General features: G+C 46.5%; 1 protein-coding gene and 1 pseudogene across 4 annotated transcripts; both read right to left on the bottom strand.

The window, feature by feature from the left end:
• Nucleotides 1-148,115: 148,115 nt before the first annotated feature.
• Nucleotides 148,116-465,754, bottom strand: BFAR (bifunctional apoptosis regulator). Of its 4 annotated transcripts, none has more exons than XM_085628279.1 (10): nt 465,615-465,754; nt 397,859-397,966; nt 380,691-381,038; nt 349,876-350,080; nt 345,109-345,278; nt 288,711-288,855; nt 255,299-255,466; nt 239,705-239,770; nt 193,262-193,464; nt 148,116-150,264 (listed from the first exon to the last, which is right to left on the bottom strand). In XM_085628279.1, the coding sequence occupies exons 3-10, from the start codon at nt 380,951-380,953 to the stop codon at nt 150,072-150,074; spliced, it is 1,413 nt and encodes a 470-aa protein (XP_085484405.1). In that variant the 5' UTR covers nt 380,954-381,038; nt 397,859-397,966; nt 465,615-465,754; the 3' UTR covers nt 148,116-150,071. The 4 variants fall into 4 exon arrangements, with proteins under 4 accessions (XP_085484405.1, XP_085484406.1, XP_085484407.1 ...); XM_085628280.1 differs by lacking the exon at nt 465,615-465,754 and adding an exon at nt 465,216-465,235; XM_085628281.1 differs by lacking the exon at nt 239,705-239,770.
• Nucleotides 354,137-355,812, bottom strand: LOC146789962 (18S ribosomal RNA; annotated as a pseudogene).
• Nucleotides 465,755-576,716: the final 110,962 nt, after the last annotated feature.

The raw sequence follows: 576,716 nt of genomic DNA on the forward strand, positions 1-576,716 counted from the left end.
GCAAAAAGCAGGCAATGATATCCTATGGAAGGAAATTTAAGTTACTGGTAAGTACGGTTAGAATTACTTTTCAGGATCAGCACTGGGCTGAAAGATGCAGCACTGAGGTCTCTCCTTATAACTGGTGAGTAAATCAGAATTCGTAGTTCGGCTGATTTTAGAGGAATATTTGTAAGTTTCAAAAATCGACAAACTTTTTCAGCAAAAAGCAGGCAATGATATCCTATGGAAGGAAATTTAAGTTACTGGTAAGTACGGTTAGAATTACTTTTCAGGATCAGCACTGGGCTGAAAGATGCAGCACTGAGGTCTCTCCTTATAACTGGTGAGTAAATCAGAATTCGTAGTTCGGCTGATTTTAGAGGAATATTTGTAAGTTTCAAAAATTGACACTTAAAAACTTTTTTAGCAAAAAGCAGGCAATGATATCCTATGGAAGGAAATTCAAGTTACTGGTAAGTACGGTTAGAAATACTTTTCAGGATCAGCACTGGGCTGAAAGATGCAGCACTGAGGTCTCTCCTGATAACAGGTGAGTAAATCGGAATTCGTAGTTCGGCTGATTTTAGAGGAATATTTGTAAGTTTCAAAAATTGACACTTAAAAACTTTTTCAGCAAAAAGCAGGCAATGATATCCTACGGAAGGAAATTCAGGTTACTGGTAAGTACGGTTAGAATTACTTTTCAGGATCAGCACTGGGCTGAAAGATGCAGCACTGAGGTCTCTCCTGATAACAGGTGAGTAAATCGGAATTCGTAGTTCAGCTGATTTTAGAGGAATATTTGTAAGTTTCAAAAATCGACACTTAGAAACTTTTTCAGCAAAAAGCATGCAATGATATCCTATGGAAGGAAATTCAACTTACTGGTAAGTACGGTTAGAATTACTTTTCAGGATCAGTACTGGGCTGAAAGATGCAGCACTGAGGTCTCTTCTGACAACAGGTGAGTAAATCGGAATTCGTAGTTTGGCTGATTTTAGAGGAATATTTGTAAGTTTCAAAAATCAACAAACTTTTTCAGCAAAAAGCAGGCAATGATATCCTATGGAAGGAAATTCAAGTTACTGGTTAGTACGGTTAGAATTACTTTTCAGGATCAGTACTGGGCTCAAAGATGCAGCACTGAGGTCTCTCCTGATAACAGGTGAGTAAATCTGAATTCGTAGTTCGGCTGATTTTAGAGGAATATTTGTAAGTTTCAAAAATTAACACCTAAAAACTTTTTCAGCAAAAAGCAGGCAATGATATCCTATGGAAGGAAATTCAAGTTACTGGTAAGTACAGTTAGAATTACTTTTCAGGATCAGTACTTGGCTCAAAGATGCAGCATTGAGGTCTCTCCTGATAACAATTGAGTAAATCGGAATTCGTAGTTTGGCTGATTTTAGAGGAATATTTGTAAGTTTCAAAAATCGGCAAACTTTTTCAACAAAAAGCAGGCAATGATATCCTATGGAATGAAATTTAAGTTACTGGTAAGTACGGTTAGAATTACTTTTCAGGATCAGCACTGAGCTGAAAGATGCAGCACTGAGGTCTCTCCTTATAACAGGTGAGTAAATCGGAATTCGTAGTTCGGCTGATTTTAGAGGAATATTTGTAAGTTTCAAAAATCAACAAACTTTTTCAACAAAAAGCAGGCAATGATATCCTATGGAAGGAAATTTAAGTTACTGGTAAGTATGATTAGAATTACTTTTCAGGATCAGCACTGAGCTGAAAGATGCAGCACTGAGGTCTCTCCTTATAACAGGTGAGTAAATCGGATTTCGTAGTTCGGCTGATTTTAGAGGAATATTTGTAAGTTTCAAAAATCGACACTTAAAAACTTTTTTAGCAAAAAGCAGGCAATGATATCCTATGGAAGGAAATTCAAGTTACTGGTAAGTACGGTTAGAAATACTTTTCAGGATCAGCACTGGGCTGAAAGATGCAGCACTGAGGTCTCTCCTGATAACAGGTGAGTAAATCGGAATTCGTAGTTCGGCTGATTTTAAAGGAATATTTGTAAGTTTCAAAAATTGACACTTAAAAACTTTTTCAGCAAAAAGCAGGCAATGATATCCTACGGAAGGAAATTCAGGTTACTGGTAAGTACGGTTAGAATTACTTTTCAGGATCAGCACTGGGCTGAAAGATGCAGCACTGAGGTCTCTCCTGATAACAGATGAGTAAATCGGAATTCGTAGTTCGGCTGATTTTAGAGGAATATTTGTAAGTTTCAAAAATTGACACTTAAAAACTTTTTCAGCAAAAAGCAGGCAATGATATCCTACGGAAGGAAATTCAGGTTACTGGTAAGTACGGTTAGAATTACTTTTCAGGATCAGTACTGGGCTGAAAGATGCAGCACTGAGGTCTCTTCTGACAACAGGTGAGTAAATCGGAATTCGTAGTTTGGCTGATTTTAGAGGAATATTTGTAAGTTTCAAAAATCGACAAACTTTTTCAACAAAAAGCAGGCAATGATATCCTATGGAAGGAAATTCAAGTTACTGGTAAGTACGGTTAGAATTACTTGTCAGGATCAGTACTGGGCTCAAAGATGCAGCACTGAGGTCTCTCCTGATAACAGGTGAGTAAATCTGAATTCGTAGTTCGGCTGATTTTAGAGGAATATTTGTAAGTTTCAAAAATTGACACTTAAAAACTTTTTCAGCAAAAAGCAGGCAATGATATCCTATGGAAGGAAATTCAAGTTACTGGTAAGTACAGTTAGAATTACTTTTCAGGATCAGTACTGGTCTCAAAGATGCAGCACTGAGGTCTCTCATGATAACATTTGAGTAAATCGGAATTCGTAGTTTGGCTGATTTTAGAGGAATATTTGTAAGTTTCAAAAATCGACAAACTTTTTCAGCAAAAAGCAGGCAATGATATCCTATGGAAGGAAATTTAAGTTACTGGTAAGTATGGTTAGAATTACTTTTCAGGATCAGCACTGGGCTGAAAGATGCAGCACTGAGGTCTCTCCTTATAACAGGTGAGTAAATTGGAATTCGTAGTTCGGCTGATTTTAGAGGAATATTTGTAAGTTTCAAAAATCGACACTTAAAAACTTTTTTAGCAAAAAGCAGGCAATGATATCCTATGGAAGGAAATTCAAGTTACTGGTAAGTACGGTTAGAAATACTTTTCAGGATCAGCACTGGGCTGAAAGATGCAGCACTGAGGTCTCTCCTGATAACAGGTGAGTAAATCGGAATTCGTAGTTCGGCTGATTTTAGAGGAATATTTGTAAGTTTCAAAAATCGACACTTAAAAACTTTTTTAGCAAAAAGCAGGCAATGATATCCTATGGAAGGAAATTCAAGTTACTGGTAAGTACGGTTAGAAATACTTTTCAGGATCAGCACTGGGCTGAAAGATGCAGCACTGAGGTCTCTCCTGATAACAGGTGAGTAAATCGGAATTCGTAGTTGGGCTGATTTTAAAGGAATATTTGTAAGTTTCAAAAATTGACACTTAGAAACTTTTTCAGCAAAAAGCAGGCAATGATATCCCATGGAAGGAAATTCAAGTTACTGGTAAGTACGTGTGGTGTACTCCTTTGTATGTGTTGTTCTAGTCATGGAACTTTCTTATGTCATGTACAGAATCTTTTATGAGTCAGAGAGTTATGTCATAGAATTCCATGTAAGCTTTTGTAAGTAAACCTGAGCAGTTGATGTGAAGACCTGCTGGTTGATGGATGGGATTCTTGGTGGAATAAACTTAAGAAGAAACCGCATACCTGTGTCCTGATTTATTACTGGTATGTTTCACTGGCGTAGTCGGCAGGATGAACACTAAGAATCTCAACACAGAAGATTGGTGAGAGATATCTTTATTTAAAAAATAAAAAAATAGAGACGCTTCACTCAAGAATAACTCCTACTTGACTTTCCTACTCATAAAATATTGTGGAGTATGGATTATATATAATGGAGTTTAAAGAAATAGCAATTTAAAGAAATTTGAAGAAATTCCTTCACTTCAGATGTTTAATACTTCGTTGGGAAGGATTAGGAGCTTCGCCGCATAATTGGTACTTTTTAGTTTACTTTATCGATGCGGGCTCATCTTTGTCTTATGAAGATTATTAAGACACTTAAGGAATTTATTTAAAGAAAGTCTTTGTTCTGAAAAGCAGCAAGAAGCGCTTGTTTTAAGATCCTTCATGTGATAACCAGCAGGAGGCGCTTGTTTTAAAGTACAGCAGGAAGCGCTTGTTTAAAGTACATCTTGTAAAAACCAGCAGGAAGCGTTTATTTTTTTAAACTGAACACAATTCATCAAAGCGCTTGTGTCTTCAATGAACGGTGTCTGGATGGCAAAGAAGTTTTGACAAGCAGTTGTGTGTTGTGACATTGTACTAAAGTGATATTCGGTTCTAAAATACAATTCAGCCCTTGCATATAAAGTGACATTCAGCCCTTGCATTGCATTTAAAACCATGCCTTGGGATCACAGTCGGTGGCAAGACGGTGGTACAAGACGTTCATTGTAAAACGTAATTGTTAAGATTTTGAAGGTAGACATTCTCGTTACCTGTTGTGAATCGTTGACGACTTGAAGGTAAACATCCTCGACGCTCTTTCTTTTTGAACCTTGAGTGCGGTAGCTCATTTGTTCAAGCTTGTGCAGCCTTTCAAGCTGTGTCCTGTGTTCTACGTCATCGCGGAGCGTTGGGTCTTACGTTCTACATCATCACGTAGCCGAGGAGCCATCTTGGTTTGGGGATGTGTATGATGTGAATTACGCTGATGCGCACAGCTTAACATAGTTTATTGATACTCTTTTCTTGATTGCTACTACATTAATGCGCACAGCTCCACGATCATCGCTGACGCGCACAGCTTGACATTTCTGTCAAATTCGCTTTGGTTGTTGGTCCTGCGCTGATGCGCACAGCAGTCATAACAATCACGCGCACAGCTCCAGGATCGTCGCTGATGCGCACAGCCTGATATTTTTCTCAACTTGCCTTAGTTGTTGATTCTGTGCTGATGCGCTCAGCAATCATAATGATCACGCGCACAGATCCACGATCGTCAGATGCACGCAGAACATAACACGCTGATGTGCACAGCACGGTAAGTGGATAACACACGTATTTATATTGTTAATAGTACACTGTTGCACATAACAGTTATATTTTTTTTTTGTATGTCATGATGCTCATGTCTAATGTCTTCATTTTACTCACCTGGTGATTTAAAATATTCACATGAACTAGTTAAGCCTAATGTAGGAGTACATTAGTATTACAGTAATTGTTTGTTAAATAAGAAAAAAAAAGAGGGTGGGATAATGCAGAATGTTACTGCTGCACCCTTCTTTCTTACTACTCCAGGTGATCCTCCTTTACAGTGGAAAAAATGGAAGGTGGTGTTCGAACTATATGCTAGAGTATGTGGGCCCTCTCTTAGCGCAGAAAGGAAATCCTCATTACTATTGCATTGCTTAGGATCCGAGGGCCAAGATGTATTTGACCACTTACCAGATCTTTCTACTGAAGAAGAAAATGGGCTCAATGATTATGAGATTTGCATAAAGAAATTAGGTAAACATTATTTGCCCAAAGTGAGTACTATTTTAGAGTGTTACAAATTTGCTAAAAGAATGCAAGGTGAAGATGAAACGGTGGAAGGTTACATAACATATTTGAGGAAACTTGCATCCTTGTGAAAATTTGGTAACTTGACTGATGAACAGATATGAGATCAGTTCATGTTTGAATGCAACATGGAAAGGGTCAGGGAGGAACTGTGGTTAAGAGATATGCCTACATTGGATGAGGTCCTCACTGTTGCGAAAAGGATTGAGCACTGGTTGAAGTGTGTTGCTGTGTTAAAGAAAGATTCTGAGAAAGAATGTAAAGTGCAAGAGGTCAGACTCAAGAATAGAATAATGGTTGAATCTAAAGAAAAGAATAAAAGTCCTGCGTTAAATAGTGGAAAATTGAGTGAGAAGTGGGTGAACGTTAAATGTTACAGGTGTGGCAGGACTGGACACTTGGCTGATGACAAGAAGTGTCCTGCTTTGGGTCAAACCTGTCCTAAGTGTAAAAAAAAAAGGTAATTTGGCTTCATTTTGCAAGAGTAAACCCATTTCTAAAGTTAAGGAAGTTGAAATATATGGTGGCGAGAATGATGAATCCAGCACAGAAGATTATGAGTTTGGACAAATTGTGGTACAAGTAGTAAGTGAAGAAAAAAGGAAAAATTCTCCTTGTGATTATATTTTAGTGGAAGGTGCTAGCACAAAAGTGTTGTTTGATTCAGGTGCCAAAATAACAATTGTCTCTAAATTCCTAATTTCTTCAAAGACAAGTTGAACCCCATTGTCAGTTAATAAGGATTCAGGAATCCCTTCCCTTGGAAACTTTTTCAGCAAAAAGCAGGCAATGATATCCTATGGAAGGAAATTCAAGTTACTGGTAATTATGGTTAGAATTTCTTTTCAAGATCAGTACTGGGCTGAAAGATGCAGCACTGAGGTCTCTCCTGAAAACAGGTGAGTAAATCCGAATTCGTAGTTCGGCTGATTTTAGAGGAATATTTGCAAATTTCAAAAATCTACAGAAACTTTTTCAGCAAAAAGCAGGCAATGATATCCTATGGAAGGAAACTCAAGTTACTGGTAAGTACGGTTAGAATTACTTTTCAGGATCAGTACTGGGCTCAAAGATGCAGCACTGAGGTCTCTCCTGATAACAGGTGAATACATCGGAATTCGTAGTTCGGCTGATTTTAGAGGAATATTTGTAAGTTTCAAAAATCGACAAACTTTTTCAGCAAAAAGCAGCCAATGATATCGTATGGAAGGAAATTCAAGTTACTGGTGGTAAGTACAGTTAGAATTACTTTTCAGGATCAGTACTGGGCTGAAAGATGCAGCACTGAGATCTCTCCTGATAACAGCTGTGTAAATCGGAATTCGTAGTTCAGCTGATTTTAGAGGAATATTTGTAAGTTTCAAAAATCGACACTTAGAAACTTTTTCAGCAAAAAGCAGGCTATGGAAGAAAATTCAAGTTACTGGTAAGTATGGTTAGAATTACTTTTCAGGATCAGTACTGGGCTGAAAGATGCAGCACTGAGGTCTCTTGTGATAACAGGTGAGTAAATCGGAATTCGTAATTCGGCTGATTTTAGAGGAATATTTGTAAGTTTCAAAAATTAACACTTATAAGAATTTCCAAGTGAAACCAGTCAATGTTAGCCCATGGAAGAAAAGTGAGTTATCGGCTTTTAGGTAAGTACTCGACTGGCAGAGTTAAGGTTCTGGGCATACACTCAGGGGTGTCCCAGGGTCAGGTAGGTACAGTTGGTACACCCTCAGCGGCAAAGGGCCAGCCGGGTGCAGAGGTAGTTAGGCCCAATGTTATCCAATGAGAGGCAGGGGGCCTTCGGTTGGTGGCTGCCAGCTAGCAGGCCACACGGCTGTGGGAGCTGGGCTCCTGGTCACTTGCCCAGGGCAAATGGGGAAGTAGGATAGGACAAAGGTAGCACTACCAGGGGCACTCAGGCGGCTGGGTGCAGGGTGCTTCTGAGCCGTCAGGCGCTCAATGTTATTCAATGGAGATCTTTAAAAGGGAACAAAGGCTGCAGGCTCAGGGACGGTGGATCTTCTGGGGCGACCAACACTTCGAGGGGTAAGTTGGGATCTTGGAGGGTAGGTAGGCACCCCGGAGTTGGGCACAGGAGGCCGGGAGCACCGGGTACACGGGTGTCTTTGGACATCGGGAAATCTTCCCCTCTGCTGGTCGCGGTTGGAGGGGTCCCTGGTTCTGAGTCTGCAGGCATTGTCTGGGTCGTTGAGGAGGGTCCTTGGGCACTGGATTCCAGGGCAGAATTGCCGGGATGTCCTCAGGGTCTTTGTCCACTCAGGCACAGGCCGGGCTCGGTGGGTGCAGAGTGGGCTGGATTCGCGGTTCCTGGCTGGCACCAGGGGTGTTGCTGTTTGAGCAGAGCCACTGCTCGTGGGAGTCCCAGTCTCTAAGAGGGTCAAGGCAGGCAGGTCCTCCCGGGTTCTTGTGGTTTCTGTCCGCAGGAGACACCGGGATTTAGCAGGAGCAGGTTCAAGGATCATCAGGCCTGTAGGGCTGGGGCCAAGTCAGTTGATGTCGTCTTCTTGGTCTTCTTTCTTGTTTCGAAATCGGGATCTGAGAAAGGAAGGTTCATGGTGCCCCTAAATACTAAATTTAGGGGTGTTACAGGTAGGGGAAGGGCAGGGACCAATAGGTCCCTGTCCTGGGGTGAGTACACCCCCTATCCTGCTCCTCTCCTGTGGGAGGGGGGCAGGAGCCTATCTCTGATTGGGCAGGGCTCCCCATCCTCAAGATGGCCGGGGCCTGGAGTTGTGCTTCACCTCGCCTCTCCCACCTGAGGGGCGGAGTTGGCACAGTCTGGCACACCTCCTTTCCTCACGTAAGGTTTCTCGCCAGTCTTCCCGCCAGAGTGGGGGTCAGAACCGGTGGAGATCAGCTGCTGAGTACAGCAAGTGGTCTGGAGAAGCTCACAAAGGCGGTATGCCTTTGAAGCTTCCCCCTGCCCATCCTGGGGAAGGAGACCTAGCACCTCGCCCAGGATGTGCATTGTTGCAGGCCTAGGAGAGCAGGGGGGCTCTCAACCCAGGGGTTCAGCAACATGTCTGCTGTGTAGCAGCCTAGGCAGCCTCTCAGAGAAGACGTGGATTGTAGGTTAGGTTTCAGGGGGCATCTCTAAGATGCCCTCTGTAGTGCATTTTACATTAAATCCCACACTCGCATCAGTGTGGGTTTATTGTGCTGAGAAGTTTGATATCAAACTTGTCAGTCTTCAGTGTAGCCATTATGGTGCTGTGGAGTTCGTAATGACAACCTCCCAGCACCATATACTCTTAATGGCATCACTGCACTTACTGTGCCCAGGAATGGCCCTGGGTACTGTAGGGGCACAGGGCTCATGCACCTGTGGTGCCCACATCACTGGCATAGGGCACCCAGTTAGAGGGGTGACTGATGTATGCCAGGGCAGTGGGTTTGTGGGCATGGCACACAGGGATGTGTGCCATGTCGACTCTTTATTTAGTTCTGCACCAGGACACTCAGTCTGCAATGGCAGTGTGTGGGTGTCAGGGTGCAGGGCCCCTAAGGGTGGCACAATAAGTGCTGCAGCCCTTAGGGGTCTTCTCTGGTCACAATGCCCTGGGTACCTAGGGTACCATTTACCAGGGGCTGACATGTGGCCAGAGATGCCAATTGGGTTTCAGCTACAATAGGGAAGGAACACAGGTCCTGGGCACCTGATTGGCAGGAGCCCAGGGCACACTCAGTCAAAGCACATCAGCAATTCAGCAAAAAGTGGGGGCATACCATGCAAGAAACATGGCACTTTCTCACAGATGGGGCCTGAGGGGACGTGTGCAAACACGCCCTGTGGCGGGTTTTAAGATGGGGAAATAATTCCCCTTCAATCCTGAGGGTCCCTGGGGGCCAACTAGTCCACCAGGTGCCTACAGTAAGCATGTATTTACAGTTGCTGTCCAATGGCTGGGAGATTTTTAGCTTAGCAAGTTTTCTTACTGCAGCCACTAGGATAAAGAAGAAAAATTGAGTGACTTTTAAGATTGTGATTATATTGATTGATTTTAACGTTTTTAAGGATTTTATGAGGGGATTCTAACTGAGACTGACTTTTATGATCCTGTTTATATCAATTGATTCACATGTTTTATGGTTTTCTCTTTTTCACAAATGTCACACTATAGATTGTCTGTTTGTGACCATTTAATGTGTAGACCTGTGTATACATTTTTCGTGCTGCTAATCAACATTTTTATTAATTTTATTTTTATGTATAGTATGCTTTTATGGTTTTAATTACCTGAATAAAGTACTTTGACTGACTGACTGTGTTTCAGAGAGGTGGCCCAGGCCGTGTCCCCTTTTACACCTCTCTGCAACGCAGCTCTGTGGCGCTTACTGGAGGTACCTAGTGGGCTACTTGGACCCTAGGGACACTCAGGATTCAAGGGGACTTATTCTCCCAAATTAAAACTGACACAGGGCGCATTTACACAGTGGTGAAGGGAGGGGATGGGGCCTGAGGTGACGTGTGCAAACATGCCCTGTGGCGCATTTTAAGATGGGGAAATAATTTGCCTTCAATCCTGAGGGCCCCTGGGGGCAACTAGTCCACCAGGTGCTTCCAGTAAGCGCCACTGCGCTGCGTTGCAGAGAGGTGATCCAGGCTGTGCCACTTTTTACACCTCTATGCAATGCAGCTCTATGGCACTAACTGGAGATACCAGGTGGGCTAGTTGGACCCAAGGGACACTCAGGATTCAAGGGGACGTTATCCCCCAAATTAAAATGGCCACAGGGCGTGTTTGCGACCGTCCACTCAGCACCCCCACCTCCCTTCACCAGTGTGCAAACGCGCCCTGTGGCGCGTTTTAAGAGGTAGTTTTAATCCCCCTGCCCTTATATGTACTAGGGGCTTACTGAGGAGGTCATTCTAATCACAGTGGTACCCCAAAGCATAGTGTTCCCTAGTGTATGTAGGTGTTTTAACTGTATTCTAAGTGTCTTTTAGCATAGCACTGGCTCTAGGACTGGTTAGTCAGTTACTATCAGTACCCACCTGAAAAAAGTGTAAAAACTGCACCAAAACCCAAACACTTATGAATTCACCCAGTCACTCTCCTTGCAGTATTCTAATCATTCAGTCACTACCCAAGTACTCATGCACTGAGCCAGGCCTTAGCACATGGACTGCTTCAAACGCCTATCCACTATGCATGCAGTCCTCTAACCACCTACACACTTGTCTTTCACACCTTCAATTCCCCAGTCAGTATCCATACACTTCCAGCAAACACCCTGTCACTCCCCTTGCACTCCTCTAGTGACCCATTCAGCACCATGTACTAATCCATTCACTGCGCCAAAACCCAAACACTTATAAATTCACCCAGGCACTCTCCTTGCAGTCCTCTAATCATTCAGTCAGTACCCAAGTACTCATGCAGTGAGCCAGGCCTTAGCACATGGACTGCTTCAAACACCTATCCACTATGCATGCAGTCCTCTAACCACCTACACACTTGTCTTTCACACCTTCAATTCCCCAGTCAGTATCCATACACTTCCAGCAAACACCCTGTCACTCTCCTTGCACTCCTCTAGTGACCCATTCAGCACCATGTACTAATCCATTCACTGTGCCAAAACCCAAACACTTATAAATTCACCCAGGCACTCTCCTTGCAGTACTCTAATCATTCAGCCAATACCCAAGTACTCATGCAGTGAGCCAGGCCTTAGCACATGGACTGCTTCAAACACCTATCCACTATGCATGCAGTCTTCTAACCACCTACACACTTGTCTTTCACACCTTCAATTCCCCAGTCAGTATCCATACACTTCCAGCAAATACCCTGTCACTCCCCTTGCACTCCTCTAGTGACCCATTCAGCACCATGTACTAATCCATTCACTGTGCCAAAACCCAAACACTTATAAATTCACCCAGGCACTCTCCTTGCAGTACTCTAATCATTCAGTCAGTATCCACGTACTCATCCAGTGAGTCAGGCCTTAGCACATGGACTGCCTCAAACCCCAATCCACTATGCATGAAGTCCCCTAACTAACCAACACATAGTTCTGCACTTATACATTCAACAAAAAAAAAAATATTTCAGTTTCAATATTTTAAAAAACATTTTTATTTCCATTTATATTAAAAATATCTAATGTAATTTAAAAAATAAAATATGTAAAAATAAACAGTTAAAAAACTGTAGAAAATCAGTAAAACTGTAGAAAATCAGTATAAAAAAAATACATATAACTATTATTACATTTAAAAATTATCATTTAAAAAGCCTTCGAAATTCACTGAAAAAACCATAGGTTTCAGACATGTTATTGTTAGGAATTAGCATTTAAAAAACCTTAGAAATTCACTGAACAAACCATAGGTTTCAGGGCTGTTATAGTTAGCTGGAGATTTCACTCGTACAAAATCATTGAAATTCCGCCGTTATAGTTAGTTCTGCTAGCTATAACTCACGCGCCCGCAATCCACTGCTGATGATGTCACATATTACATCATTCATGACATGGTCAGTGACATCACTGATGACATCTCAAATGACATCACTAATGACATCATCCAAGTGACAATCGGATACACCTCATCGTACACTAGTATAACCTTTCATCACTCACTGTAAAATACAGAGTACCATATTTGAATCCATTGACACAGCAATACAACTTTCTAAAAACCCACTCAGTGATTCCTAGATCTACACACACATCTAATCACTTACCTATAGATTCACTCATACATGCTGTCAATGATCAATAGAACACTATCAAATATACTTATACACCTATATCGACATTACACACCAGCACATATCCTATTCACTTATGCAAACAATGGATCATACTTACGTTTAGTCAGCTACACATTTATACAAACACCACTTCATTTATTCATATAGATAGTAACTCATACTTAGTGTGTTATAAAATCACTATTACAAGTATACACTTATCCATACAGTCACTCATACAATCACTGAGTCTTATGTATACTTATTTATACTTATTTATATACAACTGTCACATACACTGACTTATTTTTCTAGTTTGTTGGACATGTACCATTGAGAGATATATTTGCTATCACCACACCCATAAAGATATTCACTCATCCAAACAACTGTTATAACATGTAGTTTTAACCTCATATACCTATTGAATCAAGTATTCACACATCTTTGGGCAGTCACACATCCCCCACTGAACCACACACACATTCACTCTCCCATACAAATACTAAGTTAACTAATCAATAACTAATATAGACTTTCACGGAGCTAGTAACCAACTGGTGCAGCCGTTTACACAACAACTGACAAAGTGATACAGATATTCACACAGTTTAATCACTATCCAATATATTTAGTGAGACACTATAAATTAGTCAAGTAAACAGTCAATCACACTGCTACTAAATCCTCCATCCTGATATTTATATTTATATATCCACTCATTATTCAATGCAGATTGCTATATATAATACATGTTTAAATAACGAACCAAACCACATTCACTGGATGATGTCATCAGTGATGTCATTTGAGATGTCATCAGTGATGTCATCAGTGATGTCACTGACCATGTCATGAATGATGTAATATGTGACATCATCAGCAGTGGATTGCGGGCGCGCGAGGTATAGTTAGCAGAACTAACTATAACGGAGGAATTTCAATGGTTTTGTACGAGTGAAATGTCCAGCTAACTATAACAGCCCTGAAACCTATGTTTTTTTCAGTGAATTTCTAAGGTTTTTTAAATGCTAATTCCTAACTATAACATGTCTGAAACCTATGGTTTTTTTCAGTGAATATATATATATATATATATATATATATATAATTTTTTTTTTTTTTAATAACAAGAATTTCTGAAAATAGACCTGAACAACTAATGGCTTTAACAATCGATGCAGTAGTGACCACATGAGAGAGAGTCACAATAGAGACCACATGTAGAAGGATTTCTAGCAGTGAACACCCAGATGAATATCACAATATTGAGTGACGCCAAAACATCATATCCAGAAAATTGACTAACACCATATCATGAAGGTATATATATTGAGGTAAGTACAGATTTACTGTTCTAAACTCTACATCTATGTACCTTTGAGATATATATCTTCAAGTTAAACAGATGTGAATGTTGAGATTGTACATACAACTATACCCACCTATGTATACTTACATTCATTATTGCGGTAGCCTACATTCTAGATGCAATATTTTGGCTGGACAATATTTAAAATTCACTATTGTAGCAGAACACCAAGATTGGCAATATTATATCATAAAAAGACATTATTGTGCCAGAAATTAATCCCTTATATTGGTTGCACCAGATACATTTGGTGTTTCTTGATGCAAGGAGTGGCTTCTAGGAGAAATAATGTGTTTCAAGTTGAGACACAACACACATAAATGCAATAGCCAGTACCTCTCGAGCTACCTGTTGGAGACCCCTACATTAGGAAATGTCATGTTTTTTGTCAACTCTCTTCAGAGCTAATGGTGAAGCAGTCGCAATTGACACTACAAATAAACACAAAAAGGAAGATCTAAATATCAGCACTTTTCAATTCTAAATGAACACAGAAGTGGAGACAGTTTGTTCTCTGCCTGTATCTATATGTAAACTCATAAGCAACGGAAGAGTGGAAGCTTTATTTATAATGGACAATAGGTGACATACCCAAGTGGCCTGAATATGTTTCAGCCATAAACGTCAGGATCAGACCCTGTGGCCTCCAACTGAGCAGGACTGGATTATTCATGCACAGAGTGTTGCTGCTTGCAGGTATACAGATGTGATGTAGAGAGAAAAGACGACAGTCAAGAATGCTCTCTCCTTGGGATACTATTTTAACGTTAGCAAAAACTAAGCCATGCTAATCGCCTTTACCTCAAATTATGTAATATCCGAATTTTGGTTATTTTGTAATTTCGGGGTGCGGAAAGTCCTGAGACAGTATGGGGGATGGGGTAGTTAGTCTACACCTCAAACAGAGGGAAGTGAGATACAAGCATTTTATTTGATGCTACAGAGAAAGTTAATGGATATGTAAGGAAATAATGCGAACAACAACCTGGTCAGTTAAAGAGTTCCAAATTAATATGCATATCATTACTACACGTCTCACCAACCAGTTTACTGAGTAGCTTAAGAAGGCAGGCACACGGGAGGCACCATGACAGGCATAGTGCATGAACATCAAGGAAAGACTTGTAGTCATTTCATGGCTCATATCTAATGCTACCTGCAATGTGTATTTAATCAGTTTTTAGAAGTATTCCCATTATTTGAAGAGGGTGGGAGGAGAAAAAGCAGCCAAATCGATGAATGCAAAGTTGGGGAGACTAGCTCCTAGGATAGAGGCCACCACAGTCTTTGAATGAACATCTAATTGTATTAAAAAGGCTTAAAGATGGGAGAGGGATTAACAACGCATTTATCTACTTCTCTGTGCTACTGAGATTGTAAATCCATTGTTTTCATGATCATGAAGCTTTAATTCGACATCCAGTGTCATAAAAGCAATAAAAGACATTTTATAAAACGAACACAGAATCAACTTATCATACGGCAATACGCTAAAAGGTGATATAGTATATAGTCCATCCAGGTGCTCTGCTGCGCCCTCGCTATAAACTACAGTTACCTGGTTCCACCTTTAAAAAAAGTTAACACACATCATGTCAGGAAAAACATACAAATGGTACAATAAAAAAGGGAAGAGATGAACAACGTGACAATCCGTCTTAGACGGAATCAGGTAACGGGATACGACCTCCATGAACCTTATAAAGAGATGCAACCCTCCATAAATTAGCAGCATATGAGATTAAAAATAGAAGGAAAAAGTGCATGTGCATAGGATATGATTTCAGGACTAGAAAGATCAGCCGTAGATCCCTACAATAATTGAGTGTCAGCGTGTTTCGGCAAAGTGCTGTACTAATCCTGTCCAAAACGTCTGTCTGATGACGCATGGCTTAGAAACTTTCCCACACAACACACAAAGAAAGGTCTGGGATCGGTCCCGAAAATGCGCAGGGCAACCCGATAGTCCCGTGGTCCCAATTGCTGGCACAGTGGTATTAGCCACTTGGTCCATGGGATGTTATAGGCCATGCAAGCAAACAGAACATGGGCAACACTTTCTAGTGGGGCCTCGCAGCAAGGGCAATTCTTTGATGTTTGATTGCCAGAGTGTCATTTTACTGTGGTCTCACATCCTGTCCCGTGGGGTCTAGATAGTATCTAAAAGGGCTCTAGATAGTTAGTCTGTTTGTGGAGATAAAATTCGGCTGTTAATCTACCTAAATTCGGTTTACAGGTTTCTTGGTGGTTCACCTATTCCCAGTAACGATGTGTTAGCTCTTCTTACATGGGTGGCTCTTGCCTATCCCAATGCTCTTGGAGCCCCAAAGCTAACATCATTTTCCTAACATAAGAGATCCCGCTTATTTTGCAGCCAATGTCTAATCATATCACCTCAGTAAGGGCCTTGGCATGGGGAAGGCGCTCTGGGGTTCGCCTGATCCTTTGTTTTCACAACAGAATGATATATATCTTGATTACCACAATGAGAGGTAGCTTTAACATGTGAATCACAAAACACATGTTGTTGCATGAATGATTTTGGGTGATAAGCTGTTTGACTAATGGTTTTGTGGCATCCAGCTGGTCGAGGCTTGTATAACATTCATTAATTCTGTTGACCACTTTTCCAGATGTCACCACTGCATATATGAGATCACAAGGACACGAAATGCTATACAGTACACTGGTAATGTTGCAGGTTGACATAAGGATAAGTGGAAGAGGTCATCTTTTTTGTGGTTGGACAGGCAACACAATTTCTGGATGGGGGGCGTTCAGTAAGTGGTGGCAAATGGGACTGCTAGTTTATCAATGGTGGCATTGACTATAGACCACTTTTAGCAATTCTTACTATTGTTCTTTCTGCCCTTAAATGCCAACACGATTTCTGGAAGTTGATTCTTTTCATGTGGCTTATAAATCATGCAACAATAGCGGTAAATACAATTCAAATATATATGATTGGAATTGGAATTGGATTTATATGGTGCTTAATAAGCTGGATGAGGCACTGAAGCACTTACACTGAGCTCCACACTACTCCAGAACCCAAAGTTAGTGGTTAGTCCATTAATACTGGTTATTGTTGACTACTGGGACAAGTCTTGAGGGCCCCAACAAACCATATCTATTCACTCCAGTTTCAAGTGGTGAATACATTAATTGGAGTAATTTGTTATCGTTAGCGGTGGGAGGGGTATTACACATGCACATAGGCAGTGGCTGATTAAAAAAAAATATTGTATAAAGTATGGTTTTGGGAAACCAAATTGTGTGCACTTCTTTCACTGTGTATATTTGGTGTAAATGGCTCTGGACATTGTTATTGAAATGTAGCTATCTGAGCTTGTACTGACAAAAAGGATAGAAATCTAAATAAATATTGACAAAAACAATATGCAATCTGGGTATACTTTGTTGAATTGCATTCATAATAACCGAAGAGGTTTTGCATCGGAAGAAAATCATTAAGGTAAGTAGTTTTTTAAATAGGAATTCTTTTCAGTTCAAAAATCGAGACAGTGCAATTTCTGGAAGCTGCAATGTTATCCTATGGGTGGAAAAGTCAATGCAGCATTCAGATATAGTACAGTGACTTACAGGACCAATGTCCAGGAGTTGAGGTGAGTGTTGGGCAAGGTCCAAGGCAGCACGAGTAGAACACCACCAGTGGGACTAGGGCAGCCGGGTGCATTGGGTGCCCCAATGTTAATCTATGGGGATCGGTCTTCGCATACAGGCCGCAGGGTTGGACTGGGAGGCCGGTCGGGCTTAACAAACAGGGAGGCTCAGGCCTCAAGAGGCACCTTTGGTCCTCTTCTCTATGGCCTAGGTGCGACAGGTGCAGAGGTGTATTTAGGTGTCAAGTTTTCCTTACCAGGAGCAGTGAGTAGAGGGGGCCTGCATGCAGAGGCTGCAGGCAATGTCAGAGTTCACTGGGGGCAAAACCACGGTGGACTCGGTCTTTGGAAGGCTGGAGGACCACGATGACACCGCTGGCCCACTTCAACTCGGGACTGGAGTAACATGTGCAGTGGTGTCTTCAGGCATCAGGTTTCTGTGGTCGCAGAGTCCTCACAGGAGCCTTTGGATGCCTGCAGGTTTGCAGGGAAGCACGTCTGCTACTTATCTGGAGGTCTTGGTTTCTGGGCGAAGTCCTGGCAGGTCACCTCGGCTTTGGGGACTCAGCAGCTGCACAACAAGTCAACTTCTGGCACAATTGTCGAAGTCAGCAGGCAGGCAGGTGGGGTGGGGGCCAGGTCAAATGCTGGGTCTTGAGTTCTTGCAAGATATGACTCTTCACGTGGGGGCTCCTGGGAGTGCCAATGTCCACCAGATAGGTGACCTCACCTTTTTGCTCAATTATGTTATGAGGTCCACTCCATTTGTCTTGGAGAGCTGCTGGAGCCACAGGCTCCAGCACCCACACCTTCTGCCCTGGCTGGTAAACAGTCAGAACAGCCTTTTGGTCATGCCAAGCTTTTTGCAATTCTTGACTTGCCTCAAGGTTTTTGCTGGCCTTCTTCATGTACTCACTCAGCCATCTGGAGCGTAGACCAAGTAAAAGGTCCAAAATGTCTTGTTTGAGAGGTTTGAGAGGTAACTCCCAAACCTCATTCACCAAACACAAGGGACCCCTAACTGGATGCCCAAACAGCAGTTCGAATGGGCTGTAGCCAAACCCCTTCTGAGGGAACTGTCTGTAGGTAAAGAGAAGGCAGGGCAAAAGAACATCCCATTTTGCCTAAGCTTTTCTGGGAGGCCCATTATCATGCCCTTGTGGGTTTTGTTGAACCTTTCAACTAACCCATTGCATTGTCGGTGATAGGGTGTGGTGAGCTTGTAGTTCACTCCACACTCCTTCCACATTGCAGTTATGTAACTTGACATGAAGTTTGTACCTCTGTCAGTTAAGACCTCCTTAGGGAAATTCACTCTGGAGAAAATTCAGGAGGTTCTAAGGAAATTGCTTCTAGGTACCTGGTGGCATGGTCCACCACTACTAGAATATAACTGTGCCCAGGTACTGTTGGAGGGTTCATGGGACTAATTCTGTTAATCCCTACCCTTTCAAAGGGAACCACCACCACTGGTAGTGGTATGAGGGGGCCTTTGTTGTACCACCTGACTTACCACTGGCTTGGCAGGTGGTACAGGAGTGACAAAACTCCTTGGTCAGACATGTGAGGCCAGTGAATGTGAGGGACAAGCCTATCTCAAGTCTTACTTTGGCCTAGGTGTCCTGCTAAGGGGATGTCATGTGCCAAGGTGAGTAGGAAGCTCCTAAACCTCAGAGTTATGATCAACCTCCAGGTGGCACCAGGCTTGGGGTCTCTACCCTCTGAGTAAAGGAGTTCCTCATCCCAATAGTTCCTGTGGGATCCACTGACACTCCCAGCAGCCTCAGCAGCAGCTGAACTTAACCTGATCAGGTTCAAGTTCATCTGGGACAGTTCCTTCACAGGGACTAAGCTCATCTCCCTCAAGAGACTGATCCTCACTCAGAGTCTGGGGGTGAAGACACAGCCTTACCCCTCCTGCTCCTTCTCTTGGAACGCCCCTGGTCCAATGTTCCAGGATCCAGGGCCTGTTCAGTGGTTGACACTTTGGCTTGTGCCCTAGTGACAGCAAACACATCTGCAGAGATGCCCAACATTGCTGCATGTGTCCTTAGTTCCACTTCAGCCCAGGCTGAAGTCTCTAAATCATTATTGCCCAACATACACTCTACTGGTAGGTCTGAACTTACCACAACCTTTTTAGAGCCAGTTACCCTTCCCCAGCTGAAATTAACAACTGCCAAGGAATGGTCAGTCATGACATTGTTTGCATTGGCCACTTGGTACATTTCTCCAAGTATGATTTGGTCAGGGGCCACAAGATTCTCTGTCACCATAGTGACACTTGCAGCTGTGTCCCTGTATGGCATGGCCTCCTTACCATTTATCAAAGGCTGTTGTCTGTACTTGCCCAGATTACTGGGACTGACAAATAAGGTGGCAAAATCCATGCCACAGACAAGTAGAGACTGAGTTGGAGTTCTGATTAGGCCAGAACCCATCTCAGAGCCCAAGGTTAACCCTACTAATTCTTTGTTCCCTGTACCACCACTTGTACTTGTGCTATTTTTTGTAAACAAACTTTATTGAGTTTTTCCTTGTCAGCACAAATTTACAGTGTGTCAAAGTTTGTTACATAATACTTTCCATCCAGGTAGCCATTACAAGCATATAGTGTAGGGTCCTACAAAGTCAACGTTACATATCGGTGTTCTGCCCTTGCAGTGTCTAAGACAAAGTGAAGAAATAACAAGAAATAAGAAGAACAGTCCTCGCTAGCTAGTTCCATCCTAGGGTAATAGTTGCATTATAACTTCAAATGATTACTACTCTAACTAAACTCCCAAACCTCCTCCCACCCATCCCTCCCCCCCAGACATGTCACTTCCAACTCTGCATAATACACTCAAAATCCATCTGTTATGCATGGGTTTCGCCAGCATACCAAGGCTAACAGTGAAGTCGGTTGTGCGCCTCTACTGTGTGCTCGTGTATCATGTTGGTGCTAGGGGTGTCAGTGCTGCTGCACTTGGATGCTAGCATTTCAATTTCCTATCGCCGGTACAGCAATTTCACTGTCTTCATTACTATCAGTGTCTGGGTCCTTTAATAACCCCACTAACCTTTCCCATGCTTTTGCCGCTTCTAATGCCTTTTCGCTACTCGTTTTCTTTGCCAATTGCAACCACACTATCCCATCACATTTCACCCATTTGATAAATTCCTTATTCTACCTAGCTATGTTGGGGCCCCTCTGCGCTTTCCAATGCATCGTGATTTCCCTTTTGGCCAGCAAAAGGCCCATATCTAAAAATTTGCAAGTGATTTTGTTTTTAGCCGTATGTGAAAACCAATGCAGCATACATGGCCCCTTCGCCAGTTGCAATTCTCTGTCCGTTACGGCGTTCAACAAGGCCACCACCTCGGTCCAATGAGTATCTAGTTGTGGGCAACCCCAGAACATGTGATGGAAGTCCGCTCCCTCCGCCTGGCAGCATGTACAGTCATCCGAATCAGTGTCAAAGTAGGTTTAATCTTCGCTGGAGTGAGATAGGCTATGTGCAATATGTAAAAGTGCGCTAATTGAAAACAGGCGTTCCTGGTGCTCTTCCATGCTCTTTCCACTACCTCAGCCCAGGCCTGGTCTGGTACCTCTTTCTCCACATCTGCCTCCCATTTGCACTTAAGGACATTCAGGGGTGGTAGCTTCCCCTGCGTCATACGCCTGTACAGGCATGTGACCGCCTTAAACTTTCCCGCAGCAGTTACTATATATTGACGGCCCAATGAGGTGTTTGGTTCAGTTAGGCCCTCCTTCCAGTGCCCATGGATAGCCGCGGTAAGCGCCGCGTGGAGCAAAAAGTCCCCCCTCGTAAATCAAAGCGCTCCTGCAAGTCATGAAAAGGCAGCATGTTACCATTGCCATACAGATCCCCTATGGTAGTCAACCCTCTCTCACCCCAGTCTAACAAATCCCGCCATGTACCTCCGTGGGGCAGTGCCTCACACATGAATAGCGGTATATCAGGGGCATATGGCACTGCAATTCCTGCCCGTTTTAGGCTCCGTTTCCAGCACTGCCTCGCCGTTTTAAGGTCCCTGGGAGGGCACTGGCATGGACAGGAAGGTCCTGTCCGATTTGAGAGAGTAATCTCAATGCCGGGGCTCTCTCTCTCCTCTCTTCTGGGCCACGCAGCCGTGCTGCTACACTTTGCGTAAGCCATTGCAGCTGAGCAGCTATGTAATAGGTTTCAAAATCAGGAACTACCCATCCCCCCTCTGACCTTGGACGCATTAATACAGTCAAAGCCACCCTCCGTCTACCAATACCTCACAGGAAGCCTGTGACCATGGTCATAAGTTGTTTAAAAATCCGTGCTGGGATCCAAACCAGCAGGATCCCAAAGTAATATAATAGCCTGGGGAGGGCCACCATTTTAAGTAAGGTCACTCGCCCAGCCACTGATAGTGGAAGTGTCCCCTAGAACTCAAAGCTGCTCGCCAGGCCTCTCACTGGCCTGCCAATATTGCCCTCCAACATATCCGCTTGTGTATGGTATATATTAACCCCTAAACACAGGAGACACCTGTATTCCCATTGCACTCCTGCTATGTCCCGCGATCCATCTTTGTCTCCGACAGTTGGGAACAGACATGACTTTGTCCAGACACCACCCCCAGTTCATGTAACAATGCCTTCGCTCCTAGGAGCGCTTACCTCGTGTCTACCAAAAACATTAGCAAGTCGTCGGCATATAGGGCTATGTGGTGAATCTGCCCATGCGCTTGTAGGTCTTGGCAGTATCGCTCCGTCCTGGCCTTAGCTGCCAGTGGTTCCATGGCCAGCGCAAATAGGAGTGGGGACAGCGGGCATCCCTGCCTCGTACCCCGGCCTACGGCACAAGCATCAGATATCAACCTACCTGTCCTAACCCATGCCGTGGAGGAATTGTAAAGTAAAGCCGTCCACTCTATAAATTTGTCACCCAGTCCAAATTTAGCCATGACGTGGAACAGATAGGGCCATTCCAGGCTGTCAAAGGCTTTTTCTATATTGACAGCAAACACAGTGGCTGTGTCTTTCGGATAAGAGTCTGCTTCTAAAATATGCATTAAGCACCGAATATTTAAGGCCGTATTCCGAGCAGGAATAAATCCAGCCTGATCCTGATGTATTATGGTCGACATGAAAGGTAGAAGTCGAGTGGCAAATATGCGACACAGTATTTTGTAATCTGTATTAAGCATGGATAGCGGGCGGTGTGCAGATCGGTCGCATGCTGGCTTACCAGGTGTAAGGAGAGGGATGATAACTGCCTCTCTCGTTGACACTGGAAGCTGCCCCAAATGCTTCACATCGTTATATAGCGCTACCAATCGTGGTGCTAGCTGCTCAGTGTAGGTTAAATAGAATTTTATCGGGAGGCCGTCCGTCCCCGGTGTTTTATTCCAGGCCATATGCTTAATAGTTGCCCTCACTTCTCCAATCTCAATATTTCTACCTAACAACTCCACCTGATCATCATCCCAACGTGGGAGTAGGGGTCCACGTATAAACCTATTCAAGTCACCCTCCGTCTGGGTCGTCTTGCTCTTATATAAGTCCTTGTAATAGTCGAAGAACAACTCATTTATACCCTCTTGTGTATAGCAAGCGCCCGCCCGGGTGTCCTGGATCTCCAGAATCATCGAGCCTCTGCGTGATGGGTTAGCCAGCCAGGCCAGGAGAGCTCCGGATTTGTCTCCCTCTACGTGGGTGCGTGTGATACAAGCTTTGTGATCGAAACAACGCAACCGCTCCACTTGTGCCCCTACCATCTCCCTTGCCTCCACTAGCTCCCCCTGTTTATCTGGCCTCCCAGGGCGATCTCTCTCCACTTCCTGAAGGTGTTGTTCCGCTTCTCCTATTTCCGCTTGCAGCACCCTGCGTACGCCCACCATCTCAGAGATACTACAACCCCGAATCAACATTTTAAAGGCGTCCCATTCCACTAAAGATGTTGAGGCTGTGCCCTCATTGTCTCTAAAGTATTAAGTCATGGAAGTGCCCACCATGTCAGGAAACACTTGGTCCTCTAATGCCTCCGGGCGTAAGCGCCAAGTTGGTATCTTGGCTCGAACCCGCGACCATTGCATCCGGAGTAAAATGGGGTTGTGATCTGACAATATCCTAGCAAGGTACTCGCTGCCCTACACTCCTGCATGCATGTCCGGAGAGCATAAAAACGCATCTAAGCGCACATGGAGGTCATGCAATGCGGAGAAAAAAAGAGTAGTCCCGCTCTCCAGGATGTTGAGCCCTCCAAGTGTCCACTAGCCCCCAACGGCTCTGCCAATTGCACCTCGCCTCCGCTATCTTATGGATGGGCACATTCAGAAGTGAGGGGTGCGAGCCGTCCAAGATCACATCCGATACACAATTAAAGTTCCCACCAATCAATACTGACCTAGTGATATAGGATGCTAGTTTCCCAGACAACTGCGGAAAAAAGGCAGGCTGTTCCGTATTGGGAGCATATATGCTCCCCAAGGCTATGTCACGCCCACCCAAGTACCACTATATATCTGCCCTCCGGGTCTAGAAGTCTTTCCCTGCACTGAAAGGGCACTCCACCCGCACCCAAATCAATGCTCCCCGAGCAAATGTGGAATAGGCGGTATAGAACACCTGGTCACGCCAGCGCCGTTGTAATGCTGCTCCTTCCTGTACCTGTAAGTGGGTTTCTTGCAGCAGCGCAATGTGAACCCCCCTGCGAACTAAGTATACGTGTATTTTATGTCGTCGCCACATAGAGTGCATTCCCCGTACATTCTATGATATACACTTCAAGTCATTGGTGGTAACCATCCCAACAGTGTCGGTAAATCTGCAATGAAAACTGCTCTAGTAATATGCCTGGCCCTAACTAACCCCGAATCTAATAAAAATCCCCAACTCCCCCTCCCCAGGACAGCTACTGTTAAACTAGTACCCATCCAAACCATAAGAAAATTCACACTAAGTCCTCTGTCAACCACAGAGGCTCTAGGGACTGCAGCTGGCTCGGGACTTCACTAACCATTGCACATCAGCCCCATCATAAGCAGGACAGTCCGGGGCATTCACCAGGCCTTAGAAGAGTAAATGTTCTTCTAGTCACTCTACCCACTTTAGCTTTCCACCCTCGTTCAGATAATGCCATCTGCGGCGTCACCTCGGGCATCTGTTCGCCGCTACTATGCGACGTGTCCGAGTCATTGCCCACTGAGTCTCTGGTAGAGCCAGCTTCTTCTTCCGATACTGCAGTCTGATCCTGCGCCAGTGCCACCATAGCTTGCAGAACCTCCGCCCTCTCCTGTGCAGTCTGAGATAACGTGGGTTTCTTCTGGATTCTGTTACAGGGACGATGGCTCGGGCGTAATGTTCGGTTTGTGGCTCGTCCCTGTGCTTCCCGAGGGTTCTCTTCTCGCGGTGTCTCTTTTTTGTACGTCTCCAGCCAGTCCCATGCATCTTTAGGAGAGTCAACATAGTGTGTATCCCCATCTAGGATCATGCGCAAGCGGGCCGGGAACATCAGGGAATATTGGAGACCCTCATCTTACAGGGCTTTCTTACAAGCTACGTAGGAGGCCCGTTTCCTCTGCACCTCCAAAGTATAGTCCGGAAACAGCGCAACCCTAGCGTTGTCCACAGTGAAGGGGCCCTCCATCCTTGCTTTCTGCAGAAGGAAATCCCTATCACGAAAATGGAGCAGGAGGGGCACCACAGGTCTCGGAGGCCTCCCCGGGGCCAGCGGCTTGGCTGGTACCATGTGAGCTCTTTCAAGGGTGTAGAATGCAGTGAGACCCTCCCGGGCCACAACACTCCTGAAGCCTGTCTCCAGAAAGGTCACCATATCGCCCCCTTCTATTCCCTCCGGTAGCCACACTACCCTGACATTGTTTCTCCAATTACGTCCTTCTGCATCTTCGGCCCTGCACTCCAGAACATTCACCCTGTCCGTTAGGGCCCCATCTGGCGTGTCAAATTGTTCTGCGCCGGCGTCACCTCGGCAATACTGACCAGTTTTCTTGACCCTCTCTGAGAGCTTTTTGTGTACATCCCTTAGTAGCCCAAGCCCCACTGCAACAGTACTGATATCCTGGTGGAGGGTCGCCTTTGTGTCCGCTATGGCCTCCAGTGTTTGTTGAAGTTGTTGCTGCACCGGGTCTTCCTGGGCAGTCCACGCCTGGTCCGAAGCATCTTCCTCCTGCTCCTGGGGGGCTACAGTCAGCCGACCCCAGGGCTTACCCATGATGGCGAAGGCCCACCCCGCGCACCGCACTCCCTCCTCCGTCCGGTGGCAGGCGCCCTGCAGATGCGATCCAACCCAAGTTCACCACGTGGCGGTGGTGCGACCTTATGATGCACACCGATGGTTCGGCATCATCCACTCTGCCTCCCTGGATCAGGTCAAGCTTTGAGTGCAAAGCCTAGGCTCTTCTCCTGCGCCCCAATCACCCAGCCAGCAGGGCTGCAAGCGAGGGGTATCTGCACTGCTCCAGTCCCGCACAAAATCCCCCCTCGGGCACTGCCTTCGCTGAAGGTGCCGGAGCCTCGCTCTGTCCTCCTTGGCCACCTCCCATCAGGGGCCCACAAGACGCCAGGTCACCAGCAATCAGTCCTCCTACGTGTGCCGCAGTTCACGATGGGGCACTCCTACGCCACCGCTCTCGTTGGGGCCGCCATCTTTCTGGCTGACATTGCGAACTTCTCCACTGCAGCGCGCGGCTCCCACCAGAGTCCTCGACTGCCCCTGGGCTCTCCCAGGGGGGGACGCTGCCCGGCATCCCGGCTCCTCTGCCACCAGCCTCCTCAAATTTTGGCCCTGAGTGAGACAAGCAGTCACCGCAGTGCTCACGGGTCCCACCTGCTCAAGGTACTCCACTGGGTAATGGGCTGTGCCCTCCTGAACAACCCCTGACCGCAATACCAGGCTCAGATCCTTCGGGGGCCTCCCATTGCCATGACTTCCACAGGTCTACCCCCTCAAGTCGTTGCTCCGGGGCAGCGCCAGACGGCACCCCACGCAGCCCGATCGGTGTTCCACTGCAGTAGCCCGGTCCGAAGCCAGGGGGCCGCAGTACAGTTTCTCAGCCAGCCCTGCCCCGCAGTCCTCTCACGAGCCGCCTGCTCATCTCTCATCTCCGGGCCGGGCGATGGGCACCTCATAGCAGTTTGTACTCACTGCACCGCTCCCGGTGCTCCAGGAGTCCGCTGATCACCAGCAAGCGTGTCAGGGCACTCGCACTAGTCCAGTCTCCACATCGGCACCAGAACGCGCTCCGGTGGACCCTCTCTGTCGTCAGGCATGCGTCCGCCCCGTCTCCAGCCCAGCAACTCAGGACGCGGCCGCTTGTGCCTCCTCAATGTCAGCGCATGCTGCTGAGACACCAATCGTTGTTTCCCTCGGCAAACTGTTGCAGCGGTGCACAGTATATAGCAGCGCAACCCCAATCCAGCATCACGAGGCTGCCCCCACCTTCAGAACGGAGCCCGGCACACTACGTGTATCGCGGCCGCTCCCGCCGCCATTTTGAGCCTTCCTGATCTCCCGGGACAACTCATCTGCCCCCGCCCATAGCCTGTGCGGGCTGCGATCCACAGCTCTCCGGGTACGCTCATCGTGTGCTCAGCCCCCACAGGGGGCACCAATGGCACACTGGAGGACCCCATATGTCCAATTACTCAGGATTACTGCGCGGCTGATTCGGAGCTCTCTGCTCATGCGTCGGTTATCGTCTCCAGCCAAGCCACCCCCCCACCACTTGTACTTGTGCTAGTGGGGCATTGGTGGTAGGAGGATTTTCCTTGGATTTTGGACTATCAGCATCTTTTGTCCAATGGGTTTTAACCTCTCAAAAGTAACACTAAGGTTTCTTTTTGCCTTTTCCCTTGCTGTATTTTATCTCCTCCCAGATGCAGGTTTTTAGGGCCCTGATGAAGACTCCTTTTTGTCTTTACACTTGTCCCCACCCTTATCTTGAGTTTTAGAATCTTGCTTCTTCTGGTCACCACCAGTGTTCTGGGTTTTCGGCTTCATCCTGGTCCTGACCCACTTATCTGCCTTCTTTCCCAATTCTTGGGAGACGTCAGATCAGAATCCACCAGGTACTAATGCAATAACTGATTTTGGCAATTATTAAGGATCTGCTCCCTCATAATCAAATTATACAATCCATCAAAATCATGTACTTTGCTGCCAAGCAAGCAGCCTTCCAGAGCCTCTATAGCACTATCCACAAAGTCTACCTAGTCCTAATTATGTGCCTTCTGGGTGTCTCTAAACTTACTCCTGTACTGTTCAGTGGTTAAGCCAAACCCATCAATGAGAGCACTCTTCAGAACTGAGTAATTGTCAGCATCCTCTTCTCTAACAGTGAGGCGCTTATCTCTACCTTTGTCAGCAAAGGAGAGCCACAAGATAGCTGCCCACTGCTCTTGAGGGACCTTTTGAACTGTATAGGCCCTCTTTAAAGCAGTTATCCATTTATGGATGTCATCCCCAACATGGTAGGGAGGGACAGTCGTGCTCATGTTCCTATGATCAAAGGATTGTTCCTGAACTCTAGGGACACTGTTGCTGCCACCATGGGACTCTACTCCCAACTTTTTTCTAGCTCTCCAGACTTCTAGGGACTCTTTGTCAAGGGCCAACTGCTCTTTCCTCAGCCTAACCCAGCTTTCTCAAGTTCAAGAAGCTGGAACTCCCTATCAAAAGAGTGGTCCCTCTTGCTAGATACATAGGTCTCTACAGACTGTCCTGAGTGATTAGACTCTCTAGAGGGAGATCTAGATCTACTTGGTAACCTCTGCACTCTTCCAGGAGGCACAAAGAGGGGGTCTTCAAGGCCTTCTCCATTCTCCTCTTGAAGATCTGAGTTGTCCAGGTGGGAGCCATCAGGTTCCCCCTGGTCCAGGTTAGATTCTAGGTCAAAGAGGGGTTCCCCTCCAGCCCTATCTTCATACACTGGCCCACCCACTCTGCCCTGTTCTTCTGACCCAGGAGTCTTCCTTAGGTCATCCAACAGTAACACCTCTACCAGGCGTTGAGTGTTGGCACTCCTCCCGGTCTTCAGCTTCCTAGAGGCACAAAGGGCTTTCAAGTTCTTGGAACGAACATACACTGTATCTAGAAGGCAGAGAGCCACTGGCATCTCCTTTAGTAGACATACTAAGTGTGGTGTGGTGTTACACCTACCTGACCTAGTGGGAGCTAAACTCTATTAGGTTGGAGAAAGGGTGGGCTAAACCCTTAACTTGCCCAACCCCAAGTTCAGTAGAACTTACTTATTCTAAGCTTGTATTATATGTGCCTAGTACGAGTGGTTTTTCAGTTAATCAAAACTGATATTTAACTGGTAAAACAATGCAGGCTTGATTCCCAACCACTGCACACCAATGTGAGAGGCTGGCCTGCTATTTGATGTCAACTAATGTAAGTGAGAAACTTACACAACTCCAGACAACCCTTATGGTGATTTAAGAGGTCACAGACAACCTTAGAAAGCCATCCAAGTGGTAGCTGTGGAGAGCAGCCTTCAGGCCTAGTCTTGAAGGAGTGTAAAGCAGCTTGTTTTACCAGAATACAATCTTATAGTATAGGTTAAATGAAAAGAGAAGAGGGGTCCTATACTACACCACAAAGAGGATTTGTCTTACCGCCGACACCGCCAGAAGTCAGAGAATCGCGTGGGCCGCGTCAAGAGCCCCTGTCTCCACCACTGCCACTCGCGCTGCCGCCACAGGACCACATCTCCCAAGGTCCTTTGTGGCGACGCACCCTGCTGACGACATCACAGCGCCCGGAGGCGCATTTAAGAACCGCCGAGGCCGGCGGAGCGGGGGGTCCTATACTGCACCACAAAGAGGATTTGTCTTACCGCCGACACCGCCAGGAGTCAGAAAATCGCGTGGGCCGCGTCAAGAGCCCCTGTCTCCACCACTGCCAATCGCACTGCCGCCACAGGACCACATCTCCTAAGGTCCTTTGCGGCGGCGCACCCTGCTGACGACATCACAGCGCCCGGAGGCGCATTTAAGAACCGCCGAGGCCCGCTTCGCGGGACGCACGCGGGCGGCGCCGGGCGAAGCCCGGGCAAAGGGCGGGCCCTCTGAGGCCCTCTGAGGTCAACAGTGGTCGGGCGGGCCATTCCTCTAAGCTGCCAATTAAGGTGAGGCCAGTGACATGTCAAGTATGGGGAAACGGAATGCCAATTCCACCACAAAGTCATCTGTGGGTCATTCTGCCATCCCGCTATCTTTAGAAAGCATGCTGGACAATGCCTTTAATATGGTTACAAATGAAATAGCTAACACTGAGAGGAGAATGTCTATGGAGCATACACGCCTACATCCAGAGCCCCAGGAAACAAGTCCAAATCATACTTTACCGCTGTCCCCCGTGGGCACAGTTTCCAAACCTAACTTGGCCAACCTACCATCCACACTATTAGGGGGTAACTGTGGTACAATTATAATCGACTCACAGCCCGACCCCATTGCGCATGCCCCTATCCCATCTCTGTCCCCGAACAACAAAGCTGCAGGGGAAAAAAGGAAAAGAGGCCCTTTGAAACCATTAGTTAACAAAAGGAAACAACCCACACGCAACAAGAGCCAACCAACACCTCAGGGCATGTGGACTAGAGGGAAGCTAAAATTGCCAGGGGGCAGCAGCGTCACGACCGAATCATTGCAATTCGCTGAAGGGCTTTTGGACACTGCTCCTTCCAAAGAAGGACATAATTGCGCATGCACACAGACTGATCCCGCAATTGAAAGTGCCACCTTAAAAAAGCCAAATGAGAATTTTATGGAAACTATAGTTGACACTATTTTTAAACAAATGGAAAGTCAAATGATCAAACAGTTTAATATTTTTAAAAGATTGGATAGACTAGAAAATTTGATAAAAAATGAAGATGCAAAAAGGAAACGGGTGATTAGCCTTGATTTAATGAGGGGAGATCGCCTTTTGAAAGAGTTGGAAGTTGCTAGTAAGGGATTCTTGGGTGGAGGGTCCGATACTATTAGTAGCACAGCTACATCCAACACTGCATCAAAAGGTGTTAATGGAGGGAGTAATTATACTGTAATGACTCCTCAGTATACCCCGGTTGGAGTAACTGAATCAGTTTGTCCAATTAGCGTGGCCTCCAATACGCCAAAGGACGTACCCATCCTGCCCTCTATAGGGCCAGAGGCACCCACTAACATCGGGTCAGACAAGGGCCAAACCATCGCTACTAGGCCTATCAAACACCCGGGGCCTGCCCTTCATTTGCCTCCCGATGCCTGCCCTTATGTTTTAATTTTGGCAGGCGTACCACAGCTAAGGGACGGACAGAGGGAGTCATGGGTTCAGCTAAACAACAAGTGTCTTGACTGGCTGTCCAAACACAAAGGGGTAGGCCCTAATATTTCGAGAGAAATTTTGTCTGTCCGACGGGTGAGCTGGGTTGGTCCATCATTTAAGAATATAGCAGGAGACTGTATTGTAATTAACTTCAGAAACCCCATTACAGTTAAATTCATCCTTGGCAGTATCAACACTTATTTTTCCCCTCCTACTGTCATAACCCCATTGCCACTGGGCTATTTTTATAGACCCCACCACAGACCACCCAGCCCTGTCCCACCACCTTTTCCACTGCATAATGGGTTCAGTGCATTGTCTGAGCTGGGTACCCTGGACTGACCATTAGTTACCACCCCAGATTTAGCAACCAGGAACTATATTAACACACCTGGCTCTGTGGGGGAATTGTCAATTTACCCCACTACAATGGCCTCCTATGGCACCAAAGCGCCTGCATTGTCATTCCACCCTAAAGCCATTAGCCATGCCATCGCCACGCCTACATCGAATTACTATTTATAATTCTGAGTTGGAACATAGCAGGTCTTAATGCGAAAGTAAAAACTAGGGACTGGGTGGATTGGGTTTTTAACTTCGACATTTTAATGCTCCAAGAAACTTGGTGTACTAGTTCCCTACTTTTTGAGGGTTACAGCTGTTATAATCAAACTGCACCGATCCCGGCCATGGGTAGACCTAGCGGGGGACTATCCATTTGGGTCAAAATCAGGGCAGAAGTCAAAATAGAACTGTTGGAAACAAATGATATGAGCTTTCAGGCCCTGCTTTATATTAGTAGGATAAGACTATGTTTAATTAATTTTTATAATAACGATTTCACAACACATCCCAATATGAATTTTATAAAATTGTTTGATTTTATTGATGAAATCACAGATGGTTAAAAGTATGGTAAACTTGACGGTATATGTTTAGGAGGAGACTTCAATGCACACATTTATCCTAAAACCCCTCCTTGTAAAAGAGCTGAGGAATTGTCTAACCATCTAGCCACACGGGACCTAGTTAATGTCATGGAAAAGGCAAATATTGCTGCAAATAAAGGTCCCGTGGCCACCTATGTCGGGCGTGGGAGTGCATCCACAATAGATTATGTATTCATAACCTCCCTGCTCGCAGATCTCTTATTAGAGGCCGCAGTCGTTAGCACCATATACAGTGACCATCATCAGATTTTATCTTGTTTTAAATCCATTAAAAAAGTGGTGAACCGGAGAGAAATTGGGGCTAAAAACTTAGCAGTGTCAACAGACAAACTTAGGGTGGTCTGGAAGGGGATTGACAATAAGGGGGTGCTAGCTCGTATTATAAAATCGCAGCCTTTACTAGTATCCACCTGCCTATCCACTGATAGCCTCGGACACGTTATCATTGAAGCATTCTCAGGGCTGTGTAAGGCTATAAAAAAGGAGATTTCCAAACCAGCCCCAGTCAACATCACCAAAAACCCAAGGTGGTTTGACAACTCATGTTTCAAAGCAAATAGGGAACTAAGGGCTGCCCTTACAGCTGATCCACCAGACCAGTTACTGGTGAGGACTCTGAGGTCAAGATACAAGCGCACCCTAAAAACAAGATCTGAAGAGCTTTTAAAAACCCATTGGGAATCCCTTGTATGCACAGCAGCAACAAAGGACGCTTCTGGGTTTTGGAGCGAGGTCAAGAACCTGAGATCGATTGGATCTAATATCACCCCCATAAATTGTAGTATATTAGGGGATGTGTGGGTGGAGCAGTTTTTTCAAATATTAACATGGCACCGACCCCTCTCATGGAAAATCTTCAGCCCCTTAAGTCACCGAACATTTCCATAATGGAGCTGGAGGATGCCATTTCACAAAGCGCAGGGAACAAAGCTCCCGGCCCTGATGGACTATCCATTGACTTAATCAAATCAGAGCCTGACTTTTGGTCACCTTTACTGTGCAATGTTTTTAATAATCCATCTAATACTCTACTGCCAGATTCTTGGTCTAATAGCATTATCGTACCAATTTTTAAAAAAGGGAACAGACTTGACCCTGGCAGTTATCGCCCAATATCGTTAATCGATAACACTTTGAAGATTTTGGGCAGGGTCATTTTTAATAAGATCAGTAACTGGGCTGAAGAAAACACGATCCTACATCCATGCCAGCTAGGCTTTAGAAGCAATGTAGGGACCGTGGAGCAATGCTTAAATCTAAATTTAGTATTAGCCAAATACACTATAGCCAAAAAATCCCCACTGTATTTAGGTTTCATGGATTTAAGTTCTGCTTTTGATTTTGTTAATCGCTCCCGTTTATGGTCAGTTCTGTTGAGTTATGGCTTAGATGAACCTTTGGTCCACTTTTTGGCCCACCTACACAGTGATTTAAAAGCCCGTGTTCGAATAAATAATGACGGTGAGGTCTCGGGAGAGCTTTTAATTGGCAGGGGGGTAAGACAAGGCTGCGTCTTGGCCCCCCTGCTTTTTATTTTATACATAAATGAACTAAGCAAATCCTTGGGCAAACTAACTACCGATGTCCCGCACATTAATGGTAATCCACTTCCTGCACTTCTTTATGCAGACGATGCGGTCCTCATGGGCCGCACACCCAACGCACTGCGCACTTTAATCTCAGGTTTTGTCTCTTACATGGCCGATCTCGGCTTATGCACCAATTTTAAAAAATCTTATATAATGTCCTTTGGCCCAAAGAAACACAAAATTCATCATATCATGTCAGGGAACAACGTTTTAAATAGCACCTGCACTTTCCCTTATTTAGGCCTGTTGTTTTCTGACTTCGGATCCTGGCAACCTCACGTTGCCAGAGGGAGGAACAAATTGGGTAAAGCCATTAATTCTATAATCACCCTCCATCAACCAAAACACGCTGAGGTTATTCTGCCACTTTTACAAATTTATAGAACCCAGTGCTTACCTACAGGAACCTATGGCGCTGAGGTGTGGGGATATTCGAACTGTACCAATATACAGACGGAAGATAATACATTCTGTAGGAAGGCTTTGGGGGGGGTTATTTCGGCCCCATCTTACGTGTGCCATAGAGAATTGAATCTCCCCTATATAGAGGACTTTATAAAATCAAGACCCGCTCTGTTCTGGTTGAAAATATGGCGGAACCCTGCTGCCTCTTTGACCCGCGATAATATTTCAGACTGCCTAAAAAGCGAGCGGGCCAATTATATACCTTGGCTCAGGGCAATAGAGAAGAGTTTAGAAAGTGTGGAAATGGGGCACCTATTCTCAGCACCCCAAACAATAGATTACTCGCATAAGAATTTAGTAAAAAGGGCTTTATACGACCTGTACCGAGAAAAGAGAGAAAAGATCGAGTTTGTAAAGCCAGCTATCCTCAGGTACATCCCCATTCAGGAACCATGTGGTAGGCCCCACAATATGCCTCAGGGTTACCTGCGAAAGAAACTGGGTAGATGGAACAGGAGCTTGCTGTTTCGGTTCAGGGACGGAAGTGTGGTAAATTTACTCTGTTTCCCCTTAGGTTATATTAAAAACTTGGGAAATTTAAGCTGTCCCTGCAACCTAGGTGGTAAACAAAGTCTGTTACATTTTACACTCTTCTGTGGTTTTTACGTAAAATACACTAAACATTACCTAATTCCCTATTTTAGAGTTAGTGCTTTGATGGATTTTAACGTAGCTTTTAGAGATCTATTGCAGTTAAGCTCAGATGATGTAATCTTTAGAGTAAGTCGTTTTCTTCAAACCGCTGTCCGTTCTAGCGCAGCAATGAATATGGCCTGATAAGGTTGCACTATTTCTTTGCATCATTTGCACATTGCACTTTTGCACAGTGGTTGTTCCTCTGTACATGCTAGGTTAATAATGCCTGTTTTTATTGTTTTATCAGGATGATTGTTGTGATTTATATGTATTTTTATGGATGCAACTTTTAGAGCTATTCGTCTTTTTTATTTTTGATATTTGATCTCGAGCAACAATGAACACGGTTTGTTAAGTCTGAACTACCTCTGTATTATTTGCACATTGCATATTTGCACCAACGGTTGCCCCGTTGCATATGTTATAGTTATCAAATGCTGTTTTTACTGTCTATAGGGATGATTGTTGTGATTTACATGTACTTTTATGGATGTCTTTTAATATATCCGAATAAAGATCATTTGACTTGACTTTTGAAAAGAGAACCACACAACAGTTGTAAAAAATATGTATTTATTATGTAACACTATCTAGTATGTTACAGTATCTCCTACACAGAGATAGACACAAAGCACACAATACTTAAGCAAAGGAATTACAGTAAAACGCACTAATACACAGTGGGCCCCGGGGGGGCCAAACCATATGTTAAAAAAGTGGTATAAGGACCACAACTAAAGTCAGGACAATGTCGAGAGGACACAGAATTGTTGCTGGGACCCCAAGGAACCACCCCAGTTGAGTAGATCGGGACCCCACCGACTGCGTGTGCAATGTGGGAACACGACCGTGTGCTCCAAACAAGTCTATGTGCAAGTTGCGGTTTAAATTTTAAGGTTTAGGGACCCTTTCCAGTGGACTACGAAGAAACCTCGTTGAAGACAGAAGGTTGGAGAGCCACCCCACCCGTGGATACCAAAGTACCCAAGTTAACTAACCCAGGGAAGCCGGTGCATAGGTGTGAAATGGCGTCGGAAACCGCTGTCAAACCCAATGGAGGACTTCGAGTAAGAGCTGCTGCTGGAAAGGGAGAATGTGTCTGTTGGAATCCAAACGTGGATTCTTGATGAAGAGTACCTGAAAGCAGAGGGGACAGAGTCTGGGTCACTTGAGTGACCAGGGGCTCAGTAGACAAATGCCCACCGATATCGGGTGCTTCAGGATAGTTGACAGTGATCTTGACTCTACAGCTGCAAGGACCAGGTGATGTTGAGGACGATCAGCAGCCGGATGCGAGCTGTCCCACAAAGGATACTTTAAGCAAACAGCAGTGCGGGAAATAGGGGCTGCACCAGAATATTTAGTTCTCATATATATATATATATATATATATAGATAGTATGGATGCTCAACTTCCCGTGACCCTACCGCTAAGAAGTCACAAATATAAGAGAAAAGACTTTCTCTCAAGGTAATCAGATTCTGAAAAGGAGCATACAATTGAATGTAATTCCTTCATCAATTATCCACAAGCATGTAATTAAACATCTTTCTTTGGCAAACTATACATAATATTATAGAATCAACAAAATCCAAGCAAAAATAGAGCGCAAGGAGTCTTGAGATTTCTTATTTTCAATTATTCTTTATTTGTAGTCAAATACATCAGCGCAGCCAACACGTTTTGTCCAACATGGACTTCCTCAGGGCTCAAAAAACAACTCCTTCAAGATTTTACCGAACAGACGCTACAGTGGTCACCAACGTATTTACACTACATCTGACAATAGAGAAAGTATCTTGGTGATCTTCAATAAGACAAATACAAGTGAGTCTATCTTGAGAAATTCATTTTGGTGCTGCTCCCTTTTTCTCAACCAAAAAGTAAATTTTGTTTCTGGCTATAATGAAGAGGACCCTTAAATCTTGATAGGAGAATTTCTCCTTCATCTTTGGAAAAACATATTTTTTGTCTTAATACTTGCCAATAGACCATGTGCAATTTGAAAACTTTAGGACTAACAATGGAATTCATGCTGTATTAGCATTGTCTGATTTTTAGTAATGAGAGTTACTGTTTGAATTGATAACGCTGCTGTGTTTCATCAACCGATCAATCGTTATTTGTAATATTATATTGATATTGTGTATAGGCAGGGAGTTTTTGATGGGATTTGACAATTCTCTTGGATTATTGATGTTTGTTTATTCAAAGGTTGACTTGCTTTGGCGGTTCTTGTATTTCATGTCTGTCTAGTTTTTGCACCTAGGTTTTACTAACCTTTTGGCGTATATGAGATATTTTAAGTGACTTACGTTTTATTGTTTTTTCAGCCCTGAGGAAGTCCCTGTTGGCTGAAACGTGTTGGCTGGGCTGATGCATTTGACTACAAATAAAGAATAATTGAAAATAAGAAATCTCAAGACTCCTTGCGCTATATTTTTGCTTGGATTTTGTTGATCCTATAATATTATGTATAGTTTGCGAAAGAAAGTTGTTTAATTACATGCTTCTGCAAAATTAATGTAGGAATTTGCGGGAATTAGCTGGATGTGTTAAACGTAAGAAGGTCAATCAATATTTACGTAGTCATGGGATCTCGTTTGCATTAATACAAGAAACACACCTTACCACACAAACGCTCACATCGCTCCGTAAACGATGGAGGGGCACAGTGGTAGGAACCACATGCTTCGGGTACGCCAGGGGCAACCTCATATGGGTGGCACCGGGCGTTCCTCTGCAAATACTACAGACCCGGATAGCCATCCAAGGCCGCTACGTAATCTTAGAAGGACTCTTAGATGGCTCCCCACTATCAATAGTCTCCAAGTATGCCCCCTCAGGGCAATCTTCGTTCTTGCAGCCGATTACACGATCTCTACTCCGCGACCCCACAGTGCCAACATACTGGGAACATACTGGGGCGGGAACTACAATTAAATGCACGATCTAAGCCTAGATCGCTCGCGCCCGTCAATCCTGGTGGCGCACTCCATTAGCCTAGCACATGAAGGACTGGACTGTCAACTTGCAATTAAACGAAGCCTGGCGTAGTAAGCTTCCCACAACGCATATTTACTCACACTACTCCATTATATACAACCTCCACATGAGGATGGATGCAATATATTGCTCTGCCAATGCTTTGCCTAGGGTGACACATGCGAAATACTTGGCCCGAATGATCTCGGACCACAGTCCACTGCAACTGCTGCCTTTGTAGGGAACAAAAAGAGCCAGGATCCCGACCTGGCATCTACCCCTTGCCACACTTAATGATGCAGCGTTTCGCAACTCCCTACCACAATCTATCTCCTCATACTTTCAGACAAACGCAGGCTCTGCCTCAAAGATGGGAGTAGAGTGGGATGCATTCAAATCTGTTCTCCTTGGGCACGCCATTAAAACAGGTTATGGATCTCGAAGGACGCTCACGGGGGAACTTCAAAAACATGAGTTGGAAGTACAGCGATGCGAACGGCTCTCCCCCACAGATCCACATATTATCCCCTTGCTAGTTGAGGCTCGACTAGCATATAAGACAGTATTTGTGCATAGGGCTATAAGCAATACCTGGCCCGACGGCACACCAAAGGGGAAAAAGTGCCAAAATGCTAGCATGGTTATTTAAAACTGACACTTCATAACCCCCCATTACGGCAATATACACTTTAGAGGGCAGCTTGGTGAACACTTAGGAAGCAATTAATGATTCCTTCCACAATTATTATACCTCCCTATACAAAGCCCCCGATACTAGCGACCCCTCTCTTATTCAGCAATTTTTATCTCACGTCCAACTCCCGCAGGTAAAGCAAACTCAATATGCTCTAGCTATCTCCGCAAATGAAATCTCCAAATCCATCAAACAACTAGCCACAGATAAGACCCAGGGGGCCTACGGATGGCCATCAGAATTTTATTCAACCTATTCTGAGCAACTAATTTCCTGGCTATCAACTATGTATGAAGAGGCATTTGAAAGGGGAGAACTCCTGCCCTCCCTGCGTGAGCCGATATCAGTTGTGTTACCTAAACCAGGTAGGGACCCACTCCAAATGGGCTCGTACCGCCCCTTGTCACTTCTGAATTCCGTATTAGCTAATAGGTCAATGGATGCAGTGCACATACTGGTGCACGAGGACCAGAATGACTACATTCCAGGGAAAATACTGGTCTGAACTTGCGCCATCTTTTTAAATTATTGGAGTGGACCTGAACAGAAATTGACATACCTTGGATAGCTGTCTTGGACATTGAAAAGGCATTCTACACCTTAGGTTGGCAATACTAGCTGTGCTGGCAGGTTTCGGCATGGGCCCTAACTTTCTGAGGCGGCTAAGAATACTATACACAAAGCTGCAGGCCAGGGTTAAGACCAGTTGTACCATCTCTCCGTCATTCGTAATAGAACGCGGAACAAGACAGGGATGTCCTCTCTCACCCATTCTATTTGCATTAACCATGGTGCCACTGGCATGCAAGCTGCGCCACCGTGTATTTGATTGGGGCAAACGGGCGGACAATCAATGGCATATAGTCTCTCTTTATGCAGACGATGCATTAATTTATCTGCGTGGCCAGAACTCCGATCATTCTACTTTTGAATACCTCGGAGCGGAACTTAAAGTGCAAGGCTCCCCTCCAGTTCGACTACACTACACAATATCTATCATCCTCCTGGTGACCCTCTTTCTTTTGTAGGGGAATTGTCTGATCTTCTTACCCAATCCTCACTTTCCAATTCTAAAAACCTCTTCCTCTGAGATTTTAACCTTCATTGGAACAAAAAGGATGATCCTATGGTTAACCTCCTCACTGATCTATTTGATATCAACAACCTGAAACAACTCTGCCACTCTCCTACTCCCACCAAAGGAGCCACTCTCGACGCTATCATTACAAGCAATGATCTGGCCTCCCTTTTCTCCATTGTTCCCATCGACTGGTCAGACCATCACCTCATCCTTTTCCCGATCACTAACACTGTGCTACCCCCTCCACCCAAAACCATTAAACAGATGAAATTGACTAGGAATCTTTATCTTATTCTCCTAGGCGAACTGGAGACCAAAGTCAAAGCGCAACTTCGACTCTCTCCTCTCTCCCAAAATGCTAATGACGTCACCGAACACTCTAATCAATCCATTTTTTAAGTCCTTGACCAAATTGCCCCAGCCAGACTAAAACTACAGGAAAACTCCTCCAAATCCTGGTTCAATGCAGATCTCAACAATGAGAGACGCGCACTTAGATCGACTGAACGCATATGGAGGCAAAACCCTTCCCCCTCTAATCTCTCCCTCCTCAGATCCGCTAGGGACAATTATAAAAAACTGAAAAAAACACTAGGTTAGGGGGCCTAAGGGAATTTTAGAGACCAGCGCGGACCAATCCCCAAATCACTCACACTCTATCAACAAAAGGATCCGCGGGTCTACAACGGTCTAACTAGAACACAAAGACAGCAAAACAGCATATTCAGACATGAAAGAGTCCTTCTATAGAGAACTAAGTCCCATCACCCACCGAAGTGGCATGCTTCATCATCTGGGACCTCCCTTAACCACACCTGGTGCAGTTAAAGAGCTACAACTCCTTTATTTACTATAAAAAGGAGGAGCTAATGGATGTTTTTGATGTAACACGGAGGGTAACAATCTCCTAATGAAAAAAGGCTGCCAATCGTGTGGTGAAGCTAAATGCAGTGTGTGAACTAAGAAATGTGATTTAAAATTGATTACCAATAGAAAAATATTTGTATTCAGTATCTAGTGGTATCAAAATAAAACGCAGGAGTTGGAGGAAAACGTGTGCACAAACATTATAGGAAAACGTCCTCGGTGGTCTACATGTTTCAGCCAACTTGTGTCTAAACAATATGACAGTGGCTTTCGTCAGGACCGAGTGCTGACACTACTGCAAAAATTAAAAATGTGAAAAACACAACAACAAAGGAACGATACAACCTACACAGGTACCTGCTTATCTTGAGATATGCGGCACCGTAGGGATGTACATTTATCACCTGTTGAAAAAGAGAAGTTTTAACAGGAAAGACATGAATAGAATATGCTGGTTGAGGTCAAGAGTATTCAATGACTGAAGACAAATGTGCCAATAGTGAACATTTGTCATAAAGAGATCTGAATGACCTTCTTACCCGTAATCAATCGGGGATGCGTCCTACACTCCTGGTAACAACACAGGGCGTGAGGCAACGCTCTAAAAAACATAAATAAAAAGAACAAACTAATACCATAGGGAAAACAGAGATTGGTTTGTTCGCTGAAAAAAGCACAAGCAAGCTTAATTAAAAAGACACACATATAGTTGGTCGATTGACTCAGGGGAGCATGTACACATCTAGAGCCTCAGAATTAAGTACAATACAATTCAATCAGTTCGCAGCTGGAGAACCGCTTAATTTCACAGGTATTAACATGAGTATTCTTCTAGTAGAAAGGTAATAATTCTTATTTTACTTAGAACGAGAGGACCAAGTCCATTCACCTCTCAGAAGACACTATAACTAATGTGTCAAATAAGCCCAAGTAAAAAGCGGTGGTTGCCCCGTTGATCAAACACAGGTATCGGTAAACAGAAAGACATGCCCTGCAGACAGAGCGCCGTGGCACCATGGCCACATGAGTCCCAGCACCATTTATTTAAACAGGTACGGCACTATCAAGAGCATGAAAATACAATAAAATAGAATGAGAAAGCCCAAACTCAAAAGCATGCTTACCTGTCCGTCGTTACCCCGGACCTTCTTCCTAGTTGTTTCCGAGTGGTAACCGGATCAGAGTAAGCATGCCGAATTTATAAACTCGTAGTTTTGGCTGCAACACACCAAGCGCAAACTCCACATACCCCTCGTCACATGACAGTGGTGCTCCTGCGTCATACGCGTCAAAGAGCGTGAGCGCGAGTGGGTATGCTGGGTATAGTAGTTTAATCCGGAATCCCTTCCCCACCTCGGGTTGCAGTAAAATGCGTTCTGTTTATAAGTAATATATCGTGCGCTCCAAACCACAGAATAAAAATAATAATAATTCCGTTGCACACTGGTATCTGTTTTACAAATCCACTATCATTTGGCCGGTAATAACAAGGATAGAGCCAGTATAGTACTTCGATGGTTGCTTTCTGTTCACAGGCAATGATATCCTATGGAAGGAAATTCAAGTTACTGGTAAGTACAGTTAGAATTACTTTTCAGGATCAGTACTGGTCTCAAAGATGCAGCACTGAGGTCTCTCCTGATAACAATTGAGTAAATCGGAATTCGTAGTTTGGCTGATTTTAGAGGAATATTTGTGTAAATTTCAAAAATCGACAAACTTTTTCAGCAAAAAGCAGGCAATGATCTCCTATGGAAGGAAATTTAAGTTACTGGTAAGTACGGTTAGAATTACTTTTCAGGATCAGCACTGGGCTGAAAGATGCAGCACTGAGGTCTCTCCTTATAACAGGTGAGTAAATCGGAATTCGTAGTTCGGCTGATTTTAGAGGAATATTTGTAAGTTTCAAAAATTGACACTTAAAAACTTTTTCAGCAAAAAGCAGGCAATGATATCCTACGGAAGGAAATTCAGGTTACTGGTAAGTACGGTTAGAATTACTTTTCAGGATCAGCACTGGGCTGAAAGAGGCAGCACTGAGGTCTCTCCTGATAACAGGTGAGTAAATCGGAATTCGTAGTTCGGCTGATTTTAGAGGAATATTTGTAAGTTTCAAAAATCGACACTTAGAAACTTTTTCAGCAAAAAGCATGCAATGATATCCTATGGAAGGAAATTCAACTTACTGGTAAGTACGGTTAGAATTACTTTTCAGGATCAGTACTGGGCTGAAAGATGCAGCACTGAGGTCTCTTCTGACAACAGGTGAGTAAATCGGAATTCGTAGTTTGGCTGATTTTAGAGGAATATTTGTAAGTTTCAAAAATCGACAAACTTTTTCAGCAAAAAGCAGGCAATGATATCCTATGGAAGGAAATTCAAGTTACTGGTTAGTACGGTTAGAATTACTTTTCAGGATCAGTACTGGGCTCAAAGATGCAGCACTGAGGTCTCTCCTGATAACAGGTGAGTAAATCTGAATTCGTAGTTCGGCTGATTTTAGAGGAATATTTGTAAGTTTCAAAAATTGACACTTAAAAACTTTTTCAGCAAAAAGCAGGCAATGATATCCTATGGAAGGAAATTCAAGTTACTGGTAAGTACAGTTAGAATTACTTTTCAGGATCAGTACTTGGCTCAAAGATGCAGCATTGAGGTCTCTCCTGATAACAATTGAGTAAATCGGAATTCGTAGTTTGGCTGATTTTAGAGGAATATTTGTAAGTTTCAAAAATCGGCAAACTTTTTATACAAAAAGCAGGCAATGATATCCTATGGAAGGAAATTTAAGTTACTGGTAAGTACGGTTAGAATTACTTTTCAGGATCAGCACTGAGCTGAAAGATGCAGCACTGAGGTCTCTCCTTATAACAGGTGAGTAAATCGGAATTCGTAGTTCGGCTGATTTTAGAGGAATATTTGTAAGTTTCAAAAATCGACACTTAAAAACTTTTTTAGCAAAAAGCAGGCAATGATATCCTATGGAAGGAAATTCAAGTTACTGGTAAGTACGGTTAGAAATACTTTTTAGGATCAGCACTGGGCTGAAAGATGCAGCACTGAGGTCTCTCCTGATAACAGGTGAGTAAATCAGAATTCGTAGTTCGGCTGATTTTAAAGGAATATTTGTAAGTTTCAAAAATTGACACTTAACTTTTTCAGCAAAAAGCAGGCAATGATATCCTACGGAAGGAAATTTAAGTTACTGGTAAGTACGGTTAGAATTACTTTTCAGGATCAGCACTGGGCTGAAAGATGCAGCACTGAGGTCTCTCCTTATAACAGGTGAGTAAATCGGAATTCGTAGTTCGGCTGATTTTAGAGGAATATTTGTAAGTTTCAAAAATCGACACTTAAAAACTTTTTTAGCAAAAAGCAGGCAATGATATCCTATGGAAGGAAATTCAAGTTACTGGTAAGTACGGTTAGAAATACTTTTCAGGATCAGCACTGGGCTGAAAGATGCAGCACTGAGGTCTCTCCTGATAACAGGTGAGTAAATCGGGATTCGTAGTTCGGCTGATTTTAGAGGAATATTTGTAAGTTTCAAAAATCGACACTTAAAAACTTTTTTAGCAAAAAGCAGGCAATGATATCCTATGGAAGGAAATTCAAGTTACTGGTAAGTACGGTTAGAAATACTTTTCAGGATCAGCACTGGGCTGAAAGATGCAGCACTGAGGTCTCTCCGGATAACAGGTGAGTAAATCGGAATTCGTAGTTCGGCTGATTTTAAAGGAATATTTGTAAGTTTCAAAAATTGACACTTAGAAACTTTTTCAGCAAAAAGCAGGCAATGATATCCCATGGAAGGAAATTCAAGTTACTGGTAAGTACGTGTGGTGTACTCCTTTGTATGTGTTGTTCTAGTCATGGAACTTTCTTATGTCATGTACAGAATCTTTTATGAGTCAGAGAGTTATGTCATAGAATTCCATGTAAGCTTTTGTAAGTAAACCTGAGCAGTTGATGTGAAGACCTGCTGGTTGATGGATGGGATTCTTGGTGGAATAAACTTAAGAAGAAACCGCATACCTGTGTCCTAATTTATTACTGGTATGTTTCACTGGCGTAGTCGGCAGGATGAACACTAAGAATCTCAACACAGAAGATTGGTGAGAGATATCTTTATTTAAAAAATTAAAAAATAGAGACGCTTCACTCAAGAATAACTCCTACTTGACTTTCCTACTCATAAAATATTGTGGAGTATGGATTATATATAATGGAGTTTAAAGAAATAGCAATTTAAAGAAATTTGAAGAAATTCCTTCACTTGAGATGTTTAATACTTCGTTGGGAAGGATTAGGAGCTTCGCCGCATAATTGGTACTTTTTAGTTTACTTTATCGATGCGGGCTCATCTTTGTCTTATGAAGATTATTAAGACACTTAAGGAATTTATTTAAAGAAAGTCTTTGTTCTGAAAAGCAGCAAGAAGCGCTTGTTTTAAGATCCTTCATGTGATAACCAGCAGGAGGCGCTTGTTTTAAAGTACAGCAGGAAGCGCTTGTTTAAAGTACATCTTGTAAAAACCAGCAGGAAGCGTTTATTTTTTTAAACTGAACACAATTCATCAAAGCGCTTGTGTCTTCAATGAACGGTGTCTGGATGGCAAAGAAGTTTTGACAAGCAGTTGTGTGTTGTGACATTGTACTAAAGTGATATTCGGTTCTAAAATACAATTCAGCCCTTGCATATAAAGTGACATTCAGCCCTTGCATTGCATTTAAAACCATGCCTTGGGATCACAGTCGGTGGCAAGACGGTGGTACAAGACGTTCATTGTAAAACGTAATTGTTAAGATTTTGAAGGTAGACATTCTCGTTACCTGTTGTGAATCGTTGACGACTTGAAGGTAAACATCCTCGACGCTCTTTCTTTTCGAACCTTGAGTGCGGTAGCTTATTTGTTCAAGCTTGTGCAGCCTTTCAAGCTGTGTCCTGTGTTCTACGTCATCGCGGAGCGTTGGGTCTTACGTTCTACATCATCACGTAGCCGAGGAGCCATCTTGGTTTGGGGATGTGTATGATGTGAATTACGCTGATGCGCACAGCTTAACATTGTTTATTGATACTCTTTTCTTGATTGCTACTACATTAATGCGCACAGCTTCACGATCATCGCTGACGCGCACAGCTTGACATTTCTGTCAAATTCGCTTTGGTTGTTGGTCCTGCGCTGATGCGCACAGCAGTCATAACAATCACGCGCACAGCTCCAGGATCGTCGCTGATGCGCACAGCCTGATATTTTTCTCAACTTGCCTTAGTTGTTGATTCTGTGCTGATACGCTCAGCAATCATAATGATCACGCGCACAGATCCACGATCGTCAGATGCACGCAGAACATAACACGCTGATGTGCACAGCACGGTAAGTGGATAACACACGTATTTATATTGTTAATAGTACACTGTTGCACATAACATTTATATTTTTTTTTTGTATGTCATGATGCTCATGTCTAATGTCTTCATTTTACTCACCTGGTGATTTAAAATATTCACATGAACTAGTTAAGCCTAATGTAGGAGTACATTAGTATTACAGTAATTGTTTGTTAAATAAGAAAAAAAAAAGAGGGTGGGATAATGCAGAATGTTACTGCTGCACCCTTCTTTCTTACTACTCCAGGTGATCCTCCTTTACAGTGGAAAAAATGGAAGGTGGTGTTCGAACTATATGCTAGAGTATGTGGGTCCTCTCTTAGCGCAGAAAGGAAATCCTCATTACTATTGCATTGCTTAGGATCCGAGGGCCAAGATGTATTTGACCACTTACCAGATCTTTCTACTGAAGAAGAAAATGGGCTCAATGATTATGAGATTTGCATAAAGAAATTAGGTAAACATTATTTGCCCAAAGTGAGTACTATTTTAGAGTGTTACAATTTTGCTAAAAGAATGCAAGGTGAAGATGAAACGGTGGAAGGTTACATAACATATTTGAGGAAACTTGCATCCTTGTGAAAATTTGGTAACTTGACTGATGAACAGATACGAGATCAGTTCATGTTTGAATGCAACATGGAAAGGGTCAGGGAGGAACTGTGGTTAAGAGATATGCCTACATTGGATGAGGTCCTCACTGTTGCGAAAAGGATTGAGCACTCGTTGAAGTGTGTTGCTGTGTTAAAGAAAGATTCTGAGAAAGAATGTAAAGTGCAAGAGGTCAGACTCAAGAATAGAATAATGGTTGAATCTAAAGAAAAGAATAAAAGTCCTGCGTTAAATAGTGGAAAATTGAGTGAGAAGTGGGTGAACGTTAAATGTTACAGGTGTGGCAGGACTGGACACTTGGCTGATGACAAGAAGTGTCCTGCTTTGGGTCAAACCTGTCCTAAGTGTAAAAAAAAAAGGTAATTTGGCTTCATTTTGCAAGAGTAAACCCATTTCTAAAGTTAAGGAAGTTGAAATATATGGTGGCGAGAATGATGAATCCAGCACAGAAGATTATGAGTTTGGACAAATTGTGATTATATTTCAGTGGAAGGTGCTAGCACAAAAGTGTTGTTTGATTCAGGTGCCAAAATAACAATTGTCTCTAAATTCCTAATTTCTTCAAAGACAAGTTGAACCCCATTGTCAGTTAATAAGGATTCAGGAATCCCTTCCCTTGGAAACTTTTTCAGCAAAAAGCAGGCAATGATATCCTATGGAAGGAAATTCAAGTTACTGGTAATTATGGTTAGAATTTCTTTTCAAGATCAGTACTGGGCTGAAAGATGCAGCACTGAGGTCTCTCCTGATAACAGGTGAGTAAATCCGAATTCGTAGTTCGGCTGATTTTAGAGGAATATTTGCAAATTTCAAAAATCTACAGAAACTTTTTCAGCAAAAAGCAGGCAATGATATCCTATGGAAGGAAACTCAAGTTACTGGTAAGTACGGTTAGAATTACTTTTCAGGATCAGTACTGGGCTCAAAGATGCAGCACTGAGGTCTCTCCTGATAACAGGTGAATAAATCGGAATTCGTAGTTCGGCTGATTTTAGAGGAATATTTGTAAGTTTCAAAAATCGACAAACTTTTTCAGCAAAAAGCAGCCAATGATATCGTATGGAAGGAAATTCAAGTTACTGGTGGTAAGTACAGTTAGAATTACTTTTCAGGATCAGTACTGGGCTGAAAGATGCAGCACTGAGGTCTCTCCTGATAACAGCTGAGTAAATCGGAATTCGTAGTTCAGCTGATTTTAGAGGAATATTTGTAAGTTTCAAAAATCGACACTTAGAAACTTTTTCAGCAAAAAGCAGGCTATGGAAGAAAATTCAAGTTACTGGTAAGTATGGTTAGAATTACTTTTCAGGATCAGTACTGGGCTGAAAGATGCAGCACTGAGGTCTCTTGTGATAACAGGTGAGTAAATCGGAATTCGTAATTCGGCTGATTTTAGAGGAATATTTGTAAGTTTCAAAAATCAACACTTATAAGAATTTCCAAGTGAAACCAGTCAATGTTAGCCCATGGAAGAAAAGTGAGTTATCGGCTTTTAGGTAAGTACTCGACTGGCAGAGTTAAGGTTCTGGGCATAGACTCAGGGGTGTCCCAGGGTCAGGTAGGTACAGTTGGTACACCCTCAGCGGCAAAGGGCCAGCCGGGTGCAGAGGTAGTTAGGCCCAATGTTATCCAATGAGAGGCAGGGGGCCTTCGGTTGGTGGCTGCCAGCTAGCAGGCCACGCGGCTGTGGGAGCTGGGCTCCTGGTCACTTGCCCAGGGCAAATGGGGAAGTAGGATAGGACAAAGGTAGCACTACCAGGGGCACTCGGGCGGCTGGGTGCAGGGTGCTTTTGAGCCGTCAGGCGCTCAATGTTATTCAATGGAGATCTTTAAAAGGGAACAAAGGCTGCAGGCTCAGGGACGGTGGATCTTCTGGGGCGACCAACACGTCGAGGGGTAAGTTGGGATCTTGGACGGTAGGTAGGCACCCCGGAGTTGGGCACAGGAGGCCGGGAGCACCGGGTACACGGGTGTCTTTGGACATCGGGAAATCTTCCCCTCTGCTGGTCGCGGTTGGAGGGGTCCCTGGTTCTGAGTCTGCAGGCATTGTCTGGGTCGTTGAGGAGGGTCCTTGGGCACTGGATTCCAGGGCAGAATTGTCGGGATGTCCTCAGGGTCTTTGTCCACTCAGGCACAGGCCGGGCTCGGTGGGTGCGGAGTGGGCTGGATTCGCGGTTCCTGGCTGGCACCAGGGGTGTTGCTGTTTGAGCAGAGCCACTGCTCGTGGGAGTCCCAGTCTCTAAGAGGGTCAAGGCAGGCAGGTCCTCCCGGGTTCTTGTGGTTTCTGTCCGCAGGAGACACCGGGATTTAGCAGGAGCAGGTTCAAGGATCATCAGGCCTGTAGGGCTGGGGCCAAGTCAGTTGATGTCGTCTTCTTGGTCTTCTTTCTTGTTTCAAAATCGGGATCTGAGAACGGAAGGTTCATGGTGCCCCTAAATACTAAATTTAGGGGTGTTACAGGTAGGGGAAGGGCAGGGACCAATAGGTCCCTGTCCTGGGGTGAGTACACCCCCGATCCTGCTCCTCTCCTGTGGGAGGGGGGCAGGAGCCTATCTCTGATTGGGCAGGGCTCCCCATCCTCAAGATGGCCGGGGCCTGGAGTTGTGCTTCACCTCGCCTCTCCCACCTGAGGGGCGGAGTTGGCACAGTCTGGCACACCTCCTTTCCTCACGTAAGGTTTCTCGCCAGTCTTCCCGCCAGAGTGGGGGTCAGAACCGGTGGAGATCAGCTGCTGAGTACAGCAAGTGGTCTGGAGAAGCTCACAAAGGCGGTATGCCTTTGAAGCTTCCCCCTGCCCATCCTGGGGGAGGAGACCTAGCACTTCGCCCAGGATGTGCATTGTTGCAGGCCTAGGAGAGCAGGGGGGCTCTCAACCCAGGGGTCCAGCAACATGTCTGCTGTGTAGCAGCCTAGGCAGCCTCTCAGAGAAGACGTGGATTGTAGGTTAGGTTTCAGGGGGCATCTCTAAGATGCCCTCTGTAGTGCATTTTACATTAAATCCCACACTCGCATCAGTGTGGGTTTATTGTGCTGAGAAGTTTGATATCAAACTTGTCAGTCTTCAGTGTAGCCATTATGGTGCTGTGGAGTTCGTAATGACAACCTCCCAGCACCATATACTCTTAATGGCATCACTGCACTTACTGTGCCCAGGAATGGCCCTGGGTACTGTAGGGGCACAGGGCTCATGCACCTGTGGTGCCCACATCACTGGCATAGGGCACCCAGTTAGAGGGGTGACTGATGTATGCCAGGGCAGTGGGTTTGTGGGCATGGCACACAGGGATGTGTGCCATGTCGACTCTTTATTTAGTTCTGCACCAGGACACTCAGTCTGCAATGGCAGTGTGTGGGTGTCAGGGTGCAGGGCCCCTAAGGGTGGCACAATAAGTGCTGCAGCCCTTAGGGGTCTTCTCTGGTCACAATGCCCTGGGTACCTAGGGTACCATTTACCAGGGGCTGACATGTGGCCAGAGATGCCAATTGGGTTTCAGCTACAATAGGGAAGGAACACAGGTCCTGGGCACCTGATTGGCAGGAGCCCAGGGCACACTCAGTCAAAGCACATCAGCAATTCAGCAAAAAGTGGGGGCATACCATGCAAGAAACATGGCACTTTCTCACAGATGGGGCCTGAGGGGACGTGTGCAAACACGCCCTGTGGCGGGTTTTAAGATGGGGAAATAATTCCCCTTCAATCCTGAGGGTCCCTGGGGGCCAACTAGTCCACCAGGTGCTTCCAGTAAGCATGTATTTACAGTTGCTGTCCAATGGCTGGGAGATTTTTAGCTTAGCAAGTTTTCTTACTGCAGCCACTAGGATAAAGAAGAAAAATTGAGTGACTTTTAAGATTGTGATTATATTGATTGATTTTAACGTTTTTAAGGATTTTATGAGGGGATTCTAACTGAGACTGACTTTTATGATCCTGTTTATATCAATTGATTCACATGTTTTATGGTTTTCTCTTTTTCACAAATGTCACACTATAGATTGTCTGTTTGTGACCATTTAATGTGTAGACCTGTGTATACATTTTTCGTGCTGCTAATCAACATTTTTATTAATTTTATTTTTATGTATAGTATGCTTTTATGGTTTTAATTACCTGAATAAAGTACTTTGACTGACTGACTGTGTTTCAGAGAGGTGGCCCAGGCCGTGTCCCCTTTTACACCTCTCTGCAACGCAGCTCTGTGGCGCTTACTGGAGGTACCTAGTGGGCTACTTGGACCCTAGGGACACTCAGGATTCAAGGGGACTTATTCTCCCAAATTAAAACTGACACAGGGCGCATTTACACAGTGGTGAAGGGAGGGGATGGGGCCTGAGGTGACGTGTGCAAACATGCCCTGTGGCGCATTTTAAGATGGGGAAATAATTTGCCTTCAATCCTGAGGGCCCCTGGGGGCAACTAGTCCACCAGGTGCTTCCAGTAAGCGCCACTGCGCTGCGTTGCAGAGAGGTGATCCAGGCTGTGCCACTTTTTACACCTCTATGCAACGCAGCTCTATGGCACTAACTGGAGATACCAGGTGGGCTAGTTGGACCCAAGGGACACTCAGGATTCAAGGGGACGTTATCCCCCAAATTAAAATGGCCACAGGGCGTGTTTGCGACCGTCCACTCAGCACCCCCACCTCCCTTCACCAGTGTGCAAACGCGCCCTGTGGCGCGTTTTAAGAGGTAGTTTTAATCCCCCTGCCCTTATATGTACTAGGGGCTTACTGAGGAGGTCATTCTAATCACAGTGGTACCCCAAAGCATAGTGTTCCCTAGTGTATGTAGGTGTTTTAACTGTATTCTAAGTGTCTTTTAGCATAGCACTGGCTCTAGGACTGGTTAGTCAGTTACTATCAGTACCCACCTGAAAAAAGTGTAAAAACTGCACCAAAACCCAAACACTTATGAATTCACCCAGTCACTCTCCTTGCAGTATTCTAATCATTCAGTCACTACCCAAGTACTCATGCACTGAGCCAGGCCTTAGCACATGGACTGCTTCAAACGCCTATCCACTATGCATGCAGTCCTCTAACCACCTACACACTTGTCTTTCACACCTTCAATTCCCCAGTCAGTATCCATACACTTCCAGCGAACACCCTGTCACTCCCCTTGCACTCCTCTAGTGACCCATTCAGCACCATGTACTAATCCATTCACTGCGCCAAAACCCAAACACTTATAAATTCACCCAGGCACTCTCCTTGCAGTCCTCTAATCATTCAGTCAGTACCCAAGTACTCATGCAGTGAGCCAGGCCTTAGCACATGGACTGCTTCAAACACCTATCCACTATGCATGCAGTCCTCTAACCACCTACACACTTGTCTTTCAAACCTTCAATTCCCCAGTCAGTATCCATACACTTCCAGCAAACACCCTGTCACTCTCCTTGCACTCCTCTAGTGACCCATTCAGCACCATGTACTAATCCATTCACTGTGCCAAAACCCAAACACTTATAAATTCACCCAGGCACTCTCCTTGCAGTACTCTAATCATTCAGCCAATACCCAAGTACTCATGCAGTGAGCCAGGCCTTAGCACATGGACTGCTTCAAACACCTATCCACTATGCATGCAGTCTTCTAACCACCTACACACTTGTCTTTCACACCTTCAATTCCCCAGTCAGTATCCATACACTTCCAGCAAATACCCTGTCACTCCCCTTGCACTCCTCTAGTGACCCATTCAGCACCATGTACTAATCCATTCACTGTGCCAAAACCCAAACACTTATAAATTCACCCAGGCACTCTCCTTGCAGTACTCTAATCAATCAGTCAGTATCCAAGTACTCATCCAGTGAGTCAGGTCTTAGCACATGGACTGCTTCAAACCCCAATCCACTATGCATGAAGTCCCCTAACTAACCAACACATAGTTCTGCACTTATACATTCAACAAAAAAAAACAATATTTCAGTTTCAATATTTTAAAAAACATTTTTATTTCCATTTATATTAAAAATATCTAATGTAATTTAAAAAATAAAATATGTAAAAATAAACAGTTAAAAAACTGTAGAAAATCAGTAAAACTGTAGAAAATCAGTATAAAAAAATACATATAACTATTATTACATTTAAAAATTATCATTTAAAAAGCCTTCGAAATTCACTGAAAAAACCATAGGTTTCAGACATGTTATTGTTAGGAATTAGCATTTAAAAAACCTTAGAAATTCACTGAACAAACCATAGGTTTCAGGGCTGTTATAGTTAGCTGGACATTTCACTCGTACAAAATCATTGAAATTCCGCCGTTATAGTTAGTTCTGCTAGCTATAACTCACGCGCCCGCAATCCACTGCTGATGATGTCACATATTACATCATTCATGACATGGTCAGTGACATCACTGATGACATCTCAAATGACATCACTGATGACATCATCCAAGTGACAATCGGATACACCTCATCGTACACTAGTATACCCTTTCATCACTCACTGTAAAATACAGAGTACCATATTTGAATCCATTGACACAGCAATACAACTTTCTAAAAACCCACTCAGTGATTCCTAGATCTACACACACATCTAATCACTTACCTATAGATTCACTCATACATGCTGTCAATGATCAATAGAACACTATCAAATATACTTATACACCTATATTGACATTACACACCAGCACATATCCTATTCACTTATGCAAACAATGGATCATACTTACGTTTAGTCAGCTACACATTTATGCAAACACCACTTCATTTATTCATATAGATAGTAACTCATACTTAGTGTGTTATAAAATCACTATTACAAGTATACACTTATCCATACAGTCACTCATACAATCACTGAGTCTTATGTATACTTATTTATACTTATTTATATACAACTGTCACATACACTGACTTATTTTTCTAGTTTGTTGGACATGTACCATTGAGAGATATATTTGCTATCACCACACCCATAAAGATATTCACTCATCCAAACAACTGTTATAACATGTAGTTTTAACCTCATATACCTACTGAATCAAGTATTCACACATCTTTGGGCAGTCACACATCCCCCACCGAACCACACACACATTCACTCTGCCATACAAATACTAAGTTAACTAATCAATAACTAATATAGACTTTCACGGAGCTAGTAACCAACTGGTGCAGCCGTTTACACAACAACTGACAAAGTGATACAGATATTCACACAGTTTAATCACTATCCAATATATTTAGTGAGACACTATAAATTAGTCAAGTAAACAGTCAATCACACTGCTACTAAATCCTCTATCCTGATATTTATATTTATATATCCACTCATTATTCAATGCAGATTGCTATATATAATACATATTTAAATAACGAACCAAACCACATTCACTGGATGATGTCATCAGTGATGTCATTTGAGATGTCATCAGTGATGTCATCAGTGATGTCACTGACCATGTCATGAATGATGTAATATGTGACATCATCAGCAGTGGATTGCGGGCGCGCGAGGTATAGTTAGCAGAACTAACTATAACGGAGGAATTTCAATGGTTTTGTACGAGTGAAATGTCCAGCTAACTATAACAGCCCTGAAACCTATGGTTTTTTCAGTGAATTTCTAAGGTTTTTTAAATGCTAATTCCTAACTATAACATGTCTGAAACCTATGTTTTTTTTCAGTGAATATATATATATATATATATAAAAAATTTTTTTTTAATAACAAGAATTTCTGAAAATAGTCCTGAACAACTAATGGCTTTAACAATCGATGCAGTAGTGACCACATGAGAGAGAGTCACAATAGAGACCACATGTAGAAGGTTTTCTAGCAGTGAACACCCAGATGAATATCACAATATTGAGTGACGCCAAAACATCATATCCAGAAAATTGACTAACACCATATCATGAAGGTATATATATTGAGGTAAGTACAGATTTACTGTTCTAAACTCTACATCTATGTACCTTTGAGATATATATCTTCAAGTTAAACAGATGTGAATGTTGAGATTGTACATACAACTATACCTACCTATGTATACTTACATTCATTATTGCGGTAGCCTACATTCTAGATGCAATATTTTGGCTGGACAATATTTAAAATTCACTATTGTAGCAGAACACCAAGATTGGCAATATTATATCATAAAAAGACATTATTGTGCCAGAAATTAATCCCTTATATTGGTTGCACCAGATACATTTGGTGTTTCTTGATGCAAGGAGTGGCTTCTAGGAGAAATAATGTGTTTCAAGTTGAGACACAACACACATAAATGCAATAGCCAGTACCTCTCGAGCTACCTGTTGGAGACCCCTACATTAGGAAATGTCATGTTTTTTGTCAACTCTCTTCAGAGCTAATGGTGAAGCAGTCGCAATTGACACTACAAATAAACACACAAAGGAAGATCTAAATATCAGCACTTTTCAATTCTAAATGAACACAGAAGGGGAGACAGTTTGTTCTCTGCCTGTATTTATATGTAAACTCATAAGCAACAGTACAGTGACTTACAGGACCAATGTCCAGGAGTTGAGGTGAGTGTTGGGCAAGGTCCAAGGCAGCACGAGCAGAACACCACCAGTGGGACTAGGGCAGCCGGGTGCATTGGGTGCCCAATGTTAATCTATGGGGATCGGTCTTCGCATAGAGGCCTCAGGGTTGGACTGGGAGGCCGGTCGGGCTTAACAAACAGGGAGGCTCAGGCCACAAGAGGCACCTTTGGTCCTCTTCTCTATGGCCCAGGTGCGACAGGTGCAGAGGTGTATTTAGGTGTCAAGTTTTCCTTACCATGAGCAGTGAGTAGAGGGGGCCTGCATGCAGAGGCTGCAGGCAATGTCAGAGTTCACTGGGGGCAAAACCACGGTGGACTCGGTCTTTGGAAGGCTGGAGGACCACGATGACACCGCAGGCCCACTTCAACTCGGGACTGGAGTAACATGTGCAGTGGTGTCTTCAGGCATCAGGTTTCTGTGGTCGCAGAGTCCTCACAGGAGCCTTTGGATGCCTGCAGGTTTGCAGGGAAGCACGTCTGCTACTTATCTGGAGGTCTTGGTTTCTGGGCGAAGTCCTGGCAGGTCACCTGGGCTTTGGGGACTCATCCGCTGCACAACAAGTCAACTTCTGGCACAATTGTCGAAGTCAGCAGGCAGGCAGGTGGGGTGGGGGTCAGGTCAAATGCTGGGTCTTGAGTTCTTGCAAGATATGACTCTTCACGTGGGGGCTCCTGGGAGTGCCAATGTCCACCAGATAGGTGACCTCACCTTTTTGCTCAATTATGTTATGAGGTCCACTCCATTTGTCTTGGAGAGCTGCTGGGGCCACAGGCTCCAGCACCCACACCTTCTGCCCTGGCTGGTAAACAGTCAGAACAGCCTTTTGGTCATGCCAAGCTTTTTGCAATTCTTGACTTGCCTCAAGGTTTTTGCTGGCCTTCTTCATGTACTCACTCAGCCATCTGGAGCGTAGACCAAGTACAAGGTCCAAAATGTCTTGTTTGAGAGGTTTGAGAGGTAACTCCCAAAACTCATTCACCAAACACAAGGGACCCCTAACTGAATGCCCAAACAGCAGTTCGAATGGGCTGTAGCCAAACCCCTTCTGAGGGAACTGTCTGTAGGCAAAGAGAAGGCAGGGCAAAAGAACATCCTATTTTGCCTAAGCTTTTCTGGGAGGCCCATTATCATGCCCTTGTGGGTTTTGTTGAACCTTTCAACTAACCCATTGCATTGTCGGTGATAGGGTGTGGTGAGCTTGTAGTTCACTCCACACTCCTTCCACATTGCAGTTATATAACTTGACATGAAGTTTGTACCTCTGTCAGTTAAGACCTCCTTAGGGAAATTCACTCTGGAGAAAATTCAGGAGGTTCTAAGGAAATTGCTTCTAGGTACCTGGTGGCATGGTCCACCACTACTAGAATATAACTGTGCCCAGGTACTGTTGGAGGGTTCATGGGACCAATTCTGTGAATCCCTACCCTTTCAAAGGGAACCACCACCACTGGTAGTGGTATGAGGGGGCCTTTGTTGTACCACCTGACTTACCACTGGCTTGGCAGGTGGTACAGGAGCGACAAAACTCCTTGGTCAGACATATAAGGCCAGTGAGGGACAAGCCTATCTCAAGTCTTACTTTGGCCTAGGTGTCCTGCTAAGGGGATGTCATGTGCCAAGGTGAGTAGGAAGCTCCTAAACCTCAGAGTTATAATCAACCTCCAGGTGGCACCAGGCTTGGGGTCTCTACCCTCTGAGTAAAGTAGTTCCTCATCCCAATAGTTCCTGTGGGATCCACTGACACTCCCAGCAGCCTCAGCAGCAGCTGAACTTAACCTGATCAGGTTCAAGTTCATCTGGGACAGTTCCTTCACAGGGACTAAGCTCATCTCCCTCAAGAGACTGATCCTCACTCAGAGTCTGGGGGTGAAGACACAGCCTTACCCCTCCTGCTCCTTCTCTTGGAACGCCCCTGGTCCAATGTTCCAGGGTCCAGGGCCTGTTCAGTGGTTGACACTTTGGCTTGTGACCTAGTGACAGCAAACACATCTGCAGAGATGCCCAACATTGCTGCATGTGTCCTTAGTTCCACTTCAGCCCAGGCTGAAGTCTCTAAATCATTATTGCCCAACATACACTCTACTGGTAGGTCTGAACTTACCACAACCTTTTTAGAGCCAGTTACCCTTCCCCAGCTGAAATTAACAACTGCCAAGGAATGGTCAGTCATGACATTGTTTGCATTGGTCACTTGGTACATTTCTCCAAGTATGATTTGGTCAGGGGCCACAAGATTCTCTGTCACCATAGTGACACTTGCACCTGTGTCCCTGTATGCCATGGCCTCCTTACCATTTATCAAAGGCTGTTGTCTGTACTTGCCCAGATTACTGGGACTGACAAATAAGGTGGCAAAATCCATGCCACTGTCACAGACAAGTAGAGACTGAGTTGGAGTTCTGATTAGGCCAGAACCCATCTCAGAGCCCAAGATTAACCCTACTAATTCTTTGTTCCCTGTACCACCACTTGTACTTGTGCTATTTTTTGTAAACAAACTTTATTGAGTTTTTCCTTGTCAGCACAAATTTACAGTGTGTCAAAGTTTGTTACATAATACTTTCCATCCAGGTAGCCATTACAAGCATATAGTGTAGGGTCCTACAAAGTCAACGTTACATATCGGTGTTCTGCCCTTGCAGTGTCTAAGACAAAGTGAAGAAATAAGAAGAAATAAGAAGAACAGTCCTCGCTAGCTAGTTCCATCCTAGGGTAATAGTTGCATTATAACTTCAAATGATTACTACTCTAACTAAACTCCCAAACCTCCTCCCACCCATCCCTCCCCCCCAGACATGTCACTTCCAACTCTGCATAATACACTCAAAATCCATCTGTTATGCATGGGTTTCGCTAGCATACCAAGGCTAACAGTGAAGTCGGTTGTGCGCCTCTACTGTGTGCTCGTGTATCATGTTGGTGCTAGGGGTGTCAGTGCTGCTGCACTTGGATGCTAGCATTTCAATTTCCTATCGCCGGTACAGCAATTTCACTGTCTTCATTACTATCAGTGTCTGGGTCCTTTAATAACCCCACTAACCTTTCCCATGCTTTTGCCGCTTCTAATGCCTTTTCGCTACTCGTTTTCTTTGCCAATTGCAACCACACTATCCCATCACATTTCACCCATTTGATAAATTCCTTATTCTACCTAGCTATGTTGGGGCCCCTCTGCGCTTTCCAATGCATCGTGATTTCCCTTTTGGCCAGCAAAAGGCCCATATCTAAAAATTTGCAAGTGATTTTGTTTTTAGCCGTATGTGAAAACCAATGCAGCATACATGGCCCCTTCGCCAGTTGCAATTCTCTGTCCGTTACGGCGTTCAACAAGGCCACCACCTCGGTCCAATGAGTATCTAGTTGTGGGCAACCCCAGAACATGTGATGGAAGTCCGCTCCCTCCGCCTGGCAGCATGTACAGTCATCCGAATCAGTGTCAAAGTAGGTTTTAATCTTCGCTGGAGTGAGATAGGCTATGTGCAATATGTAAAAGTGCGCTAATTGAAAACAGGCGTTCCTGGTGCTCTTCCATGCTCTTTCCACTACCTCAGCCCAGGCCTGGTCTGGTACCTCTTTCTCCACATCTGCCTCCCATTTGCACTTAAGGACATTCAGGGGTGGTAGCTTCCCCTGCGTCATACGCCTGTACAGGCATGTGACCGCCTTAAACTTTCCCGCAGCAGTTACTATATATTGACGGCCCAATGAGGTGTTTGGTTCAGTTAGGCCCTCCTTCCAGTGCCCATGGATAGCCGCGGTAAGCGCCGCGTGGAGCAAAAAGTCCCCCCTCGTAAATCAAAGCGCTCCTGCAAGTCATGAAAAGGCAGCATGTTACCATTGCCATACAGATCCCCTATGGTAGTCAACCCTCTCTCACCCCAGTCTAACAAATCCCGCCATGTACCTCCGTGGGGCAGTGCCTCACACATGAATAGCGGTATATCAGGGGCATATGGCACCGCAATTCCTGCCCGTTTTAGGCTCCGTTTCCAGCACTGCCACGCCGTTTTAAGGTCCCCTGGGAGGGCACTGGCATGGACAGGAAGGTCCAGTCCGATTTGAGAGAGTAATCTCAATGCCGGGGCTCTCTCTCTCCTCTCTTCTGGGCCACGCAGCCGTGCTGCTACACTTTGCGTAAGCTATTGCAGCTGAGCAGCTATGTAATAGGTTTCAAAATCAGGAATTACCCATCCCCCCTCTGACCTTGGACGCATTAATACAGTCAAAGCCACCCTCCGTCTACCAATAACTCACAGGAAGCCTGTGACCATGGTCATAAGTTGTTTAAAAATCCGTGCTGGGATCCAAACCGGCAGGATCCTAAAGTAATATATTAGCCTGGGGAGGGCCACCATTTTAAGTAAGGCCACTCGCCCAGCCACTGATAGTGGAAGTGTCCCCCAGAACTCAAAGCTGCTCGCCAGGCCTCTCACTGGCCTGCCAATATTGCCCTCCAACATATCCGCTTGTGTATGGTATATATTAACCCCTAAACACGGGAGACACCTGTATTCCCACTGCACTCCTGCTATGTCCCGCGGTCCATCTTTGTCTCCGACAGTTGGGAACAGACATGACTTTGTCCAGACACCACCCCCAGTTCATGTAACAATGCCTTCGCTCCTAGGAGCGCTTACCTCGTGTCTACCAAAAACATTAGCAAGTCGTCGGCATATAGGGCTATGTGGTGAATCTGCCCATGCGCTTGTAGGCCTTGGCAGTATCGCTCCGTCCTGGCCTTAGCTGCCAGTGGTTCCATGGCCACCGCAAATAGGAGTGGGGACAGCGGGCATCCCTGCCTCGTACCCCGGCCTACGGCACAAGCATCAGATATCAACCTACCTGTCCTAACCCATGCCGTGGAGGAATTGTAAAGTAAAGCCGTCCACTCTATAAATTTGTCACCCAGTCCAAATTTAGCCATGACGTGGAACAGATAGGGCCATTCCGGGCTGTCAAAGGCTTTTCTATATTGACAGCAAACACAGTGGCTGTGTCTTTCGGATAAGAGTCTGCTTCTAAAATATGCATTAAGCACCGAATATTTAAGGCCGTATTCCGAGCAGGAATAAATCCAGCCTGATCCTGATGTATTATGGTCGACATGAAAGGTAGAAGTCGAGTGGCAAACATGCTGGCATACCAGGTGTAAGGAGAGGGATGATAACTGCCTCTCTCGTTGACACTGGAAGCTGCCCCAAATGCTTCACATCGTTATATAGCGCTACCAATCGTGGTGCTAGCTGCTCAGAGTAGGTTAAATAGAATTTTATCGGGAGGCCGTCCGTCCCCGGGTTTTTTTTTTCCAGGCCATATGCTTAATAGTTGCCCTCACTTCTCCAATCTCAATATCTCTACCTAACAACTCCACCTGATCAACATCCAAACGTGGGAGTTGGAGTCCACGTGTAAACCTATTCAAGTCACCCTCCGTCTGGGTCGTTTTGCTCTTATATAAGTCCTTGTAATAGTCGAAGAACAACTCATTTATACCCTCTTGTGTATAGCAAGCGCCCGCCCGGGTGTCCTGGATCTCCAGAATCATCGAGCCTCTGCGTGATGGGTTAGCCAGCCAGGCCAGGAGAGCTCCGGATTTGTCTCCCTTTACGTGGGTGCGTGTGATACAAGCTTTGTGATCGAAACAACGCAACCGCTCCACTTGTGCCCCTACCATCTCCCTTGCCTCCACTAGCTCCCCCTGTTTATCTGGCCTCCCAGGGCGATCTCTCTCCACTTCCTGAAGGTGTTGTTCCGCTTCTCCTATTTCCGCTTGCAGCACCCTGCGTACGCCCACCATCTCAGAGATACTACAACCCCGAATCAACATTTTAAAGGCGTCCCATTCCACTAAAGATGTTGAGGCTGTGCCCTCATTGTCCCTAAAGTATTAAGTCATGGAAGTGCCCACCATGTCGGGAAACACTTGGTCCTCTAATGCCTCCGGGCGTAAGCGCCAAGTTGGTATCTTGGCTCGAACCCGCGACCATTGCATCCGGAGTAAAATGGGGTTGTGATCTGACAATATCCTAGCAAGGTACTCGCTGCCCCGCACTCCTGCATGCATGTCCGGAGAGCATAAAAACGCATCTAAGCGCACATGGGGGTCATGCAATGCGGAGAAAAAAAGAGTAGTCCCGCTCTCCAGGATGTTGAGCCCTCCAAGTGTCCACTAGCCCCCAACGGCTCTGCCAATTGCACCTCGCCTCCGCTATCGTATGTATGGGCACATTCAGAAGTGAGGGGTGTGAGCGGTCCAAGATCACATCCGATACACAATTAAAGTTCCCACCAATCAATATTGACCTAGTGATACAGGATGCTAGTTTCCCAGACAACTGCGGAAAAAAGGCAGGCTGTTCCGTATTGGGAGCATATATGCTCCCCAAGGCTATATCACGCCCATCTTGTTACCCAAGTAACACTATATATCTACCCTCCGGGTCTAGAAGTCTTTCCCTGCACTGAAAGGGCACCCCACCCGCACCCAAATCAATGCTCCCCGAGCAAATGTGGAATAGGCGGTATAGAACACCTGGTCACGCCAGCGCCGTTGTAATGCTGCTCCTTCCTGCGCCTGTAAGTGGGTTTCTTGCAGCAGAGCAATGTGAACCCCCCTGCGAACTAAGTATGCGTGTATTTTATGTCGTCGCCACATAGAGTGCATTCCCCGTACATTCTATGATCTACACTTCAAGTCATTGGTGGTAACCATCCCAACAGTGTTGGTAAATCTGCAATGAAAACTGCTCTAGTAATATGCCTGGCCCTAACTAACCCCAAATCTAATAAAAATCCCCAACTCCCCCTCCCCAGGAGAGCTACTGTTAAACTAGTACCCGTCCAAACCATAAGAAAATTCACACTAAGTTCTCTGTCAACCTCAGAGGCTGTAGGGACTGCAGCTGGCTCGGGACTTCACTAACCATTGCACATCAGCCCCATCATAAGCAGGACAGTCCGGGGCATTCACCAGGCCTTAGAAGAGTAAATGTTCTTCTAGTAACTCTACCCACTTTAGCTTTCCACCCTCGTTCAGATAATGCCATCTGCGGCGTCACCTCGGGCATCTGTTCGCCGCTACTATGCGACGTGTCAGAGTCATTGCCCACTGAGTCTCTGGTAGAGCCAGCTTCTTCTTCCGATACTGCAGTCTGATCCTGCGCCAGTGCCACCATAGCTTGCAGAACCTTCGCCCTCTCCTGTGCAGTCTGAGATAACGTGGGTTTCTTCTGGATTCTGTTACAGGGACGATGGCTCGGGCGTAATGTTCGGTTTGTGGCTCGTCCCTGTGCTTCCCGAGGGTTCTCTTCTCGCGGTGTCTCTTTTTTGTACGTCTCCAGCCAGTCCCATGCATCTTTAGGAGAGTCAACCTAGTGTGTATCCCCATCTAGGATAATGCGCAAGCGGGCCGAGAACATCAGGGAATATTGGAGACCCTCATCTTGCAGGGCTTTCTTACATGCTACGTAGGAGGCCCGCTTCCTCTGCACCTCCAAAGTATAGTCCGCAAACAGCGCAACCCTAGCTTTGTCCACAGTGAAGGGGCCCTCCATCCTTGCTTTCTGCAGAAGGAAATCCCTATCACGAAAATGGAGCAGGAGGGGCACCACAGGTCTCGGAGGCCTCCCCGGGGCCAGCGGCTTGGCTGGTACCATGTGAGCTCTTTCAAGGGTGTAGAATGCAGTGAGACCCTCCCGGGCCACAACACTCCTGAAGCCTGTCTCCAGAAAGGTCACCATATCGCCCCCTTCTATTCCCTCCGGTAGCCACACTACCCTGACGTTGTTTCTCCAATTACGTCCTTCTGCATCTTCGGCCCTGCATTCCAGAACATTTACCCTGTCCGTTAGGTCCCCATCTGCCGTGTCAAATTGTTCTGCGCCGGCATCACCTCGGCAATACTGACCAGTTTTCTTGACCCTCTCCGAGAGCTTTTTGTGTACATCCCATAGTAGCCCAAGCCCCACTGCAACAGTACTGATATCCTGGTGGAGGGTCGCCTTCGTGTCCGCTATGGCCTCCAGTATTTGTTGAAGTTGTTGCTGCACCGGGTCTTCCTGGGCAGTCAGCGCCTGGTCCGAAGCATCTTCCTCCTGCTCCTGGGGGGCTACAGTCAGCCGACCCCAGGGCTTACCCATGATGGCGAAGGCCCACCCCGCGCACCGCACTCCCTCCTCCGTCCGGTGGCAGGCGCCCTGCAGATGCGATCCAACCCAAGTTCACCACGTGGCGGTGGTGCAACCTTATGATGCACACAGATGGTTCGGCATCATCCACTCTGCCTCCCTGGATCAGGTCAAGCTTTGAGTGCAAAGCCTAGGCTCTTCTCCTGCGCCCCAATCACCCAGCCAGCAGGGTATCTGCATTACTCCAGTCCCGCAAAAAATCCCCCCTCGGGCGCTGCCTTCGCTGAAGGTGCCGGAGCCTCGCTCTGTTCTCCTTGGCCACCTCCCATCAGGGGCCCACAAGACGGCAGGTCACCAGCAATCAGTCCTCCTACGTGTGCCGCAGTTCACGATGGGGCACTCCTACGCCACCGCTCTCGTTGGGGCCGCCATCTTTCTGGCTGACATTGCGAACTTCTCCACTGCAGCGCGCGGCTCCCACCAGAGTCCTCAACCGCCCCTGGGCTCTCCCAGGGGGGGGCGCTGCCCGGCATCCCGGCTCCTCTGCCACCAGCCTCCTCAAATTTTGGCCCTGAGTGAGACAAGCAGTCACCGCAGTGCTCACGGGTCCCACCTGCTCAAGGTACTCCACTGGGTAATGGGCTGTGCCCTCCTGAGCAACCCCTGACCGCAATACCAGGCTCAGATCCTTCAGGGGCCTCCCATTGCCATGACTTCCACAGGTCTACCCCCTCAAGTCGTTGCTCCGGGGTAGCGCCAGACGGCACCCCACGCAGCCCGATCGGTGTTCCACCGCAGTAGCCCGATCCGAAGCCAGGGGGCCGCAGTACAGTTTCTCAGCCAGCCCTGCCCTGCAGTCCTCTCACGAGCCGCCTGCTCATCTCTCATCTCCGGGCCGGGCGATGGGCACCTCATAGCAGTTTGTACCCACTGCACCGCTCCCGGTGCTCCAGGAGTCCGCTGATCACCAGCAAGCGTGTCAGGGCACTCGCACTAGTCCAGTCTCCACATCGGCACCAGAGCGCGCTCCGGTGGACCCTCTCTGTCGTCAGGCATGCGTCCGCCCCGTCTCCAGCCCAGCTTGTGCCTCCTCAATGTCAGCGCATGCTGCTGAGCCGCCAATCGTTGTTTCCCTCGGCAAACTGTTGCAGCGGTGCACAGTATATAGCAGCGCAACCCCAATCCAGCATCACGAGGCTGCCCCCACCTTCAGAACGGAGCCCAGCACACTACGTGTATCGCGGCCGCTCCCGCCGCCATTTTGAGCCTTCCCGATCTCCCGGGACAACTCATCTGCCCCCGCCGATAGCCTGTGCGGGCTGCGATCCACAGCTCTCCGGGTACGCTCATCGTGTGCTCAGCCCCCACAGGGGGCACCAATGGCGCACTGGAGGACCCCGCACGTCCAATTACTCAGGATAACTGCGCGGCTGATTCGGAGCTCTCTGCTCATGCGTCGGTTATCGTCTCCAGCCAAGCCACCCCCCCACCACTTGTACTTGTGCTAGTGGGGCATTGGTGGTAGGAGGATTTTCCTTGGATTTTGGACTATCAGCATCTTTTGTCCAATGGGTTTTAACCTCTCAAAAGTAACACTAAGGTTTCTTTTTGCCTTTTCCCTTGTTGTATTTTATCTCCTCCCAGATGTAGGTTTTTAGGGCCCTGATGAAGACTCCTTTTTGTCTTTACACTTGTCCCCACCCTTATCTTGAGTTTTAGAATCTTGCTTCTTCTGGTCACCACCAGTGTTCTGGGTTTTCGGCTTCATCCTGGTCCTGACCCACTTATCTGCCTTCTTTCCCAATTCTTGGGAGACGTCAGATCAGAATCCACCAGGTACTAATGCAATAACTGATTTTGGCAATTATTTAGGATCTGCTCCCTCATAATCAAATTATACAATCCATCAAAATCATGTACTTTGCTGCCAAGCAAGCAGCCTTCCAGAGCCTCTATAGCACTATCCACAAAGTCTACCTAGTCCTAAGTATGTGCCTTCTGGGTGTCTCTAAACTTACTCCTGTACTGTTCAGTGTTTAAGCCAAACCCATCAATGAGAGCACTCTTCAGAACTGAGTAATTGTCAGCATCCTCTTCTCTAACAGTGAGGCGCTTATCTCTACCTTTGTCAGCAAAGGAGAGCCACAAGATAGCGGCCCACTGCTCTTGAGGGACCTTTTGAACTTTATAGGCCCTCTCTAAAGCAGTTATCCATTTATGGATGTCATCCCCAACATGGTAGGGAGGGACAGTCGTGCTCATGTTCCTACGATCAAAGGATTGTTCCTGAACTCTAGGGACACTGTTGCTGCCACCATGGGACTCTACTCCCAACTTTTTTCTAGTTCTCCAGACTTCTAGGGACTCTTTGTCAAGGGCCAACTGCTCTTTCCTCAGCCTAACCCAGCTTTCTCAAGTTCAAGAAGCTGGAACTACCTATCAAAAGAGTGGTCCCTCTTGCTAGATACATAGGTCTCTACAGTGATTAGACTCTGTAGAGGGAGATCTAGATCTACTTGGTAAACTCTGCACTCTTCCAGGAGGAACAAAGAGGGGGTCTTCAAGGCCTTCTCCATTTTCCTCTTGAAGATCTGAGTTGTCCAGGTGGGAGCCATCAGGTTCCCCCTGGTCCAGGTTAGATTCTAGGTCAAAGAGGGGTTCCCCTCCAGCACTATCTTCATACACTGGCCCACCCACTCTGCCCTGTTCTTCTGACCCAGGAGTCTTCCTTAGGTCATCCAACAGTAACACCTCTACCAGGCGTTGAGTGTTGGCACTTCAGCTTCCTAGAGGCACAAAGGGCTTTCAAGTTCTTGGAACGAACATACACTGTATCTAGAAGGCAGAGAGCCACTGGCATCTCCTTTAGTAGACATACTAAGTGTGGTGTGGTGTTGCACCTACCTGACCTAGTGGGAGCTAAACTCTATTAGGTTGGAGAAAGGGTGGGCTAAACCCTTAACTTGCCCAACCCCAAGTTCAGTAGAACTTACTTATTCTAAGCTTGTATTATATGTGCCTAGTACGAGTGGTTTTTCAGTTAATCAAAACTGATATTTAACTGGTAAAACAATGCAGGCTTGAATCCCAACTGCTGCACACCAATGTGAGAGGCTGGCCTGGTATTTGATGTCAACTAATGTAAGTGAGAAACTTATACAACTCCAGACAACCCTTATGGTAATTTAAGAGGTCACAGACAACCTTAGAAAGCCATCCAAGTGGTAGCTGTGGAGAGCAGCCTTCAGGCCTAGTCTTGAAGGAGTGTAAAGCAGCTTGTTTTACCAGAATACAATCTTATAGTATAGGTTAAATGAAAAGAGAAGAGGGGTCCTATACTACACCACAAAGAGGATTTGTCTTACCGCCGACACCGCCAGGAGTCAGAGAATCGCGTGGGCCGCGTCAAGAGCCCCTGTCTCCACCACTGCCACTCGCGCTGCCGCCACAGGACCACATCTACTAAGGTCCTTTGCGGCGGCGCACCCTGCTGACGACATCACAGCGCCCGGAGGCGCATTTAAGAACCGCCGAGGACCGCTTCGCGGTACGCGTGCGAGCGGCGCCGGGCAAAGCCCGGGCAAAGGGCGGGCCCTCTGAGGCCCTCTAAGGTCAACAGTGGTCGGGCGGGCCATTCCTCTAAGCTGCCAATTAAGGTGAGGCCAGTGACATGTCAAGTTTGGGGAAACGGAATGCCAATTCCACCACAAAGTCATCTGTGGGTCATTCTGCCATCCCGCTATCTTTAGGAAGCATGCTGAACAATGCCTTTAATATGGTTACAAATTAAATAGCTAACACTGAGAGGAGAATGTCTATGGATCATACACACCTACATCCAGAGCCCCAGGAAACAAGTCCAAATCATACTTTACCGCTGTCCCCCGTGGGCACAGTTTCCAAAACCTAATTGGCCAACCTACCATCCACACTATTAGGGGGTAACTGTGGTACAATTATAATCGACTCACAGCCCGACCCCATTGCGCATGCCCCTATCCCTTCTCTGTCCCCGAACAACAAAACTGCAGGGGAAAAAAGGAAAAGAGGCCCTTTGAAACCATTAGTTAACAAAAGGAAACAACCCACACGCAACAAGAGCCAACCAACACCTCAGAGCATGTGGACTAGAGGGAAGCAAAAATTGCCAGGGGGCAGCAGCGTCACGACCGAATCATTGCAATTCGCTGAAGGGCTTTTGGACACTGCTCCCTCCAAAGAAGGACATAATTGCGCATGCACACAGACTGATCCCGCAATTGAAAGTGCCACCTTAAAAAAGCCAAATGAGAATTTTATGGAAACTATAGTTGGCACTATTTTTAAACAAATGGAAAGTCAAATGATCAAACAGTTTAATAATATTTTTAAAAGATTGGATAGACTAGAAAATTTGATAAAAAATGAAGATGCAAAAAGGAAAGGGGTGATTAGCCTTGATTTAATGAGGGGAGATCGCCTTTTGAAAGAGTTGGAAGTTGCTAGTAAGGGATTCTTGGGTGGAGGGTCCGATACTATTAGTAGCACAGCTACATCCAACACTGCATCAAAAGGTGTTAATGGAGGGAGTAATTATACTGTAATGACTCCTCAGTATACCCCGGTTGGAGTAACTGAATCAGTTTGTCCAATTAGCGTGGCCTCCAATACGCCAAAGGACGTACCCATCCTGCCCTCTATAAGGCCGGAGGCACCCACTAACATCGGGTCAGACAAGGGCCAAACCATCGCTACTAGGCCTATCAAACACCCGGGGCCTGCCCTTCATTTGCCTCCCGATGCCTGCCCTTATGTTTTAATTTTGGCAGGCTTACCACAGCTAAGGGACGGACAGAGGGAGTCATGGGTTCAGCTAAACAACAAGTGTCTTGACTGGCTGTCCAAACACAAAGGGGTAGGCCCTAATATTTCGAGAGAAATTTTGTCTGTCCGACGGGTGAGCTGGGTTGGTCCACCATTTAAGAATATAGCAGGAGACTGTATCGTAATTAACTTCAGAAACCCCATTACAGATAAATTCATCCTTGGCAGTATAAACACTTATTTTTCCCCTCCTACTGTCATAACCCCATTGCCACTGGGCTATTTTTATAGACCCCACCACAGACCACCCAGCCCTGTCCCACCACCTTTTCCACTGCATAATAGGTTCAGTGCATTGTCTGAGCTGGGTACCCTGGACTGACCATTAGTTACCACCCCAGATTTAGCAACCAGGAACTATATTAACACACCTGGCTCTGTGGGGGAATTGTCAATTTACCCCACTACAATGGCCTCCTATGGCACCAAAGCGCCTGCATTGTCATTCCACCCTAAAGCCATTAGCCATTAGCCATGCCATCGCCACGCCTACATCGAATTACAATTTGACAATTCTGAGTTGGAACATAGCAGGTCTTAATGCGAAAGTAAAAACTAGGGACTGGGTGGATTGGGTTTTTAACTTCGACATTTTAATGCTCCAAGAAACTTGGTGTACTAGTTCCCTACTTTTTGAGGGTTACAGCTGTTATAATCAAACTGCACCGATCCCGGCCATGGGTAGACCTAGCGGGGGACTATCCATTTGGGTCAAAATCAGGGCAGAAGTCAAAATAGAACTGTTGGAAACAAATGATGTGAGCTTTCAGGCCCTGCTTTATATTAGTAGGATAAGAATATGTTTAATTAATTTTTATAATAACGATTTCACAACACATCCCAATATGAATTTTATAAAATTGTTTGATTTTATTGATGAAATCACAGATGGTCAAAAGTATGGTAAACTTGACGGTATATATTTAGGAGGAGACTTCAATGCACACATTTATCCTAAAACCCCTCCTTGTAAAAGAGGTGAGGAATTGTCTAACCATCTAGCCACACGGGACCTAGTTAATGTCATGGAAAAGGCAAATATTGCCGCAAATAAAGGTCCCGTGGCCACCTATGTCGGGCGTGGAAGTGCATCCACAATAGATTATGTATTTATAACCTCCCTGCCCGCGGATCTCTTATTAGAGGCCGCAGTCGTTAGCACCATATACAGTGACCATCATCAGATTTTATCTTGTTTTAAATCCATTAAAAAAGTGGTGAACCGGAGAGAAATTGGGGCTAAAAACTTAGCAGTGTCAACAGACAAACTTAGGGTGGTCTGGAAGGGGATTGACAATAAGGGGGTGCTAGCTCGTATTATAAAATCGCAGCCTTTACTAGTATCCACCTGCCTATCCACTGATAGCCTCGGACACGTTATCGTTGAAGCATTCTCAGGGCTGTGTAAGGCTATAAAAAAGGAGATTTCCAAACCAGCCCCTGTCAACATCACCAAAAACCCAAGGTGGTTTGACAACTCATGTTCCAAAGCAAATAGGGAACTAAGGGCTGCCCTTACAGCTGATCCACCAGACCAGTTACTGGTGAGGACTCTGAGGTCAAGATACAAGCATACCCTAAAAACAAGATCTGAAGAGCTTTTAAAAACCCATTGGGAATCCCTTGTACGCACAGCAGCAACGAAGGACGCTGCTGGGTTTTGGAGCGAGGTCAAGAACCTGAGATCGATTGGATCTAATATCACCCCCATAAATTGTAGTATATTAGGGGATGTGTGGGTGGAGCATTTTTCAAATATTTACATGGCACCGACCCCTCTCATGGAAAATCTTCAGCCCCTTAAGTCACCGAACATTTCCATAATGGAGGTGGAGGATGCCATTTCACAAAGCGCAGGGAACAAAGCTCCCGGCCCTGATGGACTATCCATTGACTTAATCAAATCAGAGCCTGACTTTTGGTCACCTTTACTGTGCAATGTTTTTAATAATCCATCTAATACCCAACTGCCAGATTCTTGGTCTAATAGCATTATCGTACCAATTTTTAAAAAAGGGAACAGACTTGACCCTGGCAGTTATCGCCCAATATCGTTAATCGATAACACTTTGAAGATTTTGGGCAGGGTCATTTTTATTAAGATCAGTAACTGGGCTGAAGAAAACACGATCCTACATCCATGCCAGCTAGGCTTTAGAAGCAATGTAGGGACCGTGGAGCAATGCTTAAATCTAAATTTAGTATTAGCCAAATACACTATAGACAAAAAATCCCCACTGTATTTAGGTTTCATGGATTGAAGTTCTGCTTTTGATTTTGTTAATCGCTCCCGTTTATGGTCAGTTCTGTTGAGTTATGGCTTGATGAACCTTTGGTCCACTTTTTAGCCCACCTACACAGTGATTTAAAAGCCCGTGTTCGAATAAATAATGACGGTGAGGTCTCGGGCGAGATTTTAATTGGCAGCGGGGTAAGACAAGGCTGCGTCTTGGCCCCCCTGCTTTTTATTTTATACATAAATGAACTAAGCAAATCCTTGGGCAAACTAACTACCGATGTCCCGCACATTAATGGTAATCCACTTCCTGCACTTCTTTATGCGGACGATGCGGTCCTCATGGGCCGCACACCCAACGCACTGCGCACTTTAATCTCAGGTTTTGTCTCTTACATGGCCGATCTCGGCTTATGCACCAATTTTAAAAAATCTTATATAATGTCCTTTGGCCCAAAGAAACACAAAATTCATCATATCATGTCAGGGAACAACGTTTTAAATAGCACCTGCACTTTCCCTTATTTAGGCCTATTGTTTTCTGACTTCGGATCCTGGCAACCTCACGTTGCCAGAGGGAGGAACAAATTGGGTAAAGCCATTAATTCTATAATCACCCTCCGTCAACCAAAACACGCTGAGGTTATTCTGCCACTTTTACAAATTTATAGAACCCAGTGCTTACCTACAGGAACCTATGGCGCTGAGGTGTGGGGATATTCGAACTGTACCAATATACAGACGGAAGAGAATACATTCTGTAGGAAGGCTTTGGGGGGGTCATTTCGGCCCCATCTTACGTGTGCCATAGAGAATTGAATCTCCCCATATAGAGGACTTTATAAAATCAAGACCCGCTCTGTTCTGGTTGAAAATATGGCGGAACCCTGCTGCCTCTTTGACCCGCGATATTATTTCAGACTGCCTAAAAAGCGAGCGGGCCAATTATATACCTTGGCTCAGGGCAGTAGAGAAGAGTTTAGAAAGTGTGGAAATGGGGCACCTATTCTCAGCACCCCAAACAATAGATTGCTCGCATAAGAATTTAGTAAAAAGGGCTTTATACGACCTGTACCGAGAAAATAGAGAAAAGATCGAGTTTGTAAAGCCAGCTATCCTCAGGTACATCCCCATTCAGGAACCATGTGGTAGGCCCCACAATATGCCTCAGGGTTACCTGCGAAAGAAACTGGGTAGATGGAACAGGAGCTTGCTGTTTCGGTTCAGGGACGGAAGTGTGGTAAATTTACTCTGTTTCCCCTTAGGTTATATTAAAAACTTGGGAAATTTAAGCTGTCCCTGCAACCTAGGTGGTAAACAAAGTCTGTTACATTTTACACTCTTCTGTGGTTTTTACGTAAAATACACAAAACATTACCTAATTCCCTATTTTAGAGATAGTGCTTTGATGGATTTTAACGTAGCTTTTAGAGATTTATTGCTGTTAAACTCAGATGATGTAATCTTTAGAGTTAGTCGTTTTCTTCAAACCGCTGTCTGTTCTCGCGCAGCAATGAATATGGCCTGATAAGGTTGCACTATTTCTTTGCATCATTTGCACATTGCACTTTTGCACAGTGGTTGTTCCTCTGTACATGCTATGGTTAATAATGCCTGTTTTTATTATTTTATCAGGATGATTGTTGTGATTTATATGTATTTTTATGGATGCAACTTTTAGAGCTATTGGTCTTTTTTATTTTTGCTATTTGATCTCGAGCAACAATGAACACGGTTTGTTAAGTCTGAACTACCTCTGTATTATTTGCACATTGCATATTTGCACCAACGGTTGCCCCGTTGCATATGTTATAGCTATCAAATGCTGTTTTTACTGTCTATAGGGATGATTGTTGTGATTTACATGTACTTTTATGGATGTCTTTTAATATATCCGAATAAAGATCATTTGACTTGACTTTTGAAAAGAGAACCACACAACAGTTGTAAAAAATATGTATTTATTATGTAACACTATCTAGTATGTGCAGTATCTCCTACACAGAGATAGACACAAAGCACACAATACTTAAGCAAAGGAATTACAGTAAAACACACTAATACACAGTGGGCCCCGGGGGGGCCAAACCATATGTTAAAAAAGTGGTATAAGGACCACAACTAAAGTCAGGACAATGTCAAGAGGACACAGAATTGTTGCTGGGACCCCAAGGAACCACCCAAGTTGAGTAGATCGGGACCCCACGGACTGCGTGTGCAATGTGGGAACACGACCGTGTGCTCCAAACAAGTCTATGTGCAAGTTGTGGTTTAAATTTTAAGGTTTAGGGACCCTTCCCAGTGGACTACGAAGAAACCTCGTTGAAGACAGATGTTGAGGACGACCAGCAGCCGGATGCGAGCTGTCCCACAAAGGATACTTTAAGCAAACAGCAGTGTGGGAAATAGGGGCTGCACCAGAATATTTAGTTCTCATATATATATATATATATATATATAGATAGTATGGATGCTCAACTTCCCGTGACCCTACCGCTAAGAAGTCACAAATATAAGAGAAAAGACTTTCTCTCAAGGTAATCAGATTCTGAAAAGGAGCATACAATTGAACGTAATTCCTTCATCAATTATCCACAAGCATGTAATTAAACATCTTTCTTTGGCAAACTATACATAATATTATAGAATCAACAAAATCCAAGCAAAAATAGAGCGCAAGGAATCTTGAGATTTCTTATTTTCAATTATTCTTTATTTGTAGTCAAATACATCAGCGCAGCCAACACGTTTTGTCCAACATGGACTTCCTCAGGGCTCAAAAAACAACTCCTTCAAGATTTTACCGAACAGACACTACAGTGGTCACCAACGTATTTACACTACATCTGACAATAGAGAAAGTATCTTGGTGATCTTCAATAAGACAAATCCAAGTGAGTCTATCTTGAGAAATTGATTTTGGTGCTGCTCCCTTTTTCTCAACCAAAAAGTAAATTTTGTTTCTGGCTATAATGAAGAGGACCCTTAAATCTTGATAGGAGAATTTCTCCTTCATCTTTGGAAAAACATATTTTTGGTCTTAATACTTGCCAATAGACCATGTGCAATTTGAAAACTTTAGGACTAACAATGGAATTCATGCTGTATTAGCCATGTCTGATTTTTAGTAATGAGAGTTACTGTTTGAATTGATAACGCTGCTGTGTTTCATCAACCGATCAATCGTTATTTGTAATATTATATTGATATTGTATATAGGCAGGGAGTTTTTGATGAGATTTAACAATTCTCTTGGATTATTGATGTTTGTTTATTCAAAGGTTGACTTGCTTTGGCTGTTCTTGTATTTCATGTCTGTCTAATTTTTGCACCTAGGTTTTACTAACCTTTTGGTGTATATGAGATATTTTAAGTGACTTACGTTTTATTGTTTTTTCAGCCCTGAGGAAGTCCCTGTTGGCTGAAACGTGTTGGCTGGGCTGATGCATTTGACTACAAATAAAGAATAATTGAAAATAAGAAATCTCAAGACTCCTTGCGCTATATTTTTGCTTGGATTTTGTTGATCCTATAATATTATGTATAGTTTGCGAAAGAAAGTTGTTTAATTACATGCTTGTGCACAATTAATGTAGGAATTTGCGGGGATTAGCTGGATGTGTTAAACGTAATAAGGTCAATCAATATTTACGTAGTCATGGGATCTCGTTTGCATTAATACAAGAAACACACCTTACCACACAAACTCTCACATCGCTCCGTAAACGATGGAGGGGCACAGTGGTAGGAACCACATGCTTCGGGTACGCCAGGGGCAACCTCATATGGGTGGCACCGGGCGTTCCTCTGCAAATACTACAGACCCGGATAGCCATCCAAGGCCGCTACGTAATCTTAGAAGGACTCTTAGACGGCTCCCCACTATCAATAGTCTCCAAGTATGCCCCCTCAGGGCAATCTTCGTTCTTGCAGCCGATTACACAATCTCTACTCCGCGACCCCACAGTGCCAACATACTGGGAACATACTGGGGCGGGAACTACAATTGCATGCACGATCTAAGCCTAGATCGCTCGCGCCCGCCAATCCTGGTGGCGCACTCTATTAGCCTAGCACATGAAGGACTGGACTGTCAACTTGCAATTAAACGAAGCCTGGCGTAGTAAGCTTCCACAACGCATATTTACTCACACTACTCCATTATATACAACCTGCACATGAGGATAGATGCAATATATTGCTCTGCCAATGCTTTGCCTAGGGTGACACATGCGAAATACTTGGCCCGAATGATCTCGGACCACAGTCCACTGCAACTGCTGCCTTTGTAGGGAACAAAAAGAGCCAGGATCCCGACCTGGCATCTACCCCTTGCCACACTTAATGATGCAGCGTTTCGCACCTCCCTACCACAATCCATCTCCTCATACTTTCAGACAAACGCAGGCTCTGCCTCAAAGATGGGAGTAGAGTGGGATGCATTCAAATCTGTTCTCCTTGGGCACGCCATTAAAACAGGTTATGGATCTCGAAGGACGCTCACGAAGGAACTTCAAAAACATGAGTTGGAAGTACGGCGATGCGAACGGCTCTCCCCCACAGATCCACATATTATCCCCTTGCTAGCTGAGGCTCGACTAGCATATAAGACAGTATTTTTGCATAGGACTATAAGCAATACCTGGCCCGACGGCACACCAAAGGGGAAAAAGTGCCAAAATGCTAGCATGGTTATTTAAAACTGACACTTCATAACCCCCCATTACGGCAATATACACTTTAGAGGGCAGCTTGGTGAACACTCAGGAAGCAATTAATGATTCCTTCCACAATTATTATACCTCCCTATACAAAGCCCCCGATACTAGCGACCCCTCTCTTATTCAGCAATTTTTATCTCACGTCCAACTCCCGCAGGTAAAGCAAACTCAATATGCTCTAGCTATCTCCGCAAATGAAATCTCCAAATCCATCAAACAACTAGCCACAGATAAGACCCAGGGGGCCTAAGGATGGCCATCAGAATTTTATTCAACCTACTCTGAGCAACTAATTTCCTGGCTATCAACTATGTATGAAGAGGCATTTGAAAGGGGAGAACTCCTGCCCTCCCTGCGTGAGCCGATATCCGTTGTGTTACCTAAACCAGGTAGGGACCCACTCCAAATGGGCTCGTACCACCCCTTGTCACTTCTGAATTCCGTATTAGCTAATAGGTCAATGGATGCAGTGCACATACTGGTGCACGAGGACCAGAATGACTACATTCCAGGGAGGAATACTGGTCTGAACTTGCGCCATCTCTTTAAATTATTGGAGTGGACCTGAACAGAAATTGACATAACTTGGAGAGCTGTCTTAGACATTGAAAAGGCATTCTACACCTTAGGTTGGCAATACTAGCTGTGCTAGCAGGTTTCGGCATGGGCCCTAACTTTCTGAGGTGGGTAAGAATACTATACACAAAGATGCAGGCCAGGGTTAAGACCAGTTGTACCATCTCTCCGTCATTCATAATAGAACGCGGAACAAGACAGGGATGTTCTCTCTCGCCCATTCTATTTGCATTAACCATGGAGCCACTGGCATGCAAGCTGCGCCATCGTGTATTTGATTGGGGCAAACGGGTGGACAATCAATGGCATATAGTCTCTCTTTATGCAGACGATGCGTTAATTTATCTGCGTGGCCAGAACTCCGATCATTCTACTTTTGAATACCTCGGAGCGGAACTTAAAGTGCAAGGCTCCCCTCCAGTTTGACTACACTACACAATATCTACCATCCTCCTGGTGACCCTCTTTCTTTTGTAGAGGAATTGTCTGACCTTCTTACCCAATCCTCACTTTCCAATTCTAAAAACCTCTTCCTCTGAGATTTTAACCTTCATTGGAACAAAAAGGATGATCCTATGGTTAACCTCCTCACTGATTTATTTGATATCAACAACCTGAAACAACTCTGCCACTCTCCTACTCACACCAAAGGAGCCACTCTCGACGCTATCATTACAAGCAATGATCTGGCCTCCCTTTCCTCCATTGTTCCCATCGACTGGTCAGACCATCACCTCATCCTTTTCCCGATCACTAACACTGTGCTACCCCCTCCACCCAAAACCATCAAACAGATGAAATTGACTAGGAATCTTTATCTTATTCTCCTAGGCGAACTGGAGACCAAAGTCAAAGCGCAACTTCGACTCTCTCCTCTCTCCCAAAATGCTAATGACGTCACCGAACACTCTAATCAATCCATTTTTGAAGTCCTTGACCAAATTGCCCCAGCCAGACTAAAACTACAGGAAAACTCCTCCAAATCCTGGTTCAATGCAGATCTCAACAATGAGAGACGCGCACTTAGATCGACTGAACGCATATGGAGGCAAAACCCTTCCCCCTCTAATCTCTCCCTCCTCAGATCCGCTGGGGACAATTATAAAAAACTGAAAAAAACACTAGGTTAGGGGGTCTAAGGGAATTTTAGAGACCAGCGCGGACCAATCCCCAAATCACTCACACTCTATCAACAAAAGGATCCGCGGGTCTACAACGGTCTAACTAGAACACAAAGACAACAAAACAGCATATTCAGACATGAAAGAGTCCTTCTATAGAGGACTAAGTCCCATCACCCACTGAAGTGGCATGCTTCATCATCTGGGACCTCCCTTAACCACACCTGGTGCAGTTAAAGAGCTACAACTCCTTTATTTACTATAAAAAGGAGGAGCTCATGGATGTTTTTGATGTAACACAGAGGGTAACAATCTCCTAATGAAAAAAGGCTGCCAATCGTGTGGTGAAGCTAAATGCAGTGTGTGAACTAAGAAATGTGATTTAAAATTGATTACCAATAGAAAAATATTTTTATTCAGTATCTAGTGGTATCAAAATAAAACGCAGGAGTTGGAGGAAAACGTGTACACAAACATTATAGGAACACGTCCTCGGTGGTCTACATGTTTCAGCCAACTTGTGTCTAAACAATATGACAGTGGCTTTCGTCAGGACCGAGTGCTGACACTACTGCAAAAATTAAAAATGTGAAAAACACAACAACAAAGGAACGATACAACCTACACAGGTACCTGCTTATCTTGAGATATGCGGCACCGTAGGGATGTACATTTATCACCTGTTGAAAAAAGAGAAGTTTTAACAGGAAAGACATGAATAGAATATGCTGGTTGAGGTCAAGAGTATTCAATGACTGAAGACAAATGTGCCAATAGTGAACATTTGTCATAAAGAGATCTGAATGACCTTCTTACCCGTAATCAATCGGGGATGCGTCCTACACTCCTGGTAACAACACAGGGCGTGAGGCAACGCTCTAAAAAACGTAAATAATAAGAACAAACTAATACCATAGGGAAAACAGAGATTGGTTTGTTCGCTGAAAAAAGCACAAGCAGGCTTAATTAAAAAGACACACATATAGTTGGTCGATTGACTCAGGGGAGCATGTATACATCTAGAGCCTCAGAATTAAGTACAATACAATTCAATCAGTTCGCAGCTGGAGAACCGCTTCATTTCACAGGTATTAACATGAGTATTCTTCTAGTAGAAAGGTAATAATTCTTATTTTACTTAGAACGAGAGGACCAAGTCCATTCACCTCTCAGAAGACACTATAACTAATGTGTCAAATAAGCCCAAGTAAAAAGCGGTGGTTGCCCCGTTGATCAAACACAGGTATCGGTAAACAGAAAGACATGCCCTGCAGACAGAGCGCCGTGGCACCATGGCCACATGAGTCTCAGCACCATTTATTTAAACAGGTACGGCACTATCAAGAGAATGAAAATACAATAAAATAGAATGAGAAAGCCCAAACTCAAAAGCATGCTTACCTGTCCGTCGTTACCCCGGACCTTCTTCCTAGTTGTTTCCGAGTGGTAACCGGATCAGAGTAAGCATGCCGAATTTATAAACTCGTAGTTTTGGCTGCAACACACCAAGCGCAAACTCCACATAGCCCTCGTCACATGACAGTGGTGCTCCTGCGTCATACGCGTCAAAGAGCGTGAGAGCGAGTGGGTATGCTGGGTATAGTAGTTTAATCCGGAATCCCTTCCTCACCTCGGGTTGCAGTAGAATGCGTTCTGTTTATAAATAATATATCGTGCGCACCAAATCACAGAATAAAAATAATAATAATTCCGTTGCACACTGGTATCTGTTTTACAAATCCACTATCATTTGGCCGGTAATAACAAGGATAGAGCCATTATAGTACTTCGATGGTTGCTTTCTGTTCACATTTCGGCAGGATTTATTTCTGCAGTTAATTCCGTAACTCAAAATATGCTGGCCTTGACCAGAAAACCTCGGAGTTATTAATATTTTTATTCTGTGTAGGACGCATCCCCGATTGATTACGGGTAAGAAGGTCATTCAGATCTCTTTATGACAAATGTTCACTATTGGCACATTTGTCTTCAGTCATTGAATACTCTTGACCTCAACCAGCATATTCTATTCATGTCTTTCCTGTTAAAACTTCTCTTTTTTCAACAGGTGATAAATGTACATCCCTACGGTGCTGCATATCTCAAGATAAGCAGGTACCTGTGTAGGTTGTATCGATCCTTTGTTGTTGTGTTTTTCACATTTTTAATTTTTGCAGTAGTGTCAGCACTCGGTCCTGACGAAAGCCACTGTCATATTGTTTAGACACAAGTTGGCTGAAACATGTAGACCACCGAGGACGTGTTCCTATAATATTTGTGCACACGTTTTCCTCCAACTCCTGCGTTTTATTTTGATACCACTAGATACTGAATAAAAATATTTTTCTATTGGTAATCAATTTTAAATCACATTTTTTAGTTCACACACTGCATTTAGCGTCACCACACGATTGGCAGCCTTTTTTCATTAGGAGATTGTTACCCTCCGTGTTACATCAAAAACATCCATGAGCTCCTCCTTTTTATAGTAAATAAAGGAGTTGTAGCTCCTTAACTGCACCAGGTGTGGTTAAGGGAGGTCCCAGATGATGAAGCATGCCACTTCGGTGGGTGATGGGACTTAGTCCTCTATAGAAGGACTCTTTCATGTCTGAATATGCTGTTTTGTTGTCTTTGTGACAATTATAAAAAACACATCCTCAATGCTAAGACATCCTTCTTCTGCTCCCAACTCGACCGGGCCAAAAACAGACCTAGGGAACTATTCAGTATTGTTAAAAACCAAAAATCCTCTGCACCCCTCAAGGAGATTGCCACCAACGAGAGATGCGAAGAAATTGCCAACTACTTCTCAGAAAAAAATCTCCAAAATTGATCAATCCTTTGCCTTAACTCCCCCCCTCTTAGCCTACTTCCCTCCCTGGACATTCCCTCCAATTCTCCTTCACTCTCAACGCTTCTTCATGACTCCTAATTGCTTCCTCTTGTCGTCCCCATTCTTGAACCCATCCCCACCATATACGAGCAAAAAAAGAATGCTTCTTGGCACAACTTCCATCAGTCACTGAACTTGTTGTTTTTTTTTTTTTTTTTTAAAGAAACCTTTATTACTCAATAAAATACATACAAGGGCCTACAACCACCAAGGCCGGCCGCTACAGAGCCCGAGGGCCCGCAATGCAACGCCACACATTCAAATGAACCAGAAGCGAAGCTCCCGGCAGTTCGTGAGCACATGCAACCGGCCGTGGCCATAGGCCAAGAGCAATCGGAAAAAACAGTTTCATTTTCTATTAAATGCTAAACACACTCAAGGCAATGAGAGTCCGAAATAGCAGCGTGCGCTTCCCAGGGCGGGGGACAACGTACAGTATCCAAAGCAGTTCTTGACAGGAAGTGGCAGCGGGGGGCAACGGGAAGACAAAACATAGAACACACTTCACACAATCCCGCAGAATGCGTGGCTAGGGGGACAAAGCAATATCGACCTCTAACGGCAGAGGCGGGGTGCAGATATGTCCACGATATGAATTCCATGGACCCCATACCTTCGTCCACTTCCCAGGCTTGCCTCTCGCCACATACACCGTCTTTTCCCTAAACATACACCAGTCCATATTCTCCTTCCATACCGCGATCGTGGGCGGCCTCGGGGAACCCCACAGCTGTGCTATGTTACGCTTAGCCACCATGTACCCCAGAGTCACCCACTGCGTCTGTGCCACATTATAGTCATTCGGTTCCCAGACATTCAACAAACACCTCCTAGCCTCTGGCGACAGAGCGATATGCGTGACCTCCTCCATTACGGCGTGGATACCGTTCCAAAATCGCACAACCTCCGAACATTCCCATAGGATATGAAGAAAGGTGCCCGACAGGCCACATCCACGCTTACACATTCCATCCCTCGAGTAACCCATACGTAGCAAACCAGGCCCTGTGACATACACTCTATGGAGGATCTTCAGCTGTACAAATCGTAAGCGGGCCGGGATCGCCACCTCTTTCGGGGAGGCCACCGCCGATACCCAGTCCTCATCGTCCAGTTCCAAGCCGTCGCCCGTCCATGCCTCCCGGACACGGATCAGCAAGTCCGCGCGATCATTAATACGTTTTTTGTAGATCAGAGAGATAGTGCTGTCAGGCACATTGCCATCCAACACTCTATCCTCCAGCGGGGAATATTCGGGGATAGCAGCAGCGTCCGGGAAGGCGGAACACAGCGCATGGTAGACTTGTGCATACCGGAAGTACTCTCTATCATTTAATTTGTATTCGGTTTTAAGCATTTCAAACGTTTTGAAAGACCCCTTTGCCCAAAGATCACCCACCCTACATATACCAATCATATCCCATTTCTCAAAGCCTTTCGTTTTCCACAAACAACCCAGCCGCCCGGAGGCATACAACGGCGTCGCCCGAGTCAAGCGATCCCTCCACCCCATCGCAGCACTCGCCGCATGCCACACACGTACCGCGACCCGCGTGGGTCCCGTCAACCACGCATCCGGGGTCACCGAATACAGCGCCCTGTTATAATCCCCACCCGGAAGCAGTAATTTATCCATTTCGAAGGCCGGATTTAAGGCAGGACCACATATCCCGTGGTTCACCGCCGCCAATTGAGACGCCCAATAGTATCTTTTAATATCGGGGAGGGCGACCCCCCCATCGTACCAAGGGAGCGTCAACTTGGCGAGAGCGATCCGCGGCCGCCCGTCCCAAAACAGTTGGCGCTGAAGACCCTCCACCTCACGAAAATAACGGGCTGGCACGACATCTAGAGTGTTTTGCAAAGCGTACAAGAAGCGAGGTAGCGACATCATTTTAAACAATGCCGCCTGCCCGAGCGGCGAGAGCGGAAGTCGTCGCCACCTCGCGACGTCGGCCTTCAATCGCTGGAGGGGAGGGAGAAGGTTTCGCTCATAGTGGACCGCGGGATCCAGAGAGATAAAGATTCCCAAATATTTGAACCCCAGTGTAGCAATCTGGATAGGACAATCCCGCGGTAGGAGGGGGGCCTCGCCCGAGAGGACGTAAACACATGACTTGGCCCAGTTAATAACCAGGCCAGAGTTGCGACCAAAGGAATTCAATACATCCACCAATACAATTAGCGACTGTCGGGGAGAGGTAAGATACAGAAGGATGTCATCCGCGTAAAGGGAGACACGGTCCTCGAACTCCGGCGTCCATCTAATACCCCGCAGCGACGGCTCCCAACGCAACCAAGCGGCGAGAGGCTCCAAAGAAAGTGCAAAAAGAAGGGGTGATAACGGACGGCCCTGCCGCGTACCTCTTCCCAGTGCGAAGGGAGCCGACACCCTACCATTCACCACAACCTGAGCCAATGGGTCAGCATACAGTAATTTTACCCAACCAATGAACTCGGGGCCGAACCCGAATTTCGCCAACACGGCCCAAATATACGGCCACTCCAAAGTGTCGAACGCCATAGTAGCATCTAAAGATGCCAAGATGGCCGGCTCACGTATAAACTCCGCTCTAGCAAGCACGCCGTGCAACCGCCTCAAATTCAGGGCAGTATTCCGATGGGGTATAAAACCGGACTGATCCTGATGAATCAGGTCACCCACGACCCGAACCAGCCGATTAGCCAATACCTTAGCCAGGATTTTTGGTTCTGCGTTCAACAGCGAAAGGGGCCTATAGGAGGCGCAGCAATCTCGCGGCTTCCCCTCTTTGTGTATCACAACTATGGTGGCGAGACGTTGGTCAGGGGGAAGGAAACCCGCCGCACGTGCCGCGAAAAACATGTCCCGAAGATACGGCGCTATCTTATCGGGACGCAACTTATACAGTTCAATGGGAAGACCATTAGGACCCACAGCCTTACCGGACGCGATCGAGCGAGTGGCCAAAGCGATCTCATCTGACGACAACTTCGCCTCCATCAGTTTTGCATCAGCCTCCGATAGGGTTGGCAGTGCGATGTCTCTAAGCAACAGATGAGAATCCTCCTCCGAACGCACAGAAACCGGAGAGTATACCCAGCGGAAATAATCCGCGAAGCAGTCAACAATCTCCACAGGGTCCGTCGCACGCACTCCATCCATTCTCTCCACCACGGGCACCACCCTGCTCACTCTCTCCTTCTTATCCAACCAAGCAATCAACTTTCCGGCCTTATCCCCCACATCATACAGCCGTCCTTGCTGCTCTCTACTCATCCCTTTAGCGGCCTCAGTGACTAACGCTCTATAATCTGATTGTTTGAGGCTGAGAACGTGCAATTTCTCGTCAGTGACCCCCCGCGCCAAGTCCTCCTCCATTTCAGCTATTTCAGTTTCCAGGCGAACCACCTCTGCTCTCCCGCACCTCTTAACATGGGAGATAAGTGACAAGGCCTGCCCCCTGACCACCACTTTATAACCCTCCCATAGGGAGACAGCCGACGACACCGACCCCACATTATCGTTGAAGTAGTGATCGGTGGACTTGACCATCTCCGCGCGGATCTTAGGGTTAAGTAAATACCAGGGGTTAATGGGCACTACTCTCCCCTCTGCCTCAGGGGCAACGTTCAGTTGCAACCATATAGGGGAATGGTCAGAAATACCTCGGGCCAAATGACGCACCTCCCCAATCATCCCAGCTTGGATCGCCGGCATAAGCATGTAATCGAGTCTCGAAAGACTCCCATGGGCCCCCGAGTGAAAGGTGTACTGCGCCTGTCCCGGGTGCATCAATCTACAAGCCCCAAAGTGTCCAGAAAGCCACCCAACCAGGCCTGGGCCCTCGGGAGATCCCTGGGGGGGCGACGGTCCTCCAACCCAGATACAACAGCGTTAAAGTCACCCCCCCAACACCAGAACCCCCCCAGGGAGTCCCAGGACCAGACGCCCCAAATCAGCAAATGTAGCCGTCTGCAACCCCGGAGGAACATAAACAGCAACGAGCGAAACAGTCCTACCCTCCCACCTCCCCACCAGTGCCACATAGCGCCCCCTATCATCGTGAAGCACCTTGTCCACCTCCAGTGGAAGAGAGGCCCTAACCAAAATGCCCACTCCCCTCGAGCCAGAAGTGAAACCAGAGTGAGCGGCGAGGCGATAGCCCCTCCTATTTAGGGCATGGAAGGAGTTCCCAATCAAATGTGTCTCCTGCAGAAAAACAATGCCGGGCGAAATCCGTTTCAAAAACTGCAGCACCACCCCGCGCTTGATCCTGTCCCCCAATCCATTCACATTCCACGAAAGGATTCTCAATCCCCTACCCCCCACCCCACTCCCGTGCATGATACCCACATCCCGGAAAGCACAACCCGGACAAGTCAGCAGAGAACTTCACATTGCCTTGCGAAACAAACAAACAGTCCCCAACAACCCCCCTCCCCCACAATCCCCAAACCACAACTCCCCCCTCCCTGCACCCCTGCTTGAGCCCAAACAGCCCCCCCAACTCGCAGTGTGCCTGTCGCCCTAACATATACCACAAAAAGAACCCCAGAAGGAGGAAAGGGCCCCAATAAGCTCCCCACAACCTCCAGGCATTTGAAGGGCATATTGTGTCAAACTAGTGTCCAGTTGAGCCAGGGTACCAAACGTCACCAGTCTAGTCCATCACCAGGAACCAAGTTCTAGTCCTGCTCCACCAAATCCTCTCCGCTCTCCGCCATCCGAGTGTCTCGATCCTGTCCCCGAGGCAGGGCATCCAACCAGTCTCCAACCGCCTCCGGCCGGTCGAAGAAGTGTGAGCGACCCCGGAACTCAACCCGCAGCTTAGCCGGGAATAACATTGCGTATTTCAGCTCCATGTCCCTCAAGCGCCGTTTGACGCCCAAAAATCCCAGCCGTTGTTTTTGGACCGCTTGCGTGAAGTCCGGGTAAAAGCTGACATTAGAGTTCTCAAACTTCAGCGGCCCGGCCACCCTCGACGCCTGAAGGATAGCATCCCTATCCCGAAAGTTAAAGAGTCGGGCGATTATAGGCCGCGGGGGAGCACCCACTTTGGGCGCACCACCCGGAATCCTGTGGGCACGCTCCACCGCAAAGAACTTGCTCAATCCCTTGGGCGCGAGACGATTGATCACCAGATCCTCCACAAAAAGATCAGCAGCAGATTCCTCCGATCTTTCCGGCACTCCAATGATACGAACATTGTTCCGTCTAGCCCTGCTTTCGGAGTCCTCAAGTCGACGATCCGTCAGGTCACTGGCTAGCCGCAACCTACGGACCTCCGTCTGCAGGGCGGCCACATCCACAGTTAGGCTCGACGCCGCTTGAGTCAAGGAGTCGACCGGCTCGTTGGTTTTGGACAGGTCTGCCCTGACCAAATTCACATCGATCAGGACCGCGTCCAATTTATGAGCCAGGGTATCAAACCGCTGACCCACAGCAGCCTTCTTCTCCTCAATGGCGCCCATGACGTCCTGCAGGGTCAATTCTGATGATGGGCCCGAGACCTCTTTGGACCTCTCAGGCGATTTATGCGAGCCACTAGGGGATCCCTTTGTCTGCGCATAGCGATCCATGTTGTTGACCTGAGTATAGGCTCCCCTCCGGGTTGACTTGGGTTTCGACTTGTCTCCGTCTAGTCTCGCCGCCATCGTCCGGAGGCCACCAAGGTTGGCACCCGCCAGCACCAGGGACAAGGACCAGGTAGCTAATTCAATGGAACACAGCAGTCGCAGACAGGAAGCCCGTGTATAGTCCGAAAGTCAGGCCAGACACTCCGCCATCCGCGCTCCTCTGAAACACCAAGGTCCTTCAGCCGGTCTCAGAAAACAAACTTGAAAACGAAAGTGCGGGGTACGTGGCAAGTCAAGCCCAGCATGCCGCTGTTGTTCACCTCGTACCCGGGCACCTCACCAACTCGAGATCGGGACCAAGGCAATAGCAGGCCGCAAACTTCGGAGGGCAACCATTCGGGTTCCCGGCGTCCGATCTGAATTTGGAAAACGTGTGGCACCTCAGCGCAAATTAATCAGCAAAAGCCCGTCAAATTAACCAGGATTTAGTCAGGATAGACGTGGGAGGTTGCGGAGGCCCTCGAGAGCCGTAAGCCTACGCGGCCATCTTGGTTGCGCGCTAGGCTCCTCCTCCGAACTTGTTGTTTTTAACGTCATTACCAGACTAAACCGTCATCTCACACCAAAGACCCTCTCCCTTCCAACCTTGTCCAGGATCTAAAACATATCATTGCCCCCTATTGGACCTCTATCATCAACTCGTCCTTTACCTCAGGTTGTGTCCCTGCTTCCCTCCAACTGGGGCAAATCACTCACATCCTCAAAATCCTGCTGGTGACCCAAATGACCTAAATAACCTTCGTCCTATCTCTAACTTTCCTCTTCTCTCAAAAGCCCTTGAAAAATGCGCCCTGCTCCAACTAGATAGACACATTGATTCATTCAATCTTTTAGACTCTTTCCAATAAGGCTTCAGAAAGGGCTGTAGTACGGAAACAGCCATACTAAATATCATTGATGACATCCATCACTCCCTCGACAAAGGCCAGTCCTTCCTTCTCTTTCACCTTGACCTCTCCGCTGCTTTCGACACTGTTAACCACTCTACTCTACTTAACACACTTAAAGATCGTTGTGGCCTCAACGGTTCAGTCCTCAAATGGTTCACCTCCTTTTTCCAACACAGAACCCAGCAAATTAAAATTTGTGACTGCCTTTACAAACCTATGCCCGTCTCTCTAGGGGTCCCCCAGGGCTCTATCCTCTCCCCCTCTCTAATCAACCTCTTCATGGAACCCCTCACCCTTATCCTTAAGCAAGTGGGAATCAATTACCATCTATACGCAGATGACACCCAACTTTACTATAAGATTAAGTCTCGCTCGGACATTCTTCACCTCAATGATGCCTTGAGTAAGATTCAATCCTGGTTCCACTACAAGCACCTCAAACTCAATCCGAAAAAGACTGAAATCAATCTTTTCTCCCCTAAGAACAACTCGCTCCCCATTCGATCCTGGATCCCTGACCTAACCGCACTCAACTGCTCTCTCACTATATCTAACTCAGTTAAATCCTTACTCTTATACCCCACATAAAAAATGTGGCAAATAGCACTTTCACTCTCCATAACCTCAAGAAAATAAAACCCTTAATTCCTGCAGATGACTTTAAATTAGTTGTCCAATCGCTGGTCTTGTCGAAAATTGACTATGGTAACGCCATCCTCTCTGGAACCCCTAAAGTCCACCGAGCCCCAATCAAATCTGTTCTGAACCTGGCTGTTAGGCTCAATACCAACCTCAAATGGTTCGATCATATCTCCCCTGCCCTTAAAGCCCTCAATTGGCTTCCCGTCAAAGGAGGAACTTCCTACAAGACAGCTTGCATTACACACAAAGCCCTGCAAACTACCTTCCCCACAGTACCTCTCAGATAAACTTCACAAAGCTGGCTGCTCTAGAGCATTGAGGAGCTCCAACACTCTCGCTCTTGTCCCTGCTCTGTTAAACAAGAAATCCACACAATCACGCTCCTTTACCGGAAAGCACCTAACATCTGAAACTCCCTCCCTAAAGAACTTTGTTGTAAACCCTCTTACGTCAGCTTCAAAAAAGACCTCAAACTTCTCCTTCTCAACAAATACTGGGGTCCTTAATCCCTCCCCGGGCACTCATCCCACCAGACCTCCTACTGTTGAAGGTCCTGCCCCCCCAACTCCTTCTCTCCTCCCCCTCTCACATGTTCCTTCGCCCACTAACTTCTCCCACTAACCTTTCCCATAGGACCTGCTTCGTCCCACTTGGTTTGGCCTTAACCTACCTAACCCCCCAGCCTCTCCCCATTCCTATACCCTATCCCCCTCTTCTCCATCATTTCCCTCCCACGCTAGCCTAATCTCTCAGGACTTGCTGTAGCCCATTGCAATACATGTAATTAGATCGTGTAAAATGTGTGCTGTTTTTTATTGTCTGTATTGGTTTTGAGTACTACCTCATTGTAATTCTATTACATTGCAATTAATACCCATGTGAAGCGGAATGATATGGCCTTTAACCTCCCCCCACTCCTCAGCCTCTCCCCATTCCTATACCCTACCTCCCTCTTCTCATTCCTTTCCCTCCCACGCTAGCCTAATCTCTCAGGACTTGCTGGAGCCCAGTGCAATTTATGTAATTAGATAGTGTAAAATTTGAGCTTTTTTTTTTTTAACGGTTTATATTGGTTTTGAATACTACCTCAATGTAATTTTGTTATATTGCAATTAATACCCATGTAAAGCGCTCTGATACCCTCGGGTCCAGCCAGCGCTATATAAAACTTTTTAAATAAATAAATACAGTTCTGCATTAATTAATGGAGCTGCTGGACAAACAGCCCCAAGTTTTAGGCCTACGGGTTAATTTGCTCAAGTCAGCAGTGTTTCCAATGAAGCCAAAATCAATGGATCAAAGACACACTCTCCCTGTACACTGCTGGAATGGGCGTTCAACACATTCAGATTTCTGGGAGTTCAAATTTACCACTGCCAGGCAGATGTAATATATGGTAACTTAGGTAGAGCAATTACTAGACCCCGGGCAGCCCTTCCATTCTGGTTGAGTCTAACCTTATCCCCCATGGGGCGGGTAAAATGCTCTTACTCCCCTGACTCTTAGACTTCTTCTCTACCCTTCCTCATAGGTTACCGCACAGGCTTTTCAAAGACCTGGAATCACTCCTTGTTTCCCTGTTCTGGCGGGCTCAAGATCCAGAGTGGCACTCCATAAATTGTACCTACCTACATCTGAAGGAGGCATAGGGGCGCCGAATTATGAACACTACTATGCTGCTGCGCAACTGCAGTGGCCTACGAGGTGGCTCGCGAACAGCAACCTCACCGATTTGGCCGCATGGGCGGTAACATTGCAACAGCCAGCTATGATAGAATGGCTATCAGGCTCTACCACCACACTGCAGAAAAGACAGGGTAATCTGCTAATGCTAGCCGCAAGATATTACCGATAAGCAATGGACGCAATGCACAACCTATCCTAAAGTTATATCCATGAATGCCAAGCTGAAATACACGCAATTCAATTATCTCCACCAAACGTACTTAACACCACATAGGCTGACACAGATGAATCCTGCTTCCGCTTATGTTTGCCCCAGATGCCTAACCTCGGAAGCAACATTTTCCCTTATGGTCTGGACATGCCCTCATCTCAGGACATTTTGGAACAAGTGGGCCACGGCATTAACGGAGGCATCGGGTACACTGGTAATAGCCCGGGGTCCACGCTATCTGCTTGGAATCACAAAGAGTAATGCCCCACGTAAGAAGCACAATACATTTTTAGACTTGGCACTGGAGTTGGAAAAACGCAGAATAGCTATGGTTTGGAAGTCTCAATCAGGCCCCAGCACACAATCATGGCTTCTAGACCTCCATAGAGCACTTGTTGCAGAGCATCCAACCCAATTAGCCAATGCACCACGTATACCATCGCGGATTAATCCTGTACAAGGGCGGGAGTACCCGACTGTCATAGGAAATAATTGTGCACAATAAATCCAACTACATCATAAAACACATCATCACCCTGCACTTTCAGCGAAACATGTCGCAACATTGACACACAAAGTAAACCCTCATTGACTCCATACCTATGCCTACAAATGGGCTGGAATGTACTATATATACAACTATGCGGGCAATGCCCCCCCCCCCCGCGCTATCTAAGCTCCCACATAGATGCTCATTCCTCATCACATATGGCCAGACAGACGAGATTGATTAACTTTGAACAGACAGCAGTTTAATTGATGTGTATAGGAATTCTTAAGATAATGGCATAAAATGTTATTACTGTTTTCAGATTATTGTATAGGTTACTGCTTGGCACCCCACCAAAGCTGCTCTTGTACTCGGTATTGAAATATTAAGCATATCATTATTGATAAAGTTTACTTGTATAACTTGTGGAAAATCAATAAAGACTATTCAAAAACAAAAAATAGATTCCGGAGCAAGATTTACTAACGTTTACGACGCCTCTCATGTAGGCTTTATGAGCAATATAGAGGCCTATGATCTTGATCATTGTATCCACCAGGAGCCAGTATATTTGCTTAGGGCTGGTTTTATGTGGTCTTGTCTGCAAAGGCTGAGACAGATTATGACTGTTAGACTAAACATCTTTCACTGTGATAAAGAACAAACTATTCCTTTTGTTGACCTTTTAGGATTCTTGTGCTTCAGCTCATGGTTTACCAGTGCACTGACAATTTGTGGATAGAAAAGTTTGAACTGTTTGTGTCCATGGGTTTGTAATAGGTTTTAGGGAGTTTTGGCGTTCCAGATTTGGATGTTAGGAGATTGTGTTACCAGGACTAGCGGGACTTTATTTTTTACACTGATAAACAAGCTGGGACTTTGTGTTTTTGACTGTTTTCCTACCTAAGGACTTGAGGAGGGTGGAGGGGATTAGTAAGGAGACATAGTGAGGGCAGTTCAGTGTCTGTCTTTCCTGTCAATTGGCTCCTGCTCTCTATTGGGGACAAGTAAGTAGCAATATCAGGCTTACTATGTCTGTAAGCAGACAAATCCCTTGTTACTGACTCAGGAACCATACTAGCAATCGGTACAGCTCTCATTGCCACATTTTCCTTGCCCCAAGCATCGTCCATGCACAGCCCAATGATTTTAAGTCACCTCCCAACTGTGAATGGGATCTTAATCATCTTTTACGTATCAATCCATGGATGAGGCTCATTCCAAGCAGGTCACACAACACACATGGAAGAGGACATATCACAGGAACTTTTGAACTCCAATCTGCATTTGAAATTGTTGTAAAGGCATAGATGGCAACCCAGACTCCTTGCAGTACTAGGACACTATACCAATGACACACTATGTGCTTTATGAATGCCAATATCATATATTAGAACAAGATATTTTGTTTCTGTTTAAAGCACAGACTAATAATTTGTATCTATTTTTCAGACATGTACTGAAGTCCAGCTTGTGTTTGCTTTAGCTTTGTGGTTGAGAATGATCCACCACAACATTTTTTCACGTTCTGGAATGCTGGAGGCCAGCGGGATGCTCTGGCCAAAAAGAGACATAAAATCCAGCCAGTTCATTGCAGTGTCAGTTGGTCACAGTGACAGTAAGTGACTTCTCTGTGCGAGAAACCCCTTCCTCCTCCAGCTCCTATGGTTGTTATTGTTATTGTTAATTCAATCTTGTATAGCGCATATATACCGGCAGGTCTCATAGCGCTCAAACAGAGGAAAAAACAAGACCACGGAAACAGGCTAGGTCCTTGGATGCTAAAAGAATTCACACCAGATCAAACGCTTCTCTGAAGATGAGGGTTTTAAGTTTTGCACGAAAGGTGCCAGTTATCTGCTGAATCTTCAGAAGCCCTACACTCTAGGGCATCCCAGCAATGTAGCCCAGATGTATAGAATAGGAAGTCTCTTCATACAAAAGAGGAACAAGGGCTGCTGGGCAGAGAAGGACTGTGTAACAGGCTGGCAGCACCACCCCACACTAGAACACTGGAGGAAGGCTCCCTAAAGGTTCGGACTGGCTTTTAGGGCTATCAGGAAGTGTCAAAGGGCTGGATGTAAAACATTTGCCAGAGATCACTGAAGTTAAGGAACATGTTAAAACTTTCAATCTGCTCATTACATTGAGGGTCATACAACGTTGTTGTGATATGTTTTATATCGTGATGCTGCAGAAATTCGTTCATTGCTTTTAAACATATCCCAACACAGCTGTATTGACCTAGGTGTGGGAAACCCTTTGCTGCTGAAAAGCTCCATAAGCAACTCTAATACCGCAGTTGGGGTGACTATGTGTGAAACTAAGTTCAGGCCATCTGGAGTGATAATCAATGAGTACCAATACATATTGCATATTTAGAGGCAACTTTGAAAGGGGCCAGAAATGTCCATACCAGGTTTGTGACAAGCAGTGATTTGACAGGTCACACATTTCAAAGGTGGAACACTGATTGCACAGTTTTTATCAGACATAGCACGAACTTTACATGATCTTACCAACTACTGTGCATCCATATCCGTTCCTGGCCTCCAATAATATTCCAAAAACACACAGGGGGGCCTGAGGAGATTTAATGGACCAGCAAGGGCAAACTCCCCAATCATAGACAAACACACAAAGAGCCCTCAGGTCCGGGGTCGCGCAGTGTGAGTATGTGGGTGGGGGCAACTATGCTGAAAGGGGCGGGGGAAAGAAAGGGGAAGTCCCTTTTAAGGATGGTTTCCCTCACACACCAGAGGTGTCATGCTTCATCATAGCAAATCCTCCTCGCATCACAAACCTGGTCGTGATGCGGGCTACAACCCCCTCACTGCGAGGGAGGAGCTCAGGGATGTTTAAGGTAGGAGGGATATTTATAAAACCCAATGTGAGCGTGGCGGACGTGGATGTGGTCGTAGGTTGTGACATAATGGGTACATCTATACGACAATGGGGGAAGGGGGTGTGAAAGGGGGGATGGTATGACATACATTTTATACATTATTATCATTCACAAGGAACAGGTACATTCCAATAGTTTTACAGGTAAAATGCGGTACATTGGTGCAGGGTATCATACAGCATCTGTAATGCTGCAGCCAAATCCTCCTGTGATAACTATATAGTAGGTATTGGAGGAAGGGTATCTTAACTGGGGAGGGTGTAGGGGACGTGCAACAGCGCGGACCTCCTATCTGGTTATCCAAACTGGGAAGATTTCATGTGCCTTGATAGTCAGCAACATTTTTAAGGAGAGGTGAGTGGGGTGTGATGTGGTGAGTGGTGGATAAGGTGTCGGTGGGCGATGCCGTCTGAGATAAGAATAATACGCAGTGGGTGTAGGACAAAATCGCGTCCAGGGGAGGGGAGAGATGGGATTAATGCGCTTATTGTTGGTGTGCAGGAGTAGCTGTCCATATCAGTTGATAGTGGGAAGGGTGAATACGTGCCAGGACCCTTGCACAGGGAGGGGTGAAGGAAGGAGAGGAAAGAAGGAAAGAGAGGGAAGGAAAGAAGAGAAAGAAAGAAAAAGCCGGGGGAATAAGAGTAAAGTGGGAGGGGGCAGGAGCTGGGTGAGTAGGGAGGGGAGCTGGGGGGATGTGTGGGTAGGAGAGGCTGTAAGATCTTAGAGGACAGTCTATCGGAGGAAGGGGGGCCCATGTTTGCTTAATCTCTTCTTGGTCTTGCATGCTGTATATGACTCACTCATGAGAGGCTGTTTGGACAATCGCCACCGTCCAGTCCTCTTGTGAGGGGGTGTAGGTGATCTCCATTTGTGTAAAATGCAGTTTTTGGCTGTAGAGAGCACTGTGTGTAGTAGGTGGTGTTGTGGACGAGTGAAGTCCAGGGAGTATCTGATTTTGTGCAAGAGGATTACCGGGGGTTAGGGGGAGGCCGAAGGGCACAGACTCTCTCAGGGTCTCTCCAATGTGAGACCAGAAGGTCTAGACAGAGGGGCACTCACCTAGAATGTGGGGTATGTTGCATCTCAGTCCCGGCACCTCCAACACCTAGAATGCGGCAGTAGCCCAGCTCGCTACAGCTCTAAGGCGTCCAGTACCAGTCGTGTAAGGTCCTAAACAGGCAGAATTTCAATCGAGCTTCATGAGTTTCCTTGTCTAGGGCCTCTTCCATTTCCGATAGTCTTCGTCTTCCACTGTGTTTTGGAAACATGTCTGCGATGTTGCATGCAGATTACGCAGGAGAGGCTGCAAGAACAGGTGATTTACCAGGGTACCATAAAGCCCTGACATCAAGCTCTTGTGACGGCCACAAGTCGCTAAATAGTCCACTATCGACGAGGGTTGCAGCGTACAGGGGCGGGGACCTAAGTAGCGCCACAGGCAGTGTTGCAGCTGTATATGCTGCAAGGCCTGTTGCGGGGATAGGCCAAATTCTTCTCTGAGTTGGGCAAAGGGTTTTAAGTCGCCATTTTGCAGGACCTGGTCTAGGGTTCGTACGCCTGCTGCTTTCCGTCTGGGCCAGTGGACTGTTTGGCCGTTGATTTGGATGCTGTCGTTGCCCCATAGCGGAGCTTTGACGTGCAGGCGGTGTGGTTACGCCTAGAAAACGGTGCGCATAATGCCATGCCTTGTGCGGAGCCTGTATCACTGGGTGTGGGAGGGATGGGGTGGTGCGATTACCATAAAGGGAGCTAAAGCAGTCCCCACACATGAAGAGTGATCATTCTACTGCGACCCGTTGCGGGGGGTATTGTGTTTCGGGCAGAAGGTAAGTGAGCTGCGAGAGGTGTAGGGCCAAAGAATAGTGTTCCAGGGAGGGAAGCACTAAGCCGCCAGAGGATCGATGGGCCAGGAGCTTGGATGCGGCTAGACGGGCAGGTAGAACCCCAGGAGAATGACTGTATCCAAGTGTCTATGTGGCACAGAGTATCTAGGGGCACCACGACTGGTAGCATCCCCAGGATATACGTAAAGCGTGGTAATGTGACCCTTCGCACAGCATGAACTCTGCCCCACATGGAGAAGCCCAGGAGGGACTATTTGTCAAAGTCAGTTTTCATTTGCGTGATTAAGGGTGTCAGATTGTCTGTGATCATGCTCTCCAGGCCTCTGTTAACGAGTAGCCCAAGGTATTTAAGTCGGCGAGGCTTACAGTGGAAGGGGTAGCCATGGATCGAAGCCTTCGTGGTGCTGGAGGAGAGTGGGAGGGCCTCACTTTTATCCCAGTTCACTTTACAGCCAGATAGGGCAGCAAAGCCATCAATGACCTCTAGTAGTGTCGGCAAGGAGCGTGGGAGGTCTAGAGGGGTGATGAGGATATCATCAGTGTAGAGATATATTTTGGATAGGCCTCCCACAATGGGGACACCCGCAATATGTGGTGAGTGACAGAGAAGAGCGGCTAAGGGTTCCATAGCAAGCAGGAACAGAAGGAAGGAGATTGGGCAGCCCTGATGGATGCCTCTTTAGACCTGAAAGGTGTCTGATATAAATCCACAACAATGAACCTGAGCCACAGGACAGTTATAGAGCAGATCGACTTTAGATATAAAGTGGTCTCCCAGGCCCAAGCGTCTCATCGCAGTGAAAAGGTATCCCCAGCCACTGCATCGTCTGGTAGGTCTTTTGCCGCCTATAGCGCTCATGCCAGCGTGCCAAGATGATTTCTGGAAGAGCAGCCCGGGACGAAGCCGACCTGCTGATAAGGTATGGGATGACTTTGTTCAGCCAGGCTGGTAATATACTGGCCAGGATTTTTATGTGAATCACAGAGAGAGGGACTGGGGCTTGATAGGTCAAGCATACGTGCCCCTGTGTATGAGTGGCAAAAATAAGGTATGCAGTTCCTAGAGAAGGTGGTGACTGAGGGAGGAAATGGAGCGGTGTCCCAGGTGCCAGGAGGTTGAGAGGACAACAGGGGGGAATTGCTCCTATAAGGAGCAAGGGCCCCCACACACCCCGGAAGGTGTCCTGCATCCTCATTGGGCAGCTCCTCGTTGGGCAATGCCCAACGGGCCCCACGAGGGGGCACTTTGTTGGAGGTCTTCTCTTTTTGCCGATGTGAAGTTTGAGGGGTTAGGGGTCATAAGTCGATATGGGAAGGTGCTAGTGAGAGCTAAAAATAACTATAGGGAACCTACAAGATATCCTTTATTGACTGGGTTCCTATGCTACAGTAAAAACAAGGACTGTAAAGTTGTAGCTAGAGAGGGGGAATTACAACCTCTCAAGCTCAAAATGGTTTATGTGCAGTGAGGGGGGTAAACAAGTTTCATGCCTATATAAAGTCCAAGGGATCTCGGCATTTTGTCAGGACCAAGGGATCCGCGTCAACTGAAGCAGGGACGGATTGGATGTGTGTTTTTGTGTGGATTGACGTACACTGAAGATTGGACTCATGATGCAGTCCAGCATAAATAGATAATTAAGGTGCCTTCTGGATACACCTGCAGGGGAAACAGATATTGACACGATTAGATCACCGGGGCAACTTGAGGTATCGATGCCGTGATGTGCGGTGTCAGATAGGAGAATATTGCACAACACATTGAAAACACAAACATGTTAGGCAAATAGGAGGGAAAACATGTATTTGTAGACATAAAACAAGATAATTCAAAGTAATCAAATTTAAATAGCTGAATATACGATTCCATAACCATTTAGAATGGTAGTTGTTAATTAGCCATGCAGTTTGTTTCATAAACATACATTGTGCCATACCTTAAGGATAGTACGATTGTTTTAAAACGCAGGGCTGTGCCATGAAGGAGGAGAAGGTGCACCATAGTAAGGGCGCGCCCCCACTCATGTGGCCCCTTCGCCCAGCCACACAGGATGCCAGGCACGGGCTGGTGGTCTAGGGTAGAGGCTCACCTAGAAGGGGGAGCTACTGGCCCCCTTGTGACCTTTCGGGTGTTCGCGCAATGGCAAAAGAAGGAGCCTGGAAGAAAAAATGCAACTCCGAGGCTAGTAACAAGCGGAGTGGTAAATAGACTGAATAATCCCAGTCAAAGGAAAGTTGGGGAGAGAGAGCAGGCATGGGATACCCACTAACGAGGGGTAGTGCCTCGTCATGTAGGATAGCTCGAGACTTAGGTTGGGGTGCTAAAAAGCATGAGGGGGAGGTAGAGGTGCCAGAGTCTCCTATTACCGAGCGTTCGCCTGCAAATGCGGCAGAGGGACATAGCAAACCCAAAGAGAAAGATCTTTGGTCCTTGTAATGGGCGTGATCAAGTGTCAGGCCCCCAGATGTGGTAAGGTACGGCAACCGCCTCATGGCGGAGACCACTGGGGACTGTTACCCGGGTCTCTCAAGGGAGAAAGAGGGGCAGTCTGAGTCTTGTTATGTCGCTCGCTCACACAGAAGTGTGGTGGTGGGTTGTGGCGACTCCCAGAGGGTGGGTTGCGGAGATAGTTACTGCGAATGGTGCGCCTCAGGGTATGGTACCTACCCCACGTCCGGTCGACACGGAATGTACTGTGCTTCCGAACAGTCAGGGATCTTAACCCTGGTGTAGCGGATGTGGCGATGAAAGCTGGATCGAGGACCTAGTCTAAAGGTCGGCAAAGCAAGGACCCCATATTGGAGTTTCAAGTATGGGGGCCATCTTGGAATGATTCGAAACGTGGTTTGTAAGCCTATGTGGACGTATGCCACCTTCTGTGACAAACATGATGAGCAAATTTAGGGCAGTAGAAATGCGAGGCGTGGGGAGGTCGCGTGTGGGTAGGGGCATAGGTCCCCTAGTTGACTGGGTAATAGGAGTTCCACAAAGGTTAATGTAGATAAGGAATATAAGGATCATTAAATCTCTATTGAGAAGTGCTCACGGTCGAGATAGTAGGATAGTTCTGCTAGGAAAAGTGGTGAAAGCTCAAAGGATGGCTTAAAAACTAGAAACTGAGCCGCCATGGGGGGTTCTGTGTGGCCAAGCGACAAGGCTCATTGAAATAGTATGGCAGGGGCACATGCAAGGGCCTAGGTGAGGCAACAAGAGGAGAGAGGGGCCAGAATCGCAGGATGGTACATGGTTTTTATCGTGACACCTCTACCCATGCTATGTCATCGTTTAGACCTCTGTGGTGAGTAGCAAGTCGATACACCCAGCACTGTTCTTTGTAAAAAAAAAAAAAAAAAAAAAAAAAAGGGCTCTTGTGGTTATGTTGGTTTGAGCCTCTGTTATCCTCTAGTACATGTCCTCTGGAGTGTGGCCCATCTCATTGCCATCGGTGAGCATTTTGGGCTTAGTCCTACCGCTCCTCACATTACTGCGGTGTTCGGTAATTCTGGTCTTTACTACCCTTCTAGTCATCCCTACATAGTGTTTCTCGCTTGGACATGTGATGACATATATGCAGTTCTTCATGTTGCAGTTAGTATGGTTTTTATAAATCCATGTGTCGGTAGGGCTCAGATTGATCTGTTTTGAGAGACATGTCAGAGGACATATGTTGCATGACACGCAAGGGTGGGGGCCCGGCACAGGGGGAAGACCCCACAGTGATTGTTGCGGTCTTAGTTTAGGAGTGGTTGGTCTTGTGTGCACAATAATATCCTTAATGTATGCAGTTCATTTGTAAGCATATCGGGGTTTGGCAGGAGACATGGCCCACGTCTGTAATATTGCCCAGTGCTTCCTAATGATTTTTTGTATGAGATTAGACTATGGTGTAAAGGATGTGACAGAGGTCATGACGTCAGTGGATTCCCGCCTGCCGGGTTCTAGTAGACCCTCTCCATTGTTGTTCCTAGCTCTCTTATAGGATCTTAGTACCACATGTTGAGGATATTGCCTTGCTACTAAACCGGTGTTCAAGGATTGGGCTTGTAGCCTAAAGTTGTAGATGGAGCTGCAATTGTGATGCAAGCGTAGGAATTGCCCAAACAGAAGGTTGTCTCTCAGGTGTTTGGGATGGTGGCTGTGTTATCCGAGTAGACTATTGCTTTCGCACAAGTTACTTACCTTTGGTAACGATATATCTGTAAGACACATTAGTTAGTGATAGATTCCTTACCTTAGAATTACCCCCAGGCGTCAGACTGGATCCGGAAAGTTATTTGTCAGCAGTACCTCTGCGCGTCGGAAGGTGGTGTAGGTCGGCTCCGCGTCTGTCGTCGGCGTCGCCGGGATGACGTCGCGGCAGCTACTTAGACGCCACCCTTACGTGCTGACGTCAGTTCTGTACACGACTTTCCGCACCAGAAACGCAGAGCCATGCAAGACACTGACCATTGGTGTACAAAACTAGGGCCCTGAAAGGATGTCCTTCACCCTAGAAATCAGTACGCAGAATGGGGAGGATGGGTGGGGCGGTAAGGAATCTATGACTAACTAATGTTTCTTACAGATCTATCCTTACCGAAGGTAAGTAACCTGTGTATCTGCAAGAAACACGTTAGTTATAGATTCCTTACCTTAGAATAGATACCCCAGTAATACCAACCCCAGTGGTGGGTTTGCGAACCAAGATCACACCAGAAAGTCCTGGAGAACAGAACGGTCAAAGAAGCCGTCTCTCTGGACTTGGCTGTCCAGGCAGTAGTGTTTGGTGAACGTGTGCAGCGATACCCACGTAGCCGCCTGATAGATGTCATTCAGAGGCACCACTTCCCAAGGCAGTAGTGGCTCCGTCGCCCTGGTGGAGTGAGCACGTAGCCCAACCAGAGGCTCCTTTTTAGCCAGAGAGTAACAAGCCTTAATACACAACACGACCCATCGAGAAATGGTGCATTTGTGTACGACCTGACCCTTCTTTGCACCCACATGGCCAACACAAAGTTGATCATCCACCCAGAACTGTTTTGTGCGATCCAGATAGGAGAGCGCACACTTTGGGTCCAGACGTTGGAGCCTCTCTTCCTCCTTTGAAGGATGCAGAGGCGGAAAGAAGGTGGGCAAAGTAATGATCTGCCCGATGTGGAAGGCAGTGACCACCTTAAGAAGAAAGGATGAACAGGTCCTGAGAACCACCTTGTCCGGATGAACAGACAAGAAAGGAGGTTTGGAAGAAAGAGCCTGGAGCTCACTCACTCGTTTAGCGGAAGTGATGGCTACCAGGATAGCAGTTTTAAGAGTTTAAAGGCGTAAAGGACAGTTATGAAGCAGCTCAAAGGGAGCGAACATTAAATAAGCTTGTACAAGATTCAAGTCCCACTGAGGCATGATGAATGAAATTGGAGGAAAAAGATGCGCTAAGCCTTTCAAGAAACAGTTAACTACCGGGGACTTGAAAAGAGAAGGCTGACCTGGCGGCCGAAGGTATGCAGAGATGGCAGAAAGGTGTCCCTTGATAGCGCCCAGAGCAGAGCCCTGCTGGGCTAAAGAGAGAAGGAAAAAGAGCACTTCAGAAAGAGGGGCAGAAAGGGGATCCACAGCCTTTGCTGTGCACCATGCCACAAATTTGTTTCACCTGCGGGGGTATACCGTCTCTGCGGAGGGATGCCTGGCTGCCAAGATTACATCACAAACCTCAGGAAGCAGGTCGAAAGATGTCAACTGCCGGCGCTCAATCTCCACACAAGCAGGTGGAGACTGGACAGGTTCGGGTGGAGGACCGTCCCCTGCTGCTGCGACAGGAGATCCTCCCAAAGAGACAGTTGCATCGGAGGATCGATGGCCATGTTGAACAGCTCGGGATACCAGATTCTTCGTGCCCAATCCGAAGTCACAAGAATGACTTGGGCCCGGTCACGCCTGATCTGGACGCAATCGGACAGATTTCCTTGATGCTTCACCCACTGGAACTTCAGGTCCCACTGCAAAGCCCGCATATGCCACCTAGCATGATCGATCAGCAGGATGCAGGAGGCTATGAGGCCCAGCAGCCTCAGGGTCATTCTGACTGAAACCTGGGACAGAAGCTGAAAGATCGGAATCATAGCCCGAATATCCCAGACTCACTGTTCGGGAGGATAGACCTGAAACTGCGTTGTGTCCAGAACCGCTCCGATGGAGAGGAGCTTCCGAGAGGGAATCAGGTGCTACTTCGGCACATTGATGGAGAACCCCAGCATATGCAGGAGGTCGGCCGTAGTCTGGAGGTGGGAGACGACTGCCTGGGGCTACCCCGCCTTCAACAGCCAGTCATTGAGATAGGGGAAGACTGAAGCCCCTGATCTGCGCAGATGAGCTGTGACTACCGCCATCACTTTCGTGAACACCCGAGGGGCGCTGGTAAGGCCAAAGGGCAGCACGGTGAGCTGAAATTGCTCGTGGCCTACCGTGAACCGCAGGTAACACCGGTGGGCCGGCAGGACGGGGATGTGAGAGTAGGTGTCCTGCAAGTCCAACACTACCATCCAGTCTTGCGGGTCGAGGGCAGACAAGACCTGAGCAAGCGTCAACATCCTGAACTTCTCCTTCTGGACCCTTGTCTTTCTTGGGAATCAGAAAGTAGTGGGAGCAACAACCACAACCTACTTCTGGGACAGGAACGAGCGCCATGGCTCCTTTGGCCAAGAGACCCATAACTTCCTGCTGGAGAAGGGCAAGATGATCCTCCGACATGATGTGGTATCGTGGTGGCAAGGCTGGAGGGGTAGTCTCAAAGGAGAGGGAGTGGCCCCTTCAGACCATTTGCAAAACCCACCTGTCCGACGTGATGGTGCGCCAATGGGGGAGGTGATGGTGAATCCTGCCACCCACTGGCGTTGGATGGGCCTGAAAGGTCGGACTAGGAAGGTTTGGAGGCTGCTGCAGAGGAGGGGGTTGTTGGACTGGCCCGCCCGCTTGCCCCCGGAATCTCGCCGGTTGTTTCCACATTCCCGGCTGTGTGAAGGTTGGGTAACTTGCTGCGGCCTGTCGCCCTGGGCGGGACATAGCAGAGCACTCCTTCCGTAGCCACAAAAGAGGCGAAAAGCAGACTGCGCCGGACGGAGGAGAGGCCCAAGGACTTGGCCGTAGTCCTTGAAGCGCTCTAGGGCGTTGTCTGCTTTGTCACCAAAAAGGCAACAGCCATCAAAGGGCATTTCCATCAAGGTGTTCTGGACATCCCCTGAAAAGCCAGTGGACTTCATCCAGGCATAGCGTCGAAGCGCTACCAACGTTGAAATGGTCCTGCCCAGAGAGTCAGTGGTGTCCAGCCCACAACATATCGTAAACTTAGCTGCATCTCTCCCGTCGGCAACAGCCTGGGAGAGCACTGTCCGGGCCTCCACCGGACACAGAGGTAGCACTTGCGCCACCTTATCCCACATCGAGTGCGAATAACGGCCCAAGAGACATGCGGTGTTTACGGACCGCAGTCCTAAGCTGGCGGAAGAGAACATTTTCTTGCCAAAGATGATCCAGCTTCTTGGATTCCCTTTCCGGTGGAGTGGTAGGGAAGGTGCTTTTGGAGGTGGAGGCTTTGACCATCAAGCTCTCCGGGATGGGGTACTAGGAAAGGAAAGTGGGGTCGCCTGGAGCCGGCGATTATCCTGTCCACGTGAGCCCCCGTGTTGGGCCTGGACCACGTGCCCAAAAGGACATCAGTGAGAGCCTCATTAAACGGAAGCAGGGGCTTTGAAGAGCTTGCCGCCGGTTGAAACACCTGTCAGGAGGTTAGTCCTGACCGCCACTGTAGGAAGCTCTAGGTTGAGAGCCTCGGCCACCCTACGCAACACCACAGCGTATGACACTCCCTCTTGCGTAGCCACGGTAGGAGGAGACAACATGCCAAGGTTGGGAGAAGTGTCAAGACCACTGGCATCCCCCAGTTCCTCTCTCCAGTCCTGCTCAGGCTCAAGCTGGTCAGTTAAAGGGTCACCTGACCCCTCCCAGTCCTCCTCATCTTCCTCATCTTCCTCTGGGTGCCACTGTGGTTGGAAAGGGGCCCCAAGAGTGAATGGAGGCATGAAAACCCCACCCGGTGCCGGATCTGGCGTCAGGTGACGCGGGTCCGGCTCTGTGTCCACGTCAGAAAGGAGGCTGGGGTCGACACCGGCCGGGGGACCGACTGCGTCGAGCATGGTAGTGGTACAGTCCGAAGTGGCGCCGGTGGAGGTGTAATAAGGTCAACCTGCGCCGAGCCGGCTCCAAGCATGGATCCAAGGGGAATCTGCGGTGCCGAGGCCATAGCCGCCGGCAGCGAAGACCTAGGCCCCCCAACCGAGTCCACAGGGCCCAAGGCACGCCGATGGGTTGTTCCACCCAAAGATGACATGCATCGCCTTGTAGAACATACGAAGCTGGGCGGGGGTCACTCCAGGTCCCAGAAAAGGAGGGAAGCTCGGAGTCAACCCTTCGGGCTCTGCACGCGGAGCCGCGGAGGTAGCACCACCAGCGCGCCTCGTCGGATCGGCCGACCGACGAGGAGAAGTCGAAGAGCGACGATGCTTCTTCGACCTCTTCTTATGCTTTGACTTACCCGACCCAGAGTGCGAAAAGTTCGAAGACTTCGAGCCGGAATGGCGATGGCTCCGCAACCGGTCCCTCCACCTCCTTCTGGACCAGGACCTTGAACGGCACGGAGCCGACTGTCGGTGTTCAAACAGCTTTCGGGACCGCTCCCGCAAAGCCTTCGGCGTCAACAACTGGCAGTCTGAGCACGACTTGGGGTCATGGTCGCACTACAGGCAAAAAAGACACATGCAGTGCGGATCCGTCACTGACATAATGCGATGGCAGGATCCGCAGGCCTTGAAACTGGGCATCCCTCGTGCACCTTTCGGAGTCGCAGACTCGAGAAAAGAAGTCGAGAAAAAGTTAGTCAAAAAATTACCTAGTTTCCGCTCTCCCCGGATCTGCGCTGGCTGGAGAGAAAGAAAGAACTGACATCGCGCGACGGCAGCGTCTAAGTAGCTGCCGCGATGTCATCCCGGCGACCACGACGCCGACAATGGACACGGAGCTGACCGACGCCATCTTCCGATGCATAGATGTGTTGATGGTGACCTCAGCTAGGCCTAGCAGTGCAAGGGGTTCGCCCTTCTTTGCACAGAGTCCTCAGACCAATAGGAAGAAGTTGGCACAGAAACTGGAATAGAAAATACAAAAGTTTAATAAACCTCACGAGGTGGAACCACATTCATACAGCACCCTGTGGTGCTGAATGAATGTAGCACACAGATTAGAAGAACCATGGGTCTTTTATACCCACACAGGGGCTCAAAAAGAGGGTGGTACAAGCACACATAGGAGAATTACATACATAGATGGTCATACAGAAATGCACACTCAACAGTAAAGGAGGAGCTAGCAGTTGCTGACTCTGGTAGAAACAACCTGACAGCTACAGGTTAAAAACAGATGTCTGGACAGTTAGATTCTTCTGCACATGTGCAGAGTAGCAGAGTCTAAGTATAGCCAGTCCTTTAAACAGAGCACAAGGGTAAACAACAGTGAAGAAGGAAACAGCCCTTGGTGAGCACATGGCAGACAAAATGGCTGCCAGAAATACAAAATGGATTCCACAAAATTGACAAGATAGCCTCTAAATACCATATGGATTCCGCTAATGCTAATCCAATCGCAGCCAATTTAAAACAGACGACCCTTTTAGCATTAGCTGAAGACATCTCCCATAATCCAGTAGGAAAACAAAAAATATGCACATTAATTTTTTCATAAATTTATCAATATCCTAATTCATTGCTAGGTGGGCATTTCTCATTCTAAATATTATTAAGCTGGTATGTATAAGGTATAAGCAGGAGTACAAAGGGAACAGAGCATTGGGTCATAGGAGAGAGTAATTACTATTATCAGAAACAGAACTATTAGCTTTCTAGTCCTAAGCAGATCCTAGAACCATCCAGTAAAAACATTTTCAAGGCTCCTATGCATTTCAGTGACCATCAATTTCAATATCAAAATAGCCAACAGTACATATCTAATAAAAACATTTTCACTAGACTTTTCAAGTGTTTCCTTTATGAGGGCTAGAGTATTAATCAAGGAAAGGGTAAAGTAACATTTATCAGCTGTTCAGATGAACTTTTCTCTCGCAGAATAAACATTATTCCCAATACAATTATGAAAGCAGTCAGACATATTATTACAAAAATGATCCTGGATCCAGGGGACCAGGAGGACCACACAAGACCATGAGAATTAGGACGAAGAGCTGCAAAGGGTTGCTCCTCCTCAAAAATGGGACGACCAATGGGGTACATTTTCAACAAAAAAGAAAAGGAAGTCGTTGGGAAATTAAAGCCGCTGTACAACCAACCAGAGGGGAGTCTTCTCCCTGTGTCCGTTTGAGCCTCACAGGCAGGCTCTTGTTGTTCCCACGGTGGAGCTGCACGACTCGCAACTCAGGAATCATGGCCTAGTTTCAAGGGAAAAGTTTGTTTTTTCAGGATAGGGCAATCACCCACCAGGGCAAATGCTCTCAGCGATCCTGTCCAGTGTCTCAGGCAGTGCACCAGTTTTCTTCATTTCAATCTAACGGGCACCAGAGACACAGCACCTGTACCCTGAACTCAAGTCCTTCCCTAACTCCTGTATTGCTCTGCTGGCACACTGCTCTTTCGTTGGGGCCATAGATTGCATTCAGTGTGCTCAGGTATCTCTTGACCAACAAAGGTGAAAACTTTACAGCCACTTTGGGACCAGGTTTCAGAGGCCTGATGCTATGATCTCTGAAGCAACCCTTGTTTCAAAGGAGGTTACCTCAAGCAAAAACTTTCTTGCTGATCTGGTCGGTTTGTGACTCTCAGCTGGGCATCAAAAACTTGATCCACGATTTCTCCTTTCTGATTTGTGACCCCGTCTTTCGCCCAAGACAGTGGCAGGGGTACACACTTCACATCCCAGTGCTTCCGGCCTTCTACCTTCACTGAGGTCCTGGTTGCCAGCAATGCCTGTGCTGGTTACCTTCACTTTGACTTCAAGCTGGACTGGTTCTGACTCTCCAAGCTGGATCTGATGTCCGCGCCCCTCTGGCAATGGTTGTAAGGCAGCAAATATCTATTGGTGGACAGAACAAAAGGTCTTTAGACAAGGCACAGAAATAATCTATCAACAGAGAGGATGATCTCAGAATACTTCCTAGTCTAGGGACGCCCCATATATTAGCAAGGCACCCAAGAACCACTTTCATCTATGTGAGAGTAAAAGAAACAACAGCCTGGACCTATTGGCAAGTATAAAAGGAACTCTTTGGTGAACTGACAAGAGTAATACGTCACCCAATCCCAAGCAGCCAAGGAAGTCTGTGTTCATTTACTAAATTCTGAGGAAACGAGAAAAACAATACAGACATACTCCAAATCCTTACATCTGTATATTCCTATCTTAATCATCTAAAGACCCTCAAGAAAAAAGGAAATGTTCTACCCTTTTACTCATAGACTTTGCGTTACTTGTACAGGACTGCAGACACTTCTAAAATGATTTCTCTTAATAAAAGCACCTACATTGTATGCTTAGGACCATGCTCTCATGTTATAGGAGCAACAGGAAAATCTAAAACTGCTACTTTAACAGGGATTCCTATTACATAAAGAACTAAAAACTTCAACATAATGGGTACATTTTCTCCAGCAGAACATCTTGTGACAGACTCCTATAAAACAATATTTTCCTCAAAAATGTTTGCTAAGGATCACATAGGCATCTTCCCTGCATTCTACTTTTCACAATCCAAACTATGCAACATCAGCTCTAGTTAGGACTGTCAGTTTATTTACACAGACTAGCTAATAAAAACTAGCAATTCCCTTGCAAAACTGTATGTAGCATGAGAATAACAAACAATAGTGGTGTTATAGACTACTCATCCTTTCATAATTTCATCAGACAGGATGGGTAGTAACATAGCAAATTTATTTATTCATTTTATTAATGCTAATAATGTTTAAAACAGTATTACTGAATAGCCAATTAAATGTCTCATGGCTATTTCACAGACAGTTTAGACAGGCTCAAAAAAAATTCAGAAAAAGAGAGAGAATACATAAATTTGCCTACCCTTAATTTGTAGAGGAGCTAGCCTCCTCCCCCCATTTTTGACAGTAGGAAACCTGTAACAGGCTTCATTCTGTCAACACTATCAACCCCAATTTGTAGCAACTGGGCATAAACAAACTCTGAGGAGCTAAATAGCACATTCAGCGAGCTAAAGAACATATTCCTTTAGCAAATGTACAAGTGTAACACGAGGGCACATGAATTCAAACTAAATCCCATTGCTTCCTTAATTCAGCCCTAAAAGCATTAGTGCTATACATATGACAGAGCCATTGTCTGACATATACAATTATTATTATGCAATCTATTCATGAGAGTGAACAAAAACTTGCTTTTGGCAAAAAAGTAGGCAAAACCTCTTTCTGTCCCTGCCCTGCCATTTCGTCTTTCAAATGTCGAAATGTCAAAGCAAACGTTGCGCTGAGCCCTGCAGGCTTCTAAATGTAGGACTTCGGCCTTTAACCTATGCAGCTGTCCCATCGTGCGTGCAAGGTTTTCATGGGGGTGTCCCATTTCAAAGTGACCCTGGAAACGGAAAGAGCAACAGCAAAACCCACTTCATTACTGCCTACCAGCAATTCAGAGGTAAGCTTAATAACTTCTGCCAGTTTTTTTTTGTACATATTTATATTTGTAAGCAGTGTGCCGAGTGCTTGTTTAGCAGTATAGATGTCAGCTATTCATTCTATGCTTACATATGTGCATTTACTGTAGCCTAAGGCAGTTTAAAAGCTGCTCTGACTGGAGAAACCTCATTTAAATAGAGAATTTTACTCAATTTCGACTTTGATGTTTAGGGCACTTAAAAATGAATATCCTACAATGTTTTTGCATAATAGTCATCCCCAGAATGTCCTCTACATATCCCAGAGATGTGGCATCAGAAATGTATAATGTATACCCTTATAAAAATGAGTTTTGTACGCCTGGGTAAAGTGACATTTCACATGTAAGTGACCCCCTATTGCTGTATAGCACGGCTTAAATTCAATTTGGATGCTAGGAGGTCACAGCATCATTATTAGGCATTATAAATATTAAAAAACTAATTTAATGCACCTATTTTAAATAACATTTTTTATATAATCAAAATGTTTTTTTGTTTTTTTTTAATAAATCTAATCATTTTGATGAGTCCACACATGAAAAGCAAGCTGCATCCCTTGCCTATCATATTTAAACGCATTCATTCACAGCCCTAAGAACAGAAACTTAACTTGAAAGTCTGCGCCACTTTTAAAAGACAGCCATTATTATTTAACATCAAAAACCACTCTTATCCTTATTTAAAAAGGCATTAAGAAAAGAAATCCCTACTGTCAATCTGTCCTCTGTTGATCAAAAATAAGTAAACTATATTTCTAACTTTTAAAACAGCAGTCTGAAATGCAGGATTTTACACCGTGTTTGACTTCAGCTGTTTTCTGTGGCCGGAGTCAGAAATACCAACGTGCTCGACACGTAAAGGCATCGAATTCACACGCCTTTCAAGTCAGCCTTGCCAGCCAGCACAAATCTGTCGATCTGTAATGTGTATTTTGAGTCAGCAACAACCAATTCACTCAGATAATGTAAATGCCTTTTAATACCTAATACAGAAGGATAAATGCTGTGACATTTTGTATCTTAATTTTTTATCTATTGCAAAACACACAATTTCGTTTTTTGAAGCTTTTTTATTCCTGTTAAATTTGGATTCTAATTTTATCTTTAACATTGTGGCAATTTGCACACATGTATAGTGTCTTACTCTGTCAATTTAATGATAGCGTGCAGCTATTTAGCATATATTATATAATTCATTGCTGGATTCTTTTAAAATGTATTTCATTTTAATGATATTTGGCATAACAGAATGATGACAAAAACCATTGAGCTCATTCCAGACATTTTCAAAACGGTGTCATATACTCAGAACACATAATACAGGGCACATAAGGCTAGCCATTCTTGCACCAAGAGCGCAATCGCTACTTACAAGTACCACTAATGACAAACCACAGACATTTAAACACACATTTAACCCACAGATCAACACTTAGGACAGAAACAAAAAACAGCATGTATCTTACCACATTGAACTTCCACAGGTGTATAGGTTAATCATGTTAGCACATCGTCTTAAACCTTAGTTCAGCCTGCAGTGGGTGGGTACCTTGGTCGAGTGGCCATTAGATCCTCCTGACATGCCCAGAGGAGCATTTCCCCCATAGGTGTGTTCTGATGGACCCACATGTGTATCTTCGCAGTGGTGACTGTGTGTCCCATTTCGTCCAGGGTCAACTCCGTGTCCCCTATTTTGTCTGTGTATCGTTCCCTTCTCTCCCAATATAGTCGTCTGGGTCATGCAACTAGTACAACGGCGTTTGAACTGCCGACGGGGTCAACTGCCAACTTCGGGGTGGCCTGGGAAAGATCATAGGGAGGGGGGGAAACCTGAAACCAGAGAGTAGGGGAGGTAATGGGCGAATCGGATAGGGGGGAAAGGGTGCGGGGCTGGCGAGGAGAAAGTTTCCATGGTGAATTGTGCACGGACGGAAGGTGAGGGCGTTTGACGTGTTCTGAGGTGAGCTAGGGGGGGGTCCATCGTCGGGCACGCTGCAGGAAACGGGGTCCGTACCCGCCCCTCGTGACTGGGCGTTCTACCTGTCTATCGAGCCGTCTGTGCCTTCTATCGGTCCCAGGTGATTGGGGGGAGCCGGAGAAGCGCAGGGGGTGTGTTGTGTCGTGTCCTGTGTGCCTCTCTCTGCGTACTCTGTTTAAAAAGAATGAGGAGTTGTGCCCATTCCATAGATATCGGATGTTTGCGGGCACCCTTCGCCGCCTCCTCTCGCAGCAGCTCTTCCTCTGCCGCTCCCCATTTGAGCAAAGCACCCGCCCAAGCCGGTCCCGAGGGTCCCGCTGGAGCCCTCCAATGCATCGCAATGTTCCGCTTCGCGAGGAGAATGGCCAATGACATGAACTTCCACTGCACTCTAGCGGTTTTCTTTCTCAGGGATATCCCCAGCGCACATTCCTCCCACGTGGAGGCGGTCTGAAGTTCGGTTGTAGATCGAACGGACTGACGCACCCCATCCCAGTAACATTGTATGGACAGACAGGTCCAAAACATATGCTTGAGGTCGGCGTCTACGAGTTGACAACGGGGGCATGCGAACTGCGTATCGGGGTAGAACCGGTGGAGCTTGTCCGGAGTGAGATACGCCCGGTGCAGGATATTGAATTGAATATTTTTGAACCGCGCGTTCCTGGACACCTTTTTTGGGAATTCCAGGGCTTTGCGCCACTCTGCGTCATGGAATACTCGGCCTGCGTCGTCTTCCCACACGCCCTGGAGCCCGTCCAGGGAGACGTCCGTCAGCTCCCGGATCGCTTTATACAGCCAGGTGATTAGGTGCCTGTCTGCTCCCATTCGCAGCACCGTGTGCAACACAGGATGCGCCTGGGGTTCCCCATCTCGTAGTTTCCAGAAGTGACTACCACTTTCCAGTATTTGCCTGTGTCGCAGGAACTGTCCCTGGGGGAGGTCATGCCACTCCACCAGCTGTGCGTACGTCCTCTATTGCCCCTCCTGAAACAACGCCTCCACCTCTGTGATGTTATGGTCCGTCCATACCTGGAGGGCCCTTGCGGTGTAGTACCCGCTCCGCTGGGGGAATCCCACCAAGGGAGGTAGAGGGGAATATAGTGGTTGGCCCCTGGACATGCGGTGTATCCGCATCATACATCTGCGGGCTATGACGACCTGTAGCGGGTGCGTGCGTGCCGGCTTAGTACCCGGCAAAAGCATTCGTCGGACCGTGGGAAGCGGCAGTCTGCCTCTCTCGGTGGTCGTTTCCTCCACGTGCTGCTCCGCCGTCCAATGGGACAACCACTGGAGCTGCGCCGCTAGGAAGTATGATTCGAAGGACGGTGCTCCCAGGCCTCCGCTTGTTGCGGGTAGATACAATGTGCGCAACGCCACTCGATGCCGGCCACCTCCCCAGATCAAGGTTGCTAACAGCATGTCTAGTTCCCGGAAGAAGGAGCGCGGCGGGATTATAGGGAGGTTTGCAAAGTAATAGAGCATTCTCGGCACCATAATCATTTTCGCAATGGCGACACGCCCAATGGGTGCTAATGGCAGCGTCTCTCAGAATCCCACCGCAAGCCAGTAAGCGCCCGTCGGTGATTTCCCTCAAAGAGGTCTCCGGGGGAGTGGTGGAGACGCACCCCCAAATATCTGGGGGCCGTCTCATCCCACAGCAGCGTCTGAGTGCCCAGCGTTATCGCTATGGGCCCTGTGTGGGCACCCAGAGGAAAAATGGACGACTTCTCCCAGTTGACTTTAAGTCCCGAGATCTCTCTGAACTCCTGCAGCGTTGTCCAGATTGACGTGAGGTCAGCCGATATGTCGCGGGCATATTTCAGGAGATCGTCCGCGTACAGCGACACGCAATGGGTGACGTCCGCAATGGGAATCCCCCACGCCTCCCCCTCCCGTTGCAACCGTATGGCCAGGGGCTCCATTGCAAGGGCGAAGATGAGAGGAGAGAGGGGGCATCCCTGTCTGGTCCCTCGGGTCACCGTGAATGGAGCCGATATGAGTCTGCCGAGTCGCATCCTGGAAGTGAGGCCCCCGTACAGAAGCTGGGTGTAGGCCAGCAGCATGGGTCCGACACCCACGCACCGCAAGACCTCGAAGAGGTAAGGCCACAACAGGGTGTCGAACGCCTTCTCCAAGTCCAAAACCAGACACGCCGCCCGAGGATATCGTTCTTTCGTCTGATCCTGGACATGAAAAAGGCGACGCAGATTGTGTGAGGTGTTACGTCGGGGAATGAATCCACGGGGTGCACCAATGAAGGGAGGATTTGACTGTATCGTTCCGCTAATATTTTTCCTAGGATCTTGCAGTCGGTGTTCAGGAGTGTGATCGGCCAGTAGGAAGCCGGCAGAGCGGGGTCTCTGTGTGGCTTCAAGAAGGTCACCAAAGTCGATGTCCGCATCGAGTCTGGGAGTATTTTGTGGGCGAATGACTCCTCGTATATGGAGGCCAGACGCGGCGCTAACTGCATCGCAAACGTGTGGTAGTACTCGATCGGGAAGCCGTCTGTACCCGGTGCCTTCCCACGTGCTAGGGACTTGATCGCCTGTTTCACGTCGGCTGGTTTGATCTTTTTGTCTAGTTCCTTCCCAACTGCGGGGGGGGATCTTGGACATGGGAGCCGGTCTAGGAAACCAACGAGGCCCCCTGATGGCCCAACTCGCGGGGACCGGTATAAGGCCGCATAGTACCCGTGGAAGATGTGCAGGATATCGGTCTGGGAGTGTTTGAGCTGCCCATCTGAGGCCATGAGTTCTGTAACGGGGTGTGGTGTTGTGTCTTGTTTAGCTAGCCAGGCTAGGAGGGATCCCACTCTATTCCCCTTCCGGTGTGCCCTCGCCGTGTATGCCCTAAAATTGTATTTGCGTAGGTCTCGCAGCGTTTCTGTGTGAGAGGACTTGGCTGCCGACAATTGCGCTGGTGTGGCGTTCCCCTGATCTATACTCCTCGATATCTCCGCGAGCTGGGTCTCCGCCCTTTGCAGGGCCTTGTCCAGCACTCTCCTGACCCCCACCACCTGCTGGATGCAGTGCCCCCTGGCGCTCACCTTAAATGCGTCCCACTCTACCGATCTCGTGGTGGCCGTGTTGTCATTCTGCCGGAAGTGTCCCTGCATGTATTCCTCATGAGCTTGGCGGAATACCAGGTCAGTGAGGCACTCGCGGGGCATCCTCCATGTCGGGACCGGTGGGTGCGGTGGTCTCCATCTGAGGACCACAGTGTGTGCGTCGTGATCTGACACAATTCTGCCTAGGTAGTCTGTGTCTTGAACTTTGGGCACGAGCGACGTAGAGCATAGGAACCTGTCTAGACGGACCCGCAAGTCGTGTGGGATCGAATGGAAGGAATAAAGCTTTGTGGTGGGGTGGCGAGTCCTCCAGATGTCCGCCAACCCCCATCTGTCTGCCCAGCCACGGAGGCCTGCTGCCTGCTTGTACGCTGCTGAGTGTGCCTGCGGGGGGTGTGATCTGTCTAGGCGTGGGTCTAAGGTGCAATTGTAATCCCCCCCAGAAGCCATGGGACCGATGTGTGGTGCGCCAGATTGCTTTCCCAGTCCTGAGGCGAAAAGCCGGGAGCTGGAGGTACGAGGACCTTGCTGAAATTGCTTTTTAAAATCACAACTGCTTTAATTCTTGTAACATTGTGTGGTGTCACTTTCTCTCTCTCTGTGTTTGCAAAGCGCCACTACCTGACATCTTCTGCAGCGCACAGACGATCTTGTCTCTGCTCGCGCTTGGCATTTCTCGAGCGGCCGCCATCAGCACAGGCGTGCGCGCTGACAACGCCCCCTACAGGCCACGCCCTCTACAGGCCACGCCCCCTTTTACCCTTCCTACTTAAGCGCTGAATCGCTAGCGCTGGGTAGATTGCTTTCCCAGTCCTGAGGCGAAAAGCCGGGAGCTGGAGGTACGAGGACCTTGCTGAAATTGCTTTTTAAAATCACAACTGCTTTTAATTCTTGTAACATTGTGTGGTGTCACTTACTCTCTCTCTGTGTTTGCAAAGCGCCACTACCTGACATCTTCTGCAGCGCACAGACGATCTTGTCTCTGCTCGCGCTTGGCATTTCTCGAGCGGCCGCCATCAGCACAGGCGTGCGCGCTGACAACGCCCCCTACAGGCCACGCCCTCTACAGGCCACGCCCCCTTTTACCCTTCCTACTTAAGCGCTGAATCGCTAGCGCTGGGTAGATTGCTTTCCCAGTCCCGAGGCGAAAAGCCGGGAGCTGGAGGTACGAGGACCTTGCTGAAATTGCTTTTTAAAATCACAACTGCTTTTAATTCTTGTAACATTGTGTGGTGTCACTTACTCTCTCTCTGTGTTTGCAAAGCGCCACTACCTGACATCTTCTGCAGCGCACAGACGATCTTGTCTCTGCTCGCGCTTGGCATTTCTCGAGCGGCCGCCATCAGCACAGGCGTGCGCGTTGACAACGCCCCCTACAGGCCACGCCCCCTACTGTTATACAAATGTGCATGCACAGGAAGCGCAGCGGACGAGCGCAGCAGGAGCGCCGTTTGCGCGCCGAAGGCGCGCCTAAGGCAAGCCCGTCTGCGCCCGTCCGCGACTGACCGGGGCTAGGGGCGCGTCACTCTGCCCCGCTCACCACCTATACCCCGGACCAACTACACAAGCTCCAGGGACCCTGGCCCATCGCTACCTCCACCTGTTCCCGCATCCTCTCTCTTGGTCTTTCTCCTGCCGCTCCCTCTCACATCCCGCTTCCCACAGTTGACCCCTCTCTCTCGTCCAGTAGCATCACCCCTCCCACTACCCCTAAATCCCTCACGGTGTTCTATCTCAACACTCGGTCAGCAGTCGCCCATGCACACGAACTCTCAGTCCTGCTGGATCTTCAAGCCCCTGATCTTCTTTTCCTAACGGAGACCTGGTTCAGCGACGACTCCCTCCCCGCCCTATTAGCCACCTTACCGGCCTCCTACTACGCCCTTCGGGCTGATCGCCCTCCCGGCAGAGCTGGAGGCGGCGTGGCGGTCATCGCACGCACCGATCTCCCCTTTCAAATTCTGTCCCTGCCTGATATCGCGACCACCGAATACTTGGTTATTCGCACTACCTCCATTACTCCCCCTCTGACCTGTTTTCTCACCTACCGTCCTCCTCAATCCCCTTTACAGTTCCTTTCTGACTTCTTGGAAGTCCTGGCTACCATTACAGTTAATAACTCTTCTATCCTACTCCTAGGCGACTTCAACTTCTGGCCTTCCGACCCAGCTGAATGTTCGTCCTCTAAGGAATTCTCTGAAACCCTCCAATCCCTCAACTTCACCCCCCATGTCCACTCCCCCACCCACATCAAGGGTCACACGCTTGACCAGATCTGGTCCCTAAACTGTCCCGTGGAATCACGCTCTATTTCGCCTTGCACTTGGTCCGACCACCACCTTATCTCTTTTTCCCTACCCATTCACCCCCCAGCCAAACCCCCTCGCCCCAAAAACATCTGGGTTCGAGCATGGGGCCGTGTCAACCCGGAAGACCTCTCCTCCCTTCTTATCACTTCCCTCCCTTCCCTGCAGGGCCTCTCTACCCTCTCCCAGGTTGAGGCCATAGATCAGTGGCTCTCCGCTGGCAGTGACTCTGTTGCCCCGCTCAAACGTATTACTTCCAAGCGTGACAAGGATGCCAACCGGTGGTTCAACGCAGAGCTTAAGGCCACCAAACTTACTGTATGCCGCCCGGAGCGGGCTTGGAGGAGAAGTTATTGCCCCACTTTAAGACTGGAGTACACCAACATCCTTACCCAGTACAAAAAAGACATCTTGGTGGCCAAAACCGCCTACTTCTCCTCCAAAATCCTTGCTGCAGAAAACCAGCCTAAGGAGATTTTCACGATTGTCCATAACCTGGCGTTCTCTGACAGAACAACTTTGAAGCCCGCCCCCTCCGAGGAACTCTGCCACTCCCTCAACAACTACTTCATCCATAAAATTTCTACTATTAAAGCTAACATCCCGCCCCCTTCTCCCTCCTTTGTTGACCCCCAATGCCCCCCTCCCAAGGGACAACTCACTGCCCTCCCCCCCATATCTAAGGAAGCCCTGTCTTCCTTGGTACCTTTGGTTAAATCTGGCTCTCCACTCGACCCCTGTCCTGCTCACATTCTCCGTCACATCTCTGTTTCCTGCCCGGATCCTCCCCTTCACCTCCTCAACAGTTCTCTGGCTAAAGGTGTGGTTCCTTCCCCCTTGAAGTCTGCAGTTATTGTGCCGATTCTAAAAAAACCTGGGGCAGACCCCTCTGTCCCTGCCAATTTCCGCCCCATCTCCCTCTTACCTTTTCTGGCTAAGGTGCTCGAGCGCCATGTCACCGGCGCTTTGAGCTCCTTTGTAGAGACTCATGGAGCTCTCGCTCCCCGCCAGGCCGGCTTCCGCCCCGCACACTCCACGGAGTCCGTTGTTATTTCGGTCTTAGACAACCTCAGGGAGGGTATGGATACTAACCGGCGCCAGGCCCTTGTGCTCCTCGATCTCTCAGCCGCCTTTGACACAGTGGATCATACCATCTTGCTTTCCCATGTCAGGGCGGCCGGGATCGGAGGGACCGCCTTGGTCTGGCTATCATCCTTCCTGAGCGACCGCACCCAGGCCGTTCGCCTGGGTGATTTTACAGCGGACGTCCGAAAAGTCCAGTGCGGGGTTCCTCAAGGCTCCTCCCTTTCCCCCCTCTTGTTCAATCTCTATATTGCCCCTCTTATCTTTTCTCTTCAACAAATGGAGGTCGCCGTATTTAATTATGCGGATGACCTCCAGCTGGTCTTTAACCTCTCCTCTTCCCCCTCTTCTGTCCTTAATTTTCAATCTGTCATGCTCCACATCCGGGACTGGATGAACCATAATCACCTTAAACTCAACCCCGACAAGACCGAGCTGGTGTTGACGGGTGGTTCATCCAGCGCCTGGTCCACTCTCTTCTGGCCCCCTTCTCTTGGCCCCTCTCCGGAACCCTCTACCTCTGTTAAAACCCTCGGCATAAAACTCAACTCTCAACTCACCCTTCACTCCCAGGTTAGCTCTGTGGTATCTTCCTCTTTCCTTTCACTGCGCACTATACGCAGGGTGTCCCGTTTCTTCACTTTCTCAGCTCTCAAACTCATCACCTTAGCCATGGTGGTGTCCCGCCTGGACTACGGCAACGCCCTATATGCAGGTATCCCTGCATATAGTTTACGGCGTTTGCAGCAGATACAAAACCAGGCGGCCCGCCTGGTCTTCAATCTTCCCAAATTTCACCGTTCCTCCCCCCTCTTGAAATCCCTGCACTGGCTCCCTGTGCGAGCCCGAATCCAATTCAAGCTCGCCTCCATCACCTTCTTGGCCCGACTGGACCTGGCTCCAGCATTTATCTCCTCAGAGATCACCCCCTATGTACCCACTAGGGAACTCCGCTCGTCCTCCCAGTCCCTCCTCACTATCCCACGCTACCGGACAAAGAAGTGGGGAGGTTTGAAATTTGCTACCCTTGCCCCGATCCTCTGGAACTCCCTTCCCCTGGATCTGCGATCCATCACCCTGTACCCGCAATTTCGCAAACATCTCAAAGCCCATTTGTTCACAAAATCCTTTGATTAAATCCCCAGCAGTCTCCCCCGTTTTTTAGCCCTGGATCTGGTTAGCAGTAGCGCCAAGAAACCGCAGGTGTACGAGCGCTTTACAAGTATTTTAAAACTCAAACTCAAACTTTGTGAGTCTGCCCCAATATCGCTCCTGTTCCGTGTTGGGGGCTTGTATGCTCCCTATCAGCAGTTGCTGGCCCTCCAGCAGCCCCGTTAGCATTGCATAACGGCCTTCCCTGTCAATGAGTCTGCTTTGCTCTCTAAATGGTACCCCCGGCCTGATCCATACAAGCGCGCCCCTAGCGAATGCGGAGTATGTCGTGGCACATATTATGCCCCCCCACTTTCTCTGTAACCGGTCCACCTCCCCCGCTGTCAGATGCGTCTCTTGTAAGAGTGCTACTTGGGCCTTCTGTCTCTTAATGTAGGCGTAAATAGAGTACCTCTTGCGGGCGGTATGCATTCCCCGGACATTCAATGTCAGGAATTTTATGTCTGTGTTAGGATTGCCGTGGGACATGTTGTGAGAAGTCAGGTGTATGCGTCTCTGTTGTACTGTGGGCCCCACAGCCACTGTGCCCGCCCCATCGTCCGCCACCCGCCGTGCATCCGTACACTGTACCGTCTATGAATGTCACCTTGCCTGTTCAGGAATATGTGGGGGAGGAGTAAATAAGGTAGGAGGGTAAACTGCAACAACAATGGGGAACAGTCCCAATACTGGGGGCGTATCGTGCGAGGCGATGTGCCCAAACAAGAGTTCATGTTGAAACTTTAGTTCGTAACTGAGGGGGTGGCGATTCTGGTAGCTTCCAGCTCTCGCCCTGGTGGCTGCCCGTATATTGTTAATGTCAATAAAGGTCCTGCCTGTTGTCGGGCTCTCGGACTGTTCTGCTCATTCTTGTCTGTAGGGCCGTGTGTATCCGCTCCCCGTGTGTTCTGGTCTGTTTATACCTTGTCATATGAGTGTGTCCGCGGTCTGGGGGGTCACCACGGGGGGTGTAATCGAGCCCTCCCGAGATCCGGGCATAGCGCTCCTCTCATTGTCCGAGCTGAAGAGATGTGGACCCCGTTCCGTATCCGATCCTCTTTCTTGGGGACTCAGAGTGGCCACCGCCTGGAGAGCCTTCCGACATTCCGCAATGATCTGTGCAAGGTCCGGGGAGATGGCAGTGGTAGTGCCGGTCCGTACACTGGTTTGCGTGAAGGAGGCCCTCCGGGGCCGGCGTCCCGAGCGTCCGGGTGTCTTGTTCGGTCGTGGGCTAGGGCTGTCTCTGGGGCGCCCAGCGTGCTGTTCCACCCAAGTTTCCGCTTCCTTCGGGTCCGTGAAGAAGTGCGTCTTCCCGTCGGGGATTATCTTGAGGCGGGCCGGAAAAAGGAGAGCGTATTGTATGTTCTTCATACGCATGGCGCGTTTCACTGCCAGGAAGGTGGCCCGTTGCTGTTGGACCGCACGGTAGTAGTCTGGAAACAGCATAACCTGTTTGTCCTCGATCTGCAGCCGCCCCCGCTACCGGGCCGCCCGTAGGATAGTGTCTCGATCTTGATAATGGAGGAGCTTTAGCAAGAAAGGGCGAGGAGGTATGCCAGGCTGTGGCCTGCGAGTCGGTACCCTGTGGGCCCTTTCCACTGAGAAAAACGCGGTGAGAGCTTGCGTCGGCGTGAATGTTGCTATCCAGTCGGTAATGTATTTAACCGGATTAGACCCTTCTATTCCTTCCGGCAAATTCACGATGCGGATGTTGCTCCGTCGGGAGCGTCCTTCTAAGTCGTCCGTCTTGTTTTCCAACGCCTTTATCCGCACTTGAAGATCCTGTAGTGTGTTGCGGTGCTGGTGTACCTGCGGTTCCAGCGTCTGGATAGTTTGCGCGCTGTGCGCGACTTTGTCCGCTAGCTTTCTGTGGTCGTCGCGAAGGAGACCCAGGTCGGACGCCAGCTCGTCAAACTTCCCCTCCAGTGCCACTCTAGATTGTTAGATGGCCGCTAGCACCTGGTCCAGTTTCCTAGACGTGGCGTCTTCCTTGAGGGGCTCTGTTTCGGGTGGGGGCCCCGCGGACGTCGAGGAGCTCGTTCTCTGCTGGTGCAAGGCCGGCTGCGCCCCGCCACTTTCTGGCGACCCATGGTGGGGGGGGGGGCACCCTCCCCACGTCGATAGTTGTGCCCAGTCAATGGTTCCCGCCTTCGGGTTGGCCGGCGTTTCTTTTCTCTCGCCAATCAGGCCCCTCTGTGAGGCCTTCTCTCTCCGGCCTGGTCCCGCTTCCCTGGGGGTGAGCGCGCTGCCTGCACCCCCCAGACCACCGTCTCAGCATCACTCCAGGCCCAAAGGTCGATCCCCTAGCCCCAGCTGTAGTTTTCGCGGTAGGCCGAGTCTGCTGCCACCAAGTGTTTTCGGGACAACCCCGCCCTCTGTATGTGGAAGAGCCCTCCGCTATCGCTGGTCCCAAGGGGGTGGGGTCGGTTCCGCTCCGTGAAGCGTGGGGCTCTCTCTTGAGGCGCTCCTCGTGCCGGGCGAGTCCCCCGCCGTCCGTCTATTGCCGCGTGGTCAGCTCTGTGGGCCCCACACGCCCTTCGTTCTCCTCAATCTGACCGCCCCCGAATCGCGGCTGAGTATGTATGGCGGGGCTCCCTCTGTTTTGCTCTCCACACTCCCCCACCGTACCTGCCGCTGGTCAGATCATGCAGTTGTGCGTGGCGCTCACCTCATTTCTCCGCCGGTGACCCGGTTCAAAGCGCCGTTCGCTCTTCGCTGGGTGTACGCTGGAGCCCGCCTGGATCGTCGCCAGGGTCCCTCGACCCGGTCTGTCCCCGAGAGCGGCGATCCTCTCTCCCAGTTCCTGCCAAACAGTCCTCGTCCTATTTCCTCCTGGACTGCCTGCACGGCAAGGGTCCCCTGTCGCCTCCACACGTCGGTCGGCCGGGTCGGGGCTCTCCCGCAGCTGGAGTTGCGCCGCCCGGTTGTTTGCGCCCCTGCACGGGTCTGACTGGGCGTCCGCGGGCCACCGCTCATTCGCGGGAGGGGGAGGGGGATGGGCTGTCGATCTCCCGCCTCTCCGCTCACCGCATCTCTCGGACCCTCCGGGTCGCTTCCCCAAGTCATACCCTGGTCTCACAGCAGCGAGACTCCAGCGCGGGGCCGACTGCCCCCCACAGCCACTGTTGTCCTCTCGCCTCTCCGCCGTCTCTCGGGCGCTGATCACCCGGCCGCCATCTTGTCGTCCGCCGGCGGGTGAGCTCCCGTGCGGAGCCTCCGACGCTCACACAGTCTCAGTCCACGGGACTCGGAGCCCGCCGGCGGTGCCATCTCTGTTCCTGGACGCAGTCCGACTGTTCCCAGAGTCGGTGAGAGCCCGGGGCAGGTAGCACTGTCTCGGGCACGGGCAGCCGAGCGGGAGCCTCAGAAAGAGGAGTCCGCCATCTTGGCTGGCTCGGCCACGCCCCTGTCACTCATGTATGTATGACGCAGTGGTGGGGAGCAGGGGAAGGGGGGGCAATAAGAGGGGGGGAGAGATGGGGAGGTCGTGCACAGGAAATGCGCCTCAGGGAGTGTAGAACTGTTTGTTGCAGGTCTAAACTTTCAGGCTCCTATGTGTCGGGGGCCCCTTCGTGCAGCAGAGCCATCTAGAGAGTAATTCAGTGTGACATTTTGAATTGGCTTCTGTCCAGACTCGGGGGGAAGTGAGGTTCAGTGTCTTGTGCAGGGGAAGGAACATCTCTGGTGCGGGGAGGAGGGGGGAGATCAATAGTGGACTCATTTTCAACCAATGGTCTGAAACAGCGTTCGTGGAGCCAGTGTTTCAGAATCCTCTGAATCGTATGATCACGGACTATACTGGTATTGCAGGTACAGTCAGTGAGGGCCCAAAGATAGACGGGGAGGCAGGGCCAGAGCTACGTACTGAGTTAGAAACACAACATCTTTGGAATCATCGCAACGGGTGCAGTGGACAGGAGCAAGTGCGAATATAGTCATGTATGCCAGACAAGGTTAAGTGCAGGCCACAAGGTCATACGTAGGGAAGGGGGAAGAGCGGTCTCGTTATTAGTTAACTGGATCAGGATCGGGCGCGGTGGAGGGGGATATGTAATCTCTGGGCCCGCCAAGGCTAGGAGGTCAGGGATGTGTAGGGCCATAATCTCTATCCTGATCAAAGTGTGGGGGAAGACAGTGGTGGTGGATCTCAGTGGGCATTTATGTTTAGGGAGAGGACATGGTGACCGCTCAAGGCGGCATGGCCATTGGATTCCTAGTGTTGTACCCTCTCTGAGGACAGGTTTGTGTGGCAGGATCAGGGCGGTGATACAAGAGGGGGCATTCACGGGATGAAGCAGCCGTGTGTAAGACACAGGGTACAGAGTGCAGGGAGAAAATACAATTTACCAATGGCGATTAAACAGCAATATGAACATTTTAGATAAAGAGGAGAGAAGAAAGGGTGAGAGAAAAGGAGAGCAGTGTATAACAAAGAATCTGCTACTCAGCCGTCCGTTGAATGTAAGTGAGAGTGGGCACTGCTTGAAGGGCCTGTGTCCTGTCTCCCAGGGAGTGGGCACTTCTGTCTGGATCCCTGCCCTAGAATTGGGAACCTCCGGAATTCCACCGGGGTCTGATAGAAGTTGAGGAGAGGGCTGACGATGGGTGGAAAGAACTGTCTCCCGTGGCAGAGGCAGATTGGTCCATGTCCTGAGGGGTAAGGCTTTCCAGGAAGAGGCAGAGGTCCTTTGGATCGTAACATTTCTTGGAAACTGCGTCTAAGGTGATCCGAAGACGCGCAGGTTCAAAGAGTCCATACTTAATGTCCAGCTGCCTAAGGAGAGGCCTTAGGGAGAGGAAGGCTTTGCAAAGCTAGTTGGTTTCTTTGGAAAAGTCCGCTGCTATCTGGATCTCATGACCCTCAAATGTGTAATGTCCATGAGCGCGGGCCGCAGTGGTCAATTGACGGGCCTGGTCATGGCTCAAGAAGCAAGCAATGAGCAGCTGCAGGCACAGAGGAGATCCTCCGCGAGGCGGACCGATATGATGAGCCCTGTGCATCTCCAGTGGCGGGTCAAAGGTTAGGCCTGTGAGTTTTGGAAGGCTGGCTCCAAGATTAGCTTTGGCATTAGAGCCTTCCACATTTTCTGGGAATCCAAAAAAGCGGACATTATCCCGGCAGCTTCTATCTTACAGGTCTGTGACCTTAATACGCAGGTTGAGGAGTTCTTGGTCTCGGTCCGGAATGGTATTGAGACCTGCCTCCATTGTAGAGACACATTGAGCCAGGACCTCCATACGGTTCTGGAATCCTGCGATGTTTGTGCAGATGAACTCTGCAGTTAGGGCGGATATGGACGTCTCCATGCCCTCCAGCTGTCAGCCCATGGCTGGGATTTTGTGAAGTATCTGCTCCATGGTGGCATCTGGGGAGGTAGCCATGATGGTGTGGGATGAGCCTGGTGCCAGGGGGCAGTATTCTGGGCGCCGGAGGTGGGGTGGCCCTGTTTCAATGCTTCCGTGACCAGGAGCTGTTTTGCAGGCTTTCCCATTGTCTTGCCAGGAGTCATCCCCGGGTCGCCCATCAGGGCCTCAATACAGGTGGGCTAGTTTCTGAGCTTGCAGGCAGTGGACGTGGGTGCGTATGACTCGTCGTGGGGTGGGTCAAATGTGAATGTTAGCGAGGTTGCGTGAGTAGACACGTCTCTTGAAGCTCTGATTAGGAGGATGGGGAGAGGGTCCCGGCATAGGGTACCCACACATCAACGGTATTCGAAACATCACAGTAGTATGGAGCAGTAGACAGTAGACAGTGTCATTGCCAAGGGAGCACACTGTGGATAGCCGGCGGTGAAGTGAAGAGAAGAGTGATGAATGGTAGAGCTGGGTGACCAGGTCTCAGAGACTGAGGTTCCCCTCGTTGTGTAGACCCAGTTCTGTCCCAGCAGCCTACCAGTGAGCAGGGGAGACTGGGCGAGCATGCACACCATGCAAAAGACTAGTGGAGAGGGCAGCATCAGAGGCCCGTAAGTACCCAGTTCATGTGAGGAATAATGTAGGTGAACCTGTTGCAGTCTACAGCCAGGGCCAAACTCCTCTGGGCACAGGTCTCAGTCTTCGGTCACAGGTCTCTGTCCCTTCAAATGTGCGCACGTCACCTTGTTATGCGCAGAGTTCACTGTATATTGATGAGGGGTGGAGTAGAGGCTCCCCTCGTGACAGTGTTGCTGGGGTAATCCGAGTCATTCACCCTGGAGAGGACCCAGCCGCAGTGTAGACTGCTGCGTCGGGGTCGAGGGATCCAACGTCTCCCCTGCATTCACCCCAGTTAGCGTACCTGATAAGTGAACAGCTGTGTAGAAGGCTCAGGAAGCCATCCTAGCCAGCAGTAATGCGTAAGGGAGGGCCAACTTGAGAGGGCCCCCCCCTTCAGATGCTGTAAGCGGGAGCACTGGCCTTTGAGGGTCTTGATCATCAACTCCCCCGAGGCCAGCTCTGCGATCCAGTGCCCGAGGCTGCTATTGCCCACGGGACTTGGTTATATCGTTGGGTCCTCTGCTGTGTATTCCGCGTCGATTGGGAGGGGGGAGGGGGCGGTAGAGTCTGCTCATCCTGCTTCCCACAGGCAGACCTTAAGTACTCCCCAGGATCACCGATGGCTCAGCAGTCGAGGAGGTCCACCGCAAGGTGTCATGCCAGCTCGCTGCTCGAGCAGGAGTTGTCCCCTACCGTGGTCCGCGGCTCATGAACGTAGAGTAGGCCCAGCTCAGAGCTCATCCATTGAGGCTGGATCGGAGCCACTCTCCGATGTCAGGGCATCCGCGTCGGCTTCCCGGCTCGTCCCGCTTCAGGAATCCAGCAAGCACGGCTCGTACGTGGTCCTGGGAAGCCCACGCTGCCATGGGGTCCTCCTTGACATGGAGCACCGAAGTCAAGCAGCCATCATCGATCGTGGCCAGACCACGCCCCCCCCCCCCAAGAGTACTTTCTTTCTGTTTCATGAACTGCTTCAGACGCATAGGCCTCTGACAATTTACTATTTCAGATTCTGGGAGAACCCACTTTCTAAACCATATTTACACATACACACACAAACATATATATAAATATATACACACACATTTTATTTTCTCTACCGACGGTTAAAGTGTTGAATTACTGTAGTAAAACGGAATCACGGAGTTGCTAGTTCAATAAAGTAATTATGATAAATTCTCCTCTCTTATGGTTGGTCTTAGAATGAAATGCTCCTCCTCTAAAATGGCTGCCTTTCATGTGGAATGCATAATTCCCATACAAATGAATGAAATTAAAGATGGCAGTGCCAGCTTAAAACGAAGCTTGTCTGCTCTGAGGAGAATATCCATTGCGCAGTGGGTGCCGGGGCAAGCCGCGGAATAAAGGATTGCCTCCAATGAGTGTAATCAAACTCGTATCCCAGAGTCCAACTGCTCCCTGCCTTCCAAATAGCACATGTAGGATTAGACTTCACACTAAATGGTCGTGCCCCAGAGGACAATGCTCTCGAAATCGAAAGCAGTCAGGAGAACAGCACGACTGGGCTCCCGGCCAGGTAGAATGACGACAGTCGCTGAATATTCTGCACTTGTTACCACGATTGTAGTAAATTGGATGAAGGCAACTCTGAAGTAAAGGTGAGAGAGAGGGTCTCTATTCATTCTCAGATCAGCATCGGCAAGAATGACTCAAACTGTTCCTTCTGGAACCTCTGGAACCTAATGTTCTCAGAGGAACAATGATAAAAACATAGGTGGGGTAGGGAAGATGGAATAATACATTAATAAAATTCAAGTTTTCAAGTGTAAAATAAAAAACTTGTCTGACACGTCAGTGTTTGGGCCGTTTCTTTGGCCGTTTGCAGGCTTTTTATGGTCTGGTGGGTCTGTTTTATGTTGATTTTCCAGACAGTAAAATGAAAATTGCCTGTAGCAAGCTCAAAACCATGCAGTCTTCAATAACTTGCAAAACTGTTTTACAGAAAATCTTTATATTCAAAACTACAAAATGGGCCACTTTTTTAGCCATCTAATTCCCTAATGGGGGTCACTTTTATTTTGGTGCTCGGGCCTATTTTCTGTCCCAGTCCGACCGTGGCTCACTGGGGTGGAGAGCTTTGAGCAGCCTCTCTGGGTTCCACATCTCAGCTGTTGCAACAACAGCAGGTTTGTGGTTAAGCCCAGAGCTCACCGATGTCCAGGAGGACCCAACTAATAATTTTTGAGCCACAGCTATCAATGGTGTACCAGGTGCTGCAGCACCCGGGCTAAGGGTCTAGAGGGCCGAAATACCCACATTATTGCTGTTTTTACTATGTCACTGGGTGTGAGAGAGCCCATAATCTATCACTGCATTATGGCCTTTGGCACTTTTGCTTCACCACTGTTATCATTCACGAGCAAAACAAAGTTGGGGTTATGAATATTATCTTGAAGTCACAAACTCATTTGTTACAAAGTAGTATATAATATGTTAAATACTACGTAAATAAGCATGAAACACAAACCACAACTGCTGTCAACACTAGCCAGGTTGCAACCCACAAGGGTTGTTTTCCTTCAATTGATCCCTGAAAATATACACGTAAACAGACAAATCATGACCAGACTACCATCAAGGGAAGTGCAGGCAAGGTATTATTACGCCACCATGAGGGTAATTCGGAATACCCCCAGGATATACAAACCACAGTATCGACAGGACACAAGATCGAAGACACAATATTGAAAATAAAATAGAAGGGTAAGTCTAGATTTTCTACAACTAACTTCACATACATATACATTGAGGACAGAATAGAGAAGAAAAATATTGACAGGTAAGTCATTCTAGATTTTACATACCTAATTCCAGATATATGGATCTAAACGGTACAAATATCTTCAAGGTACGTAGATGTGGAGTTAGAGAGAGTAGATCTATACTTTTCTTTACATTTATTTTTTGATATTTTTGTAACTCTTTTTTCTTGGTTCCACAATCAGTAGTACTTGATATAGTTATCTTCTTTGTACCTTTTATAGCCGACGATGTTGTTGGCTAGAGACACCTGCTTGCTGTAGCATTCTAGAGGTAAAACATCCCAACAGTACAGTGTTAATAATTTTTCTGGAAAGGCTGGGCAATAATATTCTCCAGTCGATTTATGTATATGACCTAATTTAATGGACTTCTGAGTAATAGTATTTTTTAAACCAATGCTTAGTTCTTTATAGGATACTTTTCACTGGTTCCAACTAACCACTTTGAGTTAAATTGGGGGGCGTAGCTGGCAGCCCAAGATGGAGGTTGCATAAGCGAAGAGCTAGGGGCCCAGGACGCTAATCCGGCGATATTTCTCTGTTCCTTGCTGCCCTGTGTTCCAGTGGGGCAGCGCTCTGTTACCTGACTTTCTGACAACTGCTGCGGGCTGAACGTCGAGGTCGCGAAGAGCTGTTGGGTGTCCTTCTGCACTCCGGAGTGGTTCTGATCGTGGCAGGCCTGTGGTGCGTGAAGCGGGCCTCACCACACCGGCCTTTCCTGTGTTCCCGGCCAGAGGTGGGAGGTCGCACACGGCGGTGTGGGCTCCTACGGGAGGTCCCAGCTGGTGGCCTGCCTAATCGGACTTGGGAACAAACCCGCTGTGGTTGGCAGTGGATATTTGGCTTCCTGCTGGGGGTGATGCCTCCCCCTCCCTGCCAGTGTCACCGGAGATCGTGGGATTGCCTTTGGAGGCCTGCGGTGGTCTCCGTCTACACTACGTTGGGACTGCGCCTGGCGATCCTGTAGCTGAGCTGCCCAGACCGCAGACCCGCGACGCCGGGGGGCAGGGAAGCACCCCCCGCGGTCCTGATCTCATTTGGCAGACCTGACTTCTGGACGACCGCAGTGGGCTAAGCGGCGAGGTTACGCAGAGCTGTTGGATCTCCTCCTACACCCCGGAGTTGTCCTGATCGTGGCAGGCCGGTAGTGCATGGAGCGGGCCTGACCGCGCCAGCCTTTCCTGTGTTCCCAGACAGAGGCGGAGGTCATGCACAGCAGCGTGCACTCCTGCGCGAGGTCCCCACTGGTGGCCTGCCTTGTGGGCCCTGGGCGCAGTCCCGCTCTGGCTGGCGGTGAAGTTTGGGTTTCCTGCTGGAGGTGATCGCCCTCCATGCCAGTGTCACCGGAGATCGTGGACTTGCCTCTGGAGACCTGAGGTGGTCTCCGTCTACGCAACGTTGGGACTGCACCTGGTAATTCTACAGCTGAGGTGCCCGGACTTTGGACCAGCGGTGCGGGGGAGCAGGATGGGTACCCCCAGCGGCCTTGATCCCATTTAGCAGTGCTGGCTGGTGCTACTGAAGGGCCCCCCTTTCTTGTTTTCCTCTGTGTTTTGATTCCTGCGGTGGGGGTAGCGGCCTGTCCCCCTTCCTCTCCCTTCCCCCCCTTCTCACCCATGGTTTGTCTTGGACCCTGGTGGAGAGGTGAGCCCTGACCTACCGCTGAAGTGTGGCATTGTGGCTCCCTCCCTCTGTTGCCCTGCTGCGCACCTGGGACTGCCCTGGAGGCCGGGGTGCCTGGACTGGTGGGAGTGTGCCTGAATTCCCGGGGACCGCCTCGAGGCCCAGCCAGATCACCTACATTCAACGCGACTAGGTCCTGCACCCATCATCTTTACTTGTAAGGCGGTGGAGGTAGGACTGTACTATATCTGAGTAGGTTGGTCCATATAGGAGGTCTAATAGCGCACCCCTCCTGCTGTGCTATCCTAGATAGAGCGTGGATGCACATTGTTCTAGTGTGACTCTTTCATTCTCCCTCTTGCGTGACTCATTGAACAGTGGCCTGAATGCACAACCCAGTTGTGGGTTCTGGGTCCTCTATTGGTCCCGGGCGAGGACGGCAGGCGGGAGGTGTCATACTCCTCCGCTGGGTGAAAGATACAGCTGAATTTAGTTTCAGCGCCTGCACTGTCCTATTGGCTCCTTGGTCTGCATGAGGTCTATAGGCGCAATTTACTTTACAACGCGACTGAGTCACCACCAACAATGGGCAGGGGCTGGCTCTCTGCCTTCAGAGACCTTCTTGATACAGTCTCGTCAAAATGATGATGGGGCTACTGCCCTGCCTCCTGCTGATAAGCTGGATATGATACTCCAGGAAATCCGAGAGTCACGATCGGCTATTGCGCAACAAATAGGCACTATATCCAAGGAATTGAACTTGCTCAAGGATGATCATAAGAAGCTGGCGGACAAGATGAAGATTTCTGACCAATCTATTTTAGCGATACTGCCACAGGTGAAGGAACACGGGGTGCAGATGCAGCAGATGCGACAACAGATTGAGGCATTGCAGGCCCGGGCCGAAGATGCAGAAGGTAGGGCCCGACGCAACAACCTTCGCATTGTTGGGCTCCCTGAAGGTGTGGAAGGTCAACACCCCACGACATTTATAGAGACCTGGCTGAAGACCAGTGTAGCCCCCACTGGATTATCTGCGCATTTTACGGTGGAACGGGCCCACCGGGTTCCTATGCGAAAACCCATTCCCGGCGCAAACGCACGTCCGATGCTGGCTAGAATTCTAAACTACAGAGACCGCAATCATATCTTGCAAACTGTTTGGAACACCGGCTCCAATCACTTCGACAACACGAAAATTTCAATTTTTCCGGATTACACGCTGGTAGTCCAACACCTACGCTAATAATTTATGGAGGTCAAGGCCCGGGCCCGCACTCCTGGCTTAGCATTTGCACTTTTGTTCCCTGGCAAACTTAAAATCATCCACAACCAGCGTGCCTTTTTTGACATGCCAGAAAGTGCATGCGAGTGGCTGGACAAGAACTTTCCGGACACTGTACATGTTATACACCCCGCTCGGTCACAGCCGAGGGCGCGGCGCCCCCCACATGGAAGGCGGAGGGGACTTACCACACACAGCACGGCAACTAGTCCCCCCTTGCAGCAGTCGGTGCTGGAGGGTAGACGTGAGGCCCATGCGCCCATCAACACTAGTCCATCAGTGGAGGTGTCCTCAGACTCAGACTCTGGGGGCAGCATGGCGGTTTCCTTCTGTGTCTGCGCAACTCAGCAACGACCCACTGGCCTAACAGTTTGGGGGGTGTAATGTGAACTGGGGTATTGTTTCATGGTTTGTTTTTTTCTGACAAGTCCATCCCCGGGAGAGTAAACCTTGTAAATTATTTTTTGATGTATGCCACCAGTCATAATATGACCCATACAAGGGTGGCCCCGTTGGAGGCCACATGGTATGCTTAACTATTATGATCCTGTGGCCTGGCCTGTCCTGGGTTAGTCCACTCTTTTGTAACTGATATTCACGTATCCAGAGTAAGCAGCCGACCCCACAGGCAAGAAGGCCTCACTGTTGTATAGTGTTTCATGTGTTTTGTTTGCAGATGGTTTGGTCGACCGAAGTTTAGTTGTTTGACCCTGTATTGGGATTATGTTTCTTTGTTTGAGCTGCTGATCTATTTCCTGAGATTCTTGGGGGTGTGTCCTGGGGAGTGGTGGGGGTTGAATTTATATTTGTGATGTCATGTCTGTAGCGAAATCCTACACTATCATCTCCTGAAATATATGGGGAATGGGTTCAATACAAAAACGTCATAGGGTAGTGGCCCAGCTGCATCGCCGCCGGGCTCAGATAGTATAACTACACGAAACACACTTGATTTCTTCTGAGCTTAGTAGCGTGCAGAGAAGATGGAGGGGTCAGATATATGGGACTACATACTCTGCCTTCGCGCAGGGGAGGCAATCTGGATACGGGCGGGAGTCCCCTTCTCATTGACTGACAGCAGGATTGATGATCAAGTGATGTATGTACTCTTGCAGGGGACGCTGGATGGTGCACCAGTGGTCTTGGGGTCAATCTACACACCTAACACTGACCAGGACGCCTTCCTTTCCCGCCTCTCACAAGCACTTTCAGACTAGATGCAGAATCCTTGGATGTTGGGGTGGAGACTTTAATGCAGTGTTTGATATTCACCTGGATTGCTTGCACCCTCCCTTAGCTAATGTAGCTGCTGCTGTGCAGGCCACTCACTTGACTAATTGGGCCAGGGGATGGGGACTGCTGGGCATATGGAGATCGCAGCATGTATGTCTACGTGAGTATTCTTTCTATTCATACATGCATTCCCTGTTTACACGCCTCGATCATTTTCTATGCACCCCAGACTTGTTCCCCACGTTTGTACGTAGCACTTATCTGGGAAAAATTATCTCTGCTCACAACCCGTTGGAGTTGGCACTTAACTGGAGTCGGACCGCCACGCCGATTATCACACGTCGCCTTCAACCATTACAACTTGAAGAATTAGTGTTCCGGGATAAGTTAGCCACTACCATCACTATATATTTTACTGAAAACGAGGGCACGGCGACATCTAGGGCTGTTGAATGGGAGGCATATAAGGTGACAGTCTCGGGAGTCTCTATGGGAGCATTAGTGGGGGTCAGGCGGGAGTTGATTAGGGATATTACAGATCAGGAGGCCTTGTTACGAACACTGGAAGTAGCGGCACAGTCCAATGTGGAGAGAAGGCCAGATCTCCAAGACGCCAGGATTAAATATGCTGAGCTGTTGGAACACTTACGTGTGATAGACCTATGTGAGTACACACAACGTACTTATGCAGAGGCGGATAGGGCAGGCACATTACTGGCTAGGTTGATTAGGCCACAACCCACCCCTACACCTATTCTGGCCATACGCGATAGCTGCCATACCTTGATCACCACGCAGATAGCAATTAATAAATCATTTCACGATTACTATGCAGCCCTTTACGCTCCCCCCCCCCCCCCCTTGTGATATGACGGGAGAAACTGCAACATTTCTAGAGTCAGTGGAGCTTCCCACCATTACTGACGCACAGGCTAAGGACTTGGCGGCCCCATTGACCGCTGCCGAGATTCGCAGTGAAATACGGGGACTCGCCCTTAATAAAACCCCAGGCTCCGATGGGCTCCCCATTGAGTTTTACTCCACTTTTGTAATTCCCTTAGTTCCCAAACTGTTACAACTGTACACCACCGCATTGACAGAGGGTATCCTGCCCTCCACGACTAGGGAGGCAATAGTAACCTCCTTGTTAAAACCGGATAAGTCCCCGACAGACCTTACAGTATATAATACGGAATATAAAATTATTAGCAAACTTCTGGCATTGCAGCTTCTTCCTTTGCTCCCCAAATAAATTCACTCCGACCAATGTGGCTTCATACCCTAGTGCAGTACCTCCTTGAACATTTGTTTCTATGTCCTTTTACATTCTGCCCGAGCAGATTTCCGCCCATGTGGGTTGCCTCTCTTTAGATATACGCCAGGCATTTGATTCCTTAAGTTGGCCGTCTATGCTGCCTGTTTTGCATAAATATGGGATCCCTGCAGAATTTATTAGGTGGGTGGAGCTGCTTTATACTAGACCTAATGAGAGGGCAACAACTGGTACCAACATCTCCCCAGCCTATAAGATTTTTGGGGGCACACGACGGGGCTTCCCCCTGTCGCCCTTGCTGTTTGTGCTTGCTTTAGAACCTTTGGCACAACGATTTAATTGCACGATGGCTCCATATGGTATCCCGGATACATCACGCCATTTCGGCTGATGCAGATGACATGTTGCTCTACTTTGCAGATATGCGGGTCGACATGACACCTGTAGCCTCGCTGTTTGAGCAATTTGGGTGGCTATCCGGTTTGCAACTTAACGCATCCAAATCAGTAACTTTTTCCTTTTATGATACGTACACTCATTCCACTCTTCAATTTGGTCCAGTGCAGTTCAAGGTGGAGCCCTCTACCTTTACATATCTAGGGATTCACATCTACAGGACCATATCGGACACAGTTGATGGAAATGTGTCCGTACACTTTACAATCTCAAGGCCCAAGTAGCATTTTGGAACACTATGCGTCTCTCTATCGCAGACCGAATGGCCGTTTCTAAAATGGTTATGCTCCCTAGATTATTTTACCAATTTGTAAATCTCCCCGTGGTCCTTCCTGACTGGATCTATAGAGCACTAGATACATTATTGACCTCATTAGTATGGGGACAGGGCCGTCACAGATTAGCTCTTACCAAAATGCAATTAACGAGCACTGAAGGGGGCATGGGAGCCCCGGATTTTAAGCCCTATTCCATAGTAGCCCAGTTGCAGTGGATGGTTTATTGGTTGGCCATTCATAACCTATTTGAAATAGGTTATTCCCCCAACATTTGCGGGCTGGATCCCTGCAGTCACTATTATGCCCTGGTGCAAATCGAATGAGGGACCCCCCATTTCTCTTACACATTGCACTCCACTATTCAAAATTAGCGTTGAAATACGCCAGCACGCCCGTGCCATACGCCCCTATTGCCCCCCTGTGCGGCCTACCCACGTTACGGGGAGTATTATCTGCCACTAGACTTTGCAGTTGGGTAGAGTCCGGTGTGGAGACCGTAGGTGAATCATTTCTAGATAGGAACCTAATGCCTCATGGAGAATTCATGCAGACTTATTCGGCCCCTCGGACGTTGTTTTTAACGCATGGTGCGATTACACAATATGTGCGTAAGTACTGGCTGTTGGACCAGAAAGAGCCCCCGACCTTCAGACTATTGCAGACACTGCATATAATGGGCCATGATAGTCATCTGGTCTGATGGCTATACCGCGGCATGTGATCCCATCTGGGACTCTCCTTGTTGACTCTTCGTCATAAATGGGAAGCGGACATAGCGAGGGAGTTTACTGACAGGGAATGGGAGCAGATCCTTGAGTATCCTAAGTGTGTCTCCTGAAATGCCCGGCTCAAAACAATACAATTGTTTGTATTACATGGGGTCTACCTTACGCCCCGGGCGATAAAGCACATGTACCCAACCTCCCCCTCAGAGTGTCCTCAATGTCACTGCCCAGAGGCAGATTTTGTACACATTATGGGCCTGCCCCTCTCTTGTAGAATTCTGGACAGAGGTAATACAGGGCCTCACACACCTCATAGAACGCTCCACCTGGAATGCTCCTGAAACCTGTCTTCTGGGTCTCTTTCTTCTTCCTTGGAAGGCGAAGGTACTGCAATGTTTTACGGGCCTCCACTTAATGCTGGCCAAGAGACTAATCACATCGTGGTGGAAATCACACAAGGTGGCACGTGAGGGAAGTGGCGGAAGGAGGTCATACAATGGGCCACGGCTGAGAGAGAGGCACTGCAGCGCGAAGAGTATAGAGGACTGAGGAAGAAACCAATATCACTGGAATGGGCTCAATTACTAGAACGTTTTAAAATACAATCTACAACTCTTGATGATGCCTGATGTGTTACTGTGGGTATGACCTACTTCCTTTCCTTTTCCCTTCCCTGTTCCCCCTTGTTCCTCTCCCCTCCCTCTTTTTTTGATCACCCCTTCCTCCCTCCCCCCTGTCCCCCCTTCCCTTCCCCCCCTGCTTCACCCCCTTCCCCTCTGGCCCTGTTGCCCTTCGCCCTGCCTCGGACGCCAGGTACTTGAAACACAGTTTGTAGTAGCTCAGTTCTTTATCATTGTTTCTTTTGTATTTGACTCAGATTTATTATTTGATTGACCGATGGTAGATGTTGCATGGCTAATTGTAGGCATCAGGTAATTTGACTGTATACGACATATACCGTATCTGTCCACTGTTTTCATGTATGCAATCAATATATAAATAACTGTGTATCCTGGAAACTGTTATACTTGTAAACCTTATTGCTGTCATGAAACTCTGTAACCAGCAGATATGTTTGTTACTGATTGCCTCATATATTCATGATGGAATGTAATGTGAATTTCAACAAAACAAAAAAATTCAATAAAAGCGCTGTTAAAAAAAAAAAAAAAACGACTTTGATTACGTTTTATTTGCAGATGTTTTATGGGACTCCGAGCTCCAAAAATGTGTTTATTTTGTATGACAAAGCCGGAGTTAGCAACAATAACAAGCATTGGTAATGCCAATCGGTCTTGCCATTAGGATCTTATATGTATTTAGCTATGCGGCACATTAGTGTGGGTGCTGAATCACTTTCGCAGTAGAAGTCAGGGTAAGTGCGTATGAATAAGGAAGGCGCTTTTTGAGGCAGTAGAAGCCCTCTGCAGACATCAGCTAAAATGCCAAGTGTTGCGCTCCCCCTCCGCTAATGTGCTGCATAGCTAAATACATATAAGATCCCAATGGCGAGACCGATTGGCATTGCCAATGCTTGTTATATGTAGCGTGAACTCGACCCGAAGGTACTGCAGTACTTTACATGAGCACCAGTTAGTTACATGGACACACATATGCATTTAGGCACTGTGAAGTTACGAAATGTATCCAAAATTAGAGGGTGTTGAGGCAGAGACTCAAACCTCAGTTCCTCAATACCAAAGTAGGCAGCTTCGGCTGTTGACGCCTTATTCTATCCCCCTGAAAAGGACGCCCACCGGAGAGAGACAAAGTATTAAGGTGGAAATCGTTTCAGTGCTGTATACACCTAGGCTGCTCCGGGGCCTTTAAGGACAGGAACTATAAGCGAGAAAAGGCACACCTCGTGCACTGCGGATCTTGGTTATTTTACTTAAATGCGCAAGTCTGACTCAGTCTGTTAATATCGACACTTCTGCTACCGAGTCGGAATTTTAAATATCGGCTTTAAATCGTTTCCCGGTCGGTGTCACAGGGTTGTCTACTAACAAAGTAGTTCAGAAACTCACAGGCTCTAAGCACCCCCCACCAGTAACATATGAAGTTAAGTGCGGGCTGGAAACACGGGTTTTGCAACATTAAACAGCGCCAGCAGAGCAAGCTTTTAAAGACAATAAACGGGCAACAAGATTCCAGCGCCTCCGCCCTTTCTTCCCAGGCATGAGGAGTTCCAGCTCCCACGATGCCAACCTGAAATTCACACAAACTCTGCACACCGCACCCGGTCACCTTTATACCCGCCGGAAGTGCTCCACTGAGCCGCCTCCGATGCCAGAGCCCCCCCAGGGAGACACCTGGTGATGAGGCGAGCACCGAGCACCGAGCAGCAGCATCATGGAAACAGCCACCTGTAGCAAACCGTCGAAGAAGCACGGTGCACGGCAGTCTGCTCAAGCCACCCTAACAGAAAAACAGTCACCGATGGGTGTGGAGAGAAGGGGCAGTGGCGCAGCCCGGGTAACAGGTAGCACACACCGCGCTGCTCCTCCTATGGCAAGGGCTGGCCTTCCTTATTCATGCACACTTACCCTGACTTGTAGTGCGAAAGTGATAGAAAATCCATGGCGGCTGCTGGACGCATGCGTAAGATAGCAGTCTGTTTTGTGCATGTGTTTTGGACAGGTCAGGCAAAATAGAGTGGGCGTTGAAGGAGGAACGAACGGGAGGGCAGGGTGGTGGTGGTGGGACGAGAAGTCACGGACTGCGGGAGGGAACAGGGGGAGGCAAGGGAATAAAACAGTTTTTAAAGTAAGGGGGGCGATAGCCATGGAAGGACAAAAAATGATGACATGGCCGTCAGGAAGCGGGACTAACTTGACGAAAACCAATCAGAAGGCAGCATTTACGATTTCAACCAATCAAAAAAATAGGCGGAAAGTGGGCAGAGCTTTCCCGCTATACTGTATACTGCATGCCTCGCAAAGCGAGCAGCCCATGCGCTGCAACGCTAGGCAAGACCTAAAAATTACTGATGAGAATTTTAACTTCCTATTTATCGAGGTGGGCCGCAAACCCGGCCAGCCTACTCACCCACACTTGCGAGGACCTTGGTGCAAACAAACGCGCAGCTTACACCTCTAAGTGAAATTTTTGAATTCTGACATGGATACATGTACATTTTGTTTGTCCTGTATATAAGAGAATGCGACTACATTTTAGTGAGAGTCCTGAATTACACAAAAAAGACCTAGACAGATGCTTGACTGTTTGGAAGAGTTATAGAAATTGCTATTTTGTTTATAGATGTTTGGATGTCATTCTAAAGAGGCGTCATATTTGGCCTGTGAGCTAAAATATGTATGAAGATGTATTTTTAAGTAAATTGAATTTCCGGTTTTATTTTTGTAGCTTGCAAAATAACTGGTTTAAGGAAGCATTTGTAAAAAAATAACAACAAAATTAATTCAGTATGGGGGTGCAGTACTCTAGTGAGGACGAGTGCCTGGCTGGTTTTAATGAGACTGACAGGTGGAAAGAAGATGTTGGAGTCTGTTTGGCAATCAAAGCAAAAGTGGGAAGTAGGGTGGAGTGTATGGGTAAAACGTATGGGGCCAACTATTATTGTAGAAAGAGCTACAACAATGGAACGAGAAATGCTTCAGTTAGAAACAATAGTGGTGAAAAGCCCAGGGAAAAACTAAATTAATGGAAATGAAGGTAGAGATAGCAGAGAAATAGAAAAACGATACGTTTGCAAGCAGAAACTGTAGACAACAGTTACATAGAGAAGGGGATAGAACTCCTGGCATTGCTAAAGAGGAAAGGCCCACCAACCAATGGTAACACGACTGCGTAGAAGAGATAAGAACTATGCAGTCACATAGCATGCTATTATTGGCACATTCAGGGGACACCTGGAGAGACTGTACACTCAAAACAACAAAGAGAGGGAGAGGATCACTCTTGTTCCCCCTAATACACTTGTATAAACAACGGAAGAGTGATTAACATTAGACTGATAGAGCTAATATAATAGAACAGCGTGGGAAAAACAAAAAGATTTTTATAAAAGAACCCTCACTCACCAACCTGGTTGGTGACATGCTTCATCATCGGGTTCCCACCAAGGAGGCCGAATGCCTCCCTGGTGTGCTACGACGCCTGAGTTACAGCGGAGCTGGTTTCTTGAGGGAATAGTGGTGAAAAATGTGAATTCAAAAGGTGGATGGTTTTAACCGATAACAATTTTTTATTCTAGGTAACCCAGCGACCATTAAAAATCAAGTGGGACGGACAAAGACTGGCTGGTTAGGATAACAAAGGTTGTCCGGTTTTAAAATCAGTGAAAAGATATGGTCAACATGTTTCTGCTTGTATTGCAAGTTAGCTAAGCATTCTTCAGGACCAGTTGAAATTCCACGGTGGTATGCGCACGCTAAGGCGCACCCTAACCTGTGGAATAGTGCTAGTGGTAAAGCTTACGGTTCTACCGATTGGCCTCCTGGTATTTTCTGGGCTACTAAATTTCGTAAACAGTGAACGTTATACGTCATAGGTCCGAGAGGGGGGTAGTGAGCTATAGTATTTCCATGCTCGCACACTCCCGCGGTGGACCTGCCGTTCGGCACGGCAGGTCCACCGCGGGAGTGTGTCAGTACATGATCAGAGTGATGGAGAATAGGAGGGTTGGTTCGATATTTTCTAGTTCCTCAATGTAAAACCCACAGCCAGTGTCCATTCTGTGCTCTTAATTTAGTAGTATACAAGACAGTGATGGAATGCTTGAAATCATCTTAGCCACTGGTAATCACTCGGGCCGCATCCCAATTCATCGTTGTTTTGCACACCAAGCCACCTCAGTTTGGACCCAGCTATATGCAGATTAGTCTTGACCCTGCTCCCATAGGAACAGTCCAGCCCGAACTGCCAAGAAAGGTCCTCCCTGAACCGGAACACATGCAACCCAGGACCTGTTTCAACCCAGTTATGGGCTCATCAGCAGAGTACAGCTTTGTTCCAGTGACACTGTGTGCAGGGGACCGACATCTGAGCGTACCCATCCCATTTAGGGTAACACAATAGGTATACGAAAAAGTGACAGATGTAATTCATCTCAACCACTGGTAGTCACTCGGGTCGCATCTCAATCCATCGTTATTTTGCGCATAATGCCACCTCAGTTTGGACCCAGCTATATGCAAATCAGTCTTGATCCTGCTCCAATAGGAAGGGTCCAGCCCAAACTGCCAAGTAAGGTCCTCCCTGAACCAGAAACACAAGCATCCTAGGATCGGTTTCGCCCTAGTTATGGGTCCATCAGCCGGGTTCAGCTTGATTCCAGTGAAACAGCGTGCACAGGACCCAAGTCTGGGCATACCCATCCCATTTCGGACGACACAGTAAGTTTACAAAACTGCGATTGATGGAATGCTTGAATTATGAGAGAGGAGAATTAGAAGGGGGCATAAGACAGGGACGTCTGCTTTCTCCACTGCTATTTGCACCCCTCCTTATGGAAGAACAAAATACATTTTATGAGATGTAAGGATTTCTTACAAACTACATTAAGACCCATTTATTTCCAACAGAAGGACTGAAAGGCATACCAGGATCTGGGTCCTGGATGGGAAACAGACAGACTGAGCTATATGGACATGCAGGTATCACATACACCTGAGAAACATCTAACTTATAATATTGGTAAACTTATGACTGGATTCGGAGAATAAGTGAGGTTCTGGAATACTTTTCCACTTTTGCTTATGGGCTGGGTGTGTCTGTCTAAAATCGTGTTCCTCCTTTAAATGGCTGTATGTGGTGCAGAGTTCAATGTTTCCACTCCCAATCATACTTTGAACAATCAGATGATTTAATAAAGTCTAATATTAGTTGGGGTGGTTGAAGTCCACCACAAGTAATAAAGCCACTAGCCTGCTGGGTCCAGTCAAAGGTTTCAATAAATTAAGCCCGAGCTACACCCCTGTTAGCTATGGCACAGGGCAGACAGATTATCTTCAGGAAAACGTATAAAGCACTCACAAGTACCAAAACAGTTGAAAAGTCAAAGACACAACACAATAAAAATCCTGCTCAAATTTATAGAAATAGATAAACATTGAGGACTGGATTTATATGTGGTGGATGGAGTAAAGACAGATAGGGTCAAGGAGGACTTTATGTCTGCCTTCCTGACTTTTGTGGAGATCTCAACATGTTGGCCGTCAAACTTTTCAAACTTTTCTATTTTTTTCAAAAACAAAGTCCCAGTGCAGGAGTTTGTTTTTGAAAAATAAAAAACAGTAACGGCACACACCCTGAGAGTTTTCTCCAATAGTGTGGCAGTCTAATTTTGTTTTCTTGTCTCTCACCACCAGGTTTTACATGGTGGTGAGAGACCAGAAAAAACAACGCTGCCCACCCTATACAGAGTAGGTTTACACTGACGGGAGTACATTTTACTCTGCCGACATTAACCTGGTGGACCACAACTCAACAGTTAGCGGGCAACCCAAGAGTTTGGCAGAGAGAGCACTCTATCGCCAATTAGACTATAAATACCCTCTGGCAAACTCTTAAACGGACCCTTAATAAGCAAAATTGCACCAAAAATGACAAAAATCCAACAAAGGGATTCATAGATATTAATTTTTAAAGATTTAAGTGGAAAAGCACCAGGAGAAATAAAGACCCAATGTAAGTCCATGGTGGCGGTAGACCGGGACCAATGTGCAATTTCAGGCCGACCATGATGGAGCCAGGGTCAGCTACAACAAGTGGATCAATAATGGTAAAAGTCTGGAAGTCTAAAACGTTTCTAAGTCCCACTTCCAAAAGGGACTTTGTCACTTTCTGGAAAAAAAATGTTGACATTTCCTTTAAGTCCCATCTCAGAAAGGGACTTTGTAACTTTACGGGAAGAAAAATCCTCCCTGCGCAGGTCACCATTAAAACTGTAGCCACTGCCTTGGAACCCGAAGACCAGAAACCTGATGCAGGTAGGTCCAGCTGAAGCTCTGGAGCTTCCTTGCTGAAAAAACATACCAAAGCAGAATACGACTCATTTTTTCAAAGGTGCGGGTTCTATACTATTTATGGCAGGTCCTGTTGAGGCTCTGGAGGAAACTTTTTCAAAAGAAAGTATCTAAACTTTTTTCTGGTGCCCAAATGAACAGAGGAGTATACTACTAAGGCCCCCAGGACATCCGAGGAAGCAGGTAGAGACTTTGTTAGGCAGAGGCCAGGGCCTAGTCGAGGTTCGGTCGCTACTGGTCAGCTGGGCACTTAAGGAAAAAGGCCTCTTGCAGCTTGTTGTGACCTAGTAGCCGCATAGGAGCTCAGACAACTTACACTTGGAGTTCACCGCTTTTTTCAGGTACAAGTGGGAGCAGGTCCCCTCACTGATCTCAAAAAGCAGGTACAATCCTGGTTTTCCACAGGTCCAGAAGGTGTTCTAGAGAGTGTGCCTTGGGGTGCCACATTTATGGTTGGCACTAACTAGTCGGTGGGGAGGACTCCTGGGCACTCTCTAACCACGTGGTACAAAATCCTGGAGGCAACTGTACCCACCTTTTAAGTAGTTCATGTTTGCCTTTCTGCAAACAGGCTTAAACTGCCATGTGCCACGGCAATGCTAAAATGGGCGAAGTCTTCAACTACATTAAACTTGGGCTCTGAGAGCTGGAGGTGTGTATGGGAGCGTAATATGGAAATCACTAGGGTGCTCCAACATCTAACTCTAAAATCAAGTTCGAAGTAGGCACTGGACCCACAACAATACAGGAGGCAGAAGTCTGTTAGGATAAAAGCATTGTCCTTCAGCAACCAGATAGAAGACACACAAGATTTATGTTATGGTCCTGCTTGATCTCTTGTAGGGGGTGGAGATGTTTTACATGAGTCTTAGACAGGACTGTTAGGCACAATTTCACATTGGTGAGCAAAGAATGGGGAGTGGCTCCAACCCTGAAGGCCCAGCTGAGCTCAGAGGAGTCATCCCTGTCCATTTATGTCGATATGTCAAAGTGGTCAATTGAGTAGCCCTAGGAGGAATTTCTCACATTATAAGGTCAAGAACTTGATTAATAGCTGCTGGAGAACTAATGTAGGTTAGCTTCTAGGAGCATCAGACAGGAAAATGTAACTTTCTAAAAGTTACCTTTCCGGAGTGTGGCCAAGATGTCAGCCGCGTAGGACATTCCAATTGTTCCTCTGCTGACCAGACTGTTCCAGCAGTACAAATGCAGGGAACCAGGTCCTCAAACCCAATTGATCCCTGACCGAGAAGTGCAGCAATCACCGTGCCGCACTCAAGAGGCTTTAAAAGCCGCAGAGTTTTGCTGCGGTAGTGGAGGGACGGCAATACAGGCTGGCAGTCACGGCCTGAGGGTAGGCCCTGCCCCTATACATTCACGTGCCACAAGGCCACATCTCTCAGGAGCAGACTAGATCTGGGGCCTCCTGGCCCAGTTCCCCTACACCACACCGCATTTGCAGGCATCGTTGGGCCCTGAGGTACTGCCATTACAGAGGCGACCACAAGCTCTACCTCGGTCTCCTCCTAGCCGTGGCCCTCCTCTTATCTTTCCCTCTGGCCAGCAGGCCTGCCATTCACAGGGTGGGGATGCTCTGACATGGGGTCAGGGCAAAGGGAGGATAAACTTTCTCACTGTTGCCCAGATAGGTAAGGATAGAGGCTGCATGCCTAAGCGGCAAGGGGGCCAGGGGAAGAGCAGGATCCTTCGGCAGCGCCAGACAATCGTCTTGACACGCTGCTGTCCCCAGGGGGGTCGCCAAGAATGGACCCACAGTGGATCGTTAGTTACCAGGTGGGGAACAACTTGGGGCACCAGCTTCCGGCCGACATCGCAGGGATACATAGCCAAAGCAGTAGACTTGGCAGAGGCTGCCCCATAGCACCCTAACCCACCTACCAGCACTCCCCAGAGAAGAGGCCTGTAGACTCAGCCCTGACTGACCTCACAATGGCGGCATCTAAAGGCAAAAAGGAACACACCCTACATGACAACCTCACGCGCTTCACTGATCTTGCCCCTAGAAAGCCCACAACAGCTCAACAGACAGCTCTAACAGACGATGAGAACAAGATGTGGCCCAGTGACGCGAGCCTTCCTAGCATCTTTGCTTGATTACCTCAAAGCAGACTTACAAGCAATCAAACAGGACCTGTCGCAGGAACTGAAGGAGGTGAGACAGGACCTAGGCTCCCTGGGCTACAGAGTGACCACACTGGAAGACAACGAGCAGGCCAGGTGCCAAGAGGTTGAAATATTGCAGCAGGAATTTCTCCGCCCAAGTACCAAAGTGGGGGGAGTGATTCCGTTCAGGAATACAGAGGCTGGAATCAATTAAATAATAGCAGAACAGGAAGTACCTCTGAAACCATAAATGAAATGTTACTTATGCCACAGTAGTCCTTTTTATTAACTCTGGGCTTCATTCATTTGAATTCTTTTTTTGTTATTTTAAGCAAAGGTTCTTTTCACATAGTGCATTGAAACATACACCTCTAAGTTTTTATACAAAATTTCAAAAAAGCTGTGTCAGAAAAACAGTATTTACATAACATACATACATTTAGTCACTAACCACAAATTTTCTACACACATAAAGACGACATCAAACAATACTATACAATTTTTTAACAAAATAGTGTTTCCATTAGAACTTATTGTCCTACTAACTTTTGTTTAGTATCGGGACCTTTTTGTTTGTATCCTCAATCCAATCTATTTCAAGGGTCCTAGCGAGGTCAGAGTCTTATTTTAAAACTCTATTCCTGAGTTTGTTCAATCAAGCGCCGAAAAACGGTTATTTGATGCGTTATTTTCCTTGGTTGCTCTTGGCCTCATACAGATAAAAGCCAACGCGTTTCGACCTTCCTTGGGGGACCGAAAAGATGCATTTACAAGAAGGTCTTCATCAGGGCAGGGCAGTGTTCAAGTAGGACCTGTGTTACGTGAATGAAGGGTAATAATAATACTTTGAGACTATTATCTCTTATTTTATGACACTTGATTATTGCTTTTGATGCGCTCCTTACATACCGGATATGAGACAAGCTTAGGAATGGAGCTTTAAAATAAGACTCTGACCTCGCTAGGACCCTTGAAATAGATTGTATTGAGGATACAAACAAAAAGGTCGCAACTGAGGATGCCAAAAGGTCTAAATTACAAAACGATATTGTCAACTTCAGTGAAAAAAAGACCTACCCTTATCTAGATAAAGAGTACTACAAACAGCCAAAATTGGGATGCTAAGAACCTACGGTGGTAGAAGGGGGAGACAGTTTACCACCTTCTCAGACACATCCTCCTATTCTGACAGCTCTAGTGACGAGGAACCCTCTACCAGTACGAGAGGTAACCAATCAAGACAGTTCTACCAACCGGCACCTTTTTTGGACAGAGGCAACGGCAGCCCCAGAGGCAGAACAAGACCCAAATAATGGTACAACCCCATCCCCAACCAATATCAGGGGGAGATAACGAGGAGGAATGTATACCGCTGGTAGAGAATGAGAAGAGTCCAATGTACAATCTCTCAAAACACAACGGATGAAATTAAAGAATTACAAAAGGGTCTGTATTTTATACCCACGATAAAGCCAGACACAGGACAAACCAAGCTTGAAATCACGCAATTATTTCGAAAGATGAGGCTTACAGAGTTCTTCTCAGAAAGTTCAGATCCAATGCCACGCAGCTACTCAGTGATAAAGAACCAATCTACTTTCTTACCAACTACGACAAATATGCCCATGGAACTGCTGACGTTTGAAAAGAATGTGATGAGGGACCTAGACCGATTAGACAGAAAGAAGACCTTCACAAAGTGGAATTTAACAAAAAATTCAAAAGAGGCACTGGATAAATTGATGAAGAACCAGGAAATCAAAAAGCCTGCGGATAAAGGCGGAGCAATTGTGATCTTGCAACGTGAAAAGTATGAAGCTGAAATTTGCCACCAATTATCCAATGAACACCATAAACGAAGAACAGATCAGGACTGGACTAAAATGATTAAATAGAAATTAATCAACTTAATATCTACTGGAGAGGAAGTAGGATGGCTAGCAAAAAAAGAAGCCCAATATCTAATAAATGACAACCCTAGGAAGCCTATACTGTACGTCCTCCCAAAGATCCACAAAGATCCAGAAAATCCACCAGGAAGACCCATAATTTCCAGGGTTAATTCCATTCTCGAGAGACCGGCAAAATATGTTGATACGTTTCTCAAACCCTTGGTGAGTGAAACCGCTAGCTTCATAAGAGATACTATGCAAGCTATTACACTGCTGGAAGGTCAACCCTTCGAGGCCGAACAAGAATTACTGGTAACGTTAGATATAGTTAGTCTATATACTAATTTTCCACAAGAAGCCCTCCATTTCTTCTTGGATAAAAAAGTACGGCCAAACAATGTGCCTAAATGTTTTCTATTAGAACGGGCTGAGATATGCCTCAAATACAACTTCTTCACCTTCAATGAAAATTACTTAATACAAATCAAGGGATCCGCGATGGGGTGTCCTTTCGCCCCAGAAATGGCTGTGATGTTCATGGCCTTATTCGAAGATAAATGGATATACAGCAACAACCCTTATGATGGACACATACAAATTTGGCGTCGCTACATAGACAATGTGTTCATGCTGTGGAGAGGAACAGCTGAACATCTAAAGGAATGTGTAATCTGGCTTAATAACAGCAATCCAGATATTCAGTTCACCCTAAATTTCAGCAAAACCAAGATGAATTTTCTTGATCTCTTGGTGAAACATGAAGAGGGGGTTTTGTACACCACCCAATATACAAAGAAAGCTGACAGGAATACGCTCCTACATTTCTCGAGTTTCCAATACCGAAATGTGCGCGAGAATCTGCCATATAGTCAGTTTTTAAGAGTTGGGAACAATTGCACCCAGAAGGAGGATTATTTTAGCAATGCCAAATCCCTTCTAAATAAACTGGCAGACAGACACTATCCAAGAAACCTGCTGAAGCGCTCAATGAAGCAGGCATAGTACAACCTTAGAGACACACTTCTGATCCCAAAAGTAAAGACAAATAATATGCCATTGGTCTGCGTCACTACATTCTCCGGTCTCACAAATGAAGTGAAAAAAATTGTAAGAAAAAACTCTAACATGGTTAAGGGCCTAGATGTATTCGAGAACACACCAATCTTTGCCTTGAAGAACAACAAAAGCATAAAAGACAAGCTAGTACGAGCAAATACAGCAAAGAAATGTGCCCAGACCCTTGGTAGAATGCTGGCCTTAACTCTAATCAAAGGTCACAGGTGGTGTGGAAACTGCATTTCATGCAACAGTACTATTGAAGGTACCCAATTCACATACAGTAATAAATATGTGAAGCATGAAGAGTTTACGAACTGCAACACACATAACGTCATCTATTGCGTAATATGTCCAATCCCAAAGGCCTACATTGGAAAGACCACCCAGCCAATAAAAAAGAGGCTAACTCAACATCGTTCGCGAATAAGATGCAAGGTAACACACTGTATTGAAAAATGGACAGTGTTAAAGCATGTAACCGGAAATAACATTGAAAACCTACTATCTAGATTTAAAGCCAAGACAATAATGTACCTGGGAACGATTGAGAATGGTTTAAACAAAATCAATGAGATAACACACTGTGGATAATTGAGATGTGTGTAAGCAACGAGAAGATCCCATGTTGCAGAGGAGCCATTTGGGTGAAAACGCTATATATAAGTTATATCGTTCCAGGCCAATGAACTGCACCATGATCTTTGAATTACAAATTACCAGGACGATACCCACTCAGGAAGCAAAGCTTAATCAAGGAACCTGTCCACTGCGGACAATTGATTTGTGTGCAAGCACGGAAAGAAAATCACCCGATATACAGGCGCCATCTAGGTGCAATTATTAAACATTTAAATCATCGTGCCAGATCAACACGCTGCACTACAATCACTGAATTACTTGTTGCCATGATGAAGTCCAAACAGGAAGCCAGGCTAAGTCAGGCAATATGGCTTCCAAATGATACGCGTAAGACGACATCAGACGCACATAGGCGTAATGAAGAATGACCCGGCATTTAAACATAATGCCCGCCAGAGACGAACAAACGAACGCCTAGAGGAACAAGGAGCGGCAACCCGAGGAGTCCACACGGGAGCGCGGAGGGACTGACACATGCATCCAACAAGAAGGAAGACCGAGGTATGCGAGATGCGCTGCCGGGGACGCTTGCGAAAATAAACTGTGGACCAATTGAGCGTGCATGCCAAAAACGTTATCGATGTAACCGCCGTAAAAATTTGACGCACCGCCTGGGATTCACTGTTTCACGGGGGAAAGTAACAGGCATCCGAATGGCTTTAATATTGGATGCACTATTTGGGACCAATGACCATGAGGTGAGATCAAAACAATGCTCCACGCTACCATGGCACATGTAGCACCTTTTTCTCCTTCGCACCTATAAAAAGTACAACGGACAGCATCCTTTGGAAATTTAAAACACTCAGGCTACATTGCATGCCTTAAACTGTAAATAAATACTAAGCCACGGCACTAAGGGATCCTTGTTCTTTATCTCCCCTGATAATCCCGGAATGCCCAATTACTGAAGGAATCAAGATCTTTAAGGAAAACACAGAACTGACGAGCATGGGTGACTGTAAACAACAGCACTCTGGCACACCAAGATAATCATATCCGGTATGTAAAGAGCGCATCAAAAGCAATAATCAAGTGTCATAAAATAAGAGATAATAGACTCAAAGTATTATTATTTCCCTTCATTCAGGTAACACACGTCCTACTTGAACATTACCCTGCCCTGATGAAGACCTTCTTGTAAATGCATCTTTTCGGTCCCCCAAGGAAGGTCGAAACGCATTGGCTTTTATCTGTATGAGGCCAAGAGCAACCAAGGAAAATAACACATCAAATAACAGTTTTTCCAAGCTTGGTTGAACAAGCTCATGAATAGAGTTTCAAAATAAGATTCTGACATCGCTAGGACCCTTGAAATAGATTGTATTGAAGATACAAACAAAAAGGTCCTGATACTAAAGAAAAGTTAGTAGGACAATAAGTTCTAATGGAAACACTATTTTGTTAAAAAATTTCTAGTATTGTTTGATGTCGTCTTTATGTGTGTAGAAAATTTGTGGTTAGTGACTAAATGTATGTATGTTATGTAACTACGGTTTTTCTGACACAGCTTTTTTGAAATTTTGTATAAAAAAACTTAGAGGTGTACGTTTCAATTCACTATGTGAAAAGAACCTTTGCTTAAAATAACAAAAAAAGAATTCAAATGAATGAAGTCCAGAGTTAATAAAAAGGACGACTGTGGCATAAGTAAAGTTTAATTTATGGATTCAGAGGTACTTCCTGTTCTGCTATTAATTTAATCGCCTGCACGAACGACAGGCAGATCTCCAGGTCCACGCATAGGAGCTGGAGAATAGATCAGGACACAATAACATTAGACTGCAAGGTGCTCCCGCAGGAGCAGAGGAGCCAGACATTCAGAGCTACGTCCAGGCACTATTTCACTATATCCTGGCAAGCGCAGAGGATGCCACTTTACAGCTTGACAGAGTTCACTGAGTAGGATGCCCCGGGAGCAACATTGTGACACCCCCAGATATCCTGGCATGTCTATATGACTTTCAGCTTAAAGAAGAAATCATCAGGGAGGCCAGGGACCTGCACCCTCTCCAATTTAAGGGTCATAAATTATCGTTTTTCAAGACCTTTCGGTACTCACCTTAAAACACCACAGGAACGTCAATCACAGAATTCATGCACTCTAAGGGGATCAAAGCGAAGACGTCTTCTCACAGCCATGACTTGGAGCAGGACTTACTGAATGCCTGTGACTTCTTAGTCTGTTAAGAGGTATACAGCTTTACTTTGCGGTGAGAGTTGTTGTAAGATTGATGAAAGAGGGAGGGGAGCTGCGTATGCATGTTCAAAGGCATAGAAACAAAGGAACTGACGTCATGCATGGGTTGCGCTTATATGCAGCTCCACTCCACTCCACGTCGGGTGAAGCATACACGGATTTACACTATGCTACTTGCACATGAGGGAGCACTGTCACGAAAAGCTTCCGGATCGAGTCTGGTGCCTGAGGAATATTCTAAAGGCGAGCAATCTCAGAGTAGAATTATCCATCAGAAAGAAGGAAATTAGAGACTGGCTTTTACACAGGTATTGTAGGCTCCCATTTATTATACTGTTTTTATCAACTGAAAAAGTAGGCTCACAAATATGCTTCAATGCCCTGAAGAACTATATTAAGAAGAATTATCTTCGAACTCCAATAAAAACAATACTGTTCTCTCAGGCAGTAAACTTATGAAATCTGTCATGAACAAGTCAAGGGTGCAAGGGATCCAGGATACAATTACCTAGGCATATTGTTTGAGGATGAAGGTTAATACTAAAAACAAAAGGACAAACTAAAAATTAAATCAGCATATTTGATACTTGCCTTTAGGAACGTGCATCCCAAGTTAACTGGTCCATCTGCAGTGTCAATTTATGAATTGTAGAGATCAACATTTCTGCGTACCTTGACTAATGCGACAGAAGCGTATCCTGGGAAGTTGTCCCATTTAACTGAAATGGTCTAGGTATAGGTCATTTGAAATCTCATTACACAAAAGCTAGTACACCTGGAATGTAATCTATATAGACAAAGCTGTTCATAAGAGGCAACATTTTTAAAAATATCTAATACAGGGCCTGATTTAGGTTTAGGCGGGCGGGTTTCTCCATCACAAACGTGACGGATATCCCATCCGCCGCATTACAAATGCATTACATCCAATGGCACTTGTAATACGGCAGATGGACTGGTCACGTTTGGGACTGAGTAACCCGTCCGCTAAACTCTAAATCAGGCCCATAATTAATATTTTACAACTAAAGAAGTAGTAATATTGTAAACTCTATAGTGAATACTCCACAGATTCCTTGGACAATGTATTTGCATACAGTTAAGAAAACCTTAGCAGATGAGACCAAATGGACCACAAACTTATTTCTGCTTTAAAAAAGTTTTTTTTTTAAATCTAACTTTAGAAGAAATTAAATGGGCGTAAAGGAATTTTCTATCAGCTGATTTATAGCTATGAAATATGGATCACACAAGCTTATCTTTTGGAATTTCTAAATGGAGACATTCAATGTAATATGTAAAGCATTGATACTTCCCCTGCTAGCATGAAGGGACGCATGAGGGAAAGGAGGAGTATTACAGAGAAAATAATTGCTTCAGTGGATATAAAGTGGTGTCTATTCCAATATTTACACTCATATTTTATTCACCCCATTGATGCTGAAGACAGTAATTGAGAATGATATCCACTCGAGTACAAATGCTGTAACATATTGCTGAAGTGGGAATAACGTTAGGTTAGTGGGTATTCTGTTGACATTTCTGGTCATAACAGCTGACTGCTGTTCAAAGTAAAGTAATTAGTCAAGTTAATACTTAACCTATCACATAATTGATCTGGTATGTAGAAAGTATACATTTAATTTCAGAGGATCTAAATCTAACAGTTAATAATAATAGTTTCTAGGTTTGAGTAGAACATTATTTTAAATACACATTGTTGTTACCAAAATAGCATTTGTAGGGTGCCACTCTTTGACCAACAATATTTCAGTTTCTGTTAAATGGCTACGGTGATGAACACAATATATTGATGTTGTAAAAGGAATGTTAATATGGTTTGAATGAAACCCAATAAAATATTTACTTACTTAACCAAGGCATACTAAAATGAAATGGAACTGTAATCCCTTATTTAAAATACCATAAAACATTTGAGTAAAACAGTAAAACAATGTGCTTTGAAGAATACAGACATATGCACAATCTGGAAGAAGACCAACACTTTAACAAAATACAATCAAAACTTTAATTTATCTTGAGTAAATTTTTAAAAAGCTTCATTCGCAAATCTGATGTTCACAGTACTAGAATAATACAAATGGTAAACAAAGGCAAGTAATAAAGAAAAAACAATATTACATGTAATGCACTTCTGCATTATCCCACTGTCACACATTAACCAAACTCAATTTTTTGGAAGTCATGTCAGAGATACCCCAGACAGCAATCTCCCATTACTTGCATCACAGACAGAAGTGCAAGTCTATTAGGGTAGAAAATAAATCAAATAACCCATTATCCGATGTATGCAATTTCTCAAAAGATTAGCACGAGTAAAGTGAGCAAACTGAAAAAGATTCAACATTACTGACCGCCCTCATGAGAATAAATATACTTAACCTTTATGTACTACCACACTGCTTAATGCTAAAGTTAGGCTGCAGTGGTGTATATGCTTAGGGACTTCCACTTCAATAATAGCAGCACAGAGTCCTGGTTGGGACACTTTTTTTTCCTTCTAGGCATTGTTTGGTAAAACTAAGCGTGTCTCAAACTATTTACATTTTTTAACCTGATGCTAAATATTACGAACAGAAAGGAAAATATAGATCTGTATTCATATTTTAACTTTGATTTAACTGTGTTAAATAAAAAATTAATTGAAGAGGAGGTTTTGGTGACCCAGCGCACAGTGCATAGAAAGAGCAGAGTTTTTTTTTTTTAACTAAACTATGCTGCAGTGTGGAGCACTTTCAGTCCAGCGCAAAAGTCTAGAGAAATGTTAATGCACACCATCAAGAAATAACAAAACCTCTGGAGAACAGGTCACTTAAGAAAAACAATAATAATGTATATCACACTATATATGTGATTTGCAGTGACATTTAAAACCAACATGAAATAAAATGTAAAGGAATAACTTATAGACTTTCCAAATGTGAGGATTTGTAAGTCAGGAAGCTCGTTCATTCAAATTATTTGTTCTTTCGACTCGAAGGTAGGTGGTGTTTCTACATCAAAAAACAATTCACCAATCAACCCCCTGGTTAACTCCCAGCAACCTTAACATGTTATTGCTTCGAAAGCGGTCATCAGCTTTAAACTATTCAAAATGATTTCATTTTATGCATTAATCTAAAAACATTTAAGCGGAACCAGTAAGTATGAAACTAATCTTAGATATCTGTAAGGGAAATCTTTACCTCTGGAGGGTTTCCTATATAGACTTTGTGATTATAAAGCCGTATTCACAGGGTTGAACAAAGTGTGTTTAAAGGGCTAGGACTAATGTCAGTGCTTACTGGGATTAAATCTTTTGCACAGGGGTCCAACAAAGAGTCTTGCCCTATATTCCAAATACAACAATGCAACGATACTGACATATTTACATGATATCCTTCTAGCAGAGTAAAAGTAATTATTGCCACAGGAAGAATTCTTAATTTCAGCTTATTGGGTGCTAACATTCAACATGCTCACATGTAACGTATTTGTGGAGAAGACAAAGGAGACAATTCCTTAACCAAATACATTCACAAAACAGGAAGTGAGACCTCACCTGGGCTTGTATAACATAGATGTATGCTCCAGGTGAAATTCTTATTATCTGCACTAGGAATACTTTAGAGCACCTTTCCATTAAACACCCCAAAGCACATCAGACCGGTCCCTAGATTTAAGTCCAAAGGTTTTAGGTTTGTTTTATCATGAGTAATATCGAGAAAGACAGTGAAATAGAACCTCTTCTTCATGTTGCAGCGCCCACTCTTTCAGGGGTAGCGAACAGGAAAATACACTCAACCCAAAGTCTCATGAAAAGAAAAGGATACTTAAGAGGGCTATTAAAATTTCCATTCCACTGCCATACAAAATATTTTGGTTCCTTTTATACTTCAGTGATATGACCCAAGGAAACTTTTAGGTACCAAGAACACCTACTGGACTCCTATGTTTTCGCTCATTGAACTTGTGTTTCCAATTGCCGTACTTCTTTGACTACTAAATCAATATTGATGATTGGATTGAAGTACACCGCCCAGTAGAACAAACAATTGCAGACGAACTGAGGAATAACCGGCCAAAAAATAGTAACAAACAGTCCTTGAGTTGATACTTTCCAGAAATGGCTCCACATCCTGCGAGGAAGAGTTCTAACAGAAGAAAAAACAAAAAAAAGAACACAATTAGAATTAGCCTAATATAAATTAAATTATTTAACTGAATATTTTAGCTCAGTCTAATAGCACGTCATTTTCTTTTGTATGTGAACTTTTGTCTTTAATAAGATTACATTTACCAAATAATAAAAATAAAAACCAAAATGGATAGTTTTCGCTTCTCATTGTCTTCGTCATTGTAAACCAGATTTGGAAACTGTCAATCATGAGACGAACCAGCTCCGATTCTGTGAAAGGAAGTTCATTTGTTCTCACTCTGTAAAATGCATGCAAAATAGTACATCACTGGCAGCGATTGATGGAGAATGTAAATAATAACACTCCACAATAAACCTAAAGAATACATTACAAGGCATGCAGGACTCTTGATGGGGGGGCGGTTTAACTAAGAATTCACTAAATGAGATTATTTCAGGATAATACTGTGGTCTGTATAAGAGTAACACACAAACGTTGGTGAGGAGAAGGGGTAGCTGTTTAATATTACTCATCTTGTGAAACTTCAGGAAATTAGTTTTCAGTTTGGACGTTGTTAAGTTATCTTGCTAACATTATTTTTCCTCTGCTCCAGTGCTGGAGGTGTAATCAAACATTTGCTATTAGATCATTGAAAGAGGATTTCTTCCCATCCCTTGTTGTGTACCCATGCAAAGTTATTCAGCACATTCATGTATTTATTGAAGCAAACCACACACCAATAATTATTCTCTAGTTTATGGCTGTGGCGGGATCAGACTTCCCCTGACATCATCTAGTGCGATCTATGAATTTCCGAATATAGGTGTGTTCAGGAGCGCAGACCAGCAGTGATCATTGCTTCCAGCCCCTTGCCAGACCATGTCCACCTACTGATCTTCAATCAAGGGAATGAAAAACCCTTTCCATGTTCTCCTGATATGTGGCCGAGACACAAACATTTCCCAGTGTCTTGTTTTCAGTTTGAAAATGTCTGTTACCTAGAAACTCCTTTTACCCCCAAACACAACCATTTAGTCCCAAAGAAGTTACTCTTGCTTTCGCATACTTTGCCAGACCCACATTATGAAGACTTATTAGAGTGACCCTATAAGTGGGGGAAATTAGTTCTTAGGAATGCAACTGTTTACATCGTTAACTTGGTAACTGACATAGCCACACTGAAGTACCAGGCAAAAGGAAGCAATGCTGAAACATTTAGCTTTTTTAAGACACCCTAATTAGGACTATGCACCTCTGCTTCTTCCTAATACAATAAAACTATCAATCTAGAGAATCATGCCATTAAATTCACATATGATTGGTTATGATGAATACACATCTTTGCTAGGAGACTATTATTAGGGAATTCATGAGTTATTCAACTCCAAGACCAATTTCTAAAGTGGACCTAGTGCCACAGCCACAATGAAGCTACAAGGAACTCTATGCATCGACTGGTCTGATCCTTGTGCACCATTAAACATAAGAGAAACAAAAGTTTACAGACCCTAATTAGAAAAGATCACAAAAAACATCCACTTCATGTCCCTAGTCTGGTGTGTGACGATTTGTCATTTTGTTAGCTTGAGTTGCAAACAAAACTAAATACAGTGTTGACCAGCTTTCGATGATTTAGAAAACGTACTTCTAATCCAGATACCAATCGTGCCAGTTTTAAATAGTTAAGGTAATTAGGGATGCACTCCTGAATATTATCCGTTTACTCCTCTATTTATTATTGGGTGCTGCAGCAAGCAATAGCTGCCAACTTGCAAAATGTTAATATGAGTTAGAAACCAGTACTGAGACTTGGTTGTACTGCGCACTGTTCACTTGGTAATGATACCACAATTTTAAACACTTTCTGTTCAATCTCATTGGAGTTTTATTCCTCCATTCAATCTGATAATATTTTTCAGAATCAAAGAAATCTTCAACAATGTACAATACCCTGGGGGTACTCAAAGTCACCTTTTATTTAATGGAGTGATATAAGGTCACATGCTGACCTGTGTTAATAGGTCCTATTCATGCCCTTTGTGTGTCTGACACCCAATGTGTTTAGATAATTGTATATGGTGATGTCATACCTTGCTCTAGGCTGCATGTATTTACTGCTTCAAGTGATCTGTAATTAACCAGTAATCAATACCGCTAATAAGAAAACTAAACCAAACAATTCAAACAATTCAATTCAAAGCCAACGCACAATTGTAAGGTTGCTCATAAGACCTTACCTATTGATTTCAACCAGTGGTGAAGTCTGCAAAAAGAAACCATCTAGTTTAAAGAACTGTTGCTGTTTACCAGGATTTTGACTGAGCGACCATGCTCCAATGATTAAATAACTCGAATGTCTTACCCTTCCTAGTCACCGTATATCGCTAGGATCTGAAACGTAAAAAATACAAACAATACCAGTTCAAACCAACTGATAATGCTGAATAAAAAATAATAATAATAATAATACCTAGCCTAATCAATAGAAACACTCGGTAGTAATAGTTCTTTCTGTTTCATACCTTAAAGCATGATGCCGTCTTCCGTATGTAAACAACCGCGACCAAACGATACGCGAACAAACAATACTTCCTAATGCTACTCTCGCGTGTTTATAAGACGCGCGATCATACTGAGTAAACATCAACGATGGACTCCCGAGTTTGTGTGGGAGCTAAGCGGCCATGTTAGTACTATAAGTTACTGTTTACTCCCTATACAATCAACGATTCCAGATGATCGTCTGTAACGCGACTGTGTGAAAATATATGAAAAATGTATAAACCATAAATACCTTCGTAAAAGTAATGTATCAAAATCTTGTAATGATTGAAAAGACCCTATACGATCTGCTACCACTTGTATGCATGGTGCTGACAATATCGTAAACAAATTCCCGAATTTCAATGAGTTGAACTGTATTATGAGACATACAAGACATATCCAAATATGCATTCATATTCTGTCGTTGGTTAATGTGAACCACTAGTTACTGCTAACCATCATTGTAAAAACAAGCTCCCGAATATCAGCGCGTGATTGGGAAGATGATGCAAGATAACCAAATTGTATCTTTAGGGATTAAAATATTATGTCTGATTTATTACTTCAAACATCTACCATTGCCTGTCGTTTAACCGGCCATTGCTTCTGACCATCAACGGCCCAATGAATGCGATCCAACTTAAAATATGAAACGCCATTCCAATCAACGATATTAAGATAAAATGTCATACTAGGACAGTCTTCGGCCCTACTATTAATAGAAAATAATAATGGTAACATGGTGTTGAGTGAATGATAACCCGTGAAAATCCAAACTGTTTTCCTGTATGTCTGGTTTAATCCACATCAGTACTAAAATGTTTATGTTGTTGTTGGTTATATTTTGCTTGATGAAATATGGTTACTAGCTTTCCTACAAAAAACAAGACATATCTAATCTGTCATTCAACCCCTTGGGAATCATGGTTTCTAAGAATTTTATCCAGTAAACTTCTCGTTGAAGCAGTTTTTAAATATTGTCTACTCCCGGGCGTATTTCGACTCTTTCAATAACCTGAAATCTTAGTTGGGTAGTTGAGTGATTTGCCTCAGTCCAATGCATTGCTAGTGCTGAAGTTAAATTTTTTGTTCGTATTCGGCTTTTATGCTCAGTGAGCCTGATTTTCACCTTTCGTTCAGTTTTTCCAATATACACTTTTCCACAGGGACATTTTATGCAATATATTAAATTTTTTGTATTGCAGTCGCTTGTATGTCTCAATGATATTTGTGCTCATGTAGTCGGATGTAATAATGCATTTACTATAATTACATTATTACAATGTGTACAGTTGGGTCGAACATCAAGGGTAGTAGTTGAGATTTGTTAATAGCAACAAAAAGCTGCTGTGTCTTTTGAAAAGATTTTGTTCTGTCAATTTAGAATATGATAGTCCTTTTAACATCTAATCTATGTAGGGCCTTCTCTGTTACTGTGTCTGGGTTGAGAAAAAACACCAGTAGCTCTATGGTCTGACTTGTGTGAAAGGTTGAGACCACTTTAGGAAGACATTTTGGATTAGTTTGTACAACTAATTTGTTTGGGTACATTTAAAAAATTGGTTCTTGCAGAGTTAGTGCCTGTAATTCATTTATCCTTTTAAGAGAAGATATTGCCACTAGAAAGGCGATTTGCCAAGTTAGAAATTGAAGTTGACATGAATTAAGTGATTCGAATGGTTGCCCCATAAGGCTGGTAAGAACAATGTTTAGGTTTCCCGCTGGTGGAGTGGAAGGTGGGATAACTCTTGAGTCCTTCCATGAATGCTTGGATTACTGATCATTTTAAAGAGGGATATATATATATAAGTGTACTTCGACAGATGTGTAAGCGAGCACGGTCTGTTGTAGATAGAATAGGTATCCTATAATGTCTTGTACTGTAGGTGCTAAAGGCTGAATAAGTTTATTTGTACAGCAATGTACAAACCGTTTTCATTTTGCAGCGAAACATGCGATAGTTGTAGGCCTGTGAGCTTGTTTAAGGATGTCCAGACATTTTTGTGGTAATTTTAAATGCCCAAATTCTAGGATTTCAGAAGCGAAATCACAAAATTGTGTTGTTTGCGATTGGTTTGCATCACTCTTCCTTGATCTTGAGTTAGTAGGTGTGGCCAAAGAGTTAGTTTCTCGTGAGGTACTAAAGATAGTTGCAGTAGGGTTGTGAACCATGTCTGCTGTGCCCATGTTCAGGCTATTAGTATTAGTGTTAGAGATGTTTGTGTTAACTTCTGAACTGCATATGGAATGAGTGGTAGAGGAGCCAAAGTGTAAGCAAATACTCCTGACCAATTCATCCATACGGCATTGCCCTTCGATTGGGGGTGGGGGAACCTGGAGGCGAAGTTTTGACACTGAGATGAGTGGCAAACAAGTCTATGTCTGGCTTCCCCCATCTTTTGATGTAAGATTGTAGTAGTGGCACCTTGATCTCCCACTGTGCAACTGTTGAGCATGTCTGCAAAGTCGTTCTCCACCCCAGGTACGTATTCTGATAGCTGTGAGGAGTGTCCCCCCTCTCCACCATATTTGAAAATAATGCATCATATTGTCTGTTCGTATTAGTACTACTTTCTGGTGTTGGTGATTGCGAAAAAGCTTTGAGGGCTAGTTGAATTGCTAGTAGCTCTAGATGACTGATATGGAGATGTGTCCGAGCTATTGTCTATAGACCGTGAACTGTGAGATCTTGATATGTGCTTCCCATTCCTGAAGGGATGCATCTGAGGTAATGATGATTTGCAGAATGTGGGCTTCGAAGCACCAACCTTGCAACTGGTTGTTCCTGTTACACCACTGCAGAAAACTATGAGTTGCTGGCCCTACCAACACTAGATCTTGTAGATACCCCAACGCTTGAGACCAATGAGATTGCAGAGTGTATTGAAGGGAATGCATAAGTATATGAGCTTGTGGTACTATGGATATGAAGGAAGACATCATGCCTAAAAGCCCCATCAGTACTTTAACTATGAGATGAGCCAGTGGTTGAAAAAGAGGTAATGTTTCTGCAAACTTTTTCACTCTTTCTGGACTGGGATGAGTATAGCTGCCAAGGTTTCAGATTCCTATGAGTGACAGTTTCATAATTTCACTGTAATTATGAGTGGCATTTTCTGGCGAACAAAATCAAGGAACGAAGCGGAGGGAAACATAAATATTGGACATTACACCCATTTGCGCAACAAGATTGTCTGAATCATATTGTGTGTGCTACACAAGACCATTCATTAAAGGGACCATCTAGTTAATGATGCGAGAATAGGTATCATCATCCAAGCAGACGTCATCAAAGAAAGAATATTCTGGAATGCTTATTGGTGATGCCTGTTAGTGGTGCAGGAGAGGCCTGCTGCTTTCTCGTCAGAGGAAGCCCCTTTAATAGAGAACAATATCAGCCAAGCAGCGGCTCTACGAAAGCGATTTATGATAACATGATAAAATAAATAAAAGATAATCTCACTGTGGTAAAATTAATAAAAGATACTTTCACAGTTTTTCCCAGTTTATGTTGATTTAGTTGTATACCTGCTACGCTGTTGCAAACAGGACCATACGATGGCAAAAATCATATCCCATCTGATCGAAACAACCCCAGAATAAAGGGGACACGCCATTTACCGGGGCACCGCCATGTGGGACACACAAACTGACATAACCTAATGACTCACTGAGTTAAATGAGCGGGAACCACTGGTTGCTGAGTAGGCCAATTGCATTCACATAGTGACAGACACGTGTGAATCCTACCACTGTTGTATATTGTCATATGTTGTATTATATGTGTCCAGAGAAAACGTGCTAAGAAACTCCACTTTATTATACATAAGTGCAATGTAAAATAACAAAATGCCAATAAAGAGATCTTTAAAAAAAAAAAAAAGATAATTTCAGAGAGGAAGGAAGGCGAATCCATCCTCAGCTCATTTATCACTGGTAGTTAGGGCAGAGCTGGCATCATAGATTGAAAACTGGAATGAAACTGGCTTCCATCAAGCCGCTCTCCTTTCTCTCTCTCCCTCACTTTTATCTTTTTCATCTTCTTCTCCTCTTCTACATAATAATTTTTACATCTGGTCTTTTAGGGTTACACGTCCGCGTTCTCTCCTTTCTTTTTCTTGCCTCAGCCGGTCTCCTTTCGCCACCTTCCCTCCTCTTTCTTCCTCCCCCTTGTCTTCCCCTTTCCTTCCTCTTACCCCTCTCCTCTTTCCATACCTTTCTTTCCCTCCACTCTCTTACTATCGCAGTGTCTCCCTTCCTCCATCTCTCTGCAACTTATGCAGCAGAATAATAACTTCAACTGACACAAAACTTCAGTGTCTGACTCACTTCTGCCTCGTTTTTTTAGGTCTCGCTAGCATAGGCTGCGCACATGCGCAGTCTCGCTGGCGAGATTTAATGTTTCGGGGATTTTTCAGTAAAGGGCTTTAAGCCCGCCCCTCTTTCCCATTGGCCAGCGTCACCGTTTATGCTAAACGGCGGCCAGCCATTGGGAAAGAGCTGCTGGTGATGTTTTCGCTCGGCCTTTTCTGCCGTCCCACTTGGACGGCCTCACCTGCTTTACTTCTGAAGTAAAAGGTTTCTTATCTTTATGGGGCCAAACACATAGCCCCATAAAGATCAGATGGAAAGCAGGCCGTCCAAGTGAGACTGCAGAAAAAGCGAAAAAGTCAACGTCAATTATCCTGCCGGTCTAAGCCAATTACATGGCCTGACCTAGGACCCTTATTTAGGCTCTCATCATAAGGGTATCATATTCTCTATTTTGAATACCTATTCCAAACTCCTCTTTGTAGTACAGAAACTGTTGTCTTTTCTATCCTGTATCTCTATAATGTTATTCTTTACTCTCAATTTACATCTTCTGACTCAAAGATGGTGCCCGTCTTACGACTGGGTAGAGTACTTTACCCTGCTGCCCTTATATACATACCCACCTTATTCAGGACTTCACAGTTTCAATTGTGCTATCTATTCAATCACATTTGTCGTTAATCTGTTATGGTCAACCAATATTTACATTAACATAATTTTAAATTGTCACTCCACATACAGACTTTATTTTGTCTGCAATTCCTATTAGTTTAATTTTCACACATACTTCCGAATGCAATCTGATCTAATTGCATTTTAAGTATACAAATAGGTGACTTATTCATTTTTACATCCGGAGTAGAGGCCTCTCCCATCGGCCCCTCACCATTTCTAAAATGGCGCTATCATTCCGCCTAGGTATCAGCCATTCTTAAGATTAGTCCTTCCTCGTCTTTCCTGGCATTAGTTGCCGGCGTCTTCGCGGGCAGCATTCTGAGCCGCATACTCGCAGCATCAGGTAAGAGGCTGGGTCAATTTAATTTTGGATCCCAGGCGAAATCAAGTCGTACTGATTTTGCATCATACTTCTATTCCTCATATTTCACCTTTGGCCTATGACCAGCCATATTTTTGACTTCCTTTCAGCTAACCTAACTGTGCCCATATTTAAGAAGTCACATAAGCATTGGCCATACCTTATCCAGGCTTACCGGCATGTCCGGTTCATTTTTACGATTTGCTCCCCTTGCCTGAACACACATTACATATAACGTATGGCTTATACAGAGTTACTATTAATACTCTGTAATTACAAACTCTTGCTAGGGTTAGTCCACCTTACTGCTAGCATGCCATGCATATACTTACACTCTTGATTCAGACACATTTTTTGTCCTTGTAGGGATCAGCTCGCTTATCCGAACCCTGATAATCTTTGGCAGTTTATTCTCCTGCCTTCATTAATCTATTCAATACACACCGACTCTATTAGTTGCATCATTGGGTAAGTACCTTACAGGACCAGTTTTATATACAATCTGTGGCTATATTTTTATATGCCCTAATTCTACGCATACTGCACTTTAACCATACAGAAGGAATACCGTACATTGATGCACACCACTTGATTCTGTGGCCACTCCCCATATCGGATTTAGAAATTCTCAGGAGAACCGAAATACTGACCTCCTATGCTGGTTTATTCTAGGCAGGAGGTAAGCCTACAGGAGGTAAGCCTACAGGGTATTCTAACCCTACATATACATATTTTAATTTATGGTCAATGTAATATTTACCCTAACACTTTCTCCTCCATATGTTTAAATTTATTTGGCGACTATAGGTTTGCCCACTGAATCCTTTCAACAAACCAGGTACAAGATTTTCATATTCACAGTTGGGCTTTAAGGAAAGATACGAACTTAATCCACGTATGCCACTTACGCTTGACCCATCTTCGAGTTTGCATTCACATGCTTGAGGTTAAGAGCAATGATTGTTCTGTTACTTTGTGCATGATTCTTCATTATTGTTTCACACCGTGTGTTACAAGATGACAGTCATAAGAACTTCGTAAACCATTTTGGCATGGGTTTCCACAGTTAATGGCAGCCAGGATACACACAGAGTGTGTTAGTGCTCCAAGTACTTTTAAATTGTAAGAAGAGCATGTGCTGTAATCCTTTATATGTATAATGTGTCAAAATATCATAGAACAATGGTAGGTATCTGTATTACTTTTAGCCCTGAACAAGTCGCAGGGATATCTACCAAAAACAACAAAACACGTGTTGGCTAAAGGTAGGTCACCCGAAGGAAAGAAAATACAACACTGAAGACAAGAAAATAAATCTCTTTTCTTCATTCACAATTTTGACTGTTTAACAAAAGTATAATTGATTTATATGGTGTGTGCTTCATACAATTAGTCATTGTTTATCAATCTCAGGATTGTACCAGGGGAGTGGGGTGTACCTTCCCTCCATTGAATGCACCGCGGGCAAAAACCCTGTTCTATAATACATACATGTGATTACTATATGAGCACTTGATTCCTCCCAAACACCCAGTTCTGACACTAGTGACCCCAATGGCAGGACCTGTATACTGTACTGCAGCATTTTTCTCAGGTCCAGTGCCTGAATGGTACGCCTACACGGACTGACACTTGTACTGGACAATGGAGTTGATTGAGGACATGTATGTGGGCGAGGTTGTGCTGGGAGCATTGACCTAGGACCACATGATGAACAGTTATTCCAAGTAACAGTTTAAGAACCATATGTGAATGTAGCTGTGGCACCAGGCTGCAACCCCTGAGTTTTGGGCCCCATGGTAAAATGCCTTCAAGACTTACCAAACACAGAAGATTGTGTACATTTCGTTTAGGTATTGTGTCTGTGTTGGGAAATGGTAAAGATGGTGTTGGATATTGTGTGAGATCAGAAATGATAGGACTGTAGTTTTTGACAAGATTGAAGGGAATGTAGCTTTAAGGATGAATAAAAACAAGGTTGTTGAGCACGAGCAAACTGAGGTTTGGGCAAAACACAAAAATGAGGCAGGGTTCCTGAAAACATAATGTGACGCAAAGAAAAAGCAGAGTTGCCCTATGTGAGTCAGCATAGATTGTTACCCCAGGCGGAGGAAGGAAAAGGGCCGATTGAGTTCCTCTTCAAACACGGCATCATGAAGAAGGCAATAGGTCAGTGTAACACCCCTACATTACCCATTACGAAGGGAAATAGTGGCCACTATAGGTTTGTGCAGGATTTATACCGGATAAACAACATTGTGATTCCCTCAGCACCTGTTGTATCTGACACCAATACCATATTAATTTTATCCTCTATTCCAGAAGAGGCAGAGGTATTTAGCATCATCACTTTGTCCTCTGCTTTCATTTCAATAAGAATACACCACAAGAGTGAGTTCCTCTTTGTCTTCAGTTTTAAAAATGAATAAATGACTTGGTGACTACTCCCTCAAGGCTTCACAGAGAGCCTGACTATCTATGCCCAGGAAGTAAAGGGAAACCATGTCAGAATACACCTGGCAGGTGGCATTGTCATCTTGCAATCCTCTGATGAACTTCTTGTGGCATCTCCATCACTTGGGGCCTGTAAAAATGACACTACAGCACTGCTGACCCACTTACAGGAGAGAGGACACAAAGCCTCACCGTCAAAATGTCAGCGCTGTCAGCCAGAATTGACTTACCTGGGCTATGTGGTGTCTAAAGGTTTATGCTGCATATCGTCTGGCAGAATAAAGATTATCCAGAACATGCAGCTACCTTCCACCAAGAAAGGAAGGATGTCCTTCCTTGGGATGATCAACTATTGCTTTCAATGGATCACAACCAGGACTCAATAGCGGCCAAAAGCCGGTTCACCCTAGGCATGTTAGCCATCTCTGACTGGATGCACCGAAATTATCTCCAATTAAACACCGACAAGACGGAAATTATGCTGTTTGGGAAGGCAGCCTCTATCTGGACAAACGATTGGTGGCCCCACCATCTGGGCGTTCCCCCATGTGCCTAAACAAATCGTAAAAAATCTGGGCATGAAATTTGACCAAGCTCTCACAATGAAAGAGCACATCTTGACCACCTCGGGAGTATGCTACTATGATATGCTCCTTCTGATCGGAATATTCCCCTACCTTCCAACCTCCACCCGCAAGACTCTAGTTCAAGCCTTGGTAATAAGTAGATTGGACTACGGCAACGCCCTTATTGCAGATGTCAATGAGACCCTAGTGGCCAAACTTCAGGTAGTCCAAAATACTGCGGCCAGGCTTGTTCTCAACCACCCGCCAGGCCGCCCCCAGCTCCGTTGCTGAGAGAACTTAACTGGCTCCCCGTGAAGAAAAGGTCTTGTTTTAAGATCTGCTGCCTGACCTACAATGCTCTAGAAGGGAAAGGTCCGCTATATCTGCAACAAAAAAATCAAAGCTTACACCCTAGACGCTGCCTAAAATCCTGCGACAAAGCACTATTATGTGTACCTCGCATCCGTCTGACGCGTAGTGGAGGAAAGGCTTTCTCCTATCTTGCTCCCCACTATTGGAACAAGCTGCCACTCCATGTTCGTACATGTTCAAACAACTGCAAATTTAGAAAACCTCTCAAATCCCACCTATTCTAACTGCCTCCCTTCCGCTCCGATCCCTTCTTCCACACAGCGCCGAGATGCTCGCAGGTGAGTTGAGCGCTATATTAAATATATTTAACATAACATTATTGATATTATGATGCTAACTCGAGACAATTGACACTTAAATGATGCACCCAACACCATTGCATGGACTAATGAACTAGGAGACTGTTTAAAGAAACAGAGAGACACTGTACACTGCTCCAGTGCTGGGGTTGCCGGATTACAAACTGCATTTCCACCTGTATGTGTTAGAGCTGTAGGAAGCTGGCTCTTTATATAGGGGACCCAAAAGAGGTACACTGTGTAAGGAGTTCTAGCAAACCCCAAAGGAATTACAGAGGCATAAATGACATCCCAAAAACTCTCTTTTGTGGTAACGTGGACGAGCAGTTAGGCATATCAGAGGGTAGTGCTAAGTATTTATTGCACACACAAAGAGTGAGACACACACTCAAAGAAATCCGACACCAATTTGCAAATATAACATGTAATGTTATATGAATTTAGATACCTTGATCATTGGAATCAGGCAAGTACTTTTCGAGATATGAATTTTTACCGTTTTTAAAAGTGAACACTTAGTGCAATTTCTGAAATGGTAATTGTATCCTATGGAGGAACGATATACACTGCATGTTATCCTATATGGAAAAAACATGTAGTACATTCGGACACCCCACTGCGACTTACGAGACCAATTTTCTGGACTTAAAAGGAGTATGGGGCATGGTCCAAGGCCACATCAATAGGTGGCCTCAGGACGCTCTGAGGCTTCCCGGTGCAGAGTTGTGTTTCAGCTTCAGGTGCCTAATGTTATCCTAAGGGGGATGATCCGGTTGCAAAGAGGCTGCAAGCTGTGACTGGGAAACCAGTCAGGTTGAACCAGCAAGGGAGCTCAGGTCTCATGATGCTCTGGGACATGGGAACATCTTTGGTTCTTCTTCTTCTCGGGCCAGGCTGTGTACAGAGGTGTTCCGAGGTGTCAGGTATTCGTCACCTGAGACACTCGCAGTAGAGGGGGGCTTGCACAAAGAGGCTGCAGGTGCCACCGGTGAGTCCACTATGGGCAAACCCAAGGTGGGCTTTGTCTCTAGAGGGTCAGGGGAACGCGCTGGCAGAGTCGGCCCACTTCAACTCGGATTTTGAGGGCATGGGTGCAGTGATGCTTTCCAGTGTCATGTTTGCAGTGACCCAGAATCCTCTCAGTTTTTTGGGAGGGCCTCAAGGATGGAGGGAAGCAGCTCCACTACTCCACAGGAGTTCCTGGGTCTTCCAAGGCTGGCAGTCCTTCCAGGCTTTTGGAGGCAGCGCAGCTGCAGGACAAGATGACTTGAGCGCAATTTGCAGACAGGCTGGCAGGGTTGGTGCCAAGTCAGTTGCTTCACCACAGTCCTTGCTTCTAGCGGCTCTTCGCTGTCCTCCTCCTTCTGAGGTCGTTAGGAATCTGATTTCCTGGTGCCACCCTTAAATACTAGATTTAGGGGTGTTAGAAGAGTGCAGGGTAGTAGCCAATGGGCTACTTACCCCTGTGGTCACAATGCCCCTATATGACCACTTCCAGTGGGAAGAGGGCATACCCCTGTCCCAGAGTTAATAAGTCTGCCATCACCAAGATAGCAGACTTACATTTTGTATACACGTCAGGTAGCCCACATTAGTGGTGGAACTCGCCTGAGGGTGGACATGCCTCCAACTACTAATTTTCCCACCTGCCTGTCGCCAAATGGGCCACGGTCAGACAGGTTGGCATCCCCTCACCTCTGAGCGAAGACAGATTCACATTCCAAGGGTGGTAGGCTCTTTGAAGCCCCCCGCCTTGGAATGCTAATTTGCCAGTCTTCCTGGAGGTGTAAAACACCTTCCTTCAAGTAGGCATTATTCCTGGCCTTCTGAGAGCGTGGACTCTACCCCTTGGGGGTCAGAAACTCGTCGTGGTGGCAGGCTGGACTGGTCATCCAGCACTCTGGAGGGCTGGTAGGTTTCAGGGGGTACCTCCAAGGGACCCTCTGGGTGCATGTATTATTAAACTCATCACTGGAATCAGTGTGGGTTTATTTATACGAGGTGTTTAAAACCAAACACCATATGTTCCAGTGAAGCCATTATGTAGCTGGGAAATTAGTTTTGACCAGTGTTCAGTACATACCTTAGGATGGCTTACGTGCTCACTTGCAATATCAAATAATAGAACGAGACATTATAGGGGCATACCTGCTCATTATGCCCTCACATAAAATATAATGCACCCTGCCTTAGAGCCCAAAGGTCTGCTATAGGGGTGAAAAATATATTAGATGTAGTGAATTTGGCATGACACACAGGAGTGTGCCATGTCATATTTTTACTCATGGCTTGCATCATGTCACGCAGCCTGCAATGCAGTCTGTGTGGAATTTGAGTGTGGGGCCCTTAGGGTGGCATAAAATATGATGCAATCCTTTGGGGCCTTTTTTTTTTTACCACTTATGCACTAGGTACCTGGGGTACCATTTACTAGGGACTTACAGTAGTGCTAAAGTCCTTAGCCAATTGTAGCACAAATAGACAACACCTTATTTTGGGAAGTAGCACTGGTACTGAGGTCTGGTTAGCAGGCCTCCGTGCACTACCAGAGTAAAAAATCAGCATCTAGTAGCTAAAGAGGGGGCAAAAATTGGTGGGATAACTGCAACAATAGCCCAGTTTCCTACGATAACAAGATGGCATTGTAAATGGTGTGTTGACACAGCAACATGGTTCTAGAAAAAGACATTGGGCATACAACTCTGACTTTGCCTTCAGCAACGATTGGTCATCCTACCTGTTTGAGAGCGGAGGCTCCAGCTGCAGTGATGGTTGAGAGGGCGACTCCAATTGTGTTAGATTATCCTTCTATTCTTTACTTGCCACATTCGGTACAATTGTTTTTTTTCTTCCTCAGCAATACAACATTTCTTGGCTGCCAGGCACACAGGTTATGAGGTTACTTTCCTGCCCCACACTAACATGTTTATTAAAAGTGGCGGGAGCAGGTTGAGACATACCACGCCAGGCTGGATAAGCCCATACAAGGTTCAATATGTGCTGTTCTTAATGGGCCAGTATTTGTTTTATTTCATCGTGATTATCATATCATCGTGAAAATCATATCACGTTCTCGAATAAACGTCATTATCATCTCACTATTTTTGGAAATTCCATGAATTTATGTTGTGTTTGAATTATGGATGCACACTTCTGAAATAGAGATGAGATTGCCATTCACATTGTGTGCAGATTTTCATGAGGTTACTACCAACTGTGTCTTGCTAACAGTGAACCGTGAATGCCCTGAAGAAGTCCTGCGTGACAGGATGAAACACGTTGGCTGTGGCTTTTAAAGAATCAAAATAATAAAGAAGGAACTTTTTTGATGCTCATATGTACACTTTTTCTCTCTCTCTTCCTCTCTCTCACACAGTTTCTCTCTTTCTCTCTCTCTTCCTCTCCGACACCACAAATCCTCAGCCAGTGATTATCTATTTGATTCACTTCAAGTCCTGGGACTCTCAGACATTTGGGGCAATCTAATGGATCTCTTGTCTTTCAAAAAAGTAGCGAAACAATCTGCACAAATTATCTCCTCCATTGAGGACAAGGAGGCATTAGCAAAAAGAGCGCATGGTTGGATCACGCTCAGCGACTAAAGAAGAACGCAACCTCAAGAATATCTTAACATTGGAATGAATTTAAAGATGAAAGAAAAGTTTTTAAAATTACGCCTTAGTGTAATCCCGGCTACCCCGCACTTACCACCCTGGGTGAGGAAAAACTGCCCGCAGCAGTGCCGCCTGTGCAAAGCTGATAAGGAAGACATCATCCATGTTATGTGTATCTGTCCTAAATAGAAGGATTTGAGGTACAATTTATTACGTCCTTCCTTCAAATTATACGGCGTTCGGACATGCAGGCAGGCTGTCAAACTGTGCTTTAACCCCACTAAAACAAAATTCAAATGTCGGGTCGTTAAGTTTTTTGAACTAGCAGAAAAAAGACACCAGAGCACGCTGGGGGCGGTCCAACAAAAGCTAGATATCTGTTGACCGTCGAAACATTTTGACAATTATTAACGGATAGTAAGTAAATTTGTAAAACTGAGGAAATCGCACATAATGAATTTTTTGCAATGTTTTATTGTTTAGTAAAGATTTTCATTAATCATGTACAAATACATTACCTTACCTTTCTCTTCCTCTCTCACTCTCTCTCTCTCTCTCTCTCTCTCACTCTTCCTCTGTTTCTCTCTTCCTCTTTCCCATCTCTCTCTCTCGCACAATCTTATCTTGCTTTTTGTCTAACAGGCTGCGATTCACGGATTGACGTCCCCCCCCATCCCCCAACACGGAACTCCCGCCACTCAGTGCCACCAGAGCTGAACGCATGTACAGCCTGCGATGATGCGTGGCCATCCTGACAATCAACACCCAGTCTGAATTGTGAGTTCTGCTTTACCGCGTGTCCGCACCGCCTGAGAAGGTTGCTTCGGCACGTGGTGCACCCTCTTACACACACCCCGGTGGCGGAAGGTGAGCAGAGAGGCTTGTTTGCGCAGCAGCGGGCAATCACCTCTGGGCTGTGGGAGTGGATAGTGTGCAGCAGCCTGGGTGCACAAGAGCAGACAGACACCTCCGGGCACTGGGAGTGGATGGGGTGCAGCAGCCTGGATGCACAGCAGCGGGCAGACACCTCTGGGCAGTGGGAGTGGATAGGGTACATCAGCCTGGGTGCGCAGACGCGGGCAGACTTTTCTGGGCGGCAGGAGTCGATGGTGTGCAACATGCTGAGTGCGCAGGCCGGACAGACACCTCTGGGTGACGGGAGTCGATGGGGTGCAGCACCTGAGTGCGCAGGGGCGAAACAGAGAATTACGCGTGTGCAGTTGTATGTACTCTGCCATTACTGTTTCTATACTATGTTTCAGATGACTAAACTTGAGGGCTACATTATATCCCTGCACGTGGTTGGAGACACACCGGTGGCAGAAAGGTGCGCTGTGAAGATTTTCTCCACAGTGTCAACACTCCCTCTCCATCTCTTCCTTTCTCTCTCTCACACACTTCCTCTTTTTCTCTTCTCTTCTCTTCCTCTCTCTCATATTTTCTTTCTCTCCCTCTCTCTTTCTCTCTTCCTCTCTCTCACACACGATTTCTCTCTTTCTCTCTTCCTTGTATCTCACTCTCTCTTTCTCTGTCTTCCTCTCTCACTCTCTTTCTCTTTCTTCCTCTCTCTCTCTCTCACTCTTTCTTTCTCTCTCTCTTCCTCTCTCTCTCTCTTCCTCTCTCTCACTCTTTCTCTCGCTCTCCCCTTTGCTGGACGCATGACGCACCATCTTATCTTTCTTTTTGTCTTGCAGGCTGTGATTCACAAATTGTCGAGGGATGACACGCCATACCTGTACCTACTTTTATTTTGTTCTTTTGTTTAAATAAAATGTTTTATATGTAAATCCATACATGACTAAGATTCTTATTTGTCCAACCTCACAAGCATGTTCTTATTAATAATTGTACGACATTAGCCAATTTTTTAAGTTCCAGATTCCCTAACGTGACTGTCACATTTGTTTGTGGGGGGTGGGGGTGAGGGTGAGGGGGGATGGCGGACAAGGAGCTGCTGCTGGGGGGTGTCGGAGCAGTGTTGGGTGTCTGACCTGCATGATCGTTGGCTCCATTGCATCTGTTCTCAGAAACTTGCGAGCCGGCAGGCTGGCTCGTAGATGAAGAACTGTGAGCCAACTGGCTGGCTCGTAGAGGGAGAGCCGCGGCCCATCAGTTCGCAGAGGGAGAGCTGCGGGCCAGCTCACAGAGGAACGGCTGCGGGCCGAAAGGTATAGGGAAAGGTGCGGGCCGTCGTCTTCCAAAGGGATAGCTGAGGAACAGTGATGTGGGGAGAGGGAGCATGAAGGGGGTATCTCGCAGAGAGAGACCTGCGGTATATTTCCAGTCTTGGCCTCACAGATACAACTGGGGGCCCGAGAAGTCACACCCCAAGAGCTGCGAGCCGACCGGTGGCTCGCAGAGGGAGAATTGCGGGCCCAAGAAGGTTGTTGGGGGTATGCTGGTGATGTGGGAAGAGGGTGCATTACCTGCTGATGTGGGGAGAGGCAGCGTGAAAGGGGTATCTCGCACAGACAGAGCTCCTGTATGTTTTCAGAGTTGCCTCGGACAGATGCGAGCTGACGGCCTGAATCACCAAATGCCTTTTCAGTGCTCATAAGTGTGACTTGTCAACAGTTCACACCCAGGCTCGCAGAGGGACAGCTGCAGCCCGTGGGCTCGACTCGCAGAGGGAGAACTACAGGCCGTCCGCTCGCAAAGGAACAGCAGTGTACTAGCTCGCAGAGGTGGAGGCACAGCAGCGTACTAGCTCGCAAAGGTAGAGAGCTGCGAGCCGACGGACTGGCTTCTAAAGGCATAGCTGTGAAGTGGTGATGTGGGGAGAGGGAGCGTGAAATGGGAATCTCGCACACACAGAGCTCCGGTATATTTTCAGTATTGCCTCGCAGAGGTAGAACTACGGAGAGATACGAGCTGACGGACTGAATCACAAAATGGCTGCCAACACTTCCCAATCTCAACAGTTCGCAGCCAATGACCTGTAAGCTTGTGCTTGTAACGCCTCAACCAATCAGATGTCAGAATTCTCAAATATCGATATCTGAACAATATGATATTTCTCAAAAACTACTGAACGGATTTACCCCATTTAAACAAAAGCGTGCTTTCTGGACCACAACCTTTCTCCCTGCCAAATGTGGCGCGTACGCTCGCAAAGAGGCACAGCAGCGTACTAGCTCGCAATGGTAGAGAGCTGCGAGCCGACGGACTGCCTTCTAAAGGCATAGCTGCGAGCTGGTGATGTGGGCAGAGGGAGTGTGAAAGGGGTATCTCGCACAGACAGAGCTCCGGTATATTAAATTGCCCCCGGCACCTTTGTTTTATATTTTCACTCGATGCGAGGCACAAGATGGCTGCTAACACTTCCTGGTTTGAAGTGATAGCAGCCAATCAGAGGACACTTCCTGGTTTGAAGAGTTAGCAGCCAATCAGAGGCAAGCTTGTGCTCTGGAGTTAGGCTCCGCCCAGATATATATATATTTTTTTCCTTTAATATCTTAAAAACTACTGAACGGATTTACACCATTTCAACAAAAGCGTTCTTTCTGGACCAAGACCTTTGCCCCTGCCAAATTTGGTGTAATTCCGTTCAGCAGTTTGACCTGTAGCCTTGTCTAAAGTTTCCTATGGAAAATGCATTGAGAAAACACGTTTTGGGACCCCCCTTTTTTCTCAGCCCCTCCTTGACCAATCACCCCCAAACGTTCAAGATAGGAGCTGATCAAAAAAGAAAAACTTTTTGGAAAAATTCATAAAGATTCATCAAACGACGCCAGAGTTATAAGCCCATGAAAAAATGCTTTTTCCTATGGAAGCGTGGTCCTAACTATAATTATCTACTGGCGACCGCCAGTAGATAATATATATACATACATACTTACACACACACACACACACACATATATATATATTTTCTCCACGATACCTTTATATTGCCAAAGGATAACAACAACGCCTTGTGTAGCTGGCTAAAAATCACTTTATTTCGGGCTCCTTCGAACGCGTTTCAGCTGACTTTACAGCCTTGCTCACCAATATTTATCGGTGAGCAAGGCTGCAAAGTGAGCTGAAACGCGTCAAAGGAGGCTGAAATAAAGTGATTTTTAGCCAGCTACACAAGGCGTTGTCGTTATCCTTTGGCAATATAAAGGTATTGTGGAGAAAATAATACGGGACCTACTCCTTTGGGGTCCGGAGTGACGACGCGACTCTCGAGGCAGGTGGCGGTATACACGCAGGGGAGTGTCTCAAGAGATATATATATATATATATATATATATATATATCAGGGGTCTCCAATCTTTTCTGTAGTGAGAGCTACTTCTGCTCAAGGAAAGTCTTCCCGAGCTACTGGCAAATTTTTTCCATGTAAAATAGTGACTACACTATGACCACCCAAAGCAAGATATTCAGTAGTTACCACCCAAGTATACCAAGTGCGGTTACCAGCAGAAATGCTGGGAAAAAGTTCTTCAATATTAAATGCCTCCCCTTGACTTACGAAGTAACATTCAAATCTTGACATGCCCAGTGGCACAAAGGACATAAGCACAGCAGTACTCTCTCCAGCTCAGCTTGAATTATCATTCACCAGTTTCTGAAAATGCAAATTTTTATATCTAATACTACTTTCCACTGTGGGCAAACAAACTAAATTTTCCAGAAGAAACACCATTTTTGAAAACTAAAACTGCCTTTAGTTTAAAATATCAGTTTTCAGTTTTTGAGAAATACAGTCTCAAAACATCAGCTTGTCATTATCATCATGTACTCCCATGTACAAATGCCTCATATGGACAGACTACTTTGAATTCCCAGGTATTACAGTCATATGCCATGGATGCTCACCATTGGTATAGGAAACAATGGCCCTAGGCTTCTTTAAAGCTACAATTCACTTATGAAAAACATTCATTAGTCAAAGGGCATCCGGTACATATAGAATTAGCACTGTATCATTAATGTACCACCATTTTCTTTACAATACAAACAAGTATATCCTCAAAAGACACAAAATATCGCTCCAATAGTGACTGTTTATTATTTAGTTACTTTTATAACAGATCACCATATTCAATGCTTCAAATAGAGAAAGAGGCTGCTCTAAGGGGAGTGTGAAAAAGGAAAGTGCTCGTGGGGTAGGACAGATGTAAAGGAGGGTAATCCAAAAGGCAAATTCAATAACCAATGAAGTACACATTCTGGTATCCTTAGTAAAACTGCTCGTGATTCAAAGTGGCACCAGTTTTACAGATAGACCTGTCCCTTATGGATTTACAAATATTAATTTCATGTTTTTCTGATGACGCACAGAGAACATTCATCTGTGAAAAGGCAGGGCTGGGATGATATCAGGTACAGGCCCACTGGGGGAGAGTGTCAACATTTCGACCCTAGTTCAATGAGGGTAATTTATATCCTCTGCAGGAGGGTCTTCCTCAGGACGGGAGATGGGGAGGGAAGGCAACCTAGGGTGAGATACAGTCAGGATACAGCCCCTGAGGAAGACCCGCCTGCAGAGGATATATGAGTATATCCTCTGTATATACCATGAGTTACTGTGGTAAATTTGGCTGGCTGTCACTCTTAGGGTCTTGAGATGATCAGTGCTGCCTTCTTTAATAGGCACCTATTCTGAAATTGATACTGGACTTGACTTCACCTCAGAGAGCTACTTTGAAGGTACTGGCAAGCTACCAGTAGATTCCGAGCTACTCGTTGAATATATAGATATATATATATATTTTTTTTTAAAATACCCCCTAACCCTCCCAAAATTCTCTTTGTACCCCAATAACTACACTACTAAACTTCTAAAATGACCCTTACCACCCCAATACCCATACCCCCTAAATTTACCCTGGGCACCCCAAAACCCAAACCCACCCTTAAAATACCCCTACAACCCAAACAAACCCTGAACCCTAAAATCACCCTGGGAACCCCAAAACCCTAAAATAACCCTTACACCCCAAACCGACTCTGAAAATACCCCTGCACCCCAAAACCCAAACCCACTCCGGACCCTAAAAATATCCTGGGCACCCCAAAACCCAAACAAAGCCTGAACCCTAAAATTACCCTGGACATCCCAAAACCCAAACCCACCCTCAACCCTAAAAATACCCTTGCACCCCAAAACCCAAACTCAACCCTAAAAATATACGGGCCACCCTAAAACACCCAGGGCACCCTCAAACGCACCCGCAACCGTAAAAGTACCCTGGGCATCTCAAAACCCAAACCATCCTTAACCCTAAAATTACCCTGAGCACCCCAAAACCCAAACCCACCTTGAACCCTAAAAATACCCCTACACCCCAAAACCCAAACAAACCTTGAACCCTAAAATGACCCTGGCCATCTCAAAACCAAAACCACCCTTAACCCTAATATTACCCTGAGCACCCCAAACCCTCCCTGAGCCCTAAAAATACCCCTACACTCCAAACCCTGAACACTAAAATTACCATGGTCATCCCCAAAACCCAAACCCACCCGCAACCCTTAAAAATACCCTTGCACCCCAAAACCACCCTGAACCCTAAAATTATCCTGGGCACCCCAAAACCCAAACAAAACCTGACCCCTAAAATTACCCTGGGCACCCCCAAAACCCAAACCCACCCTCAACCCCAAATGTACCCTGCACCCCAAAACCTATACTCTACCCTAAAACCCAAACCCACCCCCTTATACGTACATGTAAAATACATATGCCTTTACCATTCATGCCTTTACAACGAAATTCGTTGTAAAGGCATGCGTGGTAAATGCATATGCGTTGTAATGCCATGCGTTGTAATGACACTGAGGAGTAATGGTAGATGCGCTGTGTTGGCATGCGGTGTAATGGTATTAGTTGTCAAAATTTCATTGTAATGTCCGTTTACCCATACAGACAGTTGTTTCAAGCTGATGTTAAGGAAGCACAACGGTCTGCAACACCAGATGAGGAGAGAGAGTGAACTGATGCCAGATGTGAGAAAAATGAAGGACTGTGGATCCACTGCAATGGGAGGCCTGTGGCACCACACAGCATATTCCTCACCCTTACAAGGCTTGCACATGGACCAACACACATGTCAAAAGGAGGGCTGAATTCTTGTATTAGTCAAGAGTGGTCTGCACCAGGCCTTTACTGTACAGTTTTGCTCACAATGTCTTGTTTGTGACCAACACCGTAAAGGCCGGCCCCCTGCTACACATGATCATTTGCCGGAACCGCTGGGTTTCTTCAACATTCAGATTGATTTTGCTTATATGTCCCCTGTGAAGGGTGTGAAATACTTGCTAGTATGTGTGGATCAGTTTTCAAAGGGGGTGGAGGTGTTTCCCACAAGGAAGAATGATGCTGCAACAGGTGTGCATGCCTGATGAAAGATTTAATCCCCAAGTTTGGTGTCCATCAAAGCATAAATAGTGACTTTAATGGTGTGTTTTTGGCTGCAGTAGTGAAAAAGAGATGCAAGTGTTTGGGAACTGAGTAAAAACTGCATGCTCCTTACCACTGGCAGAATTCGGGCCAGGTGGAATGGATGAAATCCACTATTAAGAACAGGTTGGCAAAGGCCACTGAAGCAACAGATCGTAAATGGACTGATGCTCTGCCTATGGTGTTGCATATCATTAAAGAAACACCATCTAGAACAACTTTGCTCAGCACACAAAGTACTGATGGGGTGGCCTATGTTAGTGGAGATGAAGGTGCCTCTTACAGCACTCCAAGCAGCACTGCTGTGGGCGGATGAGAAGACCCGCCAGCACTGCTGTGGGCGGATGAGAAGACCCGCTGAAACCAGACCCGCTCTGTGGAGGAGTCAAAGCCCCAGATGCCATTGTCCCGGGGAGGGGCCAACGTCAATCCCTGTTGGCGCTGCATTTAAGCACCTGACAACTCCCGCGGGACATGCTGAAACCAGATCAGCTCTGTGGAGGACTGAAAGCCCCAGAGGCCATTGCCCTGATAAGGGGCCAACGTCAATCCCGGCCAGTGCTGCATTTAAGCACCTGACAACTCCCGCGGTGTGTGCCGCGCCCAGGCTAATACCAGGCCAAGGGTGGGCCTGTCCTGCTCTTGTCAGAAACAGGAGAAGATGGGGCCATCCCCCTTGAGGGTGAAAAAATAGGCACCATCATAGATCTGCCCCAAGCCAGCCTTGCCAGCAGGGGAAGACTGCTCACGGTCAACGCGTAGCAATTTTGCAGCAAGCTGGATTCACCAGTTTGCAAGGAGCTGTCTATTTGCTGGTGCCCGCTAAAGTCTGGGGGAGAACGGGACGGCTCATTCCAAAGATGCCGGCACCGTTAAAAGCAAGGCTCTTTTCTCCACTTCTCTCCACTCTTCCTCTGTGACTTCTATTTTTGTTACGTGCTTTGGGACCATTTGTGGGACTACTCGCGAGGGACTTATTGTTAGACTCGCATCCATCATCCCACAGTTGAATTTTCTTTTTATCGTAATAGAGAAAAAGAAAGACTGAAGGTGGAGTTTACAAAGACTAGTTAATTGTGTATTTGATGTTTTGACTACTTGACAGGCCAAGGGAGGAGAACACATCCTGAACATTGATCACTATTGTTTACCGATCATTGATTGACAGGGGTTTGTGATATCTGGGAGGAGGCGTAACTATCTGGAAATTAAATTTGTAATAACTTATGCAGTGTCTCCTTACCTTATTGTCTTGACTCATCTCGAGTGGTTGCCATTTTTGGCATTGTTGGAGCAATTTTTCCCTCTACCAGAATATTCCTTGAGCATGGGCAAGAAGCCCCCTGCCACTGCTGGGAAGCTTCAGTCTCCAGATAACTCCCAACCATCTCTTTTAAGTATTTTATAGGCGCCATGGGAGCAATCGATAAGCAAATATCAACTGTTGAAGAATCATTGTTAACAAATGGTGATTGTGTAACGACCACAGAACTAATGTCCCATGCCCTTATCAATGGGTCAGAGAATCCTGCAAGTAAAGGTTAAGGCAAGAACTAAGAACGGAGATTGATAAGAATGGGGCTAACGGGGAAAACGGATGTATTCAATATATCCCTGAAACAATTTCTCCATCTAAATCTTATACACCGTCACCTAAATGGGTCAGAAAGCCCCAAAATCATCCCGTAGGTACTCACCCTAGCAAGGATACAATGCAGGATATGCGAGTAAATAGCCAAACCCTGGGCCTGCACCAAATAGTAACAACCCTGGTAAAGACTAACTTGGACTCCAATAATACAATTGATAGAAAACTAGATGCTCTAGCAGAGGCACTTAGACTTCTTGATCAGCAAGTGAATAACACACTGGGGTCTATATATATCCGATTAACGAAAGTAGAAACAAGAACTCATTCTTGCCTGGACGTTTTGAATATTCTTTTAACTGGACAAACGCCAAATGCATTACATAATATGACCTGTCGGTCTACAATCGAGGCCTCGACCAAGATTGTAACCAAGAACACTACACCAGCAGTATTAAACATATGTGCCCTTAGTTATGCAGGCATCCAAAATGATAGAATGAGGGGTGTTGAGAGTTTGAAACCAGGTATGTCTTGTTTTGGGGCGAGAGGCAACAGGCATCTTGGATCTGCTGCAGTCACTCCAGCCACTGATGACCAACCCGGAGAACTCACAGAACACATAACGGATCATTTGGATCATCCACCGGCCGCAACTCCATATGTGATAGTCCTAATGTTCCTCCCTTATCTACCAACAGTACAGATAACTGGAATTCACTAAGAAATAAGTCCATAAACTGGCTGGGCATTAGATCAGGTTTAACTTAACATCTATTTAACAATTTCAAGATGGTAAGGTGATTTAAATGCGAGGGGAAAGGGAATAACATACCAGAGTGGGGATTGTGTAGTTCTGTCTTTTAAAACGGCACAGCTGGTGAAGAAAGTTCTGAGTAGGACTGGGGCCACCAATGTCTAAGTGCTATTCCCTCCCTCCCTCTGGATTATTTCTACCAACCTGCACATTTAATTAATGACATTAGATAACGGGCTATCTTTGACAAACTATCTAGTCCCCACTTACAATCATTTTCATTGTCTATCAACTCTGGATGGGCTGGACTGACTTAATGGGGAGGCTTGTATAGACAGTGAGGAAGACACTATGAGAACTTCCTCTACAGAATGCTTTGATGACGAGAACACCTCCCAGACAATGAGTGAGGGAACAACGCTGACCGAAGACTGAATACCCCAACCAGCTAGTAGCAATATGTCAGTTCCCCCGATGGACAATAACAAACACAACTCAAGTTAACTCTGAACTTCTTGGATGTATGTTTTGGAACATGGCAGGTCTGTGGAGCAAAAGACAAAACCCAGAATGGCTAGAGATTGTAGATGATTTCCAGATTATTTGTCTACAAGAGACATGGCTCACGGAGCCCATCCATATGAATGGGTATAGAACATACTTTACTCCCGCCATTCCGGCGAGGCATGGCAGGGCAAATGGGACGAGTATGTCGCTAATAGTTTACAATTTACTAACATTGTCATGGTGACATATAATTCTTACTATCAACTAACAATACGTGATTCAACGGGTCCTGCTAGGTTAGCAAAAATGTATTTTTCCAATAACGCTACCACAAAAGAAATAATAGATACTTTGCAGAAATTGAATGAAGGTTTGGAGCACCTTGACAGGAAAGGATGAGAAGATTTCTGATTATGCTGAACAATCATCAGCTGTCTTGAGGCACCATCATCTCTAGGTAAGTGAGGCTTTGCCCCATTCCAACTCGTAGCCCATACAGCCCTTTAACGTTGGAGATATGGATCTGGTGAAAAAATTGAAAGATGTTTCTCTTACTTCTAGGTGGAATGGGCCAAACCTCGTGCTCCTGGTAACTATGACAGCGGTGAATGTGGAAGGTCGTCCTGAATGGATTCATGGACCGAGATGCAGAGCTGCACTAACAACTGAAAAGGAGGCACCAACAACTAATGAGCACCTGACGGACAGTGTCAAACATCAGCAAAGGGGGAGCCAGACAACTGCAGACAGCCTAGCTGAAGGCCCATCGCCTTGTGTCATCGAAACAGTGATACCAATTGATGCTTCTGAGTGAAGATTGACAATAAAGTCTCTTAGAAAGGTGATGGTTTGCACTTGCAGGAAAATAGATTACAGAGAACACTGCAGGGAAGGTATGAGAAACCGCCCCTAAACAAGATGACTGCGGACCATGAGAAAAAGCAGATGACTGCACACCATATGCGTCTAAATTAGTGACACTAAGAGGAAGTGTCCAAGGACTGTGTTACAAAGAGACACTATAGTGATATGTGATATTTATTTTTTTAACGTTTTCATATCTATACTTACCACTTTTTGATATAATGATCCATACATAGTATCTAATAATTTTTAGCTTATTTCTTCGTGTACTGCCTATATTACAAAGAACAATAGGGACAAACCCTGCAAGGGAATCCAGACTCATTACATCAGAGTGCCAGGGAATCAGGAAAAAAACATTCGATTTTTAAAAAGAACCCTCACCCACCACCCTAGTTGGTGGCATGCTTCATCATCGGGTTCCCACCTGGGCGGCCGAGTGCAACTCTAGGATCCTCCTTCAAAGTAAAACTGCTTTATTAATAAGGTCCCAGGGCAAAGTTAAAAAGTCAACGTTGGATATTGTTAAGACTAACTTGATCTATAATATCCTAGTGGGGGGGTCTACATGTTTCAGCCTGTCTATGAAACTTAAACAGGCTTTCTTCAGGACCAAAGGGTGAAGTGAGGCCAAGTTAGAAGGCCTCGTGAGATATCAGCACACACACTAAGGTGTGCTGTGAGTACGGGGGTAATGCCGTACTTCCGGTTCACACTGACAAGTTTAAATCTGTAAAACAAAGCAAAATATAGAAATGGTGCACAGTAAATGTGCCATAAGTAGGTGCCTGAACTGTAACTAGAAATATCCCAGTAATTCTCATTACAGACAAAGCCTACTTGGGCAAATTCGGTGGAGTGGGAACAAAATGTTCAAGGGATTGGATGGCATTATCAATAGAAACCACCCTTAGACTGAATGAGGAAGAACTCAAAGAAATTCAGGCATTGGAACAAGAAATCTTAGGGGATACCACCATTAAAGATTCTAAAGCTTTATTAGAATCAGTTGAAAAAACAATTGCAGATTTCAAAGTACATACTACAAATCAAAAAACCACAAAAGTAGCAAGGGATATAAAAAACTTTAAATTAGAGGAGATATACCCTTATTTGAAAGAAGACTTTTATCAGAACAATAACCCAAGTTCATTAAATTTGCAATATAGAGGTAGGTCGCGAAATACATTTATCACCTTTTCAGACACCTCTTCAGATTCTGACCAAGGGTCATACAATAACTATCATCCATACCCACAGTATCCTAGATCCCAACCTTTTTTTGGCAGAGGCAGGTATCGAGGCAGAGGAGGAGGAGCATGATGGAGAAGCTACAATACACAAGTAGGCCAGTATCAACAGCAGGGCCAATACCAGACCCCGGAACAGTATCAAAATCAAGATTCAGAGACCTTCAGAACCCGGAAGAAAACATACAGGCGCTGAATGTAAATAATATTCGGATGCCAGATAGATTAGAGACTATACCTATTTATAATCTATCAAAATATACTCCGACTCAAATGGAACTGTCGGTACTAAATAAAGGGTTATCATTTGTCCCTACGGCTTTACAAAATCCTGTAGACACAAAAACTGAAATCTTACACTTCTTGAGAAAAGTCAGGCTGAAATCTTTTTTCTTAGAAAGAGAAAAAAGTGAACAAATCAATATAAGTGGTTTAAGAAATAAATCCAAGTTTATTCCAGGAAAGTATACTATTACCAACTGAAATCTTGATATTTGAAGAACAAATCTTACGTGAGCTAGATGCATTACAAAAAAAGAAAATCTTTTATAATGCTAATTGTAACAAGCAAGAAATTCAAGCCCCAAAAGATTTATCCAACAATCCGGCTATAATAATCAAGCCGGCTGACAAAGGGGGAGGGATCGTCCTTTGGGACACAGATAAATACGACCAAGAAGTTATACGCCAACTGTCAAATCCCTTGCATTATAGATTACTCGAAACCAATCCCACACCCGAGTTAAAATCTGAGATCTTAGAGATCACCAAGGAAGGTTTAGAAGGTGGTTGGCTTTGCAAAAATGAATTCGATTTCCTTAATAGTGACAAAACTAAGGTACCTAATATATATGTTTTGCCAAAGGTACATAAAACATTGATAGATCCACCAGGCAGACCCATAGTGTCTGCATGTGGATCAATTTTAGAACCACTAGCTAAGTATATCGATACTTTCTTGATTCCTTTGGTAAAAGAGACTCCATCTTAGGTGAGAGATACAATGGATTTGATATCGGAGGTTGAAGGGTTACCTTACAATAAAGAAAAACAACTTTGGGTATCCTTCGATATCTAATCCTTGTATACTAATATACCTCAGGATGAGGCATTGGCAGTCATGAAATATAAATTGGATGAAAAAGATCGCCCCCACCAAGTTCCCACGGAGTTTATAATAGCTTTAGCAACTCTGTGCCTAAAAAATAATTTCTTTAATTTTAAAGAATATCTATACCTCCAAGTATCAGGAGTGGCAATGGGTTGTAGCTTCTCACCAGAAATAGCAAGTCTGGTTATGGCAGAATTCGAAAAGAGATGGATATATAGCGACACCAATCCATTTAAAATACATGTTTGTTTTTGGTGTCGCTATATAGACGGTATCTTCATGATTTGGGATAGAGATGACACACAATTAACAGACTTCCATAACTGGTTAAATTCAAGAACTGCTAAATTTAACTTTACAAAGTGTGTCGATCACGTAAAGATAAACTTTCTAGATGTGTTTATCCAACAAGAGAATGAAATACTAGGGGTTTGTCTGTATACGAAGCCTACAGACCGTAATACCCGTTTACATTTTACGAGTAGCCACCCGCGTACGCTAAAAGAAAATTTGCCATACGGGCAATTTCTTCACGTAAGGAGGAACTGTACAAATAAAACCGACTATTTCACTAATGCTGAGATACTTAAAGACAAACTTATAGCACGAGGGTATCCAAAAGAACTAGTGAAAGGTGCGCTTAAAAGAGCATGGTATACTCCAAGAGAAGTCTTACTTATCCCGAAAGTACAAGATAAGAATACTCCACTGACATGTGTACTAACTTATGATCCAAAAGCAAATAAAGTCAAGAAAATTATCCCAAAAAAATGGAAATTAATTGAACTTTTAGGAATTCCGAAACCCCTTTTTGCGTTTAAAAAAGGTAAAAATATCCGGCAACAACTTGTGAGAGCCGCAAGACAGACCGAACTACCTAAAAAGGATTTGAGGAGCCTTCTTAATTTGCCACCTGTGGTAGGCCATTTTCGATGCCAAAATTGTTTGGCATGCTATTTAACGGAAGATTCCAAACAATTGGACATCAATGGTCAGACACATTGTCAAAAGATTTTTTCCAATTGTAACTCTAAAAACGCAATATATTGCGTAAAGTGCCCATGTAATAAATATTACATAGGACAGACGACACAACCCATAAAGAAACTCATACTGCAGCATAAATCGAGGATCAAATGTAAACATTGGGCCTTAATGATAAAGATGAAATTTGGGCATTATTGCAGTAATTGGGCCACCATTAGAGTAGGTGTGAGTCATTGAAATGCGTACATACAGCTTTTTACATGTTTCTTGGACTTTAATCCCTACAAACTTGGTTTCCAATAGATCACAAAAAACTCATTGCAGATGTGAAGATTGTAAGGAGTGGCGGGATCACATTGGGTTATAAGGTGCTTTTAATTTATTTTTTTGTATATATTATTTGGTATTAAATAGCGTTTAATATATTTGACTGAGGACGTTAGTTTGCCTCAATTACATGAATAGACTAGATTATGTAGTACTACACAAACTAGAATACGAAATACCCCGCAAGTCTGTTTTTCCGAAAACGGGTTCCTTAAAAACCATTAGTCTTTCTTTGCGTTTGGTTAAATATGTAAAAACGAGGTCCTTTTATTGTTTTTATGGCTTGCGCTTTTCGCATAAATACGTACTTCCGCATCACGTGATTTCTGACGTACGCGGTGTAGAGACGGATTGTGAGTAGCGTGGCCAGCGGAGATGTTTAAGGTATGAAAATGTTAAACGGAAGCCTTTAGGTAAAGATATAAGTAAGGCAGTAAGAGCTTAGATTAATTACTATCCCTCCTTTTTTAACAGAGGCGAAGTTAAAGATATTCCAAGTACACCCTTGAAAAAACGAAAAAAATATGACGAGGCACTGTATTGCGGGGAAATAGAGAATTGAAAGGTAGGAAGTATTATGGATTATTTTTGGAGTAGCTTGGAGATTGCGGCCAAACGTTTGGGGCAAGTTACATCCGGATTTATTGGTTTTTGTTTTCGCTACAGAAAACGAGTAAAAGCGATCTGGCTGAAAGAGTTACTGAAAATAAAAAGGTTCCATGGTACAAAAATGATGAATAACAATGTCATTTATCAGTAAGTAAATATATTCAACAGTTATGTTTGGATCATTACATTCAAATATAAAGATATTATTTTAACATATTATTCATTTGTTTCTAGCGCTCTAAGTTAGAGAAAAGAAAGAGAGAGAACATCCGTATATCTCGAATAAATTTTTTTGCAGAAAATAGGTATATTATATTTTTCCTTTGGCATTGAGCCATATGAGTTTTTGGAAGGTATATAATTAAAGAAGAATGGTGTTGGTAAAGGGCTTTACTAGATACACCTCACTTCCTCGGTAAGGTAGAACACGTTAAAAGTGGTTGAAGTACACAATTGGGTGTGTTTTATTCTTTGTGGTCCGCCACTTCAGAGTTTGTAATATAATGGAATTCTATTTTTGTATGATATGTTCCTGTGTGTACAAAGTGAATATAAATAGAAGTGTTTTTGTATATACTGATAAAAGGAATATTTAATTTGTTCCTTTAGGTTGAACTTTATGAAATTATATTCTCTACTGCCCTAGTCCTGATGAGGCCTAAAATTGATTTGGCTGAAACGCGTCGACAACGATTTTGAAGACACTCGTGTGATTTTGGTTTTGTTTTGTAGTAAATAGTAAAGAGTACTTCAATAAGGTGGAGGTTGTAAGAATAGATCTCGAAGCGTCTCTTAAAGAGTGATCTTCTATGTAAAGGAATGCTTTATCAAAATAATTTTATAGGCATCCTAATTGAAAAATAGGGCATTTTTTGGAAAGGTGCAAAACAAAAAAATGTATGTGTTCAGTTTTTTCTTTTATGTATGTAAGTATTGTAAATATTGTAAATGTTTGTGTATATATATATATATAAAAGAATGGTCTTTATATAATTGTGTGGAAGATGTCAAGTATAAAATAAATATACTTACACATACACAACCCAAAAGTAATATTACTTCTTTGTTGGAACTGCCTTTGACGTCTATGTGGGATACAATAAAATAAGTTTTTTGAGAAAAGAATATAACTCAGTGGAAGAGATAACTTATCTATCTTTTCACCAAAGTATATGTTATATTATTTGTCCCGAGGCGTTATTTCCATTTATTAGTGAACTGTAACTAGTCAGCAAGCTGATAGACCTCAGTAAATCTGTTTCATCATTCCCATAACTCCATGGCAATGTATAGTGCAGAGTGTGGCCAAAGGGCTACTCCAGTGGATTCTCAGAAACAAGTCCTGAAGAGAGCCAGTGTAATCATTAGTTACTGCAAATATATATACACAAAGATTAGTGCAGACCTGTTAAAAACAAGCATTTGCATAGCCAATAGGTCTCACCTTTGGGACCTTAGAAGTGGTTAGCCATTTTGGTTGTGGCTGCTTTTGATTGTAAAGTGTTTTTTTACTCAATCTGAGTGGTACTGTTTGGAATAATACGCTCAGTGTGAATACGTTACATTGGATGCATTGGGGAAGCTAATGGCTGCTGTGCACTTTAAAGAATGCTCTTACTGGTGTTTTTTCATCGTGTGGGCTCCCGCGCAGCAGAACTCCTTCTTTTTTTTTTCCTGCCTTCATCGTTTCGTAGTTGCGATCCATGAAGGGAATCACACGCTAAGTTTGTGTCGCGTTACCCAGTAGACACAAGCTCTATTTCCCTGCATAATCACGCTTCATGTACTGCAGGTAGTTTTCCATCTTGTTTTACTTTGTTGTCTGCTGCCACGGTGAGAGGCACACCGCTTTTATTCGTCTTTATCTGCACGGCAAGTCTCACCTGGTGCTTGCTTTTTGGTTGTTACAGTGGAAGGCACACCACTGTACTGTAGGAGCAGCAGCTTCCTGAAGCAAGGTTTTTAAGTTGTTCCTCACGGTGATAGTGATACACAAACCATTTATGAGCTTAAGTTTTGGTGATTTTGCTTGCTCGTTTGTTTTAGGAATGTTGACTTTATGGTATTGGCTATGCCAATGCTTGTTTACTTTTATGGTTTCTGTATAGCGCGACGCGCCACGTGGTGAGCCCGGTTACCTTGCTTGATTTTTTTTTCTAGTTATAAAACAATAAGTGACATACATGGTACAGGAATTTTGAGAGTTATTCGTTAGCTATAGTTGCCAGGACGTGTCACCCTGAAAGAAAACAAGCGCAGACCAGCGCGGTCGCGAAAGCGACCGTGCTGGGTTAATTAGTAACCCGATCCTGGAATGCTGCTGGCACACTGGGTGCCGCTGCTCACTCTGCTCGCTCCCGAGACCCATGGGTGTGAACGTTTTCAGAAAAGGAGGGACATACCCCCGCCTTTGGCCATTTGCGTGCTTTCATTTTTGAAAGCCACACGGAAAGGCCAATGGAATGTGTGGGAGGAATCCGACCCACACGGAGAAGTCTCTTGGAAGTCTGGAGTTATTCCAAGAGGTCCTCTCCTAGAGCAGCGCATGCGCACTGCGCTAGGCTCGACCTAACAGAGTGAATCACGTGCACATGTAAAATTACATTGTGTGCCTCATCTTAAAGGCAAAAAAGGCGAGCCACCGCACCCACCAAAGGTGGGGGGTGGGGGGGGGGGGGGGGACGCACTACTTGTCCCAAACTGATAAACCCTTACGTGTTGGGTCCAAAACAAGGAGACCCATTATGGCAGAGAAAACGGTCACAAAAACATGTACCGGAGTAGTAGAAACTAATGGATCCCGGTAGGGGGCAGACACCTGTAGTCACACACTGGGAAGATAAAAGGTGAGCAAGGTCCGTAGTTTGCACAAAAATAATGGGGGGGGTGGGTGGAGCATGGATTGCAAAATAAACCAGAAGGTAACTCAAAGGCAGCTTACTTCGTCAAGGCGATCCGTCCGCATGGGAACCTAGTCTGGTCCAGCGCAGGATCCCGGCGGTGCTCGTACAACGAGTTGTGCTGGATAAATGTGGGAAACTCGGAACACACCAGCCCTGGCATGATGTGCGTCGCGTCTGACGTCATGATCCGTAGTGACGTTAGACGAAAAACGCCGTGTGGAAGTTTCTAAAGGCCAAAATTACAGCCAAGAAGGAGAGCGCAAATAAAACTAGACCGTGTACCCACGAACGACGAGTGTTGTAAATTTATTACACAACCCTCCTACGTCCACAATGCCAAACAGTATCAGTGGGCATATGTAAAGTGTAGGAGCGCCTGACACACGTCCATAATTCACCTCATTTACGCCTTGAAAAAAAAGAAGAGATGGGGGGGGGGGTTACAAGCAGAAAAGGGTAGGAATACGGTCATGTCAGGTCTGGAAAAACCAGACTACATGATAAGAATGGGAAACAAATATAGTGACACAAAAATCTTTAGGCCGAAAAAAAAAAAAAAACTTTTTCTGCCATGGTCGCCCTAGGTAAAAATACCAGTAAAGCAGTGAGGCTGGTGTATAGTATATCCGCAATGCCAGGATGTTAGAAAAAGGAAGACAAATCATTCCATCTAATGGAAGAGGTCTATTTTGCCCAAAAATCACTGGAAATGTAAAATTTCCCCAAGGTCTAGTTCTAAAAATATTAATATGTAGTGTTGTACAAGGGCTAGTTCAGCTATTTTTGAATGGTATGAATGGAAGTGTTAATGTGTGTTCAGAAGGACAGAGTATCTAGCCGTTGTTAATTGTGTTCCAGGGAATGTTGTCATTCAAGCCATTTTTATGAGTTGACAGGCGATAGACCCACCTCTGTTCTTTGTCGAGTAAGCAGCTCTGCAAGTTGACAATCTGTTCAATGACCACCCATTGAAGGTCGTTGGTTGTGTGTCCAGTGGTCAGAAAATGGTCAGTCATTTTTGCAGTGTTGCGCCTGCATCTAATGTTACTGCGATTTTCAAAGATTCTCACTTTTATTTTTCGGCTTGTCATTCCAATGTAACGCAATCCACAGGGGCAGGTGATGCAGTAGATCACCTTGCAGGAATTACAGTTTGTATGTGTCCTTAGGTGCCATGTCTTGCTGGGTTCCAGATTACGTGTCTTTTCTGCATTGGTCAGGTGACAAACACTGCAATTGCCACATGGAAAATGCCCTATGACATTCGGTAGTCCCCATGCGTTAAGAACTGTGTTGGTCTGTGGTTCCTGATATTTTGGGCATGTTGATACTAGACTGTCTTTAAGACTTCTCGCTTTTTTGTAAGAGATCAATGGTTTTTCCCAGTGTAATTTTCATGTGTGTAAAATTTTCAAGTGTTTTGGGATAAATTTTGATACCCGATTGGAAATGGTGCTATATATGGTTACACACGTAAGTGGTATTGTAGTGTCAGTTCTTGATGTCTCTTCAAACAGGCCATCCCTGTTCTGATTTCGAGCCCGTTTTTGGGAGGTCCTTAGAATCCTCACCCGGTACCCACATTCTCTCAGTTTGGAGGAGACGACTGATGCTTGCTCCTTAAAATCTTCAACATCACTACAGTTCCTCCATAGTCAAAGGTATTGGCTGATCGGGTATCAAAAATCATCCAAAAACACTGGAAGATTTTACAAACAGGAAAATTACACTGGGAAAAACCATTGTTCTCTTACAGAAAGGCGAGAAGTCTTAAGGACATTCTAGTTATTAACACTCCCAAAAAATCAGAAACCACAGACCCACACAATTCTTAATTCATGTGGTCTACCGAATGTCACAGGGCATTTTCTATGTTGCAATTGCAGTGTTTGTCACCTGCCTAAGGCAGAAAAGAAACTTAATCAGGAACCCGGCAAGACAACACCTAAGGAAACACACAAACTAATTCCTGCAATGTGATCTACCTCATCACCTGCCCCTGTGGATTGTGCTACATAAGGAATGACAAACCAAAAAATGAAAGTGAAAATCTGTGACCATCGCAATACCATTAAATGCAGGTGCAACACTACAAAAATGACCGACCATTTTCTGACCACTGGACACACGACAAACGACCTTCAATGGGTGATCATTGAACAGATTGACAGAGGCCTTGTAAACTTGCAGAGCCGCTTACTCGAGAAAGAACATAGATGGGTCTATCGCCGGTCAAGTCATAAAAATGGCTTAATTTAAAACATTCCCTGGAACACAATTAAAAACAGCTAGATACTCTGTCCTTTTGAACTCACATTAACACTTCCATTCATACCATTCAAAAATAGCTGAACTAGCCCTTGTACAAAACTATATTCTAATATTTTTAGAACTACACCTTGTGGAAATTTTACATTTCAAGTGATTTTTTGGCAAAATAAGACCTTCCATAATTTGGAATGATTTACTTTTTTTAATCTTCCTTTTTCTAACATCCTGGCAGTGCGGATATACTATACACCAGCCCCACTGCTTTGCTGGTATTTTTCCCTAGGGGGACCGTGGCAGAGAAATAACATTTGTTTGTCTAAAAAGATTTGTGCCAATACATTTGTTTGCCATTCTTATCATGTAGTCTGGTTTTTCCAGATCTGACATAACCGTATCCCTACCTTTTTCTGCTTGTATCCCCTTCCACCCCTTTTTTTCGAGTCGTTACTGAGGTGAATTATGCATGTGTGTCAGGCGCTCTTTAACTTTACATATGCCCACTGACACCCTTTGGCATTGTGGACGTAGGAGGGTTGTGTAATAAATTTACAACACTATCATTGTTCGTGGGTACATCGTCTAGTTTTATTTGCGGTCTCCATCTTGGCTGTAAAATCGGCCTTCAGAAACTTCCACCAGGCGTTTTGCATCAAACGTCACTACGGACCATGACGTCAGATGCGACGCACGACAGGGATAGGGTCTTCCGGGTTTCCCACATTTAACCGGCACAACTCGTACGAGCACTGCCGGGAACCAGCGCTGGACCAGACTAGGTTCCCATTCGGACGGATTGCCTTGACGAAGTAAGCTGCCTTTGAGTTACCTTCTGGTTTATTTTGGCATCCATGATCCCCCCCCCCACCCCTTTTATTTTTGCAAACTACGGACCTTGCTCACCTTTTATCTTCCCAGTGTGTGACTACAGGTGTCCACCCTCTGCCGGGATCCATGCTACCATTAAATAGCTACACTTAAGTAAGATGTCTACTACTCCAGCACACGTTTTTGTGACCATTTCTCTGCCATCATGGATCTCCTTGTTTTGGACCCAACACATAAGAGTTTGTAAGGTTCCTCCTACTTTTGGTGGGTGCGGTGGCTTGCTTTTTTAGGGTCTCGCCTGAGCCAGCACATGCACTGCCCTGCAAGACATTTAGTAGGTGGGATTTCAAAGTGCTGCCACAGGCTTTTGGTGGCCTATAGCTTGCGTGCACTTGAGCATGCACGCACGAGCCGCCATCTGTCTTTCCTCCGTTGACCGCTTCTCCCCCTCCCCCACCACAGATCGCTTAACTCGCCGTGCTTGATCACGATCACTTTCTCTTTTGGGGGCCGCGCGGCCAATGCTTGTTATCATAGACGACAGCGTGCATGTCGTGAATGCACATGTGCGGCTGGGTCTTCACTTCCAGTGCAGCAGCAGGGCGGTCCTTTTCTGGTGCAAGGAAACGAATGCTTTCTTTCTTGGCATGGTTTTATGGCGGGTCATGTCTTTCTAGCCAATTCACAGAGCTTACTGGCAAGCGAGACCCGCCTAGTGCTGCCAGTTGATTCGCTGGGGTTGGAGTGTAGGCGTGTCGCTGCCGCCCCAGCTGATCAGGGCCTCCTAGGCTGTAGTCTTCACTCACAATACCGGCACTGCTCCCACGTGTGCTCCGCTGGAGACAAGCACCGTCACCCGGTTTCCTCTCAATGCTCCTGAGCCGCCAGTTATCTGAGGCCTAACTGGGCGCGTGAAAAGGGACCTCTAAAAAGTTCGGACATCGGGCGGCCAAGTTAGATGGCATTTCCCTCTTGCCCAGCGAACGTAGGACTATGGCGGAAAGTCAGGGACACTTACTTGGGTTGAGCAAAGTGCACTCTGGGTTCCCTCGCGCGAGAACAGAAGCATGTAAGATCGGTAGCTTTTGGAATGCTGGACGTGATGCATTGCTCTGCTTGATGAGTACATTTCCCTTGGCAGCCCCCCTTCCCACTCCATGCGCCAGGCCTGAGAGAATATATCACTATTTAGATGACCACCTGACACGATAGCAAGTTCTAGGCATTGTAGAAATTGGGGCAAAAAGACCGCTGCGAGACTTGCAAGTCACAAAAGGTTTATGTGCATTGGTTTGTATCACATTTAACAGTATTTGGTTTGTATCACATTTAACAGTATTGATCAAGCACTAACATATAGATGGGTTTAAAGATGAAAAAATTAATACGCAGAATCTGACAACGGGCATCTGGGACAGTTGTCCCAATTCTACCCCAGGACCTTGAATGATATTGCCAAAATCGTCTCTCTGTTGTGAAACGTAAACTTAAAGTTCATAGATAGTGGTGCAGCTAGTTTGATATTTTTGTCAGAAGGTGTAGATATTATTACAACTGGTAGTTTTAAGAAGGTTTGTTTTCATAAGTAAAAGCTGACAAGGAGCCCATGGAAGCTGCTTGCAGAAATCTCCTGGCGCTATTCCAGACTTCACTAACTTGGCCCCCAACTTAATGGCGCAACTAACTCATACTGCCCCTGATGGCGCAGGCCTGATGTGTGCTCATATAAGCTAAGTTTGTCCCACGGCTAAACCTCTACCTGGAATATAGAATAAATGTGTTTCCTAAACATAGTAGTTTATAAGATGAAGTGAAGCCTCTTTAAAACAAGCATTGGCATAGCCAATAGGTCTCGCCTTTGGGACCTTATAAGTGTTTAGCTATGCAACAGTTAATGTTGTTGCACCAAGGATATTATGCTGCATAACTAAATACTTATAAGGTCCCAAAAGCGAGACCTATTGGCTATGCCAATGCTTGTTTGCCTTTAATATGAGGCACACAATGTCATTTTACCTGTGCACGTGATTCACTGTGTTTTTAACAGGTGTATATATACTTGCTGTAACTAATGATTACACATGCTCGCTTCAGGGCTTGTTACTGGGAATCCACTTGAATAGTCCTTTGGCCACACTCTGCACTATACTTTGCCATGGAGTTATGGGAATGATGAAACAGAGCTACTGATGTCTATCTGCTTGATGACTAGTTACAGTCCAAGCACCTACTTGTGGCCCATTTACTATGCACAGTTTTTATATTTTGCTTTGTTTTACAGATTTAAATGCGTCAGTGTGAACCGTAAGTACGGCATTACCCCCGCACTCACGGCACACCTTAGTGTGTGTGCGGGTATCTCATGAGGCCTTCTGACTTGGCCTCACTTCCTGAAGAAAGCCTGTTTAAGTTTCATAGACAGGCTGAAACCTGTAAACCATCACTAAGATATTATAGATCAAGTTAGTCTTAACAATATCCATCCTTGCTTTTTTAACTTTGCCCTGGGACCTCAGTAATACAGCAGTTCTACTTTGAAGGAGGATCCTAGAGGCAATTTTACTTGCACATCAATCTCACTCCCGTCACAAAAACCACTCGCTACGCTATAATCGGGCACTGAAGCACACCTGGGTTGCACTCGGCTGCCCAGGTGGGAACCAGATGATGAAGCATACCACCAACTAGGTTGGTGGGTGAGGGTTCTTTTTAAAAACCTAATGTTTTTTTCCTGATTCCCTGGCACTCTGAAGCAGTGAGTCTGGATTCCCCCGCAGGGTTCGTCCCTATTGTTGTTTGGTTATTTACTTCGGGGAAAAGGACGTACCCCTCTATTTCCTCTCTTTCCCTTTGTTTATACTACCTATATTAGAGCCACCAGCTGACCATCTCCTCATCAGAGTACATGAGGAAGCTGACTAGGTTTTAGGCCTAGATGATTGCTGGATTTGTAGACAGTTATCAAGACACCCCAGCGACCCTATTGTACTATATGAACCACCGGTTTCTATAGAGAATTATGCACAGGGAGAAGAATGTTTAATATCTATTGTAACTTGAGACTGTGGAGCAGGAAGAATAGGATGGTACAATCGTAACTTACTGTCCAATGTTCATATCCAATATCAAGTGTCACTTGTGGGGGGAGATATCACCAAAGACAAAGCATTCCCTGTGTGTATTTAGCATCATGTTTCAGGGCATAACACGGATCCCTGGTACTTATGGAATTGAGCATGCAATAGGTGCCCTAATATATTAGAATTTGATAACACCACCGGTAATTTGAACATGAAGGACAGGGAGTTGGTGAGTAAGCACTGGACCACTGCGGTAGAAGGGAGGCAACTCAACTACACTTTAAACTATTGGAGCATCACTATAGAAGAAAAGACATTGTTGGTAACACATGATGGTCTTTTATATGACCCTCTAATAGAAAGACAGAATGATGATATCATTAAACTATGTGTGAACTCTGAGGTATTAGCATATTCCTATTGCCAATCGCTTTTCTTACATGCCACTATGGGCAAATGTTACACTTATGAGTGCCACCTGGATTAATTACAAATGGTGTGATAGGTTTCAAAGCACTTTCCTCAAGGGGTAGGCCTTCCTTCTGGCTAATATCATACATTAGACACATAGTGAGAGGGAGGTATGCATTCCGTTTGTGCCACAAGGGCTTACAAGGTGCTTCCCAGTCATTTTGGAAGTTATGTTCACAATCACTTATCTTACACCAAACATTTCAGTAGTACAGCACATTGTAGCACACAAGTCATTAAATTCAGAGAGGTTTGCTCATAGGTATGAGAGACCTACATCTTTTTTAGACACATGCGTAAATTTTTTCCTGGATATGACGCATATGACTTGGAGCTGGCCCTTATTAATATCTCTGTAGAATTAGTTACTGCCGTTAATGTAACTAGGGGTAAAGTCACACTTTATTTTGCATTAATTAAAATGCATAAAAGTACATAAAAACAATTAGAATGATCAGTAAAACAAATAAAATGCATGATCGTCAGTAAAAATTAATTATTTATCTCATCCTTGGTGCACATCTATAAACAGTTTCACATTGCCCCCCTACAACCCCTGATAAAATTAATCTAACATGAGCTTATTCTGTTACGATTTTTCCACAGCTCCCCTCAAATTGATTATTTAAAATCACTACACTCAGGGATTTTGATGCCAAAAAATTCATACGTAATTCCAGAGATGCAAATAAATAGCTACATCTAACCTCTAAAATCCAATTAGCAGCTATAATTGTGTTCCAAATCTGTGTTCCTGTACTGTTTCAGTACATGTAGTTAGGCTGTTAAAGTGTGAATAATCTAAATTAATAAGTAAGACAGGGGATGAGGTATTACTCTTCATTCTCTCCTGCCTCTTACTAAAAACCATGAACCATTTTAATTCATGCGGTGTGACGAATTTTCAATGTTGCCCAAAGAAAAGATGCAAGCGTATAATATATTAGGTGAATATCCAGTCGCTGTAAAAATGACAAAGCAATAAGATCAGGTCTAACATTACATTTCCATAACAATGGAATCAAAAACGTTTTTCTCAGACTAATGTATCAGGAACAAAAAAACAAAATGTGTGTAATGGATGGATGGACTTTCCGTCACATAGGCAAGGGGATAACTTTTTCACTGAGTGTGCATTTGAAGGGTAACTCATCATTAGTGGAATATAGTTTAACTCAAACCTTGTCAACATAAATCTGTGCGAGGAGTTCTCTACAAAAAACAAAAAAGCAAGTGCACAGTGCTTCATATGAGGTAGGGACTGGTTTACTACTAATGTACTTTTATCTTTGTTTAAAATCCATCTATCTCTTTTTGCTTTGAAAGGTGAATGAAGCGGAGGATGATTGTGTAATTAGATGAGCGTAAATGATACTTTGCATCAGGTAAGTCTTTATTCATTATTAGTGGGATCACTGTGGATTGGTGGCAGTTGCAACACAGATTTAGTGAATTTGTGACTTTGTATTAAACTTGCAGGCTGTGCTATTGATTGGATACGAGTAATTCATGCTCATTGGGAATCCATAATGTTATATTGGTGATTTAGGAAGATATATAAAGGAATTCAATGCAGACATTTATATTAACTATAATATGGAAAAACTAAAGGCAAATGATAAGGTGAGCGAAAAATCTATTTCAGATTAGAAGCATTGAGTATGAACAATGGGTAATGATAGATGTTTACATTTGTGCACTTCAAATGCACGCAACATGTTGGGAAAAGTATTGAGATGAAGATGTAAGCACTTGTTTGTATTTTCTCCCTATAATGAGAGAAACATTTACAAATTCACAACTGTATTCTATTTCATTTGTCTATAGACATTAGAATGTTTTTTTAAACTGAACTTCAGGTTTGGACTGACATAGATTGGCATATAGGAATTTGTTGTGAATGTGTTTTGATTGACTTGCATCTTTCAATACAAAGTTATGAAACGATTTTTAAATAACATTGGAACAAATGGTAACCAGGGACGGAACGTTAATTATTAGAATATTGCTGTAAATTACTATGTGTATGAATTAACTACTAGATATAAAACTAGATTTAAATGTGATATGTCCAACAAGAGGTGAATATGATATTACTTGATAAAGTTGTGCTAATGGAATTTTAAGGTTGATACACAATTTATTGATCTTAGAATATGAAAAGAATTCTGTTTCAGCCCTAAAGAAGTGACTGTTTATGCTGCTTAACATGTGCTGGCTGAGGCTTTGTCCGATGTGATGGCTTGAAACTGCTTTTGATATGAGATTCTGAAGAAATTATAAATATCATAAACTGGAATCATTTTTGTGAGACATTAACCATTGGAAGAGATTATGTTTTTGTGCCATTTTATAATAACAGATTTGAGTAAAAAAATATATGATGTATAATCACTACTTGATGAGTGAAGTGTAAAGAGCTCCCTATAAATTGAAACTGATCAGTTTAAAATTGGTCAGGCTGGGTTACTGTTTTAGTAAGTGGCAACTAGCGCATGGCCTGAGTCAAAGAAATACACAAATATATCAAGCAACATGCTCTTCCCTCAAGATCGAAGTAAACTGGAAAGATTGCAACTGTGGATGACAGGAATGCATTTAATACAAAACAAGTTAATTACACAACATTTTAAATATTCAAATAGAATTTTAATGTCAGGGTGAGCATTATGATTGCATTAGTGTTATGAATGTTATAAAACTCATCTTTGAACAATCATCCTGGAACTAAATGGATATACAGATGGCTTATTTGCTCAGTAACTCATGACAAGATAAAGTTATATTCAAAATCTGCTATACTCGTACTTACAGATATTAGAACATAGTCTCTGTTTTTACAAATAAAGAGACATAAAAATAAAACTCACTTCAGTTCGCGTCGTGACCACATCCTCCAAAAGGAAAACAGTTCCAGGACTGACAGCAACATGGCATTAACAATGATGAATCTTGATGTCCAATAATGAACTTCCAGCCAATCCCAGGCAAACTCTGCAATAAGCTGGTATGGTAGGAAGGAATACTTGACAAGAAATTCTCGCCACTGTTTCCACGTTGGATCTTGCAAGTCCTAAAAACAAAATGAGAAATATAATAGATCAATCCAAATTATAAAGAGTATTCCAAATTATGAAGAGTATTCTAAACGTAGTACTTAAAATTCCAAAAACGAATTAACATTTTCGATGGACTAATGGATTTAGTCAATAGAAGGAAGGCAACCACATAGCATAATATAAGTGTAGGTTATTCATAACAAGCATGCTTGTTAAGTCACCACAAACAACTACCTAAATGAAAGTCCCACATGCAGAAAAATTAAAACAATTATCTGAATTGGAATGCTTGTGTCGTGTAGTTTCCACTAATCAGTAGGAACTGCGTGTTTATAAACTGCATAAACTTAAGGATGGTGCCAGACTGATTCTGTGCACTCCCGCAGGATATGTTGTCCCTTGGACCAGCTAGCTCACAGTGCCACCATAAGAAAAATTGTCAAGTAATTGTCTATATCTGGCTGAGAACAGTCCAGGGCTATTCTTATACCCTTGAGGTAAAAGGCAGAATTGTTTCAGAGAACCTAGCGCGGTGAAGGCTGTTAAATATCTGTTTCCAGGTGCTATATTTTGGCAGAAAAATCCATTTGAGATATCTAGTGTTGTTTTTTATTCCTTCTGCACAATGTTATTCATTAGTGCGGCACGGAGTGCGTTTTGTGCTGTAAATGTGCGCATAGCTGTGCTTAAATGTCTGTACTCCAATACTAGACAATATGAATGATCTGGTTTCATAACTGGAAAAAAGGGATTTATCATTGAAGAGGTACAGGTTTCTATTACACCTTGGTTTTCAAGCTGTTCTAGGATTCCGCTAACTTGCTGTTTAGCTTTGTTTTTATTTGGATATTGTCTTTGAGGTTGCAGGATCGTCCTCAATGGAATGTCATGATAAGGTGAACAGTCATCCCACCCCAAATGGTTACGATATAATGCATGAGCTAGCACTAGAGCCCACTCTTGATTCTGAAAAAAGTCGGAAAAGGCTAATAAATTTACCATTTCCCCGTTTGGGCAATTCATTTCAAAATCGGGTGGCTAATCTTTTTCGGTCAGGAGAATATCCTACCCTTCAGAGAGTTCCTCCAAAATGAGAACATTAATGAACCTGGACACGTACCCCATCACCGTAGTTGGACTTCGTATACACGATGTGGAACACTTACTCTGGTATCTGGTGTTTCCACTGTGATAGAATCAATAAGCGCTACTACCACCAGACAATCAATCAGGTTCTGGCGAACTATCGTGACTTCGGCCGCGCTGACTAGCATTGTCAATGCACATTCCCCGTCAAGAAGCCTACTCCTCAATATCCAGGTTATTCTTGACCATAAGTCCAGCTACCTTCTTTTTGAACTGAGGTTTAGATGTTTTAGGCTTTTCTTCTTGCTAAATAATGTATTCAGACGAGTGTTGTGAATTCTTCCTTAGTTTCACATGCTTTTTGATCTGCGCTCTGACCATCCACCTCTCTCCGAAGTTTTATCGGATGAATCCTGGAAGGAACCTGTATCAGTATCCTGATACCTGTCAGGAGATTTAACATTATCAGGGTTTCGTAAGTTATAACAGTTCTCAGTGGTTTTCATTGCAGAAGACCCACCCTGTGATGTTTTATCCTTGTTTTTATTACTGTCCTACTTCTTCTTTGTCGAAGAGTTCGGTGCTTGCTTGGAATCCTCCTTTTCAGAATGACTCTTCAATTGCGGTTTCCAAGGTCTGGCCCCCAATTTATCTCTACCCAGAGTAGCATAGTTTTCTTCAACAATTTTAGGAATTCGCACTCCTACTGCGCTGGAGTCAAATCCCTTAAGTGTTGGCGTATACCTAACGTTGCTGTTTCCCCTTTAATGTTACTCAACATTATGGCGGATTCTGCGGCAAAGTTGCTCATCAGGTTCATCCCTAAGTCCAAGGCAGGTGCTGACCCGTGCTCATTCTGGACCCGTTTCAATACTTCAGGTAGAACGATCAGTGAAGGTGTAAAGTGTTCTGGTATATACTGCACCAAATAGCACAATCCTCTAGAGGGGGAGCCATTTCCATCGACAAGCAGACTGTCAATATTCTGTGTTTTCCTGCAGGCCCGTATCGGGAAATACTGCTTCAAGCGGATTTGTTTTTTGTAAAATCCAAAGCGGAATGTCTTCCCTCTTGGTGGGGACTATTCCCATAGCTGCATTCAGTGTTTGTGGGATAATGCTTGGTGTGAACAATTGTGGTCGTGCAGCTTAAACAGCCTGCATAGGAGTAAGTATTAATGTTCGCATCACAAACTGTGTAAGGCAGCTGTATATTGTTACTAGATTATTGTATAATCCCCACAGCTGGGCTGTTGTCAAATTATTAATACTAGGATACAGAGTGTATTCGGCTAGGACTGGCCAAGTAGCCCCCCTCATTGCTGAGTGGGAGGGCACCTTTAAACCAATTAATATGTTCTTGGTAATTGAGAGAAACGTGTATTTCCTCATTTGGGTTGTAATCAGCTGGTATTTCATCCTCATTTGCATTATTGAAATACTCCTGTTACATCATCTGCACCTGGGAATGTAACCCAAGAATAAAACACCTCTGTCCTATATGCTTCATGTGAATCTACCACGAAGGTAAGAGCCACACCATCATGTGTGAGACCATGCTGTAGCAGTTTCTGAGCGATTGCATATCTGTAGTTCTCAGAAATCTTTTGTGCCATGTATGCGTAAATGAATTACAGAGTTCAGCTAACACAGTGAAATTTAGAACATTTCAAACTTAAATTTCCAACAGCCAATACTTAGGGTATACCTACTCAGCTGAGGAGGATATTCCCTACCACCACGGACGTCTCCGGTTTAAAAGGTGTGTAGGAATCTTTGAAAAGGCACGATCGAACTACTCCGTTGATTCATACAAAATAAGAACCTAACAAACGGTGGTGGTGCCATGTCGCAAAGTTTCCACTAATCAGAAGGAACTGCGCATTTGTGGACATAAACTTTAGGATGGTGCCGGAATCATTCCGTGCACCCCCGAAGAATATGTTGTATCTTGGACCAGCTAGCGCACGGTGCCACCATAAGCCCCCTTAAACCTAGACAGTGAGTGAAGAGTTCTGGCACCCACTGAACATGACAACCCTGTTCCCTCAGAAACCGTGGTGACAGACCTAGAACTTTTTGTTCATACACTTGTGCTCTCTTTTGCTCAGACACAAATACAAAGAACACGCAAAGGGACGTTTTCAATGTTTATTAAACCAAAGTGATTCTTGTATAGAATATATGTGCTGCAATGATCAATAGACAGAAGCATTTGAAATTTAAAATAAGCTTCAGGAAAGTGAAGAGAACGATAAGTTCCACCATTGTGCTATGACAGCGTATATATGCAAGCATATGAAATAAAATAATCTGGGGTACTCCTACTAGGCAGGCCCTAACCTAAGTGTCTAGGGTGTATGTGTATGTACTTTCAAGAAATCCCTTACTGGATGATCCAACTGCATTACCTGCTGGATAAGAATGTAGAACCACGTCTTGGTCACGAACTGAATGACCCTCACAAAGATGTCAGTCAGCTGCTGGGCGCAAGCTTCAGCATGCAAGGACCTCTTGAAGTCAGCAGAAGTGCCTACTCTGACTATACACAGATGTTTATATATAAAAATGGTATCCAAGCCTTGGGCCGAGATTATGATTAGGCTGCCATTGTTTGTATTCTACAGATAGCTGTGACGCCATATGGATGTAAATAAACATATTTGCACAACGTATGTGTAGGCCTTGCACACAATGCCAAGGCAATATGATAGCGTTCTTGCGAAGTTGATTTGTGTAAGCAAGGTTGGTGTTTCCAGGAAACAAACAAAGTGTCACTGCAAATGTGTGTCAAAAGTCGATGTGGAAAGTGAAGGTAATTATAGTAAAGATCCATGTACATGTGAATGAATATGCTACTTACCAGTATGCATCTGTTCTTGGCATGTAGGGCTGCTGACATTCATATCTGTGCATAGATCGCCGCCTAGTGTTGGGTCCGGATGTTTGCACGTTGTTGTCCTGGAAGAGTCCTCGAAGTATCCTTGGATAGGTGACTCCTCCCCTGGACTACAGTGCGCATGGGCATCCTCTCCATCCTCAGATTGTTTTTCGCCATTGTGGCAGTGATGGAGTAGATACAGAAAGTGATGACCATGCTTACAGTAATTCTGAGAGCTGCAGCTGCTACAGGCGCCGGGGAGGAGGGAGGGCGATATGAATGTCAGCAGCCCTACATGCCAAGAACAGATGCATACTGGTAAGTAGCATATTCAGTTCGAGGCATGTGGGCTGCTGAATTCATATCTGTGCATAGAATACATAGCAGTGCCCTCTATTAGCGGCGGCTACCAGTGCCAGCTGCAGCGGTCTGAAAAAGAGTTTTGAGAACAGCCTGTCCTACAGCTGCCTGCTGTTTTGATTGCACATCTACACAATAGTGTTTGGTAAATGTATGTGTAGTGGACCAGGTGGCTGCTCTACATATATCATGCAGGGGAATGTTTCCTAGGAAAGCCATGGAGGCCCCTAACTTACGTGTTGAGTGGGCTCGTGGGGGAATCGTTAATGTGCGTTTAGCCTTTTGATAGCAAATTTGAATACATTTAACGATCCATCTGGCTATACCTGCTTTGGAGATAGCGTTACCTTTGTGGTGTGGCGCAAAGGCAACGAAAAGTTGTTTTGTCTTCCTAAAGATCTTAGTCCTGTCGATATAATACAGGAGGGCTCTCTTCACGTCTAGTGTATGGAGTGCTCTTTCTGCGGCAGTTTGTGGGTTTTGAAAGAAAACAGGCAGTTCAATAGTCTGATTCATGTGGAACTGCGATACCACCTTGGGCATGAATTTGGGGTTGGTACGTAGTACGACCCTGTTGGCGTGAACCTGTATAAATGGCTCTTGAACGGTTAGTGCCTGGAGTTCACTAACTCTTCTTAAAGAGGTGATGGCTACTAGGAAAGCTACTTTCCAGGTAAGAAATTGAAGCTCGCATGAGTGTAGAGGTTCAAAGGGTGGACCCATCAGGCGTGTGAGGACCAAGTTGAGGTTCCACATTGGAGCCGGTGGGTGGCTTGGTGGAATGACTCGTTTGAGTCCCTCCAAGAATGCTTTGATGGCAGGCACTCTGAATAGAGAGAGGTGCTGCCTAGTCTGCAGATAGGCTGATATTGCAGTCAAATGGACACGTATAGAGGTGTACGCCAGATTGCATCGGTATAGGTGTAAGAGGTAACAAATTATGTTTTGTATGGATGCGTCTAGCGGGTTAATGTCATTATTAGTACAATAAATGACGAACCTTTTCCATTTGGCTGCATAGCAAGCTCTGGTAGTGGGTCTCCTGGCCTCCTTAATGATGTCCATACAGTCAGGTGGCAGGTTTAGGTAGCCAAACTCTAGGACTTCAGGAGCCAGATCGCCAGGTTCAGCTGTTGCGGATCTGGGTGCTGAATCTCTCCATGGTTCTGCGTCAAATGCGCGGGTTTGATCCGCAGCCTTTGATGCGGCACCACGGAAATTTCGAGAAAGGTGGTGTACCACGGCTGGCGTGCCCACGTTGGAGCAACCAGGACGAGTGTCAGTGAGTGTTGTCTGAGTTTGCGTGCCACCAGCGGTATCAGTGGTGCTGGGGGAAAAGCGTACGCAAATCTGCCGGACCAGTTCATCCATATCGCATTGCCCTGCGACTGCGGATGTGGGAACCTGGCGGCAAAGCTTTGGCATTTTGCGTTTTCGCTTGTGGCGAATAGGTCTATCTCTGGATGACCCCACTGCTGGAAGTACGGTTGGAGTACTGATGGGTGTAACTCCCACTCGTGCATCTGGTGGCTGTGTCTGCTGAGCAGATCCGCCATCTGGTTGTCCTTGCCCGGGAGGTGTTCCGCCATGAGGAACATGTTCCTCTGAATGGCCCACTTCCACATGCTCTGAGCCAGATGAGACAACTGTGGAGAGTGTGTTCCTCCCTGCTTCTGTATGTAGTACATGGCGGTCATGTTGTCCGTCCGGATCAACACGACTTTGTTGCACAAGTGTACTTTGAATGCTTTCATAGCCAGGAAGATTGCCATCAGTTCTAGAAGGTTGATGTGCATCTTCTTTTGTTGTGTTGTCCATAGTCCCTGCACTGTGTAGTGGAGTACATGAGCTCCCCATCCCTGGAGAGACGCGTCCGCTGTCAGTATTATTTGCGGAACAGGCTCTTGGAACGGTCGGCCCTTGCAAAGGTTTTGTGGATTCCACCAATGCAGAGAGTTGTATGCCCGACCGCTCACCAACACTAGGTCTTTCAGCTGTCCTTGAGCCTGATTCCACTGACGTGCTAAGCACTCCTGAAGCGGGCGCATATGTAGTCTCGCGTGTGGGACTATGAAAATGCAGGAGGCCATCATGCCTATCAACTGCATGAACACTCCCGCAGGAAGGGAGTGTTGGGGTTTGAACTTGGAAATTAGCATTTGCATGCTGTTGATCCTCACTAAATTTGGCTGAGCTGTGGCCGCCAGAGTGTCTATAGTCGCACCTAGGTACTGTTGTACGTGTGCGGGCTGGAGATGGGATTTTGGGTAATACGCATCCTTGAGGTCCAGTGTGGCCAGGAAGTCTCCCTGTTTGAGCAGCGGGAGGACTTGCTGTAAAGTGAGCATGTGAAAATGCTCGAAGAGAATGTAGCGGTTCAGGGGTCTCAGGTCTAATATAGGTCTGAGTGACCCGTCCTTTTTTGGTATTAAAAAGAACAGGGAGTACACCCCCGTACCCTGCTCGTGGACGGGTACGACCTCTATTGCGCCTTTTAGTAGCATGCTTAGCACCTCCTGCTGTAAGAGCGTTAAGTGCTCTGAGGACATAGGACGGTGTTTTGGAGGTATTGTGGGTGGAGTTGAGGTTAATTCTAGGCAGTAACCGTATTTGATAATGTCTTTGACCCACCTGTCCGTGGTGATGGAGTTCCACGTGGATAGGAACCTTTGTAGCCTTCCCCCGACAGGTGTTAGGTGGTCGGGAGGAAGGGAGAGGGCGTCACTGTTTGTTCTTGGGGGAGGACCTGGTGTTGCCGTAACCGCGTCCTCTGCCATTTGTGCTTGAGCCACGATAACCACCCCGGGTGTTTTTATCGTAGGTGCTTTGTGTGTTGCCTTTGTTGTAGGTTTGCTGTGACCCCTGTCCTCTACCTGCTCCTCTATTTCCGGGGCGACGAAAGGAGCCGCTCCGAAAGGACTGCGTTTGAAGAGCCCCCATGGACTTTGCAGTGTCCGTGTCCTTTTTTATTTTCTCTAGGGTGGTGTCAACCTCCGGCCCGAATAAGTAGTCGGGGTTGACAGGCTGGTTGAGGATGTTATTTTGCACCTCAGGTTTGAATACGGAGATTCGCAACCAGGCGTGTCGTCGCAACATGACGCTAGTGTTTATGGCTCTGGCAGCTGTATCTGCGGCATCCAGTGCACACTTGATGGATGCGTTTGTGAGGAGTTGTCCCTCCCTGATGAGGATCTCTGCACCTTCTTTGAATTGGTCAGGGAGATGTTGGAGTAATTGTTCTAGTGTGTCGTAGTGTGCTCGATCGTAGCGGGCGAGGAGCGCCTGAGTATTGGCAATGCGCCATATATTAGCTGCCTGGGCCGCAACCCGTTTGCCGGAGGTCTCTAGCACCTTGGACTCTTTGTCCGGGGGAGGAGCATCGCCTGTTGTTTGCGAGTGTGCCCGTTTGCGAGCATTCGCCACTACAATGGAATCTAGAGGTAACTGGCCTCTAATGTAGGTAGGGTCCCCAGGCACCGACCTGTATTTCTTGTCGATTCTGGGGTTTATTACTCTTGCCCTGGTGGGTTCTTTGAAGATGTCCTTTGCTGGTTTGAGGACACCCTTTAACATGGGTAGAGTTTTTATATTCCTTTCTGAGGATGCGAAAGTGTCCATGAGAAAGTCGTCCTCCACGGTGTCAGAGTGGAGTTGCACCCCATGATTGGCCGCAGCACGTTTAATTAGGGCGTTGAATGCGGCAGTGTCCTCTGTGGGAGATGTTTTTGCTCCATAGAGTTGCGGGTCCTGTGTATCCATAGGTGCACCCGAGTCTACAGGGTCATCCCAAGCTTGGTCGGGGTCCTGTTGGCCTTCAGGGTCCATCTCTCCGGGGTAGGGGACGTGGTCACCCATGTAGTCCTCCAAAACGTCAGTGTCGGAGTGTGTGGGAGAGAAGGACTGTGGATCCTGGTAAAAGGAGTGGAGAGGTTCGGAAAGAACTGGTTCCGAAGTCACCGGCAGCTTTTTCTTAAGCGGGATCCGGTAGGAGTCCAAAGCTGACTCTGAAGTTATTCTCCTTTTGTGGAGCACCATCCTGCCGGTGTCGGCGTCGATGACATGTGACGGAGACGACTCCGCAGGAGAGCGTTCGGCAGGCGTGAACGTGGTGTGGGTGACCCGTGTTCTGATCTGGAACAGTTTTGGGGCCGTGGATGGCGGCAGGCCAAAAGTGATATTGGTCGGTGCCGAAGAGGTCGATGGAGCTTTTATCGGCTCGGAGCCTGACGTGTCCTGGAGGACTGCTTTGTGTTTGGTGCGTTGCGCAGCAACGGTCCGCACCTGGAGTGCCATCGAGTCCTTCGTGCCGGCCGTTTCCGTAGAGGCGGGCGTGGACTTCTTCGGTGCCGGCGAGTCATCGAGTCGAGGGGCGGCAACGGCCGTCGACGTCTTTGATGAGTGTGCCTTTGGTGGTGCTGTCAAAGCGGGGTGCGACGTAGCAGGCAGTTTGACCTCTGGGGTCGGAGCCGATTGTGTCGGTGCCGGTAGCCGAGGAGGTTTGGTGGCACCGAAGCTCTTTTTCCGTGTGTCTGCGCCGACGTCGGCTGCTGCAAGCTCGGCACCAAAATCTCGTTTGGTGCGGTCGGCGCCGACGGGTTTTGCTGGCGTCGAAGGTGTGGTGGGCCTCGATCCGACCAGCGTTACTTTCGGTTTCGGTTTCTGGTGAACCAATGCGGCTTTCGGTTTCGAAGAAGGGAAACCAGCCTTTTTGGGTAGTAATGGATGCCGCTGAATGTCCGAGGCCGGGCCAGAAGGCGGGGCCGAAGAACTGCGGGATAGGTCTTGGGTAAGGCCCGAAGGCGATCCCTCGACCGGGTCCCTAGACTGGCTCACTGGGATATCCTCAGTCTGGACGGGTAGGCCTGGCTCGTCACCGGAGCTACTCTCTTCGGCCCCTAAGGCCTCATTGTAGTCTCCTACCTCGGTGTCGGCTTCATCTCTGGAAAAGAGTTGTTCTTCGACGTCTTCCGATACGGAGTCGTGTTCGGAAGCGGGGCTGGAGGGTAGGTTCTCCACGTCTTCGACATCTTCGTCTTCGGCGCTGAAGATGTTGGCTGGGGCCGGTGCCGCTTGCTGCGCTTCGAGTCTTGCTGCTCGTCGATTCCGAAGAGTCTTCTTGGATCGGAATCGGGCACAGGCCATACATGTAGATTCGTCGTGATCCGGTGAAAGGCATTTGTTGCACACCGGATGGACGTCGATATGGGGATATTTCGCATTGCATACCGGACACCGCTTGAATGGTGTCCTCGATTCCATCGTCGATGAAGGGTCGATGGTCGGGGAAAATGCGAAAAAGTTGGTTCTGGAAGTTAGTAAACTAACAATATACTATCGATACCGATCGGGAACAGTACCGACGCGAACTAAAGGCCTTTTGGCCTGTAAAAAAGGTTTTCCTAACTTGAGTCAAGATAAGCACATCCGAACCCAATGGCGGAAAAAAACAATCTGAGGATGGAGAGGATGCCCATGCGCACTGTAGTCCAGGGGAGGAGTCACCTATCCAAGGATACTTCGAAGACTCTTCCAGGACAACAACGTGCAAACATCCGGACCCAACACTAGGCGGCGATCTATGCACAGATATGAATTCAGCAGCCCACATGCCTCGAACAAATTGCAACATTTCCTAGACCTAACTAGGACACACAACAATGGATCTGAGAGAACTAGTCAATTCTGAAGTGATATATTGTCCTGCAGCCAAATCTGCCACTGACTATAAACTGCATGTGAGTTTTGTAGACAAGCACCCGGTTGCAAACTTAGCATTGAGAAATAACTTTACTCCCCCAGATTTGGATGGGAGGTCAGTTAATCTAGGAGTGCTATTTCGAGCACCGCATACATGTTTCAATAATTCATTCTGAACACCACCACTGTCCTCTATCAGGCACACAAAGAGTGAAAGTACAACTCTTACTCACCAGTCATCTAATTATCTAAGGACATACCCTTTGGTTTTAGAGCTTAGTAGTGGACCTGGCTAATGTAAAAGGTGTGGGTTTTTTTGGGTGGATCTGGAGAGGTGAACAGGGATGTACTGTCTATAAAATCGGATTTCACCACATTACAATCATGCCTGTTCTTCTAAATCATAAGCTGACCATAAAAGGGTGTACATGTAACTTTTTTACCATTAAGTTCCTAAATTCTTCTCCTTCCTGTCAAAAATCCTACTGAAACTATATTATAGCCAAAACACAAACAAGCATTGGCATAGCCAATAGGTCTCGCCTTTGAGACCTTATAAGTGTTTAGCCATGCAACAGTTGATTTTGTTGCACGAAAGGATATTGTGCTGCATAACTAAATACTTATAAGGCCCAAAAGGCGAGACCTATTGGCTATGCCAATGCTTGTTCTTAATGAGTGGATTTTGTGCCTTTGTCCCATCCAGGCAGAAAATGTCATGTTCACGGCGCTTGCCGTTTTACCTTCCCCGCTAACACACACAGAAACGGCCGAGAGACTCACTTCCGGCTGGAGGGTGAGTCACGGTCTAGTCTTTGCCAGGCACAGCGGTTCACGGAAGCACTTCTGGGGGAAACGCTTAAACATCGCGTTTCCCGCCGGCTCCGTGCTTCGGATTCCTTTGGATTTCTAGAACGACGCGAGACGCTGTTCCTGTTGCCCGAAAGACGTCAGAAGCGGTCTGGTGCGTTCCTGACTGGAGCGCTGCTGGTGGTCTTCGTTTTCTCGCTGGAGAACAAGTCACGGTACATTCGTTCTCACAACTGTGGAGCCATTGTAACGCGGTTGCGTTGTGGGTGGCCAGGGGTTTTGTCCGCGCAGAAGCGCTAAGGGTTATTTTGATTTTGTCCGCGCAGGAGCGCTAAGGGTTATTTTGATTTTGTCCGCGCAGGAGCGCTAAGGGTTATTTTGATTTTGTCCGCGCAGGAGCGCTTTATGGTTCTTTTGGTTTAGTCCGCGCTGGAGCGCTTTATGGTGATTTTGATTTGTCCGCGCAGGAGCGCTTGTTCATTCTTCTTGGTTTCTCTGCGCTGGAGCGCATTCCAGAGCAGTATTGATTTATGTTTCACGGTTACCCGTGCCCAGAAGAGGAACACTGGGTTTCCTAGCACGGGAGTGCTTAACTTGGGTTTGTCGCATCATTACTCAGATTCCCAGCGCGCTGGTGCGCCGAATTGGGAAAGATCTCCACAGAGTTGTAGCAAGGTTCTCTGTAACATTTACCTTCCAGGGATGCCAGTATGTCGTTATGTCTACATTTGTTCTACTTACGCGCAGGAGCGCTTTCCTTTGATTTCCTGAGAGCCTAGCACTGACACAACTCCCCTGTATGGACCTTCCTTGGAGCTGTACTGTTTAGTATCCCGTGGTCTGCCGCCCACTGGTGAGTCTCCAGGATTGGGGACAGGGTTTTTCTGTGTGTGTTTTGCGGATCTTGTATTAGTAGGAGTCGGGGTCCTTCACTGATCTGGGTCTTTATTGTCTTCCAGTTGGCTCCGAGATACCCTTCACCTCAACCCACTACTTTCTTTCTGGCTCCCTTCCCTGCGTCCATCTCATCCCTGCTGGGTTCTACTGTCCACGAGGGTCAGGTGGGTACAGGGGCGGGCGCTCTTGTCGTCTCTGCGGAATTGCTTCACAAGCAGAGGTAAGCGTTGTGGGGCACCCGACAGAAAATCAATAAGTAAACAGGCAGGCCTGTTTTCCCAGGCCCAGGGACGGCTCCCTGTGATATACAGCAGATACACTCAGCCGATCGGTCGGTGGGCCCTGGAAACCAGCTCAGTTTGTTATTGAAACCAAGGCGAAATATGGCAACGCACCAGTATTATTAATAAATACGACAATCGAGGTCGCGGGACACAGGGAGTAGGGTCCGTGCTGACCAGGAGGCCTCTCTGGAGACTTGCTCTAATATGGCGTGGAATATAAGTGAGTCACACCCGGCTCCTCCTGTCACCCTGCGAGCAGTGAGCAGGTGCGACACTTCCTGCAGCTGAACACAGGCCTCATTTGTCATCTGGGGACAGTAACAAAATGAAGAGTGTATGACGGGGCCAGCAGCCAGTCTAAGCAACGAGCCCGGCCCTTGCCGGCGTGCGCACACAACCCCTAGTCAGAGATACACTCAAGTGCGTCGTGCACAACTGCACACTTGAAAGCACTATCACTGACGCACACGACATTATTTTGGAACAGAAGGAAGATATTGAATAAATGTAAGTTTACTCACGACCGCACCTTGCATTTTCAAAATTATTTTTTTCCGATTCAGCACCAGAAGTGAAAAGCTTGCGACAGACTGTAGGGATGTGAGCCGGTGTTGCAGGTGGGGCACATATTTGGAAGAACTCATTTTGGTCCCCGGAATTTATTTTTCATCAGCCCCAGAATTTAAGAGAGACCGGCAGAAAAGGATGAAAGAAAGAGGAAAGGAAAGACGGGAAGACAGTGACAGAGTGGAAGCAGGTCTAAAAATAACGAGCCTGAAAGTATGAAATAAATTTGGTGCAGGGGGTGTGTGGCGGTGGATGAAATGGGCACTTTCCTTTCCTGTATGGCCTCTCACCACAAACAAACGCACGTCAGTAAAATACAGACAGACATTATCCCCGTGAACACAGTAATGGATCAGCCTCTTTGCGGTATTCTTAATATGCGACTGGTATTTGCCCAGCAGGCGGTAGACTTCATTCGCACTGAAAGCTCTGGCGGTTCCGTAGCACACGCGAATCGGCATTTTCGTTGCTATGACAACGAAAGCTTCACAAGATGGCGTCAGACTGTCCACAGTCCGACGGACACGCGCATGATGTTTGCTATGGACAAATGGCAACAGCAGCCATTTTGCCCATGCAGATGCGTGCATGAAAGCCCTCGGCAGAATCGATTCCAAAAGGCACTCAATACCAAGAGCAACACATGCGCTGCTTTCGCCAGGCGACACCTAAAAAGGACCACATCCAGCCTTAGACCAACAATAAGACCGCTTCCACAGCTTACCAGGGATTGATTAAACCCAGCTCATTCTTTAATGTATTAAAGGCCCTCCCTACTTTTGGTTTTCTTTGGATGCCCCATAAATGACTAAGATCCAGCTCCAAAGACTCAAATTACCTCCACTTATGATGTTTTTTGAAAATTGAGGTAGCTGGACAGATCGTCCTCAGTTGGGGTCTGGCAAACCTGAAATCTACCCATACAGAGAAACAAGTGTATTTGATATCTGATCTATTGGAGTTTCCACAATCGCCTATCTCTCAGCTTTATCCGTCAATGATTTAACTATGCTGCCAATGAACCTTTTGCTAGACAGGATTGTAATCCCCCTTAGAGCTGCAGAGGTGGAAGAAAGTTGCAATAATTGAAATGGGAGTCCATCTAAACAACTTTCATAATTTTTTTCTTATAAAGGTCTCTTGAAGTAGCACTATAGATGATTTCTGTTCTTCCAGCCATTGAATGACTGCTTTTCGCATCCCTAGATTATTTAGACAATAGATGTTCATAGGCATAACACTAAATTTAGACATTCGTACAGATCCGGTACTAGTGGCGATATTCCTGCACACCCCTGTGCCATATCTTTCTGGTCTTTGATATTTGAAAACCTGCCCTTTATAAAAAGTGCTCCTAGTCCCCGAGCACACCACCAGTCTTACCACTCTCCCAAAAAAAGGTACGGAGGAGAAAGCAACCCCCACACACACACACATTTTCCATCTAGGACTTTGCCCCCTCCTCTCCTATCAAAAAAAGGTCATATCTCATTATTAGTACCCTAGGAAAAAGATAAGACACCCACCTCCGCCCCATTTCAAACCTTAAAAAAATAGAGAACCTAGATACAATCAGTATAATCACTTTGGTGTGTAAGACTATAAGAGGCCTTGGGAAGTCAATGAACGTTGGCTTCATCATCATTCTGTTGATTTCAATCCACTGATATTTGCTCTTAGAGTACCACTGGATGCTCTTTTCAGGCCTCCTCTTTGCTGAAGAACAACTATGTATTAGTGGCCTCTACTTCAAGGAAAATCTTTGCTAATACTTCAAGACTGGCAGGCTGTATTAAAACAGTTTAGGCATGCCCCCTCAGCTTTGAACAATGGTATGAGAAGCAGGAGCTCTCTCTGACATTATTCTTTATTTTCTGTTTATTTTCAAACTGCCTCAATAATTGATTTCTTTCTTATATTGAACTCCATATCCAAAGAGACCACCTCGCACATCCTTAATTACTTTTCAGATCACGCATATTCCACTAGAAATTCCCCTGCCATCAACAGCAATTCCAACTTATAGTTGCCACTTAATAAAGCCTTATTCTCTTCTTTTTAAAAAAAAAAGAATTGGGGAACATTACAAAGCTATTTTTTAAGGAAAATAAAAGGCTCCCCATCATTGGAAAGCAGTTGTGAGGCTTATAAAATAACAATGAGGGGTGAAGTCATAGCCTTTCAAAATATCCTCTAAAAAAGACTAATAAAATCAATAACCTCACAAAGCCTTGCAATTAGCGGAGGCCAGAATATATCAGTTAAACAATAGACAGAGTATATAGAGAATCAGCTAAAAAGGAGATTTAGAATCTTCTGGTTGAAAAGGAATTTATTAGCACACAAATGTATGGTCAACAATCTTATGAGGAGGACAAATTTAATGGGAAGTTATTCGCTTGGCAGTCTCAGATGCAAACTGCTAGAAATAATGTTAAAATTAAAGTTCCCCGAACAGGAACTATGGAAGTGAATAGTAAAGAAATTGAATCCATATTTGTTAATCATTTCCATATGATATATGATGAAATTTGGTTTATCCATGTTTGATAGAAATGTAATCACAGTCACAAATGTTTCTAAGTTTTATTAAACAAAAAAGCTAAGATTCACGTTCAATGAAGGCAGGGATTTGAGTTTCCTGTGGTATCCAGAGTGAAGTCCTTCTTAATAGGCCTACCAATAAACACACAATCTCAGAAGCTAACCCTCCTGATCATGAGGACCCAATTAGGCACCTGGAAATTAGAGTCACAGGGAAACCTTAAGGATTAACACAAGTTGAACTAATCCCATCTTATCAGCAATACTGAGCGTAAGTTAAATAGATAGCAGACTCTACTGATTTTGATCATAGGCAGGGTCGAGATGGTATAAATACATTTTTACCCATATTAAATTTTCTGTTTTCACTAATTCCTGTCATCAGACTAATTAATGCTTTGAGAATTAATATAAAGATTATCAGTTTTATTTGGAATAAAGCATCATCGCGGATAAGCTTGCAGAAGTCAAATCTGCACCAAGAATAGGGAGGGATGGTTCTCCTGCACTGGAAATAATATTATTTGGGAGGCTTTTTAATTATGCATGTTAGGTTTAACACACAGCTAATGTTCCAATATTTGTAATGCTTTGGAAAAAAAGCTTAAAGGGGATTTCCCCTAAGTAAGCCCCATTACAGAAACCCCAAATTGGTAAGATACTGGACTAAAATGTATTTTAAACAAAAAAAATGCAGTTATGATATTAACTCAATATTCCCTCAGTGCATGCTGCAACCCTGAAACGTCTATGCTACCCAGATCTCCAACAAACAGCCAGAAGATGGGAAGAGCTAAGCTGATTAAAACGGGGGACTGGATCTGCATTAATGAAGTAACATTTTGGGAGAGTGCTACAGTTACATTTCACTCAGCTCAAGGAGAGATAGTTATGTAATATTTGCAAATCCAAAGTATTTATAGAAAATTCCTCTCTCTTCAAGACTGCAGGGAAATAGCGACAGAAATGTTCAGCTTTAAAAATGCCACAAGATAAATCGGTCACTGGGTTAGATGGCTAAGAGGGTTTCATAACCCCGACAATAAATCGTTTCAACTTGCCCTAAATTGGTGGCTGAAAAAAGAGGGTATAATTCTCACCAAAGACTAATGATTGAACTATCTTCTGTCAACTGCCAGGCATTGAGGTTGGCAAATTTCAAGTGGATGCAGATGTATGCCAAGTGGCTAGTTTATTATACGCCTACAAAACGGACCAATTGGAATATGAATATTTCGGATAGCAGTCCTAAGTGTAATATGCGAGTAGAAGGGAGCATTTGGTTTGGGGATGTCAGAAGCTAAGTGAACTCTGGAAGAAGGTCATTTTGTTCATTCGGTACACTTTAGGAACCCCTATATTCCAGATCTAAAATCTAATCTTTTGGGCAGCTTTAGGTATGTGTGTCAAAAGACGAGAATCTCGTGAGCCTGGAGGTATATAGCAACTTCAATAGCTTTTTCACTGATTACCAATTATTGGAAATCAAATGAACCACCAGCATTCTTAATGTGGTTTAATAAATGATATGCAGTGTATAATAAGGAAAATCTATTTACAAAAAGGTAGGCGGGGTAGTTTGTTAGCACCTGGAAATACCTGATGCTCTTACTAAATCCAGTTTGCTGACATGAATAGCTAAGCTGATGTTGTGATAAACTGATTTAATGTAGATAACTGAATATTGCTTGAATGAACTTTTGAGGTTAGCCGCGGGACTTCGTTATGCACTTTCTTCTGCATTGTGATTCTCACGATTGACTATTTGAATTAAGTTTGATGTTTTGAGAAGTAGTATTTATGCTTTTGTATTTCTACCGTAATATAAATTCTTTTGAATCCTGCTGAGAACGTACTTTGCTCTGATACTGTCAAAAAATAAAAAATAAAGACCCCTTGCACTAATCCATCACTCGATACTGCAAAAGCATCTCAAGGTAAGCAAAAGTGAGGGCTGGTCCAAACCAATAAGGAGCACCGTTTGTCCCTTCTCCAGGAATATTAATATGTACTTCCTGATATCCAAGCATATGCCTGTCTGACTCTCCATTAATAAGTAGAGTAAGGTGTCTGTATCAATCTGGGCTCAGCCATTTTTACAGACGGGCAATAACATTGCAAAACATAAACATTTCGGAGTTTGATTTAGACAGTAGCTGGATTGTAATTAGACGATTACTGGCTGGTGCAAGATCTTGCCTCTGATATGGATAGTTTTTAAGAAGTTTAAAATGATCCAGTTATAATAGGTGTAATACTTTGTAAGTATTTGCTCTAAATAAAATCCATCCAAATTATGCAGGAATTAAAATACCTTGCAATAAAATAATAATCCAAATGTAAACATTGTCAACCATCAAAAACAAGGACAGAGGGATAAATCAAAAGGACGATTACGTAATTATGTAAACTCTCTGGACATTAGGCTGAAAATGAATGAAACTGGACGTGAGTTGTCTGGTGAGATTATGAGAGTGGCTTAGCCTTCAATAGCTCACAATAATGTTCACTGATTAGAAGTAGCTCTCACAACAGAAAAGGTTGGACGTCCCTGCTCTATAGACTCCAAAGAGTTTCAAACAGCAATACAAGCAGGCAAAAGTTTTATTTGGTGACTGAATACACTGATGCAAGATACAAAAAATCTTGTTTAGAATAACATAAAATAAGAAGAGTTCATCTATGATCACTACTACTTGTAGAAGTTTAGTTGCCACGATGCACATCTGTAGAGCTATATGCTCCAAAAATACACTGTATTGGTCAAACATTAATCCAAGTCAATTTCAAAATCTCCCTTCCAATCGGACTGGGAGATAGCAAATGCCACTTGCTTTTGAACAATCTTAAAGCAGCCAAAAACCAGCACGCTGGAGTACACACTCACCTTGCTATCACCCATCAGACGACAATAGTCTCTTTAAGAACTGGTAGTAAAGATTGCATATGAATGACCATGAAATAGACCTACAAATTTTGTACAAGCTCTGGTCTAAAGAGGTATTGAATTTAGAAGTATATATAGAACAATGCCTTCAAAAGTCATGAGTGGCTGTACAAGTGAATTGTCCTGTATTATTTGACACATGCCTTTAGAAAGCTACGAGTTCTGTCCTTGATCTGGTGAAAGGAGTACAATCTGTCAGGAACTGAAACTCTATATACCTAGTAGTAACAGGAAATATAGGCAAGAAAACTTCCACAAAACAGTGGTGGCTAGGAGTGACTATTTAATTGTTTGAAAATACCATATATGACAAAAACATATTTTAAGATTATATAAGATTTTTCATGTTCTTTCTTAGCAATGTCAAATAAAGAACTATGCAAAGCGTTCTTTGAGGTACTGTGACCCTTGTGTGGGGTGCCTTAGTTAGTCGTGGAGTCCCTGCTAGTGAGGTCGCCTACCTGTGACCAGTCTCCTTGCCTCCCGCTGTTTCCCGCGGCCTCCCGCAGCCGCATTTTCGATCTGTGTGGTGACTTCCTCGAGCCTGGCGGCGCTATAACTGCAGACTCGGCCCCCGCATCGCGGGACGCGGGCGGGCGTTGCCGGGCTAAGCCCGGGCAAAGGGCGGGCCGTCTGTGGCCGTCGGGGGCCGGGCTGGGCCACCACCTTAACGGACTGCCATTCAAATATTTAAGGACCAGGCGTGATCGGAGGGAAGATACTAAGGTACCTTTTGGGGGACATTTCATTGCTGTTGCGAATACTACCCGACTGCCAGGGTGTTATTCGGATCCTTTGTGTTATATCTGACTTGTGCGGGACTTTCTCTGGTATTTGGCAGTTCACCTGATTTACTATAGCCATTATATCATTTTTGAAAGGAAAAAAAAATGAGTTAAACGGGCAAGATATCAAAGCCAGCTGCATCCCGTCCGAATACTAGATTGCACGCAACATTGCCTCAGCCCTTACCAACGCTGACGGCCATTGATAAAATGTTACAACAAACAATTGGGGTTGTGGCCAATGCAATAGAAAACACAGAAAGGAGATTATCCCTTACTCCCTCAGTATGTCTACAAGATCAAGGAGGGGATTGCTCAGTAACTACCATTGATTGTATGGTCTCAGATTCCTACCTTGCATCTACTTATGCAGAGCTGCCATGTACACAGATGACTCTCGAAATTTTAAGAGACGAGGAAATAGGGCAGGCCCTAGTGGAGTTTCCTAGAAATGTTGAAGATCCACACCTTACCCTGACTTCTTCCTCCCCTGCACCAATTGCGAAATCCGGGAAGCTAGGACCCAAGATGGGAAAAAATAGCCTCCCCCAAAAAAAGAGAAAATTGGGCACTAAAACGTTGACCAACCATAATTTGGTGACCCCATCTGATAGCACCCTGTATCCACAACTAGGGGTGCCGTGTTGGGTCACCAATATGGTGGCTGATCTTCAGGCATGCTTGGAGCAGACTATTGTCACCCATCTTAAACCTTTAGTTTCGAAATTGGATAGAATAGTTTCCATTTTAAATAATAGGGCGGTGGGAACAACAAAGTCAATAATTCCCCATGGCAATTTAGCATCCTCTGCATCTGGTAGTGGGACTACAAAGGCCCCTCGTACGGGGGCAGTTACACCTAATATCCCAGTAGCACAGAACAAAAACTTTGGGGTCCCAACACCTATTCCTAACCCTGTAAGTACGGTGCCACCACCCCCTTCTACCTTAAATGCATTAGGTCATACCTCCCAGTCTATAATGGAACCAGTCGGTATTCCTACACCACATCTTAAGGAGGACGAAATCTTGGAAAAAACTGGTACATTATTGTCAACGAGATCTGCCAGCTGCCTTCAATAAATCTTCCTCCAGAAGCTCAACCTTATGTGGTAGTTTTAGTTGGTGTTCCGGTACTTAGAGAGGGGAAAAGAGAATATGAGTCTGATCTCAAAAATAAATGCATCCAGTGGTTGAGCATAAATAGACCCCTCCCTCCTAATATTTCAGGGGAAATTCTGGTGGTGAGAAGAATAGATTGGATTGGAAGGGGTCCCAAAACAGTGGCAGGTGATGTTATAACAATAAACTTTAGGGACCCTTCTGCAGTGGACTATATCTGTAGAGCCCCTCTTTGGTGGAATTCCCAGATATTTCCACTGCATCTGTCTTATTTTTATCCTATCCCCAATTTCAATTCGAATTATATCCAGAGGCCACAACAGGAAAGGAATCACTTTCCGCCACCTAATAGGATTCGACATTGGAAGACACTAGGGGACTGTCCCTTAGACCCCATCCCGCCCCTTCAGTCATATACCCACTGGAATAGGTTCAGTGTTCTAGAGGAGGTTGATTTACTGACTCAGACTGAAACCCCCATTCCAGAATTGATCAATAGTGAATGCATGGATGGTTTTGGTTTAGTGGAGGATATTTTGTCTCTACCCACTGGTGATGATCTTTGCCCCACTGATGTTAGGAGGGTGGACAAGAGATTAGAAGGTATCCTAGACCAGGGCCCCCCAAAAGAACAGGGGGATGAGCAAGGTTCAGAAAAAGCGATGGAAGGGTGCATAAAGATCCTTTCATGGAATATAGCGGGACTGAAGAACAAATTACTTGTACCAGAGTGGTCCGCCTTTATGGCTAAGTATGATATTTGTTTGATGCAAGAGACATGGGCCCTGGAGGGGAGTGTAAGTCTTGGTTTTGCGACCTTTGATACTCTTGCAGTATCCAGGGGCAAGGGCCGCCCTTCGGGTGGGCTATCCATATGGGTAGGAACACATCTAGGTATACGGGCTATACAGCTCGAAACAAATTCCCCAGATATCCAATGTGTCCTACTGATTTTACTTGACAAATCACGAGTGGCCATTATAAATATCTATTCTAGGCCTACCATGAATGGAAAGGAATCGAGTACTATTATTGCACTTGACCTTTTCATACAGTCACTTGATCCCTTAATACCGATAATCTTGGGTGGCGATTTTAATTGTCAGTACGAACCTCTGAGCAATCCCGAGCAGTGCGACCAAGATGAAGTTGACTCGCTTTGGTGCATTCCGGTTTCCACGATTACCCCAGTCAGGGCTTGGACCAAGTTGGTTTTGCAAATTAAATCGTTCACACTTGCAGCGTCTCTATGGGCATGCAATGGAAGGTCCGATAATGCTAACTCCGGTCTACCCACATACAACAGGTTTAATAGTACTTCCATTATAGATTACATATTGTTGGAAGCTAAACACTGGGACAAGTTCAAAGATTTGAGGGTTGTATTAAGACATGACAGTGACCATAATGCTCTGGTCCTGACGCTTAAGCCTGGTGCGAAAACCTGGCCCCACTACCTTTTATTATATCTAATAACAGGAGAAGGGTTAAGTGGCCAACATGTGTGGAATTCCCGACTCGACTTGCAGAAATCTATCAGATTGTTACCCCGCTTATCAGTCAAATGGGGGGTCCTATCTCCTTGGGGCAGGTCATAGAGATACATAGGAAGTTGATTACGAGCCTAGGGGAGGTATTCTATCCAGTTACTGGGACTAGGCAGTCAAGGCCCAGAACACACCCCTGGTATGACCATGCTTGCAAATTAGCAAAGAGAGATCTGCTTGCAGCAATTAAATCTAAAGACACTCTTAAAATTAGAGCATCTAGAATGCTGCATAAGAAGGAATTAACCAGGGGCAAGAGAGAGTGGGAGGAATCCAGATGGAACGACCTGCGACAAGCACTCTTCTCTAAGGATTCTAAGACCTTTTGGGGCATTGCCACCTCAACGATGAGTGGGAAGAGAGAGGAAGGGGTCCCAAATATTGCTCCCCTAGTGTGGGAGGCGCATTTTAAAGAACTTTACACAAGTCCTGAGTCAAGGGGCTCTGTGTGCCAGGATAATATACTAGTCCCTGGGAATTTTGCGCCTTTAGACCCCCCCTATGAATATAGTCTGTCGGGACTTCTGGCCACTCGGAAAGGTATAAGCTTGCAGGACCCACAGGATGGGATCGGCACTAATTATTCAGATTCCATTTCCTTTAAGGAAGTGGAGTCTGCAATTGAGAGACACCCCCCAAATAAAGCACCAGGACTTGACAAGCTTCCGGGGGACCTCTTCCGTTCTCAACCAAAAATCTGGGCTCCATACCTGGTGGTTCTGTTCAATGAGGTTCTGCAAGGCTCCGCATTACCGGACACCTGGCTCGGAGCAGAGATCGTTCCCATCTTTAAGAAGGGCTGCACATTAGTCCCATCCAATTATAGACCCATCAGCCTATTGGATACTACTCAAAAACTGCTGGGCCGAATTTTATTGGATAGATTGTTAGGCTGGATGGAGGAGGATAAAATATTGACTTAGAATGGGTGTTTCAACCTTGGACCAGATCTTCCGGCACCAGGTCCTATATTGGAAAACTGCAAGAGTAGAGGGTGGGAGCCTCTACCTTGTTTTTGTGGACCTGCGGGCCGCATTCGATCTGGTTCCTAGGGAAAAGCTCTGGATGGTGTTGGAGCATCTTGGTCTTCCAACCTATCTACTAGATGTACTGATCCGTTTCCATACTGGGAACTTTGCACAGGTGAGGTGCGGGAAGAATGGGGAACTATCGGCTCGCTTCCCTGTGGAATGGAATGGAAAGAGAATTTATATAGCGCGATGGCTACCCAGGGGCGTCCCAGCGCTGCAGAGGAGAGTAGGTTGAGCCGGAAGCGCTGGATTTAGTGGAACTGAGGGAAGATTTAGGTAGAAGTCTTATTAAAGAGCCAGGTCTTAAGAAGTTTTCGGAAAGTAAGTAGATTGGATTCTGATCTGATTGGGAGGGGGAGAGAGTTCCAGATCTTGGCCAGATTGAAGGAGAGCGACCGGCCTCCACATCTGGCTCTTCTGATGCGTGGTGGTGAGGTGAGAGGTCACGGATCTGAGGGGGCGATTGGGATGATAGGCTTTTGCCAAGGGGTGATTGATGGAAGGGCCTGTTCCCCAATAGGAGCGATGTGCAATGCACATGCTCTTGAATTCGATTCTAGCTCTCACAGGGAGCCAGTGGAGATCCTTCAATCTGGCTTTGACTGAGACTCGACGAGGGATGTCGAGAAGGATTCTTGCCGCGCAGTTTTGAATGATTTGAAGTTTGTTGAGTGTGGACTGTGGGGCCCCAAGGTATAGGGCGTTACCGCAGTCGAGACGGGATAGAATTAGTCCTTGGACCATGATCCGTCTTGAGTGAAACGGAAGGAGAGGGAGGATTTTTCGAAGTAGTCTCATTAGCCCGAAGCAGGTGGCGGCAAGCTTGGTTGCTTGGTGGTTGAATGTAAGAGTTTGGTCCAGCCAGATGCCTAGACTCTTGATTTGTTCCTTGGGTTGTGGGGAGCTGCCTAAACAGAGGGGCCAGATGGAATCAATGGATTTCATGATGTTATTTCCAAGGAGCATTGCCTCTGTTTTATCCCCGTTTAGTTTTAAACAGGAGCCTGACATCCAGGCGGCAACTGCTTCCAAGCAATTGTGTAGGCAGTGGTGGGAGTTGAGAGGTGGGTCCAGCGCAACCACTAGCTGTGTGTCGTCCGCATAGGTGACAATTTTCACACCGAAGGGGCGGACGACATCAGCTAGAGGGCTAAGATAAACATTAAAAAGGGTGGGACTCAGGGAGGAGCCCTGAGGCACTCCGCAATTAAGAGGTTTACTGGAGGAGGTGAAATCCTTCTCAAATACTTGGAAGGATCTGTCTGTGAGATAGGATCTCATCCAGGTGAGTGCTGTTCCTGAGATTCCTATCATGCCAAGGCGGTTGAGGAGAATGTCGTGATTTACAGTGTCGAAGGCGGCACTTAGGTCGAGTAGGACGATGGCCGCAGACCCGCCACCGTCCAGGATCCTTCTTGCCTCCTCCGTCACTGCTATCAGGGCAGTCTCCGTTCCATGACGAGGCCTAAAACCCGTCTGGGTGGGGTCCAGTATGTTAGATTCCAGGAAGTCGGTCAAAACAGAATTGACGTGCTTCTCAAGAAGTTTGCTGAGCCAGGGTAGAAGGGAGATAGGTCGGTAGTTAGAAGGATTGGTTTGATCGAGGCTGGGTTTCTTTAATGGAGCTTTGACCATAGCTCTTTTCCATAGAGGCGGGACAATGCCAGTATGGAGGGAGGAGTTGACCAGGTCTTGGATGGTAGGTAAAATCTGACTGGTTATCGGGATGAGAACCCTAGGGGGGGCTGGATCGGTGGGTGATCCGGATTTGACCTGTCCCATAATCTTTTCTAGGTTGATTAGGTCTAGTGACGGAATGCTATTGAGAGCATTGAGTGGGACTGTCGTGGGGCCTATGTTGGCGGTATCGCTGGGCGAGGTGGCGGAGTGAGAGAAAGAGGAGTTGATGACTTCTATTTTATGGTGAAAGAACTCCGCTATCTCCTCACAATGGGTTTGGGTATTGTTGTGATCCTTTGGGGTCTCGGGAAGTTGCAGGAGTGATTTAGCTATCCGGTAGATCTCCTTCGGTTTAGAAGCTGCCTTGTCGATCTTTTGTTCGTAGTATTTGGCCTGAGCTAGTTTGATATTTGCTTTGTAGTTTTTGATAGCTGCTCTATAGTTCGCTTTGTCTACTGGGAGATAATCGAGGCGCCATTTCCTCTCGATTCGTTTGCAGGCGCGTTTAGCCTCCCGTAGATCCGTCGTGTACCATGGGGCTTTAGGGTTGCCCCGCTTGGGGTGGGTACTTTTTAGTGGGAGTACTCGGTCTAAGGAGCTGGTAATCCATCTGTTGTAATTCTCGTTGCTCTGGATGGGATTAGAAGTGTTGACAGGTTTGGTGCGCTGTAAGTTGTCCTGCCATTCAGGTAGGGGGATTTTAGACCAGTTGCGTGACAGTTGAATCGTCGGGGGTTTAGGAAGGGGGTGATTGGGGAGGGTCCAGGTGAAAGGAATGAGGAAGTGATCGGACCAGGGAAGGGGGGGAAGGGTTTCCAACGTGAAGGTTGGGGCAGTTGCTGAAGATGGGGTCTAAGAGATGGCCTTTTAGATGAGTGGGCCCAAGGACACGTTGCTGTAGTTCGAGGACATTTAGGCTGGAGGATAGTTCTCTGGTGTTTGGGTCGTTCGGGTCGTCCAGATGGATGTTGAGGTCGCCCAAGATTGTAAAGTTAGCGGAGCTAAGTGCAAGGTTTGCAGCTATCGGAGCAAGATTGGAAAGAAACTGACCTTGTGACCCTGGCGGGCGGTATATGAGCATACCAGAGAAGGTATGTGTGGGGCTGAATTTTATATAGAAAGGAAGACATTCACTGTCTGGAAAATACACGGGGGTGCTAGTGAGTTCGTATCCTGTTTTATGGATTACTGCTAGCCCACCGCCAATTCCTTTTTTGCGGTCAAGGCGGAGTATTTGGTATCCAGGTGGAAGGGCTTGTACCAAATCAGGTTCCGAGTGTTCCTGTAGCCACGTCTCTGTGACAAAAAGGATGTCTGGGCTTATTTCCTCTAGCATTAGGGAAATTTCCATGGAGTGTTTGGGGAGTGATCGGCAATTGAGCAGGAGCATAGAGTATACTGTGGGTTTCATTTTAGGATGGGGTGAGAAATGAAAACCGCACTAGTTGCAGGCGGGGTGTTTTATAGATGGGTCCCATGCGTGTAGGCAGGGTGACCCTGCGGCCTGATTTAGTTGACGAAGGGAGTGAGATCTATAGGTGATGATCTGGCATGGTGGATGAGCAGGGGGGGGTGGCCCCTGGCCCCGGTCGGACGGGCTTACCTTTGGCGCGCCTCCGGCGCGCATGCGGCGCGCCCACAGCGCGCGTCCGCTGCTTACACATTTATATATGAGAGGGGGGCGTGGCCTCTGGGCCGTGGGTGTGGCCTGTGGGCTGAGGGAAGCAAATGGCGGTAACTCGGGGGGTACGTCAGGGCTGTGTACTGGCCCCTACACTCTTCAGCCTATATGTTAATGGACTGATAGATGAACTAAATAGTCTCAGGGATAATGATGCCCCGCGATTGGCCTCTGGTCGGGTGCCAGCTCTGATGTTTGCGGACGACACTTTGTTGTTGTCGCGGACATCATCGAGCATTCCAGCGGGTCCTGGATGGGTTTATGACCTTTTGTGCCTCGCGGGGATTGGAGATCAACCTGGGGAAAACTAAGTTTATGATTTTCAATCCCCCGAGGCACACCCGCCCGAATCCCGTACTAGGTGGTGTCCCCATAGAACGAGTTAAGACCTTTATATATCTGGGGGTCACGCTGACTGAGCACTTTGTATGGGAAGCACAAGTAGCAAAATCTTCCCTGAGGCTATCTCAGATAACGGGGGGTATCGGTAGATTCCATAGAACCTCTATATTTAAACCAGTCACTCCTGTAGTGGAGATTTATAAAATTCAGGTGAGGCCAGCAGCCTTGTACGCTGCCGAACATTGGGGCCACACAAATACATCCAATTTACGGAAGGTAGAACAAGCATTTATGCGTGGTCTGGTTGGCCTCCCCCTGAGTACGCCTCTTATACCACTGCGGTTGGATATGGATCTGGAACCAGTCAATGAACTGGCAGCTGCACGACCATTATTTTATTGGGGAAGGCTCTGGTCTGTCCCCGAGCTTGCATTCTTTAGAGCAGAATTTAATGCAATCTGGGGGCAGCTAAAGTATAAGAGCATACCTTGATTACTCCATATAAAGACCTTTTTCTATCAAGTCGGTTTGCCCCAACTCTGGGATACTCCGGAGAGCAGTTGTGTGAGGATTCAAAGGTCTGAGATATTGGCAGCTGTTAGATCTTATAACCTTAAAATATTATACTGTTCAACCTCACTGGGCAGGCTGACCTCCGAGTTCCTACTGGTGAAAATTGAATCTAAGATGGAGGATTTTCTGGACTTAGTACAGCCTCCACTGGCAAGAAAACTATATACTCAGCTGAGACATGGCTCTCTTCCAATTGGGGCGTTGACATCCAGATGGGAAAAATCGATGAAGGGTAATTGTCCTGCTTGCAAAATTTGCAATGAAGATATTGTGCATATTTAGTTTTTTTGTCCAGCATATAGTGCGATTCGAAAATGTTGGCTTATTCCTCTGTGTAAAAATTTGGGCCTTAGACAATGTGCACAAGCCTGCAGAGTCTTAACCTATGACACTGATCCTCTCATTGTCTTTGTAGTTTCACGCTTTTTATATGGTATGTGGCGGAGAAGGCTGGGTTTTATCAATACAAAGTAATGGCCTTTTTCGTTTTTATCTTTTTTCCCTATTAATATCCATGTTAACCTATCGTTTAATAACTTTCAAAAAAAAAAAACTTTGTATGAATTTATGTTGATAACCTATTGTTTAATAACTTTTTAACAAAAACTTTGTATGAATTTATGGTTCTATTCTTGTACTTGTATATATTTTATTACACTTTTATGGTCCTTTGACTGAAATAAAGTTATCAAGAGGTATATATATATATATATATATATATATATATATATATATATATATATATATAAATCTTTATTCGGTTATATAAAGACAGTTATAACCATAAAAGCACATACAAAGAACATATCATCCACAATAAACTCATTATATAAAATTATTTAGAGTAACAGGGATTATATCAACCAAGATTTGTTCTATGATGATAGATACACTTTAAAAATGTCACGACAGTTTTTGTAATAAGTACCGTATTCAAAAATTGTAGGTGCAGCATAGCAGGACGACATCGTCTAAAACCAAGAATTCTTAACATTGGAATTAGCCATAAATTACGGTGCTCAGCATAAAACTTGCAAAACAGAACGGTGTGCATTGTTGTTTGAACCGAAATTTCATCACAGGGACACACCCCTAAAGTCTCTTTCCAGGAATTGCATTTGGGGAAAGCTACGAGCCTGTGAAAAATGTTCAGTCTAAAACGCGTCAACAAAAAATGCTCAAATTGTGAATCAACATAGGTCAAGTATGGTTCAATGTTCAAGGTGGTCGCAACTATCATGGAGTGTTGAACAGATGTCTTGCTTATCTCTTTGGTTAGCCGTATTTCTTCCAAATGAGAGAGAGCTCTTATTTTTAGCTCTTTCTTTGAGATCTCAGATATTATTTCAGGATTAACATAGTATTTGGACAGGCCCAGATCGGTAAAAAACTTTTTTACAAACAGCAACCACTCGATTTTCCCTGCATGCTCCAGGGACATGCAGTCTGCTACAATCTCCTTTGTGAGAAAATTTTGTGATGTCCAGATACGGCGCCACAAAAGGAGAGGTTGTATTTTAGCCAAATCCTCGATGTGGGTCATACCAAGTTCAGCGTGGCAAGAGAAGGTAGATACTCGTTTAGGAGTCATCAAAAGGAATCTCATAAAAGTGTTCTCTGCAACTTGCAGCACAGTCGTGTTTTTATGCCCCCACAGGCCCGCCCCGTAGAGTGCGATTGAGTGACACTTCGCTGCATAAATGCGAAGCAATTCTACGGGTGGTCTCTTTCCTAGTTTCTGGGAGAATTTTATGAGGGCCATTATGGCTCGCAGGAGATGGTGTTTGAGCTTCAATAGCCGCTTTCCAATTAAGTTTTTCATCAATCATGACTCCAAGATACGGGTATTGGGTAGTGAATTCCAGCCTCTCTTTCTCTAGGAAGATGGACTTTCCCCTTTTCCTATCCCTTCCTGCCACCATCACATAGGTTTTTTTTATATTTATTTTGAGATCCAGGGTGCCCATAAACTTCGAGTACCTATCTAAGGATTTCTGCAGTTCTCGCGGAGTACGCGCTAAAATTACTGCGTCGTCCGCATACAGAAGCGCTGGAATGAGGCGATCTTTTGTTTGAGGGAGGTCAAGGGCCCCTCTCAACATCTCTGCCTCCAAACCATTAGTGTAGAGTGAGAAAAGAAAGGGGGCCAGGACGCAACCCTGCCTCACACCGCGTTCCACCCTAAAGGACTCGGATAATTCACCCTGTGTTCCAAAACGGACCATGGACGAGGCGTTGGAATATAGTGCACGGAGAAGGTTTACCAGGGCTGCATCTATGCCCATCTCAGTAAGGACAGACCAGAGCTTTGAGTGGGAAACACAGTCAAATGCCGCAGTAAGATCGACATAGACCATATACACTCTTCCTTCTTTCGCTGTGACATATTTTCCCATCAATAGGCTTAAGTTCAGTGCCTATTCTATTGTACCAAAGCCCTCCCGGAAGCCAAACTGAAAAACAGATAATATATTATGATCTTCTGCCCACTCCTGAAGTCGCTGTAAGACCACCCTGCCCAAAACTTTACCAAGAGAATCTAATAATGATATTGGCCGATAACAGGACACCTCCTCTCTATTTCCCTTCTTAAAAATCGGAATCATAAATTGATTGAGTCCAGGTTTCAATTAGCCCATGATTCATTGCCGCGTCGAACACCCCCTTCAAGATTGGCGCCCATAGGTCAAGTTTAAATTTAAAAAAATCAACTGGAACTCCATCTGGTCCGGGGGCTTTTCCAGATTTACTTGCTTTAACAGCATTTATAACTTCGCGTAATTCAAAGGTTAAGGGAATCGGAAATAAAATTTCTTGAAAACTATCATTCATCTTCTCTAGTGGGTCCACCGCTTGTGTTTTGGTAAACACTTTAGAGAAGTGGTTTACCCATGTTGGGCCATCAATCGCTACTTCGACTCTTGGCTGGTCACAACTATCTGCCAGGAAGGGGGTCTTTACTACCTTTCAGAACAGCTCACTATTTTTAGCCTGGGAACTCTCGTATAGTTGATCCCATAGAGATTTTTTTAATTCCTGTTTCCTTTTTTTACAGGCTATACTGTATGTCCTTCTTAAAATACGAACTTCCTCTTGATCTCTTTCGGGTTTTGTCAAGGCTTTTTTTTAGTAATTTATGGGCTGAGGTGCATTCATGACTGAACCACCCTCTTTTCTCGCCCTTTTCCCCTTTACTAGTGCGTGTTAAAAGGTCTTTTACTTTTTCCAAAATTATGCTAAAATTATGCAGCAGTTCTGTTTGATTGGTGTCGCTGTCTAAACATTTCCCAATGGCGGGATATACCGCCTGGACCACCTTATTAGTTATTTCTTCTGGATCTATCTTGCCCCAACCTATGGTAAAGCCATTTAATTTTGTAAGGTGGATATTATTCTGGGCAAGAGCGGTCAACATCATATGTGGTTTGAATTTCCCCACATCGATGATCAAATTAAAAACCAAGGCTGCATGATCACTTAATATATTATTTATTAATCTAAAGCTCTGAGCTTTACTTTCCAGTGTAGCTGAAACCAGGAAATAATCAATTGTTGTCTTCCACCCCCTACCCAAATAAGTAGCCTGTAACTGACCCGATAAAATATCTATTTTATTTAGAATCACCAGGCCTAGTTCCGACATCATTTCGTTAAGATAATCTCCTATCTTTGTATGGCTAAAGTGGGTCACATGGTTGAAAGTTTCTTCCCCCACCCCGCAAATGTTGCTATTTTTCGCACCGCAGGGGTGGTGATTAAAGTCACCACCCCAAACGATGCTTGGGACTTCTGACCCTTGTATTTTTTATATCAGGGTGGAGAATTTATTACAAAGAGCCCCAAACAAATCTAATCTCTCGCATTCTGGGAGATTATCATAGAAGTTTACTAGGAGGACTACCCCCTTCCTTATAAAAGAAAGTTTCAATATCTGGTAATTGGTATGAAGTATTAAAGGGGTTACTTTTAAACCAGGTATAGTATTTTTTATAAAAGTCGTCAAGCCCCCCTTTGCCCTACCATAAGGACCTGCAACTGCCGCTGAGAAGTATGTTTTATAGCCCATCAAATGTTGTTCATTGGTGGACCATGTCTCTTGTAGACAGATTACATGATAATCTTGAGCAAAGTCCATTAGGGATCCGTCCATTATTTTGGCACGTAAACCCGCGATGTTCCATGACATAATTTGTAGTGTGATGTCGGGTTCTCTTGTATCGGGGCTTTTATTTATATTAATTGCTTCCTCTACAGGGGGGTTCTCTAAAGGTCTTAATTCTCTTAATTCTACAACCCCCGACTGTCTAGGTGGTTCACTACTAGTATTCCTCATTGGGGTAGTATCCCGACCTCCGAGCTGTGGGGAATTTTGTACTTTTTGGGGACTGGCATTTTCTATTATTAGAGTTTCCACGCTTTCAGTTGCATGATCAGTAACATTAAGAGGAGATTGGGACGAATCTACCGGTGATTGGACATCTTCAACACTAAGTCAATCTATATCTTCCAGACCATGCAAAACTGATTAGGGATTGGAGGTAGGTATATTAAACCTCTGATGTGTATAGGGATAATTATCCCGATGTGCTGAATTTAAGGCCTGACATGACTGATGGTTATTATTCAGAGACCTTCCATTTAACTGGGGATTGAAAAAATAATTACGTGAAGGTTGATAGGAGGAATGATGATCTACTACCCTCCAATTAAGAAAGGGATCTTTTATAACATTGGGTTTGAGATGGGAAATCAATTCTCTTGGGTAGAAGTAGTTAACAAAGCGTGTGGAGATTACGTCCTCCCCCCTAGCTTCATACCAATCGCCTATGCATCTGACCGCTCTGTGATCTCTAAAATTTATAATTATTCCGTCCCCCTTCTTTTCTTTTGGTCTTGTTCCTACCCAACATGTGCGTCTCACCATGAGAATTTCTCCGTTTGTGTGTGCAGGGAGGGGTCTATTATGGGTCAACCAGTGAATGGTTTTATTTTTTAACGCATAAAAATCCTCCCTTACACCCTCTGGTAATTCAGGGACCCCAGTCAGGATAATCGTGTATGGGGCTGATTCAGGGGGTAAGTCCACTCTTGTATTTACTAAAATGTGTTGGGACTGAGGTAACCGTTCACTATTCTCTTGATCTTTTCCTCACATTTGATGTTATCGAGGAAATGTTAGTGTTTTTATTTTTTGATTCTTCAGTTACTTCTAGAAAACCAGATTTCGAACTATTAACCACCTTTTTCTCCCTATCCAATTCTTTACCGTTTGTTACGTGGTAGGTTCTGGCTGAATCTGTAGCTTTATTAGGTACTATTTCTACAGATTTTTCCCCCGGAGCAATGCTCAATGTCATCATATTATCGGTAGAAGGGGATCGCATTGCCACGAGCGAAGAAGAAGGGGCTTGTTCGGTAGTGCAACTTTTAGTATGGATATTTAGCAGTTCAGACGTAACTGAATGGTTCCTTTCCATTTGTTTACTTAAATCTTCCAGGTGTAAATTTATTAATCTAGACCTTTCCAAAAGTGGGAGTAGAAGGGATTTGACCAACATCTCTATTTTCGTAAGTAAGTCGGTCATAATGTCATGACTAAATGGTGATCCTAAGGTGTTAGTGTTTGAGGAAGGGTTGTTTGTCGCTACAAAACCTAGTGGATTTGGGTTTTGGGCTAATGATTTAGCCTTCTTTTTTTTTTTTGCCAGAGATAACTTAGTAAAGGTACCTCGCCTCTTTCTTACTGATCGTCTCTTTACCACAGGTTCCGCGGTCGACGAGGGAGAGATAGCTAGGTTTGGTGAATCTGATAGCCCTGACAATGTTAGGCTGCTTATATTATCAGAAAAGGGAACCAAGCCTGGAGAATTCGCCTGAGACACGTTTTTATTCGTTCTAGGCAAAAAATGGGATTTAGAGGTTCCTACACCCTCGTTCATCACATCTGGTGAAAGGACTTTACCAATCCTGCCTAATGAGGAACGCTTGCCTGTTAGCAAATCTAAGGATAAACGCTTTTCTGTGTCCGCTATTTCCTTCTCCAAAACGGTAGAAGAACTGATCGATTGTTCCTGACACTGGACCTTTAGAAGTGTTAACTGTTAGGGTGCGAGGTTTGTCAGCGTCTAATGACATCTTTATGGACTGTAAAAAATCAAATAAGAAATTGCAAATAGTGTCCAACTTTACTCTAAGATAATGTCCACAATATGCGACAGCTTTAGTCAATACACGAAAATTAATCTCACCATACGATACGATGGGGGTTAGAGGGGTGGCCCGTCCCGTCCACTATCGTCCTCGGACGGCCTCAGACGGCCCACCCTTTGCCCAGGCTTCGCCCCGGTCTACGCCCCGCACGCGTCCCGCTCACGCGTTCGGGGGCGAGAGATTAAGTAGCGGGAGGAGGAGGGGCCGTGAAGAGGCACCAGGTGTGTAGTATAACAACAGTACAAAGCACCCTGGTCCTCGCAGTCCCAGCGGTGGTTCTACGCAGCCTCCAAAGGTTTTGCAGCACAAAGTTCCAGCAGCTCCAGCCACGTTTAAAAAATGGTTGTTTAAAAGCAATTCCTGCAATCTACGCCTACGAGCGGCTCCCGCGAAGCGGGGGCCGCGAGGCGTTTTACGGAGAAGGTTGGCGGGAGGAGGGGCCGGGCAAGCGGTAAATACAGGGAGTACAATCTCATTTGGATGAATATCGATAGATCTTAGCGGGATGAGATTACTGCTTTACCATGTCGTTTTAACTTCATAAAAGGTTCTTGATTCTAGAGCTTGAACTTTAGTAACCTGTAATATATCCCAGAAAAGAAAGAATGGCATCTACCAACACTCTGGGTCTTAATCACATGATCCTTAGGTGCAAATTAAATTTTAAAATGGAGTTTGAACACTTACTACAATGAGAACCAGCCATAAAGCCTATTAAGATGTGAAGTTCCTAAAAATCCTACTCGCTGGCCAGTAGTGTCTAAACAACAAATTTCCTCATGTAACGCAACTGGTGCTTGTGTAAAGCGATCTGACACCCAATACCTTTGGGTCATGTTCGCATTATATAAAACTCCTTTAAAAAAAAAAAAAGGGGGCATCCGTATTAACCAATAAGAGTATGACATTCAGCTTTACTTAAAGATCTCTTATGGTCATTACTTCCTGACAGCTTTAAAGGCTGTTTTAAAGTATGGATGTCCAATGACTACTTCAAGCAGAAACCTGCCAAGCCATAAGTTGCACTTGTCAGAAGTGGCAACAAACAAGAACAAGAGTGCCCCTCAAAGATAAACCTGGAAGACTTCACTCAATGAATCACCCACAATGTCAAGTTCTTGGCAAAATAAGCTTGAAGATACAAATGTTGTTAAAACTAGGAGACAACTTAAAAATGGTCCACAGAGTTAGGGCAGGATAAAAGCAGTGGGCTGTGCAGTCATGTAGGTGGGCAGTGATGAACACTAAGCCAGGGTTAGTTTCCGAAGCAAGCCTCGATGTTGTAGCACCTACCTCCCTTTTCTCACAACCCAGCCATACTACTTAGGCAGATTTTTGTTTCTTGCGTTGGAAGAGCAAGGCTGAAGAGCTACTGGTGCAATTCCCTATGACGGGGTGCAGGCAATGATAAAGCTGCATACCATTCATACATAGGTTCAAACCTAGATTCCACGTTTGGTTTTTGAGAAAGTCCTTCAACGTCTGCCCAACATTTGTAACATTCTAAACTGTGCAGAAAAAGTTCTTTTCATTACTTGTTTTCCCAAATATTAATGGTGTTTGTCTTAACCCACCTCCTTTGAGACCAGTTTCACAAAACTATATTAGGATCAACAAAATCAGGTAAGACATTATGGAAAATGAAGAATTTATCTATTGAAACAGTAAAGCAGTATAAATACTTAGGAGTTACGCTGGATGATAGAATAACTTTTAAACCACACTTTGATCATTTAAAGGCCAAGGCAACGTAATTGTCTTTTGCCTTTAGATCATTGCGTGATAAACTTTCATGTCCTAGTTACAATCCTTTATTAAAAGTAATGAAGGCGAAACTTATCCCAGCGCTTACATATGGGTCAATAACTTTCAGAGGAAAAGATAGCCAACTGTTGGATAAATTACAAATAAAAGTTTTAAGTAAATTTTTAGGATTTCAAAAAATGTTGGACACGCTACAGTTAGACTGGAATTCAGTTTGCTAAACCAAATATTGGTAAGACAAGCTGCATTTTTAAAACTTCTATTTTCACTTCTTTTATCGTACCCCGAGTCCCTTGCATATATGTGTTGGCAAGAAATGAATAAGAAGGAGTATACTAGACCATGGAAGTCATATTTATCAAAAAGTTTGAATACTTTTAAGCTCCAACCTTCTGACAATATGATTAGAAATAAAATCATTTTAAAACAGATTTTAAATCGATCAACTAAATTGGTATCATTAATATTGGATCAGGAGCAGACTGTAAAAAAAAAAAAAAAAAAGCACGCCTGGTCGGTTATTAATACGTATAATAAAATTGAACCCCAATTCTAACTTCTTGCTTGAAACCGGCGGTAAGGGATATATTGCTTAAGCTTAGGTTTGTACATTACCCAACAACAGATGGTACACCTAGATGGGTACAAGTTTGGCAATCACAAAAGTGTACATTATGTGGTTTTATTAATGAAACGTTATGGCACATTGTATGTATTTGCCCCAAATTGTGTCAAGAAAGATTAACACTTTTAAAACCAATATTCAACGAACAAGGGGTGAAAACGTGTCGCCAAGCGATAATACTGTGCCTCCAAGAGCGTATCATCAATTTAACAGTTAACTTTGTCAAATTTATCCTTATAGTGGAGAAAATACTGGCTCAGGACGATGTTGTGGTCATATAATAAGAATAGAAAGTGGCTATGATTCCAACTATATTGTTTTCCCCTATACTGGCAATGTAACTTGATAAATTTTATCAAGTATCTGAGGTTCGGGGTAATTTTAAGAAGCGTGGATGCACTTTATATTTTAGGTACTAAGATCACAACTGGACCAAACATGTGTTACTGTATGGTCTGCTTCTTTTTAGGGGCTAGTTAAAAACCAGAGAGAGGACTCATTGAGTATCTGTATGGATGGGTTTACTAATATGTATGGTGAATAATAATGAAATGTAATGTTTATATTCGGTTATAAACAAAATACCCTTTTATGTTATTTTATGTATTTCTAATACTTCTAAAGATATGTTAATACTGCCTCTTTATCTTTAAGGAATGTAAGACATTTTATTGTAATGATTTTAATTGATCGGACAATAAAGAATATATTATTAGCTTCACAGGCCTTTTTCATACATTACTTTTGATTACCTTTCTCTAAAAAGGCATGAAAATTCTGCTGACCTAGTCTTGTACTAATTAAAATAAATAAGGCTAAAAGTAGAAATGTTGGGTTACAAAAACTGTTCTTTTGCCCACACAAATTAATTTGGTTTATCCATGTTTGATGTACTCACAGTCACAAATGTTTCTAAGTTCTATTAAACAAAAAAGCTAAGATTCATGTTCAATGAAGGCAGGGATTTGAGTTTCCTGTGGTATCCAGAGTGAAGCCCTTCATAATAGGCCTACCAATAAACACACAATCTCAGAAGCTAACCCTACAAAGTTGTGTCAAGTAGGTTGTTTCGAGAAGATGTGAACGTCCTTCTCAATGGAAAAGTAAGAAAAACATTACATTGTATTTTCTAAGATAAAGACCAAAAGGTCAATTTTTCTACTTAGCTAGCCATTAAAATATATAGTGTACAGTGTAATTTCAGGAAGATTCATGACTGATGTGCCTAGAGAACTGAAACAAAGTCCAACCATGAAACTCCAGAGAAACCAAGATTACTGTTAGCACCAGGGGAAGTCCTATTGGAGACTCTTATTTGATGACCTAGTTTTCCTACTTCCCTTTTCAGTGATTCTGAATATAACTGAGATCAGGCAAGGGAACCATAACCTCACCAGAATGTTCTCATTGCCTAACCACCTTTAAAAAGAACAAAAGAATCAGTAATCACTGAGTAAATCTAAGGACATTGCACTTTTCATCAGCAAAACAGCCTTCTAGCTGTGTTTTCTCTAGGTAGCTTTTGCCTAGTTTAAAATAAAAAAAGAAAGTGCTATCAGAACTCTGTTACTCATGTAGGCTGAGATGCTACGCCCAAAGAATTTTCCCACCACAAGTGGTCAAAAAGAAGAAATTCTGGACCATATCCAGCTGTCTCTCCCCAATAAGCGACGTCTCGCCGAACTGCGTGGCCAATTACGTTTACACGGTACCAACAAGGCGGAGAGACTCCTACTCAATCTCAAGCAGAAATTTTACACGGAAGGGGAAAAGGTCGGGGCGGGGCGTGCCTGGCAATGCGCCTTCGAGCGAAAGCACAGATCGCCAAACGTAGGCAGATAAAGGCCTGGAACTGGAGAAGTTCTATGGGGATCTCTATGTCAATGCTCCTGAAGCTGTTACTGCCTTTCCTAATTCTTGCCCCTGGGACCCCATTGACACCCACTTTATGAAACTGCTGGAAAACCCCATTACCCAAGACGAGATTTCTAAGGCTTTGAAGCAACTCCCACTTGGCAAGACTCTGGGATCTGACGAACTGCCAATCACTTTTTATCGGGTCTTCTACCCCCAACTCAGAGACCATTTGCTTCACCGTTTTAGTAGTTTCACAGACATCTCAGGTCTCACCCCAACAATGAACGAAGCGGAAGTAGTACTCATCCCCAAACCAGGTAAGGACCATTCCCTATCTGCGTCATACGGCCCCATTGCACTATTTAACACCGCCTCAAAGATCTATACAAATATTTTAGGCAACAGTCTGGAACCCCATCTTCCGGGGCTTATTGATCCCGATCAAGTGGGGTTCATTTGCCATCATCAGGGGGCGGAGAATATCCGTCGGATAGCCCTTCTTGTGGAAAAGGCACGCTTTAGAGATATCTCTGCCTGCCTGGTTTCCCTCGACCAAAAGAAAGCCTTCAACCGAGTGGACTGGGGTTTCCTTCAGGAAGTGTTACAGAGGGTGGGGTTGGGCCCGGGAATAATCTCTAAACTGATGTCACCTTACGCAAAACCCACTACCCGCATACGCTTTAATGGTCATCTTACTGCCCCTATCCCCATCTATCGCGGCACCACACAGGGGTGCCCACTATCCCCTCTGTTGTTCGCCCTGGTGGTGGAGCCCCTGGCGATCGCCATATGTAACAATCCAAACATTTGGGGTATCCCTATGGGTGGGTATGAACATAAAGCCTCCCTCTTTGCCAACGATCTCCTTCTCTCACTATCGTTCCCGTCTGCGTCCCTCCCGGCAGTGGCTACTCTCCTGGGAGCTTGTGAAGATGCGTCAGGTTACCGGATCAACCTTGCGTAATCTCATGCTCTTAATTTTACTCTTCTGGCCTCAGAGGTCTATGGTTTGCGAGACCTGATTCTGCTACAGTGGACAGATGTATTGATTCGATACCTAGGCCTTGACCTGACCCCCACACTCTCGACGTGGACTTCGTCCAACTGGCCTAGATACAGGAATGCCATCCGAGAGGAGCTGTACAGATGGAGGGGTCTACCTCTAGCTTGGCTGGGATGTATCAACACCATCAAAATGTCTCTCCTCCTCAAAATCTTATACCTCTTCCAAACTCTGCCCACTCCCGTATCACAGGCTAATATCCTTGCCATGCAACGGGACTTTACTAAATTTATTTGGGGGAAATCCTGTCCGCGCTTTTCTAATAAGATCTTAATGCTGCTTCGCGATCGGGGAGTGTTGCGTGTCCCAACCTTCTGGAATATTATTGGGCTTGTCACCTCCGATACATCTCGGAATAGGAGGTTCGTGAAAGTGAAAAACATTGGTTCCATCTAGACCGAGCGGTGTCCTGTAGACCTTTACGGGACCTGGCAAGGCTACCGCGGGGGGCATGCCCCAGCGAAGCCTACATAGCTACCCCTACGAGGACAGTACTGGAGATGTGGGATAAACTGGCGATACCCCGCGGCCTGACAACATTCCCATGTCCTAACACTCCTATAGCTCCTAATCCTATGTTTCCCCCGGCACTGCAAACTCAGGCTTTTAATATATGGACAGAGGGCGAATGTCTGGTCTGGCCTGATCTCGAACACATATACTGTCCTACAGCATTCTCAGTGGCCCACGCCCCATGAATATCAGACACGATGGGCTTCGGATCTGGAGAGGATGTTCCTCCTGAAGGGTGGGCTCGTCTATGGCGGGATATCCCAAAGATATATCAGAGCCTGCCCCAGCGTATATCAGCATATAAATTGATAATGCAGAGATACTACAGCCCAGTCCGCTTTCTGGAAGTGTCAGAAAGATAGAGGGGATTTCTTTTTTATTTCAAATCATTTTTTATTGAAGAAGAAATAAAAGGACATGGAACACATGTATTGAATGACATACGTTGTCCTAGTAAACATAATAAAACATATTCATACATAATTCAATCAAACCTGTAAATGAATGAATCGTACAAATCATAATAATAGAAGAGCATACAGGTCATAATAATTAAAATTAAAAATAAGATAACCAAAACCCCAGCAAATGAAGACAATATAATATATTATACCAGGAGATACACAAAGCATACCATAAGGTCCGACTATATAATACTATTTGAACACCACTACTGCCAATACAATATTGCATACGCCTTGCCTTATCCAGAGACCTGTATTGATAGAGGGGATTTTATTCACATATGGTGGTCCTGCCCAAATCTCACGATGTTCTGGAAGGAGATCCTCAGCCACATCAAAAAGTTAGCAGGATTTCCTATTCCTCCCTCCCAGTCAGTCACGCTTCTAGATATTAAACCCTCAACACTGAATGCTATGACTTACGCAGATTGGCGCTTGATTCTTCATTTGCTAGGAGCGGCCAGGCAGTCGATAGCCCTATTCTGGAAGAAACCGCAACCCCCCCCCCCCCCCCCCCCCCATTGCCACCTGTTTTTTTCGGCTGTGGAATGTGGTAGCCCTTAAAATGATTGCTGCCCGCATCACTCATACCATTCACCCGCACCTGGCAGCCTCTTATACCTTATTTCACCATGGCCAGACATTCCTGCTTGGTTCCCCCCAGACTTCGGGTCTTGTAGTTGTTTGAGGACTCAATTGAACCATACGCCAGGGGCCAGAAACCAGATTCCCCGGAGCGACGCACCTGAGCTAGATGTCCTGTCCTTTTATGCCTTGATGCCCCCCAGCATCTATCCAGGGCCCTCATTTCTCACAGCTTATAATCCTTTTTCTCTTCCCCCACCTTGAGAGAATTTACTTTTCGTTTCTTTTTTCTTTACTTTATCTTTTATAGGTTGATTGATGACAGCTCTCTGTTGCTTTCTTGTCTTGAGGGCCCCCGTAGATGAAGGGAGGAACCTATATATATCAATGTTATGCATGGAACAAGCGAGTATCGCTCTTCTCTACTATGGTATAGTTCGTAATGTAGAATTTGACAGGACCTTGTACGGGTTAGTTCCCTATATGTATTGATTTTTGTTATTTTGTGTTATTTATTATTCTGTTACAATATGTACCATGGAATGTGGGCTTATTTGATGCGTTCTTTCTTACAGGGACATCAGTCTTCAAATTGTTTTGCTTGTTCTGTTTTATCTTATATTCAATAAACAGAATTTACAACAACAAAAAAGAAGAAATTACTCCACCTTCGTAACATACTTTCTAGTGGATACTCTAGCTAACTACAGGTTCCTCAACATAGGATAGCCCCTCCCAGGAAACAGACTAGATTCACAAAACTTTATGCATAGCAGTGCTCCTATGTGCTGCTAGGTGGCAATGTGCGGTTCGGGTCGGATTCCAAACTGCCCTGTAAAATACTTAGCGGAGCACACATATAAGCTTCACATATGGGAACCAACGTCAAATTCTGGTCTTTTCTCTTTTAGTGCCCTCAGACTTGGAGAGGGAACAATTGTTATTAACAGTGTGCTGAATACAAATTTAGAACCCTTTTAGATGTTAAAAAGAGGCCTCTTCACAGAATGACAGTGAGAAATCTGCAAATAAAGTATCCATCAGAAAGAGTTACCAAAGGGAGATAACTTGCTCTTCTGATGGATACTTCTAACTGCAGATTCCTCACCTTAGAAAAGATACCAAAGCAGAACCTCCTCAAGTGGAGGGTATGTGGATTGGACTCAGCCCAAAAAGTCTTGCAGGACCGAATGGGTGAATTGTCTTTCCTGATGGACCGGACTGTCGAGGCAGTAGTGATTTATGAACAAATGCACTGCCTCCCACTTTGCATCCTGCAGATGTTCAGGATAGGCAATCTGCGTGCCAATGCAACCCTGGTGGAAAGGGCTCTCAGGCCAGTGCATAGCAGATGTTACTGCAGAGGACTATCAATCTTGACACGCACACTTCTAAACAGCCTTCTCTTCATTCCCTGTGAAGAATCCCTGTGAAGAACCCCACAAAAAAGGTGATTATCTACGCAGTGGTACTTGGCACAATCAATGAAAAAGCTAAAAGCCATAATGAGGTCCAACCGATGGAGCTTCCACTTCCACTCCAATTTCAAGGGGTGAGAGGAGTATAGAAAGCTGATACATCGATTAAGTGGCCATCGAGGAAGGTGATCACAACTCTTGGCAAGAAAGCCACCGAGTCCTCAGCATCAACTTGTCGGGAGAAAATGGTAGTGTAGGGCAGCTGTACTGAAAGTGACTGACGTTCGCTCATGTGACAAGCTGACATAATTACAAACAGAAGGACAGTCATTAAAGTTAGGAGACACAGTGAGCAGCAATGCATAGGCATGAAGGACATGCATATGAGAAACCTCAAGACCAAGTTACAGTCTCAATATGTGTAGGAAGCTGGCTCTTTATACAGTATACCAAAAAGAAGTATGCTGTGTAAAGAGTACAGGTATCCCATATGAGTTGAGCAGACTTAGGCTTGTCGGAGATGAGTGTTAGACACTTGTTGCACACGCAGAGTCAAAAAATGATAGACACTCAAAAAGGAGATCCAGGCCAATTTGGAAAAATAATGGGCATCTTTATATTATTTGGACCCAAGAACTTCGTTATCAGGTAAGTACTTTTTAAGAGTTTTACCACAGTTAACCAACAGTGTATTTTTATGTGTAATGCTTTGTTATGAGAGAAGGATTATGCTACTTACCCAGTAAGCATCTGTTCTTGGCATGTAGAGCTGTAGATTCACATGTTTTGCATACACCTGCCATCTAGTGTTAGGTCCGGATGTTTGCAAGTTGTTTTCCTTTGAAGAAATCTTTTCCAGTCACAAGGTAATGTGACTCCTCCTTTCAGCAATAGTGCGCATGGGCATCGACTCCATTGTTAGAATGTTTTCCCGCAAGAGGGTGAGAATGGAGTGAGTGTGATACCGTGATGTCCATGGGTATGTAATGCAAATAATGAAAAACTGCAACTACAGGTACCCAGGGAGGTGGGAGGGTGCATGCAAATCTACAGCGCTACATGCCGAGAACAGATGCTTACTGGGTAAGTAGCATAATCCATTCGAGGCATGAGTGCTGTAGGTACACATTCTTTGCATAGACTATATAGCAGTATTCTCCCAAAGTGGTGGTTAACCGGTAGATGTTGCAGCGGTTTTAAATAGTGTTTTTAGCACTGCTTGCCCTACATTGGCTTGTTGACATGCTAACACATCCAAACAGTAGTGTTTGGTAAATGTTTGTGGTGTTTACCAAGGTGCTGCTTTACAAATATCAGGTGTAGAGATGTTACCTAAAATGCTTATAGACGCTCCTATTTTACGAGTGGAATGTGCTCTAGGAGGTATAAAGTTATTTTAGCTTTGGCGTAGCAGATTCAAGTGCATTTAACAATCCATCTTGCTATACCAGCTTTAGAGATAGGATTCCCTTTGAGGTGTAGCAAAAGCTATAAACAGTTGTTTTGTCTTACGAAAATCCTTTGTCTTTTCAATATAATACAATACCGCTCTTCTGACATCAAGAGTATGAAGAGCTCTTTCTGCTACTGAATCAGATTGAGGGAAGAACACAGGTAACTCAACTGATTGGTAGAAAAGTTGATGACGGCTTATTAGCCAGAAACCGATCCCAGAATGCTTGTTTCCGGTCCAGGGAAGAAATGGCTTGGCAGTTCGGACTGGACTGTTCCCATGAGGCACAGGGTCAGACTGATTTGCATATGGCTATGTCTGAACTGGGGTGGTGGAATGAGCTAAAGAATGATGATGGATTAAACCCAGATCAGTTGTCTGGCGGTGAGTGCTTGCAATGTTCAACACTCCGTCCATCATCCCCTTTGGTTTTCCTTTGTTCGCCCTAAGTTGGCAGGGTATGCCCAGACGTGGATCCCTTGCTCACTTTTCCACTGGATTCAAGCTAGCCTGGCTGATGACGGCTGATTAGCCAGAAACCGGTCCCAGGATGCTTGTTTACAGTCCAGGGAAGACATGGCTTGGCAGTTCAGGCTGAACTGTTCCCATGAGGCACAGGGTCAGACTGATTTGCATATGGCCATGTCTGAACAGGGTTGGCGGAGTGAGCTAAAGAATGATGATGGATTAAACCCAGATCAGTTGACTGGGGGTGAGTGCTTGCAATGTTCAACACTCCGTCCATCATCCCCTTTGGTTTTGCCCGATATGAAAAGAAGACACTGCTTTGGGAAGGAATTTTGGGTTGATGCAAAGAACTACTCGGTCTTTATGAAGCTGAAAGAAGTGTTCTTCCAAAGTTAATGCCTGGAGCTTACCAACTCTCCTAAATTAAGTGATCACAATGAGGAAGGCAACTTTCCATGAAAGAAACTGTTGCGAACAATTATGTACTGGATCAAAAGGTGGACCCGTGACCCGTGTAAGCACAATATTTAAATTCCAAACTGGTGCAGGAGGTACCCTGGGTGGTATTACTCTTTTAAGGCTCACCGTAAAGGAACTTTGAACAAAGATAGACGTTGCCTGTTTTGCAAATGTGCGGCTACTGCTGCAAGATGCAATCGAATGGAAGTGTGGGCTAGACCAGCACGCTGTAAATGCGGAAGGTAACAAATGATATTTTGTATAGCCGCATATAGTGGATCAATATTATTGTTGGTACAATAGATAACAAATGTTTTCCATTTTGCTGCATAACATGCTCTGGTAGTAGGCTTTCTTGCTTCCTTAAGAATAGTCATACACTCTGGTGGCAAGTTGAGATAGCCAAACTATGACCTATTGGGCCAAATCGCTAGACTGAACTCCTTGGGATTTGGGTGTCTGGCTTCTCCGCGGTTTTGCGTGAGACGGCTGGAACCGATATGCAGCTTCTGATGTGGACCTACTGATACTTGTAAGAGTGTTGTGAACCACGGTTGACGGGCCCAAGTGGGAGCCATTAGAATCAATGTGAAAGACGTTTGCCTGAGCTTCTGAACCAGAAATAGAAGGAGAGGGAGAGACTGAAAAGCGCAGGCAAATATCCCTGACCAATTCATCCATAGGGCATTGCCTTTGGATAGAGGGTGTGGAAACCTGGAGGCAAAGTTTCGGCATTTTGAGTTGTCCACTGTGGTGAACAGATCTATTTGTGCAAATATTCATTCTTAAAAGTATGTAAGGAGAACTTGGGGCTGAGGAGGTCGGCAATTTGATTGTTCCCTCCTGGGAGGTGCTCTGCCAGAAGATAAACTACGATGAATTGCCCAACGCCAAATGGTCTGAGAGAGGTGTGACAGTTGCAGAGAATGTGTGTCCCCCCGTCATTGTACATAGTACATAGCTGTCATATTGTCCGTGTGGACTAGGACAACTTTCTCTATCAGTTGAGACTGAAAAGCTTTCAGTGCTAGATACACAGCTAGAAGCTCTAGATAGTTGATGTGAAGAGTTATGTACTTGTTGTCCCACAGACTATGAATTGTCAAATTGTGCAGCGGGGGACCCGAGCCTGTGAGGGAAGCGTCTGCTGTTGGCACAATCTGTGGAACAGTGTTGATGAAGGGCCGCTGTTTTGTGTGTTCCACCACTGCAGAGAGTGATGGGTGCAACTTGTTACAAACACTAGATCTTTTAATTGACCCGGTGACTGATTCCACTGACATGCCAAACACTCTTGTAGAGGACGCATGTGTAACCTTGCATGAGGCACTTTTGAAATGCATGATGCCATCATTCTCAACAGTTACATGAACATTCTGACTGCTAAGTATTGATTGGTCTGAAACTGTAGTCGAATATTTCGAATTTTGGCTGCATTGGGAGAGGCTAGATCTGTGCAAGTGTTTAGAGTCGCTCCAAGATAGGACTGCATTTGTGAAGGCTGAAGGTGAGATTTTTGTGCACTGATCGTGAAACCCAATTGGGGGAGTAGCTCTAATGTAGTCTGATCGTGTTGTAAACACGTTTGGTGTGTGCTGGCTTTGAAGAGCCAGTCATCTAGGTATGGGAAGACATGAATCGCTTGTCTTCTGAGAGGTGCTGAGACTACTGCTAGACATTATGTTAACACTCGGGGAGATGTCGTTACTCCGAACAGGAGTACTTTGAATTGATAGCATTTCCTGCTATCACAAATCTGAGATATTTGCGAGTTGCTGGGTAAACCGGAATGTGAAAGTATGCGTCTTAAGTCTAGTGTGGACATAAAATCGCTTTGTTTTAGCAGCAGAAGTACCTGTTGAAGCGTGACCATGTGGAAATGTTATGACAGTATGTACAGATTTAACGTCCTTAGATCCAAAATTGTTACACAATTGTTACAGGATTTTCAGACTTTCCATGCGGCTCTGCAAACTCATTGATTTAACAAGGTAGTGTTAGATTTCCAGTTTACTTTCTATCAAACCTAGTGCCATAAACCCTCTGGGCATACAATGTGCTTTATAAATACTATCACTCATTCTTATTGTGCCCATGGTGGATGCCATTGAATAAGATTGTTTGACATAAAGAGGTAACAAGGTCGATAAATTCTCGTGCCTAGTTTTACTGGTCAGAGTTAGTTCCACATTTTGGACACTATACGTTTTAATGCCTGCTAAAGAAAGGGGTTAATTAATGGAAGACTTAACAAGAACACTGCAATAGTAATTAGACAGAAAGACTTTCTAGAGTCATCGGATGTGAAATAATCCATAAGTAATAAAATAATTAATCAGAGGTAGTAGCAGAGATACCAAACACATTGGTCCTCAAAGATTTCCTAGTAGCAGGTATTACTCATGCTTGCATCAAATATAAACTGGTTACCAAAACGCAATTTAACCACAGAACCAGAATTAGGTTTTTCTCTAAATTTGTTCATGCAAGATCACTTAAAGTATTTTACAGACACAAAGACACAAGCAGCCCAAATGTGAACCTGCACTTTCTGTTCTGGGTTGGTGAACAGCTCTGGCAGCACCCACCAGCTGAATTTCTGAGCCATCTGAAAATCAGATTTCAAATCACGTTACACAAAAAATATCTGAAATAATCAATTAATGTTCTGAACTTGACAGTGGATGACAGTGAGCTGTCATGCAAAGGGCAGCGGTTTTAAAATAAAAATAAAAAATAACCACAAAAGGAACACAGGCAAGGAGAAGTACAGCTTTGCCAACTTAGATTATACTCAATTTTGATGAGGGTGATAACTCATTTTTAAAGCAGTACTACAGACCTCTGCACATAGATCAATTCATATCTCTTACGCAGTACATTTGCCAGGAAAAAGAACTTAGGAAGCCACATTTGACAAAATAAAATTTTAATTAAAGGGAAAGACAAAATTCTGAAAGTGAGTCTTTCAATTTTGCTTCTATTGTTACCTAATGCTCGAACACCACTATGTGCAGTTAAAGTAATTTTTATTAAGTACAGCACCGTAATCATATTTTGGGGACTGCTATCTGCCCCAACTCCCAAAGAAAACCCATTGAACGAGTCTGTAGATTTACGTACCAAGTCTGGCAAATTCATTATAAAAAACCTAATTGAAATTGTATGAGGTTAGAATCCACTTCCAGAACAGCTTTTCTTTGGTTGTTTAAAGGTGAAATTTAGAATAAATATGCAAAGAGAAGGGAAATTGTGAATTTTACTTAACAGAGCTTTTTCGCACAAGAAGCAGTCATGTTTCAGAAAGAAGCCATGTGCATTTCTAAACTCAAAAATGTTACTGTTTGCAATTGTACTTTCTAAAAAGGTACCTAGATTACACACAAGGCTTTGCAACAACTATTTTCAGAGTACAGCATGAAAAGAAACAAAAAGAAATCACAATAAAGAGAATTATATACTGGAATTAGGAAGGGCTATTCTCTGGGTCAAACAAGAGGTCAGCCTTCAATGGTTCAGTTTAAGGAATGGCCTATGCATCCAATTCTCAATCAATACCGGTGAAGTCAGAATTGAGCATTTTGAGGTGATTGATGAGCAAGATCTCTGGGTAGGATTAAGCATCAATCACATATTGGCGAACAACTACTTCAACCTCTGAAAAACAATCCAATGTATGCATTAAGGAGTGTTGATAATGTGATCAAATACAGGATACCCTGAACATCGATAGAAGGAGAGAGGGACTTACAAAATCTAAAATGGCTGATTTAAGATATTCTTAAGAAAATGGCAGAGAAAAAGTATGGGAGCTTCTAAACACAATCCATATAGCAGTGATAGTGACAAGATGCTCTCTTGGTCGACCACACTGATGACTGTAGAAAAATCAAGAAGTACTAGAAAAAAGTCTGAGGATGCAGAGGGAATCATTCAACAGTTGCAGCATTGACTTCTCGGTCCATTAGTGTTACATGAAGCCGGACCATGTAGAGGTATAGGAAACTGAGAATGTTAATAACTTTGTTCAATTGAATAGCTGATTTAGTTCCAGTAAGGGTAAAAGGATATTCTCTTCACTGGCCTCAAATTAGAAAGGGCAACATGATCAAGATGAGAAGTCTTGAGCAAATGGATTATACATAGGAGGAGGTATGCTCATACAAAGAGTTATTTTAATCTGAAAACATTATTTATTCTGATCATGCCTACCTGCGCAGGCATTTCTTTGCCAGCTGGGAAGGAGTGAGAGTACATACCAATAGAACAGTTGAGTGGAAATTGTTGCAATCATCGAATAACCCTACAACGCAACATTGAGCACCCCAATACAAGAGCACCCTATGCAAGGAAACTCTAGGTGGGAGAAATTTAAAATTGAAAAGATTAAAAATATAGATTATATGCCACAAAGTATGTGAACAGTTAATGGTTTATTGGTGGTTGGAGGTGGGAGTACAAACTGGAAGCTGGCCAATCAAAATATGTCCTGTGCTCTACAGAACAAGTACTAACCTTCGGCAACGATATATCTGTACGAAACATTAGTTAGTTAGATTCCTCACCTTAGAATATCCCCAGGTGTCAGGCTGGATCCGGAAAGATTTTTCGTCAGCAATACCCTTGCGCGTCGCTAGGCGTCGTCTGCGGCTCCGCGTCCGTCGTCGGTGTCGTGATCGCCGGGATGACGTCGGAGTACTTAGACGCCGCCCTCACACGCTGACGTCAGTTCTTGTACATAGCTTTCCGCGCCAGGAACGCAGATCCATGCAAGAGACCGACACTGGTGCCAAGAATCAAGGGCCCTGAAAGGGATGACCTCACCCCTAGATATCGGTTCGCAGAACGGGGAGGATGGGTGGGGCGGTGAGGAATCTAACTAACTAATGTTTCTTACAGATATATCATTACCGAAGGTAAGTAACTTGTTCATCTGAAAGAAACACGTTAGTTAGATTCCTCACCTTAGAATAGATACCCCAGCAATACCAAGCCCGGTGGTGGGCCTGCGAACCAAGATCACACCAGGCTGTCCAGGCAATAATGTTTGGCAAACGTGTGCAGCGAGGCCCACGTTGCTGCCTGACGAATGTCCTGCAAGGGGACTCCCCGGCTTCGGGCCCTGAGCCCTACAGGAGGGTCCTTTTTAGCTAAGGAATAACAGGCCTTGATACACAAAACGACCCACCGAGAGATGGTTCGCTTGCACCGCACCTTCTTAGCGCCCACGTAGCCAACAAAGAGTTGGTCGTCCACCCGGAACTGTTTGGTGCGGTCCAGATAGAAGGACAGCGCCCATTTTGGGTCCAGACGGTGGAGCCTCTCTTCCTCTTTCGAGGGATGCGGAGGCGGAAAGAAGGTAGGCAGAGTAACAGACTGGCCGATGTGAAAGGCAGTTACCACCTGAGGGAGAAAGGAAGGACGAGTCCTGAGAACAACTTTGTCCGGATGGACAGAAAGGAAAGGAGGCTTAGAAGAGAGAGCCTGGAGCTCACTCACCCTTCTAGCAGAGGTGATGGCAACCAGGAAAGCAGTCTTAAGCATCAGAAGACGAAGGGGACAATTATAAAGTGGCTCAAAGGGAGCGCACATCAGATAGGTCAATACTAGATTCAAATCCCACTGAAGCATTACGAAAGGGACAGGAGGGAACATGTGGGTAATGCCCTTAAAGAATCGAGAAACAACAGGGGATTTAAAGAGAAGGCTGATCAGGAAGCCGTAAGAAAGCAGAAATAGCCGAAAGGTATCCCTTGAGGGTGCCCAGAGCAGAGCCCTGCTGGGCCAGGGAAAGAAGAAAGAGGAGAACCTCAGAAAGAGGGGCGGAAAGGGGATCCACAGCCTTTGCTGTGCACCATGCCTCAAATTTGTTCAACCTGCAGGCGTATACCGATTTTGTGGAGGGACGCCTGGCTGCCAGAATAACATTATAGACCTCAGGAGGCAAGTCAAATGGCATCAACTGCCGCCGCTCAATCTCCACGCATGGAGGTGAAGCCTGGACAGGTTCGGGTGGAGGACCGTCCCCTGCTGCTGCGACAGAAGGTCCTCCTGAAGCGGCAGTCGAATCGGGGGATCGATCGAAAGACTAAGTAGCTCGGGATACCAGTATCTTCGTGCCCAATCCGGAGCCACAGGGATGACTTGGGCCCGGTAGCGCCTGATCTTCTTCAGCACTCTGGGCAGAAGTGGTAGAAGCCGAAAGGCGTTCAACAGACCGCAACTCCACTCGCGATGAAAAGCGTCTCCGAGCGAGTGCCGCCTTGGAAATTCCAACGCGCAGAACTGCTGACATTGCGCGTTCTCTCCAGTGGCGAATAGATCTAACCAAGACTCTTCCCACTGCCGAAAGAGGCCTTGCACCACGTCCGAGTTCAGATGCCATTCGTGATCCATCATGCACCGGCGGCTGAGTTCGTCTGCCTTGGCGTTCAGAGAGCCCGCCAGGTGATGAACCACCAGGGTGATGCCCTGATGTTCCAGCCATGTCCAGAGGCGCAGAGCCTCCTGACAAAGGGTCCAAGACCCCACCCCGCCTTGTTTGTTGCAATACCACATGGCGGTGGTGTTGTCCGTGAACACCTGCACTACACTTCCCCGAACAGAGGGAAGGAATGTCTTCAGTGCAAGCCGGATCGCCCGCAGCTCCAATAGCAGGCGGGACTCCACCGGAGACCAGAGGCCTCTGATCTCCGCCTCTCCCATGTGGCCCCCCCATCCCAGGAGGGATGCATCCGTCACCACTACGTGCTCAGGTTAGGGTAGGGAGAGGGATCTGCCACTGACCCAATCGCGGTCCGTGAGCCCACACTGCAACTGTCTTGCAGTGCCCTCTAAGATCAAGACATGGTCGGACAGGTTGCCCCGATGCTGGGCCCACTGGAACTTCAGGTCCCACTGTAGAGCCCTCATCCGCCACCTGGCGTGATATACCAGCAGGATGCAGGAGGCCATCAGACCCAACAGCCGCAGCACCAACCTGACCGAAACTCGGGACAAAGGCTGAAAGATCGGAATCAGAGGCTGAATATCCCGAACCCACTGTTCCGGAGGATAGACCCGGAACTGCGCCGAGTCCCGAACCGCTCCGATGAAAAGGAGCGTCTGAGAGGGACTCCGATGCAACTTCGGCACGTTGATGGAGAACCCCAGCAAATGCAGGAGGTCGGCCATAGTCTGGAGGTGGGAGACGACTGCCTGGGCGAGCCGTGTCCGGGCCTCCTCCGGACACTGGGGCAGCACGTCCTCCACCGTATCCCACAGGGAGCGGGAGTAACGGTCCAAAAGGCACGCGGTGTTGATAGACCGCAACCCCAAACTAGGGGAGGAGAACAGTTTCTTCCCAAACTGTTCCAACCTTTTGGATTCCCGATCCGGGGAAGCAGACGGGAAGGAGGTCTGGGAGGTAGAGGCCTGGATAACCAGGCTCTCGTGCGTGGGGTGCACCGACAGAAAACTGGGGTCGCCTGGTGCAGGGTGGTGGCGCCGTGCCACGTTCTGGTCCACAGGAGGAACTGTGGAGGGCTTGGACCAGGTGCTCATCAGAACGTCGGTCAGTGCTTCATTGAACTGCAGCAGAGGCTCCGAGGAGCTTGCCGGCGGTTGAAGCACTTCAGTGAGGAGATTAGTCCTCACGACCACAGCAGGCAGCTCTAGCCTGAGGGCTTCGGCCGTCTTGCGCAGCACCACAGAATACGTAGCACCCTCCTCCGTAGCCACGGATGGAGGAGAGATGAAGCCAGTGTCAGGGGAGGTATCAAGACCACTGGCATCCCCCAGTTCGTCTGCCCAGTCCTGAGGTAACTGGCACTGCTGTGCCAGAGGGTCCTCAGAGCCTCCCCAGTCGTCTCCGTCATCCGACTGCTGGTATACAGGTGGAAAGGTCGGAGACGGGCGGTAGATGAATCTGTCATTTATCGGCGCCGTGTCCGGCGCCGGACGGTGCCGCTCCGACGCAGGGCCCGGACCGGGACTAAACCGGGGAACGGCATCATCCGAAGGGGTCGGCGCCGGCGGAGGGGTCGTCAGGTCGACCAGCATCGACCGGGATCCAGGTCTGGATCCCGCGGGGGCCTGCAGCGTCGGGACCGGAGTGGACAATGGCACCGGGGCTGGAGCCACCAGCACGCTAGGCCTCCCAGTTGAGCCAGAGGGGCCCGAAGGCGCGCCGGCAGTCATCGACGGCAAAGCCAGGGTCCTCATGGCCACGAGGAAGTCTCTAATCTCCGCCGGAGTCACGTCAGACCCAGGGACCGGAGGGTATGGTGTCGGACGGGACTCCCGCAGCTCCTACGGAGCTGCGAGGGTGGTGCCACCCGAACCCTCAGCCGAGTCGCGCAACCGGCGAGGGGAGGCAGAAGAGCAATGTCGCCTCTTCGACTTCTTGCTGTGCTTCGACTTACCAAAGTGCGAAGACTTCGACCCAGACGAGCGGTGATGGCTGCGGCTCCGCGACCGGTCCCTCGACCTCCTACTCGACCGGGACCTTGAGCGGCGCGGAGCCGACTGCCGGATCTCGAGCAGCTTGCGGGACCGCTCCCGCCTAGCCTTCGAGGTCAAGGCCCGGAAGTCGAGGCATGACTCGGCATCGTGGTCGGCCCCAAGGCAATAGAGACACTGGCGGTGGTGATCCGTGACCGACATCAGTCTGTGACAGGTGTCATAAGGTTTGAATCCAGGCATCCCTACAGGCACCAGAGTCGAGGTCGACTAGAAATAGAACCAAAAGAGTTCAAAAAGTTTAGTCAAAAAGTGACTAAAAGGGTATGCTCTTCCCGGATCGGCGCTTACTGGCGTGGAAAAAAGAAGAACTGACGTCAGCACGTGAGGGCTGCGTCCAAGTGCTCTGACGTCGTCATCCCGGCGATCACGACGCCGACGACGGACGCGGAGCCGCAGACGACGCCTAGTGACGCGCAAGGATATTGCTGACGAAAAATCTTTCCGGATCCAGCCTGACGCCTGGGGATATTCTAAGGTGAGGAATCTAACTAACGTGTTTCTTTCAGATAATACAATTCTAAGCATACTGGAAAGGACCAAATAAACTACATTGTACATGAGGACAAAGTGTAATCTACTAAACAAAATTCTTATTGACACTTTCTGAAGAAAGACGTCTTTGTAGGGCTAGCCAATCCAGATCCTTACCTGGCATAAATTAGAACTAAAAAAAGAAATTGATTTGTTTCAACCAGAATGATACTGGAAACCACCAATGAACTCCCAAAATGAAATATCTGTAAGAACAAAGACCTATATGCATCACATAGAATTCAAACATTTCAAGATCTGAGGGAATATAATTGCTGACTTAAGGGGAAACTGTGAAGGTTCTCTAGATCATTGCAAAGAAAGCAGGGGAACTTGGTAAGTATGCTGGTTTCAAATCAATGACTGTAAACATAAGCGAAAAATTCAAGTTTCTCAAGATCATTAATTGCAAAGAACTCTTCTTGTCTTATCACCTTTATGAGCTTGAATATGAATGCTTGTGTAGTGGAAGGTTTAGTTGGCTCAATCACTCCAAGACGATCACTTGTTAAATTCCTGTATTAAATATGCATTATTTGGTTGAAATTTCAGACTGTCCTAATGTCATGAGTTGCCACTATGAAGCTATATGCTGAAAAATTATTTGAGCTGATGCCATGGGAATTCCTCTGAGCAGCCTTAGAATTAATAGGGCTTTGTTTCTAAGTTCTCTGGGTTACTGGAATATGTTTACGAGGGAGCAACACCTCAGTTAATAAACAGCAAACAAGCAAATGCAATTGAAATCAGTAGAGGGATCCACAAGAGCTGCCTCACCTCCCTTCAGCTCTTTGCACTTTTTTTACGAATTGCTGGCCAATAACATGAGACAGTCCTGACATCCGAGGCCCATAAAACCACCCATGGCACCCAAATAAGACTATTTTGACCTTTTCCTTTGATCTGTGGAATGATAACATCTCTTTCTGCTATTGAAGCGAGATGGATTTAGTGAAAACTTAATTTGCTGGATTAAATTACTTCAAGACAGCCTTGTGACAAGCATCCATCAGAATGGGTTGGTATCTGATCCTTTCATCATATGTGGTGGGACTAAGAAGGAATGCCTACTGTTCCGTATGTTTTTTGCCATCATTATGAATCCTATTGCCTCTGGGCTCAGACAACATTATGCAAAGCGGGGCTCAACTTCATTACTAGACACCTTTTTATGTCCTTACATGCTGATTAGCTCACTCTTTGTCTGGGCCCAATCTATTAACATTTCACCAATTATAGAAGACTTCCTCAAGCACAAATTCCTATTGAGCATCTCTATCAATTGGGCTAAGTCTGTAGTCTTTCCACTCACTTCTTCCACCCGAGTGCCCTTCAGAATACCCTTTGAGATGTAACAATTCCTCTGTCAAGTACCTTGGGACCCACATTAGCAGGGATATTTAATCCATTATGCAAGGTAATTAAGGTACAGGAATTGCCAGACTGGAATGATCAAATCACTCATTGGATCAATCAACTGCCTTCTCTGGGTGTTTGGATAGCCATAGCTAAGATGATAATCCTTCACAGTCTTTTTCTGTCTCTTTGTGAATATCTCTATTACCTCACTAAATACTTCTTCAATCAGCTGTGGCCCTGGAGGACTAGGCTCGCAGGGACTGGTAAACAGCAGTGCTTACTTTGGAACATGCTGGCCATTCTCTTTAGGCAGGGGGAACTCGCTGCTCCAGATTTTGAGCTACTTGTGTGCAAAGGTTCATTTTGCACATTACTAGTCCCACCTAAAACCATCCAACTACATTTCTCAATCAAGACCGATATTGTCAGCCCAATCACAATAAACAAGGTTCTTTTTATATGTCTTCCATATGACCTACGGCTGAGCTGCATACTGATTTTGGAACCCAAGTCCGGATTTCGAGAAAAAGCAGACCACTCGTCATAACCCTTGATATCCGGACTTGGGTAACAAATTTGGGATGTAATAGGGCCCCTGAATGCCATTTATGACCTGAAAATTACTTTGATTATAAGGAAGAGTATATTCCCCAATATGTGATGATACTGTACCAAAAAGGATAAATATGATTATTTCACAACATTATTCTGGAGTTTTTTATGTGATTACTTTCAGCCCTGATGAAGTTCCGTGGAACGAAACACATTGGCTGGATTTTAACCTATGTATTATCAATAAAAGAAGATTTTGGAATAATTAAATTAGATGTGGACTTCTTTTCTGGTGCACCTTCCTTTTGTTGAAAAAGTTCTGGATCTGGTTGTCAGTGGCACTCAACGGCAGCAGGTGCTGAAGAACTGTGCACAGGACGCATACTTTGAAGAATTTGGATTGAGGTGCAACACTTACAGTCCGCCATTGAAGCTTTTGTTTATGTAAACACTGGAAATACTGTTGTGTGTAGAGTGGGCAATCTTCAAAATTACAGACTGCAATTAATCAATGTAAAATTTTTATGCAGAATATGTCACACACCTTCAGCACTCTTCGGGTTCGGTCACCAAGATAACTCCAAATCCACTCGATGCATAGACCCCCGCGGCTGGCATTCTTCACTTGGCGTGGTAATGCCTGACAATATTTGGGCTAAGGTTACAAGGGAACTTGCTGATATGACAGAGTTGCTATCCATACACATCACTGCTGGCTCTGTTGGACTGTGTTAAGGACTCTCCAATCACGGCTCAGACTCTCATTGCCTCGACTATGTTATTGGACAAAAGAAAAGTAGCAATTCACTGGTGGTCAGGCCACCCCTGCATACTGAAGGACTGGTTAAATTACATTGCTTACCATAATGAACAGCTGTATACATAGTGTGATTTTATGCCATCCTGATCATAGTCCAGAGACCTACAGGGACCATTTTGTCAGTTTCTCCTGTGATGTCCTCAGGCAGAGAGCACAACTGGGAAGAATTAGGCCATCCCAAAGCCCCAAGATCTCTTTGATGCTGATGGGTCTGATACTCTGCTTATCACGGCTATCGCCTGCCAGAATAATGTTGCTCTGACTGCATTGGTCATGTGTTTGCTGGAAACCTCTGTTGCCTAGCCTTTGGCTGTTTCTGTGTGCCTTCTGCTATAGATAGTGGGGGTTATCTCAGGGAGGTGGATGGGTGGGAGCACAATTTTATTCCCAATTTGGAAAGTTCAATAAATAAACAAAGACAAGCAACATTCAGACACCTATTGGCACCTAAAGCCTATCCAACCCATACCTATATGCTATCCCCTGTTAACTTATCGTCTATAACATATTCAGGTACAATCTGCAACTACAGTTGATGAAGGACTTACTGCAATTTTGTAAAAGTGCTGTGTAATCCCCAATATGTTTGACTTTACTGTGCCTCATTTAATGTGCATTGAATTAGCATCCATATCATAAGCTATCTGGTAATGGTTTATTTCTCCATATATTTAATATATATCGGGATTGAAGTTGTGGAAATCAAAGTACTGCAGGTGTATGTTCTATGTGTAGAAAATATTGTAATTAAGGAACTGGCCCAATAACTCTAGGGCTGGTTATGATGTTGCTACTTTGGCAACTTTAAAAATAAAATAATAAACGTGTTTAGATTTTATCCTAGATATATTAGACATTGTACTAGCTTCCATGTTGATTTGTTCATGTTGATTGGCAAACCCAGTCTGGAAAATACTTCCCGTTGTTTTGAATCCTGTGCTGCTTTAGACTGATATTCCACTTTTATTAGCCAGTCATTGGCTGGGACTCCTGTCATGCACTTTGGAAAGGATTGTGGAGCTGATTTCAGGCCGAATGGCAGTGCAGCATACTTATAATGGTCATCTTTTACTAGGAATCTTTGATATTTCACGTGATGGGGAGCTACAGGTTGTGTAAATAAGTGACTTAAAGATCCATGCTGCATTTCCAGTTGTCTTTATTTATGTGTGGGTAGATGTGATGTAGAACCAGCATTCTGAATCTTTCATTGTGATAAATCTGTTGACAAACCATGCATCTAAAAATCAACATAGTGTAGTATGGCTCTTCTTTAAGCTCCGGAAGTATATTTCTTTGTTCTGCTTATTTGATAGTACTTTCTCTATCTCCACTTTTGTAGTAAAAGATGAGTGCCAACTTTATTAATGATAAATAATCTTTGCTATTATACCCTCTCACCACCACCACAGGAATGAGTAACTGTAGTGGGGTGTTAAGCCATCGTAGCATGTTGTCAGATGAGTTCCTCTTTTTTTAATTGAACGCTGTTAAGTGGCGTGGTATTTTGTGTCTGGTACCGCTTCTGGTATTGTTGCCACAACTCCTTATGGTATTGGCCTGAAGGGGGCTTTTTTAAATGTGTAGAGGCTGTACAACACATCTGTCCTGCTGAATCTATCCTCTTGCTGTATCTTTTTGAAGGTGAATTTGAGCCTGGTGCGGAGGCATGCTTTCTCCTGACTGAGGGGATAATAACTAAATCCAGTTGTGGATCAATGTATTTTAAGAAGACCTTGGTTTTGCTGAGAGGGTATCGTTTTCTTTAAAAGATCAGGTGTAGCAGCTTGGAAACATTGCTGGAGTCATAAATTTCTCCTACGCAATGTCCAGTAGAAACGTGACCAGAGCAAAAGAAGCAATAGGGGCTTAGACAAGTTCCAAAGGATGGGGTCAGGAGATAGTATGCCCGGCGTCTCACACCTCTGGCACCCAAAACCCACACATGGGGTATAGATTTGATATTTCTTCAAAAGGAGGGCAGTTGTTAATTATTCAATACAATTGATGCTCCAAGAACATGAACAATGTACTCAAATATTTTCATAATCTTTCTTTCTTCACTCATTTTTCTTTAGACAAAAAGTCTTCTAATAGACCACAGCCAACACATTTCGAGGTAACACCTATATTTCTAGGCAATGATTCATGAACTATATTGAATTATTAATAATTATCCTCCTAAAGAAGTATCAAGTGAAGCTATGGCACAGGCCTTGGCTGAAGAATCTCCAGAATGAGACACTGCTTGCTGCGGTTTGTCTAAATGAACATTAAGCTTCACCGCTCCTCTGGAGAGAACATCCTGATACGTTAGAGTATTTTATACTGGAAAGACTCTGGATGGAGAATAAGCCGGTGAAGTAAGTATGCAGGAAGAGTGTGATGACCCAGAATAAGGAACCTGAGCTCGTGAGGGTGATCTCAGTATTTTGCTGACAAACATAAGAGATGATGCTGTAGTGAGAGATTCCATTTTCTCAAATAATATATATATATATATATATATAAAAATGTTGTTTTAGAGGAGTATTTTAGTGGAAAACAATCCAAAAAGTAGCGAAGGTGTCTAGACTGGATCCTCAAATGGAATTATTAAACTCACTGGCCGATCAGGCAGGGAGACCGGATCTGGATCCACAACCATTCTTGTGCGAAGTAGTCGAGAAACTGTGGTTTCCTCTGTTCACCTCTAGTTGAAAGAGCAGAATGACTCTGTAGAAGAGGATCCAGTCTAGACTGGAAGAGACAGCGACCATGCTGGGGAAAGTGAAATCCTTAACCTTTCTGACATCAATGGGGAATGCACCAATGTCGATATTGGTCTCGTCATCAATGGTGTCTGTGTTCTTGGACAATCTTGGGTCTTTGATATATGGCATGAAGTATTGCCATCAACAGCAAAAGAGATTTACTCACTGTCAATCTTGAGTATTTTGACATCGATGACTTGGGAGCTTCTTCGGTGCATCGTCACCACTGAGTCCTCCATTGATGGGAGGTAGGTAGAGACTGATCTGTTAAGATTGCTTGTCTCCTTCTGTAGCCCTCATGCCCTGCACCATGCCCCTAAGTTAGATGCCTGTCTGTCTTTAAGTGTTCGCTTAATACAATATCTGTTTAACAAATGTCATACTTTTTTGACCGAGTGGGGTACTGGGAGTCAGACCACACAGACTTGTGGGCATCTCTTGCTGCCTCCTTCCTTCCACTTGAAGGCCACTTATAGAAAAGGGATGGCATTCTGACTAAAATATTAGTCAGAGTCAAGAGGAAATAAATCACTTCATTCAACCACAGATGTTAAAATTAAGTTGAGTGAAAAAGCAAACATTGTTTTTGACATAAAATGTAAATATTTTCAGCGGTGTGAAAACCTCACAGGTTTTCGGGGGTAGGATTGATGAAATGTATAATTCCGACCACGGAACTGGCAGAATTTGTTGACGGGATTTCTTCCCACCAGACTTCAGAAATGTGAGAACAAGCGAGATTTGGCATCCCTTGGCACCATATTCTAATGCGGGCTGACATGAGCGGTCATAGTCAAAAGGCTGCTTCTCGAGTAGATTTGCTGCCCTTGAGTAGATTTTCTCCTAGGGCAGAAGTAACATCAACTCTAATGGCATCACACACCATGGTGTAGTTTGCACCAATTTTTCAGCACTACTCACACTCATGGTGCTAAATTACAGTGCGACATGAAAATTTCAGCCCGTTGGTGAAACTGCCCGGAATCTGAGAGTTTTATATAACTATGTGGATTTCTGCAGAGTGAAACTCCCTGAGTTCCGCCCACCCCTAGTTTAGAGATTCTGCTGAGGCAAGCCAGAAAAAAAAACTGACTATGGAAAGCAACTGCCAGTACAATTCATCGTAGAAACGGAAGCCTTCCAGGTTCTTACAGGGAAAGGTCTCTTTTCCTTACTTCTAATGTAAGCTATGAGGCTACATTTTGGACCTTCTTGTACACAATATTTGAAGGTGTTTGTTCATGACAGATGCTGCAATGCGCATACTTTTGAACACTGCATGACAACATTATGGACATTCAGAAAAAAATTACATTTCTAATAGACTTCATTGTCTAGGATTTTACATGGCTGTATGGATAAAGACATTCCACAAAGTAATCTCCATGAAAGTACAACTATGCTAATACGTTTTCAGGGTCTACACAGGCAGTGGGAAATTATTCAAGCCTTTAGGACGTTCAATGAATATACAATGATTCATAAAAAGCATTTAAGTTTGTATTGACAACTATTAGGTAGAGAGGTGAATCTTCAATTTTTCTGTGAGACTTGCTTTGTGCAAGCAGAACTGGAAACATCTCTGCTAAAGACCATATGCAGGCTTCTTGGAGCCAGATTGATCCTAATAGCTTGCTGGAACAAGGGCAAGAAATAAAACGACATTTTTGAAGTACAAAACAACAGATCTCGTGTTCGGCTTAAGTATGTGATGAAAGGCCATCTCTATTAACACCGACAACCTCTTTTGGTTTTAAGATAGTTTAGCTGGTGGGTTAGTGAATAAATACATCATACCATGAAATGAACTTTTAAAACAACTGTTACAATTTATTTTCATATTTTGTTTATTAAATTCTTTCTTTGCCACTATTTTGTTTTTTTTTAGTTACATCTATCTACATTATTTGTCTTACATTAAGACGTTGAATTAAATAAAGTCATTAAATCTATAGTCAACAAAACCCAAATTGCAGAGACTTCATCCTCCTGCATCCACAAACCTAATCTAATGCCAATTCAATTTCCCTCCAACATAATACAGATGCTGCTGCAGCACAAGATTACAATTATTCTCATTGTTATAACCTGGGCAAACCTGCAGTGGTTCTCCAATCTTCTTTGCCTATTCTACGAAACTTGAAACATGTGCTAGCTGGATTTCCCAACAAGGATGTCAGGTAGGATTCCTCACCACGGCTTTCCATGTGTGAAATTAAATGCCTTATCCTGAGGTACATGCAGCATGGTCACCTGAATCCACCTACAGACTACACAGAAACTCAAAAAAGTTAGAGTGGCCTTTTACAGGAACCACGTATGTATCTAAGTGGAAAATACTTTGTATATAGCGGATTAAAAAAGTGCTTGATTTCCAAGAAGAGACAACACAGTTGCATCTTCTTTATTTCACTAAGTCTGGATTACAATTTCCCTCTTAAAAGTACATGTGGCTGAAAGCACTTTATATCATGGAAATCTTTCCAAGCATATTCATTCTTTCTCTCACGCATTAAGGTTATGCTTTCAAAAGCTGTAAACTCTGTTCCCCATAACAAAGTTTCACTTAGAATCCATCCTTCTTACCATCCTAAACCCATTTGAGATTTACGTACAAAACACACAATTTCACTGCCTGCGTTTTTTTTTCCAAATCCTATTTCACTGGTGGAAAGTCTTCTGCATAATTGGAATATTCAAACAAGATAATATAATTTAGGAGAAAAAAGAATTGAGTTCTGATTATAGCAATGTTTCCTTACCAAAAGTGATTTCGATTTTTTAAAATCATTTACAAAGTGTATCCTGCAAATGGTCACATACGTTCCTCTGCCTAATACTAGTAAAGAAAATCCTATGATTCAAACCTTAAGTACATGAACCGAGATGACCCACTGAAACTGGGGTTTGTCACTACAGTGCTCAATAATTTTTAGTGCGGAGGTTTTCTTTTAATAGCCCTAAAACTCTTGAAAGTAATATTAACACATTAAAGACAAAGTAAAGAGGAAATAAATCTTTGCAAACACGACTTACTAGAGAAGGGCTGTTAGACATGTTTCACAATGAAACCAAAGTGGCATCTCCTACTGGAGCCATCTCAGAGAAGCCATAGTAAAATTTCCTAACAGCCTTAATTGACAGACTTTCGTCAAAGTGGAAGCAATATCTTATCTATGAGTATTGCAAAACTAAGTGACACATTTTTTTTAAGTTTAAGCAGCCTTAATTTTCCAATTGTTAGCAAACGAGGAATTTACGAAGCATTTTAACATGGTCAGTTTTATCTGTAGACAATGAAGTCACCTGAGAGAATCGTATAGTTACAAACAATATGTATTTGTGCATACTGATGACAAAGGTATTAATTATTCAGTTAAACAAATTTACATGTACCACTCGAGGGAAAAAACAAATGCATCAGGTTGTAGGGTGTCTATTACTCCTATCTATAGCTAAAATATGGTGCCAAATGAAAGACTATTCTTCGAAAGTCAACAAACTGGCAATCAATGATCTAGTAATATAGGTCTCCTTTGTTTCCAAAACTGAGAAGTCTTTATCTAACTGGAGATGAAGCATAAACATTTATTGTCAATATCAATGTTTTATTACTTACTAAGAATATGCTGACAAGATCTTCTTCCTCTGCCTGTGTAGGACAAGTTGTATGGATGAATGGCAGAAATGTTTCTGTGTAATCAAATAGGTATAGATAAAGCATGCTGAGCCTTGGGGAACTCTTCAGTGCATACAGCAGGAACAGTGATTTTCCAGGATTCACTGCCTTGAATAAAAAACAACATTTACACTAAATATTTAGCTATCTGAAAAAAACAGGATAAGAACACATTTTTCCAGAGTCTAGATCAGAATCTTCAGATAAGAATCATATCAACTGCTGCAATATATTTGAAATGGATGTCAAATGTACAGTAACACTCAAAATGTTAGCCATTTTCAGGCCGGACATCAAAATGTGTGCAATAGTGGCAAATACTAATCAGTCCTCTAGTAATACAGTGAACTTGTAAAAACAAGGTGACTAGTTGATAGACCTGCACAAATATAAAATGCCTAATTTATTGATGTCATTATCCCATTATGACTAACAAAAAAAGTTTATATGAACAATTATCTCTAATTAGAAAAAGTCATTCTTGTTAGTTTAAAAAGCCAGCCTACTGACAAATACAGAACCTCTCAAGGGTGTTAAACAGAAATGTGCAATTTGAATCCATCATTGTACGGTCTTTTATGTGAGGTTCCGGCAGACATATTTTTACTATATAGTATCGGTATGAATTCATGTGTTAACCATTGTCCTAGGGTCAGTAATATAAATTCACTCCATATGAACAACTAAGTCACTGTAGGCTTAGAAGGCAAATAGTCGGGGCTTACAAAAGAGGGTCGCAGAAATTAGTGTGTCAGATACTGTAGGACACAGGAAATAGGTCATAACTTTCAAAATGTCACAATTCATTGGTTCTCTGGATCTCTCAGAAAGGCTTCTGCTGTGAGGGATCATGATTTGTGTTATGGATACTTATGCAGGGCGTTGGGAATAAATTATTGTTTTAGCCTAACGCTGGGTACCCTGCTGCAAAACCCGGGGTGGCATGTTCAGATCCCAAGTTTCTCATACAAAAATAAAATAAATACATACATAAATAAATAAATCAATAAATAAATAATTAAGAAAATAACTAAGCTCAAACATATGTCTACAAAACAAAGAAACTCCACAATTAAATCACAAATTCAATTCAGGGATCTTAAACGTTCTGGTATTCCATGCAAAGGTGATCAGAGATCCGCTCAACAAGAGGATTAGGACACATTTCACTGGGGTACAAAAACCAATTAAGAGCCCAAATGATTGTTTAGTGTTCAATGGGGACGAATAGTAGTGGGTCAGCATCTGCAATGGCCTACCCACATTTTAGAGGCTCACATGATAAAAGCTACCAGTTGCAATTTTCTGGTGGAATGGGCACTCGAAGTTAAGGCAGACCGTCTCACCCCAATGACTTCACCAGTTCCCATTAAAAAATGGACTTCAGATTTCAAATGCCAGTATCTCTGGAAACTTACAAGTAAGAAAGATGGTTTGAACTGTTTCAAAATTAGGACAACCTCCCCTGCACATCCTGGGACTGGTAAAGGGTCCATGCAGACCCACTGATATTACAAGTAGGTAAGGAGATGCAGGTCTCCATTTCAAAGCTGGCGGGCAATGTTGCAGTTCATTAATGCAGACGAAGTAGCTCTTGGATCTCCTGGCCAGCTTGACTATGTAGGCTTCATGGCTCCTCAAATACCTCTATCTGTTGAAATATTGTCCTGCACCTGATAAGAGCAGATTGGCTCCTCCCATGTAGCACAGACCAGCTAATTGTGCATCAAAGCAAGCTCTCTATCTCCAATAGGGTAAAGTAACCAGGCTTCAGCGAAGATCCCAGAGACAGGTCCAAGGGGGGGGGATTGATAGTTTAACCGAACTCTGGTGTAACACCTGAAAGCTACATTCTACACGTGCTGAGAGTCTAGAAAGGGTAGCGATTAAATGGGGCAGGTATCATCATACTTTGGTGGGCAAGGTAGAAAGCTGTAGCCAATTAATGTATTCCTCCAAACCGGCAGAAGTATGTCGTCCTGTTGTTGTCCAAGATTTCACAGGCTCTTTAGCAGGAGTAAGAGGTCAGTTTGTTTGCCTTGTCTTTTAAAAAAAAAAAGAAGTTTCAGAGTGTTGCACAGGCCACTGTTACTTGACGACCAGAAACAAAAGGAACAGGGAGGCGGGCAGGGAGTTTCTTTTGAGGACGGGAAGTCTACTCTAATAAAGGAAAAGGGCTGGCAAGGTTAAGGTCCAACATCGGATTGTTTGAAGGACTGTCTGGAAGAGTTGCATCTCTCATAGCACTATGGGGTGCCTGCCATTACCATGGAGTGAGATACAATGATTGCTGATAGTTGGTACCATGGGCCAGGAGTATATATCCAGAAGGATAAACTTGGATTCGATTGTTTTTCTCCAAAGTTGAAGGTGTTGCACAAACATTCTTTCTGTTGAGGTGCTAATAATTTTGCTTGTGATAAGTATGCCTACGCCCAGCACTTATCTTAATCTTGCCTTTAATTTCAAGGCAGAACTTCACATAATCTCTGCACCATTTTCAAATAGTGACGTAATCTGAACCTAGAAAGGCTTTACAGCTTGCAGTCATGATATGCACACATATCATCCTAGTTCCTCCTTCCAATGGTATTTGTTTTATAGATCTCTTGAAGACAAATTTGGGCACATCTTCACAGATGATAGGATAACTGAATTGGGTGTTAAGTTTGACCTAAAGAAATTCCGATCTTGTTCAGATTGCCTTATCTATTGAGCGAACATACAAAAAAAGGAGAAAGTGCAATCTCTAGATAAGTTGTGTACCTGTTCCTATTACACACAGAAGGAGTAGTTTCTTACCTGTAACTCCAGTTCTGTAGTAGGGGTATCTCTGTTATAGTCATAATCTATGAATAGTCCCGCCCATGTGCGGGGACCCCGGAGCAATCAAAATATCTCTTAAGCTGTCCTGCATTTGCAAACCTGCAAAGACACTTAAGAGACAGACAAAATAATACAGCCTAATAACAACATGGCTGCACTGGCCAGCACTTCATCTGAAGTGAACACAAAAGCCAAAATAAAATTTAAATGTCATTTTTATTCACATCTGACATGTTCCTTTATTGTATCACACTCCCTTCACCAAAATCCCTTTAAACAATAGAGAGGAAGGGGTGGACAGACAAGCCCTATAGGCTGTCATTATGTGTCTGCTAAAAGGATACCGTGCCTTTAAGGAACTCTCCAGAGACCCCCGGTATCCCAGGATGCACAGCCAAAGCAAGTTACTTTCAGTTCTTTTTGAAGGTGTATAACAACAGGCCTGATACTGTCAGGTTACTCCACCGGGGAGGAGGGAGGGTCGCTTATGACTATAACAGATACCCCTACTACAGAACTGGAGTTACAGGTAAGAAACTACTCCTTCTGTAGTAGGGGATCTCTGTGTATAGTCATAATCTATGAATAGAATGGCAAGCCCATCCCAACCAACAAACAGCGGTGGAGTAAAAAACCGAACACCAACAAATCACTGTGCAAACAAATTCCTCAGCGAAGCCTGTCCAACCTGCGCATCTGCCCTAGCATCAGAGTCCAGGCAGTAATGCTTTGTAAACGTATGGACCGACTTCCAGGTGGCAGCCTTACAAATGTCAGCAATTGGAACATTCCTAAGCAAAGCTGTAGTCGCTGCTTTGCCCCTAGTCGAATGTGCTGTAGGCTTACCCCCTAACGTCTTATTAGCTTTCTGCTAACAGAGCTGAATACAGGGCACAATCCATCTGGAGATGGACTGTTTCGAGGTAGCTAGACCAGTTCTTACTGAACCATAATTTACAAACAGTTGATCCGACCTGCGGATGTCTTTTGTCTTATCTAGATAGAACTTCAACACTCTACGCACATCTAGCGAATGCAGAGACCTCTCCGCCGGAGAGGAGGGATGCTGAAAAAACGTAGGCAAAGTTATCATTTCATTTACATGGAAATCAGATATCACTTTAGGCAAAAACTTAGGATGAGTACGCATTACCACTTTAGAAGCATGGAATACAGTATACGGCTCTTGACAACACAGAGCCTGAATCTCACTTACTCTCCTGGCCGATGTAATGGCCACAAGGAAGGCAGCCTTCCAGGACAAATGCTGCAGAGAAGCCTTATGAATAGGCTCAAAAGGCTCCCTCCTTAATCTGGACAACACCACGTTCAATTCTCATGGTGGAGAAGGTCGTCTAACAGGGGGAAACACCTTACGCAAACCCTCCAAAAAATCTTTAATCACAGGGATTTGAAAAAATGAGGTTTGGGAAGGGCCCTTTCTATACGCAGTCAAAGCTGCGAGATGAACTTTAATAGACTGAAAATTAAGCCCAGATTGAGCTAACTGCTGCAGATAAGGCAAAATAACATCTTTACAGGAGGTAGGGTCAATGTCCTTTGCCGTGCACCTTAAGCAGAATCTCTTCCACTTATAGGCGTAAGAAGTCCTCGTAGACGGTCTCTTCGCTTCTTTCAAGATCTCCATACAGTCCTGAGGTAGGTTTAAGTGTCCATACTGTACTAGCTCAGGAGCCATGCTGCCAAACTCAAGGACGAGAGATTGGGGTGAACCATCTGTCCTCCGAATTTCGTGAGAAGGTCCGGCCGACACGGCAGGCGCCGGTGAGGCAGAACAGACCGGTGAAGAAGGTCGGTGAACCACCATTGCCTCGGCCATTCCGGAGCAATCAGGATCATCCTGGCTCTGGATTGCGACAGCTTGATCAGCACCGCCGGAATCAGGGGAATGGGTGGAAAGGCGTAGAGAGAGCTGTTGGACCAGCTGATCCATAGGGCATTCCCCAGTGTCCCTGGTTGGTAGTACCTGGACGCGAAGTCGCGGCATTTGCTGTTTTCTGCCGTAGCGAACAGATCGATATCCGGAGTGCCCCACTCTGCGAAGACGTCTCTTAGCACGTCGTCGTTTAGCACCCACTCGTGATTTTCTTGAACGAGCCTGCTGAGCGCATCGGCTTGGGCATTCTGCACTCCCGGCAGGTGGGTTGCCGTGATCGTTAGGTTCCTGGCCACCAGCCAATTCCAGATCACCTGTGCCTCCCGAGACAGCGTGCGTGAACGGGAGCCCCCCTGCTTGTTGAGGTAATACATGGTAGTAGTATTGTCCGTCTGAACTAGCAGGGAGTTCCTCTTGAAGGAGGGATGGAACGCCTTCAGGGCCAAGTGTACTGCTCTGAGTTCCAAAAAGTTGATGTGGTAAGTCATCTCCGTCTGTGACCATATCCCCTGAATCTGAAGAGGGCCCGAATCCGCTCCCCAGCCCTGGAGAGACGCATCGGTCACTATGGTCTGGACCGGAATATGCTTGTGAAAGGGAGTCACCTTGCAGACATTCTCTGAGGAGCACCACCATTTCAGAGACTGTAGAGCGTGTTGGGACAGATGAATCGTGTCCTCCCAACGCCCCCGCCTCTGGTCCCATTGATCCTCCAGACATTCCTGCAGAGGCCTCATATACAGACGTGCATTGGGGGTGAGAAGGATGCAGGAAGCCATCGACCCCAGTAAAGAGGACACCGTCCTCACTGTAGGAGAGTGGGCTGTGAGGAGGTGCAGGGCCTTCCAACGGATAGATAAGCGTCTCTCCTCCGAAGGACACACGCTTGCGTTCAAAGTATTGACTGAGGCCCCCAAGTACTGGAGACACTGCACAGGGATCGGCACTGACTTCGACATGTTGATGTGCAGTCCCAGGCGATGAAGCAAGGCAGCTGTCCTGTTGAAATGACACTGGGCTTCCTGGTACGTGGAAACTTTGATCAGCCAATCGTCCAGGTATGGATACACAAACACTTTGTTCTGCCGCAAGTGTGCTGCCACCACTGCCATGCACTTGGAGAACGTCCTTGGTGCAGACTTCAGACCAAACGGGAGTACCGTATATTGGTAATGGTTGTTGCCTACCAGAAACCTCAGGAACTTGCGATGCTTTTGTGCGATAGGCACATGAAAGTAAGCGTCCTGCAGATCTACGGCGCACAGCCAGTCTCCTCGATGCAACTGAGGATAAATCTGATGCAGGGACAACATACGGAACTTTTCTCTGCGGATCCACTTGTTTGCTTGACACAGATCTAGAATAGGCCTGAACTCGTTCTTGTCCTTTTTCCTGACGAGAAAGAACCTTGAGTAAAGACCTTTTCCTTTTTGCCTCAAAGGAACAGTTTCTATCGCCTTCTTCTTTAACAGAACGGCCGCCTCCCACTGGAGCTCCCGCACCATGAAGAGAGAGCGCACTGGTGGAATCTGTGGAGGCGGGCTGGTGAAACGAAGACTGTACCCATTGCAAACAATATTCAGCACCCACTTGTCCTGAGTTATTGTTCTCCACTCTGCCAGGTAGTATTGAATACTTCCCCCCACCGGAGCGGGTAACGGATGAGGGGGAAGTGACCTTTCAGGGCTTCGACCCGGCCGGGCCTTTGTTCCCCGACGAGGATTGATGCTGGCCTCTGCCCCTCTGGTGCTTTTGAAAGGACTGCCTCAGGAACTGTTGTTGTTGCTGGTGTTGTTGTTGTTGACCAGACTGACGCCCTTGGCCGCGTTGTTTAGAATAACGCCTGCTATAGGAACGGAATGATCTCTTCTGTTCCTTGGATTTTTCCAACCCCACGGCCTTCAGGGTTTCTGCTTCGGCCTTCATGCGGTCCATTTCGTCATCCGCATGAGACCCGAACAACGTCGTGCCAGAGAAAGGCAAGTTAGCAATCTTTTGCTGCGCTTCAGGCTTTAGAGAGGTAAGTCTCAGCCAGGAATGTCTCCTCATGTGTACTCCATGACAGTACCCATGGGCCTGCAGCAATGACACATCCCCCGCTGCACTGATGATCGGGTTGGAGACCATCATGCCCTCATTCAACACCTCCTGGAAGTCTTCCCGTTTATCCCTAGGCAGGGAGTCAGTAAACTGTTGCAGGGAGTCCCATAACGATCGGTCATAGCGACCCAGAAGAGTGGAGGCGCTAGCAGCCTTCATAGTCGAGGCCGACGTAGAGCACATCCTCCTCCCCAAGGAGTCCAGCTTGCGACTCTCCTTATCCGGAGGAGCTGTGGAAGAGGGCGATGTGGCATGTCGCTTCCTAGCCGCGACCACAATGACAGAGTCCGGGGGAGGGTCCACCCTGAGGAACGCCGGGTCCGAATCAGGGGCCCTGTATTTCTTTTGCAACCTTGAGGGGGCAGACTTCACCACGGCCGGTGTCAAGAAGACCTCCATGGCTGGTTCCTCCAGACCTGGAACCAAAGGGAGGAGGGGGCGTGATAGATGCGCCTTGTGTAAAGTCTCGAATATCACAGAGGTAGGGGGAACTGGTACTGTCACTGAGATTCCCAATTTTGCCGCCCCTCTCATCAGAACATCTTGGAAAGTGGCAATATCATCCACTGGCGAGATTCTAGTAGGCGGCGTTTCCGATAACGTGGGGGAAAGCCGTCCAGTGCCAGAAGAGTCCGAATACCTCGTGCCTCTGGATCGAGATCTATACCTCCGTCGTCCATGCCTTGTGTGAGTGGACGATCTGTGTCTGCTCCGTGACCTCTGGCGCGATCTAGATCGTGATCTCAGTCTCTTAGGAGCCACTGGCCGCCGAGGAGAAGGCGGGAGCTGTGGCACCGGAGGCGGTGGTGGCGTAGGCCGCTTAGGAGGCGCCACTGGGAGCCGGGGGTCAGGTGGGGGAGGAGGAGGTGCGGGAGGCGTCTGAGGCCGCGGCTGAGGCTGCGGTCGCGGTGGAGGCAGCGGCAGGGGGTCCATTGGAGACTCTCTCCCATCACTCCTTGCGGGAGAACCCGGACTAGCCCTGTCCGGACTTCCGTCCATCCTTCTCTTCTTTGCGGGTCTACTCCGTGAAGAGGCCGAAGTGAACGAGGGGGAGCGTCCCGCTCTCCTAGATCCACGACTGGAGATCGTAATCACTGAAGAAGTGTTACCAGGCGATCTCGTCCTCGACGTCGAGCCGTGTGTGGACCTCGTACGGCTTCTCCTCGCCGTTGAGCGCAAACGGCGTCCCCTTGACGTCGAACGGCATCTTCTCGACGTCGAGTGCCTTTGTCTCGACGGCGAGCCTCTTGACGTCGACGGCGATCTCCTTCGGCTCGACGGCGAACTCCTTCGGCTCGACGGCACTCTCCTTCGCCTCGACGGCACTCTCCTTCGCCTCGACGGCGATCTCCTTCGCCTCGACGGCGATCTCCCTCGCCTCGACGTCCGTCGCCGGTGGCTTCGCGTCGATGTCGTCGACGTCGATCCATGAGTCAACGGCGAAGGAGGCGAGCGGGCTGGCCTCGACGGCGAGCGGCGCTGGCTGCGGGGCTCAGTACGACGTCGATGTTGTGTCGACGTCGACCGTGAAGCCTTCGACAGCGACCTAGTCCGAGGTCTCGCCGGCCCCTCTTTCGACGGCGAACGTCGAGGACGCCGAGATCCAGAACCCTGAACACACCGGTGCTGTACCTTTCGCCGTCGACGCCGTAGTCCTCGACGTCGAACGGGATCTTCCGGCCGGTAGGCGTCGTTTCTGCTCCTTTTTCTGCCCGGAGGTCCCTCCAGTGGCTGAAGCATGGGCAGAGGATGGGGAAGGAGATCCTCCATGCCCAGAAGTCCCACCTGTTCTCTGCTGCTCCTGTCCCTGAAGGCAAATCTTCTCTCTGTCCCTCAGGGTCCTCTTGGAGAAGGTCTTGCAGATGTCACATGTAGCAGGGACATGTGAAGGTGATAAGCAGAGAATACAGACATCATGTGGGTCCGTCTTGGCCATTTTCCTCCCACACTCAGGGCATTTATCAAATAAAGCCATGCTAAGAGTGGGTCAAACTGCACCAAATTGCAGGATGCAGCAGAGAAAGGCTCTAGACGTCGAATGAACAAACTTTTTCATCAAAAAAACCAATTTTTATCCAAAATATCCACCCAAAAGGGTAGAGCTCAATGCTCCAGGGTCCTGCTAGCAGGAGCCGGAAAAAAGAACTGAAAGTAACATGCTTTGGCTGTGCATCCTGGGATACCGGGGGTCTCTGGAGAGTTCCTTAAAGGCACGGTATCCTTTTAGCAGACACATAATGACACCCTATAGGGCTTGTCTGTCCACCCCTTCCTCTCTATTGTTTAAAGGGATTTTGGTGAAGGGAGTGTGATACAATAAAGGAACATGTCAGATGTGAATAAAAATGACATTTAAACGTTATTTTGGCTTTTGTGTTCACTTCAGATGAAGTGCTGGTCAGTGCAGCCATGTTGTTATTAGGCTGTATTATTTTGTCTGTCTCTTAAGTGTCTTTGCAGGTTTGCAAATGCAGGACAGCTTAAGAGATATTTTGATTGCTCCGGGGTCCACGCACATGGGCGGGACTATTCATAGATTATGACTATAACAGAGATCCCCTACTACAGAAGTACTTTATATAATTTTTAGGTCGAAGCCTACCAGACAGCGCAGATGTCTGGTTTGCTGAAGACATCTTGGGGACATTTGAAAAGGCTTTGTGATTTGTAACTCACATTTGCTGGGTTTATATTTGCTGGCTTTATTTGTTTTAGGCTGTCCAGCTTGAGTTATTCTATCTCGTAGAGCATAGCCTACTTACCAGGACGCCTTGTATTCTTCCACTAGTATTAGCTTTCTGTAAACAGGCCATTACATTTCGTTTTTATCTGGTCACATTTGCTGTACATTCAAAGACAGGGAAACAATGTCAGTTTCTATATTCCCAGGGAGCTTTGTGTTTCAAACTGGACTCTCTGACTTCAAAGTGACAGGGACTGCGGGTGTTGTGCCCATATTGCGCCATGTTCAGAACAAAAAGAGGTTAAAAGATGTGGAAAACATAATTTGTTAGTCGGCAGAGAATGGTGGAAATGCAAACAACGTTGGTCCAAGAAAGCACAGAATGCTATATTTAAAGATGGTCGCTACATTTGCAAGCTCATGGGCACTCCTCTTTCCATGACGTATTAGGAAACATCACTACTATAGAAGGAGCAGGGATGCAGGCGAGCCAGGGCTTTAAGTGGGATGAAAAAGGGGGGAGGGTCTCTCAAACGTGCGTGGCCAATGTAAAACACGTAAGTTAAAATCTGTGCATAGCATAGTGTGCCGCCTGACTTGTATTTTGCGGTTTCTGTCATTGCATACAGAGTATCATCATACCTACAAGGCAGGACTAATGGCTTTGTCAATGGTTGTTAGTTGCATAAGATAAATAAGCAGCAACTAAGGCTTGTATATAATATTGAAAAAGCTTCCACTTAAAGTCCTGGTGACACCACTACAATGTTGCAGTTCCTGAGTTTCAAAAAGAGAAGGGAAATGCAGAAAGAAAATGACTCTCTTTAAAGGATTTCCCTTCCCCCTACAACGCTTACCAAGCATGACGTCATGCCAAAACTTCTCCACTAGTGAGAAGTGAGCAGTGTGAGCACACGCACATGATGTGCCTACTGTCACTGCAGTCTGGGAAAAATGGACTGCCTGTGCCAGGGCACAAAACCGAGCCCAATAGAGACCCGTTTCGAGGCCCCCTTTAAACAAGCATTTGCAATGCAATAGGTCTCGCATTTGCGAGAGTTTGAGCTATTCCAATGAAGCAAAAAACTCCCACATGACCTATAGTGATTTCCTTATGGCTATAACAAGCTCTAATGGGCTTCCTATATTATACAAATCAAAACCTACTGCATAATTTCATGTTAATTTTATTCAGAACATGTTCTTTTTTCCATTTAAATATTTTGTTCAAAACATATATATGATTTGTATAATCTAGGAAGCCCATTAGAGCTTGTTATAGCCATAAGGAAATCACTATAGGTCGTGTGGGAGTTTTTTGCTTCATTTGTGTTGGTTTTCCCCTTCTCCCAGACCTAGAAGTACGTATAGGGGGCACCTCATTACAGACAAAGAGAGTTTGAGCCACTGCCATTGTAAATGACAATGCCTTTTATTTGTGTTTTTAAAACCTGCAAGTGTGTGTAAACACACACTTTGTACTTGTAGTCCTTGCTTACGAGGACCAAGGCTGGCAGTAAAAGAGGCACACTTTACTGCCAGCCTCACTTCTCGTAAGCAACGACTATAATCACAAAGTGCATGTTTACGCACCTCTTGCAGGTTTTCAAAACATATACATAACCGGCATTGTCATTTACAATGCCAATAGCTCAACTCTCACAAATGTGAGACCTGTTGCATTGCAAATGCTTGTTAAACATGGGGACTGGTCTTTACAAACTACTTTCACTTTGTAATCATACAAAAGTTAAGCAAATTATCTGACAATCTTGCTGGGGTACATGAAGTGTGAAAGGAAAGGCTGTAGGATGTCATTTTTTGCGTCTCCCAACAAAATGTAAGTACCAGTAAATGAGCTGTACACATTCAGCAGTAAGGAAAGCAAAAATTAAGCACATTATTTTGTAACCCAGATGTGTGATGGAAACAAAGATTTGAATAGGATCAGAACAAATCGAGACTTTACTTGGTGATGCACAAATAATATATATTCACTGAAACACGATTTGCACATATCATTTGTGTGCAGTGTAGTTTTACTGGTCACTAAATAGACATTCAGTACTATTTTAATGGAAATGTTATCTGTGAATGACAATGCGTTACCACATGACGCTTTAGTTACATAAAAAAATTGCTTGCCTCGTGTCCATTAAAGCTAGGTGGGTTGTGAAAGTTTGTAGTACTAAAAAGTGGGTTGTGGTTCTAAAACGTTTAGAAAACACTAGTATAGACTGTATCCTAAGCTTTTGCTTTAATGAGACCGATTTAACCCAGTCATTTTCTACGGCATGTTTGTTGCCTGCCTGCATTGTGGCTGTTCCTACCCGAGTCTTATCAGGTTAATGCTAGTTCACCGGAAGAAGTTAAGCGATAGTGCATCTATTTGTGACAGAGGCATGCTCCATGTTTTATGTCTGTCATACACCTGAGCCCACACCACCCTGAAAGTTAATGGGTTAACTATGTCCTTTTGTGTAAATGAAGGTTGATTGTGCACCAGCAGATAGATTGTTGCTAGCTCAAGATACTCTGCAACCTTCTTCTCCAGTGAAAGCGCACTGAAAGAGGAGATGGAAAGTGGCAGTACACAAATGTAAGCAAAAGCTGAATGGGCAAACCATGCTCAGCGGTCGCTGCAGACCATAATGCGGGCTGCAAAACATTTCTTTCTTTTATTTATAAAGTTTTATATAGCGCAAGCTTGACCCTAGAAGGGTATCAAAGTGCTTTACAGATAGCTCAGTTAGTAGAAAATAGATAACTACGAAACAAACGCTGACAATGTCCATTGCAAATCAGGAGTGGGACAGTGAGTTATAAACCAGGACTCAGACAGCGTGCAAGCCCTGATTGGAGAACAGCGCCAGATCAGTATCCAGAGAATGATTTTGTGGGTTCCGGGTAGAGATTTGTTCATTAGGAGCAGTTTTACTTCTTTTTTGAATGAAGTAATTGAAGGGATCAGTCTGATTTCAGGTTGTAGGTTTTCTTTTTTCAAAATTTGAGGTTTCAACAGTAAGATGCTTCTAGATGATCTGCCACCACCGGACAGTGCCAGTTTGTTAGCTAGATACTTCGGTGAATTGAAGTGAAGGGCTTTGGGGGTCATGGAAGCAATTTTCATCTGAATCCTTGCCTCATAAGGGAGCCAGTTTAGTGCCTTCAGATCTGGAGTGATGTGGCTGTACCTCTTTGATCCAGTGATGAGCCTTGCAGCAGAGTTAAAGGATGCCCTTAGTGGAGCCAACTTAGATCTCGGCAGAGCACATAGGGTAGCACTCTCATAGTCTAATCTAGGGATAACTAGTGCTTGCACCGCTGATTTAAGGTCGAAGGGTTTTATTTTTCTGAGAATGCTCATTTGAAAGTTTGCCCCTCTGGTGGCTGAGCTGATGTGTTCTTGCATGTTGAGATTCTTGTAAAGTGTAATTCCTAGTGATCTTGTGGAATCTATAATGTTTGGAAGGCAGTTGAAGACTGTTAAGTGTTTAATCCAATCTTCGATGTAGAGGGATCTTTTTGGTGAAGCAATTAAGAGGAATTCGATTTTGAGGAAGTTGAGTTTAAGGTGGTTTCTGGTTAGCCAGTTTTGGGTTGTTTGCAGAGTTGTGTTGAGTAGACTGATATCCTCAGGGGAGGAGATTTTAATGTACATAATTCACAATTTTCCAAAAAGAAGCACGAACGAAAATAAGAAACATATGGAAAGGGTTTTGAATGAAAAAATACTCCAATGGTTGTGTTTTCTGGAAAGTTCACTTGCAATGTACTATGCAGAGTTTATAGCTTGCAGGCTGCTGCCTTCGATGCTCGGTAACCACATTCACTGTCTCAAGGGGCCATCTGCTGAATATTTACCAACATTTTTGTGAAGCTTCAAGTGAGAGACAGGGAGTTTCACAAATGAAATTTTAGAAAACGCAGCCAACTGCTACAATAAAATTGCATGGGGAGTTTACGCTCACACAGAAACGCTGTGCTCTTCGTGTTTTAAGGCTTTCAAAAATGAGCGTATGATGCTTTGTCTCAGACAGTGGGCGGAGCTATTAGTCCATATCTTGAATACAGCATGTCTCGCAGAGAGAGCACAAGGGCTGCCTAGGCAAGAAATAAAAAAGATGCACATGGTCCCTACACTGCATATTCTGTGTGATTCAGCAGCATCCTCTCTGCCTATTCAGTTCAGCCTATCAATTATCAGAGACCTATTATGTAGTTCCTCTGAGGAATGTCTCATCTCATTCATACTTATTCAAATGCTTATCACTGGCTGGGAGAAATTGGAGAGCAAACACAAATTAGCTCGCAGGAATGTTAAACAGGCAAAATAACTTTCTAAAATGGTTATTTAAAATCCTACTTCACAATTAAATTGGATTTATTTAAAATAAAACTCTTTATGGCTTTTAGTATTAGGAAAAAAACTGAACCAAAAGGGAGGATTTATATATAGGCAGTATGTTCCATATTACATACTGGAATCAGTAGACCAACAGTCTACAATATATATGTACAGTCAAGCAATAAAAAAACAGACCTATAGTAAAGGCTTCCAGCCAGACACATGTGAAAAGCTCCACCATTGACTCAAAATGTAGGTATGTTTCCTTTGGCACAGAAGTCTATTATCGTGGTCCATTCCTCTAGTGCCGGGATTGTTTTCTTCTCTCCGCTGGCGGACCAACTCTTTTTTACGATTAGTAGGTCAATAGCGATGAACGTACAAGTATGGCGCTGGCCACCCAAATGTGCCATTATGCAGAGAAGCATCATTTTGGGGTCAAAGGTAATCATTCTTCCCATCACATTTACTAATTGTGTCTCTGATTTAAGCCAGTACTCCATTACTATTGGGCACTTCCAGATCCTGTTATAATATGTACAGAGGGAGAATTTGTGTCTCTGAAAATGTTTTTCTTACTTTCCTCAGCTTCCAGACTTGTTTATGTTTTTAATGGTATCTGTGTAGATATTTAACTTGAATGAGCCAGAGTCCGAAAAAAATGGGCAGCATCCTTGGTGCCATCTTTGCCTCAACCCAGTCATCGTCAAGGTTCCACAAATTGCCATTTTCTAGGATCCAGCTTAGAACTCAAAAGTACAGATTATAAAAAAAATCTCTAACTTTTGACAGGGACCAGTTATAATAGTTATTCAAAGGTTTTTTCATATATATTAAAGGTCTAATTTATTGGTGAAGTCTGCTTTATGATAAACATATTCAGGAAAAGTAACTTTTAGAAAGATACCTTTTTCCTGTCTGAAGCTCCTGGAGGCTAATTTGCATTAATTCTTCAGCATCTCCCCAGTCAGTGGTTGACCTTAGTGAGGTGTCAAAGCTGCTTCCAGATCAGTAATAATGGCCTGGGTGTAGAGAGGTGTGAATGGAAATCTCAGAGCTGGATAGATGGAAGGATGGCAGAGTAAATGGAAATCCGATAAGATGGATGGGTGGGTGGTTGAAAGGATGCAGTGTAATTGGAAATCTGAGAGGATGGATAGATTGGTGAGTGAGCAAGGATGGCAGAGTAAATGGAAATCTGAGAGGATGGATGGATGGGCAGGTCAAAGGATGACAGTGTAAATGGATATCTGAGAGGATGGGTGAAGGGATAGCAGCATAAATGGAAATCTGAGAGGATGGATGGGTGGGAGATAGGCTCGCAGTGGAAATGGAAGTGAGAGGATGGAAACATGATCAATTGATGGATGAACGTTTATTGATGGATGGGTAAGTCAAATGATGTATGGTTGGATGGCTGTGTGAAGCATGCATAGGTGGATAGATGGCATGGTGAAAGACTGACAGGGATGAATGACAGATTGTAAAGGTGAATTGGTGAATATCAGCGGAGTGCATGGAAGGATGAAAGGATAAATGGATAGATGCTTGGATAGAAGAGACATATTTGCTATTCTAGGCAAATTTGTGCTCACTTGCTTCGCTTAAATGGTGCCATCAGAGGTTTGGTTCAAATTGTGGGGTAATTAATGTTTTGGGGCTACTCCCTAGGCTTTCCCATAAACTGATACCCGAAAATGAGTAGTATGCTTGCCACCAGAAATGTTGACATTCTTTAACTTAGTCTCACTGATTAAAATGTATTTTTCGTTAGGGCATTTTTCAACTGTCTTTTGCAAATCAAGAACTTTCTGATGCAGCAATGCAAGTGTACAGAAATATTTGTCAATTACTTAATCAGTATTTTAAAATTGCGGTATTAGCAATTCATTTTGGGTTCGTTATTTAACTTGGCTTCTTAAAAATAACGCTGCAATAAATAAAAAGTTCATTTTAAGCTTCAAAACCGTAAGTAGGTGGCGAGGCAAACACTCTTGGAGGTGTATGCTGAACGCTATGGTCAAACATGTTTGTTAATACCTTATTTAAAACTTCAATTTTATCGCGTCTAACTGGCCATATTGATTGCTTGGTGCTCTACAATGCACTCTGCAGTTCTGATACTAAAACAAAAAGTATTTCTTGACAAACGCTGGGAATTTCATTGCTTGAACATGTTGCCATCTGTAGTGTGTTTGCAGAGTTAGTTGCATACCGCTTACAGATTGATTTTCAGCATGCTGCCTGGATTTTCCCTTTACAGCTGGCTGCAGGTGTTCCTACAAATCTGAAATTTCTATTTCCTTTTTTTCCCAGCAAAACCCAATACCCGTTTTGATGTTTTAGCAACATTTGTCTAATGGTTCATCCGCCTGTGTACAATGCTCTTTAAATTCTCATATGTGACCTTGAATGGAGTATTCCAGTCGTGTTCGCTGGCTGTGCGTATGTCAGTAGCTTCACATGCACGCTTGTTATTTTTTAGTGCCTCACAGACTTTGAAGCTAATTAAGAAAAATGCAACCATGTAGCCAAAGGTTCCTTTTCTTGGCATAGATTAATCATATCAATCTCCACTTGAAAAATGTGCCATTTATCCACCAAGAAGTACATTTTGCACTTAGGTGAAATATTACTATATAAAAGTATACTATCTCTTAATGACCATGTTGCTTGTCAGGGATTTGCTGATGGGTATTTTCTACTGTCTGGAGTTGGAAGTGGTAAATGAGACTGAATTAAAATAGGATTTGGAAAGCAGTTTAAAACCAGGCTTCGCTGAAAGCATGAGAATGAGGAAGCACTGGAACAAGGCTGCACCGTGCCTGCAGTGATTAAAGAAAAGAGTTCTCAAAATAAACAGATAAAGAATGAAACTGCAAGGAGACTGTAATCGGCCGGTGCTCCTCTTCGCAAGTGAGCTGTCGGCACCCAGAATGAGTCAGGATGCAGCAATTAAGAGGGGCATTGGAGGGAACCTATGGCAAGCAGCAGGCCGGCATAAACATGCTGTAAGTAATTACAAAAGAAAACGCAGACAGCGCGTGCACTGTAGGCTCAACCTAAAAATACTTCTGAATGCACTGCTATAATCTGGTTTACTATGGTGAAAATATTTTGCAGGTTAATGTAATAACACTTTCTGAATTTTGAAGAGACTATCATATTTTCTACACGTTTGCTGTCTTTAACAAGCCTTGGCATAGCCAATAGGTCTCGCTTTTGGGACCTTTAAGTATTTAGTTATGCAGCACAATATCCTTTGTGCAACAACATCAACTGTTGCATGGCTAAACACTTATAAGGTCCCAAAAGCGAGACCTATTGGCTATGCCAATGCTTGTTTTCTTTGAATTCTGGTACTTGTAGTTTCATTTATTCCATTATAGAACTGAGCTACAAGTCCCAGAAGTCTATGGCGTTTGGGTGTTCCTCCTGTACCACATATTTTTTGCCCTGTCCTTCTCCACTGTGCAGTGATTAGTGTGATATTGGAGCATCCCTTTCTGTGCCTCTCATTATTATTTGGCTTCACACTGCAGCCGTCTGGATACCTATTCTTTACATACCGATTGATTGCCTATCTAGTGTTTAAAATGAGGCAGCCCACTTTAGTCATTGGCTAATTTCACTGTGACTGACAGGATTCTGCCTTTCACAAGGAGCATATCCCCACACAAAATAGTTCCCTTCAATGCAAGGGACTACTGTGGATGTTTGTGATTTTTTAGACTAATACATGTTTTATATTGGCCAGAGTCCAGTAACTCCCACCAACAACAGTTTTACCAAAATAACATGATAAAACAATATTAGCATTGCCAGACCTATTGGCTTTACCAACGCTTGTTTCTTTTGTTCTCTGCTGCACGCATTTAAAAAAGAAAGAATTTGCTGGGATTGTGTGACTCACATATACAGGTACAAACACAATCACAATTCAGCTGCTTAAAACAAAAGCAGCATCAGCAGAGCCAACAGGGCTGGCGTTAATGTGGTATGCACGGAGACGTGTATGCACAGATGCAGTGCATGCATTAGCACGCTGAAGCCAGACATGTTGGCTTTGCCAACGTGTGTTGTATTTACCTGTATTTACCTGCTGCTCATATTTGCTTTTGTTCACCCCCTGCCCACCGTTAACCACGAGAAACGCTGTTGTTGACATGAGAAACAGAAAAGAAGATTCTAAAGAATATTCCAATTCAATATTTTTCTTTAGTTCTATGAGGAATAACCCACAAGATCAGGCTCTGCATAGACTGCACATAAAAACACGCGATACGTCCCTGGCTGAAGGACCAGCATGCAATAGTCAATGGCCTATATATCCGAGCACAGCATTCACCAAATTGTTATCCCGGCACATTGCATGTGTGCGCATGAAATCAAACACTTGCTGCTGGGAAACCTGGCATGTTCATGAATTTTAGAGTGACTTCGCATTTTCTCTCACTATACTGAGGGATGTGTTTTTTTTTGGAGATGGTTTCTGTTTCACTTACTACCATTTGACGGCACAGGGGTCGAAGCAAGCTGACATCACTTCCTGTGCAGATGTGTCAGCACGTGGATGACGGTGGCTTGTAGGTTTAAGTGGTTCCAAAATGTGTTTTTGCCCAGAGCGCATTTAGATCAAGAGCCAGGGGTTGGAGCAGTTCGGGATACTGGAGAGGGAAAGACTAGCTAAATGGCAGACGTTCTTCATAAATTGCAAAGCACGTGGCCTAGATGGAATGTTCAGAATGTTTATGGTCTCACCCATGGGAAATGCGGCCCAGAGAAGCCTGCAGTGATTGCGGTCACGAGCAGAGTTAGAAAATGAATTTTACTAATCAGACTCCCATCAATATCGCACATACCTAGAGGGAAAACGCCGACAACATGAGATTTTAGATAAACAAAATGTAAGTACTTTGGAGATGCAAATAGTGGCACAAAACCAAAGCACATTTGTGTCACATGAGAAGCTCAACAAGCGCAAAGAGAAAGTGAAAGGAAAGAGAAAAAGATAAGAGGCGAGAGAAAGGAACAGGCAAAAGAAAAAGACAGATGCAGGAGAGGAGTGAAAATGAAGCTGACGAGGAGGGAGTGGGAGAAGGGAGGGGGAGGAGAGGAGGGGAGGGGATTCACGCGCTGTAAGGCTTTATTGAGCCAGATGGCCTGTGCAAGTTCACGCTCACATGCACGCAGGCTTTAGGCCAGCAAAAGTATCTCTGGTAGCACTATGAAAACCCGCTTACTAAAGGTCTCGCCGGAGCTAGAGCATGCGCTAGCACTCAGGCGAGACCTAAAAACTGCCTGTGCTCAGCACCAGTGAGACCTGGCCCACTTAAAGCCTTGGGATGAGCGTCTACTATTTCGGATAATTCCAGACCAGTGCTGATGTGCGATCTTCAGGAGTCTGTAGCAGAACGTGTTGCTGACTCGTATTCCCCGAGAGGCCAGTCACCCTTAAGTATTCTGACTTGCAGTGCATAATGAATGTTTGCGTTCGGTGCATGCCATCTTCACAGTTTCTGTCCGATACGCGTAATAAATGACTGTGCACAGCGGGCGTTTATCATTGGTGGTAGATGCTATCTCAGTCGGCGCCATGCACATTTCAGTATCGTTTTCTAAGGCTGGAGGTGCCGCCTTATGCTTGGAGACGTTTATGTTGTGTTTGGTGTTTTTGTTTAAGAGAGAAAGTTTGATTATATATTGGACATCAATTTAGAGGATTAACTATTCCTTGATCATCTTAACTTGAAGTTCTTTGGGACAACAAGGATATTGCTACTTTGTCTGAGTTTTGGTTACTCAACTTGAATGTGTAATTACTATTTAGATGAAACTGACTAGCATTTATTGATATGCAAAGTTCAGTACTTCTGTTCATGAAAGATTCAAAATATGCTAAACTGATTATTGCTCATTAGAGTTTAGCGAAGGAAGTTTGTTTTAACGCACTGAGAAAGGTTTTCATTTTATGTAACAGGTTACAATACCTTTTGAGTATCAAGTTTATGCTGGATGGTTAATATGCAACAGTTTGATTTATTGCATATTATGCAATAATCAATATGTGTTTCTGCATAACGATTGGTCATGAATAGTGGGCTTTACTACATTGATTGTTGAAATTTATCATTTGCTTTCATCGGAAAAAGTATGTTTTTTATTTTCTTTTACAGGTCTCCCTCCCTGGCGTACCTTTCCTAATTCCCTTCCCCCCGTTTCGCCACTCTGAGCTTCTGTTACTCTCATTACCAGAGTAGGAGCTGCTGGAAGGTGGGCTGCTGATTGGTACTGCTCCCAAGGACCTCCAAATCTCTGACACAAAGTGAAAGGATTTATGTGACAATCCTGCTAGATACCCATGTGAGATGAAAGGCTGTAGAATATTATTTTAACTAGCACACAATAAAATTTAAATATCTGTAAATTAACTGTGCAAATATTTCGGAACATATCAGAATTAGCAAAGCACAAATGAAGCAATTCTTTTTAAAATTCGGAAGTGTGAAGGGAACAAATATTTGAATACGATCAAAACAAATCAATACACTTGGTGGTGCCATTTCCACACATTATTATTTGTGCGCTATAAAGTCAGTAAAACTGTATGTCTGTGCAAATGTAAGGGGCATTTCAATTGAAGATGTGTTGTCTGTAATGGCTGTGTACAATCACACCATGCATACTCCACTCAACTCACCTCTTTGATACTCTATGCTAGTACACCCTACAACACTCCACAACAAACCATGACGCTCTACTCCCTTCTCCAATATGCCACTCTATTCCAATGTACACCACTATACCCCACTACACGCCACAGTACGCTACTCCACTCTATAGTATGGCACTCCACTCTACAGTACTCCACTCCACTCTAAGACACTATGCACCTGCACTCTATGCCACTCCACTCTGACACTCCACACCATTCTGTGGCACTCCACTACAACCTATGAACCCTTCTTTCTATGACCCCTTCATTCTATGACCCCTTCATTCTATGACCCCTTCATTCTATGACCCCTCCACTCTATGACCCCTCCACTCTATGACCCCTCCACTCTATGACCCCTCCACTCTATGACCCCTCCACTCTATGACCCCTCCACTCTATGACCCCTCCACTCTATGACCCCTCCACTCTATGACCCCTCCACTCTATGACCCCTCCACTCTATGACCCCTCCACTCTATGACCCCTCCACTCTATGACCCCTCCACTCTATGACCTTCCATGACATTCTACAACACTACGCCACTCCACGGCTCTCTACTCTATGCCACTCCCATCTACTCCACTCTACTCTACAACACTTTACCCCACTCCATGTTATGCTACTCTATGTTCCTCAATGACACTTTAACAACACTGCTCCACTCTATGCCATGACACACTACGCCCCTTTACTCTATGCCCCCTCCACTCTATGCCCCTCCAATGCTTGTTTCCTTTACTTTTGCACGTGTCATTAAGGCAGTGCAGTGATCCACTGTAAGTCAAACTGAAAGAACATTGGAAAAGAAGAGTCATCATTCACTGCCCTCCTGTGGTAGCATCTCAAATATACTGCTAGAGATGTTTCAACCTGCAATGTCCTACATAAGTAGATTTGCAATGCATGCCTAATTCGCATATGTAAATTGTAGACCAGATGTGGGATTACATTGCTGCTTTTTCTGTCTCAGTTACTAGGCTGTCACATGTATGAACTACAGATGCTCTACATCAGTCTTGAAACTGGTCCAGAGATGTGCCAGCTTTTCAGGATACCCACATAAAAAAATGTACAAGCAATTCATCTAAACGATTTGAAGTCTATAGCACCTTTTGAAAAGTTCAGTTTTTCTTGCCTTATAACCTGGGACTATATGCACTAAAATAGTATTTTTTCCCTTCATCTACATTCCTGTCCCACAATCTCCAATGAAAAAAAATGTTCAATACAGTGCAAGAAAATTTTACAAAAAATAAAAACAAAGTGTTTGGTTGGAGAAGAGCTTCTTGATCTTTCATCAGAATCTAATACCATGGATCAACAAATTCCAGCTGAAAGACTACACAACATAGGAATACAGGTTAGCCCCTAAAATATGGTCAGTCCAAACTCGCAGTCATAGTAAAAACCCTGTCACTGCCACCACTGTCATTAGCACCAATCTCACAAAAGGCAGGTGATCCCCAATGCTCCACAACTCCATCTCTTCCTTTCAACATACACTTAACTGTGTTGCCTGAGCTTATTAACTCCTGAAACTTAACCCTTTACAATTCCATCGAAACCACTTATTTTAAACTGCATGTAGGTATGTATGTTTCTACAAGGTATTTCTATAGCGCAAACGTAGCCGAAAGTCAGCGGAGCACAGTACATGGTCAAAAACGGCCTAAAGTCAATGAGTGAAAGGAAAAGTAGTGGAGTTGTGGACTGTTGAGCACTGTGATGTAGTGTTCTATAAAGAGGTCAGTCTTCAAATCTTTCCAAAATTGAAGCATCAATAGTGTAGTCCTAATGGCAACGTTGTTCCAGATCCTATTGCATAAATGGAAAAGGACTGCTGCCTTGAATGAGTTTTTTTTTTTACAGTTCTTAGTCCACAATCTGATGGTGTTCTGGCTACGAATGTGCAGAGAACTACCAGAGATGGTGAACATGTCTGCAAGCTAGACAAGGGTGCTGGTGGTGATGGATTTGTAAGTGACGCAGCTGATTTTGGGTCAGACCTTTGGTCACCTTTAGGCAGTAAACTACTGGAACGTAATCCCTAAAAAGAAACATGATCTTAACCCAACTTCTGCCTGGCATAAAGAAAACAGACATCCCTCAAGACACTGACAGCAGTAAAGAATTGGAGTGTGATTATGGACTCCAAACTAACTTGAAATTCAGATCAACAATATAACAAAAAATGCTTTGAGCACAATAAGATGATTTCGTCAGAGCTTTCCGTACCTGGGTTACCCACAGAGGATCAAGGCCGCAACAGCCTTACTGTGTTACAATTAAGAATATGCCAATGGACTCAATATTGGGCTTACAAAGTGCCTAAACACACTTCAACTAATACAAAATGCTGCCACTGTACAACTTCGTAGCCTGCGGAGATGTTACCACATCACCCCTGCCCTCAATGCCCTACACTGGTTACCTGTTGAAAGAACAATCTCCAGAAAATCCCTCCTCATTTCCTATAAGCAAAACCACAGCACTGGACCAATTTTTCTAAAACCAAGATTGAAGCTCTAAACCCTAAGAAGGAACTTTAGGTTTAGACTGCAAATGCTTATGATCACCCCCTTTCAGAACAACCGATCTAGAAGAAAACTCCTCTTGGTACAAACAAACAAACGTTGAAACATCATACCCAAGAAAATAAGGACAATTAGAAATCACCTGGAACTGTGAAAAGAAATTAAAAACTTGGCTTTTATCAAAATGATGACACCTCTTTGGTCTGGCGTAAACGTATCAAAGTGGTACAGCCCAATACACTAGCAAAAGCAGGCACCTGAACGCTGGTTTCTTTCCCACAACTTGGGCACCCCAATACAGTGTTTTAACCCGTGGACTAAAGGGTGCCATCAACTGCAACTTTTATTTATAACAATCTCTACACAAAAAAGTTAGTCACCCGGTTTCTATTCATCCATTTTCTGCAACACTAACGTGTGGACGCCGGGAAGGCCTATAAACCATTTCTAGTCTGCCTCCAAACTTCATGAGCCTTTCCCACAAACTACAACCAACACCCTTCAAACTTCACATCTGAATAGTACTCAGTACATTTATTAAAACTGTGCTACTCAATGTCCAGATTAGTGCTATAAAGCCCAATATGAGATACACACTACATAATCAACAAACTTGAAAGCCCTTTAGGCCTTGCAAGGAGTATCTAAAGAGATCTATGAATAGAATGGTGGAAAACAGGTTTCAAGATTTTCGTAGATTTCTTGATTCAGGAAATACCCTATGTATGGAAGGGGAAAACTAGACAGTGAAGGACACACATGGAATATTTTTATGGAAAGCTGCAATGCACAGACAGAGGTTCAGCCTTGGTGTTGGAACCTTGCATCATTTATCAAAAGTTAAACTGTCCCAAGCCATCTGCCCTCCCTTTGATTTATGATGTTGTTCTGTTGCACCCATTATAGAGTACAGAACATTGTTTTGGGAAATGAACACTGAATACGGACACAGATGTGTCTTTAATAGTTTAGCTTTATGAATCTAACTGTAGGTTTACTTTTTTGTCAACTATGAATTTGGATTGTTTTTTTCACTATGTTATAAATAAAGCATACTGCAAAAAGAAGAAAATTGCCCAGGGACAAGGTTCACTGCCTCTTAGCAAATAAGTTGAAAGGGAGGAAAAATAAAGACAACATATAGGTCTGAGGATACCAACAGTCTCCATTCCCTATATGCCAAAGCAAAAAGCCAACCATTGAAACAATTTAATGCTAACCTCTATAAATGCCAACCATTGAAACAAGTTAATGCTAACCTCTATAAATGCACTTATGTGTTGCTTCAGGCAACACTACAGTATCTACAGGACCTCCAAATCCAGAGGGTGACTGAATACCAGGTGAAGGATTTTAACTCCCCAATTAAAGAGGACGAAATTAGATCAGCCATTAGATCCCTCTAAACAAATAAGACCCTCAGGTCGGATGGGTTTGGAGAGGATTTAACAAGCTCAACATAGGGAAACTAGCACCAATATTGAAAGACATATTTCATCATTTCCGAACTAGTAACAGAGTCGGCCCCACCATGGACAAAGCCACAACAGGGGTGATCCCCAAACTGGGTAAACACCACTCAGACTACTCAGCCTACAGACCTATAATCCTATTGAACATAGACATCATGAAAGAGCTGGCTATGCGACTGACCCCTCCCATCCCTCAACTAATCCACAAGGACTAATCGGGCTTTGTGACAGGGAGAGAAACCTTTGACAGGATCCGCTGTATAGTCCACCTTGCCAAAAACCCAGGAGAAAATGCATACTGAGTGTACTATCATCTCTGGATGTCGAAAAGGCTTTCGACAGGGTGTGCTGGCCCTTTTTTATAGGCAGTGCTCCGCCGTTGCAGACACGTTCTTCAATATGGTCCTGGCGCCTATTAAGTGCCCACTAAGACTCTGGTGAGTGGATCCTTTTCCGATACTGTTCATCTGCAACGCAGCATCCAGCAGGGTAGCCCCATGTCCCCCTACTATACGTGCTGGTCCAAGAACCACTACCTATAAAGATTCGCCAGATCCCGGCAGTGAAGGGCATTCTTTGTAGGGAGGCAGAGCATAAGATTTTGCTGTTTGCAAATGACTATTTTACCATGGAGTCGCCCCAGTATTCTTTACCCGCACAGATGTAGTTTCTTGCAGAATACAGGGACATATCGGGGTACAAAATTAGTCATACTAAATCGGAGATGATCTCTTTGGGACTCACCCCCTTAAAAGTTTCTTCTAGAGGGGCGTGGCCAAGGTGGCAACAGAGTAGGACGTGTTTCTCCGCTGTTCCGTCTCCACCACACTGAATCCTCCCTACCACCCCTGGTACAGATACACCTGAGCCGGGTTTCAAATACAGCTACGTGGGGCAGAGTCCCAAGCCCCCTGACAGAGACGGTGACCTCTTCCACACGTAGAGAGCTGAGAAACACAAGACGGGCTCAGGACTAGAGCGAGAATCGGAGGCCCGCCTGAGGCACCAGCTATAGCCGTGGCTCTTGAGGAAGCAAGGGGTTGGGCACCTCTTCTGTGTCAGTGACTGGCACCGTGGATGTGTGCGACAGCAGCTCGCCCTTCCTGGGAGGGACGGACACTGGAGGGGGCGGGATCACCTGGACCTTGCCGAGCAGAGATACCGAGACACGACTGGAGGAGCGGACTGGAAGGGGAGGTGCCACACAGAGCGGAGGAGCCAGGAGCTGGGCAGGGGGCCTGAGAGTGCTCCGACGTCGATGAGCAGCGAGGCCGGCTCCCGCCCAGACGCGAGTGGCTTAGGCCGGTCTCCCAGACGCGGAAACCCGACCGGACACGAGAGGCCCACTGAGCAGGGGACAGCTGTCCGGCCCAAACGCACTGGTGCACACCAGGCAGAGAACGTTGGAGGAATAAAGAGGACAGATTTAGGGAGAAGCTTTATAGGCCGTGATCCAGAGGCTTACGCAGAAGCCCATCACAGATCTCCGGCACGGAGGGTGCAGTAGGATGGGCATCTTCTGATCTTGGAGCCGGGGCCTAATATAGACTCCAAGAGACAATAGTTCAGCCTCCCTCAACTGACTCGATGCGGGAGACAGGAGATGAGCTGAAGACTCCCCTGCTGGAGTACGTGCTCGTATGACAGGCCTGGATCTCGGTGTGCACCCCCGGGCGAAGAAGAGCTAAACCAGCCTCTAAGCAACAGCAAGAGCACCCAGTGGGAGAGCAGAAGACCTAGAGTGAGTCTGGGGGCCTGTGGACCGCATCGGCAGCCACAGCATAGGAGACAATAGAGGGCTTGGGTGCGAAGCACGCAAATGCATATCACCGGTCTCTGGCGAGGTCCAGGCTGCCGGTGAGTCGGGGGGGACCCCAACTTATAAGAGTTACACCTGGGCAGCAATAGCAGATAGTCCTCAACCTCAACATTCGCAGGAAACAAGACTTCCCACCCTCGTTTGTGGGAAGCCTTAGACTGCTGAAGAGAGGAGAAGAACGGGGATCCCTTTGTGTCTGCGCACCAGTCAGCTCGAAACCGGTGTGCCTCCAAAGAGCGAGGGAGTGTCAGGGATTACTATAGAGCACCTCTCCTCCCATCCAGAAACTTTGGCAATACAGAGCGAATGGCATCCGCGAGGGTGAACAAAGGTGGCACCATCAAGAACATGCTCACAAAACCAATGGGCACCCAAGAGGGAGAGCCCAAGGGAGTCCGAGCAGAGCGACCTCACCATCAGTAGAAGAGTCAGAGGCCCCAGTCACACGTCCATACCTAGAAGCCCTGTTCTTAGGTGTGAGAGACGACCTCCTAGCAGTCAACAGGGCTCTTACGAGTGAGCTTAATGCGGTTCGAAAGGAAGTGACAGACATCGGAGATAGAGTAGGCGCACTTGAGGAGAGGGCTGCGTCTCGAGATGAGGAAATCGAGCAACTGCTACAAGAAATATACCGCCTGTAAGAGCAACAATTGGACCTCCAAGCACAAGCGGAGGACTTAGAAAATCACTCCAGACAAGACAACATTCTAATACGCGGTGCTCCCAGAGATGAAGAAGTAGAAAGCTTAGAGGCTTATGTAGCAGACCTGTTCGCTCACATTATTGGCGACATCAACAGAAGCAATTCGCCTGGGCAGGACTCACAGGGTGGGTAGATGGGGCCCAGGAAAGGCTCGCCCGTTAGACATTCTGACCTGTATTCACAACTTTGCTCTAAAGGAACGGATCCTAAAAAAGGCTAGAGAGTCACTGACAATTCAGTTCCGGGGCCAGACTCTCCATCTGTTTCAGGATCTTGCCACCACCACACTTCAAAAAAAGGCGAGAGTTCCGACCAGACACGACCTTCCTCCGTGACAAGAAGGTGGCCTACTCGTGGGGCCACTCATTCAGATTGATATTTTGATGGCAAGGCCAGCTTCGCTCCTTCTGGGGCAAAGTGGGGATACAGCTGGCGGAGATCAGAGGTCGCCTCCTGGGGTACTGTATACACTATGTCTCACATTCCATACTTATAGGGTCTATCTACGTCCCAAGAGGCAGGAGCAGTTTCTACAGGAAGCAATAGAAGAAATTATGGCCAAACAGGATAGATGGCTGGCGTTATGGGAGACTTAAACTTGGTGTTCCACAACAACTTGGCTCGCTCGACCCAGCGGCAGGGAGCAGCAGGGGCAATTAGTGTGGGGGTGCCCGTTGGTTGCAGGAATTGGGTCTGTGGCATCCGGAATCCAGAGACTATACAGTTTATTCCCACGCACACAGATCTTATGCAAGGCTCGACTACTTCTTGAGCTCCAACAGGGCACAGGATGCACTGCGCTCAGTGGAAATCGAACCCCGTGCCCTGTTCGACCATTCGGTGGCCCTACTGGACCTCGCCCTCCCACCCCAAAATCTGGAACCTTAAGTGTGGCGACTACGGGAAACACTACTTCGTAGCCCAGAAGTCGTCCAACAGGTAGAGAAGGCGATTAGGGACTACCTGGAAGTTAACAAAATTTCCACAACCCCACCTGTGATAGTATGGGATGCCCTTAAGGCAGTAATCAGAGGGATACTGATAGCTATATCTGTGGCAGATGATAAAGTCAGGCCAGGCAAAGGGGCACAACTCCAACAAGTCCGGGAACTCGAACGCATCTACCACTGCACTGGAGCTCCCAGGGTATGGAGGAAGCTAGAGTCGATCAGGAAGCAACTAGCTGGCTGAGACCTAAACCATGCCGAACAATCGATCCTACGCCTTAAGCATGCATTCTACCAGGGAGGGAATAAGTGCGGGAGAAAACTAGCGAACAAACTCATAGGGCAATGTCAGGACAACACCGTGGAGGCTCGAACAACAGAAACAAGGGAGGTAATAGATGGAAAAATAGGCAGTGGCAGCTAGGTTCGGATCCTTCTATAAGGACCTTTACTCAGTCCAGGATCTCCCTCCCCAGGCGATCTCTGAATAACTGAAAAGAGCTAAAGTGACCAGCTTCACAGCAGAACAAGCGGCAGGCCTTGACAACCCTATTAGAATCGAGGAGGCCGTAACTGCAATCTCTAGATTAAGGACCTATAAGTCTCCTGGCCCTGATCGCTTTCCAGCTGTCTTTTATAAAACTTTCTGCGGCAGAGTAGCCCAGCAACTAGGAGCCCAGCGACGCTCCAGCCATCAATGAAAGAGGCCTCCATCACAGAAATAGCAGAACCGAGCAAGGACAAAAGACTATGCGGGTCCTATCGACCTATATTGCTCTTAAATGTGGATGAGAAACTATTCACAGGGATCCTGGTGGAGCGCTTTGCCCCTCTTATGCCAAGACTGGTCGCTCCAGACTAGTCTAGATTCATCCCCAATAGGCAATGTTCGGATAACACCAAGCAACATCTCCATCTTGTAGACAAGGCGTCCTACTCCCAACGAGAGCTGATGCTTTTTTCTATAGAAGCGGCGAAAGCTTTCGATAGGGTGCACTGGCCTTACCTGGCAGAGGTACTAAGACATTTTGGATTGGGGGGACAGGTTCTGCCTGTGGGTGTTGAGTAGTTACAAAAGACCACAAGCCTCGGTTAGAGTCAATGGTAGAAATTCAGAGAGCTCCCCAATCCGACACGGTACGCAACAGGGATGTCTCCTTTCCTCTCTCTTATTCGCGCTCTCTTTGGAGCCTTTCGCGCAGAAAGTACTGGACGATCCAGATGTGAGGGGCATATTCTTTGGGGGTGAAAAGCACCTTATTGCACTATATGCGGACGACGTCATCGTTTCTCTCGATAATCCCCAGGAGACACTCCTGAGCTTTCTAAGAGAGGTCGAGAGGTTCTCAGAGGTTTCAGGCTTCCGAATTAATATCGCCAAATCACAGGTGCCGTGTCTGGCGTTCTCGCAGGCTACGCAGGAACTTCCTACGCGGGCTCTTTCAATTGGTTGGAGTACTAACATCTCGTACTTGGGTATCCAACAGGCCCCGACCATCCAAGAGATCGCGACCCTTAATTACAGAGAGCTAGTTGACAGGGTGAAGTCAGATTTAGCTCGCTGGCAACCATATACGCTGTTGTGGCTAGGACGAGTGGCGGCATTAAAGATGACAGCCATCTCTAGAACTCTATACATATTCCGGACTTTGCTTCTCTGTCCCCTACCAGGAACGTTCCAATCTCTACAGAGAGCTTTCCAGACCTTTGTTTGGGCAAACCAGCGGCGCACTCCAAGGGAGGGAGGCCTGGGCGTTTCATCCATCCTGTGTTATGTCCAAACCGCATAGCTCAGGTATCTGGTGGAGTGGTCTCGCCCAGAATCTGAAAAGTCTTGGTTGTTTATGGACAGGGCACTGGACGGAAACTCCCTGTGGAAGAAACTCTTTCTGAAAAGATCTAACCGCTCACCTAACCTTTACCTCTCAGCGATAACCCGGCCTACGCTTCGGGCACGGGATGCGGTAGGAGCGAAGTGGGGCCTTACATCGTTCCCTTCCCCGCTCACTCCAGTAGCGAACAATCCGGACTTCTCTCTAGGATCGAATCACAACACGTTCAGTGTCTGCCAGAAGCCGGAGTGCAGATCAATAGGCCATTTCTTTGATGAAGAGGGTCCTATCCCATTTGATACCCTGATAGCCGACTATGCAGTCCCACTATATACAAAATAAGACAATGGTTGATGGGTTCGGAAGTGAGGGAAGCTGCACAGCGACACAACCAACTTCGAGAAGTGGTTTCTCGGTAAGGAGTCCGACAAACGACTAGTTTCTAATCTATATAAAATCCTGATGGGCCAGGAGCTAGAGACAAAATCCTCTGCCCAGCTGCGGTGGGAACGAGAACTGTGGTTATAACTAACACAGAGGGATTGGAGAGACATATATTATAGGGCAAGATACACAGCTCCCAATACATCCAAGCACAGAGACAGTGGTGAAGATCACTTCCTATTGGTTCTTGACACCAGTCTGTCTGTACAAAATCAAACCAGAACGTGGAGGCAAATGTTGGAGATGTAGGAACTTTCCTGGGACTCTGGTTCATATCCTCTGGGAATGCCCCAGACTGGCACATTTCGGGAAAGAGGTCCTGTAGGAGATTGATACACATTTTAGCACCCAGCTTCCCAGATTGCCCTCCTATGTAGTACTAGGACTTTCCAACCCACTAACATACCCACTCAAATCCAGGAGAGGCAGACACATTACTTTGGCCATAAGTGCGGAGCACCAATCAATATTGGCCTGATGGGGTACGGATAGAGTCCCGATTAGATTGTCCTGTATAAATCATATCTGGGATTTACTGGGGATGGAGAGACTCTCGAAACTTTAACCAGAAGTGGACATGTTCCGGGAGATCTGGAACCCATTCACAACACTTCTTTCACAAGAATTCACTGTGCTTACTTGCCCACGATATCTCAAACTGCTATGCTTGACGGAGCGGACCCCACATTCTTGCTGAGACTAACTTTTTGAAAGCTATAGGCTGCGATCCTAGTGTATATTATTAGCTCGACGGGGACCCGAGGTGGTGGGAGGGGGGGGGGGGGGTACTGAAGGGGAGTTTCATGTTATAAGTTGCACAATAGCTGATAATGGCTGAAAGTTGACGCCGTTTCAGCAGATGACCAACTTCATTTTCATGCTTACCTTGCAACAATAAAAACAAATTTGAACATAAAAGTTTCCTCTAAAGCTATGCACTACCTGGTGGTTAACCTACCAGCTACCTATTGGAGTGGATCCCTGCCAACATCCCTCAGCTCCTAATGGACATGAAACTTAAAATGCAGAGGAGCGTTTTGTGGTTAGGTCGGAAAGTGGCAATCAAAATGACCTTGGTTACCAGATTCCTGTATGCCTTCCAGGATTTACCCTTAAGCATATTATGCTCCACAATAGAGGACTTTACCCACTCCTTTATGAAAATTGTCTGGCAGGGTAAGGCTAACAATCTATCCAAAAAACACTTTGATGGCTCCATGAGAGAAGGGTGGGACTGAGTTTCCCACATGTTTTCCACTAATATAGAGCTGCTTGACTGCAAATAATAGGGGAATGGTCTAAACTGGAATCCTGCAAACACTGGCTCCATATGGACAGGGATGTTTATGGGGCATGCATAATGGGATGAAATTTGAATGCTCCGCAAGCATAGGCCTCAAAACCCATACTGTAGTCAAATCACTAGTACACTGCTGAATGCATGGAACACAGTGGTAGCCCGACACGACATAACCTTCCCATCCACTTTGACACCCATACTGGACAATCCAGATTTCACACCAGCACAAGGGAGAAACCCTCACCTGCACTGGAAGGATGGGAACTGTAGAATTATATCAGACATGTTTATGAAGGGGGAAATTAGATCCTTTTTGGACTGAATTTTATTTATTTTTTTAAACGTCTTACGGAGACAGAATGCTTTTGGTACCAACAAATATGACATTGGTTCCTTCACCCACAATTAAAGGCGGAAACCCAACTGCTGTCAACGGGCAACAAATTCCTCCCGTCGTACTGGGAGATTAAGGGGTGAGTTTCTGCCATGCACAGACATCTAAACACCACTCTAAAGCTTAACCCCTAGTCTTAAATGCACACATGGACATCAACACACAGATATGGTAAAAACTGTGGAGGGATATTTAGAAGTATTCCCTATTGGTTAGTCAGAAGAACTCAGCTCTCAAAATACGGTCAGCCTGGTAACGTGCACCAGACAAACTCCACAGTTCTGACAGATCACAACTAAACTGTGTTGGAGGGGGTGCAGAATGGTGGGGAATCCACTCCTTGTTTGGTGAAGTTGCCCAAAGTTACAACACTTCTGGAAATAAGTATTATCCACAATTACAGACATTAAAGGAGTCATAGTGTCAGCTGAGCCCATAGTGACAGTACTAGGCCTACACACACAATTCCGGCAAGGAGGTTTTCTGAAACACTGGTGTATGCTATACCACTTACTGCTAATTGCGAGGATGCCCATTGCCAAATATTGGAAACAGACTACTCCTCCTGGATGGCACACATGGTGTTTGCATACTTGAGACACGATGGCAACTGAAAACATGATAGGATGCATATAGAAGGACAGGAGCAAACCTATGACCACTTGGCAGCCGGTACTTTTATATATGGATGATGCACAAGGTGCGTGGATATATCCTTCGAGACTACAACCAAAGAATGTATTCAGCTAGATCTCAAGAGAGGACTCCACCTTATACCCGATAAAGTAAGTTGTCGGGCTTAGTACTACTATGGTAATGTATTTCCTTAGTATTCTTAATACGTAATCCTACTTGGGCAACTGGAAAATAATTGCTGTATACTGGGGGTGGGGGAAATCACACTAAGATAGGAAGGTTTTTCTTTTTTCATTCGTCTGTTTGTAAGAACTCAATGGAAAGTTGTACTTTACTGTCAGGAAATGAATAAATTACATTTGGAAAACATTAAGAAAAATGCATGCAATGAGAAAGCTTTAAATAAAGCCCACTGTGAAGTAGTTACATTACCTACTGATAAAAACAACATGAAAAAACAGACTACAATCTTGCACAATTTAAAAATAGTAGAAATAGGGCAATTTAAAAGGACCAATTAAATGTAGGCCACAGTCATCATACAAAGTTATGCTGTAAATTACTCCTATTGAAACAAGAGAATGGCCATTCATAATAATGTTGTGAGTACTAGCGAGCACCCAAAGTCGATTCACTAATAAAAGCACACCTAGCATTAAGGATTGTTGAGCCTAAACAAAGAAGAAAAATAACTGTACCTTGTATTCCCAAAGATTCTGGGGAGGTTTAACTCCAAGTGTTTTGACACGTTCCAACTCCATTAGGATGGCTTTTCGGTGACTGTTGTTCTCAATACTATACGGAACCTTGAAAAACTCTTCCTCTGCTAAAGTTAAGAGAAGCCTAAAAACACAAAATATATCAGTTACACTACAATAACTAATGGGTTTCCACAAATCTCATAAAATCAATTTCCAATCCGATGTTTATATTGGCATTATGGCTTTTTGGCTTCTTTATCATGTAACCCATGTATAAGAGGTCTTTTTATGGACACCTGAGTATAGGAAACTGACAAGCTCAATGTGAGCAAAGAAAGACTGATCTACGACCGAAAGTGAAACATATGCAGCTTTTCATAGGCAGTAATGAGATGGATAAGATTTGCTTGATAACTACAAGACACTTACCCCATGGGCTGTTTCATATAACTTATTTGTTGAGGCTGAACTACTTGTGGTAGGACCAAAATGTACTTTTAAAAAGCAGTTAAACAACAGCTATCCTAAACTATTACTGTTTGTGTGTGCCCATCTGTCATCAGATGGGGAGGTATTTTCAGTATTTGGAGAACAAAAGCTCAACCTACAGTGTGCTATCTCAAAGGAATGCTTTAACGGAGGACTTCTAGAGATCACAGAGTAGGATTGTGTTATAAAACTCTACCCATGCCATCAGATCATTTTGACTTAAGACTTAATTTATGAAACAGTTTTGCCTTCTATTTTCTGTTTTACTGTCGTGTCTCATCACCAGGACCCCTAATTTATTAATCAATGAATTCTTATACTCAATCTCTTCAGGATGTTGCGAGTATCATACAAATTCATAACAGACACTAATATACTATAAATCTGGGGAGAGCTCCTCATGCTGACAGATCTACTTTTGGGAGCCTAAAGATAATAACATGGTCTGTGAAATTCAAGTCTGTCTTATTTACACATGTTTAAATATGATCATCGTCACATGCACATCCCTCAATGCTCAGATCATAATTTGAAAATAAAGAGTTGTCAAAGGACTTCTTTTAGAAAGCTATTCCCCAATTCTCGTCTTTGTGGGTACATGGATGCAAATAGCTGTATTTTATCTCAACATTTTCATATTACGGTGACTGTCCAAAATTACTGAATTCCCAAAAATATGCAGTCTATAAATCCAACTTAAACCGGCTTCCTAATGGTTTTACAGACCACATGTTATGTAAGGACAAATATTGTTGCTGTGATGTGAAAAGTGGTGTAGAGTCTGCATTTCTCATAACAACAACTTTGTTTAATTCACTACTCATTTTACAATATAACATATGATGACAGAAGTACCCAAAAAAATAAACTAACGCAACAATCTTGTTTGTCAACTTACGTTCAGATGATTTCAGAGTCAGATCTACAGTCCAAAAATCCATCACACTGTCTTACTGACATGTAACGGTTTTGCTCAAAGTACCCTGTGCTGCAAATCAAGTAAGTGACTTTGCAATCCCACTTGGGGGTTCATCTTCTATTATAGTTTCTTATTTTATTTATGGAAATCGATCCCTGAACTTCCCTTATTGAAGTTTCTCTTGTTCCAGGATAAGAGCTCCGTACTGTTTTTCCTATAACACCATTATATCATCACTGCCTACTGTGACAGTGTTCATTGGCTGATCAACCAATCTTGCAGTAAATGAAAAGCAATCTTCTTTCCAGTATCAATGTTGTGTAAGACCACGGCTTTTCATACGGTTAGCATGTGCAGTGACAGACTTGTCATGTATAAACTACATGACAATGGTACAGCCAAATATACTTAATCATGCACCAATTGTTTGTAAAGTGTTAAGACCAATTGTAATCACAAAGTCATTTGTCCTATGGGTATAACATCAGAGATTTTGAGGTGTTCATCGTAAAGGCTATATTATGAAGAAATATAATCTACAAGAGTGTCTGACAAAGTATATTTCAGCACGGAGTTTTCAATGGGCACTGTGGCTCTCAGCACTAAGCTCTCTTCTCTCGCTTATGTTGGGACCTTCTAGAGATTTCTATTACAACAGAGATTACATGTTTTAGAATTTCTGAGAAAAACTGAAGGCTAAGAAGTGAATGGAATGAAGTAAGAGGCTCTGGCACAGTAGAGACCTTTTACAGGGTGGTTACGCACAGAATTCAGAGGAGGATACCTAGATCATGCTTGCCAATAGTTCAGAATTGTACAATGCTATTTCCAAAGTCCATCAGGGCCCAATGGAAGGCAATGGGAAACTTGAAAACAAAAAGAAAGAATAGGGCAAAAAAGGGACATAAACAGAGAACACTCAAAAAATTTCCAAAAACCTGCATACGGGATCAAAAGGAAGGTTTACAGGTATTTGCTGAAATAGTAACAGTTATTTGACTGCAGAGCATAGATGTAATTCGATGTTCGTTAGGCGACTAAAATCTTTTCGAATTCCAATGTGCTTCCTTTTTTTTTTATTCTGTTAATTGAAAATCTTTCAGTACGTATAGCAGGGTCATGATGCCCAAGACGAATGTGAAAGGGATGTAATAACATTTTTTTAAGACAATGTTCACTGCAGAATTGTTCACAAGCTGCAGTCCGGAGCAAAACAGACAGGAGCCTCACAGGACTCTCAGAACAAAAAAGCAGCATCTCGATCTTGGAGGAAATAACAGAGACTGTTCTTGAGTATTCATTTTTTGATTTGCTTACTAAGCCAAAATCTGTTCACAATCAGTTAGTTCATTAGAAAGACATGTACAACATGTTGGCAAAGGATATGATGAATACATCGTGGTCGAAAAAAATCCAAAGCAGGAGGCAAGAAAAATCATTCAAATATTCAATGTAAATCAGTATACAAAGTAATGCAAATTTTTCATATGAAAATGTTTTAAGTGTACTCAACAGCCAAATATTTTGACTTGAGTGTATTTTATAGCATGTTAACATTAACGTACAACTAAAATCAATATAATTTTTAACAAGTGCAATATTCACGTCACGCTGGGTCAATTTAATCAGTGTGTATGAAACACATCCATTGTTTAATTTGGTGCATGAAACTAGAACATCGCTGTGGGTGGAATGAATAAGATTGTACTTTTTTAAATCCATGTTAAATTCAGTTAGTGAAGGCATGATCCGACCAAAATAGGGGAGACAGTTCGACAAGACTTGGTTTAGATGTGGGAGTGAGTGAGGAGAGGATGTAACCGCATTAGCAAGAGTTGACTATCTGTTAGGCAGCGTTGTTGTTCCACTCATCACTTATTACTGGTCATAGGGATGTGGATAATCATCCACCCAGATGTTTAAGTCACCCCGGAGGACAAAGCACTTTGACATCACCATCATGAGTAAGAAACTCAGCTGAAATTGTTAACTGATGTGTAGAAGATCACTATCTAGATGAAAGAGGAGGCTGGGATGCATTTCAAATGGATCAGCTTACATAAATTGACGCTTTGCAATCAAGAAACAGATGCCTGTAGAAAATCTTTCACAAGCATTTATTAAAAGAAAGGGAAATTGAGACATTGTTAGCCAATAGGCTGCTATTTTAAGTATAAGCAAAGAAAAATGGCACAGTGCATTTAAGAGACAGCCAGTACCCCTGAATCCCATCATACCCCACAGGTGACAATTAGATCAGGTCATTTTTACAGTGATAAGGAACTGTAAGTATCCAAGGAGGCTCAGTAACTTCTCAAAAGTTTATTAAGGAACAACATCTCCAGCTGAGTTTAATGCTCTCCAGCTTATTCTGTTCAAATCCCAACATTCTCTACCTAGGTCATACAAGTAATCAGATTTCATGCTATCTCATAAGGAAGGGACAACTATCCCTCAATTATACATAGATCTCCCATACTCCTCGTAGCACCATTCTCCAGGATTACAACACTGCGTTTGACTTCCCTCACCCTGCAAGGAATGGAATATTTGCTCTCCCCCTTGCAAACAAACCCTTTTTTCTCACGACCACCCAATCTCCCAGTCTTACACCACATTGTTTAACACTCTTCCTTTTGTTATAATACAGCACATTTTTACTTTGCAACTTTAAAACCCTCTTTTTCACTTCCTCACGATCCACTTCAACCTTCGTTGCTATTCCGTTCAACCATTTAGGGCACAAATGTCGAGACTCCTGTCACAGAGTGAGGGGTTGTCCTATGCGACCACATCATTCTCCTCAGTTCCCTCTTCCACAGAAGATGATTAGCTAGAGACAGTTGTATGTTTTCCATCACCAATCGGTTTACTCTCTCAACCAACCATTAGCTTGAGGTCAGAAAAGAGCCACTTTCTCATTCATAATTCCCATGCCAGAGAGATAATTCATCATCTCACTAGATATGAACTGCACCCCATTGGCCGACACAATATTTTTAGGTATTTCTTTCTCCATGAAAACCTCCTCCAAAAACTTGATAACATTTGAAGTGTTCACTTCCCCAACAGTATGGTAATCCACTGTCAAGAATTCCTGTCATACAAGGGAAACACGCCCTTATGTAAACAGGAGAGCTGTTACATAACTCAAGGGAAACACGCCCTTATGTAAACAGGAGAGCTGTTACATAACTCAAGGGAAACACGCCCTTATGTAAACAGGAGAGCTGTTACATAACTCAAGGAAAACACGCCCTATAAAGGGAGGAACCGGGAGGTACAAGGCTGTCGGATATTGTGTTTACACCGACGTACCTGCTTCGTGAAGAGCAGTGTTCCAGAGTGGTGCTCCAGTAAGGCAAGAACGGAGGTAGGTCGAGTCGTTACTCCCTGGGCCGTGTCTTGCCCCATCGTCACCTGTGAAGGACCCGGAAGCTCTACCGGTCAACCATTGAGCTTCGCTTTTTGACTCGGCTGAGTCCAAGCGCAGTGGCGCTTTTGCTGGTTGGAGTCGTAACTCCCAGCCCGACCAGAGACACAGGGACTGCCAGCTGTAACGCACACCAGGAGGTGTTTGCCGCGTTACAGACTCGGAAGTCCACAGGATCGATCGAGCGGCTGCTCTCGGTTCAGTCTTCTTGCTTGTGATTGGGGTATCGGTGACGCATCACCAGGAGGTGACTCCGCGTCCCGGTGCAGTCTGAGGAAGAGGTTGAGCGGCTGCTCCCTTCAGGTAGAGATCCCGGCTGGGTGTTTCCCTGACTCCTCGATTCTCCCCAACACTCTTCGTGCCCCTCACAGCCTACCGATTGGCATTGTCGGCCATTTCATTTCTGCCCTCTGTTGGCATACGCCGGGATCGGCGTATATGCAGAGGACGGTTAGGACCATCCGTGCTGTGGGCTGGTAACGTACTTAGCCTGGAGGATTCCAGTGACTATAACTTTTGTTTATTCTTTGTATTATATTTGCCTTCATTAAAAGAACTAACCCTTCACAAGTGGTTGCGTCCTCATTGTCGTGTCTGTTAAACGATCCTGAGACGTTCAGGGCGTTACATCCACTAAGATTAGGATACACTTATTTCTTGTTCCTAACCTGGATACATGTCCCAAGAAAATCGATGGCCAACTTTTCCGAAGGCCTTTCTGGAAAATTCATGACTTCTATCTGAGGCGGTCTAATCACTTTGGTTTTGTCACTGTTTGCACACGCCACACAATTCTTCACCTTTTCTTCCACATCTCGATTCATAGCAGGCCAACAGAATGATTGCCTCACCTTCCTTTTCACAAGTCCCCGTCCTAGGTGTTCTTCATGAACAATATTAGGAATGCTCATTTGAATACTCCTGGGGGGAACAAACTGACCTCATCTCAATAGCCTGCCACCAACTATGCTCAGTTCTTCCCTGATTTTGAAATACTCACATCTCACCTCTCATTCCATCCGTCTCTAGCCCCTTCCATCTCTTCCCATCCATACACAACTTTCTCCTCAACTTCCTTCATTACCACATCATCTTCCCCTGCAATCATCCATTCATCTGCGATTATAGTCAACTCCCCATTCACAAACACTTCTCTGGACGTTACCTCAGCAATGGTTTCTTCCGTATCCATATCCACTGGTATCCTTGATAGATAATCCGCTACAACATTTTTGCTGCCCTTCACAAATTCTATTTCATAATTGTAATCCATTACTGATAATAACCACTTAGTGATGCGCAGTGTAATGTTCCCTTCTAAACCTCTTCCACCCTTGAAAATATATGTTAAAGGTTTGTGATCCTTCCTCAATTTGAAAGGGATCCCCCACACTTAAAACCTGAAACGATTGATTCCACAACAACAGGCTAAGGCCTCTCTCTCAATTACGGAATACGTAGTTTCTGCTCCTTGCAACCTCCTGGATGCAAAACCAATTATATTTTCTATTCCATCTTTAACCTGCGTCAACACTGCACGAATTCCCACGTTACTAGCATCTGTCGCGACATATGTTTTTGCTGTCACATCGAAATGTCACAATGTAGGAGTGTGGGCAATTCTCTTCTTTATTTGCAAAAATGCACTTTCACACTCTTCAGTCCGTCCACACTCAACTCCTTTCTTCAATAATCTTCTCAGAGGCTCTACTATTTCCGTAAAATCTTTTACAAATTTTGCGCAATACTCTGCCAGTCCTAGAAACTATTTTAATTCCTCCTTAGTATGTGGCCTATGCACTCTCCCCATCGCTGTCACTATGTTTTTCTTTGGACTTTTACCATTAGCGCTAATGGTGCGTCCCAGATACATCACTTCCTTCTTGATTTGACACTTCTCTTTTTTCACAGTCAAACCATGTTTCTGTAACCTCACCATTACTTCCTCAAATAACCTATCATGTACACGGATATTTTTTCCCAGAATGAGTAGGTTGTCTTGAACGGATAGCACATGATCCAATTTACCAAAGATAGTTTTCATTATCCTATGAAAAACCTCAGAGGCTGAAGCAAGTCCGAATGGCATTCTTTTGTAACCGAACGCAGCCAAATGAGAAACGAAGGATATTTAATGTCTAGACTCCGCGTGCAAATCCACCTGGTAATACGCAGAAGACTTATCTAGAACAACGATCACGACACCCCCACCAAGACGTATCTAGAACAATGATTACGACACCCCACCTTCCATTCCTTACTCTATGCACTACTGGTTTTACTCCCTCTTTCAATATGATCTTGTGCGAAAATCCCTTCAATAAACCCAGCTCTTCAGAAAATACCTCTGGATACCGCTCGATCAAATCATCTCTATCTCCTCCGCACACTTCTACTTCATCTTGTTCAGCCAACGTTACCGGTTCAGTGGCATTAGGATTTATAATTATGCCCAGATATCGCTGATGATACCCCCCTAGCAAATCTGAGCCATAGTCAGTAATATACACTCTACCATACACCTCCTTTCCTTTGAAACTAATCATCAACCATTTAATTCCTAAGATTTCTATCTTCCTTCCTGCATAGCTTACAGCCTTTATATTTGGTTTACATAATTGATACTTATTAGTATACTCCCAGTTACTCTCAAACGTTTCTTTGGAGATCAGGGTGAACAAACTACCAGAGTCCACTAACACTCATACAGACACCCCTTCCAAGAGCACATGGCAGTGAGGTTTCTCTAATTTATCAACACATTCTAACTTCACACCACATGCATCCGTATTTCTTTTCCTTCCTTCACCTTGCTCTTCACCATCCACAGTTGAAATTATCTCCTGGACGCTTTCACAACAGTCATCAATTTGTTGATCAACCTGCTGAACTCTTCTCGCATCATTGACTTTTATTCTGGTCCTGCACACCTTTGCGAGATGACCTCTTTTCCCACACTTCCTACATACCACACTTCTGGCTGCACACCTCGCACTAGATGCAATGTGGCCAGGAGCACCACACAGGAAACATTTTACCTCTCTCCAATGTCCACGCCTTTGTTTCGCTTCCACTTCCCCGTTTTTTCCTTCACCTATTCTTTTCACGTCATTACTTTTTCCACCGCATTTTACTATCAGTTGTACCGCCTCCACTTTACCAACAACACTCTCTCTTTTCTCGTCTCCTGCATTGTCCATTTCCTTCAACCATATTGCTGTATGCTCCCTGCCTTTGGCAATCTGGATAGTCTCTTCCAAATTAGGATTATGTGGTTCCTAATCAAGGAATCCGTCAGCTGCTCGAAACGACAGGACAATGCCAAACCACTCAAAGTTGCAAAATAAGATGCTATGTCCTCATCTTGTCTTTGTGTTATGTCATTCTAATACCAAAATTGGTCTTGGGAGTGAATTGAATATCTAACAATTGCATTGCTTGGCTGTCCATCACCCATCCCCAGAGATACTTCAGGTAAGTCCTCATATTCTTCTCCCCTCAATACCCAAATGATGAAGCAGGATAGCTTGACGCTTAAGACGTCCATAGCGATCACCACCAATGGCCAACATATATGTAATGAACAATTATTTCCATTGTTTCCATGGCACTGGTGGATCCCCAGGAGAGGATAAAAAGGGTGGAGGCGAAGCCATAGAGAGATCTGCCATCCCCGCAATAGAGCTTAACACAACGAACTAAAACAAACATTTAAAATAACAATCCAATAAATTAATACATTAAACTACCACAAAAAATGTAAATAAGTAATAAGAGAACTCTCATCAAGAATCTCCCTTGTTATTAAGTCTTGTTTCTATGTTGCCTGCACAGTTTGAAAGTAATGTTCTTTCCTCTAATACTCTCCGACAGTGCTTTATTCGTTGCAGCTCAGGACAGACAGAGAATGGTTGGCATTGGGGGAGCTGACTGTGGTAAGTAGTACTGGAATACTAAACTTGTAAAGGCTCTACAAGACAGCCATATTACACATGATTGACACATTTCTGCGCTTGTCTGAACTCGCGCCGTGTGACTCGCACGCCGATACTCAGACACTCTCCCTTGTGCGATGCTCGGCTTGATTCACCGCATGATTTTCACGTTCAGCAACTGTTACTTTGAGCCCGTGCCAGCCCACACGCCGAGGATCAATTAATTACACTCACTTGTGGCAATATTAAATATAATTACAGTGCTCACACCTCGCCGCACAGGCTTTAAGTTTGAGCAGTACATGCTCCGAAGCGAGGTTACATCGGGGCTGACAATAGTTAAGCTTAACTTGCTCTAATGTTAACTATTTACACAGCATATAGAGAATAGGCCTTCACATTTGCTGCATGTATACACAGTGCCTAGGTTACTGCTGCGACTTTCCCGGTTTAAAAGCTTCAAATATTGTATTTACAGGGGTGGAGATGCTATGAGTCAGTCCCCTGCACAGTTCCTCCAACTAGTCGTCAGTGTAAGGATCCAAGGAGGCTCAATAACTTCTCATAAGTTTATTAAGGTTCAACATCTCTAGCTGAGCTCAACGCTTCCAGCTTCTTCTGTTCAAATCCCCAACATTCCTTAGGTCAGCTCTGACTTCACCACATTCTATGCTGCCAGCACTACAAGACGTTACAGGAACCCTGGGTAAAGAATGTGTTAAGAGCTGTCCGGGGAGGTAGGAGGGTTGCTTATGACTTTGATGAGGATTCCCCTGGAAGAGAACTAAGATTACAGGTAATCAATTTCTCCTTCTCTTCCAGGGGATCCTCATCAATAGCCATAAGCACTGAATAGAAGAGCAAGCCCATTCCACAAGAAGCGGACATGAAATAACAGCTCCAACAACTACCCGAAATGTTTTGGCAAAGAAGCCTGCCTAACTTGAGCAACTGCTTAAGAATCTGAATCTAGACAACAGTGACTAGTTAAAGTATGTACAGATCTCCATGGAGATACTTTACAAATCGCAGAAATAGGGATAGTTAATAAAAGGGCTGCAGTAGCATTCTTTCCTCTAGTGTTAGGGTCTGTAGGCCTCCTAGGTAATGCATTAGATGCTTAAAGAATTCGGTGCTTCATTTCTCCTACATAATGACTTCTTGGCTAGTTGATATGAGCCAAGTATACAGGAAACTATCCACCTAGAGATAGTCTGTTTTGGTGATGCCAGACCTGTTCTCACTGGGCCATAATTAATGAAGAGGGGATTTGACCCCGAATGTCTTTGGTTTATCCAGGTAAACTCCAGAACACTTCTCACATCAAGAGAGTGTAAAGCCCTTTCAGCTGGAGAAGATGGAATAGGGAAAAAAGTTTGTAATGAGATGTTTTAATTAATGGTAAAGTCTGACACTACCTTCGGAAGGAAGGAGGTATAAAGGTCTCATTAAGACTCTATTGTTATGAAAAACTGTGTATTGCTCTTCAGGGAATAGTACCTGAATTTCACTAACCCTGCATGCAGAAGGGATGGCCACCAGAAAAGCCGCATTCCATGATAGATGCTGCAAAGAGGCTTTATGGATAGGTTCAATGGGGGACCCATTAATTCAGCAAAGACAACATTAAGTTCCCATAGAGGAGAGGGATGATCTAAATAAAGTAAACACTTTCTTAAGCCCTTTTAAGAAGTCTCTTATCACTGCAATTTTAAAGAAATCTGTCTGTGATGGAGATTTTCTATAGGCATTAATAGCCTCAAGATGCACCATAATAGAAGAAATTCCTACGCCAGATTTATTTAAATGAAGACAATATGGTATAACCACATCTTCTTGAAACAAAATAGATTTTTTTGTTTTGAATGCATCATAAATTAAATCTCTTCCACTTAAAGGCATATGGTTTTCTTGTGGAACGTCTTTTAGCCACTCCTAAAATGTCGAAGTGCTCTTGAGAAAGACCGAAGAGCCCATATTGGAGGATTGCAGAAGCCATGCTGCCAAGTTCAGCGATGGAAGACTGGTATGCAGTATCAGTCCTCTGAATTTGAACAGGAGATCTTGCCAGCGCAGCAGTCTCCTGTGTAGTCGTTCTGACAGGTGTAAAAGGTCCGTGAACCACCACTGACGGAGCCATTCTGGTGATATCAGTATCTTGGGTCTGAAGTTAGCCCATATGAGCATTCCATCCTTGGACAGAAGCTTCTGAGAATAGTGTTTGACTTGGTACATACTGATGAAATGGTACCCATACCAGCAGGTTCTTCCATTGAGACCACCATGGGAGAGTTTCATTTGCAGCATTCGATAGGGTCCGCTTTTATTTCCAGCAGTTAGGCAGCTGAATCCAATGGTCTACTGGCACTGCTGATGAGGTCTCATGTATAGTCCTGTGTGAGGGACTATGAAGATTCAAGAGGCCATCGACCCTAGTAGGGAAGCAATCTGGCACAGGGAAGCAGTTGGTTTCCTTAGGCCCAGGCCAGGCGGCTCAGGTGCAGAGGGTTTGCAGTTGGCTGGTTCCCGTGTGTCTATGAGCTCATGGTTGTTGGTCAGGGCCAGCAAGGGGGGACAAAAAAGAGGGCAGCTGGGCCACTCATGGTGCTGGTCTCTGCGGTGCTGATGGTCCTCATCGACTGGTCGTCAAGCGCTGGTTGCAGCAAGGATCTAGTACCCCGGGTGTTGATATAGGAGGCCTTGTGGACGTCCTGACCTCTTCAATGCTTGGCAAGAAGACTGATCTAACCTCCTTGAGAGCCCTGACCTTCTCCTGGGTAGTTACTGCTCGGTGGACCCAAGGATAGCAGCTTCTTTAAACCAGATGTCGCAGTGGGTGACTGCAAGGCTGCAGGGGAGTAGCTCCTCTACTAGAGGGGAGATGCCGGCTGCTTGGCGAAGTGCTGGCAAGCCTAAGGAGCTTGTGGAGGATGCACAGCTGCAGGACGAATCCGGTCTTTGCAACTGTCGAGTTTCTGTGCGCAGGCAGGGTTTCGAACAAAAGTCCACAGGAGTCTTCTGTTCTTGCAGGGTATGGGCTTTTCAGGGTCTTCTTCTTTGATGTCAGAGTTCTGGATTAGGGAGCTCCCTAAATATTAAATGTAGGCATCTTAGGAGATAAGTATCCAAAAGGCTACCTAACCTGGGGGTCACTAAGCCCCCTATATGGCCACATCCTGTGGGAAATTGGCATAACCCTGTCCCAGTTTCCTAAATTCTGCCACCACCAAGATGGCAGAATTTTCCCAGAGTGGGGCACATCGGCAAGCTCAAGTTAGGGGTGTGACTGACCTGGGTGTGCTTCACGCCTTCTCCGCATACTCACCTGTCCTGGTGCCAATCTTGGCCTCAGGACAGAGGGTGGTATCTCCCAGGTCTGGAGGATGCCGGGTGCATATCAAAATTAGCAAAAGCTTGAAGCCTCTGGCCTTGGTATGATGATTTCTAGCCATCCTGTTTGGAGTAGGTGAAAACACCTCCTGCCAGAGCAAGCACTGTTCCTGACTTCTGAGAGCACAGCTCTTACCTCCTAGGGGGTCAGAAGAGCGTCTAGTGGGCTGGCTGACTGGTACAGTCCAGCTTGCCACCAATGAGGACTAGCAGAATTCAGAAGGTGCCTCCAAGGTACCCTCTGGGTGCATGTATTAATAAATCCATCACTAAAATCAGCGTAGGTTTACTATAAGATGTGTGATACCAAACGTCCTTGGTTTCACTGAAGCCATCATGAAGCTGAGGAACTCTTATTCCCAGTGTCCAAAACATATCCTTACGATGGCTACCCTGTTCACTTGTAATATCTATGAATATAATGCACCCGATCTCTAGGCCATAAGGCCTCCTGTGGGGTAACCTATATATTGCATGCAGTGTCTGCAAGCATGGCACACAGGAGGTGTCTTCACTTTTGTCTGCACCATGTCACGCAGCCTGCAATGGCAGATTGCACACGTTTGGTGAGGGGACCCTTGGGGAGGCACAATACATGCTGCAGCCCTTAGAGTCTTGACCCTGTTCCTTGTGGGAACAGTCCAGCCCGAGCTGCGCACAAGGAACAGGATCAAGACAGATTTGCATATGGCTGGGTCCAAACTGGGGCGGTGTGGTGAGCAAAAGAATGATGGATTAAACCCAGATCCTTGTGACTGGGGGTGAATGTTTGCATTGCCCAGCATTACGTCCATCAAGTGTTTCTTTTGAATATGCTTCATCATAGGGTAGCTCCTCGTTGGGCCGGCGCTGCAATGCCAAACTGGCCCCACGAGGGGGCTCTTTTCCGGATATCTTCTCCTTTTTTTGCTGACTTGAAGTTGAAAAGTAATAGTGGGGCATATGTGTAATGAGTAGAGATAGGAAAAAGTGTGTTTGAGTTAAAAACTAGCTATTGGAATCCCACAGATTATATTTATTAGCTGGGATCCTTTGCTATGATTTTAAAAACAGGTGACTAAAGAGTTGTGGCTGAAGAGGGGAAAGTATACCTCCTTGAGCTCAGTATTGTGTGTGTCGTGTGAAAGGGGTCAACATGTTTCATGCCTTCTCTCGTCCATAGGATCTTGGCATTTCATCAGGACCGGAAGATCCTCATCTACTCTAATAGGGACGGTGTAGGTCTAAGTAGGTAAGGTCCGGTCCCCTACAGTCTGGACTTGTGTGGTAGTCCTGCGTGAAAGTGAAGGAAGTAAATGTAAGTGTACGTTCTGGAAAACACCTAGCAGGGGGGCGACTAGCCCCTAGCAGCGACGTCCAGGGGGCTCGCAAAGGTGCGAGAAAAGAACTTGCTCTGAAGCTCTAGGAAGCACAGGACCTACCAGCGTCTGGCCGTCACCAGGAGTGCCGAGAGCCGGTCTTGACTCCGTTCTCAGCCGCGTGTGCGGAAAGACTAGACGTAGTCAGCAAGTTGAGTGAGTCATGAAACCGGCGCCATATTGAAAGAACAATAGTGGCCACCATCTTGTAAAGGTGAACGAGAGAATACGGTTATCGAAGGATATATCATAAAGTATGAACTATTTCTGAAGTGATCCCGATAGAGAAAGCGGAGCCGGGCCCAATGTGAGGTGCAGCTAGTTTAAAGGAAAAAACACAGGCGCCATATTGCAGTATTAATAGTGGGGCGCCAATTGTAAAGGTGAATACGAGTTTAACGGGCATTCCTGATGATATAGGATTATGTAGCAAGGTATGTAGTGATAACTGGAGTGGTCCAAATGGGAATTTGTAGCCGAGCCCAAGCTGAGGTGCGGCTGTGTTATGGGAAAGAGATACGTGGGGTGGGCTGTACCGACATGGTCATGAACCGGTAGTACAGGTGGGTACCGTATTATGGTGGCAGAGGTATAGAAAAAAGAGGTAAATGGATTGCTGAGATTCCTCTGGGGGACCCTTTAGGGGAAATGGAACAAGGCAAAATTAAGTAATGGCAGTGATGTACCTGTAGGACAAGGAACCAGTTACCTATAGAGGGATGGAATGGGACTGAAAGAGACACCTGTTCACTATAGTATGCCACGTTAAAAAGTAGGGTAAGGGATAGTGTTATCGTGACAGCTCCCCCCATGGAATGTCATCGAGTCCTGTTGGGTGTGTGAAAAGCTGTTACACCAAACGTTGCTCCTTGGTGAAGAGGGCATTTTGAGCCATATTAGCATGAGCCTCAAGTATCGTCCAGTGTAACTCTTCTGGTGTATGGCCCACTTGAATGAAGTGGATGACCATTTTTGTCGTTGTCTTGCCGCACCTGATGTTACTGCAGTGTTCTATTATTCTGGTTTTCAATGCCCTTGTGGTCTTCCCTCTGTATCGTTTCAGACAGGGACATGTAATCATGTAAACACAGTTTCTGGTGTTGCAATTCGTGCGGGACTTCTGGATCCAAACATCTGTGGGACCCAGATCAACATGTTTAGATGGCCGTGTTAGTGGAGACACACTACATGAGCCACATGGGTAGTGGCCTGTCACAGGGGGAAGACCCCATAGAGGTGGTTGGCACGAGATTTTCTGGACGGGTTGTCTAGTATGTACAATGATGTCTTTGATGTTGGCGGTTCCTTTTGAAAGCAAACCGTGGGGTGGCGGGGGCATGTCCTGTGTGCAGTATAGTCCAGTGCTTTTTTGTGATATTGTGTATGTTGTCTGACTGGGGTGTGCAGGATGTGACACAGGTAATTACATCGGTAGGTGCCTACTCATGTGGTTCCAAGAGTCCCTCTCTATTGTTGTTTTTCGCTCTCTTGTAGGCCTATTGTACCACGTTGGGAGAATGGCTAGCCACTAGATCAACGCTCAAGGGTTGAGCTTGCAATCGTCGATTGCACTGCAGTTGCGGCGCAGTCGTAAGAACTGCCAGAAGGGAAGGTCATCTCCCAGGTGTTTGGGATGGTGGCTGTCATACCTGAGTAGGCTATTGATATCCGTGAGTTTTTTGTATGTCTTAGCAGTAAGTTGTCCTTCAGGGAGAGAGATTAGTAGGTCTAAGAATGGCAACTCAGTGGTGGAGAGGGTTTTGCTAAACCTCAAGTATGGATTGAGTGTGTTTATCCATTCATAGAAATCCAGACAGGTAGCCAATGGACCTTGCCACGGAATGAGTATGTTGTCAATACACCTTCGTCAGATCAAAATATTGGTCTGGTAGGGGTTGTTCTCGCCCTGGAAGTGCTTATTTTCTGAAATAGGCCATATAGAGGCAGGCCATGCTGGTAGCAACGGTGCTACCCATCAAGGTGCCATGCATTTGGTGGGACAACTAGTCTTCAAATTGGAAGAAACTTTCTTTAGGGCTAGGGTAGCAAACTCCCTAATGAAACTCACTGAGGTTGGAAGGTCCAGTCCTCAGCCCTGGGGGTTGTCTCTATCACCTCTAAGGTCGCATCCTGGGGTATGTTAGAGTACAGGGCCTCTACATCTAATGTGATGAGTAAGTCAATAGAAATGTTGTTGCGCAGACCCTCAAGTAGTTTCAGAACAGCAGTGGTGTCTTTGAGGAAGGATGGGGTGTTGGTTACCAATGGTTGCAGGAAATGATCACAGATTAATGAGAGGGGTTGTAATATGGACCCATCCCTGAAACTATAGGTCTCCCTGGTGGGGGGCTGTTTTTTTTTGTGGATCTTTGGTAGGGGATAAAAGTAGGGAATCCTCAGGAGATCGATCAGGAAGTCAGAATCCTTCTTACTGATCCAACCCTGTGATTCAGCTGCAAACACCATAGATTTTATTTGGTTGCTGAGTTGTCCAGTGGGATCTTCTCTAATCGGGGTGTAGTAATCACGATTAGTCAGTTTGTGTTTGCATTCCAGGTTGTAGTCAACTGTGTTCAAAAGGACTATAGTACCTCCTTTATCCGCGGATTTGATTGTGATGGAGCGGTCGTTCCCAAGGGTCCGCATGGCTGTGGTCTCTGACTTAGATATGTTGTAGAATGGATTCTTGTGTGGACATTTTTCCACATCCTTGAGGACTGCCTGTTCAAAGGTAAGTACCACATGTGGAATCATCTCCGCCATGGGTGTGAAGGTTGAAGGGTTGTGGAGACTGAGTCCAGAATATCCACATATGGTTTGTAGGAAGGTGGAATCTGACTAATGGTTGCCCCCAACTTTTTGCCTGGTATTTGAGTGGTTTTTGACTAGTCTGGCTGGGATCCTGCTTTCCAGGACCCCAGCCTATCTGCTTTCTCTAGGTACAAACCAATTGGATTCTGAGGGTGCCCTGCCAGTCCCTTGTAGATGGTACCCTAGGTACCCAGGGCATGGGTCCCTCAGTAGGCCTACCAGGGCTTCAGCACTTATTGTGCCACCCTGGGACAGCCATACAAACTGACACCACCAGACCACTACTGTAGTCTGCGTAAGGTGGTGCTAGCACCCCTTACAGGGATATAGGTACCCTATATCCCACCCCATTACAACACATATACTCTCATAGGTCACCCCTATAGCAGGCCCTGGTAATCCTACAGGGCAGGGTGCGGAGGTATGTGTGAGGGGGGACCCCTACATGAGTAGGGCCGCTCTGCAACCTTCGTAAAATCGTTACTGGGTTGTTTGTAGTGTAGCCATACCATATACTCTTAACCGCATTATAAGTCTATTGCGATATCGCGATAACTTGAGAATGACTACACAGAACCATATCGTGTTTGCTGTCAAACATGTAGGAATCATACACCCAGTCCAGCCATGGGCATGAGGGTACGATTCCCCCTTGCTAGAAGGGCGATATGGGAAAAGCGGTAGAATTTAGACACCAATTTAAAAGTGCACAAGTTACACAAAATGGCTACTGCCCGCCACCTACACGACCCTGGCTGGCTGTTGCTGGGGAAAACCCCAGCCTCGCCAGCTGGACAATAGGGCTCCTGTGACAGGGAGGTGCTAGCATCTCCCCAGACAGGATAATGTGGATTGGAACAGGGTGGGTGCACCAAATGTCCTTTCAGAGTTGCACGTAGGCAGCTGCAGAGACCTAATTCTGCATACACCGCTCGAAACCTGTTCAGGGGCATCCTGCCCCTCGCCCTGGCGGGAAACACACAAAGGGGAGAGGGTGTAGCCACCCTTTCCCGCCTCACCAGCCATTGGTGGACACTACTCTGGACACTCCCCTAATCTTGGGGATAAAGGTGAATAACGTGGCCCCAGAGCCGCAGATTAATTTGGAACTTTACAGAACCGACCTTCGAGGAGATGCTGCCCAGCTGGCGGAAGAAATCTCCCTTGGGATAAAGGAGTTACCCCCCTGCTTGGCAGGCACCGGAAACACTGCAAGTGACCCGGTTGGAACTTCGCTGCTCTCACGACTTCGACGACTTCCAGAACCCTTGAGGTGGGTTTCCAGTGCATCCCAGAGGCCAGTGAGTGTGCTCAACGAGTTTGGGCACCGTGTACCGCGTGGGTGCCGAGATCCCCAATACCCCGAGACCCTGGCCTCTTCTTGCATAGCACACGACCCGGACCAGTGGGGAAGTTGTGCTTTGGCCCGTTTACGAGCCAACCACTCTACAGCAATAGTGCCAAAGACCAGCGCCCTAGCCCTCTCCGGTGGCCCGTGGGTGCCCTTTTACGCACTCCAAATTGCCGCCTCCCGCGGTCCCTTGTCTCTCGACTTGTGGGCCCTAGCGGAGGTCTATCTTTGAAAACAAGAGTTCCCCTGGTTGCTCCAGGCCTGCTCTACAGTCTCCTCGAAGGAGACCTCTCCCAGACCTCGTGGGTCTGCACTGTAGCTGATTTGTTTATTCTTCGTGGGTTGCGGTTGCCAAGGCTTAGTGGATCCAATCCGGACACTAACACCGCAGCGACCCTCATCCGACGTGGGACAGTCGCCCTCCAGAAGCTGGCCTTCCTTGAAGCCTCCCGGAGCCCGTGGCTGCAGATCCAAGCAACAGCACCTCTCACCTGAAGCACCCGACATCGAAGGGCGCCTTGCTTTGAGCCTCCGGGTCACTTTGCCGTGACTCAGACTCTGTCCCCTCTGCTTTCAGGTTCTTCTCTACATTCTTCACATCTTTGATCTTCACGTCATCATCGACGCTTTTGGCTAGCAGAACTTTTGACTATTTTCCCATTGAAAATCAGCCCGCGACCCGACAGCAGAAACGACCTATGCACCCGGCTTCCCTGGGGCAGGTAACAGTGGTACCTCGGTACTCTCGGGGTTGTGGGCATCTCAAAAGCTTAAGTCTGAAGTTTTAACTTTGTACTCCTGCTAGAAGTATTTTTAAACAGTTTATTTCAAACCGCGACATTCTCCAAAGGCTAACATTGCGATCCCGATAGCAGCTCTTTGCACTGCACGCGTCTCCCGTGGGTCCCCTTCCTCATAACTGTGGGTGGATTCTGAAGGGGCAAGCGATCCTGAATGCCATAGGCATTGCCTGTAGAATTGTCGTGGTTCTTATACCACTATTTTAGTATATGGTTTGGTCCCCCCCTGGGGCCCATTGATTTCTGTGCTATTTATTGTGTTTATAAATGCTTGTTTGAAGTGTAACTTTGCCACTAGTCACATAAAGCGACTGTGGGATTCTGTCTAGAATAAATACATATATTTTATATATATACCTGTGTGGGCTACTCTTTCATTTGGTTATTCAAGAGGTTATTTTGGTAAAACAATAAGCTTAACACTCCTTCAAGACTTAGCCTGAAGGCTGCTCTCCACAGCTACCACTAGGATAGCTTTCTTTAAAGGTCGTCTTAAACCTATCATCAATAAGAGTCGAATTGGACTGGTGCAAGGTGTCCCTATAACTAGGAACAGCATATGCCAGGCCAACTTCTCACATGGTTTGTTCAGGAAGAAGGCGTGCAGGCGGATCTTCCTGAAGAAGCGGTGCACTTCCTGTGCGGTCCTGATTTTTTGGGGTTAGGGACAAAGCCCAAACCCCTGCGTAGGACACTTGTTTCCATCTCTGTCAATGGTCTGGTAGAGAGGTTGACATTCAGCTTCTCTTGCTGGCCGTCTGGCTCCTCGTCTGTCGGGAGGTCTCCGTCTGTGGGTCTTGCCACTGGACAAGTTTCTGGTAACTGCCTCTTCTTCCTCTTCCTCTTCCTCTGCCCCAACCTCTGCCTAAAAAAGGAGGGGAATAGAAGGGTTGAGGGAAGGGATGTTGTGGTCCCGGTAGGTACATCCGGTAGGAATGCCAGCCCGTGGGAGGGCCTTGGTATAGTGGTATCTCATAGCCCATCAGGGGTGGTGGTTATTGATTCCTACATGTATACTTGTTGCCTCTGCTCCCAGTACTGGAGTTGCTGCTGGATGATGAATATTGTGTGCAGAAGAAGTACTTTAATCTGATGACAGGTCCCCGCCTCTGATATCGTCTTATCTCAAGTAGGTGTAGATGTTTTCCTTGTCGAACGTCTTGATGTCTATCTGTAACTTGTTTATTTTCAGTTTGAGTAGGTATTCCCTGTTATAATTAATTTCATTGTTGATCTCGGACAGCTTGTTCTTGAAGGCAGTTATCTGGATGCTCGTCTTGAGGGAGTTCTCTGCCATAATAATCTTGATAAGTAGATCTGCCAAGAGTTTGGAAGTGTTGATGATTAGGATGAGCCAGTCCCTGGAGTATGTCCATGCTACCAAGGACCACTCATTCCTAAAGACCATATCCTCCAAAAAGATATATGGCATGTTCCTCACAATAAGGCCACTAGGTGCAATGTTGGCCCGTAAGTACTCCGTCATCAGAAGTCTGTGTAATGTGATTTTGATGTATAGTTTTTTCATTGTGGTTAATGAGGTCCAATCTGAGGTAGTCGCTTCAGCTCCTAGAAGTGGAGGAGCTCTAAGGATCTCCGACACCATGTTGTCGTCCAAGGCAAAGTCTTTGTGGTTATCCATGATTGGGTCGAAATATGAGAAGTCAGGATTTACAGGAGGGGGTTATGGGTCCTGCACCGTGCTAGGGGGCCATGAAAGAGGGGCTAAGAGAACAATCGGGGGGAGGGGACAGTTCGCTCAACGGTTTTGAGATCACAGATGGTGCTTCTATCATCCTCAAGGGCGCCAAATTGGCTACTCCTAGGTAAAGGTCCCACGGTTATACAACCATGCAAAATATTCAATGCAGAATGAGGGACAGGGTCTTGGTATGTCCAGCATACATTCCCTGTGTACAATTGCATAAACAAGGGTATGCAGTTCATAAAGGGGAAGGGGCAGAGGGTCAGGAGGAAAAGAAGGGGGGTTGTGGGTAGGTACCAGGTGTTCGCAAGGGAAAGAGAAGGTAAAGTAGAATAGCTCCAGTTAGGAGCAAGAGCCCTCACACATCCCAAGGGGTGTCATGCTTCGTCACAGGCAGCTGCTCGTAGGGCTGGTGCTGCAATGCCCAACAGGCCCCGCGAGGGGGCTATTTGCCGCAGATCTTCTCTTTTTTTGCCGTTGTGAAGTTAAAAACTAATAGTGGGGCATATGTATAATGAGTAGAGATGGGAAAAAGTGTGTGTGATTTAAAAACAGCTATTGGAATCCCACAGATTATATTTATTAGCTGGGTTCCTTTGCTAAGATTAAAAACAGGTGACTAAAGAGTCGTGGCTGAAGAGGGGAAATTATACCCTCTTGAGCTCAGGATTATGAGTGTGGTGTAAAAGGGACAACATGTTTCATGCCGTCTCTCGTCCTTTGGATCTTGCCATTTCATGGGGACTGGAAGAACCTCATCTACTCTAAACAACCGCAATGGACCGCACTCTGCTAGCTCCTCCTCCGGGTCGCCCCAAGGGAAGCTGGTACATGAAGTTCTTGAGTGGTTCACCCCAGTGGGTGCAAGTAAGTACTTGTTGAACGGATGATCTCTGATGGAGTTCTTGAGTGGTTCACCCCAGTGGGTGCAAGTAAGTACTTGTTGAACTGATGATCTCTAGACCCGATACATGTCCCGGGTTTTTAAAATATGGTCAGCAATCGGTAGTACAGGTGGGTACCGTATTATGGTGGCAGAGGTATAGAAAAAAGGTGCAAACGGATTGCTGAGAATCCTCGGGGAACCCTTTAGGGGAATTGGAGCAAGGCAAAATTACGTAATAGCGTTGATTTACCTGTAGGGCCAGGAACCGGTAACCTATAGAAGGATGGAATGGGAATGAAAGGGACATGTGTTGACTATGGTACGCTAGTGGTCTGGATACCTCACCAGACCCTGGTATGCTTTCTCCCCCAACCGTGGCTACGGAGGAGAGAGCCTCATACACAGTGGTGTTGCATAGGGAGGCTGAGGCCTTGAACCTTGAGCTTCCTATGATGGCGGTCAGGACCAACCTCCTGACTGAGTTGCTTCATCCGGAAGAGGCCTCTTCGGAGCCCCTACTGCCGTTCAATGAGACCTTTATTGACATCGTTCTGGGTACCTGGTCCAAGCCCAGCACAGGGGCTCCTGTGGATAGGATGGTTGCCCGTCGCCACCGCCCGGCCCCGGGTGACCCACTTTTCCTCTCCCAACACCCTATCCCGGAGAGCATGGTGGTCCAAGCCTCTACTTCTAAGGGTGCATTCCCTACTGCTCCCCCAGATAGGTAACTCAAGAAGCTGGATCATCTTGGGAAGAAGAGGATTTCTTCGAACAGTCTGGGAATGCGGTCGGTGAACACCGCATGTCTTTTGGGCCGTTATTCCCACTCTGTGTGGGATACGGTTGCACAGGTGCTGCCACAGTGTCCGGAGGAGGCCCGGGCCACTCTCTCCCGTGCAGTCGCTGAGGGCAGAGATGCAGCGAAGTTCGGCATTAGGTGTGGGCTGGACACCGCCGACTCGCTAGGTAGGACAATTTTAATGTCGGTAGACCTGCGACGCTACGCCTGGATGAGATCCACTGGCTTTTCGGGCGATGTCTAATCGACCCTTTTGGACATGCCCTTTGATGGCCGTCGCTTGCTTGGTGACAAAGCAGATAACGCGCTTGAGCGCTTTATGGATTCTAGGGCTACATCCAGATCTTTGGGCCTCGCTACCACTTCTCGCCCGTGCAGCCTGTTTTTCGCCCCTTTCGTGGCTACGGCAGGGGTGCCCCACCACGTTCTGTCCAGAGCCACAGGCCTGCGCAAACTTTTCAGCCTCGGCGTGGTCGGGATGTGGGTCCCATCGTCGTGGCTCAGGGAGCCAGAGGGCGGGCCAGTCCACCAGTGTCCCCTCTGCAGCAGCCGCCAAACCCTCCTAGTCTGTCCTTTCAGGGCCACCAGTTGCCAGTGGACGGTGGTTGCAGCTCATCTGCGCATATCAGGTGTTCCAGTCTTTCCCTATCTCGACTGGCCATCGAAGGCGGGCTTGCCTCAGGCTGTCGTTTGCCACCTCCAGACTACGGTAGACCTCCTGCATTCGCTGGGGTTCACTATCAATATGCCGAAGTTACACCTGATTCCCTCCGAGAAGCTCCTTTTCCTCGGAGCGGTTCCGGATACAGTGCATTTTAGGGCCTATACTCCCAAGCAGCGAGTCCAGTATATTCAGGCTATGATACCGATGTTTCAGCCTCTATCCCGGGTTTTGGTCAGAATGACCCTGAGGCTGCTGGGCTTCATGACCTCCTGCATCCTGCTGGTGGATCATGCCAGGTGGCATATGCAGGCTCTGCAGTGGGATCAGAAGTTCCAGTGGGCACAGCATCAGGGGAATCTTTCCGATTGCGTCCCCATCTCGGAGGGCACTGCACACCAATTGCAGTGGTGGCTAACGAACCAGGATTGGGTCACCGGCAGATCCCTCTCCCTTCCCCAACCAGAGTTCACAGTAGTGACAGATGCATCCCTTCTGGGGTGGGGCGGCCACATAGGAGAGGCGGAGGTCAGAAGCCTCTGGTCTCCGGCTGAGTCCGGGCTCCACATCAACCTTCAGGAGCTCAGGACGATTCCTCTTGCACTAAAGGATTTCCTTCCTTCTATCCAGAGAAGAGCAATGCAGGTTTTCACGGACAACACCACCGCCATGCGGTACTGCAACAAACAGGGCGGGGTGGGGTCGTGGACCCTATGTTGAAAGGCTCTCCGCCTTTGGACATGGCTGGAACATCAGGGCATATCTCTGGTGGTTCAACACCTGGCAGGTTCTCTGAACGCCAGGGCGGACGAACTCAGCTGCAGGTGCATGATAGATCACGTATGGAGTCTTCACTCGGAAGTGGTGCAAGGTCTCTTTCAGCTGTGGGGAGAGCCTTGGTTAGATCTATTTGCCACCAAAGACAACACACAATGTCAGCAGTTATGCGCGTTGGAATTTACAAGGCGGCACTCACTCGGTGACGCTTTTCTTCACGAGTGAAGTTGCCGACTTCTATACACCTTTCTGCCCATACCACTTCTGGCCAGAGTGCTGAAGAAGATCAAGTGCAACCGGGTCCAAGTCATCCTTGTGACTCCGGATTGGGCACGAAGAGTCTGGTATCCCGAGCTCTTACACATGGCCATCGATCCTCCGATCAGACTGCCTCTTCTGGAAGATCTTGTGTCGCAGCAGCAAGGGACGGTCCTCCACCCGAACCTGTCCAGGCTCCACCTCCTTGCGCGGAGACTGAGCGGCGACAGTTGACAGCTTTCAACCTTCCTCCCGAAGTCTGGAATGTTATCTTGGCAGCCAGGCGTCCCTCCACTAAAACGTTATACGCCTGTAGATGGAAGAAATTTGGGGCATGGTGCACAGCAAATGCTGTGGATTCCCTTTCTGCTCCTCTTTCTGAAGTCTTTTGTTCCTCCTTTCCTTGGCCCAGCAGGGCTCTGCTCTGGGCACACTTAAGGGCTATCTATTGGCTATTTCAGCCTTTCTTCGGCTTCCCGATCAGCCTTCTCTTTTCAAGTCCCCTATTGTAAATAGATTCCTTAAGGGCATTACTCATCTCTTTCCTCCTATCCCTTTCGTAATGCCCCAGTGGGACTTGAATCTGGCTTTGACTTACCTCATGTGCACTCCTTTCGAGCCGCTACATAATTGTCCTGTCAGACTCTTAACTCTAAAAACTGCTTTTCTGATTGCCATCACCTCGGCTCGCAGGGTGAGTGAACTTCAGGCTCTATCTTCTAAGTCTCCTTTCCTTGCTGTTCATCCGGACAAGGTTGTCCTTAGAAGTCGACCTTCTTTCCTTTCAAAAGTGGTACCTTTTTTCACATTGGACAGACCATTACTTTTCTCACCTTCTTCCCAACCCACATCCTTCATAGGAGGAGGAGGGGCTCCACTGTCTGGATCCATAACGTGCACTATCTTTCTATCTGGATTGCACAATACAATTCTGGGTGGATCACCAGCTCTTTGTTGGCTATGTGGGCGCCAGGAAAGGTCGGGGCGTGCAAAAACTGACCATCTCTCGGTGGATCGTTCTTTGCATCAAAATGTGTTATTCGTTACCAAAGAAAGAACCTCTAGTAGGACTGTGTGCCCATTTCACCAGGGCGACAGCAGCCACTACTGCTCTGGGACGTGGTGTCCCCCTCAGTGCCATCTGCAAGGCAGCCATGTGGGCATCTTGCACACATTCACGACACACTACTGCCTGGACAGCCAAGTCCGGAGAGACGGCTTCTTTGGCCGTTCAGCTACAGGACTTTTTGGTGTAAACTTAGTTGGCAGATCCACCTCCGAGGTTGGTATTGCTGGGGTATCTATTCTAAGGTAAAGAATCTATAACTAATGGTCTCTTTCAAATGAACAAGTTACTTAACTTCGGTAATGATATATCTGTAAGAGACATATATTAGTTATTGATTCCTTACCGCCCCACCCATCCTACCCCTTCTGCGAACTGACTTCTAGAGTAAGGGACTCCCTTTCAAGACCCTAGCTTTGTGCACCAGTGGTCAGTGTCTTGCATAGCTCTGCGCTTCTGGCGTGAAATGTCCTGTAAAGAACGGACGTCAGCGCACGAGGGTGGCGTCTAAGTAGATACCGCAACATCATCCCGGCGATCACAACGCTGACGAACGCGGAGTCGACCGACACCACCTACTGACGCGCAGGGGTACTGCTCCGAAAATACTTCCCCGGATCCAGTCTAACGTCTGGGGGTAATCCTAAGGTAAGGAATCTATAAATTATATATGTCTCTTACAGATATATTGTTACCGAAGGTAAGTAACTTGTTCGTAAGGAATCTATAAGTAATGGTCCATTTCAGATATATTCTATAGCTTGAAGGAAAGAAGTGCCTTTTCCAATTATTCAAAAGCTTTGGATATGTTTGAAATTGGTTGGAATGAGATGGCACCTCTCCCCGAGCTTCTTTTAAAAACTGGGTTACAAAATCCATCTATGAAGTGAGTCAGAAAAGGGATATCCTGCTGTGTGCTCAGCACGCACGGATTGAAACTGTTATAGAGAGTAGTATCTGTAAAAAAAGCAATTTTATGTTTTATGGAAACTTCCCCATGGTGTGCGCAGAATAATTTTATTATTGAGGTTGAACCTGCTTCTGCTACGGGTTGTTACTGGATATTGGGAGGGCATACCCTGGAATGAAAGGCTCTGTGATCTTTGTTTGGGTTACATCCAAGATCTAAACCATGTGATATTTGTATGTTCCTTCCTTTACTCACTGCATTGACAATTGTTAAGACCATTGTTCATAAAGTATAATGCTCATCCACCCCTCAAACTAAATCAGATTGCACAAAAAATGTTACATTTTTAAAATACTTTAAAAGTATTTTTAAATGTATTTATATATCTTATTTTTTTAATAATTGACTTTTGGTCTTGTATTTGTTTGATGAGGGTCGTATAGGCTCTTTGCAATTTACTCCTCTAAACAGTATCTTATATGTTATGTACTAAGCTGTATGCTCAATTGGTATGAGGAGTGTTGGGTGTATTTATTTATTTTGCACCTTTTTCCTCCCTTTGACTTTGTAGTACTTTAAGAGCTTTGTTGCACTGTAAAGATTATGAATCCTATAATAGAAGTACTGTATTAGGATTGCCGCATAATGCTGAATGAATCATTCTTTCATTTATACAGTATTTTATGCACCTATTTTGCACTATCTTGATACTTTATTAAGGGTGCATAGCTCACGATACTGTTTAAGTTTTGCACTGTATTACTGAACTGAAAGCTTTTGCATTTGCACTTTACTTGTATTTGGGTTTGCACCGCAGAGCATAGTATCAAGCCTGTATGGCACCCTCAGTATTTTACAAATTTTACAATTTCAATGTTGGCGTCCTTGTAATGGCTTTTGCAGAGTCGTTTAATGGTTGTATTTATGTGGTCCTCTTTGGAGTGCCAAAATGTAATAACAAACTTGACTTGAGCATTATTTTTTGGCTAAAATTCTAACCATGCCCGTGCTGTCATGTCACGAGTCGAGAAGAAGAACTCTGAGGAGGTTATATATCAGGATATATTATATCAGGATATATATTATATCAGGATATATATCATATTGGAAAGTGCTCAGGGGTCCCTGCACATAGGCGCGATTATTCATTGCTTATGACTGACTATTGAGGAGGATCCGCTATAAGAGAACTTATCTTTTTTTCAGTTTTCCTCTTCTGTACACATATTCTCATGTCTTCTGATGTTCTATGTAAAGCACTCTAAAAAGCTTGGTGCAGTGTCGAAATAGAAAGAATATAAACAGATAAAAATATGTGATCAGCAAGTAATAATTACAAGACTGACAGGTAACCCAGTGCTTACTTGTCAGTCTTGTAATTATTTTTACAAATATTTGACAAATTTAATTTGAAGAACAAAAAAAAAAGAAATAGCTGCCAAGGCCCTCGTTTTAAGGCCACTGCAGCTTCAGCTATCAGTTGCACTGCCAGTGCTACCAATGATTGTACCTACACAACTATTACCCATCACACTGTTACAAGTGTGACAGTTCAGACGGTTCGGGTCCCCAAAGCTATAAGAGTGACTAAGGTGGCCAGTATTAGTTGTTATGCATACAGAATTAATACAAAACTGTTATTTTGTTCGTCTTTAATTTACACAAGCAGCGCCACCATGTGGCAACTGTCATGAGTGGCAGTGTTGACAATTAAGTGCTGGTGCCAAGCACCAGAAGCCACCGGCTCAAATTAAGCACTGAAGTAAGCCAAGGAGAGAAGGTTAAGTTACTTACCTGTAATCCTAGTTCTCTTCCAGGGGTATACTCTTCAAAGTCATAAGCACTGAATAATCCCCGCCCATGTGCGGGACCCCGGAGCATATACAAAAATACATATATATGTGTATGTTTAGAACCACAAGTACATAGTACTTCCAAAACATACATATATACACATATAAATATGTAGCCTATAATATGTCCAATAGATTGAAATGCCAAAATTACATGGATTTCTATTATAAGAAAATAATATCACATGTAAATAATGTAACATAGAACATGTACTGCAGTAGTGTTCAATAACAACCCTTTATTTTAATAAAGAGAAACAGGTAATTACAGTCAATTTGTTCTTAGGCTGCATAGATGAATAATCATCACCGTATAACAAAAAACTGGCACCTTGCCTTTAAGGCTTCAGAGAACCTGGACACCGTGCCGAGCCCCCTGCTCCCATCATGCACCACAGGTGACAGTTAGGTCAGTTCTTTTTGTACGCGTACTAATATGTAGTAATCAGGATATCCGGTGCAAATAACACATTATCACACTGTTAATGCTCATCCGGAGAGGCGGGATGGTTGCTTATGACTTTGATGAATATACCCCTGGAAGAGAACTAGGAGTATAGGTAAGTAACTTATCCTTCTCTTCCAGGGGATACTCATCAATAGTCATAAGCACGGACTAGAGTAGCAAGCCCATACCCACTTCCTCGCGGATGAGCAGTCACAATAATTTTCAACATAGCATCTAACAAGTAATTATCCAAACAGATTTCTGAGTGAGGCTTGCCCGAATTGGGCATCCGCCTGTGTATCCGAGTACAAACCGTAATGGCGCGTGAAAGTATGCACTGAGCTGCTTTAACAAATCTCTGCCCTAGGAATGTTTCTAAGAAAAGCTGTACTAGAAGCCTTTTCCCTGGTGGAATGGGCCTTAGGCTTGCCAGGAAGGACTATATTGGCCAATTGATAGGACAATGATATACAAGACACTATCCACCTAGAGATGGACCTTTTCGAAGCGGCAGAACCAGTATTTATGGACCCATAGTTTATAAATAGTCGGTCCGTTTTCCTCAAACTTTTTGTTTTGTCCAAGTAAAACTTCAAAACCCTCTTAAGATTCAAAGAGTGAAGGGACCTTTCCGGAGGATTTGAAGGGTTCGGAGAGAAAGTGGGGAGAGTGATTGTCTGGTTAATATGGAAATCCGAGACTTCTTTGGGTAAAAAACTCGGATGCATTCTTAAAACCACTCTGTTTGCATGAAAAACAGTATAGTGCTCTTTACAGCATAGTGCTTGGATCTCACTTACTCTGCGAGCAGAGTTGACAGCCACTAGAAAAGCAGCTTTCCATGTCAAATGTTGTAAAGAAGCTCTTTGAATAGGCTCTAAAGAAGCGCTCATCAATTTAGTAAATACAATGTTGAGCTTCCAAGGTGGCGAAGGAGCTCTAACTGGAGGGTAAACCCTTCTTAATCCCTCGAGTAAATCTTTGACCACAGGGATTTTGAAGAAGGAAATTTGATTCGGTGATTTTCTATACGCTGTAATAGCTGCAAGATGCTCCTAAATAGAGGAAAATTTCAAACCAGCTTTGGCCAAATGCAATAAATATGGTAAAAGCACCTGTTCCTGACCCCGGACGGGATCATGTCCATTGTTCGTTCACCATAACTAAATCCTCTTCCACTTAAAAGCATAGGACTGTCTAGTGGAAGGCCTCTTAGCAACTTTAAGAATGTTCATATATTCTGGAATCAAGTCTAGATGTCTGTATTGAAGGACTTCAGGAGCCATGCCGTCAACCGTAGGGATGGTAGATTGGGGTGGAATACCTTCCCTTCGTTCTTGGATAGTAGATCTAGCCAGCATGGTAACCTCCTGTGCGGGACTTCTGATAGCTGAAGAAGATCCGGATACCACTACCGACGCGGCCATTCCAGAGCTGTCAATATCATCCTGGAATCGGTCCTGTAAAACTTGTTGATCACTGTGGGAATCAACGGAATTAGCGGAAAGGAGTACAGTAATGTCTGAGACCAATTTATCAAAAGGGCATTGCCCAGAGATCCTGATTGGGGAAACCTGGATGAGAAGACCCGGCATTTTGCGTTTACCGCGTCTGCAAACAGTTCAATGTCTGGTGTTCCCCAGTTTCGGAAGATGCTTTGAATGACTTACTCGTTGAGCGACCAGTCGTGAGATTTTACGTATTCTGTGCTCAAGGCGTCCGCCTGGAGGTTGAGAGTCCCTGGGAGATGCATTGCCAGAATGTTCAAGTCTCTTGCAAGAAGCCACTTCCAGATGCTTTGAGACTCGAGAGAAAGAGGACTCGATCGGGTACCCCCCTGTTTAAGTAATGCATCGTGGTTGTGTTGTCCGTTTGGATCAGAAGGTACTGAGATTGAATGACGGGTACAATGATTTGATAGCCAAGTGCACTGCTCTCAACTCTAAGAGATTGATATGGTAAGTGTCTTCTGTCTCCGACCATAGGCATTGAACTTTAAGAACCCCCATGTGAGCACCCCATCCCTGGAGGTAAGCATCCGTGACTATCGTTTGTGCAGGAGGGTCGAGGTGAAATGGAACTCCTTTCATCAAATTGGATCTCTTCTTCCACCATTTGATAGAATCCTTGGCCGATTGGGAGAGAAGCAGCTGATCCTCCCAGGGCCCCGACACTTGCATCCATTGGTCTTCCAGAGATTGCTGCAGCGGACTCATGTTCAGCCTGGCATTTGGTACGATGAAGATGCATGATGCCATCGATCCCAGCAGTGATGACACCTGCCTGACTGTGGGATACTACATGAGAAGAAGGTTGCGGCATTTCTCTTGAATGGAGGATAACCTCTCCTCCAAAGGACACACGCTTGCTTCTACAGTATCCAGTAAGGCACCTAGATAGTGGATCTTCTGAGATGGGTTGAAGATTGATTTCCTGTAGTTTACATGAAGGCCCAACCTGTTTAGTAGTTGCAGACAGTACAAGAGATGACTCTGAAGCAGAGCAGGTGACAAGCTCTTCTGAAGCTAGTCATCCAGATAGGGGTATATAAATATCCTTTGATTGCGAAGAAAAGCTGCCACCACTGCCATGCACTTGGAAAATGTTCGGGGGAGGGTTTGAGCCCTAACGGGAGAACTTTGAACTGAAAGTGTTGGGCAGACACTTGGAATCGTAGAAATTTGCGATGTTTTTTGGACACTGAAATATGAAAGTATGCGTTCTGCAAGTCTATTGCACACATCCAATCTCCCTGATGAAGCTGAGGGAATATTTGATGTAAAGCCAACATTTGAAACTTCTCTTTGTGAATGTACTTGTTCAGCAGTCTTAAGTCGAGTATTGGTCTGTATTCTCTGGTAGGACCTCTTTTCTGAACCAGAAAATAGCGAGAATAAATCCCTTGCTTTCTTTGTAGAATAGGAACCATTTCTATGGCATGTTTTTGCAGGAGCACGATTACTTCTGCTTGTAACAAGTAGTGTCTTTGAAGGGGCCTTTTCTGTGGAGGAACTGATGATTGTGGAGATTTGAACCTGAGCAGATAGCCATTCTGCACAATATTCAAAACCCACTTGTCTTTTGTTAACTTCTCCCACTCCTCCAGGTGTAACGTAACACTTCCTCCCACCGGAGTGGTCAACGGGCATGGAGGAAGCCATTGCTCATTGTTTTGCTGATTGTTTAGGAACGTTCGGTTGCTGTTTTGTAGATCCTCTCCCTCGTCCAGGTCTTCTTTGTTGGTAATGGGACCTGGATTGACCTTGACCCTGATTTTGCGTGTTCCAATGAGGGGTTTGAACCCTCTGTTCAGAGGAGCGTCGATCATAGGGACAAAATCTACGCCTAAACTCTTTCCGCTTTTCTAAGCCAACAGCTTTCAGAGTGTCCAAGTCGTCGTTTACCTTTGACATTTCGTAGTCCGCATGAGAACCGAACAGAGAGGATCCGTTGAATGGGAGGTTTGTGATCCTTCTTTGTGCATCAGGTTTTAGCCCCGTAAGAAGAAGCCATGCCGATTTCCTTGAGCAGATGCCGTGCGAGTATCCATGGGCCGCCAACTCAGATGCAACTGCGGCTGCACTGATAATCTGATTAGCCTTCTTGTAATATCTTTTGGAAGTCCTGTTGATCTTAATTCGGCAGCTTCTCTGTAAATCTTGCCAAAGAATCCCAGCGAGAACTATCGTACCAACCCAGCAGGGCGGAAGCACTGGCCACCTTCATCACCGAAGCCAATGTATTGCACATTTGTTTGCATGGAGAATCCATATTTTTGCTGTCCTTCTCTGGCAGGGCAGTAGAAGACGACGTAGCTGAATGTGCTTTTCTGGCTGCAGCCACTATCAGGGAGTCTGGAGGTGGGATTGCACGAAGAAAAAATGGGTCCTGCTCTAGGGCCTTATATTTTTTGGATATCCGTGTGGGAACTGAACCCACCGTGGCATGGAAGGTCTGCATTGCTGCTTTTAGCAGACCTGGTACCAAAGGTAGCAGAGGCTTTGCAGAAGACCTGTGGTGTAGAGTGAAAATGACGGACGTTGAAACTGGAGGTGTAAACATAGTGATATTGAGCTTGTAGGCACCCCTGCAAAGGACTTCATTAAAAGTTCCAAGGTCGTCTATCGGGAACACCCTGGACGGTGGTGTAGTGGATAGAGTAGGGGAGTAATCTCCAATGGAAGACCTTATTGACGTAGTTGTTGTTGGAGATCTACGTCTTCTTTTAGGAGTAGGAGAGCAGCGAGATCTTGAACGCCCTCTTGATCTTGAACGCATTTTCACAGGTGATCGAGACCTTCTTGGGGACCTACGTGGAAGGGGTCCTCCAGAGACTGTGGGTGGCGATAGAGACTTGGAGAATTCCGCGCCCGGAACTCTAGGTGGCCCTTTCCAGTGTTAAATACTCTCTAGCCATCGTGGCGATGAAGTTAGTAGGAGACTTGTGTAATGTTGATTCCAGGAGAAGATGACACTTCTCTCGACGTCGACTGCTGTGTCCTCGACGTCAATCCTGGTTTTTCTGGAGCGTCTTCTGAAGTGGCAACAATCCTCTCCCACGACATCGGACGCTGCCTCGACGTCGACCCAGATAACGCCACCACGGATGCCGACCGCTGTGGAGACACACTTGAAGATTCGTGTCTCTGCGATGATGTTCTCGACGTTGGTTTCCTTGACGGCGACCGTGACCGTCTTCTCGACGTCGAAAGGTATGTGGTGCCCTCGATGTTGACCGTCTGTGCGTCGGAGAGGGATTTTTCGTCGCCGATCCTCTCGACGCCAACCTTCGAGAAGGAGGTGGAGATCTCGGCGTCGACCGGTGTCTCGTACTTGATGGATGTTTTGACGTTGACTTAGATCTGTCTTCACTCACATACTTCGAGCCCGAAGTATGCCTCAACGTCGACTTACTTTATGTTGACGGCAGTTCTCGTCTCTTCGACAGCGATCTGTCCCGCAATGTCGTAGAATGACGTTTTCCTGACGCCAATTTCGATGCTGACGGCGAGCACTCAGGAATCTGCTTTCTTCTGGAAGCTGGAGAAGCAGATCAACACTTCTTTCCATGAGAGGAGGGCTTCTTGGAATGAGACTCAAGGCCACCTTTGGTTTTTCTTCTCTCCATCGACGCATGAAGTCTGATCTTTTCCTTGTCAAGCAGAGTTCTTTTAGAAAATTGTTGACAGTAGTAACACTTTTGTGGATTGTGTGAGGATGGAAAACACACAATACACACAATGCACACAGAGTGAGGTTCGGATTTCGCCATTTTCTTCCCACAGGAAGGACATTCGTTAAACAAAGCTGGCATTTCTGACATAAAAAGATAGTAAAAATGTCAAATAAAGTAGCAGAAAATCAATTTATGACTGAAAAGAGTAAAAAATGACCGAGCTCAAGCTCCAGGATCCTCACAGAAGGAGCCGGAAAAAAGAACTGACTTAACTGTCACCTGTGGTGCATGATGGGAGCAGGGGGCTCCTGGAGGTCTTAAAGTCAAGGTGCCAGTTTTTTGTTATACGGTGATGATTATTCATCTATGCAGCCTAAGAACAAATTGCCTCCAATTACCTGTTTTTCTTTATGAAAAGCAATGGTTGTTGTTGAACACTACTGCAGTACATGTTCTATGTTACATTATTTACATGTGATATTATTTTCTTATAGTAGAAGTAGAAATCCATGTAATTTCGGCATTTAAGTCTATTGGAAATATCATAGACTGCATATTTATATGTCTATGCGTATATGTTTTGGAAGTACTATGTACTTGTGGTTCTAAACATACATATATATATGTATTTTTGTATATGCTCCGGGTTCCCGCACATGGGCCGGGATTATTCAGTGCTTATGACTATTGAGGAGTATCCCCCGGAAGAGAAAGGGATTTTCCAGCTTCTTGCAGTTCATCAAGAAAAAACCCAAAAGGCCAGTCACATTCTTGACCTGGTGTAGGCTGAACGCAATGCAGAGACCTCCCCTGAAATTCCACACCTGGAAGTACTTCTGCTGATTTTGTCAACCACTGTCCCCTGGGTTAACTTGCAGCAGTGGGACTGACCCTGCAGCACTTCTCATTTTACAAGCGATTGGAGGACTATGTAACAAATGGACTCTATTTTATCAGGGAGGTGCCTTCAACATTGCAGGGAAGAGGGACAGCTAGTTGGCCTGTCCCTCGTACGCCACCATTGGGCCCCTTAGCAAGTGGAGAGTCACAGAGAGACTGTGGCGACCCCGATTCTTTGCCCGCTGTCCCTCAATGGAATGCTTAGTTGGTGCCTCCGAACTCTTCCTTGCCTTGACACTGCACTGCCTAACCACCTTCTCATTTTGCTGCCCAATTGCCTCTTTCCCATTCCTTCATTTGCCCTCCTGACTGATGGGGGCGAACACAAAAGCCCTAGCAGGACCCCATTGTGGGCTCCCTAGCTTGGAAGGGAGAGATACAGATCCACCTACACGATCACTGACTCGGACCATACACCTGGAGATAAACTGGACACAATCCTGGCTGCAATTGGGTCCATAAGAGGTACTCTAGAGAACACAATGGACTCCTTGGTGGTGGATAGGAGTTTACGGAGTAATGATCACAGGAAAATGGCTGACCGGGTACACAAGGTGGAACACGCCATATTGGACTTGGCTCCCGTTACAAAGGACCGTTGTCTAGGCTTACAACTATGTCTGAGCACATTAGAGTTCTGAAAAACAGAGGAGAAGATCAAGAGGGCTGGGTCAGGCGCAATAACATCAGAATAGTTTGATTGTCAGAGAATATTGAAGGGCACTCTACGATCACCTTTCTGGAAGACTTGCTCCAGGAGGTGGTAGCCTTGGACAGTCTGGCTATAGTCTATGCCCTAATGAGAGGACACAGTTGGCCAGCTCCAACCTTCATGCCTGGCACACCACTGCGACCAGTGGTGGCCCATCTTCAGCATTTCCTCGTGGAGAAAGTAAGGGTCTTGGTCTTCAAGGTGGCAGTGCAGAAGCTCAGAACATCTTCATAGTAGTGAAAAAGACTACGAGAACTGGCGATCCCATATGCTTTACTGTTCCTGGCTAGTTTGAGCGTTCAGCTTGATGGCATATCTAGGTTTTTAGCCAAGCCAGCTGAGGACTGGACTGATACCTAGAATACCCAGGACCACTCGGGACAGCTAAAGGACTTTGCTGTACCCCAGAGGTGCAATCTGATTTGTTTGAGAAGGCGTGGAGGCACCCAGCAACAGGCCTGGGTTGGTAGGGATCAGGCACAGGCTGCAATGCAGGTACACACTGAACCTTTGTAGAGGACGCTGGATCGAGTATGAGAACTCCTAGGCTCTGGATTCTAGTGTTTTACTGCCTAAAGTTAAACCTAGAACTGCAGATTATATTATCTTACTATGTTTCTCTGAGCTTAAAAGTTGGGAGGGGAACTTAACGAGGCACCCCACGTATACATAACCCAGGCGGCTCGTAATCCTTCGAGGCGCTTACAGACCCCATCTGGAGGTTCTATGGAGCAAGAGTTCGAATTGATTGTCAGGTGTTTCTCTCCCCCCCGTTTCAACCTTGAATGACCAGTCCACTGTAACCTAGCTGAAGGTGTGGTTGCATTATAGTTAGGCACCATTTGGCTGGAGAGCCACAGCTAGTGGTAATTACTAAGGTGATCACCTGGAATGTGCAGGGCCTAAATTCTTGGAGTAGGAGACAGAGTACAAATGTACATTAAAAGGTGCAAGGCTCCGATCACCTTACTTCAAGAAATCCACCTTAATAAAACAGAGGGGCTGGCTCTACAAAAACGCTGGCATGGGAAGAAATGAGTTACCACCTATTCAACATTTGCTAGGGAGGTTTTAATCTGGAGCCTACCAGGGACACGGTTCTTGCTACAAATCAAGACCACTCACCCGGATGGCTGTTATATAGTACTAAGGAGCAAGTTTGATGAGGAATATATAGCTTTCATAACTATTTACTCCCCAAGCACCACCACCACCCCCCCCCCCCCCCCCCCCCAAGTTCATAAGAGTTCTCAGTTCTTTCAAAGATGGGCTAAAGAGTGGATTTTACAGACTCCTGTAGGGCTCATAATCCAGAGGGCAGCAATTATTCTTCCTTTTGAGGTATGCACTATTTGTCTGTTCGACAAGATGATGGTGGATGATCTGGCTTCCAAACTGGTATACTTCTGAGGAGTGATGGACCAGCATACTGCAGGCCAGGGGGATACGAATGACTGATTAGGCTGGACCAGTTCACTCAATCTTTTAACGGTGCAACTAGAGGGCCCTGTGGCCCAGATCATTCCCATCGGGTGTTAGTATAATGATATCCGTGTTTAGGTAAATACCTCAGTGGAAGTTTATTTATAATAATTGTTTAAATTTCTATTTTCCCCCTTCTCCTCACATCTGCTCTTATTTACCTGGTATGCTGTACTTCCACGACTATGTTTTTTTCAAACACACACTCTTTTTTTCACCTGCAGATCTCATTACTTGAGACAGCTGCATTGTTGCCACCCAGTTATACAAAGACCTATTAAGTTGGTGTCAATAATATTTCAATTGCTGTGGACCTTCACATGTACTGATCCTTCTGCAATGACAAGTAATACGCCAGAAACTAAATAAAATATGTTGCAAAAAAAAAAAAATACTATGGGGTCTAAGCAACTTTGCCAAATATCCCTTCCGCACTTGACTTCCAATAGCAGCAAGAGTTCAGCAGTAACCGAATGTCCAGCCAAATACTGGCTTTTATAAAAAGTAGTATTTATACACACACACACACACACACACACACACACACACACTAAAGGATAACGCTGTTTGTAGGGAATGCATTCTACCACGGTCCCTGCAGGAACTAATGTACTCTCTTCTAACTACAGACAGGGTTTTCCCCACTCACCTGAGGCAACATCTTGGCTCGGCCCCAGTAGAGAATAATAAGACTCTTAGAAGTCCCACAATGGCTAATCAAAGTGTCCCAGTGCCCACAGCATTAGAGTAATAGCAGTTGCCTCCGCCCACAGGCTCTGCAACTCAAGGTTCGGTCTTACCCGTTGGAAAAAAGACAGAGGCCTCGAGCATTCAGCGAGAAGCGGCAGTCTCTTTGCAGCCGAAACAGAGTCTGGAACCCCGTGGCATTCCTGTGTTGTTGTTTTAGGTACTCTTCGATTCTAACGGCAGACTCTGGGTTCTCCTGACTTTCCAATGATGATGTAGCGGCTCCAAACTCACTATTTCCACTTGGTTCCACATCTTTTTTCACAACCCCATCCTGGCATACAATGCTGCACAGGGTGATGACACTCTTCGCCACAAGGCTACACTAGGGTAACAGCCCTTAGGATTCACCATGGTCTCCACCTGGCAAACGGACACATCTAAGGCGGCATCCCCTTCGGGTTGCAATGTTGCACTGAGTGACAACCCTTAGCCTTCACCACCGCCCCCAACTGGCATATCGGGGGGATCATGACTAATGCACAAGGATGGACGGCCCAATCGGTGCAGCTGTCCAGAGGATGACCCTAATCTCACACACTGCTCCTGGGATCCACTTGACAGGATCCCCACTGAATCTCGCTCCCTTCAGGAAATCTCCCGCTCCTCACAGGGTCCTCTGGTCTTGGGTCAGGCAGGCGCAGGTACGCCACACTCCTGGAAGAGTGGTCTTGATTTCTTTACAAGACCGGAGGCTACCGTTATGCATTAATCTTTTAATGTCAACGCCACACAGCTACTTTGAAGTATGACATCACAGTGAGTATTGCTCTAGAACATAATACAGTCGGGCTATAATAGGCATGTGGCCAGTCTTATTTGCCTCTTAAATGCAGCTCCACACAGATAAATAACCTAGACATAGACTTGCATCGTAATTCTTTCTATGAAACGGTTTATAGATGTTTCTTTCTTTTGAACGGTTATCTACTATATTAGATACGTTTTGAGGGAACAACCGCTTATTTATTATTGTATTACTATATGTATTAGTTAACGTCTTATTTATAACTTGTTTTACTTATAAGGCTGAAATACTGTTTTGTCCTTGTATTAGAGTAACTCACCTCTAATACCCTTTCTTTACAACGGGCAAGCGCAAAGATTCCACTTTTCGGTTGCTCGTCAGTATCCCACCCCCGCTAGCCTTCAGCGCAGTCTGCGTGTGAGGATTACCAGGCAAGACAGCAAGGACGAATTCTACAATCCCCGTTTCTCTGCCCCACTAAGCACGGGCAAGCAGCCCCAGACGCTCCGATCTTCACCAACAAGATCTCCACCTATTCCAAAGTATGCTTCTCCTGACGCACCTCGCCACCGGAGAGCATTGGGAGAGGCTGTATGTAGGAGATTAGAGGAAAGGTCTATTGTTACAACACGAGCTGCAATACACGCAGCTGCTCGCTCTTGCAACGTTGACAGTTGCTTCTTGAAAAACTGCTGACTAGGACTCCTTGGCACGATTCATTTTATATGAATTCCCCACTTGGGGCCAGATGTACGACCATTCACGTTTACGAGTCGCAAATTGCGTCGAATACGACTCGCAAAAGTGAAAGTACAAGTGTCTCAGACACGGTTTGCGATGCCCAATGGGGTTGCAAATTGCACGCCTCATTAATATTCGTGAGGCAAGCTCAATTTACGACCCCATTGGGAATGGCTAGCACTCCTAGGGATGGTGGCCTGCTGGTGTCTGCAGACCACCATGTCTGTGACTACTTTTTCAATAAAGCAGGTTTTTATTTTTTTTAAATACAGCCCATTTTCCTTAAAGGAAAACAGGCTGCATTTAAAAAACAAAAATGAAACTTTTCAGTTTCATTTTATAAGGACAGGCAGTGGTCCCTGTGACTTGCAAAATAGCGTTTGTACATGCCAGGAGCCTTTTTTGCGGTCATAAATGGGCCAATCTCCAGTTTGCAAGCGAAAAAAAGGGTTGTACATCTGTCCCTTGGTTCTTAACCCTTACCAAACATATATTTAAAGGTCTCAAATCTTTTAGCACTTACCCTGAGAGCCAAGTTAAGACTAAATATGAACAGACAGTGGAGTACCAGACTCTCAAAATTAATAGAAACACCTTAACTTTACCCCCCATAAATAATAATTTAGCAATAATTTAGTCCACTTAGAGCACCATCCTTACTAAGTTGCTCAGATTCACGTAAAATAGAATAATATTAACCCAAGATGTCAGAGGGCAGCGAAAGCTCAGAAACCCCTCAGAACCTGAATGAGGAATTTATTAGAAAAACTGATTCAGCAGGAAATGTGAGAGACTATCCAACAAGTCATGTACAATAAAAGATTAATCTTCTCGGGAGAGGAATCCGAACCAGAGTTATGTCTAACGGAAACTACGAAGCCACCAAACAGAGGGGAAAAAGATTGAGAAAAACCAAACATCTAGAAGGTACTTCTTCCAGTTTTTTAAAGCGTTCAGGTATGAGCACCTCAAACTTCAGAGGTCTAAGCACCTCAAAAAACAGTGGAGATCTAAGCACCTTAAGAATGTTAGGTGTTTTCAGTGACAAAGTCCCTTCTAGGGCACACAACAACACAGATAAGTCACATTAATCATAAAATGAATTTAGAGGTGGATGAAGTTAACCCTCTGAATGAGGACTTAAAAGATGAATATATTTTTGATCTCAACCATAGAGACCTTGATGCGGACGCACTCCTCAAAGAGCAGGCCCCCACCACATCCAAAGACAATGTTAGACCCTCTAGGACAGGAGATATTCTTTCTGGGTAACATCAAACACCCTAGAAGTGCGTAGTGGTGGCCCCAAGAGAACGTGGCCAAATTCCTCACAAAGTGGCTAAGAAACACACTAGAGAGGGAGGCACGAAACCTCCTATGATCCGAATGCTCCATACCGGTCTTTTTAAATAAGGTGTCCCTAACCCCAAACCTGGACCTCATTACTTTCCATTTTAAATCGGGAAGCGATGCAAGGAAGGGCATGGAAAAATTCCAAAAGCTGTGCCAAGATCGCCTACTTGATGCTCCAGGATCGCTAGCTAGGATCATTGACATGGCAGAAGATTGCCACCTGAACAAACACCATTTAGACGTCAATCTCCTTAAAGGCTGGAGCCAAAGGGCTCAAATCTGGCTTGTTAACGCTAATACGAGTATCAATGCTGGAAGACGTAGAGTGATCCTATCAACAATAAACCCCAAGCTAGGTGAACGACCTATAACAGACCCTTCCAAAAACCTCAAGGGCCTCCTATTTGGAGAGGGTATGATCAAATCCCTTACTAAATATGTCTCTACCTTTACTGCTCTGGACAAAGCCCAGTCAAACATGCGGAGGGTTTTCGACCACAGTGTTTTTGGTCAGGCCGGAAGAATGGGCCTGCCTCCTGGCCGTGCCTCCTTCAGGCTCAATTTCAGAGCAAGGAGCTTCAGCAGAGGATTCCAGCAAAGAGCACCACCAGCCTTTTATCCTCAACACTGCAGAGGTTCCGCTCAAGAGGACGCTCACAGACTTCTCACTCCTTCAACAGTGATTACCAATCTTCCCCTTTTCATTTGTTCCCAGGTAAAGATGGGAGGTCGTCTCAAATTCTTCCACAAAGCATGGCAAACAATAATCCAGGATTTCTGGGTCCTGGATATGGTTCAAGGGTTCAAGATTTTATACAACCTCCTTATCAATCCCATGTCCCTGGAGAATTAAGCCTGACTCCAGATCATCAGAGGGTAGTAGAAGAGAAGATTCGCTCCATACTAATGAAAAGTGCAATAATTGAAGTACCGCTGAATCCCCAGATTTTTATAAGTACGCTATTGCTAATTCACAATAAAAAAGGTTGGAGACCTGTCATAAACCTCAGAAACCTAAACAAGTTCCTCCACTACAAGCACTTCAAGATGGCGGGCATACACCTCCTAAGAGACATCTTCTTGGAGGGAGACTGGATCAGAAGACTCAACCTAAAGGACACTTATTTCTCCATCCCAATGGCTCAGGAATATCAATACTACCTCCAATGTTTATGGAAAAATCATCTTTTCAAGTTTGAGGTACTCCCATCAGTCCCCTAGTGCTTTACAAACGTAATGAGAGGAGCAGTCATCACGTTCCTCAGAGAGAGAGTAATACGTCTTATTGTATATCTGGAAGACATACTCAATGTCGCGATGCAAAGTGCAAATTCGCAAAGTCCTAGACAGTATAATTTCCCTCTTGGAAGGACTAGGTTTTATCATAAACCGAGAAAAATCTGTCATAACAACCTTGAGATGCACACAGTTCCTGGGTTTTTCTATAGATACAGTGAAAGCTATCTTCCTCCTACTGTCAAAAAAGGTGGCCAAAATCAGCAAGGAGATACGCTCCATCCTGAAACATCACTTTCTAACCCTGAGGGAACTGGCCAGACTGTTAGGTCTTCTATCCTCTTCCATCCAAGCAATATTCCCTGGTCTCCTCCACTACTGCGCTCTTCAGAGAGTAAAAGCAAAAGCTTTAAGAGCAGGCCTGTGGTACAGAGACAGAATCTCCTTGGATCAAGAAGCAAGAGCAGAACTGTCTTGGTGGCTGGAAAACCTAAATGCATGGGACATATGTGCAATCTTTGGGTCTTCGCCAGAGTACATTCTCGAGACCGATGCGAGTCTCCAAACGTGGGGTGCTCTCCTGGGATCCGAGAATGCAGCGGGACTCTGGTCCCACACAGAGAGAGCTGACCACATAAATTTCTTAGAATTGACTGCGGGACTTCATGCCTTGATGAGTTTCACACATTTTTTACAGGGCAGATCAGTTCTGCTGAAGATGGACAATGCTTCAGCAGTAGCATATATAAACCGCCTAGGTGGCAAAAAATCCAGGGACCTATCAAACCTGGCCCAGAAACTGTGGATGTTCTGGCTAGAAAACAGGATCTCTCTCAAAGCAGTGAATGTACCGGGGATAGCCAATATCTCAGCCAATTGGAACTGAAGATACCTGAAGGGCTACTCAGATTGGGAGCGGAACGCTTCTATCTTCAGATTACTAAACTAACGTTCGGGTCCATTGAATTTAGACCTGTTTGCGAGCAGACTCACTGCCAAACTAGAGAAATACTTCCGCTGGATGCCAGACGCAGGGACTCTGGCAGTGAATGCCTTCCTTTAGCCTTGGAAGGGTCTTCATGCTTATGACTTTCCCCCCTTCACCATGATCTAGAGAGTCCTCCACAAAGTCAGGCACAAAGCCTGCTCAATAATTTTTTTAATATAAAACTCCCTTTTGGCCATCTCAAGCATGGTTTCCAACAATACTGGAGCTGGAATGCCACATACCCTTCCACCTTCCAGCAGAAGGAGGACTCCTATCAGACACGGATGCGGAGAAACACCCTCTGATCTCGGCAGGGACTTTGAACCTTCTTGCCTGGAAAATATCAAGAAATCTAGAGAGATGTGAGGTCTTTCAGGAAGAGCTGAGGAGCTCCTCAGAGAATCCTGGGCTTCTGAAGCCCACAAGAGATACAACTCCATTTGGAAGAAATGGGTTTGCTGGTGCCTGGAAAGGGACCTGTATCCTGTGCAGGCACCTATAGTCCAAGTCTCTAATTTCCTAGTTGAACAATTTGACAGGGGCCTCACTTATAGAACTCTGAATTGCTACAGATCAGCAGTCTCAGCTGGTCACAACTTAGTTAATGGCAGAAGCACTGGAAAAAACGTGATATGTAGAAATCTCAAAAGTATAAGATTGCAAAGACTGCCTAAACCTAAATATGAATCTCTCTGGGATGTCAACTTGGCCTTAAAGCTTTTCAACTCCTGGCCAAACAATACATTTTTAAGCAAAAAGATGCTTCCCATTAAAGTAGCCTCTTTTTTATGCCTGATCTCCTGCAGAAGTGTTGGACGTTAAAGTCTTAGAGGAAAGGAAGAGAGTTTACGATTCCTTTGGAGTGAAATTTGAAATTTGTCAAAGAACTAAGACTATGTCTGACTATCTTTTACTCTAAATTTGATCCATGCAAAAAACTGTGTGTGGTAGAATGTATGAAAGAATACGATTACAGAATGAATGAACATTGCCCGGACGACGTTAACCAACTTCTCATTTAATTTGTTAAACCTTTCAAAGCAGTGACTTGAGCTACAAGAGCTAGTTGGGTAAAAGAATCTATGCAATTAGCAGGCATCAACCTTAAGAGATTCCAAGCACATTCCATGAGTGGTGCGATGGCTAGCCAATCCCTCTAGAAAGCTGGCAGTCTAAAGGACATCCTTAGAGCCGCCGATTGGTCACACTCCTCTACTTTTGCTAAGCATTACTGTAAGCCAATAGAACACATGCCAAATGTAGTTCTGCAGAGAAACCAACATGCATAATGGTAGCCTCCGTGTCTTTAGTGAAATCTAGATCCTCTTGGCATGGTTATTAGGAGAATCACTATTTCATTACATTCCATTATGCATGTTGGTAGCTCTGCAGAACTACATTTGGAATATATATAAAATATAAAACAAACTGGAACTTAAATTTACTCAGCTTATTATGATCAACCGAAGGAAGATTTTAAGGTAATGTTTTTTTATTCTTTGTTCTCAATGATCAATGTATGCACCAATAAAAGAAAAGAGAGGTGCAATTTCTTAGAAAACTTGCACAAGTTTTAATCTTACTTGTAATTTTAGAGTTCTCACCCAAGTTGAACTCCTACTTGTAAAAACAATTTTTCTGATAACAATCCTTTATTTCAGACAACGCCCAAAAATCCAGGAGCCCCTGATGCAATCGCCTGGAAGACTCCACGTCTGCTGAGCCCACTGTCCGGTTTATGCACCCTAGTTCACTGTTCATAAATCCACTAAGGATCTTCGATTGCCTGTCTTTTTCTTCAGCAAGTACACCCTTTTGACCTTGTGTTTACAAATCTTCATATTACATGCCAAGTATTTAATCCACATTTAAAATAGGCAGAGGAGACTGGCCACATGCCTATTATAGCCTGACTGTATTATGGCCTAGAACAATACACACTGTGATGTCATACTTTACAGTGGCTGAGTGGTGTTGGCATTAAAAGATTAATGCATATTGTTAGCCTCTGTCTTTAATGAAATCTAGATGCCCTTGGCATGGTAATTAGGAGAATCGCTATTCTCCTGGGTGATGTCCCCATACCCAGCAGGGATGCTGAGAAATCCTTAGCCCTCAAGACTACTCCAAAAAGGGTCAACTTGTGCCGAGTTTCTCCATGCTGATGCATAGCTTCAGTTTGTTCAGTTTGATGATTTGGGAGTCTCAAGCTCCACTTTTATAATCTATTTCCAGGCATATATGTGATTTAGTGTCTATGTCTTTGACGTTTGTGTTCTGGGGGTTGCTCCCCTTTAAGTGTCTAGTCCTCGGTTGTACTCTTCCTATCTGTCACAGCAGGCACATCTCCAAATCTGATAGAACCAAACATAGGCCACAGGAGAGAATAGAGGTTCGCACCTGAATGTCGGTGTTGGAAAACCACTCCCACACTAGAAGGGGTGGTGGTGGTCTTCCGGACACACTGTGGTAGCTTGGCTCGAGTGGTCAGGAAACAGGCGCAGTGCTAAGCATACAATATACCCATACAATAACCATGCGTGCATCCGTTCCAAAAACGACTCTACACCGTAAAAATTATGAAAATATTCTTTCTTTATCTTTTTCTCTTAGTTGCTGATTGGAAAAATAAATAGGTCAATCACAATATACAAGTTTCAATTAGTGCAGGTCAAATAAATATTGGCTGTTTGATGAAATAAATAGGGGTGATCATAAATAACAGGGCATAAATACAAGTGCAATATATACAGACAATTAAATACTTTGAGGTAATAAATACTGTACCAATAAATACTGTACCAATAAATACTGTACACCAACAAGTCCTGTGGACCTATAAATATAGTGCTACAATAAATAGGTAAAAATTCACTAAATACAGTATCCCCAATAAATAATTAGCAGTATACAGTATCACTCCTGTAATCAGATGACACTTCACTTCTGAAGGGCTGATTTGGCCCAGGCACAGCTTGTAGGGTGTGGAAGGCTTGAGGGGTACTACTCCCTGGCTGAGGCAAAGGCTGAGGCCTAATCTGAGGTAGATCAAAGGGGGGAAAATTCCAATGCCCTGGCTTCCCTCTCCACACAACCTCTCTAGGTTAGTCCCAGTTCACCCCAGGCACAGTCAGGTGGGTTTCAGCTCCTCCCTAGCCCCTTAGAGTAGTCTCTCAGGTCTCCACAGGGCCTAAGGCGCCCTCTACTCCACTTACTGCCCTTTTCTGATGTTCCGACGCCGCTGGAGTCGTGTCGACGCCGTGAGGCGGTTCCGGTTCGGTCTCGGCGGCCTCGGCACAATGTCAGTTCTTTGACGACGCCGGTAGGCGGTTCCGGTCCGATGTCGGTGGCCTCGGTTCGATCTCCACCTCCGATTCGACGGCGTCGGGCAGTCTCCTCACGATGTCGACTTCGGGCGGCTCCGGTCCGATGGCGCACTCGGCTCCGATGACGTCGGCCGGCCTGGCCTCGCTGTCGACTTCCGGCGACTCCGGGGTGCGATCCTCACCCCCGACCTCCGGTGTTCCTCCTCACAGGTTCCGGGCGACTCCGGAGTGCGATCCTCACTCCCGACCTCCGGTGCTCCTCTACCTCGGTCTCCGACGACTCCGGAGGGCGGACTTCACTCCTCCGATGACGCCGCTCGCTCGACCTCGGTTCACCTCCTTCTCGACCCTTGGTATTCCTCTCGACCTCCGTCGGCGCCCTCTTACGACCTCAGGCGGCTCCGGGTACGACGTCTGCTACCTCAGTCAGCGCCGCTTCTCCACCTCGGGCTCCAGGTCTTCGGCTACTCGACGCCAGACTCCAGGGAAACCAGTTCTCAGGTCAGAATCTTGCTGCTTTCTTTTTCTAAGGCCTGTTCCTGCTGTTCAGGTCCTTAGGATGAGTTTTTCTGTCTTCTTCCCACACAGGGCTATAGGCTGGGATCCATCAGTAGGGACAAGTATCAAGGGTGGGTTTATGGACCCCACTCCAGGCACAAGTTTCCACCCCTGCTGCTTCACTCCTTCCTCCTTCACTGTTGTGCTCCTCTCTCTTCACCAGTCAGGTGCCAACTGCCAGCTCCAACTGCCAACTGCCTCTCTTATCCTCCCAACATTCTAAACGGTCTCCAACTGTCACAGAGTTCTGGAACCTCCTGGAATGTTCTGGAAGGTGCTGGTAGGTTCCAGTGGATGCTGGTGATGTCACAGGTGGCCACCATCTTGTGCTCCAGGCCCTCAGACAGAAGTTTCAGGGGTAGCTAAAATGGCTCCCTGAATCTGCAGCAACACTAAAAAGTCTGGTGGTTCCCAAAAAGGAAAAAATTCAAACAGGGTTTGAGGCAAAAGTGGGACAAAATAAATAATGATGAGGAGGGACCACCCAAAGGGCTGACAGGTCTAACACGCGTCCCCCCCAGCTGAAAGTGGGGAGAGCTACCCAACCCCTTGGGAGTTCTCATCACTAAGGCGGAAATACCTTGAGAGACCGTCTGCATTGGCGTGGTCCACTCCAGGCCGATGTTCCACCTGGAAGTCCATCCCCTGTAGGGAAATAGACCACCTCAACAACTTGGGATTCTCCCCCTTCATTTGCATCAGCCAACGAAGGGGTCTGTGGTCGGTCTGAACTAGGAAGTGCGAGCCAAACAGGTATGGCCGCAACTTCTTCAGAGCCCATACCACTGCAAAGGCTTCACGCTCTATTGCACTCCACTTCTGTTCCCTGGGAAGTAGTCTCCTGGATAGGAAGACCACGGGTTGATCCAGACCCTCTTCGTTGAGTTGCGATAACACTGCCCCAATGCCATGTTCTGATGCATCTGTCTGGACAATGAACTTCTTGGAAAAGTCTGGGGCCCGTAAGACCGGGGCCTCGCACATGGCTTTCTTCAATTTCTCAAAGGCTTGCTGACAAGCCTCCGTCCAGACTACCCGTCGAGGTTGTTTCTTGGACGTGAGCTCCGTGAGAGGGGCTACGATGGTACCGTACCCCTTCACGAAGCGGCGATAGTATCCCGTGAGGCCCAAAAATGCTCGGACCTCAGTCTGTGTCTTGGGGGGTTCCCAGGCCATGATGGCCTCGATCTTCGCCTGGAGGGGTTGCACCGTTCCCCTACCCACCAAGTGTCCAAGGTACACTACCGACCCCTGCCCGATCTGGCACTTGCTGGCCTTGATCGTCAATCCAGCTTGTCTCAGGGCCTGGAGAACAGCTTGCAGGTGACGCAAGTGATCCTCCCAGCTGTTACTGAAGACGGCTATGTCATCCAGATAAGCAGCAGAGAAACTCTCCATTCCGGTGAGGATCTGGTTTACCAGGCGCTGAAACGTGGCAGGTGCGTTCTTGAGCCCAAAGGGCATCACACAGAACTGGTAGTGGCCATTGGGCGTGGAGAAGGCTGACCTTTCCCTTGCTCCATCAGTCAAAGAGATCTGCCAGTACCCAGAGGTAAGGTCAAAGGTACTTAGATATTGGGCAGCTCCCAGCCGGTCAATTAATTCATCCGCCCTAGGGATCGGATGTGCATCAGTTTTTGTCACTGAATTCAGTCCCCGGTAGTCCACACAGAACCTCAGTTCTGGTTGGGCACCCGGTGGTGCAGCTTTCGGTACTAACACCACCGGACTGGACCAGGGGCTGCTAGAAGGTTCAATCACTCCTAGCTCCAGCATCTTAGTGACCTCACTATGAATGCTGGCCTTCACCTTGTCTGACATCCGGTAGATCTTGGACTTCACAGGTGGGCTGTCTCCTGTGTCCACGTCATGGACGCACAGGTGAGTCCTACCCGGGACAAGGGAGAACAACGAGGAGTACTGCCCCAGGGCCTGGCGACAGTCCTCCTGCTGTTCAGGAGTTAGAGATGGGGAGAGAATCACTCCCTCCACCGACCCATCCTTTTCCTGAGACGCAAACAGATCAGGGAGAGGCTCGCTTTCCACGTCCTCTCCTCCGTCAGTCACCATCATCAAGATGACTTCGGGCCTCTCGTGGTGGGGTTTGAGGCGGTTGGCATGCAGCACCCGCAGGGGCTGACGAGGGGTCTTCAGGTCCACCAAGTAGGTAGCCTTACCCTTCTTCTCCAACACCTCAAAGGGTCCTGACCAGCGATCCTGGAGGGCACTAAGCTCTCCTGGTTCGATCACCCACACCTTCTGGCCAGGCTCCAACTCCACCGGGTGAGCGTTGTGGTCATACCACGCCTTCATCACTGCTTGGCTGGCTTCCAAGTTGTCAGAAGCTTGCTTCCACAACTTAGCCATTTGGCTCCGGAAGGCCAGCATGTAGCTCACCACATCCTGGGGGAGCTTTCTGGGAGTTCTTTCCCATCCGTCTCTCACCAGGTTAAGAGGTCCACGTACAGGGTGCCCATACAGAAGCTCGAAGGGGCTGAAGCCCACTCCCTTCTGTGGCACTTCCCTGTAGGAAAAAAGTAAACAGGGTAGGAGGACGTCCCATTTCCTCCGCAGGCTTTCAGGCAGACTTCTGATCATGCCTTTTAAGGTTTTGTTAAACCTTTCCACTAGACCATTTGTCTGGGGGTGGTAAGGAGTGGTGAACCGGTATGTCACTCCACACTCCTTCCACATTGCCCGCATATACGCTGACATGAAGTTGGTCCCCCTGTCGGACACAACTTCCTTGGGAAAACCCACTCGGGTAAAGATTCCCATCAGGGCCCTTGCCACAACAGGTGCTGTTATGGTCCTCAGAGGTATTGCCTCTGGGTACCGTGTGGCATGATCCACCAGAACCAGGATAAACCTGTGACCAGCTGTAGTTGGCGGATCTAATGGACCCACAATGTCGATGCCCACCCTTTCAAAGGGGGTGCTAACGACAGGAAGTGGTTCCAGGGGAGCTTTCAGCTTCACCCCTGTTTTCCCACTGGCTTGGCAAGACACACATGTCCGGCAGTAGGTATCGGACGACACTTTCATCTGAGGCCAATAAAAGTGTGGGACAAGACGGGCGAAGGTCTTGTCTTGCCCCAGGTGTCCTGCCAATGGTATCTCGTGAGCCAACTCCAGAAGGAAGGCTCGATAACGTTGAGGAACTACCAAGGCTCGTGACGATCCATGTAGGGGTGCCTTGGGTTCACTGTAGAGGAGGCCATCCTCCCAGTAAACACTGTAGTTCCCTTCAACGTTCCCTGCTGCCTGGGCTTCGGCCTGTCGCCTCAGCCCCTCAAGGGTAGGGCACTCCCTCTGGCCCTGGCAGAATTCCTCCCTGGACGGGCCTCCCTCCACGTGCCACTCGGCCGGGATGGGTAGGTCCTCCAGGTTGGTAACGTCCCCCTCCGCAGACTCCTGGTCCACCACCTCCGGTGGCCTATCCGTCCTACGGGGTGGAGACGCCGAGGCAGGCTCCTCCTGTCCTCGGTTCTTCCCTTGACTGGCAGCTGGCTGGGCCTTTGTTCCAGGCTCCAGCCGGAATGAACTCCCTCTTCGGGTAGTCTCGGACCTTGTGCTAACACAGGCCCAGTCAGGTGTACCCAGCATCTCGGTGTGAGTCCGGTATTCCACCTCCTTCCAAGCGTTGTGCTCCATGTCATTGCCCAGCAGACAATCGACTGGCACGGCAGGGCTTACGGCAACTCGAAGTGAACCTGCAACCCCCCCCCATTCAAAGGGAACCTCGGCCACGGGATAGTGACCTGTTCTGCCGTCAGCCATCGCGGCTGGGTGGAGTACATCGGGAATTACCTGCTCTGGAGACACCAGCTGGCTACGCACCATAGTCATACTGGCTCCTGTGTCTCTCAGAGCCTCCCCTCTTTGGCCGTTGATGGTGATCCACTGCCCATACTTTGCGGTATTTGCGGGCACCTGGATCTTAGGAACCATTTCCCGTTCTCCCAGGGACACTAAAGTGACACCCGCCCACTCCCTTCCCTTAGTTAAGGGCATCTCCTCCCCGAGCACTACACTAGCTACTCCGGGGGGCTTTCCTCCAGTGGGAGGGGGTGATCGTTTCTGACACTTCGGATCTCCTTTATAGTGTCCAACGCCACCGCACTCATAGCAATGGACAACCCTTGGCTGCTGACTCTGGCCAGGATTAGGGTTTCTGGGTGGGTTAGCCTTAGAGGTGAATCCTGTTCCCTTCCCTTGGAAGTTATTTTGGGGGCCTTTGGAGAACTCCTTTTTCTTTTCCCCTCCCTCTTTCTTCTGGGGGGCGCCCTGTCCGGCCTTTTGAGTATCCCCTCCAGTCCCCCTTGTGGACACCCGGGTACTAGCCCAAATGTCCGCCTCCTCAGCAAGCTTCCGGGGGCTGGTCAGCTTGCTATCCACCAGGTGTTGCCGCAGTTCAGGGAAACATTTCTCGAGTAGGTGTTCCTTCAGTACTAGGTCAAACAGCTCCTCGTAGTTCCTTACTTCACTGCCCTGAATCCAACCTTCCAGTGCCTTCTTCGCATAGTCCAGGAAGTCCACCCAATTCTGTGTGCCCAGCTTGTGACTACCCCTGAACTTCTGTCTGTACTTTTCAGGTGTTAGTCCAAACTTTCTGATGAGCGCCAGTTTCATGGTGGGGTAGTGGGTCTGCTCATCCTCTTCGAGGGCCAATAAAGCATCCCTACCAGCTGGAGGCATGTACTTATACAATCCCCCTCCCCAGTACTTCACTGGAACCCCATGGGCCCTCAACGAGACCTCATAGGCTGCTAGCCACTTGGCGATGTCATCACCCACCCCATAGCTAGCTACTATGTCCCTTGGCAGGTAAGGTTTGGGTTCCCTGGTGGACTCTTGGATTTGGCTGCCACCATTAGGAACAGTTGGTGCCCCAATTCTTAGGATCTGAAGCTCTATCTCTTTCAGTCTTATCTCATGAGCCATCCTCTCTTTCTCCGTCTCATGAGCCAACCTCTGTTCCTCCTTCTCCTTCTCCAGCTTTGCTAAATCCCATGTGAGCTGTCTTTTCTCTCTCCGATCTGCTAACTACACGCTGGATAAGCCCCCGCTAGAGACAGTGCTGCCCTTCCTAGAAAGTGTCCTGGGCCCTGCTGACAGGTTCCCCACCTCAGGTTGGTACATCTCAGCCCCCTCGGGGTCAGGCTCTCCATCCCTGTCTTCCTCCTCAGCCTTGCTTTCTCGGCGTGCCTCCCCCCAAGCCCTTAAGCTGGTTTGGAGTGCACCCTTCTTTGCTCCTGGGGGACAGTACACCCCCTCCCGCTGGCAAAACTCCCTGAGTTGGGCCACAGTGTACGTGTCTAAGTCTTCCAGTACAAATTCCATCTTGCCCACTCAGGTTAGAGGACAGGTTTTGTGCAGTAACAATGTAGGGGGGTACCTTTAATAATACCTCCTCCCACCACCAGAGTAAATTTGGAAAAAAAACAAAAACCCACAATTAGGAAGGCCGCTCTTGAGAAAACTCCCGGTGTAGGCCTATGGACTACCCACAGTTATTGTTGAGTATATGTAGGCACAGCTCTATCCCACCACTGAACACCAATTTATGTTGGAAAACCACTCCCACACTAGAAGGGGTGGTGGTGGTCTTCCGGACACACTGTGGTAGCTTGGCTCGAGTGGTCAGGAAACAGGCGCAGTGCTAAGCATACAATATACCCATACAATAACCATGCGTGCATCCGTTCCAAAAACGACTCTACACCGTAAAAATTATGAAAATATTCTTTCTTTATCTTTTTCTCTTAGTTGCTGATTGGAAAAATAAATAGGTCAATCACAATATACAAGTTTCAATTAGTGCAGGTCAAATAAATATTGGCTGTTTGATGAAATAAATAGGGGTGATCATAAATAACAGGGCATAAATACAAGTGCAATATATACAGACAATTAAATACTTTGAGGTAATAAATACTGTACCAATAAATACTGTACCAATAAATACTGTACACCAACAAGTCCTGTGGACCTATAAATATAGTGCTACAATAAATAGGTAAAAATTCACTAAATACAGTATCCCCAATAAATAATTAGCAGTATACAGTATCACTCCTGTAATCAGATGACACTTCACTTCTGAAGGGCTGATTTGGCCCAGGCACAGCTTGTAGGGTGTGGAAGGCTTGAGGGGTACTACTCCCTGGCTGAGGCAAAGGCTGAGGCCTAATCTGAGGTAGATCAAAGGGGGGAAAATTCCAATGCCCTGGCTTCCCTCTCCACACAACCTCTCTAGGTTAGTCCCAGTTCACCCCAGGCACAGTCAGGTGGGTTTCAGCTCCTCCCTAGCCCCTTAGAGTAGTCTCTCAGGTCTCCACAGGGCCTAAGGCGCCCTCTACTCCACTTACTGCCCTTTTCTGATGTTCCGACGCCGCTGGAGTCGTGTCGACGCCGTGAGGCGGTTCCGGTTCGGTCTCGGCGGCCTCGGCACAATGTCAGTTCTTTGACGACGCCGGTAGGCGGTTCCGGTCCGATGTCGGTGGCCTCGGTTCGATCTCCACCTCCGATTCGACGGCGTCGGGCAGTCTCCTCACGATGTCGACTTCGGGCGGCTCCGGTCCGATGGCGCACTCGGCTCCGATGACGTCGGCCGGCCTGGCCTCGCTGTCGACTTCCGGCGACTCCGGGGTGCGATCCTCACCCCCGACCTCCGGTGTTCCTCCTCACAGGTTCCGGGCGACTCCGGAGTGCGATCCTCACTCCCGACCTCCGGTGCTCCTCTACCTCGGTCTCCGACGACTCCGGAGGGCGGACTTCACTCCTCCGATGACGCCGCTCGCTCGACCTCGGTTCACCTCCTTCTCGACCCTTGGTATTCCTCTCGACCTCCGTCGGCGCCCTCTTACGACCTCAGGCGGCTCCGGGTACGACGTCTGCTACCTCAGTCAGCGCCGCTTCTCCACCTCGGGCTCCAGGTCTTCGGCTACTCGACGCCAGACTCCAGGGAAACCAGTTCTCAGGTCAGAATCTTGCTGCTTTCTTTTTCTAAGGCCTGTTCCTGCTGTTCAGGTCCTTAGGATGAGTTTTTCTGTCTTCTTCCCACACAGGGCTATAGGCTGGGATCCATCAGTAGGGACAAGTATCAAGGGTGGGTTTATGGACCCCACTCCAGGCACAAGTTTCCACCCCTGCTGCTTCACTCCTTCCTCCTTCACTGTTGTGCTCCTCTCTCTTCACCAGTCAGGTGCCAACTGCCAGCTCCAACTGCCAACTGCCTCTCTTATCCTCCCAACATTCTAAACGGTCTCCAACTGTCACAGAGTTCTGGAACCTCCTGGAATGTTCTGGAAGGTGCTGGTAGGTTCCAGTGGATGCTGGTGATGTCACAGGTGGCCACCATCTTGTGCTCCAGGCCCTCAGACAGAAGTTTCAGGGGTAGCTAAAATGGCTCCCTGAATCTGCAGCAACACTAAAAAGTCTGGTGGTTCCCAAAAAGGAAAAAATTCAAACAGGGTTTGAGGCAAAAGTGGGACAAAATAAATAATGATGAGGAGGGACCACCCAAAGGGCTGACAGGTCTAACAGTCGGCCTCAGCGATATGTACATCAAAAGGTTACCAAAGGTGCCCAGTTCAACTCTATGATTTCTTATCTACACATTTCCTTCCAGAGATGCGTCAAGGCCCCTTTTGACCACTGTCCTCTTTTACAATCAAAACACCCTTTTGAAGTGTACTGAAGAGCCTGGATCTTCCATCTTCCAGTGTGTCCCCCAGAGCTCTCTGGAATGCAGCAATCCACAAATCTGTCTGGGGCAGGGGGGGTGGAACAATGCTCCACATGTTCCTCCAGCAAGCCCTAGGTCTCCCAAAATGGAACCCAGTGACTTCCATGTATTATGTCCTTCACAAGCAAACATACATCCCATCATGCGCATGCAACTGCACATGCTATCTGGCACTGCATATACCCTATTGCAAGCCAATGGTGAGTTAGGCAATAGGCAGTGTAATTTTACCAGAGTCGGCCAGTAGACAGTGACACGGGTAAAAAGGATTGCTGTCTTTACTGAAGGCTAAAACTGAAAACAAAACACAGTAGGCTGCCACTACTGTGCTGGTGCCACTTTGCTCCTGGTGAAGGCAATAGCCTTCCATCACCCAAGGGTAGATCTTTGGGCACCCCTGACGGTCTTAGCAAGACTATAATGCATGAAACCGGTCTAGGTCATGGTGACACATGCATGATCCATGTTCTCCCATGACCAAAAATTGTTAACAAGATTCCAGATATCACCGCAGTTGGTGTACTCAGGGCAGCAGTACAAATCCATTACCATGCAAAGGGGCTTTCCCATCCCAACAAAGCCTAAACAAATTAAGAAAATAGCACAGCAATGCGTAGAGAGCCTATTATCAGGACTGTGTTACATTCATCCCAAAAATAATGGTAGAGGGCTTTACAGTTTTTAAAGGAACTCTCTACACCAATAATGATAGAGAATAAATCAGGTCTCTTGAGATCGATACGGGCACTCCTCACTTTTCTACGGACAAGATCAAGAATGTCTGTGATAACACTGCTTTGACCAACATCCACTTGTGCTTAGACACTGACTTTTTAGCCAGAAACTCAGTGAAGTTTAGGAAGTTTCTGCCAAACACAGAAATAGAGAGATTTTTATAGTGTCTCAAATTGAGAGACCCCCTTGCCACCCATTTCTCTTTTTTAATGTAGTGGGGGTTATTGCGCATCTTAAGCTAAATTGTATTAATAACTTCCTCAATCAGGGCTCAGTCCCCGTGTAGTTTAAATATTCCATTGTGAGACTTCTTTAGAGGAAAAAACTAACACCTAATTTTTTTTCAATTGTTCTAGTTAACATCATGGAGAAACTTGTCAATCAAAGGTAATTTATTGTCCTGAAAACTGCAAAATGTTTGACCATGCTCACAAGTAATCTTTCTACTAAAAAGTACAAAGTCAGGGTTGTTCTATTTATCAGGTGACTTGAAACAGACGATTAGGTCACCGTCCTAATCATTTTTGACCTTTAGGTTGCATTCAAGAGTTGATCATTCAGTCTTAATTCATCTTCTGTACCTTGGTCTCGCTGGGTAGACCCAGAAACAAGTAACTTCCTTTTTCGAAAAGCAGTTTTGTAGATACTTCTCTTCCACTTTTAAGGACCACTTCTCACTGAGCCTCATTGTTCTGTGATACCTGTAACTTTAGTGATTGGGTCATATGACTGAACTTTAGATGACACTCAAATTATATTGCGAATGAAGCTGGGACAGTAACATTGCTTTTTGTTTTAATATCTGTATCCCCGCCATTGCTGAGTAAAGGGCAAGGAACTCACCAATGAAAATAAAAGTCACAACCTCAGTGAATGTTACAGACTTTGGGAGCCCCTCTCTCTGGCAATCAGACATGGTTGCATCCCTAATTCAGGTCAACAAGGTTTGGATTCTTAATTTAAAATTGGACATTAAGCTAGCTTCTCACAAAAAGCCTTTTCTGGTGAATGATTCTCAGACGTCTGTGAAATCAGAGGAATTGTGTCTATTGCCAACCTCCACATAGAAGTAGATCATAAATGCAATGATTTCAACTTGCCTGGATTATGGCATGTCACTATGCATTTCATCCTTCATTTGAACATCCTGGAGAACTTCACTGGTTTACCATTCGTAAAATGGTAGCCATGCATGAAATAATAAGATTGATTCAACACACAGCTTTTAGGAATAAGATAAAACATCGTTATCTTGGAAAAAGCAATTGTTTTTTTTACAACGCCACCTCATATGTCTACGAAATTGAACGCATTATACCCATGATCCCACACACTATGCTTAGTGTTTGGTATACCCTATTGATAGCATTATTTTTTACAAACATTGTAAGCTCACAATCACCGCAGCAATGACCATCATAACAGAAGGCAAGTCCACTTTATCATTACTTAAACGAATATGAAGTTTCAGCTCAATGCATTGTGCTTTCAAAAAGAATGTGAAATGGACTAAGTGACTGCCCGGGTGGTAGAATCTTTGGACACAACCCTTTTCAAAGCCATTGAAGCAGCCTCAGCTATGCTAGAAGCACAGAGATCCCTTTTATGGAATGTGAATTTAGAAGATGATCAAGTAACCCAATATAATAGTGGTAGATTTTCTGTTAAAACTGCAGACCTCCGATTAAATAATCTGTTGATATCAATTCAAAACACGTATAGTCTAAAAAGAATAGCCCACATACCTGAGAAAGTAAGCAGACTTTCAGTACTGAAAAAATCTAATTATCAGGAATTCACATTGCCTGGCACTCATTACATGTTTTCAGAAAACAAAAAAGTGCTAAAATAGCGCTCTCAGGAACCAACATTGTCATAACACTCGTACATCATTGACAGCACAGCGGTACTATTAGCTGGCTCATCATTAAATACAATTTCATAGCAGCAATATAGATGCAAAAATCAGACTTGTGTATTTCAGACGCTGAAAGACAGATATTGACAGACCTATCTAACGTAATATTTACATATTTTAAGCAAAGGGGCCTTTGATACAGCCTCTCTGCAAAGAGTTCAAATTTGATTTCTTACCTTCCATTGACCCTCTCAGCTAAAAACCTCTCTGTGTAGAAGGAGGCCCAGGGTCCTAACTGCTCTAACCACAGGATCACCTCCTCAGGAGTCCATTTTTCAACTGGCTTGTGTACAAGAAGGTCATGTTCAGACTCCCTGCTACTCCAATGATAGACCAGCAAAACTACCTGAAATGTAAAAAATATGTACTGGAATGATAAAAAGGTAAGCGTGAAGACGAAACAGATAAATGCATTTCTTGATTTACTGCTTTTATCATCAGAGCTTACATATTCAAGGCCAACACCAGTCAGGGTTGTTTTTTTTCATGCCTCAAATGAATTCCACCTGGCAGTTCGGAAAGGACCATGCCTATTGGAGCAGGACCAAGATGGTGAAAAACAATGGACTGGAACAGAACCTGAGTGATGGCCAGTGGCAGAGATTAATTTGCAGCTTTCCTCCATCACTTTGCTGTTTGTTGCAGCATATACAGGAAGGTTTTAAACAGTATGAACGAACAGTAATAATCTGAAATTTTGAATGAGTTTTCGTTGACCCTCCTCCACAAATACATATTTGACCATGCCAATATTGAGAGAATGGAGGTGAATGTTTTTTATTAACATTTTGCTACCCTGTCTTCCTAGTCAGTTTGGGTCAATCCCAACTAAGCCAGATTCAGATACACCAATTTCAGCTACCTCACCGTAGCACACAAATGTGTTAGAACTAGAGTTAGGAGTAAAACATTATCTGGTCACTGAAAAGTGAATATTATTTGCAATTCAAACACCATCTTAGGATGCACTGGAAAGGCCAATAAATTTGCCCAAATGTACACAGAGGCCATTTTACTAATATAAATCCAAGTTTTAGATGATTTGGAGCGGATGGCTGTTATGTTACAATCATAATATTTATGATATAATACATGGGATTCTGCAATCCCTGTATAAAAACCCATCTCTAATTTCTTTATAAAAAGGCGACGTGTGACACATCCAGTCGCCTACAATGAAGAGATGATGTCAGAACTCAATTGTAATAACTTATCACAGTTGAGTTCGGACAGCTAAATACAGCTGCTAGAGCCAGCAACCAAGTGAAAAGGCAGGTCAGGTAACAGAGCATAATTAAAGCAGCTGTTTAAAGAATGAAAAAAAAAAAATTGCTTTTCTTTCTTCTGCTAGGTTTACCTTGCTATACAGTGACTAGCAAAAAGGGGATACTTAAGGCAACATGTTTATTTTTTGACTGCCTCAAGTAATGAAAGTAAAATTTTAACCTTTCTTCGCGTTCCTACACATTCCGAGCTTCTGTGCTTTTTATTAAAACATGAATTGTATTAAACGGATTCTAAAATCATTTGCAACAATTATCTAATTCATTTTTGAGGTGTTTAATCTTTCACTAGAGATTCTAATTTTATTCTTGATGTTTGCGAACATGCTCTCCCTTTCATATGAAAAGGCTTACGCAATAAGAATTTAGGTGGTCTGTGTTTGAAAGGTGATGGTGAGGCAAAGTATTACAGAGAATAAAGTACCCCCTGCTTTTGGCCTTGTTCCTTTATATGGTCATGGAACTCCTCAGTGGCCTGCAATATACTAATAATATACGGCAAGGGGGTACTTTATTCAATATGTAATGTTTGTATGTTCTTTCAGAACTAAGAAGTTAAAAATTGATTAGTAATTTGTCCAAATTGGAAAGTTTGTCACTATTTTAGCGTGGGAGCAGCAATGGTTTCAGACACTTATTAACTCTTCCGTCTGCAATACATCAGTTTATGCATGACGAGTGCAGGAAGCTGGCTCCTTATTTACTATACCAAAGTGAGGTTTAGTGTGCAGAGTCCAGTGGATCCTCAAAGGTATACCATTGGCTAAAATAGATAATACCTTACTCTCTTTTGTGATAGTGTGGTTGAGCAGTAAGGCCTATCAGAGGGTAGCGTTAAGCATTTGTTGTACACTCAAGAAATAAATGTCACACACTCAAAGACTGAATCCAGACCAATTGTTTGTATACAAAGTTATTTTGTTTTATTTCTAGAACCAAGATTTACTTAGTAGCAGGCAAGGTAAACTCTTCATACAATGTTACTTTTTAAACTAGTGATCACTTGCTGTGTAACAACATTCAGATTACTTTTGCAGTTGAGAAAACGATTTGTAAACGGTTCAAAAACACTTGAAATTACTTTTAGATTACTTTTCTAGTGTGTCATGAAACACACTCCTAACACAGTTTAAGCAACACAGGACATCGATAAACTGGTTAACTCTTGTAAAGGCCCCAAATTACTTTTGTTGCAGTACAAGACAGTTCAACACTTAAAAAGAAAAAGATTTTCCAGAGAAATCCCACCATACAGTCCTATTGAGAAAAATGAAGTGTTAAGTTTACAGGTAAGTAAACAGTTTTAGAATTGGCGTTTTGGGGGCTAGAACAAGGTTTCCCATGGTTTATTTTGGCACGGAAGGGGCACCACAAGTGGCACTAGGGCGGCAGGGTGCAGTGTGCACATTGTCAATGTTAGCCAAAGGGCCAAGGAGGCACCTCGGTTAGGGGCTGCTAACTGGCAGGCCACTCAGTCTTGGAAATCAAGCTCCTGGTGTTAAGGTAAGGGCAAAGGGGGTCCCAGGTTGGCACCAAGTCCACACCACCAGCCGCACTGGGACGGCCTGGTGTAGGGTGCTAAGGAGGTGTTGGGAGCCCAATGCTTTTCAAAAGAGGATGTCTTTCGAGAAAAAGCACTGCAGGCTGGACCCAGAAGACTGGACAAAGGGAACCAACGACTGGAGGAAGAAGTTAAAGAGTTGCTGTACAGCGTCGCCTGGGCATCTTAGGACTCAGGAGCTGCGGTGCAGGGGTCTCATTTCATTTCGGGTTCTTCCCACTGTTTTCTGTCGCAGTTGGGGGGATCCTTCAGATAGAGGCTGCAGGTCTTGAGGAGAAGATCGGTGGAAGGCGTCCAACGGTTGGAACACAAGTCAGGATTGCCGGGGAACCTCGCTGGGATGTTGAGCCACTCGTCCGTGGGCATTAGGTGCAGACTGGTGAGGACTCACAGATCCGGCTGGATCAGGAGTCCTGGCTTGGGCTGGTGTGGGAAAAATCCAGTGTCCACTGGAGACCAGAGTTCTTTAGGAAGGCAGCACTGGTCCTCTGTGTTCTTGGAGGCTGCTGGCTGCAGGACACGCTGGTTTCAGCTTGCAGGGGTTCCAGGCAGGAGATAGGTCAGTAGTGCCGGGGCCAAAGCAGTTGTCGTCGTCGTTGTCCTCTTTTGCAGCACGGCTCTTCGGTCCTCCTTCTTGTCACAATGAATCTGAAGAGGCAAGGTTCAGGGGTTTCCCTAAATAGTAGATTTAGGTGTGTTACAGGGGTGTGCAGGTTGGTACCAATGAGTCCCTTCCCAGGGGTGTCTACACCCCCTAGTATGCCACCATCCAGTTGGAGAGGGGCATAGGGCTCTTCCTGATTGGGGGGGGGGGTCCCCCTCACCTCCAAGATGGCGGGACTGAGAGGTGGCAAACACTTTACCTCCCCAACCTGAGGAGAGGGGATGGCAAAGGTGGGCACACCTCCCTTCTTGGCTAGGTTTTCCTGCTGGTTCTCACACCCAAAATGGGAGTCAGAACCGGTGAAAGCCAGTTGCTGATAGCTGCACCCAGCCTTTTGCTGCTAACAAAGGCTCCCTCATAGAGAACTCTGCCCATCCTGGAGGAGGAAGCAGGACATCTCTGCCCAGGATGTGCTTTGTTTCCAAATCCAGAGAGCGGAAGCTCTCTACCCCGGTGCCCAGAAACCTGTCTGGTGGTGGAAGAAGGCTGGGAGCCAGTCAGGAACCACACCATGATAGGCCGTTTTTCAGGGGCCATGTTTAAGATGCCCTCTGAGTGTATTTTTCCTTAAATACCACGCTGGCATTGGTGTGGGGTTAATGTGCTAGAAGTCTGATACCAAACTTTCCAGAATGCCATCAAAGAGCTGTGGAGATCGTGTTGACAAATGCCCATCCCACGCATTCAAAATGGCTTCACTGCACTTACAGATTCTGTACACAGTAGCGGCATATTGCTCTTGCAGCTCTGCCCTCACCTGGGTATTAGAGCTGCTAGAGGGGTGATTTGCCCATGCCCTGGGCAGTGTTGGTGGGCATGGCACACAGGGATGTGTGACATGTCGACTTTTTAGTTCGGTCAGCACCAAAACACCCAATCTGCAGTTGCAGGTTGGGGGTGTTAAGTTGAGTGGTCTCTGAGGGTGGCATAATATATGCTGCAGCCCTCAAAGGCCCTCTCTGCTCACAAGGTTACCTTTTACAAGGGACTTACATGTGGCCTAGAGGTGTGCCAATTGTGGGTACAAAGGTACAGTTTTAGGGAAGAACCCAGGTGCTGGGGCATGGTTAGCAGGATCCCAGCACACACTCAGTCAAGTTGGCATCAGGTATCTTGCAAAACATTACGGGGCAACCATGCAAAAAGAGGCACTTTCCTACAGAGTTATATGTTAGACAACCTATATGGTGCAATGATAATTCAGTTTACGTAAAGTAATACACACATTTTCAAAATGAATGAAAAACACATAAAAAATGAATTATTTAATCTAGATTTATTTACTGCTTATTCTTCAATCACTAATCAACACAACCTAAGGGTTTAACCTTCATTTCCAAGTCTTCATTTTATAAACCAAAGAAATTAAATGAACAAAATTAAAAAGACAGAAAAGATGCAGTTATGGACATCATCAGAATGATGAAAGACTTACTGCTACAGCAGTCAAAGCTGTGAGAACTCCAGAGAAAAAGCCACCTCCTCTTTGCAGATTATCTCTTACATGGTTTGGTGCAGCCTGGACCTGATCGTTGCCATATTTGTGAAATGCCTGCAGGCTATGTGCTATATCTATGTTCTGCTGAATCTCATCATTCTTTTCCTTAATGATATCTGGGAACAATGTTTCTATGGCATCCCTGAAAGAATACAAAAAAAAGGTACAGATATCTTTAACAGGTTGCAAAATATATAAAGAAAATGAAAAGGCATAATATATGTACATTGGTGAGAGCCCAATTACCAATGCTTATTAAGTAGCTAAATATTGTCTAAAGAGAGCTTTCGGGGTTCAACACAAATAGCAACCAAATTCACCAAATACACACATGGCAAATTACTCAGTTATGACTTTGTTTTGCAGCTTACTTCCCTCTACATTAGTCTTCTCTAATGTAGGAGAAAGTGCCCCTTTTGAACATGGTCACCCCCACTATTTGCCTGGTATTCGATGTAATTTTGACAGAAAGTGCACTGGGTTTCTGAAAACCATGTCCCCAGTTCCCGATCTCTTTCTCTAAAACTGTACAATTGTTCTGCTAATTGGCAATACCTTTAGCACCCCTGTAAGTCCCCAGTAAATGGTACCCTAGGGCAGGGGTACTCAAGGGTCCCTAAGGGCTACTGCCATTGCAGGCTGAGTGTCTTGGTGCAGACAAAAGTGAAAACACAACATGATGCACAACCCTTTGTGTCATGCCTGCAGACAATGCATACAGTATAGATATGCCACCGATACAGCAGGCCTTAAAGCCCTAAGGCATGGTGTACTATACTACATGTGTGGAAATATCTGCATGAGCAGATATGCCCCTGTGATGTCGAAGTCCATTCTAAGATGTCACAAGTGAACAGGGAAGCCATGATAAGTACATGTGCTGGACACTGGTAAAAACGAGTTTCCCACCTACATTATGCCTTCATTGAAATATAGATCGTTTGGTATCAAACACCATGCATTAATAAACCCACACTGAGGTAAATATATTAATACATGCAAACAGAGAGCACTTTAGTGGTTCCGCCTGAAAACCTACCAACTACTAGTGTGCTGGCTGGCTAGTTCTGACCAGCCTGCCACCACAGATCAGTTTCTGAACCCCAGGGATGAGAGCCCACACTCTCGGGAGGTCAGGAATAAAGCCTCCTCCAGCAGAGGGTGTTTTACACCTCCTTCAGCAGGATGACCAGTAAATTAGCATTCCAAGGCAGGCAGCTTCTAAGAGCCCACGGCCTTTGGTATGCGGATGGAAGGCTGGACTGGGAAACAAGATCCTGTACGCCATAGTGCGCAGTTCGGGGGATCAGTCGTGTGTACTGGCCCTCTTAATGCCCCAATTTTGAGAGCGAGGAGCTACTTGAGAAGGCGAACAATATACCCAGTGGCATAGGAGTGTTCCTGCTACATAAAAAAAGCAGTGGTGCGAGGGAAGCTTCGGCAGTGGGGGCGTCTAAAGAGTGGCTGAAGACCAAACTGTAAAGGAAGGAAAGCTAAAGGCTGAGGAGAGGACTCATCAAACCTGTCTGATGCGCCCACTGATGCGTTGGGGGTGATCACTCTATAAAAGACACAGGGAACGCAGAGGGATTATAAGACTGCGTTTAGGGCCTAAAGGTGGTAACATACACCTGGAAAGAAGTGGTCAGGGATCCTCTGGCTGGCAGGAAAGACTGCTAGATGGACATAAATCAAATGATAAAAGCGATCAAAGCTGCTATACCCAAAACCGCATAGCCATACTGGGAAGAGACTGAGTGAATGCTGAGTGAAGCTGCGGGGTAACACACCTCAGTGGCTGGAATCTTCAGAAACAGCTGCAGCGTTATCGGACACTATACAGGAACTTGGATGAAGCCCAAGGAGCACTCCGGGACACAGACTAATAAAAAGGACAAGTATGCCGTTCTGTAAACAAGCAGCGGCAGCCCAGGACCAGATGCCGGAAGAGACTGCAGAACCCTCATTGAGCGCAATAATGGGGGCCAGTGCTGATTTGAAAGGGTTGCTAGATCTCAAAATAGATGCCGTGACAGTGGACGTCAACCTTCTGCAGGGGGATCTCCATAAAATGGCTGATAAAGTTGCCGCAAAGGAGATGGAGCACCTAAAGACCATTAGGAAGAGTCTAGGGGAACAGGTTCAGCCATACAACAGCTTTAGGGGTGGGCGGTATGAGAAATTTCTGCGGCGATTGGACAGACCGTGCCACTGGAGGACAGATGGCACATATTGTGTGTAACGGGGGCTCAGACTTGGCCGAAATATCAGAAAATGTGTCTCGCAGTGGAGGCGATGGTGGCCAAGAGGCACATCGCCAGAGCGTGGGGGGTTGCTCTCCCTCCGACAGTAGGCCAATGGAAGGCAGATCTTGATTGGTGCTGTGCAGCAGAAAAATCAATATATGAGAGATGGGGTTGCCCTACAAAATGGGAGAAAGTGTGGAACCAATGGGAGACATATAAGAATCCATGAAGGAGGGGAGGGAGGGTAAACAGGGAGTTAGAGCAGGGTGGGGACGGTCACCTTAGAATAGTGGGGAGGGAGAGTGGAGATCCATCCTGAGTACTGTAACAAAACATGGAATCTTATGTAACGGTGACTGGTTTGCAAGGGGTTCTGGGTAACAGAATCTGGTGAGAGCCAGACAAGTTACCCCATCCTGTATTCCCCTGGGTGTCGAGTTTTCAAAAATGTATAGGTTTGCTGGGTTTCCCTAGGTGACGGCAAAACTAGGATTCAATATCTACAGGTAGGCACTTTGCAAAAAAGGGTCAGTTTTCACTGAGAAAAGGTGGTGTGTCCACATTGCGCTTTGGGCCGTTTCCTGTCGCGGGCACTAGGCCTACCCACACAAGTGAGGTACCATTTTTCTCGGAAGACTTTGGGGAATGCAGGGTGGGTGGAATTTTGTGGATCCACGCGGATCCCAGAACTTTCCATCACAGAAATGTCAGGGAAAAGTGTTTTTTTAAAACTAAGTTTGAGGTTTGCAAGGGATTCTGGGTAACAGAACCTGGTGAGATGCATACAAGTCACCCCATCCTGGATTCCCATTGGTGTTTAGTTTTCAAAAATGTACAGGTTTGCTAGGTTTCCGTATGTGCTGGCTGCGCTAAGGTCCAAAATCCACAGGTAGGCACACTGCTAAAAACAAGTCGGTGCCTAGCGGGCTTTCTGCTGCCCTGGGGGGAATCCAGGGGGGGGGGGGGGGGGGGGGCAGAAAGACTGGCTATTTTTTGGGGGGGTGGGGGCATTGTAAGCCCATTCTGGACGGCCCCCACGCCTAAAAAAAGCCAGCATAATCGCTGCCACCTAGTGGGCTTTCTGCCCCCCCCCCAGGGTGGGGGGGGTAGATAAGGGGCTAATGCCCCAATGTGCCTCCGGGTGAGGGGGTGCAGAGAGACTGTGCTAATTGTTTCTGGGGTGGGGCAGCCCCTACAGCATTAAAAAAAATCCCTGGTGCCTAGTCGGATTTCTGCCCCCGGGGGCAAATCAGGGGCTGCTTCCCCCATCTGCCCCTGGGGGAGCAGAAACACCGTTGCATTTTTTTCCAGGGGGGGGGGGGGGCACCCCAACATCAATTAAAACAAAAAAATGGTTTCTAGTGGCCTTTCTGGCCCAGGGGGGCAGATTGGGCGCAACTGCCCCAGTCTGCCCCTTGGGTGGTGTGCAGAAAGACATTTCTCTGGGGGGGGGGATTGCCATGCCTTTTTTTGGCCAGCCCCCACCCCAACATAAAAAAAAATCCCTGGTTTCTAGTGGGCTTTCTACCCCACGGGGGGGCAGATTGGGGGCCACTGCCCCCATCTGGCAGAAAGACTTATGCCCCAAAAAATATGGGGGGGGGAGCATAGGCCCTTACCCAAGGGGCCGCTCCCCCTCCCTGGTGCTAGTGGGTGGATCCCTGCTTGGGGATCGCCCTCCTGGGGTGATCCCCAAGCAGGAAAGGGCACCATTGGAAAGATACCTCTCCCATCTGTTTCAGTGCTCGGGGGCTGAGATATTTAGTTTTCGTTGCAATGAAGATCGCGTGCCATGCTGCGATCGTCATTGCAAGGAAATAAATAAATAGGCCTGGGGAGGTTGGGGAAGCTGTTCCCCCACCTACCCAGGCCAAATAAAAAATGGGAAATCCCTCTGCTGTCTGCAGCAGAGGGATTTTCTGAGCATGTGCTCAGCACAGGAGCACTGGTGCTCATGATGGAACCATTCCATCATGAGCCCCCAAAGGGTTAATCAACGCGAGTTAATGACCCGCACTTACTGGGAATTCCTCGTTCAAGGGAAACAGTTGCAATCCCCAATCCCTATCATGAACGGGGTTCAGCGGGTTACCAACATCTGTCGGCGAAGGGTAGACACACGCTGATCCGTTCAGTGTAGTATGCGTGCAGTCCCGGCCATCTAAGGGCATCACATACCCGTTATTGCTCGATCTCGTGTGACTGAACGCTACTTGTTCCTCTAAGAAGTTGGACCGAAGTTGCTCGACCGCTGGGGATCGCGTAAATAGTTAGCATGGAGGAGTCTCGTTCGTTATCGGAATTAACCAGACAAATCGCTCAACCAACCAAGAACGGTCATGCACCACCACCCACAGAATAGAGAAAAAGCTATCAATCTATCAATCCTTTCTGTGCCAGGGCCAGGTGAGGTTTCTCGTGTTGAGTCAAATTAAGCCGCTGGCTCCACTCCTGGTGGTGCCCTTCCGTCAATTCCTTTAAGTTTCAGCTTTGCAACCATCCTCCCCCTAGAACCCAAAGACTTTGGTTTCCCGGAAGCTGCTCGGCAGGTCATTGGAATAACGCTGTCAGATCGCTAGTCGGCATTGTTTATGGTCGGAATTACGACGGTATCTGATCGTCTTCAAACCTCCGACTTTCGTTCTTGATTAATGAAAACATTCTTGGCAAATGCTTTTGATATGACTCATCTTGCGCCGGTCTAAGAATTGCACCTCTAGCGGCACAATACGAATGCCCCCAGCCGTCCCTCTTAATCATGGCCCCAGTTCCGAAAACCAACCAAAGAGAACTGGAGTCCTATTCCATTATTCCTAGCTGAAGTATTCAGGTGACCGGCCTGCTTTGAACACTAATTTTTTCAAAGTAAATGCTTTGGACCCCCAGGGTACTCAGTCAAGAGCATCAAGGGGGCGCCGAGAGGCAGGGGCTGGGACAGGCAGTAGCTCGCCTCGCGGCAGACCACCAGCTTGATCCAAAGATCCAACAACGAGCTTTTTAACTGCAGCAACTTTAATATACGCTATTGGAGCTGGAATTACCATGGCTGCTAGCACCAGACTTGCCCTCCAATGGATCCTTGTTAAAGGATTTCAAGTGTATGTACTCATTCCAAATACAGGGCCTCGAAAGAGTCCTGTTTGTTATTTTTCGTCACAACCTCCCCGAGTCGGTAGTGGGTAATTTGCGTGCCTGCTTCCTTCCTTGGATGTGGTAGCCGTTTCTAAGGCTCCCTCTCCGGAATCGAACCCGGATTCCACGTTACCCGTGGTCACCATGGTAGGCACAGAAAGTACCATCGAAAGTTAATAGGGCAGACATCCGAGTGTATCGTCGCCTTCACGGGGATGTGCGATTGGCCCGAGGTTACCCAGAGTCACCAAAGGGGCCGGGCGAGCCCGGATTGGTCTTGGTCCGATAAATGCACACATCCCGGGAGGTTAGCGTTCGTCGGCATGTATTCGCTCTAGAATTACCACAGTTATCCAAGTAACAGATCGAGCGATCAAAGAAACCATAGCCGATTTAATGAGCCATTCGCAGTATCACTGTACCAGCTGTTTGTACTTACACGTGCATGGCTTAAACTTTGAGACAAGCATATGCTACTGGCAGGATCAACCAGGTAGCCGCATCTGCTGATGGGGTGAGTTCGGTAACTGTGTGCCTGTGTCCCCAACCGGCAACCTTTACACACCCCTCCCTCTTGGGAGCCTGCTAGGGGAAGGAGCCTGCCCGCCTGGGCGAGGAGGGCACGTTGGCGGGGTGGAGCGGTGCTGTTGCACAGGCACCGGCAGGCCCAGCCGTCTCCCCCAGAAGGGAGAGGCGGGCAGAGGCGCAGCCTGAGTGAGACGCTGGGGTGCCGGAGCCTGGCGGCACCCCTCGGAACTTTCGCTCCAAGCTGCTGCGGAAATGCGCTGGGCGGAGAGGGGTGACGGCGTGGCGTGCGTGGCCTACGGACAATGCCAGTTTGCAGCGTCTAAGGGCCTGGCAAAACCTGACCCCTTCCGCTCGGGTCGGACCACTGGGTGCACGACCTGCCAGGGCCGCTCAGCCTTCGCGCAGCTGGGTAGGGTGAAGGGCCTCCAGCCAGGCGGCAGGCCCTCGAGTTGGACGGTCCATGCGGGGTGGGAGCTCTTTGCTTGAAACAACAGCAGAGGCTGGCCCAGCAGTCCATGCCTAAACGGACCGAGAGTGCCCAATCGATCGGAGTACGGCCGGGGCATCCCCTGACAGGCCGCCCTGCGCAGGGATGTCCGCTTCTCGTCCCTGACTGCTCCCAGGGCGAGCAAACTGGGAGGAAAGTCCCCTCGGGAAGGGGCTGAGAGGCAGGTGCCGACCCGGGACACGGCGGGCAGTCCCGGGAGCTGCCTTCCGTCTCAGAATCGCTGGACCTCACGGAGGTCTGACTGACCCTCTTCCTAGTAATCTGGAGGAAAATTACCCCCCTTTCTTGTAATTTGTGTGCACCGAGTGACAGAGGAGACAGACGGAGGGGACACAAGGCGCGAACGTGCCCGACCTCCTGGAGCCCTTGCTGAGATCGAGGAAGCAAATAAGCCCTCATATGGACTTCCAGGGAACCCCGGCCATCTGGTCACCCCATTGGAAAGCATTTCGCCCGACCAGATGGCCGAGGAGATGGGTGCAACCAGATGGCAGAGTGTAAAGGCGCGACCAGATGGCCGGGCTAGAAAGGGAGGCCATTTGGTTGCTCTGTGCCCTAAAGAAAGGGTGAGCGGGCTCCGGGGCATGGGGGGCCAGAGGCCCGGGGCCCTAGCTGGGCCTCAGCCATGAGGGCTGCGAGGGGGAGCAGACGGGCTCTCCAACCCGGGGCCAGGGGACACCTTGACAAGCAGGCGAAGTGGGGGAAGCCTGCACGGGACGGACAGACCCCCGTCCCGAGCCCTTGGCAGAGCTGCAGGCCAGGGGACAGGGCCCATGGCTGGAGCTCCCGACCGGGGGCCCGGTGGGACGCCTGGACCCAGCTGGGGCTCCTTGGCTAAGAGGCACAGGGGAAGCCTCCCCGGGTCTGCTGGACCCCGTCCCGGTCACCCTGCCATGCAGCAGGACAGAGGACGGAGCGCAGGGTGGGGAGGCCGCCCTCCCCAGGGCCCTCGGAGACTTGGCTGTGTCTCCTGAACCCAGCCAAGCAGGGGCGGCAGGCCGATGTATGAGGCCCAGGGCTGGAGCACCGGACCCGTGGCCCGGAGGGGCCCCTGGACCCAGCCTGGGCTCCCAGGGGCACAGGGGAAGCCAGCCCGGGACCGCGCAAGCCAGTCCCAGGCACCCTGCCACGCGGCAGGACCGAGGACGGACCCCGGGCTAGGAGGGAGGGCGTACTGGCCCATCCGGCTGCCGGCTGAGGACCGCTAGGCCGAAAGGGGTTCAGGAGTACCCTGTCCATAGTAATCCGGAGAAAAGGTACCCCCCCTTTCTGGTAACCCGTGCGCACCGCGAGACTGAGGGGACCCCCATCAGGACTTCCAGGGCAGCCCGGCCATCTGGTCGTCCCATTGGAAAGCATTGCATGACCAGATGGCCGAGAGAAAGGCGCGACCAGATGGCCGAGGAGAAAGGCGCGGCCAGATGGCCGGGCCCGAAGGACGTCAATCTGCCTGCCCCGAGCCTTCGCAGGAGGTCTCCCGTCTGCCCTTTGGAGGGCTGGGGGTGCTCTGCTTCCTGGGGGCTGGGAGACCATGGCTGGGCCTCGGGTCCGGGGCTGCGGACGGGGGTCCCCGGCAGACCTCCGACCCGGGGTCCCCCAGGCACCTTGACAGGCGGGCGAAGGAGGGAGGCCTGCCCGGGCCCGATGGACCCCTGTCCTGGGACCGTGGCAGAGCAGGGGGACGGAGCCCAGACCCCTAAGCCCAGCCAGAGGTCCTGGGCTGGCACATGCAGGGGAGGCCTCCTCAAGGCCCGCGTCCTAGGCTGCCTGGCACGAGGCAGGCCCGAGGACTGAGCCCGGGGTGGGGAGGGCACCCGCCACCCCAGGGCCACCAAGGGCCCCTGCCAGAGCTCCTGAACCCAAACCGAGCTGGGGGACGCCCAATGAGCCCCGGTCCCCATGTCAGAGCAGAGGACCGAGCCCATTGTAGGGAGTGCCCGGCCAGAGCTCTTGGGTCCAGATGCCCAGGGGAGGACCGGCCAGGGTCCTATGGAGCCCGTCCAAAGCACTTTGCCACGCGGCGGGCCAGAGGAGGGAGCCCCGATCGGTGGGGAGGTGTTGTTAGGGCCAAGCCCATCTGGTCTCCGGCTGAGAACCGCCAACCCAATAGGGGTTCCAGCATACCCTGTGCCTGGTAATCCGGAGGAAAGCTACCCCTCTTTCTGGTAACCCGTGCGCACAGAGTGTGGGAGGGGACCCAGGGCACCCGACCTCCTGGAGCCCTGGCTGGGATTGGGGGAGGTGGGAGAGCCCTCATCGGGACTTCCAGACTGGCTCGGCCATCTGGTAGCCTCATTGGAAAGCAATGCTCGTGACCAGATGGCCGAGGAGAAAGGCGTGACCAGATGGCCGGGACTGAAGGACACCCATCTGCCCACCCGAGCCTTCCCGGTAGAGGTACCGCCTGCCCTTGCAGGGCTCGGGGGTCCACGTCCTGGGGCCTCAGAGACATCAGCTGGCCCTCCGGCACGGGGAGCCCGCAGGAGCTCTCGGGCTGAGACGCCCAGGGGAGGACTGGCCAGGGCCCGATGGAGCCCGTCCCAGGCACTTTGCCACATGGCGGGCCTGAGGAGGGAGCCCTGGACGGTGGGGAGGTGTTGTCCGGGCCCAGCCCATCTGGTCCCCAGCTGAGAACTGCCAACACGAGAGGGGTTCCGGCATACCCTTCCCCTAGTAATCCGGAGGAAAGCTACCCCTCATTCTGGTAATCCGTGCGCACCAAGTGAGGAAGGGGGGCCAGGGCGCAGAGGCGCCCGACCTCCTGCAGCCCTGGTTGGGATCAGGGAGGCGGGCGAGCCCTCATCGGGACTTCTGGGCCAGCCCGGCCATCTGGTCTCCCCATTGGAAAGCATTGCACGCGATCAGATGGCAGAGGGGAAAGGCGTGACCAGATGGCCGGGACTGAAGGATGCCCATCTGCCCGCCTGAGCCTTAACAGGAGAGCCTCCCCGGGCCCCGATGAACCTCCGTCCCCAGTACCTGGACTCTCGGCTGGCTTGCAGCACAGGGAGGCTTCTGCTCCCCAGGACCCGCGGAGGGAGCTCGAGCCCTGGGCCCAGTCGCTGCTACCAAACCAAGCCAGGCCGGGGAGAGCCTCTGGGAAATAATCTGGTTTTCAGTTCCTTCCTGAAGCGTGACAGAGGGTGTAATTGTCTGAGCTCCGGAGGTAGTGCATTCCAGAGTCTGGAAGCAGTGGAACTGAAAGATCTGCCCCCCATTCAAGCTTTATTAACATGGGGGACACAGACCAGGTATGCAGAGGAGGAGCACAGGGATCTAACAGGAGAGTACCATACAAACTTCCTTTGTAGTACTTTAGGCCCAGTGTTGTGTAGTGCCCTATAGACAACACAAAGTGCCTTGAACTGAACTCTTTGCACAACAGGCAGCCAATGTAAGTCTTTTAGGGCCAGTGTCGCAGAGGCTCTATAAGGTCGATTTAATGCCAGCTTAGCTGCCATAATCTGTATTCTTTGTAATTTCTTTTTAAGGGAGGCTGGGGCACCCAAAAGGAGAGCATTACAATAATCTATTCTACTCAAAACAATACTCCGTACAACTAAAGGTCTAACCTGAGTAGGTAGGAACTTGAGAATCTCCGAAGAGCGCGGAGGAGAAATAGACAGGTGCTCACTGTTTTATTAACCTGGGAATCTAATTGTAGGTTACTATCCAGCAACACTCCTAAATTGCGCACTGTGTTAGCGGGCACTAAGGAATTATTAGCCGAATCTGGCCAGAAATCTGCTGGAAGGGGCACTGAATTTTACTTGCAAAACAGCACAGGACTTCAGTTTTTTCCCCATTAAATTGTAGGGAGTTCACCTTTAGCCACTCTGCTGTTCTATGCAGAGAATTATGAAATTTTTCCAGAGACACTGCGTTATTGCCTTCAGCAGCTAAGACAAGCTGAGTATCATCCACATACTTAATGACATCAATGTCAAAAGATTTTATTAAAGCAATAAGAGGGCGAAGATATAGGTTAAACAGAACAGGGCTAGTGGCAGAGCCCTGTGGGACCCCCTGTTTAACATCCCTGTACTGGGAGGTGAAAGGTGGCATTAGTCACTGCCTGCTGTCTGTTTGAGAGATAAGATTGCAGCCAGTCTCGCGCCCTACCCACCACACCTACTTCCTCCAATCTCTTAATCAGAATCTGGTGGTCAACCGTATCGAATGCGGCAGACATGTCAAGCAGCACTAAAAAGGCTGCCTGACCACTGTCAGCCCACATTCTCAGGTTATCCAAGACTGCTACCAAGGCAGTCTCGGTCCCATGTGCGGGACGAAACCCAAATTGGACTTCGTCCAGCAACTCATTTTCGTCAACATACCTTGAGAGAGATTTTTCACTACCCTCTCCAAAATCTTAATTGGATAGGGCAGCAAGGAGATGGGTCTATAATTAGAGGGGCACTGGGGATCCAATGTTGCCTTCTTTAGCAGAGGAGAGACAACTGCCTTTTTCCAGCAGTCCGGGAATATTGCTTTAGTTAAAGATAGACAGCAAATATGATATAGATGCGGAAAAAGTTCACCACCAAAAAATTCCAAAACTTGTGTGAGAGTGGGTCCGTGGGGGAGCCAGAGGAGATGCCAGCAGCAATTGCATTGAATTCCTCTTGTGTGGGATTCTGGAAATAATTCAGAACTGTTGTGTGTTCCCTAATGCTTATGCCACACTTTATTAAAGTGGCATCACCAGTGAACTTGTGCGCATCGGCATCTACAGAGGATTTAAGTCCAATTAAAATTTTATTGATTTTATCTTCAAAGAAAATTGCCAAGTCATCACATAATTCTTGTGAAGCCGGAATTTTAGATTTGGCACAATCTGGATCAGACAGACCTCTTACTAGGCTAAATAAAGTTTGAGTTTTATTACTTGAATGTAAAATAGTCTCCTCGAAATATTTAGCCTTGGCTTTGCCTAGCGACTCTTTGTAGATGTGAAGCAAGTTTTTTAGAGCCGCTTTGTCTCCCGATACTTCCTCCTCCCTTTCCTTTCTGCTTGTTTGCAGCTAGTCTTCATCCGCCTCAGCTCTTCATTGTACCATGGGGCAGATGGCTTTTTACAGCTTTTGACTTTCCTCAAAGGTGCTAGCTGATCTAGTGAGTTGGTAATTTGATGGCATAAATTCAGGTAATTTGCTTCCACTGAATCGTGCATGACATAGCTGTCATCAACAAGCAGAGGGACGTCCGAAGATTTTAATATTTTAGACCACTCTCTACCAGTTCGAGTAGCAGACCTATGAATGTCTTGTTGGCAGTTAACTACTTTCAAAGAAAAGAGGACCAAACAGTGGTCTGTCCAGCATTGTGGAAGTATTTCCTTTACAGTTGTAACGTTTCCATCAGCAAAAATGAGGTCAAGCACATGGCCTTTCTGGTGAGTGGGGAGTAGTACCAGCTGTTGAAGATTAACGTTCTTACAGACCTGACAAAGCTCTTTAAGAGCTGTATCAAGGACACCATTCTCCCAGAGGTTAAAATCTCCGAGGATCAATAGCTTGGAGTGAGAGTGCGATAAATTATATACTGCATCGATCAATTCTAGATAAACCTGAGCAGCTCCCCCTGGTGGTCTATAGCAAAGTAGGCCTGTACATAGGATACCACTCGTGTCTGAGTGAGAACCCCAATGATTCAACCCCCGGGATGTCCTCTATACAAAGTTGAGTAATGTTCCAGATGTCCTTATAAATGAATCCTATTCCTCCCCCCCTCCCATCCCGTCTGGGTTTATGGCAGATTTTATAGCCTGGGGGACAGGCTAGGCCAAGCTCAACATCTGTCTACTCGTGTCCAAGTTTCTGTAAGAAACATGACATCGAGGTTATAGTCATCTAGTAGTATATAAACCTCCATAAAATGTTTAGTCAAAGATCTGACATTGATTAATCCACAGTTAAGGGTCCCTAATGTTACTTTCTTAAGGAAATCCGTACCAGTTTCAGTGCCGCTGTCATTAATCGTGATGCTGTCCCTCCGAATACCAAGCCGGGCAAGCTCATCTCTAGAATAAACCAAGCGAGGAGCAGCATGGCTGGTGCTGCGTGCGTTCAGTGCGCGGATGGGCGTAGATGGGCTTACCTTTGGTGCGCCCGCTGCACGCTTGCACAGCCTCCATTAAATAGGGATGTGCAAATAACTAGAACGCTACCCAAGATGGCCGTGCACCGGTGACTCGCTCTTACAGACGAGTACACCAGCACATCAAGGGAGCGAGAAGGAAAGTGACTATGTGCGGTAAAAGAAGAAAGTGGTGCCAGTATTTTAAAAAAAAGTATGACACGCTGTGGAATAGAGTCGTCATGGACAAATGTGCAGGCACTGTGACACCTGCTATGGTGGACAGTTCGGATCTCAGCTCGGCCGATGAAGAAGTAAGCACAACTCCAATGGATTTTCACGGGGAGATGCGACTTGCACAAATGATAACGCGACAGAGAGGAATAGGCAGAGGCATGACGTGGGGAAGAGGACAGTCCAAAATACCACCAGAAGGAGTAGAAGATGGAGCAAAACCAAAAAGAGGAAGAGGAAAGCAGAAGTAATCTTGAAGAAGAAAAAAATTCTCCTCAATAACAACTTAGTAATTAACATCTCAAATAAATCACTGAATGAAACCCATCTTAAACTACTCAATAGAGGATTATCTTATTGTCCCAACAAAGATATGGATGTATCAAATGCACGGATTGACCTCTACAAATTCGGTCGAAAAGTCAAACTCAAAAAATATTTCGCAGAGAAAACAACTCGACCAAGTGGTCCAAATATTGAGAACAGTGATCTATCTATTATTGCTCAAAAAGATTTACGTGCTTCAAGAACACTTACATCATTGGAAGAAGGGGAGAGATCCAACATGGGAGATGGTCAACATAGCCTCGTGGTGGATATGGGTCTTTGTAACAGCATGGGGATAGCCACTAATAAAGGAGGAGAAAGTGGACTCAAAAAACAGTCCAGGTTCTGTCCGCAATTGCCACCGGGAAACAAGATTGACTTGTTCCATGAAATTATGGTGGTAGAAATCAACAAAATATCCACCATGTCAAGATCAAAATCCAAGAGGAAAAAAGGATTGGAACTTAACACCGGGAGAATATAAAGCAATGACAGAGCTGAGAAATGATCCAACAATCATTATAAAAGCCTCCGATAAAGGAGGAAATATCGTGGTTCAGAACATGTCTGATTATATAGGAGAAGCAAAAAGACAACTTGAAACAAAGACCACTATGAGATACTTCAACATGATCCAACTGAAATCTGGATGAATGAATATCATTCAATGTTATTCGGATGGAAGGAAAGGGGCTTAATTGATTTTGATGAGTAGATCTACTTAAAAACAGATCACCCCATTAAAGCGACTATTTACTTTCTGCCGAAAGTGCATAAGGCGATCCACAAACCACATGGAAGGCCAATAGTCAGCTCTATAGGATCACTTTTAGAAACAACATCTAGATTCGTGGATATCTTCCTGATGAACCATGTGACCAGTCTGCCCTCTTATTTAAGAGATACCATGGGCTTCTTTAACAAAATCAGTACAATTGTATGAAAAACAGGACTATTAATGGCAACGATAGAGGTCTCTTCGTTATATACCTCAATAAGGCATGAGGATGGAATAAAAGTTGTAAAACAATTCCTACAACTGTGATCGATCAATCATCTGGAACATACTGCCATGTTAATAGACATGTTAACCTATTGTTTGCAACACAATGTTTTCCTCTTCCTGGGTGACCTTTATTTGCAGAAACAAGGTACGGCAATGGGGACATCTTTTGCCCCAACCTACGCCAATCTACTAATGGCCGTATGGGAAACAGAGACTCTGGAAAAAGAAAGGAAAAAACATTCCAAAATAAAACTTGGTGTCGTTCTATTGACGATCTTTTCATCATATGGGATGGGAACCGTGTAGATTTGCAAGCCTTCATTGACTCTCTCGAAGTAAATGACTATAACCTAAACTTCACATCTGCAATAAGTGACACCAGCATCATTTTTCTGGATGTGGAAGTCTTCGTCAAGAACAACAGGATATGCACTAAAATGCATCGAAAATTGACATTATGAAACGGCTTATTACATGCCAATAGTGGGCATCCATCGAATTTGAAATGGGGCATACCCTATGGCGAGATGTGAAGGGTGAAAAGAAACTGCTCAGAAACTAAAGATCTAGAAATTGAAATGATGAGTTGTCGTTTCTTTGAGAGAGGATTTCCGTTGGAAGTGATCATGAAAGCAAAATCCAGGGTCAAATCGAAAAAACGAACTGATCTCCTAGTACCCTCAAAAAGGAAACCAGATGGTAAAGAGGACACAATAGACAGCACAACACGTCTAATCATGGACTTTAATCAAAGCGGAAACCTTAAAAAAGTGATAAGTAGGAATTGGGAAATCTTACGACTAGATGATACATTGAAAGAGAGCTTAACATCTCATCCCAGTATAACCTATCGAAAAACAGCTTCTTTAAGAGACATCCTAACTCAAAGCCATCTTGAGAAAAGAGAGCCAAAAAAGATCTCATGGCTTAACACACCGGGGTTCTGGAAGTGTGCAAAATGTCGCACATGTGAACATGGCTCTAATAAAACGGACTATGAACTACAAAATGACAAAACAGAAAAAAATCTTAGATCACATTACATGTGAGTCGAAATATGTGGTCTATAGATTAGTGTGTTCTTGTAAAAAATACTATGTGGGTAGCACAATCAATAAACTAAAGTTACGGATTTTGCAACATCTACGTGCCATAAAAAACGAAAGATCTGAACTATCCAATGGCAAAACACTTCACGAATACCATCAAAGTGATAGTAGTCAACTGAAATACTCTGGAATCAGAATTGTGAAACCTGCAGAGAGGTGGTGAGCGAACCCTAAAATTGCGTAAAATGGAATCTAGATTGATACTAGCGATGGGTACGGAATATCCACACGGACACAATCTTGATGCGGAACTATTTGTACATTTGTAAATATTAGAAAGCCGAGAAAAACTGCATCTGATCTGTCTTGGATTTTAATATGAAATAATTCCCTCTGCTGGACGAATTTTCTTGTAAATTTGCATCAACAAATTTCCTTGTCTAACCTGGACATTGGACACGATAGATTAAGAAGCGGATTATTAAAATCATGTAGAAATTACTTTAAGAGCAAGGTGTAGCCTGAATTTAATGAACCGTACCCTTATGTAATGATTTATTGAATGTATTCTAGCAGTATTTTTTAAATGAAATTGTGGAATAACTAGTACATAGATATTAAGCAATGGATTTTTAAGTTCCCAACACATGGATCTGGGTATGTACTTTACAAAGAAAAGGATGAATTATTCATTATGATAACCAGATAAAATGTAGGAACTTAATACGACCTAAATGAATTTTGTAAATTTGAGTATTGGGAGAAACTTGGATATACAGTAAGAACTTCAAACTTAGGAAGTACGATATTACAGTTATTACTAATTCAGGTATTGTCCATTGAACTGTGAATATTGGGACTAGTAAAATGTCTTCCATCTAAAATTGCCCCATATAAGAGAGGGAAATGTCAAAATACACTTTTTTGTAAGGTACTTTACAATAACTGAGGTCGACAAAGTTGCATGATTAACACACTGAAAAAAACTACAGTGGAGCCTTGGGAAAAAGGATGTCAAATAATGGCAAGATTGGAAACAAATTTTAAGAAATTGTTGTTTCCGTAAATGTTTGAATATATTTTTTTATATACTTTTTTTTTACTACTACCTTGATTAATTATCAGTTGGATGCATATTATAAGAACGTAAAATTGTTGATTCAAATATGTCAGGTGAATATATTGCACTAGCACCTTATATTTGAACGTACTTCACAGTGAAAGAGGACATATGGCGACAGACTTGTACCATGTAACTATGTTGAGGTTAACAGTCTAGTGTTTTTAACAACAGTAAACACAAACAGGGGTAATAGCACATGGCACTTTAAATATTGTCTAGACGTTGGGGACTTTATGGTCCAGTAGAAGGCTAATGGTAGCCGAAACGCGTAGGCCGTCCTAATCCTTGCACAATGGTGTTTAAATAAATGAAATTCGAAACTTACCCTGCTGTGGTGCCGTGACTTACGCCGTGAAAACGAAGGAGGCGAAGGATTCCAAGAAAATAAATATAATAATATATATATATATATATTACCTACTGGCGGTCGCCAGTAGGTAGTTATAGTTAGGACCCTGTTTCCATAGGAAAACCGCAACCTTCTATTTGGAATAACTTTGGCGCCGGTCGACGAATCCTCGCGAAATTTTCAAAACTAATGGGGCGCTACGCTCCGCTCCTACCCTGAAAGTCTCGGGGGGATTCGTCAAGCGGGGGCTGAGATAAAAGGGGGGTCCCAAAACGCGTTTTTCCCATGCATTTTTCCATAGGACCTTTAGACACAGCTACAGCCCAAACGGCTGAACAGAGTTCCTTGAAATTTGGCAGAGAGGTAGTCTACAGGTCAAGGAAGTGCCTTTTGTAGGTTTGGTGTAAATCTGTTCAGTAGATTCTGAGAAAATAGCCTTTAAATCAATATATATATCTGAGCCAGCTTACGGTGCGCTTACCGTACGCGCACGCCGCCGTGCGCGAGCGCGATTCTGATTGGCTGTTAGATCTTAGTAAACATTCGAATCGGTCGAAACCAGGAAGCGGCGGCCGCCATTTTCTCTCTCGCAGTCTGAGAGGGGGTTAAAAAACAAAGGCCAAAAACATGTAAAGGGGCTGTTTAGAAAGCTCCTAAGCACCTAGCCATGTTGAGGGAGTCCTCAAAGATCCCCCAAGGCAAAAAACGGAATTTTATTTTTTTCGATAATTTCGCCGATTACGCTTACCGTACGTGTACGGTAAAAAAACTTTTAAACAAAAAAAAAATAATCCATACTCTCCCCACCCCATGTGCAAAGGGTGCCCGAATGGCACCATTTGTGCTTGGCATATAACAAATGTGAAAAATTAAAATATTACCTTTCACACTGAAGCGCATCATATGTCCTCCATGTGCGCACGGTGCGCGAAGCGCATCGTGCGTACATGGCCCATCTAGCGTAACATGGGCACGCAGTGCACGTAGCGCACCGCGTGCCCACCGTGCGTGCACGGCACTAACTGCGTAAAGTGGGCGCGCGGTGCGCGAAGCGCACCGTGTGCGCACGGAACGAACTGCGTTAAGTGGGCGCGCACGCCACGAATGGCGTAAAGTAACTTAGCATTTAAAAAACCGTACAAATTCACTGAAAAAACCATAGGTTTCACACACGTTATAGTTAGGAATTAGCATTTAAAAAACCTTGCAAATTCAGTGAAAAAACCATAGATTTCACACATGTTATAGTTAGCTGTAAATTTTACTGATAAAAAAACCAATGAAATTCCCCCGTTATAGTTAGTGCAGGCAACTATAACTCACGCGACCGCAATCCTCTGCTGATGCTAATACTGTATTTAGACACTTATTTGCCCATGTCTTCTTCCATTAAATTTTAGCTATACATATATTACAAATATTTTTTTTTCATAAAGACACATATGTCATCAGCAGAGGATTGCGGTCGCGTGAGTTATAGTTGCCAGCACTAACTATAACGGGGGAATTTCATTGGTTTTTTATCAGTAAAATGTCCAGCTAACTATAACATGTGTGAAACCTATTCACTGAAAAAACCATAGGTTTCACACATGTTATAGTTAGCTGGACATTTTACTGATAAAAAACCAATGAAATTCCCCCGTTATAGTTAGTGCTGGCAACTATAACTCACGCGACCGCAATCCTCTGCTGATGACATATGTGTCTTTATGAAAAAAAATTGTAATATATGTATAGCTAAAATTTAATGGAAGAAGACATGGGCAAATAAGTGTCTAAATACAGTATTAGCATCAGCAGAGGATTGCGGTCGCGTGAGTTATAGTTGCCAGCACTAACTATAACGGGGGAATTTCATTGGTTTTTTATCAGTAAAATGTCCAGCTAACTATAACATGTGTGAAACCTATGGTTTTTTCAGTGAATATATATATACATATAAAACAACAATAGGGTAGCCCCAGGTAAGGATGCCCTCCCGGAGGGCGAACTTCTATCACGGAGGCCACAGCAGGATCAGCAGACAACAGTCCATCCCAATACGCGGCTCAACGCGTTTCAGGCTTCCGCCCTTGATCACGAGCCATCCATCACTGAAACCACAGCAGCCAAGCTATTGAACACCTGCCTTTATTTGAAAGTAGTCACACCCACATGGGCGTGTACTTGCGCCTCACCCGGCGCATGCTGCAAGTGCATTCTGGTATTGGCAGTCACAATAGACAGTATTACCTCAGTGGGTGGTGCCGTCGGTCAAAGTTTCAAAATTTAAAAAACCCCAGTGGGTTGATGAAAAGTGTAAGACTGAGTCCTGCTGCAAAGAACACCACCATCCGTATAGAACCCTCCGCTCCATTTTGGCACCGACGGCACCACCCACTGAGGTAATACTGTCTATTGTGACTGCCAATACCAGAATGCACTTGCAGCATGCGCCGGGTGAGGCGCAAGTACACGCCCATGTGGGTGTGACTACTTTTAAATAAAGCGGTACAAAAGGGGGTGGTGATGGACGGAGCATCAGAACCAATCAAACACTCACACCGAGTCAAGAGATCTGGGTTTAATCCATCACCATTCTTTAGCCCACTCTGCCACCCCAGTTCAGACATGGCCATATGCAAATCAGTCTGACCCTGTGCCTCATGGGAACAGTCCAGCCCGAACTGCCAAGCCATGCCTTCCCTGGACCGGAAACAAGCTTCCTAGGACCGGTTTCTGGCATTTCAGCCGTCTTCAGCCAGGCTTGCTTGAATCCAGTGGCAAAGAGAGCAAGGGACTCACGTCTGAGCATACCCTGCCAACTTATGGTGAACAAAGCGGTACAAAAGGGGGTGGTGAAGGACAGAGCATCAGAACCAATTAGACACTCACACCCAGTCAACAGATCTGTTGTAACGCTTTTCGCCCTAAGTGGGATGGGTATTCCCAGACGTGGGACCCGTGCTCACTACGCCACTGGAGTCAAGCTATCCTGGCTGATGACGGCTGATAGCCAGAAACCGGTCCTAGGATGCTTGATTCCGGTCCAGGGAAGACATGGCTTGGCAGTTCGGGCTGGACTGTTCCCATGAGGCACAGGGTCAAGACTGATTTGCATATGGCCATGTCTGAACTGGGGTGGCGTAGTGGGCAAAAGAACGATGGATTTAACCCAGATCTCTTGACTGGGGGAGAATGTCTGCATTGTCAGCATTCCGTCCATCATTTGTTTGTTGTAACGCTTTTCGCCCTAAGTGGGATGGGTATTCCCAGACGTGGGACCCGTGCTCACTACGCCACTGGAGTCAAGCTATCCTGGCTGATGACGGCTGATAGCCAGAAACCGGTCCTAGGATGCTTGATTCCGGTCCAGGGAAGACATGGCTTGGCAGTTCGGGCTGGACTGTTCCCATGAGGCACAGGGTCAAGACTGATTTGCATATGGCCATGTCTGAACTGGGGTGGCGTAGTGGGCAAAAGAACGATGGATTTAACCCAGATCTCTTGACTGGGGGAGAATGTCTGCATTGTCAGCATTCCGTCCATCATTTGTTTGTTGTAATACTTTTAAATAAAGGCAGGTGTTCAATAGCTTGGCTGCTGTGGTTTCAGTGATGGATGGCTCGTGATCAAGGGCGGAAGCCCGAAACGCGTTGAGCCGCGTATTGGGATGGACCGTTGTCTGCTGATCCTGCTGTGGCCTCCGTGATAGAAGTTCGCCCTCCGGGAGGGCATCCTTACCTGGGGCTACCCTATTGTTGTTTTATAGATGCGGCCTGGCTCGGTTGCGAGGATGAACCGCCGCGGACGTGCGGATCCAGGCACTTGGAAATCGGGTGCCAAAATGGAGCGGAGGGTTCTATACGGATGGTGGTGTTCTTTGCAGCAGGACTCAGTCTTACACTTTTCATCAACCCACTGGGGTTTTTTAAATTTTGAAACTTTGACCGACGGCACCACCCACTGAGGTAATACGGTCTATTGTGACTGCCAATACCAGAATGCACTTGCAGCATGCGCCGGGTGACGCGCAAGTACACGCCCATGTGGGTGTGACTACTTTTAAATAAAGGCAGGTGTTCAATAGCTTGGCTGCTGTGGTTTCAGTGATGGATGGCTCGTGATCAAGGGCGGAAGCCCGAAACGCGTTGAGCCGCGTATTGGGATGGACCGTTGTCTGCTGATCCTGCTGTGGCCTCCGTGATAGAAGTTCGCCCTCCGGGAGGGCATCCTTACCTGGGGCTACCCTATTGTTGATATATATATATATATTTATTTGATGGTAGAGAATGAAGGATCCCATCTCTGCTCCGAGGATGACACCCCACATGTCGAAGATTCAGCATGCAGTACCTCGCATCAGAGTGGAAGGAATTCTCCTCTAATTTGCAGGGGGGAATAAGGGTCTTATATACTAGAGTCGTCACTCCAGGGTTTCTTGTAGAATCAATATGTTTTAAAAACAATCATAAATGTTTTGAAAACAATCAAATATTTTTCTAAAACAATGCGATCATGCACAGTGGGCCTGCTGGCCAAGGATGAAATAAGTGGTGACCCTTATACAGAATAATTATGCAGTGCCTGAGGCCATGTTTATGTACCTCAGGTACAGGGATTATGATAAAATACTAAGAACCTGGTGTTGAAGAGACAGGAGCAAACTATTGGGTAAAAGGTCACCTGTTCAGAACCGTTATTGTCGTGTGGATGGAACAATGTATGTACAAAGGGGGCATACATAACAGGACTGGCCTAAAGGACATGACACCCACTCTTCATCAAAAGGTCAACAGGGTCTAAGCTAAGACCATTAAAAGCGTAAAATCATTTATAATTAAAATACTAGGGGCACTGAAAAGGCCTGTAAAAAGTGTCCATAAAAGAAAAAGCCATTTTCCCTATTCCCTATTTACACTGAGCACCTTGAAAGCGATTATGCTTAGTTAGAGCAAAGAAGGAGAACAGGAAAAATAAATAAAACAAAGTAAGCTTCGTCCTTCAATTTGATAAATGTAAAAAAATTGCTGAATAGTTCCCAACACTGGAAAAGGCCAAATTGTTTATGAATACCGTGCTGAAAACTCAACATCGCTGAATACTGCATCTGCAGGTGGCAATCTCTCCAGCATTTCCAGTATCATGCTGAGTGAGCAAAGATGGTCATCTCTGGTTCCCACAGCAGCAGGAGGGGAAGCAGAGCCGATTTCCCCCTGTTGGAAGCAGATTTCCCTTCCAACAGGAGTGGAAGAATCCCTTGGAGGCTTTAAAAATGCCATCATCAACATGGGAATACGCTGTGGACAATTGTACACATGGGCTTGCAGGGGCTCCAGGAGCACGTCTATGTCCGGCGGTGTAACCGATGGAAGTGTCACACACAGGTCCAAAACGCATCTAAATCCACAGAAGAGGCAGCGGAACACAGGGAGGACACAGTATAGACAGACTGGTCTAAAAGCCCGGAACCAATGCTCACTCAGCTCTCAAAGCTGAGGCGTACCCAGGTAGAACACCATACGCTCACCACAGCGTCGTTCCAGCAGTGTCCTCTCCATGTCTTGAGGGATTGAGACGTCCATCTGAATCAATAGGATTAAAATCAGGATGCCCGCCACTAATAGTAGGACCAAAGGAAGCCCTCCAAAAATGGTTTCAAGTACTAAGTGTATGAAAGCTGGAATTACTCAGAGGATGGTCTGAAAGGTAGTTAACAGACCTGATCCAATACGCTTAAATAAGTGTACGATCCCCCACGTATCAGGCATTTTAAAGATACGATTAACCATTTCTCCGAAATGGAGCGGAAAGTTGGTATGGACTACCAGGGCCTGTATCTCTGTCGAAGACCTTGCAACCTGGAGATCAAAAGTCACTCAGGCTTAAGTTAAGGCCACATTTTGTTGAAACAACATGGCTTTCAGTTTGCTCAGAGAATCAAACCTTATACTGGAAACCTTCAATGAAGTCCACAGTGGTGCCTTCCTAAATATGTGAGCTGGGGGAAACAATACTTCCTTACAACAAACAACCCTGGAGCTTTCTGTGACTAGATATGCAATGCATTGCGCCGTCCCGCAATAGCCTTGATCATTCAGCATTAAATAACTCCCATTCAAGATTAACTCGAAAACCAGATGAATCACGGCAGCTGGGGAGCCTTTCAAGCAGCAAGATAAATTTGCTATTGAAGCATTACATGCTCCGAGGAGCGAGACCTCCTTGCACACTAAAGACCCACTTAAAGCCTTCTCACCGTCTGTACCACTTAAGAAAACGTAAGTGACCTTATTTGTACACCTATATCTGTACAACAACTCCCATGTTTCCTGTATGTACTCATCACCCAAAGCTTTATACCTGCTTACCTCGTGGTATCTATTGCAGTATTGGAACTAGAATGTTGTGATTGGCAGCGTGATATAGCCGTGAATTAACCATTCCGCAGACGTTGAGACGGATACTGTAAAAGGCAACTTCTTTAATATTTAAATGAGCAGCATGGAGTACTTTGCATCTCTGCATGCCATGGTCATGTGTCTGTCGGTCAGACTATAAGCCGAAAACATATTTGTGCCGTTAATGTACCGCCATGGCACTTGGCCAGAACGCAATGATTGTAGCGTCCAGCTTAAAAGCAAAATGGAGCGCAATTGAGATTGCCCATGTTGTAGAATAGACAAATCTTGTTCCATGATGTTAATTGCTGAGGACACAATGTTGCCCAGCGAATAAATACGTGAAGAAAGTGTGGTCATTTCATTATCTACCACAGCCAAGGCCTTTTCTCGCAGCAGCTTCCTGTTGGCAGATTTTCCACAGTTCCTTGTAGATGGTGCATTAAGAAGAGTTTTTTTTACGCGGTTTCTTGGGACCTAGCAAGAAATCCCAATGTTTCATGTTATCAGACAGAAGGGATAAGTGTTGTTTCACCTGTAATAGTGTTGACGTTTTTAGCCATAACTTCCCAACACTATAATAAGTCACTACCCCTGGGTCATCTGTGTACATAGCGTGGTTCAGGCCTATGTATACTAAACCCTCCGGTGTTACCCCTGAATCTTGATTGACACCTGTGTGTGTCCCTCTGCCAAACCAACCATCCCTTCGAATTGGGAGCTGATGAATGCTACATTCCATTTTGTATTATTGTACCCAGTACCACCTCACTTTGTCATGTCCTTCAGGCTAGTCGGATCACGGATGCCCCCATTTTACATGAATTATCCCATCCACACGAATAAAACCGTTCTGAATAAGTGACTTTATACCTAGTAGTTTGCTCTGGTCTCTTAGACACTAAGCTCTTAGTATTTTATCATAATCCCTGTACCTGACGTACCTAAACATGTCCTCAGGCACTGCATAATTATTCTGTATAAGGGTCACAACTTTTTTCATCCTTGGGCAACAGGCCAGCTGTGCTTGATCGCATTTGTTTGGAAAAACATTTACGATTGTTTTCAAAACATTTACGATTGTTTTCAAAACATTTATGATTGTTTTCAAAACATTTATGATTGTTTTCAACACATATAGTTTCTAGAAGAAACCCTGGAGTGACCTCTCTAGTATACAAGACCCTTATTCCCCCTTACAAATGAGAGAATTACTTCCATGCTGACACGGGGTCCTGCATGCTGAATCTTCGACACGCATTGGTCGGACATCTCTTGCGAGGTGTCATCCTTGGAACAGAGAAGGGGTCCTTTATTCTCTTCCCTTAGGTGAGGGGGTTGGTTCTTTCCTAGGGGATTCTTGGCTAAGTACATATACATATATATCTATATACATGCTACACCTACAAAGTATCTTCTGTTAACTACATTAGTACTTGCGATTTCTTTCGTATGCTACTGTCTCCTGATTGTCACAGCAAATATGTTTTACACAAGATTGACACTGAAGCAATAAATATTTATTTAAACGTCCTAATCGCCATCCTGTGTATTTTCTGAGAATAAGAAAGCGCGAGTGACTCAACGAAAAATACTGCACTGTTTACCACGATCCGGGAGGAATCATGGTGGTCATCTTCAGTGGTTGCCAGAAACTACCTACACCACAGTAAAATATAGGGGGTGGTAGTGGCACCCTAGTGGCACCCCTAGAGCTAGCTGGTCTAATGTCTGACATATCCTGTGGGGGTGTCCGGAAGCAGTTTGGACACCAAGCCCTTAGTTTAGGTCATCCAAAATGCACAGGTCCTGGGGATTCCTAGGAACTACACGACATGGCGCCGCCAACATTGGTTTGGTTCTTATATTAACACATAAAATAGGAGTAGTTCAATTGTGCTTTTTCAGAAAGCCCAACTCACACTTTTCAGAGACGTCTGAAGTGGGAAGGGAGATCCGCCTCAGCTGAGCAGATATGCCATGTGTATTGGCTGAAGATTTAAACAAGCCTGCATGGATAAAAGGTTCCCACATTGTGCCAAACTACTAATTACTAAAACTTTTATTCTTCTCCTTTTAAGAATGCCTCACAGCCAACTGGTAATTCGGGTTCGGGGGGGAAGACGAATTTGCAAATGCTCTTAACATTACAGAAAAATGCAGACATGCTGCAACTATAAAATTGTTAGAACGTGGCATACCCGCAACAGGTGGCTGTGTTATCTTCGTGATTGAGGTACACGAGGTGTTCGGAACAGAGGGATTCTATTCTTGGGTTCAGTTCCCGCCTGCAGATCCCCACACTAAATTGTTTCACACATACATTGTAGTTGAACCACCGCAAAAATACATTCCATACGAAGATATTGAAGTCCCATCAACTTACCAGCAACACAGAAACTGGTTTAAAGGCGCCCTCCCACATACAACATCTATCCTAAGATTCGGTCCACTCAGCATAGAAGGAGCGACCTGGCCGGTCTTAGATACAAACTCCACATCCTGAGATAGACACGCTACCAGTGGGTGAAGTCCGTACAAAATACAAAGACACATTGTTCAGTTTTTCATGCGAACATTAACAGTACAACCTGCGCGAAATGCTCCCGTCGGTAAACATGAGACCACACCTACAATTAACCCACAGACACTAAAATCAGTAATGGGGACAATTCCCTCCAAACTGGAGCAAATTCGGTTCTGGATAGCACAAAAAAAATTCCACAACTGGGAGCAGTATTTCCCCATACAGGTCGGCAGGAAAAACACAGAATGCTAACCATTTGCTTGCCAATAGGGATGGTTCCCTCGATTGAGGATTGTACCACTTGGGGAACAATCTATGCTGCCGTTTACATCAGAATACATGGTACCCCTTCCATAGCAGTCATTCCAGAAGTATTTAAACAGATACAGAATGAGTACGGGCAGGATCTGCTCTGGACTTGGGGATGAAACTGATGGGTAATTTTGCCCAAGTCTCTGCAATCATGCTGAGCAACATAAAATAGGGAGGCAGCAGCAGTAGCCACAAGCTACCACCTAAGGGAAATAGCGTCTATAAATAAGGAGCAAGAGTTACCAAAAATTATTGAAGAAACCTATGACGCATGAGACAGCGATAGTTTGGGAGTCAAACCAGGGAAACCACAAATGGCAGGTAGTCCCGACAAGGAAAACTCGAAGCAACCACCATCTTCTTCTAAATACAGAAAATAATTCACGATCAAAGGGAGTCCTCTGAAAAAAAGTATAACCTTAGGAATCATGATAACATTAGGAAACCTGACGGGTATCAGGACCCTGATACACGTTTCTTTTGTTCCTTTCAGCGTTCATCTAAAAACTCAAGTGAACAGAACACAAGACAGAAGATCGACCAAAGACAAAAAGGGAAACACATCTTAATTCAGATTACATTATCAAGCAGGAAGGACAACCTAAAGTAAAGCCTCAATTAAAAAAAGAAGAAAGCAGCAGGCTTAAAAATTAGACATGCCCAGGTTACTGAGGACTCAACTTATGAACGGGAAATGGACTCTGACGATGCTAGACAGCGCAGCAGAAGTAACAATAGCTCACCAGAACCTGAAGGATTATCTGGTGACCGCAGTATTGAATGTACAGATCACAATGGAAACACCTGATACTAGGAGTTAGTGTCCCATACAGACTGTACGACATTACACTCCAAATAGAGGGGGACATCACAAGAAAAGTTAAAGGTTTCTTTTAGAAGAACTTAACTTTTGGATAGGACATCCTGTTAGCAGAAAAAGATTGGCTTCCAGAATTTGTGATGGACTGCCCAAAAAGGGGAAAGCATCATTTTGCCGGCTTTCCGCCTATCTTGTTCCAGAATCTTTAAAACATTCATATCCAGAGGAGTGGGTGCAAGTGCTAACTCCAGCATTATACTGAACCATGTAGGGTGGGGCGTGGAGTCTACTCACCAAGAAATCCCATTAAAATCTACTCCAAATTCACAGAGACAGTACCCTATTCAAAACGATGTAAAAAGACAGGTCAAAGAAATCTTAGACCAGCTTGAATACCTAAGTGTGATTGAGACTTGCACCTCCCTAATGAACAATCCCTTGTTTCCCATAATGAAACCTCACAACTCATATCGCCTAGTTTTGGATTTAAGCCAGCTATTCCTTCTTTTTGAATTAAGGCTTTGCTTTAGGTTGTCCTTCCTGCTTGATAATGTAATCTGAATTACGATGTGATTCCCTCTTTGTCTTTGGTCGATCTTCAGTCTTTTGTTCTGATCGCCCACCCCTCTCAGAATTTTTAGATGAACCCTGTGAGGAATGTGTATCATTGTCCTAATACCTGCCAGGTTTCCGAATGTTTTCACAATTCCTAAGGTTATACCTCATTTCAGAGGACTCACGTTGGGGAGACCCACCCCTTGATAATAAAATATTTTCTGTATTCTTATTTTTAGATTGTTTGTAATCCCATTTCTTTTTAGAAGAAGAGGGTGTTTGCTGCGAGTTGTCCTTGTCGGGACTACCAGTAATTTTGGTTTCCCTGGTGTGGCTCCCAATCCAACTACCTCATGCGGCATAGGTTTCTTGGAAAATGTTGCTCCTTATTTATAGGAGCTATCTCCCTTAGGCGGTGGTGTATGACCACTGCTGCTGCCTCCCCTTTTATGCTACTCAGCATTATTGCAGAGACTTGCGCAAAATTACCCATCAGTTTCATCCCCAAGTGCAGGGCAGGTCCTGCTCGGCACTCATTCTGTATCCGTTTCAGTACTTCTGGAATGACTGCTATTGAAGGGGTACCGTGTATTCTGATGTAAACAGCAGCAAAGATTGTTTCCCAAGTGGTACAATCTTCCATCGAGGGAACCATCCCGATTGGTAAGCAAATGTTTAACATTCTACGTTTTTCTGCAAACCCGTGCGGGGAAATACTGCTTCCAGCTGTGCAATATTTTGCTATCCAGAACGGAAATTGCTCCTGTTTCGAGGGGGATTGTCCTCATTACTGATCTTAGTGTCTGTGGGCTAATTGTAGGTGTGGTCTGATGTGGACCAACTGGGGCATTTCTCGCAGGTTGGACTGTAAATGTTCGCATGACAAACTGAACAATGTGACTGTATAGCCAGACTACGTCTTTGTATATTTTACGGACTTCATCCACTTTTAGTGTAGCTATCTCAGGATGTGGAGTGTATGTCACTAAGACTGTCCAGGTCGCTCCTTCTATGCTGAGTGGACGGAGTCTTATGACAGATGTTTGTGTGGGAAGGCACCTTTAAACCATATTCTGTGTTGCTGGTAAGTTAACTGGACTTCAATGTCTTCGTATGGAATGTATTTTTGCGGTGGTTCAACTACAATGTATGTGCGAAACAATTTATTCTGTGGATCTGCAGGCAGGAACTGAACCCAAGAATAGAATAACTTTGATCCGAACACCTCGTGTGCCTCAATCACAAAGGTAACACAGCTACCTGTTGCGGGTACGCCGTGTACTAACAATTTTATAGTTAATACATGTCTGCAGTTTTCTGTAATTTTGAGTGTTGGCAAATTGTGCGAGTAGGGCTTTCTGAAAAAGCACGACTGAACAAAAAGCATGACTGAACTACTCAGATTTCAACTGTCAATATAAGAACCAAACCAACAATGGTGGCCCCATGTCGTGTAGTTACTAGGAATCCCCAGGACCTGCGCGTTTTGCATGACCTAAACTGAAGGCTTGGTGTCTAAACCGATTCCGGACACCCCCAAAGAATACGTCAGCCGTTAGATCAGCTAGCTCTACAGTGCCACTACCACCCCCTTGTATCTTACAGTGGTGTAGGTAGTTTCTGGCAACCACTGATCATGACAACCGTGATTCCTCAGGGATCGTGGAAAACAGTACAGTACTTTTCGCTCAGTCACTCATGCTTTCTTATTCTCAGAAAATACACAGGATGGCGATTAGGACGTTTCAATAAGTATTCATTGGTCTAGCATCAGCCTTGTGTAAAACATATTTTCTGCGACTATCAGGAGACAGAAGCATACGAAAGAAATCACAAGTACTAATATAGTAAACAGTAGATACATTTCTACAATAGTGCTAAGAAGATGAACATATACAGCTCAGATAAAACAGCAGAACTTGCATACTCTTATAATGCACGCCCTACGTAATTTGCCTAAATGTACCTAGCCAGATATGTAGGTGTAGCATGTTTATGTGTAAAGATATATATAAGTATATCGCAAAGAATCCCTAGGGAAGAACAAACCCCCTCACCTGATGGTAGAGAATGAAGGACCCCATCTCTGCTCCGAGGAGGACACCCCGCAGGAGATGTCAGACAGCTGTGTTTCTAACATTCAGCATGCAGGACGCCGTGTCAGCGTGGAAGGAGTTCTACTCTAATTTGCAGGGGGAATAAGGGTCTTGTATACAAGAGTGGTCACTCTAGGGTTTCTTCTGGAAGCAATAAGTTTTGAAAACAATCATAAATGTTTTTCTAAAACAATCATAATTGTTTTTCTAAAACAATGCAATCATGCACAGCGGGCCTGTTGGCCAAAGAAGAAAAAAGTGGTGACCCTTGCACAGAATAATTTTGCAGTGCCTGAGGAAATGTTTTTCTATGTCAGGTACAGGGTTTATTATAAAATACTAAGAGCCTGGTGATGAAGAGACAGGAGCAAGCTCCTTGGTAAAAGGTCACTTTCCTTTTCAGAACCATTATTGTTGTGTGGATGGGACAAGGTTTGTAAAAAGGGGGCATACATTACAGGACTTGCCTAAAGGACATGACAGCTGTGCCAAATCACAAAAGTTACAATACAAATTGACTTCCGAACAGCCTTAGGACTACAAGCCAACCCCAGCACGACAGAACTTGACCCTTACAACTCTTCACTTGTAAATCTCCTTCTCTACTTGGGCACCAAAACTGTTCTCTCGGACTGGAAATCCACAACCCTCAGCACCTTTGACAAATGGTGAAATTTACTATGCTCAATTGGAGGGTCTGATAACATCTTACACTCTAAATTCCATGGCCCTTTGAACCCTCAAAGGCTATGGGATTCGTTTGACAAAGACCTCCAGAAGGCAAAAACGTCCCCCCCCCCCCCATGCAGCCACATCTTCTTCAGGTGGGGTTATATTTGGAATTTAGCCTATATTCAGTACTTATCCTAGACCCAGCCCACCCCTGCTCAGTGTAGCTGTATCCTCTTTTCTTCCCTCTACATTCCCTTCCCCCTCCATTCATTCTTTCTTCCACTCATGAGCAAGAGGATTTGGTTTGCAGTACTCTTTATTCTGACTGTTTCAATTGTGATTGATTTGACCCACCATATACTAGATGTATGCTTCTCTATATCTGCTTCGAAATACCAATCGTTCTTTTTTGCATCCACGTGTTATTACCTACATTCTGTTACTAGCGATATCGTATTATGGAGATCAATCTCTAGGACGCTTGGAGTGCACGGCTTTCTTTGCACTGTTTGTTTCTTGCCTTTATCTTTATATTTGTAAAAAAATAAACTATCTGAACATAAAACAAAAACAATTCCTGGTGTAAAGGAGTGATTAAACTGAATGTTTAACAAAACCTGATCAATGTGAATGTTATTTAAATAAACTTTCTGAAAACAATACTTAGCAAGAGTTGAGTCAGAAAAAATATTAAAATGGAAATTTTAGAATTTTGAAGGTTACATTCTTTTATTTTCTTATCATGTGTGACATGAAAGCCATATACAAAAGTTAGAATGTACGTACTTATTTTATTACAATGCTCACCTGAGAAGAATGTTGACTTTCGGGAACCCTTCCCATTTCGCTCGACATTCCGGACATTCAGTCTTCTTTGAAGATACCCACCACAAAGCAAGGCAATGTCTACAGAAACTGTGCCCACAGTTCAGGGTGGTGGGATTTAGAAGGATGTCATAACAGCAGTGGCAAGAGAATTTGCTTACAGAAATGTGGCGGGTGAACTGTGGAACAGAACGGTCTTCTTCAGTTATCTCAGAAGCAGTTCGTAACTCCACATCTTCCTCCATTTGTTGTTCAATGAAGAGTTCTGGTTCTATTAAGGAGGGTTTCACTTGTGAAGATTGTTCGATTATTTTTAACACATAATGAATCCTGAAATATAAATGAGACTTTTGTAACACATAGCAGAATAACAGTTGTAAAAAGTGCTCTCTGTTGGTATGTCTGGGATGAAATTAGGTGTGATCTTTGGAACAATCTGATAGAGCAGTTAAAGAAAACTACCACTCTTTAAATACATGCAGTCCGGTGTAGGATGTTACTTACATGAAGACCTTGCCTCCTACCTTGATGGCATGTCAATATTAGGATAATGACCATGAGAATGGGATGTGATTATTAAATATGAAATTGAACTCACAACAGACATGAAGTCCAAAATTACTACATGTCAGGCTCAGGAGGTAATAGATCTAGGTTTTGCAATGAATCAATTAAATTGAGTGGGTTCCATTATGTGCACATCTCCTCGGCTCCAGGTGTAGTGCTGACATGCACACATACGATCAAGTAGCTGAGCGCAAGCATATGTTTATATATTACTCAGAAAGGCACCTTGGGAACATGGATGTGCGGGAAACATCTATAAAACACTTCAGTTAGCCTTTAAATTTTCTTAGAAGTACTTCACTTGCACAATTTGTGATAGTGCGTGCACTTTCTTCCAGTCAAATAAAGCACCACACAATAAGCTAAAGAAAGTAGAGCTCAAACTTCCACTGTTGTCATTGTTGTGTTTTTCTCATTTCAAACAGAAGCCAGTATTCAAGTTCACTAAATGTTGAGATCTTACACTGAGATCTGCAGTATACAAAATGACATTCATTAATACAAATTAAAAAAATTACAGCACATTAATTGATTAATTGGGCAATTTATAATCTCCATTGCAGCACTTGCCATTTAAAAAAAATGTATTTTATCATAAGTGGTTTGAAAAATCTCGGTTGATAAATTTTCAAAGCAGAACAAGCAAATACGACATGTTCAAAGGCCTGTACATCATTGTAACATATGCTGCATATTCTCTCCTCAGATTACCTTCTGCCATGCATCCATCACAGTTTTTAGCGGCAAGCAATTCATTCTACACAGCTTTATACATCTTCTCACTTTGTGTTACAAATTCCAGATGCTTTAAGGAACAGCCGCCTGACATGACTGAATTATGTTTTTGAATCTACGTTTTGCTCTACACGAAGCCAATGTAATTTGAGTCTTTAATCGCCATACAGCTCCTGCTCATCTCACACAAGAAGGATGGTGGTGGTGCAAAGTTCAAAACACATGGGATCCCAAAAATGAGTAGGTCTGCCTACACACACACTAATCTAATCCTTCTTACCATTGTTCTCCAATTTTCAAAAGATGCTTCAGACCGGCAACCCTACACAAGAATGCCTTTCACAATGAAAGCCAAGAGTAGTAAGCGCCACTTCCCAAACCGCATCAGCAATGCCAGCCACATTTAATCATATCACACAGAACCTATAGTCTAAGACATTAAAATCATAACCTGCACACCCAGCTCTGACTACCTAGTGATGCTTTTTAACTGTAAGTGATTAAATCCCTTGCTTTTACGAGGAGGACAAAAAATTGCCACTTTGTTTAATATCTAGTCATCTGATGGAGTCATTTTAGCAAGCTGAAAGAAGGCAGTTGCTTAAACCTTGCTCAAAAAGCCTATTTTAGAGGCTAATTGAACAAGTTACTTACTTTCGGTAACAATGTATCTGTAGGAGACCTATACAGTTATATATTCCTCACCTTAGAATTACCCTCAGGCGTCAGAATGGATCCAGAGAATTTTTTCGTAGCAGTACCCCTGCGCGCCCGTAGGTGGCGTCGGTCGACTCCACGTCCGTCGCAGGTGTCGTGGTCGTCGGGATGGCGTTGCGGTGTCTACTTAGACGGCGCCCCTGCGCACTGACGTCAGTTCCGACATGACTTTCCACGCTAGAAGTGCCGAGCAAGACACTGACCACTGGTGCACATACCTAGGGCCGTGGAACGGAGTCCCTATCCCTAAAAGTCAGTTCGCAGAATGTGGAGGATGGGTGGGGCGGTAAGGAATCTATAACTACAAATGTCTCTTACAGATACATCGTTACCGAAGGTAAAAAACGTGTTCATCTGAAATAGACCGTAGTTATAGATTTCTTACCTTAGAATAGATACCCGAGCAATATCAGACCTGGATGTGGGTCTGTGAACTAAGTTCACACCAAAAAGTCCTGGAGAACCGAACGGTCGGAAAAAACAATCTCTCCGGACTTGGCTGTCCAGGCAGTAATGTTTTGTGAACGTGTGCAGGGATGCCTACGTGGCTCCCTGACAGATGTCAATCAGCAGAACTCCATGTCCCAAAGCAGTAGTGGATGCCGTCGCCCTGGTAGAGTGGGCACGCAGTCCTACTGGAGGTTCCTTTCTTACCAAAGGATACCAGATCTTGATGCACAGAACAACTCATCGAGAGATGGCATGGCCGACCTTTCTTGGCGCCCACATAAGCAACAAAGAGTTGATAGTCCGCCCGGAATTCTTTAGTGCGGTCAAGGTAGGAGGACAGCTCCAGTTTTGGCTCCAGACGGTGAAGTCTCTGCTCCTCTTAGGAAGGGTGCTTGTAGGAAGAAGGTGAGCAATGTGTTGGTAAAACCTATGTGGAAAGAGGTAACTACTTTGGGAAGAAAAGGAGGGCCTAGTGCCAAGGACCACTTTGTCCGGATGAACAGCAAGAAAGGGAGGCTTGAAAGACAGAGCCTGAAGCTCACTCACCCTGCGAGCAGAGGTGATGGCAAGCAGGAAGGTGGTCTTTAAAGTAAGAAGACGAAGAGGACAATTATGTAGTGGCCCAAAGGGAGCACACATAAGATAAGCAAGGACAAGATTAGAGTCCTACTGGGGCAATACGAAAAGAGAAGGAGGAAAGAGACCAGTAATGCCCTTCAGAAATCTATTCACAAGCGGGGACTTGAAAAGAGAAGGCTGATCAGGAAGGCAAAGAAAGGCCGAAATGGCTGAAAGATAGCCTTTAAGGGTGGCCAGAGCAGAGCCCTACTGGACCAAAGAGAATGAAGAGGAGAACCTCTGAAAGAGGGGCAGAAAGTGTAACCACAGCCTTTGCTGTGCACCATGCCACAAATTTGTTCCATCTACAGGCATATACCGTTTTAGTGGAGGGACGCCTGGCTGAGATGATAACGTTACAGACTTTGGGAGGAATGTCGAAAGCTGTCAACTGTCACCGCTCAATCAACATGAGGAGATGGAGACTGGTCAGGTTTGGGTGGAGGACCGTCCCCTGCTGCTGCGACAGAAGATTTTCCCGGAGAGGCAGTTCGATCGGAGGATCGATGGCCATGTGTAAGAGCTCGGGATATCAGAGTGCCCAATCCAGAGCCACAAGGATGACTGGGACCCGGTTGAGCTTGATCGTCTTAAGCAGAGGTGGTATAGGCGGAAAGGCATATAGAAGACCGCAACTCAACTCGTGCCAAAAAGCGTAAACAAGCAAGTGCCGCCTTGGAAATTCCAATGTGCAGAACTGCTGACACTGCGTGTTCTCTTCGGTGGCGAATGGTTCTCTCCAAGGCACTCCCCACTTCTGAAAGAGACCTTGCACCACCTCCGAGTGAAGACTCCATTCGTGATCCATCATGCACCTGAGGCTGAGTTAGTCCGCCCTGGCATTCAGAGAACCTGCCGGGTGTTGAACCATCAGAGATATGCCCTGATGCTCCAGCCATGTCCAAAGGCGGAGAGCCGCTTGACATAGGGCCCACGGCCCCACCCACCCCGTTTGTTTTAGTACCACATGGCAGTGGTGATGTCCGTGAATACCTGCATTACTCTTCCCTGGATAGAGGGAACGAATGCCTTTAGTGCAAGACGAATCGCCCAGATCTCCAGAAGGTTGATGTGGAGCCCGGACTCCGCTGGAGACCAGACGCCTCTGAAATCCGCCTCTCCCATGTGGCCACGCCACCCCAGAAGAGATGCATCTGTCACTACTGTGAACTCTGGTTGGGGAAGGGAAAGGGGTCTGCCGGTGACCCAATCCTGGTTCGTTAGCCATCACTGCAATTGGTGTGCAGTGCCCTCTGAGATAGGGACGCAATCGAAAAGATTCCCCTGATGCTGTGCCCACTGGAACTTCTGATCCCACTACAGAGCCTGCATATGCCACCTGTCATGATCCATCAGCAGGATGCAGCAGGAGGCCATTAGGCCCAGCAGCCTCAGGGTCATTCTGACCGAAACCTGGGATAGAGGCTGAAACATCTGTATTGTAGCCCGAATATCCCAGACTCGCTGCTCGGGAGGATAGGCCCGAAACTGCACTGAGTCCAGAACTGCTCGGATGAAACGAAGCTTCTGAGAGGGAACCCCAGAGAATGCAGGAGGTCCACCATAGTCTGGAGGCGGGAGACGACAGCCTGGGGTGAGCCCGACTTCAACAGCCAGTCGTCGAGATAGGGGAAGACTGGAACCCCTGATCTGCGCAGATGAGCTGCGACCACCGCAATCACTTTTATGAACACTCGAGGGGCACTGGTAAGGCCAAAGGGGAGCACGGTGAACTGAAAATGCTCATGGCCTACCGTGAACCGTAGGTAACGTCTGTGGGCTAGCAGGACGGGGAAGTGGAAATAAGCGTCCTGCAAGTCCAACGCCACCATCCAGTCTCCGGGGTCGAAGGCAGATAGGACCTGAGCCAAGGTTAGCATTTTGAACTGCTCCTTTCGGAGGAAGCGGTGTAGAGACCTGAGGTCCAAGATAGGACGCAGGCCTTCGTCCTTCTTGGGTACCAGAATGTAGTGGGAATACCAACCACAACCCACTTCAGGCTCAGGGACCCGATCGATAGCTCCCTTGTCCAAGAGAGCTGTAACTTCCTGGTAAAAAAGGGCCAAGCAATGCTCTGACATGCGATGGAGTGCTGGTGGCATGGAGGGAGGGGTAGTCTTGAAGGGGAGGGAGTAGCCCCTTCGGACTATCTACAAAACCCACCTGTCCAACGTGATATTTTGCCAGTGTGGGAAGTAATGGTGAATCTTAAAAGTCGAACTAGGAAGGTTTTGAGGCTGCTGGAGGGAGGGTATGAGTGCACTGGCCTGCCCGCTGGCCCCCAGACCCGCGTCACTGGGTCCCACGGCCACGCATAGACTGGATAGCTTGCATGGCCCTGTGGCTCGCTTGGGTGAAGCGTGGTGGGGCACCCCTTCTGTTGCAACAAAAGGCAGACTGCCTGGGGTGAGAGGTTGCCACGAGGCCCAAAGATCTGGCTGTAGCCCTAGAATCCTTGAAGTGCTTGAGAGCGGAGACCGCCTTGTCACCAAATAGGTGACGGCCATCAAAGGGCATGTCCAGAAGGGTGGATTGGACATCCCCTGAAAAACCAGACATCCTCAACCAGGCTTAGCTCCTCAGGGCTACCGAAGTGGAAACCGTTCTGCCAAGAGATTCGGCGGTGTCCAGCCCACACAGGATGGTGAACTTAGCTGCATCTTGACCCTCAGCAACTGCACGGGTGAGCACGGCCCTGGCCTCCTCCGGACACTGTGGCAACACTTGCGCAATCATATCCCACACCGTATGGGTATATAAATGCCGTGTTCACCAAACGCAGCCATGAGCTGGTGGAAGAAAACATCTTCTTCCCAAGGTGGTCCACCTTCTTGGATTCCCTATCTGGGGGAGAACTAGGGAATGCGCCTTTCAAGGATGAGTCTTGGACCACCAAGCTCTCGGGGTTTGGATGTTGAAAGCGGAAAAGTGGGTCGCCCAGGGGGGGGCAGTTGTGTTGGGCAATCATCCTATCCACAGGAGCCCCTGTGCTGGGCTTGGACCAAGTGCCCAGAAGGATGTCAGTGAGAGCTTCATTAAAAGACAGCAGTGGCTTCGAAGAGGCTGCTGACGCCTGAAGCACCTCTGTCAGAAGGTTAGTCCTATTGCCACAGTAAGAAGCTCGATACCCAAGGCCTCACCTGCCCTACGCAACTCTACAGCGTAGGAAGCTCACTCCTCCATAGCCACAGTGGGGGCATGGGGGGGGGGGGGGAAAGAGAGCATGCCATGGTCTAGGGAGGTATCCAGAACACTGGCATCACCAAACTCCTCTCGCCAGCCCGGCTCTTCAAGCTGGTAAGCTAGAGGGTCAATAGACCCCTCCCAGTCCTCCACACCCTCCTCTGGTCGCAGCTCAAGGTGATAGGGATCGCCAGGGATGAACAATGGTACAAGAGTAGCCTCCGGCATCTATACCGATGTCGGTCCGGCACCGGGTCCAAGGCAGGGGTGAGGCTTGCGTTCATGCTGGTTGGGGACACTACTGGCATCAGGGGCTTCATTACTGCAATCGGGGTCAGGGAAGGTACCATGTGGTCGACCGGCGCTGATCCAGATCCAGGCCTGAATCCCTGGGGGCCCACTGGCGGCGCAGCCGCCACTGAAGTTCCTGGGCCCACAGACGAGTCTGTGGGGCCCGAAGGCGCACCCGCGGAGTCAGGCTGCCCAAAAATGCTATGAAGAGCCTCGTAAAAATCTCGAAGCTGGGCAAGGGGTGTTCCAGCTCCGACTTACCTGATGACTGCGAAGACTTCAAGGACGAGTGGTGGTGGCTCTGTGACCGGTCCCACGACCTTCCTCTCGACCGGGACATCCCTCGTGCTACCCGGAGTTGAACTCTGAAAAAAGACATTGACAAGGTTGAAAAAGGTTTAGTTAAAAAGTGACTAAGGGAGACAATCTCTCCAGATCTAAGCTGGCTGGCAAGGAAAAAGAAAGAACAGACGTCAGCGTGCAAGGGCGGCATCCAAGTAGACATCGCAACGCCATCCCGGCGACCACGACAAGAGACGTGGAGTCGACCGATGCCACGTCGCACAGGGGTACCGCTATTAAAAATTCTCTGGATCCAGTCTGACGCCTGGGGGTAATTCTAAGGTAAGGAATCGTAACTACAGTCTCTTTCGATGCAGGCCTTTCTCTCTACTCCCAGCTAAATCTAAGATGAGTGAAAAATTCATGGTCTAACTACCATGAAAAGCAGAGTTATTGGACTCATCCTAGCTAGGCTTTCACCTAGGCATGGCGAGTGAAGCCACCTTGATTATAGCCCTGGATGACTTCACAATAAATCTAGATACTGGGCCCACTGCTAGACCTATTATCCTAGATCATTCCCCAGCCTTTGATACAGATTTCCATTCTATCCTAATCCAATGGCTAGTAGTGGTTGATCATTATGCAGTGGCCACAACATGGATTTCTTCCATATTTTCGGTTCAGACCAAGGTCTGGTGCTCTGATCAATCTTCACCTCAGATCCCAATAGGCTCCTCACTCTCCAATCTTATTCCACACTTACATACAACCACTGATGGGCATCAACAAATCTTTTGACATGGGTTATTTTGTTTTTTGATAATCACACCCAGTTGCACTGTGCATTGATTGACCACAACTACAGCTTCAGGGGCACCTTTTGAACTATGACATGGGCATTCCCACTTTTCCAATCTTCAAGGTCAAAAGTCTTCTATTTTATGTGACAAACTGCTGTTCTTGGAGAAGCAAGTAATCTATTATTCTTTTTCCTAAAGGCTTTTATTCTGCAGCGTCTGGAAGCCACTACTGCCGACGCTGCAATTCTGCTGAGATAAGATTATCCCAATGTGTGTTTATTTGGGCCTTCACCCTGAGTCAATCAAGAGGTTGCTGCTAATCCGGAATATGCTTGTAAATCTTGATATCAAACCCTGCAAAACTGATCTTTTCTCTAATGCCTAGTGTTGTCTCCACTGATTATTTGTGGAACAGCAGATTACTTTCAAGCCGTGTATCCAAATCATTGCCCTTTCAGTAATAAGAGACCTAAATGTAACCAGGCCAGATTGACAAGTAACAGTTTCCAGTCCTCTTCAATCTGGCTCAATTTTGTTTGAGTTAGTTTTGCAGTGAATTATTTGTCTCCAAGTCCTAAGCAATGATTTCCTTTGGTAACCACTGTGTTTGAGAAGCAACTAATTTATAATATGATCCATTTCACTTTTAACTTGAGTCATCCTATCACCCATTGGATGCTGTGGTTTGCTGCAGAGTTCATGCAGGGTGAAGTTTAAATATACCAGGTCTGAACAAGATAGTGGTATATAACTTTCAGTTTTGGGATGAAAAGGAACACGTTGTTAATAATAGGACTTCCACGTAAATTGGCTGCTTCACTACCTGAATGAATTCAACATTATTAAAGTCTTCAATGATTTCACAAGTATCTGTATTTGATGTATATAAACCAAAGTGAAAGAGAGAGAAGTGCGAGTAGAGACTCATTCGCCTTACCAGCAAATCAATACTATAACAAAAAAAGAACGAGTTGGCCATCTATTTTACTAATGTTCCAAATACCAATTTCTCATAATCTTCAAGGTTACAGTGCCTTGGAACCCACAGGGTGTTTTAAAAGAACCCTCATTCACCTAGCTACTGTGTGATATGCTTAATTATTGGGATCCCACCCTGGTCGCCGAATGCTTTCAGGGTGTGCTACGATGCCCTTTTACAGCGGAGCTGTTTTTTTATGGGATCTGTGACTGTGTGTGTGTTAGTGAAGGGTAATGTTAAAATTGGCTCGAGATTTCCTGTCACAATTCGTGAATTTTTCTGGTTTGAAGTCTCAGTCAATGTTAAAAGCAATGGTTAATCAATGTGGGATATTTAGTTGTTCCCACTTATCCTGAGTGTAGTCAACATGTTTCAGTCATCATGTTTTAATACCTCTCAGGGTCAGTGTAGCTTTCGTCTGGACCAAAATCAAAAAAACGCATGCGCACTCAGTCATGCAAAAAGGTGTGTGTAGTTTGTACTCACAAACCCAAGAGTTCTGGAGAAAATCACCTCTAGCGTTTCATCCTGCAAAAAGTAGGGTTATGATAAAGTGCCATTATTGACAAGAAGGTAGATTCTGTGTGGAGCCAGGTATAGTAACTTTTTTCTGGTTCCTCTCTGTGACCATTTGGCACATATGTGTCGGATAGATTTAGTATCATACCGTGTGGTACATCTTCATAAATTAATACGATAGAACATGTGAATGTTCGACAAACGAGACAAATACAAACCCAATACACAGACATATCGTTTAGTCACTGATTAAGGACAATGTGATTCATCACTTATTATTGTGAGATCGTGTGTCTGGCAGAATCCTGGAAACAGTTGTCAGATTTTGGTCCAATCAATCAATCCATTTATAGAGCGCACTACTCACCCGTCAAGGTGCTGGGGGGGGGGTGGGGGGAGAATGCTGCTACTGCTCGAACAGCCAGGTCTTGAGAAGTCTTCTGAAGGTCAGCAGGTCCTGGGTCTGTCGCAAGTGGATGGGGAGGTGGGAGAATGATCTGCTGCCGGTGGTCGTTCGGTGGATGCATGGAACAGTGACTAGGGCGAGGTCAGCAGAGCGAAGCTGGCGGTTTGGGGTGTAGGTGCTTTGTGAACGTGGGTGAGGAGCTTGAAGGTGATCCTCTTGTTGACGGGGAGCTAGTGCAGGTCTCTCTGCTGGGTAGTGATGTGGCTGTGGAGGGGAATGTCGAATATGAGGCGAGCGGAGGCGTTCTTTATGCGTTGAAGTCTTTTCTGGAGTTTGGCCGTGGTTCCCGCGTAGAGGGCGTTGCCGTAGTCCAGTCTGCTGCTGACAAGGGCCTGGGTGACCGTCCTTCTGGTTCCAGTGGGGCTCCATCTGTAGATCTTCCGAAGCATGCGGAGGGTGTTGAAGCAGGAGGAGGAGACGGCGTGGACTTGCTGGGTCATAGATAGTGATGAGTCCAGGATGAATCCCAGTTGCGGTTGGCCACCAGGAGTCGTCCCAGGCGGATGGGGTGGAGCCGAGGATGAGGACCTCCGTCTTGTCGGAGTTCAGTTTCAGGCGACTGTTCTTCATCCATTCGGCAACGGCCTTCATTCCTTCGTGGAGGTTGGTTTTGGCAGTGGCGGGGTCCTTGGTGAGGGAGCGGATCAGCTGGGTGTCGTCGGCGTATGAGACGATGTTGAGATTGTGCGATAGGACGATGTTGGCGAGCGGTGCCATGTAGACGTTGAAGAGAGTTGGGCTGAGGGATGCTCCTTGGGGTATGCCGCAGGTGATATTGGTGGCATCGGAATGAAGGGAGGCGGACTCGCTGGGTTCTGCCGGTGAGGAAGGAGGTGATCCAGTCCAGGGCTTTGTCACGGATCCCCGCGTCATGGAGGCGTGTGCATAGGGTGTGGTGGCAGACTGTGTCGAAGGCGGCTGAGAGGTCAAGGAGGATGAGGGCCACGGTTTCACCATTGTCCAGCAGGATCCTGAAGTCGTCAGTGGCGGCGATGAGGGCGGTTTCGGTGCTGTGGTAGCTGCGGAATCTGGATTGGGACAAGTCCAGTGTGTTGTTTCACTGCCCTTGTGGCTGTCAATTTTTACAAGCAGTGCTGTTAAGTGAAATCGAATATATGCGTTAGAAAAGGGTTTCTTGTTAAGCGGGCCCTTTACATAGGAAAACGTTGGGGGACACACAAAGAATACCTCGCTTGACTCCTCAGGGTGTCTAGTTTTCAGAAATGTGCGAGTTCGGTAGTTTCACAAGATGGCCACCGAGCCCGGGGCCAAAAACCCAGTTGACTCCCCTTGCAAAAAAAGGTTGTTTTGTGATAGGTAATGTTGATGTCTCCACAATACGTTTTGGGCCCTTGCCTGTCTCGTACTTGACCCACCCACAAGAGTGAGGTACCATTTTTATCAAGAGACCTGGGGGAACGCTGTGTGATAGGAAATGTGTGGATCCACACAGTTTCCAGAACTTTCCACCACAGAAATGTGAGGAAAATGTTTTTTTTGTTGTTTCGTTTTTACAAAGTTTGAGGTTTACAAGGGATTCTGGGTAACAAAACCTGGTGAAAGGCACACAAGTCACCCCATCCTGGATTCACCTGGATGTCTCGTTTAAAAAAATGTATAGGTTTGCTAGGTTTCCCTAGGTGACGGCAGAGCTAGAGTTTAAAAATCTCCAGCTAGGCACTTTGCAAAAAAAGGGTCAATTCTCACTGTGAAAATGTGGTGTGTCCACGTTGCGTTTTGGGACGTTTCCTGTCGCAGGCTCTAGGCCTACCCACACAAGTGAGGTACCATTTTTCTCTGAAGACTTTGGAGATTGCAGGTTGGTGAAATGTTGTGGATCCAAGCAGATCCCAGAACTTTCCATCACAGAAATGGAAGTTTGAGGTTTGCAAGGGATTCTGGGTAACAGAACCTGGTGAGAGGCACACAAGTCACCCCATCCTGGATTCCCCTTGGCGTCTAGTTTTCAAACATGTATAGGTTTGCTAGGTTTCCCTATGTGCTGGAAGCGCTAGGGCCCAAAATCCACAGGTAGGCTCATTGCTAAAAAAGAGTCTGTACCTAGTGGGCTTTCTGCCACCCTGGGGGTAGGTAGGAGGGGGGGGGGGGGTTTGCCATGTTATGCCCCCAAGGAGGGCAGAAAGGCTGTGGCTATTTTTGGTGGGGAGGTGTGGGCATTGTCATGCCCATTCTGGGCTGATCTCACCCCTGAATTTGAAAAACAAAACAAATCCTGAGGCTTTTGGGCTTTCTGCCCCCCGGGGGGCAGATACGGGGCTATTGCCCCCAATATGCCTCCCGGAGGAGGGCAGGAAGACTGTGGTAATTGTTTTTGGTGTGGGGGCATTGGCATGCCAATGCTGGGCAGCACCCACCCCTAGATCCTAAAAAAAATATCCCTGGTGTACAGTAGGCTTTCTGCCCGCCCCCCCGTGGGCAGGTCAGGGGCTACTGCCCCCATCCGCCCCAGGGGAGGCCAGGGGGGCAAAAAGACTGTTGCATTTTGGGGGGGCGGTGGGGTGGGGGCATTGGCCTGCCCATCTTGGGCAGCCCCCACCCCTAAATCGAGTATAAAAAAAATCCCTGGCTTCTAGTGAGCTTTCTGTCCCCTAGTGGGTTAGATTGGGGGCTACTGCCTCCGTCAGACCACCGGGGGGGGGGGGGCAGAAAGACTGGAATTTCTCTGGGGGGGGGGGGAGAAGAGGCATTGTCATGCCCATTTTGGGCAGACCCCACCCCTACATGAAATTAAAAAAAAATCCCTGGTTTCCCTTGGGGGGCAGAAAGACTGTAGTGGTCAAAAGTAATTTGGGGGAGCAAAGGCCTTTGCCCAAAGGGCCTCTCCCCTCTCCCTGCTGTGTAGTGGGTGGATCCCTGCCTGGAGATCGGCTTCCTGGGGCAATCCCCAAGCAGGGATCCACTAGGGAGGGATACCATTGGAAAGGAAAGGGGAGATTCTCCACTTTCCAATGATACCTCTCCCATCTTTTTACGTACTTGGGGGGGCTGAGATAGCCCCCTGAGCACGTAGAAAGTGAAACTGAAATGAGGCTATTGGACCATTTTAGTTTTGGTTTGTGTGCAATGAAGTCAGCGCGACGTGCGTGCTGATCTTCATTGCACAGAAACAACAGAGACTGCCTCGGGAGCTGGGGAAGTCCTTCCCCAGCTCCCGAGGCTGTCAGAGGAAAAAGGAAATTCCACTGGTGCCCGCACCAGAGGGATTTCCCTGCCATGTGCGAGGATAGCAAGGAGCCGTCCTGCACACACGAGCACCGTGGCGTAGGACGGGGCCCGGCCATCCTGTGCATGGAAGGGGTTAAGGGGGAAACCAGACACAATTCATAAGCTGCAGGACTACCGAGGTTGTGCAGGTACAACGGAGGGTGAGGCACGTTGACGAAGTAAGTGGAATATACAATAATGGGGGGGGCTGACTATAGACGCAGAGAAAAGTATCCTTTAACATTTTAAATAACTATTTTCTCGTAAACTGCAGAGTATGACGGCAGGGTCCACTCCCTCGGAATATCCCAGGTGGCCAGATGCGACTACACTAAAAGTTAGTTTTTCCATATTTATATACCCAGATCAAGTCCTTCCTCTGCATTCAAGAATAAGTCTTTCCGCTGCATGCAGACTATTCAACACACACGCAGATGCCAGTGATTAGCGTAGTCAGCTACATTTTGTATACTAAACAAGCCTGCACTACCACGGAGCACCTAATAAGCAATTATATGACTTAATTCAAATTAAAGCCCAATATGAAAAGAATGTTGCACTGCATGCGAGTTGACATCCACGCATGCCCAGTGTATAGCATCGTTGGCTAATATGAGAAGCAAAAAGGGACAGGAAACAAGAAACCCTTTTCTAACGCATATATATGAGATTTCACTTACAGCACTGCAAGTAAAATGGACAGTCATGAGGGCAGTGGAACAAAAGCTGGCGACTGTTTCTAGGATTCTGCCAGACACACAAGATCTGACAGTAAAAAGTGATTGGTCACTCTGATTAAGGATATTATGATTAAATGATATGTCTGTGTATTGTCTTTGTGTTGGTCTTGTTTTACGAGAACATTCATGTGTTCTATTGTATATGCACATCTTCATTTAGGAAGGTGTACTACATAGTATGATACTAAATGCATCTCACACATGTGTGGCAAATGGTCACTGAGAGGAACCAGAAAAAAAGTAACTATACCTGGCTCCTCACAGAATCTAACTACAAGTCAATAATGCCATTTTCTCATAACTCTACTTTTTTACACGATGAAACGCAAGAGGCGATTTTCGCCTGAACGCTTGGGTATGTAAGTACAAACCATACACACCTTTTTGTATGCCAGAGTGTACATGCCTTTTTTATTCTGGTCCTGACGAAAGCTACACTGACCCCGAAAGGCATGTAAAAATGATGGTTTAAACATGTTGACCACACTTGGGTTAAGTGGGATCAACTAATTATGCCACATTGCTTTTAACATTGACCAAGACTTCCACTTCACGAATTGTGACAGGAAATCTCGAGCCAATTTTAACATCATCCTTCACTAATACACATAGTCACAGATTTCCCCCCCCCAAAAACAGCTCCATTATAATCGGCCATCGTAGCAAACCCTGGTAGCATTTGGCGACCAAGGTGGGAACCCAATAATTAAGCATACCAACTACTAGGTAGGTGAGTGAGGGTTCTTTTAAAACACCCTGTGAGTTCCAAGGCAGTGTACCCTTGAAGATTAAGAGAAATAGGTATTTGGACCATTAGAAAAAAAGGTATGTGTTTGATGTGTTTTCAGCCCACATTTTCATGACACTCAGAATTAGAGCGGTCTTTGAGATGGAGAGAAGAGGCTGGGATCACTGAAAGTGTCCCATGACATTTGTGGGAGGGGGTACACTGAAGCCCATACAAAGGAAATTACTGGCTGTATATCAATAGATCACCTAGTACTTAAAGTGTTTGTATCCGTTTCGAAATTTTCTGAGCAGAAAACCTGGTCAGAAACAATGATGACTTGTCCTTCACCTCTTCCTAGATCCCTGTTTTTGGTTGCGATTTTGGATGCTTCAGAGAACCCCAGTCTCAGTGATTCCAAGACACCCAGAAATTTCTCACAGACACAATCATGCACAGGTAGAATATTTTAATTGAGGATGTTTCATTTTAGAGCATGCACAAAGATTACAGGAGTGAGATCTGTGTGGTCAAAACTGGTGAGGAACACTCCCATTTCTCAGATGACACTTCGATGGTTTCAGGACAATCCGGGAGCAGTTCTAGCACAAATCAAGACAGCCGGTTTCTAGGTTAAACAAGGTCCGTGGCTATGGGAAATAAGGAGCAGGTTTGCAGTTTATTCCGGGTACTCCACGGTGCACTGGATTATCTCTTGAGAGTGACTGCCAGGTAAGCATTTGCTGTCAACCTTGAAGGACTCTTGAAGCTGTTGGTATACATTGTTTTAAACTCTTGGCTAACAACAGGTGGGGCACGTTTTTTACACCTCTTGAACCACTATTTTAACTAAATCAAGCCTACATATCTGGACTGCCTTTCAGAAGCTTTGGTTCTGTGCATGAGATATACTACAAGTTGAATACGAGTCTGAGGTCTCGTTTGTGGGAGCAGAGGCAATTACAGACACAAAATGCCTTGATGTGGCATGTAAAAAAGTGCCAGTTCGAAACATTTTCGTTTCCATTATAAGATTAGGCAGATGTTTAATGTCATTACTTGAAACTGTGAAAGTTGTAAGGCAGTTCATAAATGGTGGTGGAGTGTTCTCTGATTATACATAAACATATGGAGGACAAAGAAAGCAGGATTAGCAATGTGTTGCTTTCATATACATAAATACATTTTCTTAATTAACAAAAAAAGGTTTTGCTGAACTATTGTGCAATATGAAAACAATTATATGGTGAATCGTTTAGTTAAAAGTATTTGAAGCATTTAAAATAAACTTGAACAATGGGGAATAACTGTAAAACTACTACGGGCAACATGAAAATAAATTAGGTGCCCAGGTATTTTAGTCCCATAAATGCACTCGCAGTCATTTGTCTTTGCAATTTAGTATATTAAAATCTTGCTTGGATTTACAAGGGATTACAGGTGTAAGCCTGGAAACTGTACTCCTAGAAAACCTCAGTGAATTATATTATCGAAATTTAAGTTTACTTTCATACACCCTTTATTCCCCCACCCTAGAAAAGGTTTTACTTCTGGTCTTGACAGGACTAAACGTCCAACCTTTTACTGAAGAGGATTCGGTGAATACCATTAAACATATTAGTTTATGGGAGTGCATAGACTCAAAAGGCATTCCATGAACTACTGTGTCTTGCCTACCTCCAGCCCATGTATAGATTTGCGGAAATGTGGCAAAATCAGAGCCTTGACAGGATCTCAACCAGTTATAATATGAGGTCTATATACTCAAAGAGGCTATTAGGAGAGCTCTGACATTTTGAGAATGCAAACCTTATTAGTCACCTCAGTACATGACACTAAAAGAGACACGTGGATTCTCCACAGGACAAGTAGTATTCTGAAGCATATCGTCTTTTTGGACAAAGTTATTTCACAAAAAACTCCACCCCTCTTTAATATTGTTTAAGATCTGGAACAAACGTTGCTCCATAGAACTCTGTTGAATGTCTGTATTGGCAATTGGTCCTGAAAGGTTTCAAGCGGTCTGAGAGGTAAAACCTAGCATCATGAAGTGTTCTGATGCCAAACCAAAGTCTTCCAGCAATATATACCATTATGGTGTTTGAGATCACCTACACTGAATATCTTGACCACCAACACACCCAGAAGAAAAACATGTCCAAATTTCCACATTCAGGGCTCCACACTTTAGAACACATTGTCCGTCACTCTCAATGCAAGGCTTAAGGATTCATGTGCAAAGGTTTCGAGAGCCTATGAAAACTATCTTCAATTTGGGCTGCAGACTTGATGTTTCTATTGAGAGTTTGAAGCCCAAGTCACTTATTTGAAGAATATCAACAAGTGCCCTCAAGTCCTGTCCAATCATCAGTCACATGTGCAAGACCGACCTCTAGAAAGGGAGTTTCCATATCCAGGCCACACAGTCTTGCCAACATTCTTCAAGGTTTGAACTCAAGGATCGCTCTCTCTCTACACTGACGGCAACTGTAAATTCACATTAGCACCAGTCTGTGCAAATTTACTACACTGTACATTTTTCCATGCTTATTTTCCTGGCAGGCCGTCCCCCAAGAGCTCCAAATGGGCAGCAATGCAATACGCAGTACTTAGAAAACAAGCCTAAATAAATAAATAGAATATTTACCACTACCAACATAGAGAAACTCCCACCACGAAAATTTAATATTGTGCATTGCTAAAGCGCCTTTAACCTGTAGGCAAATAAATCCCATAAGTATCGCTCTCTAAGGAGAAGCATCCTGGCATAGCATTTGCAGTGCTGCAGCGAGGGTAAGAGCTCCACTGCAACATGAAGTACTTGTCGGTAATGATACCAAAGTCCTACCTTTTCTGTCTGTCAAAGTCATCCCATCTTATCCTCGTTCATGGCCTGCCGCTTTATTTCTCCGATGTGAACTAGGTCATCTTCAGGGAAAAAGTCCACGTGTAATAACTTTGAAGAAAAAAATATAAAAATATATATATTTCTCACCACATAGACATTACAGCTACATTTACAAAATGTAATTTGTTGCAGGAGTGTATCTATGGCTAAGCAATTAATAATCTTCACTTCACCTACCAGGGCAGCCAAACAGACCTAAAAGGAAGAAATACTCAGCAGCAATTTAATACTAAAAGTTAATCACTAGTAAAGTAATTAAATGCTCATGGGCCTTAAGTGCCCTCCATTCAGAATGAAAGAATTACGTGGTTGCTGTTTAAATTCATCATAGAAGGTCTCTTGTGACTTCCTTTCTTTAATTTGTGCAAACTGAATCGACCCCGTTAGGTCACGCCTACCAGACAGCGCAAGCTTAGCCTACTTGCCATTATTGTTGCTTGTTTCTCATTCAATGGATTGCCGTGTCCATTTTGTGTCGGTTACTGCCCTGGAGCATAGTCTTTTTACTTGTGTTCTTTCTCTGCTCACTTTTAGGGAACTTTTTTTCTTTTTGCTTAAGCACGCCACAAGAGTGCATGTGTTTCCAGTAGACAAACTTGCATGTTCCTCTACCCCCCCACAAGCTCCATGTCCCTCTCTCTCCGCCATCCACTTTTCCTTTCTCCCTGCTACTCTTTTGTTTCTTTTTAAGCAGTCCACATGCACCCAGTGTGTGCTTCTCTCCCCACTCCTGGTCCGTGTTGTCCTCTTTCATCCATGTGCTTCTCTCCCATTCCTCTCTGCGCTTTTCTCTCTCTTGTCTAGGTTTCTCTTCCTTACCCAACGCTAGTGTTGCTCTCTCTCACGCCCATGGTGTCCCTCTGCCAGGTGTGCATCTGCCTCTGTGTGCTGTCCCCCCCCCCCCCCTTCATTTCTCCCATACGTTCCTCTATTAATTTTTGTATTTATTTACAGATCCAAGTGGAAACTGCCATCTGGAAGCAGCTACTGCTCTTTCATCAGGCCTGGGTAAGAGTGAGCATTGGTGGCCTATGACTCATCTGCAGGCACAGAGGCATTCTCAAAGGCAGCTCTCAGAATGGAGTCCAATAACACCATATGTAAAAAAAATGTACATGCGGACCACAGATCTACACTCCACAAATACTTGGCTGAAACTAGTTAGCCTGTCTGGGAGGTACAGGCCTCTGATCCGCCAACATCATCTTAGTCTTGGACGAATACCAGGTGTTATCAGGCCTCAGATTTATACCCACTGCTGCAAACTAACAAGCATTTGCAATGCAATAGGTCTCGCAGTTACGCAAGTCTGACCTACTGGCATTCTAAATGGCTATGTCTTTTATTTTGGTTTTTAAAACATAAATAAAAGGCATTGTCATTTACAATGGCAATAGCTTAAATTCGCGTAAACGCGAGATCTATTGCATTGTAAATGCTTGTTTCACCTCTTGTCAGTGGCGTATGATATAATTTAAAGCTCCGTGTCGGCCAATGATGGATTTTCCAAAAACACTATAGGCAAAACTCCGAGCATATAAACAGGGTCACAAAGAGCCAACGCCTGCCAGATGTTTTATTTTAACCGCGCAGACTCCGAAGCAAGTACACGGACATCCACGCAAATTCAAATGATTTCCTAAATACACAGTTTTTGTTTTTTAAATGCAGCCAAAGCAATCAGTGCATTCGAAAGCGTGGCAACGCAAATTCAAGCGATTATTCGGCAGCATACCCATTCCACATTTGTACTTTATCACAAAACATTAACTGCTGTTTTTCGAAGGCGCAGCCTTTTCTTTGGAATCTTCGTATTGTTTTGTTATAGTGCAAAATCACCACATAGGAATTACACGTAGTTAAAGCCGTGGCTTAGTTTCCAGGGTGATTGTCAAATTTCACGTAATAAAAACTGACACTGCTGCAGTAACAATGCAGACAATATCAGTCATAGTTGACTGTGGATTTACCTCTGACGCTGACAGCACTGATCAGACCTTTGGCTCCGCTCGCATTGCACACATACCACGAACATACAGAATGAATACACACATTGGTTTAGTATTGACGAATCCCATGACCGGGGCTGGGGCTGTTCTTCCTCAACATAGTCACTGGTTATACATGCTGCAGAGGCGCTGGCTCAAGTTCACTAAATTCTCTCTTGCAGGACGGCGAGTCAAAGCTTGGCCGTGGAGACTGTGGCAACAGTCTATCTGGAGGAAGCAAATATAGGGGTTTGAGGGAGACAGAAGGATAAAGGCAGCGGCATGTAATGAAAGCAGAACTGGCCTCAGAGACAGGAAGGGAGGGAGCGAGCAGGGGTTGTGATAACGCCGCGAGCCGGCACCGTACGCGTGCACATCTCCTGTCCTCTGTACACAAGCACATCTCCTGTCCCCCTTCGGCCGACAAACCAACGACAATAGATCTCCCCAAGGCGAGCAGCGCATGCACTGCGTCGCTAGGCGAGACCTAAAAAGGGCTCATTAAGAGTACCAAAAAAATGAACAGCCCTGTAAATTGCTTGATTGCTGGTTAATGTGAATAATTGTAGAATGTTACTTGAAAGATTTCAGATTTTAAACTTTTGTTACACAGTCAGACTTCAAAGCCACCAACCGTTGATGGACTCCTTCATCCAGCCTGGAAAGTTCTGTGAAAAAGACTCAACCTGAGGAAAGCTCTATGGGTGTTTTATAATCCCTCGCTGTTTTGCTGTGGGTCTTCAATCCGGTTTCAAGACCTGACATTGGCCTGCCATGTACATGAACAGAATTACCACTACATGGGTGACTTTCTCAACAGAGGGCCATTGGTAGGAAGGCATGGCCAGAAAACTCTCCCATTCATCCACCTATATTGGCGGAAACCAAAGGGAAGCCTCCAATGTGCAGCCTGGGCCTATATAGCAGCACTAGTTTTGCATTTGTACAGGGGAAAGGAACCTGGGTCTTCTACCTCTTCAAAGGAACACATACATTTTTCCTTACTCACAATTATGTACCCACCAAGGCAGAGATAGTTTCCTAAAGAAAGAAAAGCTTCTTCTGGCAAGGGTAGTGTTCACAAAACCAGCAATTGAATGTTTGAAAAAGGCCTTCCAAAACTTCCATAGTCTAAAAACCAATATAGAACGTACAACCAATTAGAAACCAACGTTTTAGCAGAAGGCACAGAATTGTGGACTAACAAATGTGTCAGATCAGAAACATAAGCCTCTGGTATGGGAGGAGCTACATATATTAAATATATATGAGAGTAAATATTCTGATGAGATTCTTAGTACAGCAAGAAGTAGGGAAAACAAGTGTATGTGGGAAAATGCCCTTTTTGAGGCCAACTAGAACAAGCATTTGCAATGAAATCGGTCTCGCCTTTGGGACCTCATATGTATTTAGCTATGCAGCACATTAGCTTGGGTGCTGAAACATCTACTGTTCTTTAACATGGAGGGAAAATAAACACCAAACTATGTGACATGCCCGGTATGGAAACACATGGAGAGAAAGATTGCTTTTCAGAGAGAAATTGTATAGTCCAAAGCTCCGTTTTTAATATAAAATCAGGGCCTTTGGTGGTCATATCACTGAAAATACAAGATTTGAAAAAAAAAATATTTTCTACAGGTGCTCATGGAAGACAATTTCTATGGACTGAAATCAAGAATGCTAAAGTGATTCCGGTATTTTACTGACCTTTTGCTGGTAGTTTTCGATCAAGAAAGTTAAATAGAGGCAGTTGCCAGAAAAATGTAAAAAAAGAAAGTCCCTCAGAAGAAAGCAATTCTGGTATTTTACTGACCTCTGCTGGTCGTTTTCTATTAAGACAATTAAATAGAGGCAGTTGAACAGAAAAAAGTCCCGAAGCAGACAAGTCCCAGGGCTGATCTCCAGAGCCCACAAAGTACATACACATATAAGTATATACTAAAGTATATACAAGAGGTCTTGAATGCTCAACCTAAAAAGGAGAACAAGTGCAGTTTTCTTACGACTTATCACAGTAATCATGAGAAAGTAAGATTGATCTTGAAAAAGCATTGCCATTTGATCAAGAACAACCTCATAATTAGATAAGTTATAGCTAGAAGACCCTCTATCACGTTAAGAAGGGTACATTCGATGAAGGACCAACTAGTGAAAAGTGAAGACAGAAACCAAAAGGTGATGTGCCTAAACCCAAAAGGAGGCTTCACTGGATGTAGTAAGTGAAGGCATATCAACAGGGAGTGAACACCACTTAATAAGAGATTAAAGATTAAGAATGCTATTAACTGCAAGAGTGAATTTCTAGATTACATGCTAACATGCCTCAGACTGCACATAAACAAATCTTACAATACTTAAGAACAATAGGAAATATTGGCACTAGCTATCCTGTGTAGGAAAGTGCCCCTTTTTGTCATGGTCACCCCCACTTATTGTGTAAAGAAAGAAGAAATGGCAATACAGGAAACAGATGGAAGAAGAAAATAACTAAATGGAAAAAAGAAAAAGTTCAAGAAAAATACAATGGCCAAGTGGTCCCAAGTAATGTGCGGCACACCCCCATTTAGACCGTCACTTTCCATTTCAAGTAGTTTTCCGTTTGCCACTTTAAGTGTGGACTTCAATTACTTCTACTTCCCTCGTCCTCGATATGGGAGTTCGAGGCCTCACCATTTACAAACAACATGCCATTATTAAAGGGGTTGCAGCAGGTGCACAAGACGCGTGCACATCAGGCTGGAGATTGGTCTCTATGAGCCTGCGCGTCGGCATGCCTTAATTAATGCTGGCGGTCTTACTTGTGTGAGAGCGGTTGTGCTGGGCATGTAGAGGCAAATGGGCATGAGCGTGCGGTTGGTAGCCTCCCATGTTTGCGAAGAAGGTGCGTTTGAGGCCATAATTATGACCGCGTGGGATAGAAATCATCAGGAAGACACTTCTGAGTGGGCCCAGCAGTATTTACTGTGTGCGTGCCTCTTAAAGCCACAATTCCTTACACAGTCTGCACAAAAGTCTGCAGCCTTGAGAATGTCTTTTAAAGGGGATAAGTTGTTTGGGCCTGAACTGGAGGAGAAACGTCATAAGATATTTAAAGAAAGGAAGCATTTGTCGTCTTTTCAAAAGCAGTCTGCCCAAAGGGGCACTTTTTAGTTTAAGGTAAAATCGTTCAGACAACCTTCATAACAGCAGCAGACTATAGAACCAAGAACAAGGTTTCAACCCGGATTCTCTTCCAGGAAGCTTCAGAAGGGAAAACCTGATCACCAGAACACCAGCCAGCGCTCCCAATTAGGGGAATAATAGATTGGCCATAGTACAGGTTCGGTGGCAGGATTCAATATTTCCAGCAGGCATGGTGCTCCACAACCACAAACAAACGGGTTCTGAAAGTACTGCAGTGGGGACACCAGATCGATTTCAACACCCTTCCTGCTCAAAGACAATCATCTCCCTGTTCCAAGTTCTTTGGAGAACAAGCATTTGCAATGCAATAGGTCTCGCATTTGCAAGAGTTTCAGCTATTGGCATTGTAAATGACAATATCTTTTATTTATGTCTTTCTTTTTAAAACCAATAAATAAAAGGCATTGTTATTTACAATGCCAATAGCTTAAACTCTCGCAAATGCGAGACCTATTGCATTGCAAATGCTTGTTGATACAGGTTGTGGTAATTAAATGTGGTAATAAAAAATTCAATATCCAACATTATATTCAATGCAATAAAGACACATGAACGCCATGTATAAAACGAGATGACCGTGTCACTCACGTAAATGATTCTATATTTTTTTTATATTTAATTCCTTCTTGCAGACCAGTCCTCACTCTTTTACATGTTTTAGGTTTTTCTGGAACTACCGACAAACGCTATATGGAGGATTGTTGGATAATTTACTGCATTTTATTATGAAGAACATTGCTAGTTCACATATTCAATTACCCGAAGGGATACAACTAATACCAAAGACAAAACCCAACAGAAAATACGAAGAAATATTCAAATGTCTTAAATACAACACGAAAAGGGCCAACTGCCAACTAAAGAGAAGTGTTTTTGGTGTATGCGTGGATCACGTCTACCCCGGTGGCATTTGATGCATTTAAAAGATGAAGCCTCTGTGCATTCTGTTGTAACTTGTCCAACAACGCCAGAGGAATTAATTAACCGAGCTCTGCGGATTTTGGGCATGTAACAAAAAAGTGTAATAAATTGTATTATTATTTTAGACAACGTGGACAGAGAATTTTGCGAGCACTATAAGAATGACAATCTTCCCTCAGAGTCTACCCCGAGAAGAGGGTTAGGTAACCGATGCTGGCCCAAAGAGGATGTAAACCTAGATTCACGACCCAAAAATCGCCTAGTGCCATTTTATTGTTGCGGTTCGAATCTACAAACTGTTTGCGGGCCAATTAAGCCTGCAGGTACCTTTCCACAGTTCCCACGCGTATAATTAAACCTAGTAATAGTCGCGCCTGCTATTTAAAGCCTTTAGCAAGGCAGCGCCAAGCAATTGTCATCATTAAAATAATTTCGGTCTGTTGATGGACGGATATTCCGTTGTGCTCCATGGCACTGAAGTCTTAAATGTATCCCACGGGTTTGGAACACAGAGGTGCACGGCCAGTGTACACCCCTTAGCACAGCCGGCGGGACTCGGGTACATTGGATCAGTGTTTCATCCCGAGATCGTTTAAGTTCTCATTTTAGCACCCACATTTTTAGTACACTCCGTGCGTGCGTTCATTGGACCAATGACATTGATCCTAAAGTGTACGAATACCTCAAGGGTTGTGCGTGTTCGATAGGACATTGCCCTCAATGACGAAAATTTGTTTTGGGTATGATCCGTATCACTAGAATTATGCGGCTTGTGGAATGATCAAATTATGTGTCAGGTTGAACTAAATTATGTGGCGTAATGCGCCACATTTTGTGACCGTATTACTTTATTTTACACGGTAGCAGTCTCTGCGTAAATGTTTCACCCCATTAACACCGATTTAACACCCACATAAAACAATTGGCAACTGAAAGGTGACCAGTCAACCTCTGCCAAGAGCCTTCCATTGCATGGAAACACGAGTTGTTGCTAAAATTGCAAGTTTTGATCAGTTTGAGCTAGAAACATTTTTGCGGTAAATTCTGAAGATTATGTAGAAAATAATGGATTATTTGGCATAAGCGACAAGCCCACAATTATACCTAAAATGCCACGGCCGCAGAAGCGCACAATTCCTGTGACCCTGGATGATACATGAAACTTTAAAGAGTTCTGCAAACTGGTGGTCTGGGGAAGGCGTGGGGGTAAATTAAAAACTTTGCGGCAAGTGCGGCGTGCGAACTCTTGTTCTCAACCACTCCAGGGCTTGTTTCCTTGCAATAACGCACCATGGCATGTTTTGTTGTCACCTCCACAAACCCTACGAAGTGCATTAATGGTGTTTTTTATCCACGCCAACCTGGTTATGTTGTAAGGTCGTTTCGCTGTGTCAGTGCCAGGTATTATGTACTTGAAGGAAGACAGGATGGCTGATTACAGAGTCTGCGGGATTTATGATACCTTGCACTTCATGTGCGCCGTAGCCCTACCCCCATTACAATGCATCCAAAAAGCACAAGTCTTGAATGAGAAGTGCACATACTAGTCGGAGTGATGCTGGTAGGCAATGCTGAAGAGTTAAAAGTTGATAGTACTGTGCGAGGCCACCGGTAAGCAAACAAAGCAAAGATGACTAAGTTCACAAGTTGCTGTCCGGGTGCAATAGATGAATCACGCTTTGGCTGTAAACATCTCAAGCTAAAGCGTGGGTGCCCTGATTGCTTCAAAAGTAAAGAAATAGAAAACAACATTTTTTTTCTATTTCTTTACTTTTGAAGCAATCAGGGCACCCGCGCTTTAGCTTGAGATGTTTACAGCCAAAGCGTGAGTGCCGTGATTGAAAGCAAAGTAAATAAAGTGAAAAAATGGTGGACACGTTTTTTTTTCCTCTTTATTTACTTTGGTTTTAATCGCCGCAGTCGCGCTTTTTTATCTGTAAAGATCTTAAGCTAAAGCAGGTGCCTCGAATGGTTCAAAAGTAAAGAAATTGGAAAAAATGTTTTTTCTATTTCTTTACTTTTTGAGCAATCGTGGCACCACGCTTTAGCTTAAGATCTTTACAGTTAAAGCACGAGTGACGCGATTGAAACCAAGATAAATAAAGAGAACAAGAGAGGAAAGCCAAATGGAGGTTGTGCGCATAGCCGCGCGCGTAACCGCAAGCTTTCGGTCACAAGCAAAAGCATGTGGTCGGACTTTTTAAAGCCCACTCACTAAATGTCTCGCCAGAGCGGCCCATGCGCTGGCTCAGGCGAGACCTAAAAAATCATCCCAGAAATGCTCTCTCTCAGGGAATGCTCCATGGATTTGGAACTCGCTTCCTAAAGACCTCTGCTGTAATTCTTCCTATACTTGTTTCAAATGGAACCTCAATTCACTACTGATCAACAAATACTTCAGTTTGCTCCCATGAACTTTCGACACCAACTGGAACATTTGATATGGTCATCTGACCCAATGTAACACTTTATTCTATAACCAATGTCTAAGAGGGCTAATGCTGTACTATGTGTTACTTTTATAATGTTTCACTGTTTTTTTTTTTGCTCCTCCCATATATAATATGTCAACCTTGAATCCTTCTATTACATGTCCTGTAAAGAGCTCTGATATATTCGGGTCTAGCTAGCACTAAATAAATACGGTGCATTCCTGCACTTTCAATTGGCGTAGGACAGCGTAGCAAGATGCCTTGCTGCGCTGCCCAATGAGAAAATCCCATAAATAGGCCCCTTTCAATGCAAAAAACACTGGCACTTAGCTCTGCGCTGAGTCAGCGCACCTTATCTCTGCGCTGAGTCAGCGCACCTGGTCATGACACGGCCCCCGGTTGGAAAGGCAGCAGATGAAAGATATATAAACTCGCAACAGAGGATTTTGTGTGATGAGGCAGTGGTCAAAATATCAATAAGGCTGACTTACTTTTACATATATGGGAAGTATAGAAAATAAGTACCACTTAGGATAACCAGACCTATTCCAAAAAATCCAAACAAATAGTTCCCTGCTTTATGTACCTCAGCCATTTATTGTCAACCTGCGAACAGAGGGAAGTATTTTCCTTGCTAGCAGTAGGAGCTGTGCGTCAGAAGATCTTATACAGAAACATTGTCTGACAGAACTATTGTTCTGTACATAATGTTTAGACAAAATATCAGCCCATTGGGTGGAGAGTTTATCATTGTTAACTCCAAAGCTGCATTATTATTTATAATCAACATTTAGGACCAGTGGTGTAGTGACCCGCCACATACGCAGCCTAAATGGGGGATGCCACTGGAACCAATGGGCTAGTGAACTGCACTCTAAAGGTGGGCATCTTTCTTCTGCAGACAAAATGCTAAAAAAAAAAAAAAGATTTCGAAATGATATTATAGATGGATGGCAGAGGACGGAAGGGCCAAAAGATGGATGGGAGAGTAAAAGAACTGTTAGGTGAAAGGGCAAGTGGATAGAAGAATGATGAAGAATTGACAGATATAAAAGAGAGAAAGAGTATGTGAAAGAGTGAAAAGATGGATGGAAATGTGGGTTGAAAGAGAGTGCTGAATATATATACACGGGTAAAGGGGTGGATGAAAGAATGGAATGGTGGAGGAATAGACAGATGAAGGGATAACTACCTAAAAGGGTGAAATGATTAATGGACAAATGGAAGGGAGGAGGGTGAAAGGATGAAGGGAAACCTCAGAGGGTAAGGTTTGCTCGGTGTGTTTAGAGATGTGGTTCAAGTGGGGGGTAACTGAATTTTCTGGTTACTCCCCGTTTAGGACACAATATTTATATCAGACTATATGAGGACTACAATAATCTGGAACCACACCACGGTAGGGTTTATGTCACACTTGCCATGCAATGACACTTAAGTCCTTTAGTATGAAAGTGCTGTAAAACACGTTACTGGTCCCCATCTCAGTGAATATCACACAGGCAGACTTGTATAAAAGACAAAAAGTGACTAAAAGGCAGCACCACCCACCAGATCCGCATATCCCCTGAACAAAGATAGCAGTGAGTAAGCGAGAGAGTGTGTGAGCTTTAATGTCACTCTGGGAGGACTATCACTTGATAGATGGATTAGGTATAATCACTATACTTTTAAAATCGCATCTTGACCTACCACAATACTCACAACCTGTTCAAATATAGGTGCTTGTAAATATAAATCTAAGATGTATATAGTCAACAACCGACTATTATGTATATTTTCACAGGATCACCATATGTATATTCAATACAGAATTTTAGGGAAAAGGTGTGCCAGAGTGAAATGTACAGAAGAAGTATATGTATAAAACACAGAACATCACAGTCCGAATCATAAGGATGGATGAGACATGATGGAATAAGTCAGGATAATCAACTAAGGTGTTATTGACTTCTCCATTTCTCCCCCACTAGAAAATCCACTGTGGACGAGAAGAAGACAGATATGCACATTAGGCATCACGATAGTGCATGAAGTGCATGCGCAATGTACAAGCAGGGACATTAAAATAGATAAATAGCCCTGGCGAAGGCCCCAGACCCATGTGTGCTCCAAGCGTGGGCTGAAACATGTTGGCATGACAAGAGGGGTACAACTGAACGATTATATTCAGTAAAACCCAATAAATTCACGTTTTTTTATGTACCCCAGGTACCCTCCAAATAAACAGTGTTTGGGTATACCTAGAGGTATTTTCAACATCACTCTTCTGGATCCCTGCATGTCCAGTATTGCTTTATCTAAGAACTCCCATTCCATCTATGGTTGAGTCCGCCTGGGTAGGATCATCTTACCCGGACGTGGATAGGCGCCGATGATTAAGCATGTCACGATAAGTGAGTGAGGTGTCTACTCCAATGTCTTGGGATACCCTGACATTAGCAGTTAAAGCGGAGGGAGATTTTCTCATTCTAATCAGATTCCCCTTTTATTTTGAAACCAGAGGTCCGAGGGAGAATTCTGAGAGAAGCGGTTGCTTATATGTGTTAAGACTGTATACGAGAGGTTGCAACTGTCTTGCATTTCTCTCACTCTCTGTTTTGTAAAAAAATATATATATTGTATAGAAGACAGTCAGGATTTAAGCCTGTGCCATGTAGGTAACACAGGAATAATGTGGGGATGGGTGTACGAACCCAACTTCCATCTTGTCTTCCAAGCATTAACTCATAACGCTAGTCAATGATAAACAAGTGTTGTGAAAGCGCAATGTTGTTAATATGAATATTATTGTTTTTAAATATTTGAAACAATGCTGGCCTACCTCAGAAATTCATCCTCTACCTCATCTCAGTTTATGGTGGTGTATTCGGCAACACCCTAAAATAACTAATCAAATAAAAAATGTATATTTCTAGTTTTAATCACACATCAACTTACACCAACATACGCACTGGTTGAGCAATCTTACTTCTGTGCCTCCAGTATAGTGATCAATTTGAAGGTTGATAATGCATCCACTGGCTTGTTACGTCACTAAAGTGCTTCAGTGGAAACAGTAAACTCTTGCAATATAGACACAATACCCTGGCGCAAACCTCAATTAAGGCCTAACGCTGCCCCGTTACACCAACGGCTACTCTTTAAAAGGGCTGGTCTCACTGGCACTAAGAGGCAGAGGAGGTGTGCAAAAATGTGATCTCTTATCCATCTTGAAATGACAGAAAAAAACCCTAGTGACCGAAGGGAGCTTTCACTAGTCCATGTCTGTTCTGCATGTGGCCACTTGGCCTGTGCATGCAAAGTGTTACGTGAGTATAAAAAACAAATACATATCACAAGAGAGGAAACAAGCATTGAAAATGCAATAGGTCTCGCCTTTTATGAATTTAAAGCTATTTGCTTTGCTAATGGTATTGTATAGCAAAGCAAATGGCTTTAACTTAATAAAAGGCGAGACCTATTGCATTTTTAATTCTTGTTTAAGGAGAGCATTTACTAGGGACTTCGCAATTAAGAAGCTATCACTTTAGTGAGGGGGGGGTGGCTGTGAAATTAGTGTACTGGCAGCACAGCCCCTGTGAGTAGAATTCAACTGTGAGAGGCTCGGGTTATTGTAAGTGTTGCAAATAGGTTACAGCAAATTAACGCCAGGATTTTGTTTATGTGGATAACCCGTTTTTTTAACCTTTTCTATGGATGAATCTTATATTACTTATTTTTCAATACTTTATCGAATAACCAAGGTGAGACACATCACGTGGATTAACAGGAAATGTAGGGCCATGACAACAGCCAAACCCTCGGATTTCTAAGAGGATTGCTACCCTTGTTTAGGAGTTATTTTTAAGAATTCTTCAGTGTTCCCCATCATTCTACATAGGTGGTGGGGGAGGGGTGGCATTTTGCTTTTCCTGGTGAAGGCCTCTTGCTTTGTGCTAAGTGGGTCTTGTCTCAATTCTTCTAAACTCAGGTTCTCTTTCCTGTTGCTGTTTGCCCTGGTCTTCTTATTTGGGAATATCCACAATCTTCTAGTGCTTGAAAGAAAGTATTTTTATGGATTTTACTTCAACACACCTGGTCCCTAACTTTCCATAGGCTGGCAAACCATTCCTCAAGAGCTTGCCTTAGACTACTTTTCCTCTTCTAAACCTGACCACACACTTTCATTTGATAATATACTGACACTGCAGTAAGCAACCAGAAATATACGCATAATACTACCTAAACAGTGGGAAAACACTGCCCCCTGTGATTTTGTTCACAGCACAAAAAGTGTAAAGACTGACAGCCACTGAATATCACTTATTTTAAGGACATTGGAAAACTTCCCACTAGAATGTGCAGCAAATAGAAACTGAATAAGGACACTCTAGTAACAACCAATAGTCACACTTCTGTTATGGGCATCATTCTTTTCTGCTTCGCATTTCTTATTGTACTGGTGATTCGCAAAGGTGGAACATGCTTCCTCTGGAGATTTCAATTGGTTCGACTGTATTGTGATTGTAAGATCATAAACCAAGCTTCCCTTGCAAGGTAAAGTGCTCATACGCTTCATTGTTTTTGTCATACTGTGGCCAGTGCCTCCCTTAGTCCCTTTGGGAGGCACCGGCCTCTCTGGTTCCACTGCATCAGTGGTTCTAGGTGAGACAAACGCCTCATCTGTAAGGCTGGGGAGACATGCCCTCGTTGGTTGAGCTTTTACGGGGATTTCAGATAGTGACACAGGTATTTCCAGAGGAGGCACAGGAGTCATCAGTTGTATATTGTTCGTTATTCGAATATTTTTTAGCACACCTGTTTCCCACCAAGTAGGCACCCTGACACTTTAAAAAGGATGCAAGAATTTTAAGATGCAGCATAAAAAACAAATTGTGAGTTTCTTGATAATATGACCGAGTGGTTTTTTTATGTTTGGGGAGGGATTCCACGCCATAGCTCCCAAATTGGAGAAAGCACTTCCAACCTAGCGGCTATACATAACCAAAATTATGAAATAGCCTTTCACACTGCACTTTTGTAACAACGTCCTTTGTTCTGGGCTTGTTGTGATATCTGGAAGAGTCTTGTTTTCTTGCTGGGTCTTTTACCCAAAGTTTTAGAAACAGCGTTGGTAAAGGGCCACTGCAGCTAATTTTAACACTGCAGGTACATGCACATACTTTTTGAGCAGTGAGCAGCTCCAGCTATCTTCAACGCTGTGCATATGTTTTGCTGTGTGATATATTACGCTGAGAATTCTAGCCAGACCTCTGTTCTCCCTCGAGTCATATTAGACATCTTGATTTTTGGCTGTGACTGTTGCACTGCACAGTTGCCAGGAGTCTTAAGAGAACAACAATTTGTTTGCGAATGAGAGACAGGAGTGGCATTGCAAACACTGTCTCTCATGCACTGGTGTATGTTGCCAGTTACATTACCTGCCTGTGCCCTGCGTGAGAAACTCCGACTCCCACTGCACTGATTTCAGCAACGATCGCTCTACGTTTGTGTTAGAAGCGCTAACGCCTAGTCCCTTACCTTCCTGAGTACAGTTGCCACCTTTACCGGCATGAACAGCATTTTAACATCCCATCCAGTACAAAAAGGGATAAATGCGTTTAAAAACAAGCTGTCTCCGTGGAGCCAACGGGGGGGAGGCAAAGTGAAAGCGCGCGATGCGCGCGCTGTGTGACGCCAGCCCTACGCGGGGACAGGAGATGTGCACGCGTACAGCGTGCACATCTCCTGTCCGTACGCGTGCACATCTCCTGTCCGGGCGCGCACATGATTTGTCTGCCTTCGCGCCCCAAAGCGATGACAATAGAGTCTCGCCAAGGCGAAGCACAGCATGCGCTGCGTTCGCTAGGCAAGACCTAAAAAGGTGGTCTTGCAGGAGGGCATTTTTTCCCTGGTCAAGAAGAGGGCCATCACTCCAGTTCCAAAAACAGGAGGAAGGAAAGGGGCATACTCTTTTGTATTCCTGCTCCCCAAAGCCAACAGAGAGTTTCGGATTGCAATAGATCTGAAATCATTGAACAAATCAGTGAAGTAAATACCCTTCAAAATGGAGCCCCGCAGAGCATCATTCCATTGACAGAGCAAATGCCTGGTTAGCCTCTTTGGATTTGATTGATGCTTACCTACATATCCCAATGTGCACCAGACTTCACACATTTCTCCAGTTCTGTATTTGAAGAAAACATTAGCAGTTCAGGGTGCTTCCATTTGGCCTCAGATCCTCTGCAAGAGTCTTCACATAGATAGTGCTCCCCCCAGGTGTCACCTCTTCATCTCAAGGGGGTCTTGATATTCCCTTATCTGGAAAACTCCATCTCCTTTGATCCTCAAACATCATTTGTTTCGTACCACTGCTACGCTTAATCATCATGGATTCCTCCTGAACCTGGCAAAATGTAATCCTCTCCACCTCCAGGGATCTTCAGTACATTAGGGCACAGCTCAACACTCAGCTGGCTATGTTGTTTCATCCAGTGGACAGGATGATGCGAATCAAGTAGTTGTTGAGGAACCTCATGGAAAGAAATTCTGCCTCCCTGTTTCAATGGTTGAAGATTCAGGGTCATATAGTGGCAACTATTTTTACAATCCCATGGGCGAGGCTGAAAAAGAGGCCACTGCTGTACCATCAGATTTCCCAGGGGGCCCTGTCAATCAAGGACATGAACTTTCTGGTTCCCGCCCTTGTGCATATTAAACTGTCTCTGCAGGGGTGGATGGTCAAGGGCAACCTTTGCAAGGGAATGGTCATGCGTCCAGATCTGCCAGTGGTGGTGTAAGCTGGGGAGCATCATAGTGGACCCTCTCAGCTCAAGCAAAATTATCTGTGGCAGAAGAATGGAGGTCATCAGATTAGAAAGAATTAATGGCACTTCTCTGTGCTATGTCATTTTAGCCATTACCTGGTTCCACCGGCATGTGTTGATAAGATCAGACATCTCAGTCACAGTCGAATATATCAATCATCAGGGGAGTACTCGTTGTCGATCACTGAACGAGTTGGCCAGCAGTCTGGATCAGTGGGCAGAAACTAGTCTCCTTTCATTGACAGCTGTTCACATCAAGAGTCTCGACAATGTTGTAGCACACACATTGAGTAGGAGCTTTCTCCATTCCCAGGATTTACAGCTGACAAGATCCATCTTCAGGAACATTTGCCAAAGGTTTGGCCTCCCCTTTCTAGATCTGTTTGCCTCCAGGACCAGTGAGCCTCTTCAAAGGTTTTGCTGCAGGTCCCCGGAGGAGGGAGCTTTGGGTGTGGATGCGCCGTCCTTAGACTGGCCCTGGAAGCGCCTTTTGCCTACCCTCCGATTCTGGTGATCCCGAGGCTCTTGTGCAGGATTCAGCGCCCAAGTATTTGAGGTGGGTCCTTACTGGCCCGGGCGCTGTTGGGTTTCTGCCTCTGAGATGGATGGTAAGGGGCCTTCCGTGGTTCCTTCCTCTCACTCCTGATCCCCTGACATTTGCACACAGTTTCAGCTTCGTCGCCTTTCCCTCTCAATTTGGAGGTTGAAAGGATGAGGCTAAAGGAAAAATGTCTACCCTCCCATATTATTGAAGTTGTTCAGAAATCTAGACAATTTTCTACGCTTACTTCAAATTCCAAGCACAGGAAAGTCTTTGATTCTTGGTGTTCTGCTCAAGGGTTATCTTTGTTTGACTGTTCGATCTCTTCTAGTGTCCAATTTCTATTGGATGGATTTCATACAAATATTGCTCTACCAACCTTAAAGTCAAAAGGAATTGTTCACTCTGCATCTGCAGATGACAGTGTCTCTTTTACAGGATTTGGGATTGGTCATCAACAGAACCAAATCCATCCTTTGCCCTTCCCAGACCATAGAACTTCTGGGGTTTGCGATCGACTCTCAGGTAGCTCAGCTAAAGCTCCCCATGACCAAGTTAAGGGACATAAAAAAGGAACGGAAACTGGTACTTTCCCATCAGACAGTATCCCTGCAGGCGATCGCTCACCTGGTAGGTCTACAAGCTTCCTATATCCAGGGAATCTTTGAGGCCCCTTCACGACAGGGCCCTCCAGAGAATAAAAATGTGACATTTACACAGGGGTTTGTGTGGCATCCTCATCAACACAGTGGGATGTCATGGAGATGGAATGGTGTGAGGTCATAGATAATTAGGGAATGAGATGGCAGTTGGTGTTTAGCAATGGTCCTGGATGGATGGGACCCTTATCATTGGTAATTAAACTACACTTCTCAATATACACTGGACTACTTGTTTTAATGTATGTCACCTTGTTAAACTTGCCTTACATAGATCAGGTACCTCTAAAACAAGATGTCAGAGAGGAACTCCGATGGTGGCTCGGACACGTAGATGCGTGGAACGGCAGAGTCATCTTTGGATCTCAAGCAGAAGTGGTGATAAAGTCGAACTCAAGCCACTGGCGAGCGCATTGTGGCGATATCTCAACAGGTGGAAATTGGTTTTCCACGTGTTAGAACTCCACATCAATTGCCTAGCTTCTTGCAGGATCCTTTGCCTGGGACCGGTTTGGGGTAACACCCCTCATCAGCCAGGCTAGTTTGAATCCAGTGGCAAAGTGAGCAAGGGACCCAAGTCTGGGCATACCCTGCCAACTTAGGGCGAACAATGCAAACACAAGGAGATGATGGACGGACGTGCAAGATACCTGTGGTAGCAGAATACTTTCCTGGTCAATCCAACAAAGTGGCAAATTGGAACTCCAGGTACCTGATAGATTACAGCGATTTGCAGCTCCATCCTTGGGTATTCAGACTGATACAGACTGTTTGGGGTCCCTGCAAAGAAGATCTCCGTCTTCAGACTGAACCACCAACTAGAGGAGTTCTCCAGCTAGAGGCTGTATCCGTTAGCGAAGGAGACTGACGATTTTTCTCAGGATTGGTTAAAGCCCCTGAATTATGCCTTTACCCCGTTCACAATGATCCCCAGTGTAGCAACTCAGATCAAGAAACAGGTAGCAAAGTGTGGAAAGCGCAGCCCTGGTTCCCAATCCTCCTGGAGCGGACGTGCCATCTACCTCTCCTTCTTCCCTGGTCTCGGGTTTGATGCTCCAGGGCGCTCACAGGGAACTATATTCAATGATAATTTTGAAGTACTTGTCTCTGATGGCATGGAGGGTTTCCGGCAACAGTGGAGTTAACCAGGCATTTTGGGTGTGGCTTCAGAGTTCATCAAATAAGCCTGGGCCCCCTCCACCAGGAAGAGGTATTCTTCAGCATGGAGATGCTTGATGTGTTGGAGCCTAGAATGGCACATGGATCCCATGGTAGCAGACTTACCCCTCATTGAGAATTTCTGGTCTCAGAATGCAATTATTGTACAGTTTATCATACAGGTCAGTGAAAGTTTTTCGTTCTGCTATTTCAGCAGGACATGTGCCGATTATTGATAAACATGTGGGAAAGTACCCAGTCATCTTTAAGCTTCTTAAAAGGTATCAGGGTTACCAATCCTCCCAGGCCTAAGTATTCCTTTTTAATTGGACGTGTGACGTTAGTCTTAAACCTTTCTGAACGATGGCCACATAATTACCATTTGTCTAGAAAACACTTGACAGATAAATTGGCTAAGCTCTTATGTCTCTACACGTGTAGAAGAACTTCGGATGTCAGAGTTCTGGACACTGCAGGTAGAGTATTTACTCCTGAAGGAATTTCCTTTACAATTACAGGCAGGAAAAAATCTTTTATAAAGTCTATTGAGTATCATGCATTTTCTAAAAATGATGAACTGTGTCGTAAAATGCTTGAAAGCTTATGAAGAATGTACTCGTGCATTGAGAAATAATACCTCTTGTCAATTGTTGATTGCTTTCCCAAAACATTTTAAACCAGTGTCATCTGCCACTATAGTCAGGAAGTTAAAGTCGGTGATGGCGGAAGATGGTACCGACACAAGTATTTGGAGCTCATTCTGTTCGGGCGCTATGGCCTCGAAATCTTTTAGATTCGGCTCCAGTATTCAAGACATCATGAAGTCAGCCAAAATGGTCATCTGATTCTACTTTTAAGCAATTGTATTACAAGCAAGTAGGCGATATTGCCTCTGTGGTATTCAATAAGCTTTAAACTAGCATAATCAGAGCCTCCAGTCCTGAAATAGAATACAAAATTTGCTAGCATTAGTACCAAGAATTTTCAGTTCTATTAAGGATAGGGAGGTGAGGATTATTCCATCCAGGATAATCCGTCATGGATATGTAATGTCAAGATTTGACTATTCGTCTTTCAATGTTTACCCTACACGTCTTAAGCCCTCTGAGGTATGTGGAAATTTGGGTGCCTTATTTTTAGGTCTCGCCTGAGCCAGCACATGCGCTGCACTGGTCTGGCGAGACATTTAGTGAGTTTAGTGAGTGGGCTTTAGAAATCCGACCACAAGCTTTTGCTTGTGGCCTAAAGCTTGCGGTTACGCACACGCACAGCCGCCATCTGCCTTTCCTATCTCTTCCTCATTAAGCGTCATGTGCCATCTCGCTTTCCTCATCATGGCTCATTAGCGAGCGATGACTTTCGCGGCCGCGTCACTTTCACGGCCACGCGGCTCTCTCACCGTCTGTGTTATTGAGGATTTCCCCGAGGCTTGCAGTGCTTTATTCTACGACACACCCAAGTACTTGACCAGCTTTTCTGCTTACAGTGACAATGTTTTCATTGCCTTGTGCAGTGCTATTGTTCTCTGTGCTGATGCTGTTCTGTGTGCCCTTGTTCCCTAGTTTTAACAATTCAAGTAATATGCTCGCACTGCACGGTGTTGCTTTGTTACCACTTCTTCACTCGATCTGCCCTTTACCGCCAAGTTTTTATATGCCCTCTATGCCTGCTTTCTTGTGTGAGGAAGCCCCACTCGTTCGCCATGGCTGTCCCTGTGCTTTTTTCTCCTCTGTTTGCCTGTACTTCCTCTGCTCACCATAGAGCTTATTTCAGTGTGTTTCTTTGTGTTGGTTTTGACTCACTATATCCAGAAGCTTGAATTACATTGGTCACTCCTATGTTGTAATGATATGTATATCTGTGTCATCTCCACCCATATAGAGCCCGGCACCCCCGGCCTGCCGCCTCCGGCCCCGCTCCTGCCCAGCCCCGGCCCCGCTCCTGCCCAGCCCCGGCCATCTCTCCCAGCTCTCCGCATGGATGACGAGGGCCTCACATCCCGGCCAGGTGAGGCCCCGCGCCTCCCGGTGCCTCCAGCAGCCGTGTCCACCAGTGCTGCTGCCAGCATAAGCGCCTTCCACTGCCCCGTCACTTCCAGCCGTGCCCCCGGCTCCCGTCCAGCAGCCCCTTCCCACCCTGGGATCTGTCAGCTCCTGAGCAGCAATCCAAGGAACCATCTCTGTGCAGCAAAAGATAGCACTGGGGCGTGCGCGCTCCCCTTCGCCCTCTCCGTTTCTCACTCTATATATTTCTCTCTCTATTCCCCCTCGCTGCCCTCCCTTCCTCTATCTCTCGTTCATCCACCCTCATTCTATTTCTCGCTCCTGTTGTTTTTCTTTCGATATTCAATTAATTTACTATATCCCTATCTCTTTCTTCACTCGGCTTCTTTTTATTTTTCGAAATTTATATTTGACCAAAAAAAATCTGTTTCTATTTCATCAGCTCTGTCTATTTCTAACTCTCTCCCTTTCTATACTCTTCTAAACCAAAGAACAGACTCACCATCTTTCTCATTCCGTTATTCATCCCCAATCACCGTCTTTCCTTTTTTATTCTTCAGTCTGTCACCTTTCCTTGCTCCCTTTTTTGACCGCTATGTTTTTTGTACTACCTCTCAGGATGCATCTCTTTGAATTTCTTTCATTTCTTCATTTTTCTTGTTCTACATTCTCCCACCTTGTTATTCCACAATTCAGATTGGTGCAGAGCAGCACTTATAAGTAGGGTATCCTAAATCTGTAAAGTAGCAAACACCATCAGGTTCCCAGCACTTTGCTACCAATTGTACCAAGTAACATGTTGATGCTAGTTCATGTGTTGTGCCTCCAACATGGCTGACTCGGACTTTCATTCGTCTAGCCCCATTTTTGTCTGTTGGCATGTTTTTATTTGAACTACTAACATCCAAAATTTATCAGTGAACACTACGGAAGTACAATTTATTACTGTTCAATGAAAGTGGTTAATCAGGGTATTCACCCTAATATCATCATACTTCCTTAGTAATATCCGAAAAGTGCGATACCTGTCAGGTGGGATATTTTGGTAGGCGAGTAGTATGTTTTGGGGTCTGGCTCACTAGCAGAATTGTCTGCAGAACATATTGTTGGCATGATTAATATTAACTATGGTAACAATGGGTTTTGCAGACCGGTGTGCCTAGGCCTTGCACACAGGTATGCCTATTGGTACCGATTATTTGATATATGCACAGAGAGGACTTCAAACTGTGTAAACTGTGCACAAAAGTACACTCGCAGGTCCTTTGTTCATAATAACCCACACACAGGATGCATTTTGCACACTGTATCATTAGGCCCTTGTTTACATAACAATATAGACAAGGTACATTTAACTCACCAGTATATCATAAGCACCTTTGTACGAAATATACCACAATCCAGGTGCATTGTGCTCACTAGTGCATCGCAGTACCCTTATTTTATACCCCAATTTGGGTGAATTGTGTTTACTGGTACATCACAATGCCTTTTGTTTATATTACGACACAACCAGGCTATATTGTGCACACTAGTACACCACAATGTACTTTTTTTTACACCAGCCACTGTCAGAGCCACAAGGTCTCTCCCTCTCTAAATCTCTCTCTCCCCCCCCTCTCTCTCTCTCTCTCTCTAAATCTCCCTCTCTAAATCTCCCTCTCTAAATCTCCCTCTCTAAATCTCCCTCTCTCTCTAAATCTCGCTCTCTCTAAATATTTCTCTCTCTCTAAATCTGCATCTCTCTCTAAATCTCTGAATCTCTCTCTCTAAATCTCTGAATCTCTCTCTAAATCTCGCTCTCTAAATCTCGCTCTCTAAATCTCGCTCTCTAAATCTCGCTCTCTAAATCTCGCTCTCTAAATCTCGCTCTCTAAATCTCGCTCTCTAAATCTCGCTCTCTAAATCTCGCTCTCTAAATCTCTCTCTCTCTAAATCTCTCTCTCTCTAAATCTCTCTCTCTAAATCTCTCTCTCTCTAAATCTCTCGCTCTCTAAATCTCTCTCTTTCTAAATCTCTCTCTCACTCTGGTTGGTTGACATGCTAGCTGTCTATTTGGGAGTAGGACGTAGCTGACACTCAACAGTAACTATGTAAACAAGCATTGGCATAGCCAACAGGTATTGCTTTTGGGACCTTATAAGTGTTTAGCCATGCAACAGTTGATGTTGTTGCACCAAGGATATTGTGCTCCATAACTAAATACTTATAAGGTCCCAAAAGCTAGACCTATTGCCTATGCCAATGCTTGTTATTGTAGATTCTGAACAGAAAGTCTTGTCTCTTGAGTTGGAGCTTTATGCTCCTGTTGCTACAGGGCTGCTGCTGGCAAGTTGAGGATGCCCGCTGGAGTTTCCCTGTGGTTGTCGTGGATGTTTGAGTTACAATGGACTATTCTCAGCTAAGAAAGAGGCTCTCAAGATGGAATTAACTGTACATCTAAGGGAAGCTGGGCCATGATTAGTGGTTAAGAGCAAAGTATCATGGGAAATGTAGTTTATTGTATGTAAAAAAAAAATATATTTTGTATCAATGCCCAAAAAGGCCCTCGGGTCAGGTAAACTAAGTGACGTCACAGACGGGAAACAAACTGATTAACGGGGGGTGGGGATTTCCCTTTTAAGGACGGTTTCCATCACACACCAGAGGTGTCATGCTTCATCATGGGGAATCCAGCTTGCATCTTGAAGCCTAGTCAAGATGCCGGCTACAACCCCCTTGCTGCGAGGGAGGAGCTCAGGGATGTTTTCAGGTGTACAGGGTATTCCTAAAACCCAATGAGAGCAAATAAAGTGATGGGAATGGTGCAGTCCAAAAAAGTGAGTGAATAAAACTAGCTACAGGGTTAGCCGGATTAGTTTCATTCTTGCTACCTTGTGCCAGGGTTAAAAACAGAAGACATGGAATACGACTACAAACATTAGATGCAGGCGCACTGAGTAGTGATCGACATGTTTCAGCCTAAGACCTAGCAAGTGTTGTGGCTTTCATCAGGATCTCTATTATAGCTACTGCTGTGTACCAAAGAGAATTAATAAAACCCGATAATAAATCGGATTGTTTAAATTCAGCTACTGAACCAGTGATCCAAGAAAAACGGAAGAACAGATTCACCAGTTGGACCTGTGAATGATAAATAAACAACAAACCATGAAGCTACATCAGTTTGAAAATGTACTATACATATAACTCAAAAGTGACGTACCAAAGTAAACAGGAAAAACAATTCATCAACATCAATTTGTTTGTTTGAAATAATCACAAGTTTATTATTTCTCAAAAAGATGTGCGATTTGTACAAACCTACTTCGCCCTTATGGCGAAACGTCTATGAGTGGTGTCACTCACCTGCAAAAATCAGGTAGAGTGCCACATCTGTCCTGGGCTAATCGCCATAGGTACACACGATGCTCCAACATGTAGAGTTAAGGTTGTGGCGTTATATAATAGTGTTACCCAGTAATAACGGATTTGACAAGCTCAAAGGCAGAAATGGAGACCGAGGTGCAAGTTGGTTAACGTTTTTAGTTAATTGTATAATGGGGCTGTTGCTCTCAGCAATCATTATAAAGTCAATATGGTAGGTAGTCCAAGGTAGACGATAGTGGGTGTATATCAGGTCGAGATTGACTTGTCATGTGCGTAGCTAGAGTGACCCAAGAAGGACCCCAACATCCAGCAGTGATCCGCAGGCCTTGTGTCCCTGAACCAAAGTATGTAAATCCATAGGTGAGCCTGTCTATAGAGTTGAGAACGTGCTCTGTAATATAAGAAGATGTGTGTCAAAAGTGCATCCTCTACGGTATACATATTACACATCCACATCGATTATGATGTGTGAGCTATCCTCAAGGGGTTAAGAGACACCCGTAAATGAGAAAGTGGCACGGGAGCAGGTGATCGCTATACGGGAAAAGAATGGCTATGTGCCCCAAGAGCACAGGGTGCGCTTGATGTGAAATACCGCTCGCTTTGGCGACGCGGTATCCGATTGCACGGTAGACATCGAGGGCGGCCGATCGACTACCTGACAGGGGGGGTGGGGCGCGGTGAGTGGCCAACCAAGGGCAATCACAGATGGTGAAGCCCTTATTTGGAGGGTCCACGGGAATGCTTGGCCGGTAACAACCGCGAGGCGCTACCAACGGCTCACTGTCTGCACCGCGGTGTGAACAGGGGGTGAGCCTGATCAACTGTCTAGCATCAGGGGCAGTGACTCGCCAAAGTGTGCGTGATCAATGATGGTAAAACCTTCGTGGAAGTTTTCACTGGGATGGAAGGTCGGAGGGGCTACAACTCACCGATCGCGTGGATAGTGTGGCCGTGGTGTGTCCTGACAGGAATCCTCGTCGGAGGAAAGCAGGATCCTCTGTGTAATGAAGGGTTGGAGACTAACGAGAGCTTCCTGGAGGCCGGAAGGCATGCCGGGAAGTGTAGTTTGGGCCAGAACGGTGGAATGGGAAGCAAGCGGAAAACTACCAGGGGCGTGTGGACTCTGTCGAATATCAGAGACCTACAAAATGTCAATTATGTGTCCCAAAAGAGGAAGTGGTAGCTAATCCATGGCGTTGATGGAATCAAGGTACTCGCTGCGAGATCGGCACGCAGATAGTTGAGGCCACATCCAAGGCAGCGGGAGCCGTACATTACAGCTGTTGTTTGAATGTCTTAGTGAGGTATGCCACAATGTCCAAAAGTAGGTTAACCATTGATTGTCATCAGTAGGTCCATGAGATGGTGGGGGGGGTCATGGCAGTGTATCCATGAACCATGGTATGCAGTTATATATGCGAGCCGGTCTCAGCATTATAGAACAAGCTCAGTGTCTAAGATGATGGATGTGAGACAAGCATCCTACAAAGCATGAATATCACACACGCATCACTTGTGATGTGCGTGTTCCTCATGGGGCTGAGAGACATCCGTAAGTGGGAGAATTCTATAAAAGCGTGGAAAAGCAAGCTAAGTGCCCCAAGAGTATCATGGTGAGCAATGTTGATCAAATCATGTATGAAGGTACCCTGCCATTTTTTGGCCTTATGTCAGCATAGAATAATGGTGTAGGGGGATGTAATTATGCTCGAACTCAGGAGTGACTAGGTCAGAGCTAACCATGGAATGTCATTGTTAAGTCCACCATCTGAGATGCCCAGCCGAAATACCCATTTTTGTTCTATTCTGAGTAGTCTCTTGGAGATATTGGGTGTAGTAGGAGGCAAATTAGGTTTGTCTAGGACTGTCCATTTCATGGTATCTGCCTGGTGGTTCATCTCCAGGAAGTGTTTAGTGAGTTTGGTAGCCTGCTTCTCACATCTGATAGTGCTTTGTGTTAAAGTATTCTGATTCTCACATTTTGGGTGGTCGTCCCCACGTATCTGAGTCCGCAGGGGCATGTGAAGAGATGTATCACTTGTTCACTATTGCAGTTAGTGTGCTGTCTCAGTTCCCAGGGTTTCCCTGTGCCAAAATTAACCGTCTTGGTTGCAGTTGTCTGAGGGTAGACTGAACATGTGCCACTGGCGCAGTGTCCCTGGAATGGGGGAAGACCCCAAAGCGTGTTGGTCTCTCAGGCCCGGAGGAACACGCAATATACACAAGCGATGCGTGTGTGATATTCATGCTCTGAAGGACGCTTATCTCACATCCATCACCTTAGACACTGAGCTTGTTCTATAATCCTGAGACAGGCTCACCTATATAACTACATTCCATGGTTCATGGATACACTGCCATGATACCCCATCTCATGGACCTACTGATGACAATCAATGATTAACCTCCTTTTGGACATTATGGCATACCTCACTAAGACAGTCAAGCAACATCTATAATATACGGTTCCCGCTCTACACATGTGCGTACCTGCAAGGCTGCCTGGGATGTGGCCTCAACTATCTGCGCGCCGATCTCGCGAGTACCTTGATTCCATCAACGCCACTTTTGGGATACATAATTGACATTTTGTAGGGCTCTGATATTCGACAGAGCCCACACGCCCCTGGTGGTTTTTCGCTTGGTTCCCATTCCACCGTACTGGCCCAAACTACAGGTCTCGGCATGCCTTCCGGCCTCCAGGAAGCTCTTGTTAGTCTCCGCCCCTTCATTACACAAAGGATCCTGCTCGCCTCCGACGAGGATTCCTGTCAGGACACACCACGGCCACAGCTTCCACGCGATCGGAGAGTTGTAGCCCTACGTCCTTCCATTCCAGTGAACACTTTCACAAAGGTTTTATCACCAGTGATCACCCACACTTTGGAGAGTCACTGCCCCTGATGCTAGAAAGTTGATCAGGCTTACCGCCCGTTTACATCGCGGTGCGGACGGTGAGCCGCTGGCAGCGCATCACTGTTGCTACAGGCCAAGTATTCCAGTGAACCCTCCAACTAAGGGCTTTACCATCTGTGATTGCCCTTGGTTGGCCAGTGACCGCGCCTCCCCTCCACCCTTTGTAAGGTAGTCGATCGGCCACCCTCGAAGTCTACCGTAGAATCGGATACCGCGTCGCCAAAGCGAGCGGTATTTCACATCAAGCGCACCCTGTTCTCTTTGGGCACATAGCCATTCTTTTCCCGTATAGCGATCACCTGCTCCCGTGCCACTATCCCATTTACGGGTGTCTCTTAGCCCCTTGAGGATAACACATACATCATAAGCGATGTGGATGTGTAATATGTATAACATAGGGGATGCACTTTTGACACACATCCTCTTACATTACAGAACACGTTCTCAAGTCTTGAGACAGGCTCGCCTATGGATTTACATACTTTGGTTCAGGGACACTGTCTGCGGATCGCTGCTGGGTGTTGGGGTCCTTCTTGGGTCGCATCTCGACCTGATATACCCCCACTAGCGTCCACCTTGGACTACCTACCATATTGACTTTATAATGATTGCTGAGAGCAACAGCCCCATTATACAAATAACTAAAAATGTGCACCCACTTGCACCTCAGTCTCCATTTCTGCCTTGAGCTTGTCAAATCCGTTATTACTGGGCAATACTATTATATAACGCCACAACCTTAACTCTACAGGTTGGAGCAGCGTGTGTATCTATGGCGATTAGCCCAGGACAGATGTAGCACTCTACCTCATTTTTGCAGGTGAGCGACACGAGTTGTAGACGTTTCGCCACAAGGGCGAAGTATTTTTGTGCAAATCACACATCTTTTTGAGAAATGATAAAACTTGTGATTATTTCTAACCAACAAATTGATGTTGATAAATTGTTTTTCCTGTTTACTTTGGTACGTCACTTTTGGGTTATATGTATAGTACATTTTCAAACTGATGTAACTGCACGGTTTGTTGTTTAATCTCATTCACAGGTCCAACCAGGAAATCTGTTCTTCCATTTTTCTTGGACAACTGGTTTAGTGTCTGAATTTAAAAATCCGATGTATTGTCATTAGGTTTTATTAATTCACTTTGATACACAGCAGTAGCTATAATAGAGATCCTGATGAAAGCCATAACACTTGCTAGGTCTTAGGCTGAAACATGTCGATCAGTACTTAGCGCGCCTGCATCTAATGTTTGTAGTCGCACTCCAGGTCTTCTGTTTTTAACCCTGGCACAAGGTAGCAAAAATAAAGCTAATCAGGCTAACCCTGTAGCTAGTTTTATTCACTCACTTTTTGGACTGCACTATTCCCATAATTCTGATTGCTCTCATTGAGTTTTAGGAATACCCCGTACACCTAAAAACATCCCTGAGCTCCTCCCTCTCAGAGAGGGAGTTGTAGCCCGCATCTTGACTAGGCTTCAAGATGTGATGAGGATTTCCCATGATGAACCAGGACACCTCTGGTGTGTGAGGGAAACCATCCTTAAATGGGAAATCCCCCCTGTTAGTCAGTTTGTTTCCCTTCTGTGACGTCACTTGGTTTACCTGACCCAAGGGCCTTTTGAGTATTGATTCTTTGAAGGGGAGCCTGCGCTCTGTGGAAATGTGGATTTTCCTGATCAGTTATGTCCCCTATCTTGGACCCCAACGGTTCTATGTGCATGTCACAAGTACATGTATGTCCCCTCCAGTTCCAGTTTCCAAACGCAAACATATGTGCGTCCACCGTCAACATGTTCTCTGTCAGATCCGCCATCAATGGGCTGGATATTCGATTTCTAAGTATGAAAGGCCACCGACTTTATATGGCTAAGTTACTCCATTTTTACAGTTCAGGCGAGTAGGCCCGATTCTGTCCTTAAAGCCTTCCCTGCTCTCTGCCTCTGACAGCTTCAGCTTGAGCTCGCATCTGTATCCATGAACTTTGTCCTACTCCCTGTGCAGCTAACGGTGCCTGCCTCGGCCAGTTTTGCCTGCCTGCCAAGAAGCTGTATTTCACCTTCGAATTATCTACTTTGCTCTTCAGCCGATGCATTCCTGTTCAGTGATTTAGGTAAACATTTCCTCTAAGCTCACAAGCAAAGGACTCGGCCTTTCCGTCCTCCTGCAAGTAATTCATAGCCCTGTTGCCATGGAAAGTTTTCTGCCCCTCGCATCTCATATAGACACTTAGACGCTTGTACACGCACACACAGTCAGTATAGAATAGATTCTGTCCGAGAGTCTTTTCTTGTGGATAACATAGTTCTCTAAACATAGGATGTTAGATATGATTTGGGATTAGGTTGACTTGACCCCCCAGACTTCTCGTCTCCACATGTAGAGCTAAATGTCAAGTCCCCTTCACCCCCTAGTTGCACGTCAATCACACGTCATGCTGCTGCGCGCGCATCTATGTTAAGTATTATCTTATAGATCCACCTATGCATGATAATCAGAGCCAATCATGTTTCTTTCTGCTCCTTATTACGCCTAGTTTCGATTACGTACCAATATGTCATCTCTCTTATCAATTGTTACGCCTTTTGCATTCATTTCATTGTAATGTATGAACTATAAAAGTTACTTCTTGTCAATAAAGTATTGTACTTCACTTCCTGAACCCTCGTGGTGACGGAACCTGAAGGCCGCCACTCGAGTCGGCCATTTTGGAATAAAGCCCATTCAGAAAATCTCTTATACCACGGATTCTGCCTCTTGTTATTCTGAGCTATTTTACTTTATTTTAGATTCCGCATGAAATTCAGTCAAGGTAAAAAAGAATATTTACCACATAATGGCGCCCGAATAGGGACACTTTCTCATCTCACGCGCCGGCGGTGCGTTGCAGGCCCGGTCTCCTGCCACAGCTGGACGGACCATAAACGCGTACCAGCAGGATTTCCTGTAAGCTCCCTCCGGTCAAGCGGGGGCGACTGAGGCTGCGATCAACCCAGACGAGGCGGTGAGAAGTGCGAAGTATCCCGACCAGAGCCTAGCTGAGAGAGCAAGATCCGAGGTATACAGAGGCCCACCAGGTTTTCGAAATCCCGATGTCCAGAGGGTCCGCTGTCCGCAGTCATCGAGTCCCGTTCATTCTCTGAGGCCTTCCGTTTCAAGGAGCTACTCGGTGAGTACCATCGCCGGGGAGGCGTGTTGACAGCACATAGGTTGTGCCGGTCAAGACGGATTTGGGTACACAAATCCGGTTTGCACTGTTTAGCAGTGTATATGTACTGTTTAGCAGTATATCAAGTATTCCGAAGTATTCAGTTATTGTCAAGAATTCAGCGTGGTGATTAGTCATGCAGACTGTCATCATTGTTGGTCATTTTTAAAGGTTAAAATGTTTAATGTTTAAATGTTTAAAGTGTTCAAATGTCTTGCATATTGTGGTATGAATGATTGTTCATTGTTCACCGTTCATTATTGTGTTTTCCGTATTAAGTGAATTCAAGAGTAAGTATCAGATCAGTTGCCGAGATGCCGCTCTTCTCGAAGTTAAGACAGATTACTACCAGAAAAGGGGTGCTCGAAGAAGCAGTTCCTATTCCTCCTAGGGACACCCCAGGGCATTTTATGTATCACAAGCATGGCTTAGATGCCATATTGTTTCTTGATCTATGGGTAGATTATACCAAGGGATTGCCGGAAAGTCAAAGGTGGCCCGCAGCGGGAACCTGGGATGCAGAGTGCATCATGAAAGTGGAAGAAGAGTTATGGAAAAGAAAGGTCAGACAGTCACAGAAAGACGCTGTTGAGTTATGGCGTAAAGAATCTCATAGACGTACAGAAAAAGCACGTAGACAGGAAGAGAGGAGTAAAGAGAGTTCAAAGGAAGTTCAAGAAAATATATTAATTGAGGAAGGTATCCGAGTAAAATCAGAACAAGTAGATAGACAAAGAAACGCTCTTATGAGTGGTATGTATCCCCTCCTAGCCGAAGGACTACCTAAGGCTGTTCCAGAGATGCCAAAAGACTTGCCACCCCCATTATTTCCAATTAAGGTACATCCAAAAGGGCATCCCAGAACCGCAGAAGATGTTTTTCTTTCCTCATATCTAGATGACGCAGCTCCCGAGTATGCTAACCCCACACCACATAGACCGTCTGGCGGAGGGGTTCAACGTCAGGATCAGGTATCTGTCCCCGTGCAACAGCAAGTCCCGACGCAAGCTCCGGCAAGCACGTCTGTTTCCGCATCTGTCCCCGCAGTCGATTCTACAGTGGTATCGACACCTATAGTTGCTGTGTCACGTTCGACGAATCCATTCACACCCGACGCCCCTGAAGGGGCCACGGGAGGTGCAAGCAATACTTTTACGCCACCTAGAATAAATAAACTTATTTTTCAAGAATCAGCGCATTCACGTACACCCAAATTCGTAAGTGAACGTACGCTTAAGGAACTCCTTATAGATTGTAGATATGACCCGGTGGTCGGTAAAGAGGACGAAATGGTCCTGGCATCATTACGTATCAGACGAGCCGCAGAGTATTTAGCGAGGTTACCAGGAATGACTACGCATCTAGATAACATATATCATTTTGTCCAAACAGGGCGAGACCCAGAATGTATTAACAGAGCTATGGAATTCCAGAAAGTAGAGATACAGGGGGAACTGTTACGTTTCCTCATAAACTGCGTGATCCGAAATCAAGACCGTCCGGGGGTAGACCCGAATACAATGCTTATTCTTACAAGATGGAGCCAGAATATATCAGAAGGGAGACACGATAAGAAAAACTGTATAATAGCCATGTGCCGAAAAATCCGTAGAGAAATAGAACGCATTCACGAAGAAAGATTGGAAACAGACGAGTTCGAGCAAGATAAGGTCTCCGAATCAGGGAATTCCGCAAGACAGTCAGAAACCATAGCATACGTAGGCAGAGGAAGATCCTGTGATAATACTAGATGCTTTTCTGATCCCATACACTCTGTATGTCCAAATAATAGCAGAACGTATCCGACGCCTGTAATAAATTTAAAGTCTCCTGAACATCTGTTCCAAGCCGCAGATAAACTACTACGAGAACGAAGGGGTTACCACCTCCTCGATTCCATGGATGAGCAAGAATTGGCCAGATCAGCCGTTCACTGGATTGACAGTCCTGAAAAATACGGTGATGAGACCGTAGCACACACGTTTTTTAACCTTAGTGCAGATGAACAACGTTTAGCTGGAATCTATATGATTCAGCAACTCCTTATATTATATAAGAGCCAACATGCTGACCCTGGTCCTTTACCTGATATATTAACGGAACTACTCACGAACAGATGGAGAGGTTCTAGTAACAAGTTGATTAAAGAAATATTAGTGTCACGTAAACAGTATGTCCTTTTTGTAAGTCCGGATTCTTTCCCGCTGCCCCGCAGAGAAAGAACGCCGTATTATATGGATAGACAAAATCCCTTACGAGAAGTGCACCCAATAAAAGGCGAAGACAATGAGTTTCACCGTGTATTTGTATACACACCCATATCAAAAATTGAATTGTTAGAAATGAAGAAAATAGTACCAAGTCATGACAAAGACCCAGCGGGTTTCCACCGAGAAATGAAGGACATGTTGCTGATGGGAGAGTATACCTATCCTGATATTATGACGATATTAAAGGTGCTCTTACCTGCTGGTATTTATGAAAAACTGAAAGAAAAAGAGTGGGAAGTGGGAGACCAAAAGATAGATTGGACAGCATTAGAAACAGAAGAAAAGGCCCGAGCTGCAGGTTCAGGGCTCGGGGATAAAGTCAAAGCATTACCAGGTTTACTAGTACAAGTACTGCCACGTTTATTAACTACGAAAAAGGAAGATTGGGGTGCAATCACGGCCTGTAAACAAAAGCATGATGAAGACACAAGTGACTATTATGCCCGATTTGAAAAATGTTTTGGAATAAATAGTGGTATAAAAACAAGTAGTGAGTCGTATCCACATTTATTTGTGACAAAATTAGTAGAAAATGCTTTACCTCCAGTAAAGAATAGAATATTGAAATTCGAGAGTACCTGGCAAAGTAACACTCCGTCACAAATGCTACAAATGTTACAGTATCATCACAATAGAATTAGAGATGAACAAGAACACGAACAAAGACGTATGAAAGATACAAAAATGAAAATGCTAGTGTCTCAGACAGTACCGGCTGAAGGACATAAAAAGGGTATGACACAGTCCGATTCAGCAGGACCGGTAAAAGGGGCATGCAATTATTGCAAAAAGCCAGGTCATTACGTACACGATTGTCCAGTTTTAAAACACAATATCGCCATAGGTAAAACACAAGAAAGATCACGGCCACTCAGACAAGATCAGAATGAACAAGGAGCTATGCCACATTCCCAGGCCATGCCAGCCGCACAACAGCCAATACAGTTTGTGCCAGCTGCACCACCGTTGCCTGTTACTGCCACACAAACCACCACACGACAAATGTATCAGACTGCACAGTATGAATATCCTGAGTATCAGCGTTACGCATGAACCAGCCTAGAGAGGGAAGTTGACTTACCGCTTATCGAGATTCCTGTAGATCAAGAAGGACCTTATGTACATAGTGAATTATTAGGTCAAGATAGAAAATTCTTACTCGATACAGGGGCAAGTCGTACAACTATAAAACGTAGTGAAGTTCCAGGGGCACCCCTCTCAGGCTCTCAAAATGTTTCCCTTGGTTTTTCAGGAAAACCTATTGTTAACGAAGTATCACAGCCTCTTCCACTTACGATAGGACCTTTGACACGAACTACAGATTTATTGCTTACTAAATCATGCCCAGAAAATTTGTTAGGAATTAAAACTCTGAAAGCCCTAGGAGCCATAATATGTTGTTCTCCGGAAGGAATAAGGTTGTTTTTACGTGATTTTAAAGGTCACTATGTGTCTAGAGACATGGATCCCCGACTACAGACTTTACCAGCACATCTATGGGCACAAGGCCCTACTGATGTTGGTTGCATGAACATTACGCCATACCGAGTTACACTCAAGGCAGGAGTGGTATTACCACGAATGCGACAATACAAGTTACCGCAAGATGCTGTAGTGGCTTTGCTGAAAATCATTGATGAGTTAATTGCCCAAGGAGTAGTTGTAGAAACAGACTCCAATGTATGTAATTCACCGATAATTCCGATTCTTAAACGAACTGACCCTACTGCTCCGCCAGTATACCGATTGGTTATTGATTTGCGGGAACTAAACAAGTGCATTGTGCCACAATTTCCTGTGGTCCCCGATATATCATCATTATTGACAGCAATTGATTCCGAAGCAACATTCTTTACTGTAATTGATCTCAAGAATGCCTTTTTTAGCGTCCCAATAGATCCGGAAAGCCAATATTTGTTCGGATTCAGTTTAAATGGGCGCAGCTTTAAATTCTCACGCGCTCCCCAAGGATTCACAGAAAGCCCCAGCATCTACAGCCAAGCACTGAAACGAGAACTTGACAGTATCCACATGCCAGTCAATACTGCACTGCTTCAATATGTCGATGATCTGCTGATCACCGCGAGAAGCGAACCTGAATGTGAAAAGGCTTCTCTGACAGTTTTACATTTTCTAGCCGACAAGGGGCACAAAGTGTCTCCCTCTAAGCTGCAATTCTGTGCCCAGCGAGTTATTTATCTTGGTCACTCGCTGTCCAAGGAGGGAAGGCAGCTTACACCAGATCGCATCCAGTTAATTGCTAACATGTCAATACCCCAGACACAAAAAGAGGTACGGGCTTTCATAGGCCTCACTTCATATTGTAGGCAGTGGATCCCTCAGTACGCATTTCTAGCAAAACCACTCATTCAGTTAACCACACAGGAGGCAGCCACATCGACTGTTCTCCCTTGGACTCAGGAACATACACAAGCTTTTGAAAGCTTAAAGGAAGCTTTATGTCAAGCACCTGTTTTAGCAACACCATGTTATAGCAAACATTTTACACTCTTTGTCACAGAACGCGAAGGTACTGCTTTGTCAGTACTCACACAGGAACAAGCAGGATCACGCAAGCCATGTGCTTATTTTTCCAGTACATTAGATCCCGTAGCTCAGGCTTTGCCCGCATGCCTGAAATCAGTGGCAGCAACAGCTTTAGCAATCAGACAAAGCGATGCCATAGTGTTAGGACATCCATTGACAGTACAAGTACCACATGCAGTAGAAGTTCTTGTGAACCGAACACAAACACAACACTTGACCATAGCAAGACTTACCGGTTATGAACTGACATTGTTTCAGCCACACATAGAGATCCGACGGTGTAATACATTGAATCCTGCTACACTATTACCTGTAATTGGAACAGACCCACTAGCTCATGATTGTGTTGAAATTATTGAAATAAAGACGAAACCTAGACAAGACTTGACAGACGTTCCATTGTTAGATCCAGACCTGACGTTGTATGTAGATGGATCGTGCATGAGAGCAAGTACAGGAAACTTAGTGGCCGCGTATGCAGTCACAACAGACACTGAAGTTATTGAGACAAATTGTATAGATACTTTGTCAGCCCAAGCAGCAGAACTTATTGCTCTAACACAAGCCTGTATTCAAGCCACAAATAAGAAAGTTAATGTATACACTGACTCACGTTATGCATTCGGAGTTGTACACGACTTCGGCGTGCTGTGGCGAGAGAGAGGTTATTTAACCTCCCATGGTGCCCACATTCAGCACGGAACCCTCATTCATGCCTTGTTAGACGCAATACATCTACCAACTGCCATATCGATTATGAAATGTAAAGCACACACGAAGGTTACTGATATCATTTCTCAAGGCAATGATTTAGCTGACAGAACAGCTAAACAGACTGCTCAGAATCGCACATTAGACATGACAAAGCCAATAGTTCAGACACCAACACAGTGTATGACAATTAAGGATCCCGCACTTGACGTAATTGACATACAGACACATGCTACTGCAGAGGAATTAAAGAAATGGACTGAACTAGGAGGGATCCAGACAGATCAGGGATGGATGACGAAGGAGAAATCTGTATGGTTTCTTCCTGACTCTATGGTCCAGGCCATTATAGCTACAATTCACAGCCCAGCGCATTTAGGAGAGAAAGCTATGCTAGATAGCATTCAACACATTTGGTTCAACAAACATTTACGAGCAGCAGCTAAACAAAAAGTCCGTACCTGTATGATATGTTGTCAGTTCAACCCAGGAAAAAGTGTTCCCGTAGAACAGGGTGGATTCCAGACTCCTGATCATCCTTTTGAAGTGCTCCAAATGGATTATATCCAGATGGAACGATGTCGAGGATTCAAATATGTTCTGGTAGTTGTCTGCGCTCTCTCCCGATGGACTGAGGCGTACCCAGTATCAGATTACACGGCCCCGACTACTGCCAAACAGTTAGTTCGAGAATTCTTCCCGCGGTACGGTTTACCACGTGTTGTATATTCAGATAACGGCCAGCCTTTCTCATCCGAATTAATGAAACATGTCTCACTTTTGTTGGGATATCAGTGGAAATTCCACTGTGTCCGACACCCCGAGGCAGCAGGTCTCGTGGAACGACATAATCAAATTTTGAAAATCAGATTGTCTAAAATATGTAAGGAGAAAGGTGTTGACTGGATAGTAGCATTACCAGTTGCACTATTTTACATAAGAATGGTAGCACACTCTCGAACAGGGCTATCCCCGTATGAGGTGATCTTCGGAAGACCACCAAATATGTGGGGGACGCCTATACCACGTAAAATAACTGATGTTAATTGTAACATGCTGACAGATTACTTGGCTTCCTTGATGTCTGCACTACAATCTTGTCGTTCACAGGTAACTGCAGCTTTTCCTGACAACACTGAGGTGAAACCCCATGACGTTGCTCCGGGGGATCTGGTGTTTGTGAGAAATTTTGATCGGAAGACCCAGTTGGAGCCCAGGTGGAAAGCACCGAAGCTAGTCCTGCTGACCACAAGAACAGCCGTGAAAGTTGAGGGCCGCAAGGGCTGGATACACTCCAGCCATATTAAGAAATTTCATGGACTATCCTCGGATATAGACACTGTGCCCTGCACTCCCTCACAGACTGATTCAAAACTTCCTTTTGTTGAACAAAATGACTCTCAGTGCTATAAATTAAAGCTTAGGCCCAAGCAGTCGAGCAATTTGATTGTTTAAGTCCTCTCCAAGGTGAAGCGGTTGAATTGTCTCCGACATGTATCCCTTGGACCTGAGTAGAGAAAATACCCGAGAAATGTTGAAACGACAGGCGTATTGTAAATCACTGCGTAGCTACTGTATGAGGACATTATTAATTTTGTTTTTATTGAGTGTTTTAATAATTATTACGAGTGTGATTTTGCACATATATCATCCTATTTCTAGACATGTTTATAATGTTGCTGCTGAACATTCTTTTAGCGACCTACCGCCACATGAATTATCTTATAGACTTGCGCTGCGCAATAACACTTTCATTAGTATGTTACATCATTCCCATCAGACTAGTAATGCCACCAATTGTTGGGTGTGTGGCCGACTCCCTCCCTATCAGAATAACAAAGGAGTTCTGCCTTTCTTTCCACATCCGTTCACACACAATGGCTCCTGTGGAGCATGGTTTAGTTTACTAAATTCCATAGACCCAGACACAGCAGTTTATCAACAACATTGGATATGGGGAAATCTGAATCTAGTTTTATTCAAAGTCTGTCATCCTAATAAGGAGGGTCGCCCCAGTAGAACAGGAACTGATCTAGAAAATGAAGTGTATAAATTAGGTAATTTTACACCTAATCTTATGATTCTGAATGTCAAATCCGAAGTTGAACTAATTCTGCCCACTATGTCAGTATTTTCAGTTAAGGGTGAATTATGTGTAAGAAAAGTTGGTTCCATACATATGGGCCATAGCCAATGCGTTACTACAGTAGAATATAGTGATCAAGGTAAATCTTCATTTAGAGCTTCTCGCCATTCTTACTTTATATGTGGTCAGACGGCATATATGCGTCTGCCTCTAGATTGGGATGGTACCTGTTACATAGCATTCCTTCTGCCACCTGTTTTCCTAGCTCCACCTGATTATTATCGGAATGTTCATTTAGTACACAATAGAGAGCGAAGAGATCTCCCAGTTGTCGATTATACTGAGACGGCATGGGACAAGTATGTAGATTTCAATAAAGGTATCTTTCCCTATATAGGTACAATATCTAATAGTAAGCTGATACGTAAACTAACCAAGACTCTCGAAGCTGTAGTAAACGAGACTATAGCCGCCCTAGGCAATCTGACAGAGGAACAATCAGTAATGAGAATTGTTGTTCTCCAGAATCGTCTTGTCCTTGACGTCATCCTGGCCGATAGGGGCGGAGCTTGCAGGGTCATCGGATCCAGCTGCTGCATATTCATACCAGAAAATTCGCCATCTGTATATAAAGCTATAACACGCCTTCATAAGATTGTGAGCCGGATACACGAAAATCCAGGCACTTGGACGTGGTCCGGGTGGTTTTGGAGTGTGATATCAGCCTGGGGATGGAGAGTTCTATCCTTCCTAGGTATTGGCCTTCTTATGCTCTTCAGTTGTTGTTTATGCCTGCAATGTGGACCAGCGATTTGTGGTCTGTGTGCCACATCATGCATCCCATATCAAAGTTCTCGTTCAAAATGCCGAAAGAAGAAGGAAGAAGAAATGATGCTCCATGAGCAAATCGATGGAATGATGAAGATTGATATCTCTTGAAGGGCAAGTAGGGGACAAGGAGGGAATGTGGAAATGTGGATTTTCCTGATCAGTTATGTCCCCTATCTTGGACCCCAACGGTTCTATGTGCATGTCACAAGTACATGTATGTCCCCTCCAGTTCCAGTTTCCAAACGCAAACATATGTGCGTCCACCGTCAACATGTTCTCTGTCAGATCCGCCATCAATGGGCTGGATATTCGATTCCTAAGTATGAAAGGCCACCGACTTTATATGGCTAAGTTACTCCATTTTTACAGTTCAGGCGAGTAGGCCCGATTCTGTCCTTAAAGCCTTCCCTGCTCTCTGCCTCTGACAGCTTCAGCTTGAGCTCGCATCTGTATCCATGAACTTTGTCCTACTCCCTGTGCAGCTAACGGTGCCTGCCTCGGCCAGTTTTGCCTGCCTGCCAAGAAGCTGTATTTCACCTTCGAATTATCTACTTTGCTCTTCAGCCGATGCATTCCTGTTCAGTGATTTAGGTAAACATTTCCTCTAAGCTCACAAGCAAAGGACTCGGCCTTTCCGTCCTCCTGCAAGTAATTCATAGCCCTGTTGCCATGGAAAGTTTTCTGCCCCTCGCATCTCATATAGACACTTAGACGCTTGTACACGCACACACAGTCAGTATAGAATAGATTCTGTCCGAGAGTCTTTTCTTGTGGATAACATAGTTCTCTAAACATAGGATGTTAGATATGATTTGGGATTAGGTTGACTTGACCCCCCAGACTTCTCGTCTCCACATGTAGAGCTAAATGTCAAGTCCCCTTCACCCCCTAGTTGCACGTCAATCACACGTCATGCTGCTGCGCGCGCATCTATGTTAAGTATTATCTTATAGATCCACCTATGCATGATAATCAGAGCCAATCATGTTTCTTTCTGCTCCTTATTACGCCTAGTTTCGATTACGTACCAATATGTCATCTCTCTTATCAATTGTTACGCCTTTTGCATTCATTTCATTGTAATGTATGAACTATAAAAGTTACTTCTTGTCAATAAAGTATTGTACTTCACTTCCTGAACCCTCGTGGTGACGGAACCTGAAGGCCGCCACTCGAGTCGGCCATTTTGGAATAAAGCCCATTCAGAAAATCTCTTATACCACGGATTCTGCCTCTTGTTATTCTGAGCTATTTTACTTTATTTTAGATTCCGCATGAAATTCAGTCAAGGTAAAAAAGAATATTTACCACAGCTCGCTGGTCCCTTTCCGCTGCTCAGACCCTCCTTTTATTTATACCTACTGTATTTTGCAGTCAATGAAGAGAAGCATAATCCTCACCTCGGTGCCCTTAAAATAATTGAAAATTCTTGGTGCCATTGCAAGCACATTTTTTATTGTCTATTTGTCATGTTTGGCGTTGGAGGGAGGGGAAAAAGGCATCCAAGATCACGTTGAGTCGCTGGATCAAACAGACGAATGCCTTGGCATATACCGGCTTGTCTGCATGGCCGTTTCACAAGGAGTGGAGCTGCTTTTTGGACTGAGCTTGTCCCTTCGGGGGAGATTTATAGGGCTGTACCTTGGGCTTCGAGGCACACTTTTGTAAAGCAAAACAGGTTACAGGAACTGTTGCCTGGACGCCAGAATTTCAGCTCTGGTGTTTTACAATTAGCATTAACATGAGGGTTTGCTTGAGGTCAGCTGGCTATTATTCAGAGGGTTCTTGACATTAATTCATTTGGTGTTGCAGTCGGGTTGGCTCTCGAGTTTCCTTTATCAAAAGGCCCTTAGACTGCTTTGGCATACCTCATGGTTAAGGACTGGGTCGAGGACGAGGGACATAGGTGTAATGCTTACTTACCGGTAATCTTCATTAACCTTAGTCCTATTCGTCCTCAAACCAGTCATTTGTTCCCACCCACGTTCCCTGTGGAAATAGCCTTTTGATCAGAGGCGTCTTATTACAGGAAGTACTAGGGGAGGGCTATGCTCTTATAGCTCTCAGTGGAGGTGGGTGTGGCTTAGTAGCTTTTCCGGATTGGTTTCATGTCCTGGGATTGGGTAACTAACCTCATGATTAACGACTAGTTCGAGGATCAGTAGGACTAAAAGTAATAACGATTACCAGTAAGTAATCGGGGCAATCAAAGCATTGTTAATGCGATTGGCTGAAAAATCAGGCATGGCTAATGGTGTCCCTCATACCAACTATGAAGTGAGCCACCAATATAAAGAAAGGTTTGATGGACCAACATATAGAAAAGAAGTCAACCGATTAAAAGAAAAACAACAACATTAAATAAAGCATGAGAAATGAATAGGAGGCACTTAGATATTAGTTGGGACGACAGAATTAAGCAAACGGTTTAGGTGGCAAATGAAACAACATGATAAAATGGAAAGGCAATAAAATGAAGAGATGGTATTAGAAAAGAATGAAGACGAAAGAGGTACAAAGGCACAGAAAAATGACAGGCTATATACACAGCCCCCAAATACAATGCCCCACACTTGACTGTTTGGGACTCATCATAAATGTAGCATGCTCCAATAAAATAAATAATTCCTGGAAACTGTTGTAGTATATAAATTGGAGGTTTATTCAAGAACAGGACCCATGACTACTTACCACAACGGCAGCAGAACCAGCGAGTCAAGACAATTCCAACAATCTAGAACTTTCCACAAACATGACATCAGTAAATTTTAAGGCAGAAGTAAATTCTAGGCATTAAAGAAACATACAATAATACATCACACTGCACCCATACTACACCATCTCCCTTTTTTATAACAGAAAAAAACAACATCAATAATGCACAATCTCCATAGAGATATATTGGTCGCCACTATATGATGGGAGACTGGCCCAGACGTTGATTAGCCCCCTGAGACAGACTGTGTCTATCTGGCATGCGGCCCAGGCCAAATTGGGGTGGCAGGGGGTTTTGACGCAACTCACACCTGCTTTGCATCCCAGAGCGTTGGGACGGTTGAGGGATAGTAAGGGCTTCGATGGTTGGGACAACATTGGAATCTCGGTGATAGGCGATATGTGGCAAAAGGGGACAGTCGTCCCGTTTGCACGCTTACAGCAGCAATATGACCTGGCTCCCTCGGAATGGTTCCGGTACATTCAGATCAAACATGCCCTGATTGCAAAGCTGGCTCCCGGCGGGGAGGTTCCGGAGGCATCACCATTGGAGGACAGGTTACTGACGGAATATATGCCTAAGAAGGCTACGTCCTTCACGAACCGCAAGCTTATCAATAACATGCCGGACCTCATGGGGCCCTTGCGGGAGAAGTGGGCTGATGAGATCGGCGAATTTGACGATCCGGAATGGCGCGAGGTGTTGGCCTCGCCGCGCGAGGCGGGTATACCATCAAGACTGCGGCTGGTGCAGCTCCGCATTTTGCACCGTTCATATTATACCAGACATTTGTTACATAAAATGGGCAGAGCATCACACCCCTTCTGCCTGCGTGGTTGTGGGGAGGAAGGCACTTTTTATCATACCATTTGGGACTGTCCTGTAATCCAGGATTTCTGGAAGCGGATGATGCGGACAATGTCGCAGGCGTGTGGCGTATCGTTGGTGCCGGAGCCCCGGCGCTGCTTGCTGAATGTGTGGGAGCCCAACGACCTCAGTCGCCAGGCCCAGAGCTGGGCCACGCTGGGGATAATGACGGCGAAGAGGAACATAGCCCAAAAGTGGGGGGTGGGGGAGGTGCCTTCACTGACCGCATGGGGGAAGAGATATAGACGCGGCCATGTTTGCTGAGCGCTCAGCGTTTATCAGGCGGGGTTGTCCCCGCAAGTGGGACAAGGTGTGGGGGGCATGGAACAAATTCAGGGATAGGCATATGTGACCCACCACCGACGCCACATGATGACACCTCTGATTCAGATTGATGTAGTAGATTTTGGGGCGGCAATGGGAAAGGCTGATGCCGGCTATGGACTACATTACCGATATGCTGTTTCTGTCCGTGGTGTAAATTGGGATGTTGAATTGTCAACAGATACGAGCAAAATGTCTACTCAAGTGTCTTGCTGTTTTGTTCATAACAAAAACAATAAAAAGTTTTTTTTTTAAATAATGCACAATCTCCAAACCTGAAAGGAGCTGTTCTAATCCTACTACTCCTATGCACTTTACTCTCATTTCTACTCAGAGCATCACAACTACTCTGCATAGCAGATATGGACGTCACACAGTCACTAGCCCATCTGTCACCACAAGAAGTGGGCGAAGTTTAGCAGGAGTAGTTAAATTACTCTCATTAGAAAAATTGGTCACCACTTAAACCAAACCAAACCAATCATTATCAGCATCATTCTTCCCCCACATACAATGTTGACTGAAACTGTGATTTAAAATGGCTGCCTGTTCCTTGCTTAACTTGATAAGAGCATTTCTATTACACTACCCTTTGTCTTGTAACAGCACAGTCTTTTTGGACACTTAAGTACTTCAGCAGGTTCAGAACATTTAGAGTGTCCTTTCACTGCCTTTATTGTTTTGTTTTTTTAATTATCACCCAATCACCAAAAACCAACCTCGTCACTTTCACATGCTTACGCTGATCATAATTTCTTTTGCAGGCGGCTTGCTTTTCTTCCACATGTTCACGAACCTTCTGTAAATACAATAGACTATGGGCTTGTCCCACTATCTAGTACCATGCATGATTTAAAGTAGATGTAGGTTTTTTTCCACTTAAAAGCACGTATGGGACACCTGTTGTACTGCGTGGGGTAGCATTGTAACTCAAAACCTTATGGTGCAAATAATCTGCTACATTAAGTTTATTAACAATTGCAGTTTGCACCCCTTCCTTCAACAAGCAATTTGTCCACTCAACAAGTCCATTGGAAGAAGGATTATATAAATGGCACCCAAACATTCTTGATATCCAGCTTACTAAGAAATCTGGTCATTTCTTCCAAAATAAAGTTCATTCCCTTGCCTGTAACTATTTCCTTAGAAATGCCTTCAATGAGAAATAAACGTTTCAAAAATGTGATCACCCTACTGGTGTCAGCAACTTTCGCAAAGGCAAAATCTAACCATTTTGAAAAGTAGTCAATGGCCACAATAGGAAATCTCTTATCACTATGCAAAACATGGAATGGACCAGCAAAATCTAACCCTAGTTTCTCCCAAGCACCTTTAGACCATTCCACAGGACACAATGGGGCGGTGGTGGTCGTCCAATGTTTGTCGGAACACAAACACTCTGCACACTTCTCAACAAATTAACTCAAACAGCAATACCCAGCCACCAATACCTCCGTTTGATCTTTCTGATAGTAGCTGTAATACCAGGATGTTCTTCATGAGCAAGTGTAAAAATCTTTGCTCACAATCCTACAGGTGGCACAAACATGTCTTGCCTTACTAAAATGCCATTAATCAGAGATAATTTGGATACCACCTGAGCGATACACCTCATTTATAAAGGCAAGCTTCTATCACATGGCCACACCTCAAATAAAATTTAACGTTACTCAAACATTCATCCTTGGCACAACAATCACCCCACTCCTTTTAGGTAACTCTGAATTCTTCTGCAACATCACTTATGGCCAAAACTAACTTATTCTCCTTCAAGTACATCTCATGAGTGTCTGCCCACTCCACAGGCAGACACGAAAGACGGTCTGCTCTAACATTTTTGCCCACTGGCGAATACTTAATATGAAAATGTATCTCTTGTAACCTTGAGAGCAATCTGGTGAGTCTAGAAGAAGCTTTGTTTGAACCACTGTCACCTAACATATAGATGAAAGGTGTGTGATCAGTAAATAACTCACATTTTGTTAACCAAATATACATCTTAAAGTTGTCTGCCGCCGTTGAGCAAGCTAAAGCCTCACACACTATAGTGCTATAATTCCTCTATGCAGCACTAAGTGTTCTTGAAGCAAACGCCACTGTCTATTCTTGCAGCTTCACAAAATGACTTAATACAGTCCCCAAGCCTTTCGAACTTGCATCCACTGTAATAATACTTCTTTCACTATGAGTAAAAGGTCCGATAGCAGAAGCATTCACAATTAACCTTCTCAGTACCAAAAGTGTGCTGAGCTTCACCTTCTCAGTACCAAAAGTGTGCTGAGCTTCCCACACCTACTTTATGTTCTTCTCTAACAAGTCTCTCAGCGGTTGTACAATTACAGCATACCCTTGTACAAACCTAGCATAGTACTTGCTAAGACGAAGGAATGCTCTGAGGAAATCTTTGACTGCAAGTACAGGAGCATCACTGATAGCAATCAAGAGTGACAATTTAGGTGTTATCCCTTCATGTGAAATATTATGCCTAAGATAATTCACTTCATCACTGATAAATGTGCACTTGCTCAAGTTAACAGTCATAGCATGTTTCTCCAGTTTCTCCAAAACTTCTTCTAATAGAAACTAGTACTGCGCCAAACTCTCAGAATGAATAAGAATATCATCCTGAAAAGCATGCATACCAGCTTTCCCACCAAACATCTGATCCATTAACCTCTGGAAAACATTGGTCGCCGAGGCCAGGCCGAATGGCATGCGTTTGTGTATATAAGCTCCAAAAGGCGTTACAAATGTCGTCATTGGTTGAGATTCGCCAGAGTGGGATCTGGTGGTATGCTGAATGTAAATTAACAGTAAAGAACTTACTTCCTCCAAGGCTAGCCAGCATATTATGAATCCTAGGAAGAGGGTGTCAAGCAACTGGAATATTACGATTGAGCACTCTCAAATCTGCAAATAAGTGTATGTCACCTGACCTCTTGCGGGCTATTGCAGCAGTGGAAACCCATTCAGATGACTCCACTGGTGTAATAATATCTTCAATAATTTTTTAAGATCTTCCCTAGCGAAAATGGGAACCGGTCTGACTTTTTGAAAGACTGGAGTGGCATTATTTTTCAACTCGATGGTGAGCTAAAACGCTTTAACAGTTCCAACTTTGTCACTAAAAACAGAAGCATACTTTTTTTTTACAATTTGTAACAAAAACAATGTGGGTGGACACATATAATCACAGCACAATCAATACGTAAATTATCCGACCGTATATACCAGTGACACAAGTATTATCAACACTTGTGGTTTACAGTCACTATGTTCATGCACTTAAGCAATAAAAATGTTCCATAAAAGCGTATGCTCAGTTATACTACAGCGTAGCACGGACCTCACCATTTGTCTCACTATCACTAGCATTAGATGCACTATGCACTTCCACTCTTTCCACTGGGTTAAGTAGTTCCCTACATAGTTCTCTCCAACAATTAACATCTTCCTCTAACTTTTCATCCTTTCTGTTCGCTTTCATAAGTATCTCATCTGCCAGAGACCACTCTTGCACATCTCTCATCTAGCTCTCCATTGTTGGGGCGCGATTACTTATACAGACTATGGCTACTCTCTGTCGTTCCAATACCATTGTCAGCTGCAGCAATTTATATGCTATTTTATTATTTTTGGGTATTGCAAATTGGCCCAATAGACAATGTGAGGGGCAACCTCTTCCCATATACCAATACCCGCATGCACTCTCTCAACTACACATTCCCAATACAAATACATCTCCACATACTTCCATGCCAAATGCATAAAACTTGCTTGTACCAGCTACCTCTGGGCACTCATGAGAGCGACTAGAGTCAATACGATGTAGCCTCACTGGAGTCATACATACCCACTGCAAAAAATTAAATTGTATTAGTTTTAGACGGGCGTTATTGGATACCGTGTGTGTTAAGGAGCAAGCCCCCGTCCACGTCCTATCCGCCATTGGAGCCTGCATATCCTCATCCAATGCTCATGTGCCTTAAGAAGAGGGGTCGTTGAGTAGGCCCTCATGGCCCTGTACAGCAGGGACACCAAGCATCGCCCGCTCCCACATGTAAGCAATATATCCAGTGTTTCAGTCAATTTTTTATTTATAACACTTTTTATTAACATTTTCTATTGTAAAATATTGATGCATTATCACGCATAGTTACTTTTGCATACATTATAGTTCAAGACAATAGTGTAACAGCAACAGTTTGTTAGATCTGACAGTACATTGTTAGGGTTTTCTTTTGTACCCTCAATTGTGTTCATGTCCCTATCCACTGCATTATTAAATGTTCTTATCTCAATAGCTAGTCACTTTCTTCTGATAGTGATTCCTCATGTGGGGGCTCACAAATATAGCCCCGATATATATTCCACTTTCTCCACACCCGGGTATATCTTTTAGGGCATCTCCTATGCTGTTTCAGTCACTTTTGGGGCAAGTGGATATGCAGGCCAGGTTGCTCTGAATAGTTCCGTAAGGCCCGCATATTGCAAATATTGCCCTTGTCCCAGTCCACACCCCTCGCATGCTTGCTCAAAGGTGATAAAGGTATCGTTTATACACAGATCTGCCAGTACCTGGCATCCAACTTCTCTCCATGCCTGAAATAACATATTTACTACCTTTTTTGTACTGGGGCCAAGATCCAAATACTTAATTCACATTTGAGCATGTGCTCCACACACTTTTGCCAAATAAATGCTGTCTGCTTAACAATATATGTGAAGTCCGCAGAAGCTCCAGCTCCCTCCCTTAAAATTGCAGGAAGACTACCTGGATGCACCTGCCCATTGAGCAACCGCTTCTCCCAATTATAACCCTCGTCTAGCCACCGAGCTGCATGTTGCAGTTGTGCCGCATAATGGTTTAAATCTAATCGGGGTGCTTCCAAGCCTCCCTTCCGGTAACTACTTGATAGGACCTGCAATGTCAACCTCTACTGCGCCTCCCTGCACAATACGGAGAAACCAACAGTGAGTTCAGTTGTCCGAAGACCGTCATGAGTATACTGCACAAAGACTTTTGTAAGATGTAGAGACACCAAGGCAATACCATAATTTTGGCCACAGCTATCCTCTCCATGATGGACAACAGAAACGTATTCCAAAAGGCCACAGAACGCTTCAGGGATTCAAGCACTCTATTCATATCCAGGTGTAGAACTTGTGCATCACAGTGTGCCATCTGCACGCCCAAATATCAAAAGCGACTTGTTTCCCATCGTAACCCGAGCATCGGTAGAGCCTTTAAAAAGAGAAGCATACTTTAGGAAACCAATCATGCAATACACTATCATGATCGCCTTTGTGCATATGTTCCACACATAAAATGGGAACATCTCCTCAAGCAACTGGCTCAGAATGACTAGGCTAAGAATAATACCCAAGTTAGCTTGATCTTGTCATCCTAAAACATCTCGTCCATTCAATGAGACATATCTTGGTATAAATCTTTCTTCCTTAGAACTTAACCACTTCAGTAAACAAAACCTTCATAACGATATCATACTCTCCGAATGCTTTTGGATTGACATCCGTTGGTCTCAATAAGATATTAGACCAGCATTTTTTATGGTTTCAATCTTTTTATTCACTTGTGCAAGGCAGGAAAAATAAACAGAATAGGAGAGTTGCAGCGCTCTGCGTGTACCATTTGTGCAAGGCCGGAATAGGAGCGTCGCAGTGCTCTGCATGTGACGTTTCAGGAACTCAAAGGTCGGTGACAACAAACAATCCACCAAACAAACCCTCCTCCATCTCCCATCTCTTCAGTACTCGCTACTAAAATGCTAAGTATGTCAGCAGCCACTGGCAATACTCCTGGGATGTCCACCCATCACCCGTTGCCGGGTTGTGAGGGGGTTCCGTTGACTGAAGAATGCGCAGATATTTGGGGCATGTGAGCTCCTGGAATTCCGCAGATAGAGTAAGAAATGGGCGCCATATCTCCCCAAATGAAGTCCAAGACTTGACGAGGGAGGAAGTCAACCTCTCCATTTCCAAGATATACCATAATCTGTGGCTATGTTTACGGTTCATTTATCACGTGACCCAACCACTATAGGGTCAGAGGGAGTGGGAGAGGGCTTTGCCCCAAGGTCGAGGGACCATAGTTCGTGCTCTCCCTTCCAGTACCATATTCACCAAAGAAACAAACGTGCTCTTCTGTCATTAACCCCATCTGTTGGGGCTTTTATCACCTTACAGTATAGGTGATCGTTCGAGGAGGGATGACTGGCTACTCAAAAGTTCAAATATTATGGGCCAGCACAAACGTGCACACAAAATTGACAGGATGGCCTCACACAGCTCCCAGCTGTCAGTCTTCACCACTGGCCATCCCACATTCACCAAAGAATCCTCTAATGGCGAAAGAGCCCATATTAGGGCTGTAGTTCCAATATTAGTAAAAAACAGAGGTGAAAAAAACAAAAGAAAGGGCGGGGGGGGGCCTGTAAAAATCCCTGCCGCCTACCAGTCTCCTATTCTAAGCTTTATTCTTTGGTGGTGGAGGGATAATTAAAAACATGAAATGTAGTACAATAATAACCCAGTTATGGTGCTAGTTCTCCACTAGATCAGGTCGACATGTTTCAGCTCTGTTGTGGCCCTAATAAAGAGTCCCGGGCTTTCTTCAGGACAATAATGAACCCATTGTGTCCCTACGGTGCTTCCCTAAAACATGCATGACACTGTAGTCAGAACCAGCCCTGAAATAACGAATACCACTAATTGGTTAACTAGTGTCAAAGGTTTTCACAAGTGCAGCAGTTGCAGGGCTTGCAGATTTGGAGTTAACACCACGCAAATCACGGCAGAATTCAGGAGTAAATCCATAGTGATACAACAGACACTCACCTGCAGAACGGAATTCACAGTGTACATTCTCACTTGCAGCTGCGGGCTTAAATATGTAGGGAGCACCAGGCTCCAGGTGCACCTACGGATTTTGCAACACATCAGAGCCATTGTCAACAGTGACCCGGCATACCCTGTCGCCAGGCACTTCAAGGAGACACACCAGAACAACTTAGACCACCTCAAATACTGCGTCATTGATTGCATTCCGCCACTCAGACGTGGTGGCAACAGAGAGAAATTGTTGAAAGAACTGGAGTCGAAATAAATAATAGAACTCAACACCAAGGCCCCGGCAGGATAAACCAATAGTGAAGACCTTTACAACTTTTTATAACGTTTATCATTAGTATTCACTCCAGTCATGCGCTCTCACACTTTCACCTCTTTGACTTTTTTAGAAGTCGGCTGACTTCTAGTTGGTTGTCCAGTTTTAATCCACTACAACACCTTTTTACCACACTGCACCAATCTCGCCTTGTCCCTTTCACACCTCACGGCACAAACACTGATTTTTCCTGCAACTAAGCACTCATTTTTAACTTTGTCCATTAGTGACTGCACTGTACAGCATTTTCTCACCTATTCTACATCTTTTTGAGCAGTTGACTCGATTTCCATACATCAGGCTTAGACCTGAACATGCAAAGATTAGACGTGAGTGACATCTAGGCCCTTCTTCCGTACCAACACTAAGCTTATATAACTTGACCGCATAAGTTGCGCGCCGACTGGTACATAGACTTTGGCATTGGCTTTCACACGCTTCCAAGGAATTAATGCATTACATTCAATGTTTCCCTTTTAGCTATGATGGTACACCGGATACCTCCCACATTAAATTGGGCCACATGGCATTCATGGTTCATAGGTTGGACAAATATCCACGATTCATGTGGGATACCGTATAATTCTGTTTTCCATCAGACTATTCTTGGGAGACTTAAAACCCAATCCATGCATTATTTTATCGGTTACTATGCCTCTGGCACCGCCAACACCAGCTTACCTTCTGATCTGCCGCGCACAACTGATGTTACAGAACACATGGCCATGTGCACCTACATATAGAATGGTAGTCTTTTTTCTATGCCTGCTACTAAAAGTGCTTGTCATTGCTGCGCCGTGTCATCAAGGGATGATAAGATGTTTTACTACGTGCTGCAAAAGTGTTACGCCAAATCTCATTGATGTCGCTGGAGGGCTCTCCTCTAAGGGACTGTAGGTCTTCACGCAGGGAGGAGGAGAACAGTGCCTCTAGGAAGGAGCTGGTGCCAGGCTTCTCACTCCCCTTCATGTCCTGCCTTTGGCTTGTGCTAGGCATGGTCTGCCAATCCCCGGCCCGAAGCGCTGGGTGCTTGGTCAGCAGGTCCTTGAGGGATCGATCCTTCTTCGCCCTTGCCGACGTCATGGCTCAGGGAGACCGCTCCGATCCTTTGTTTGCCTCACCTAAGAGTTGCTGTCTGTTCCCCAAAAGTGGATATCCCAGACTGCTATGCTGGGGGCTGGTCTTATACTCAGATAGAGCCAGGACTACAAGGCACTCAGCCGGCGTTCAGCAACCCAAAGGCCTCAACTCAGTCTCAAGACCTATACGTCTTCTTGTTCGGGGCTGGAGTGGGGAATCCACCATCACTCCTTCCCCGCTCCGCCGGGATCCATCTGCTCTGGGTACCCGCTGCCACTTCCGGCGGTTTCAAAGAAATACAGGCCCTCCAGAATATCCACTGATGCGGGGGCGTCCCAGGACCCGGTTGGAGCAGATGCCGTAGTCTGAAGGACCAAACCTGCCTACACACTCAGGGCAGGTTCTCTCTTCAGGGCCAGGCCCCTCAGCCAGCAGGAAGCCCCTCACTGAGCTCGCCGCCGCAGCTATCGGGCCGCCCGGAGGATCCACCTCACTCCCCAAGCAGGGGTCTCCTTGATGCACCAAGTAATCTTCACAGTAGGGGTAAGGGGTCGCTGCCACTGGCACCAGGCCAAGGCTACTCTCCCTCATACATGGCTATTACCAGGGAAGCCCCCGTCCCCCAGTCTCTCCGCTCCTATGGGGGGGGAACACCCACGGCTCACCTCTGGGGCGCAGGGGCAGCAAACAAATCCGCATGGCCCTCACGACTGCCCGGCGGTGCGGTCCCACGGGCTCCAGGAACCCTGCTTGCCCAGTCTCTCTTGCTTCAGGTGCTCCTCACCAGCTGTCTCATGCAGCTTCGCCATTCCCGGCAGAGCCCTCGCGCAACTCAGGTCTCCCTACTGTGTTGTCCTCCGCAGCAACTCTCATGCCCCTCTAAGGGAATCTCCTTGTTGTGGGCCCACTCAGGGACACCCCCACCCTCCCGTCTGCTGCATTCCCCATCACTGCTCTCCGCTCCCATCTCATGGTGTACGCCCGGACAGCCGATTCGAGCCGGGCCCTGCCGAGTGACACCCCCGCAGCAAGGTCACTCTAAACTTGCCCCGTCCACCTCTATTCAGCTGCTCTGTTGGCCGGGGAAAGCTGTTCAGCAGTACAGGGTCTCCATCAGGAGCTCTGTGTTGCAGGCCAGGGTTCAAGGCCACCATCATGCTGCATCAGCCTCCATCGTTTCTCACTTCTACTGATCACCTCCAGCCGCCTCGGACAGGAGGAGATAGGCCCCTGCTCCGAATCTCTCTGCTGGGACACTCCCAGATGCCGCCCTGCGTTCACACTGGGCCCTCACAGTCCTGGAAACTGCCAGGGCCGGCAGCGGGGACGAAGAGACGCCAGCCATCTTGGCCACGCCCCCCCCCAAAATGTTTGTGTATTATTTGCAAGGATGGTAATAGACGTATCAGAGTCAGCCATGACACCCAAACAGACAGCACCAATCTGCACCTCACAAATAGGTTCCTTACAAGTTTTGCAAGAATCATTAAGTGTATTAACCTCCACAGTTAATAATATTATTCAACTCTTCACTCACACACATTCATCCTCCACACTAAGCTGGTTAACTTTGCACTTAGCTTTAGCACATTTGCATACAGTGCAAAAATATCCAATCTTTTTGCAACTGTTGCTCCTCTTGCCTTGTGCAGGACATGTATTACTATTACCCATGTGCTACTTGAAACCACATCTGTAGCATGCTCCACTCTGTAGTTTTCTTAGTTTTGCTCCATTTTAAAATAGCATTAATTTCCGTATCATCCACTTCGGCTACCGCTGCTACCTGCATTCCACTCCTACCTTCTAAAGATTTACCCTTATAATCTTCTGAGATTTCTTCTAGAATTTTAGCAGACTGTTCTATACTGCGTGCAATATCAATGACTTTATTAAAGAAGGGTTTTTAAGAGTTAATATGCGTTCTTGAAATGTTTTGTTAAAGCAATTAAATATAATCATGTAAAGATACAGCTAAATTGGTGCAGAATTCACATTTAGCTGCTAACAAGCCAAGTACAGCCAAATAATCTTTGACAGACTCATCCAACGTCTGCTTACGTTTAAAAAAAATGATGTCTCTCTAACATGATAGACTGCTCATCAACAGATTGTTTGCCCATCAAGCTAAAGCTTCTGCATACACATGCCAAGTGTCATCACCCGCAGGTACAAGTGGTAAATTATACCCTTCGCTGCTAGGCCTCTCCCCCCCCCCCCACCCCGTGCTAAGCCTTTTGTGGCTATTTGGGGTAGTTGACACTCAGGCCCCTGTAACTTTTTTAATTTGCGTCCTTTTCTTCCAACATAACAGGGATTCTAAAAGGTACCCAGGGTTTGTGGATTCCCCTGGAGGGGACCCAGAAATTAGCCAAAATACAGCTAGATTGTTTTGAGGGGAAAGAATGGGAAAAAAGTCAGGTGACCCCCCCTTGCAAAACCAGGTTGTTTTGTGATAGGTAATTTGGATGTCTCCACAATACGTTTTGGGCCCTTGCCTGTCGCGGGCACTTGACCCACCCACAAGAGTGAGGTACCATTTTTATTGGGAGACATGGGGGAACGCTGGGTGGTAGGAAATTTGTGTCAGCCCGGTGATCCTACAACTTTCCCACAAAGAAATTTGAGAAAAAAGTGATTTTTTCATCAAAATTTGATGTTTGCAGGGGATTCTGGGTAGGGAAACATTGGAGGATCCACGCAAGCCATACATCCCTGAACTCCCCAGGTCTCTAGTTTTCAGAAATCTGTGGGTTTGGTAGGTTTCCCAAGATGGCCGCCAAGCCCGGGACCAAAACCTCCTGTGACCCCCCTTGCAAAACCAGGTCATTTCCGGATACATAGGGGGCATCTGCGTTTTTGGTCCCGGGGTCGGTAGCCATCTAGGGAAACCTACCGAAGCCACACATTTCTGAAAACTAGAGACCCAAGGGAGTCCAGGGAGTATGGCTTGTGTGGATCTCCCATTGTATCCCCACCCAGAATCCCCCGCAAACCTCATATTTTGATGGGGAAAAAAAAAAAAATAATTTTCTCAAATTTCTTTGTATGAAAGTTCTGGATTCTGCGTGGATCCACAAATTTCCTACCACCCAGCATTCCCCCAGGTCTCCCGATAAAAATGGTACCTCACTTGCGTGGGTGGGTAAAGTACCTGCGACAGGCAAGGGCCCAAAGCGTATTGAGGAGACATCAAAATGACGTATCACACAACAACCTGGTTTTGCAAGGGGGGGGGGGATCACCTGGGTTTTTGGCCACGGGCTCGGCAGCCATCTTGGGAAACTACCAAACCCACACATTTCTGAAAACTAGACATGCGGGGAAATCCAGCGAGGTATGGCTTGAGTGGACCCCTCAACGTTTTCCTACCCGGAATCCCCTGCAAACCTCAAATTTTGCTGAAAGATAAAAGTAAAAACACCACTAAACAGTACTACAACTCTCCTGAACCACAGGGAGCAACCATGGCAACTATCAGCCAATTCAGTAACAGTCCCTGAGTCTATATAACCTACTCCATGCCATAGTGGCGCCCTTTTGTGCTCCCAAGCGCATTCCTTTGCACCACCGAGCAGCTCTCTTGCGATCGCATTGCACTGAGGGGATTAGAGCGGTTTTAATACTCTCTATACTCTATTCCCCTTCCAACCCTCGCTTGACACCGCGTGAGCGGTAAGATTAAGTGCTCAACCCGTTTTGGTTTCACACTGTAATCCTCATTATACAAAGTTAAGAGCACCAGCGAGGGGGCTGCCCTTATTAAGTCTTGCAGGGCATGGTGTGTGCTCTCACCCTTCAATATGCAGTCCCAGGAGGCCCACAACTACACACTCTATACACCTCAGAGGAGGAATGGCCCCCCCAGCGGCACCTTACTGCAGAGGTGGACAAGATCCTCACCCAAGCCAATTCACAGGCACTTGTCCCACTGTAGGAGAGTGTCGCCAAATTGTCAGCCCAGGACTTCTAAGGCACAGGGATCCTGGGGGACGAGGGGCTGGGCCTAGTGGGGTGACCTCGGTTCCCACACGTAAGGCTGGCAAGCGTGACGCAGGGCACCAGGATTGCTTTGGACATTTGGCCGAGGTCTTCCATAAGTGTGCGCGTACGCTTAAGGAAGCACCCTACCAGGAGGAAGAAACACCCGGGGCAACAGGCGACAACGTCGCAACGGACTTTGACCCTGAGGAGGGGTTCCCCGATCGGGGGGTGGGTGGGCGATCTGGAGGATGATGACATTTCATCCAATGAGGCCCAAGACTCTGACAGATTCTGGCTCCCGCATTCGGTCAACTCAGAGCCCGGGGGTTGGGGGGAGGGATCCTGCCCCCAGTGATATATATGACCCTGAGGGCACATATCGACTGCGCACTGCGGAGTGGGTCCCTGAGAGAAAGGTAGCAGAATATGTGTTGAATAAATTTCTCCAACCTCTTAGCAAAGAGGCCTCCGGGCAAGTGCCCCAGACCCTCCCTAGGTACTGACCCCAAGCTGTGTACCTTTTTTGTCAAATACATATGGGACCCCAAGAAGGGGATTGACTGGTCCTGGAGGGCATGCCAGGACAAATCTTTGGACAAAGTAGGGCCCATAACAAAGATTACTGAGCTGGCAGAACATGCAAAGCAGTCTGGGACAGCTCTTCCGACAGACGATGAGGGTAGTCTGCTTCCTTGGCAACGCCAACTGCGCCCTCTCTGTGAAACGTCGTCGTTCCCTGCTAATCAAGATAGACCCCAAGCTGGGGGAGCTTTCATCATCTGAGGCGGGACCTTTAGCTCAAGGCACCCTGTTCGGAGAACCATTCGTCGAGGAGTTGGGAAAGTTTGTCTAAACCTTTTCAGCACTTGACAAGGCCGTCTATGAAGTAAATCCTCCCATGGAAGGTTTTGGAGGAGCCAGAAGAGGCAGGGGTCGCTTCTCCGGCCACCTGTCCTATCAAGGCCCTAACAGGGCCCAAGTCAAGAGGAACAATGGATGGCACAATTGCAGTCATGGGGCATTCAACCCTTCCCGCCGTGGTGGAAGAGGAAGGAATAACAAGGCCCGTGAGGGGCCAACAACAGCAACGGATACAATGGTAAGCTCCATCCTGTCATTACCTCTCCGTATGTGGGGGTGGAGGGGGGGTGGGGGGGGGGGGGGAAGGACTATTCACACACAAATGAGCAGAGATCACTGCAGGCCTGTGGGTGCTGGAGACCATGCAATAATACCATATAGAGTTCTACGGAGCTCCAGTGAAGGCAGTGAAACCTCACCCCCTCTTCTTTTCCACAGATGTTTCTTATAGATCAAGAGGTACAAGACGTTGTGGCCAAGGGCGTGATATGCATTTCTGCCCTTCATCCCAGAGGCTTCCAAAGCAATCTTTATCTGGTGGGAAAAAAACAAGACAAAGGCTTCTGCCCATGATCAACCTTAGGTCCTTCAACGAGTGGATGGTGTATCACCACTTCAAGATGGAGGGGATCCATCTCATCAGGGACCTGCTACTACAGGACAATTCGTTGGCGTGTCTAGATCTTAGGGACGCCTATCCGGCGGTCCCCATCTTTACTCCACATTGCAGGTTTCTCCAATTCGAATGGAGAGGGCAGATCTTCTGGTTTCAGATTCTCCCGTTCAGCTTGTCATCAGCACCTTCGTGCTTTACAAAGTTCCTAAAACCCGAGGTGGAACACCGCCCGACACTGGGCATCAGGTTGATCATCTGCCTAGACGACATACTGCTGATGGACCAATCACGCGATCTTCTGGCAGCCCACCTCAACACCACCATATCCCTGCTCCAGGACTTGGGGTATGTCATCAACCAACAAAAGTCGGATATGACTCCACAGCAGAACATGACTTTTCTGAGGTTCCTTACAGATTCCAGTGCTACGACCCTGAGCCCGCCGGACCAGAAGATAATCAAGATCAAGAAAGAACTGAAGAAGGTTCTCAGAAGGGACTAAATCTCCCTACAGAAGCTGGCCAGGATTGTTATCTTACGTGGTTCTGGCCATCTTCCTGGGACCACTCCACTACAGAGCCCTGAAGAGGCTGAGGGCAGCTCATCTTCGGAGGGGCCTTACGTATTCAGAGCTGGTGACACTGACATCGAAGGCCAAGACGGAGATGTAGTGGTAGGTAGACCACATAGAAGCATGGAACGGTCATGTGATTTTCAGGCCCCGTCTCGACCTTGTGATAGAATCGGACTCCAGTCGTCTCGGCTGGAGAGCCAGATGCAGCTCCATCTCCATGGGAGTACAATAGAGAATGGTCACAGAGGAAATCAATTTCACAAGATGCAGAATTCCGTCATTCAGACATCAACATAGCAAATTCAAATGAATGGGATTTTATTTTCATCTCATGATTATCAAAGACAGCATGTTTGTCTGTACATTTAAAAATGGTGCTCGGAGAAGGGAACAGAGTGCTCGGGAGGGAATCTGTGCTAGTGAGGGTTGTAGGAAAGGAAAGGCAAGTGCAATATATACTTCAGAATGTAGCTGAAATCTATACAGCCTAGCAATGGCAAATTAATACAAAACAAACATAGAACCTTCTTTTAGATTGTATAGTTTTACATGTTAAAGAAAACCCCGCAATTCTCGACGGTATGTAGTCCTGGGACTACCTGTTTTACAATGGCGGGCGGGTATAATTACATAAGGGGGCTCATTTTTGATACGTGCAAGCAGGATATCTCGTCCCCATTTTCTATTTAAGGCGGAGGGCATTGTCACACTTACCTCCATTGTTAAACCTCGCGGTAGGCCGCATCGAATTATACGGATTTTTACTTTATTGCACATGTGGCCTCTCTAACTCTGTACATGTCATACATACGTGCAGTTGCAACATTTAGATCCAAGTTGTACACTAGCACTCATAAGCGGGTAGTACCGGTGCACATGCTTGGTTAATCCAGGTTTAGGACATGTCCTGCACAAAATGGATTTCATCCCATATATGAAAATTTCTTTCCACCTCTTTGCCCACGCATGACTATTTTTACAAAAATTCTGTTTAATTGGGCCCTTAGCACTAGCCACATCATGCATAAGACGCGTGCTAGCATTCAGCCCACTACTGACCATAGGATCTACCTGCAATGCACACCAGTACATTTGGTGATAGGTACGTACAGGCCTGCCTAGGCCGTTTCAATGCACACCTCCTATATTTAATAAGGGTTTGTCTAATGACACTTTCACTGTGGGGTATGAGTTCTGTGTTCACCACTCAGGCTCGACTCTTCATTTCAGTGTTGGCCCTGGAGCACCAGTCTACCTGGACTGTTGTTTGTGTTCATAAGAGGTTACTGAACAACCTTAAATCGGATGTGTGCAAGTCAAGACCCACCCTTCACCACATCATGAGGCCCCAAAGCCCATCATCATACTAAATTTGTTTGCGATCCACTGCACGTTCCCAAGTGTGGTTTGCACCTTGGAGGGATAAATTCTTCCCCCTTTACCCACCCCAGACTTTCTGCTGGGACGCAAGCCTAATATACATTATTTCTTCTTCTCCTCTCTGACATAGGAGCCTTAGGGCCCACCGCTTACCAGTCTGCGGCCTGATTTTTCATGCTGCCCTTTATCGGGAAACATCCATTGTCATTTTGTTTGATTGGCACACCACAGCACCTGACTAATGCACACTATCTGATTGTCTCTAGGTGCTCTACCTTCCCTCCCCCTTTAGTCCTGATGAAGACCCCAGGATAAGGATCAAATTAGATTTTTGTATATAGGGGTCAAAACGTCAACGGTCTTCTTCCACTTTTCAAGCATCAACGACCAAGATTAATTATCTGAGCCTATTATGTGCTATACTTGTTTTGTATTAATTTGCCATAGCTGGGCTGGGTAGGTTTCAGCTACATTCTGATGTATATATTGCACTTGCCTTTCCTTTCCTACAACCCTCACTAGCACAGATTCCCTCCCGAGCATTCTGTTCCCTTCTCTGAGCACCATTTTTCATTGTACAGACAAACATGCGGTCTTCGATAATCACGTGATGAAAATAAAATCACATTCATTTGAATTTACCATGGTGATGTCTGAATGACTGAATTCTGCATCTTGCAACTTTGATTTCTGCTGTGACCATTCTCTATTGTACTGTTTGCTACCCGGGTCCGGTGGTATTTCGGGTTACCCCATTGTTACATAACCCCCCCAATCTCCACGGAAGGCAGATGGACAGAGGAAGAATTGATCCTCCACATCAATTTTCTCGAGTTACTAGCAGGATCGTTTGCTATTTGATACCTTACGAGGGACAAAGTATCATGCTGTGTACTTCTGAGGATGGACAAAACAGCAGTCCAATTATATCAGCTGGCAGGGCATGACCCGCTCACGAGTTCTGGCAGAACTAGCCAAGGACTTCTGGCACTTCAGCCTCCAGCGACAGATTTCAGTGATGGGGGAATATCTTCCAGGACCGCAGAACTCAGTGGGAGAGTGGAACTCCAGGTATCCAGGGATGCCAGTGATAGGAGGCTCAACCTGAGGGTATTTCAGGCTCTGATGACACAATGGGGCCCTTGCCAGGTGGATCTGTTTGCCTCCTGATGGAATACTGCTACGTCAGCTGGAGACCGGATACGGGGGTGGAGGCAGTGGATTACTTCCTCCAGGTCTGGTTGATGGATGAAGCTTATGCCTTCCATCCATTTCTCTTTATTCAGCGAGTGGCGGCGCAGGTCAGGAGTCAGAGGGCCTCTCTGGTGCTGATCACAACAGTATAGCGATCACAAGCGTGGTTCCCTTCTCTCCTGCAGTTAGTCTGGGCCGTTCCGGAACATATGCCATAGTTTTCCAAATTCATGACAGACCCCCTAAGCCATCCACATCCTCTGGTTTTCCAGGGCCATCTTCATCTCATGGCATGGAAGATTTTAGGCGACGTTGGCAAGACATAAAGACTTTCGTAGAAAGCTGAATTTCTCATCCAACAGTCGTGGGCTCCAGGGACTACCAAGAGGTACAGATCGGCTTGGAGGAGATGGGTTCGTTGGCGAGTGGAGAAACACCTGGATCCCGTGGGCATCAGCATTACTGATATTGTGAACTTCTTGGAAAAGCTTTTCCAGGAGGAACTGGCATTTTGCACCATCAACTGCTTCAGGTCACCTATCTCAGTGGGCCATGCGCCGGTGAACAATGTTCCAGTAGGTGAGCACCCTTGGGTGCGCAAACTCCTCAAAGGTATCAGGATATCCCATTCCCCCCCCCCCCCGAGCCCCAGTACGCTGGCCTTTGGGATGTCAATTTGGTCTTGCGTTTGTTATCCTCCTGGCAAGATATCCAATACCTTTCTAAGAAAGAACTTGGCGAAACTGGCAATGTTGATCGGTCTTGTTTCTTATACGAGAGCTTCGGATGTGCCGGCTTTAGACCGATTAGCAAGGACCTTTACCCTGGAGGAGGTTACCTTCAACATTTCCAGGAGAACGAAGACTACTACCAGGTCGGTATCTCATCCAGATTTCACAGAGGCCCCCAAGCTGTGTGTGTTCAGAAGACTTCGAGTGGAACTTTGTAAGGGAAATTACATTTGGACTGTATATCATTTGTTTGGAGAGGCGACCAAAAACTTGAGACGCTCAACACATTTAAGTTTTTAATCAAAAGAACGTGATTTCTATTAAGACTATGATATTTGAATGTTTAACGATTGATTTTCTTATGTTCTTATATGCACACTTGTTTACAGTTATTTCTCAGATTTGTAGGCATTAGTTATTTTCACCACGAGCAATCACAGGACACAGAAGGTCACGCGGTCTTGTGTTAATTAGTTGATTAATAAGGCAAACGTGCGGGAGCAGGTTTTAAGAACTGCTTAGGCGGAAAGGAGAAGAGATGAAGATTTTCTGAATACGAAGAAAGGCACGAACATGCTATTTTTGCCGGCATGTTTTCACGAGGTAAACGAGCACAGTTTATTTTCTGTGGATGCAAGTAGAAGGGCCTGTAGTGTTTGGTTTATTTCACCTTTGTTTTAGAATGTATATTTATGAGGGGTGTTAATGAGGGGCTGTCACAGGTAAATTTGGGAACAGTGTAGTGTTGATAATATGTTTTTGAGTGAATCTCATCCTCGAGTTGGTGTTTATGTAGCTCTTTCTGATTTATTACAGCAACCCCTGATGAAGAATTAATATAATTCGAAATGCATTGGGTTTTTAATGCGTCGGCTCGAAGGATGGTTGACAGCACATGTCTATGTAATAGCCTGGATTGGCAGCACAAGGCATTTGAAAATGCGGAATAAAGAATTCTGGTTCAACTTAGCTGTCTCCGGAGTGATCTTATAAACATGGAATACATGGATTACTTGATTTCTGAAAAATCGCTTGATATACTTTGGATTAATTTGGTGTACTTTGACAAATATGGTTCACTTTAAGAGGAGAGTGTGTCCTCATTTTCGCAGTGCAGCAGCTAGGTGCGCAAGCATCGTACCTTTTGGTAGTGTCTTTGAAGGCATACAAGGGCATGACAATGGAGGTTCGACCTCCAGGAAAACGGCAATTGTTGATTGCCATCGAAAAACCTTTCAAGGCAGTGTCCTCTCCGACCATTGCCAGGTGGGTGAGATGAATCATGGCAGAGGCTGGCATTGATACCACTGATTTTGAGGCTCATTCGACTAGGGGGTTATGGCTTCCAAAGTTGTCCAGGTAGGTGGCAAGCTTGAAGATATCATGAATGCAGCAGATTGATCTTTGGACTCCACTTTCAAAAGGTTCTATTTCAAACTAATTTATTACATAGCGGTACTGGTGGTAAGTAAGCTTCAAAACATGCATAATCCTCACCTCTGATCCGGGAACAGAAAGAAGAAAGATTTCCAAGTTAACATGAAGGAAAGTTTCACTATCATGAAGGACGCGGAGGCGAGGATTATCTCACCCCCCCCTTGCATGCTCTCTCTATGCTGCTGTACCGATTGGGGGGGGGGGGGGGGATGTACAGGAACATCTTTACATTAACTACTGGACCAGAGAGCTGGATTCTGTGACTAACAGGGAAGTACTTTGGTTTCTACTCAGAAACAGACTGTTATTCTGTATTGTTGTTCATACCTTTTGGTTTTCAACCTGGCAGGCATGCATATGCGGTGAGATGATACCTTATGATGACAATGTTGCACCTAAAATTAGAGACTGAACTCTATTGTCATTATGTGTTTCACTCGCCTTATGGTAGACTGATGAATTTATGACTTGACATGTCAGTAAGAGTGGATGGTATGTTTATGTGGGAAGATATTAACAATTTCCATATCCACTTAGGTTTGGATTCGAAGGCGAAATGAGGTCCAGCTTGCTTAACTTTCTTCAGTGAAGAAAAGAAAATACTACATCATGGACTGTGTTATATGGACTCACGGACTGTTAGAGGATTGGCTAATATTCGCCATGGTTATGCCCTGTGGTTCATGGGAGTTGTAGTGCTGTTTAGTGGTGCTTTTAAATTATCTTTGAACATGCTGTTTAATAAATGTTAAGACAGTAATGCATAATCCTCGCCTCCGCGTCCTTAATAGAATTGAAACTTACGTTCATGTAAACCAGGAACATTTTCAATCTCGCACACAAGACGGTCACGCTCACAGTCATGCTCAACTGCAAAAGACCACGCTGCTAAGTTCGTGTTTTGAAACAAACAAGTGTATTAAACAGCTCGAGCAACTAACGATCCCCTCACACGATGCAAACCTAATCTATAGGGATGCAGAAATTTCAAGGCGCTGACACTCACAAGCCCAGGCAAATGCAGAGCAACGAACAACACTAAATCCGTCCAAATGAGTCTCTCCATTAAAATATTGTGTTTTGAAATATGCTGGTTGTCGGTGGGTCCGAAAGTTGTAGTGTTGTGCTCTAGTCCTCGCACGCTACGTAGCGCGCGAGGACAGCGCCAACGGCTACTGCGCATGCGCGAGTCGGGAAATCGAACGCGTGGTCGTGTCTTGCCCGGCGCTCTCATATAGAGATTAAATAAAGTAGTTATTGAGCCAATATACTACCGTCTCCAAGTGTCATCATTCAGGCAGACCTACTACATTACAGTGGCGACGAGGATGGGATCTTAAAGAACGTGGTGAAGAGAATTGAGAGACCATACCCACCACTCCTGCAAGCACAGGCCAGCCTGGAAGCCACCACTGGGGACTGCAAGTAGGAAGACCATCTTTGAGGTGCACATAACCGAGGGAGAGCGCGGCAGAGGCAACAAGAAAAGACAGGAGCCAACCACAGGGTGAGAAACCAGCAAGGGGGTAGAAGGCAAGATAAGGACAGAGAAGACTCCAACCCATCGGGAACCTGGCGGAGACAGCAGCACACAGAGACGGGGGAGCAGAAGAAACACGACAGGAGCAGGCGCAGGAAGGAAGCGCGGACGCACCAGGCAGTCCAAGAGGCCCTGGGGCGGGACCAGAAAGACGCGCCGAGATGAGCGTGCAAGGATCTTCGCTGACGACGCCAATACCGTTCCTGCCGAGACTGGGAGAACCCCAAATGAAGTGGGAGGATTGGCGAGAGTATTTCAAGAACTATATCGCAGCTCTAGAAGACGTAAACGGAGAACCCTTCCCCAGCGCGAGGAAGAAAAGGATTCTTCTGCACAACTTAGGCCCGGAAGGCATAAGAGTTTTTCAGAACTTGGTCCCCACACCCAGACAAGCTGCCGACGACGACGTATTTAAGCACGCCATTGAGGATCTCGACACCCACTACCGCCCGGCGGTGAGTGTTTCCATTGACCGATACAATTTCCAACAAAGGAAACAAGAGACCGGTGAATCCATAGACGATTATGTAGCAGCGTTGAGAAAGTTAGCTGTGACATGCAAGTATGGAGTGCTGCATGACGAGTTCATAAAAGATCAGATAGTCATGTACACCACCAACAAAAGTGTGCAAGACAAGCTGTGGGCAAACAGTGAGGCGTCACTAAAAGAAGTAATTGCCATGGTAAAAAAGGCAGAATTGACAAAAAGGTGTGCTGATGCAGCGAAAAGGGAGACGCTCCAGAAGACCATGGTGAACAAAGTCGACGACGGCAAACCACTGGGAAGGAGCAAAACCATGCCTCCGGAAGGTAAAGGACAAACTAAACGGAAAGGGAAACAGGGGCAAACATGGAAGCAGAACAGAGACAACAACGTGTCATGCTACAGGTGCGGAAGTCAAGCACATGCAGCCCAAGACAAACGTTGCCCTGCGTTTCGAGCGAAGTGTATGTTCTGCGGTATAATGGGACACTATGAAAAGGTTTGTCGACGAAAAACGAAGAGACCGATGGTGAAGTACGTTATGCAAGATCAACAGGAGGAAGAAGAAGAACAAGAGGAAGATGACGGGGTACTATGCGTGGAGGACCAAGTACTGGGAATTGATGGAAAGCGCTCCCGCAAACCGCAATGTGACATGGTCATAGGAGGAGTGAGAATCAAGATAGTAATAGACTCGGGATCCCCATACACCATCATCCAAAGAGCAGTGTGGAAGGAAGAATTCGAGCCCAGTTTGGGATCAAGGCTAGAACCACCAGATATACGACCAGTATCGTACGCAGGTGAACCGATTCCCATGGTGGGATACAGGAAGTTGATCTTCGAATTCAGAGGAAGAAGTGCGGAGTGCAAACTATATGTAGCGGAGAAGGGCCCATCCGTCCTAGGATGGATGGATCAAGGTGATCTAGGGATCAAGTTGGACCCAGGAGGGGACACACAAGTGCTTATGACAGTGCCCGGGAGCTGGCCGGGACAGGAAGAGATGAAGAGCAAATTCCCGAAGGTATTTGGAGGGAAGGTTGGGAAACTGGAGAAATTCACACACAAGATTGTACTCAAAGAGAACTCCAGACCAGTATCCCACAAAGTCCGCAACGTGCCCCTAGCCATAAAAGAAGCAGTGCAAATGGAACTCCGTAGACTGGAGCAAAATGGAATTATAGAGCCTATAGACAGCTCGGAATGGCTCGCCCCCTTGGTAGTGGCAATGAAACCCAATGGGAAAGTCTGCCTGTGTGGGGACCTTCGAGAACTGAACAAATGCCTAATCGTGGAAAAATTCCCATTACCCCGTATCGAAGAAATGTTGTCCAAGACCAAGGGGGGAAAGTGGTTCTCCACCATTGACCTTACTTCGGCCTATCACCAGATAGACCTACATCCGACAAGCCGGAAACTGACATCTTTTATAACACCCTTTGGATGCTACCAATTTTGCAGAATGCCGTTCGGCCTCGCCTCAGCAGCGGCGGTGTTCCAGAAATTAATGCATCGCCTATTCCAGGACATCGAGGGCATTCAGTACTTCCAAGATGACATACTGGTGATGGGGACAGATAGAAAAAACCATGATGAGAAGCTGGATAAGGTACTCCGTGTGCTAGAAAACAACGGACTGACCGCGGAATGGGAGAAGTGCCGACTGGGAATGACGTCTGTCACCTACCTGGGTCATGAAACAGGCGGACAAGGCATCACGCCTAAACGCGCAAATGTGGAAGCGATATGCTAAGCTATGGCCCCATCCAACAAAGAAGAGGTGCAATCCTTCCTGGGGATGGCAGAATATTACAGCAAGTTTGTGCAACATTTTGCTACCAAGACAGACCACCTACGACAATTAACAAGGGACAAAACGGTATACAAGTGGACAGAGGAAACACAAAAGGAATTTGAAACCCTGAAGAAAGACATCAGCCAAGCAGTGCCACTGCAGGGATATGACCCGCTCGGTCGATCAGTACTGACGACGGATGCCAGCGAGAAAGGACTGGGGGCAGAACTCATGCAGGAGAGGAAAGAAGGAACGCCGGAGACCCTCAGTTTCGCATCAAGAACGCTATCACCCACTGAACAGAAATATAGCGTAATCGAGAAGGAGATGCTAGCGGTGGTGTGGGCCATGGGGAAGTTCCGACAATTTCTATGGGGCACAAGGTTCAAACTCAAAACGGATCATAAGCCACTAGTCAAAGTGCTCACCTCGAGTGGGCATGCCAGTGCCACACCCCGTATCTCAAAAATGACACTCAAGTTACTAGAGTACAGGTACGATGTGGAGTACATACCGGGGGAACGAAACAAAGTAGCAGATTACCTTAGTAGAGCGGCAGCCATGGAAGAAGCCCCGAACACAACAATAGAAGAAGAAGAAATGGTAGCGGTGATGGAAGATCCAGAAAGAGCGATAAGTAAGCAAGACTGGACCCGAGCGTACGAAGAAGACAGGGAGATTAGTGAAGTCAAAGAGAACATAATACATGGATGGCCTAAGAAAAAAACGGCTAGGTGAGGCGCTCAGGATATACTACGAAGTCAGGGAGGAACTTTCAGTGGGGGACAAAGGCATATTCCTGTACAGAGGTGATAAAGTAATTCCCCCGGCAGCGTTAGTTTCTCGACTGGTCGCACTACTACACGAAGGACATGTAGGAATAGTAAAAACCAAAGCGAGAGCGAAGCACATGTACTGGTGGCCAGGAATGGACGCTCAGGTGGAAAGGCATGTGAGAGAATGCGATCAGTGCCAAAGAGCGGGCAAAACACTGAATCCCCTACGACCGGCTTTGGCCTGTGGGAAGAAGTGGCCGTGGACATTCTGGGACCTGTGCTGGACACCCATGGCACGCCCCAATATCTATGTGTTCTGGTCGACAAATATTCGAAGTGGCCGGAGATACACATACAAGAAGTAATGGATGCAGAGACAGTGATTAAGTTTCTAACTACCGTTTTCCTAAGGGAAGGTATTCCGAGAACCATCCTGAGTGACAATGGGCCTCAATTCACGTCGGAAAAGTGGTACAAGTACGCCGAGAGAAACGGAATCAAACTACTACACACTGCAGTGTATCACCCGTCGAGTAATGGACAGGTGGAACGATTCAACAGAGTCCTTATGGGGTCCATTCAAGCAGCCATCATGACGGGAAAAGATTGGGAGAAGAAGGTACAGAACATGATTTGGGCCTACCGCATCACCCCCACGGGCACGGGGTATAGCCCATTCCAAATCTTAAGAGGAAGACACCCCTTCACCAAGGACAAGGTGACATGGAGAGAGAAGACGATCACCAGTAAATGGTCTCCCGCAGTGGTACAGCACAATCTAGAGAAGGCCCAGAGGATATACATGGAGTACTACAATCAGAGGAGAAAAAGTGAAGGAAACAACTCCGGAGAGAGGAGAATGGGTGAGAGTCAGATTAGCTATACGGAAAAGGAAGGGAGACAGCAAGTACAGTCCACCCCTAAAGGTGAAGGAAGTGTACGAGAGGGCAGCATTGCTCAGCGATGGGAATGTGTGGTCCCAAGATCGCATGTCCAAATGCAACAAGATTCTAAGATGGCCCCTGGGAGAGAATGAAAAGACACAACAAGAACCTAAACCAAGCGAAAACGAAGGAAGTAAATCAGCCGAAGAAAGAGATACGAAGGCGGAAGAGAGCCGCGAGGAGCAGGAAGATCAAGGGACGACGGAGACTGAGGAACTGCAGGAAGAGGAGAGCGGTACCCCGAGGAGAACGAGGTACTCCCCGAGATAGGGTGGGGAGCCCAGCTGAGGATGGTACCCCAGATGCTTCCTCCACTGGAGAAGTGTGGCTCAATGATTAGAGCGGCAGACCCTGATGCAGAGATCTAGCCCGGGACCAGGGTTCAATTACCCCCCTTGGTGGGTCTTGGGCTCAAAAATTCCACGGACCTGATAATTCTCGCCTCGGTGCCATTCCAATCATGGAGTCCCACTCTGCAACTCTGGGCAATAGCTTGCTTAATCTCCACAACGGCCCCCACAACGCTAAGGATGCCTGGCCTCCACCTTGGGGGTGCCCAGGAGTGGATGCCTCACAGGGAAAGCCAGGATGGGTTCCACAGCGGTATTCGTACAAGCGCCTTGAGACCCTTGCGGGCGAGTAGTGCGCTATACAAGTATCAATTTACATTTACAATTTACATTTACACTCCGGTAAGGCGTACCAGAGCAGGCAGAGTGGTGGTAAGACCCAGCCACTTCCGAGACTTTGATCTGGAGGGGAGCTAAGCACCCTGTAAGACTGTAAGGACCGTACATTCATTGGGCAATATAAAAGAAGGGAGATATGTAGTGTTGCGCTCTAGTCCTCGCACGCTACGTGGCTATGTAGCGCGCGAGGACAGCGCTAACGGCTACTGCGCATGCGCGAGTCGGGAAATCGACCGCGCGGTCGTGTCTTGCCCAGCGCTCTCATATAGAGATTAAATAAAGTAGTTATTGAACCAATATACTACCGTCTCCAAGTGTCATCATTCAGGCAGACCTACTACATTACAAAAGTCTCCATAATGTCCCATCCTCGTCGCCACATAAATGTTGCATGCTCCAATAAAATAGGCAATTCCTGGAAAATGTTGTAGTATATAAATGGTAGGGTCATTCCAGTGCAGGACCCATGACTCCTTACCACAAGGGCAGCACAGCCAGGGAGTCAAGACAATTCCTACAATCCAGAACTTCCCACAAACATGACGTCAGCAAATCCTAAACAATAAAGAAACATGCAATAATACATTACACTACACCCTTTGACCGAGGGACGACACAGAAGCAAAAGAACGGTTTAGGTGGCAAACGAAACAACATGATAAAACGGAAAGGTATAAATATATTTGAAAAGGATGAAGACGTATAAAGACGCAGAGAAACAACCGGCTACATATACAGCCCCCCAATACAATGCCCCACACTTGACTGTATGTGCTATCGTTCATCGTGACAGTGTGCGTGACTACTAGCAAATGCCACACACATGACAACGACAATTAGACCGAGTCTATTAGGATGTTCGCGAATGGAGACTTACCTCGCCTCTACGGCTGAAAAGTCTTTTAAAAATCTGATGCTAGTAGTTCCCCGTTGGACGCCAATACACTTCAAAACTGAAAGCACACACAGCCAATCGGAAAGCTAGTTTACAGTGACTAACAGGCAGGCGAACAACCAGGGAGGGGCTGGACGGCAGAAACAGTTATGACTGGCTAAAAAAGAAAAGTACGAGTCGCTCTGGAAGTGACGCGCCCGTAAGGACCCGAACGTCGGAAACCCGGAAGACAGTGATCGGACTATGTGGAAATGATCATATACACAGGGGATAGTCCCATTGGTATCTAGGTTTAAGTTGAAGTTTTGGTTTTTTTGCAGATTTATATAGTGCAAACTCGACCCGCAGGTATTGGAGCGCTTTATTTGAGCACCACTTACTTTACACAAGGACACGTTAATTCTTTTTGGACGTTTTGCAGGAGCTGTAATACCGTTAGACCACGCTGCCCAAATCCGCCATATAATAAATCGTTCACTTTTGTAGAACTTGTGTTTTCTTTGTAAGAGAAAGCAATTATTAACCGAGCTGCTATAGAGGCTGTCAAAAATGTATACCCATTATTTAAAGCTATTTAGATTTATTTTAGGCATCTTAATATAGCTTCAACGTTGTTCTCTTTGACACTTGTTATAATTTTTTGGCAAATTCGATTTGCTTATGTGTGGCATTTCCATATTTACTTTTTGAACACGTGAAACATTTCCATGCCTTGTGTGTTCAACTTTGAGTGGCATTTATCTCAAGTAGAGTGCTGCGTCCAGTAATTTAATTGAAAATGGAGTAGTCCTGGTAGTGGTACACACTATTCCGAGTACTTATTTGTTCCTGAAAAGTGCCGGTATTCTCCCATTAAATGTATTGCAGCAGTGCTGAGAAATGGATGTACTCTCCCTTTCATATTAAAGAAGTGCAAATACTCGTACCAGACAGTACCTGCCCAGTAAAACCACGTACTGCTTCCTAGAGTGCTGGCGACAGCTTGTGTTGCAGAACAGGTAGCCCATACCAGGGAAGACATGGCTTGGCAGTTCGGGCTGGACTGTTCCCATGAGGCACAGGGTCAAGACTGATTTGCATATGGCCATGTCTGAACTGGGGTGGCGTGGTGAGCAAAATAACGATGGATTAAACCCAGATCTGTGACTGGGGGTGAATGTTTTGCCATTGTGCAACATTCCGTCCATCATCTTGTGTGTTTTGCTGTTCACCCTATGTGGTAAGGGTATGCCCAGACGTGAGTCTTGTGCTCACTACGCCACTGGAGTCAAGCTATCCTGGTTGATGACGGCTGATAGCCAGAAACCGGTTCTAGGATGCTTGATTCTGGTCCAGGGAAGACATGGCTTGGCAGTTCGGGCTGGACTGTTCCCATGAGGCACAGGGTCAAGACTGATTTGCATGTGGCCATGTCTGAACTCGGGTGGTGGAGTGAGCTAAAGAATGATGATGGATTAAACCCAGATCAGTTGACTGGGGATGAGTGCTTGCAATGTTCAACACTCCGTCCATCATCCCCTTTGGTTTTACTTTCAGAAAGATGCCATTTTTCTGCTCTTAGCCCTGTATGCCTGCAGCCTGTCTCTGATACGCATCTGGGGAGGGTGACAGCTGGACTATGTGCATTCCTCCTAATTATCAACACACAATGGGAGCTTAGGCGTGGTGAGCAAAATAACGATGGATTTAACCCAGATCTGTGACTGGGGATGAATGTTTTGCCATTGTGCAACATTCCGTCCATCATCTTGTGTGTTTTGCTGTTCACCCAATGTGGGAAGGGTATGCCCAGACGTGGGTCCCGTGCTCACTACGCCACTGGAGTCAAGCTATCCTGGCTGATGACGGCTGATAGCCAGAAACCGGTCCTAGGATGATTGATTCCGGTCCAGGGAAGACATGGCTTGGCAGTTCGGGCTGGACTGTTCCCATGAGGCACAGGGTCAAGACTGATTTGCATGTGGCCATGTTTGAACTGGGGTGGCGTGGTGAGCAAAATAACGATGGATTAAACCCAGATCTGTGACTGGGGGTGAATGTTTGGCCATTGTGCAACATTCCGTCCATCATCTTGTGTGTTTTGCTGTTCACCCTATGTGGGAAGGGTATGCCCAGACGTGGGTCCCGTGCTCACTACGTGTCATACCTGTGCTCGAGAGGGAATCGCGGCAGCATCTGAACTTCTGCATTCCCCAGTATAAATCACATCGCGTTGGAACGACTGACGCTTCGCGTTCTAGTGGTTGGGTACACACGTCACTTCCGGGACTTCCCTTTCCGCTTTCGGGACTTGTGAGTCGGTGGAGAAGCGTCGCGTAATATTCCGGTCCTCCTGTATCGCTTCGTAGAGGAAGAGCCATCTGAATTGAAGCCCCTAGGAACTCCGTGGGTTCGGTCCTTCGAGGGAACTTCTCCTCATCAAGGCGGTAACGCGCTTGCGTTCAGTAGCGAGGGTTGGTCCCTCTATTTGGAGCTCCCTCAGCAGGCCGCTTTGGAACACTCTTCAGCAGCCCTTCGATTTCCTAGCATCCCCGGCTCCCGTGGTGGGCGAACAGGGGCTTGTTGCAAAGGCGTTGTGGCATCTGCCTCTTCTTATCACAGCTACACACAAACTGCACCTCCATTTCTGCTGAGCTTATTAATCTCTGTTGTATTGTTTTAGATGTTTTTAACGATAAGGAACGAATATGCTTTAGTAAAAAGCCACAAATAGGTATTGCATAGGGTTGTGACGAGAACAACCTACACATTGGGGCACAAGTGTACATAATTGGTTGTGCTATTAACAACCAAAGGGGATGTGCTGCCACATAACAGTTCAGGTCGACTCTTGCTTCAAGAGGGTAAGAAGAGTAGATACAGGCCCTACAATTGCTTATAGCACATAGTATGTTTATATGTAACGTTCTTGTTTCTTTATGCTTAGGATCATCACACTGGTCGTTTAAGTTGTTGTGACCTTTTGTTTGGACAACAGAGGAAGAGGGGAGAAGTACAGGTAGAATTTGGGACACTTGTTTAATCGTTGTTATTTTGCCTATTAAGCTGGCTGTCTGCTAACGTAGCCTTTTGATTGCAGGACTTCAATTGGATCTCAGTGGGGCTCTAGAGGTGCTGGAGGTGCGCTGGACCTGCCTTGTTTTCTCACTCCCTTTTCTCCCCTCTTCCCCCCATTCACTTGTTCTGCTTTGACCTTGTTGGGCGGACTGGTGGTGGAGGGAAGTTGGGAATTGTCGTCTGTTTCCTGCTTCCTGCCCCCGCAGAGACCTCAGGTGAGCCTGACAGAACGCGAAGCCCACGTGGATTCTCTGCCTGGTCAGGATGGAGGAAAACAAAATCACCCTAGCGGACTTGGCCCATATGATAGGAAACTTACAAAAAGAAACGCAAGCCCTTTCTCTGAGAGTAGACACACTGCAGAGAAACGTGACCAAAGAGACACCAAGAGGGGCTGAAGGAGGTCTTCCTGTGAGAGGTATGGGCGGAAAACAAAGCGAGGAGGCTTCAAAGAGGGTTTAATGATGGCGTTATTTATTTCACCCAGTCAAAGTTACGTCAACCTAGGCCCAGCACAGGGAAAGGCAGGCGACAACAAGATTTCGCAGTCCGTGTAGATGTCCGGGATATCCGGTGGGCACTTGGTTCGGGCTCTTCTTCGAACGTGGTGGTACAGCCCCCGGCCACAGGATCCAAAACAAAGAGAAGAAAACACGGTCACTGCACTTGTCCTGTATAGCTATAGGTTGAGTCACCGCTTTACATAGGTGCCACCACCGTTTATTTAGTGCTCTCTTTTATTTGTGAAAGGGTGATAGCTGAGTTAGATCCAGAAGCCGTTGTGAGGTTCAGCCGGGGTGGTTTATAGTGCCACTAAGCCCTCCCCCAAGAGAGTCCTCGATTATTGCTGGGAGCTAGGTATGCACACGCTACTAGCACTCTCGAAATGATAGCGGATAAAGGTGAGGGGTGATAGGAGTGTGACGGGATGAAAAAAGAAAACAATGGTGGATTTTCACTCCCCGTTCCCTCCCCTTCTCTGTTACGGCACAGAAACCCACCCCCTCCCTCTCTCTAAGTTCCGATCCCTGCCCTAACCCACGTACCGTGGGGGCCGCAACTCTCCTGAGTTACGGCGGCTTGAGAGCGTTGTCCGGGGGTGTCCACCAGTTCTCTGTCCACTGCTCCCCTTCGCTGGCTTCGTTCTCCGTCCCTTTGGGCTGTGACTCGTCTGCTTCTCGTCCTCGTTCCTTCTGTCTCTCGTCTGCTTCTCGTCCTCGTTCCTCCGGTCTCTCGTCTGCTTCTCGTCCTCGTTCCTCCGTTCTCTCGTCTGCTTCTCGTCCTCGTTCCTCCGTGGTGCCTCGCTCTGTTCGTTCGTCCTCCCGTCTCATGAACACGCACACCTCGGCGTCTTCCGGGTTCTCCTCTTCTACGGGAGACTCCGCCTCTGCCCTCGGTGTTGTAGTCTCCCATAGGTTGAGGTCGTGACAGGGTGGTTCGTCATCCTGCAGAGGGGAAGGACCGAAGTGGATTAACTCCTTCCGTGCCTTGCCGTCCTCCGTCTCACATCTCCCTTCCCTTACATTCTTGTCCTCAAGAATACAACCTAGGGGATATCGGGAGAGGAAATCGGCATTTGCCTGGTCTTTACCCTTCCGATGCTTAGTTTGAAACCGGTAGGGCTGTAATGCTAAGAACCACCTTAGGATTCGATCATTGTGTCCCTTATTCCGGGCCATCCATTCTAGTGGGGCATGGTCGGTGAATAACGTGAACTCCCTCCCTTCCAGGTAGTACCTCAAGGAGTCAATGGCCCACTTGATGGCGAGGGCTTCTTTCTCTATGACCGCGTAGTTTTTCTCGCGGGGATACAGTTTCCTGCTAATGACGCTCCTGTCCTTGTTGGTCCGTTTGAGATAGCACTGCGCCCAAACCAGTGTCGGACGCGTCCGTTTGCAAGATAAAGGGCCGTGCGTAGTCCGGACTAAGTAAAACAGAGTGACAGGTTAAGGCCCGTTTCAGGGAATGAAAAGCGTGGAGAAGGTCAGGGTTGGGATATTTTAAGTTTTTCTCTGTCTGAATATTCTTGCGGAGTAGATCCGTGAGAGGAGAGGCTTGTTGGGAGAAATTGGGGATAAATCTTCGGTAGTACCCTAGGATACCAAGAAATGCTCTAAGTTCTTTCTTTGTTCGAGGAAATGCTATATTGTTGATGGCCAACACCTTCTCGTTTTGGGGTTTTATGTAACCTTCACCTAACAGGTGACCCAAGTATTTTACTGTTCGTGCCGCCAGTTTACTTTTGGTGGGGTTAATCGTGAGCCCGGCTTCCTGTAAGGCCCTGATCACTGTTTCAAGATGGGTGAGATGTTCATCCCATGTTGAGCTATAGACGACGATGTCGTCTATATAGGCTGCCGAAAAGGAGGAGCACGGTTTAAGGACCATATTCATGAGCCTTTGAAATGTGGCGGGGGCCCCATGGAGCCCGAAGGGAAGGACCTTAAACTGATATAATCCACTAGGGGTGGAAAAGGCGGTTTTTTCGTGGTCGGCAGGACTCATGGGTACCTGCCAATACCCCTTACATAAATCCAATGTACTAATGTATTTGGCCCGCCCTAGGCGTTCTACCAATTCATCGACTCTCGGGAGGGGATAGGAATCAAATTGGGAGATTTTGTTCACCTCCCGAAAGTCGATGCAGAAGCGAATGGATCCGTCCGGCTTGGGTACCAGTACGATCGGCGAATTCCATTCGCTATGAGAGGGTTCGATGATGTCTAATTGTATCATTTGTTGGACTTCTTTTTCTATTGCTTCTCTACGGGCTTCGGGAATTCTGTAGGGCCGGAGTTTAACTTTTTTCCCCGGGGGCGTGTTTATGACATGTTGTGTTAATGACGTTCTTCCCGGATAGAGGGAGAACACCCCTTGAAGTGGTGTTAGTCGTATAGCTAACTCCTTTCTCTGGACCATGGACAACTCGATGTCCATGCTTTGGTGGTACAAGGGTTCGGGAACGTGAGTGAGGCCCACATGCACCGGTATGGCCCCCTCCCATTTTTTCAATAGATTAACGTGGTATATCTGTGTGTTGTTGGCTTTTCTCGGATCCAGTTCCAGACGATAGGTAACGGGGGTGAACTGTTCTATCACACGGTAAGCCCCTTGCCACTGTCCTAGAAGCTTGTGGTCTGAGGTAGGTCGCATCAGGAGCACATAATCATGAAGTGCAAACGAACGGGGTTTGGTTCTTTTATCATATTGAGTTTTTTGTGCGGCCTGTGCTTGCTCCATGTGGGTTTGTACTATGCTTCTGATCTGTCCCAGATGAGTCTTGAGGTTCAACACATATTCAGGTAGAGGTTTTTCCCCTGCGGTATCCTCTTCCCATGCTTCCCTTAGCATGTCCAACAGAGTACGGGGCTGTCGACCATATAAGAGTTCGAAAGGGGAAAACCCGGTACTCTTTTGGACCTGACATCTAATAGCGAAGAGAGCCAAAGGGAGCATGTCCTCCCATTTGCGGGTTTCTAGATTCAGTAATTTCTTCAGGGTGGTCTTAAGGGTGGCATTATAGCGTTCCACCAGCCCGTCTGTTTGGGGGTGGTACGCTGAGGTTCTTATGTGCTTTATGTTCAAGGAGGCACATACCTCTCTCATGAGACGAGACACAAAGGGAGAGCCTTGGTCCGTGATCAGCTCCTTGGGGAACCCTACTCTCGAAAATATGTTGATCATAGCCTTTGCGATAGCAGCTGTGGTTGGGTGACGTAAGGCCACCGCTTCCGGAAATCGAGTGGCATAGTCAACCATCACTAGTACAAAACGACATCCACTGCGGGAGGGTAGCAGGGGACCTATGATGTCCATGCCCACACGGGAAAAGGGTTCCTGTATAATGGGTAAGGGGTGTAACGGGGCTCTGGCAGGTAAGACCCTACTATTTTTTTGGCATACGGCACACTCCCTGCAGTATTTCCGGACTTGGGAGTATACCCCTGGCCAATAAAATCTTTTCAGTATGGTATCCTCGGTTTTCTCTTCCCCGAAGTGTCCCCCTAATAGGTGACTGTGGGCCAGAAACAGGGCTTTCTCTCTGTAGGGTTGGGGCACTAACAGCTGTATCGGGGCGTCCCTCCCTCCTTTACGATACAGGAGACCTTTTCTCTCGAAGAATTGTGGACCTACAAGCGATGGGTCCTCTTCGTCTGTGGCTTTGTTCCAGGCCTCTCTCAAGGCGGGATCCTCTCTTTGAGCCTCTCGAAACCCGGGCTCCATCGCCCATATGAAGGCGTCTTTTCGCTGGGTCAAATTGACTTGGGTCGCATAATGTCTTTTTTCTCTTTTTTTCTGTTTCCCCGTTTTCCGGGCTTTTCCCGGTACAGTCTCGGATACTGAAACCTGAGAGAAGGGTGCGGTTTTTCTCCATTCCTCCCCCTGTGCCCACGTCTCCTGGACTAGATCTGGCATGTGGGGGTAATCGTTGCCTATAACAAATGTTTCAGGTAGGCGAGGGATGAGGCCCACGGTTAGGGGTACTGCGGTCATGGAGGGGTGATGTTGGACCTCAATTTCTGTCGTGGGATATAGTCGACTGTCCCCATGTACACATTGGATGTTTATCTGGCCTGTGGGGATAGGTCCCCTCCCCGGAACAGCCTGGGGTTGGATAACACTTTGGAGGCAGCCCGTGTCAACGAGGGCCTGCCTTTCTTCTCCGTTCACGGTCATAGTACGGTGGTAGGGACGGTGAACCCCTCCAGGGCAGCAGTAGTAATTTCTTACTAGCCCTACCTCCATGGGCTCTTCCTTTTGTGGACAAAACCGTGCTATGTGACCTATATTACCACAAGTGTAACATTTCGGGCCAAGGGGGGGGAGATGCTCGGGGAAGCATTACAATGGGTCCCGGTGGCTGGGTGACCGTGTCGGCTCTTCGTACGGGTGGGGTCGGTCGGACCGCTCTTGTAACTCCAGTAGGGTGTCTCCAGTGTGACTCATCGCGACCTCTTTGGGACTCCTGAGCCCGGTAGAAGGCGCTTGCTATGTCGACAGCCCTATCCAAGGTTAGTCCAGTGTGTTGTCTCACCCATTTCTGTATTGCTGGGTGTAAGGAAGCCAAATACTGTTCTATATATATCTTTTCCAGGATCTCCTCCTTGGTTGCTACCTGGGATTTCAACCATCTATCGGCCATGTCCCGTACCCTATAGGCCAATGCCCGGGGTGTCTCCTGAGGGCCCTCCTTTATTTGGCGTAACCGTATCCTATACGTATCATCATCCATTCCCAGTCTCTCCAGTATACTGGTTTTCACTTCCTCAAAGGGGGTAAGGCCTAACGGATTCACGGCCTGATATGCTGCTTGAAGGTCGCCTGACAACAAGGGACCGAGATACTGGCCCCATTTCTCCTGACCCCAACCAGCTGCTCGAGCCATACGCTTGAAGTTCGCGAAGAAGAAATCGGGGTCTTCTCCCTCGACATATTTTTGCAGGACGACGGAAGGGAACCCGGCGGTACTCCGCTGTTGTCCTAAAGTATCGGCCAATTTTACGATCACGGCCTCCTGGGTCTGACTTTGGTCTGTGATCGATTTCTGCAAGATCGCTCGATCCTCTTCTGCTACAGCCAGGAACCTTTCCATACAACGTTCTAGTTTCTCTTGGCTTTCTGCCATCTTCCTCATGGTTGCCTCCATTTCCCCCGATCCCACTTCTGACACCAGATGTGAGAGGGATGGGCGGAAAACAAAGCGAGGAGGCTTCAAAGAGGGTTTAATGATGGCGTTATTTATTTCACCCAGTCAAAGTTACGTCAACCTAGGCCCAGCACAGGGAAAGGCAGGCGACAACAAGATTTCGCAGTCCGTGTAGATGTCCGGGATATCCGGTGGACACTTGGTTCGGGCTCTTCTTCGAATGTGGTGGTACAGCCCCCGGCCACAGGATCCAAAACAAAGAGAAGAAAACACGGTCACTGCACTTGTCCTGTATAGCTATAGGTTGAGTCACCGCTTTACATAGGTGCCACCACCGTTTATTTAGTGCTCTCTTTTATTTGTGAAAGGGTGATAGCTGAGTTAGATCCAGAAGCCGTTGTGAGATTCAGCCGGGGTGGTTTATAGTGCCACTAAGCCCTCCCCCAAGAGAGTCCTTGATTATTGCTGGGAGCTAGGTATGCACAAGCTACTAGCACTCTCGAAATGATAGCGGATAAAGGTGAGGGGTGATAGGGGTGTGACGGGATGAAAAAAGAAAACAATGGTGGATTTTCACTCCCCGTTCCCTCCCCTTCTCTGTTACGGCACAGAAACCCACCCCCTCCCTCTCTCTAAGTTCCGATCCCTGCCCTAACCCACGTACCGTGGGGGCCGCAACTCTCCTGAGTTACAGCGGCTTGAGAGCGTTGTCCGGGGGTGTCCACCAGTCCTCTGTCCACTGCTCCCCTTCGCTGGCTTCGTTCTCCGTCCCTTTGGGCTGTGACTCGTCTGCTTCTCGTCCTCGTTCCTCCTGTCTCTCGTCTGCTTCTCGTCCTCGTTCCTCCGGTCTCTCGTCTGCTTCTCGTCCTCGTTCCTCCGTTCTCTCGTCTGCTTCCTGTCCTCGTTCCTCCGTGGTGCCTCGCTCTGTTCGTTCGTCCTCCTGTCTCATGAACACGCACACCTCGGCGTCTTCCGGGTTCTCCTCTTCTACGGGAGACTCCGCCTATGCCCTCGGTGTTGTAGTCTCCCATAGGTTGAGGTCGTGACAGGGTGGTTCGTCATCCTGCAGAGGGGAAGGACCGAAGTGGATTAACTCCTTCCGTGCCTTGCCGTCCTCCGTCTCACACTTCCCTCCTCCTTCTCCCCCCAGGCTGTAGTTAGCAATCCAGTGATTCAGGTTACCACTCCTCCCACTATACCATTAGCTCCTCCAGAAAGATTCACGGGAGATCCTGCCCATTTTGCAGCCTTTATTAATCAATGTCAACTGCACTTCATGTGCAAAGCTGCTTGTTTTCCCACAGAACAGGCCAAGGTGGCCTTTGTGTTATCATACCTGGGGGGAGTCGCAGCCAACTGGTCTATTCCTTTAGTAGAACGGAATGATCCTCTTTTATACAATTACGCTCTCTTTAAAGAGGAATTGAAAAAGTTGTTCGACAGGCATTCCTTTATACAGTCCGTAGATTCTGAACTGTTGAATTTGAAGCAAGGCTCTAAGGATTTGGTTACGTACATTGCTGAATTCAACCGCCTGGTAGTAGAAGCAGGATGGCCAGAGGATGCCTTGTTCTACAGGGGGCTTAAAGACGATTTAAAAGATGTGTTGTCTCAGGTGGTGGAACCCCCTCAGGAGTGTAAGGCCTTGATGGATCTGACTGTGAAGTTGGACCACCGTTTACATGAGCGGAGGAAAGAGAGAGGGCGAAGAGAGACACGGCTCCTGACCTATAGAGAGAAACGCCCTGAGACCGAGAAGCCTGCTTCAGAGGTAGAACCGATGCAGATAGGGAGCATAAGACGTCCTCTTAGTAATGAGGAAAGACAACAACGTCGGGACCAGAAATTATGGCTTTACTGCGGTAAACAGGGGCATTTCTTGAGGGATTGTACTGTCAAACCAAAGAAAGCAAAGGAACAGGGAAACTAGAGAGCGTGGGATCTATGGGGACAAGAATTTCAGGCGGTTCAGGTTTAATAGTCTCCCAACCTGCAGTTGTAGAATACTCGTGCACCATGCTCTCCCATTTCCATGTAGATACTTGGTTGGAGTGGGGAGGTCACCGTATTAAGGTCCGTGCTATGATTGATTCCGGTGCTACCGGTAATTTTATGGATATTCAGTGGGCGACCAAGAAAAACATTCCTTGTGAAGGCAAAGCAATTATAGAAGAAGTCCGAACCATAGATGGGAGTTCTATTAAATCAGGGCCAGTTACACACACCACCATTCCCTTAAGAACGTGCATAAATGACATACACTCAGAAAACCTTGCTTTTGATTTAATCAAATCCCCTCAATTCTGTGTTGTATTGGGGGTCTCTTGGCTAACACAACATAACCCCACCATTGATTGGAGTCAGAGGACTGTTTCGTTTACCTCAAAGTTTTGCAGTGAACACTGTCTTAAGCAGCCTAAAATTGCAGCTCCTTTGTTAGGTTCCTGTACACCAACTGAGCCTGAACTCCCTTCATGCTATTCGGACTGGAAGGACGTGTTCGACAAACAGAAAGATACAGCACTTCGACCCCATCGTCCCTACGACTGTAGAATAGACCTAATACCAGGGGCTCAGATACCATGTAGTCGTATTTACGCGCTAACTGAAAAGGAGAACTTGTATCTGCGCGAATATTTAGACGAGATGTTCCGCATAGGCTTTGTTCGTCCTTCCCGGTCACCAGCCTCCTCTCCTCTCTTTTTCATTCCCAAACGAGAGGGAGGCCTCAGATGCTGTATTGACTACCGCAGTTTGAACAACAACACCATTAAAAATGGGTATCCTTTACCATTGATTTCATCATTGTTGGATCAGGTGAAGTCAGCCCAGATCTTTACAAAGCTGGACTAACGAGGGGCATACCACTTAGTGCGAGTTCAACAAGGAGATGAATGGAAGACCGCTTTCCGCACTAAGTTCGGGCTTTATGAATATCTTGTTATGCCCTTTGGGCTTTGTAACGCCCCAGCCGCGTTCCAATATTTCATCAATGAGGTATTGAGAGACATGATGGACATCTATGTAGTTGCATACATAGATGACATACTGGTGTATTTTTCGTCAGTGGAGGAGCATGTAGGTCACGTACAGTCAGTATTACAAAGACTCCGAGACAACTAGTTGTTTGTTAAATTGGACAAATGTGAATTCCATTCATTCAGGGTGGCCTTTTTGGGTTTCATTCTAACTCCTACAGGAGTCAGTATGGACCCACAGAAAGTAGAAGCAATAACACAATGGCCATCTCCCAAAACAGTGAAGGACGTCCAGACCTTTTTGGGTTTTGCCAATTTTTATAGGCGGTTTATTGACAAATTTTCTGAATTGGCATCCCCTATTACCAAATTATTGAAAAAGAACGTTGAATTCGTATGGTCTCCTACGGCGAATGCTGCCTTTGAAACCCTGAAACGAGCCTTTACTGAAGCTCCTATCTTGAGACACCCAGACCCTTCTCGTCCTTTTTTGGTAGAAACAGACACCTCTCAGACTGCAATTGGAGGCATTCTGTCACAAAGAGACATTTCCACTGGCTACTTACACCCTGTTGCCTTCTTTTCCCACAAACTGTCTGCAGCAGAACAAAATTACTCTGTAGGGGATAGGGAGCTCTTAGCTATTAAACGAGCATTCGAAGATTGGAGGTAATATTTGTTAGGAACCCTCCATAAAGTCACCGTTCTCACAGATCATAGGAATTTACTGTTCATGAAATCTGCCAGAGCCTTGTCCACAAGACAATTACGGTGGACGTCTTTCTTCAGCGAATACGATGTCGTCATCCAGTACCAGCCTGGACGAAAACATGGGAAATCAGATGCTTTATCCCGATTGGGGTATGATACGTATGAACCAACCCTTGACCCGCCTCCTATCATCGCAGCAGACCGTATTGTAGGGGCCCTAACTCTAGAGGAGGAATTTGTACAAAAAGTGAGAGAAATACAAGACCTGGAAGAGCTCAAGGAATGGGAACAGAAACATCAAGGGAATAGAAGTGAAGGATTGTTGTACGTCCAAGGAAAGCTTGCTGTCCCTACCGCCGAATTACAAGAACAAGCCTTGAATTGGTGTCACACGCATGTCCTTGTGGGACATCCTGGCTATAAAAAAAACCTTGACTTAATACGTCGTTATTTTTGGTGGCCCTCTTTGGCAACCGATGTGCAGATGTAAGTTCAACGATGTCATGTGTGTGCACAAGGCAAGAGCTCACATCAAGCCCCAGCCGGTCTTTTACGGCCCATGCCAACCCCTCCTAGCCCCTGGCACACACTTTCAATGGATTTCATAGTGGAGCTCCCTAGGACAACAACAGGGCATACAGTAATATGGGTGGTAGTGGATATGTTGACCAAGTTAACCCATTTCACTCCTCTAAAAACACTCCCCACGTCTCAGGAACTGGCAAGGTTGGTTGTGCAACACGTGGTCCGGTTACATGGATTGCCCTCCGTTTTGGTTTCTGACCGGGGACCCCAGTTCATATCAAAATTCTGGAAAGGGTTGGGTAAACTGTTACACATAGACATGAGGTGTTCTTCAGGGTATCATCCACAAACTGACGGACAGACTGAGAGAATGAACCAGTGTTTGGAACAGTACTTAAGGTGTCAGCTGTTACAGACCCCAGCAGATTGGGATAAATATTTATGGGCAGCCGAGTTCGCCATTAATAATAGTATTCATTCCTCCACCCAGTTCTCTCCGTTTTTCACTTCATATGGTTTCCATCCACGTTTCATACTTACACATGTTACCCCTACCGCCCCTGTCCCTGCTGCTAAGGAGTTCATCGCACACATACAGGAAGTACATAAATCCGCTGTAGTAAACATTGAAAAGGCCAAAGCGGCGTATAAGGAGAGTGCAGATGCGCATCGTCGTTCAAGTCCCGAATATGCGGTAGGAGACAACGTCTGGCTATCCACATGCCATGTCCCAATAAAAGGGGCCAATAAATTCACACCACGATACATAGGGCCTTATGTGATTGCTGAAATCATCAATCCGGTGGCTATGAGATTAAAGCTCCCAGAAACCCTAAAAATACATCCTGTATTCCATGTCTCATTGCTGAAACCTGTTGTGCCTGGTACTGAATTACCGACCCTCCCAGCTCCTCTAGAAGTCGATAACGAGATCGAGTATGAAGTAGGAGCTATAGTGGACTCTCGGAGAGTGCGAGGGAAATTGCAGTACCTCATTCATTGGAGAGGGTATAGACCCGCAGATAGAACATGGGAACCGGTAGGGCATGTTAATGCTCCCCGCTTAATACGCCTGTTCCATCGCAAACATCCTTGGAAACCCAAACCAGTGGGGGGTTCCGTAGGGGGATATACTGTCATACCTGTGCTCGAGAGGGAATCGCGGCAGCATCTGAACTTCTGCATTCCCCAGTATAAATCACATCGCGTTGGAACGACTGACGCTTCGCGTTCTAGTGGTTGGGTACACACGTCACTTCCGGGACTTCCCTTTCCGCTTTCGGGACTTGTGAGTCGGTGGAGAAGCGTCGCGTAATATTCCGGTCCTCCTGTATCGCTTCGTAGAGGAAGAGCCATCTGAATTGAAGCCCCTAGGAACTCCGTGGGTTCGGTCCTTCGAGGGAACTTCTCCTCATCAAGGCGGTAACGCGCTTGCGTTCAGTAGAGAGGGTTGGTCCCTCTATTTGGAGCTCCCTCAGCAGGCCGCTTTGGAACACTCTTCAGCAGCCCTTCGATTTCCTAGCATCCCAGGCTCCCGTGGTGGGCGAACAGGGGCTTGTTGCAAAGGCGTTGTGGCATCTGCCTCTTCTTATCACCGCTACACACAAACTGCACCTCCATTTCTGCTGAGCTTATTAATCTCTGTTGTATTGTTTTAGATGTTTCTAACGATAAGGAACAAATATGCTTTAGTAAAAAGCCACAAATAGGTGTTGCATAGGGTTGTGACGAGAACAACCTACACATTGGCGCACAAGTGTACATAATTGGTTGTGCTATTAACAACCAAAGGGGATGTGCTGCCCCATAACAGTTCAGGTCGACTCTTGCTTCAAGAGGGTAAGAAGAGTAGATACAGGCCCTACAATTGCTTATAGCACATGGTATGTTTATATGTAACGTTCTTGTTTCTTTATGCTTAGGATCATCACACTGGTCGTTTAAGTTGTTGTGACCTTTTGTTTAGACAACAGAGGAAGAGGGGAGGAGTACAGGTAGAATTTGGGACACTTGTTTAATCGTTGTTATTTTGCCTATTAAGCTGGCTGTCTGCGAACGTAGCCTTTTGATTGCAGGACTTCAATTGGATCTCAGTGGGGCTCTAGAGGTGCTGGAGGTGCGCTGGACCTGCCTTGTTTTCTCACTCCCCTCTTCCCCCATTCACTTGTTCTGCTTTGACCTTGTTGGGCGGACTGGTGGTGGAGGGAAGTTGGGAATTGTCGTCTGTTTCCTGCTTCCTGCCCCCGCAGAGACCTCAGGTGAGCACTGAGCCTGACACTACGCCACTGGAGTCAAGCTAACTGTCACGACGCAGTGGAATAGTCTAAACAGCGATTCTGAGGGTGTAAGATTGCTCTCTAAAAGACAGTGTCCTTTGAAATAACCGCGCTGGCGAAGATTGACTCCCACTTGGAAGACGTCTCTGAGATCCATTCTGCTTGGATTGCGAGTCTCTTCCATTCTCAGTTAAGCTATGTAGTCCACTTCCTGGAAGAGTTCTCGGTCTAGTTGTTATAGACTCGAGACTCTTCACAGGTTCCAATGCGCATGCGCGAGTTTGGCGCGGCGCACTTCAACTGTTTAGTCACAGAAAACTGTTGACTTTTTCTTCAGAGTTCCCGTTTCTTCAGAGAAATTCTTCATGAAAGTGTCCATTCGTGGGTCCAATGCCTTATTTTCCAAGGGAAGTATTCGTGGTACTTTTTCTAGTGTTAGCACGGTGAATGTTCTGACGTGCTTTTGGTATTAATTTTCAGTGAATTCTCAGTCAGCAAATTGCCAAACTCGACGAGAGATTCTTCATAGTAGATCCTGAGGGAGAAATAGCACCAGCAGTTTTTCGGGGAAGTGTCTCTGTGAAGAGTGACCTTCTCCATTACCAAGTAAGCGTGTTCGTTTTTTCCAATTAAAAGTTGCAAGCAGTAAAAGAGATAGAAAAGCAGCGGAAGCTTTTAATTTCTCGCAGGATATTGAAGTACCTTTAGGTTCTGTATTAACAAGAATCAGAGAGAGCAGAACTGTGAGGTATTATCATCAAACTTATATACAAGAGAGAACTGTGAATTTTGCTACCACCTTACTTCTGATTGAACTTCGCAATGATTAAGAAGCATAAGACAGTTCTTCAATAATTATTCTTTTTGGATTTAAAAGAAGCTGAGACTTTTGCCTAAAACATCTGTGGCAGATACTTGTTCACCGAGTTGAATCTCTAGAGTGAATTAATACTACCAATCCTTAAAACTGATCAAATAATCAATAGACAAAACAAGCATAGAGGGAGGCTAAGTTCTCTGGTACTAAAGGTAAACGTTATACTAAAGAAGAATGCATTAAAACTACAAATACAGGCTGGGTAGACTTAATTAGTGTGTTTATGTTTTCAGGTGTCTTCAGAAAAGAAAAACACAATTGCAGCACCGGTGTCCAGAGGCAGTCTCTCTTTTGTTTGTCTTCCACTCCCCCTTTCCCCCTCGGCTAAATTCAGGGGCAGTTGTATATCACCTGTCACTGGTTTTGGTGAGAGGGATTTGAGGGCCTGTCATCTCCTCCTGGGGAGATCGCTTCATCTATCTGACACTATCGTGGCTGATAGCCAGAAACCGGTCCTAGGATGCTTGATTCCGGTCCAGGGAAGACATGGCTTGGCAGTTTGGGCTGGACTGTTCCCATGAGGCACAGGGTCAAGACTGATTTGCATGTGGCCATGTCTGAACTGGGGTGGCGTGGTGAGCAAAATTACGATGGATTAAACCCAGATCTGTGACTGGGGGTGAATGTTTTGCCATTGTGCAACATTCCGTCCATCATCATGTGTGTTTTGCTGTTCACCTTATGTGGGAAGGGTATGCCCAGACGTGGGTCCCGTGCTCACTACGCCACTGGAGTCAAGCTATCCTGGCTGATGACGGCTGATAGCCAGAAACCGGTCCTAGGATGCTTGATTCCGGTCCAGGGAAGACATGGCTTGGCAGTTCGGGCTGGACTGTTCCCATGAGGCACAGGGTCAAGACTGATTTGCATGTGGCCATGTCTGAACTGGGGTGGTGGAGTGAGCTAAAGAATGATGATGGATTAAACCCAGATCAGTTGACTGGGGGTGAGTGCTTGCAATGTTCAACACTCCGTCCATCATCCCCTTTGGTTTTACTTTCAGAAAGATGCCATTTTCTGCTCCTAGCCCTGTATGCCTGCAGCCTGTCTCTGATACGCATCTGGGGAGGGTGACAGCTGGACTATGTGCATTCCTCCTAATTATCAACACACAATGGGAGCTTAGGCGTGGTGAGCAAAATAACGATGGATTTAACCCAGATCTGTGACTGGGGATGAATGTTTTGCCATTGTGCAACATTCCGTCCATCATCTTGTGTCTTTTGCTGTTCACCCTATGTGGGAAGGGTATGCCCAGACGTGGGACCCGTGCTCACAACGCCACTGGAAGCAAGCTATCCTGGCTGATGACGGCTGATAGCCAGAAACCGGTCCTAGGATGCTTGATTCCGGTCCAGGGAAGACATGGCTTGGCAGTTTGGCCTGGACTGTTCCCATGAGGCACAGGGTCAAGACTGATTTGCATATGGCCATGTCTGAACTGGGGTGGCGTGGTGAGCAAAATAACGATGGATTAAACCCAGATCTGTGACTGGAGGTGAATGTTTTGCCATTGTGCAACATTCCGTCCATCATCTTGTGTGTTTTGCTGTTCACCCTATGTGGGAAGGGTAGGCCCAGACGTGGGTCCCGTGCTCACAACGCCACTGGAGTCAAGCTATCCTGGCTGATGACGGCTGATAGCCAGAAACTGGACCTAGGATGCTTGATTCCGGTCTAGGGAAGACATGGCTTGGCAGTTTGGGCTGGACTGTTCCCATGAGGCACAGGGTCAAGACTGATTTGCATGTCGCCATGTCTGAACTGGGGTGGCGTGGTGAGCAAAATTACGATGGATTAAACCCAGATCTGTGACTGGGGGTGAATGTTTTGCCATTGTGCAACATTCCGTCCATCATCATGTGTGTTTTGCTGTTCACCTTATGTGGGAAAGGTATGCCCAGACGTGGGTCCTGTGCTCACTACGCCACTGGAGTCAAGCTATCCTGGCTGATGACGGCTGATAGCCAGAAACCGGTCCTAGGATGCTTGATTCCGGTCCAGGGAAGACATGGCTTGGCAGTTCGGGCTGGACTGTTCCCATGAGGCACAGGGTCAAGACTGATTTGCATATGGCCATGTCTGAACTGGGGTGGCGTGGTGAGCAAAATAACGAGGGATTAAACCCAGATCTGTGACTGGGGGTGAATGTTTTGCCATTGTGCAACATTCCGTCCATCTTGTGTGTTTTGCTGTTAACCCTATGTTGGAAGGATATGCCCAGACGTGGGTCCCGTGCTCACTACGCCACTGGAGTCAAGCTATCCTGGCTGATGACGACTGATAGCCATAAACCGGTCCTAGGATGCTTGATTCCGGTCCAGGGAAGACATGGCTTGGCAGTTTGGTCTGGACTGTTCCCATGAGGCACAGTGTCAAGACTGATTTGCATATGGCCATGTCTGAACTGGGGTGGCGTGGTGAGCAAAATAACGATGGAATAAACCCAGATCTGTGACTGGGGGTGAATGTTTTGCCATTGTGCAACATTCCGTCCAACATCTTGTGTGTTTTGCTGTTCACCCTATGTGGGAAGGGTATGCCCAGACGTGGGTCCCGTGCTCCCTACGCCACTGGAGTCAAGCTATCCTTGCTGATGACGGCTGATAGCCAGACACCGGTCCTAGGATGCTTGATTCCGGTCCAGGGAAGACATGGCTTGGCAGTTCGGGCTGGACTGTTCCCATGAGGCACAGGGTCAAGACTGATTTGCATATGGCCATGTCTGAATTGGGGTGGCGTGGTGAGCAAAATAACGATGGATTAAACCCAGATCTGTGACTGGGGGTGAATGTTTTGCCATTGTGCAACATTCCGTCCATCATCTTGTGTGTTTTGCTGTTCACCCTATGTGGGAAGGGTATGCCCAGATGTGGGTCCCGTGCTCACGACGCCACTGGAGTCAAGCTATCCTGGCTGATGACAGCTGATAGCCAGAAACCGGTGCTAGGATGCTTGATTCCGGTCCAGGGAAGACATGGCTTGGCAGATCAGGCTGGACTGTTCCCATGAGGCACAGGGTCAAGACTGATTTGCATATCGCCATGTCTGAACTGGGGTGGCGTGGTGAGCAAAATAACGATGGATTAAACCCAGATCTGTGACTGGGGGTGAATGTTTTGCCATTGTGCAACATTCCGTCCATCATCTTGTGTGTTTTGCTGTTCACCCTATGTGGGAAGGGTATGCCCAGACGTGGGTCCCGTGCTCACGACGCCATGGAGTCAAGCTATCCTGGCTGATGACGGCTGATAGCCATAAACCGGTGCTAGGATGCTTGATTCCGGTCCAGGGAAGACATGGCTTGGCAGATCGGGCTGGACTGTTCCCATGAGGCACTGGGTCAAGACTGATTTGCATATGGCCATGTCTGAACTGGGGTGGCGTGGTGAGCAAAATAACGATGGATTAAACCCAGATCTGTGACTGGGGGTGAATGTTTTGCCATTGTGCAACATTCCGTCCATCATCTTGTTTGTTTTGCTGTTCACCCTATGTGGGAAGGGTATGCCCAGACGTGGGTCCCGTGCTCACTACGCCACTGGAGTAGAGCTATCCTGGCTGATGACGGCTGATAGCCAGAAACCGGTCCTAGGATGCTTGATTCCGGTCCAGAGAAGACATGGCTTGGCAGTTCGGGCTGGACTGTTCCCATGAGGCACAGGGTCAAGACTGATTTGCATATGGCCATGTCTGAGCTGGGGTGGCGTGGTGAGCAAAATAACGATGGATTAAACCCAGATCTGTGACTGGGGGTGAATGTTTTGCCATTGTGCAACATTCCGTCCATCATCTTGTGTGTTTTGCTGTTCACCCTATGTGGTAAGGTTATGCCCAGACGTGGGTCCCGTGCTCACTACTTCACTGGAGTCAAGCTATCCTGGCTGATGACGGCTGATAGCCAGAAACCGGTCCTAGGATGCTTGATTCCGGTCCAGGGAAGACATGGCATGGCAGTTCGGGCTGGACTGTTCCCATGAGGCACAGGGTCAAGACTGATTTGCATATGGCCATGTCTGAACTGGGGTGGCGTGGTGAGCAAAATAACGATGGATTAAACCCAGATCTGTGACTGGGGGTGAATGTTTTGCCCTTGTGCAACATTCCGTTCATCATCTTGTGTGTTTTGCTGTTCACCCTATGTGGGAAGGGTATGCCCAGACGTGGGTCCCGTGCTCACTACGCCACTGGAGTCAAGCTATCCTGGCTGATGACGGCTGATAGCCAGAAACCGGTCCTAGGATACTTGATTCCGGTCCAGGGAAGACATGGATTGGCAGTTCGGCCTGGACTGTTCCCATGAGGCACACGGTCAAGACTGATTTGCATATGGCCATGTCTGAACTGGGGTGGCGTGGTGAGCAAAATAACGATGGATTAAACCCAGATCTGTGACTGGGGGTGAATTTTTTGCCATTGTGCAACATTCCGTCCATCATCTTGTGTGTTTTGCAGCACAGGTAGCTGCCAATCTTCCCTGGCTCATGTGTGATTAGAGCCTCAAGTCCAGGTTTTTCCCCTGCATTCTGGGGCTTGAAGCGTGTGTTGAGCCATCCAACACCATTGTAAATCTTTTGACATGACGACAGGCTTGTAATTTAGAGAATAAATAAATAAGCTAGCACGCTGACCCCATTCTGGAAGAGTGAGCCACATATGTGTGGCACGTCATATAGTGGTGTTGAAAGCACACTGCACTGGCCATGAGAGTGTGACTGGCTCACATGCCTTCAGTCCACTGCGCTGCTCCTCAATTGTGTGCCTGTCTCATCCACTCTCTCTATAGCTCTGGAGACAGGACTCCTTTGGCCGGTACAGTAGCCTTATTCTCGGCCCTAAAGTATGCATTTTTTAACTTGTACCTCACCTGCCCTGGTTCCAGCAGAACTGTCTTTGCATCGGTGCCTGGCACATCTTGCTGTGAGTGCAAAAATAACTATTGATGGACAGAATGCAGAACAATATCATACATTCACCCCAGTACAGACATCTGGGCCTAAATCCATCGTTTTTTTGCTCACCATGCCATTCCAGTTTGGACCCAGTCATATGCAAATCAGTCTTGACCCTGTTCCCAATAGGAACAGTCCAGCCCGAACTGCCAGGCCAGGTCCTCCCTGGACTGGAACCAAGCATCCTAGGACCGGTTTTGGGGTTTCACCCCTCTTCAGCCAGGATAGCTTGATTCCAGTGGCATGGAGAGCACGGGACTCACGTCTGAGCATACCCGTCCCTCTCGGGGTGACAAATGCAAAAAGAACTATTGATGGACAGAATGCAGAACAATGTCATACATTCACCCCAGTACAGAGATCTGGGCCTAAGTCCATCGTTTTTTTGCTCACCATGCCATTCCAGTTTGGACCCAACCATATGAACTGCTAGGCCAGGTCCTCCCTGGACTGGAACCAAGCATCCAAGGACCGGTTTTGGCGTTTCACCCCTCTTCAGCCAGGATAGCTTGATTCCAGTGGCATGGAGAGCACGGGACTCACATCTGAGCATACCCGTCCCTCTCGGGTGACAAATGCAAAAAGAACTATTGATGGAGAGAATGCAGAACAATATCATACATTCACCCCAGTACAGAGATCTGGGCCTAAATCCATTGTTTTTTTGCTCACCATGCCATTCCAGTTTGGACCCAGCCAGATGCAAATCAGTCTTGACCCTGTGCCCAAAGAGAGCAGTCCAGCCCGAACTACCAGGCCAGGTCCTCCCTGGACTGGAAACACGCATCCTAGGACCGGTTTCGGGGTTAACCCCTCTTCAAACAGGATAGCTTGATTCCAATGGCATGGAGAGCACAGGACTCACCTCAGAGCATATCCGTACCATTTGGGGTGTAAATGCAAAAAGAACTATTGATGGACAGAATGCAGTACAATGTCATACATTCACCCCAGTACAGAGATCTGGGCCTAAATCCATCTTTTTTTGCTCACCATGCCATTCCAGTTTGGACCCAGCCATATGCAAATCAGTCTTGACCCTGCGCCCAATGGGAACAGTCCATCCCGAACTGCCAGGCCAGGTCCTCCCTGGACGGGAACTAAGCATCCTAGGACCGGTTTCAGGGTTTCACCCCTCGTCAGCCAGGATAGCTTGATTCTAGTGGCATGGAGAGCACAGGACTCACGTCTGAGCATACCAGTCCCACTCGGGGTGACAAATGCAAAAAGAACTATTGATGGACAGAATGCAGAAAAATGTCATACATTCACCCCAGTACAGAGATCTGGGCCTACATCCATCGTTTCTTTGATCACCATCCCATTCCAGTTTGGACCCAGCCATATGCAAATCAGCCTTGACCCTGTGCCCAATAGGAATAGTCTAGCCCGAACTGCCAGGCCAGGTCCTCCCTGGACTGGAACCAAGAATCCTAGGACCGGTTTCGGGGTTTCACCCCCTCTTCAGCCAGGATAGCTTGATTCCAGTGGCATGGAGAGCACAGGACTCACATCTGAGCATACCTGTCCCACTCGGGGTGACAAATGCAAAAAGATTTATTTTATTGATGGACAGAATGCAGAACAATGTCATACATTCACCCCTGTACAGAGATCTGGGCCTAAATCCATTGTTTTTTTGCTCACCATGCCATTCCAGTTTGGACCCAGCCATATACAAATCAGTCTTGACCCTGTGCCCAATGGGGACAGTCCAGCCTGAACTGCCAGGCCAGGTCCTCCCTGGACTGAAACAAGCATCCTAGGACCGGTTTCGGGGTTTCACCCCTCTTCAGCCAGGATAGCATGATTCCAGTGGCATGGAGAGCACTGGACTCACGTCTGAGCATACCCGTCCCACTCGGGTGACAAATGCAAAAAGAACTATTGATGGACAGAATGCAGAACAATGTCATACATTCCCCCCAGTACAGAGATCTGGGCCTAAATCAATCGTTTTTTCGCTCACCATACCATTCCAGTTTGGACCCAGCCATATGCAAATCAGCTTTGACCCTGTGCCCAATGGGAACAGTCCAGCCCGAACTGCCAGGCCAGGTCCTCCCTGGACTGGAACCAAGCATCCTAGGACCGCTTTCGGGGTTTCACCTCCTCTTCAGCCAGGATAGCTTGATTCCAGTGGCATGGAGAGCACGGGACTCACATCTGAGCATACCTGTCCCACTCGGGGTGACAAATGCAAAAAGATTTATTTTATTGATGGACAGAATGCAGAACAATGTCATACATTCACCCCTGTACAGAGATCTGGGCCTAAATCCATTGTTTTTTTGCTCACAGTGCCATTCCAGTTTGGACCCAGCCATATGCAAATCAGTCTTGACCCTGTGCCCGATGGGAACAGTCCAGCATGAACTGCCAGGCCAGGTCCTCCCTGGACTGGAACCAAGCATCCTAGGTCCGGTTTCGGGGTTTCACCCCTCTTCAGCCAGGATAGCATGATTCCAGTGGCATGGAGAGCACGGGACTCACGTCTGAGCATACCCGTCCCACTCGGGTGACAAATGCAAAAAGAACTATTGATGGACAGAATGCAGAACAATATCATATATTCTCCCCAGTACAGAGATCTGGGCCTAAATCGATCGTTTTTTTGCTCACCTTACCATTCCAGTTTCGACCCAGCCATATGCAAATCAGTCTTGACCCTGTGCCCGATGGGAACAGTCCAGCAAGAACTGCCAGGCCAGGTCCTCCCTGGACTGGAAACAAGCATCCTAGGACCGGTTTCGGGGTTTCACCCCACTTCAGCCAGGATAGCTTGATTCCAGTGGCATGGAGAGCACAGGACTCACGTCTGAGCATACCAGTCCCACTCGGGGTGACAAATGCAAAAAGAACGATCGATGGACAGAATGCAGAAAAATGTCATACATTCACCCTAGTACAGAGATCTGGGCCTAAATCCATCGTTTTTTTGCTCACCATCCCATTCCAGTTTGGACCCAGCCATATGCAAATCAGCTTTGACCCTGTGCCCAATGGGAACAGTCCAGCCCGATCTGCCAGGCCAGGTCCTACCTGGACTGGAACAAAGCATCCTAGGACCGGTTTCAGGGTTTCACCCCTCTTCAGCCAGGATAGCTTGATTCCAATGGCATGGAGAGCACAGGACTCACCTCTGAGCATACCCGTACCACTCGGGGCGACAAATGCAAAAAGAACTATTGATGGACAGAAAGCAGTACAATGTCATACATTCACCCCAGTACAGAGATCTGTGCCTAAATCCATCGTTTTTATGCTCACCATGCCATTCCAGTTTGCACCCAACCATATGCAAATCAGTCTTGACCCTGTGCCCACAGGGAACAGTCCAGCCCGAACTGCCAGGCCAGGTCATCCCTGGACTGGAACCAAGCATCCTAGGACTGGTTTCGGGGTTTCACCCCTCTTCAGCCAGGATAGCTTGATTCCAGTGGCATGGAGAGCACGGGACTCACATCTGAGCATACCCGTCCCAGTCGGAGTGACAAATGCAAAAAGATTTATTGATGGACAGAATGGAGAACAATGTCATATTATTCACCCCAGTACAGAGATCTGTGCCTAAATCCATCGTTTTTATGCTCACCATGCCTTTCCAGTTTGCACCCAGCCATATGCAAATCAGTCTTGACCCTGGCCCCACAGGGAACAGTCCAGCCCGAACTGCCAGGCCAGGTCCTCCCTGGACTGGAAACAAGCATCCTAGGACCGGTTTCGGGGTTTCACTTCTCTTCAGCCAGGATAGCTTGATTCCAGTGGCATGGAGAGCACGGGACTCACGTCTGAGCATACCTGTCCCACTCGGGGTGACAAATGCAAAAAGAACTATTGATGGACAGAATGCAGAACATTGTCGTACATTCCCCTCAGTACGGAGATCTGGGCCTAAATCAATCGTTTTTTTGCTCACCATGCCATTCCAGTTTGGACCCAGCCATATGCAAATCAGTCTTGACCCTGTGCCCGATGGGAACAGTCCAGCCCGAACTGCCAGGCCAGGTCCTCCCTGGACTGGAAACAAGCATCCTAGGACCGGTTTCAGGTTTTCACCCCTCTTCAGCCAGGATAGCTTGATTCCAGTGGCATGGAGAGCACAGGACTCACCTCTGAGCATACCCGTCCCACTCGGGGTGACAAATGCAAAAAGAACTATTGAAGGACAGAATGCAGAACAATGTCATACATTCCCCCCAGTACAGAGATCGGGGCCTAAATCGATCGTTTTTTTGCTCACCATACCATTCCAGTTTGGACCCAGCCATATGCAAATCAGTCTTGACCCTGTGCCCGATGGGAACAGTCCAGCCTGAACTGCCAGGCCAGGTCCTCCTTGGACTGGAAACAAGCATCCTAGGACCGGTTTCGGGGTTTCACCCCTTTTCAGCCAGGATAGCTTGATTCCAGTGGCATGGAGAGCACGGGACACAAGTCTGAGCATACCAGTCCCACTCGGGGCGACAAATGCACAAAGAACTATCGATGGACAGAATGCAGAAAAAGGTCATACATTCACCCCAGTACAGAGATCTGGGCATAAATCCATCGTTTTTTTGCTCACCATCCCATTCCAGTTTGGACCCAGCCATATGCAAATCAGCCTTGACCCTGTGCCCAATAGGAACAGTCTAGCCCGAACTGCCAGGCCAGGTCCTCCCTGGACTGGAACCAAGCATCCTAGGACCGGTTTCGGGGTTTCACCCCTTTTCAGCCAGGATAGCTTGATTCCAGGGGCATGGAGAGCACGGGACTCACGTCTGAGCATACCCGTTCCACTCGAGATGACAAATGCAAAAAGAACTATTGATGGACAGAATGCAGAACAATGTCATACATTCCTCCCAGTACAGAGATCTGGGCCTAAATCCATCGTGTTTTTGCTCACCATGCCATTTCAGTTTGGACCCAGCCATATGCACATCAGTCTTGACCCTGTGCCCGATGGGAACAGTCCAGCCCGAACTCCCAGGCCAGGTCCTCCCTGGACTGGAAACAAGCATGCTAGGACCGGTTTCGTGGAAACAAGCATCCTAGGACCGGTTTCGATATTTCACCCCTCTTCAGCCAGGATAGCTTGATTCCAGTGGCATGGAGAGCACAGGACTCACGTCTGAGCATACCAGTCCCACTCGGGGTGACAAATGCAAAAAGAACTATTGATGGACAGAATGCAGAAAAATGTCATACATTCACCCCAGTACAGAGATCTGGGCCTAAATCCATCGTTTTTTTGCTCACCATGCCATTCCAGTTTGGACCCAGCCATATGCAAATCAGTCTTGACCCTGTGCCCGATGGGAACAGTCCAGTCCGAACTGCCAGGCCAGGTCCTCCCTGGACTGGAAACAAGCATCCTAGGAACGGTTTCGGGGTTTCAACCCTCTTCAGCCAGGATAGCTTGATTCCAGTGGCATGGAAAGCACGGGACTCACGTCTGAGCATACCCGTCCCACTCGGGGTGTCAAATGCAAAAAGAATTATTGATGGACAGAATGCAGAACAATGTCATACATTTATTTATTTATACTCTTGTATAGCGCTGGAAGTCAACCCCCGAAGGGGTATCTCCGCGCTTATGCTTAACCAAGGAGCCAAGATTTTAAATAGAACAGAGAAATGAAAGGGGGAGAAACCTAACAGGCGACAAATAGAAACGTTTTCAGGGACTTCTTGAAGGATTGAAAATTGATAATATTTTTGAGAGCAGGGGGCAGTGAGTTCCAAAGGATGGGGCCTTTGTAGGACAGGGCTCGCCCTCCCTGCCTAACTTTTTTTATCCTAGGAACCTGGAGTTGTTGCTGACTGCTGGAGCGCAGGGTTCGACTGGGTTTGTAGGGTTTAAATATTTCTTTTAAATATTTAGGTCCATTGCCAAACAGACATCTGTGAATGGTGCAACAGATTTTAAATTTTACACGCTGTCTAATTGGCAACCAGTGGAGTTTTGTCAAGAGGGGGAGTGATGCAGACCTTGGCTGGGCGTTGAGAACTAGTCTCGCATCGTTGTTCTGGACCACCTGTAGTCTCTGTAGTTGTTCTTCGTTTGCCGAGACCAACAGGCCATTACAGAAGTCCAGTCTACTTATGACCAAGGCCTGGATGAGAGTCTTCCTATAAGGGTCTGATAGAAATGGTTAGACTCGTCGTAGCAATCCAATGACCTGGAAGCAGGAACCTGCTACTTGATTTGTGTGCTCTTTAAACAAAAGTGATTTGTCTAAGCGCACACCGAGATGTTTGACAATCTGTTTAGGGGTTGGTCCTAAATCCGAGGGCCACCAATCCGGGGACCACAAAAGTGTGGCCTCCCCAAACAGCATTACCTCAGTCTTGCCTACATTACACTGGAGGCGATTAGTGGCCATCCAGTAAGAAATTGCCCTCATTCCGTCCGCAAAAGATTTTTGTATTGCGGGCGTCAGGGTTTTAAAGGGGAACAAAAGCTGAGTGTCGTCAGCGTACGACACCGGGATGAACCCATGAGATCTTACAATATCCGCCAAGGGGGCCACATATACGTTGAAGAGTGTAGGGCTTAGGCATGAGCCCTGTGGCACTCCCTTGGTGAGCTCCCTTGAGATAGAAAGGTGGGAGCCCAATCTTACCTCTTGTTGGCGATCCGAAAGAAAGCTTTCTAGCCAAGAAAGAGCCACACCTTCTATTCCCCTCTCCCTCAGACGATCGAGAAGTATCTCATGAGACACAGTGTCGAAGGCAGCGGAAAGGTCTAACAGCACTAGAATCATTGAGTTTCCTCCATCCAGTGCCATCTTGATGTTGTCAGTCACTGAGAGGAGGGCAGATTCTGTGCTGTGATTGGGCCTAAATCCAGATTGAGAGAAGTCTAGGCCCTCTGCTGCCTCGATGTACTTGGACAAGTGAGTGTATACGTGTCTCTCGGTCATCTTGCTGAGAAGGGGTAGGGGGGAAATGGGTCGGAGATTGGAAAGGTCGGTCCATGGAATTGTAGCGTTCTTTCGGATTGGGTTCACCACTGCTTTTTTCCATTCTGTGGGCACGGAACCTTCCCTAAGAGAATGGTTGATCAGTGTTTGAATATGGGGCCTAAGCAGATTTTGCAGCGAAACAGTTATTTTGGCTGATAAAAAATCATCTGGAGATCCAGATTTTATATGGCTCATAAGGGAGGTGAGATCTGAGTCGTTGACTGCTGGGAATGTCATAAGTGTGGTTTTACTCCGTGTGGGCAGAATGGAAGGGAGGAAAGAGTTATAACTATTTTGATTGGAGACCAATAAAATTTTGTCGTAAATCAAATTGATTTTATTTTCAAAGAACAAGGAGATTTCATCTCATAATTGTTGGGAAAAGTCATCAGGGCTTTTACATGCGGTTGGTTTTACAAACTCCTGAAGAATTTTAAATAATTCCTTAGATCGATTTCCCGCTTCTGCGAGTTGTTGAGAGAGGCTATTCCTCCGAGCAAGTTTGATGTTTTTGTAATATTTAGTCTGGGCCTCATGATGTGATTTCTTGTTTTCTTCGGTTCGTGTTTTTCTCCACTTCTTTTCCAACCTCCTACATTTTTGTTTTTCTGTTCTAAGCTCCTCGGTATACCATGTTTCCTGTTTGGTGGCGGGGTATTGTTTGTGTAGTTTTAGAGGTGCTATTTTATCAATTGCTTCTTTAAGGGAATTGTTGAATTTGGTTAAGACGGTCTCTATACTGTCAGTCTCTGTGGGAATGGGCTGCTTCCATTCCTTTTGCAGTTCCTCTACGGTGACTTTATGCCACTGTCGACGCCAGACAGGTGGTAGGGAGTTTTTATTGGAGGGCTTATCCACCTTAGATATTGAGAATTCCACAATGAGGTGGTCGGACCAAATTATTTGAGCCAGGGAAAGACATTGTACCTTGGGGAAATTGGTGAATACCAGGTTGAGAAGGTGACCACCTATATGGGTGGGCTCGTGATTTTGCAAAGTCAGACCGAGGGAGGATAATTCAGAAACCAGGGAGATTGTTTCAGGGAGTGCGGGATTATCAACGTGGACATTAAAATCGCCAAGAAGAAGGAAATCTTCTTTTGCTTTAAAATGTGGGGCCAAGAGTTCCAATAATGCAAGGGAGAAACCTGTAAAGGGCCCCGGAGGACGATAGACTAAGGCTCCTTTCCAAAATCTGTTTGTAGCATATTGCATTTTAAAAATTATTATCTCAAAGAGAGGGCTGTGCTTCTGTTCTAGTGTTATGATCTTCAGATGTTCTTTATGCATGATGGCTAAGCCACCACCTGTTTTCTCTGGGCGATCAAAATGGACAAACTTATAGCCAAGAGGAACCCCCACAGCAATGGCAGGGACCGTATGAGGTTTCAACCAGGTTTCCGTTAGGAAGCAAAGATCAGGTTGAGTAGTATGTATTAGGTCCCATACCTCAAGTTGATGTCTAGGTAGGGAGCGAACATTTAGGAGAAGACACTTTGTCCGCTTTGTCCCTTTAGGTGGAGTATGTTCCCATTTATCTAACATCTCAGTGCTGGGTTTTGTCGAAGAGGCTTGGTATTTGCAATATATGCAAGAGAAAGGGCCCTCAGGGCATGGCCGGGAGTCTCTGGAGCAGTCTGTGAGAGGGGTTGGTCTGAGGTGTAACAGAGTTTGCGCCGAATACCTGATGTGGGGGGCCCTTGCAGAAGTGATAGGCGTGGGTGTCGGGCCCATGACCCCTGGTCCCGTCCTGTCGCGGACGGGCGCAGACGGGCAGGACTCTGGCACGACTCAGGCGCAGATCCGGCGCGTCCGCAGTACGCGTCCGCTGCGCGGAGTCATAGCCGTTCTACCGTCATAGCGGTTTCAGGGTTTCACCCCTCTTCAGCCAGGATAGCTTGATTCCAGTGGCATGGAGAGCATGGGACTCACGTCTGAGCATACCAGTCCCACTCGGGGTGACAAATGCACAAAGAACTATCGATGGACAGAATGCAGAAAATGTCATACATTCACCCCAGTATAGAGATCTGGGCCTAAATCCATCGTTTTTTTGCTCACCATGCCATTCCAGTTTGGACCCAGACATATGCAAATCAGTCTTGTCCCTGTGCCCGATGGGAACAGTCCAGCCCGAACTGCCAGGCCAGGTCTTCCCTGGACTGGAACCAAGCATCCTAGGACCGGTTTCGGGGTTTCACCCCTCTTCAGCCAGGATAGCTTGATTCCAGTGGCATGGAGAGCACGTTACTCACTTTTGAGCATACCTGTCCCACTCGGGGTGACAAATGAAAAAAGAATTATTGATGGACAGAAAGCAGAACAATGTCATACATTCACCCCAGTAAAGAGATCTGGGCCTAAATCCATCGTTTTTTTGCTCACCATGCCATTCCAGTTTGGACCCAGCCATATGCAAATCAGTCTTGTCCCTGTGCCCGATGGGAACAGTCCAGCCCGAACTGCCAGGCCAGGTCCCCCCTGTACTGGAAACAAACATCCTAGGACCAGTTTCGGGGTTTCACCCTCCTTCAGCCAGTATAGCTTGATTCCAGTGGCATGGAGAGCACCGGACTCACGTCTGAGCATACCCGTCCCACTCGGGGTGACAAATGCAAAAAGAACTATTGATGTACAGAATGCAGAACAATATCATACATTCACCCCAGTACAGAGATCTGGGCCTAAATCCATCACTTTTTTGCTCACCATGCCATTCCAGTTTGGACCCAGCCATATGCAAATCAGTCTTGACCCTGTGCCCAATGGGAACAGTCCAGCCCGAACTGCCTGGCCAGGTCCTCCCTGGACTGGAAACAAGCATCCTAGGACCGGTTTAGGGGTTTCACCCCTCTTCAGCCAGGATAGCTTGATTCCAATGGCATGAAGAGCACAGGTCTCACCTCTGAGCATACCCGTCCCACTCGGGGTGACAAATGCAAAAAGAACTATTGATGGACAGAATGCAGTACAATGTCATACATTCACCCCAGTACAGAGATCTGGGCCTCAATCCATCGTTTTTTTGATCAACATGCCATTCCAGTTTGGACCCAGCCATATGCAAATCAATCTTGACCCTGTGCCCAATGGGAACAGTCCAGCCCGAACTGCCAGGCCAGGTCCTCCCTGGACTGGAACCAAGCATCCTAAGACCGGTTTCAGGGTTCCACCCCCTTCAGCCAGGATAGCTTGATTCCAGTGGCATGGAGAGCATGGGACTCACGTCTGAGCATACCAGTCCCACTCGGGGTGACAAATGCACAAAGAACTATCGATGGACAGAATGCAGAAAAATGTCATACATTCACCCCAGTACGGAGATCTGGGCCTAAATCCATTGTTTTTTTGCTCACCGTGCCATTCCAGTTTGGACCCAGCCATATGCAAATCAGTCTTGTCCCTGTGCCCGATGGGAACAGTCCAGTCCGAACTGCCAGGCCAGGTCCTCCATGGACTGGAAACAAGCATCCTAGGACAAGTTTCGGAGTTTCACCCCTCTTCAGCCAGGACAGCTTGTTTCCAGTGGCATGGAGAGCACGGGACTCACGTCTGAGCATACCAGTCCCACTCGGGGTGACAAATGCAAAAAGAACTATTGATGGACAGAATGCAGAACAATGTCATACATTCCCCCCAGTACAGAGATCTGGGCCTAAATCGATCGTTTTTTTGCTCACCGTGTCATTCCAGTTTGGACCCAGCCATATGCAAATTTTTGCCCTGTGCCCGATGGGAACAGTCCAGCCCGAACTACCAGGTCAGGTCCTCCCTGGACTGGAAACAAGCATCCTAGGACCGGTTTCGGGGTTTCACCCCTCTTCAGCCAGGATAGCTTTATACCAGTGGCATGGAGAGCACGGGACTCACCTCTGAGCATAACCGTCCCACTTGGGGTGACAAATGCAAAAAGAACTATTGATGGACAGAATGCAGAACAATGTCATACATTCACCCCAGTACAGAGATCTGGGCCTCAATCCATCGTTTTTTTGATCAACATGCCATTCCAGTTTGGACCCAGCCATATGCAAATCAATCTTGACCCTGTGCCCAATGGGAACAGTCCAGCCCGAACTGCCAGGCCAGGTCCTCCCTGGACTGGAACCAAGCATCCTAAGACCGGTTTCAGGGTTCCACCCCCTTCAGCCAGGATAGCTTGATTCCAGTGGCATGGAGAGCATGGGACTCACGTCTGAGCATACCAGTCCCACTCGGGGTGACAAATGCACAAAGAACTATCGATGGACAGAATGCAGAAAAATGTCATACATTCACCCCAGTACGGAGATCTGGGCCTAAATCCATTGTTTTTTTGCTCACCGTGCCATTCCAGTTTGGACCCAGCCATATGCAAATCAGTCTTGTCCCTGTGCCCGATGGGAACAGTCCAGTCCGAACTGCCAGGCCAGGTCCTCCATGGACTGGAAACAAGCATCCTAGGACAAGTTTCGGAGTTTCACCCCTCTTCAGCCAGGACAGCTTGTTTCCAGTGGCATGGAGAGCACGGGACTCACGTCTGAGCATACCAGTCCCACTCGGGGTGACAAATGCAAAAAGAACTATTGATGGACAGAATGCAGAACAATGTCATACATTCCCCCCAGTACAGAGATCTGGGCCTAAATCGATCGTTTTTTTGCTCACCGTGTCATTCCAGTTTGGACCCAGCCATATGCAAATTTTTGCCCTGTGCCCGATGGGAACAGTCCAGCCCGAACTACCAGGTCAGGTCCTCCCTGGACTGGAAACAAGCATCCTAGGACCGGTTTCGGGGTTTCACCCCTCTTCAGCCAGGATAGCTTTATTCCAGTGGCATGGAGAGCACGGGACTCACCTCTGAGCATAACCGTCCCACTTGGGGTGACAAATGCAAAAAGAACTATTGATGGACAGAATGCAGAACAATGTCATACATTCACCCCAGTACAAAGATCTGGGCCTAAATTTATTGCTTTTTTGCTCACCATGCCATTCCAGTTTGGACCCAGCCATATGCAAATCAGTCTTGACCCTGTGCCCAATGGGAACAGTCCAGCCCGAACTGCCAGGCCAGGTCCTCCCTGGACTGGAAACAAGCATCCTAGGACCGGTTTCGGGGTTTCACCCCTCTTCAGCCAGGATAGCTTGATTCCAATGGCATGGAGAGTACGGGACTCACCTCTGAGCATACCCGTCCCACTCTGGGTGACAAATGCAAAAAGAACTATTGATGGACAGAATTCAGAACAATGTCATACATTCACCCCAGTACAGAGATCTGGGCCTAAATCCATCGTTTTTTTGCTCACCATGCCATTCCAGTTTGGACCCAGCCATATGCAAATCAGTCTTGTCCCTGTGCCCGATGGGAACAGTCCAGCCCGAACTGCCAGGCCAGGTCCCCCCTGTACTGGAAACAAACATCCTAGGACCGGTTTCAGGGTTTCACCCTTCTTCAGCCAGTATAGCTTGATTCCAGTGGCATGGAGAGCACCGGACTCACGTCTGAGCATACCCGTCCCACTCGGGGTGACAAATGCAAAAAGAACTATTGATGTACAGAATTCAGAACAATGTCATACATTCACCCCAGTACAGAGATCTGGGCCTAAATCCATCGTTTTTTTGCTCACCATGCCATTCCAGTTTGGACCCAGCCATATGCAAATCAGTCTTGTCCCTGTGCCCGATGGGAACAGTCCAGCCTGAACTGCCAGGCCAGGTCCTCCCTGGACTGGAACCAAGCATCCTAGGACCGGTTTCGGGGTTTCACCCCTGTTCAGCCAGGATAGCTTGATTCCAGTGGCATGGAGAGCACGGGACTCACTTTTGAGCATGCCCGTCCCACTCGGGGTGACAAATGCAAAAATAACTATTGATGGACAGAATGCAGAACAATGTCATACATTCACCCCAGTACAGAGATCTGGGCCTAAATCCATCGCTTTTTTGCTCACCATACCATTCCAGTTTGGACCCAGCCAAATGCAAATCAGTCTTGACCCTGTGCCCAATGGGAACAGTCCAGCCCGAACTGCCAGGCCTGGTCCTCCCTGGACTGGAAACAAGCATCCTAGGACCGGTTTCGGGGTTTCACCCCTCTTCAGCCAGGATAGCTTGATTCCAATGGCATGGAGAGTACGGGACTCACCTCTGAGCATACCCTTCCCACTCTGGGTGACAAATGCAAAAAGAACTATTTATGGACAGAATACAGAACAATGCCATACATTCGCCCCAGTACAGAGATCTGGGCCTAAATCCATTGTTTTTTTGCTCACCGTGCCATTCCAGTTTGGACCCAGTCATATGCAAATCAGTCTTGTCCCTGTGCCCGATGGGAACAGTCCTGTCCGAACTGCCAGGCCAGGTCCTCCCTGGACTGGAAACAAGCATCCTAGGACCGGTTTCGGGGTTTCACCCCTCTTCAGCCAGGATAGGTTGGTTCCAGTGGCATGGAGGGCATGGGACTCACGTGTGAGGATACCCGTCCCACGCAGGGTGACAAATGCAAAAAGAACTATTGATGGACAGAATGCAGTACAATGTCATACATTCACCCCAGTACAGAGATCTGGGCCTCAATCCATCGTTTTTTTGCTCACCATGCCATTCCAGTTTGGACCCAGCCATATGCAAATCAGTCTTGACCCTGTGCCCAATGGGAACAGTCCAGCCCGAACTGCCAGGCCAGGTCCCCCCTGTACTGGAAACAAACATCCTAGGACCGGTTTCGGGGTTTCACCCTTCTTCAGCCAGTATAGCTTGATTCCAGTGGCATGGAGAGCATCGGACTCACGTCTGAGCATACCCGTCCCACTCGGGGTGACAAATGCAAAAAGAACTATTGATGTAAAGAATGCAGAACAATATCATACATTCACCCCAGTACAGAGATCTGGGCCTAAATCCATCACTTTTTTGCTCACCATGCCATTCCAGTTTGGACCCAGCCATATGCAAATCAGTCTTGACCCTGTGCCCAATGGGAACAGTCCAGCCCGAACTGCCTGGCCAGGTCCTCCCTGGACTGGAAACAAGCATCCTAGGACCGGTTTAGGGGTTTCACCCCTCTTCAGCCAGGATAGCTTGATTCCAATGGCATGGAGAGTACGGGACTCACCTCTGAGCATACCCTTCCCACTCTGGGTGACAAATGCAAAAAGAACTATTTATGGACAGAATACAGAACAATGCCATACATTCGCCCCAGTACGGAGATCTGGGCCTAAATCCATCGTTTTTTTGCTCACCATGCCATTCCAGTTTGGACTCAGCCATATGCAAATCAGTCTTGACCCTGTGCCCAATGGGAACAGTCCAGCCCGAACTGCCTGGCCAGGTCCTCCCTGGACTGGAAACAAGCATCCTAGGACCGGTTTCAGGGTTTCACCCCTCTTCAGCCAGGATAGCTTAATTCCAGTGGCATGGAGAGCATGGGACTCACGTCTGAGCATACCAGTCCCACTCGGGGTGACAAATGCACAAAGAACTATCGATGGACAGAATGCAGAAAATGTCATACATTCACCCCAGTATAGCGATCTGGGCCTAAATCCATCGTTTTTTTGCTCACCATGCCATTCCAGTTTGGACCCAGACATATGCAAATCAGTCTTGTCCCTGTGCCCGATGGGAACACTCCAGCCCGAACTGCCAGGGCAGGTCCCCCCTGTACTGGAAACAAACATACTAGGACCGGTTTCGGGGTTTCACCCTTCTTCAGCCAGTATAGCTTGATTCCAGTGTCATGGAGAGCACCGGACTCACGTCTGAGCATACACGTCCCACTCGGGGTGACAAATGCAAAAAGAACTATTGATGGACAGAATGCAGTACAATGTCATACATTCACCCCAGTACAGAGATCTGGGCCTCAATCCATCGTTTTTTTGCTCACCATGCCATTCCAGTTTGGACCCAGCCATATGCAAATCAGTCTTGACCCTGTGCCCAATGGGAACAGTCCAGCCCGAACTGCCGGGCCAGGTCCTCCCTGGACTGGAACCAAGCATCCTAAGACCGGTTTCGGGGTTTCACCCCTCTTCAGCCTGGATAGCTTGATTCCAGTGGCATGGAGAGCATGGGACTCACGTCTGAGCATACCAGTCCCACTCGGGGTGACAAATGCACAAAGAATTATCGATGGACAGAATGCAGAAAAATGTCATTCATTCACCACAGTAAGGAGATCTGGGCCTAAATCCATTGTTTTTTTGCTCACTGTGCCATTCCAGTTTGGACCCAGTCATATGCAAATCAGTCTTGTCCCTGTGCCCGATGGGAACAGTCCAGTCCGAACTGCCAGGCCAGGTCCTTGCTGGACTGGAAACAAGCATCCTAGGACCGGTTTCGGGGTTTCACCTCTCTTCAGCCAGGATAGGTTGGTTCCAGTGGCATGGAGAGCATGGGACTCACGTGTGAGCATACCCGTCCCACTCGGGGTGACAAATGCAAAAAGAAGTATTGATGGACAGAATGCAGTACAATGTCATACATTCACCCCAGTACAGAGATCTGGGCCTCAATCCATCGTTTTTTTGCTCACCATGCCATTCTAGTTTGGACTCAGCCATATGCAAATCAGTCTTGACCCTGTGCCCAATGGGAACAGTCCAGCCCGAACTGCCAGGCCAGGTCCTCCCTGGACTGGAACCAAGCATCCTAAGACCGGTTTCAGGGTTTCACCCCTCTTCAGCCAGGATAGCTTAATTCCAGTGGCATGGAGAGCATGGGACTCACGTCTGAGCATACCAGTCCCACTCGGGGTGACAAATGCACAAAGAACTATCGATGGACAGAATGCAGAAAATGTCATACATTCACCCCAGTATAGAGATCTGGGCCTAAATCCATCGTTTTTTTTGCTCACCATGCCATTCCAGTTTGGACCCAGACATATGCAAATCAGTCTTGTCCCTGTGCCCGATGGGAACAGTCCAGCCCGAACTGCCTGGTCAGGTCCTCCCTGGACTGGAAACAAACATCCTAGGACCGGTTTCGGGGTTTCACCCCTCTTCAGCCAGGATAGCTTTATTCCAGTGGCATGGAGAGCACTGGACTCACCTCGGAGCATAACCGTCCCACTTGGGGTGACAAATGCAAAAAGAACTATTGATGGACAGAATGCAGAACAATGTCATACATTCACCGCAGTACAGAGATCTGGGCCTAAATCCATTGCTTTTTTGCTCACCATGCCATTCCAGTTTGGATCCAGCCATATGCAAATCAGTCTTGACCCTGTGCCCAATGGGAACAGTCCAGCCCGAACTGCCAGGCCAGGTCCTCCCTGGACTGGAAACAAGCATCCTAGGACCGGATTCGGGGTTTCACCCCTCTTCAGCCAGGATAGCTTGATTCCAATGGCATGGAGAGTACGGGACTCACCTCTGAGCATACCCGTCCCACTCTGGGTGACAAATGCAAAAAGAACTATTGATGGACGGAATACAGAACAATGTCATACATTCCCCCTAGTACAGAGATCTGGGCCTAAATCCATCGTTTTTTAGCTCACCGTGCCATTCCAGTTTGGACCCAGCCATATGCAAATCAGTCTTGTCCCTGTGCCCGATGGGAACAGTCCAGCCCCAACTGCCAGGCCAGGTCCTCCCTGGACTGGAACCAAGCATCCTAGGACCGGTTTCGGGGTTTCACCCCTCTTCAGCCAGGATAGCTTGATTCCAGTGGCATGGAGAGCGCCTTACTCACTTTTGAGCATACCCGTCCCACTCGGGGTGACAAATGAAAAAAGAATTATTGATGGACAGAAAGCAGAACAATGTCATACATTCACCCCAGTACAGAGATCTGGGCCTAAATCCATCGTTTTTTTGCTCACCATGCCATTCCAGTTTGGACCCAGCCATATGCAAATCAGTCTTGTCCCTGTGCCCGATGGGAACAGTCCAGCCCGAACTGCCAGGCCAGGTCCCCCCTGTACTGGAACCAAACATCCTAGGACCAGTTTCGGGGTTTCACCCTCCTTCAGCCAGTATAGCTTGATTCCAGTGGCATGGAGAGCACCGGACTCACGTCTGAGCATACCCATCCCACTCGGGGTGACAAATGCAAAAAGAACTATTGATGTACAGAATGCAGAACAATATCATACATTCACCCCAGTACAGAGATCTGGGCCTAAATCCATCACTTTTTTGCTCACCATGCCATTCCAGTTTGGACCCAGCCATATGCAAATCAGTCTTGACCCTGTGCCCAATTGGAACAGTCCAGCCCGAACTGCCTGGCCAGGTCCTCCCTGGACTGGAAACAAGCATCCTAGGACCGGTTTAGGGGTTTCACCCCTCTTCAGCCAGGATAGCTTGATTCCAATAGCATGGAGAGCACAGGTCTCACCTCTGAGCATACCCGTCCCACTCGGGGTGACAAATGCAAAAAGAACTATTGATGGACAGAATGCAGAACAATGTCATACATTCACCCCAGTACGGAGATCTGGGCCTAAATCCATTGTTTTTTTGCTCACCGTGCCATTCCAGTTTGGACCCAGCCATATGCAAATCAGTCTTGTCCCTGGGCCCGATGGGAACAGTCCAGTCCGAACTGCCAGGCCAGGTCCTCCCTGGACTGGAAACAAGCATCCTAGGACCGGTTTCGGGGTATCACCTCTCTTCAGCCAGGATAGGTTGGTTCCAGTGGCATGGAGAGCATGGGACTCACGTGTGAGCATACCCGTCCCACTCGGGGTGACGAATGCAAAAAGAAGTATTGATGGACAGAATGCAGAACAATGTCATACATTCACCACAGTACAGAGATCTGTGCCTAAATCCATAGTTTTTTTGCTCACCATGCCATTCCAGTTTGGACCCAGCCATATGCAAATCGGTCTTGACCCTGTGCCCAATGGGAACAGTCCAGCCCGAACTGCCAGGCCAGGTCCTCCATGGACTGGAAACAAGCATCCTAGGACAAGTTTCGGAGTTTCACCCCTCTTCAGCCAGGACAGCTTGTTTCCAGTGGCATGGAGAGCACGGGACTCACGTCTGAGCATACCAGTCCCACTCGGTGTGACAAATGCAAAAAGAACTATTGATGGACAGAATGCAGAACAATGTCATACATTCCCCCCAGTACAGAGATCTGGGCCTAAATCGATCGTTTTTGTGCTCACCATGTCATTCCAGTTTGGACCCAGCCATATGCAAATTTTTGCCCTGTGCCCGATGGGAACAGTCCAGCCCGAACTGCCAGGTCAGGTCCTCCCTGGACTGGAAACAAGCATCCTAGGACCGGTTTCGGAGTTTCACCCCTCTTCAGCCAGGATAGCTTTATTCCAGTGGCATGGAGAGCACGGGACTCACCTCTGAGCATAACCGTCCCACTTGGGGTGACAAATGCAAAAAGAACTATTGATGGACAGAATGCAGAACAATGTCTTACGTTCACCCCAGTACAAAGATCTGGGCCTAAATCCATTGCTTTTTTGCTCACCATGCCATTCCAGTTTGGACCTAGCCATATGCAAATCAGTCTTGACCCTGTGCCCAATGGGAACAGTCCAGCCCGAACTGCCAGGCCAGGTCCCCCCTGTACTGGAAACAAACATCCTAGGACCGGTTTCGGGGTTTCACCCTTCTTCAGCCAGTATAGCTTGATTCCAGTGGCATGGAGAGCACCGGACTCACGTCTGAGCATACCCGTCCCACTCGGGGTGACAAATGCAAAAAGAACTATTGATGTACAGAATTCAGAACAATGTCATACATTCACCCCAGTACAGAGATCTGGGCCTAAATCCATTGTTTTTTTGCTCACCATGCCATTCCAGTTTGGACCCAGCCATATGCAAATCAGTCTTGTCCCTGTGCCCGATGGGAGCAGTCCAGCCCGAACTGCCAGGCCAGGTCCCCCCTGTACTGGAAACAAACATCCTAGGACCGGTTTCGGGGTTTCACCCTTCTTCAGCCAGTATAGCTTGATTCCAGTGGCATGGAGAGCACCGGACTCATGTCTGAGCATACCCGTCCCACTCGGGGTGACAAATGCAAAAAGAACTATTGATGTACAGAATGCAGAACAATATCATACATTCACCCCAGTACAGAGATCTGGGCCTAAATCCATAGCTTTTTTGCTCACCATGCCATTCCAGTTTGGACCCAGCCATATGCAAATCAGTCTTGACCCTGTGCCCAATGGGAACAGTACAGCCTGAACTGCCAGGCCAGGTCCTCCCTGGACTGGAACCAAGCATCCTAGGACCGGTTTCGGGGTTTCACCCCTGTTCAGCCAGGATAGCTTGATTCCAGTGGCATGGAGAGCACGGGACTCACTTTTGAGCATACCCGTCCCACTCGGGGTGACAAATGCAAAAATAACTATTGATGGACAGAATGCAGAACAATGTCATACATTCACCCCAGTACAGAGATCTGGGCCTAAATCCATCGCTTTTTTGCTCACCATACCATTCCAGTTTGGACCCAGCCATATGCAAATCAGTCTTGACCCTGTGCCCAATGGGAACAGTCCAGCCCGAACTGCCAGGCCTGGTCCTCCCTGGACTGGAAACAAGCATCCTAGGACCGGTTTCGGGGTTTCACCCCTCTTCAGCCAGGATAGCTTGATTCCAATGGCATGGAGAGTATGGGACTCACCTCTGAGCATACCCTTCCCACTCTGGGTGACAAATGCAAAAAGAACTATTTATGGACAGAATACAGAACAATGCCATACATTCGCCCCAGTACAGAGATCTGGGCCTAAATCCATTGTTTTTTTGCTCACCGTGCCATTCCAGTTTGGACCCAGTCATATGCAAATCAGTCTTGTCCCTGTGCCCGATGGGAACAGTCCTGTCCGAACTGCCAGGCCAGGTCCTCCCTGGACTGGAAACAAGCATCCTAGGACCGGTTTCGGGGTTTCACCCCTCTTCAGCCAGGATAGGTTGGTTCCAGTGGCATGGAGGGCATGGGACTCACGTGTGAGGATACCCGTCCCACGCAGGGTGACAAATGCAAAAAGAACTATTGATGGACAGAATGCAGTACAATGTCATACATTCACCCCAGTACAGAGATCTGTGCCTCAATCCATCGTTTTTTTGCTCACCATGCCATTCCAGTTTGGACCCAGCCATATGCAAATCAGTCTTGACCCTGTGCCCAATGGGAACAGTCCAGCCAGAACTGCCAGGCCAGGTCCTCCCTGGACTGGAACCAAGCATCCTAAGACCGGTTTCAGGGTTTCACCCCTCTTCAGCCAGGATAGCTTGATTCCAGTGGCATGGAGAGCATGGGACTCACATCTGAGCATACCAGTCCCACTCGGGGTGACAAATGCACAAAGAACTATCGATGAACAGAATGCAGAAAATGTCATACATTCACCCCAGTATAGAGATCTGGGCCTAAATCCATCGTTTTTTTGCTCACCATGCCATTCCAGTTTGGACCCAGACATATGCAAATCAGTCTTGTCCCTGTGCCCGATGGGAACAGTCCAGCCCGAACTGCCAGGGCAGGTCCCCCCTGTACTGGAAACGAACATCCTAGGACCGGTTTCGTGGTTTCACCCTTCTTCAGCCAGTATAGCTTGATTCCAGTGGCATGGAGAGCACCGGACTCACGTCTGAGCATACCCGTCCCACTCGGGGTGACAAATGCAAAAAGAACTATTGATGTACAGAATGCAGAACAATATCATACATTCACCCCAGTACAGAGATCTGGGCCTAAATCCATCACTTTTTTGCTCACCATGCCATTCCAGTTTGGACCCAGCCATATTCAAATCAGTCTTGACCCTGTGCCCAATGGGAACAGTCCAGCCCGAACTGCCTGGCCAGGTCCTCCCTGGACTGGAAACAAGCATCCTAGGACCGGTTTCGGGGTTTCACCCCTCTTCAGCCAGGATAGCTTGATTCCAATGGCATGGAGAGTACGGGACTCACCTCTGAGCATACCCTTCCCACTCTGGGTGACAAATGCAAAAAGAACTGTTGGACTTGGCCCTTCTGGCAGGTTCACCCCCGAGACTTTTTGCTTGTTATTGGTAACTTGGTGTAGTGATTTTGGGTTTCTGCGCACTTTACCGCTGTGTCCCAGGGTAAAGTGCGTGCGTGTTGTGAGGTTGGCCTGCCCTCCCATAGGAATGCATGGGGGAATGTATGCGTCCTGGTAGTTCCTGATGCGTGGGGTGTGCAGGCCCGTGTTTGGTATGTGCGGACTCGTGTGAGTGAATGCTGCGCGATGATGAGTGCGGCGTGCATGTACCTAGTGTGGAAGTGCCACTTCTAGAAGTGGGCACTTCAGTGTGCAGTATGAAATGTGTGGGTTGTCTGGCGATTGGCTGGTGAGGTCATGTGACGGGCTAGGGAAATCCCCAGGGTCAGGAGGAGTCACCCAGTGGTGAATGGGGAGTTAGCATGCTGATGGCTGGGGAGGAGTATACCTGGGTCCTGAATAGGACAGGGCTTCCCCCACACTATGCTGGCGCCGGCCCCTGTGGTGCGTCTAATGACCCTAGCCCTGCCAGTGAATAGGGAGAGGGGCTGAGCAAAACAAAGTGCTCAGGAACCTGTTGGAACTGGTTCGCCCCTTCCCTGCACCTTCAGACAAAGACTTTTACTGTATAAAAAGGGGCTGTGTCCCCTTACATGGGGTGTTCTCTTGCAGGATCATCTGGAGGGGGCCTGCTGCTGCTGGGCGCCAGGAGAGACCGCCACTGGGGACTGCCTCCCTGCTGGAGGGCCCTGTGTGCTGGCTCTGGGCCCAGTCTTTGCCCCCCTGCCTTTTGAAGACTTTATTACTGGACTCTTGCTTGCAGCGCCTGGAAGCGCTCTGATTTGCTATATAGCGCTAGGAGCGCTTGATTTCATGCCCTGGTGCTTCTAGCGCGCTCCGGTGTCACCTCGTGGCCAACGAGGGAATCCCCGGCGTAGGGATTCCCCCCCCTCGTGTGCCGGATCGAGCGGGTGCCCACCCCGCATTGTGTGCTCGTTGGCGGGTGCCCACCCCGCTTAATTGATTATTTAGTTGGCGGGTGCCCACCCCGCTTATTTATGGTGTTTACGAGGGAGCCTACCCCTCTTATCGCCGGGAAAATCACCGCCGCGGCCCCGGGGAAGACAGGAAGTCAGGCGTCCCCTGGGGGGCGTGTCGCGGGACGGAAGCCTCGTTCTACAACCAGGAAGCGGACGGGAGCTTACCCCGCGCTCCTGGGATCCTGACCGCGAGGGAGGAGAGAAGCGGACGGGAGCCTACCCCGCGCTCCGGTGAGACGTGCGTCTGCTTCCCTTGCAGGGCTCCCGAGTGGTGAGAGCCCTGCGAAGTCCAGAAGAGCAGCGCCGCCGTGACCGGAGCAGCAGTCCCGGTGAGTGGGGGCCGTGTGGGGCAGCAGTGTGGAAGAGTCCCCCGTGTGGGACTCCTACTGAAAGGGGCATAGTGGTGTCTGTCTGCATTGAGTCCCCCCGTGCGGGACTCCCACGACCGGGGGCATTTGGACAGAGCCCCGTGAGGCTCAAGAAGGGGCATGAGTATCTAGAGCGCTAGACGCTCCAACGTGCGGGGCATTGCTTCTCGAGCCCCGTGAGGCTCCTACGTCCAGGGCAGTGGTTGCTCAGAGTCCAGGGGGACTCCAACGACGGGGCATTGTAGTTCCGAGCCACGAGGGCTCTAGGGGACATTTTTGAATGGACAGAGCCCAGAGAGGGCTCCCGAGGCACGCAGAGTGCCTGAAGTTCGTTCCACAGCTGCCCAGCACTTAGTGGGCAGCTGCCACGTTTAGGTGGGGGACCATTTTCGTTTTAGTCTGCGCAGCTAGCGCAGCTCGACCGAACACAGGGCGTCCTAGCCCCTACAAGGCCAGTTAGCCCAGGGACTGCCACAGGTGGTGGCGACTATGAGTTTTGCGCAATTGTTCCTTCCCTTGCACCTCTGAATGTGTTTTTATGCGTCATGTGCCATTGCTTTACACCTCTGAATGTGTTTTTATGCATCATGTGTTTTCCTTCCTTACACCTCTGAATGTGATGCATCATGTGTAACGTTCTATTACCCCTACAGGTATTGTGATACTTAGGTGGTTGTTTGCTTTCTCCTAGTACAGGTGGTGCTAGTGAGGTTCTAGTTCCCTGCGTGACCGCTCCTAAGGTATTTAGGGTTGCGTAGGTGGTACTTACCTGATACCAGTAAGTACTGGTTGTGCGCTATACCTATTATTTTTGTGCTACAGTGATCTTATCTATTTTTGGGTTACGTTCTAAAAAGTGCTAATTCCTGACAGTGGTCCAGGTGGCCCTGTCTTGTACATATCCCTTGTAAATTCTGCCCGTGCCTGTTGGCACATTGTAAAGTATGTATTTTTATCTAATGTGTTGTGTATAATACAGAGGCTATTTTTATAGAATACCTTGTGTGGAGTTTCCTTTGTGGTGGGCCTTGGGTGTTGTTGCTGGGTGCGCGCGCAAACGCTTTACACATCGCCTCAGAGATAAGCCTGACTGCTCGTGCCAAGCTACCAAGGGGGTGAGCAGGGGTTATCTTTGGCGTGTAGCTTCCTTGCCCTGACTAGAGTGGTGGTTTCTGCCTGACTTTGGCGCAAGCCTTAGCCAACCAGAAATCGCCAGTTCTAACATTGGTGATCAGCGGTGGGATTTGGACTTGCGTTTGCGCTGTACCGCAGCAGCGACTGGCTACACCACAAAACTCTGCATTAGATAAATCACATTTTAGGGATTATTGTTTTGAAGTTCCTTTATTTCTTCTCCTGAAGGTATCATTGCGTAATAGTGTCCTGTACATTTGTCCCCCGCCCTGCGCCCAGAGTTGGTACCTGTGTCACGTGGTGGTCAGGTTGAGGGATCAGGGGTGGTAGAAACTGCCTTACCAGTCCGAGGGGAGGGTTGTGTGTGGATGGTGTGTGTGGCACTAGACAGTGAGTGTGAGTTCTCCAGGATAGAGAGCTCACTGAAATCCTTTGTGAATCATGTACCCCTGTGCTAGCTCAGACACTCAGGTTCCTTGTGTTAAACTCTTCTCAGGAACGTCCGCCAAAAATGGAGCCTGCTTTTAACTTCTGTGGTCTGTTTAGGTACAGTAGGTTGGAGCTGGTAAGGTTCTGTGAGGAGAGGGACATAGAGGTGGGTGAGTCAGATACCCAGTCCAAACTGAGGGACAACCTGATCCTATGGCAAAAGGATGAGTGGGAGCGAGAGCGCAGCGAGGAAGATAGGGCCCGGGCCGCACGCCGAGAGGGTGGTGGGTCTGAGGGGAGCCCTGAGGAATCTTAAGAGGAGGAGGATTACCTGACAGGGACGCCAGTAGAAAGTGAAGACCCCATAGATAGGGAGTCCCTTGCTGGGTCCAGTGTCAGGAGCAGCACCCCATCCCTTTCCCTGTCCCCAGAGGAGTGGGTAGATAGGAGGGAAGAGAGGGAGCATCAGCTGGCCATGGAGAAGCTCAGGTTAGAGCATGCCTGGGGGATGGCGCAGCTGACTATAGAAGAGAAAAAGCTGGAGACCGAGAGGGTCTTAGCGCAGGAGAGGATAGAGGAGGCTGAGAGGGCCTTCACCAGGGAGAAATCAGCGCTGGAGAGTAGACTATCCCCTGCGCGCAGTCTTAGTTTTCTGGGCTCCCCAGGGAGGGTTGAGTCCAGTGGTGGCAGCGAGATAGATTTCAGTGTAGGAAGTCCCAGTTCCCCCAGTCTGGTACCTGTTCCCCAGGAGGAGGAGTTAAGGTTGAGATTCAGGAGCCGTAGGAAGCTGTCTCACCAGGCTTGGGACGAGTTTTTGGGGGAATGTGAAGAGGCACTAGACGATTGGGCAGGATTTTGCCCGGAACGCAGTTATTGCGACATGTATAATCTGGTTGTCAAAGAGCAGATGCTCCGTAGTTGTTCACCAGGGTTGCGCCAACACCTGTTGGGGCGTGGATGGTCTGAGCCAATTAAGCTTGCAGAGGAAGCAGAGCGCTGGGAAAGCGTTAAAAGGTCTCTAGAGTCATTAGGGAGAAACTCCAAGAGTAGTGGGTCAGGTATCTTCCAGCCCAGCGTGGTGGAAGAGGCTCGGAGTAGCCCAGCTAGGTCCCAAAGTAGTAAGAGGGGTGTAGGGGCTTACGGCCTGGCTCAGTGGAGCGGGAGTAAGTGGGTGACTTCGAGTCCCCAGAGGCCCGAAACCCTATCTCAAAACATGGATGGTTTCTTCAGGGAACACCAGGTTGGGGGCCTAGGCTGTCCTGTGAGTCCACTTGAGGAGGGCCACCTAGTGTATGGAGGACCTGGAGTCTCTGTAAATAGAGCTCCAGTGGTTCTGATGTCTGGCAGTACCGCTCCAGTAGGGAGGGTACAGAAGTCCAGCGAGAGGAGTGGCATGGGGCTGTGTTCCCCGGTGGAGGAGCCAGTGGGTCAGAGACCAGCCGGGAGGGCTGAGTCTCCTAGAAGTGACCATGGCGACTACACGTCTGGCCTGGGGGATCTTCGCGCACTGTCAGGTGGACAGGGGACGGGAGATCTGCGCCAGGCAGACGGTCATGCAACATATGAGGCATATGTTACTCTCAGGGGGATGGTGTGTAAGTCCCCAGAAGTCCTGGAGTGCCAGGCAATTATTCCACCGAAGGTTCTAGACCAGAGGTTGGAAGGCCAGGTTCAGGAGCAGCCTGACCTGAAGGGTAGGACTACTGTAACAAGTGTCCTGACCGGTTCTTCTTCCAGAGGTACCGCCCCAGTCGGTAGGGAGCAGGACTCTGGAAGGGGGTGCAGATGGTGGGAGAGCCCACCTCTGACCCCGGGGCAACCTGAGGGGTTAAACCCTAGGTTGGGAGACCAGTTCTCAGGGAGGGGTCCTGAGCTGGTTGGTGAGTTATGTTACGAGGGTGCCTCTCAGAGGAAGAGAGGGCGGAACCCTAGGAGAAGAGGTAGGGGGAGGAGAGCCTCACCCGTGACTTTTGGTCAGCCTGAGGGTACGGACCCTAGGCTGGAGGATCAGTGGCAGTTTAGAACTGCCCTGATGAGGGGTAGAGTGGAAAATGGTCACTATGTGCCAGGGGTTACTACCCCCCACTCTGTGGTTAGGCAAGGACCAGTGGCGCCTAGATGGGCTAGGGCCTGGTCCTGGCCACGGACAGCTGAGGAGTACCAGGGGGGTAGCCCAGCTGGTCCGCCGAGTTTTTTCAGAGGAAGCCATGTGAGTTCAGAGTGGCGTAAAACCGGAGAGTGTCCCTGCCGTTGCGGGCCTGCGTCCGTGTTTTATCGCCCCAAGCAGGGAAGACCATCAGTGTGGTGATTGGTCTACCCTGCGTTTTGGCTGGAAGGGGGTTGTGTTGGACTTGGCCCTTCTGGCAGGTTCACCCCCGAGACTTTTTGCTTGTTATTGGTAACTTGGTGTAGTGATTTTGGGTTTCTGCGCACTTTACCGATGTGTCCCAGGGTAAAGTGCGTGCGTGTTGTGAGGTTGGCCTGCCCTCCCATAGGAATGCATGGGGGAATGTATGCGTCCTGGTAGTTCCTGATGCGTGGGGTGTGCAGGCCCGTGTTTGGTATGTGCGGACTCGTGTGAGTGAATGTTGCGCGATGATGTGTGCGGCGTGCATGTACCTAGTGTGGAAGTGCCACTTCTAGAAGTGGGCACTTCAGTGTGCAGTATGAAATGTGTGGGTTGTCTGGCGATTGGCTGGTGAGGTCATGTGACGGGCTAGGGAAATCCCCAGGGTCAGGAGGAGTCACCCAGTGGTGAATGGGGAGATAGCATGCTGATGGCTGGGGAGGAGTATACCTGGGTCCTGAATAGGACAGGGCTTCCCCCACACAATGCTGGCGCCGGCCCCTGTGGTGCGTCTAATGACCCTAGCCCTGCCAGTGAATAGGGAGAGGGGCTGAGCAAAACAAAGTGCTCAGGAACCTGTTGGAACTGGTTCGCCCCTTCCCTGCACCTTCAGACAAAGACTTTTACTGTATAAAAAGGGGCTGTGTCCCCTTACATGGGGTGTTCTCTTGCAGGATCATCTGGAGGGGGCCTGCTGCTGCTGGGTGCCAGGAGAGACCGCCACTGGGGACTGCCTCCCTGCTGGAGGGCCCTGTGTGCTGGCTCTGGGCTCAGTCTTTGCCCCCCTGCCTTTTGAAGACTTTATTACTGGACTCTTGCTTGCAGCGCCTGGAAGCGCTCTGATTTGCTATATAGCGCTAGGAGCGCTTGATTTCATGCCCTGGCGCTTCTAGCGCGCTCCGGTGTCACCTTGTGGCCAACGAGGGAATCCCCGGCGTAGGGATTCCCCCCCTCGTGTGCCGGATCGAGCGGGTGCCCACCCCGCATTGTGTGCTCGTTGGCGGGTGCCCACCCCGCTTAATTGATTATTTAGTTGGCGGGTGCCCACCCCGCTTATTTATGGTGTTTACGAGGGAGCCTACCCCTCTTACCGCCGGGAAAATCACCGCCGCGGCCCCGGGGAAGACAGGAAGTCAGGCGTCCCCTGGGGGGCGTGTCGCGGGACGGAAGCCTCGTTCTACAACCAGGAAGCGGACGGGAGCCTACCCCGCGCTCCTGGGATCCTGACCGCGAGGGAGGAGAGAAGCGGACGGGAGCCTACCCCGCGCTCCGGTGAGACGTGCGTCTGCTTCCCTTGCAGGGCTCCCGAGTGGTGAGAGCCCTGCGAAGTCCAGAAGAGCAGCGCCGCCGTGACCAGAGCAGCAGTCCCGATGAGTGGGGGCCGTGTGGGGCAGCAGTGTGGAAGAGTCCCCCGTGTGGGACTCCAACTGAAAGGGGCATAGTGGTGTCTGTCTGCATTGAGTCCCCCCGTGCGGGACTCCCACGACCGGGGGCATTTGGACAGAGCCCCGTGAGGCTCAAGAAGGGGCATGAGTATCTAGAGCGCTAGACGCTCCAACGTGCGGGGCATTGCTTCTCGAGCCCCGTGAGGCTCCTACGTCCAGGGCAGTGGTTGCTCAGAGTCCAGGGGGACTCCAACGACGGGGCATTGTAGTTCCGAGCCACGAGGGCTCTAGGGGACATTTTTGAATGGACAGAGCCCAGAGAGGGCTCCCGAGGCACGCAGAGTGCCTGAAGTTCGTTCCACAGCTGCCCAGCACTTAGTGGGCAGCTGCCACGTTTAGGTGGGGGACCATTTTCGTTTTAGTCTGCGCAGCTGGCGCAGCTCGACTGAACACAGGGCGTCCTAGCCCCTACAAGGCCAGTTGGCCCAGGGACTGCCACAGGTGGTGGCGACTATGAGTTTTGCACAATTGTTCCTTCCCTTGCACCTCTGAATGTGTTTTTATGCGTCATGTGCCATTGCTTTACACCTCTGAATGTGTTTTTATGCATCATGTGTTTTCCTTCCTTACACCTCTGAATGTGATGCATCATGTGTAACGTTCTATTATCCCTACAGGTATTGTGATACTTAGGTGGTTGTTTGCTTTCTCCTAGTACAGGTGGTGCTAGTGAGGTTCTAGTTCCCTGCGTGACCGCTCCTAAGGTAGTTAGGGTTGCGTAGGTGGTACTTACCTGATACCAGTAAGTACTGGTTGTGCGCTATATCTATTATTTTTGTGCTACAGTGATCTTATCTATTTTTGGGTTACGTTATAAAAAGTGCTAATTCCTGACAGTGGTCCAGGTGGCCCTGTCTTGTACATATCCCTTGTAAATTCTGCCCGTGCCTGTTGGCACATTGTAAAGTATGTGTTTTTATCTAATGTGTTGTGTATAATACAGAGGCTATTTTTATAGAATACCTTGTGTGGAGTTTCCTTTGTGGTGGGCCTTGGGTGTTGTTGCTGGGTGCGCGCGCAAACGCTTTACACATCGCCTCAGAGATAAGCCTGACTGCTCGTGCCAAGCTACCAAGGGGGTGAGCAGGGGTTATCTTTGGCGTGTAGCTTCCTTGCCCTGACTAGAGTGGTGGTTTCTGCCTGACTTTGGCGCAAGCCTTAGCCAACCAGAAATCGCCAGTTCTAACAAGAACTATTTATGGACAGAATACAGAACAATGCCATACATTCGCCCCAGTACAGAGATCTGGGCCTAAATCCATTGTTTTTTTGCTCACCGTGCCATTCCAGTTTGGACCCAGTCATATGCAAATCAGTCTTGTCCCTGTGCCCGATGGGAACAGTCCTGTCCGAACTGCCAGGCCAGGTCCTCCCTGGACTGGAAACAAGCATCCTAGGACCGGTTTCGGGGTTTCACCCCTCTTCAGCCAGGATAGGTTGGTTCCAGTGGCATGGAGGGCATGGGACTCACGTGTGAGGGTACCCTTCCCACACGGGGTGACAAATGCAAAAAGAACTATTGATGGACAGAATGCAGTACAATGTCATACATTCACCCCAGTACAGAGATCTGGGCCTCAATCCATCGTTTTTTTGCTCACCATGCCATTCCAGTTTGGACTCAGCCATATGCAAATCAGTCTTGACCCTGTGCCCAATGGGAACAGTCCAGCCGGAACTGCCAGGCCAGGTCCTCCCTGGACTGGAATCAAGCATCCTAAGACCGGTTTCAGGGTTTCACCCCTCTTCAGCCAGGATAGCTTAATTCCAGTGGCATGGAGAGCATGGGACTCACGTCTGAGCATACCAGTCTCACTCGGGGTGACAAATGCACAAAGAACTATCGATGGACAGAATGCAGAAAATGTCATACATTCACACCAGTATAGAGATCTGGGCCTAAATCCATCGTTTTTTTGCTCACCATGCCATTCCAGTTTGGACCCAGACATATGCAAATCAGTCTTGTCCCTGTGCCCGATGGGAACAGTCCAGCCCGAACTGCCAGGGCAGGTCCCCCCTGTACTGGAAACAAACATCCTAGGACCGGTTTCGGGGTTTCACCCTTCTTCAGCCAGTATAGCTTGATTCCAGTGGCATGGAGAGCACCGGACTCACGTCTGAGCATACACGTCCCACTCGGGGTGACAAATGCAAAAAGAACTATTGATGTACAGAATGCAGAACAATATCATACATTCACCCCAGTACATAGATCTGGGCCTAAATCCATCACTTTTTTGCTCACCATGCCATTCCAGTTTGGACCCAGCCATATGCAAATCAGTCTTGACCCTGTGCCCAATGGGAACAGTCCAGCCCGAACTGCCTGGTCAGGTCCTCCCTGGACTGGAAACAAGCATCCTAGGACCGGTTTAGGGGTTTCACCCCTCTTCAGCCAGGATAGCTTGATTCCAATGGCATGGAGAGCACAGGTCTCACCTCTGAGCATGCCCGTCCCACTCGGGGTGACAAATGCAAAAAGAACTATTGATGGACAGAATGCAGTACAATGTCATACATTCACCCCAGTACAGAGATCTGGGCCTCAATCCATCGTTTTTTTGCTCACCATGCCATTCCAGTTTGGACCCAGCCATATGCAAATCAGTCTTGACCCTGTGCCCAATGGGAACAGTCCAGCCCGAACTGCCGGGCCAGGTCCTCCCTGGACTGGAACCAAGCATCCTAAGACCGGTTTCGGGGTTTCACCCCTCTTCAGCCAGGATAGCTTGATTCCAGTGGCATGGAGAGCATGGGACTCACGTCTGAGAATACCAGTCCCACTCGGGGTGACAAATGCACAAAGAATTATCGATGGACAGAATGCAGAAAAATGTCATTCATTCACCCCAGTACGGAGATCTGGGCCTAAATCCATTGTTTTTTTGCTCACTGTGCCATTCCAGTTTGGACCCAGCCATATGCAAATCAGTCTTGTCCCTGTGCCCGATGGGAACAGTCCAGTCCGAACTGCCAGGCCAGGTCCTCCCTGGACTGGAAACAAGCATCCTAGGACCGGTTTCGGGGTTTCACCTCTCTTCAGCCAGGATAGGTTGGTTCCAGTGGCATGGAGAGCATGGGACTCACGTGTGAGCATACCCGTCCCACTCGGGGTGACAAATGCAAAAAGAAGTATTGATGGACAGAATGCAGTACAATGTCATACATTCACCCCAGTACAGAGATCTGGGCCTCAATCCATCGTTTTTTTGCTCACCATGCCATTCCAGTTTGGACTCAGCCATATGCAAATCAGTCTTGACCCTGTGCCCAATGGGAACAGTCCAGCCCGAACTGCCAGGCCAGGTCCTCCCTGGACTGGAACCAAGCATCCTAAGACCGGTTTCAGGGTTTCACCCCTCTTCAGCCAGGATAGCTTAATTCCAGTGGCATGGAGAGCATGGGACTCACGTCCGAGCATACCAGTCCCACTCGGGGTGACAAATGCACAAAGAACTATCGATGGACAGAATGCAGAAAATGTCATACATTCACCCCAGTATAGAGATCTGGGCCTAAATCCATCGTTTTTTTGCTCACCATGCCATTCCAGTTTGGACCCAGACATATGCAAATCAGTCTTGTCCCTGTGCCCGATGGGAACAGTCCAGCCCGAACTGCCAGGGCAGGTCCCCCCTGGACTGGAAACAAACATCCTAGGACCGGTTTTGGGGTTTCACCCTTCTTCAGCCGGTATAGCTTGATTCCAGTGGCATGGAGAGCACCGGACACACGTCTGAGCATACACGTCCCACTCGGGGTGACAAATGCAAAAAGAACTATTGATGTACAGAATGCAGAACAATATCATACATTCACCCCAGTACAGAGATCTGGGCCTAAATCCATCACTTTTTTGCTCACCATGCCATTCCAGTTTGGACCCAGCCATATGCAAATCAGTCTTGACCCTGTGCCCAATGGGAACAGTCCAGCCCGAACTGCCTGGTCAGGTCCTCCCTGGACTGGAAACAAACATCCTAGGACCGGTTTCGGGGTTTCACCCTTCTTCAGCCAGTATAGCTTGATTCCAGTGGCATGGAGAGCACCGGACACACGTCTGAGCATACACGTCCCACTCGGGGTGACAAATGCAAAAAGAACTATTGATGTACAGAATGCAGAACAATATCATACATTCACCCCAGTACAGAAATCTGGGCCTAAATCCATCACTTTTTTGCTCACCATGCCATTCCAGTTTGGACCCAGCCATATGCAAATCAGTCTTGACCCTGTGCCCAATGGGAACAGTCCAGCCCGAACTGCCTGGTCAGGTCCTCCCTGGACTGGAAACAAACATCCTAGGACCGGTTTCGGGGTTTCACCCTTCTTCAGCCAGTATAGCTTGATTCCAGTGGCATGGAGAGCACCGGACTCACGTCTGAGCATACACGTCCCACTCGGGGTGACAAATGCAAAAAGAACTATTGATGTACAGAATGCAGAACAATATAATACATTCACCCCAGTACAGAGATCTGGGCCTAAATCCATCACTTTTTTGCTCACCATGCCATTCCAGTTTGGACCCAGCCATATGCAAATCAGTCTTGACCCTGTGCCCAATGGGAACAGTCCAGCCCGAACTGCCTGGTCAGGTCCTCCCTGGACTGGAAACAAGCATCCTAGGACCGGTTTAGGGGTTTCACCCCTCTTCAGCCAGGATAGCTTGATTCCAATGGCATGGAGAGCACAGGTCTCACCTCTGAGCATGCCCGTCCCACTCGGGGTGAAAAATGCAAAAAGAACTATTGATTGACAGAATGCAGTACAATGTCATACATTCACCCCAGTACAGAGATCTGGGCCTCAATCCATCGTTTTTTTGCTCACCATGCCATTCCAGTTTGGACCCAGCCATATGCAAATCAGTCTTGACCCTGTGCCCAATGGGAACAGTCCAGCCTGAACTGCCGGGCCAGGTCCTCCCTGGACTGGAACCAAGCATCCTAAGACCGGTTTCGGGGTTTCACCCCTCTTCAGCCAGGATAGCTTGATTCCAGTGGCATGGAGAGCATGGGACTCACGTCTGAGAATACCAGTCCCACTCGGGGTGACAAATGCACAAAGAATTATCGATGGACAGAATGCAGAAAAATGTCATTCATTCACCCCAGTACGGAGATCTGTGCCTAAATCCATTGTTTTTTTGCTCACTGTGCCATTCCAGTTTGGACCCAGCCATATGCAAATCAGTCTTGTCCCTGTGCCCGATGGGAACAGTCCAGTCCGAACTGCCAGGCCAGGTCCTCCCTGGACTGGAAACAAGCATCCTAGGACCGGTTTCGGGGTTTCACCTCTCTTCAGCCAGGATAGGTTGGTTCCAGTGGCATGGAGAGCATGGGACTCACGTGTGAGCATACCCGTCCCACTCGGGGTGACAAATGCAAAAAGAAGTATTGATGGACAGAATACAGTACAATGTCATACATTCACCCCAGTACAGAGATCTGGGCCTCAATCCATCGTTTTTTTGCTCACCATGCCATTCCAGTTTGGACTCAGCCATATGCAAATCAGTCTTGACCCTGTGCCCAATGGGAACAGTCCAGCCCGAACTGCCAGGCCAGGTCCTCCCTGGACTGGAACCAAGCATCCTAAGACCGGTTTCAGGGTTTCACCCCTCTTCAGCCAGGATAGCTTAATTCCAGTGGCATGGAGAGCATGGGACTCACGTCTGAGCATACCAGTCCCACTCGGGGTGACAAATGCACAAAGAACTATCGATGGACAGAATGCAGAAAATGTCATACATTCACCCCAGTATAGAGATCTGGGCCTAAATCCATCGTTTTTTTGCTCACCATGCCATTCCAGTTTGGACCCAGACATATGCAAATCAGTCTTGTCCCTGTGCCCGATGGGAACAGTCCAGCCCGAACTGCCAGGGCAGGTCCCCCCTGTACTGGAAACAAACATCCTAGGACCGGTTTTGGGGTTTCACCCTTCTTCAGCCAGTATAGCTTGATTCCAGTGGCATGGAGAGCACCGGACACACGTCTGAGCATACACGTCCCACTCGGGGTGACAAATGCAAAAAGAACTATTGATGTACAGAATGCAGAACAATATCATACATTCACCCCAGTACAGAGATCTGGGCCTAAATCCATCACTTTTTTGCTCACCATGCCATTCCAGTTTGGACCCAGCCATATGCAAATCAGTCTTGACCCTGTGCCCAATGGGAACAGTCCAGCCCGAACTGCCTGGTCAGGTCCTCCCTGGACTGGAAACAAACATCCTAGTACCGGTTTCAGGGTTTCACCCTTCTTCAGCCAGTATAGCTTGATTCCAGTGGCATGGAGAGCACCGGACTCACGTCTGAGCATACACGTCCCACTCGGGGTGACAAATGCAAAAAGAACTATTGATGTACAGAATGCAGAACAATATAATACATTCACCCCAGTACAGAGATCTGGGCCTAAATCCATCACTTTTTTGCTCACCATGCCATTCCAGTTTGGACCCAGCCATATGCAAATCAGTCTTGACCCTGTGCCCAATGGGAACAGTCCAGCCCGAACTGCCTGGTCAGGTCCTCCCTGGACTGGAAACAAGCATCCTAGGACCGGTTTAGGGGTTTCACCCCTCTTCAGCCAGGGTAGCTTGATTCCAATGGCATGGAGAGCACAGGTCTCACCTCTGAGCATGCCCGTCCCACTCGGGGTGAAAAATGCAAAAAGAACTATTGATGGACAGAATGCAGTACAATGTCATACATTCACCCCAGTACAGAGATCTGGGCCTCAATCCATCGTTTTTTTGCTCACCATGCCATTCCAGTTTGGACCCAGCCATATGCAAATCAGTCTTGACCCTGTGCCCAATGGGAACAGTCCAGCCCGAACTGCCGGGCCAGGTCCTCCCTGGACTGGAACCAAGCATCCTAAGACCGGTTTCGGGGTTTCACCCCTCTTCAGCCAGGATAGCTTGATTCCAGTGGCATGGAGAGCATGGGACTCACGTCTGAGAATACCAGTCCCACTCGGGGTGACAAATGCACAAAGAATTATCGATGGACAGAATGCAGAAAAATGTCATTCATTCACCCCAGTACGGAGATCTGGGCCTAAATCCATTGTTTTTTTGCTCACTGTGCCATTCCAGTTTGGACCCAGCCATATGCAAATCAGTCTTGTCCCTGTGCCCGATGGGAACAGTCCAGTCCGAACTGCCAGGCCAGGTCCTCTCTGGACTGGAAACAAGCATCCTAGGACCGGTTTCGGGGTTTCACCTCTCTTCAGCCAGGATAGGTTGGTTCCAGTGGCATGGAGAGCATGGGACTCACGTGTGAGCATACCCGTCCCACTCGGGGTGACAAATGCAAAAAGAAGTATTGATGGACAGAATGCAGTACAATGTCATACATTCACCCCAGTACAGAGATCTGGGCCTCAATCCATCGTTTTTTTGCTCACCATGCCATTCCAGTTTGGACTCAGCCATATGCAAATCAGTCTTGTCCCTGTGCCCGATGGGAACAGTCCAGCCCGAACTGCCAGGGCAGGTCCCCCCTGTACTGGAAACAAACATCCTAGGACCGGTTTTGGGGTTTCACCCTTCTTCAGCCAGTATAGCTTGATTCCAGTGGCATGGAGAGCACCGGACACACGTCTGAGCATACACGTCCCACTCGGGGTGACAAATGCAAAAAGAACTATTGATGTACAGAATGCAGAACAATATCATACATTCACCCCAGTACAGAGATCTGGGCCTAAATCCATCACTTTTTTGCTCACCATGCCATTCCAGTTTGGACCCAGCCATATGCAAATCAGTCTTGACCCTGTGCCCAATGGGAACAGTCCAGCCCGAACTGCCTGGTCAGGTCCTCCCTGGACTGGAAACAAACATCCTAGTACCGGTTTCAGGGTTTCACCCTTCTTCAGCCAGTATAGCTTGATTCCAGTGGCATGGAGAGCACCGGACTCACGTCTGAGCATACACGTCCCACTCGGGGTGACAAATGCAAAAAGAACTATTGATGTACAGAATGCAGAACAATATAATACATTCACCCCAGTACAGAGATCTGGGCCTAAATCCATCACTTTTTTGCTCACCATGCCATTCCAGTTTGGACCCAGCCATATGCAAATCAGTCTTGACCCTGTGCCCAATGGGAACAGTCCAGCCCGAACTGCCTGGTCAGGTCCTCCCTGGACTGGAAACAAGCATCCTAGGACCGGTTTAGGGGTTTCACCCCTCTTCAGCCAGGGTAGCTTGATTCCAATGGCATGGAGAGCACAGGTCTCACCTCTGAGCATGCCCGTCCCACTCGGGGTGAAAAATGCAAAAAGAACTATTGATGGACAGAATGCAGTACAATGTCATACATTCACCCCAGTACAGAGATCTGGGCCTCAATCCATCGTTTTTTTGCTCACCATGCCATTCCAGTTTGGACCCAGCCATATGCAAATCAGTCTTGACCCTGTGCCCAATGGGAACAGTCCAGCCCGAACTGCCGGGCCAGGTCCTCCCTGGACTGGAACCAAGCATCCTAAGACCGGTTTTGGGGTTTCACCCCTCTTCAGCCAGGATAGCTTGATTCCAGTGGCATGGAGAGCATGGGACTCACGTCTGAGAATACCAGTCCCACTCGGGGTGACAAATGCACAAAGAATTATCGATGGACAGAATGCAGAAAAATGTCATTCATTCACCCCAGTACGGAGATCTGGGCCTAAATCCATTGTTTTTTTGCTCACTGTGCCATTCCAGTTTGGACCCAGCCATATGCAAATCAGTCTTGTCCCTGTGCCCGATGGGAACAGTCCAGTCCGAACTGCCAGGCCAGGTCCTCTCTGGACTGGAAACAAGCATCCTAGGACCGGTTTCGGGGTTTCACCTCTCTTCAGCCAGGATAGGTTGGTTCCAGTGGCATGGAGAGCATGGGACTCACGTGTGAGCATACCCGTCCCACTCGGGGTGACAAATGCAAAAAGAAGTATTGATGGACAGAATGCAGTACAATGTCATACATTCACCCCAGTACAGAGATCTGGGCCTCAATCCATCGTTTTTTTGCTCACCATGCCATTCCAGTTTGGACTCAGCCATATGCAAATCAGTCTTGACCCTGTGCCCAATGGGAACAGTCCAGCCCGAACTGCCAGGCCAGGTCCTCCCTGGACTGGAACCAAGCATCCTAAGACCGGTTTCAGGGTTTCACCCCTCTTCAGCCAGGATAGCTTAATTCCAGTGGCATGGAGAGCATGGGACTCACGTCTGAGCATACCAGTCCCACTCGGGGTGACAAATGCACAAAGAACTATCGATGGACAGAATGCAGAAAATGTCATACATTCACCCCAGTATAGAGATCTGGGCCTAAATCCATCGTTTTTTTGCTCACCATGCCATTCCAGTTTGGACCCAGACATATGCAAATCAGTCTTGTCCCTGTGCCCGATGGGAACAGTCCAGCCCGAACTGCCAGGGCAGGTCCCCCCTGTACTGGAAACAAACATCCTAGGACCGGTTTTGGTGTTTCACCCTTCTTCAGCCAGTATAGCTTGATTCCAGTGGCATGGAGAGCACCGGACACAAGTCTGAGCATACACGTCCCACTCGGGGTGACAAATGCAAAAAGAACTATTGATGTACAGAATGCAGAACAATATCATACATTCACCCCAGTACAGAGATCTGGGCCTAAATCCATCACTTTTTTGCTCACCATGCCATTCCAGTTTGGACCCAGCCATATGCAAATCAGTCTTGACCCTGTGCCCAATGGGAACAGTCCAGCCCGAACTGCCTGGTCAGGTCCTCCCTGGACTGGAAACAAGCATCCTAGGACCGGTTTAGGGGTTTCACCCCTCTTCAGCCAGGATAGCTTGATTCCAATGGCATGGAGAGCACAGGTCTCACCTCTGAGCATGCCCGTCCCACTCGGGGTGACAAATGCAAAAAGAACTATTGATGGACAGAATGCAGTACAATGTCATACATTCACCCCAGTCAAGAGATCTGGGCCTCAATCCATCGTTTTTTTGCTCACCATGCCATTCCAGTTTGGACCCAGCCATATGCAAATCAGTCTTGACCCTGTGCCCAATGGGAACAGTCCAGCCCGAACTGCCGGGCCAGGTCCTCCCTGGACTAGAACCAAGCATCCTAAGACCGGTTTCGGGGTTTCACCCCTCTTCAGCCAGGATAGCTTGATTCCAGTGGCATGGAGAGCATGGGACTCACGTCTGAGCATACCAGTCCCACTCGGGGTGACAAATGCACAAAGAATTATCGATGGACAGAATGCAGAAAAATGTCATTCATTCACCCCAGTACGGAGATCTGGGCCTAAATCCATTGTTTTTTTGCTCACTGTGCCATTCCAGTTTGGACCCAGCCATATGCAAATCAGTCTTGTCCTTGTGCCCGATGGGAACAGTCCAGTCCGAACTGCCAGGCCAGGTCCTCCCTGGACTGGAAACAAGCATCCTAGGACCGGTTTCGGGGTTTCACCTCTCTTCAGCCAGGATAGGTTGGTTCCAGTGGCATGGAGAGCATGGGACTCACGTGTGAGCATACCCGTCCCACTCGGGGTGACAAATGCAAAAAGAAGTATTGATGGACAGAATGCAGAACAATGTCATACCTTCACCACAGTACAGAGATCTGTGCCTAAATCCATCGTTTTTTTGCTCACCGTGCCATTCCAGTTTGGACCCAGCCATATGCAAATCAGTCTTGACCCTGTGCCCAATGGGAACAGTCCAGCCCGAACTGCCAGGCCAGGTCCTCCCTGGACTGGAACCAAGCATCCTAAGACCGGTTTCGGGGTTTCACCCCTCTTCAGCCAGGATAGCTTGATTCCAGTGGCATGGAGAGCATGGGACTCACGCCTGAGCATACCAGTCCCACTCGGGGTGACAAATGCACAAAGAACTATCGATGGACAGAATGCAGAAAAATGTCATTCATTCACCCCAGTACGGAGATCTGGGCCTAAATCCATTGTTTTTTTGCTCACTGTGCCATTCCAGTTTGGACACAGCCATATGCAAATCAGTCTTGTCCCTGTGCCCGATGGGAACAGTCCAGTCCGAACTGCCAGGCCAGGTCCTCCCTGGACTGGAAACAAGCATCCTAGGACCGGTTTCGGGGTTTCACCTCTCTTCAGCCAGGATAGGTTGGTTCCAGTGGCATGGAGAGCATGGGACTCACGTGTGAGCATACCCGTCCGACTCGGGGTGACAAATGCAAAAAGAAGTATTGATGGACAGAATGCAGAACAATGTCATACATTCAACACAGCACAGAGATCTTTGCCTAAATCCATCGTTTTTTTGCTCACCATGCCATTCCAGTTTGGACCCAGCCATATGCAAATCAGTCTTGACCCTCTGCCCAATGGGAACAGTCCAGCCCGAACTGCCAGGCCAGGTCCTCCATGGACTGGAAACAAGCATCCAAGGACTGGTTTCGGGGTTTCACCCCTCTTCAGCCAGGACAGCTTGATTCCAGTGGCATGGAGAGCACGGGACTCACGTCTGAGCATACCAGTCCCACTCGGGGTGACAAATGCAAAAAGAACTATTGATGGACAGAATGCAGAACAATGTCATACATTCCCCCCAGTACAGAGATCTGGGCCTAAATCGATCGTTTTTTTGCTCACCATGTCATTCCAGTTTGGACCCAGCCATATGCAAATTTTTGCCCTGTGCCCGATGGGAACAGTCCAGCCCGAACTGCCAGGTCAGGTCCTCCCTGGACTGGAAACAAGCATCCTAGGACCGGTTTCGGGGTTTCCCCCCTCTTCAGCCAGGATAGCTTTATTCCAGTGGCATGGAGAGCACTGGACTCACCTCGGAGCATAACCGTCCCACTTGGGGTGACAAATGCAAAAAGAACTATTGATGGACAGAATGCAGAACAATGTCATACATTCACCCCAGTACAGAGATCTGGGCCTAAATCCATTGCTTTTTTGCTCACCATGCCATTCCAGTTTGGATCCAGCCATATGCAAATCAGTCTTGACCCTGTGCCCAATGGGAACAGTCCAGCCCGAACTGCCAGGCCAGGTCCTCCCTGGACTGGAAACAAGCATCCTAGGACCGGTTTCGGGGTTTCACCCCTCTTCAGCCAGGATAGCTTGATTCCAATGGCATGGAGAGTACGGGACTCACCTCTGAGCATACCCGTCCCACTCTGGGTGACAAATGCAAAAAGAACTATTGATGGACGGAATACAGAACAATGTCATACATTCCATCTAGTACAGAGATCTGGGCCTAAATCCATCGTTTTTTAGCTCACCGTGCCATTCCAGTTTGGACCCAGCCATATGCAAATCAGTCTTGTCCCTGTGCCCGATGGGAACAGTCCAGCCCGAACTGCCAGGCCAGGTCCTCCCTGGACTGGATCCAAGCATCCTAGGACCGGTTTCGGGGTTTCACCCCTCTTCCGCCAGGATAGCTTGATTCCAGTGGCATGGAGAGCACCTTACTCACTTTTGAGCATACCCGTCCCACTCGGGGTGACAAATGAAAAAAGAATTATTGATGGACAGAAAGCAGAACAATGTCATACATTCACCCCAGTACAGAGATCTGGGCCTAAATCCATTGTTTTTTTGCTCACCATGCCATTCCAGTTTGGACCCAGCCATATGCAAATCAGTCTTGTCCCTGTGCCCGATGGGAACAGTCCAGCCCGAACTGCCAGGCCAGGCCAGATCCCCCCTGTACTGGAAACAAACATCCTAGGACCAGTTTCGGGGTTTCACCCTCCTTCAGCCAGTATAGCTTGATTCCAGTGGCATGGAGAGCACCGGACTCACGTCTGAGCATACCCATCCCACTCAGGGTGACAAATGCAAAAAGAACTATTGATGTACAGAATGCAGAACAATATCATACATTCACCCCAGTACAGAGATCTGGGCCTAAATCCATCACTTTTTTGCTCACCATGCCATTCCAGTTTGGACCCAGCCATATGCAAATCAGTCTTGACCCTGTGCCCAATGGGAACAGTCCAGCCCGAACTGCCTGGCCAGGTCCTCCCTGGCCTGGAAACAAGCATCCTAGGACCGGTTTAGGGGTTTCACCCCTCTTCAGCCAGGATAGCTTGATTCCAATGGCATGGAGAGCACAGGTCTCACCTCTGAGCATACCCGTCCCACTCGGGGTGACAAATGCAAAAAGAACTATTGATGGACAGAATGCAGAACAATGTCATACATTCACCCCAGTACGGAGATCTGGACCTAAATCCATTGTTTTTTTGCTCACCGTGCCATTCCAGTTTGGACCCAGCCATATGCAAATCAGTCTTGTCCCTGTGCCCGATGGGAACAGTCCAGTCCGAACTGCCAGGCCAGGTCCTCCCTGGACTGGAAACAAGCATCCTAGGACCGGTTTCGGGGTATCACCTCTCTTCAGCCAGGATAGGTTGGTTCCAGTGGCATGGAGAGCATGGGACTCACGTGTGAGCATACCCGTTCCACTCGGGGTGACGAATGCAAAAAGAAGTATTGATGGACAGAATGCAGAACAATGTCATACATTCACCACAGTACAGAGATCTGTGCCTAAATCCATAGTTTTTTTGCTCACCATGCCATTCCAGTTTGGACCCAGCCATATGCAAATCAGTCTTGACCCTGTGCCCAATGGGAACAGTCCAGCCCGAACTGCCAGGCCAGGTCCTCCATGGACTGGAAACAAGCATCCTAGGACAAGTTTCGGAGTTTCACCCCTCTTCAGCCAGGACAGCTTGTTTCCAGTGGCATGGAGAGCACGGGACTTACGTCTGAGCATACCAGTCCCACTCGGGGTGACAAATGCAAAAAGAACTATTGATGGACAGAGTGCAGAACAATGTCATACATTCCCCCCAGTACAGAGATCTGGGCCTAAATCGATCGTTTTTGTGCTCCCCATGCCATTCCAGTTTGGACCCAGACATATGCAAATCAGTCTTGTCCCTGTGCCCGATGGGAACAGTCCAGCCCGAACTGCCAGGGCAGGTCCCCCCTGTACTGGAAACAAACATCCTAGGACCGGTTTCGGGGTTTCACCCTTCTTCAGCCAGTATAGCTTGATTCCAGTGGCATGGAGAGCACCGGACTCACGTCTGAGCATACACGTCCCACTCGGGGTGACAAATGCAAAAAGAACTATTGATGTACAGAATGCAGAACAATATCATACATTCACCCCAGTACAGAGATCTGGGCCTAAATCCATCACTTTTTTGCTCACCATGCCATTCCAGTTTGGACCCAGCCATATGCAAATCAGTCTTGACCCTGTGCCCAATGGGAACAGTCCAGCCCGAACTGCCTGGTCAGGTCCTCCCTGGACTGGAAACAAGCATCCTAGGACCGGTTTAGGGGTTTCACCCCTCTTCAGCCAGGATAGCTTGATTCCAATGGCATGGAGAGCACAGGTCTCACCTCTGAGCATGCCCGTCCCACTCGGGGTGACAAATGCAAAAAGAACTATTGATGGACAGAATGCAGTACAATGTCATACATTCACCCCAGTACAGAGATCTGGGCCTCAATCCATCGTTTTTTTGCTCACCATGCCATTCCAGTTTGGACCCAGCCATATGCAAATCAGTCTTGACCCTGTGCCCAATGGGAACAGTCCAGCCCGATCTGCCGGGCCAGGTCCTCCCTGGACTGGAACCAAGCATCCTAAGACCGGTTTCGGGGTTTCACCCCTCTTCAGCCAGGATAGCTTGATTCCAGTGGCATGGAGAGCATGGGACTCACGTCTGAGAATACCAGTCCCACTCGGGGTGACAAATGCACAAAGAATTATCGATGGACAGAATGCAGAAAAATGTCATTCATTCACCCCAGTACGGAGATCTGGGCCTAAATCCATTGTTTTTTTGCTCACTGTGCCATTCCAGTTTGGACCCAGCCATATGCAAATCAGTCTTGTCCCTGTGCCCGATGGGAACAGTCCAGTCCGAACTGCCAGGCCAGGTCCTCCCTGGACTGGAAACAAGCATCCTAGGACCGGTTTCGGGGTTTCACCTCTCTTCAGCCAGGATAGGTTGGTTCCAGTGGCATGGAGAGCATGAGACTCACGTGTGAGCATACCCGTCCCACTCGGGGTGACAAATGCAAAAAGAAGTATTGATGGACAGAATGCAGTACAATGTCATACATTCACCCCAGTACAGAGATCTGGGCCTCAATCCATCGTTTTTTTGCTCACCATGCCATTCCAGTTTGGACTCAGCCATATGCAAATCAGTCTTGACCCTGTGCCCAATGGGAACAGTCCAGCCCGAACTGCCAGGCCAGGTCCTCCCTGGACTGGAACCAAGCATCCTAAGACCGGTTTCAGGGTTTCACCCCTCTTCAGCCAGGATAGCTTAATTCCAGTGGCATGGAGAGCACCGGACACACGTCTGAGCATACACGTCCCACTCGGGGTGACAAATGCAAAAAGAACTATTGATGTACAGAATGCAGAACAATATCATACGTTCACCCCAGTACAGAGATCTGGGCCTAAATCCATCACTTTTTTGCTCACCATGCCATTCCAGTTTGGACCCAGCCATATGCAAATCAGTCTTGACCCTGTGCCCAATGGGAACAGTCCAGCCCGAACTGCCTGGTCAGGTCCTCCCTGGACTGGAAACAAACATCCTAGGACCGGTTTCGGGGTTTCACCCTTCTTCAGCCAGTATAGCTTGATTCCAGTGGCATGGAGAGCACCGGACATACGTCTGAGCATACACGTCCCACTCGGGGTGACAAATGCAAAAAGAACTATTGATGTACAGAATGCAGAACAATATCATACATTCACCCCAGTACAGAGATCTGGGCCTAAATCCATCACTTTTTTGCTCACCATGCCATTCCAGTTTGGACCCAGCCATATGCAAATCAGTCTTGACCCTGTGCCCAATGGGAACAGTCCAGCCCGAACTGCCTGGTCAGGTCCTCCCTGGACTGGAAACAAACATCCTAGGACCGGTTTCGGGGTTTCACCCTTCTTCAGCCAGTATAGCTTGATTCCAGTGGCATGGAGAGCACCGGACTCACGTCTGAGCATACACGTCCCACTCGGGGTGACAAATGCAAAAAGAACTATTGATGTACAGAATGCAGAACAATATAATACATTCACCCCAGTACAGAGATCTGGGCCTAAATCCATCACTTTTTTGCTCACCATGCCATTCCAGTTTGGACCCAGCCATATGCAAATCAGTCTTGACCCTGTGCCCAATGGGAACAGTCCAGCCCGAACTGCCTGGTCAGGTCCTCCCTGGACTGGAAACAAGCATCCTAGGACCGGTTTAGGGGTTTCACCCCTCTTCAGCCAGGATAGCTTGATTCCAATGGCATGGAGAGCACAGGTCTCACCTCTGAGCATGCCCGTCCCACTCGGGGTGAAAAATGCAAAAAGAACTATTGATTGACAGAATGCAGTACAATGTCTTACATTCACCCCAGTACAGAGATCTGGGCCTCAATCCATCGTTTTTTTGCTCACCATGCCATTCCAGTTTGGACCCAGCCATATGCAAATCAGTCTTGACCCTGTGCCCAATGGGAACAGTCCAGCCCGAACTGCCGGGCCAGGTCCTCCCTGGACTGGAACCAAGCATCCTAAGACCGGTTTTGGGGTTTCACCCCTCTTCAGCCAGGATAGCTTGATTCCAGTGGCATGGAGAGCATGGGACTCACGTGTGAGCATACCCGTCCCACTCGGGGTGACAAATGCAAAAAGAAGTATTGATGGACAGAATGCAGAAAAATGTCATTCATTCACCCCAGTACGGAGATCTGGGCCTAAATCCATTGTTTTTTTGCTCACTGTGCCATTCCAGTTTGGACCCAGCCATATGCAAATCAGTCTTGTCCCTGTGCCCGATGGGAACAGTCCAGTCCGAACTGCCAGGCCAGGTCCTCCCTGGACTGGAAACAAGCATCCTAGGACCGGTTTCGGGGTTTCACCTCTCTTCAGCCAGGATAGGTTGGTTCCAGTGGCATGGAGAGCATGGGACTCACGTGTGAGCATACCCGTCCCACTCGGGGTGACAAATGCAAAAAGAAGTATTGATGGACAGAATGCAGTACAATGTCATACATTCACCCCAGTACAGAGATCTGGGCCTCAATCCATCGTTTTTTTGCTCACCATGCCATTCCAGTTTGGACTCAGCCATATGCAAATCAGTCTTGACCCTGTGCCCAATGGGAACAGTCCAGCCCGAACTGCCAGGCCAGGTCCTCCCTGGACTGGAACCAAGCATCCTAAGACCGGTTTCAGGGTTTCACCCCTCTTCAGCCAGGATAGCTTAATTCCAGTGGCATGGAGAGCATGGGACTCACGTCTGAGCATACCAGTCCCACTCGGGGTGACAAATGCACAAAGAACTATCGATGGACAGAATGCAGAAAATGTCATACATTCACCCCAGTATAGAGATCTGGGCCTAAATCCATCGTTTTTTTGCTCACCATGCCATTCCAGTTTGGACCCAGACATATGCAAATCAGTCTTGTCCCTGTGCCCGATGGGAACAGTCCAGCCCGAACTGCCAGGGCAGGTCCCCCCTGTACTGGAAACAAACATCCTAGGACCGGTTTTGGGGTTTCACCCTTCTTCAGCCAGTATAGCTTGATTCCAGTGGCATGGAGAGCACCGGACACACGTCTGAGCATACACGTCCCACTCGGGGTGACAAATGCAAAAAGAACTATTGATGTACAGAATGCAGAACAATATCATACATTCACCCCAGTACAGAGATCTGGGCCTAAATCCATCACTTTTTTGCTCACCATGCCATTCCAGTTTGGACCCAGCCATATGCAAATCAGTCTTGACCCTGTGCCCAATGGGAACAGTCTAGCCCGAACTGCCTGGTCAGGTCCTCCCTGGACTGGAAACAAACATCCTAGGACCGGTTTCAGGGTTTCACCCTTCTTCAGCCAGTATAGCTTGATTCCAGTGGCATGGAGAGCACCGGACTCACGTCTGAGCATACACGTCCCACTCGGGGTGACAAATGCAAAAAGAACTATTGATGTACAGAATGCAGAACAATATAATACATTCACCCCAGTACAGAGATCTGGGCCTAAATCCATCACTTTTTTGCTCACCATGCCATTCCAGTTTGGACCCAGCCATATGCAAATCAGTCTTGACCCTGTGCCCAATGGGAACAGTCCAGCCCGAACTGCCTGGTCAGGTCCTCCCTGGACTGGAAACAAGCATCCTAGGACCGGTTTAGGGGTTTCACCCCTCTTCAGCCAGGGTAGCTTGATTCCAATGGCATGGAGAGCACAGGTCTCACCTCTGAGCATGCCCGTCCCACTCGGGGTGAAAAATGCAAAAAGAACTATTGATGGACAGAATGCAGTACAATGTCATACATTCACCCCAGTACAGAGATCTGGGCCTCAATCCATCGTTTTTTTGCTCACCATGCCATTCCAGTTTGGACCCAGCCATATGCAAATCAGTCTTGACCCTGTGCCCAATGGGAACAGTCCAGCCCGAACTGCCGGGCCAGGTCCTCCCTGGACTGGAACCAAGCATCCTAAGACCGGTTTCGGGGTTTCACCCCTCTTCAGCCAGGATAGCTTGATTCCAGTGGCATGGAGAGCATGGGACTCACGTCTGAGAATACCAGTCCCACTCGGGGTGACAAATGCACAAAGAATTATCGATGGACAGAATGCAGAAAAATGTCATTCATTCACCCCAGTACGGAGATCTGGGCCTAAATCCATTGTTTTTTTGCTCACTGTGCCATTCCAGTTTGGACCCAGCCATATGCAAATCAGTCTTGTCCCTGTGCCCGATGGGAACAGTCCAGTCCGAACTGCCAGGCCAGGTCCTCCCTGGACTGGAAACAAGCATCCTAGGACCGGTTTCGGGGTTTCACCTCTCTTCAGCCAGGATAGGTTGGTTCCAGTGGCATGGAGAGCATGGGACTCACGTGTGAGCATACCCGTCCCACTCGGGGTGACAAATGCAAAAAGAAGTATTGATGGACAGAATGCAGTACAATGTCATACATTCACCCCAGTACAGAGATCTGGGCCTCAATCCATCGTTTTTTTGCTCACCATGCCATTCCAGTTTGGACTCAGCCATATGCAAATCAGTCTTGACCCTGTGCCCAATGGGAACAGTCCAGCCCGAACTGCCAGGCCAGGTCCTCCCTGGACTGGAACCAAGCATCCTAAGACCGGTTTCAGGGTTTCACCCCTCTTCAGCCAGGATAGCTTAATTCCAGTGGCATGGAGAGCATGGGACTCACGTCTGAGCATACCAGTCCCACTCGGGGTGACAAATGCACAAAGAACTATCGATGGACAGAATGCAGAAAATGTCATACATTCACCCCAGTATAGAGATCTGGGCCTAAATCCATCGTTTTTTTGCTCCCCATGCCATTCCAGTTTGGACCCAGACATATGCAAATCAGTCTTGTCCCTGTGCCCGATGGGAACAGTCCAGCCCGAACTGCCAGGGCAGGTCCCCCCTGTACTGGAAACAAACATCCTAGGACCGGTTTTGGGGTTTCACCCTTCTTCAGCCAGTATAGCTTGATTCCAGTGGCATGGAGAGCACCGGACACAAGTCTGAGCATACACGTCCCACTCGGGGTGACAAATGCAAAAAGAACTATTGATGTACAGAATGCAGAACAATATCATACATTCACCCCAGTACAGAGATCTGGGCCTAAATCCATCACTTTTTTGCTCACCATGCCATTCCAGTTTGGACCCAGCCATATGCAAATCAGTCTTGACCCTGTGCCCAATGGGAACAGTCCAGCCCGAACTGCCTGGTCAGGTCCTCCCTGGACTGGAAACAAGCATCCTAGGACCGGTTTAGGGGTTTCACCCCTCTTCAGCCAGGATAGCTTGATTCCAATGGCATGGAGAGCACAGGTCTCACCTCTGAGCATGCCCGTCCCACTCGGGGTGACAAATGCAAAAAGAACTATTGATGGACAGAATGCAGTACAATGTCATACATTCACCCCAGTCAAGAGATCTGGGCCTCAATCCATCGTTTTTTTGCTCACCATGCCATTCCAGTTTGGACCCAGCCATATGCAAATCAGTCTTGACCCTGTGCCCAATGGGAACAGTCCAGCCCGAACTGCCGGGCCAGGTCCTCCCTGGACTAGAACCAAGCATCCTAAGACCGGTTTCGGGGTTTCACCCCTCTTCAGCCAGGATAGCTTGATTCCAGTGGCATGGAGAGCATGGGACTCACGTCTGAGCATACCAGTCCCACTCGGGGTGACAAATGCACAAAGAATTATCGATGGACAGAATGCAGAAAAATGTCATTCATTCACCCCAGCACGGAGATCTGGGCCTAAATCCATTGTTTTTTTGCTCACTGTGCCATTCCAGTTTGGACCCAGCCATATGCAAATCAGTCTTGTCCTTGTGCCCGATGGGAACAGTCCAGTCCGAACTGCCAGGCCAGGTCCTCCCTGGACTGGAAACAAGCATCCTAGGACCGGTTTCGGGGTTTCACCTCTCTTCAGCCAGGATAGGTTGGTTCCAATGGCATGGAGAGCATGGGACTCACGTGTGAGCATACCCGTCCCACTCGGGGTGACAAATGCAAAAAGAAGTATTGATGGACAGAATGCAGAACAATGTCATACATTCACCACAGTACAGAGATCTGTGCCTAAATCCATAGTTTTTTTGCTCACCATGCCATTCCAGTTTGGACCCAGCCATATGCAAATCAGTCTTGACCCTGTGCCCAATGGGAACAGTCCAGCCCGAACTGCCAGGCCAGGTCCTCCATGGACTGGAAACAAGCATCCTAGGACAAGTTTCGGAGTTTCACCCCTCTTCAGCCAGGACAGCTTGTTTCCAGTGGCATGGAGAGCACGGGACTTACGTCTGAGCATACCAGTCCCACTCGGGGTGACAAATGCAAAAAGAACTATTGATGGACAGAGTGCAGAACAATGTCATACATTCCCCCCAGTACAGAGATCTGGGCCTAAATCGATCGTTTTTGTGCTCACCATGCCATTCCAGTTTGGACCCAGACATATGCAAATCAGTCTTGTCCCTGTGCCCGATGGGAACAGTCCAGCCCGAACTGCCAGGGCAGGTCCCCCCTGTACTGGAAACAAACATCCTAGGACCGGTTTCGGGGTTTCACCCTTCTTCAGCCAGTATAGCTTGATTCCAGTGGCATGGAGAGCACCGGACTCACGTCTGAGCATACACGTCCCACTCGGGGTGACAAATGCAAAAAGAACTATTGATGTACAGAATGCAGAACAATATCATACATTCACCCCAGTACAGAGATCTGGGCCTAAATCCATCACTTTTTTGCTCACCATGCCATTCCAGTTTGGACCCAGCCATATGCAAATCAGTCTTGACCCTGTGCCCAATGGGAACAGTCCAGCCCGAACTGCCTGGTCAGGTCCTCCCTGGACTGGAAACAAGCATCCTAGGACCGGTTTAGGGGTTTCACCCCTCTTCAGCCAGGATAGCTTGATTCCAATGGCATGGAGAGCACAGGTCTCACCTCTGAGCATGCCCGTCCCACTCGGGGTGACAAATGCAAAAAGAACTATTGATGGACAGAATGCAGTACAATGTCATACATTCACCCCAGTACAGAGATCTGGGCCTCAATCCATCGTTTTTTTGCTCACCATGCCATTCCAGTTTGGACCCAGCCATATGCAAATCAGTCTTGACCCTGTGCCCAATGGGAACAGTCCAGCCCGAACTGCCGGGCCAGGTCCTCCCTGGACTGGAACCAAGCATCCTAAGACCGGTTTCGGGGTTTCACCCCTCTTCAGCCAGGATAGCTTGATTCCAGTGGCATGGAGAGCATGGGACTCACGTCTGAGAATACCAGTCCCACTCGGGGTGACAAATGCACAAAGAATTATCGATGGACAGAATGCAGAAAAATGTCATTCATTCACCCCAGTACGGAGATCTGGGCCTAAATCCATTGTTTTTTTGCTCACTGTGCCATTCCAGTTTGGACCCAGCCATATGCAAATCAGTCTTGTCCCTGTGCCCGATGGGAACAGTCCAGTCCGAACTGCCAGGCCAGGTCCTCCCTGGACTGGAAACAAGCATCCTAGGACCGGTTTCGGGGTTTCACCCCTCTTCAGCCAGGATAGGTTGGTTCCAGTGGCATGGAGAGCATGAGACTCACGTGTGAGCATACCCGTCCCACTCGGGGTGACAAATGCAAAAAGAAGTATTGATGGACAGAATGCAGTACAATGTCATACATTCACCCCAGTACAGAGATCTGGGCCTCAATCCATCGTTTTTTTGCTCACCATGCCATTCCAGTTTGGACTCAGCCATATGCAAATCAGTCTTGACCCTGTGCCCAATGGGAACAGTCCAGCCCGAACTGCCAGGCCAGGTCCTCCCTGGACTGGAACCAAGCATCCTAAGACCGGTTTCAGGGTTTCACCCCTCTTCAGCCAGGATAGCTTAATTCCAGTGGCATGGAGAGCACCGGACACACGTCTGAGCATACACGTCCCACTCGGGGTGACAAATGCAAAAAGAACTATTGATGTACAGAATGCAGAACAATATCATACGTTCACCCCAGTACAGAGATCTGGGCCTAAATCCATCACTTTTTTGCTCACCATGCCATTCCAGTTTGGACCCAGCCATATGCAAATCAGTCTTGACCCTGTGCCCAATGGGAACAGTCCAGCCCGAACTGCCTGGTCAGGTCCTCCCTGGACTGGAAACAAACATCCTAGGACCGGTTTCGGGGTTTCACCCTTCTTCAGCCAGTATAGCTTGATTCCAGTGGCATGGAGAGCACCGGACATACGTCTGAGCATACACGTCCCACTCGGGGTGACAAATGCAAAAAGAACTATTGATGTACAGAATGCAGAACAATATCATACATTCACCCCAGTACAGAGATCTGGGCCTAAATCCATCACTTTTTTGCTCACCATGCCATTCCAGTTTGGACCCAGCCATATGCAAATCAGTCTTGACCCTGTGCCCAATGGGAACAGTCCAGCCCGAACTGCCTGGTCAGGTCCTCCCTGGACTGGAAACAAACATCCTAGGACCGGTTTCGGGGTTTCACCCTTCTTCAGCCAGTATAGCTTGATTCCAGTGGCATGGAGAGCACCGGACTCACGTCTGAGCATACACGTCCCACTCGGGGTGACAAATGCAAAAAGAACTATTGATGTACAGAATGCAGAACAATATAATACATTCACCCCAGTACAGAGATCTGGGCCTAAATCCATCACTTTTTTGCTCACCATGCCATTCCAGTTTGGACCCAGCCATATGCAAATCAGTCTTGACCCTGTGCCCAATGGGAACAGTCCAGCCCGAACTGCCTGGTCAGGTCCTCCCTGGACTGGAAACAAGCATCCTAGGACCGGTTTAGGGGTTTCACCCCTCTTCAGCCAGGATAGCTTGATTCCAATGGCATGGAGAGCACAGGTCTCACCTCTGAGCATGCCCGTCCCACTCGGGGTGAAAAATGCAAAAAGAACTATTGATTGACAGAATGCAGTACAATGTCATACATTCACCCCAGTACAGAGATCTGGGCCTCAATCCATCGTTTTTTTGCTCACCATGCCATTCCAGTTTGGACCCAGCCATATGCAAATCAGTCTTGACCCTGTGCCCAATGGGAACAGTCCAGCCCGAACTGCCGGGCCAGGTCCTCCCTGGACTGGAACCAAGCATCCTAAGACCGGTTTCGGGGTTTCACCCCTCTTCAGCCAGGATAGCTTGATTCCAGTGGCATGGAGAGCATGGGACTCACGTCTGAGAATACCAGTCCCACTCGGGGTGACAAATGCACAAAGAATTATCGATGGACAGAATGCAGAAAAATGTCATTCATTCACCCCAGTACGGAGATCTGGGCCTAAATCCATTGTTTTTTTGCTCACTGTGCCATTCCAGTTTGGACCCAGCCATATGCAAATCAGTCTTGTCCCTGTGCCCGATGGGAACAGTCCAGTCCGAACTGCCAGGCCAGGTCCTCCCTGGACTGGAAACAAGCATCCTAGGACCGGTTTCGGGGTTTCACCTCTCTTCAGCCAGGATAGGTTGGTTCCAGTGGCATGGAGAGCATGGGACTCACGTGTGAGCATACCCGTCCCACTCGGGGTGACAAATGCAAAAAGAAGTATTGATGGACAGAATGCAGTACAATGTCATACATTCACCCCAGTACAGAGATCTGGGCCTCAATCCATCGTTTTTTTGCTCACCATGCCATTCCAGTTTGGACTCAGCCATATGCAAATCAGTCTTGACCCTGTGCCCAATGGGAACAGTCCAGCCCGAACTGCCAGGCCAGGTCCTCCCTGGACTGGAACCAAGCATCCTAAGACCGGTTTCAGGGTTTCACCCCTCTTCAGCCAGGATAGCTTAATTCCAGTGGCATGGAGAGCATGGGACTCACGTCTGAGCATACCAGTCCCACTCGGGGTGACAAATGCACAAAGAACTATCGATGGACAGAATGCAGAAAATGTCATACATTCACCCCAGTATAGAGATCTGGGCCTAAATCCATCGTTTTTTTGCTCACCATGCCATTCCAGTTTGGACCCAGACATATGCAAATCAGTCTTGTCCCTGTGCCCGATGGGAACAGTCCAGCCCGAACTGCCAGGGCAGGTCCCCCCTGTACTGGAAACAAACATCCTAGGACCGGTTTTGGGGTTTCACCCTTCTTCAGCCAGTATAGCTTGATTCCAGTGGCATGGAGAGCACCGGACACACGTCTGAGCATACACGTCCCACTCGGGGTGACAAATGCAAAAAGAACTATTGATGTACAGAATGCAGAACAATATCATACATTCACCCCAGTACAGAGATCTGGGCCTAAATCCATCACTTTTTTGCTCACCATGCCATTCCAGTTTGGACCCAGCCATATGCAAATCAGTCTTGACCCTGTGCCCAATGGGAACAGTCCAGCCCGAACTGCCTGGTCAGGTCCTCCCTGGACTGGAAACAAACATCCTAGGACCGGTTTCAGGGTTTCACCCTTCTTCAGCCAGTATAGCTTGATTCCAGTGGCATGGAGAGCACCGGACTCACGTCTGAGCATACACGTCCCACTCGGGGTGACAAATGCAAAAAGAACTATTGATGTACAGAATGCAGAACAATATAATACATTCACCCCAGTACAGAGATCTGGGCCTAAATCCATCACTTTTTTGCTCACCATGCCATTCCAGTTTGGACCCAGCCATATGCAAATCAGTCTTGACCCTGTGCCCAATGGGAACAGTCCAGCCCGAACTGCCTGGTCAGGTCCTCCCTGGACTGGAAACAAGCATCCTAGGACCGGTTTAGGGGTTTCACCCCTCTTCAGCCAGGGTAGCTTGATTCCAATGGCATGGAGAGCACAGGTCTCACCTCTGAGCATGCCCGTCCCACTCGGGGTGAAAAATGCAAAAAGAACTATTGATGGACAGAATGCAGTACAATGTCATACATTCACCCCAGTACAGAGATCTGGGCCTCAATCCATCGTTTTTTTGCTCACCATGCCATTCCAGTTTGGACCCAGCCATATGCAAATCAGTCTTGACCCTGTGCCCAATGGGAACAGTCCAGCCCGAACTGCCGGGCCAGGTCCTCCCTGGACTGGAACCAAGCATCCTAAGACCGGTTTCGGGGTTTCACCCCTCTTCAGCCAGGATAGCTTGATTCCAGTGGCATGGAGAGCATGGGACTCACGTCTGAGAATACCAGTCCCACTCGGGGTGACAAATGCACAAAGAATTATCGATGGACAGAATGCAGAAAAATGTCATTCATTCACCCCAGTACGGAGATCTGGGCCTAAATCCATTGTTTTTTTGCTCACTGTGCCATTCCAGTTTGGACCCAGCCATATGCAAATCAGTCTTGTCCCTGTGCCCGATGGGAACAGTCCAGTCCGAACTGCCAGGCCAGGTCCTCCCTGGACTGGAAACAAGCATCCTAGGACCGGTTTCGGGGTTTCACCTCTCTTCAGCCAGGATAGGTTGGTTCCAGTGGCATGGAGAGCATGGGACTCACGTGTGAGCATACCCGTCCCACTCGGGGTGACAAATGCAAAAAGAAGTATTGATGGACAGAATGCAGTACAATGTCATACATTCACCCCAGTACAGAGATCTGGGCCTCAATCCATCGTTTTTTTGCTCACCATGCCATTCCAGTTTGGACTCAGCCATATGCAAATCAGTCTTGACCCTGTGCCCAATGGGAACAGTCCAGCCCGAACTGCCAGGCCAGGTCCTCCCTGGACTGGAACCAAGCATCCTAAGACCGGTTTCAGGGTTTCACCCCTCTTCAGCCAGGATAGCTTAATTCCAGTGGCATGGAGAGCATGGGACTCACGTCTGAGCATACCAGTCCCACTCGGGGTGACAAATGCACAAAGAACTATCGATGGACAGAATGCAGAAAATGTCATACATTCACCCCAGTATAGAGATCTGGGCCTAAATCCATCGTTTTTTTGCTCCCCATGCCATTCCAGTTTGGACCCAGACATATGCAAATCAGTCTTGTCCCTGTGCCCGATGGGAACAGTCCAGCCCGAACTGCCAGGGCAGGTCCCCCCTGTACTGGAAACAAACATCCTAGGACCGGTTTTGGGGTTTCACCCTTCTTCAGCCAGTATAGCTTGATTCCAGTGGCATGGAGAGCACCGGACACAAGTCTGAGCATACACGTCCCACTCGGGGTGACAAATGCAAAAAGAACTATTGATGTACAGAATGCAGAACAATATCATACATTCACCCCAGTACAGAGATCTGGGCCTAAATCCATCACTTTTTTGCTCACCATGCCATTCCAGTTTGGACCCAGCCATATGCAAATCAGTCTTGACCCTGTGCCCAATGGGAACAGTCCAGCCCGAACTGCCTGGTCAGGTCCTCCCTGGACTGGAAACAAGCATCCTAGGACCGGTTTAGGGGTTTCACCCCTCTTCAGCCAGGATAGCTTGATTCCAATGGCATGGAGAGCACAGGTCTCACCTCTGAGCATGCCCGTCCCACTCGGGGTGACAAATGCAAAAAGAACTATTGATGGACAGAATGCAGTACAATGTCATACATTCACCCCAGTCAAGAGATCTGGGCCTCAATCCATCGTTTTTTTGCTCACCATGCCATTCCAGTTTGGACCCAGCCATATGCAAATCAGTCTTGACCCTGTGCCCAATGGGAACAGTCCAGCCCGAACTGCCGGGCCAGGTCCTCCCTGGACTAGAACCAAGCATCCTAAGACCGGTTTCGGGGTTTCACCCCTCTTCAGCCAGGATAGCTTGATTCCAGTGGCATGGAGAGCATGGGACTCACGTCTGAGCATACCAGTCCCACTCGGGGTGACAAATGCACAAAGAATTATCGATGGACAGAATGCAGAAAAATGTCATTCATTCACCCCAGTACGGAGATCTGGGCCTAAATCCATTGTTTTTTTGCTCACTGTGCCATTCCAGTTTGGACCCAGCCATATGCAAATCAGTCTTGTCCTTGTGCCCGATGGGAACAGTCCAGTCCGAACTGCCAGGCCAGGTCCTCCCTGGACTGGAAACAAGCATCCTAGGACCGGTTTCGGGGTTTCACCTCTCTTCAGCCAGGATAGGTTGGTTCCAATGGCATGGAGAGCATGGGACTCACGTGTGAGCATACCCGTCCCACTCGGGGTGACAAATGCAAAAAGAAGTATTGATGGACAGAATGCAGAACAATGTCATACCTTCACCACAGTACAGAGATCTGTGCCTAAATCCATCGTTTTTTTGCTCACCGTGCCATTCCAGTTTGGACCCAGCCATATGCAAATCAGTCTTGACCCTGTGCCCAATGGGAACAGTCCAGCCCGAACTGCCAGGCCAGGTCCTCCCTGGACTGGAACCAAGCATCCTAAGACCGGTTTCGGGGTTTCACCCCTCTTCAGCCAGGATAGCTTGATTCCAGTGGCATGGAGAGCATGGGACTCACGTCTGAGCATACCAGTCCCACTCGGGGTGACAAATGCACAAAGAACTATCGATGGACAGAATGCAGAAAAATGTCATTCATTCACCCCAGTACGGAGATCTGGGCCTAAATCCATTGTTTTTTTGCTCACTGTGCCATTCCAGTTTGGACACAGCCATATGCAAATCAGTCTTGTCCCTGTGCCCGATGGGAACAGTCCAGTCCGAACTGCCAGGCCAGGTCCTCCCTGGACTGGAAACAAGCATCCTAGGACCGGTTTCGGGGTTTCACCTCTCTTCAGCCAGGATAGGTTGGTTCCAGTGGCATGGAGAGCATGGGACTCACGTGTGAGCATACCCGTCCGACTCGGGGTGACAAATGCAAAAAGAAGTATTGATGGACAGAATGCAGAACAATGTCATACATTCAACACAGCACAGAGATCTGTGCCTAAATCCATCGTTTTTTTGCTCACCATGCCATTCCAGTTTGGACCCAGCCATATGCAAATCAGTCTTGACCCTCTGCCCAATGGGAACAGTCCAGCCCGAACTGCCAGGCCAGGTCCTCCCTGGACTGGAAACAAGCATCCTAGGACCGGTTTCGGGGTTTCACCCCTCTTCAGCCAGGACAGCTTGATTCCAGTGGCATGGAGAGCACGGGACTCACGTCTGAGCATACCAGTCCCACTCGGGGTGACAAATGCAAAAAGAACTATTGATGGACAGAATGCAGAACAATGTCATACATTCCCCCCAGTACAGAGATCTGGGCCTAAATCGATCGTTTTTTTGCTCACCATGTCATTCCAGTTTGGACCCAGCCATATGCAAATTTTTGCCCTGTGCCCGATGGGAACAGTCCAGCCCGAACTGCCAGGTCAGGTCCTCCCTGGACTGGAAACAAGCATCCTAGGACCGGTTTCGGGGTTTCCCCCCTCTTCAGCCAGGATAGCTTTATTCCAGTGGCATGGAGAGCACTGGACTCACCTCGGAGCATAACCGTCCCACTTGGGGTGACAAATGCAAAAAGAACTATTGATGGACAGAATGCAGAACAATGTCATACATTCACCCCAGTACAGAGATCTGGGCCTAAATCCATTGCTTTTTTGCTCACCATGCCATTCCAGTTTGGATCCAGCCATATGCAAATCAGTCTTGACCCTGTGCCCAATGGGAACAGTCCAGCCCGAACTGCCAGGCCAGGTCCTCCCTGGACTGGAAACAAGCATCCTAGGACCGGTTTCGGGGTTTCACCCCTCTTCAGCCAGGATAGCTTGATTCCAATGGCATGGAGAGTACGGGACTCACCTCTGAGCATACCCGTCCCACTCTGGGTGACAAATGCAAAAAGAACTATTGATGGACGGAATACAGAACAATGTCATACATTCCATCTAGTACAGAGATCTGGGCCTAAATCCATCGTTTTTTAGCTCACCGTGCCATTCCAGTTTGGACCCAGCCATATGCAAATCAGTCTTGTCCCTGTGCCCGATGGGAACAGTCCAGCCCGAACTGCCAGGCCAGGTCCTCCCTGGACTGGATCCAAGCATCCTAGGACCGGTTTCGGGGTTTCACCCCTCTTCCGCCAGGATAGCTTGATTCCAGTGGCATGGAGAGCACCTTACTCACTTTTGAGCATACCCGTCCCACTCGGGGTGACAAATGAAAAAAGAATTATTGATGGACAGAAAGCAGAACAATGTCATACATTCACCCCAGTACAGAGATCTGGGCCTAAATCCATTGTTTTTTTGCTCACCATGCCATTCCAGTTTGGACCCAGCCATATGCAAATCAGTCTTGTCCCTGTGCCCGATGGGAACAGTCCAGCCCGAACTGCCAGGCCAGGCCAGATCCCCCCTGTACTGGAAACAAACATCCTAGGACCAGTTTCGGGGTTTCACCCTCCTTCAGCCAGTATAGCTTGATTCCAGTGGCATGGAGAGCACCGGACTCACGTCTGAGCATACCCATCCCACTCAGGGTGACAAATGCAAAAAGAACTATTGATGTACAGAATGCAGAACAATATCATACATTCACCCCAGTACAGAGATCTGGGCCTAAATCCATCACTTTTTTGCTCACCATGCCATTCCAGTTTGGACCCAGCCATATGCAAATCAGTCTTGACCCTGTGCCCAATGGGAACAGTCCAGCCCGAACTGCCTGGCCAGGTCCTCCCTGGCCTGGAAACAAGCATCCTAGGACCGGTTTAGGGGTTTCACCCCTCTTCAGCCAGGATAGCTTGATTCCAATGGCATGGAGAGCACAGGTCTCACCTCTGAGCATACCCGTCCCACTCGGGGTGACAAATGCAAAAAGAACTATTGATGGACAGAATGCAGAACAATGTCATACATTCACCCCAGTATGGAGATCTGGACCTAAATCCATTGTTTTTTTGCTCACCGTGCCATTCCAGTTTGGACCCAGCCATATGCAAATCAGTCTTGTCCCTGTGCCCGATGGGAACAGTCCAGTCCGAACTGCCAGGCCAGGTCCTCCCTGGACTGGAAACAAGCATCCTAGGACCGGTTTCGGGGTATCACCTCTCTTCAGCCAGGATAGGTTGGTTCCAGTGGCATGGAGAGCATGGGACTCACGTGTGAGCATACCCGTCCCACTCGGGGTGACGAATGCAAAAAGAAGTATTGATGGACAGAATGCAGAACAATGTCATACATTCACCACAGTACAGAGATATGTGCCTAAATCCATAGTTTTTTTGCTCACCATGCCATTCCAGTTTGGACCCAGCCATATGCAAATCAGTCTTGACCCTGTGCCCAATGGGAACAGTCCAGCCCGAACTGCCAGGCCAGGTCCTCCATGGACTGGAAACAAGCATCCTAGGACAAGTTTCGGAGTTTCACCCCTCTTCAGCCAGGACAGCTTGTTTCCAGTGGCATGGAGAGCACGGGACTCACGTCTGAGCATACCAGTCCCACTCGGGGTGACAAATGCAAAAAGAACTATTGATGGACAGAGTGCAGAACAATGTCATACATTCCCCCCAGTACAGAGATCTGGGCCTAAATCGATCGTTTTTGTGCTCACCATGCCATTCCAGTTTGGACCCAGACATATGCAAATCAGTCTTGTCCCTGTGCCCGATGGGAACAGTCCAGCCCGAACTGCCAGGGCAGGTCCCCCCTGTACTGGAAACAAACATCCTAGGACCGGTTTCGGGGTTTCACCCTTCTTCAGCCAGTATAGCTTGATTCCAGTGGCATGGAGAGCACCGGACTCACGTCTGAGCATACACGTCCCACTCGGGGTGACAAATGCAAAAAGAACTATTGATGTACAGAATGCAGAACAATATCATACATTCACCCCAGTACAGAGATCTGGGCCTAAATCCATCACTTTTTTGCTCACCATGCCATTCCAGTTTGGACCCAGCCATATGCAAATCAGTCTTGACCCTGTGCCCAATGGGAACAGTCCAGCCCGAACTGCCTGGTCAGGTCCTCCCTGGACTGGAAACAAGCATCCTAGGACCGGTTTAGGGGTTTCACCCCTCTTCAGCCAGGATAGCTTGATTCCAATGGCATGGAGAGCACAGGTCTCACCTCTGAGCATGCCCGTCCCACTCGGGGTGACAAATGCAAAAAGAACTATTGATGGACAGAATGCAGTACAATGTCATACATTCACCCCAGTACAGAGATCTGGGCCTCAATCCATCGTTTTTTTGCTCACCATGCCATTCCAGTTTGGACCCAGCCATATGCAAATCAGTCTTGACCCTGTGCCCAATGGGAACAGTCCAGCCCGAACTGCCGGGCCAGGTCCTCCCTGGACTGGAACCAAGCATCCTAAGACCGGTTTCGGGGTTTCACCCCTCTTCAGCCAGGATAGCTTGATTCCAGTGGCATGGAGAGCATGGGACTCACGTCTGAGAATACCAGTCCCACTCGGGGTGACAAATGCACAAAGAATTATCGATGGACAGAATGCAGAAAAATGTCATTCATTCACCCCAGTACGGAGATCTGGGCCTAAATCCATTGTTTTTTTGCTCACTGTGCCATTCCAGTTTGGACCCAGCCATATGCAAATCAGTCTTGTCCCTGTGCCCGATGGGAACAGTCCAGTCCGAACTGCCAGGCCAGGTCCTCCCTGGACTGGAAACAAGCATCCTAGGACCGGTTTCGGGGTTTCACCTCTCTTCAGCCAGGATAGGTTGGTTCCAGTGGCATGGAGAGCATGAGACTCACGTGTGAGCATACCCGTCCCACTCGGGGTGACAAATGCAAAAAGAAGTATTGATGGACAGAATGCAGTACAATGTCATACATTCACCCCAGTACAGAGATCTGGGCCTCAATCCATCGTTTTTTTGCTCACCATGCCATTCCAGTTTGGACTCAGCCATATGCAAATCAGTCTTGACCCTGTGCCCAATGGGAACAGTCCAGCCCGAACTGCCAGGCCAGGTCCTCCCTGGACTGGAACCAAGCATCCTAAGACCGGTTTCAGGGTTTCACCCCTCTTCAGCCAGGATAGCTTAATTCCAGTGGCATGGAGAGCACCGGACACACGTCTGAGCATACACGTCCCACTCGGGGTGACAAATGCAAAAAGAACTATTGATGTACAGAATGCAGAACAATATCATACATTCACCCCAGTACAGAGATCTGGGCCTAAATCCATCACTTTTTTGCTCACCATGCCATTCCAGTTTGGACCCAGCCATATGCAAATCAGTCTTGACCCTGTGCCCAATGGGAACAGTCCAGCCCGAACTGCCTGGTCAGGTCCTCCCTGGACTGGAAACAAACATCCTAGGACCGGTTTCGGGGTTTCACCCTTCTTCAGCCAGTATAGCTTGATTCCAGTGGCATGGAGAGCACCGGACATACGTCTAAGCATACACGTCCCACTCGGGGTGACAAATGCAAAAAGAACTATTGATGTACAGAATGCAGAACAATATCATACATTCACCCCAGTACAGAGATCTGGGCCTAAATCCATCACTTTTTTGCTCACCATGCCATTCCAGTTTGGACCCAGCCATATGCAAATCAGTCTTGACCCTGTGCCCAATGGGAACAGTCCAGCCCGAACTGCCTGGTCAGGTCCTCCCTGGACTGGAAACAAACATCCTAGGACCGGTTTCGGGGTTTCACCCTTCTTCAGCCAGTATAGCTTGATTCCAGTGGCATGGAGAGCACCGGACTCACGTCTGAGCATACACGTCCCACTCGGGGTGACAAATGCAAAAAGAACTATTGATGTACAGAATGCAGAACAATATAATACATTCACCCCAGTACAGAGATCTGGGCCTAAATCCATCACTTTTTTGCTCACCATGCCATTCCAGTTTGGACCCAGCCATATGCAAATCAGTCTTGACCCTGTGCCCAATGGGAACAGTCCAGCCCGAACTGCCTGGTCAGGTCCTCCCTGGACTGGAAACAAGCATCCTAGGACCGGTTTAGGGGTTTCACCCCTCTTCAGCCAGGATAGCTTGATTCCAATGGCATGGAGAGCACAGGTCTCACCTCTGAGCATGCCCGTCCCACTCGGGGGTGAAAAATGCAAAAAGAACTATTGATTGACAGAATGCAGTACAATGTCATACATTCACCCCAGTACAGAGATCTGGGCCTCAATCCATCGTTTTTTTGCTCACCATGCCATTCCAGTTTGGACCCAGCCATATGCAAATCAGTCTTGACCCTGTGCCCAATGGGAACAGTCCAGCCCGAACTGCCGGGCCAGGTCCTCCCTGGACTGGAACCAAGCATCCTAAGACCGGTTTCGGGGTTTCACCCCTCTTCAGCCAGGATAGCTTGATTCCAGTGGCATGGAGAGCATGGGACTCACGTCTGAGAATACCAGTCCCACTCGGGGTGACAAATGCACAAAGAATTATCGATGGACAGAATGCAGAAAAATGTCATTCATTCACCCCAGTACGGAGATCTGGGCCTAAATCCATTGTTTTTTTGCTCACTGTGCCATTCCAGTTTGGACCCAGCCATATGCAAATCAGTCTTGTCCCTGTGCCCGATGGGAACAGTCCAGTCCGAACTGCCAGGCCAGGTCCTCCCTGGACTGGAAACAAGCATCCTAGGACCGGTTTCGGGGTTTCACCTCTCTTCAGCCAGGATAGGTTGGTTCCAGTGGCATGGAGAGCATGGGACTCACGTGTGAGCATACCCGTCCCACTCGGGGTGACAAATGCAAAAAGAAGTATTGATGGACAGAATGCAGTACAATGTCATACATTCACCCCAGTACAGAGATCTGGGCCTCAATCCATCGTTTTTTTGCTCACCATGCCATTCCAGTTTGGACTCAGCCATATGCAAATCAGTCTTGACCCTGTGCCCAATGGGAACAGTCCAGCCCGAACTGCCAGGCCAGGTCCTCCCTGGACTGGAACCAAGCATCCTAAGACCGGTTTCAGGGTTTCACCCCTCTTCAGCCAGGATAGCTTATTTCCAGTGGCATGGAGAGCATGGGACTCACGTCTGAGCATACCAGTCCCACTCGGGGTGACAAATGCACAAAGAACTATCGATGGACAGAATGCAGAAAATGTCATACATTCACCCCAGTATAGAGATCTGGGCCTAAATCCATCGTTTTTTTGCTCACCATGCCATTCCAGTTTGGACCCAGACATATGCAAATCAGTCTTGTCCCTGTGCCCGATGGGAACAGTCCAGCCCGAACTGCCAGGGCAGGTCCCCCCTGTACTGGAAACAAACATCCTAGGACCGGTTTTGGGGTTTCACCCTTCTTCAGCCAGTATAGCTTGATTCCAGTGGCATGGAGAGCACCGGACACACGTCTGAGCATACACGTCCCACTCGGGGTGACAAATGCAAAAAGAACTATTGATGTACAGAATGCAGAACAATATCATACATTCACCCCAGTACAGAGATCTGGGCCTAAATCCATCACTTTTTTGCTCACCATGCCATTCCAGTTTGGACCCAGCCATATGCAAATCAGTCTTGACCCTGTGCCCAATGGGAACAGTCCAGCCCGAACTGCCTGGTCAGGTCCTCCCTGGACTGGAAACAAACATCCTAGGACCGGTTTCAGGGTTTCACCCTTCTTCAGCCAGTATAGCTTGATTCCAGTGGCATGGAGAGCACCGGACTCACGTCTGAGCATACACGTCCCACTCGGGGTGACAAATGCAAAAAGAACTATTGATGTACAGAATGCAGAACAATATAATACATTCACCCCAGTACAGAGATCTGGGCCTAAATCCATCACTTTTTTGCTCACCATGCCATTCCAGTTTGGACCCAGCCATATGCAAATCAGTCTTGACCCTGTGCCCAATGGGAACAGTCCAGCCCGAACTGCCTGGTCAGGTCCTCCCTGGACTGGAAACAAGCATCCTAGGACCGGTTTAGGGGTTTCACCCCTCTTCAGCCAGGGTAGCTTGATTCCAATGGCATGGAGAGCACAGGTCTCACCTCTGAGCATGCCCGTCCCACTCGGGGTGAAAAATGCAAAAAGAACTATTGATGGACAGAATGCAGTACAATGTCATACATTCACCCCAGTACAGAGATCTGGGCCTCAATCCATCGTTTTTTTGCTCACCATGCCATTCCAGTTTGGACCCAGCCATATGCAAATCAGTCTTGACCCTGTGCCCAATGGGAACAGTCCAGCCCGAACTGCCGGGCCAGGTCCTCCCTGGACTGGAACCAAGCATCCTAAGACCGGTTTCGGGGTTTCACCCCTCTTCAGCCAGGATAGCTTGATTCCAGTGGCATGGAGAGCATGGGACTCACGTCTGAGAATACCAGTCCCACTCGGGGTGACAAATGCACAAAGAATTATCGATGGACAGAATGCAGAAAAATGTCATTCATTCACCCCAGTACGGAGATCTGGGCCTAAATCCATTGTTTTTTTGCTCACTGTGCCATTCCAGTTTGGACCCAGCCATATGCAAATCAGTCTTGTCCCTGTGCCCGATGGGAACAGTCCAGTCCGAACTGCCAGGCCAGGTCCTCCCTGGACTGGAAACAAGCATCCTAGGACCGGTTTCGGGGTTTCACCTCTCTTCAGCCAGGATAGGTTGGTTCCAGTGGCATGGAGAGCATGGGACTCACGTGTGAGCATACCCGTCCCACTCGGGGTGACAAATGCAAAAAGAAGTATTGATGGACAGAATGCAGTACAATGTCATACATTCACCCCAGTACAGAGATCTGGGCCTCAATCCATCGTTTTTTTGCTCACCATGCCATTCCAGTTTGGACTCAGCCATATGCAAATCAGTCTTGACCCTGTGCCCAATGGGAACAGTCCAGCCCGAACTGCCAGGCCAGGTCCTCCCTGGACTGGAACCAAGCATCCTAAGACCGGTTTCAGGGTTTCACCCCTCTTCAGCCAGGATAGCTTAATTCCAGTGGCATGGAGAGCATGGGACTCACGTCTGAGCATACCAGTCCCACTCGGGGTGACAAATGCACAAAGAACTATCGATGGACAGAATGCAGAAAATGTCATACATTCACCCCAGTATAGAGATCTGGGCCTAAATCCATCGTTTTTTTGCTCACCATGCCATTCCAGTTTGGACCCAGACATATGCAAATCAGTCTTGTCCCTGTGCCCGATGGGAACAGTCCAGCCCGAACTGCCAGGGCAGGTCCCCCCTGTACTGGAAACAAACATCCTAGGACCGGTTTTGGGGTTTCACCCTTCTTCAGCCAGTATAGCTTGATTCCAGTGGCATGGAGAGCACCGGACACAACTCTGAGCATACACGTCCCACTCGGGGTGACAAATGCAAAACGAACTATTGATGTACAGAATGCAGAACAATATCATACATTCACCCCAGTACAGAGATCTGGGCCTAAATCCATCACTTTTTTGCTCACCATGCCATTCCAGTTTGGACCCAGCCATATGCAAATCAGTCTTGACCCTGTGCCCAATGGGAACAGTCCAGCCCGAACTGCCTGGTCAGGTCCTCCCTGGACTGGAAACAAGCATCCTAGGACCGGTTTAGGGGTTTCACCCCTCTTCAGCCAGGATAGCTTGATTCCAATGGCATGGAGAGCACAGGTCTCACCTCTGAGCATGCCCATCCCACTCGGGGTGACAAATGCAAAAAGAACTATTGATGGACAGAATGCAGAACAATGTCATACCTTCACCACAGTACAGAGATCTGTGCCTAAATCCATCGTTTTTTTGCTCACCATGCCATTCCAGTTTGGACCCAGCCATATGCAAATCAGTCTTGACCCTGTGCCCAATGGGAACAGTCCAGCCCGAACTGCCAGGCCAGGTCCTCCCTGGACTGGAACCAAGCATCCTAAGACCGGTTTCGGGGTTTCACCCCTCTTCAGCCAGGATAGCTTGATTCCAGTGGCATGGAGAGCATGGGACTCACGTCTGAGCATACCAGTCCCACTCGGGGTGACAAATGCACAAAGAACTATCGATGGACAGAATGCAGAAAAATGTCATTCATTCACCCCAGTACGGAGATCTGGGCCTAAATCCATTGTTTTTTTGCTCACTGTGCCATTCCAGTTTGGACACAGCCATATGCAAATCAGTCTTGTCCCTGTGCCCGATGGGAACAGTCCAGTCCGAACTGCCAGGCCAGGTCCTCCCTGGACTGGAAACAAGCATCCTAGGACCGGTTTCGGGGTTTCACCTCTCTTCAGCCAGGATAGGTTGGTTCCAGTGGCATGGAGAGCATGGGACTCACGTGTGAGCATACCCGTCCGACTCGGGGTGACAAATGCAAAAAGAAGTATTGATGGACAGAATGCAGAACAATGTCATACATTCAACACAGCACAGAGATCTGTGCCTAAATCCATCGTTTTTTTGCTCACCATGCCATTCCAGTTTGGACCCAGCCATATGCAAATCAGTCTTGACCCTGTGCCCAATGGGAACAGTCCAGCCCGAACTGCCAGGCCAGGTCCTCCATGGACTGGAAACAAGCATCCAAGGACTGGTTTCGGGGTTTCACCCCTCTTCAGCCAGGACAGCTTGATTCCAGTGGCATGGAGAGCACGGGACTCACGTCTGAGCATACCAGTCCCACTCGGGGTGACAAATGCAAAAAGAACTATTGATGGACAGAATGCAGAACAATGTCATACATTCCCCCCAGTACAGAGATCTGGGCCTAAATCGATCGTTTTTTTGCTCACCATGTCATTCCAGTTTGGACCCAGCCATATGCAAATTTTTGCCCTGTGCCCGATGGGAACAGTCCAGCCCGAACTGCCAGGTCAGGTCCTCCCTGGACTGGAAACAAGCATCCTAGGACCGGTTTCGGGGTTTCACCACTCTTCAGCCAGGATAGCTTTATTCCAGTGGCATGGAGAGCACTGGACTCACCTCGGAGCATAACCGTCCCACTTGGGGTGACAAATGCAAAAAGAACTATTGATGGACAGAATGCAGAACAATGTCATACATTCACCCCAGTACAGAGATCTGGGCCTAAATCCATTACTTTTTTGCTCACCATGCCATTCCAGTTTGGATCCAGCCATATGCAAATCAGTCTTGACCCTGTGCCCAATGGGAACAGTCCAGCCCGAACTGCCAGGCCAGGTCCTCCCTGGACTGGAAACAAGCATCCTAGGACCGGTTTCGGGGTTTCACCCCTCTTCAGCCAGGATAGCTTGATTCCAATGGCATGGAGAGTACGGGACTCACCTCTGAGCATACCCGTCCCACTCTGGGTGACAAATGCAAAAAGAACTATTGATGGACGGAATACAGAACAATGTCATACATTCCCCCTAGTACAGAGATCTGGGCCTAAATCCATCGTTTTTTAGCTCACCGTGCCATTCCAGTTTGGACCCAGCCATATGCAAATCAGTCTTGTCCCTGTGCCCGATGGGAACAGTCCAGCCCGAACTGCCAGGCCAGGTCCTCCCTGGACTGGATCCAAGCATCCTAGGACCGGTTTCGGGGTTTCACCCCTCTTCAGCCAGGATAGCTTGATTCCAGTGGCATGGAGAGCACCTTACTCACTTTTGAGCATACCCGTCCCACTCGGGGTGACAAATGAAAAAAGAATTATTGATGGACAGAAAGCAGAACAATGTCATACATTCACCCCAGTACAGAGATCTGGGCCTAAATCCATTGTTTTTTTGCTCACCATGCCATTCCAGTTTGGACCCAGCCATATGCAAATCAGTCTTGTCCCTGTGCCCGATGGGAACAGTCCAGCCCGAACTGCCAGGCCAGGCCAGATCCCCCCTGTACTGGAAACAAACATCCTAGGACCAGTTTCGGGGTTTCACCCTCCTTCAGCCAGTATAGCTTGATTCCAGTGGCATGGAGAGCACCGGACTCACGTCTGAGCATACCCATCCCACTCAGGGTGACAAATGCAAAAAGAACTATTGATGTACAGAATGCAGAACAATATCATACTTTCACGCCAGTACAGAGATCTGGGCCTAAATCCATCACTTTTTTGCTCACCATGCCATTCCAGTTTGGACCCAGCCATATGCAAATCAGTCTTGACCCTGTGCCCAATGGGAACAGTCCAGCCCGAACTGCCTGGCCAGGTCCTCCCTGGACTGGAAACAAGCATCCTAGGACCGGTTTAGGGGTTTCACCCCTCTTCAGCCAGGATAGCTTGATTCCAATGGCATGGAGAGCACAGGTCTCACCTCTGAGCATACCCGTCCCACTCGGGGTGACAAATGCAAAAAGAACTATTGATGGACAGAATGCAGAACAATGTCATACATTCACCCCAGTACGGAGATCTGGACCTAAATCCATTGTTTTTTTGCTCACCGTGCCATTCCAGTTTGGACCCAGCCATATGCAAATCAGTCTTGTCCCTGTGCCCGATGGGAACAGTCCAGTCCGAACTGCCAGGCCAGGTCCTCCCTGGACTGGAAACAAGCATCCTAGGACCGGTTTCGGGGTATCACCTCTCTTCAGCCAGGATAGGTTGGTTCCAGTGGCATGGAGAGCATGGGACTCACGTGTGAGCATACCCGTCCCACTCGGGGTGACGAATGCAAAAAGAAGTATTGATGGACAGAATGCAGAACAATGTCATACATTCACCACAGTACAGAGATCTGTGCCTAAATCCATAGTTTTTTTGCTCACCATGCCATTCCAGTTTGGACCCAGCCATATGCAAATCAGTCTTGACCCTGTGCCCAATGGGAACAGTCCAGCCCGAACTGCCAGGCCAGGTCCTCCATGGACTGGAAACAAGCATCCTAGGACAAGTTTCGGAGTTTCACCCCTCTTCAGCCAGGACAGCTTGTTTCCAGTGGCATGGAGAGCACGGGACTCACGTCTGAGCATACCAGTCCCACTCGGGGTGACAAATGCAAAAAGAACTATTGATGGACAGAGTGCAGAACAATGTCATACATTCCCCCCAGTACAGAGATCTGGGCCTAAATCGATCGTTTTTGTGCTCACCATGTCATTCCAGTTTGGACCCAGCCATATGCAAATTTTTGCCCTGTGCCCGATGGGAACAGTCCAGCCCGAACTGCCAGGTCAGGTCCTCCCTGGACTGGAAACAAGCATCCTAGGACCGGTTTCGGAGTTTCACCCCTCTTCAGCCAGGATAGCTTTATTCCAGTGGCATGGAGAGCACGGGACTCACCTCTGAGCATAACCGTCCCACTTGGGGTGACAAATGCAAAAAGAACTATTGATGGACAGAATGCAGAACAATGTCATACGTTCACCCCAGTACAAAGATCTGGGCCTAAATCCATTGCTTTTTTGCTCACCATGCCATTCCAGTTTGGACCTAGCCATATGCAAATCAGTCTTGACCCTGTGCCCAATGGGAACAGTCCAGCCCGAACTGCCAGGCCAGGTCCCCCCTGTACTGGAAACAAACATCCTAGGACCGGTTTCGGGGTTTCACCCTTCTTCAGCCAGTATAGCTTGATTCCAGTGGCATGGAGAGCACCGGACTCACGTCTGAGCATACCCGTCCCACTCGGGTTGACAAATGCAAAAAGAACTATTGATGTACAGAATTCAGAACAATGTCATACATTCACCCCAGTACAGAGATCTGGGCCTAAATCCATCGTTTTTTTGCTCACCATGCCATTCCAGTTTGGACCCAGCCATATGCAAATCAGTCTTGTCCCTGTGCCCGATGGGAACAGTCCAGCCCGAACTGCCAGGCCAGGTCCCCCCGTACTGGAAACAAACATCCTAGGACTGGTTTCGGGGTTTCACCCTTCTTCAGCCAGTATAGCTTGATTCCAGTGGCATGGAGAGCACCGGACTCACGTCTGAGCATACCCGTCCCACTCGGGTTGACAAATGCAAAAAGAACTATTGATGTACAGAATGCAGAACAATATCATACATTCACCCCAGTACAGAGATCTGGGCCTAAATCCATAGCTTTTTTGCTCACCATGCCATTCCAGTTTGGACCCAGCTATATGCAAATCAGTCTTGACCCTGTGCCCAATGGGAACAGTACAGCCTGAACTGCCAGGCCAGGTCCTCCCTGTACTGGAACCAAGCATCCTAGGACCGGTTTCGGGGTTTCACCCCTGTTCAGCCAGGATAGCTTTATTCCAGTGGCATGGAGAGCACAGGACTCACTTTTGAGCATACCCGTCCCACTCGGGGTGACAAATGCAAAAATAACTATTGATGGACAGAATGCAGAACAATGTCATACATTCACCCCAGTACAGAGATCTGGGCCTAAATCCATCGCTTTTTTGCTCACCATACCATTCCAGTTTGGACCCAGCCATATGCAAATCAGTCTTGACCCTGTGCCCAATGGGAACAGTCCAGCCCGAACTGCCAGGCCTGGTCCTCCCTGGACTGGAAACAAGCATCCTAGGACCGGTTTCGGGGTTTCACCCCTCTTCAGCCAGGATAGCTTGATTCCAATGGCATGGAGAGTACGGGACTCACCTCTGAGCATACCCTTCCCACTCTGGGTGACAAATGCAAAAAGAACTAATTATGGACAGAATACAGAACAATGCCATACATTCGCCCCAGTACAGAGATCTGGGCCTAAATCCATTTTTTTTGCTCACCGTGCCATTCCAGTTTGGACCCAGTCATATGCAAATCAGTCTTGTCCCTGTGCCCGATGAGAACAGTTCTGTCCGAACTGCCAGGCCAGGTCCTCCCTGGACTGGAAACAAGCATCCTAGGACCGGTTTCGGGGTTTCACCCCTCTTCAGCCAGGATAGGTTGTTCCAGTGGCATGGAGGGCATGGGACTCACATCTGAGCATACCAGTCCCACTCGGGGTGACAAATGCACAAAGAACTATCGATGGACAGAATGCAGAAAATGTCATACATTCACCCCAGTATAGAGATCTGGGCCTAAATCCATCGTTTTTTTGCTCACCATGCCATTTCAGTTTGGACCCAGACATATGCAAATCAGTCTTGTCACTGTGCCCGATGGGAACAGTCCAGCCCGAACTGCCAGGGCAGGTCCCCCCTGTACTGGAAACAAACATCCTAGGACCGGTTTCGGGGTTTCACCCTTCTTCAGCCAGTATAGCTTGATTCCAGTGGCATGGAGAGCACCGGACTCACGTCTGAGCATACCCGTCCCACTCGGGGTGACAAATGCAAAAAGAACTATTGATGTACAGAATGCAGAACAATATCATACATTCACCCCAGTACAGAGATCTGGGCCTAAATCCATCACTTTTTTGCTCACCATGCCATTCCAGTTTGGACCCAGCCATATGCAAATCAGTCTTGACCCTGTGCCCAATATGAACAGTCCAGCCCGAACTGCCTGGCCAGGTCCTCCCTGGACTGGAAACAAGCATCCTAGGACCGGTTTAGGGGTTTCACCCCTCTTCAGCCAGGATAGCTTGATTCCAATGGCATGGAGAGTACGGGACTCACCTCTGAGCATACCCTTCCCACTCTGGGTGACAAATGCAAAAAGAACTATTTATGGACAGAATACAGAACAATGCCATACATTCGCCCCAGTACAGAGATCTGGGCCTAAATCCATTGTTTTTTTGCTCACCGTGCCATTCCAGTTTGGACCCAGTCATATGCAAATCAGTCTTGTCCCTGTGCCCGATGGGAACAGTCCTGTCCGAACTGCCAGGCCAGGTCCTCCCTGGACTGGAAACAATCATCCTAGGACCGGTTTCGGGGTTTCACCCCTCTTCAGCCAGGATAGGTTGGTTCCAGTGGCATGGAGAGCATGGGACTCACGTGTGAGCATACCCGTCCCACTCGGGGTGACAAATGCAAAAAGAAGTATTGATGGACAGAATGCAGTACAATGTCATACATTCACCCCAGTACAGAGATCTGGGCCTCAATCCATCGTTTTTTTGCTCACCATGCCATTCCAGTTTGGACTCAGCCATATGCAAATCAGTCTTGACCCTGTGCCCAATGGGAACAGTCCAGCCCGAACTGCCAGGCCAGGTCCTCCCTGGACTGGAACCAAGCATCCTAAGACCGGTTTCAGGGTTTCACCCCTCTTCAGCCAGGATAGCTTAATTCCAGTGGCATGGAGAGCATGGGACTCACGTCTGAGCATACCAGTCCCACTCGGGGTGACAAATGCACAAAGAACTATCGATGGACAGAATGCAGAAAATGTCATACATTCACCCAAGTATAGAGATCTGGGCCTAAATCCATCGTTTTTTTGCTCACCATGCCATTCCAGTTTGGACCCAGACATATGCAAATCAGTCTTGTCCCTGTGCCCGATGGGAACAGTCCAGCCCGAACTGCCAGGGCAGGTCCCCCCTGTACTGGAAACAAACATCCTAGGACCGGTTTCGGGGTTTCACCCTTCTTCAGCCAGTATAGCTTGATTCCAGTGGCATGGAGAGCACCGGACACACGTCTGAGCATACACGTCCCACTCGGGGTGACAAATGCAAAAAGAACTATTGATGTACAGAATGCAGAACAATATCATACATTCACCCCAGTACAGAGATCTGGGCCTAAATCCATCACTTTTTTGCTCACCATGCCATTCCAGTTTGGACCCAGCCATATGCAAATCAGTCTTGACCCTGTGCCCAATGGGAACAGTCCAGCCCGAACTGCCTGGTCAGGTCCTCCCTGGACTGGAAACAAGCATCCTAGGACCGGTTTAGGGGTTTCACCCCTCTTCAGCCAGGATAGCTTGATTCCAATGGCATGGAGAGCACAGGTCTCACCTCTGAGCATGCCCGTCCCACTCGGGGTGACAAATGCAAAAAGAACTATTGATGGACAGAATGCAGTACAATGTCATACATTCACCCCAGTCAAGAGATCTGGGCCTCAATCCATCGTTTTTTTGCTCACCATGCCATTCCAGTTTGGACCCAGCCATATGCAAATCAATCTTGACCCTGTGCCCAATGGGAACAGTCCAGCCCGAACTGCCGGGCCAGGTCCTCCCTGGACTGGAACCAAGCATCCTAAGACCGGTTTCGGGGTTTCACCCCTCTTCAGCCAGGATAGCTTGATTCCAGTGGCATGGAGAGCATGGGACTCACGTCTGAGCATACCAATCCCACTCGGGGTGACAAATGCACAAAGAATTATCGATGGACAGAATGCAGAAAAATGTCATTCATTCACCCCGGTACGGAGATCTGGGCCTAAATCCATTGTTTTTTTGCTCACTGTGCCATTCCAGTTTGGACCCAGCCATATGCAAATCAGTCTTGTCCCTGTGCCCGATGGGAACAGTCCAGTCCGAACTGCCAGGCCAGGTCCTCCCTGGACTGGAAACAAGCATCCTAGGACCGGTTTCGGGGTTTCACCTCTCTTCAGCCAGGATAGGTTGGTTCCAGTGGCATGGAGAGCATGGGACTCACGTGTGAGCATACCCGTCCCACTCGGGGTGACAAATGCAAAAAGAAGTATTGATGGACAGAATGCAGAACAATGTCATACATTCACCACAGTACAGAGATCTGTGCCTAAATCCATCGTTTTTTTGCTCACCATGCCATTCCAGTTTGGACCCAGCCATATGCAAATCAGTCTTGACCCTGTGCCCAATGGGAACAGTCCAGCCCGAACTGCCAGGCCAGGTCCTCCCTGGACTGGAACCAAGCATCCTAAGACCGGTTTCGGGGTTTCACCCCTCTTCAGCCAGGATAGCTTGATTCCAGTGGCATGGAGAGCATGGGACTCACGTCTGAGCATACCAGTCCCACTCGGGGTGACAAATGCACAAAGAACTATCGATGGACAGAATGCAGAAAAATGTCATTCATTCACCCCAGTACGGAGATCTGGGCCTAAATCCATTGTTTTTTTGCTCACTGTGCCATTCCAGTTTGGACCCAGCCATATGCAAATCAGTCTTGTCCCTGTGCCCGATGGGAACAGTCCAGTCCGAACTGCCAGGCCAGGTCCTCCCTGAACTGGAAACAAGCATCCTAGGACCGGTTTCGGGGTTTCACCTCTCTTCAGCCAGGATAGGTTGGTTCCAGTGGCATGGAGAGCATGGGACTCACGTGTGAGCATACCCGTCCCACTCGGGGTGACAAATGCAAAAAGAAGTATTGATGGACAGAATGCAGAACAATGTCATACATTCAACACAGTACAGAGATCTGTGCCTAAATCCATCGTTTTTTTGCTCACCATGCCATTCCAGTTTGGACCCAGCCATATGCAAATCAGTCTTGACCCTGTGCCCAATGGGAACAGTCCAGCCCGAACTGCCAGGTCAGGTCCTCCCTGGACTGGAAACAAGCATCCTAGGACCGGTTTCGGGGTTTCACCCCTCTTCAGCCAGGATAGCTTTATTCCAGTGGCATGGAGAGCACTGGACTCACCTCGGAGCATAACCGTCCCACTTGGGGTGACAAATGCAAAAAGAACTATTGATGGACAGAATGCAGAACAATGTCATACATTCACCCCAGTACAGAGATCTGGGCCTAAATCCATTGCTTTTTTGCTCACCATGCCATTCCAGTTTGGATCCAGCCATATGCAAATCAGTCTTGACCCTGTGCCCAATGGGAACAGTCCAGCCCGAACTGCCAGGCCAGGTCCCCCCTGTACTGGAAACAAACATCCTAGGACCGGTTTCGGGGTTTCACTCTTCTTCAGCCAGTATAGCTTGATTCCAGTGGCATGGAGAGCACCGGACTCAAGTCTGAGCATACCCGTCCCACTCGGGGTGACAAATGCAAAAAGAACTATTGATGTACAGAATTCAGAACAATGTCATACATTCACCCCAGTACAGAGATCTGGGACTAAATCCATCGGTTTTTTGCTCACCATGCCATTCCAGTTTGGACCCAGCCATATGCAAATCAGTCTTGTCCCTGTGCCCGATGGGAACAGTCCAGCCCGAACTGCCAGGCCAGGTCCCCGCTGTACTGGAAACAAACATCCTAGGACCGGTTTCGGGGTTTCACCCTTCTTCAGCCAGTATAGCTTGATTCCAGTGGCATGGAGAGCACCGGACTCACATCTGAGCATACCCGTCCCACTCGGGGTGACAAATGCAAAAAGAACTATTGATGTACAGAATGCAGAACAATATCATACATTCACCCCAGTACAGAGATCTGGGCCTAAATCCATCACTTTTTTGCTCACCATGCCATTCCAGTTTGGACCCAGCCATATGCAAATCAGTCTTGACCCTGTGCCCGATGGGAACAGTCCAGCCCGAACTGCCTGGCCAGGTCCTCCCTGGACTGGAAACAAGCATCCTAGGACCGGTTTCGGGGTTTCACCCTTCTTCAGCCAGTATAGCTTGATTCCAGTGGCATGGAGAGCACCGGACACACGTCTGAGCATACACGTCCCACTCGGGGTGACAAATGCAAAAAGAACTATTGATGTACAGAATGCAGAACAATATCATACATTCACCCCAGTACAGAGATCTGGGCCTAAATCCATCACTTTTTAGCTCACCATGCCATTCCAGTTTAGACCCAGCCATATGCAAATCAGTCTTGACCCTGTGCCCAATGGGAACAGTCCAGCCCGAACTGCCTGGTCAGGTCCTCCCTGGACTGGAAACAAGCATCCTAGGACCGGTTTAGGGGTTTCACCCCTCTTCAGCCAGGATAGCTTGATTCCAATGGCATGGAGAGCACAGGTCTCACCTCTGAGCATGCCTGTCCCACTCGGGGTGACAAATGCAAAAAGAACTATTGATGGAGAGAATGCAGTACAATGTCATACATTCACCCCAGTACAGAGATCTGGGCCTCAATCCATCATTTTTTTGCTCACCATGCCATTCCAGTTTGGACCCAGCCATATGCAAATCAGTCTTGACCCTGTGCCCAATGGGAACAGTCCAGCCCGAACTGCCGGGCCAGGTCCTCCCTGGACTGGAACCAAGCATCCTAAGACCGGTTTCGGGGTTTCACCCCTCTTCAGCCAGGATAGCTTGATTCCAGTGGCATGGAGAGCATGGGACTCACGTCTGAGCATACCAGTCCCACTCGGGGTGACAAATGCACAAAGAAATATCGATTGACAGAATGCAGAAAAATGTCATTCATTCACCCCAGTACGGAGATATGGGCCTAAATCCATTGTTTTTTTGCTCACTGTGCCATTCCAGTTTGGACCCAGCCATATGCAAATCAGTCTTGTCCCTGTGCCTGATGGGAACAGTCCAGTCCGAACTGCCAGGCCAGGTCCTCCCTAGACTGGAAACAAGCATCCTAGGACCGGTTTCGGGGTTTCACCTCTCTTCAGCCAGGATAGGTTGGTTCCAGTGGCATGGAGAGCATGGGACTCACGTGTGAGCATACCCGTCCCACTCGGGGTGACAAATGCAAAAAGAAGTATTGATGGACAGAATGCAGAACAATGTCATACATTCACCACAGTACAGAGATATGTGCCTAAATCCATCGTTTTTTTGCTCACCATGCCATTCCAGTTTGGACCCAGCCATATGCAAATCAGTCTTGACCCTGTGCCCAATGGGAACAGTCCAGCCCGAACTGCCAGGCCAGGTCCTCCCTGGACTGGAACCAAGCATCCTAAGACCGGTTTCGGGGTTTCACCCCTCTTCAGCCAGGATAGCTTGATTCCAGTGGCATGGAGAGCATGGGACTCACGTCTGAGCATACCAGTCCCACTCGGGGTGACAAATGCACAAAGAACTATCGATGGACAGAATGCAGAAAAATGTCATTCATTCACCCCAGTACGGAGATCTGGGCCTAAATCCATTGTTTTTTTGCTCACTGTGCCATTCCAGTTTGGACCCAGCAATATGCAAATCAGTCTTGTCCCTGTGCCCGATGGGAACAGTCCAGTCCGAACTGCCAGGCCAGGTCCTCCCTGGACTGGAAACAAGCATCCTAGGACCGGTTTCGGGGTTTCACCTCTCTTCAGCCAGGATAGGTTGGTTTCAGTGGCATGGAGAGCATGGGACTCACGTGTGAGCATACCCGTCCCACTCGGGGTGACAAATGCAAAAAGAAGTATTGATGGACAGAATGCAGAACAATGTCATACATTCACCACAGTACAGAGATATGTGCCTAAATCCATCGTTTTTTTGCTCACCATGCCATTCCAGTTTGGACCCAGCCATATGCAAATCAGTCTTGACCCTGTGCCCAATGGGAACAGTCCAGCCCGAACTGCCAGGCCAGGTCCTCCCTGGACTGGAACCAAGCATCCTAAGACCGGTTTCGGGGTTTCACCCCTCTTCAGCCAGGATAGCTTGATTCCAGTGGCATGGAGAGCATGGGACTCACGTCTGAGCATACCAGTCCCACTCGGGGTGACAAATGCACAAAGAACTATTGATGGACAGAATGCAGAACAATGTCATAAATTCCCCCCAGTACAGAGATCTGGGCCTAAATCGATCGTTTTTTTGCTCACCATGTCATTCCAGTTTGGACCCAGCAATATGCAAATTTTTGCCCTGTGCCCGATGGGAACAGTCCAGCCCGAACTGCCAGGTCAGGTCCTCCCTGGACTGGAAACAAGCATCCTAGGACCGGTTTCGGGGTTTCACCCCTCTTCAGCCAGGATAGCTTTATTCCAGTGGCATGGAGAGCACTGGACTCACCTCGGAGCATAACCGTCCCACTTGGGGTGACAAATGCAAAAAGAACTATTGATGGACAGAATGCAGAACAATGTCATACATTCACCCCAGTACAGAGATCTGGGCCTAAATCCATTGCTTTTTTGCTCGCCATTCCAGTTTGGATCCAGCCATATGCAAATCAGTCTTGACCCTGTGCCCAATGGGAACAGTCCAGCCCGAACTGCCAGGCCACGTCCTCCCTGGACTGGAAACAAGCATCCTAGGACCGGTTTCGGGGTTTCACCCCTCTTCAGCCAGGATAGCTTGATTCCAATGGCATGGAGAGTACGGGACTCACCTCTGAGCATACCCGTCCCACTCTGGGTGACAAATGCAAAAAGAACTATTGATGGACGGAATACAGAACAATGTCATACATTCCCCCTAGTACAGAGATCTGGGCCTAAATCCATCGTTTTTTAGCTCACCGTGCCATTCCAGTTTGGACCCAGCCATATGAAAATCAGTCTTGTCCCTGTGCCCGATGGGAACAGTCCAGCCCGAACTGCCAGGCCAGGTACTCCCTGGACTGGAACCAAGCATCCTAGGACCGGTTTCGGGGTTTCACCCCTCTTCAGCCAGGATAGCTTGATTCCAGTGGCATGGAGAGCACGTTACTCACTTTTGAGCATACCCGTCCCACTCGGGGTGACAAATGAAAAAAGAATTATTGATGGACAGAAAGCAGAACAATGTCATACATTCACCCCAGTACGGAGATCTGGGCCTAAATCCATCGTTTTTTTGCTCACCATGCCATTCCAGTTTGGACCCAGCCATCTGCAAATCAGTCTTGTCCCTGTGCCCGATGGGAACAGTCCAGCCCGAACTGCCAGGCCAGGTCCCCCCTGTACTGGAAACAAACATCCTAGGACCAGTTTCGGGGTTTCACCCTCCTTCAGCCAGTATAGCTTGATTCCAGTGGCATGGAGAGCACCGGACTCACGTCTGAGCATACCCATCCCACTCGGGGTGACAAATGCAAAAAGATCTATTGATGTACAGAATGCAGAACAATATCATACATTCACCCCAGTACATAGATCTGGGCCTAAATCCATCACTTTTTTGCTCACCATGCCATTCCAGTTTGGACCCAGCCATATGCAAATCTGTCTTGACCCTGTGCCCAATGGGAACAGTCCAGCCCGAACTGCCTGGCCAGGTCCTCCCTGGACTGGAAACAAGCATCCTAGGACCGGTTTAGGGGTTTCACCCCTCTTCAGCCAGGATAGCTTGATTCCAATGGCATGGAGAGCACAGGTCTCACCTCTTAGCATACCCGTCCCACTCGGGGTGACAAATGCAAAAAGAACTATTGATGGACAGAATGCAGAACAATGTCATACATTCACCCCAGTACGGAGATCTGGGCCTAAATCCATTGTTTTTTTGCTCACCGTGCCATTCCAGTTTGGACCCAGCCATATGCAAATCAGTCTTGTCCCTGTGCCCGATGGGAACAGTCCAGTCCGAACTGCCAGGCCAGGTCCTCCCTGGACTGGAAACAAGCATCCTAGGACCGGTTTCGGGGTATCACCTCTCTTCAGCCAGGATAGGTTGGTTCCAGTGGCATGGAGAGCATGGGACTCACGTGTGAGCATACCCGTCCCACTCGGGGTGACGAATGCAAAAAGAAGTATTGATGGACAGAATGCAGAACAATGTCATACATTCACCACAGTACAGAGATCTGTGCCTAAATCCATAGTTTTTTTGCTCACCATGCCATTCCAGTTTGGACCCAGCCATATGCAAATCAGTCTTGACCCTGTGCCCAATGGGAACAGTCCAGCCCGAACTGCCAGGCCAGGTCCTCCATGGACTGGAAACAAGCATCCTAGGACCGGTTTCGGGGTTTCACCCCTCTTCAGCCAGGATAGCTTGATTCCAATGGCATGGAGAGTACGGGACTCACCTCTGAGCATACCCTTCCCACTCTGGGTGACAAATGCAAAAAGAACTATTTATGGACAGAATACAGAACAATGCCATACATTCGCCCCAGTACAGAGATCTGGGCCTAAATCCATTGTTTTTTTGCTCACCGTGCCATTCCAGTTTGGACCCAGTCATATGCAAATCAGTCTTGTCCCTGTGCCCGATGGGAACAGTCCTGTCCGAACTGCCAGGCCAGGTCCTCCCTGGACTGGAAACAAGCATCCTAAGACCGGTTTAGGGGTTTCACCCCTCTTCAGCCAGGATAGCTTGATTCCAGTGGCATGGAGAGCATGGGACTCACGTCTGAGCATACCAGTCCCACTCGGGGTGACAAATGCACAAAGAATTATCGATGGACAGAATGCAGAAAAATGTCATTCATTCACCCCAGTACGGAGATCTGGGCCTAAATCCATTGTTTTTTTGCTCACTGTGCCATTCCAGTTTGGACCCAGCCATATGCAAATCAGTCTTGTCCCTGTGCCTGATGGGAACAGTCGAGTCCGAACTGCCAGGCCAGGTCCTCCCTGGATTGGAAACAAGCATCCTAGGACCGGTTTCGGGGTTTCACCTCTCTTCAGCCAGGATAGGTTGGTTCCAGTGGCATGGAGAGCATGGGACTCACGTGTGAGCATACCCGTCCCACTCGGGGTGACAAATGCAAAAAGAAGTATTGATGGACAGAATGCAGTACAATGTCATACATTCACCCCAGTACAGAGATCTGGGCCTCAATCCATCGTTTTTTTGCTCACCATGCCATTCCAGTTTGGACTCAGCCATATGCAAATCAGTCTTGACCCTGTGCCCAATGGGAACAGTCCAGCCCGAACTGCCAGGCCAGGTCCTCCCTGGACTGGAACCAAGCATCCTAAGACCGGTTTCAGGGTTTCACCCCTCTTCAGCCAGGATAGCTTAATTCCAGTGGCATGGAGAGCATGGGACTCACGTCTGAGCATACCAGTCCCACTCGGGGTGACAAATGCACAAAGAACTATCGATGGACAGAATGCAGAAAATGTCATACATTCACCCCAGTATAGAGATCTGGGCCTAAATCCATCGTTTTTTTGCTCACCATGCCATTCCAGTTTGGACCCAGACATATGCAAATCAGTCTTGTCCCTGTGCCCGATGGGAACAGTCCAGCCCGAACTGCCAGGGCAGGTCCCCCCTGTACTGGAAACAAACATCCTAGGACCGGTTTCGGGGTTTCACCCTTCTTCTGCCAGTATAGCTTGATTCCAGTGGCATGGAGAGCACCGGACTCACGTCTGAGCATACACGTCCCACTCGGGGTGACAAATGCAAAAAGAACTATTGATGTACAGAATGCAGAACAATATCATACATTCACCCCAGTACAGAGATCTGGGCCTAAATCCATCACTTTTTTGCTCACCATGCCATTCCAGTTTGGACCCAGCCATATGCAAATCAGTCTTGACCCTGTGCCCAATGGGAACAGTCCAGCCCGAACTGCCTGGTCAGGTCCTCCCTGGACTGGAAACAAGCATCCTAGGACCGGTTTAGGGGTTTCACCCCTCTTCAGCCAGGATAGCTTGATTCCACAGGCATGGAGAGCACAGGTCTCACCTCTGAGCATGCCTGTCCCACTCAGGGTGACAAATGCAAAAAGAACTATTGATGGAGAGAATGCAGTACAATGTCATACATTCACCCCAGTACAGAGATCTGGGCCTCAATCCATCGTTTTTTTGCTCACCATGCCATTCCAGTTTGGACCCAGCCATATGCAAATCAGTCTTGACCCTGTGCCCAATGGGAACAGTCCAGCCCGAACTGCCGGGCCAGGTCCTCCCTGGACTGGAACCAAGCATCCTAAGACCGGTTTCGGGGTTTCACCCCTCTTCAGCCAGGATAGCTTGATTCCAGTGGCATGGAGAGCATGGGACTCACGTCTGAGCATACCAGTCCCACTCGGGGTGACAAATGCACAAAGAAATATCGATTGACAGAATGCAGAAAAATGTCATTCATTCACCCCAGTACGGAGATATGGGCCTAAATCCATTGTTTTTTTGCTCACTGTGCCATTCCAGTTTGGACCCAGCCATATGCAAATCAGTCTTGTCCCTGTGCCTGATGGGAACAGTCCAGTCCGAACTGCCAGGCCAGGTCCTCCCTAGACTGGAAACAAGCATCCTAGGACCGGTTTCGGGGTTTCACCTCTCTTCAGCCAGGATAGGTTGGTTCCAGTGGCATGTAGAGCATGGGACTCACGTGTGAGCATACCCGTCCCACTCGGGGTGACAAATGCAAAAAGAAGTATTGATGGACAGAATGCAGAACAATGTCATACATTCACCACAGTACAGAGATATGTGCCTAAATCCATCGTTTTTTTGCTCACCATGCCATTCCAGTTTGGACCCAGCCATATGCAAATCAGTCTTGACCCTGTGCCCAATGGGAACAGTCCAGCCCGAACTGCCAGGCCAGGTCCTCCCTGGACTGGAACCAAGCATCCTAAGACCGGTTTCGGGGTTTCACCCCTCTTCAGCCAGGATAGCTTGATTCCAGTGGCATGGAGAGCATGGGACTCACGTCTGAGCATACCAGTCCCACTCGGGGTGACAAATGCACAAAGAACTATCGATGGACAGAATGCAGAAAAATGTCATTCATTCACCCCAGTACGGAGATCTGGGCCTAAATCCATTGTTTTTTTGCTCACTGTGCCATTCCAGTTTGGACCCAGCAATATGCAAATCAGTCTTGACCCTGTGCCCAATGGGAACAGTCCAGTCCGAACTGCCAGGCCAGGTCCTCCCTGGACTGGAAACAAGCATCCTAGGACCGGTTTCGGGGTTTCACCTCTCTTCAGCCAGGATAGGTTGGTTTCAGTGGCATGGAGAGCATGGGACTGACGTGTGAGCATACCCGTCCCACTCGGGGTGACAAATGCAAAAAGAAGTATTGATGGACAGAATGCAGAACAATGTCATACATTCACCACAGTACAGAGATCTGTGCCTAAATCCATCGTTTTTTTGCTCACCATGCCATTCCAGTTTGGACCCAGCCATATGCAAATCAGTCTTGACCCTGTGCCCAATGGGAACAGTCCAGCCCGAACTGCCAGGCCAGGTCCTCCCTGGACTGGAACCAAGCATCCTAAGACCGGTTTCGGGGTTTCACCCCTCTTCAGCCAGGATAGCTTGATTCCAGTGGCATGGAGAGCATGGGACTCACGTCTGAGCATACCAGTCCCACTCGGGGTGACAAATGCACAAAGAACTATTGATGGACAGAATGCAGAACAATGTCATTAATTCCCCCCAGTACAGAGATCTGGGCCTAAATCGATCGTTTTTTTGCTCACCATGTCATTCCAGTTTGGACCCAGCAATATGCAAATTTTTGCCCTGTGCCCGATGGGAACAGTCCAGCCCGAACTGCCTGGTCAGGTCCTCCCTGGACTGGAAACAAGCATCCTAGGACCGGTTTCGGGGTTTCACCCCTCTTCAGCCAGGATAGCTTTATTCCAGTGGCATGGAGAGCACTGGACTCACCTCGGAGCATAACCGTCCCACTTGGGGTGACAAATGCAAAAAGAACTATTGATGGACAGAATGCAGAACAATGTCATACATTCACCCCAGTACAGAGATCTGGGCCTAAATCCATTGCTTTTTTGCTCACCATGCCATTCCAGTTTGGATCCAGCCATATGCAAATCAGTCTTGACCCTGTGCCCAATGGGAACAGTCCAGCCCGAACTGCCAGGCCACGTCCTCCAAGGACTGGAAACAAGCATCCTAGGACCGGTTTCGGGGTTTCACCCATCTTCAGCCAGGATAGCTTGATTCCAATGGCATGGAGAGTACGGGACTCACCTCTGAGCATACCCGTCCCACTCTGGGTGACAAATGCAAAAAGAACTATTGATGGACGGAATACAGAACAATGTCATACATTCCCCCTAGTACAGAGATCTGGGCCTAAATCCATCGTTTTTTAGCTCACCGTGCCATTCCAGTTTGGACCCAGCCATATGAAAATCAGTCTTGTCCCTGTGCCCGATGGGAACAGTCCAGCCCGAACTGCCAGGCCAGGTACTCCCTGGACTGGAACCAAGCATCCTAGGACCGGTTTCGGGGTTTCACCCCTCTTCAGCCAGGATAGCTTGATTCCAGTGGCATGGAGAGCACCGGACTCACGTCTGAGCATACCCATCCCACTCGGGGTGACAAATGAAAAAAGAATTATTGATGGACAGAAAGCAGAACAATGTCATACATTCACCCCAGTACAGAGATCTGGGCCTAAATCCATCGTTTTTTTGCTCACCATGCCATTCCAGTTTGGACCCAGCCATCTGCAAATCAGTCTTGTCCCTGTGCCCGATGGGAACAGTCCAGCCCGAACTGCCAGGCCAGGTCCCCCCTGTACTGGAAACAAACATCCTAGGACCAGTTTCGGGGTTTCACCCTCCTTCAGCCAGTATAGCTTGATTCCAGTGGCATGGAGAGCACCGGACTCACGTCTGAGCATACCCATCCCACTCGGGGTGACAAATGCAAAAAGATCTATTGATGTACAGAATGCAGAACAATATCATACATTCACCCCAGTACAGAGATCTGGGCCTAAATCCATCACTTTTTTGCTCACCATGCCATTCCAGTTTGGACCCAGCCATTTGCAAATCTGTCTTGACCCTGTGCCCAATGGGAACAGTCCAGCCCGAACTGCCTGGCCAGGTCCTCCCTGGACTGGAAACAAGCATCCTAGGACCGGTTTAGGGGTTTCACCCCTCTTCAGCCAGGATAGCTTGATTCCAATGGCATGGAGAGCACAGGTCTCACCTCTGAGCATACCCGTCCTACTCGGGGTGACAAATGCAAAAAGAACTATTGATGGACAGAATGCAGAACAATGTCATACATTCACCCCAGTACGGAGATCTGGGCCTAAATCCATTGTTTTTTTGCTCACCGTGCCATTCCAGTTTGGACCCAGCCATATGCAAATCAGTCTTGTCCCTGTGCCCGATGGGAACAGTCCAGTCCGAACTGCCAGGCCAGGTCCTCCCTGGACTGGAAACAAGCATCCTAGGACCGGTTTCGGGGTATCACCTCTCTTCAGCCAGGATAGGTTGGTTCCAGTGGCATGGAGAGCATGGGACTCACGTGTGAGCATACCCGTCCCACTCGGGGTGACGAATGCAAAAAGAAGTATTGATGGACAGTATGCAGAACAATGTCATACATTCACCACAGTACAGAGATCTGTGCCTAAATCCATAGTTTTTTTGCTCACCATGCCATTCCAGTTTGGACCCAGCCATATGCAAATCAGTCTTGACCCTGTGCCCAATGGGAACAGTCCAGCCCGAACTGCCAGGCCAGGTCCTCCATGGACTGGAAACAAGCATCCTAGGACAAGTTTCGGAGTTTCACCCCTCTTCAGCCAGGACAGCTTGTTTCCAGTGGGATGGAGAGCACGGGACTCACGTCTGAGTATACCAGTCCCACTCGGGGTGACAAATGCAAAAAGAACTATTGATGGACAGAATGCAGAACAATGTCATACATTCCCCCCAGTACAGAGATCTGGGCCTAAATCGATCGTTTTTTTGCTCACCATGTCATTCCAGTTTGGACCCAGCCATATGCAAATTTTTGCCCTGTGCCCGATGGGAACAGTCCAGCCCGAACTGCCAGGTCAGGTCCTCCCTGGACTGGAAACAAGCATCCTAGGACCAGTTTCGGGGTTTCACCCTTCTTCTGCCAGTATAGCTTGATTCCAGTGGCATGGAGAGCACCGGACTCACGTCTGAGCATACACGTCCCACTCGGGGTGACAAATGCAAAAAGAACTATTGATGTACAGAATGCAGAACAATATCATACATTCACCCCAGTACAGAGATCTGGGCCTAAATCCATCACTTTTTTGCTCACCATGCCATTCCAGTTTGGACCCAGCCATATGCAAATCAGTCTTGACCCTGTGCCCAATGGGAACAGTCCAGCCCGAACTGCCTGGTCAGGTCCTCCCTGGACTGGAAACAAGCATCCTAGGACCGGTTTAGGGGTTTCACCCCTCTTCAGCCAGGATAGCTTGATTCCAATGGCATGGAGAGCACAGGTCTCACCTTTGAGCACGCCCGTCCCACTCGGGGTGACAAATGCAAAAAGAACTATTGATCGACAGAATGCAGTACAATGTCATACATTCACCCCAGTACAGAGATCTGGGCCTCAATCCATCGTTTTTTTGCTCACCATGCCATTCCAGTTTGGACCCAGCCATATGCAAATCAGTCTTGACCCTGTGCCCAATGGGAACAGTCCAGCCCGAACTGCCGGGCAAGGTCCTCCCTGGACTGGAACCAAGCATCCTAAGACCGGTTTAGGGGTTTCACCCCTCTTCAGCCAGGATAGCTTGATTCCAGTGGCATGGAGAGCATGGGACTCACGTCTCAGCATACCAGTCCCACTCGGGGTGACAAATGCACAAAGAATTATCGATGGACAGAATGCAGAAAAATGTCATTCATTCACCCCAGTACGGAGATCTGGGCCTAAATCCATTGTTTTTTTGCTCACTGTGCCATTCCAGTTTGGACCCAGCCATATGCAAATCAGTCTTGTCCCTGTGCCTGATGGGAACAGTCCAGTCCGAACTGCCAGGCCAGGTCCTCCCTGGACTGGAAACAAGCATCCTAGGACCGGTTTCGGGGTTTCACCTCTCTTCAGCCAGGATAGGTTGGTTCCAGTGGCATGGAGAGCATGGGACTCACGTGTGAGCATACCCGTCCCACTCGGGGTGACAAATGCAAAAAGAAGTATTGATGGACAGAATGCAGTACAATGTCATACATTCACCCCAGTACAGAGATCTGGGCCTCAATCCATCGTTTTTTTGCTCACCATGCCATTCCAGTTTGGACCCAGACATATGCAAATCAGTCTTGTCCCTGTGCCCGATGGGAACAGTCCAGCCCGAACTGCCAGGGCAGGTCCCCCCTGTACTGGAAACAAACATCCTAGGACCGGTTTCGGGGTTTCACCCTTCTTCAGCCAGTATAGCTTGATTCCAGTGGCATGGAGAGCACCGGACACACGTCTGAGCATACACGTCCCACTCGGGGTGACAAATGCAAAAAGAACTATTGATGTACAGAATGCAGAACAATATCATACATTCACCCCAGTACAGAGATCTGGGCCTAAATCCATCACTTTTTTGCTCACCATGCCATTCCAGTTTGGACCCAGCCATATGCAAATCAGTCTTGACCCTGTGCCCAATGGGAACAGTCCAGCCCGAACTGCCTGGTCAGGTCCTCCCTGGACTGGAAACAAGCATCCTAGGACCGGTTTAGGGGTTTCACCCCTCTTCAGCCAGGATAGCTTGATTCCAATGGCATGGAGAGCACAGGTCTCACCTCTGAGCATGCCTGTCCCACTCGGGGTGACAAATGCAAAAAGAACTATTGATGGAGAGAATGCAGTACAATGTCATACATTCACCCCAGTACAGAGATCTGGGCCTCAATCCATCGTTTTTTTGCTCACCATGCCATTCCAGTTTGGACCCAGCCATATGCAAATCAGTCTTGACCCTGTGCCCAATGGGAACAGTCCAGCCCGAACTGCCAGGCCAGGTCCTCCCTGGACTGGAACCAAGCATCCTAAGACCGGTTTCGGGGTTTCACCCCTCTTCAGCCAGGATAGCTTGATTCCAGTGGCATGGAGAGCATGGGACTCACGTGTGAGCATACCAGTCCCACTCGGGGTGACAAATGCACAAAGAAATATCGATTGACAGAATGCAGAAAAATGTCATTCATTCACCCCAGTACGGAGATCTGGGCCTAAATCCATTGTTTTTTTGCTCACTGTGCCATTCCAGTTTGGACCCAGCCATATGCAAATCAGTCTTGTCCCTGTGCCTGATGGGAACAGTCCAGTCCGAACTGCCAGGCCAGGTCCTCCCTGGACTGGAAACAAGCATCCTAGGACCGGTTTCGGGGTTTCACCTCTCTTCAGCCAGGATAGGTTGGTTCCAGTGGCATGGAGAGCATGGGACTCACGTGTGAGCATACCCGTCCCACTCGGGGTGACAAATGCAAAAAGAAGTATTGATGGACAGAATGCAGAACAATGTCATACATTCACCACAGTACAGAGATATGTGCCTAAATCCATCGTTTTTTTGCTCACCATGCCATTCCAGTTTGGACCCAGCCATATGCAAATCAGTCTTGACCCTGTGCCCAATGGGAACAGTCCAGCCCGAACTGCCAGGCCAGGTCCTCCCTGGACTGGAACCAAGCATCCTAAGACCGGTTTCGGGGTTTCACCCCTCTTCAGCCAGGATAGCTTGATTCCAGTGGCATGGAGAGCATGGGACTCACGTCTGAGCATACCAGTCCCACTCGGGGTGACAAATGCACAAAGAACTATCGATGGACAGAATGCAGAAAAATGTCATTCATTCACCCCAGTACGGAGATCTGTGCCTAAATCCATAGTTTTTTTGCTCACCATGCCATTCCAGTTTGGACCCAGCCATATGCAAATCAGTCTTGACCCTGTGCCCAATGGGAACAGTCCAGCCCGAACTGCCAGGCCAGGTCCTCCATGGACTGGAAACAAGCATCCTAGGACAAGTTTCGGAGTTTCACCCCTCTTCAGCCAGGACAGCTTGTTTCCAGTGGGATGGAGAGCACGGGACTCACGTCTGAGTATACCAGTCCCACTCGGGGTGACAAATGCAAAAAGAACTATTGATGGACAGAATGCAGAACAATGTCATACATTCCCCCCAGTACAGAGATCTGGGCCTAAATCGATCGTTTTTTTGCTCACCATGTCATTCCAGTTTGGACCCAGCCATATGCAAATTTTTGCCCTGTGCCCGATGGGAACAGTCCAGCCCGAACTGCCAGGTCAGGTCCTCCCTGGACTGGAAACAAGCATCCTAGGACCGGTTTCGGAGTTTCACCCCTCTTCAGCCAGGATAGCTTTATTCCAGTGGCATGGAGAGCACGGGACTCACCTCTGAGCATAACCGTCCCACTTGGGGTGACAAATGCAAAAAGAACTATTGATGGACAGAATGCAGAACAATGTCATACGTTCACCCCAGTACAAAGATCTGGGCCTAAATCCATTGCTTTTTTGCTCACCATGCCATTCCAGTTTGGATCTGGCCATATGCAAATCAGTCGTGACCCTGTGCCCAATGGGAACAGTCCAGCCCGAACTGCCAGGCCAGGTCCCCCCTGTACTGGAAACAAACATCCTAGGACCGGTTTCGGGGTTTCACCCTTCTTCAGCCAGTATAGCTTGATTCCAGTGGCATGGAGAGCACCGGACTCAAGTCTGAGCATACCCGTCCCACTCGGGGTGACAAATGCAAAAAGAACTATTGATGTACAGAATTCAGAACAATGTCATACATTCACCCCAGTACAGAGATCTGGGACTAAATCCATCGTTTTTTTGCTCACCATGCCATTCCAGTTTGGACCCAGCCATATGCAAATCAGTCTTGTCCCTGTGCCCGATGGGAACAGTCCAGCCCGAACTGCCAGGCCAGGTCCCCGCTGTACTGGAAACAAACATCCTAGGACCGGTTTCGGGGTTTCACCCTTCTTCAGCCAGTATAGCTTGATTCCAGTGGCATGGAGAGCACCGGACTCACATCTGAGCATACCCGTCCCACTCGGGGTGACAAATGCAAAAAGAACTATTGATGTACAGAATGCAGAACAATATCATACATTCACCCCAGTACAGAGATCTGGGCCTAAATCCATAGCTTTTTTGCTCACCATGCCATTCCAGTTTGGACCCAGCCATATGCAAATCAGTCTTGACCCTGTGCCCAATGGGAACAGTACAGCCTGAACTGCCAGGCCAGGTCCTCCCTGGACTGGAACCAAGCTTCCTAGGACCGGTTTCGGGGTTTCACCCCTGTTCAGCCAGGATAGCTTGATTTCAGTGGCATGGAGAGCATGGGACTCACTTTTGAGCATACCCGTCCCACTCGGGGTGACAAATGCAAAAATAACTATTGATGGACAGAATGCAGAACAATGTCATACATTCACCCCAGTACAGAGATCTGGGCCTAAATCCATCGCTTTTTTGCTCACCATACCATTCCAGTTTGGACCCAGCCATATGCAAATCAGTCTTGACCCTGTGCCCAATGGGAACAGTCCAGCCCGAACTGCCAGGCCTGGTCCTCCCTGGACTGGAAACAAGCATCCTAGGACCGGTTTCGGGGTTTCACCCCTCTTCAGCCAGGATAGCTTGATTCCAATGGCATGGAGAGTACGGGACTCACCTCTGAGCATACCCTTCCCACTCTGGGTGACAAATGCAAAAAGAACTATTTATGGACAGAATACAGAACAATGCCATACATTTGCCCCAGTACAGAGATCTGGGCCTAAATCCATTGTTTTTTTGCTCACCGTGCCATTCCAGTTTGGACCCAGTCATATGCAAATCAGTCTTGTCCCTGTGCCCGATGGGAACAGTCCTGTCCGAACTGCCAGGCCAGGTCCTCCCTGGACTGGAAACAAGCATCCTAGGACCGGTTTCGGGGTTTCACCCCTCTTCAGCCAGGATAGGTTGGTTCCAGTGGCATGGAGGGCATGGGACTCACGTGTGAGGATACCCGTCCCACGCAGGGTGACAAATGCAAAAAGAACTATTGATGGACAGAATGCAGTACAATGTCATACATTCACCCCAGTACAGAGATCTGGGCCTCAATCCATCGTTTTTTTGCTCACCATGCCATTCCAGTTTGGACTAGCCATATGCAAATCAGTCTTGACCCTGTGCCCAATGGGAACAGTCCAGCCCGAACTGCCAGGCCAGGTCCTCCCTGGACTGGAACCAAGCATCCTAAGACCGGTTTCAGGGTTTCACCCCTCTTCAGCCAGGATAGCTTTATTCCAGTGGCATGGAGAGCATGGGACTCACATCTGAGCATACCAGTCCCACTCAGGGTGACAAATGCACAAAGAACTATCGATGGACAGAATGCAGAAAATGTCATACATTCACCCCAGTATAGAGATCTGGGCCTAAATCCATCTTTTTTTGCTCACCATGCCATTCCAGTTTGGACCCAGACATATGCAAATCAGTCTTATCCCTGTGCCCGATGGGAACAGTCCAGCCCGAACTGCCAGGGCAGGTCCCCCCTGTACTGGAAACAAACATCCTAGGACCGGTTTCGGTGTTTCACCCTTCTTCAGCCAGTATAGCTTGATTCCAGTGGCATGGTGAGCACCGGACTCACGTCTGAGAATACCCGTCCCACTCGGGGTGACAAATGCAAAAAGAACTA

The sequence above is a fragment of the Triturus cristatus genome, chromosome 10 (genome assembly GCF_964204655.1).
Source record: "Triturus cristatus chromosome 10, aTriCri1.1, whole genome shotgun sequence".
NCBI classification, from domain to species: Eukaryota; Metazoa; Chordata; class Amphibia; order Caudata; family Salamandridae; genus Triturus; species Triturus cristatus.

Coding starts and splice junctions, on each gene's coding strand:
- BFAR (XM_085628279.1), bottom strand. CDS start 380,953: ATGGAGGAAGATGTGGAGTTACGAACTGCTTCTGAGATAACTGAAGAA. Junction 345,279..349,875: donor CAGCTTTGACTGCTGTAGCA/GTAAGTCTTTCA, acceptor TTTACATTTCAG/GTAGTTTTGCTGGTCTATCA. Junction 239,771..255,298: donor ATCTTGTCAGCATATTCTTA/GTAAGTAATAAA, acceptor TCTGATTTTCAG/ATGGCTCAGAAATTCAGCTG.